The sequence below is a fragment of the Pongo pygmaeus genome, chromosome 3, assembly GCF_028885625.2.
Source record: "Pongo pygmaeus isolate AG05252 chromosome 3, NHGRI_mPonPyg2-v2.0_pri, whole genome shotgun sequence".
In the NCBI taxonomy this organism is placed as follows: domain Eukaryota; kingdom Metazoa; phylum Chordata; class Mammalia; order Primates; family Hominidae; genus Pongo; species Pongo pygmaeus.
The window spans coordinates 199,420,366-199,979,841 of NC_072376.2; the positions used below are offsets into that span (position 1 = coordinate 199,420,366).

General features: G+C 42.6%; 6 protein-coding genes, 1 long non-coding RNA gene, 1 other non-coding gene and 2 pseudogenes across 24 annotated transcripts; 6 read left to right on the top strand and 4 right to left on the bottom strand.

Moving 5' to 3' along the window:
- The first annotated feature begins 28,764 nt into the window (after positions 1–28,764).
- Positions 28,765–46,841, top strand: TLR3 (toll like receptor 3). 2 transcript variants are annotated; one of them, XM_054486236.2, is made up of 6 exons: positions 28,969–29,071; positions 36,038–36,154; positions 36,389–36,836; positions 38,598–38,789; positions 42,390–44,242; positions 44,767–46,841. In XM_054486236.2, the coding sequence occupies exons 3-6, from the start codon at positions 36,396–36,398 to the stop codon at positions 44,993–44,995; spliced, it is 2,715 nt and encodes a 904-aa protein (XP_054342211.1). In that variant the 5' UTR covers positions 28,969–29,071; positions 36,038–36,154; positions 36,389–36,395; the 3' UTR covers positions 44,996–46,841. The 2 variants fall into 2 exon arrangements, with proteins under 2 accessions (XP_054342212.1, XP_054342211.1); XM_054486237.2 differs by lacking the exon at positions 36,038–36,154 and having other exon boundaries at positions 28,765–29,071.
- A 17,936-nt stretch (positions 46,842–64,777) lies between these two features.
- FAM149A (family with sequence similarity 149 member A) lies at positions 64,778–134,140 on the top strand. Of its 11 annotated transcripts, XR_008501973.2 has the most exons (15): positions 64,865–65,695; positions 108,223–108,333; positions 108,624–108,762; positions 111,477–111,619; positions 113,214–113,339; positions 114,015–114,185; positions 115,572–115,762; positions 117,140–117,294; positions 123,203–123,306; positions 123,782–123,988; positions 125,739–125,859; positions 127,361–127,489; positions 127,574–127,655; positions 132,877–133,024; positions 133,652–134,140. XR_008501973.2 is itself a non-coding variant. In XM_054484223.1 (14 exons), the coding sequence occupies exons 1-14, from the start codon at positions 65,130–65,132 to the stop codon at positions 132,948–132,950; spliced, it is 2,316 nt and encodes a 771-aa protein (XP_054340198.1). In that variant the 5' UTR covers positions 64,778–65,129; the 3' UTR covers positions 132,951–133,620. The 11 variants fall into 11 exon arrangements, 10 of the variants coding, with proteins under 10 accessions (XP_054340198.1, XP_054340200.1, XP_054340197.1 ...); XM_054484223.1 differs by lacking the exon at positions 133,652–134,140 and having other exon boundaries at positions 64,778–65,695; positions 127,577–127,655; positions 132,877–133,620; XM_054484225.1 differs by lacking the exon at positions 133,652–134,140 and having other exon boundaries at positions 64,778–65,695; positions 108,651–108,762; positions 127,577–127,655; positions 132,877–133,620.
- Positions 131,797–132,841, bottom strand: LOC129035297 (protein LTO1 homolog; annotated as a pseudogene).
- Positions 134,141–146,546: 12,406 nt separating the features above from the next.
- LOC129034690 (cytochrome P450 4V2) lies at positions 146,547–167,984 on the top strand. The gene is made up of 11 exons (XM_054484231.2): positions 146,547–147,302; positions 149,799–149,911; positions 151,309–151,394; positions 152,244–152,434; positions 152,837–152,906; positions 154,271–154,397; positions 156,607–156,792; positions 160,550–160,652; positions 163,904–164,038; positions 164,131–164,310; positions 165,491–167,984. Exons 1-11 carry the CDS (start codon positions 146,597–146,599, stop codon positions 165,661–165,663), a joined length of 2,070 nt encoding a protein of 689 aa, XP_054340206.1. The 5' UTR covers positions 146,547–146,596; the 3' UTR covers positions 165,664–167,984.
- A 2,247-nt stretch (positions 167,985–170,231) lies between these two features.
- KLKB1 (kallikrein B1) lies at positions 170,232–212,703 on the top strand. 5 transcript variants are annotated; one of them, XM_063664386.1, is made up of 16 exons: positions 170,232–171,461; positions 182,320–182,505; positions 183,105–183,163; positions 187,004–187,166; positions 188,827–188,933; positions 191,360–191,519; positions 192,743–192,852; positions 203,216–203,375; positions 204,164–204,273; positions 204,432–204,594; positions 204,694–204,806; positions 204,962–205,130; positions 208,905–209,080; positions 210,310–210,405; positions 211,455–211,594; positions 212,246–212,703. In XM_063664386.1, exons 3-16 carry the CDS (start codon positions 183,106–183,108, stop codon positions 212,435–212,437), a joined length of 1,917 nt encoding a protein of 638 aa, XP_063520456.1. In that variant the 5' UTR covers positions 170,232–171,461; positions 182,320–182,505; position 183,105; the 3' UTR covers positions 212,438–212,703. The 5 variants fall into 5 exon arrangements, with proteins under 5 accessions (XP_063520456.1, XP_054340208.1, XP_063520455.1 ...); XM_054484233.2 differs by lacking the exon at positions 182,320–182,505 and having other exon boundaries at positions 170,232–171,032; positions 171,196–171,461; XM_063664385.1 differs by lacking the exon at positions 170,232–171,461 and adding an exon at positions 177,663–180,031.
- A 7,658-nt stretch (positions 212,704–220,361) lies between these two features.
- F11 (coagulation factor XI) lies at positions 220,362–242,641 on the top strand. Of its 2 annotated transcripts, XM_054484237.2 has the most exons (15): positions 220,362–220,468; positions 221,231–221,286; positions 225,617–225,779; positions 227,087–227,193; positions 228,145–228,304; positions 229,833–229,942; positions 230,276–230,435; positions 234,059–234,168; positions 234,268–234,430; positions 234,519–234,625; positions 238,174–238,342; positions 239,697–239,872; positions 240,474–240,569; positions 241,740–241,879; positions 242,480–242,641. In XM_054484237.2, the coding sequence occupies exons 2-15, from the start codon at positions 221,232–221,234 to the stop codon at positions 242,639–242,641; spliced, it is 1,878 nt and encodes a 625-aa protein (XP_054340212.1). In that variant the 5' UTR covers positions 220,362–220,468; position 221,231. The 2 variants fall into 2 exon arrangements, with proteins under 2 accessions (XP_054340212.1, XP_054340213.1); XM_054484238.2 differs by lacking the exons at positions 240,474–240,569; positions 241,740–241,879; positions 242,480–242,641 and adding an exon at positions 240,605–240,829 and having other exon boundaries at positions 220,396–220,468.
- On the bottom strand, positions 240,152–483,739 carry LOC134739497 (uncharacterized). The gene is made up of 4 exons (XR_010126192.1): positions 483,527–483,739; positions 244,782–245,059; positions 242,455–243,029; positions 240,152–240,325 (listed from the first exon to the last, which is right to left on the bottom strand). It is a non-coding gene; the product is annotated as an uncharacterized LOC134739497 (long non-coding RNA).
- On the bottom strand, positions 286,029–286,976 carry LOC129034640 (ADP/ATP translocase 2-like; annotated as a pseudogene).
- Positions 483,740–483,815: 76 nt separating the features above from the next.
- On the top strand, positions 483,816–483,922 carry LOC129035896 (U6 spliceosomal RNA). The gene has a single exon (XR_008502389.1). It is a non-coding gene; the product is annotated as a U6 spliceosomal RNA (small nuclear RNA).
- A 30,155-nt stretch (positions 483,923–514,077) lies between these two features.
- MTNR1A (melatonin receptor 1A) lies at positions 514,078–536,552 on the bottom strand. The gene is made up of 2 exons (XM_054484239.2): positions 536,161–536,552; positions 514,078–515,913 (listed from the first exon to the last, which is right to left on the bottom strand). The coding sequence occupies exons 1-2, from the start codon at positions 536,450–536,452 to the stop codon at positions 515,045–515,047; spliced, it is 1,161 nt and encodes a 386-aa protein (XP_054340214.1). The 5' UTR covers positions 536,453–536,552; the 3' UTR covers positions 514,078–515,044.
- Positions 536,553–559,476: the final 22,924 nt, after the last annotated feature.

Genomic DNA, 559,476 nt, shown 5'->3' on the forward strand with positions numbered 1-559,476 from the left:
GGAAGTTGGGGGATGAAGGTGGATATAATTTGCATGTCCAAAAGCTAAAAGTGCAACAGGAGAGGCAATGCAGTGGCCAGCTTCCCGGGAGCATTCTTATTGGCATACTGGTGTCTCATGCACCAGCTGAAGTCAAGAAGTTTTCGTTTTTTTTGTTTGTTTGTTTGAGACGAAGTCTTGCTCTGTCTCCAGGCTGGAGTGCAGTGGAGCAATCTCGTCTGACTGCAACCTCTGCCTCCCGGGTTCAAGCGATTTTCCTGCTTCAGCCTCCTGAGTAGCTGAGACTATAGGTGCCCACCACCACTCCTGGCTAATTTTTGTATTTTTAGTAGAGACGGGGTTTCACCATGTTGGCCAGGATGGTCTCAAACTCCTGACCTTGTGATCCACCCGCCTCTGTCTCCCAAAGTGCTGGGATTACAAGCGTGAGCCACCACACTCGGCCTAATTTTTGTATTTTTTTTAGTAGAGACGGGGTTTCATCATGTTGCCCAGGATGGTCTCAATCTCTTAACCTCATAATCTTCCTGCCTCGGCCTCCCAAAGTGCTGGGATTACAGGTGTAAGCCACCACGCCTGGCCCAAGATGGCTTCTTGAAGTGCCCCTGACAGGGTGGCTGTGCGAGAGTCCAGAGATACCAGGTTCCTCTCAGGGCAGAGCACAAGCTGCAGACACTACGTAAGCCAGCCAGAGAGAAAAAAGAGAAGTAACCCCATTTTTAAAAGGAGGAAAGTATTTGAAGATATTTCACAAAGAAAGACATACCAATGATCACATGGAAACATGCTCAATATTAGTCATCAAGGAAATGTAAATTAAATCACAATCGACCAGAATGGCTAAACTCTAAAGACCGACAATAGCAAGTACGGGCAAAGATGTAGAGCGATTGGAAGGCACCTACATTTTTGATGGGATTAAGAAAGGGCATGATTACTTAGCAAAAGGCCTGGCATTCTCTTATAAAACTAAAGACGTTCCTACCAGCAATTCCAATCCTAGGTGTTTACCTAAGAAAATGAAAACCTCTGTTACAAAAAGACTTTTCCAGGAATGTTCACAACAACTTTCCTTATAATACACAAAACCTAGAAATAAGACAGGTGATCACTGACAGGGGAGTGGATAACTATAGAATTATACAGGTGAATACTACACAGCAATAGAAAGAAATAAACTGCTGATACAAACGGTAGCATGAACGACTCTCAAAAACATCATGCTGAGTGGAGCCGGTCATGGTGGCTCACACCTGTAATCCCAGCACTTTGGGAGGCCGAGGCAGGCGGATCACCAGAGATCAGGAGTTTGAGACCAGCTTGGCCAGCATGGTGAAACCCCATCTCTACTAAAAATACAAAAATTAGCTGGGCGTGGTGGCAGATGCCTGTAATCCCAGCTACTTGAGAGGCTGAGACAGGAGAATCGCTTGAACCCAGGAGGCAGAGGTTGCAGTGAGCTGAGATCGCACCACTGCACTCCAGCCTGGGCGACAGGGGGAGACTCTGTCTAAAAAAAAAAAAAAAAACAAACAAAACAAAACACCATTATACTGAGTGAAAGAAGCCACGTAATATATTATTCTATCTATTGGAAATTCTAGAAATAAGCAAAAGCTTACCTGTGGTAAAAGAGATATCAAAAGAGCAGATGCTTCTGGGAGAAGGTGTCCGCGGAATACTGGCAAGGAATGAGCTAGAGAACTTCCTGGACCAAAGCAATAACGTTTCTGTATCTTTTTTTTTTTTTTTTTTTTTTTTTTTTTTTTTGAGACAGGGTCTCACTCTGTTGTCCATGCTGGAATGCAGTGGTGTGGTCACAGTTCACTGCAGCCTCAACCTCCGGGGCTCAAATGATCCTCCTGCCTCAGTCTCCCAAGTAGCTAGGACCACAAGCATGCACAACCACACCCAGCTAAATTTTGCATTTTTTTGTAGAGACAGGGTTTTGCCATGTTGCCCAGGCTGCGTTCTATATTTTAGTGATGTGTTCATTAAAGTTTCATTGAAGTGAAAACTTAAGATTTATGCATTTTCATTGCATGTAAATATTATCTAAAAAACACTTTAAACAAATATCAAACTCTAGTTAACGATGTGCCTTGTGAAGACTAGGAGTGAAGTATATTGATGTCTGAAATTTACTTTCAAATGCATCAAACAACAAGACGGATTAAGAGAAGGATGGATAGATGGATGATTATGTGGTAAAGCAAATACAGTAAAACGATAATTGTACACTTAATCTTAGCCAAACGGCCGAGAAGTGATAAACGTTAATTGTAGAAGCTAAGTAGTGGTGTATGCGTGTTCCCTGTACAATTTTTTCCGCCCTTCTATATGGTTGAACTGTTGGAAAATGGTGAATATAAAGAACTCAGTGAATGTTCTGAAAGAAAGTCAATTTGTTTGTAACTGGATATGTAACTTAGAATGTCATTTGAAGGACCAAACATTAAAATAGAGGTGAGATTTTTAAAAAGGAATCATAAAGTCGATCACTTCATTTATTCTGAGAAGCAGTTTATTATTTCAAGGTTTCACTGACAACCATAAATACTTGCGCAGATCCATGATGCTACCTCCTAGCTGTGAAATACACATATATGAACATACACATGCACACGGAATTCATACTATGATGGTACTCGCCACCTGTGAAATACACGTATATGAACATACACAAGCACACGGAATTCATACTATGATGGTACCTCCCACCTGTGAAATATACACATGTGAACATACACATGCACACGGAATTCATACTGTGATGGTACCTCCCACCTGTGAAATATACATATATGAACATACACATGCACACGGAATTCATACCATGATGGTACATGCCAGCTGTGAAATATACATATATGAACATACACATGCACACAGAATTCTTACTATGATGGTACCTCTCACATGTGAAATATACATATATGAACATACACATGCACACAGAATTCTTACCATGATGGTACTCGCCACCTGCGAAATATACATATATGAACATACACATGCACACAGAATTCATACTCTGACGGTAGCTCCCACCTGTGAAATATACATATATGAACACACACATGCACACAGAATTCATACCATGATGGTACCTCCCACCTGTGAAATATACATATATGAACATACACATGCACACAGAATTCATACCATGATGCTACCTCCCACCTGTGAAATATACATATATGAACACACACATGCACACAGAATTCATACCATGATGGTACCTCCCACCTGTGAAATATACATATATGAACATACACATGCACACAGAATTCATACTATGACGGTAGCTCCCACCTGTGAAATACACATATATGAACATACACATGCACACAGAATTCATACCATGATGGTACCTCCCACCTGTGAAATACACATATATGAACATACACATGCACACAGAATTCTTACTATGATGGTACCTCCCACCTGTGAAATACACATATATGAACATACACATGCACACAGAATTCATACCATGATGGTACCTCCCACCTGTGAAATATACATATATGAACATACACATGCACACAGAATTCATACTATGACGGTAGCTCCCACCTGTGAAATACACATATATGAACATACACATGCACACAGAATTCTTACTATGATATTACCTCCCACCTGTGAAATACACATATATGAACATACACATGCACACAGAATTCATACTATGATATTACCTCCCACCTGTGAAATACACATATATGAACATACACATGCACACAGAATTCATACTATGATATTACCTCCCACCTGTGAAATACACATATATGAACATACACATGCACACAGAATTCATACTATGATATTACCTCCCACCTGTGAAATATGCATATATGAACATACACATGCACACAGAATTCATACCATGATGCTACCTCCCACCTGTGAAATACACATATATGAACATACACATGCACACAGAATTCATACTATGATAGTACCTCCCAGCTGTGAAATATGCATATATGAACATACACATGCACACGGAATTCATACTATGATGGTACCTCCCACCTGTGAAATATACATATATGAACATACACATGCACACAGAATTCATACCCTGATGGTAGCTCCCACCTGTGAAATACACATATATGAACATACACATGCACACAGAATTCATACTATGATAGTACCTCCCACCTGTGAAATACACATATATGAACATACACATGCACACGGAATTCATACTATGATGGTACCTCCCACCTGTGAAATATACATATATGAACATACACATGCACACAGAATTCATACCCTGATGGTAGCTCCCACCTGTGAAATACACATATATGAACATACACATGCACACAGAATTCATACTATGATAGTACCTCCCACCTGTGAAATACACATATATGAACATACACATGCACACGGAATTCATACTATGATGGTACCTCCCACCTGTGAAATACACATATATGAACATACACATGCACACAGAATTCTTACTATGATGGTACCTCCCACCTGTGAAATACACATATATGAACACACACATGCACACAGAATTCATACTATGATAGTACCTCCCACCTGTGAAATATGCATATATGTAAATACACATGCACACAGAATTCATACTAACATTCCCAAAGTCCAGAGCAAGATATTTTAATAACGCTTTCATGTACACCTGTATCTTGTTTCTTCCAAAAGATGCTAATTTTCAAGGATGGAGATGATAGAATTAGAATATTCAATAATTATTTATTTTCTTTATCCCGCATCATGTACAGTATGCTGAATGTGAATATTTGGGTGTGTATGCATATGAGTGTCTACCACATGCAATGTCAGAAGTAGAGACTACTTTACCACTTTCACATTTGGTAAACTCATAGGAAAGATGGCAAAAGCGTCCAGGCACAGTGGCTCATGCCTATAATCCCAGCACTTTTGGAGGCCGAAGCAGGTGGATCACTTTCATGTGAGTCCATGTGAAGAGACCACCAAACAGGCTTTGTGTGAGCAATAAAGCTGTTTATTTCACCTGGGTGCAGGCGGGCTGAGTCCAAAAAGAGAGTAAGTGAAGGGAGATAGGGGTGGGGCCATTTTATAGGATTTGGGCAGGTAAAGGAAAAAGGGGGGTTGTTCTCTGGCGGGCAGAGTGGGGGTCACAAGGTGCTCAGTAGGGGAGCTTTTGAGCCAGAATGAGCCAGGAGAAGGAATTTCACAAGATAATGTCATCAGTTAAGGCAGGAACAGGCCATTTTCATTTCTTTTGTGGTGGCATGTCATCAGTTAAGGCAGGAACCGGCCATCTGGATGTGTATGTGCAGGTCACAGGGCATATGATGGCTTAGCTTGGGCTCAGAGGTCTGACATTCCTGTCTTATATTAATAAGAAAAATAAAATGAAATAGTGGTAAAGTGTTTGGGTGGTGAAAATTTTTGGGGGTGGTATGGAGAGATAATGGGCGATGTTTCTCAGGGCCGCTTCCAGCGGGATTAGCGGCAGCGTGGGAACTTAGAATGGGAGAGATTAAGCTGAAGGAAGATTTTGTGGTAAGGGGTGATATTGTGGGGTTGTTTGAAGAAACATTTGTCATTTAGAATTATTGGTGATGGCCTGGATACGGTTTTGTATGAATTGAAAAACTAAATGGAATAAGAGAAGGAGAAAAACAGGTATTAAAGGTCTAAGAATTGGGAGGACCTAGGACATCTAATTAGAGAGTGCCTAAGGAGGTTCAGTATAGCCTTGCCAGCAAGGATTATTTATTTACTTTAAGAGTTAAGAGTGGTGGTTTGGGGATAGCACCAGGAGATATCAGCTGTGATGGCTTGGAAAAACAGTGTAAACAAGAGCAGGGCATGTATGAGTAATTGAGAACGGTGAATAGCAGTATGACTAGAGAGAAGATAGCAAGGATGACAAGTTTTTTGGGGCACAGTCTAAGTTGATCTGGTGTCTGGAATGAGACTGGGGCCTAATAAAAAGGAGCGTCCACACAGGAGCTTAAATGGGCTGTACCCTGTAGCATTCCCAGGACAGGCCTGATATCTGAGAAGGGATAGTGGTAAAAGTATTGTCCAGTCCTTTTTAAGTTGGTGGCTGAGCTTGGTGAGGTGTGTTTTTTAAAAGACCTTTAGTCTGTTCTACTTTTCTTGAATACTGAGGACCATAAGGGCTATAAAGATTTCACTGGATACTAAGAGCCTGAAAAAATGCTTGGCTGATTTGACTAATAAAGGCCAGTCTGCTATCGGACTGTATAGAGGTGGGAAGGCCCAACCCAGGAATTATGTCTGATGGAAGGGAAGAAATGACCACGGTGACCTTCTCAGACCCTGTGGGAAAGGCCTCTACCCATCCAGTGAAAGTGTCTACCCAGACCAAGAGGTATTTTAGTTTCCTGACTCGGGGCATGCTGAGTACAGGCAATTTGCCAGTCCTGGGTGGGGCAAATCCTTGAGCTTGATGTGTAGGGAAGGGAGGGGGCCTGAATAATCCCTGAGAAATAGTAGAATAGCAGATGGAACACTGAGAAGTTATTTGAAGATAGATTTCCACGATGGAAAGGAAATGAGAGGTTCTAAGAGGAGGGCTGGTGGCTTGTACTATAGCATAGCCTGCCTTTGCTGGTGTTTGGCAATGAGGCCTGGTGGAACTGCCATCAATAAACTAAGTGTGATCAGGGTGAGGAACAGGAAAGAAGGAAATACGGGGAAATAGGGTGAATGTCAGGTGGATCAGAGAGATACAGTCATGGGGGTCAGGTGTGGCATCAGGAATAATGTAGGAGTCCGGATTGAAGTCCGGGCCAGGAACAATGGTAATTGAGGGAGACTCAACAAAGAGTGAAGGAGCTGGGGAGCAGAGAGTATATGCGTCAGGTGTGAGGAAGAAAACAGATTTTGGAAGTTATGAGAACTGTAGACAGTAAGTTGAGCATAGTTTGTGATTTTTAGGGCCTCTGAAAGTATTAGGGTGGCAGCGGCTGCCACACGCAGACTTGAGGGCTAGGCAAAATAGTAAGGTCAAGTTGTTTGGATAAAAAGGCTACAGGGCGCGGTCCCAATTCTTGTGTAAGAATTCTGACTGCACAGCCCTGCACTTCGGCTGTGGGTAATGAAAAGGGTTAGGATCAGTCAGGGAGAGCTAGGGTGGGGGCAGTCTCTAAAGCTGTCTTCAAGGAATGGAAAGAGGAGTGGCGAAAGGATTTAGGATCTACGGGGTCAGCTAGGTTTCCTTTAGTGAGTTTATATAATGGTTTTGTTAGGATGGCAAAACCAGGTATCTAAAGTCGAAAGTATCTAACCATGCCCAGGAAGGAAAGGAGTTGTTGTTTTGTAGAAGGTGCTGGGGTTTGAGAGATCAGTCAAACACGATCAGCAGGGAGAGCACGTGTGTTTTTATGATAATTATGCTGAGATAGGTAACAGATGAGGAAGAAATTTGGGCTTGACTGAAGTAATGGGGTCTGTCTGTGAAGCTTTGTGGCAGTACAACCCAGGTAATTTGCTGAGCCTGATGGGTGTCAGGGTCAGTCCAAGTGAAAGCGAAGAGAGGCTGGGATGAAGGGTGCAACGGAGTAGTAAAGAAAGCATGTTTGAGATCCAGAACAGAATAATGGGTTGTGGAGGGAGGTATGGAGGATAGGAGAATATATGGCTTTGGTTCCATGGGGTGGATAGGCAAGACAATTTGGTTAATAAGGTGCAGATCCTGAACTAACCTGTAAGCCTTGTCTAGTTTTAGGACAGGTAAAATGGGGGAATTGTAAGGGGAGTTTATAGGCTTTAAAAGGCCATGATGTAGCAGGCGAGTGATAACAGACTTTAATCCTTTTAAAGCATGCTGTGGGATGGGATGTTGGCATTGAGTGGGGTAAGGGTGGTTAGGTTTTAATGAGATGGTAAGGGGTGCATGATCGGTCGCCAAGGAGAGGGTAGAGGTGTCCTATACTTGTGGGCTAAGGTGGGGAGATACAAGGGGAGGATGTGAAGGAGGCTTTGAACTGGGGGAAAAGGCAGCAATGAGGTGTGGCTGCAGCCCAGGAAGAGTCAGGGAAGCAGATAATTTAGTTAAAGTGTCTCGGCCTAATAAGGGAACTGGGCAGGTGGGGATAACTAAAAAGGAGTGCGTAAAAGAGTACTGTCTAAGTTGGCACCAGAGTTGGGGAGTTTTAAGAGGTTTAGAAGCCTGGCCGTCAATACACACAACAGTTATGGAGGCAAGGGAAACAGGCCTTTGAAAAGAAGGTAATGTGGAGTGGGTAGTCTCCGTATTGATTAAGAAGGGGACAGACTTACCTTCCACTGCGAGAGTTACCCAAAGCTCGGTGTCCGTGTTGGTTTAGGGGTCTTCCGAGGCAATCAGGCAGTGTCAGCCTTCAGCTGCTAAGCCGAGAGGATCTGGAAAGGAGTCAGAGAGCCTTGGGCCAGAGTTCCAGGGGCTCTGGGAGTGGCTGCCAGGTGAGTTGAACAGTCCGATTTTCAGTAGGGTCCTGCACAGATGGGATGGGGCTTAGGAGGAATCCTGCGCTGCAGGCATTCCTTGGCCTGGTGGCCAGATTGTCGGCACTTGTAGCAAGCTCCTTGGGGAGGAGGTTCTGGAGGAATGCCTGGCCACTGCGGTTCAGGCGTTTGGAAGTTCTTGTGTGCTGGAAATGTGGCTGGGGTTTGTCTCACAGTGGAGGCAAGGAATTGCAACTCAGAAATACATTGTTACTTGGCTGCCTGTACTCTACTATTGTACACCTTGAAGGCGAGGTTAATTAAGTCCTGTTGTGGGGTTTGAGGGCCGGAATTTAATTTTTCGAGTTTTATTTAATGTCAGGAGCAGATTGGGTAATAAAATGTATATTGAGAATAATACGGCCTTTTGACTTTTTAGGGTCTAGGGCTGTAAAGCGTCTCAGGGTTGCTGCCAAACGAGCCATGAAGTGGGCTGGGTTTTTCACATTTGATGAAAGAGCCTAAATGCTCACTGATTTGGGAGAGGTCAGATAAAGAAAAAGGAGCATTAACCTTGACTATGCCTTTAGCTCCAGCCACTTTTTTAAGAGGAAATTGCTGGGCAGGTGGGGGAGGGCTAGTGAGGGAACGAAACTGTAAGCCGGACCAGGTGTGAGGAAGGGAGGTGATAAAAGGATTATAGGGTGGAGGAGCGGAGGCTGAGGAAGAATTGGGACCTAGCTCGGCCTGGCGAGGAGGGGACAGGTCAGATGGGTCTGTAGAGAAGGAAGGTTAGAAAGACAGCGATGCTTGGGGTTGGGACTGAGGGGACAGGCGGGAGGGAAGGAAGATTTGGGATGAGTTGCATAGGGAACAGAGACTGGGGAGGGACCAATGTGTAAAAGAATGCCTGGACGTCAGACACCCCAGACCGTTTGCCCATTTTACGACAAGAATTATCTAGATATTATAGGATAGAAATATCGAAAGTGCCGTTTTCCAGCTATTTGGAACTATTGTCGAGTTTGTATTGGAGCCAAGCGGCATTGTAGGAGAAAATAAGGCATTTAGGTTTTAGGTCAGGTGTGAGTTGAAGAGGTTTTAAGTTCTTGAGAACACAGGCTAACGGAGAAGGAGGAATGGAGGGTGGAAGGTGGCCTATAGTGAAGGAAGCAAGTTTAAAGAGAAGGGTAGAGACACGGAGAAGGGGGTGGGGAGCAGCCCTGGGCTGCAATGTGGGTGAGCAGCCAAAGCAGGTGTCCCCGCAATTGACACACACCCAAAGGAATGTGGTGAATGAGCAAGGCAGGCGTCCCCACGGAAATCAGACACAAATGGAACGTGGCTGAATAATCAGAGAGGCATCCCCGCAATGATTAAACACCAAGGGAAGGCTGCCTTCCTGAGTCTGTGACCGGTGCCGGAGTTTTGGGTCCATGGATAAAATGTGTCTCCTTTGTCTCTACCAGAAAGTGAAAGGAATTGAAATTAAGAGAAGAGAGAGATTGAAGTGTGGCGCCAAGATTGAAAGGAGAAAGAGGTTGAGGGATAGTGAGGAAGGTTGGAGAAGAGAGTAAAAAGAGGCCGCTTACCGGATTTAAAATTGGTGAGATGTTCCTCGGGCTGGTTGGTCTGAGGACCAGAGGTCATAGGTGGACCTTTCTCACAGAACAAAGAGCAGGGGACAGGGGATTGATCTTCCAAGGGAGGTCCCCTAATCTGAGTCACAGCACCAAATTTCATGTGTGTCCATGTGAAGAGACCACCAAACAGGCTTTGTGTGAGCAACAAGGCTGTTTATTTCACCTGGGTGCAGGTGGGCTGAGTCCGAAAGGAGAGTCAGCAAAGGGAGATAGGGGTGGGGCCATTTTATAGGATTTGGGTAGGTAAAGGAAAAAGGGGGGTTGTTCTCTGGCAGGCAGGAGTGGGGGTCACAAGGTGCTCAGTGGGGGAGCTTTTGAGCCAGGATGAGCCAGGAGAAGGAATTTCACAAGATAATGTCATCAGTTAAGGCAGGAACAGGCCATTTTCACTTCTTTTGTGGTGAAATGTCATCAGTTAAGGCAGGAACTGGCCATCTGGATGTGTATGTGCAGGTCACAGAGGATATGATGGCTTAGCTTGGGCTCAGAGGCTTGACAATCACGATGTCAGGAGTTCAAGACCAGCCTGGCCAACATGGTGAAACCCCGTCTCTACTAAAAATACAAAAATTAGCCAGGTGGACCTGTAGTCCCAGCTACTGGAGAGGCTGAGGCAGGAGAATCGCTTGAACCTGGGAGGCAGAGGTTATAGTGAGTCTTGATCGCACCACTGCACTCTAGCCTAGGTGACAGAGCGAGACTCCAGCTCAAAAAAAAAAAGATGTCAAAAGCATTGAAAAATCCACTCTTCCTTTAGGAGACAGAGGCTAAAAACAGCTCCTTCCCTACCACTCTTAGACCCTACTACGTGGAAATAAGCGACAATATGCCATCTGTCTTCTGGACTGCTCCCATCATCCTGTGTGGGGAAAAGAAAGAGAGATCAGACTGTTACTGTGTCTATGTAGAAAGAAGTACACATAAGAGACTCCATTTTCTTCTGTACTAAGAAAAATTCTTTTGCCTTGAGGTGCTGTTAATCTGTAACCCTACCCCCAACCCTGTGCTCACAGAAACATGTGCTGTGTCTACTCAAGGTTTAATGGATTAAGGGCTGTGCAGGATGTGCTTTGTTGAACAAATGTTTGAAGGCAGCGTGCTTGTTAAAAGTCATCACCACTCCCTAACCTCAAGTACCCAGGGACACAAAACACTGCGGAAGGCTGCAGGGACCTCTGCCCAGGAAAGCCAGGTGTTGTCCAAGGTTTCTCCCCTTGTGATAGTCTGAAATATGGCCTCATGGGAAGGGAAAGACCTGACTGTCCCCCAGCCCAACACCCGTAAAGGGTCTGCGCTGAGGAGGATTAGTAAAAGAGGAAGACCTCTTTGCAGTTGAGATAAGAGGAAGGCATCTGTCTCCCACCTGTCCCTGGGCAATGGAATGTCTTGGTGTAAAACCCGATTGTATATTCTATCTACTGAGATAGAAGAAAACTGCCTTAAGGCTGGAGGTGAGACATGCTGGTGGCAATACTGCTCTTTAATGCACCGAGATGTTTATGTACATGCACATCAAAGCACAGCACCTTTTTCTTAGCCTTGTTTATGACACAGAGACATTTGTTCACATGTTTTCCTGCTGACCCTCTCCCCATTATTACCCTATTGTCCTGCCACATCCTCCTCTCCGAGATGGTAGAGATAATGATCAATAAATACTGAGGGAACTCAGAGACTGGTGCCAGAGGGCGTCCTCCATATGCTGAGCGCCGGTCCCCTGGGCCCACTTTTCTTTCTCTATACTTTGTCTCTGTGTCTGTTTCTTTTCTCAGTCTCTGGTCCCACCTGACGAGAAATGCCCACAGGTGTGGAGGGGCAGGCCACCCCTTCAATCCTGTCTCGACCTCATTGGTCTGAGGCTTTCCATACAAACAGAGACAACAGCATCGTCACCACCGGCTTAAAGACCTAGGTTTGTATATGATCACAATAATAATCTATTATCAATGCAAACGTATTCCTCAATTTCTGCAACCAAAACACAGTGTGGCCCGGGAGGAGTGCGCTCTATTACGCGCTGGTGTCTTGGGAGTTATCAGTCCATTAGCCAACAGATTCTAGAGAAACCAGACCCCGGGGGTGGTGTAGGAGGTGGGAATGCAATATCAGGAAAGTCCCACCCACTGGGTGTCCTCTCCTCCTCTTCCTGTCCTCCCTGCAGCCTGCTTCCCAGAGTGGCAGAAGACTACGAGGTGTGACTGCAAATTGCTGTCCACAGTGCCTGAGGAATATTCCAGCAGTCTATCCAAATACATTTGCATGCAATGATTACACTTATTTTCGCTTTCAATCCATAACTTTTATTTTGAAAATATTAACAGATCATAATTATCAGAGCTTACTTGTCAGTTGTAAATGATCCCAGGTGTATGTCTTGTGGTAGAATTTGAAACAACTGGTGTCCCCAAATATGGGCAAATGAATTGTATGACCAAAGTTAAGTTATACATTAGTTTTTTAAGGCTCACAATATATATTTCCAATGAAACTATGCCAAAACAGTAGTCACATTAAAAATGTGCATGGAGGCCAGGCGCGGTGGCTCATGCCTGTAATCCCAGCACTTTGGGAGGCCAAGGCAGGTGGATCACCTGAGGTCGGGAGCTGGTGGATCACCTGAGGTCGGGAGCTCAAGACCAGCCTGACCAACATGGAGAAACCCCGTCTCTACAAAAATACAAAATTAGCTGGGCGTGGTGGCGCATGCCTCTTATCCCAGCTACTCGGGAGGCTGAGGCAGGAGAATCCCTTGGACCCGGGAGGTGGAGGTTGCAGTGAGCCAAGATCACACCACTGCCCTCCAGCCTGGGCAACAGAAGTAAAACTCCATCTCAAAAAAAAAAAAAAAAACACACGTGTGGAATGAACAATTTTAGCTTATGACCAGTAATACAAATATACAACTTTCTAATGCACTGTTGGGAATCATTCTGAAACCACAAATCTCACTTTAGACTATTGTTTTCCAGTACTGTATAAGGTGTGAAGAAAACCTGTCATCTGTATCTTTAAAGAGAATAAGGATTGGGGAAAAGAGGCCATTTCAACTTGGTAGCTGCTAATTGGTCTGAACTAGTTGACGGAGTGTCAGGAGAGCTGAGATGCTGGAAGCATGGACGAGCACACGCATATCCACCAGGGGCTTTTTTATACCTGTTGGAAATGGATGCACTTCCCAGAATTCATTCATTTAGCTACATTTCACTACAAATAAAGCAGTTCTTTAAAACAAAAACTAGTGGCTAAAATATTGCAAGGAAAAAAGAGTTTTTATATACATTTCACTATCCTAGTAATCTTTGATATCTTCCTTGATATAAGAATGATAAGAATAAGATGTCTCAGGCTCATTTTGTACATTTCCTGCGCCAGACCTGAAATTATCCATTTCTCTTAGAAGCCCGGTTTCTTTTGCTGGGAAATAGTGTATAAAAATCACAATCTGGGACTAAGAATACTCACTCTTTTTGTCTCTAGACAGAGTTTATACTAGGATTTTTTTTTTTCCAGACAGAGTCTCGCTCTCTAGTCACCCAGGCTGGAGTACAGTGGTGGGATGTTGGCTCATTGCAACCTCCACCTCCCAGGTTCAAGCGATTCTCCTGCCTTAGCTTCCCAGAGTAGCTGGGATTACAGGCGCCTGCCAGGACCGGCTAATTTTTGTCTTTTAGTAGAGACAGGGTTTCACCATGTTGGCCAGGCTGGTCTCGAACTCCTGATTTCAGGTGATCCACTCTCCTTGGCCTCCCAAAGTCCTGGGATTACAGGTGTGAGCCACCGCACCCAGCCTATACTAGTATTTCTTTTTCTTTCTTTCTTTCTTTTTTTTGAGACAGAGTCTTGCTCTGTCACCAGGCTGGAGTGCAGTGGCGTGATCTGGGCTCACTGCAACCTCCGCTTCCCAGGTTCAAGTGATTCTCCTACCTCAGCCTCCTGAGTAGCTGGGATTACAGGCATCTGCCACCACGCCCGGCTAATTTTTGTATTTTTAGTAGAGACGGGATTTCACCATGTTGGCCAGGATAGTCTCAATCTCTTGACCTTGTGATCTGCCTGCCTTGGCCTCCCAATGTGCTGGGATTACAGGCTTGAGCCACCGCACCCAGCCTACACTAGTACTTCTGATCCAAATTCAGAAGTACATAGTTTTACTTAATGCTTTCATATTAAATGTATATTTTCTTTCTTCCACAGGAAGATGCTGGTTTACAAGGATACAAGGGATGATAGAATTGGAATATCCACTAATTACTTATTTGCTTTACCCCACATTCTTTGCAGTAGACACAGTCTTAAAATAACAATACTAATGCAGGCACACTTTGTTTTATTGTGCTTCATTTTATTGTGCTTCGCAGATATTGCACATTTTACAGATTGAAGGTTTGTGGCAACTCTGTGTCAAGCAAATCTGTCGGCATCATTTTTTTTTAACAGCACATGCTCACTTCATATCTCTGTATCACATTTTGGTAATTCTCATTATATTTCAAACTTTTTATTATTTCATTATTATATATTATTGTTTATTAAATCTGTTATATGTCACAGTATTTACTATATATTATTTTATGTTGTATTATTATTACATCTGTTATGGTGATCTATGATTAGTGATCTTTGATGTTACTATTGAAATTGTTTTGGGGTGCCACAAACCACACTCAAATAAGGTGGAAAACTTAATTGATAAATGTGTGTTTTCTGATACAAAACACAACAAACCTGGCCAGGCACAGTGGTTCATGCCTGTTATCCCAGCACTTTCGGAGTCTGAGGCAGGTGGATCACTTGAGCCCAGGAGTTTGAGACCAGCCGGGAAACATTGTGAAATCTACAAAAAAGCAAAACAAAACAAAAACAAGAACAAAAATGAACAAAAACAAAAATTAGGCCAGTGGCATGTGCTTGTAGTCCCGGCTCCTCAGGAGGCTGAGGTGGGAGAATCTCTTCAGCCTGAGAGGTCAAGGCTGCAGTCAGACGAGGTCACACAATTGCACTCCAGAGTCTGGGTGCTAGAACACGAGCGTATCTCAAAAAAAAAAAAAAAAAAAAAAGAAAGACTGGGTGACAAAGTGACATTCTGTCTCAAAAGAAAAAAAAAAAAACCAACAACAAACCAGACAAAAACAGTAGCCTGTATGACAAAAGACTAATTTTTTTAATATTCAAAAACTTCTTATGAATAAAAAATATATACATAAAAATAGTAGAAAAACAAGACAAAAGACAAAAAGACAGAAGCAGGCACTTTGGTGAAAAGAAAATACAAATGAACAAAAATAACATTAAAAATTAAAGTTGTATAATAAAAATTAAAAATATAAAAATGTTCAGCTGCAATGATTTAAAATCAACAAACAGTAAGATATTCTTTTCCATTTATCAGACTGTCAAAGTTTAACTCTCCTTGAGAATATATGAAAGCAGCTATTCTCAAGAACTATTCGGTGGAGTAACATACATTAGGAATGAAATTTGGTAATCTGTGTAACATTTTCTATGAAAATCCAACAATAAGTATCATAACATTAAAAGCATATGCTTATTTTTAAAAACAAACATTTTTTAAGTCTCTTTAAACCTTGATACGAAGTCCATGTCAATGGTATCTCTTGGGCCAATCTCCCTTTTGAATGTGTTGGTGGTATGTCCTGGGACGTGCAGCCACCTGGCTGTCACGGTGTCTGAGTGTCACCAGATGGGGATTTTACAGACAAAGTTAGGTGCTGTTTCCCAGCTTGTGCCTATGGATACTCCTTGGGAAACACTACGTTGCTCATGGAATGCAGCTCTGCTGACAGCTATTGTACATTTGTTTGTACTCAGAGGTACTGCCTGTCTGGTTTTCTTTTTCTTTTTCTTTTTCTTTTTTTTTTTTGAGACTGAGTCTCGCTCTGCAGCCCAGGCTGTACTGCAGTGATGCAAACTGGGCTCACTGCAAGCTCTGCCTCCCGGGTTCACGCCATTCTCCTGCCTCAACCTCCCGAGTAGCTGGGGCTACAGGCGCCAGCCACCACGCCCGGCTAATTTTTTGTATTTTTAGTAGAGACGGGGTTTCACGGTGTTAGCCAGGATGGTCTCGATCTCCTGACCTCGTGATCCGCCCGCCTCGGCTTCCCAAAGTGCTGGGATTACAGGCGTGAGCCACCGTGCCCGGCCCCTTTTAACCATTTTTCAGTGCCCAATTCAGTGGTATTAGTCGCATTCGTATTGTGGCACCATCAGTCTCCAGATGGTGCAGCGCTCCGTATCTTCAGAACTATTTTCTTACCCTGAACTGAACTCTGTGCCCAATAAACAGTAACTCCCGGCTACCCTCTGCTTCCTGGCCCCTAGTAACCATTATTCTACTTTTTGTCTCTATAAATTTGACTATTCTAATCAAATGGAATCATACAATATCTATCCTTTTGAGTGTGGCTTATTGCATTCAGCATAATGTTTTCAAGTTTCATCCGTGTTATAGTGAAGGAAATAGCAGAATTGTATTCCTTTTTAAGGCTGAATAGTATGCCATCACAGGTATATACCACATTCTGCTTATGCATCTACCCATCCATGGCCATGTTTCCCCCTTTCTGTATTGGCAGTAACGCTGCTATGAACATTGGTGTGCACGTACCTGTTCAAGTCTCTGCTTTTGATTTTCATCGGTATACTCCTAGAAGTGGAATTGTAGGATTATACACTAATTCTATCTTTAATTTTTTTGAGGACCCAACATAATGTTTTTCACAGTGCCTTCTCCATTGTACATTCCTATCAGCAACGCAGGGTTCCAGTAGATCCACATCCTTATCAACACTTATTTTGTTTTATTATTGTTATTATTGTTGCTTTGGGATTTTTTTTTTTTTTACAAGTCAAGCTCCCAGGCCCAACAATGCCCTCAAATTCTACAAGCAGCTCAGCCTTGTTACAATACCACAGGGTCACAAAAACATGACTCACATTAACCCAAATGGATATCCACTTGGGAAGGACAGCCTAGTTCCACAAATGGGACACCATCCTAGCTTGCCCCTAAGGAGGATACTGCTCCCTACGTCCAAGACAAGTGCAACTCAATACTGAAACTACCACCCCAGTAATGCCCTCAGGCTGCCTTTCTTAAGGCACTGACAAATTGGACACAGGCTATTTATCACTTTTCTTCCTTTGATATTAGAGAATCTATTACACTTCCTGAGCTTGCCACTTGCCTAGTCCTTGATCCTGATATGCACCTTGCTCTCTGCCAAAACACACCTGTACACTCCCATGTCTAAAGGCAAATCATATCATAGTCACCACTATTTGTGCTATTCTAAATATTAATGAAAATGTTTGCTTCCCCCAGGAGGCACCTTCCCCATATCAGTTCACTCTCTGACCCACAGAGGAGAGAACCTCCCCCGTCCATCTCCTTCTGCCATCCACCCCGAGCTATCCACCTCCTGCCATCCACCTCCAGCCATCCACCTCCAGATATCCACCTCCAGCCATCCACCTCCAGCCATCCACCTCCTGCCATCCACCTCCAGTCATCCACCTCCAGCCATCCACCTCCAGATATCCACCTCCCGCCATCCACCTCCAGCTATCCACCTCCAGCCATCCACCTCTAGCCATCCACCTCCAGCCATCCACCTCCAGATATCCACCTCCAGCCATCCACCTCCAGCCATCCACCTCCAGCCATCCACCTCCTGCCACCCACCTCCAGTCATCCACCTCCAGCCATCCATACCCAGCTATCCACCTCCCGCCATCCACCTCCAGCTATCCAACTCCCGCCATCCACCTCCAGCCATCCACCTCCAGTCATCCACCTCCAGCCACCCACCTCCCACCATCCACACCCAGATATCCACATCCAGCCATCCACCTTCCGCCATCCACCTCCAGCTATCCACCTCCCACCATCCACCACAACCTCCTGCCCTGCGTGTTTGCCTGTGACCACCGCAGCTACTCCTTTCCTTTGGTTACAAATGCCATTAGTCTTTATATGTCTCTTACTAAGTGATTAATTCATATTCTCCCCCAACATAACTGCTAGACCTGCCATCTTGACCCAAGAAATACGCCAAGGTATTACAGTCATAAAAATATAACTCATACTTTGAACATATGTTACAACTCCACCAAGATATTGTTAGAGACCCTGGGGATTTCAGGTCTGCGTTCTTGACGATGAATAGGGAACTTGGTTATGAGCCAGCCTTCAGGGACTCTTTATACTTTTCCTTGTTTTTCTCTTTTTGACTCTCATAATAAACTGTTTTCTATGCTGTTTAAGACAACTTATGCCCTACTCTCTGGAAATCTCTATTATTTGGGCTACTCAAGCACCTCCCCCAACACACCCACCAAAAAAAAAAAAAAAAAAAAAAAAAAAAAAAAAAACTAGGCTTAAAACTGAGATCAAGGCATCAAGGAGTCAACTGTAATATAGCTTTTTAAAAATCTGTCCTGACCCAGTTGTGAGAAGCTGGTCAGAGGCTGGTCAGCTCCCCTCGTCAAGGAGGTGATTAAGTCCACAACTGAACCACTTCCCTTACAGGGCTCTCACTCATGCTGCAGGCCACTACACAGCCACCCGAATCACTAGGGCCAGTTACCATAGCACAAGGGACAGCCCCTATCCCCCAGAGCCCTCTGAAAGTATTCAAATAGCCAACCCACAGGAAACCCACAGAATCTAGCCAGCTCCACCCAGCTTGCCGTACGCACACTGCTTCCCACATCTCCAGGTTGCTGTTAGCCCGGCCTTGGCTCAATCCCCTTCGTGGCCCTGCCTGGCAGCCTTCTCTATTTGGAACTGTAAGTAACAAATAATTCTGCTTTTCACCTATCTGGGAGTCATTGTATTTTGCCCTGTCATCAAAACAATCTTTAAATCACATAAAAGAGTTGAGTATTTGTATCATTAAAGGGTTTTAAACAGGAGCAAATGTTTTTTCTGCATCAAATGAGATGATCATATGTTTTTGTTTTTATTTATTATTAGTAGTAGTAGTATTTTTTTGAGGCAGAGTCTTGCTCTGTTGCCCAGGCTGGAGTGCAGTGGCACGATCTCAGCTCACTGCAACCTCCACCTCCTGGGTTCAAGCGATTCTCTTGCCTCGGCCTCCCAAGTAGCTGGGACTACAGGCACCCACCACCACACCAGGCTAATTTTTGTATTTTTAGTAGAAACAGGGTTTCACCATGTTGGCCAGGCTGGTCTCAAACACCTGACCTCAGGTGATCCACCCGAGTCGGCCTCTCAAAGTGCTGGGATTACAGGTGTGAGCCACCATGCTGGGCCGATCATGTGGTTTTCTTTCTCATTCTGTTAATGTGGAATATTAGCTTGATTAACCTTTGTATGTTGAACCATCAAGGCATTCCAGGAATAAACCCCACTTGGTCATGATGTGTAAGCTGTTAAATATGCTGCCAGCATTTTGTTAAAGATATTTATATCAGTATTTATAAGGGATACTGGCCTATAATTTTCTTTTCTTGTAGTGACTTTGGCTTTGGTAGTAGAGTGATGCTGGCCTCATCAAATAAGTTAGAAGTGTTCCTTTGTCTGCCATTTTTTGGAAAAGTTTGAGAAAGGTTGGTGCGAATTTTTTAAACGTGTGGTGGAATTCATCAGTAAGCCATCTAGTTCAGAGATCTTGTTGTTGTTGGAATGTTTTGGTTACTGATTCAAACTCCTTACTAGTTATAGGTCTATTCAGATTTTCTATGACTTCATGTTTCAGTCTTGGTAGGTTGTGTGTTTCTGAGGATTTGGCCATTTCACCTATATTATCCAATTTGTTGGCATATAGTTTTTCACAGTACTCTTATAATACCTTTTAAAAAAATAAAATCAGTTTTAATGCCTCTTTTTCATTTCTGGTTAGAATTATCTGGTTAGATATATTATCAGCAATTTCTTTGTGGTTATCATGGGAATTGCATGCAACATTTTAAAGTTATACCAATTTAATTTGAATTGATACCAATTTAACTTTAATTGCACACAAGTGTACTTTTAAATATCTCCACCTCCTGTGACTTTATGCTATTTATGTCCAGATTACATCTTTATACATCATGTACTCAATTAACATAGATTTATAATTATTTTTATGCATTTATCTTTTAAATTCTCCAGAAAAGAAAAAAGTGAAGTTACAAACCAAAATTATAATAAAACTTTTTTTTTTTTACCATGTGCCTAAGCTTACTGAAGATCTTTATGCCTTTATATGGCTTTGAATTACTGTCTAGAATCATTTTATTTTAATCTAAAGGATTCCTAGTCTTTAGCATGTCTTGTAGGGCAGATCTAGTGACAATGAACTCTCTCCACTTTTCTTTATCTGGGAATGTCTTAATTTCTCCTTCATTTTTGAAAGACAGTTTTGCCAGATATAGAATTCTTGATTGACAGATTTTTTTTTTCTTTCAGCACTTTAAATATATCGCCTCACTGCATTCTGGCCTCAAAGGTTTTTACTAACAAATCCACCAATAATTTTACTGAGGATCTTTTGTATATCATAAGTAACTTCTCTCTTGCTGCTTTCAAGATTATGTGTGTCTTAGACTTTTATTTTGATTACAATGTGTCTCAGTGTGAGTCTCTTTAGGTTCATCTTACCTAAAGTTCATTGAGCTTCTTGGATTTTTAGACTCATGTATTTCATCACATTTGTGAAATTTGGGACCATATGTCTTCACATAACCTCCTTGTCCCCTTCTGTGTCTCTTCTTTTTCTGAAACTCCCATTATGCATATAGTGGCCTGCTTGCCAGTGTTTCATAAGGCCATGAGGCTCTCTTCCCTTTTGTTTATTCTTTTTTTTTCTTTCCTGTTTTGCTCCTCAGACTCAATAATTTTAATTGTCTTGCCTTTAAATTTACTGATTCTTTCTTCTGCTTTCTGAAATCTGCAGTTGAAATTGCTCTAGTAAATTTTTCAATTCAGTTGTATTTTTCAGCTTCATAATTTTTATATATATATATAATTTCAACTTCTCTGCTGACTTTTTTTTTTTTTTTTTTTCCGAGACAGAGTTTTGCTCTGTCACCCAGGCTGGAGTGCAGTGGCATGATTTCGGCTCGCTGCAACCTCTGCCTCCCGGGTTCAAGTGATTCTCCTGCCTCAGCCTCCCAAGTAGCTGGAATTACAGGTGCATGCCACCACGCCCAGCTAATTTTTGTATTTTAAGTAGAGACAGGGTTTCACCATTTTGGCCAGGCTGGTATCAAAGTGCTGACCTCAAGTGATCAGCCTGCCTTGGTCTCCCAAAGTGCTGGGATTATAGACGTGGGCCACTGCCCTGGTCTCTGCTGACATTCTTATTTTGTCCATTCATTGTTGTCCTCATTTTCTTTGGTTCTTTGTGTTTTTCTTTAGGTCTTTAAGCATATTCAAGACAGCTATTTTAAAGTCTTTGTCTAGTAGGTCCAATGTACATGCTTTCTAGGGATATTATCTGGAGATTTACATTTTCCTTTGATTGGAGAGTGTTTTACTGCTTCTTTGTGTACCCTATGATTTTTTGTTGGCACTTGAATACTTGAATAAACAGCCACCTCTCTCAGCCTTTGCAGAGAGGCAAAAAGAGATAACCAGAAGCCAGGCTGCTGCCTCCTCTAGAACATGACCACGCTGAGCCAAGGATGGAGTGAGGCAGGGGTAACGAAAAATGCCATACAATTTCCTACATTTTTAAGGTGAATTTTTTATTAGGTATTCACATGGTGGTTGTAGACCTTTGTTTTCCAGAGCTACTCTAAGATTTGTTCAGCAACTTTCTGGTCATCTTATGATGGTTCCATGGGGAAACGAGGAATTGAAGCTTCCTAGTCTGCCATTTTGCTGATGTCAATCCTTTGAGGAAGTTTTGACTAGTTAAGACTGTCACTTTGAAAACCCAAAAGCAAACAATATATCAAGCAAAATTAGCAACACACTTAGACTAAGGCTAATTTTGGTAACGTCCACAAAACCTCTTACAAATCCATAATAAAAATATAAAAATCAAGTAAATGACATAAACAGGTAACTTAAAGAAAAAGAAATGCTACTTTTTTTTTGATGACTTTGAAGTGTACACTCACCTCTTAAACAGTCCTATTTCTAGATAAAGAATAAGACTAGGCATTCTATACATGCTGTAAAGCCTATATTAGAGGATTTTTAAAATTTTATTAGATTTACCTGTTTTATCAACAAATATTTATGATAGTAAGGCTTCCCTCTCCCCACTTCTTTCCACTTTTACTTCCTACTTTTTAGGGACCAGCTCTGATATTATTATAAGATCATCCCATGATACAGATAAAGGTTACTCTTAGGTGAAAAGCAGGAGGCATGTTCAAAAGCAACAGCATCCCTTCCAACTCTGGGCTTTCTTTTAATTTCTCCTGTTGATTTAAAATTTGCATTATAAAATGGAGATCAATTTGCATGATCATAAACTGTCACCAATAACCAATTCAATTATGGCAAGTTATGGCTCGCTTTTGATACTTCAGACTTCCTTCTGTGATGACTTAGAAGTTTTGTCAGACATTTGTGTTTCCATTTATTAGATGCCTAATGGATTTAATTAGGATATTTTAAACAGAGGATGATAGTGAAGTTGTGTCTAAAATTTTACTTTTGATTTTAATAAATAAATATCAAATTCAGGGCCTAGGGATTGAACAGCCATGTCATAACACTGTTGATAAAGGAGAGACCCCATTCACCCAAATCCATTTCATAGATTTATAAGAGACAACAAGACATTACCAATTTTCTATTTTTGCTTGTGTTGCCTGGGTTTTTGGTGTCATATCCAAAAAAATCACTGGCCAAGGCCAGTGTCAAGAAGCTTTTTCCTCTGTGTTTCTTCTAAGAGTTTTACAGTTTCAGGTCTTATGTTTAGGTATTTAAACTAATTTGACTGGATTTTTTGTGTATGGTGTAAGACAGGGTTCAATTTTATTCTTTTGTGTATGGATACTGAGCTTTCCAAACACCATTTACTGGAGAGACTATCCTGTCCTCTGTTGTGTGTTCTTGGCAGCCCTGTCAAAGAACACTTGACCATCTATGCATGGGTTTATTTATGGGCTCTCTAGGCTGTTCCATTAGTTTGTTTTTAAGCCAGTACCATACTATCTTGATTACTGTAGCTTTGTCATATGCTTTGAAATCAGGACATTTTATGCCCTCAGTTTTGTTCTTGCTCAAGATTGCTTTGGCTATTTAGGGTCTTTTGTGGTTTCATATACATTTTAGGAAATTTTTATATTTCTATAAAAATGCCATTGAGATTTTGATAGGGATTATGTTTGAATGTGTAGGACACTTTGAGTAGTATGGACATTTTAATAATATTAATTCTTCTAATCCATGAACACAGGATGTCTTTACATTTACTTGTGTCTGTTTTAATGTCTTCCATCAATGTTTTATAGTTTTCAGTGTTCAAGTCTTTCACTTCTTTAAGTTTTTTCTTAAGTGTTTTATTTTTTTCAATGCTATTGCCTTCACAATAGCTAAAACATGGAAGCAACCTATATGCCCGTTGATGGATGAATGGATAAAGAAAATATGACATATGTATCTGATGGAATACTATTCTACCTTACAAAAGGAAGTTCTTCCATTTGTGACAACATGGATGAACTCGGAGAATGTTACGCTGAGTGAAATAAGCCAGATGCAGAAGGACAGAAGGATGCTACATTATATCATTTATATGATGAATCTGGAATAGTCAAACTCATAGAAGGAGGGAGTGACATGGTGGCTGCCAGGGGCTAGGAGGAGGTGTAAACAGGGAGGTATTTGTCAAAGGGTGCAAAGTCTAAGTTATACAATATGAGTAAGCCCTAGAGATCTATTGTACAGTTTAGTGCCTATAGTTAACAGTGATGTATCATATATTTAAAAATTTGCTAAAAGGGTCATTTCATGTTGTGCTATTATCACAAAAATAATAATAAATAAAGAGAATAAAGGGAAACTTTTGGAGGTGATGGATAGGTTTATGGTATGGATTGTGGTGATGGTTTCACAGAAGTATACTTGTCTCCAAGCTCATCAAGTTGTATATATTAAATATGTACAGCTTTTTATATATCGATCATACCTCAATAGAGTGGTTTAAAATGAAGGAATAAAACAGTGCATAGCTCATGAAATTAAAAAAAAAAGGTATAACTTTTCAACTACCTTGTAAAATTACAAAAAATACAATAAAATAAATAAATAAAAGTTTAGGTTAGGCTGGGTGCAGTGGCTCACGCCTGTAATTCCAGCACTTTGGGAGGCCAAGGTGAGCGGATCACGAGGTCAGGAGATCGAGACCACCTTGGCTAACATGGTGAAACCCCGTTTCTACTAAAAATACAAAAATTAGCCAGATGTGGTGGCAGGCGCCTGTAGTCCCAGCTACTTAGGAGGCTGAGGCAGGAGAATTGCTTGAACCAGGGAGGCAGAGGTTGTGGTGAGCCGAGATCGCGCCAGTGCACTCCAGCCTGAGTGACAACACAGTGAGACTCCATTAAAAAAAAAAAAAAAAAAAAAAGTTTAGGTTAAACCAGAAGCTCTGTGTGGCAAACATTGGTTTCTTTTTCAGAAGGGAAGTTCAAGTTCAATACCGCTCAGCAGACGTGAGTGAGAGTAGGGAGAGGGACATTTGTTATTTTCTCTCTTGTTAAAGTTGTTGCTGGGGTCTTTGGTTGAGCCTAGTTCAAACTAGCGAAAGCTCAGTGAGCAGAAATAGAAGTGACACTGGTAAGAGGAGCTGTATCTTCACTTTAGAGAAAGGATTCAAAAAGAAAAGAAATGCTTCCTAGAATTTCAGCCAATACAGATCAGAACCGTGTCCTTTCCAAATGGTGACTGTGAAGGGACCAGTTGAACGCAGTTCACAATGACTATCTGGTGCTCTCAGGGAATTTAACCATTTGTTTAGGTTCATAATATATTCATCACATTACATACCCATGAGAAGTTTGAATGATGAAAAGGTCTAGTCTCACTTTGGTTTCCTGCCAACCCAGAGAACATTGGTTGGTCCAATCTCCTTGTTCCTATTGTTAAAAAGTAAACTGATACTAATGGCACAATGTATGTTATTTGGGTGATGAATACCCTAAAGACTCTGACTCTATCACTATGCAATCTACGCATAGCAAAATGGCACTTGTACTCCCATAAATCTATACAAATAAAAAAGTAAACTGAGGCGCAACACAATTTTACAGTGCTTCTGAACCAGCAATGATTCATGAACCAGAAGTGGTTGAGGAGCTCTACCAAGGGAACACAAGAGAAGGCTCTTTCAGGACAGATACAGAAGTAGAGCAAAGACAGCACTTGACTGTTTACAGTTGTACAGTTTACAGTTATACAGCTACCTTATTTGGTCTATCTCATTGGAAAGTCTTTAGTTATATAATTATAAGTTTGTTGGCTGCTTCTGATTGGTTGCACTTATGTTTTCTTTAATATAGGCATTTACAAGTTATAGTGTTCAAGTTATTATGTTTGCATATGTCGCTTATGTTTGCAGATCAAGCAAGGTGGAGGTCGCTTATGAGTCCTTGCTGGTTTGGTATGTTCATGGATTCTTCTGGCCTGGTCTCCATTTTAATGTACTTTAACACCATGAATAAAGGTTTACTTCTGAGACTCTAAGAGCTCGTTTAAATTAAACCTATGCATGATATTGCCTCAAATACCCAACAGCACACTGACAATTAGATATTCATTGCTGGCACAAATGTTAATTATTACTGAGCAATTAGTTCTTTCTATATTTGGCCCTCACAGAGCCTGGCAAAGTGTAATTATTGTATTGTTCAGTATTAATCTGCTTTTCCATATAGATGCATTGAGAAGAGAGTCTTCTGTTTGCCCCACAATTTCAATTCTCTATATATGTGGTTAGAAGCTGTGGTGACGCAATCCTCATGTCTAAATTCATCCATTCCAGAGATTGTAAAGATGGTCCCGTAAAGCCTCAGTATTGTAGGTGCTGACAATGATGATAATGAAAATGATTAACCTTCCCTTATAAATCTTATAATGAATTGACTAGACTGCCTACAGACTATACACTATCTTTGTCTATAGTTAAAATGGTTGTAATTGGCCGGGCACAGTGGCTCACGCCTGTAATCGCAGCACTTTGGGAGGCCGAGGTGGGTGGATCACGAGGTCAGGAGATCGAGACCATCCTGGCTAACATGGTGAAACCCTGTCTCTACTAAAAATACAAAAAATTAGCCGGGTGTCTTGGCATGTGCCTGTAATCCTAGCTACTCAGGAGGCTGAGGCAGGAGAATTACTTGAACCTGGGAGGCGGAGGTTGCAGTGAGCCGAGATCGCGCCACTGCACTCCAGCCTGGGTGACAGAGCAAGACTCTGTCTCAGGAAAAAAAAAAATTAAAAAAAATAAAAACGGTTGTTTTATTAAGAATTGTTATTAGGAGTGGGCAGAGAAGAACAGTGTGTGTGTAGTTCAGTGTGTGAGTGGAAAGTTGCTAATTATATCTGGCTTGTCATTCCAGTCTCTGTAACTTGCTGTGTTTTGTCAAGTCATTCTTCCAGAAATTTTGTGTATATTATCTTACTAAGTTCTCATTAAAATGGCCCCTCAAATGGAAGGAGGGAACTTAGAGTTTTTGAGTGTGAAAAAATTTAAGGGACTTTGGCTTCTAGAATTCTGTAGATCTCCGTTTTGCTGGGAATATACAGCTCCCCCTTATTCTGAGATTGGCTGATCTGTAATGCTGTGAAATATCAGTGTTTACTAAATTTGTTATTTTACATTTATGGGCATACTTTTTTTTTTAAATACTCTCTCTCTCTTTTTTTTGAGACAGGGTCTCACTGTTACCCAGGCTGGAGTGCAGTGGCACACTCACGACTCAATGCAAACTTGAATTTACCTGGACTCAATTGATCCTCCCACCTCAGCCTCCCAAGTAGCTGAGACTATAGGCATGCACCAATATGCCCAGCTAATTTTTGTAATTTTTGTAGAGATGGAGTTTTACCATGTTGCCCAGGCTGGTCTTGAACTCCTAGGCTCAAGCAATCTCCCAAAGTGTTGGGATTACAGGCATGGTCCACTGCCCCCAGCCTTAATTCTTTTAAAAAGGGGAAAATGAGGTTTTTCACTATGGCTCCAACCACCATCATAGCTAAATAAGTTAATGCACATAGTTAAGAAATGTACAGTATAGAGAAAACAATCTGTGTTGTATTTAGAAACTAGGAAGAATTAAGGACTAATAATATCTGAATATGAACTGTATTAAGCCCAAACTACTGCATTAGGAGACCATCAATAAAATTTATTTATTGAAAGCCATTCATTAGTCAACAAATGTCGTGGGAAATTTAATCTGTATAAGGAGTCATAAGGCATAAGGGATAGGTATGAAGGATTGTTGAGCTGATGTGTTTTATTTCACTAATAATGCATATGACACCATTCCAATTTTTTTTTAATTTAAAACAACAGTCATTTATTTGCTTGCTTCTCAAGCTTTAGTAATCATGTTTGGCAATGAGACCTTGTTGCACGCTTGCTAATATCCCACTGGCCAAAGCTAGTCAAATGGCCAAGCCCAGAGTCAGCGTGGGAGAAGACCACACAAGGGTTTGAATTCTGAGGAGGAGTCTCTTTCACTGAAGGCCAAAGGAACAGTCTACCTCAGAGGGTAGCTGGGGAGTTATAATTCGAAGAATAAACCTCACCCTGCCTTCAAGGCGCTCACAGAGAAGAAATCTTTTGAGTATTAGTGAAGTTTTCCTGGACATCCCAATGGATAGATGTGACGGACAGTCACGTACTCAGGACAACTGTTTGCTTATGGTGTTATGTTACAGATGTCACAAATGAAAATCAGAGACATGTAGCCATGAGCCCAGTAACTATAAAGCGGTCTAGCTGAAGCTGGAGCCCACGAGAGGGCACTTTGCACCATGATGCACACTTATTTCTTGCCATCAGTTCTGCAATGAGTTCAAGCTAATGCCATGTCCCAACTGTCCAGTTTTATGACTTGTGTGATCGAAGTATGTGGTGGCTTGTGGCATGTCCTTAGGCAAATCACTCACCTCCCTAGGTTTCATTTTCCTAATTTCTCAAACAAGGGAGTTAGATTAGGTGGTCTATAGTTCCTTCCAGTTGTGATATTTTACTATATAACAATATAGTTATAATAGATCATAGTACATCTGTAATGAAAAAAGTGAGTTCATTTCTTAACAAGCACATTTACTTAACTAGTTGGAGTCATTAAAGCGAATTACGAACGAAATGCTTAGTTAATCTGAACTTTTCCGGGCATGCCGATTTGTTCCCTAACGCGTCTGACTGTGGCAAAGTGGATCAGCAGGAGTGGGACTGGCTCTCGGCTGTGCGGTGATCGGCTCTTTCTCTGCTGTGAAACTCAGTTTCTTCCTGGATCAAGAGGTTAATTTCTGCCGGTGTTATTTTACAGTGTTGCAAAGAGATAAAAGCCAGACAAAAGAAGTGAAAGTACTTCAGCTTTGATTAGGGATTTTTTTTCTGTCCCTGTGACCATACACTACTCAATTCTGACAGCTTTGCACGAGTCTAGCAGAAAATTGAGGGTTCACTGTTATTCATTAACTTGCAGAGGTCCAGACCCACCCACATCAAATGGTGAGGTCCCCACTTTCAACTTTAGCTGTTGCTAAATCTGTGACCCTTTCAATGAAATCCAAGGATCTCAGCTTAAAAAAAAGTTAAAATAAAATAAAAACAAGATGTTTTTCAGAGGCGGTTTGAAATGCCTCTCTGAGGTTATCGGAGATTGTTTTTGTTTTCTCCCTTTGCCCTTCTTGGAATGCACCAAACATAAAAGCATTTTTTTCAAGCTTTACTTTCACTTTCGAGAGTGCCGTCTATTTGCCACACACTTCCCTGATGAAATGTCTGGATTTGGACTAAAGAAAAAAGGAAAGGCCAGCAGTCATCCAAGTAAGTGAAGGTGTTCATTTCACGTTCTTACTGGGCAGGGTCTTTCTTGCTGAGTAGAGTTTGCTAGTAGAATGCATGTGGTTTTAGCCTTCTTTGGTCGTTCTTTGATCTGGTGCTTGAAATCTAGTCAGAATCATTCAGGAAGGAAAGTAAAAGAAAAGGGATATGATATGGCATGGGAGAAGGGTATAACTCAGAACACAAGTAATAGCACCAATATCTAGTTAATGTGATAATATGTTTATGCAGTATTTAATTTTTTTCTCTGTAGCATTCTGTACCTGGAAAAAACACATTAGGGAAGCTATGGAAATCATTTTGCAACAGCCTTTTTAACAAATCACATCTTTACCCTAAAGAAACAAAACTCCAAGAGGTTAAAAGAGCGTATCCCCTTCTGTTAGTTTTATTGGCTGGAGGGGAGACAGGAGCTGGCATTGTATGACAATGTCTTGGATAGGAGAGAACATTCAGGTGTGCCTAGGAGTAAGTAAATGGCTTTCTTTTACCTAATGAAGGATAATGGAAGAAGGGGAGAAGTGGAAAGATGTTCACGTGGATGGGAAGATCAGAAACTGGTATCGGCAATTGTGGGGTACTTGGGTAAAAATGGAGTTGGCTTCAGCAAGTTGATTCCCAGGTTTACAGATGATTACGTGCTGGTACGTGTCTGCATATGGGCGTGCCTGTGTATGAACCTACTACAAAGATTGCAAAGTTTACAAATCAAACTATGAATAGTGGTTAACTCCAGGTAGTCTGGCTCCAGACCCCGTGTCCTAACCATCAGGCAATATTCTCTCTCACTTGGCCAGAGAATGGGAATTCCATGTGCCCTCACAAAATATTTCCAAAATTCTAAGGCCGAGTGAGTCTCTTTTCAATTTTTTTCATTTTCTTTATTTCTGCTAGATCTCATTCAACAGCAACTTTTTCTTCACTCTCATTTCATCCTTTAACTGCATTTTTGCTTGTTTTACTGAAGCATGTCCTAGAATAACCTTTTCATACAGATCGTATGGCTATAAACTTGCTGAATTTTTGCATATCGCAAAATACTTGAACCTTTTTATTTAGTTATTCAAGTGGATGTGAAATTTTATCTTATTTCATTTTATTTTATTTTATTTCATTTATTGATTTAGAGACAAGGTCTCGCTGTGTTGCCCAGGCTGAAGTATAGTGGCATGATCGTGGGTCACTGCAGCCTTGACCTCCCTGGCTCAAGCAATTCTCACACCTCAGTGTCACGGGTAGCTGGGACCACAGGTGCGAACCATTATGCCCAGCTAATTTTTAAAAAATTTTTGGTAGAGATGAGGTTTCCCTGTGTTGCCCAGGCTGGTCCCAAACTCCTGGGCTCAAGGGATCCTCCAGCCTCAGCTTCCTAAAGTGATGGGATTACAGGCATGAGCCACAGGTAATTTTCTTGTTTTTTAGAGGTAAGGTCTTGCTCTGTTGCCCAGGCTGGAGTGCAGTGGTGAGATCATAATTCATTGCAGCCTTAACCTCCCGGGCTCAAGCGATCCTCCTGCCTCAGCCTCCCAAGTAGCTGGAACTACAGGCTTGTGCCACCACACTTGGCTACTTTCTAAAATTTTTTTTGTAGATATGGGGTCTCACTATGTTGCCCAGGCTGGTGTTGAACTCCTGGTCTCCTTCCGCCTACACCTTCTAAAGTGCTGGGATTATGGGGATGAGCCACTATGCTTTGCCTGGATACGAAATTTTAAATTCAAAATAATTTTCTCTAAATGTTTGGAAAGCTTATCTCTATTGTTTTCCAGTGGTTCATATTACTGATGAAAAGTTTTTTATTAATCAAGATCTCTTTTCTTTGGAAATGAAGGTTTTAGGAGTTTTGTGTGCGTGGTTGCAATTCTGAAATTTCATAAGAGTCTCTCCACGTTTGTTCTTCTTTCACTCCTCCTGCCTAGCATTTGGTGAATTTTGCCCACTGATGAAATGTCTTCAGATGGGGAAAGTCCTTCAGTCATTCAGGGATATGCTTGGTAATGGATTAGTCCTTCTCAGCAATTCTGACCTATAGCAGGAGCCCTACCAGAGGGGTACATCTCACTTAAGCAAGGAGAATGTATCGTAGGGACCTTACCTATGAGTTGGTAAGTAGAGTAGGAAGTTCTGAAGGAACTGGAAGAGAGGTTTGGGAGACTCTCAGAGAAGGGGCAGGTGGGGAGCTGGTCCCTGGCATTTGAGAGGTCTCATTGCCAGCCCTGCATTCTTCATGTGCCTGGGCAAGTCAGCAAATGCATCCTTGTTGGCCTGGCTGTGGCATTCCTCATGGCCTATGGATATAAAGAACGTGCACAGCTTTACAATGATTAGTGCCAGTGTTGTAAAGACCATGAGATGGAAATATTAGTTTATGGAAGCCAGTTTTTTTTTTTTCTGTTTGTGAGAACTAAATTAGAATATTAGGAAAATCACTATTTTTAAGTATGTTAGAACAATTCTAAATACTCACATTAGTTCTGTTTTCCTAGGATTAGTCACCTAGGGTGATTTTATTACCTGAAACTTATCTGGAATAATTTTCATGTCATGACTTTTAGATCTTGTGGAATATCTATTTAGATATCATTACCATTGCTTCATCTCCATACTTTGTGGGTGTATTTGATTTTTTGAAACATATGAAATTTGGTTGTTGATCACACCACAGAGTATCACATTGGGTACACATCCCACCAAAATAAAGTGTGACAATATTTGGAGTTAAGAGTGGCTTTCCTGAGCTGATTAAATGCCCATGGAAAACTATTGTATGAGTGCATTCTCACATTGCTCTACAGAAATACCTGAGACTGGTCATTTATAAAGAAAGAGGTTTAATTGGCTGATGGTTCTGCAAGCTGTACAGGCAGCATAGCAGCCTCTGCTTCTGGAGAAGCCTCAGGGAGCTTTCACCCACCACAGAAGGCAAAGCTGGAGCTGGCACCTTCACGTGGCCAGAGCAGAAAGAAGAGAGAAGGGGAAGATGCCACACACTTTTATTTATTTATTATTTATTTTGGGGGGAGCGGGGGCAGAGTCTCACTCTGTCACCCAGGCTGGAGTGCATGCGGTGGGATCTCAGCTCACTGTAAACTCTGCCTCCCTAGTTCAAGCAATTCTCCTGCCTCAGCCTTCCCGGTAGCTGGGATTACAGGCACCCACCACCACACCCAGCTAATTTTTGTATTTCGTAGAGATAGGGTTACACCATGTTGGCCAGGCTGGTTTCAAACTCCTGATCTCAGGTGATCTGCCCACCTTGGCCTCCGAAAGTGTTGGGGTTACAGGCGTGAGCCACTGCGCCCAGCCACCCCACACTTTTAAACGACCGAATCTCATAAGAATTCACTCACTCAGTATCAGGAGAACAGCACCGACGGAGTAGTGCTAAACCATCTGTGAGAACTCCGCCCCATGAGCCAGTCACCTCCCACCAGCCCCCACCTCCAACACTGGGAATTACAATTCAACATGCGATATGGGTGGAGATGCAGAGGCAAACCATATCAGCTATGTATTCAACATATATTTATTTCTTCAGAGCCAACAAAGTGCCAGGCCTTGTTCTAGGCACAGATAACACCGTATGGAATAAGAACTATGTCCTCTACTATTATAGCTTCACATTCTAGTGAGAAGCAATAATGAATAATAAATAATTCACAATATTGGATAATTTCCATCAACCATAGCACGGAAAAGGCAATCTAGAAGAAGAGCAAGGTGGGAGGTTTCGCTCGTTGAACTTCAAGACTTGTTATAAAGCTAAAGTAATCCGAACAATGTGGTATTGGCCTAAGAACTAACAAATATTTCAGTGGAAGAGAGTAGACAGCCCAGAATTAGACCATCACTTAAAACATTTACTCGGTTTCTAAGGAAAGCACAGAACAATCCAGTGGGGGAAAGAAGTCTCTTTAAAAAATGATCTGACTGGGCCAGGCACGGTGGCTCACCCCTATAATCCCAGCACGTTGGGAGGCTGAGGTGGATGGATTACCTGAGGTCAGGAGTTCAAGACCAGCCTGGCCAACATGGTGAAACCCTGTCTCTACTAAAAATACAAAAATTAGCCGGGCATGGTGGCACGTGCCTGTAGTCCCAGCTACTCGGGAGCCTGAGTCAGGAGAATCACTTGAACCTAGAAGGTGGAGACTGCAGTGAGCCAAGATGGCACCACTGCACTCCAGCCCGGGTGACAGAGTGAGACTCCATCTCAAAAAAAAAAAAAAAGTCTGACTGACTGGATATACACACAAAAAACCGTGACTCCTACTTCATGCATACACAACAATTAATTTGAGATCACACACCTTCACATAGAAGCTAACACCATAAAGCTTTTTAGAGGAGAGTATCTAAGTAATGGGAGTAGGAAAAGTTTCTTAGAGAAGACACAGAAACAATAAAAATGAAAGAGAAGATGATAAACTAGACTTCATCATAATTAAGAAGACATCAGTAAGAAAATAAATAGGCAACTCACACACTGGGAATAAATATTTACAAAATAGGAATCTGATGAAGAACTGATACTCAGATACGTAAAAAATTCCTGCAACATAATAATAAAAAGGAAACAATCTAATAGATGAGCAAAATATTTGAACATATAAGGGAAGATAAATGAACAATAAGCACATGAAAATTGTTAAATATCGTTAGTCGGCAGGGAAATGCAAATTAAAACCATAATTAGCTATCACTACACATTCACCAGAATGATTAAAAATAATAAATAAAAATAGGTACCAAATGTTGTCAGGAAAGTTGGTGGTGCAATGCTTTCCCAAAAGATCTGGCAGTTTCTTGTAAAACCAAATGGCCTCACCAAATGGCCCAGGCATTCCAATCCTAGTTATTTACCCCAAAGAAATAGAACACAGTCACGTGGCGCTTAATCATGGGGATATGTTCTTAGAAATGCATTGTTAGGGGACTTCATCCTTGTGGGAACATCACAGGGAGTGCTTACACAGAACTAGGTAGAACAGCCTGTGGCGCCCAGCCTACAAAACCAGACAGCTGGTGTGTGACTGCACTGAATACTAGAGGCAATTGTAACACAATGGGAAGTACTTGTGTATCTAAACATAGAAAAGGTAAGTGAAAATGTGGTACAAAAGGTTACAAATTGCACTTCCGTAGGGCACTTAACATGAATGGAGCTTGCAGGACTGGAAGCGGCTCTGGGTGAATCTGTGAGTGAGAAGGGAAGTGGATGTGAAGGCCTCGGACATGACTGTGCACCACTGCAGACTTTATGAACACTGCACACTTAGGTTATCTAAACCTATTTAAAAATTTTACTTTCTTCAATAATAATTAACTTACTATAACTGTTTTACTTTATAAATGTTTTAATTTTTCAAAACTTTTTGACTCGTGTAGTAATGCTTGGTTTAAAACAAACACATCGTACACCTATACAAAAATATTTTCTTTCTTTGTATTCTTATTTTATAAGCTTTTTTCTATTTTTAATTTTCTTCTTTTTTTTTTTTAACTTTTTAAACGTTTTTGTTAAAAACAAAGACACAAACACACACATTAGCCTAGGCCTGTTCAGAGTCAGGATCATTAATATCACTGCCTTCCACCACGTCGTGTCCCACTGAAAGGTCTTTAGGGGCCACACATTCAGGGACCTGTCATCTCCTATGACAACAGTGCCTTCTTCTGGAATCCCTCTTGAAGGACCTGCCTGAGGCTGTTTTACAGTTAACTTAAAAAAAATAACTAGAAGGAGTACACTCTAAAATTATGATAAAAAGTATAGTATAGTAAATACATAAATCAGTAACATATTCATTTATTATCATTATCAACTATTATGTACTGTAAATAATTGTGTGTGCTATATTTTATTTAACTAGTAGTGCAGTAGGTTTGTTTACACCAGCATCACTATAAACATGTGAGGAATGCATTGCACTATGATATTATGACAGCTACATTAGTAGGTGATAAACATTTTTCAGTTCCATTTTGATCTGCAGTGAATATTTATTTATGTGATCATAAAATTGTGATTGAGGCTGGGCACATGCCTGTAATCCCAGCATTTTAGGAGGCCAAGGCTGGAGGATCACCTGATGTCAAAAGTTTGAGACCAGCCCAGGCAACATAGCGAGACCCTATCTCTCTATAAAATTTAAAAAATAATAATAAATTAGCCGGGTGTGGTACATGCCTGTAGTCCCAGCTACTTGGGAGGCTGAGGTGGAAGCAGCCCTTGAGCCCAGGAGTTGGAAGCTGCAGTGAGCCATGATAGTGCCACTGTACTCCAGCCTGGGCGACAGAGTGAGACCCTGTCTCTAAAAATAAATAAATAAATACAAATAATTTTTAAAATTGTAAATAATATTTACTGACTTTAGATTTTCTGAATTAATGTAGGCCAAGGACCTCATATGTAATCATAGTTTCAGAATAAAATGCTAACATTTCACATCTTGACAATGTCAAGCAATGCTATAGCTGACAGTTTTAGGAAATGTAAGAATGGAAGAAATGTGGAGAAAAACTTATTTATTTATTTAAAAAAAAAATTAACTGGCTGGGCACGGTGGCTCACGCCTGTAATCCCAGCACTTTGGGAGGCTGAAGTGGGCAGATCACGAAGTCAAGAGATCGAGACCATCCTGGCCAACATGGTGAAACCTTGTCCCTACTAAAAATACAAAAATTAGCCAGGTGTGGTGGCGGGTGCCTGTAATCCCAGCTGCTCTGGAGGCTGAGGCAGAAGAATCGCTTGAACCCAGGAGGTGGAGGTTGCAGTGAGCCAAGATCACACCATTGCACTCCAGCCTGGTGACAGAGACAGACTCCGTCTCAAAAACAGAACAAAACAAAATAAAACGAAACAAAAACAAAAACAAACAAACAAAATTAAAGAAAAGTTGTGAATAGAATGAGAGAAAAATATAATTAAATTCCTTATCTTTATAGTGAAATGAGTAAATGAAGAAATCGAAGATCAAGAATATTAAGTTTATGGAGGTAATCATGAGAATTACAGATAGAACCTATCAAAAGAGAGACATTGCAGCTGCAACTGGCATTAAGGTGAAGGATGGGAAGGAAGTTTGGGTGTTTTATTTTTTACCTTTCTGTACTGTTTGAAATTTTTCCATTTGACATATTACTTGTATAATATGTACTCGTATGGCATAAAAGTATGAGTAATAATATCATACATAGTCATATTTTGGTGATATATTTTACAAGGAATATACCAATGCATTTGAAAGCCATCTGCTATTAATGTTGCTCATACTTTTTAATGTTTCTTTTCTACAGCAGAATCATGAGACAGACTTTGCCTTGTATCTACTTTTGGGGGGGCCTTTTGCCCTTTGGGATGCTGTGTGCATCCTCCACCACCAAGTGCATTGTTAGCCATGAAGCTGCTGACTGCAGCCACCTGAAGTTGACTCAGGTACCCGATGATCTGCCCACAAACATAACAGTGTTGAACCTTACCCATAATCAACTCAGAAGATTACCAGCTGCCAACTTCACAAGGTATAGCCACCTAACTACCTTGGATGTAGGATTTAACACCATCTCAAAACTGGAGCCAGAATTGTGCCAGAAACTTCCCATGTTAAAAGTTTTGAACCTCCAGCACAATGAGCTATCTCAACTTTCTGATAAAACCTTTGCCTTCTGCACAAATTTGACTGAACTCCATCTCATGTCCAACTCAATCCAGAAAATTAAAAATAATCCTTTTGTCAAGCAGAAGGTAAGATGAAAACGTCTATTGTTACTAATGTTTTTAAGTCACTTACCCATCCTTAGACTTACTATCTAAATATCAGGGTAAAAAGAGGAAGAAATTTGATCTAATCCAGTTTGCCACAAATATTGCCATTACAATAGAAAATGCTTCCAAAAGAGAAAATATACTCTTAAGTTTCATCCTTAATTTTCAGTGTTTGCCTCTCTCGCTTTCTCCCATTAGAAATAGAACTTAGATGCAAGAGATAGAAGTAATGAACAGAGAAGAATCAGAATATCCCATAAGAACATGGAAACTAAACTTTCAATGCTGCTGATTTAGCATGTGAAGTCATGACAAAAGTCTTGAGTCCAAATTCTGACAAATAAAATTAACAAATTGATACAATGATCAAGTGAATTGTTCAACTAAAAATTACCTGCTCCTGGTTTAAGAAATCTCCTCAGTGGCTATTTCAATGACTTTTTCAATAGTGGTGTCACTTTTTCAATGATTCCTTTTTCTTTTCAACACTTTGCTTGAATTTTAGTTTTTTTTCTTTTCTTTTTAGTTGATGTTTAATAATTGCACATATTTATGAGATACAGAATGATTTTTCAGTATGTGTATACAATGTGTAATGATTAAATCAGGGTAATGATCATATCCATCATCCCAAATGTTTCTCATTTGTGTTGTGAACATTCAAAATACACTCTTCTAGCTTTTAAAAAATATACAATAAATCATAGTTAACCATATTCACCCTACAATGCTTTAGAGCACCAGAAAAAAAAAACGCATGTTTTTGTTTCTAAATCTGAGGCAATTATTAAGTGCTTTTCTTTAACCAAAGCGATTTTCAAGTTATTTCATTTTATGGCCTTATAAAAAATTGAGCATTGCTCTTCCTCAGATGCCAAGAATAATGTACAAATGTAAATATGCTGTGAAACATAAAGTGATTTGCTCCCTAGCTATTTTAAATCTTTTCTTGGGTCTTCTGAGAGTCTAATGTGGATGAAATATCGTCGAATACAAAGGCCTCAAAATCTGGCTAGAGAAATCATTGCAAAATATTATTTTTGTAAAGACTTAAATTTAAAAACCTGCTTCTCGTTAATAGAGATTACATTAGATTTTGCCTTAACTGGTATCGCTTTCCCTTACCTTTTGCCTGAATTTGAAGCGTACATATTCAAAAGTAGCAAGGGGTGATAAAACATCCCACAGTACTGATAAAGCAAACAAAAGTTAATATTCTGTACTAGTCATGATTCAAAATTTATATAATATGACTCTTTCTCAGTATAAAAATCTATTTAAAATTTCATAGATGGCAAAATTCTCATGCTTTTTAAGAAAACATTCTGTTCTTTTTTCTGATACTTATTTTCAAGGTTAAAGCATGACACTGTGTGTTTGATAAGCCATGTGAAAATTTCTTGCATCATAAGTAAAAGGTTATGATAAATAAGTTCATAAATTAGCAATGTTCCTTATATCATAAATAAGCTTAAATCTTTTTTATTTTGGTAAGAGAAATAAAATGATTCTTGAAGTAAGAAATAAAATCCTTCCTACAATGGTATACATCACAAAGATTATAACATAACAAAGATTAATCAGAACAAAGATTTTTTATTATGCTTACTGTTAGTATTCTACAGAATAATAGAAAGGTGTTGATTTTGCTGTTGAAATATTTTTCAGATGTACTTACATTTAAAAGAACTGTTTTTGACAGCAAGACTCTAACATATGCATATTATTTTTTCCCTTCAGAATTTAATCACATTAGATCTGTCTCATAATGGCTTGTCATCTACAAAATTAGGAACTCAGGTTCAGCTGGAAAATCTCCAAGAGCTTCTATTATCAAACAATAAAATTCAAGCGCTAAAAAGTGAAGAACTGGATATCTTTGCCAATTCATCTTTAAAAAAATTAGAGTTGTCATCGAATCAAATTAAAGAGGTAAGAAGTAAGGTAAAATTATTTTGCATTCTGCCTTTGAGGTGGATAGTCCCTATCTGTGTGACATACACAGGAATGTAACGCTCCCTAGCCTTTGCCTGTCTTCCAGCAATCCTTCCCACCCGCTGCTTGGGGACGTTGGTGTCATCCTCCTGAGAGCTCAGGCAGCCCCAGGAGAGGTCGGGAGAGGGGACTCTGAAGTCCTGCAGCACTGGGTGGGACCCCTTAACATCCTTAACATCTCTGAGTCTGCGTCCTCACTTGTAAAGTGGAAATAGTGCTCTCACACAAACTCTCTGACAGAGTTATTAATTAAAGAGTACGATGGTCAAGAGCCCCAGGTTCACAGCTGGGTTAGCTGGCTTGGTCTCAGGGCTTTGTCTTTTAACAATCATGGTATCAGGCAAGTTATTCAAGTTCTCCCTCTCCAGCCTCCCAGCTTTCACATGGGTGTGATAATGACTGCTTCATAGGACTGTGTGGTAAAGAATTTAGGACCGTGTCTGGCACAGGCAGTGCTCAGGAAATGATCAGCAGCAGTATGTTGTTATAAAAACCTTCCTATAATAAAGTCAGCTTAAATAACTGACAGGACTGTCTCTTTTTGGAATAATGATCTTCAAGCTAATCATTTTCTGTCACAGGAGAGCAACAACTATCTGGACCGGTGGCACAGGGGTAAAATAATTTACCAAGACAGTTGCAGGTGGAGAAAGGCACATTTATTAGCGAAAGTAGGAAACTACATTGTGAGAAGGCAACGGGCATATCAGCAAGAGAAGCTGACTGCAAAGAAACAAAGGCTTGTTGGGGATTTTACAGGATCATGTTTATGCTGTGTGCTGAAGAGGGCTTTGTGCTGTGCTGACAGCCGGGTTGCAGTGGCCTAACTCGCAGGGGCTTGGTGATAGCCGGGCGCAGGAAGATTGTCAGTTATTTGCACAGGAGGGCTGCATGTCCCGGATCATGAAGAAAGACAGACTAATAACTTACCTGCTCTTTTGCTTTCAGTAGTCCCACCAACTGACTACTTTTCCCTAAATAGGACTCCACATTTTCATACACAGGTTTGTCTGTATTTTACATTCATTTTGTTCCAGGCTATAAGACTACTGGAAATCCTTAATTACAACTCTATTTTTTTTCAGACATAAAAATAAATGGCGTACAAATTTATCCTAAGATATTAAGATGTTTTGTGCAAGCTCTTCATTTTATTTTTTAAACAGCATTTTTCTATGATTAAGACATTTATTGTAGTAATCTTATTAAATATATGAATAAATGAGAAAATAATAATAAGGGGTGATTTTTAAAAATCACTCAAATGTCCATAGTCAGAAACAACCACTGTTAGCATCTGGGTATATTTATCCCTGGCTTTTCTCCAAATAATTATAAGGAAAAACAATAGCTTAAATTCTTACTGTACTGAAATTCACACAGTTTTTCTAAATCCTTAAGGCACTTAACTGTGTGTCAAGTGCTGTGATAAATTTTTAAAAATATTTTATGTATATAGTATTTTTAATCAATATTTTATTTTATTTTATTTTTTGAGACTGAGTTTCGCTCTTTGTTGCCCAGGCTGGAGTGCAGTGGCACAATCTGGACTCACTGCAACCTCCGACTCCCGGGTTCAAGCGATTCTCCTGTCTCAGCCTCCCGAGTAGCTGGGATTACAAGTGCCCGCCACCATGCCTGGCTAATTTTTGTATTTTTAGTAGAGACAGGATTTCACCATGTTGGCCAGGCTGTCTGAAACTCCTGACCTCAGGCAATCTGCCTGCCTTGGCCTCCCAAAGTACTGGGATTACAGGCATGAGCCACCCTGTCCAGCGTAATCAACTTATTCTTAATTGTCATTTTCACAAAAGAAAACTGAGATGAAGAAAGTTTACGTGACATATCTCAGGCCCCACAGGATCTACCTGGGACAGAGCTGGGTTTCTGGCTCACTTGGACGGGAGGCCCTGCTCCTAACAGCTATGCTTTATCACCCTCCAAAGATCATGATGTCTCCTGCTCTTTAGATTTAATATTATATCATGAACATCTCCCATACAATTAAGAAGGATTCCAAAGCTTAATTTTAATGCCTGTAAAATAGTGCTATCATGTAGATTTATCATACTTAATTTCATAGTTTTATGCTTTGCATTTTAACTCATTTGTTTATGATAAAGCACCCTTTCTTCTACACTTCTCTCTTTTTTTGCATTAGCCCTACTGTCCCCCAAGTGACACATTACAAATCAGAGCCCCCTCCAGGCTGGGTGCGGTGGCTCACGCCTGTAATCCCAGCACTTTGGGAGGCCGAGGTCGGGGGGGGGGGGGTGGATCATGAAGTCAGGAGTTCGCGACCAGCCTGGCCAACATGGTGAAATCCCGTCTTACTAAGAATACAAAAAAATTAGCCAGGTGTGGTGGCGGGCACCTCTAATCTTAGCTACTCAGGAGGCTGAGGCAAGAGAATCGCTTGAACCCAGTTGGCGAGGGTTGCAGGGAGCTGAGATCGCACCACTGCACTCCACCCTGGGGGACAGAGCAAAACTCTGTCTCAAAAAAAAAAAAAGAAAAAGAAACAGAAACCAGAGCCCTTTACTCCCCTGGCGGTTTTGACTGCCGGAACTGGCCTCCATCCTCTCTGGATTCCTCCTCTCCCACCTGCTGTTCTCTTGTCCCCAAAGTGAGTCCCAGAACAGCCAAGGCTCTGGTAAGGGTGTGGGATGGAGCAGAAGGGAGCTGGAAAAACACGATAGTAAAATAAAGTCGGGAGAAAATCTGGGTGGAAAGACGAGAGGGAGAGCTGGAGCTCAGAGTTCCAGAAAGGAAAGTGTGCCGTCACCGCCTCATCATAAAAGCCATCCACTCCTTCCTTCCATGAGGCTCACTGAGGACAGCGGCACCAAGACAGAACCAGGAACTGCCCCAGGAGTGACTTCACGAGCAGTTTATTCATTGCAATTGTTCTCATGGTGATAAAGAAAAAGTACCAGGAGATTGATCCTGGACTGGAAGGTCAGAGAAGGCTCCCTGAAAAGGTGGCACCTAAGCTGAGGCTGTGAATGCTGAGCAGAAGTTAGCCAGTGGCCAGGGGAGGTCAGAGGCTGGAGTAAGAGGTGGGTGCTACAGGAACCGAGTAAGGAAGGACTCGTGCATTAGAGGAAGGCAGAGAAATGCTCTGCCCACAGGATGTGGTGAAGGGTGAGCGGAGATGGAATAAAGAACTGCATCCGGCCGGGCGCAGTGTCTCATGCCTATAATCCCAGCACTTTGGGAGGCTGAGGTGGGCGGATCATGAGGTCAGGGGTTCAAGACCAGCTTGGCCTACATGGTGAAACCCCGACTCTACTAAAAATACAAAACTTAGCAGGATGTGGTGGCGCATGCCTGTAATCCCAGCTACTTGGGAGGCTGAGGCAGGAGAATTGCTTGAACTCGGGAGGTGGAGTTTGCAGTGAGCCAAGACTGCACCACTGCACTCCAGCCTGGGCAACAGAGTGAGACTCCATCTCAGAAAAAAAAAAAAAGCCTTTCAACAGCCTTACAAAGTCTGTGCTCTTTTGATTGTTAACCTCTTTTTTTTCCTACTTTTAGTTTTCTCCAGGGTGTTTTCACGCAATTAGAAGATTATTTGGCCTCTTTCTGAACAATGTCCAGCTGGGTCCCAGCCTTACAGAGAAGCTATGTTTGGAATTAGCAAACACAAGCATTCGGAATCTGTCTCTGAGTAACAGCCAGCTGTCCACCACCAGCAATACAACTTTCTTGGGACTAAAGTGGACAAATCTCACTATGCTCGATCTTTCCTACAACAACTTAAATGTGGTTGGTAACGATTCCTTTGCTTGGCTTCCACATCTAGAATATTTCTTCCTGGAGTATAATAACATACAGCGTTTGTTCTCTCACTCTTTGCACGGGCTTTTCAATGTGCGGTACCTGAATTTGAAACGGTCTTTTACTAAACAAAGTATTTCCCTTGCTTCGCTCCCCAAGATTGATGATTTTTCTTTTCAGTGGCTAAAAAGTTTGGAGCACCTTAACATGGAAGATAATGATATTCCAGGCATAAAAAGCAATATGTTCACAGGATTGATAAACCTGAGATACTTAAGTCTATCCAACTCCTTTACAAGTCTGCGAACTTTGACAAATGAAACATTTGTATCACTTGCTCGTTCTCCTTTACACACACTCAACCTAACCAAGAATAAAATCTCAAAAATAGAGAGTGATGCTTTCTCTTGGTTGGGCCACCTAGAAGTACTTGATCTGGGCCTTAATGAAATTGGGCAAGAGCTCACAGGCCAGGAATGGAGAGGTCTAGAAAAGATTTTCGAAATCTATCTTTCCTACAACAAGTACCTGCAGTTGACTAGGAACTCCTTTGCCTTGGTCCCAAGCCTTCAACGACTGATGCTCCGAAGGGTGGCCCTTAAAAATGTGGATAGCTCTCCTTCACCATTCCAGCCTCTTCGTAACTTGACCATTCTGGATCTAAGCAACAACAACATAGCCAACATAAATGATGACATGTTGGAGGGTCTTGAGAAACTAGAAATTCTGGATTTGCAGCATAACAACTTAGCACGGCTCTGGAAACATGCAAACCCTGGTGGTCCTGTTTATTTCTTAAAGGGTCTGTCTCACCTCCACATCCTCAACTTGGAGTCCAATGGCTTTGATGAGATCCCAGTTGAGGTCTTCAAGGATTTATTTGAACTAAAGATCATCGATTTAGGATTGAATAATTTAAACACACTTCCAGCATCTGTCTTTAATAATCAGGTGTCTCTAAAGTCATTGAACCTTCAGAAGAATCTCATAACATCAGTTGAGAAGAAGGTTTTCGGGCCAGCTTTTAGGAACCTGACTGACTTAGATATGCGCTTTAATCCCTTTGATTGCACGTGCGAAAGTATTGCCTGGTTTGTTAATTGGATTAACGAGACCCATACCAACATCCCTGAGCTGTCAAGCCACTACCTTTGCAACACTCCACCTCACTATCATGGGTTCCCAGTGAGACTTTTTGATACATCATCTTGCAAAGACAGTGCCCCCTTTGAACTCTTTTTCATGATCAATACCAGTATCCTGTTGATTTTTATCTTTATTGTACTTCTCATCCACTTTGAGGGCTGGAGGATATCTTTTTATTGGAATGTTTCAGTACATCGGGTTCTTGGTTTCAAAGAAATAGACAGACAGACAGAACAGTTTGAATATGCAGCATATATAATTCATGCCTATAAAGATAAGGATTGGGTCTGGGAACATTTCTCTTCAATGGAAAAGGAAGACCAATCTCTCAAATTTTGTCTGGAAGAAAGGGACTTTGAGGCAGGTGTTTTTGAACTGGAAGCAATTGTTAACAGCATCAAAAGAAGCAGAAAAATTATTTTTGTTATAACACACCATCTATTAAAAGACCCATTATGCAAAAGGTAGGTAAACATTGTGAAATTTTAAGTGTGTACTTGCTTTTCTATTAAACTTTTTTTTTTTTTTTTTTTTTTGAGATGGAGTCCTGCTCTGTTGCCCAGGCTGGAGTGCAGTGGTGTGATCTCAGCTCACTGCAGACTCCACCTCCCAGGTTCAAGTAATTCTCCTGCCTCAGCCTCTTGAGTAGCTGGGATTACAGGCACGCGCCACCAAGCCTGGCTAATTTTTGTATTTTTATTAGAGATGGGGTTTCCCCATGTTGGCCAGGCTGATCTTGAACTCCTGGCCTCAGGTGAGCTTCAATTAAACTTTTAAATATTACCAATATTACTCACAACTCAAAGAATTTTTAAAATAAAATTAATAAAAAAAAACCCTGAGTTTCAGTAACAGTTTAAACTCTACAGAGTATTTTTAAATATTTAAAACTCTACAGAGTAAATTTTAAATTTAAAAAACTCTACAGAGTAGTGCTTCTGGCTGTTAAAAACTGTATATTAATTCTTCAATACATTTCTTTACTTAGATTCAAGGTACATCATGCAGTTCAACAAGCTATTGAACAAAATCTGGATTCCATTATATTGGTTTTCCTTGAGGAGATTCCAGATTATAAACTGAACCATGCACTGTGTTTGCGAAGAGGAATGTTTAAATCTCGCTGCATCTTGAACTGGCCAGTTCAGAAAGAACGGATAGGTGCCTTTCGTCATAAATTGCAAGTAGCACTTGGATCCAAAAACTCAGTACATTAAATTTATTTAAATATTCAATTAGCAAGGGAGAAACTTTCTCAATTTAAAAAGTTCTATGGCAAATTTAAGTTTTCTATAAAGGTGTTATAATTTGTTTATTCATATTTGTAAATGATTATATTCTATCACAATTATATCCCTTCTAGGAAAATGTATCTTCTTATTTCAGGCCTATTTTTGACAATTGACTTAATTTTACCCAAAATAAACATATAAGCACATAAGAACATTGTCTACTGATAAATATACAATCAGCCACTGAGCCTATGACAACTTAAGGAGTCTTAAAACATTCCTCATTTTAAGAAAAGTTAGAGTTCTATGAGGGTTTGTGATGATCTTTTTGTATTTTGGATGCACGTAGAATGAAAGATAATTGTTTCAGTGGGTATAATGCTATTTCCTTTGTAAAAGAGTAGAATATATACCCATATTTTTAACAAGTTTAATTACAGTATTTTTTCAATGGAAAAACTTTGTATTTTAGTAAGTACTTGTCTCAGTGTTGATTTTGTTAAATGTTAAATATTTTTTAATATGCATACCCAAGGGCAGAAAACATTTGCAATTCATTTTTATTAGTTAGTGAGATGATTATTTGAATGAATATTGACTTGTATTTTCCTGAGATATGAGTTTCTGCTGTGGGAGGGTAGAAACAATTCTCTTACTAAAAGTATTATAGGCAGGCTTGCTTTCTGAAGGCTAATCAGTAACTGGCTTTGTGGAAACAGAACTTTCCTCCCACGGTCACAGACTCAGGAGACGGCATTGGCGAAATCACTTGGTCCCACTGGGATTCTTTGACTCCTGATCTTGAAAATTATGGTAATAAATGCATCTTAGATATTCCTATATAATTAGTGATGATGATCGCTGTATAATATATTCAAAGGAATGTATTATTTTACCAGAAAATAATATGCTACGTATAAGGTAGTCCTTATCTAGAAAGACTATTTTTATTTTTGTTTTTTTGTTTGTTTGTTTTTTATTTGTTTGTTTGTTTTTGAGACAGAGTCTGGCTTTGTCACCCGGGCTGGAGTGCAGTGGTCCAATCTCGGCCCACCGCAACCTCCACCTCTGAGTTCAAGCTATTATCCTGCCTCAGCCATCCAAGTAGCTGGGATTACAGGCATGTGCCACCATGCCTGGCTAATTTTTGTATTTTTAGTAGAGATGGGGTTTCACCATGTTGGCCAGGCTGGTCTCGAACTCCTGACCTCAAGTGATCCTCCCGCCTTGGCCTCCCAAAGTGCTAGGATTACAGGCGTGAGCCACCGCACCCCGCCTTTTTATTTTGTTTTACAATACAACAAAAAATTTTTAGTTTTACAATAAAAGAGAATCTGATTATTGGAAATAGACCTGAATAGCTTTTTGAAATATTTATAGTTCTAGTATTTAAAGAGAAACCTGAAATTATAAGGCTGAGTTAATTTCTATACCTGAAGTGTTCATTTGTCTGCTGAATTCAGGGAGCATTTGAGATGTCATATTTTGGAACTTTGATTTAAATAGTTCAGTATTCCCAAGGCTGAGTTCCATGACTCTGGAATGAGAAATATCCACTGTACCTCTGGTTCTGAAGAGTCTATAGTCAGCCAACACTGTGAATGTGTGGAGGACTAATTGTCACTTTCATGTTATTTGCCACCCTGACAGCTGAGACACTGCTTTTCAGCATTTTAGTTAAGATTTGCTTTTTAACTGTGAAATAATTGTTTTATTTTGGCATTATAAAATAAAAATCACAACTTCTGCTTTTCTTATATGCTTTGTGTGTTATCAATATTCTCAAATATTCATAAGATATTTTAAATAAATCATTGTGAATTAGTAAATATATCATTGCTTAATATGTCATATATCAATGCTATTTAATATATAATATCTATATTTAATATATTGATATGTTACTGGTGGAGAGTGTCCAGGTTCTTGGTGCTTTGAACAAAGAATTGGACAAAATGCACAAAGAATGAGGCAACAAAAGCAGAGATTTATTGAAAGCGAAAGCACACCCCGCAGGGTGGGGGCAACCCAAGCAAGCAGCTCAAAAGCCGGGTTACAGAATTTTCTGGGGTTTAAATACTCTCTAGAGGTTTCCATTGGTTAGTTGGTGTATGCCCTATGTAAATGAAGAGGCTAAAGTGAAGTTACAAAGTTATTTACTTGTGCACCCTATGCAAATGAATAGCTGTCATAGCTGAGGTAGAGTTACAAAGTTATTTACCTGGTGGTAGAACGTTGGGGTTTTTCCATTTGATTTAGTTCTAGGAAGCCTTTAGGTTCCCTGCCTCCAGACCCTATTCTCCTGCCTCAGATATATCAATGACATATTCCATACATCATTAAGTTGCTTAATATTTAAGAGGTTAAGATGCACAGGTAATGACCTCTAAATAAACGCCAATAAAACTAGTAAAAGGTGTAAACTCTTGACTCCTATCTGACCTTGGTAGGAAGTAACATCCAGAACTTCTGCAGGCTGTCCTGTGTAATTGTTCTCAGGAGGAACCCTTGTCCCTGGGGTTTGAGAGAAGGGGATTGAGGAAAAGGATGTTTGTCTGACCTCCTGTTTGATTTGCCCAAGTGACTTGACTTGTTTGAATCCTCTCAGGGTGCCATCATGTTACCTGTTCACTCCAACTTCTTCCTGTTTCTCACATTGCAAAACAAAACCAAACTGAATCAACACTGAGTTTAAAATAAATCTTGGTATTTAGGTTGTACCTAAAAATGATAACTTTTAGATTGTAATCAGAGGTAGATGCTATCAATTTATTAGTGAGGAGGGGAGGAGTTTTCAATGCCACTTAGTTAACAATGTCCATTGTTCAAATATACATCTTAGGTTGTAAAGGAGACTCAATGGTAAGTTATGGTGACCATTGAAAAATGTAAAGGGGCTTCAAATCAAGAACTTAGAAGGAATTTCTTGCAATCCATTGAGACACAAAGCAGATTAGTGGTTGTCTGGACCTAGGAACAGCAATGGGGAGTGGCTCAAATAGGTGGAAGAGACCTTTTTTGGGTGATGAAAATGCTCTAAAATTGGGTTATGGTAATAATTGTACAACTATGTAAATTTACTGAAAGTCATTGAGTTGGATACTTAAAACAGGTGAATTTTATGATATGTAAATTATGTATTCACAAAGCCATTAAAAATAGTATTTTTTTGAGCAGCTACATGTGCCTAGCCCTGTGTTAACTACTGTGGTGAACAGTAGGATGGGATTTAGAGGTGTGGGCAATAGAAGCTGGGTAGAATGGGATTTCCAAAGATGGCCCTGGGCAGGGAGGACTCCACAGAGGAGACACAGCCCTTCCAAGGTGGGTGAGATTTAAGTGAGTGGAGAAGAAGACGGCAGAATGAACAGCAAGAGGGAAGTTCATGAGGGAGACGTGAACTTGGTGTTGGGAGATAGTGGGGTGCCGAAGAGGATGGAACCAGGCTGCAGAGAGCATGGCAGAGGTGTTTAGATGCAATGTTTTGAAATTGTGACTTTATGGGTTTCAACTGGCAAACCCAGACATCATGATGAAATTCCCTCCTGGGATCTATGCCTTAGATTTAGGTGTCAGCCAGTTAAACAGAGGAACATAAACTATAACTTCACAGTCCAAAGCCAGGCTGACTCTCACATAACAAAAGGGGCTTTAAGCACTTTTTTTCCCTATGAACATATACATCTTCGTTAAAATAACAAAGGACAATCACTCATTAGTTACTAATTACACTAGGTGACATATTAGCCACTCTTGGCTCTCACAACTCTCTAGCCTTGCTCCATTGTCCTGTTTATGGGAGAAAACTGTTGTGCCATGTGGCTATTTTCACAAACCATTCTTTATTCTTTGTGTGCATTAGGCAAGAGTCATCAGACTTTCCAATGGTGTAACTCTTCCAGTTTTGTTTGAGGGCTTCTGGGCAGACAGGGTTGGCTTATTTAGCTTCCTTTTCTCTTAGGTCAGTTCTCCAGGAAACAGGTTTTGGGATGGAGATTTGCATGAAGGAAGTTTCAGGGGTGCTCTGATTTATAAGTGAGTGAAATAAGCTGGATTGGGAAGAGAGAGAATGATTAACTCTGATGCAATTCACAATTGCAACTGAGTTCTTAGCCAACCCAATGGGGAGCTCTGGAGCTGGAATGACCCTAGAGAACTGGCAGAAATCTAGGCAAAGGGGCTGGATCCCTCTCCATGCCCTCACATCAACCAGTCACAGACACAGGCAGCCCCAGGGAGGAAGTGTGACCTTAAGTAAAATGTTTTGCCAAAAGAAATTCAAGGGAGGGGGGGCGGGTGCAGTGGCTCACGCCTGTAATCCCAGCACTTTGGGAGGTGGAGGCAGGTGGATCACCTGAGGTCGGGAGTTAGAGACCAGCCTCACCAACATAGAGAAACCCCATTCTACTAAAAATACAAAATTAGCCGGGTGTGGTGGCGTCTGCCTGTAATCCCAGCTACTAGGGAGGCTGAGGCAGGAGAATTGGTTGAACTTGGGAGGTGGAGGATGCAGTGAGCTGAGATTGCGCCACTGCACTCCAGCCTGGGCAACAAGAGCAAAACTCTGTCAAAAAAAAAAAAAAGAAAGAAAGAAAGCGAGAAAGAGAGAAAGGAAGAAAGGAAGGAAGAAAGGAAGTAAAGAAGGAAGGAAGGAAGGAAGAAAGAAAGAGAAAGAAAAGAAAGAAAGGAAAGAAAAGAAAGAAAGAAAGAAAGAAAGAAAGAAAGAGAAAGAAAGAAAGGAAAGAAAGAAAAGAAAGAAAGAAAGAAAGAAAAGAAAGAAAGAGAAAGAAAAAGAATTTCAAGGGGAAGGTCTCAGTTGTGAACCGTCAGAAGCGAACTCACTGTGCAGCCGGAGGAACAAGTGCCTGGATCCCGAGAGCAGAGCTCCCTGTAAAATGGACTTTGCAAAAATTGTAACAGTGAGAAAGTTATGATATTGAAGGGATCTGACCTAATCAACTCCATCTTGCTTCTAGTCTTGTTTATTTCTGGGTGCAGGCAAACTAACTTTGGGAGGAACTTAGTTTATAGTCTAACTTCGAAACAAAGATGGTAACTTCCCTGTCCCAAAACAAATCTCCTTCTTGCCAGGGAACCAGAGTGCCTTTGTAGGACCAACAAATTAGCCACTAGGTTTGTAACTTCCTCAATTACTCCTGCAGACAACATCACTATTTTAGAATGTAAGATTGGCCTTTTGAGATGTCTTTTCAAGTTTTTTGCATTTCTGACAAATAACGGCTCGAACCAGACCTGCCAACAAGTCCTGTAGCTCCACCTAGGAACCAACTCAGTGTAAGAGGACAGCTTTGGCTCCCTGTGATTTCATCTCCCACCCAACCAATCAGCACTTCCCATTCCCCAGCCCCTACCCACCAAACTATCCTTAAAAAACCCTAGTCTCAAGGCCAGGTGCCGTGGCTCATGCCTACAATCCCAGCACTTTGGGAGGCTGAGGTGGGTGAATCACTTTAGGTCAGGAGTTCGAGACCAGCCTGGCCAACGTGGTGAAACCCCTATCTCTACTAAAAATACAAAAAAAATTAGCTTGGCATGGTGGTGGGCTCCTGTAATCCCACCTACTCAGGAGGCTGAGGCAGGAGAATCACTTGAACCCGGGAGGTGGAGGTTGTAGTGAGCCGAGATTGTGCCACTGCACTCCAGCCTGGGCAACACAGCAAGACTCCATCTCAGAAAACAAAAACAAAAAAACCCTGGTCTACCAATTTTCGGGGAGACTGATTTGAGTAATAAAACGCCAGTCTTCTGTTCAGCTGGGTCTGTATGAATTAAACTTTTCTCTATTGCAAATCCTCCGTCTTGATAAATTAGCTCTGTCTGGGCAGATACTTGGTGGTTACACCTGTTTCACTACAACTTCCACCACGCCTTTTAAGATACTTAAGAATTAAAAGGGCAGGTGCAATGGCTCATTGTAATTCCAGCATTTTGGGAGGCCAAGGTGGAGAGGATTGCTTGAGGCCAGAGGTTTGAGACCAGCCTGGGCAACACAGCAAGACTCTGTCTCTACAAAAAATTTAAAAATTAGTTTGACGAGGTAGTGTGAGCCTGTAGTTGCAGCAACTTGGGAAGCTAAGCTGGGAGAATTGCCCACGGCCAGGAGTTTGAGGCTACAGTGAGCTATGATCATGCCACTGCACTCCAGCCTGGGTAACAGAATGAGACCCTATAACCACCCAATGGGTGTATCTTGCCTGCTGCCCAGATAGAGCTGACTGGAAAATTTAAAGGACAATTTGATGGGGGGAGGGGAGGCAGGGAATGGGGAATGCTGATTGGTTGGATGAGAGAGAAAATCATGCGGAGTTGAAGCTTGAAGCTGTCCTTTTGGACTGAGTAGGCTCTTGGATGGGAGTCACAAGACCAGGTGAGCCCGTTTATGGATCTGAGTGGTGCCAGCTGATCCATCAACTGCAGGGTCTGAAAAATACCCCAAACATCAATCTTAGGTTGTATAATGCTATGTTATTCACAGGAGCAATTGAGGAGGCTAGCGATCTTGTGGCTTCTGGCTGCATGATTCCAGAGCCATAACTTCTAATCTTGTGGCTAACTTGTTAGTTTTACAAAGGCAGTCTGGTCCCCAGGCAAGAAGGGGGTTTATTTTAGGAAAGGGCTACCCTCCTTGTTTAAAGGCAGTTCGGCCCATGCCCAGGAATGAACAAGGGCAGCCTGGAGGTCAGAAGCAAGATGGAGTTGGTTAGGTCAGATCTCTTTCACTGTCATAGCTTTCTCTCTGCTATAATTTCTGCAACGGTGGTTTCAAGGCCCTGCTCTAAAATTAAAACAAGAATTAAAATATACAGAGCTCAGTTGGTTTGGGCACTAATACAAGCTTCCAAACTTTTCTTTTTTTAAAACATAAGGTCTCTTTCAAAAATTCTGAGAAACAAATGACTTCATAAAAAGCCAATGATTTTTTTTTTAAACAAACAAGGATGTTTTCACAGTGTTAATGTCCTCCAGTCAAAGACAACGAACACACCTGCAGTTAAAGAAGTTGGGGTTGGCTTCGTTGCAGTGAGGAATGAAACACACCATGGGGTATCTGAATAAGAAGGGAGTTGAAAAATCCTATTATATAGGATTTGGGCTTAGGATGGGTAAATTCAGGAAGAGGAGACTAGAACAGGGATAAAGTTGTAAAAGAAATAGCAATCAATGGCCGGACACGGTGGTTCACGCCTGTAATCCCAGCACTTTGGGAGGCCGAGGTGGGCAGATCACCTGAGATCAGGGGTTGGAGACCAGCCTGGCCAGCATAGTGAAACTCCATCTCTACTAAAAATAAAAAATGAGCCAGGTGTGGTGGTGGGCGCCTGTAGTCCCAGCTACTTGGGAGGCTGAGGCAGGAGAATCGCTTGAACCTGGGAGGCGGAGGTTGCACTGAGCTGAGATCACGCCATTACACTCCAGCTTGGGCAACAAAAGCAAAAATCCGTCTCAAAAAAAAAAAAAAAAAAAAGGAAAAGAAAAGAAAGAAAGAAATAGCAATAACTGAGCTGAGAGAGGAGTGTTTACGGTATTTTGAGGGTGGCACAGTGACCTTATTTTTGTCTGGACTCAGACAAAATTATGACGTGGTGGTGCTTCATGTCGCTTTCTAGTACAAAGCAGTCTTGCAGAGGCTGGTGGTATGCAGTGAGTGTGTCTGTGTCCCACGGGAGAGGAGCGCACCCGCTCTGTGGGTGCCCAGCTGCTTCTGCACCTGCCTCGTGAATGCCAGGCTGCTCCCGCACCCGCCCCGTGAGTGCCCAGCTGCTCCTGCGCATCAAGACTCGCTCGCTTGTTTTCCTTTCTAGCTCCCTTCACATGGAGATCTTCTTGGTTCCTTGCAGAGATCTCTTCTTTTATCTGAGTGAATACTTGGTCGAAAGGGGCAGAAGCTCAAAGTTGTTTAGGCAAAAAGGAGGCACGTTTGTGGAACAACCCAACTCGGAAGGGGAGCTGGAACGGGGCTCTGACATCACCACGCGGTGTGTGCTTCTCTCTGCGTGATGGCGGCATCGGTTTGCACGGCTGGAAATGTGGGTGCCCAGGATCTCCGAGGCTGCCATTTCCCATCAACAAGGCACTAGCCCTCTTTCCTAGTGTGGTTTCCGAAACCTCAGGACAGGCCTCTGCGTGGTCTAGCTGGGGATAGATGTCCACGTCTGTGGCCATGGGAGTACGGTGCCGGGGTTGGCAGCACCCACTAGAACCACATGGAGAGAACGGCAGGAGGAATGGCCCCCACAAAACAAGTCAATGCTATTTCCCAAAGAGGGGAGCCAGGCAGCAAAGCAGGGTGTGTCCACCCTATGAGCCTTGCGGAGCTGGTCTGCTGGACAAGCTGGACTCGTAGAGTCCAATCAGAAACCTCCGTTGTTCTTTCTTCCTCCCTCAAAGCTCTCTTTTTTTTTCATCCTGCCATTTGGATGAAACCTCTGGCTTATTAGAGGGCTTATCAGACACACTTAGATAGCACAAAGCATGGCCCAGCATCCTGGTGCAAAACTCCAGTCCTGTAGTAATAACGAAAACACAAACCCTTTCCCAGTTGGACTTCTCCTCTTCTCTGTCCAAGGCCTGCTGCAGCCTGCTGGACGCCCGCATCGGGGAGCAGGGTAGTGTTGACTTCCTTTGGCTCCACACTCCCCCTGCTCTCTCACCTGCTACCTGGGGCTCTGAGCACCTCCAGGATCTGAGGGGTTCAGCACGCAGAAGGAGAGAGATAAAAGACAGAAGCCTTTACTTGGTGGGCACAGGTACCATCTGGCCCGGGGCCTTTGGCAGCATAATGCTGAGGTGCTGCCTCTTTCTTTCCTGAATGCTTCTGTCATTTCTTCAGAAATCCAGCTTCTTCGCTTGCGGCCAAACTCACAGGCTCTGGTTAGCCACTCCCAGCACAGGTTCATCCATGCTGCTAGGATGGAATAAAATGAATCCAAAGCTTTCCATTGGCCTGTCCCAATCCAGGTTCCAAATTCTCTCCTGCAATGGCGTCATACATCTAAGGCACTGACTGGTGTTCCTCACTAGTGTTGTAAGATAACATCTCATGAAAGGGGTCCCTGCCAAAGAGATGTGGGAAAGATGGTATACTACCTTCTCCTTTCAGAAATACTCAATGCATACCAGCATATTGAAAAACTAAGATGCCTGCTATAAAGAAAGCCGTTTAACCTTCATGATTGAGGCATTGCCAAGCCAATTTGATTATAGAACCCTTCCAGTGGTAACTGTTATCAGCATCCTGACAAAGGCATGTTCTGCATAGCACAATTTTGGGAACACTCTAGGTAAACTTAATTATTCTAGTTCTAGCACCTCCTAAGAAACTCTCCTTTTCGAACCTTGCCCACATTACATGTCACAGTTTGTTTTTTGTTGCCTTCTCCTCCACTTTTGCACCCTTTTTTTTTTTTTTTGAGATAGCGTCTTGCTCTGTTGCTCAGGCTGGAGTGCAATGGCATGATCTCAGCTCACTGCAACCTTGACCTCCTGGACTCAAGTGATCCTCCCACCTCAGCCTCCCCAGTAGCCAGGACTACAGGTGTGCACCACCACACCCGGCTAATTTTTTTGATTTTTAGTAGAGATGAGTTCTCACTATATTGCCCAGGCTGGTCTTGAACTCCTGGCCTCAAGCGATCTTCCCACCTCAGCCTCCCAAAGTGCTGGGATTACAGGTGTGAGCCACTAAACCCACCCTGCACTCATTTTTTTTTTAAAGCTTCAGTTAAATGCCATTCCTGCTCGTCAATGGCTTTAGCCAGAATTTCAGCAGCACTTTCTTCCCCTCCTTTTCAGGCCCTAGATGTAGATGCCCCAGATTTTGGATGGGCCAGCGCGTGAGGTAGGGAAGCTCAAATACCAGACCAAGGAAGTGAGTTAGTGGAAATGAGGAGCCATAAAGGTGCTTTTATAGTAGAAGGAGTATGGGTTGAAGAGCTGGGTTTTAGGAAGAGTGAGATAGTGGGACCGATTGGGAACAGACTGAGGTTCTTGAGATGCCCCTATTTACATAGGACAAGTTCAGATCGAGGCAGGAAAATAGGGTCTGGAGGCAGGGAATATAAGCCCAATTCAGACTTCAACTGTGACAGGAAATATCCTCTCCACAGAGCCTGTGCTGTAAATGACTTTGTACCTTTACTTCAAACTCTCCACTTACATAGGGCATACCCCAAGTAACCAATGGAATCCTCTAGGGGGTATTTAAACTCCCAAAAATTATGTAACAGGGCCTTTGAGCCCCTATGCTCAGGCCGCTCCCACACTGTGGCGTGTACTTTTTCTTTCTTTCTTTCTTTCTTTCTTTTTTTTTTTTTTGAGACGGAACTTCACTCTTGTTGCCCAGGCTAGAGTGCAGTGGTGCGACCTCGGCTGACTGCAGCCTCCGCCTCCCGGGTTCAAGTGATTCTCCTGTCTCAGCCTCCTTAGTAGCTGGGATTACAGGCGCCCACCACCATTCCCAGCTAATTTTTTGTATTTTTAGTAGAGACGGGGTTTCACTATGTTGGCCAGGCTGGTCTCGAACTCCTGATCTCAGGCGATCCACCCACCTCAGCCTCCCAAAGTGCTGGGATTACAGGCATAAGGCACTGCGCCCGGCTCTGTACTTTCATTTTCAATAAAACCCTTCATTCCTTCCTTGCTTTGTTTGTGTGTTTTGTCCAACTCTTTGTTCAAGACACCAAGAACCTGGACACCCTCCACCATTAACATATTGACCTAGTGTGAGCTTCAAGACCCTTTGCACCTGGGTCGACTATCTCCCTGCTTGATTTTGTTTGGTTTTGTTTTACCACCTCTCCTATGCTTGGTGCCATCACCCCTGACTGCTCTGTGCCCTCGCCCGTCACAGTTGTAGCTCTGTGCTCCTCCCTCTGCAAGCAGCGGCCCCTCCTCTCCTCTCCAGCTGGAAAGAGCCAACTCTGTGAGAATCCATCCTTCATAGCGCTGCCCTTTCCGTCTTGCAGGATGAATCCCTTCATTACTTAGGTGTTCATCATACTTTATCCATGCCCTTAGTCTAACAGCATACTGTGTTGCAGACACTGTTATAGTATCTGACTCTGTCCTGAGCCCTTGGAATAGGATAAAACTTTGAACACAGAGAGCCCCATCATACTCATCTTGGTATCCCCACTATCTAGAAGGGTGACTGGAACATCGTAATTTGTCAGAGAAGAAGCTGTTGGAAAAGTAAATGTTAGATTGAAGTTGTGGCAGGAGGTATAGAAAGGGAATAGGCACATGAGATTGTGTGGAAATACACTTTTACCACCAGCAAATTTCATCTCCAGTAGCTCTGTTTCTGAGAATGAAAACAAACAAGAGAACCAGGATGCTTTGGCATTCCCTCCAGCCTCCTCCAGCTCTGCAAACCCTACTCCAAGAACATGCCAGCACTCCAGGAAGAACGGTGTGGTGTTCTGGGCCCCCACTTAAAACCTTAGTTTATATTCTAAGAACTTTTTGTGATCTTGTTCTCTTTTTTTTCTTGCTTCATGTGTGACCATTCCCTCATACTTACATAGTGCCTGACACAGAGTAGGAATTCACAAAACGTTTGCTGATGGAATAATTAAAGGATTATTGAATGAATACACTCTGAACAACATTGTAGCTCTCTATGACAGCAGGGAGAAATCCTCTCAGTTCTCCCAGTGTGCCTCACCCTTTCAAATTTCTATCCATTTGTGGGGTTCTGTTTTCACTGCTCTGTTCTCTCGTTTCCTTGGCTACATCTTGCAGTTTCAGGGTTAGATTCAGTGTCCACTTCTCCTAGAAGCCTTCCTAAACACGCCTTGGGATGACTGTTAGCGAGGCCTTTACCCTGTGCGAAGGGCCTTGGATAGGAAGGATGTAATCTTGTGAACAGAGTGAGTGCCTGTAAGTGTGCAACCTGGAGATCCACTGTGCCAGTGCAAGGATCTGCACACATCCTAGGGGGGAGGCGGGGCTTTGCTTTGGCTGCCATGTGACTTTGAAGGGAGTTCTCAGTTGGGGCCTCTTTTCCAGTCTACTAATTTGCTGAAAATCGCCCTTCTTCAGAGCAAGGGAGTTTAAAGAGCTGTTCTTCTTCAGGTTGTTTTGGTATCAAGCAATTTCCACTGGGATGAGCACTGGGTCCAGTGAGCTTGTCCATCCTCAGAGAAACCCTATTACGTACCCAGTGGTGAGAAACAGAAGGCCCCTGCAGACTGCCCTGATCACAGTTCAACCCCACTCCTGGCAGCTTAGTGATTCTGCAGCTTCCTCCCATGTCATCCATCTCTGTTGGCTCATGTGTCATGGTCTGGCCTTAAAGTATGTGGCCCTAATATCAGATCCCAGCTTAGAAGAGAGGGGAGGAAACGGCACTGCCCCTCGCCTTGTCCTCCCTCCTTAGGGAGCCCCTGGTGATTTCTGAGCATAATTGTAGAGTGTATAAAGCAGGAGAGTGTATTTAAGGGATGGCTCAGGACTGTGGTTAGAAAATTGACCTTCTTGTTAATGTTGGCACAGTGGATTTTGAGTATTGTACTTTCAAATAACTTCCAGGAGGTGTCATAAGGCGTGCTCCAAACTTTAAGGAGAGTCTCCCCAGTTCCATGCTCTGTTCTTCATCTTCCTCCTCTCCCTCTTCTCTCTCTTTTTATCTACCTTCAATCTCCTTTCCCTCCTCTTCTGCTCTCCCTGAATTGTGCCCCAGTCTAGAGGCATGCTTAGCAGGAAAACACAAACTCTGGGGGAATGGAGATGTCTAAAGTCTGTGTGCATCACTGTTATTCTTGTGTTTTATGAGCCTCTTACCAAAGCACTCTATGATATAACATTGACATGTCATCCAGAAATACAAAGGCTGGCTTTGAGAAGGTCTCTCGCCGTCTCTTGAATGATAGCATTTGAAATGGTGAAGTGCTCCTTGCATGCATTACAATAACAGAACATAGGGGTGCTGTAAATCAGTAGCTGCCCTTTTAGTCTAATAACAATGGACAGTCAGACTCTTCACTGGAGCTCCCAACTACAGCAGACACTGCCAGTTACCTGCCTGACAGACACCCACACCTCACACTCTTTCTTGGTTTAGGGATGCTAATTTTGTTCAGGGGCAACATATTCAGGGAAAGGGATCCCTTCTAGCCCTAGAAAAATAGCATTATTTCTCTTTCTCTTCCTCTTTCTTTTCTTTTCTTTCCTTTATTATTATTATTATTATTTTTAGACAGAGTGTCACTCTGTTACCCAGGCTGGAAGAGTGCAGTGACATGATCTTAGATCACTGTAGCCTCCAGCTCTTGGGCTCAAGTGATCCTCCCACCTCAGCCTCTGGAAGAGCTGGGAAGACAGGCGTAAGCCACCATGCCCAGCTAATTTTTTTTATATTTGGGCTGGTCTTGAACTCCTGGGCTCAACCCATCTGTCAGCCTCGGCCTCCCAAAGTGCTGGGATTAAGTCGTGAGTCACCCTGCTCCGTCTATTTCTCTTTCTGATTATTAGTTTAGCTGTGGACTTTTGACCTGGTTATAGCCAATGGGGCTCAATTGGAGGGGCTTCTGGAAAGTAGTTCGTTCTTTAATGAGAGAGGGTGACCTGAGCCGCCTTCTTACCTTGGATGTAGCTATTTATTTATTTATTTATTTTTGAGACAGTCTCCCTCTGTCACCCAGGCGTGCAATGGTGAGATCTCAGCTCACTGCAACCTCCGCTTCCCGAGTTCAAGCGATTCTCTTGCCTCAGCCTCCCGAGTAGCTGGGATTACAGGCATGTGCCACCAACCCCAGCTAATTTTTGTATTTTTAGTAGAGATGGAGTTTCACCATGTTGTCTAGGCTGGTCTCGAACTCCTGACCTTGTAATCTGCCCACCTTGGCCTCCCAAAGTGCTGGGATTACAGGTGTGAGCCACTGTGCCCGGCCAGATGTAGCTATTTAAAGAAAGATGGCTGGTGCTGAGGGTGACACCTTGGAAGCACCAGGAAACAAGCCATACACCCTGACAATGTGTGACTGAAAGAGAATGAGCTTGAGTGTCTGTGACTTTGGTAATTCACCGCAGCAATCCCAGAAGCAGTGAATTGTGGGCTTCCTACCCTGTGAGCTACTTAAGCATCTTGAATGCTCCAGCTAAGGCCAGCGAGGGATTTCCCTGTTCCCTGCAGCTGAATGCACCTCACCTGCCTCTGTGGTCTGGTCCTCTGCCTGTATCTGCTATAGTACTTGGGGAATGGGGTCATGGTCTATCAAGAACTGCTGTGATGTAACATTGCCTTTTGATCAGTTTAAAATTGTTCTTATTGTTATTTTATTTTATTTTTTGAGACGGTTTCCCTCCTGTCCCCCAGGCTGGAGTGCAATGGCTTGATCCCAGCTCACTGCAACCTCCGCCTTCCAGGTTCAAGTTTCTCCTGCCTCAGCCTCCCAAGTAGCTGGGATTACAGGTGTCTGCCACCACATCCGGCCTAAAATTGTTCTTATTGTTATTTTAATAGTTTTCCCTCAGTAGAATCCCAAGACCTCAATCAAATAGCAAGAAAATTTGCCCAAGGCTTTACAGAGGTTTTCATTGATTGTATTTATCACTGAAAACAAATAATACATATTTGTTGCAAACAAATTTTGTTCACATAATACAAAAAGGAATAAACTTGGAAGCAAATGTAGCTATAATTTCCTTCTAGATCTTTTTCTCTAGTTATTCAATGTAACCTGGGGTCATATATAATAAAAACTAACATCTACTGAGAATTTGCCAAGTGCTATGCTCTGTTCCAGTGACCTCAAATGTATGTTAATGTAAGTCTTACAAGGCGCCATTCAGATAATTACAGCTGAGGAAACTAAAGAACAGAGAGAAGTCTTGGTGTTGTTTAGTGGCAAAGACAGACCATGAGCCTACACAGTTCAGACCCACAGGCCACCAGTCTACAACACCTCCCTCTAGTGCTTAGTAAATGTTTGTTGAATAAACAAATGTTTCTCATTGTTCAGAAGTTTGACATTTTTATAATGAAAATTGACAGTATTTTCTTTGTAAAATACTAATGTCATGCTAATTGAGGTGATTTAACTTCTTAAACAGATTAATTTAACTTCTTAAACAGTAGTTTTAAATTTCAGGTTTCCAAAACACATTTTTTCATAGCAACATGTTCATAATTTCCTAATACTTTCTCCATGATGTAGCCAAGTGTTATTATACACATCAGAAAGACAATTAATGAAATTGTTAATCAATATAAGCAGAATAATTTTATCACATAAAGCACTACTCTGACATTTCTTTTTTTTTTTTTTTTTTTTTTTGAGATGGAGTTTCACTCTTGTTGCCTAGGTTGGAGTGCAATGGCGTGATCTCGGCTCACTGCAACCTCCGCCTCCCAGGTTCAAGCAATTCTCCGGCCTCAGCCTCCCGAGTAGCTGGGATTACTGGCATGTGCCACCACGCCCTGCTAATTTTGTATTTTTAGTAGAGATAGGGTTTCTACATGTTGGTCAGGCTGGTCTTCAACTCCCAACCTCAGGCAATCCGCCCGCCTCGGCCTCCCAAAGTGCTGGGATTACAGGCATAAGCCACCACGCCTGGCCTTACCCTGACATTTTTAATTGTCTATATAAAATCATTAGAAAGAAAGATTAACTATTTACTGTATTTACTTTCATTGCCTGATCCTGTTTGAGCTAGACCACATCACCTGAGGCTCATGTTCTGAGAATGACATGCTGCTGGTAATTAACAGAGAAGCCTGGCCGCATCTATGAAAGGCTGTTGATGGATGAACAATGGGTACAAAGGACTGAACAACTTGCTAAGAATGGCTTATCATGTTTGCAATTATAGGTCATTTTCAAAGGAAGGCCCTCCAAAGAAAAGGACCCACTATTCTTTCAGTGTGCCTTCTTCATGGGGCTGGCTGGTCAGAATGCTACATCTACTGCCGTAACCAAGGATGATGCTTCTTCCCCACCACCACCATCTCCTTTTTATGATTCTTACATTCTCCCTATAGATTTAAAACAATTACGATGACCATTTCAATTTGTAGCCAGCTTTTTAGAGTGAATTTACCCACTAAAGACTTTCATAGAGGTACAAGCAAGATACTACGATCTTGAAGTACCCCAAAATTAATTAATACCCCAATCATGGATCTTTCCTAGGATGGCCATAACAAAGTGCTGGGTGGCTTAAAACAACAGAATTTTTTTTCTCACAGTTCTGGAAATGGGAAGTCCTAACTGAGGTGTTTGTGGGGCCCTGTAGGGGAGGGGTCATCCCTGCCTCTTCTTAGCGTCTGGTAGTGGCCGTCAGCCTGGAGTGCCCTTTGGCTTGCAGCTGCTTCACTCCAGCCTGTGCCTCTGTCATCCTGTGGTGCTCCCCCTGTGTGTCTGTGCCCACATCTCCCTCTTCTTAAGAGTATACTCATCGTACTGGACAAGGACCCATCCTACTGACCTCAGCTTAACTTGATTACATCTGTAAAGATCCTATTTCCAAATAAGATCACATTCACATGAACTGGGGGTGGGACTGCAACACATCTTCTGGGAGCACACAACTCACATGTGACCACAGCTGGGACACATGCAAACACACCTTAGAGACAGAATGCTTTCAAGGCCGGGATCTGGAAGGGTATGTAGCTGTTCTCTAGCTTTATTTTTTATTTTATTATTATTATTATTTGAGATGGAGTTTCACTCTTGTTGCCCAGGCTGGAGTGCAATGGTGCGATCTCGGCTCTCCGCAACGTCTGCTTCCTGGGTTCAAGCAATTCCCCTGCCTCAGCCTCCCAAGTAGCTGGGATTACCGGGACCTGGCACCACACCCAGCTAATTTTTGTATTTTTAGTAGAGACGGGGTTTCTCCATATTGGTCGGACTGGTCTTGACCTCCCGACTTCATGTGATCCGCCCACCTCAGCCTCCCAAAGTGCAGGGATTACAGGCGTAAGCCACCGCACCTGGCCTCTCTAGCTTTATTAATAGCATCTATCTGTATACTTAAAAAAAAAGTATGTCCATAGAAGAGAAGTGGTTATTAAGGGAAACATGGAAAGATGTAGAATCAGAGAGCCCAAGACAGCGGCATGAATGCACCACTGTTCAGGAACAGTTGCTCTTGAAGGAGAAGGGTGCTTGGCTCTAAGGGTTAACGCCCCCTGTATGTGAACCATATGATTCCTCCCTTTGCTTCGATTCCACACTCACCTAACAACCATTGGAATTAATTTGGTCCTAAAGGGAGTCCTTTTGTGGTGAAAGAGCAGAGGATGCAACACTGCATCAGTGCTGTTTTGTTTTGTTTTGTTTTGTGAGATGGAGTCTCGCTCTGTCGCCCAGCCTGGAGTGCAGTGGCGCGATCTCGGCTCATTGCAAGCTCCGCCTCCCGGGTTCAAGCGATTCTCCTGCCTCAGCCTCCCGAGTAGCTGGGATTACAGGCACCCGCCACCACGCCCGGCTAATTTTTTGTATTGTTAGTAGAGATGGGTTTTCACCGTGTTAGCCAGGATGGTCTCGATCTCCTGACCTCGTGATCTGCCCACCTCGGCCTCTCAAAGTGCTGGGATTACAGGCGTGAGCCACCGTGCCTGGCCACATCAGTGCTTTATGAGTCAGGTTAGTGGGGCTCCACACAGAGACGCTGGTTGGCTGTGAAGGTGCTGGGCCAATCAGATTTCTGAGTCTGAAATATCAGGAATCCTGAGTTCTGGCAGCAAACAAGTGCTATCCCCAAGGATCTAGGTGAGCTGACTCGAACTTTGCTTCACGATGGCCCTCCCTTGCTGTTATTTCAAGTTACATACACTCAGATTCAATGGAGCGACTAGCAGCTTACTCACTGAAAGCACATACTCTAGAAATAACTTCTATTTGCATTGAAAGTGACCTGATATATTAAGGATTTAATTACTCCATGAATCAGAGTAAGATCCTTGTAAGATAAGCAAAATCTGTGGGAAACTGCTTTGCAGTCCTGAATGAGTGCTATATGAAAACAGTCCAGTGTTCGGATGGAATGTCCAGACTTCTGAGGCTACCTGGTGAGTTGCTGCAGAAGAGGAACAAGGGAGCACGAGAAAAGTTCATGGTTCAACACCAGCCTGTTCCTGGTGTCTCTGCGTTGTGACGGAGTTGGCACTGCTTCTCTGGTTTGCCCCCAGCCCTCTCCCTCTTGTTACCATTGCTGCTCTCAGAGGTGTCTGTTCTTAATTCCCTCTTTCTCTCATTTTGATTCTTCACTGTGTGCTGGTGCTTCACACGCTGACGACTGCGTGCTCTCGCCTCTCCGAACATCCAAGGGCCTTTAAAATCTGACCCTAGTCACCCATGTCTCTTACTTCCCTTAGGCATACAAATGCTCTGCTGTCCCCAAGCGAATGTTGACCACGATGGCTGCCATCACCTGTGCTTTTCTTCTAGGGCACTCACAGGACACTCAGCATATGACGTGAAGCGGATTATTCCATGCTCTGGGAAGAGAACCGCTCTTTTTTTGCATGTCTGTGCTTAATGCAATCTTGAAGCAGACAAGTGCCCAGTACATGTTGGTGGCAGTTAGATGTAGAAAAGGGATCATGACAGGACATCATGAGCAGAAGACTTGTTAACTGCCTCCAAATAACGCAAAACTTAGCATTATCCGGAAGTGTACCGTGGCTCAGACTCCAGTTTGATAACTTACAAAAGATTCAAGTATATAAGCATGAATGTCAGTTTATTCACTGCCAGACTTAATTCATCTCTTTTCCCTACCCCAAATCAGGAAATGTATCTCCTGAGATCCTCTCCTGAATATTAATGGACAAACTCTGTCAATATCTCGTTATTATTTTTTTGACACAGGGTCTCACTCTACTGCCCAGGCTGGAATGCAGTGGTGCGATCACGGCTCACTCCAGGCCCAAGCGATCACTTCAGCCTCCCGAGTACCTGGGACTACAGGCACGCGCCACCACGCCCGGCATTTTTTTTTTTTTTTTTTAATATTTCTAGAGATGGGGTCTCCCTATGTTGTTGCCCAGGCTGGCCTGGAACTCCTGGGCTCAAGCCATCCTCCCACCTCCCAATCCCCCTGCTGGGATTACAGGTATGAGCCACCGCGCCTGGCTGCAGTATCTTATTTTTTAACTCTGTTCAACACTGACCCCACACCCCTTTAGATGCTCGCATCTATACGCTCTACCTTTCACACATATTTTTCAGATTAAGCAAAGTACAATTTATTCCACTTAATAGAAAACTTTGCCTTCCATATCTGTCTTTGAATTTGTAGTCGTTCCGATTATAATTTGAGTTCTCAAACATTTGAATTACACAGTCTCTTGGTTCACTCCGACAGGTGTTTAAACAGGTGTGTGTGGGTCTTTCTACTTCAGCTCTCAGAGCCGGTCTTGTTTGCAGGCTAGTGGGTGGCGCACCTCGCGGTCGCTCCCACCCCAACCTTAGTAACAGGGTTTGAGGAGGACCCTGGGGTCGGGGGGTGGATGCTGCTGTTTCAAGCTCGTTCGCCCAAATACATCTTTCCACCTACCTTCCCTATCATCAGAGAGGTGGCCTGACCCCAGCACGTGCAAGCTTGTCAGGCTGGGTAAGTTCCAGAACCTTTTGGAGCCAGGATTCTCTTTCCCAGCCCTGGGCCCTGAGCTCGGCGGATGCGGTCTGCGAAGCTCCGAGCGCAGGGGAAATGGGGGCGTGTTCCTTTAAGGCGGAACCAGGCGGGGAGTGGGGCGTCCCCCGCGTGCACAGCCCGAGCCGCACCTGGGGCCCAATTAGCCTGGAGCGCGGCTGGGTGTGTTGAACGTAGCAACCGCGGGCGTCTGGGGCGGGCGTCGGCCGCGCCTCCCGGGGCTCCCGGCCCTTCGACCCTCGGGGGTCCCGCGGCGCTGGGACCAGGCGAGGCTGCTCCCCGCAGCCGGGACGCTCGGCGGGCGGACCCGGGCCGGGGAAGGGCGACCCCAGCGGCGCGGAGCTGAGCGTCCTCGGGGAGGAGAGGGAGCCAGGGGCCTCCGGGGCTCTGGGTGTGGGGACCCCAGGCTCCTCGCCCCGGCCCGGGACGCCTCGGCCGGATCCCCGCGGTCTGAGCTCTCGGGCGGCGGCGAGGACGGCGTGTCCACTGTCGAGGCATGAAGGCTGCTGTGCTGGACCTCGGGTCTCTCTTGGCCAAACTCTTTGAGACCTCGACGGCGCCCCCCGCAGGCCCCTCCTCCAGACCCTCGGGAGGTGCTGCCGCTGCAGGGTCGGGGGGCTCCAGGGCGGGTACCCCGTTGGGCACCGCCCCGACCCTCCTCCGCGCCCTGGCTCCGGACTCCCCCTCCGCCTCGCGGCGGTCGCCCGCCCCGCTGCTCCCCGTCCCCTCCTCCCGGGGCTCCGCCGCCAGCCGCGCCTCGGCAGCAGTGGGGACCCTGCTCTCTTGGCCCAGTAGCCCGAGAGCGGGTAAAGCCCCGCCCCAGCCCCCCACTCCCTCCGGCGGGGGCTGCTCCCCTGCCCGCCTGGCGGTCCCAGCGCGGCCGCCCCCGGGCCCCGGCGGGGTCTGGGCCGCGCTCCCTCGGAACCCGCTCCAGCCTGGCCCCGGAGAGCGAGAGCCCGGCGCCTGCGAGGCCCCCGGGGCTGGCCCCAGAACCCTGTTCCTTACCCTGCCTGACATCGGCGAGGAGGGGGCCTCGGACGGCGACTCCGGGGATGGCGAAGCGTGAGTAGCAGCGTGGTGCGGGCGCGTGTACCTTTTGCTGGGACCCCCGACCCCTCCGCCTGCCGCACTCACCTTCGCAGGTGCACTTCAGGAAATGAAATATTTGTAGTAACTTCCATTACCCCCTGGGCACCCTCCTTGCACGTTTCCTGGGTCTTTACTCCTTGGCTTTGTGGGCTTTCAGACATAAGCTGTGACATGCTTTGTCCAGCTTTCGCAGAGTGAATCCTAAGGGGGCTTGAAGGAAGGGACAGAATTTTGTTTCTCTTCTACCAGAAGCATTGCTACTTAGAGCGTTTGTTTGCTTGGTTTTCTTAAGGACTTTTTGAAGTCCCTTTCTTTGTCTCAGAATATAGTAGGTGTGCAGGGAAACCGAATACACACGTCTGCAGCAAGTATTTTAAGAAATGGTGAGACCTTGTGCTTTCCTGATTTCTAAGGTCCAGTCCCTAGTCTTATCCCAAGTGGGATAGGTCTCCTTTGTGTGACATCTAGTTAATTTACATATGCATGACATCAACTGACACAAATGGAATTGTAATGGCCAGGACACGTCTGATTATTACCCTAGAGCTCCTGAGAGCTTTCCACAGTGCCCTGAGTCACTGCAGAAACGTTGACTTCATGGGAACATTTTCACTGGGAATCCCAGGCCGCTTTCCTCAATACACACACACCCACACAACACCCCTTTCACTTCCAAGAGTCGTGATAAAAACATTGCTCTTTTAAAATGTGTTTTAGAACTAGAATGAATTTTAATTTTTAGAGTGGAGCATATTGTTAGCTATTCTTGAATGGGTAAATTTTCATCCTGAATGCTGCAAAGAAATAGTGAAATGGTCAAAGACAGATGAGTCAATTCACAGACTGAGGTTTCTGCATTGTAATCTAGTGAGGCCATTCCCTACTCCCTCCAAAAAATCCCGAGTAATTTTTGCATTCATATTGATCCTGACTCACTAACAATTTAAATAATTACAGTTTCACAAAATTGCATGATATTCATGTCAATATGAAAATAAGCGGCCGGGCACGGTGGCTCACGCCTGTAATCCCAGCACTTTGGGAGGCCGAGGCGGGCGGATCATGAGGTCAGGAGATCGAGACCATCCTGGCTAAGACGGTGAAACCCCGTCTCTACTAAAAATACAAAAAATTAGCCGGGCGTGGTGGTACGTGCCTGTAGTCCCAGCTACTCGGGAGGCTGAGGCAAGAGGATGATGGCGTGAACCCGGGAGGCGGAGCTTGCAGTGAGCCAAGATCGCACCATTGCGCTCCAGCCTGGGCGACAGAGACTCCGTCTCAAAGAAACAACAACAGAAAACAGAATAAGCAGTTAAGCAAAAAGTTGTTCCCACTCATTAAAAAATACTGTATTATGACATATGTTTAAATAGTTTAAGTTTCCTTAAAACTATCAGTTAATTGCTTTTGGAAAACTCACTGGAATACATATGCCTGAGGAATTAGACCTTTGTTATTGGCAACTGGTCCTTAACATTTATGCAATTAATGTTTTATGAGCAAACAGATCTACACACTGACCTTAAACTCCAGTCTTAGTGCTTTTAACAAAGAGGCACTGAAATATGCAGCATGGCCAGTGAAACTGGTGTTAGTTTCAATTCTTGAACGTATTAGCTCATGTTTATATTGTGCAAATATTTGCAATAGCCACTTTTTGAATAACACTGCATTTGGCATTATTTACATAAGAGATTATTCTGAATTAACAAATGCATTCAATTTTATGGACAGTGAAGAAATTGAATTTTTAAATTATTATTATTTTTTGAGATGAGGTCTCCCTCTGTCACCCAGGTTGGAGTGCAGTGGTATGATCACTGTTCATTGCAGCCTCAACCTCCCAGGCTCAAGCGATCTGATTTTCTCGTCTCAGACTCTCGAGTAGCTGGGACTACAGGTGTGAGCTACTATGCCTGGCCAATTTTAAAAATGTTTCTGTGGAGACGGGGTCTCCCTATGTTGCCCAGGCTGCTCTTGAACTCCTGGCCTCAAGCAATCTTCCCACCTGGGCATTGCTGGAATTACAGGCATGAGCCACTGCGTCTGGCCATGAAATTGGATTTTAGGTAAGTGCCATGAGAAGTAATATACACAGCTAGGTGCTTTGCAGAATCCTCCTGAGCTTGTGTGCTCCTACTGTCTGCAGCAGCAGGTAAAGGCACACACAGGCAGGAAGCAGACTGGCCCTCTGAGCATACCATTTTTCCTTTCAGATCCTTGGCCATAATATGATTTATCTCAACACTAGCTCTAACAACCCTACACCTCCTATTTCTACACGAAACAGGATCAAATAACCCCCTAGGAATCTCCTCCCACTCCGACAAAATCACTTTCCACCCCTATTACACAACCAAAGACATCCTAGGCCTACTCCTCTTCCTTCTCACCCTAATGACACTAGTATTATTCTCACCAGACCTCCTAAGCGACCCAGACAACTACATCTTAGCCAACCCCCTAAGCACCCCACCCCACATTAAACCCGAGTGATATTTCCTGTTTGCCTACGCAATCCTACGATCCGTCCCCAACAAACTAGGAGGTGTACTAGCCCTTCTACTATCTATCCTAATCCTGGCAACAATCCCTGCCCTCCATGTGTCCAAACGACAAAGCATAACATTCCACCCACTGAGCCAATCCCTATAGTGACTCCTAATTGCTGACCTTCTTACCCTCACCTGAATTGGAGGGCAGCCAATAAGCTACCCCTTCATCACCATTGGCCAAGTAGCATCCATATTATACTTCACTACAATCCTACTCCTCATACCAATTACCTCCCTAATCGAAAACAACATACTTAAATGAACCTGCCCCTGTAGTACAAATCAATACACCGGCCTTGTAAGCTGAAAATGAAGATCTCCTTCCACGGGCAAGAAATCAGAGAAAAAGCACTTAACTTCACCATCAGCTCCCAAAGCTAACATTCTAATTTAAACTACTCTCTGTTCTTTCATGGGGGACCAGATTTGGGTGCCACCCAAGTATTGACTCACTCACAACGGCCTATGTATTTCGTACATTACTGCTAGCCAACATGAATATTATCTAGCACTACAATCACTTGAACGTCCATAGTACATACCAAGTCAAATCCACATCCATCCCTCACCCACACGCTTACAAGCAAGCACCTCTCCCCCCTTACCCCCCAAGCACATACACCACCTTACCCCACATTACCTGCACCCCCCACCGCATATCAACAAACCTAATAGACCTCAAAGTACATAGTACATACCACCGTCCACCGTACATAGCACATCCCTATTAAACCCTCTCTTGTCCCCACGGATGCCCCCCTTCAGTTAGTGGTCCCTTGTTCACCATCCTCCATGAAATCAGTATCCCGCACAAGAGTGCTACTCTCCTCGCTCCAGGCCCATAACACCTGGGGGTAGCTAAAATGAACTGTATCCGGCATCTGGTTCTTACCTCACGGCCATAACACCTAAAACCACCCACACATTCCCCTTAAATAAGACATCATGATGGATCACAGGTCTATCACCCTATTAACCAGTCACGGGAGCTCTCCATGCATTTGGTATTTTTATCTGGGGGGTATGCACGCAATAGCATCGCAGGCCGCTGGAGCCGGAGCACCCTATGTCGCAGGATCTGTCTTTGATTCCTACCCCATGGGGTTATTAATCGCACCTACGTTCAATATTCTAGGCCCACCCCAACTACTAAAAGGTGTTATTTAATTCATGCTTGTTGGACATAAAATAACCAAAACAAACAAGCCTACAACGGCTTCTTCACATCAGCCCCACTATCAGAACTTCACAAACCCCCTCCCCTTATTCTGCCAGTGCCACCCAAAAACATCTCTGCCAAACCCCAAAAACAACACCAACCCAGCCAGAATCTAATTTTTATCTTTAGGCTACATGTACTTTTAACAGCCACCCCTCAACTAACGCAACCCTTTTCTTACCTCACCAGCCCTACCAACTCATCCTTCCCACAGTCACTTTATTCAACGTATATACCGCTGCTATTCCTACACCTCAGATTGACCTAACCCGAAAGACACTCCTGCACAGTTTATGTAGCTTATTTTGTTCAAAGCAATACACTGAAAATGTCTCGATGGGCCCACACCGCCCCATAAACAAACAGGTTTGGTCTTAGCCTTTCTATTAGCTCTTAGTAAGATTACACATGCAAGCATCCCCGCCCCGGTGAGTTGCCCTCCAGGTCATTCTGATTGAGAGGAGCAAATATCAAGCACGCAGTAATGCAGCTCAAAACGCTCAGCCTAGCCACACCCCCACGGGAGACAGCAGTGATAAACCTTTAGCAATATACGAAAGTTCAGCTAAGCTATACTAACCTTAGGGTTGGTCAATTTCGTGCCAGCCACCGCGGTTACGCGATTAGCCCAAGTTAATAAAAGCCGGCGTAAAGAGTGTTTTAGATTATCTTCCCCCCCTCCCCCAATAATGCTAAAATTTACCTGAGTTGTAGAAAACTTCAGTTAATATAAAATAAACTACGAAAGTGGCTTTAATATATCTGAACACACAATAGCTAAGACCCACACTGGGATTAGATACCCCACTATGCTTAGCCGTAAACTTTAACAGTTAAATTAACAAAACTGCTCGCCAGAACACTACGAGCCACAGCTTAAAACTCAAAGGACCTGGCGGTGCTTCATATCCCTCTAGAGGAGCCTGTTCTGTAATCGATAAGCCCCGATCAACCTCACCACCTCTTGCCCAGCTTATATACCACCATCTTCAGCAAACCCTGGTGAAGGCTACAAAGTAAGCGCAAACATCCACGTAAAGACGTTAGGTCAAGGTGTAGCCCATGAGGTGGCAAGAAATGGTCTACATTTTCTACTTCAGAAAATTACGATAACCCTTATGAAACCTAAGGGTCGAAGGTGGATTTAGCAGTAAACTAAGAGTAGAGTGCTTAGTTGAACAGGGCCCTGAAGCACGTACACACCGCCTGTCACCCTCTTCAAGTATATTTCAAGGACTATTTAACTAAAGCCCCTATGCATCTATATAGAGGAGGCAAGTCGTAACATGGTAAGTGTACTGGAAAGTGCACTTGGACAAACCAGAGAGTAGCTTAACATAAAGCACCTGGCTTACACTTGGGAGATTTCAATTCAACTTGACCCCTCTGAGCTAACTCTAGCCCTAAATCCAACTCACCCTACTACCAAACAACTTTAACCAAACCATTTATTCAAATAAAGTATAGGTGATAGAAATTATAACTCGGCGCAATAGACATAGTACCGCAAGGGAAAGATGAAAAAAATGTAACCAAGCACAACATAGCAAGGATTAACCCCTGTACCTTTTGCATAATGAATTAACTAGAAATAACTTTGCAAGGAGAACCAAAGCTAAGGCCCCCGAAACCAGACGAGCTACCCATAAACAGCTAAAAGAGCACACCCGTCTATGTGGCAAAATAGTGGGAAGATTTACAGGTAGAGGCGACAAACCTATTGAGCCTGGTGATAGCTGGTTGTCCAAGACAGAATCTTAGTTCAACTTTAAATTTACTTACAGAACCCCCAATCCCCTTGTAAATTTAACTGTTAGTCTAAAGAGGTACAGCTCTTTAGACACTAGGAAAAAACTACTCACATTCCCTTCCTCTCATACCCCACTCCTTTTTCAATCACTAAAACATAAGAGACAAAGGGGAAGGAAGAAAGTATTAAGATGACTTTTCTTTCAATACTACAGACTTTGCACCCTGAAGGATTTTTTTTTCCCTCCTGGATTTCTGCGGTAGTGATTTATAACACTGAATAAACAAACATAAGACAATGAATTTAAATTTGCTCTTACCATCTCATCTGTCACTTGGCAGATAGCTGCTGTTGTTAGCCTGTGTGGTTAATATTAAAATCAGGAATTTAAATTTCAAAAGCCTGGGAACTTGGAAAGGGAGAAATGGGTAATGTCAGAGAAAAAGTTTAAAAAGAGTGATGAGAATGTGAATACATATAAAGGAAACCGTAAACCTGTCTGCAAGAAATGCGGATCTAATTTTAAGGCCGTGGCACTGAGTTCTAAAGGAAAACCCTGCTAGCAGTTTATACTTTTTTGACAATAACACATACATTTTACATTTGCCTGATTCTGTACTTGGCTTTAAAAAAAAAAAAAACCAAAAAACTAAAAGTAGTGAAATTAACTTGAGTAGGAAAATATGCAAAGTCTCCTGCAATTTAGAGGCTTTTTTCCAAACAAAGATGCTGAATAGCAGCAGGGGTTTTTAATCTCTGAACTAAGAATTCCGTAAGTGGAATTCTTACGGAAAGGGGCAGCCCATGGAACGGAGGCTGCCCCTTTTGCTCCACAGGACGTACTGGCTGCACATCTGAGCCAGAGGCAGAGGATACTGAGCTCTCTTTCTTCACCTCACTGTCCTGCATCCCTAGATATGTGATCCGACACCTTTGATCTTCACCTTGGCTTCCCTGTCCATTTCATGTATATATCGTGCCTCAGTGTTTTTCAGTCTCTCATCCCTCTTCACTACCTCTTTTTATACTTCCGGTTTGAACCACACAATACACCTTGTAAAGGTCTTATTCTCTCTCTCTTTTTTTTTTTTTTTTTTTGAGATAGAGTCTTGTTTTGTCACCCAGGCTGGAGTGCAGTGGCGCGACCTCGGCTCACTGCAAGCTCCGCCTCCTGGGTTCACGCCATTCTCCTGCCTCAGCCTCCTGAGTAGCTGGGACTACAGGTGCCCGCCACCATGCCCGGCTAATTTTTTGTATTTTTAGTAGAGAAAGGGTTTCACCATGTTAGCCAGGATGGTCTCGATCTCCTGACCTTGTGATTTGCCTGCCTCGGCCTCCCAAAGTGCTGGGATTACAGGCTTGAGCCACCGCGCCCGGCCGGTCTTATTCTCTTATTTGTTCTGCAAATGTAAGAATTCCTAGCAATATGTAAGGTGGATAGATAGATAATTGCAGTGTATGAATGTTGATAGAGTGTAAACTTCTAGTCAGGAAGTATTTATAGCTTGTATAAGTCATAGTTATTAGCAAGCATATACTCACTCTTTTTTTTTTTGAGTGATTGAGTCCATTGTTAAAATCACATTACTGTGGAAACATTGCAGTGGCTGCTTGAAGGGCCTGTCAGCATGGCTGGCAGTAAAGTGACTGGAGGGACTTATCTCGATTCCTCTGACACTGAGGCAGCCTCCAGTGTGATGAAGCCTGTAGACCCGGAAACCAGATGAGGTGGATTCCACCTCAAACCGATTGCTAGCTGAGTAATTCTGGGCAGGTTATTCATTTCTTCCCTAGCTTTAGTTTTTCTTTCTTGATAGTATGGAGGTGATAATACTTTCTGCATAGAAGTGCTCCAGAAATTAATTGAAATAATAAGTAATATATGGAGAAATGCTGAAAAAGTGTTATCTATGATTACTACCTGCTTCTTGGCACAGAAATGAAAATTGAGAGCCATGTTTTATTGAAAGAAACATTCTAGGTGAAGAAAAGACTGAGAGAGAAAAATGATTCATTATATTTACCATGTGGCTGTAATAAATGGTGTCTTTTAGTTCAGTTATTTGGGAGAACAAATTATAGTACATGTCAATCTTTCATCATTACCTTCCCTGCATGACTTACAGAAGATAAGGGTTAGTTTAATTAACATTACCACTGAGTGCTGTGTAACACCCAGAAGGAAATGCATTTACCACTCTGAGATCAAACTTTTAATCTGCAGAATAATCAGTAGCATCACAAATCCTACATTTGTGTAGCCCTTGTCTTTTCCTCCACTGAAACCCTGTGATTTATATTCACATCTTATGTCCATTATCAGACTATAAACTCTTTGTCCTGTGACACTTAAGGGAACACATGCCCATAAAAGACATTAGCAAATATTTATTGAATGGATGAAGAAAATATTTTCTTCCTCATATAATCCACTGTCATGGGTTTCTAATCTTACAACAACCCAGGGGCAGTTTAAATGTCTTTCTTGAAGAATAATTATTGTCTTGGGTCTTTTTGTTTCATTGTCTTGAGTTTTTCCAAAGTTAGTAATGCTTTCTGCTGGGACTTAGCATTTCCTCAGGGATGAACGGTGGCTCAGTGTACAATTGTCATATGACCATTACTTTCTGTTACAGTCATACGACCGTTACTTTCATTAAAGATAATAATGAATTCAACTTGGTTTTCCATATCGAGTTGCTTAAACCCGAGAAAACAATTTTGTTCTGTCTTATGCATAGACTTTTGCTTTAAATTATCCTCCTTCTTTGTTGTTATATTTAAATCTTTTTTTTTTTTTTTTTTTTTTTTTTTTGAGACAGAGTCTCGCTCAGTCACCAGGCTGGCTGGAGTGCAGCGGCACGATCTCGGCTCACTGCAACCTCTGTCCCCTGGGTTAAAGTGATTCTCCTGCCTCAGATTCTTGAGTAGCTGGGATATATTTAAATCTTGAAAACTGTATTTGAGTTAGCAGTTATATGTTTTTTTGCTGTGTGTTTAAAGAACACATTTTGAGTGTTTTCTAATTTCTTATCCAACAAGCATGGCCCTTGACTTGCGCCAAGCTCATAATGACAGTCCTATGGGATTTGAACCCTTCAGCATTGCATAATCATAACAGCTCATGTAAATTAGTATAGTTTTTAGAGCACAGATTGAAGTCAGATTGAATTTGATTCAAATCTCATTTCGTAACTTTTCTTATAATGCTAATTAAGCATTCACTTTGGCTACTTATCCTCTTTAAGCTTCACCTTCTCATTCATAAAATGGGAATTAATAATAATGCCTATTCAAAGAGACATTGTAAGGATTAAAAGAGATCATATATACAAACTTGTGTCTGTGGTGGCTGGTACATAAGCACTTAATAAATATCTGTTACTATTACATGATATTCATTATTCTAAATATGTTCTTATTACCCACAGCATCTTTTGTACAAAATACAGTTTGTTGCTATGATCTGCAGTGTAGGCTAATGTATTCTTTAATTAATTGTCAACCTGTATTTAATGAATATCTATTCCATCTAAGATCCACATGGAGCTAGATTTTTGAGTAATTAGGGAAAGAACTGGAAATGGATCTTATCAAAAAGCAGGAAAAATAAGATAAATGATCCAAGAGTGGTTTCAGACACACTGCTGTGAGCACACAGCTAAGAGAGAAGACGAGGTGCGGAGATGATGCTGAACAAGGGGAGATGTCAGGGGTCTGAGTTCTAAAGAATGTGCAAAAGTGGGGCACATGGACACCTGGGGCTTGGAAGGGCACTGTAGGAGACCAAAGCAGTGTGAGCAAACGCGTGGAGGCCCAGAGCCACATGGCATGAGGCTTTCCCTTTGTTAGGAGCACAGCTTTTGTGAAAAGCGTTAAAACTAGGGAGAGCCTTGAATACTGGGCTCTGTTTGGTAAACACTGGAAAAGCCAGGATTTAGGTAGAGAAGTGGCAGGAGCAGGCTGCACTTTAGAAGGGTTGAGCTAATGCACAGGGAGCTAGTAGGAGGCTCTAGGAATAAACACCTGAGAGGTATGGAGCCTAGGAATGAACACAGTGAAAAGAAAGATATTGAACTGACAAATCTCCCAAGACCAGCAACACACAGGTAAGGCTGAGGAAGCAAGAGGAAGAGCTGAAGATGATGTCATATGGCTGGGAGGAGAGTGCCACTCATAAAGGGGGACCACAGAAGATGCGGGTTTGTCACGCAGATGAGGAGTTCACTCTGGGATACACACCTTGAGTTGAGGTCTAGGAAAACATCTAGAGAAGGGCCAGGCATGGGGCTGGACATTCACGGTGGAACATGGCAGGAAGTTAAAGACTGGGAGTATAAACAGGCAGCTTTGGACGTACAGGAGATGGTGAACACACACAGTGGTCACAAACTGTACAAGATGACATCACACACCACGCAAGATGGGAGTGCCCTTTACTGTTGCTGTGGGGGTTTCAAGACCCTCTAAAATGAGGGGCGTCTCCTTTCTCTGCTGGAACAGTGCTTCTCAATGTGTGTGCCATTAGCTGCCTGCCTGCAGTTACCAGGTAGCTACTTGTTCCCTGTCCATGAAGAGATAAGTACAGAAAGGGAGAATAAGCATTTAGAAATTTTATAGCAGTTGGCAGAGGAGCTTTATGTCTGTTGACTCTAATAATTAAACATTTGGATTCACATTTTGTGTATTGTTTTTACCATTTTATTTTTCTATTTATATTTTAAAAGTATTTACATACAATAAATTGCAAAAATGATTTGACACTGCAGATAGTTTGAAGAACACTGAGGTAGACTTTATTAAGATACCTTTAGACTACACTGAGCAAAACATTTCAGGACACCAAGAAAAAATGAAACAGCCAAATGATGACATTATCTTTTACTGTCCTTAAAATACCGGGCTAAGCAATATTCAAATAGTATCCTCTGATTGAAGATGAGATTCTTTAAATTGTTCAGACAATCTGGAGTTGAGGATGTGCCCGATTCACGGTGTCTTTGAGCGCTGCGGTCGGTCATCGGATGCAGCCTCCAGCCAAGCACCCACTGCCTGGGAGGAGGGAGTTTCCCATTCTTATTCCTGCTTTAATCCAAGCTTGTAAGTTTTGGTTTTGTTTGGTTTTGTTTTGACATAAAAACCATGGGGAGTAGAGTCTATTGCTTTCTCTCAAATAAACCTTTGGATCATTCAGTGTGAGGAGGGACAAAGGAAAGTGAAAATGCTAGGGAAAAAAATATCAGTTAACATTTACAAATACCATTCCACATATCCTTCACATACAGAGGACACTCTTCCCTCATGGGTGCAGTCTGGATATTTGTTTCATTTTACACAGTCAAACCACGTACCTTTTCGGATATGCAGAATTTTACAATTCATAGGCAAAAATTTCAAAAATTACCTTCACATTTAATGGTCTCACAAGTAGTGTTACACAGACACATATTTAACAGGACATGATTTTCTAGACACCATGTACTACGCAGTACTCATCAAGCAAATGGATAAATACTATTCATTATGTATTGAAAAAAAGTTTCCCCTTTTTGAGAGGTAGAAATAATGAAGATGCCATCTTTTGAAAAGCACAGAAACGAAATAAAGGCTTTGTCATGATTAACGATTATGGAACTTTGCAATGATTAAATATCATTTAGAAGCTGATGGTCTTTGGCAGTGACTAGAAAAACAGCTAAGCTAAGACTTTCCCTTCTGTTGTTTAATAAAGAGATTATTAAGGCAAAGTTGAACTAAATAAAATGTTCTTCTCAAATGCATGTATACCTATATAATCTTAGAATCATTGCCTTCTTTATAACCATAACTTGAAATTATTTTTAAATATTGTGGAAATTCTGTATAATGTCAGTCATGAGGATGAGGACACAACTCACCTTGGAAGCTCCTCTTCATATCAGGCTTTTAATGTTAATTCGATTTCAGAGAATGTCGCTAGTTGTATGGAAAGGTAAAGTGGGGATGTATGTAAAATGCAACATTTAATTCAATTCCCTAGTATCAAACAGTGTGAAGACTTGGAAACCATCCCTGTAGATGCAGGACTCTTCATAATCCAGTTGAACTAAGAGTCAGCATCAAATAAAAGGAACCCCTCCCGTCAAATAGAAGTTTTGTTGCTAAATTAATGCAAAAAAATTGAATCCTAAGGAACTACTGTTTGAATATATGAAGTGCAGTTTAAAGAAGTAGGTAATATATTCCCAAGGAAAGGTCTACTTCAGACCTCTGTTTTACTTGTTTTAACACTTTTATAAGCATGTTTCACAGATTGATGTGATCATTGATCAACTACTTACTATTCCATAAAGCCAGGGTTCTTAGCATTTGAAGTAACGGCTGGTATTTCAGGGTCTACTAGGCACCAAATACACCATGCATGTTTTATGGACATTATCACAAACCCCCAAAACATACATACAAGGCAGGAATTTTATTTTCATTTTACACATGAAGAAATTGAGGCTCAGAATAAGAAATTGTCTAATTCCATCTAGCTGCTATGTGAAAAATGTAAGATTGAATTCCTGGAAATCAATCTGTATCTTCCACACATAGGTATAACCAGGTATTTTTAATGAATTAAGATAGTAATGAGGATTAAAAGCTGCTTCCAAAGTAATTCGTGGTATTTCCACCGGAACAAAATAACTCCAAAGAATAATACTCTTTCCAATAAAAATTCGAAAATCATGTTAGTAAGGCCTGGCGCGGTGGCTCATGCCTGTAATCCCAGCACTTTGGGAGGCCGAGGCGGGTGGATCACCAGGTTAGGAGTTCGAGACCAGCCTGGCCAATATGGTGAAACCCTGTCTCTACTTAAAAAAACACAAAAATTAGCTGGGCATGGTAGTGCGTGCCTGTAGTCCTGGCTACTCAGGAGGCTGAGGCAGGAGACTCACTGGAACCTGGGAGGCGGAGGTTGCAGTGAGCCGAGATTGCGCCACTGCACTCCAGCCTGGGTGACAGCAAGACTCCATCTCAAAAAAAAAAAAAAAAATCATGTTAGTAATCTAAAAGTATCTTGCTCAAAATAATATTCCTTTTTTTTTTTTTTTCTTTTGAGACAGAGTCTCCTTCTATTGTCCAGGCTGGAGTGCAGTGGCATGATCTCGGCTCACTGTAAGCTCCACCTCCCGGGTTCACGCCATTCTCCTGCCTCAGCCTTGCTAATATTCCTATTAGTACTGATAAAGAGACCATAATAGTCCATTTCAAAGTACAGATAAATGCCTTTTGTAATAAAGGCATGACTTCTTAAAGCATTCATTTTCTCAACTCTCTTCCAGTTTATTTTTATAATTATGTTTCTTGTAAATTATGTATGGTGATACCAAATATATTTATTCATACTAGAAAGGCAGTAATAAGCAAGCATTGTCTTACTAGAAAAAATGGAGAAGCAATTAGAGATGGCATTGCCAGAGAAAGACTGTTCCTGCACGTCAGCATTTTCTTAATTAGATGTTTCACGTAAGGGTTTGGAAGAAGCCTTATAATTAAATATTGACAACTGTAATCCTTGCCAGGCACTAATGTTCATGTTTATCTAGTGAGTATATTTGTTTCATTTAACATTTAACATTTTGGGTCTTTTTTGACTGATTTCTAACATAAATGATAAAATCTTGAGGATCTATAAAATATAGTTAAAATATATTTTTAAAATGTATTTTTAAAGATTTATTAAAGTGACAATTTAAAACTTAGTCATTAACTTCAATTCTTTACAGTGAAATTTCTTTAGTAGAGCATGTCAGAATTACATTGAGAAAATCATGGGATCCTATGGAAGATGTAAGGAGACATCGATAGCAATTGATATTCTGACGCACACAAACGCATTATGACTGCCCCGACAGCCACTGCATACGTTGACCCCACCTAGCGTGGGACTGAAAACAATGAGCATGGTGCTGCCATCCTACACCCAGCAGTTGTCTGTCTTCGTTCTCTCTTCTGACCCTGTTGAAGTTCTGCTTCTGGTTCTCTTGTCTCTGTCTTGCTTTTGTGGTGGAGTTTAACCTCGGACTTGATGAATACATTTGGCTCTTGGTATAATCCTCCTAGCTCCTGAGAATCTGACTCAAGCGCCCCTGTGATTTATCTTCCTGAATCCTCTGTTAACTGTGCCCACCAACCCAGATCCAGCCCCATGAACTTACCAAGACAGTGACTTCCTGGCTGGCACCAGGCTAGGCCTGCCAGGGAGATCAGAATAGCCAACACCTGTCTTCCTTTCACTAGTTTCTCACTCGTCTCAATTACGTCTTTGTATTAAGTGAGAAAATTGCTGACAACATATAAAGATGTTATGAAGAAGTCTGAAAGAAGCTATTCGTAAAGAAACCGTAAGATGAGTGTAGACAGTAGGCTGTTCTAAAAGATAACTGGCCTGCTGTCTTTAAAACTGTCAGTGTCAGTGAGGTCTGGGGAAAGGCGGAAGAACCATTTTCTTTCTATATGAAAATAGACTAAAGACATGTAAGAACAATTTAAAATATGGAATTTGATTGGATGCTACTTTAAAAATACAGCTATAGAAGACACTTGGGAAAATTAGATTTAAATATTAAAGAGAATATTGGAGTGAGTACTAGTTTTAGGAAACTGTCATTGATTTCCTTAGATATGATAACAGTATGAGGATTATGTAGGAGAACATCCTTTTAGGAAATGTATGGTAAGATAGGGATCAGTTTGAGGATTATGTAGGAGAACATCCTTTTAGAGAATGTATGGTAAGGTAGGGATCAGTAGAGTGTCATGATATTTGCAACTTCCTTTCAAATGGTCTGGAATAAAATATGTTTCTGGATTTAAAACAATATGGTAAAATATTAACCATGGTTGAATCCAGGTGATAGGTATTTTATTTTTTGGTATAAATCTTTCAACTCCTCCGTATTTTTAAAAAAATGTTATAGTAAGAAGTTGGAAAAACTATTGTATATAAGAATCATTATTATTCTGACCTCAACAGAAATGTTAAATATTTATAATGTAAATATTTAGAGGATGAATATCTAAATGATGAAACAAAAGATTATTGCCTCTTTTTTTGGAGACTAGGTGGTTTGTTAACATTTGTGAACCCTAATGTTCCAAATTTCATATTTCCACCTTTCTTGAAAGCATCTGGTAATGGTGACTTTCTTTTATAGAATTTCAAGCCTTCAGAGAAGAATCTAAAGTTCTGAAGAAGGAAAAATGGAAATATGATAGAGCCTAGAAAGAAAGAAATGAATATGTTTAATTTTATTACAAAGGAATAAGAAATGGTGGGGAAGAGAAGACAGAGGAGATACTTTTATTCATAGGCCATGCCTCTGCGTTCAAACACTGGTCATTCTGATATAGAGTCCAGTGTTAATACAAGGAACCAGGACAGTTTGAAAAGGAAATGTCACATTACTGAGTTTTCAAAGCATGTCCAAATCTTATTTTTGCAAAATATGGCTGTTTGTATAGTTTATTTTTGGCAAAGTATGGTTGTTAGTTTATGTAGTTTATACAGTTAAAAGATTTCTCTAGTCATTGCAAGTTTTCTTGTCTGTAGCTTTATGAGATGGGGGAATTTTCGTCTCACGGACATGTGCTGATGTTGGGAGACAGTTCTCCCTGGGCCTTTTGTTCCTGTATGTTCTTGCTGAATATGCAGAAATGCAAGGTCCTTCATGGCTCTTTATTAATAAGGGCCATTTTCCAGGGTTGCATTTGCAATGACCAGCCTAAAGAGATGAGGGAGAAAGAGCACGTGAGCCACCGGCTGCTATGGAGCAGCTGGTTTGCAAGCTCGGTGTTTCTTGTGATGCGACCCACTGCAGGATCAAGGACCAAACACTTGCCCTGTGGGAAGTGGGGTCCAGGGAACAGACATGAGTTCTGATACTGTGGCTGCTGCTTTTCAGCAAGTAAGAAAGTCTTTCATCTCTGATCTAGGATTCTCATGTTTCCTCTAAGCATCCACAAAATTGTGACAAACTAATGTGCTAGCTTCTCAGCAGAGTAAAATGAAATCCCAGACCCTTCACAGTCCTTGACAGCCAGCATAGAATAGTTAAGCAGCAAAGATTTACGTGACAATCACTTTCTTAAGAAAAACCAAAAAAAAACACTTTTTGTGCAAAGCAGTGACAGTAGCTGAAATTGCTAAACAAAATTCTATTCTAAAAATTTGCCATCTTAACTAGATAGCTAAAATTTTCTAATGTGTAAAAGAAGGGACTACACACTCACACAGACAATGAGAAACTTGGTAGTGGGTGGCCACTTTGTTTCTAGGTCATCCACTCCCCAAAGAGGTGTATCCTTGGTCAGAAAAGAGTGGACTTATGATAAGATCCTAAGATACACCTACAGAATAATCCTGTGAGTAGGAAATGCAAAGTCACTATATTCCTCCAGAGTGGAGGTAGAGGGTGGGTTGGCTTTCGGTTTCTTACCATTTTTTTGAGGGAGGGGTAATTTTTCTTTCTTTTTTTATTATACTTTAAGTTTTAGGGTACATGTGCACAATGTGCAGGTTTGTTACATATGTATACATGTGCCATGTTGGTGTGCTGCACCCATTAACTCGTCATTTACATTAGGTATATCTCCTAATGCTATCCCTTCCCCCTCCCCCTACCCCACAACAGGCCCCAGTGTGTGATGTTCCCCTTCCTGTGTCCATGTATTCTCATTGTTCAATTCCCACCTATGAGTGAGAACATGCAGTGTTTGGTTTTTTGTCCTTGGTGATAGTTTGCTGAGAATGATGGTTACCAGCTTCATCCATGCATGAGCTGATCATTTTTTATGGCTGCATAGTATTCCATGGTGTATATATGCCACATTTTCTTAATCCAGTCTATCATTGATGGACATTTGGGTTGGTTCCAAGTCTTTGCTATTGTGAATAGTGCCACAATAAACATACGTGTGCATCTGTCTTTATAGCAGCATGATTTATAATCCTTTGGGTATATACTCAGTAATGGGATGGCTGAGTCAAATGGTATTTCTAGTTCTAGATCCCTGAGGAATTGCCACATGACTTCCACAATGGTTGAACTAGTTTACAGTCCCACCAAGAGTGTAAAAGTGTTCCTATTTCTCCACATCCTCTCCAGCACCTGTTGTTTCCTGACTTTTTAATGATCACCATTCTAACTGGTGTGAGACGGTATCTCATTGTGGTTTTGATTTGCATTTTTCTGATGGCCAGTGATGATGAGCATTTTTTCATGTGTCTTTTGGCCGCATAAATGTCTTCTTTTGAGAAGTGTCTGTTCATATCCTTCACCCACTTGTTGATGGGGTTGTCATTTTTCTAGAACACAGTGTGGTGATGTGTCCACAGACATACAAGTCAATGACTGCATTATTGGAAATCCTTGCTGGTGGCATCTCACAAACCTTTTCCTTTCTCTCAGTACTTTTTCTCTAAGTAAAGATGCAGTTCAGGCCCACAGCTTGTTGTTTTGTGATATGTGCCAGCCACCTGCTTCTCGAACCATATCTGTCTCATTGGATGAACACAGAGCCAGGATGCCTACTACACCCACATCCCCTGCGGAGGTCTCTTGACCGTAGCCACTGCTGAGGGAAGCAGCCCTAGGCAGCTCCACAAACATAGTAATGACGCTGCCTCTCTGGAGCTGATCAGAGCATGCTGGGAAGCCTAAGGAAGACAGTCCATCCGTCAGCCAGTCAGCAATCAGTGACATGGTCCAGGGGTAGCTCTATCCAAGCAGGGATGTCAATGCAGTGAAATAGGTTTCTCACGAGAATTTGCACACGAGGTAAAGGGAGAGTCAACAACACAGGCTTGTTGTCGGTTTAAGTGAGATCATTCCCATAAGGCACTTAGCAGAGCGCTTGGCTGAAATATGGGGCTTAATAAATGTTGGGGAATTAACACTACTATTATTGTGAATAGTTGAAGCTGAAGGATACCCTGAGAGAAGGCAAAGAACAGAGAGGCCATGGGCAAGCTGGGGCCATGAATACCCAACCGTTCGAAAGGGAGGCCAAAAGGAAATATGAGGCAGAGGTGAGATGTTGAAGAAGCAATGTAGAGGAGTGGAATCACATGAACAAGTGTGGCACCCTCTCTGTGTCCTGCAAACTCACACTGGCAAGAGCGTGAGGTAACAGCCTGTTCTCCAGTTGCCCGGAGGCTGGATGACCTTCACAGGCCCCAAATTCTAACCCCTAGAGCCTGCCATCTCCTTCCTCCCTTATATTCCTGTTTGGGTGGCATTTCCGGGACTCCTGTGGGATCTGGACGCTTGTTTCCAAATGAAATCCTTTCATTCGTATCACATCACTTGCCCTGTCCATACTACTCATTACTAGGAGTATCTCGAGTAAGCCTCGCGCCTTGTTACCAAAAAGGATACATTGATTTGTACTTGCCCTTCCCAACTCACATCTTCCTGAGGTCCCCCTTTCTTGCTGGCTGGATAGAATTTATTCACTCAGCTTCTCTACCATATGGCGGTGTGATGGTCAATTTTATGTGTCAACTTGACTGAGCTAAGGGACACCCAGATAGCTGATAAAACGTTATTTTTGGATGTGTCTGTGAGGGTATTTCCAGAAGAGATTAGCATTTTCATCAGTAGACCCAGTGGAATCTACTCTCACCAATGAGAGTGGGCATCATCTAATCCCTTAGGGGGTCAAATAGAACAAAAAGGCAGAGGAAGGGGGAATTCTCTTCTTCTTGATCTCGGACATCTAACTCTCCTTTCCTCAGACATTGAAGGACCTGGTGTTTGGGTCTTTAGACTCTAGGACTCCACCCTTGAATACTCAGGTCTTTGACTTTGGACTTGGGGGAGTCACACCATCGTCACCCCATTGACTCCTCTGGTTCTCAGGCCTTCACACGTGGGTTGGATCACACCACTGGCTTTCCTGGTTCTTCGGTTCACAGATGGCAGATGATGTGACTTCTCAGCCTCTGTGATTGCGTGAGCCTGTTCCCCTAATGTATCTCCTGGTATATATCTGTGTATCTTATTGATTCTGTTTCTCTGGAGAACCCCAATACAGGGGGAGGAAGAGACACTTGCTCTTTATAAATGGGCAGTGTGTCACAATTGTGTGGTGATTTTGAGCTAATTTTCTGCTTTGGAACCACTGAAGAGGCTTATTGAAGACTGGAATGGCATGGAATTTTGTAATGGTAGAGCTGTCGCGTATGCCAATTACAAGTGTTGCGGGCAGGACAGTTACTTCACAGGTAGAAGTAGTGTCTGTGTGATTCTCTGAGAAGCCCTGCCTTCCTGCCAGGCAGAAGGTGCTGGAGCTGACTGCACGGGCCAACAGGAGCAACTGTACACCTCTCGCCAACTCCACCCGGGGTGACATCACATTGGGAGTTTGAAATCCGCCAAGGAGGAACTATTTTCACCCTGTGTGCCCACAAATCTCAACTCAGAGCTTCGGTTTCTTCCGGAGAGTTAGTCTACCAGCACATTGCTGCTAGGAAGTATAAGAAGTATGTTTACTTCACAGTAAACATCCTTTCAATCTACCTGGATTCCACAGGTAGATTGAAACAAGGGGATGCTTTTGACAAAAGGCTTTGTGATTCCTGCTTCTGTCACAGGAACACTCAGAAGAGATGTCAAGAGGCTGGCCTCTCCAAAGTCACACAGCTGGAGTGTGGGTACCAGGTTCTGTCTGGTGGCTTTCAACATTTGTTTTCTGTCTTACAACATCCATCAGAGGATGACATGTACGTGCAAGAAACAGTTTCATGAGCATTTGTTAATGTAATCACTGCAGTTATATCCCTTACTCTTCAGACAAGCAAGAATAAGGGAATGTATGTGAAAGAGGTAGTCTGAAATATTCTGGTGGGTTTTTTTTGTTTTTGTTTTTGAGATAGAGTTATGTTCTTGTCGCCCAGGCTGGAGTGCAATGGCATGATCTCTGCTCCCTGAAACCTCTGCCTCCCAAGTTCAAGCAATTCTCCTGCCTCAGCCTCTCGAGTAGCTGGAACTACAGGCATGAGCCACCATGCCCAGCTAATTTTTTTGTATTTTTAGTAGAGACAGGGTTTCACCATGTTGGCCAGGCTGGTCTCAAACTCCTGACTTCAGTTGATCCTCCCCCCTCACCTTCCCAAAGTGTTGGAATTACAGGCATGAGCCACCATGCCCAGCCTTTTTTTTTTTTTTTTTTTTGATATGGAGTTTCACTTTTGCTGCCCAGGCTGGAGTGCAATGGCACAATCTCAGCTCACTGCAACCTCCGCCTCCTGAGTTCAAGCAATTCTCCTGCCTCAGCCTCCCAAGTAGTTGTGATGACAGGTGCATGCCACCATGCCCCACTGATTTTTGTATTTTTAGTAGAGACGGCTTTACCATGTTGGCCAGGCTGGTCTCGAAATCCCGGCCTCAGGTGATCCACCCACCTCTGCCTCCCAAAATTCTGAGATTACAGGCATGAATCACTGCGCCTGGCCAATATTCTGTTTTTTAAAGCAAATCATTGATAAAATTAGTCCTACATTTTTGTGGACACAGCTTACGACTGATATTGAGGTTAAGGACCATGAGTTTAGGTGATACAAGGGTGAAGGGAAATTGTGCTCTGCAGGGACTCATGTTGCAATTTTCTGTCTTCGGGAGCCACTCAGCTAAATATCATTAAAAAAACAAAAAGAACAACGAAACCTTCCCTGGAACACCTTAGCTCACGATGCTTTCTTTCCTCCTTATAAGGACATGTATTATATGTATTTTTGTTTATTATGGGGAAGGGCTGAGCTCTGCTTAATGGAAATATGTCTAGTATATTCCAGAGCTCATGGTTTTTTGAAATTCAAGGTCCATATTAAATTCAGTTTATTTAGAATTAGAATGTTCACCTTTATTATTTAATGTACTTCAGTTGTTGGTTTGGTTAATTTTCACACTTTTTAATATTCACACTTTGAGCTTAGCATTGTATGTCTGTGTGTGTACATATATGAATGTGTGTATGGATGGATGTATGTCTCTGTCTGCATATGTGCATGTGTGTATGGTGTATGCATCTGTTTAGGGGTGTGTGTGTATGGATGTTTTTGTGTGTGTGTGTGTCTGGGTATGTGTCTGTGTTTGTGTGTGTGTGTGTGTGCGCATCTCTGTCTATATGAATGTCTGTGTATGTGTGTCTTTTTTGGTGTGTGTGTGTCCATGTATGAGCCTGTATCTGTGTGTGTGCCTGCATCTCTGTGTGTGTATGAATGTGTGTCTGTGTGTGTATCTGTCACTTTGTGTCCATGTATGTGTATGGGTGTGTGTCTCTCTGTGTCTGTGTATGAGTGTGTGTCTGTGTGTGTGCATCTCTGTGTGTATGTATGTGTGAGTGTGTGTGTGTCTGTGTATGAGTGTGTGTGTATGTGCCTCTGTGTGTCTGTGTATGTATGTCTGTGTGTGAATGTGTCTATGTGTGTATGTGTCTCTGTGTCTGTGTATGAGAGTGTGTGTGTGTGTGTGTGTCTGTGTATGTGTGCTCCGAATACACTTCTAATCTGTACCTTCCTGTCCCTGTTGGGAAGCGTCTGTTTTTGTTCCACACTGACCCTGAAGCAAGGATGCAGCTCTCCTTTCCCCATAAGGAATTCATGAATTGTAATTGCATTAAATCATGAGGAAAAACTGTGTATTTCACTAAAGATCCCCTTGAAAGATGAATGTGATTCATATCACACACCGTACAATATCTCACTTCAAAAGTTCTCTTAATTCCGTTTCCAGCAAGGGTGGACTGGATTGTTTCAGACCAGCCACCAGTTGAGAGCAACTAGAGAAGCTGAACACTAAGTTAAAGACCATGCAGGAGTTAGGGTGACCTGCAAATAGAGCAGCGCTAGGGACTGAAACCCAGTTTTAGATCTTCTCAATTCCTGATTGGATTAAGGTGACCTGGGACTGAGAGAGCCCCCGGTACAGTCTGCTATACGCAGCAAATACAATCCTCTTTGAACTTAAGCTGCAAGCAACAACTCTATATTGTTTACCAGACACCAGTTAAATAGAAGAAGAAAGAAATGTTAAAAATAAATGTACACATCAAGTGTTTGCATGTGCAAATATTCCAAATAAAAGGAAGCTGGTGTATCTTGTATAAGATCAAGTAGACTTCCAAGTAAATAGGAAGCATTGGTAGAAGTAACAAGGGTCATTCATAAAGATTAAAGGCCACTCTATGAGAAAATATAAGAATTCTTAATTTATAGGCACCAATAACCATTCAAAAAATATATAAAGATGCACCCATTTGACTAACTTGCAGCAGCTAATGTCTGCTGCCAAGGTTTCCTCTCCAGATGCAAGAAAAAAGGTTTTTTTTTTTGCCATTCCTGTTCATCAGCCTGTGGCAGCCAAGATTGAGTGGAAGAGTATAGGAAATACAGAATACAGATAGGAGGTAACTGTTACAACCCAGACATAAACTTGTAAACAGTGCAAAACCTGTTTTACTCCAAAAAAGGAATCTAAAATTTGTCTTTATAAAATCTCTCTCTCTTTCTCTCTCTCTCTGTCTCTCTCTCTCTCTATATATATAATCAACAGAACTAAAAGGAGAAATAATTCCAAAATTGTAGTGGAAGATTATAACAGTAATTGTGTATAATTGTTTGTTTGTTTGAGACAGGGTCTCACTCTGTCATCCAGACTGGAGTGCAGGGGCATTATCTCAGCTCACTGCAGCCTCTACCTGCTCGGGGTCAGGTGATCCTCCCACCTTAGCCTCCCCAGTAGCCACCATGCCTGGCAATTTTTTTGTATTTCTGTAGATATGGGGTTTTGCCATGTTGCCCAGGCTGGTCTCAAACTCCTGGACCCAAGCGATCCATCCACCTCAAGTTCCCAAAGTGCTGGGACTACAGGCATGGCCACCGTGCCTGGCCAATTATGTATAATTTTTTAGAGTCAATTTGTTTCAGAAAAAATACCACCAATTTACCTTAGAAAGATTCAAACAATACAGTAATTCCTCTCATAGATACAAGATGGATTGAAAAGCTACAGTAAATAACACAGTATGTTACTGATGCAAAGGTAGACAAATAGGCCAGGAGAGTACAGTAGACAAGCCAGAAGCACCTATTTGTACATGGATGTTTGGTTGCTGCAAAGTTGGTGTTGCAGATATTGGTGAAAAGATGGTTGCTATGAACTGAATGTCTGTGCCTTTCCCCAAGTTCGTATGTTAAGCCCCTAACTCCTAGTGTGTTGGTATTTGGGGAGTAACTAGGTTTAGATTAGGTCTTGAGGAAAGGCCCCTTGTGACAGGGTTGGCGCCCTCAGAAGAAGAGGAAGGGCCGGCGCAGTGGCTCACGCCTGTAATCCCAGCACTTTGGGAGGCTGAGGTGGGTGGATCACTTGAGGTCAAGAGTTCGAGACCAGACTGGCTGACATGGTGAAACCCCATCTCTACTAAAAATACAAAAATTAGCCAGGTGTGGTGGCACATGCCTGTAATCCCATTTACTCGGGAGGCTGAGGCAGGAGAATTGCTTGAATCCATGAGGCGTAGGTTGCAGTGAGCTGAGATCACGCCACTGCACTCCAGCCTGAGTTACAGCAAGACTCCAACTCAAAAAAAAAGGAGGAAGACAGAGAGTTTCTCACTCTCCCACTCTCCATGTGCACACAAAGAAGAGGGCATTTGAGCACACAGGGAGTTGGCAAGCCAGGACAACACCCTCACAAGAACCAAACCAGCCAGCATCTTGATCTTGGACTTCCAGGCTCCATAACTGTGAGAAATAAATGTCTGTTGATTAAGCTGCCCCGTCTGTGGTGTCTTGCCGTAGCAGCCTGAGCTGACTGAGGCAATGGTCTTTTCAATAAATAGTGCAGAACCAACTGTATATCCTTACAGAAGTGAAAGACACCTGATACCGCAAGTCACACTACACATACAAAACAATTTCATGTGGACTGTAGATATGAATGTGAAAGGTAAAACAATGAAACTTCTAGGAGAGGACATAGATGCCGATTTTCATGCATCTCATCCTTGAGGATAGGTAAGGACCTCTGCTAACAGACAAAATAATTGCTAACCAAAAAGTAAAAGTTACACTGTATTAAAATTAAGACCTTCTGTTAATCAAAACAGACCATTTACTGGAAGGTTTTAAATGACCCCAAACAAGCTTTGTAAGGCCAGCTAGCCCTTTAACTGTAGTTCATTGTTGGGAAAAAATTCTTTTGAATTTGTTTTTGAATGGGTTTAGCTTCTGTTCTAGCTTTCTTTATTATCTCCATAAAAGATTGGAACACAAAACACAAAATAGCTCCACATTAAAGCTTAGCAACACAGATAACACGTCATTTCCACAGCAGAGACTTGGTGATGCTAATCATTTGACAAATTACCTTGGTACAAGATTTTCCAGTTTATGTCACTTTTAATGAAGGGCAAATTTTTAAAGACCTGTTATCTATTTCTGAAAAGTAAGCCATCAGTATTGTCATGAGACAAAATTACAACAAATTTAGTTCAAAAATATCGATGAAATCAATGAAATTGATTTAAAAGCTACAGTAAATAAGACTGTTATTGATGCAAAGATAAACAGATGGGCCATGGGAGCCCAGTAGAAAAGCCAGAAACAGACCTATTTGTCTATGGGATTGTTGCAAAGTTGGTGTTGCAGACATTGGTGAAAAGATGATTGTTATGGGCTGAATGTCTGTGTCTTCTAAACCGAAAAGTATCTAAGACAGGTCTCAACCAATTTAGAAATTTTGCCAAGGTTAAGAACATGCCAGGGAGACAGATCTGTCCCTTTTTCCAAAGATGGTTTTATTTGCCATTCTGGAATTGGGCAACACTCCTATGAATAAAATCAGTGTGCCGAGGGACCAAACAGAGGAGGTGAGCTTTATAGACAGGAAACGGGTGAAGAAAGCAGAAACAACAAAGAGTGAGTGAGTTGGTCATTTCAAGGTATTTTTTTTTTTTCCCCCTTGTAAGGCAGGGATCGGGAGACAAAACAACAGAAAACTAACTGATGGGCTAACATTGGGTTACTCCAGGTTAAAGATGGAAACAGAGGGACTTCAGTATCATGCTGATTGAAACTGGTCTGTTTTGGAAATCAAGATGTTTTTCCCTCCTGATTTCTGTAAAGGCTGGATAATCGCTCAGTCTGGGGCCAGACTTGGTGGCTCACGCCTGTAATCCCAGCACTTTGGGAGGCCGAGGCAGGCAGATCACCTGAGGTCAGGAGTTCAAAACCAGCCCAACCAACATAGTGAAACCCCATCTCTACTAAAAATACAAAAATTAGCCGGGCATGGTGGTGCACGCCTTAGTCCCAGCTACTCAGGAGGCTGAGGCAGGAGAATCACTTGAACCCAGGAGGTGGAGGTTGCAGTGAGCAGAGATCTTGCCACTGCACTCCAGCCTGGGTGACAGAGCAAGACTCTGTCTCAAAAAAAACACCAAAAAAACAAAAAAACTCAGTTTGGGTTTGGTGATGTGGAACTTTAGCATGTAACTACATTTTGATTTTTAGTCTGGTCCTTTGGGACCTAGTGCCGGAGCTTAAACCAAAACAATGGCCTCCTATAATGTTTGTCTAACAGTATTGAAAAAACCTTTTCCCAAGTTGGGAATTACTGAATTTAAACTGCAATTGACTATAAGACACACTGTCATTTTACATTCCACTGCAATTAAAAATGTTACAATACTTTCTCATTGAGAATTTTAATTCTTATTGTAATAGATTGTTTAATCAGAGTTTTAAAAATCATAAGTCACTCTTGTGCTGATATAAAAAGGAAAATATAGGCTCAAAAAATTCCTAAAAGTTGTTAACAGAGGCCAACTATTGAGAATTCCTTTTCTGCTCAGCATTTGTGAGGTCTTTGTTTTTCCACTGGTATTTTTTATGCCCTTAAAGCACTGGTGAGGCACAGAACGCAATGATCACTCTCATAGATATGAAATTGTTTTAAAAGCTACAGTAAATAAGACTGTGTGTTATTGATGCAAAGATGAACAGATGGGCCATGGGAGCCCAGTAGAAAAGCCAGAAACAGACCTATTTGTCTATAGGATTGTTGCAAAGTTGGTGTTGCAGACATTGGTGAAAAGATGATTGTTATGGGCTGGATGTCTGTGTCTTCTAAACCGAAAAGTGTCTAAGACAGGTCTCAACCAATTTAGAAATTTTGCCAAGGTTAAGAACATGCCAGGGAGACAGGGCTGTGCCTTTTTCCAAAGATGATTTCGAGGGCTTCAGTATTTAAAGGGGAAAAGCAGGCTGGAGGGGATAGAAGGAGGGTATGGCCTCACTACTGAATCCACTTGTTCCAAGACAAAAGGAGCAGGGAGGGGAATGGCCAGTTAGGTACTCTTCCAGGCTTAGTAGATCTGCTCTTTACGCAAGATAAGGTGAACATAAGAGTAGCTACCTGTGAAGATATTTAACCTTTTATCTATAGCTCTCTGCCTGTCAACAAAAGGAAAGAGTTTCTTGCATGACTCAACTTTCAGCTTAAGTTTTTCCTTTTGGCATCATGAACTGGGGTCCCAAGTTTCTGTTTTGCTTTCACAGTCTTTCCCTAAATTCATGTTCACGTTAAGCCCTGAACCCCCCAGTGTGATGGTATTTGGAGATGGATTTTTTAAGAGAGACATTGATGCTGTGCTCTTAGACGAGCTCTGCCTGTAGAGCTAGCCTGCACTCAGCACTGCTTAGGGAACGTGAGTAAAGGCGTCTGACTCAACACTGCCCCCTCCTCCCTAGGCATTCACTGGTGGGTAAAGGTTAGACAGGAGTCATGTATTGTCTCGACTTCTTTCCAGCCTACACACTACATTCTGCAAGCTGGGAGGTGATTTTTTAAAAAATTGTGATAAATATGCATGATACAGAATTTATTTTAACAATTTTAAGTGTGCCATTTAGTGGCATTAAGTACCACATTCATAGTATCCATCTCCAGAAGTTTTTCATCATCTCAAACAAACTCACTACCCGTTACCAGTAACTCCCCGTTCCTTCCTCTCCTCAGCACCTGGCAACCACCATTCTGCTTTCTATCTGTATGAATTTGATTACTTTAGGGACCTTATATAAGTGGACTCATACAATATTTGGGCTTTTGTGTCTGGCTTATTTCACTTAGCATAAGGATTTTAAGGTTCATCCATATTATAGCATGAATCAGATTTTCACTCCCTTTTAAGACAATATTTAATTGTATGTATTAATATATACTACCTTTTGTTTATCCATTCTTCTGTTGATGGACATTTGGGTTGTTTCCCTCTTCAGCTGTGTGAACAATGCTGCTATGAGCACTTTTTAAAGAGATGGGGTCCTGCTCTGTCACTCAGGCTGGAGTACAGTGGCGTGATCATAGCTCACTGCACCCTGACCTCCTGGGCTCAGGTGATCCTCCTGCCTCAGCCTCCCAGAGTACCAGGGAGTACAGGCATGTGCCACCACACCTACCTACTTTTTAAATTTTTTGTAGAGACAGGATCTCCCTGTATTGCCCAAGGTGGTCTCGAACTCCTGGCTCAAGTGATCCGCCCGCCTCAGCCTCCCAAAGTGTTGGGATTACAGGCATGAGCCACTGCACCTGCCTGGCCTGTGTCCCTGCTTTTAATTCTTTCAGTGTATACCAAGAAGTGGGATTGCTGGATCCTATGGTAATTTTGTGTTTCACTTTTGAGGAATCACAAACGATTTTTTCAGAGTAGCTGTACCGTTTTACGTTTCCACCAGTGACGCACGAGGATTCCCATTTCTCTACATCTTCACCAGAACTTACCTTCTTTATCTCTTTTTAAACAGCCACTCTAATGAGTTTGAAATGGAGGACTGATCTTTTTTACATTTTTTTTGGCAAGGGCTTCCAGACAGCATTGTGCGATGCTGTTGAAGATAGACACATCCCAGCCTCAGAGATTAAACCTGAGCAATTATGATCTTTATTTTCTTCTTTTGCAACATTTTAAACTGGTATTTTCCTGGGTCTAAAATAGGAAGAAAGCTGCATGTGGAGCATGTTCATGGCTGACTCTGTACTAGGTGCCGCAGCAGGGACAGGAAGAGCCTCTTGCTTTTTTAGGTGCATGAGAAGGACAGCGAGAACAGTCATCCTGAGAGCGTCTGGCAGCCTGAGTTCTCCTTTCAGCTTTGGTCAGCTGAGAGCCCTGGAGTACCAAGTAAAGAGGAACCTCTGTGCTCTCCCAAGTGTCTTCTTTAGTCAGACCTAGGTTTTCCCTGGGTATCTTGTATTGCCCTAGAATCTGACAGTTTTGTTGTTTTACATTTAGAAAGGGTGTTCTGCTGGTGTTCCCACCCAAAGATGGAATAGGATTTACTTACAATTAAAGCTGTTGAGGGAAAGCCTAGCAGCCTCGTGTGCTGCAGGTTTGCAGGAATCTGGGTTCTGGTTCCTGGCCTTCACCAAGCAGCAGCAGGCCTGTCCTTCTGAGACCTCGCTTTTTCTTCTCTGGAATACGAAGGCTTTCATTAGTTCCTCTACTCCTTCAAACATTGATTAAAGGTGTGCTGAGGCTGGGGTGACACAATTCAATATGACACAGTCCCTGGGCTCAAGCAGTTTTTTAGGTGGGAATGGATTGAGAGGATAGAATGTATAACAGATGAATCAGGGCAGTGGCTCTAGAAGTGCCTTCCTGGGCCAGCAGTACCAGCAGCACGTGGGATCCTGAGAAATCCACATTCTCACTGCAGACCTGCTGCACCAGAGACTGGGGTGGGGCCCAGCAACTTGGGTTTTTACGAGCTCTTTGGTGATTCTGCTGCATGTTACAATTTGAGAACCACTGAATTCGATTCTGATCTGACAAACTGTAGTGCAAACATAAGACAGCGGGCACCGCCCCTTTGCCTCTACACTCACATTTTTTACTTTAGATTGTGTATTAAACATAAAATGCATGCAGTCTCCCAATTCTGGTGTTCTGAAATTCCGTCTGTATGTCTTGAAATTTAGTAATAGATTTCTGAAGACATTGTGTCGTAATGTCGTATAAATATGAGTGGTGGTAGAGGTAATAATCAATTCTCATTATCCCTGGTGGTCGTGGTCTGTGAAGTCACCGGAAACCATGATGTAGTGAATACTGAACCATAGCTGTAGGGGAAATACAGGGTTCACTTCCTGGAGTCTCCAGTCTCAGCATTTTTGTCAACTGATCAATACCTGATCTTGTCTAATGTGTGTTTGTGTTTAAAGATACCTCATTTAATATATACTGGTGACTTGTTAACATTGAACTCACCGACAGCACTGTCTATACCTTGTGCCTGAAAGCTGATCAACATACATATTTCCTTCCTAAGGCACACCACAGCCTTCTGGCACTTAGGAACACTCGACAGCTTTACATAACACTCCAAGACCATTTTACACAGCCAGATCACCCACAAAAAGCACAACAATTTGGAAAACCTGTGACAGCACTGAATAGACCCACAAAAGTGCACACGTGTTTACAGTGTGAGAGCTGAAACAAGGCAGGGTCACCTTGTGTGACCGCAGCGGGGAGCACGCAGTTGAAGGGACTCAGATATGTCATTGTTCTGCACATGTGTGGAGGGGCACGGGGGCACCACGCGTGTGGAGTTGGGGCTTACAGATATATTTTAGCAAGTAGGTGAATTTGCAGAAAGTGAACCGGAGAATAATAAGGATCAATTGCATCTTAATATTTCAGTTACATAAAATCTAATGTACAACAGTGGTCTAGCAATTACTATGAAGTCTTTGTTTTCTGCTGTGCTGTTTAAAAGAATAAATCAAACATTGAAAAACACATTTTAGGAAAATCTGGCCTTATTGATGTTGCAGTTTGCCCAATCGAACTCTTCATAGAATATATTTGGATAGTTATTTTTATTTTGAAAGACTGTTTAATTACCAGAATTTTTGTAAAACAGTTTTTAGATTATTCTTTTTTCACTTTATACTAAGTATAGTAAACAAATGTGTAAAAGTAAGAAAAAAATTGGATATTAAAGAATGTCATTGAACCCATTTGTTCAATATATTAGTTTGAAACAATGAAATTTGTTTCTCTGGTTCAAAATAGTATAATATGGACAATTTCATATCATTCTGCCTAATAATTACTCTCCGTGATAAATTTTAGCACTTATTTTAAAAAGTTGGGTTTCAGAACTTAGGTATTTCATTTTGAATAATATACTAATTCTCTATTTTTCTATAATTTTCTATAAGCTTGTGGACCTCATTGATTACCGAGGACTTTCTATGCTTTTTATACTCTTCATATCAAAAGTCTAAGTATTTTTCATCTCTTTTTGGATACAATTATAGCAATTTTAAAATGTCCTGATAATCTTTGCCATGTATAGGAGCTTTAGTGTCTCTGTATGATTTGTAGAGAGCTGTGGAGGTGTGCCCTGCAGGGCTGGAGGTGGGGTGCTCGACAAGCCAGGCTGCCCACAGCCTAAGAAGGTGGCTCTGCCTTTCCGTCCACCTCTCTGTGCCCGAGTTTTCTCACTGGCAGAATGGCACTAACAACAGTGCCCCCTTCGAAGAATGATTGTGAAGCTCAAGTACACTGATGGATCGATCGATCTCATTCTCTCTCTCTCAAGTGCTTAAAACAGGGCCTGGCGTGTGGTACATATTCAAGAAATGTTAGTGGATACTATGGTAGAACATATTTGTTGTGTTTAAAATAGACCAATAATGAAAGGAACTTTAACAGAAATCAGCAAATTGGATTTGCGATGAATCTTTGAAAGCTAAACTTTTAAAGCTAGACTGGACTGATCTGGGTAAAGCTGTTTACCCTTGGAAATTTACTGGATGTTGCTGACCCTCTTTTTTTTTTTTTTTCTGTATAAAAGAGGAGCCACCTTTCAGGTGGCCGAAGGTTTTGTTCATGTGGTGGTGTGAGGTTGAGTAAGGTACATTGGTCTTTGGCCCTAAGTGCTTGTCAGAGCAAAAGCATACCCTATCCCTCCTGCACATTCATATCATGACACTTTCTGTTTGCTGTGCGAACCAGCTACTGTTCACTGAAATGCTGACTTCTGATTGAAACAGGATTCCCCATCTGTTCTGGAATGAAAATTCAGCAAATCCTAAATCTTGCAAAAAAGACATAAAGTATTAAAATCTGGGCAAGGATTTTTTTTATAGTGATGAAAGAGAGGAAATGTTGACATCTGGTGGCTTTCTGGCAGTATTGCATGCCAACATTTCAATATCACATGCAGCCTTTCAATCCCAATCTAGAGCTGTATCTTGGTTTACACAGACTATTCCTAGAACATTCTCATAAAAGAAAAATTCTGTTATTGTTCAATATCATATTATTGCAATTTCCTGGACTCTTTAAAACAATGTACTTATAAATTTCACCACTTAGGTAATTTTTAAATATTAAATATATTCTGTGTTTTTCTATAATTTTATATAAGCTGTGGACTTCATAGTTTACCTAGCACTTTCTAAGATTTTTATATTCTTCCCATTAAAATAATAAAACGATATTGTTTTATTAGTCTTCTCTGAAGGAAGTTACTAACTTGTAAAATATATTTAAATTTATAGAGGAGGTTAATGCAAGCATTTTTAAAACAGACTTTTTATTTTAGAGCAATTTTAGATTTACAGAAAAGCAGCTCCCTATTATTCTGGTACACATGTCACAACTAACGAACCAGTATCAATCCGTTACCATTAACTAAACTCCACATTTATTCTGATTTCACCAGGGTACTGTTCAGGGTTTTTCAGAGAAGCACATCAGACAGGATGAGTTAGTGAGTGTGAGTGTGTGTGTGAGTGAGTGTGTGTGTGTGACTGTGTGTGTGTGAGTGTGTGTGAGTGAGTGTGTGTGTGTGAGTGTGTGAGTGTGTGTGTGAGTGAGTGAGTGTGTGTGAGTGAGTGTGTGTGTGTGTGTGTGAGTGTGTGTGTGAGTGAGTGTGTGTGTGTGTGTATGTGTTTGCATGTGTGAAGGGGGAGAGAGATTTTTTAAAAATTGGCTCACGTGATTGTGGAGGCTTGGTAAGTCCAAAATCTGCAGAGGTGACAGATTATTTGGGGGTTACAATTATATTTTAGCAAATAGGTGAATTTGCACATAGTGAGCCAGAGAATTGCAGCAAGTGGATGATGGAGGGTCATCTGCTTCACGCACAGTCCACTAAACGAGTATGAACTGTCACCACCAGTTTTCCCCAGTGCCCTTCCTCTCCTCCAGGGTCCACTTGACATTACATGGAGTTGTCATGTCTCCTCAGTGTCCCCTGGTCTGAGACAGTTTCTCAGACTTTCTTGTTTTGATGATCACGACAGTTTAGGGGAGTACTGGTCATATGTTTTGTAGACGGCCGCTCCGCTGGGGTTCGCCTTGTGTTTTTATCACAGTGAGACTGGGGTTATGGGTTTAGCGAGGAAGGCCACAGAAGGGAAGTGCCTTTCTCATTGCCTCATCGCAAGGGCGCGTGTCAACATGACGCATCACAGATGGTGCCAGCCTTGACCACCTGGCTCCAGGAGTGCTTGTCAGGTTGCTCCCCTGTAAAGTCACCCCCCGCTTCCATACTGCACTCTTGGAGTCAAGCCCCACTCCATTTCCATACTGCACTCTTGGAGTCAAGCCCCACTCCATTTCCATACTGCACTCTTGGAGTCAGGATTCCATACTGCACTCTTGGAGAAGAAGGTATGATGCCCGCCTCCTGGAAGGGGAGACACACACCACTGGGGTAGAGTTCTTCTGCGGGAAATGCGCCTCTTCTCCCCATTTATTTATTTATTTATTTATTTATTTATTTGTTTCTATCAATATGGGCTCATAGAAATGTATTTTGTACTTTAGTTATAATCCGATAGCACATGATGTATTTTGTTACTCAGGTTGTCCCAGCTTTAGCCATTTGGGGCTATTTCAGGTTGGCTCCTGTGACATGCTCTCATTCTTTTGCTGTTTTGGTTTTTGTTTTTTTGAGCACTTTCCTACAGTCTGGCAGTACAGGATGCTCCAGATACATTTTATATTTCTCTTCCTCAGCCCCCAAATCAGCCACTTCTCCATGGAGCCCTCGTCCCTCTATTGGAGAATGGTATTTGGTGTGGTCTGAATGTTTGTATCCCCCAAAATTCATAGGTTGAAGTCTCTCTCCAATGCAATGGTACTAAAGGTGGGGCCTTTAGGAGGCGATTAGGTCATGATTGCAGAGCCCTCGTGAATGGGATTCGTGCCCTTATGAAGGAGGCCCTGGGGGCTTCTTCACCCTTTCGGCCATGTGAAGACACAGCTGGAAGGCACCATCTAGGAAGCATGGAGCCGGCACCAGACACTGAATCTGCTGCCACTTTGATCTTGGACTTCCCAGCCCTCAGATCTGTGGGAAATAGGTAATGGCAAAAACCGCAGTTGCTTTTGCATCCACCTAATATTTCTATTATAAGTCACCCAGTCTATGGTATTTTGTCATAGCAGCCCAAATGGACTAGGACAGTGTTAGGAACTAAGATCTAGGCACTGGAGGTGCTCATTGCTATGGGAGACAGCTCTATGGTGTAGAGAGATGACATAGTTGTATGTATATGTTTGTATTTGCAAAGCAAGGACACAGTTCTGATATGCACAAGTTTCAGTTTACATGATACCCATGTAAAGCCAGGACTGTTCATACTGGATAAATGTAAAAAATTATATGTAACTTTTGTATATTATAGTGCATAATATTAAAATGAACTGGTTAATACTCCACCTAACTTAAGGAAAACCACTCTCAATGCTTTAAATGCTGAAAAAAGGAATGGTTTACAATTTATTATGTATCTATATGCACTTTCCAAAATTTGTCTCTAATTCACACAACTCTACAAGGAAGACAGTAATATTAGCCTTGTTTTAGCTAATTTCTGCTCACAGTGTTATCAGCTCAGGATTGCATGGCTAGGGCAAGACAGTGCCAGCATGTGAAATCAGCTCAATTTTTAGAGGAGTTAAATGTTGCTTATAATTTTTGGAATAATTTTATATCTTATATTACAAATTAATTTTCAGAGGGTGATCACATAATCACATATACCACTTTTTATTTTTATTTTTTGAGACAGTGTCTTGCTTTGTCACCCAGGCTGGAGTACAGTAGTGTAATCACAGCTTATTGCAGCCTCCATCTCCTGAGCTCTAAGCGATCCTCCCACTTCAGCCTCCCAATTAGCTGTGACTACAGATCCATGTGAACACACCCAGCTTTTTTTATTTTTATTTATTTTTATTTTTTATTTTGTTGTAGAGACAAGGTCTCATTATGTTGCCCAGGCTTGTCTTGAGCTCCTGAGCTCAAGAAATCCTTCCGCCTTGGTGTCCCAAGGTGCTGAGCCACTGTGCCCGGCCTATACCATTTTATTTTATCCTGATGAATTCGCCAAAGTAGGCTAAGGCAGATCCTATTATTTCAGGAATTGAGGTCTCCCATTTTAATGACTATAATTACTGATCCCAGGGCCCCGCCATTAAAATGTGAAACACTTAAACAATAAGATAGAAATAGTTATGTACTTTTCAATTCTCAATTAGGGTTTAAATAATCAATAAAAGATGGAAAATCATATGGACTAAGTACAGGTAACATTGTATTAGGTTCTCCAGAGAAACAGAAGCAATAGGAGATACATGTCTGCATCTATATTTATATATATCTGTATGAAGAGATTTATTACAAGGACTTAGCTCATTGATTATGGAGGCTGACAAGTCACAAGGCCTTCAAGGTGAATGGCCAAGTTGGAGATCCAGGAGAGTCAGTGAAGTAGTTCTGATCCAACTTGCCAACATCTGTTATTTTTAAGAAGAGCCATTCTGACTGATGTGAGATGGTATCTCATTGTGGCTTTGATTTGCATTTCTCTAATGATAAGTGATGTTGAACTTTGTTTTATATGATTGTTGGCCACATGTATGTCTTTTGAAAAGTGTCTGTTCATGTCTTTTGCCCACTTGTTTATGGGTTGTTTTTTTCTTGCAAATGTGTTTTTAAGTTCTTTATAGATACTGGATATTAGACCTTTGTTGGATGCATGAAATATGTGATCGGTGTAAAATACACACTGGATTTCAAAACTTAGTACAAAAAAATTAAAAATATCTAATTACTAATTTTTATACTGATTACATGTTAAAGTGATAATATTTTATATTAGATTAAAGTATATCATTAAAATTAATTGTACCTGTTTCTTTCACTTTATAAATGTGGATACTAGAAAATTTAAAATTGTATGTATTCACATTATATTTCTACTGGGCAGTGGTGGTCTAAACCAATCCAACATGAAGATTTTATCACTTTAATCTTTAAGCAAGCAACATGGCTTTAGGTTTGGAAATTTGAGAGAAGAGACAAATGAATTAAGGAACTGTTCAGGTTTTGAACAGAAGTCATAAGAAATATAAAAGTCAAGACTTGCTGGGTTTGTGAAACTTTGACCATCACAATCTCCCTGGGCAAAACTGAAAAATGGCCTCTGTGCAAAGATCAAATCCTAGGCAGGGGTAAAGGTGAAATCAAAGGTTTGGCTTAATAAGACATCAGATTTAGGGGTGTCTCATAGATCACCAAGATAGCAGGGCTTTAAAAAATCATAAGAGAATTGTCCCCCGGCAGTCTCAAAGGTAGACCAAGGGCCCATCTCAGGTCAGTGTGGTTTGTGACTAATGGATGGGTGAACTCTGATAAAATTCAAAGAAACCCACGAGGTTCATAAGAGAACTGTATTGGCAGAGTGATGGAAGCACCATTGACTTGAACTAAAAGAGGCACAGACTTTTGGACCCCCTTCCCCAGCCTTCCTTGAAGGAAAGCAGGCTGAGAGGCTACTCAGTTGCAAACCTAGGCCATTTCTTTTCCCTGAGGAAGTCTCGGTAGAAGCAAGAGCCCAGAGGACAGAGCTAAGGACTGGGGAGAACACAGGGAGCAGAAGCGAGTCCTCCTCAAGGCAAGGCAGCAGGAGCCTGCTGGAACCCGCAGTGGCTGCTCCCAGCTCCGCCGCCTCTCCTGTTGGACAGGTGCCCATTGGGGCTGTCCTGGTTGTGTCTAACCATTGTCGGTTGGGTGTGGAGAAGGCTGCTGCCTTGTCTCTTTAGTTCTTCAGATGTAAAGGAAATACCCCAAGCAGAAGCCTCATCTGCACGCGGACATGCTTTAGATGATGAAACTTCTGAGAATCTTGAAAGAGCTGAGTGTATCATGTATGTGTAATGACCTGTGGCCAGAGCTGAGTGTATTGTGCATGTGTAAATGACCTGTGGCCAGAGGAGGGTTATGGCAGATTCAAGAGGGCTGTAGGTCCTTCCCATTGAGAGCTGGGGTCTATTTTCCATCTCTTTCATTCTGGTACTGCTTTGATTATGGAGTACAGTGGAGGTGACACTGCCAGTTGCAGCCTTGAATAGAGCTGACAGCTTCTGCCTTGCTTTCTTGGAGCCCTAAGCTGCCATGTAGAAATTCTGACGACTTCACTGGAGGGACCACTCGGAGAAGTGTTGAGGCTGCATGAGAGAGGGCTCAACTGAGCCCAGGCTTCCAGCCACCCCCCACTGCATGGTGTAGACACATGAGTGAAGCCTTCTTAGAGCCTCCAGACCAGACCACCCTCCACTTGTATGCCACTGAGCAACCCACAGGGAGCAGAAGAAACACTCAACCTGCTGGAATTCCTGAATTCTGTGGATTATGAGCATAACAACATGACTTGATTTAATCTACATTTGGGGCGGTTTGTTATGGGGTAATAGATATCTGGGACACATTCACACGTATACATCCTAGCTGTGTGACCTCGAACATGTTACTTAAGGTCTCTGACATCAGTATTTTTATCAACAAAATTGTAATAATAGTGTCTACCTACTATGGGTGTAAAATATATGTAAGAATATATGTAAAATATACAAAAGTAAAAGCAGCTAGCATGTGTTTGGATCTTAAATGACTTTGTGTTCGATTTTTACTTTTTTTTTTTTTTTTTTTTTTTTTTTGAGACAGGAGTCTTGCTCTCTTGCCCAGGCTGGTCTTGAACTCCTGGGCTCTAGTGATCCTCCCATCTTGGCCTCTCAAAACGCTGCAGTTACAGGTGGGAGCCATCACACCAGGCTCCTTTCTTTTGTTTGCCTGGCGTGTCAATCCTGCCGCCCCTGGCAATATAAATAAATAACATCAGCAAGGCTGTGTGGGCTTAAGATACCACAGTTTTCCTGACAGATATGGATACACATACACATACATCACATATATACACATATACATGTATCAGCATTTAAAATCTCATTAATTTTATAATTTATAACCACTTACCACTTTTATAAAAGTGGGGAGGATCCCAGTGTTCTTAGTTCAACAATGGATTACTCTTTTGTTTCTGTTTGTTTTTTTTTGAGACAGAGTCTCCCTCTGTTGCCCAGCCTGGAGTGGGTGGGGCGATCTCCACCTCCCAGGTTGAAGTGATTCTCGTGCCTCAGCCTCCTGAGTAGCTGGGACTACAGGCACGCGCCACCACACCCAGCTAATTTTTGTATTTTTAGTAGAGACTGGAGTTTCTCCATGTTGGTCAGGCTGGTCTTGAACTCCTGATCTCAAGTGATCCGCCCACCTCAGCCTTCCAAAGTGCTGGGATTACAGGCCGGAGCCACCCTGGCCGGACTACTGTTTTTGTTATTGGTAGTGATTTCCTGTCACCGTGCTAGGGTGGTGCATCAGAAATAAACTGGGCTTTTTAGTAAAAACTCGGAAAGACATGGTTTACCTCTGTAAATGCAGGATACTTGGCAGGAGAAATTGTTTGTACCTGTTGAAACTTAGATGGCCTCAGCTCTCAAAAGAGACTGGCTATGGCAGGACGGGGATGAGTGTTGTACCGGCACCCAGTGCACTAACTGCCATTACTAAAATCCCTGTCGTGGGAAAGGCATGCCTCGTGCAGTGCCCACCCTCTGAGACTCAGCTTGGAAAATGTAATTCACCTCCGCGACCTCACCCCTTCTTCCCTTAGCATGTGAAAATGACAGCTTGGCAGTTTCACCAGCTCACAGGAGAGCGTCCAGCTGCTCTGCTCCTGGTATAAACCTGGGCCTCCAAAACTGAAACGAGCACATGTTAACGCAAGCGGCAGGCATGCTCTGGGTGTGCAGGAGATGCACCGGCTTGTGTGAGCCGGCAGGGCAGGACAGGCGTGGAAGGGTCCACGTCTTTAGTGTGCATGCTTAGATCTAGCGTTCCTGTTGATGGAGTAATGGTTTTCGCATTGACCAGATCCAGGGCTTCATTTTTTAAACCTCATTCGTCCACTCCCCACCCCAGCCTGGTGTCCGCACCCTTTGATGGGGCGGGGATAGGCGAGATGGTCCTGTGGTTCTCTGCCTTCTTCTGGTGAATTAAAACCCGATTTGGAAGAGGGAAGGGCAGCCAGCACCAGTATGCACAGCCCCCGGCCCCAGAGACCCGGGAAGGAGTAGGGAGGCCGGGCAGGGAGCGGGGAAGGCGCGCTTTCCCGGAGGTCGGCGCGGGGCCGGGGCCGGGAGCCGGGATGGGCGGGCGCGGCCGGGATTAGCTGGCGGGCGAGGGCGCAGCGCAGGGAGGAGGAGGGGAGGCGGCGCCGGCGCGGGCGGGGAGGAGGATCTGGAGAGGGAAGGGGCGCGCGAGCCTCGCGGACCCCGGGCGCGCCCCGGCCGCCTGAGCTGTGCCAGCCGCGCGGCGGGCGCGGGCGCGGGCGGGCGGGGAGCCCCAGCCCCGGGGTTGCGGGGGCCGCAGGGGCGCGTGACCGGCTGTCTGCGTGGGGCCCGCGCGCGGTGCCTCTGCCTGACCGTGCCCGAGCCTAGCGCGGAGCCTGGCGCCGGGGCCGCGAGCACAGGCCCGGGGCTGATCGTGATCGGGTGAGTCTCATCTGGCAGCGGGGCTCGCCCTCGGGCCGCTCTGCGGGCGATGTGCGCGGTGTTCTCCGCCCGCGGGCCGGCTGCGTCTGGCCCGGGCTTCCCTGCAGGCGCTTGGGAAGCGTCAGGCCTGCCCCGGGCATGGCTCACGCGGAGAAGCCTTCGCCGCCAAAGGGACTCCTCTGTCACCGCGGTCGCTCCTGGGACTTGCTGGTCTTGGGTCAGGGCGGTGTGAGTGTTCTGTGTTGGGGAGTGGCTTCCCATGGCCACCCTGGAGTGCCCCTGTGTGCCACCCCGTCCAGAAAACCAGCCTGCATTTTAACCCGTTCAGAGTACAGTGCTTATGTCAGACAGTCCTGTCAACTAGGAATAGAAAATTTTGAAAGCTGCTGTCACTGACATTAGAATTTCTACAAAGCAGTGTGGCAGAGGTTTGTGGGCTGTCAAGAAGCAACCTAAAAAAGTAACTCTGGATGATTATTTCCCTGACAGCTGGAATGTAGTCATGGAGATTGGAACTCACCCTTAACCTCCATGCGCCAACAAATGAGTGCAGTCTAGTTTAGTGACTGCACTTCAGTCCACCCTAGGAAGACCTGTCCCCAAATCAACAGCCTTGCTCTATTTAAACAGTATGGACAGGAACTAGTGTAGAACTTGCGTGTCTATGTATAGAAGCTTCATAGACATGCCACCACATTCAAGTTTTAAAATACCTGTAGGATGCATCCTTTAAGTCGTGTACACTTTCTTAGACTGTGTTGGATATAGAACTAGTCCATAGTTTATAGGGGATTAAAGAGGTTCAACATTATGCATGAAGGACCAGTACAGTCCTTGGTTAGAGAATCGAGAAACAAAAGAACCAAAAGAAGATGTGAAAGAAAAAAAGAAAAAGACAAGAAAGGGGTTTTGTAGGTTCTGCTGTTAATTCGTGATGTTAGTAACTTGTGGTGTTGGAGAGACACGCAGGTCAGTGGCCTGGGTCCTCGAAGAAACTCCGGCCCTATCTTCTTTGTGCTCTTGGGCAATCATTGAGTTATGGACTTAAATTCCTGTTCATCTAGTTTTTTTGTGAATTGTGTGGTCAAGTTTGTATGTTACTACACTGAACTCTGAAGCTCAAGAAATTGCTCAAAAGGAGATACGGAGGGGAAGGGCAGAGAAGAAAAAAAAGAGAAATGGCGTGGAGTAGGGGAGTTTTAAGGCACCTAATTCGTAATAATTGGTGTGACTGTTACCCAGCTTCCCATTTCCCCCCACCCTGCATCCCAGGACCTCCTGGGCTCAGCTCTGCGTCCAAGACAGTGGGAAGCCTGGTCCTGGGAAGGATGTGGTGTGATATGAAGAGACATGAGTTCCTCCGTTTTGTAAATAATTTTCTCCTTAATTTGAAAAGACTTTCCACCCTTTCCCCTGAAAAAGAGTGAATTTCCTAGAGGAAGAAATTATTCATTGAAACAAACTCGCATGCGTCCCATTCTGAATTTGGCTTCGAAGTTGCACAAAAGCCGGAGGAGGAGCTAGAAGCAGGATAGGTGGTCTTGAGCAGAGCAGACGCTCCATTTGGAGGTGAAAACTGTTTAGGGGAATATCAGCTGCCCAAAGAAGAGCTGTGACTGTTTAACGAGTAAAACGTTATCCAATAATGTCTTGAATCTGGGGAATATTTTGATGTCAGGTCACGATGTAATCCTACGTTTCAGGCATAAACATTCAGAGTAATTCTGTAGTGAAAATGAGTTCCACATTTGAGTTGCTAATTTCATCTTTGCCGTTTGAGTCTTTCAACAGAGGGCATCTTTTGTGTGACGAGTGTTATTTCAGGTGCTTAGATTAAAAGATGAATAAGGTGGCAAGGTCACAACAAAAAGTTAAAATGTGAAAAGATCTGTATAATACAAAATGCTATGGGAGGTCCAAAGAAACAAGAACACAGCATCTTCATAGAGTAGCAGGTGATGATGATAATAGCAGTGAGAGGACAGATGCGGTGGCTCATGCCTATAGTCCCAGCAGTTTTGGAGGCCAAGGCATGAGGATCACTTGAGCCCAAGAGTTCAAGACCAGCTTGGGCAATATAGCGAGACCCCATCTCTACAAAACATTAAAAAGTTAGCCAAGCATGGTGGTAGACACCTGTAGTCCCAGCTACTATGGAGGCTGAAGGTGGGAGGATAACTTGAGGCCTGGAGGTCGAGATTACAGTGAGTTGTGATCCTTCCACTGCACTGTAGCCTGTGGAGCAGAGCAAGACCCTGTGTCAAATAATAATAATAACATAACAATAATAATAGCAGTGAGCAGGTAAACCTGATTTATCTAGCACTGATTGACACTTCATATACTTTATCTACAGATGTGGACACTGAATTCAGGAGAGGAAAAGTAACTCGCTTTACAGCCTCAGTGGCAGAGCAAATTTGAACCTCCATTATTATTCTGTAGATACGTATCATAAAAGAACAATGTTTTAGCTAATTCATCATGCTGAGTTTTAAAATTATTTCTCAATCATATATTAACTCATATACCAGTCTGTTTTTCTTAGTGTTCAAAACAAATCTATTTGATGTAATTTTTAGTTGTTACTTTATGTCATTAGTATTTGTATGTTTACCTAAAAAGTTATTGAGTCACATGTAAACAAGAAATAATTAATGGCTTGAAAGCAACTGAAGAGGGCTAAAGGTAAAGCAGTTTGTCAGCATAAAGCGTGTCCTTTATTCTTTTCTCTGGGGCCCTTTCTTCAACACCTTTATCCTCAGAGTTACCTGGTTGTCCGTAAGATATATAAGCAACAAAGAGAAGAAAAAAATCATGTAATTCTATTATTCTTTCTTGCACGAGACATATCTATGGAAGGTAGATGTTCTTGCCAATTTGTACATGGTAATTACTTTGTTTTAAAAATTCCCTTTGTTGGCTGGGTGCGGTGGCTCACGCCTGTAATCCCAGCACTGTGGGAGGCCGAAGCAGCTAGATCACTTGAGGTTAGGAGTTCGAGACCAGCCTAGCTAACACGGTGAAACCCTGTCTCTACTAAAAATACAAAAATTAGCTGGGTATGGTGGCAGGCGCCTGTAATCCCAGCTACTCAGGAAACTGAGGCAGGAGAATTGCTTGAACCTAGGAGGCGGAGGTTGCAGTGAGCTGAGATCAATTAGGTAGCCTTATAATTGAAAGCAAAAGCAAACTTTTTAAAAATGCATTTTAGAGTGGTGTTCTTACTAGAAATATTGAAAGTTGAAGTTTTTCCTAATTCATGACCATTTCTTATGTTAATATATGTTTTATTTGTAAGGGAAAATAAGATTTCTATTGAAGAACAGAAGTTGTTGATTATTAAACATCAGGAAGATATTTTGATTAGAGGAAGTAAATGTTTTAAGCGGTTCATTGAAAGGACATTTCAATGATTAACAGGAACTGTGCTACACCAGTTAGGCTTAACAGTTTATTTAACATCTAGATATTTCTTCTGTTTTAGTTCTTCATTAAATTTTAATATCTTCTAACTCTTGAAAACTCAGTATACCCACAAACCACAATGCTAAATTAAAGCGAGTTAGATGTCTGTGTGGCTTCTGAGTCTAAAGAATTTGATGCTTCTTGATTAATATGGGATTAATGATTTTTTTACTGGAGGGATGGTTGGGTTTTCTAAGTAAGTCCCTTGTCCCTGGTCAAGGGACAACTGGGACCTGAAATCCCTGAAATACTGTGAACTGTTTGGGGCAACTTTTCCTTCTCTGGCTGAGTCACAAAAAGTTGATGTTGTCTTCAGTTCACATAAAGGTGCATGTAGGTTAATGGCAACCTTGATTTTAAGAAAAATAAAAATGATAAGGTCCTAAGTCTCAGTTTCATGAGGATGGGGGGTGTGTGTGTGTGTGTGTGTGTGCTCATGCACAGGTGGGTTTGGAGAGATGTGGCAGAACAAGAGGGGCAACTTTATACAAAAGGGAAAATTTAAGTCTTAATGAATAAAACTATATTACTACATTAGGGAGACTTTTCATGTTTTTATTTCCAGAAGAGGACTGTCAGAAGGACGTAGAAGGCACACTTTTACTGTGAGAAGCAAAGATCCTTTACCTACGCATTTTACAAGAAATGTGCAGAAAGCCATTGATAAATATACCTGGTAAGAATTCACCTTGTTCATTGCTTCAGATTACAAAATCACAAAATGCCCGTAACAAATGTGGGAAAGGAAGTTAGTGACTGGCCATGAATTTCTAAAAGTAAGATGCAGTTTTATTTTTAACCTAGTGTAAACATCACACTGTAAAAATATTTCAAAATTAGTATACTGTGAAATTAATAAATATATTTAATGAAAGAAAGAGGAAGCAGGCTCAGAAAAGTGAAGCCACTTAGCCATCCAAGCCCTTCCAGCAAATGTGATTTCTTTGCCCATGTTCATTCCTGCAGTGAATCCTTGTCATCCTTTTCCTCCAGCGGAAGCCACACACCCACGGGAGCCCACACCTCTTGGTCTGGGTCGGCCACACAGAGCTCTACCACCGGCTCGTCCACGGAGAGGGGCTCCATTTATTCCTGGAGAGATGACGTATGTCTCGGAATATTTTGGATAATCTTGTAATTACAGTTTATAGTGAAGAATTGTTTCCTTATATTCAAAATTATTTTTACCAATTATAAAAGCGTGACCTATTTCATACATACATGTAAAAGCATGTACATGTTACATGTGAAAATAATAGATCACGAACTGTGGAGAAAAATAGAACTCCCTCATGACCTCCTGGCCCTGTCTTAGCTGCCCGCAGTTTTCCTGTTTCCATCCTGCAGCCGGCTCTCCGGCTCCCTGTGACTTCTTGGATGGTATCCACGGCCGGAAATTCAGGACTTGAATAAGAAAAAAATGCTGGAAAAGTAAAAGCTGTGACAGCCACTGTGATTAGAGAACTCCCCGCCAGTATTCCCAGTCGGATATTTCACCTTCACCTCCTACCCCTGGGGGAGCTGTTGCCTCTGAACTGCTTTTGTCTGTGTGAGCCTGGGATTCTGGCTGGGCGAGCTCTGCCTCCGCTGCTCCAGCTTGCTCAGGAGCTGGCTGGCTCCACAGTCTCCTCCCTCCTCCTCCCTCCAAGGGTCTCCGAGGATCCCAGGACACAGTCCTCCTTTTGTAAGGCCCACCTGTCTACAGCACCTTGGGTGTTCTGTTTTACCTCCTTTATGCTGTGGTTTTTGTTTTTGTTTTTTTTTGGCTTGCTTGCTCCCTCTTTCTCTGTCTCTCTTTCTCTCTTTTTTTTTTTGAGATGGAGTCTCGCTGTCGCCCAGGCTGGAGTGCAGTGGCGCAATCTCGGCTCCCTGCAAGCTCCGCCTCCCGGGTTCACGCCATTCTCCTGCCTCAGCCTCCCGAGTAGCTGGGACTACAGGCGCCCGCCACCGCGTCCGGCTAATTTTTTTGTATTTTTTAGTAGAGACGGGGTTTCACCGTGGTCTCGGTCTCCTGACCTCGTGATCCACCTGCCTCAGCCTCCCAAAGTGCTGGGATTACAGGCGTGAGCCACCGCGCCCGGCCTTTTCTCTCTTTTTTTTTAAGACAGATTCTTGCTCTGTCACTCAAGCTGAAGTGCAGTGGTGCAATCTCGGCTCACTGCAACCTTCGCCTACCAGGTTCAAGCAGTACTCCTGTCTCAGCCTCCCGAGTAGCTGGGATTACAGGTGTACGCCACCATGCCCAGCTAATTTTTGTATTTTTAGTAGGGACGGGGTTTCACCATGTTGGCCAGGCTGGTTTTGAACTCCTGACCTCGTAATCCACCCGCCTCGGCCTCCCAAGGTTTTGGGATTATAGGCATGAGCCACTGCGCCCGGCTTCTTTGCTTTCTTTAAAAGCGGTTCCTCACTCCCACTGCACATGGGAATCCGCTTCTGTCTGCAGCTGCACAGCTGTGATTCTCAGGGGAGCGGGCAGCGGAGGGGCACCGAGGGGGTCTGGAAGGGACTCAGCTCAGCACTGCTAGGAAGACCTTTCACGCACGCAGCTCCCTTACTTAGGGGCAGCTGCCTCCTTCCTCTCCCTTACGCCCACTCACCGCCACCCCTCAAGCCTGCCTTCCTTGGTAGAAGGCTGAGCACCACTGCTTTACTCTGTCCAAGTTCTAGGATTCTTTTAGTACAACGTTTAATGGAATTACCAGGGAATAACTTCCATTAATAGAATTAAAAATACTCCAGACCCTATAATTGCTTTTCATTTTAATTTTTAAAAATGTATTCACTTTTCGATGGGAAATATTTGCAAAAGCAACGGAATGCAAAAGATAAGAGAAATGAAAGTGAGCCCTCTCCCATGCCCCAGCCACCCAGTCTCCTCCTGGGAGATAAATATTATTATTAGTTTTCCTTTTATTTGTATTTTAAAAGAAATAATTCAACTCCCCTGTAATCTGGGAATCTGTTTTATTATCAATTTGAGAGAGGAGCTAACGCAGAAAATGACAAATAGCATTCTATGAAAATCAACCTGGACTGACCATCTGGGGACAGGTATGTCTGACTGAATACACACTTTGCCCTGTGAACTGTGGAAATTCTGGTGCTTCTAGAAAACCATGTGGCGGGGATCTTGCCTGGACTCCGACAGTTCTAGGAGAGTTGCCTCCCAAATGAGACCCTCTAGGAAGGCTGAGAGGTTTTCTCATCTCCAATTCACTGCAGCCAGGTGCAAGAATCTCCTAAGGCCAGAGGAAAAATTAATACTCAGGCCTCACCCTAATAACCACACTTCTTAGGATAACTAAGGATTTTTTTTTTTCCAGTTCATTGATTTAAGGAGATTAATGGCCTTTTCTACAAAAGTAATTTTCTTTTCTGTGGTATCACCAGAAGAAAAAAAAATCTTGTATTTTGCAGGTGTGCTTAGGTGTGTCAGGCACAGCTCTGTGAGGGACACGTGGCTGCCTGTGTGTGCAGACATACAGATGTGGACGTGTCTGTGTGTCTACGCTGATGTCTGTGGCAGTATGAACACCTCCACCTATACCTCTATCTGTGCAAATTCTCGAGTCTCGTAACTTCCATAGTAGAAGTTTTCTCTAACAGTAAAAGAATCTGAGGCTCAGAATGAGATGGCATTTCTCAGAATGGTAACAGCTGGAGCACAGGTGTGTCTGACTGCAAAGCCACCGTCTTTTTACCAAGTGATGCACCCTCCTACATAGTGAGTTACAGTAAATGTATAAGTAGCATTGATCCAGAAGCCCGCATTTCTATAACTTGCAGTGTCGTAACTAAGTGTGCATTTCTGTTTAGGAATTTGACGAAGCCAGTTCACAGTCAGTGCAGCGGTTACTCTGGGAGGTGGAGGAAATGTTATTTGAAGGGAAAGTGAACCCTCAGACCCAGAGTCTGCTGGCCGAATGCGGAGAGTGGACAAGAAGATCCCTCCATTTGAGGTGGGACCTTGGTGGTGGAAGTTCTCTGGGGTGGGTTTTCGAAGCACTCACCCCTGACCTGCCTCGATACAATCAGTACATTTGGTCTGAAAGCGCCTGCCCAGTCAGAATATGGACGCAGAGTACAGTCCTTCACTTGAGAGATCACTTTCCCCTTATGGTGTCTGAGGAAATACTGAGACATTCCAGTACTCAAGCGCCTTTTAATTTGTGAGAAGTAAATTCAGCTCATCCTGAGAAGGGCATTACACATACATGAATGCAAGAACGGTAGAGGCTACCTCTTGCCTTCACATTCACCATGTGTGAGCGGCACATGTCCGTCTTCATCACAGAACACAGCAAGGGTGAGCAGAGATGATTTGCTGAACAGCTGGATAGATGGGTCTTCCCGTCTCACCCGTTCCTTATGTATGGAGGAGCGTGTGTTACTTTTCATATCAAAGATGGAGAATATGGATTGGGTATGAAGACAAGCTTTTCTTTTTTCTTTTTTTTTTTTTTTTTTTTTTTGAGACGGAGTCTTGCTCTGTCTCCCAGGCTGGAGTGCAGTGGCGCGATCTCAGCTCACTGCAACCTCCGCCTCCTGGGTTCACACCATCCTCCTGCCTCAGCCTCCCGAGTATCTGGGACTACAGGCGCCCGCCAACATGCTCGGCTAATTTTTTGTATTTTTAGTAGAGATGGAGTTTCACCGTGTTAGCCAGGATGGTCTTGATCTCCTTACCTCGTGATCCGCCTGCCTCAGCCTCCCAAAGTGTTGGGATTACAGGCATGAGCCACTGCGCCCAGCCGAAGGCAAGCTTTTCTTTCAGTCACTTAGCCAACATACTGGGGGACAGTTTATCAAAGTTACCTGAGTTCCTCTGGATTCTATCTGGGGAGAATCAATCAGAACACTCATGTAAATGTGGCTGGATTTCCTGGTTACATTCACTAGGTAACTTTTACAGAAATCTTGACCAACTAGGGTTTTTTTTTTTCTTTTCAATCCTTAATAAGCCACATGCCCTGAAGAGTATGATATGTCCACTAGATACTAGTTGTGGATACTCACTTTTCTGGGGATGATCACTCACCAAAAATTCGGGAACTCAGACTTATTCTTGTCGCTGCTATCTTACATCATTGATAGAAATGGAGGGAAGATGGGAAAAGAAAAGATTGCCAGGTGCATAAGCCAAGTGTGCATATTTATATATTTGTATACTTGTTATGTTTGTGTTTAACTGTGTATTAGTTAATATGTATGGAGAGCTATGTGCTCAGTGTTGGCTTAGACACCTGAGTCTGTCATATATGATCTCTAAGCCATTCATCAGCCCTGCAAGGTAACCATTATTATCCTGTTTTGCAAATGAAAGGCAAACAAATGAAATTAGCGTGAGACCCTTGCCTGAGACTGAGTCAGTGGAAGAACAGTCTGGCCTAAACTCTCAAAGTCACACTTCTGTGATGCGTGATGCTTCCCACGTACCCATACACATCTTATCATACACATGCCTTCAAAATCATTGTCTCCTACTTTTAAAATCTCCAAACATTTTCCCTTTGTCTGATCAAAAATGTCAGTAGCTTCTCTTTGGCCTTGCAGAGTATTAGGAAGACAGCTGATCTTGCCCACTGACGAAGGCGTCCAGCATTTCCAGGGCAGCACTCCTGCCTCCGCAGTCCACAGACCCCCGCTCAGTGCCTGCCGACACAGCAGCAACATCAGAGAGTATGTTCAGATAAGTGACTCTCAAAAAGTATTGTTAGCTGTATTTTAATTATACTTTTTCATGTTTATCTCATCTATAAGCCTTGGCTCCACCCAGTTTGGAAATTTAGATTCCGATAAAGGGCAGATACAGAGAACAGTTTTTATAAGAAGCTTTTGATTCTGAATTGATGATGTGTGTATAGAGAGAGATGTGTAATATATATATGGAACACACATGCACACACATGGTAGTTACCTTCCACGTTTGTTCCAAAGGCGCTGTGAAAGGTGGACTGGGTGCAGGATGGAAACTGCCTCACTGTGATGGATTATAAGCCTCCAGGCAGTGGCAGCAGGAGAAATGAAGCTCTGTCCTGTCATTTCTGTTCACTAGCAGATTTTGATGACTCTATGCCATTCACACATATTTGGTGTGCAGTCCTTTCACTGCAACCAAAGAGGGTACAAACTTATAGAATAATTTAGGCTTTTAAGAAGCCTTTAAAATTTTTAGTGATGCCTGTATTAAAGTGTTTCTAAGGACATGAGTTTTGTCCAATATAATATTCAACCGTTTTGGCGGGGGAGCGGATTCTGTACTTTACAGGTAATTGAAAGATCCACCATAATGGTTTAAGCATGCGTTCTTGGTGTTCCATAAACTCCCATGTATAATCTGTTTTTTTCCTATAGGTTGTGCATTTCTGGCTCTCAAATAGTCCCAGCAGCACTCTCAGCTTCTGCCCTGCCAGGCCCTGATGACACAGGGGTTGCTGACCTAACGGCCCGTTCATCCCTGGAAGAAGAGGTTTATCATGTGGATGGAAAGATGGAGGAGTATTTCGCTTTTGACAGAAAAGAGGAGTAAATAGAATCTTATTTGACATTGACCTCATAAAATAATATTAATTTATTTGACATTTATTGTTATCGTATGCTCATTAAGTGTTTTGTGTATTTTTTACTCACCCAAAAGATTTCTGTTCTTTTGAGAGTAATGTACTCCCCAGAGCTTTTGGATTCCTAGCAGGCGGTGCATGTGCGGGAGCAGCGAGGAGGGTGTTCAGCGCCCTTGTAAAGGCAGACAAGGCTCCTCACAGCCCTGGTCCTGGGGGCTCCAGGTTCCCCAGCCCTGTCTGCCCAAAAGGGCCTGAGGGGAGTTCCCGCCTCTGTGCTAAATTCGTATTTTGTTCCTTTTTTTTTTTTTTTTTTGAGACGGAGTCTTGCTCTGTCGCTTAGGCTGGAGTGCAGTGGCGCGATCTCGGCTCACTGCAAGCTCCGCCTCCCGGGTTCACGCCATTCTCCTGCCTCAGCCTCCCGAGTAGCTGGGACCACAGGCGCCGCCACCACGCCCGGCTAATGTTTTGTATTTTTTTTTTAGTAGAGACGGGGTTTCACCATGTTAGCCAGGATGGTCTCGATCTCCTAACCTCGTGATCCTTCTGCCTCGGCCTCCCAAAGTGCTGGGATTACAGGCGTGAGCCACCGTGCCCGGCCTCGTATTTTGTTCTTAATCAAAAACTACAACTATTACATGATAAAAATTTGCCCCATGATTGAAAATTGGCACATTAAAAAGTAACACTGATAAAACAAGTCTTAACACATTTAAGAAGACTGAAATCAAAGCATCTTTTCTGATCTCAGTGGTACAAAACTGAAAGTCAGTAACAGGAAGAAAACTAGAAAACTCACAAATACGTGTAAACTAAATAACCCGCTCCTCAGCAACCAGGCAGCAGGTCAAAGAAGACATCAAAAGCGAAATCAAAAAACATAATGAGACAAATTAAAATGGAAACACAACATATTAAAACCAAACTTATGGGGTACAGTAGAAGCAGCTCTAAGAGGGAAGCCTATGGCAATACATGCCTACATTGAGAAAAAAGAAATATCTGAAATAAACAACCTTACTTTATACTTGAAGGAATGAGAAAAAGAACAAACTAAGCCCAGACTTAGTAGAAGGAAGGAAATAACAAAGCTCGGAGCCGAAATAAATGAAGAGACTAGAAAAAAAAGGAAGATCAATGAAACCAAGAGTTGGTTTCTTGTTTTTGTCCCCTCCCCACAGTTTCATTCATGTGTAATTGACAAAAATTATATATGTTAAAAAAGAACGATGCTGTTTAACAAAGAATGCTTATTAATATATGTATACATGTACATACATGAATGTGTGTAGACAGAATTATTTTAACTCTAAGCATTGATCTTTTAGTAATTGGAGTGGGTTTTTATTCTTAGTGATGACGAATGTCTTGAACAAAAACCAGCTCAGCCTGGTAGGAAATGGTGCAAACTCGGACTTCCTCCTGTTTCCCCACATGACTGTGTCAAAGATGCCGTGACAGCAGAAGTGTTTGATCACGTCTGGACAAATTTGGTAGAACTTTTGGAAGAGCTGATTAGAAAACACTGGGAAACTACACTCACAGGTACTTACGTGCAGAATTTGGCTTAATGAAAAGAAAAAGTCCCTGTTCCTCAGCCCTGGGCTCCTGCTCCCCAGCTTGGCCAGACCTAGAACATGACCAGTGAGGAGACAAGTGGGTGTTCTGACTTTACTCACGAGTGCTCTTTAGTCCCTTCAAAAAGGACGCTATTGTTTTTTGCATTATAAAAAATAATGCAGGGCTGGCTAGGTGCAGTGGCTCACACCTGTAATCCCAGCACTTTGGGAGGCCGAGGCAGGAGATCATCTGAGGTCAGGAGTTCAAGACCAGCCTGGCCAACATGATGAAAGCCTGTCTCTACTGAAAATACAAAAATTAGCCGGGCGTGGTGGCATGTGCCTGTAATCCCAGCTACTCGGGAGGCTGAGGCAGAATTGCTTGAACCCAGGAAGTGGAGATTGCGCCATTGCACTCCAGCCTAGGCAACAGGAATAAAACTCCACCTCAAAAAAAAAAAAAAAAAAAAAAACGCAGGGCAGGCATGGTGACTCAGAACTTTGGGAGACCAAGGCAGGAGATTTAACTTGAACCCAGAGGTTCAAGGCCAGCTCAGCTTGGGCAACATAGTAAGACCCTGTCTCTTCAAAGAATACAAATAAAAAGTTAGCCAGGCATGGTGGCACGTGCCTGTAGGCCCAGCTACTCAGGAGGCTGAGATGGGAGGACCCCTTGAGCTCAGGAATTCAATATTAAAAGTGATCTATGATCGCGCCACTGCACTCCATCCTGGGCAACAAAGCGAGACCATCTCCCCCCGAAAAATAACAATGCATATGCAGTCTGGAAAACACACAAATAACACAAGAACAAGGCTAGAAGTCACGTTTTTTGTTATAGTAAAAATAATTTACCTGACTAATCTCTAATAATGAGATATTTGTTTTTAATTGTTCATGACATCTGTAATGTAAAATGTAAACATAGCTAATTGAATAATCCTTTAATCATCTTACTTCAACATACAAAATATTCTCTAAACTTAACATTGAACAAAAATCATAAAAATGTCAGTGATGGACATTAATGACCAGTTTTATTAATCAATTTGTAAAATAAGGCAATAATCATGTTAACCTAAATCCTGTTCTTTTTCCAGTATTTAAGGAATTAGTTGGGCTTTATCATGTGCTGAGAATCTGCATTGCCCACTGTATAATCTGCTTCTCCAAGCACTGCAGCCACAGTTACAGCAGCCAGTTGCTCCACAGGGGTCTCTGCCCTCTGTAGTAACGTGCATAGTGGCCATAGCATGGATTCGTGGTAGCTCAAGCACAAATATTCTCTTTCAAGAGTGAATTTTAAGTATTTGTATTAGATAATCTGATGTTTCTTGTAATATCGATTCTTCTGTTCACACAGAAGGGAAAAAACAGAGAGAAACATTGAAAGTAGCTGGAAACAGATTTCCACACGTCCTCATTCCACACGCTCATGCTGATGGAGCCAGTGGCCCCCCGTCTGGAAGCTCCGAGGCTCACAGCATCTCCCTGACTTCTCATCTGAAGCCACCCCAGGTCGGTGCTTTCACACCCTTCTCCCTCTTGCCTTCATTCTGTGTGTCTCTCACCTCGGTTTGTCGGGAGTGCCGTTCTATTAAACTGTAGTATTGAGATATTTGGGGCTGCTTTCCACGCTGCCTGCAGAGGGGTCCATGCAGGCTTTCCATGGTAAATTAAAGGGAAACCTTCACAGTGTCACAATGCCTGGAGCCCTTGACGTCCTGCCTATGAAGGACGAGGATGCGCTCAAGTTCCTTGTGGTAGGAGCCCGCGCAGGCGGCACCACCCTTGGCTTCCAGATGGAGCAGTATATCCACAAAAGAACCAGCATCTCTGTCATAAATCCGAAGGGACCTGGGAAAAGCTGCTGCTGGCAGCTCGTGCGATTGTTGCTGTGGAACCCTGCTGAGGTCCCTGTGGTGCTCCAGGAACACTGGCCGGTGGGCTGTGCTAAAGTTCACTGCTGCCATTGGAGCCACTCCAGCTCCTGGCCGCTTCTCTCCTGGAACCTTCACTCGCCAGATCCAGGCAGCCGTCCGGGAGCCATGTCTGCTTGTGGTTACTGATCCCAGGCGACCACCAGCCTCTCAGAGAGGCATCTTGGCTAACCCACCTCCCATTGCTCTGTGGAACACAGATTCTCCTCTGTGCTGTGTGGAAGTCGCCATCCCGTGCAACAAGGGAGCTCGCTCAGTGGGCCTAAAGGGGTGGCTGCTGGCTCAGGGAGTTCTGGGCATGCGTGGCACCATCCCCCAGGAACACCCATGGGAGTCCACGCCTGACCTCTGCTTCTGCAGAGACCCTGAAGAGATTGAGGGGGAAGAGCAGCTGCTGCTGATGCAGCTGTGGCCAACGGGGAGTTTCAGGGGAAGGGCTGTGCCAGTGCCTGCTTGCTTTGCCGCCCAGCCTGAGGCTGCAGACCCAGCCCAAGTACACTGCTGCCCAGCCTGAGGCTGCAGACCCAGCCCCTGCACACACTGCCGCCCAGGCTGAGGTGCAGACCCAGCCCCTGCACACACTGCCGCCCAGGCTGAGGTGCAGACCCAGCCCCTGCACACACTGCCGCCCAGCCTGAGGCTGCAGACTGCTGTGAAGGTGCAAGCACCCCCTGTGCCTATTCAGCAAGTTCCTGCTTCAGACTGGAGCACTCAGCCTGCCAGGCAGGCCAGTTCTGCAGCTCCCAGTGCTCAGGCCCCTGAATGAGGAGGATCAACCACTGAGCGGTCTCAAGCTGTTCTTCCATAGGCCACCAGCAAGATGGAAATAAGGCTGATGGAAAATAAACATCAGTTTCTATTTAAAACAATGATATTCGGGTCTGTTTGCAACATGATTATTTCATGAAGTTTAACAGAATTACCACATGGCACTGCTTTGAGATGTGAAGCTGTTTTCTACATTTTGGGAGATAAAAAAATGCTTTGCCCTAATATTTCTAGCTAGTTTGAAAATTATAAATGTTCTCCTTTCTTTCCACCAAAGTGATAAAAGAACCAATGAGTATACATTGGGCTTACTCAGCATTTATTGGTTGTAGTTGAGGCGTTTTGAGGAGATACAGAGGTGAATCCTAGTGATCCAAAAGCCGTGACAGAGGGTCAGGTGCAATACATTCTATGAGGGTCGTGCAAAAAACAAAAACAAAAAAAAACCTTGTAGAATAATCAAAGAGAGAGTGATTTGTTCTGATTACAGGAGGAGGATTGGTCTTTTACATTGGAGGTAAAATTTGAGCAGAAACATGAAGGAATGAGCAAGGCTCTTGTGGGAGAGAACTCTGGGTGGGCCATTTCAGGCCAACCAAAGGCGTGGATGCGTAAAACATGGAGCCTGTTTGGGCCCCGTGACTGGGCTGAGCTTGGGGGATAAGAAACTGGGGACCACAGCATAGTGGCAAGAACAGGGGATTAGGAATCGAGAGGCCTGAGAGGAGTATTCTTCTGGATATGTTGTCTAACTTTTCTGAACTTTAGTGTCCCTAGCTTATAATGAGATTATTATCTTGTCCAAGGGATTATTGTGAGGATAAAATCATAGAAATACCTAAGAGCTCCTACCGCAGGGTCTAGCACATACTGAGCGCTTAATAAATTTTTCTTGAATTGCATTTTTATTGAAAGATCTAGCAGCAGGTGAGGCTGGAAAGGACACACTTGTTCACACGAGGCCTGTAGTGGTGCCAAGGAGGTTGTTTCCACTGCCCACCTTGTGCGGGGGAACAGAGAACACGGACAAGGCAGGATTCCTAGTCCTGAGCTACACAGAATTTACAGTATAGCTGGAGGGAGTCCAGCCATGCTAAACAACACACACACACACACCACACACACACCACACCACTCACACACACACTAGACACACCACTCACACCTCACACACACACACTAGACACACCACTCACACCACACACACACACACACTAGACACACCACACCACTCACACCACACACACCACTCACACACACACACTAGACACACCACTTACACCACTCACACCACACCACACCGCTCACACACACACTAGACACACCACACCACTCACACCACGCACACACACACTAGACACACCACTCACACCACACACACACACACTAGACACACCACACCACTCACACCACACACACACACACTAGACACACCACACCACTCACACCACACACACACACTAGACACACCACACCACTCACACCACACACACACACACCACTCACACACACACTAGACACACCACTTACACCACTCACACCACACCACACCACTCACACACACACTAGACACACCACATCACTCACACCACACACACACACCACTCACACACACACTAGACACACCACTCACACCACACCACTCACACACACACTAGACACACCACTCACACCACTCACACCACACCACTCACACACACACTAGACACACCACACCACTCACACCACACACACACACTAGAACACACCACACCACTCACACCACACACACACACTAGACACACCACTCACACCACACACACACCACACCACTCACACACACACTAGACACACCACACCACTCACACCACACACACACACCATTCACACACACACACTAGACACACCACACACACCACTCACACACACGCTAGACACACCACACACACCACTCATACTGTACACATCCCCCCACACACACCCCACACAAACACACCACACACCATACACCACACACCAAACATACCACATACATCCTACACACACCAGACACACACCACGCACACACACCACACACACCACTCACACACACTAGACACACCACACACACCACTCATACACACTGCACACATTCCCCCACACACACCCCACACACCACACACCCCACACAAACACACCAGACATCATACACCACACACACAGCACATACCAAACACATACCACACACACACACCCCATGCACACACACCACAGACACCACTCACACACACACTGCACACCCCCCCACACAAACACACCACACACCAAACACACACCCCACATAAAACACACCACACACCAAACACATACCACATACACACACACCACACACACCCCCACACACAAACACACCACACACCATACACCACACACACACCACACACTATACAAACACATACCAAATACACACATACACACACACTACACAGACACCACATGCACACACATCACACAGACCATGCACACCCTACACGTGCACACATACCACATACCACACACACCACATACACACCATATGCACACCACACACACACCACACACATACACCACATGCATACACAACCCACAACACACCACACATACACACACCTTCACACACATCACACACACTCCCACACACCACACCACACACATGCACACCTCCCCACACGGGAGGCAGTCTAGCTGATAGCAGAGTGAAGCTTGCATATATAGACTACTAGTTCTGAGCTTGACGTCTTCATTTAATACTCCATGATTTTAAATCAGTCCCTGTTTCTCAAAACCTCAATTTTCTGATTTATGAGGTAGGAAGCTGTGAGAATTAAAGGAGATAAAACATTTTGTATAGTGTCTGGTGTAGAGTGGACATTCAATAAGTGTTACCTTCTGTTATAATCAGATGCTAATTATATATTAATAGTCTATATAATCCTTTGTAATTAGATTTTTGTGTAATTTTTTAATTAGATGTAATAGTTTGTAATTATATATATTTTATAATTGGATGTGTTTTGGATCATAAGTGCTCTGGGGGTCAGAGGAAGAATATACTTTTCACAGAGTAGGGTAAGATATGAACCAAGCCCTAAATGATAGGTGTGATTCGTTAAGATGAGAAAGGAAGGGAGGCTCTTCAAAGCAAAAGCAAAACTGTGCACCTGGCACGGGAGCATCTAAACCAATGATCTTTGTGAGACTGAAGGGACACAGGCCTGAGCAGAATCTGTGCTTCAGGGAGCAGTGGGGAGAACAGAGCATCTCAGAGGCTTGTTTCACTCTCTAGTGTAACAGCTTTACAAGAAGTCTTCTGTGCCTTTTCTGTTTTAAAGACACTTTTGGAATTGCTACCTGCTTATTGTATTTTTTTGGTCTCTTTAAACTGCTCTGACAAGTTCAATACAACATTTCCCACTTTAAAAAAGTAGGCAGTATGAATATTACAAAAAGAGCAGTGGATGAGCCTTTAAATATCAGGCAAAATAAACAGACCAGAAAAATATGGAAATTCTAGAAGCTGAGGCATTTTTTAAATAGCTGTTTTGTTTTTATAATTACTTTGTTTGGATAAATGTTAAAAAAATAAGTGGACAGCAAATTAACAGAATAAAAATAGAGCCTGCTTTGAAATACTCAAGGTGTTCTAGTGGTAATTATGAAAGCTCTTAAGTTATTCCTCTACATATGATTGTGATTGCCACATCTGTTCATGAACTAGAACAGAATTCCAGTCCCAGAAATCCTATTCTCCTGAATCTAAATATTGTTATTTAAAAAAATTTTTAATTTTAAGTTCTGGGATACATGTGCAGAATGTGCAGGTTTGTTACACAGGTATACATGTGCCATGGTGGTTTGCTGCACCTGTCGACCTGTCATCTAGGTAAATATTATTTTAAATCCTAGTTGGTTATATTGTGAGACTGAAGAGGGAGTTAAGAATTACTTAGCCCTTAGCTCACGCTTTCTGTCATCTCATTTAATTCTCACAATAGCTCTGTGAAGTAGGTATGATTTTTGCCCAATGTAAAGATGAGACCAATAAAGGTCCAAGAACAAAGTAAGCTTTCCAGAATTACAAATCAGGAAGCAGTTAGAGCTGGGATTCAGACTGAAGCTTTCGAGGGCCCAGGCCATCTCACTGCTTCTGGGAAGAGAACCCAGGCAAGTGTGGAGAGGAGGAGAGGAGAGGAGAAGTCCCAGGCAAGCAGGACAATGGGGAGCCGTGATGCCCGGCCTGTGCTTCTCCCGGTTCTCTCTCTGCCTTCCTCACTCTGGAGTTACCAGAGGCTGATACACGTTGACCACACCAGGGCTCCCTTGCCCTCCAGCCTCTGGGATCTCAGAGCATGGGGGGAGACTGAAGCACGGCTCTGCTTCCCTGCAGCCTCCCTGCCAGGTCACCCTGGGCTGGTGGCGTTCCTACCCCGTGCAGCTACCCTCTCCGGGTGCAGGAACCTCTTCCTCACTTCTGGCCACTTTGGGCCAGGTGTGCTGAATGTCCCCACTGTTAGGAGCTTTGGGGAATTAACCAATTCGTTGTTAATGTCTCAGCCCACATCTTTATAAAATATCTCTCCTTTATTAGTTTTTCCTCCAGTTAGCTGGTGGGTGTGCTGGGTGTTTCCTGCTGATTTCGCACGAGCATCAGTCATTGGAACGGCACTGGACATTTGTAATTCTTTTTATTTATTTATTTATTTATTTTTTACTGTTCTCAGATTCATCGCTTCTCCAGCAGTTTTTATAGTGACATGAATGGTGTCATGACAATTCAAGCAAAACCGCTTCAGCAGAGACCTACCTATTTTGCTGACAGAACACAGTATGTATCAGAATCAGTAGTAGTTCCCCAGCCTCTTCCCTGTGCTGCAAACACTAGAGCACTGAAGATTGCAGGGGGCATGAGATCACGAAGGTCCCATTTAATCCCATGCTTCAGATGTGCCTGAGCACGTCTGGAAGAGCAGAAACAGACCCTTCAGTACCAACCACAAAACAGTTACTATCGTGTATTTGGTTGGGAGAGATGGGAAAAGGGGAATGTAGTCCTGAAATTCTTAATCTTGTGGGCTTGACTGTTTGATTACTAACAGTGAAAACCTTAGCTCTCTTCCTGTGCATGATTCTTCATTGAAACAGAAACGGAAATGATGGGTCTTTTCATTCATTCAACCAGTACTTAGGAGTATGTTCTAGGTGCCAGACTGTTCTAGACAGTGCTCAGCTAAGCACAGACAGGTGCGTTCCCTGTTATCACAGCACTTGCAGCTGAGTAGCTCACAGGATTTCCTTCCCAGGAATGAGAAGGAGGACAAAGCATCGGGTGCAGGGGCAGGTGCTCTGTCCGCACGGCACAGACTGGGACGGGCCTCAGACACTCATGGATTACCACCTTCTGCAAAGAAAACACCAGTGCCCTGGAGGCTGCCTTCTTTTGCTTCAGATTCACAGAGACTAAAAACCCCCAACATCTATAGTGACGAAGTTCTTCGGGGAACAAAACTGTGAGTCTCGTTTCTTTCGTAGTAAACTAAAGGTCACGGAGGACCTAGATGCTTCTCGGTTAGGGTTTATGGATCATCCTGGACATTCTGCTTGCTGCAGTGGGTCTACTTAGCTGTATACTAGGACACAAGGTCAGGCAATGTCCCTGTCACACAGGCGGAATGAGCCTGTGATGGTGGGTGACCTTGGGTGGATTTCAGTGGCCTCATCTGTGAAACGAATAATTAGCTAATGCCTTTCAATTACATAATTAATACTTTTCAAGGGGAGGTTTAAATAAAATAATGTATATAAAATGCTATAAAAATAAAAGGACTATATCCCTATTGGATTATCTTTAAGGATGCATTTTTCTCTATGTGGGAGTTTCAGCAAAGCTGTTGATCTCAGGGATTCACATCCCGTCATGGCCTCGTTAGAAAGGTGCCTGTCTCTTGCCCTCCAGCTAACTTACCAGTATCGGCCAGTACTTACATTGATAATAACAGCTAATGTTTATTGATCACTTTCTTTGTTATCAGCACCAGGTAAATGAATTACATTTATGATCTTATTTATTCCCCACCACAAAACTTTATATGGTTGGGACTCATACTATCCCAAATCTGAGATGAGGAAACAGGCTAAGCCTGCCAGAGATCATCCCCGCCAGGAAGAGGCCCAGCCGGACACACGCACAAGTGCTCTCAGGCTTTAGAGACCACCCACTGGACCCCCGGCGTGCAGGGGAGCGGTTATCAGGAGCTGAGCTCAGGAGTGGGCAGCTGCCAACACTTACCGGGCACCCAGACTTTTTCCAGATGCAGTCATAACCCCCCTTTCAGCTTTTTAATTGGTGACTGTTTCTTTCACAGTTTGGGACTGATGTTTCCAGCTGTGTTGGGTCTGCTGTGCTGATTCCTTCGAGATCCCTCTCCCTCCTCCGCCTCACTTCCCCCCATGCCAGTCAGCAACACACAGTGCCAGTCAGCAGCACACGGTGCCAGTCAGCAGCACATGGTACCAGTCAGCAGCACATGGTACCAGTCAGCAGCACATGGTGCCAGTCAGCAGCACACAGTGCCAGTCAGCAGCACATGGCAGGCTTTCTCCTGCCCCAGCCTACCTGGGCCACCTGTCACACCTTCATCAAACAGAAACCCATTTATGTTTCCTACTGAGATACATTCAGATGCCACTAACTGTACAAATCCCTCTGTGTTCTGACCCCTCCCTCCCTGTGGGCTGGTGATTTTTCAGCTTTCTTTTTATTATTGCCACCCTGAGGAGCCCTTTTAGACCAGTCTTCCCAATTGCTCTCCCTACACATGGAATTGTAGTCCCACAGACAGCCTGTTTGTCTGTGTGCATAGCTGTGCTCTACACATATGAGGGAAGCTGTAGCTTCAGAGGGGCCAGTGCCCCACCCCCTTTGGTGATGCTACCTCACCTGTGTCCCCCGGCTTCTCACCCGCCTGGATTCTCACCTGCCAGCCTCACTTTCCCTCTGATCCCCCCACACACCAGCTCTGCGTCTTCTCACCTCCATCCTCTGTCTTTCACTTGTATTGAGATAATATTTTCCCCTAGTTACCAGAGTGCTATAAGTTCCCTGGGGAGCATCAGGATAATACCACACATAGCAGAAATCAAAGACCTCCTGTGTGCCTCTCACACAGAAACATCGAAATCACAGCTCTTGGCAGATTTCCTGTCGCTTGCCAGTTATCCATGTACCTGGGTGCTCAGGGACACGATGTTGTGTTGCAGGCCGACTGGCGTGGACCACATGGCTTCACCACTGGTTCAAACGTCACGGAGCAGGTTCCCCCCGATAGGCACCGAGACCAGGGAGCAGAATACGGCAGTTCCTGGATGCCACCTTGTTTCTGTAAGACAGATTTCATTCTATTTCAGTGGACCATTTAGGTTCTATGTTGGAAAACAAACAAAAACAACCTTGGCACTTCCAAGTGAAATTAGTAACATGAGATCTGAGTAGCTGTATTCAAATGGCTTCGTAATCTGTTTCCAGAAAGGAAATGAATGGCTTGTGAGAATTTACAGGGAGTGACAGGCTTACTTCATCGTTTTGTGAAATAAAAGCATGTCTTGAACTAAATCAGAAATTCCAGGTGTCAAGGAAATCTCTGATAGGATAGTGGAGCAAAGAAGAGAGCATGAGATTTGGTCAGGAGACAGGCAGGTCCGCGTGGATCCTGCCACAGAAACTCTCTTCTGTGACTTGGTACAAGTCACTTTAATCTCCCTGAGCCTTAGTGTTCTCTATAAAAGGGGATTCATGATTCTTACCTCTAAAGAATTGTTAGAAGGACAAAATGAACTCATAGGTGTTAAATGATTCCTGACGTGAAATTATGAGCTCAGTAAAAATTATGACCCTGGTCATTTTGATCAGGTCTCATTTTTACAGCTAACCTTTGCCATGTCTATTGCAGTGGAGGGCGAGACCTTCTGCAGTCAGACTCCCCTCAGCCAGGCAGTCACACAGGTCTGGGGTAGTGTACCGCTGCCAGCATGCATATCTAGGCAGCCCCTGGGTTTACAGCCACCCCTCACTCCACTCTCACACAGGTAACTTGTCTCTATTCATTTTATACAACACAGAAGGACCCCCGTTGTAGGAACATAAAGACATAGGGAGAGAAAAACCCTACCTGGGGCCAGGTTTCCTCCTGCATGCCCTGTGCCACCTTGAGCCCAGCACTGGAACCCATTCCCAGAAGGCAAGAGTTGCAAAGTATTGGTGTTTAATCTTAGAATAACATCATTTTACAAAAGGTGGCCGGGCGCAGTGGCTCACGCCTGTAATCCCAGCACTTTGGGAGGCCAAGGTGGGTGGATCACAAGGGCAAGAGTTCGAGACCAGCCTGGCCAACATAGTGAAACCTCGTCTCTACTAAAAATACAAAAAAAAATTACCTGGATGTGGTGGCACATGCCTGTAATCCCAGCTACTCAGGAGGCTGAGGCAGGAGGATCGCTTGAACCCGAGAAGCGGAGGTTGCAGTGAGCTGCGATCACGCCATTGCACTCCAGCCTGGGTGACAGAGTGAGACTCTGTCTCAAAAAAAAAAAGGCAAACATCACATTAAAAAGCCTGCTACTTCACAAATGCAGAATTACATTCTCTTAAGGTTTTTTATCTCTCTTTCCCTATTATGACACTATCATTTTATCAGGTTTAATAGTGCAGTTACATAATCAAAATATATTTCATCAGGTATTTATCCTTAGGAGACCTGATCCTTAGTAATGTCTAACTAAAAGTTTCCAAATAGATGAGTGAATGATTGAGCATGTTGAGATTTTCTTTTGTGTTTTTAAGGATTGCATTTATTTTAAACAAGAACATACTATCCTTCATTTAGTACAGAGGAAGGCATCTACAAAACCGTGTGTCGAGTGCCATGCCTGACGGTATAGAACGATCACGTCTTCGAGAAAGAACCGCTACCCTGGAACAGTTGTCAAGGCCCAGCACAACCCACACATTCCGGGTGGGTTCTCTGTTTCCTGTAACTTTAATTTTGAAAAACATTTGAAAAAAATGAAACTTGTCCCTGATTTTATTTTTCTTCCAGCAGTCAGATACGCCTCGAAAAAGTTCATTGACACAAATGGAATTTGCTGCTCACACATGGACAGGTCAAAGTATTTTGACAGGTCAGCTTTTCTCCATATATAAATAAAGTGATGTAGTAAGTGAGATTTCAAGTTTCAGGCAGTGAAATGGAAGATGATCTACGTTGATAAGCCTATTTTGCTCATGTAGGAGGGAATAGCAAATGTTTGGGGCCTGTGGCCTGACCTCAGAAACCTCGATCACAGAGCACACCTGCAGAGACTTACCTGCTGTGAGGTCACTTAGCTGCACTCACTTATCTGCTGTGAGGTCAAGAAGAGGGGAATGTCCAAAAGCTCTCAATGAACTGGGGGCCTCACTCTAAAAAAAAAAAAAAATGCTGTCTTAGGAGAAGTCAGTACCTCTGTTTGCTATAGAGTTTTCATGCCCTATTTCTTTTTTTTCTTTTTATTTATTTATTTATTTATTTATTTATTATTATTATACTTTAGGTATATCTCCCAATGCTATCCCTCCCCCCTCCCCCCACCCCACAACAGTCCCCAGAGTGTGATGTTCCCCCTCCTGTGTCCATGTGTTCTCATTGTTCAATTCCCACCTATGAGTGAGAATATGTGGTGTTTGGTTTTTTGTTCTTGTGATAGTTTACTGAGAATGATGATTTCCAATTTCATCCATGTCCCTACAAAGGACATGAACTCGTCATTTTTTATGGCTGCATAGTATTCCATGGTGTATATGTGCCACATTTTCTTAATCCAGTCTATCATTGTTGGTGAAACTCTACTCTTAGATTCTCTTTGAAAATCTAATGATAAAAATGCTTGAGAAAATTAACACAGATTTGCTAATTACTTTATAACACAAGGTTTTACAGATAAATAGGTATTCTCAGCCTGGTATGTTGTTCACAGGATATTCTAGTTTGAATATGGGCCAGTGATGTTTCCAGTTCCAGAACAGTCACCAACACTGTTTTCAAGGCGGTAGTGTGGCCTCATCATGAGGTGTGCTGCTCTGGAGTCTGACGTTGGATTTCCACCCTCGCTGTGCCACCGGCTGTGCAACCCTAGGAATGTCCCAACCTCTCTGGCCCTCAGCTTCCTCTTTTATAACAAGCGGGGTAGATAAAATAATTATTGGAAATCTGTGAAAAGGATCTATCTAGATACCAGGCATATATTGCTCAAAAATTATGAATTATGAACCATTTGTATTATAAATAACCTGAAATTTCTGGGATAATTTATTGTTTTACAGGGAATTTTAAACGTATAATTCTAAAACATATAAACATATAATTCTAATAAATTTCGTAAAATGTAAGCATTGTGTAACACAGATCTATCGCTGTTCACATCAACCCTTTTGTCGTCCTGTAGCACAGTGATGTCAGAGATTCTTCAGCTCTTTAAAATTTTGCTCCTGTGCTAATAGCTCTGGGCTGCTGTGCCTTTTCGTTGCTTTTCTTGTTGTATGTTCCTTAGCAGCATTAGCGGTCATTCTCATGGCAATAGCTCGTTCTCTAAAAAGCAGTCATGCTACATGGTTAGGTGTTGCTTTTTTTTTTTTTTTTTTTTTTTGAGACGAAGTCTTGCTGCGATGCCTAGGCTGGAGTGCAGAGGTGCAATCTCAGCTCACCGCAACCTCCACCTCCCAGGTTCAAGCGATTCTGCTGCCACAGCCCTCCGAGTAGCTGGGATTACAGGCACATGCCACCATGCCTGGCTAATTTTTGTATTTTTAGTAGAGATGAGGTTTCACCATATTGGCCAGGCTGGTCTCAAGCTCCTGATCTCAGGTAATCCACTCATCTTGGCCTCCCAAAGTGCTGGGATTACAGGCATGAGCCACTGCGCCCGGCCCAGGTGTTGCTTTTAACACAATTGTAGGTGCTTGGGGGGAAGTAGGCACCCAAGTTAGCTTATCAATCATGGATGGGTGTATCAAGCGCTCACTCTGTGCCAAGGTCTGTGCCAAAGGCTGGGATTCAAACAGCAGGGGTGTTTCCGTCTGTGCCTCAAGGAGCATTGAGCCTGGCAGGCAAGCTGGAAAAGGCTGTGAGAGGGGTGAGCAGGACCACCTGGCTCCCCTGTCAGGTGGCTGGAGGGTGCCGAGGCTTCCTAGAGGAGATGACCATCACAAGGGATGTGAGAGAGAGGGAGTGAGGGCTGACAGATGACTCTGTGGATGGCCAGTGGTGGGTGGTGCTGAGAGAGGGAACTGGGGAAATTCTGACGAGTTCACTTTTGGGGATGCTGACTGCAGCACGCCGAGTGGAGGCGTCCGGGAGGTAGTTGGGGCACACACAAGTAGAGGTTTGCAGTGGGAATTGGGTTCTGAATTTGTTTTAAATCTCGCTGTTAATCATTGACCAAATGCCAAGTCAGTGTATTCTCTTATCAGTAACTTTTTTTCCTTTAAAATATGCTAGTCATTGTTTCTACAATTATAAAAGTAATACATTATCAAAATAGACAACTTACAAAACACAAAAATCCACCAAGGAAAACACAGCCAAGGCCCCTGATCTCACCACGTAGAGAGAACGTGGCTCAAAGGCGCGAGCTGTGATGTCGGTGTGATGAGGCGCGTGCCCCATGCAGACATCCCCGGGCCCCAGGTGAGGCTGCAGGTGAGGCGCGTGTGGCCTCACACACAGAGTAGAGCTTGGGAGCGGGAGGCCTAAGTCTCGTCCCTCAAACACGAAAAGCTGTTTCTGTCCTCCTGAGCCCTCTGTCAACGTCAGCCCACCACGCTGCTCACACAGGGAGTCTTCTCTCTGGCCACCAGCTCAGGCAGCACACCACGATCTAACAGCTCAGGCGGCACACCACCGTCTAACAACAGCTCAGGCGGCACACCACCGTCTAACAAACAACAGCTCAGGCGGCACACCACCGTCTAACAAACAACAGCTCAGGCGGCACACCACCGTCTAACAACAGCTCAGGCGGCACACCACCGTCTAACAGGACATTCAGGAATGAATTAAAAACCAGAGCGGATTCATGGTGACACCTTCGGCATATCACTCACTGCTTTCTGGAAGAGGAGGTGGGGGTAGAGCCGGTATCGGGGGACTGCAGTGACCCCCACTGGGGGCGTCCACAGAAGTTACATTAACACATGCAATCACATATGGCCACTTAACTCATGTAGGACCCAGCGAACGGTCCATGCCAGTCATCTGCGCCTCACTGCCTCTTAACTACCGACCCAACACAAAAGAGCTATTAGAAGGGAGAATGCAGCCAACCAAACGCACGGCTCCAAGAGGTTTTGCATCTATAACGACAAGCTAACATTTAGTTCTTTGGTTCAAAATATTTCCCCTCCTTAACCATTTTTTAATGCTTCAAAGCTCATCCCCATCTGGGGAGTGGGAAGGGTATGTCCAGGCCCCTCAGGATCAGGCTGTGGCCTTCCTTTCCACCAGATGCACAGGAAAACTGGCCACAGGGCACTCCCTGGAGCTCCATGCGGCTCCGCACGGCCTGTGCAGTCCGGAAGGGAGGGCAGAGATGCCCAGGGCTGTAGGTGCCAGCCTGTGCAATCCGGAGGAGGCCAAGCCTGGTGGTCGTGAGAGACACGGGCCTTGGCACGGAAGTCCTAGCTCTGCTGCTGGGTGCTGTGACACCAGGCATTCCCTGTGGGTCTCAGCTTCCGTATCTGTAAAATGGGAATAACACCTCATTCAAGGACTCCTGAAGGGATTAAATAAAACACGGAGCAGATAATGCAGTGCCTGGTGCATAACAAGCCTCAACATATGCAAGGACTCATCCTGATCGCCCATGAGCCTATTTAAGGTCAACCCTGTCTAATTTAAAAAACAAGACTGCATTCAAGTTCAGGTAGGGGTGGCCTTGTCCAGGGCCAACCCCTGCCTAGAACCAGCCAGGCTTGTGCTGCTGGAGAGGACTGGCCAAGCCAATGCACTCGGGACCAGCACTGAGCAGCCTGGTGAGCTCTGAGCCCGCAGAGCAGGCAGGGCCCCCGACAGGCAGGCTGTGTGCAGGGGTCCCTGGGGCACCGAGAGACAGAAAACCTCAGGGGAAGGAGGCCCTTTCACCCGCCAAAGTGGAACCTTCCCCACTGAACACCGGATCTCCCAGCACTGTCTGACCTTCAGTCACATTTTAAACACTGAACAGAGGGACAGAGGGACCTGTGTTCCTTGATGTTTCATCTTTGTTCATCCATCAGTCGTCCTCCAAATCAAAGTCCAGAAGCTTCTGCACTAATTTTGAAGTCAGGCTGAACCTTGAGTCATGAACAAAAGTCTTTCAATTTTCCTCTAAGTCTTCATGGAGCTTATCATAAGCAGGATCCTCATAAAGGTATTTCTGAATCATTCCTATCACTGATTCTAAGAACCACATCTTTCCATGGTCCTTCTCAGTGGCACAGCTGTGCAGGAGACATTCCCATGCAAAAGCAAAGCCTTGATAGCACCTGATCTCAGGCCGGATGTTGGCTCCGTGCACCCTGCGGTGCTGCCTTCCTTCAGTGACACCCATGCTCCTGCCTTCCTCCTCCTTCAGTTACACCCACACTCTGCCTTCCTCCCAACCTTCCTGACAGCCTTCCCCATGTAACCCCCCACCGGCCTTCATGATGGCATCCAACACAGCCTGGCTCCCAGGGTCAGGCCCAGACGCACCGCTTCAGAGGATGAGCTCTTATCAGGAGCTCTGAGATAGCTATTATTGATGGTCAGAGGTCTTTTCTATATCTGCAGAAGTGATCGAGGGTCCATAAGAGGGATCTTCCTGTCTTTCTGAGGGTTTGTTTTCTTTTTCTCTGACAAGCAGGCACATGACCTCCTTGCTACCTTTGCGTCCAGGTCAAAAAGCACTGGGAACTACTAACTTATCAACTTTTATTATTTCTGTGATAGAAAAAAAAAGGAGCCAAAGGGGTATTCCAGGTAGTGGGAAGGATCCCTTAAAGTACCTGGCGTTGCACCTGCCCCTGGGAAGCAGGAGAGCTGCCAGGAAGTAGTGTTCCCTCAGCCTCCTGGGCCAGGACCCGCCTCTGCGTGGAAGCTTCTCGCAAATCCACCACTCGGGAGGACGCGTGGCCTGCAGCTCAGCTTGGTTTTGGGGGAGCACCCTTCCTTTTCCTTAGGACCCTAATAGGCAGTTTTTGCATATGACTATTTCCTAATTTATACAAAAGTGTATTAAAATAAAATATATATTTTAAAGTATTTGCATGGAACGTACAAAACAATCGTTCTGAGTGGTTGCCTTTGTAACATTTTAATGAGAATTACCTTTTGCTTGGTGTTTCCAGGTTCACAATATGTGCCTAAATCTTTTCAGAGGACAACTTTGACTTTAAAGAAGAGATTCCAAGTGACATCTTGAAACCACCTCACCAGAGGCATTGGAGCACTCGTGGCCTCAGCACACTCCTTATCACTTGAAAAATGGAGGAACAAGTATTATATTTATCTGTGTGTCTGACAGTGTGAGATGTTAGACTGAGAGAAAAGCAAACAAATAAATCACTTAATCTTGAACACTTTGCCCTGTAAAGAGAGTGAAAGTCAAACCCACTAAGCTGCCTTGCTGAAAGCATCTCCAAGGTTCTGTAGGCTTTGCTCAGAAGACCCTGATGTGTGTTTGCAATCCGTCATTTTATCAATGATACACAAACATAATTAGCATGTGTATGTACTCACACACTAATTACATGTAAGAATATATTATCTAGGAATATGCCATTTGTAACTTTGTACTCTGATGTATTTTCTAGTCTCATCCTATTAGTAATTCCGTCAAAATCCTAGACACTAGTAGATATTAGTATTTGAGACAATATGTCAGAGTCTGAATAAGACTCAGATTGTTCTAGTCATGCTGAGTTTCTCATACATTTTTTAAAAGTGCTTCTGCCATGAACTTCTTTGAGAAATGTCAGTGGCGAAATCTCCCAAGCTAATTTTCTATGTCCCATCTTCAAATTCAGACAGTTCACATGAAGTACCCCACATTTATTGATTTTAGGGTTGAATATAAACGTAATTAAAAGCTATGGCAAGTGATGTCATCTTTATTGTTTACAGTTGAAGCTCCTCCATGGGAGGGGAGCCTCGCACCCTCCACGTGCCATCAGGAGCTGGCCTTTGCTCAGACGCCACCTCTGCAGTGACACCTTCCCAGAGCCCTCGTCTCCTCGCGCTGTGTCCTGCTCTGCCTGGCTTTTCTTCAGAGTGTGTTTCCCCATCTGACATTACTGTAGAAAATGGAGCAGAGAACGGGAAGGGGAATTAGCAGGATGAGGCTCCAGGCATGACTTTCTCTTTTCCCTCTCCCCACTGTTTCTCTTGATTGTGATTCAAGTCCTTACACTCATTTTTATATTCTCAGATCTCAAATCAGCTAATTTCTTCTTTTCCATCAGATAATTACATTTTATCAGTCTAATTATTACTAATCCAAACTGTAACTTTATAAGGCTATATATATGAGCATATTTATAAACTTAGATTTATAAACTATATACACACATACATATATGTATCATATAAATGCATAATAAATTATTTTCAGACTATTTCTGGCTGTAAGGAGAAAGGATCATTGCCTACTTGTAGATGTCTGAAATTTTAAAAGATGTGTTGAGACTAACATTAATGTTGTCCTTTATCACAGAGTGACAAAACAAAAATGACCCTAGAGCCTTGCCTCTGTTTGAAAATTTCTCCTTGACTTTGCTGACTCCATTTCTTTTTTCTTTTCTTTTTTTTTGAAACGGAGTCTGGCTCTGTCGCCCAGGCTGGAGTGCAGTGGCACGATCTCGGCTCACTACAACCTCCGCCTCCTGGGCTCAAGCGATTCTCCTGCCTCAGCCTCCTGGGTAGCTAGGATTACAGGTGCATGCCACCACACCTAGCTAAATTTTTTTGTATTTTTAGTAGAGACGGGGTTTCACCATGTTAGCCAGGCCGGTGTTGAACTCCTGACCTCAGGTGATCCGCCCACCTTGGCCTCCCAAAGTGCTGGGATTACAGGCATGAGCCACCGGCGCCTGGCCAGCTGACTCCATTTCTATAGCAATGAGACACATTCGGCAGCAGCAGCAGCAGTGACCACCAGGTCCATGCCTCTCTTCCATGGTCACAGCTTCATGTGTCCGGGGAAGATTGCTAATGCTTAGTTTCCTGCACAAAGCAAACCAAAGCATTTTGGAGAATTTTCTACATTATTCCTAAACATTAGCAATAGAAACTTGGAAGAGCAAGTGCCAGTCTTAATTCAGCAGCTCTCCACTTGAGGAATAGTTAGATATGTGAGTAGCCTGGAGCCCATGTTATAGGACTGCTGGTTGGGTGCTCTCTGGTGCATCATTACTGCTCAAAGCATGACCCACTTGCTCTTTCAGATCCACTCAGGGTATTTTATGTCCATTTCCAGGAACCATCCAACTCCTTCCCTATTCAGTCCAAACTTCCTTTTTTTTTTTTTTTTTTAAACTTTAAGTTCAGGGGTACATGTGCAGGTTGTTACACAGGTAGACTTGTGTCGTGGGAGTTTGTTGTACAGATTACTTTATCACCCAGGTATTAAGCCTAGTATCCATTAGTTATTTTTCCTGATCCTCTCCTTTCTTCCACCCTCCACCCCTTTGAAAGGCCCCAGCGTGTGCTGTTCCCCTCTTTGTCCATGTGTTCTCATCATTTAGTCCCACTTAGAAGTGAGAACGGATGGCATTTGTTTTTCTGTTTCTGCATTAGTTTGCTAAGGATAATGACTTCCAGCTCCAGCCATGCCTCTGCAAAGGACATAAGCTCATTCTTTTTTATGAGCTCAAGCTTCGTAGTAGGGAAAACACCGGATATTCAGTCTAAACTAACATTAAGGTAGGGTATCCAAGATAAAATGTTTTTTTCTTTGAAAACCACTGAATATACTTTATGGTAGCTTTACCTTGTTTGGCTCCAGAGGTTTGCAAATAAGAATCTATTATTTTTATATATATTGGTAAAAAAAGACAAAATATTTTTAAAAAAGTGATCTTGAGTCTACTAAACATTAAATTGGAAGATAAAGTGCCGTTTTAGAGATTACATAGAGACTTGACCCTGTCATTGATTTTAAAAATGACCTTCTCATTGTACTGATTTTTACCCCATGTTAAAGTTAGTATTTTATTTATACATTAAATTAGATTTAGAGATTAGTAAATAATGCTTATATCAAGGATGGTGCTTTTTAAGCTAATTAGGTAAAAATTAGGGCAGTGTTTTTATAATCTACTTTAATAAATGAGTCTTACCTTAGAATTAATCTGTTAAAAATTAAAAAAGAAAAATTGAACTACTTCTGAGATAGATTTTTAAATTCAGATTAGTGAATTTTACACTAATTGAATTACATTAATTAAAATGCCTGTTAGTTTATCCACCAAAGAAAGAATAAAGAAATTTTAAAACAATCTAAGAAAATATAAAATACCATAGAAAACTGCTAGATTTTGTGAATTTAATATAAAAGGAAGTATCCATATTGATATTATTCTGAACTAGATGGAATTTCTACACCAATTCAGAAGTACATTTTTATATATCATTTGGGTATTATATTTTTTATTGTTTTCTTATAACTACAGATCATTGTGTAGGATTTTTGATTCCTTAATTTCTAATAAAATATAAAAGTGTTAAAAGAGTTTTCAAAAATGTGTTACATTTATAAAAGTATTTTTAGATTCCCAATGTTTGTATCATTTGTACAAATATCTCTCTATTCTGCAGTTTCTAATACATAGGTATTTATTATTTCTAACTACATAGCAAACTTTCCCCAGTAAATTCTAAGTATATGTCCATATATATTTGCAAAGGCTTTACATAATTTATGAATACTCCGTTGTAATGTTTGTTTCAGAAGATTATGTTCCTGTGTGGTAATCATCATGGATTTGATTTCATCAAACATTTATTAAGCACTTTCTTGGTGTAAGATTTTGTTCTAAACATTATAGTGAACAAGACAGTCTTTGGCCTAAAAGAACTTAAATTCTAGTGGAGGCAACAGACTATAAACAATTAAATAAAAACATAATACAGGTCAGTTAGCAATAAGTGCTATGAAGAAACAAAGCGCGGCAAGGTGACGGGGTGGAAGGAGCTGCAACTTTCCATCGAGCGGTTGGGGAGGGCTGTGTTGCAGAGGTGGTATTTGAACAAACCCCAAAGAAGATGAGAAAAGAAGCCTGGGAGATATCTGGGGAGAAAGAATTGTAGACAGAGCAAAAAACATGTGCCTAAACAAGAGTCCACCTGGAATGTCTGAAGAACAGCAGAGAGGCCAGTTCATGGGATGCGCTTGGCAAAGGAGTGAATAATAGGAGCTCAGTGAGGTAACAGGAGCTGAGGGACTGAGGTCCCTTTTGGACTATGGGAAATCTGAAATAAGAAGCCACTGAAGCAGTTGAGTTTTGGGGATAGAATGATATAATCGACAAGAGATGATCATGATTCAGTCAGATGATAGTGGCTGATGAGAATCCCAGGACTTTGCATGTGTTTTGAAATTTGAGCCAAAAGATTTGCTGTTGGATGAGAGGTGGAGTGTGTCTACAAAAAGAATCGAGAATGCCTCCAAGGCTTTTGGCTTCACACTTGGAAGGATGGTGTTGACATTCACTGAAATTGGAAGACTGCAAGGGGATCACGTTTGGCAGCATGAGGAGCATGTTATGTGTGAGATGCCAATTAGATGCCTAAGTGGAGATATTGAGATATTTGGATATCCACACTTGGGTGTGGAGGTGAGGTATAGACTGGACATATAAATTTGGGGATTGTCAACACGTAGATAGTATTTAAGAACTGAAATGGATGAGGTAACCAAGAAAATGAGTGTAGAGAAATGGAGGAAAAAGAAGAACTGAGCCTGGTGCCTTTTAACATCTAAAGGCCTGGGATGTGAAGGAAAACCAGCAAAGCTGGTGAGGGGAAATGAGAATGTGGCATCCTCAAAGTGTGTGTGTGTTTGTGCGGGGGAAGTGTTTCGAGGAAGCGATAGGGACTCAAGTATGTTGAATGCTGTTGATGAGTCAATTATGATAAGGTCTGAGAATCGGACTAAAGGTTTAGCCACATGGAAGTGACTGGTGGCCTTGACAAGATCTGCTAGGTGAATGCACAGGCGAAAGTCTGCTTGCTGTGAGTTCAGGAGAAAAGAAGACAGGAATCGAAGACAGTAGTCATGGACAAGTCTTCTAAGGAATTTTTCTGCACAGGGGAGTAGAGTAATGGGTGTGTGTGTGTGTGTGTGTGTGTGTGCATGCTTGTGCGTGTGTTTCCTAGTAGGGTTCATCTTGATGAATGTCTTCATTAGTCAGTATAAAAATGTTGATCCAAAAAGAAAGATAGCTGTAGTGTTCTCTGGAGGACATGCGGAGTGTATTCCCACTGGAAAATTAAAGAAAAAGCTGACAGAGCTGAGTGAATAGTAAGTTGTAATTCAGAAGCAACATTCAGAGAAGGCTACACCTTGTGAAGGATGTCTTCAGAGTTCACAAAAAGAACATTGTGGGGGTGAAAGTTTTAGCTTAGAAGGCAAAAGATTTCAAAAATATACAGAATCAAAATGATGTTAAAAATAAACGTGGAGGCATTCCACTACTGTTTATGAAAGAATAGTTCATGTCAAACTGACCTACTGAGAACAACTATAAAAGCTATAAATGGACAAGAAACAGCTCCTTGGAGGCACGCGTGGACACCCACATCCACACCCACCCAACCGCCCAACACAAAGCAGCATAACTTCAGGAAACAAATTGGGAGACAACAGGAATAATACATTGAGGTGAACCCCATATTTGCTGTTTTCTTTCCCTGTATCAATATATTTTAGACTAATAATGGGGCATAGAGGTCAAGAAAAAGGGATACCCTCAAAATTTGTGACAAGCTCACTAGGCTGCCAAAAGGAATGATGTTGTGAAATGTCTCAGACTTTGAATTGACAATCTTGAAGGACTAGACTCTAGGAGCAAGGGCAAGTTCAATACAGACAAGTCCTCAAAACACTAGAAGCAGAATCTAGAATCAATGAAACCTCTGTTTAGATCCAGGTTATATGCCTGTACTTTATATGACCACCAGAAAAAGTATCCTCTTTAAAGAAATATAGCATCACCTAGAATTTCTATAATTTTTATATACAATGTACAGCATTCAATCTAAAATTAAAAGACAGCCCAGGATATAGGGCCAAGTGACTGAAAGCCAAGAGAGAAAACAAACAAAATTATAACGGACCCACAGGTGATTAAAATAGTAGCACTATCGGGTACAAGCTAAGAAACAATTTGATTTGCACATTCAAAAATATATTGAAAAACATAATTTCAAGAGAGAACTGTAATCTGAAAAATAAACATATCCTAGAAATGAATAATACAGTGACTCAAGAATTCACTAGCTGTGTTGAACTGCAGATTACACATAGCAGACAAGAGGCTTAGTAAACTGGAAGGCAGGTCAATACATAGTATTCATTTTGAACAAGCACAAAAAATAGGTATTCCTTAAAAATTGTGAGGCCATGTGAAAAAATCTAATATCCGTGTAATGATAGTCATAGAGGAGAGAGAGAATGGAACAATGCAGTATTGAACAGATACCATGAAGGAATCTTCCAAAAATAGATAAAGACATCAATGCACTAATTTAAGAAGCTATAAGAAACACAAGATAGAAAGCAAAACATACTCAGGTCCATCACAAACTGCTGGAAACTCCAAATCAAAAAGAACGAAACAGCAGTCAGAGGGAGGGGGGAAAGACTCATTATCTTCAAAGAAGCAACAATAAGACTAATATTTGACTTTTCAACACAAGTGATGGAAGCTGAAAGACAATAGTGCTGAAAAAAATAATTGCCAACCCAGAATTTCATACATAGTGAACATATCCCTCAAAAATAAGAGCAAAAGAGCAGTATTTTCAGATAAACCAAAATTGGGAATTAATCACCAGCAAATCTGTACTAAAGGAAATACTAATGAGAGCTCTTCACAGAGTAGGAAAATTGTCCCAGAAGGAAGCACAATGATAAAGGAAGAAATAATAAACATCAGAATGGATAAATACGTGGGAAAATAGAAAAGAATACTTATTGTATAAAATAATGAGTAATATAGAGTTCAGTATATATTTGGGATTAAAATATTATAGAAATAGCTTAAAGTTGGGAAGGGTTTATTTGCTGTTAAAGTGTTATAGATTCATTACATTGTCCAGGAGTACTAAGGTAGAGTTTTATAAAGCAGTGCGTGTGATATAGCGAGATGAAAGCACAAAATACTATCAGGAATGAAAATAGGCATACCACTGCTGATTCTATAGATGTGAAAAAAGATTAGCATTATACTATGAATAACTTGATTTGGTAATTTAGATGAAAATTAAAACTTTGAAAAACATCACATCATTCAAGAAGAAATAGAAAATTTGAAAAGGGTTATGTCTATTATAAGACTTAAATGTATTATTAAAAGCCTTCTCACAAAGACAACTCCGAGTCCTGCTGACTTCATTGGTTAATCCTTCCAAATATTGAAGGAAAAATTAATACCACTAGTAGCAATATCAAAAAGTTCTTCAGGGCTGAGCATGGTGGCTCATGCCTATAATCCCAGCACTTTGGGAGGCTGAAGCAGGAGGACTGCTTGAGCCCAGAGGTTCGAGGTTACAGTGAGTTATGATCACGCCACTGCACTCCAGCCTGGGTAACAGACTGAGACCATGTCTCTCCAAAAAACTAACAAAAAAGTTATTCAAGATGATTGTCATTTTGTAAGGCTACCAGAACCCTGATACAAAACCTAACAAGGACATTACCAAAAAAAAAAAAAAAAAAACTAAATTACAATAAAGTAACTGAGAGTTGTAAAAAAAAAAAGCGAATTATAGGCCAATATCATCCCTGAACTCCCAAGCAAAATAAAATCAGTAATATATGAAATAGATAATACGTACCATCCAAATTGAATTTATTTCAGAAATGCAAGTTTGATGTACCATTTGAAAATCATTCAGTGCAACAAATGATGTAAGGAAACAAGCATGGGATCTTCTCGACAGACGAAGAAAATGTCTTTGTAAAAAATCCATCATAAAAATTCTTAGTCAACCAGGAAGATGAGAATATCACTGTTATCTCTTCATGGGTATCTAGGGGAAAAAAAACAACCACAAACTGCATACTTAGTGGTAATTTTATTCTGATTTTACTTACTGAAGAAGCTATACTTCCTGAGATAATACGAAGTGTCAGCTACCGCCACTGTTATTCATGATACAGAATATATTTTCCACCCCAGCAGGGCAAGATTAAATTATTAAAGGGTCTTAAGATTTAAGAAGAAAGAAACAATTTGGTTTTTCACAGAAAACATGATTGTGTACATAGAAAATCCAAAATAATTATAAATACACTTAAAAATTAATACGATTTTAGCAACATCATTGAAAACAGACAATATAAAAATTATGTGCATTTCTATATACTAACAGCAATTAGATAATACAATTTATAAAAATACAATATAATAGCCTCAAAAATCAAATACCTAGGAATAAATTTAATAAAAATGAGTATATTAGAGTTCTTCAGAGTAACAGAATTATTAGGAGATTGTTAGATTATATATTATAATCTAATGTATATATGGACGGAGAGAGTTATTTTAAAGGAAAAGGGAGCTGGCAAGCCTGAAATTGGTAAGGCAAGCTGGAAGGCTGGAAATTCAGGTAAGAGTTCAGTATTGAGTCTGAAATCTACAGGACAAGGCCAGTAGGCTGGAAATTGTGGTAGGGTCTCTGTGTTGCCATCTTGAGGCCAGATTCTTCTTCAAAAAATCTCAGTCTTTTTTCTTCTTTTTTGAGACGGAGTTTTGCTCTTGTCGCCCAGATTGGAGTGCAATGGCACAATCTCGGCTCACTGCAACCTCCGCCTCCTGGGTTCAAACGATTCTCCTGCTTCAGCCTGTAGCTGGGATTACAGGCATGTGCCACCACACTCAGCTAATTTTGTATTTTAGTAGAGACGGAGTTTCACCATGTTGGCCAGGCTAGTCTCGAACTCCTGACCTCAGCTGATCCACCCACTTCGGCCTCCCAAAATGCTGGGATTACAGGCGTGAGCCACTGAGCCTGGCCAAAACCTCAGTCTTTATTCTTGAGGTCTTCGCTAGTTGGACGAGGCCCACTCACATTCTGGAGGTCAATCTGCTTTACTCTAAGTCTACTGATTTAAATGTTAACCACTTCTTAAAAATACCTCGACAGCAATATAAAGATTGGTGTTTGACCACATAACCTGGCCCCATAACCAAATCGGCACATAAAATTATCCATTATAGTAGGTAAGACTTCATCAAAGAGATCTAGAAAACATTTCTGGGAGAAATTAACAAAGACCCAAATAAATGAAGCGATATATCATGTTCATGGATTGGAAGACCCAGTGCAGGTATTATAAAGATGTCAGTTCTCTTCAAATTGATTTTTATATTTAATTCAATCACAATTAAAATACCATCAGGGAGTGTGTCTGTGTGTGTTTGTGTGTGTGTGTGTGTGTGTGATATTATTCTAAAATTTATACGGAAATACAAAGCACCCAAAATAGCAAGATAGTCTTGATGAGTTTGAAAAACAAGTTAAATAACTTATACCAAGAAATATCAAGACTTATAAAATTATTAATTAAAATTATCTGTTATTGGCACACAAATGGACAAATAGCAATAGAACAGATCATATGCATGTGTACAATCCCCTGATTTATGACAAGGTGACATTCCATGCATTGATTAAAAGACAGTCTTTTCATTAAATTGCACTGAATCCATTGAATATTCATATTTTTATTTAGAAGGGTGTTGAACTCTACTTCACTACCACATACATACACAAATAACATTACAGATGCAAGTTCTTGGATCTAAATTAGAAAGGGAAGATAATGAAGCTTTTAGAAGGTTAATATAAGCGAGAATATCTGTTTTAGCTTGTGGTAGGCAAAGATTTTCTAAACAAGATGCATACAACATTAACCGTAATGAAAAAGATAAATAAACTGGACTTCATTAAACTTTAGAACATTCTTATTCATTCAAATACATCAGCGATGGTTTGACTGTGTCCCCCAAAGTTCATGTGTTGGAAACTAATCCCCAGTGCAACAGTGGTGAGAGGTGGGACCATTAAGAGGTGATTAGGCCATGAGGGCTCTGCCCTCACAAATGGATTAATGCTACTATCGGGGGAGTGGGTTCCTAATTAAAGGATGAATTCGGCCCCCTTCTTCTTGCTCTCTCTCGTTTACTCTTGTGCCTTTCACCTTCTGCCATGGGATGATGCAGCAGAATGCCCTCATCAAATGTGGCTCCTCTGTCTTGGACTTTCCAGCCTCCAGAACCGTACCGGTCTGTGATATTTGGTTATAGGAGCACAAAATGAACAATGACAACATCATTAAGAGGGTGATAAGGCAAACTACAGAGAGGAAGAAACTTGCAATACATAGCTGGCAAAGGATTTGTATTCATATATAATATATAAGAATTGCTCATTAATTATTTATAATTCCTACAAATCACTAAAAATCCAGACAATTACAATGTTAAACAGGGAAAATGATTTAATAGGCACTCTCTGAAATGGCCAATAATCTTTTGAAATTATGCTCACTGTCCTAGGTCACTAGGAAAATTCATACTAAAATTTCAATGCTCAGCCTAGGCAACATGGCGAAACTCTGTCTCTAATAAAAATAAAAAAATTAGCCTGGTGTGGTGGCATGCACCTGTAGTCCCAGCTACTCAGAGGGCTGAAGCGGGAGGACTGCTTGAGCCCAGGAAGCTGAGGCTGCAGTGAGCTGAGATCATGCCACTGCACTACAGTCTGGGTGAGAGAGTGAGATCCTGTCTCACATAAATAAATAAATGAATGAATGAATGAATAAATAAATAAATAATACAGTTTTACTACAAGACCCAACTGAATGGCTTTGCGAAAAAAAAAAAAAAAAAAAGACAATACCAAACATTGGCAAGTATATGGAGCCACTGGAACTATCAGAGATTGCTCATGAGTAAGTAAATTGGTACAAATTTGGAAAACTGGCAAGAAGTACTAAGCCTAAATGTATGCATGCCTTATGACCTAGCAATTCCATTCCTGGGCATATTTACAGGAAGGAGAAATATGTACATACGTGTATCAAAAGACATCTACAACAATGATCATACAAAATTCTTCACAACATAGGAAAACTGGAAACAACTGAAACATCCATTGGCAGTAAAATGAATGATAAATTATATTCCAACAATGGAATAATATACAGCTGTGAAAAATAAGGGAAAATATTACACATGGCAATATAGTCAATAGATTGTCATAAATCAGGTGATTGTACACATACATATGATCTGTTCTATTGCTGTTTTCCCTTTGTGTGCCAATTACATGATTTTAATTAATAATATTGTAAGTCTTGATATTTCTTGGTATAAGTTATCTAACTTGTTTTTCAAATTCATCTAAACTCAGTGTTGAGTTTAAGAAGCCAGATACAAGAGTGCATGCTGTATGGTTTCATGTTGTATGGCATGATCTGGGTTGTTGCTACATGGAAGTGATGGTTGGTCCATGAAACTGGACGTTTGAGTGTTGTATACTTTATTTGATCCTGGTACTTGTGATTCAAAATTTCATAACAATTTCCTGCTACCCTTCATGATTTGATGTGTGTAAGTAGAGTTTGCAGATAATGTAGTTCTATACTGAGCTATGAATTTATTTTTATAATGTAAATTTTTTTGTATTAAGAATCATTCCAAGTGACAGAAAATTTGGGAAATCAAAGTATTAACATTTATAAAACCATTCTGTTGTTTATAACATATTCCGGCCATGACTTTCAAAAGCACTGATTTCTAGGGGGAGAGAGTATTAAAGAAAGACCTTGACTAAAGAAAGCTCTTTCAAGTGGGAAGGGCATCATAGAGAATGGATCTTGAGGAGGGAAAGTCAGGAGATGCCTTCCGACTCAGCTGCATAGCTCATGAAGCTGACAACCCGCAGAGTTATAAATGTTGTGGGTAGGTTGCCTTCACACTGGCCTTGCAATCATCTGCTACACTGAGCACCATTACATTTCATGGTGGACATTCTAAGGTGTGACACTCTGTACTCTGCTGTCAGGAGGCTTTCCGGGGAGGAGCGTCTTGCCAAGGATTTCTTGCACTTCCAGCCACCTGACTGGTTTAGTCTGAAATTTCAGTATTCCAGGGCAGTATGAGAAACGCCCTATCTGATAACAAAGAAAGCATAAGAAAGATGGCTAAGGGAACAAAGGGACAAGGCTTTTATTTTGTTCATTACCCACAGATTGCCTTCAAAATAAAGATAAAGCGTCTAAGCCTGGCAGTCCAGGTCTCTTTAAGCTGGCTCCACCCTACCCACCCACCTCATCCTGCACCTGTCACTGCATGGGACCCTGTGCTCCAGGCACGGGCACCTCACTGCCCCTTGAGCTCATTTTACCCCTCCTGGCTCTGCAGCATTTCTGACCATTTCTGCCCAAGCCGAGACTCACTGCTGCCCAAAGCAATCTCCCTTCTCTGCTTCTGGAGGGGAGGGGTTGTATGTTACCCGCCTTGTTTTGTCCACAGAGGTTAGCAGAGACTGATACAGACAAACCCTTTTTCTTTCTAATTTTAGATTCAGGAGCACATGTGCAGGTTTGTTAAATTTGCCTGACGCTGAGGTTTGAGTTTCTATTGATCCCCTCATCTGAATAGGGAACACAGTACCCAATACACAGTTTTTCAACCATTACTCCCCTTCCTTCCTCCCCCTATTTTGGAATCCCCAGTGTGATGTAGACAAACTGTTTACATTTATAGCTGTAATTAACCTTATTATAGTTCAGCCTCAACCCTTTAGAGAGGAGGAAACTAAAGCCCATGAGACTTGCTTAAAGATACTAAGTGAACATATTTATTTTTTAAAGTGTTAAAGTGATTAAACAATGTTGACCTGAATGAAATAAAAAGCGTTAAGTTCCCCATCTTCATTCCCACTCCATAGAGCTGATCAGTATTTTTACTTGCAGACATGAGTGGAGCCGGAGAGAAAGAAACCTTTTCTCCCAAAGAAGGCATTACTTTACACACTCCGTTCTGCAACTTGATTTGTTCACTTACTATTTCACCTCAGCACATGCAGCTGACTTAAAACAAATTCAAATGGAGAAAAGCTAAGCTTAGGCATGTTTTTCTCTGCACTAAAGAGGCCCTGCAGGTGGCTGTGGGCAACCTATGCAGTGGCTTCCAGTAAACGAACGTAATTAGTAATGAAGCAAAGCGGGCATCCAGGACATCAATTTCATCTTCCTGGCACTTTAGTCTTTAGGAAGGGCCTGGCCTCTCGGGGAGCGACACTCCTCGCCCGGCCACTTTGTAAGAAGCATCGAGCGTGGAAAAGGAGCGGGGGTCAGCACTGGGGCCCTCTGCCGGGAGCAGAGACTGGCGGCCAGGACACGCGTCTCCCCAGGCTGAAATGGTGCACCCTCTCGCGGTCCTTCCCTCCCTTCCCGGGCTGGGTGGCCGGTCTTGGCTCTTCTGCGAGTCCCCCGCGGCTTCGGTCTCCCGGCACCCGCTGAGCAGCCTCGCCCGCCTTCCTCTCCCACCCGCCCCTGCGTGCTCTCCGGGGCTCCGGCTTCCTGGGTCTGGTGCCTGGTGCATATTTCGGAAAACACCTGACTCACAACCACCTCATTTCGCTCCCAGTGTCCCAGTGGGCCAGCGGACACACACCGGTAGGTGACTTCCCTAAGGTTGTGTCCCCAAGGCCACCCTGGATTACAGCGCCCGCCGCTCCGTGTGACCCCGCGGGAGCCAGGACGCGCCCCGCCTCCCGGGGCTGCAGGTCGCGCAGGGAGCGAGCGCCGCGCGGCAGAGCCGGGCTCCGAACCGGATGCGCCTTCCTTTCCCCTTCAGAGCAGGCTGCCCGCCCGCGGAATCCCGCAGGTCAGAGCGGCCTCGGAGGACCCGCAGACCAGCCCCGCCGGGCGCGCTGGGCTGCCGCGGTGACCGTTCCGACGCCCCCGATCCCCCATCCCGAGGCGGCCGGAAGTGTCGCCGGCCTCCTCCCGGCCCAGCCTCCGGGCCTCCCGTGCAATCACTACGGCCTGGGGCCCGGAAACCGTTTTCCGGGCTTTCGCTTTCGGCTGGCGCGTGGAGGCCGCGGTGCTGCGTAGGCGGGGCCGGGCGCAGGAACAGCCCCGTGGCGCCCTCCCTGGCCGCCGCCCAGGCGGGAAACGTGGTTCCGGAGACCGGGCGACCCGGCAGCGGGGAGCGCGCCAGGTCCGCGCGGGGAAGTGGGCGGTGTGCGGCCGGCACCGCCTCGCACCACGCCCCCGCGGGCCGCACTTGCCCGGAGTGGACCTCGCGGCCGCCAGCCAGGGCGATGGCGGGGCTCTGGCTGGGGCTCGTGTGGCAGAAGCTGCTGCTGTGGGGCGCGGCGAGTGCCGTGTCCCTGGCCGGCGCCAGTCTGGTCCTGAGCCTGCTGCAGAGGGTGGCGAGCTACGCGCGGAAATGGCAGCAGATGCGGCCCATCCCCACGGTGGCCCGCGCCTACCCACTGGTGGGCCACGCGCTGCTGATGAAGCGGGACGGGCGAGGTAAGGGCCGGCGCCCCTCCTGGAGCGCAGCGGGGTCCGTAGCCCCGTCCCCACCCTCGGATCGGCCAGGAACCCGCTGCTTGTGGCGCTGGCCGCAGGAGGGCGGAGCCTGTCACCCTGTGGAGAATGCACTCCCAGTTCTATTCGTTGCCCCTTGGCACCCGCCAGCACTGCTAGTGCCCATCCCAAAGTGAGCATTTTCTTTGTGTGTAGCACAGGATGCGGTATTTCCAAACCCCCGCCCTCGGTCTTTTCCCACCTCACCGCTGCTCAGCTCTCAAAGCCCTGCCTTTTCCTGCTGCCGTGGCTTGGGAAGCCTTAGGAACAGAAGCTCCCTGGGAGCACAAAGCGGTTTTAAACTGGCCAACACCTTAACGCTTAGAGCCGCCCTCCTCTCGCTGCCACTTTGGAAAATAAGAGACTAGAGATTGATTCATTGGACGCTTCCTCCCGGCATCACAAGACTTGACTGCTACTGCAGTTCCCGCTTGACCTTCACACTTTAGCCCTTTAAAGGATATTACATAATAACAATTAAGAGACGGCAGGGCCTTCAGGCAGACTTCTTTGGAGGGTTTCAAACGCCTTGTTTATTAAAGAGTGAATTTTAAAATTAAAATCATGTTTTAAAACAGAGATGGACATTTTATTGATGGAAAAAAAATCACATTAAGTTAGAAAGCTCTCAAAAGTACCTGGTATTTACAACCCCCCGTCAGGGAGGGCGAACTCGATCTCAGCGTTTTATTTTCATCAGGGATTAAGCTGAGGTACCCAGAACTGAAAAGATTTGCCCAAAATGGCATATTTTAAAATTGGCCCAGACCAGAACCCAGTTTCCTCTGGGATTATTTGTTAGTAATCGTTTTACAGGCTGAAGCATTAACTAACTCCAAAGCTTGAAGGACTTTTTCTCATTTTCACTTGTTTTCTCTAATAAAAATAATGCTGTCATTTCAACTTCACAAGATGAGGCCTCATGGAAGAGTGTTTACCAAAATATTAAAATACTTTGACAGAAAAATATCAAGCGAACTGTTTGCCAACCAAATATCATCATGACTGATGTAACAAGTAATCCAACACAGATATGAAAATCACACGGTAAAAATCATCTCAGTTAATTTAATTCTAAAAGCAGAGCTAACCACCCCTTTTGTCCTAAGGCTTTATGGTATTAAAAAATAATTGTACAAAAATACAGATTTTCCCCTATCCCTTACCCCTGGAAAGTAATATACTGAAGTCTCATCATATTCTTTTGGAGATTCCAGTAATTAAAATCTCTAGTGAATAAGACCTGTTTCAAAACAACCTGAGAGCTGATTGGAGTATTTAAAGTAATTCTCCTTGCAGTCACTTTCAGAGTGAAAACAACGATGAATACTGTCTTTTACGGGACTTTTTATTCCACCAACGAATCCTGGATTTTGGCATCAGGAAAACCACTGTTCAATTTCCAACACTATATCCAAGTTGTTTGAGAAATTATTTAAAACTCTTTAACTTAGAGAGTTTTTCTTTTTTCTCCTTTTCTTGTTAAAGAAACTTGTTTAACAGTCACTTGTTAAAATGACTGTATTACAGAGTTACTTTAAGGATTAAATTTATTGCATGCAAAGTTTCTAGATCACTGTCTAGAAGTTGGTTAGAATAAGTTCTTTAGTTGTCAATGAAGCATTTATTAAGGCCCTGCTTTGTGCCCAGTGTTGACCTCAACAAAGTTGGGGATATCAGAATATTCTAAGATACAGTTGTTTTCCTCAAGAATCTTGTCTTTCGCATGCAAGAGGTGTTGCCTTTCATTTTGCGGCTAATGTCCAAACGCTGGCCTCAGCCATTTCACCTGGAAGATTGCAGTTGGCTTCCAACTGGCCTCTAAACTCTAATCTGGCATTTTCTAGTCCACTGTGACAATGTCTGCCTTCCCCAGCTACTCCCAGCTGTTGGCCCTGGTGCCTTAGAACCACAGATTGGGACCTCCCTGTCCCCTCTGTCAGACCAGACCAGACCAGGGCAGACAGTATATTTGCATGACGCAGGATGACTGACACTGGTGATTTCACCCAGCTCCTTTCATAGCAATATTGACAACTGCTTCATCTGAGAGATATTTGGAAGCAGCGTAGTGTGTGGTGAAGTTCTGGAGTCTCGGTACAAGCCAGGTCCACCGTTTACTAGCTCTGTGATACTGGGCAGTCGTTAGAAAGAATGCCCATTCTGGGACATCAAAACCTAATAATTATTATTCTCTAATAGCTAACATGCATTATGTGTGTTTATTTGCTGTGGCAAATACTATTTTGAAAAAAACTAGACTTACAGAAAAGTTGCAATATTTCAGGCAGTTCACACATGCTCTCTAACCTGGCTTCCTCTAACAGTAACACATTACAGAATTAGTATATTTATCAAAATGAGAAAACAAACATTTGTCCAATACTGGTCACAACTTTCTCATTTTGATTGAATTTAAAATTTGATGTTCTTCCCCAGAATTTTTTCAGCAGATCATTGAGTACACAGAGGAATACCGCCACATGCCGCTGCTGAAGCTCTGGGTTGGGCCGGTACCCATGGTGGCCCTTTATAATGCAGAAAATGTGGAGGTGGGTACGTGTGAATATGATCAGTATTGTACTGTGTATCTGACAGTGTGAGAATTTCATCAGAATCAATATAATGTGTCCTTATATCTCAACCATTTCAGTGCGAAAAACATTCCATTAAGTATTTTAGACTATATAAGTGCAATTTAATGCTTTCCAGGTGTAGCCTGAATCCTGGGAGATTAGCATTCTCCAGATATAAGTGCACAACTGCTATCAGGTCCCATTATATTTATTCTTTTTTTGAAAGGATATCGTTTTTTAGAAACATAAATAAATTATTCTGCAAGGCGAGCACTTGTTATCCACCAGACACTATTTTAAGACTTCAAAAATACATGACTAATAAAATATGTTTCCCTCAAGTTGCTCAGGGTCTCATATCAATGATAAACTTAGTCCAAATTTAAAAGACAATGCAAATTTGATATTTATGGGATAAATATTACAAACCCATGCTATTGAAATTAGTCCTCCAAAAAGCTGTAGTCTTTTTACTTGTTGAAAGGTCTGGGGAAATCATCTTGTAGTATGGTGAGAAAAGGATTTGGGTCAGGAAACAAAGATGGGGTAAACAGAGCTTCTCTTCGTTGACCAAAATTAAAGACTGAATTTCCTAGGAAGTAGTGCCAGGACGTGTCTTTCTAATTATGGTGAAAATGCTGGAGTTTCTCATGCTTCTCCAGAATCCTGGCTCAGAGAAGACAGCGAGAAGGGCAGACAGGATTTCTGCCACTGCTGGCCTAGTGTTAATAGAAGTTGGTGTGGTGGATGCAGATGGAGATCTGTCCAGAGTAGGGGACTTGAGCAAGAAGCCTGGTGAGCACCCTGTGCTCAGCCCTAGACCCCATCCCTCCTCCCACTTCACGTGGACTCTGGGTGATCCGATCATACTCACGGCTTCCATTGCTGCCTCTATGCTGGGGACACTCAAAACAGGCATCTCCAGCTCAGGCCTTATCTTGGCTGTCTCATTTGCTTTCAGACCACAGCAACCTGAATGCCTCAAAGTTAACAACACCTGAAAATACACCCATGATTTCCATCTCCCCAGATGTGCTCACCCTCCAGATTCACCTCCTCCAGATTCGGACCTCACTGTCCCCCTCCCCACTTTAAATAACTCCACTTGGTTCCTGGTTTATGGCAGGAACCAGAGAATCATCTGGGACATCTTTCTTTCTCCCAACTCCATTGAGTCTCCAAGACTGAATGCCAGTTTTGTGTTCAAAACTCTAATTGAATGTCTTTGAGGCACAGGACTGAAAATGAACCACGGAGAAAATAAATGTTATGAATGTCCGAAAAACTAGCTGTATTCTAGCCAGTATTCCTATAATTACAGGAAGGTTGTTTGATGTCTGTATGTCTCTAAAGTATGTTTTTCTCTTCCTAAGGTAATTTTAACTAGTTCAAAGCAAATTGACAAATCCTCTATGTACAAGTTTTTAGAACCATGGCTTGGCCTAGGACTTCTTACAAGGTATGCCAGTGTACCTTTGTAAAGCTGTCTATAGAAATGGTTACTTCTACATGCAACTTGTTATTTCAAGAATTAACACAGGGTAGCTTTTTCTGTAGCAGGACTCTGCTCTCAGAAAGGAGGAGAAAGGCTGGAAAGGAAGGTCCAGCTGGCAGCTGGCCTTTGCCTGCCGAGAGGCCAAGAGTCCAGGTGAACAGTTGTCTTCAGCTGTGGTATTCAACAGCAACTGTCGCCAGTGTTCAGGAAGACTCAGGAGGTCCTGATGGACGAGAGTGGATGGGATGGAGGACACAGGAAAGCAAAGGAGTGTCTGGAGCAGGGAAATCTTGAAAATCCAATCAAAAAGATGGTCAGCCCGAGAGAAGTACAGTGAGCTGGTATCTAGAAACAGGGCTCCATCCTCTGAGAGAGGGCCCCACAAGAGCAAGGCAGGAGCCCAGTAGGGACTGTGGAGAACTGGAGAGGGGAGAGATGAAGGTAGAACCTTGGAGCGCGAGGATCATCTGAGGACTGAGGTATTGATGGAAGGGGAAACAAATTTATTATTAGAAACTCGGAACTTAGAAATTGAGAAAAATTCTTAAATTTTTCAATTTTATGAATGCTATTTTAAACATTTATAGAAGAATGTCCAAAATACTCATATTTTGTAACTATAGATGAATATTTTATAGTTATGTGTATATCTTTGTCATTCTGCCAAAAGCATTTGAGAACCTGTAGATGAAGCTGTTTCAGGAGAATTTTGTTGACTTGCTATATTTATGCTTTAATCGTTTTGGATGTTACTTTTCTCTTTCTCTCTCTCTCTGTATATATATTTTTTGTAACCACATATTTTATTTCTAGTACTGGAAACAAATGGCGCTCCAGGAGAAAGATGTTAACACCCACTTTCCATTTTACCATTCTGGAAGATTTCTTAGATATCATGAATGAACAAGCAAATATATTGGTTAAGAAACTGGAAAAACACGTTAACCAAGAAGCTTTTAACTGCTTTTTTTACATCACTCTTTGTGCCTTAGATATCATCTGTGGTGAGTCTCATCGCTCTGTTTCTAAATTTATGGCATAAAGAGAAAATGGCCTAAATAGGAAATCACACTCCACCGGGAAGGCAAATGGGGGGACGGGAAAGGGTGATGGGCTCTTCAGCGCAGTTCTATGGCTGCGTTGGCCTTCTGAGGAGCAGCAGCCACGCCCAGGGCTGTGAGTGGGGCAGGCACGGAGCAACTGCCCAGGGAAGCGAAGGAAAGGAAGAACAGGAACAGGGAGTAGAAGTGGACCGTACAAGAGAAGAGGGTAAAGGGAGGAAGAAGAATTCTGAAATATACAAGGACAAAGCAGGATGTACGTCTTTAGTGTCTGCCACTGCAAAATAAACACGAGATAACTAACGTGCATGAATTGAATGGTTGCTTCTCACCCATATTTTATAGAAACAGCTATGGGGAAGAATATCGGTGCTCAAAGTAATGATGATTCCGAGTATGTCCGTGCAGTTTATAGGTAAATGGAGTCCTTTCAGTTATTTTAAAAATTATTATTGATTTGGGCTTTAAAAATTATTGCTGACAATTTCTGTGGTGTATCTTTTTATGGTTTCAAAATTAAACATTAAACTAGAAGTTAACCTCATCATGTAAGCATGTGGGTAAGCAGTAGAGTAAAGGTTATATAAATTATGGCACATCTAGATTATGCAGTAATTTAAAATGATTATTCTCTAACATTGAGATTACATTATATTGTACATAATGATGCTTACATTATGATGCTGAGAAGAGAAAGATATAAACAGTTTTCTGTACTATGATAATTGTTATATTTAAAAGTTATTCATAGAAAAAGACTAGCAGATACTATAACAAAATGTTAGCAGTGGTTCTCATTGTCTCGTGTATGTGTTTCTCATTCTTGTGCTTTCCTTTTGTTGTTATTCTTCTTCCCTTATTTTCTGCACCAAGTAGGTATTGTTTTAGTCATCGAAACAGTCAATTTTACCCTAAAACTGCTTGCAGTTATTCATCTGTTAAGAGGCAGGGCAAGGACTTGATTTGATGAAGTACAGAGAAGGGCACTGAGCTGAGTACATTTAAGTCTCCTGCTCATTTCACTTCATTTTAACCAATATTTATTAAGCATCTGTGATCTTCCAATCACTGCACAGGGTACTGACTGGTTTTGTAGTAGTACAGAAAACAGAATAACACAGGAGACAGGCATCGGACAAAGAAATTCATGAATTGTAATAATTGATTAGGAAGAAAAGATCAAATTGATATCAGAGAGCAAAACAAGAAAGTGTCCTGCAGACTGAGAGGCCAGGAAAGGTCTTTCTGAAGAACCGGCACCCAAGCTGGTCCTGCAGGAGATCACATAGGGGTCTTTCTGCTCTATGGCTGGACATGAAAGGGAGGTGCTGGGACAGCCAAGTGACAGATGGGTACTTAGAGAGCCCTTGATTGTAGAAGAGGGCAGCCAGTTGTCTTCTGTCACACCAGAGGAGTGGTCAAACCAATGATGGACCTTAAAAAGAGGCTGACTTCATCTCACCCTCTAGTACAGAGGCTCTAGGCAGAGTGGGAAACTCGCCCTGGAGAAACAGAAGCAGAGACCAAATGGCTATCTAGTAAGGATGTTTTATAATGAATTCTTCATTCCTTTAAAGAACCCATCATTTTCTGAGGCTTCATGGGATGCGTAATAGCCCATGCCTTCACTGTTGAGCATAAAACATGGAGCTCTTAGTAGCCTCTAAGACAATCATCGTCATTCCCACGATGGCCTTCATCAAGGCCAGGTGCTAAAGAAGTGCTCAAGAAATACACATTTCTGATACAACAGCTGATGTATTTTTCTCCCATTTATAGAATGAGTGAGATGATATTTCAAAGAATAAAGATGCCCTGGCTTTGGCTTGATCTCTGGTACCTTATGTTTAAAGAAGGATGGGAACACAAAAAGAGCCTTAAGATCCTACATACTTTTACCAACAATGTAAGTCCCTGACTTTTAAAATTGTGGTAAAATAGACGTAACATAAAATTTCCCTTATAACCATTTTAACTGTACAGTTTGGTGGTATTAAGTGCATTCACGATATTGTGCAACCATCCCCACCGTTCCTTTCCAGAACTTTTGGTAAGTCCATGATGTTGATGTTTTGTTAACATACCCGGTGTAGGACTACGGAGCCTATGTCTCAGAAAATAAAAGTTGAATAATAATAGAAAAAAAATTTTAGTATAAAAAATTATACTTAAATTATGTATTATACTTAAATTAAGTATAAAAATGTATACTTAAATTATGTAGTCAACAAATATTAATTAAGTACTCGCTAAGTGCTAACCACCATACCAAATGTTGGAAATGTAGTAATGAGTAGGACGTGTATATGGTCCGTACCTGAAAGGAAGTTATTCTAGTAGGAGAGGTGATCTATCAACACATAATTACAACATGTGATATGAGCTATGAACACTTATTAACAAACAGGGTGCTGTGTAAAAGAATAAAGGAACAAAAATCTGTGTATAGGAGTTTTCTGGAAAATGTTTGGATTCGGCAGTCATTTTCAAAGGCAGAGGACATTGATAGCAGTATCTTAACATGGAAAACATTAAAATTAACTAGATATTAGTATTCTATTTCCAATTCAAAAATAGCCAGAAGATAGTGATGCTGTTTTGAATATAGGATGTCAATCTTTGTCTTAATAATGTGTTTTGAAAAAGCAAGATTTAATTGAAAATATACATCAAATTATAATTTCAGTGTATTGAAAAAACTGCCTGTTTAAATATGTCCTTTCTTTGCTGTAAATTTTGGTTAAAATCTATTGGAATTATGTCCTTGTGGTGAAGTACACCCTACCCCCAAGAGAGCAAATGATGAATAAATCAGTAGATGTTCCATGAATGCGATGTTGGCTGAGCTGGCCACAGTGGAGTGTGATCACCTGGTTACAGGAGAATAGCCAGCAGGTTATATTTCATAATTATATTTTTCCTTACATTTTGTGCATTAATATTTAATAGAAATAATTAAATGAATTCCAGACTGAATGGACAATTTTATTCATTGAATAAACATTGAGAATTGCCTACTGAGGCCTGGGCTCTAGGAATTCCACCAAGAATAAAAAAAGACATGGTGTTTTGCCCTCAAATTGCTTAGAATCTATTCAGGCCACTTAGTAGCAGGTTTGGTCAATTACCTGGTAGGAAAAGAAGGTTGAAATGTACAACCAAATTAAGTGTATTGGCCTTCATTCTTTTATCCATCCAAGAAATATCTAGTATTTGTTAAATGTCAAGCAGTGCTCTAGAGGTTGGAAATGTATCAATGAACAAAGACATGCACAAGCATGGCAGTGTTTGAGTTGGAAGAGAAAGATGCTAAATAAGAAGTATAACGTAAGTATAATATCACATATAATAATAAGTATGACAGAAGTATCACATAGTGTCAGGTGGCAAGGGAAATGGAGAAAAAGCATTGTTAGGAAGCGTCACAGTGCTAGGGACGGGGGTGGCAGGGATGAGGGAGGTCTCTCTGATCATGTGACAATGATGAGGGATGAGGGAGGTCTCTCTGATCATGTGACAATGATGAGGGATGAGGGAGGTCTCTCTGATCATGTGACAATGATGAGGGATGAGGGAGGTCTCTCTGATCATGTGACAATGAGCAGAGATCTGCAAGAAGGCAGGGGGCAGCCATGCAGGCCTCTGAGGAAAGCATTTCAGGCAGCAGAAATCGAAAGCATAGAGGGTGAATTCACTAATCTGCTTGCTGTTTCTTTTCTCCTCTACAACATGTAATTAAGTCTATAATTAGACTATTGTATAATGATTGCATTCACTCTACCACTTAAACTTTTTCTCATTAGCACAATCAAATCTCTAGGGTACTATCTAGTAGACTATGATTCTATTCTTGTGTTGGAAAGACTGCAAAAATAGCACTTGAAAATTAGGAATTTGCGTGACATTAAATTTGTTTTTAAAAGTTTCACCAGATAATCCCTGAAATATTAATGAGGCTTACTGTATTTTCACAAGAGCCTATGTTGTCGAAATGTCGAAATAGAAAGATTTAATAAAAATAAATGAAAGAAACTAGCATATTTTATAAGAAAATGTGTTACTAGGGTGCATCCAAGTCCAAACAGAAGCATGTGATTATCATTCAAATCATACAGGTCATCGCTGAACGGGCCAATGAAATGAATGCTGATGAAGACTGTAGAGGTGTTGGCAGGGGCTCTGCCCCCTCCAAAAATAAACGCAGGGCCTTTCTTGACTTGCTTTTAAGTGTGACTGATGATGAAGGGAACAGGCTAAGCCATGAAGATATTCGAGAAGAAGTTGACACCTTCATGTTTGAGGTATTGTATATTGTTATGTTCAGATATCATTAAACGAATTTCAGTTATTGTTAGAATCTTTAGCATTATTTTTTAAAACTTAAATTTTAAAGTAGTTTACTATAACTAAAGAAGATTCATTATATTTTAATTAGAAATCACAAAATTTAAGAAACTGATTAAGTACCAGCTCAACTTCCTTCTTCAGAAAACGATTTTGACTAGTGCTGGGCACAGCAGTAGACACATTTGTTTTTCCTCAAGAAAACCTAAGATTTGTCAGAGTGTTCCCAAGCAGAAGAGCTGCTCTACCTAAAGAGGACAGTAAGAGCCCTCCAACAGAGAATCAGCCAGTTCATGATTCTAAAGAGATCTCTGATCTCAAATTTATACATATATATGTGAAGTACGTTTTACCAAGATAGCCTAAATATTAAATACTACAAAGAGGGACTTTCTCTATATGTGGATTGCAAAATAAATAAAACATGGTTTTTAGAAGCCATGTAGTAATATCATCCACATGGAGCAGAGTGAAAGGCACCTGAGTTTTTAATGGCTTTGCCTGCCACCAACGTGTGAGCTGCTCTGCGGCAGCCTCTGGCAGCAGTGCCAGTGCTCCTGCACTCTGGTGTGAGGCTCCACGACACGGCAGGAGAAAGCTGTGGGAAGGGTCTTTAGATCCGAGTTCCAGTTCAGGCTCTGTGCTGATTAGCCAAATAAGATAGTTCTGATCATTTCAGAGTTCTGTCACAATTTTCCTATGTGTAAAGCGAGAGATGGACTACATTGGTGGTTTTAAATTTTTTTAAACAGAAAACTTGACTGAAAATAAATCTTAAGCAGAAAATGGACATCTAAATTAGCTGAAAAGTAGAGAGGTGTTAAGTGTGTGGGCTCTAAGACCAAATCCCAGCTAACATGCTGGAACCATGACCTCAAGCACCTCACCTAGCCATTCTAGGCCTGAATAGTCTTATTTTAATAGCACAAGCCTCATGGAATAGTTATGATGATTAGATTTGTAAAGGTGCTCAGAGAATCGTGATTGGCCCATAAGTATGCAGCACATACTGGGTGTTACTATTTGATGTCGGAGTAGAGAGACCTCACATCTTCACTTTGCCCATGTACACACACACACACACATGCACTCATGTAAACCATGCACAAACACACACACATGCACACACCTACACACACACATGCTCATGCACATACACATGCACAGACACATGTATATACCCACATACATTCACATATACACACATACACAAACACATGCACACACCTACATACACTCATGCACATACGCACATACATGTACACATACACAAACGTGTATATCCACATGCACACACACGTGCATACATACACTCACACACAAATATACACACACACCCAGATACTCATGCACATACACACGCATGCACATATATACCCACATGCACACATGCATGCATACACATACATGCACACACCACCCCCCACAGAGGCACACATTCATGTACATTTATGCAAATAATCACACATACAAAAACACATGTACACACCTACATACACACATGCGTATATACACATACACATAGATGCATATTTATATATACATGCACACACAATCAAATGCACACAGCTATATACACTCGTGTACATAAGCACAAATGCACACACAAACACATGTACATATCCACGTACACACATGCCTATGTGCACACACCCCCATGCACACAGGTACACACATGTGCACATCCATCTCCTACCAGGAACCTCTCAATCTCACGAAAACAACCAGAACCAGACTAATGATTTTTCTTCCAACTCTAACATTCCTTGACATTCTAATTCTTTTCTTCTTTGCATTGAGAGGGAGGCATAGCAGGTGTGAGTGTGATACTGTGGCCTCCTCCACAGGCCGGTGCAGGCTGCAACTGCCCAGGTTCCAGCTGTGAGCTAAAAGTAGGCGTCCTCCCCTGCTCCACCAGTGTGCCTGGGTGCTTTACGTTTGCCTTATCTTGCTTTCTGAGGTTGGCAGATGAAATGAAATCGGAAGTTCAGCAGACTCCTCATGCATTTGGATCAGGCTTCCGCTCATAAATTCAAGGAAAGCTATTAAAATTGTTTAGCCAGAATACTTCCTTCCGTACTTAGTAGACAACTGAGCACAACGGACCAGAGCTCATCTGGAGTTCCGAGTAGGTTTTGTAACTGCAAGTGCTAGGAAAATGCAGAGGCGCCGACCTCAGGACCTGTAGGCTGTGTCTTTTAAGAATTGCAGAATAAGCCCCAAGCAATTCATTTTAGCAGCTGTTTTATAAAACAAGTACTTTGAAGATTTCTGCACAGAGAATGAAATATTACAAAGATCACTTGTGCCACATAGGAAAAATGGAAAAGTGAGATCTTTTATAGAGGAAATAATTTGTTTTTTCTTTTTGTCCTCAAAGTTTCACTCAGAGAGGTAGATTACTGTTATTGATTTTCCAGATACATTTTTTTTTCTGAAGAAATCACCACTTTTGCATATGGAAATGTGCTAGGGAGATGGAGGTAGATAAGAGGCCAGGGCCTGAAATATCAAATGGGTGGGGAAGACGGTTGCCCAAGACGTTACACTAGTGTAAGAGGTGGAGGTGGAGACGTCGCGCAGGCGTAAGAGGCGGAGGTGGAGACGTCGCGCAGGCGTAAGAGGCGGAGGTGGAGGCGTCGCGCAGGCGTAAGAGGCGGCGGTGGAGACGTCGCGCAGGCGTAAGAGGCGGAGGTGGAGGCGTCGCGCTGGCGTAAGAGGCGGAGGTGGAGGCGTCGCGCTGGCGTAAGAGGCGGAGGTGGAGGCGTCGCGCTGGCGTAAGAGGCGGAGGTGGAGCCGTCGCGCGGGCGTAAGAGGCGGAGGTGGAGCCGTCGCGCGGGCGTAAGAGGCGGAGGTGGAGGCGTCGCGCGGGCGTAAGAGGCGGAGGTGGAGGCGTCGCGCGGGCGTAAGAGGCGGAGGTGGAGGCGTCGCGCGGGCGTAAGAGGCGGAGGTGGAGGCGTCGCGCGGGCGTAAGAGGCGGAGGTGGAGCGTCTTTACTGCGCAGGGTGTGGAGGGAATGGCGTGGGCTTGGCTGGCTTTGTCGTCAGACGCGCAGCAGGCCCAGTTTCTGCCTCTGCTTCCCACTAAGCTGTTCAGCACAGGAGAAGTTATTTAACCACATCTTTGGCCTCAGTTTTTAATCTCTGAATTGTAAATAACAGTAATGAGTCTTTCATGGAGTTTTTGTGCAGATTAATTCAGTTTCTGCAGAGTGCTTAGTATTTTGCCTAAAACTCAGCAAGTATGAAATGAGGTTGTTGTCAATTTTTAATGCAGAGGATGTGACTTAGAACCACACTTCTACCCCCTGGTGCCCGTCATCAACAGGTGAGGCCCACCTGACAGATGGGGGAAGGCAGAGAAGTACAGCCCTGACAAGCAGGCTCGTGAAAATCAGACTTCGTTCTATTCACAAAGGCCCAGCTCACCTCGTGCCCATGGAACGCCGCCTTTATTAACACAGCACAGGCACATCCCACCAGCGTGCAACACCACGCGGCGTGGAACTGCCATCTCTAGGCACGAACCTCCGCTTTTCAGGGTTTATTTCCCTGTTTATCACCGAGGCAAGGTGCTGCACAGAATTCATTTCTTATGTCCTGCAGTCACAGTGCAGTCATCAGATCCAGAGACAATTCAAAAGAGGTTTCTGGTCACTCCTAATCATCGCAGCATTAACTCTGCTTTTTAAGCTATTGTTTTCTCCATTTGTAGGGGCACGACACAACTGCAGCTGCCATAAACTGGTCCTTATACTTGTTGGGTTGTAACCCAGAAGTCCAGAAAAAAGTGGATCATGAATTGGATGACGTGTTAGGTATGTTTGGCCCCTTCACTGGTTATATTGTGGTACTAAGTCCCCTGCAGAGATGTCACTGTGTTTCCACACAGTGTAGTGAGCAGGAAGGCTCCCGCATGGGATCATTTCCAGTACCATCCCCTTTGCAAGGCCTCGTCCATTCACTCACAGGCCTCTGCCAGTCGCCTGGCAAGTGGCTATACCGGGCCGGATGCTGGGGTGCACTGATGTGTGCTGCTGTGCTCAAGGTTAGATGCTGGGGTGCACTGATGCGTGCTGCTGCCATCAGGGGTCTCACTGCTTCCCAGGTGAAACAGAAGCTTTGAGTCATGGGTGTGCATTTGAGTGAAGAAGGTGCTATTTGGGAGAAAGGAGGAGCTGGTGAAACTATTCAGAAAGGTACAGGAAAGCTGTTTCGCAGATTGCATCTCACCACAAAGGAGAGAAAAGGTGGATTAAGCTACCAGGAGATACATTTCTATTACACAGCAAGCAACCTGGAGGAAAGGTCCTGCCAGTAGGATGTCCAGGATCCCAGACTTGCCCTTTTGCTGCCTGCCATCTCTACCGTCTTGGCTTTTGTCCTCATGATTGGCATTCCAAGCATCACGTTCATCTTCAAGGCAGGAAGACAGGGGAGGTTGGGGTGCCAGGTGTGTTGGTGTCCTGTGGCTGCTGCTGTGACAAATCCACAGACGGGGAGGTTCACAGCAGCGACGTCTGTTCCTTCACGGTTCTGGACACCCGAGTCAAAGATCAGTGTCATTGAGCCCACGTCACCATGTAGGCAGGGCTGTGCCCCACTGGGAAAAAATCCACTCCTCGCCTCTTCAGCTTCCGGTGGCTGCCAGCGTTTCTTGGCTGACAGCCACATCGCTGCCATCTCTGGCAGTCTCTGCATCGCCTTCTCTTTTCTCTGGGTGTGTGTGTGTGCACGCACGTGCATGCATGTGTGGTGTGTGTGTGTGCATGTGTGTCTCTCTCGCAAGCATACTTGTGACGTACTTGTGAGGGCGTTCAGGGCCCACCTGGATAGTCTACCCACTGTAAGATCTTTAATTTAATCAAATCTACCAAGAGTTCTCTTCTTCCAAATAGGGTAACATTTACAGATTGCAGGGATTAAGACCTGATATTTTGGGGCCCATTATCAGTCTGCCACAAAGGGGCTTCCATCAATTTTATCCTTTTTAAAAATCACGTGTCACATGGCTCCCAATAGCTGCAAGGTGAAAAGGAATAAAGTTGAGTTAACCAAGCAACAAGTGGTATCTGATGCAGTTTTATAGCGAGAAGCAGGGAAGGAAAACTAAAGGAATAAAGCAGGAGAGAGAAGGCATTCTAGAAAGAGGAAGCAGATGAGCAACGGCACAGAAGTAGAAAGGTTTCTGATCTGGAGGGCAATAGTGGAGAGTGAGAGACTGCGAGAACTCATCTCTCATTCACTGGGAGATGAGGATGGAAAAGCAGTTTTGTGTGCAGATTGTGCCAGGACTGGAATTTCATATTAAGAGTCAAGCTTTTATTTTGCAGAATGGACACCATCTAACACTTTTGGCAACATTTTTGTCATCATTTTATTTTCTTTACACTGATTTTAGTTTTACATATATTGCCTTGAGTGGGTAAATTTGGTCTTCCAAAAGCTCACAAGTTCTTTTGGAATAGGCTCCAATCTTTTGTATCCCCTACAATATTTAGCTCATTGCCAGTTTCACAAAGCTTTTTGGTCTTGCAGAATGAGTGACACAGTCACCATTACTAGAATCTTTGCTCTGTGCTTCTCGTGTTTTCTGCTTATTGTGCTTCACTTTTTCTTCTACCCCCAATCCTAGTTCTAAAATTTTTGAGCAACTAGGCCGGGTTCGGTGGCTCACGCCTGTAATCCCAGCACTTTGGGAGGCCAAGGTGGGTGGATCACGAGGTCAGGACATAGAGACCATCCTGGCTAACATGGTGAAATCCCGTCTCTACTAAAAATAGAAAAAAATTAGCCGGGCATGGTGGCGGGCGCCTTTAGTCCCAGCTACTCGGGAGGCTGAGGCAGGAGAATGGCGTGAACCCGGGGGGTGGAGCTTGCAGTGAGCAGAGATCACGCCAATGCACTCCAGCCTGGGCGACAGAGCAAGACTCCGTCTCCAAAAAAAGAAAAAAAATTTGAGCAACTAATCTTTGTGTAGTGAGTTGCGAGTATTAATTCCTTATGTTATTATTTTTTTTTTTTACTGAGGTAAATGTCACATAACGTAAAATCTACCATTTTAAAATGTACATTTCAGCAGCATTTAGTACCTTCACTATGTTGTACGATAGTTACGTCTACCTAATTCCAGAACATTTTCAGCACCTCGAAAGGAAACCTGGTACGATTAAGCAGTCCCAGTGATTCTTCCTTCCCCCCGGCCCTGGCAGCCTCTGATTTACTTTCTGTCTCTATGGATTTACCCATTCCGAGTACTTCCTATACATGGATTCGTACAATATGTGACCCTTAGTGTCTGTTTATTTTACTTGGCGTATTGTCCTTTTTATTTTGATTATGCATAATGTTACAAATTCTACTTTAGCTGTGGGTATTTAGCATCCCCTGCCTTAATCCACATGTTCTTCTTTGATGGGTGTTTAGCATCCCCTGCCTTGATCCACGTGTTCTCCTTTGATGGGTATTTGATGGGTATTTAGCATCCCCTGCCTTGATCCACATGTTCTTCTTTGATGGGTATTTAGCATCCAGTACCTTGATCCACATGTTCTTCTTTGATGGGTATTTGATGAGTATTTAGTATCCAGTACCTTGATCCACGTGTTCTTCTTCGATGGGTATTTGATGGGTATTTAGCATTCAGTACCTTGATCCACGTGTTCTTCTTTGATGGGTATTTGATGGGTATTTAGCATTCAGTACCTTGATCCACGTGTTCTTCTTTGAAGAGTATTTGATGGGTATTTAGCATCCCCTGCCTTGATCCACATGTTCTTCTTTGATGGGCATTTGATGGGTATTTAGCATGCCCTGCCTTGATCCACGTGTTCTTCTTTGATGGGTATTTGATGGGTATTTAGCATCCAGTACCTTGATCCATATGTTCTTCTTTGAAGGGTATTTGATGGGTATTTAGCATCCAGTGCCTTGATCCACTTGTTCTTCTTTGGTGGGTATTTGACGGGTATTTAGCATCCCATGCCTTGATCCACCTGTTCTTTTTTGATATCTGCACCCCCGGCCCCTACCGTTCTTTCAGGTCATCTTATCTGCTTGCTTTCATCAGGGAAGTCTGACCGTCCCGCTACCGTAGAAGACCTGAAGAAACTTCGGTATCTGGAATGTGTTATTAAGGAGACCCTTCGCCTTTTTCCTTCTGTTCCTTTATTTGCCCGTAGTGTTAGTGAAGATTGTGAAGTGGGTAAGTATGCTATACCTAAAGTAGAAGGGAGGGGGAAACTTCAAATGTCTGTCTTGCTCCGGTCTCATAACGTATTGACTACTTCTTGACAGCGGGTTACAGAGTTCTGAAAGGCACTGAAGCCGTCATCATTCCCTATGCATTGCACAGAGATCCGAGATACTTCCCCAACCCCGAGGAGTTCCAGCCTGAGCGGTTCTTCCCCGAGAATGCACAAGGGCGCCATCCATATGCCTACGTGCCCTTCTCTGCTGGCCCCAGGAACTGTATAGGTTTGTATCCATCTGAATTGGTTTGACCTTTCAGGCCCACTTGATAATGGGTTTCTCACAGTGATTTCTTTGAGATGTGATGTGACATTGCCCGTATGCAACAGCCTTAAAAAAATAGCTGGTTTCTTTTTTCCCTCACTTACTGTGCTTTGTAGTTTTAAAATATTACGGTCAAAAGGTATATTAGTATATTAGCCTACATGGGCTTCCGTAGCAAAATACCACAAACTGGGTGCCTTAAACAGCAGAAATTTATCTTCTCACAGTTCTGGAGGCTGGAAGTTCAAGATCAAGGTGTTGGCAGGGCTGGTTTCTCCTGAGGCCTCTCTGTGGCTTCTAGATGCCATTTTCTCCTCATGTCTTCACTTGGTCTTTCCTCTCTGTGGGTCTGTGTCCTGATCTTCTCTCCCCTCAGACTCCACTGACCTCACTTATACTTACTGACCTCTTTCGATTACCTGTCTCCAAATACAGTCGTAGTCTAAGGTGCGGGGGGGCTTAGAATTTGGAGAGAGGCACAATTACCCATAACATAAAACATAATTAGTTTCATGGTAGAGTTTCAAAATGTTGTAGAGTTTTAATTACAGTACAATATAACTTACTGTGGTAAAAACTTTATTTATGATTACTATGGTTAACCTAATTTTTGTGTTTATTGCTTTTAAGAATTTCATTTTGCAAATCAAAACAGAAAATGCTTGCCATATGGCCAGCTAAAGTACTTAAGCAAAATGAATGCACATCACCGCCCTGCATTATAAACCCTTTTGGTTTTAGTATCCCTAGCATTTTGTCATTTATGTAAATGCAGACATTGGTAAAATGAGGCCAGAATGAAACGGGTGAATCTGAAGCTTTTGTGGTGAATCCATAGTAAATTAAAGACCCACTAAGACATAATCTAGAGTAGTGAGTCTCAAGCTTGAATGAGCTCAGGATTTATCTGGATCAGCTGGAGTACAAATTCCCTGGTCCTCCCCAGCTATAGATATGCAAGGTGGGATCAGGGAGGGAAACTCAAGACTCTTCATTTTTAACAAGTGTCCCAAACCATTCTGATTCTCCTTCCGCCTACTGTGAAAATGTAAAATGGCTTGCTTCCTATGATAGGACCTCTTGTTTCTCACATTTGGGGTAAATCTATAACTAAAGCAATGGTATCTACATTAATTTGAAGGTCAAAAGTTTGCTGTGATGGAAGAAAAGACCATTCTTTCATGCATCCTGAGGCACTTTTGGATAGAATCCAACCAGAAAAGAGAAGAACTTGGTCTAGAAGGACAGTTGATTCTTCGTCCAAGTAATGGCATCTGGATCAAGTTGAAGAGGAGAGATGCAGATGAACCCTAACTATATTATTGGGTTGTGCCTTTATCATGAGAAAGGTCTTTATTTTAAGAGATCCTTGGCATTTACAATTTATAGATCATGGGTTCAAGATGCTTGAATCCCCTAGACTTAATTTTTCCTTGATCCCACTGATCTTGACATCAAGTCTAACAAAGTTTTGTCTTTTCTTTTCTTTTCTTTTTTTTTTTTTTTGAAACCGTGTCTCACTCTGTCGCCCAGGCTGGAGGAGTGCAGTGGCGCGATCTCAGCTCACTGCAACCTCCACCTCCCAGGTTCAAGCAATTCTTCTGCCTCCCAAGTAGCTGGGATTACAGGCGCCTGCCACCATGCCTGGCTAATTTTTTTATGTTTTTAGTAGAAACAGGGTTTCACCATGTTGGCCAGACTGGTCTTGAACTCCTGACCTCAAGTGATCCACCTGTCTCAGCCTCCCAAAGTGCTGGGATTACAGTCGTGAGCCACCACGCCTGGCCAGAGTTTTTTATTTTCATCACCACCATAGATGTTACAGTTGGCTGTGGTCCCAAAAGTAGAGTTAATTGTGTCAGTACCCAAGTAAACATCTAACAGGTTTCTCAACAGATAAATCCACAGTCCAATTCCACTTCAACTGATAGACCCGAAAAATATAATTTAATCAAAGTTCTAGAATTTTTGTTTGTTTGAGACGGAGTCTTGCTGTGTTGCCCAGGCTGGAATGCAGTGGTGACATCTTGGCTCACTGCAACCTCTGCCTCCCAGGTTAAAGCGATTCTTCTGCCTCAGCCTCCAGAGTAGCTGGGGCTACAGGCACGTGCCACCACACTCAGCTAATTTTTGTATTTTTGGTAGAGATGGGGTTTCACCATGTTGGCCAGGATGGTCTTGATCTCTTGACCTCATGATCCGCCCGCCTTGGCCTCCCAAAGTGCTGGCATTATAGGCATGAGCCACCACGCCTGGCCCAAAGTTCTAGAATTTTTTAAAGGTATTCGTGTTGACTCAGGAATACACACACACACACACACACACATAACATAATTTGAAAGAGGTAAGTACTCTGACTTAGGCTCTCAGGTTTTAAAAATTATATTAGTGGCATCAGTTATGACAAGAATAATCATTCTAGTATTTTTCAGATTTTATAACCTAGAGCGAATTATTTATAAGTTGATTTGTAGGTTCTGTTACAGTTTTTCTTTTGATCGTGCACTTATAGTCTTCATTTAATTCCTCATAGAATCCCAATCACCTTTATATATCATATTATTGGAAGAGATTCATCTTCATAATCTCCAGTTTTTCACAGTGCCTCACAGGGGTAATCATGCCTTTTGGAGCTAGAAGGACTTTAGAACTTACCTAGTTATGCTCCTTTATATTATAAGTAAGGGAATAGAATCAGTAAGACAGTTTCTGCCCAAAGTCGTGTTACCAGTTGGTGACAGAGCTGGAAATACATAGAGATCTGTACTCCTAAATCTCTCCACTCACATGCTGATATACTTTCTACTACAATATGCTATAGCTTTGTGGAACTCAGGGTGATGATCAGATTTGTCATTAGAACATGAGTCTTCTGCTTCTGATTTAGGCATACTTCTGGGATTCTTCCATCTTTAAAGGAAAAAGGAAGCCATTCATCTACATTTAGTAACTCAGTAATATCTCACTTAGTTTAGCGTTAGACCTTTAGTTAATTCAACCTTATAGATCATACTTATGAAGCTGATAACTGACACATGTTCCCTGAATTTTAATTTGATAGGCAATACATCTGCCCACTCCATTATTTTTTAAAATTTCATTTAATAGTTTAAACAAGATTGGTTTTGTTTTCAATTTTTATTCATTCTTCATAGAATCACAATTACCTTTATATATCATATGTTATTGGAAGAGATTCCTCAGTAATCTCCAATCTCTCATAGTGCCTCACAGGGTTGATCAATGGCTTTTGCAACTGGAAGGACCTTAGAACTTAATCTGTTATGCTCCCAATAAGCAATAGCAGATAGAAGCGTGCATTCAAGAGGGTAGGATGTGTATTCTTCAGTGGATATCAAAGGAAGAGGTTGCAAACCAAAGCCATTTGGCAAGCCCTATAGCCTGGGCCATTTAAGGCAGGGGCAGTCTCAGCCAAATTGCAACCATTTAACTATCCCAAAGAGCCACAGTGCCTACAACCCAGGCCCTAAATTGATGAGGAAAAAGTCAAGGAAGGAGGTGATACAATTGGAAATATTTCCATCAAATGGTTAATCTTATTATCTAGAAAATGGGTATATTAGAAAATGTCCTTCTAAGATGATTTTGGATAATAAAAGTTGTATTCATGGAAATTGGTATTATCTCTGTTTTATGCACTTACATTTATCCCTTACATTTTGTTTTTAGTGACCCTACATGACATTAAATTTAAAGTAAGACATTGCTTAATGTTACCTTTTGGCTTGAGAACTTCATTCAGCTCCAGAATTATTGTTACTCATATTTTAATCAGTAAGTCATTTAAGCTATGACACAGTGGGAATTGAGAAATTATTTCATGTGCTGCAGTATTGAAATGTGGATGCTGTCTTGTTTTGTAAGAAGACAATCAAGGTCTGTGTGCCCATTACCTTTCTTCTGCTTGAAAGACATGTCTCAAGAAAAATAAATTATATTTTAGATGCAGGTGCTGCATTTTATTCTAAGAATTGATATCAATTCAAAACGTAGAAAACCGCAAAAGATAAATCAGGAGATGGCTGATTCGTAATGGGTAATAAAATAAATAGCACTTTCGAGTTGATGTCATCAGTGACTCTTGGATTTTCTAACGAAAGGTTCCTGTACTGTTGTCATAGACTGATTGTGAATTTCTCTGACTCTGAAGAATCAACTAGAAGAAGTAGAATCACCAGAACATTTTGCTCAGCTGAAAGCACAAAGTAAACTCAGCTACTGGGAATCAGCAAAAACCACAGGCATCACTGGTCCCAGGGATTTAGAGTCCAGAAACCTCTCCAGGTGATGGACTGTTGATTTGGGGCTCTATGCATTGTCACAGACAGCTAGGGATGTCAGTTTCTGGACCAAATGACCCAATAAGAGATGCTAGTCATAAAAATCCATTTTTGTCTGGAATGTTTCTAGAAGATCAAAACGTTTTTCCTTCCAGCATCTAATGCCTGAGTGATACATTTAAAAATTTTTAGTCTGCCTAGGCACCCTCTTTTTCTAGGAGCAGCACTCTTTATTTTTGAAATTATCCTACAATGAATTACCGGCTTTTCTTCTGTTCTCATCTTTTTCCTTCCTCAACATACACACACTGTAAATATGTGGTTTCAATTGGAGCTGCCATGTTCTTAGGCAGTCCCACTTACTCAACCTTTGTTGAGTGACGCAAGCAAGGTTAAATTCGAGTTCTCCCCAGTGAGTTTTCCCAGCTGCAATTGAAGAAGAGATACAGTCAATCTCTGTGGTGGAAACTCCAGGTTGTGAAACTCAAGATCAATCAGCAATAGAACCTCTGGAGCAGCTGCTGGGTGATGAGTAGAGAAGAAGCAGGCAGAAGAAATGGACAGAATCTTGGAGGAGCTTGAGTCCCACATGGCAGATGATGCTGAGGCTCACTGCATGTCTGCCCTGCCCACTGTTCAGTGGGTCCACCCTACTTGGGAACCCAAGAGCCAGTATATTGCCATTTGCTTACAAGGACTGTCTTTCATTTATGACCAAAAGCAAGTTAGTACGTGTCAAGTCAGCCGCAGGATGAAGGAAGGGCCCCCATTCTGGATATGATCTTAGGTCTTCACCCTATTTTCTTTGTGCTGTTCAATAATTCTGTAGATTGGATTATCAGCATATATGCCCACCAGTCATTTAAATGCAATACCATTCAAGAAAATGCAGAGTTTTCTCTTTTCTAGATAGTAGGAAAATTAAAGTTACACTGCATTGTTTTAGAAGACAGCTAGGCTTAACACATCAGTCTAGTGTTTTTGGTTCTGCCTTGATGACTTTCTGGACTAATTAGTCATTTTTCTCCATCTCTAATTAAACCAGGTTCATTTTCCTGCTGGCTAGCTGTATGCCACATTTCAGGGATAAATCTCTCATCTCTAATTACCAAAATGGACTGGTTGCATCCTTGCCTCAGTTTCTTGTCCAGAAGTTCACCAAATGGTTATTTCCTTGGGCTGAATTCAGTTTTGGAATTAACTCCGGCATTTAGCTGTTGATCTTGTTCTCTTTATCCTAGTAGATAAGTTTTTGGCACGTTCTTTCTCCTTCCCATCATTCTCCTCTTTACCCATCGCTTTCTTTCTGTTGGGGTTTGCATTTATTGATCTCTGCCTTTCCTGATACTACTCAATTTATGTTTCACAGAAATAACGGCTATACTTAAACTCAGGTTCCTATATAAAAATGTTGGGATAACTTTGTTCCTTCAATAAGGGTCATACGGACAGTATAGATCTTATCAGGAAGAAAAATTATCACAATATTTAGACATGACTGTCTTACTTTAAAAATGGTTTCAGTTTACTTTCAGATTCCATATATAGTTTTAAAATACATGTTTTAGCTGAATAGTAAAAAAAAAAAGTGTAGGCACAGGAGTGTAGAGTAGCTTTTTCTTTCTCTTTCTCTTTCTTTCTTTCCCTTTCTTTCTTTTTCTTTCTTTCCTTCTTTCTTTCCTTGCTTTCTCTCTTGCTTTCTCTCTCTCTCTCTCTCTCCTTTCTTTCTTTCCTTTTTTTTTCCCTATATTCTACCTCTAGGCTTTGCCTCATTGCTTGTTCCAGTCAAGCCCAAGTTTTAAGTTTTATGCTTATGGAAATACAATAAATTGAGACATTTATTTATTTATTTATTTATCTATTTTTCGAGACAGGGTCACCTAGGCTGGAGTGCAGTGGTGCAATCGTGGCTCACTGCAACCTTCACCTACTGGGCTCAAGGGGATCCTCCCACCTCAGTCTGCTGAGTAGCTAGGACTACAGGTGCATTCCACCATGCCTGGCTAATTTTTGTGATCTTTCTTGTACAATTTGGGTTTGGCCATGTTTCCCAGGCTAAATTAAGACATTTAAATCACTCAGTCACAACTAATTTTTTCATATTGCCACATCTTCCTAGGAGTGGGATTGTGCTTCCGTCTTTTCAGCTGTCTATGCCTTAATTTTGACTCCCATCAAATAATGCTTGAAGTTGTAGCCGGTGTTGGTTTATTATTACCAAAAACAATGCTGTTCTGGAAAGGCAAGGACTGCAGTGTCTCATATGATGCAATTGGACGGCACCTCAAGATGACATTTGCTCCCACCAAAGGGTATTCAGCAGAACAAGGACCAATCAGAATTCATCCAGCAATCATTTTCAGTGTCATCTAAGACCGGCAGGTAATAGCTTACATGTGTGATTGTGACTCTCATGTGAGCATGAGATGGTTCACAACTGTGGGTAAAGGAACCTTCCTGTTCTCAATCTCTTGTTTTTAAAAAATATTTCATTCCTTATTCATGTGCTTATTTATTTATCATTTTATTCTTTCATTCATAAAAGTCTGCCAAGTGCTATTCAGGTAACTGGGGAAAGACAGCAAGCAAGCCCCAATCCTACCAGCAAGGTGTTACAGACAGTGGGCATCTGAAAAACAACAGAGAAATGGACAAGGAGGTAACAGAACGGCAGGGAGTAAGAAGCGTTACGCAGAAAGGCAAAGAATGGTAAAGAGACAGGAGGTGGAAGAGATGGAAGGTGCCTTTTCAGATGAGATGCTTGCTGGAGGATGGCATCCTGAGGAGATGATGTTTGAGCAGTGGTCTGAAGTGAGTCCCGTGGGGATCTGGGACAAGGGGAGGTGGAGAGGGCTGTATCCTGGAACGTGTCTAAGGGGAGGTTCTAGAGAAAAATCCTCTTTCAGGCTCGTGCAGTTTGTTGGAATATTCAATGCTTTGGGATGGTAGGGGTGAAATCCCCATGTTCTTTTTGGCTGTTGTCCAGAGATGACTCTCAGGTCCTGCCCCGTGACCCATCTCAAAGCCAGCACTGGAGCAGTTCCCTGCTGTCAATCGCTCTTAGCGCTGGAATCTCTCTGACATCTCCTTATGCTGACCGCAGAGGAAAACTCTGCTTTTAACGGGCTTCTGTGATAAGATTCGGCCCACTCTGATTGACTCCATTTTGATTAGCACAAAGCCGAGTGTTTAGTAATCTTAACCCCATCTGCAGAATTGCTTTTCTCATGTAGCATAATCATGGGCAGATGTGATATCTCGTTTCATTCACTGTCCCCAGGATTTGAGTGGGAGATTTGGGAGAAAGTTTTAGAATTCTGCTTACCACGCCTCTTTTCAATTTAGTTCTGATTTGGTTCACCTGAATCTACAGAGGTTTTTTTAGTTTTATTGTGTTACTAGAATGTAACATGTTTCACTGTAAGAAAACTCCAAACTAAACACAGACGCATATTTAAATAGGTTAAAAGTCTGTAATCTCATCTTTTAGAAAAACAAACCCTGAGGGTTTCTGCTGTGATTTGAAGGCAGGGCACTTTTGTCCCAGGTTTTTTGTTTTTTGTTTTTTGTTTTTGTTTTTGTTGTTGTTGTTGTTTTCTGCTGAGCCTGGTAGCAGATAAAATCTAAAATGTAAACTCTTTTCTACTGCACAAAGTAGAGAGATTTGTTGACTACTGCTGCACCACTTGATATCCTAAAAGACAGCACAACATGCATATTTAAAATATGCTACTTCATTCTCGCCAGAAAATATTTTATTGGCAACATTATCCTACATTTCTAATAAATATAGTTCTGCATTCCAGTAATATACATAAAATATTTATTTAGGAATCGACTCCAAAAACTCTAATTTACTAATCAAGATGATGTACTGTAATTTCAAAGAATAGAAAACAAAGGAGATTTAGTGGGCAAGTCATTGTGGTCTTTAAATATTTTAAAAGCAGAAAAGGAGAATCAATTGTTTTGTGTGGGTCTAGTACGTAAATCTAGGACTGAAGGATAGAAGTTGCAAGGAGGTGTATTTCGGTATACAGGAAGATTTTTTCTTTTCTTAAAAATAAAATTAAAATAGAGCTCCCTGAGCTCTGAAATAAAATAAAATTAAAATAGAGCTCCCTGAGTTGGAGCAGGCTTCTTAGGAAACCAGTTTCTCCTCAGTTGAAGTATTTTGACAGGAAAGTCTAAAGTCTATGTCAGAAGTGTTATCCAGCAGGTTTCAGCCAACCTTATCTGCAGAGTCAGATAATAAATCTTCTTGGCTTTTGAGGCCATGCTGCCTCTGTAGCAACTTCTTAACTCTGCCATTGTAAGGTGAAAGCAGGCATAGACAGCAACTGAATGAATGGCCATGGCTGTATTTCAATAAAACTTTATTTACAAAAACAGGTGCAAAGCCAAATGTGGTCTGTGAACTGTGGTTTGTCAAGCCTGATATATTGCATTTCCTGAATTGGGTGGGAATAGGACCTAAACATCAAGCCAGTCCCTTCCAAATCTAAGATTTCAGTGTTATATGATTCTTTGGTAGGGTGTAGGAAGGCATAGGTATCATTTGCTAAAATATCCCTCTAGGAGGAGCTATCCATATCCATCCATTATTCACTGTGCCTGCAAGCAACTCTAATAAAAAAAAAGTTCAGTTAGATGAGGTTTCAGCTACATGCCACCAAATAAGTGGGAATGTTATAAGCATTTTTTAAAATGGAAACCTGTGCATAAACTATGTGACCCTAAAATAAAATTAGGGTCCTTTTGAGTGCAGCATTTTTCTACCTTTTTTGATGTATCATTTACAAATAAAAATTATATATATCTACTGTGTACAACATAGTGTTTTGATATACATGTACATTGTGAAATGATTACCATAGTCAAGCTAATTAACATGTCCATTATTTTACATAGTTATCGTTTGTGTGTGTATGTGTGTGTGCTGAGAACCCATCAGATCTATTCTCTAGCGAAGTTCATTGTATATGATACAGTATTATGAACTATAGTCACATGTTTGCATTAGTCAGCATTCTCTAGAAGGACAGAACTAATAGGATAGATGTACATATAAAGGAGAGTTTATTAAAGAGTATTGACTCACACAATCACAAGGTGAAGTCCCACAATAGTCCGCCTGCAGGCTGAGGAGCAAGGAAGCCAGTCCTAGTCCCAAAACCTCAAAAGCAAGAAAGTCGACAGTGCAGCCTTCAGTCTGTGGTCGAAGGTCCAAGAGCCCCTGGCAAACCACTGGTGTAACTCCAAGAGTCCAAAAGCTGAAGAACTTGGAGTACAATGTTCAAAGGCAGGAAACATCCAGCACAGGAGAAAGATGAGGGCCAGAAGACTTAGCCAGTCTAGTCCTTCCATGTTCCTCTGCCTGCTTTTATCCTAGCCCTGCTGGCAGCTGATTAGATGTTGCCCACCCAGATTGAGGGTGGGTCTGCCTCTCCCAGTCAACTGACTCAAATGTTAATCTCCTTTGGCAACACCCTCACAGACACATCCAGGAACAATAGTTTGCATCCTTCAATCCAGTCAAGCCGACACTCAATATTAACCATCACAAGTCCACGCCTTGTCTACTTGAACCCATACACATCTCCTGAAATCATATATAATCTTCAAATAAAGACAATAATAAGGTCATAATTATGTTAGGTAATACATAATACAGCTGTCCTTTGTACAACCAGAAATATACCAATCCCCAACCCAAATGCTATTACATGAAGTTAACAACATCTAAATGCTGATTTGAAGTAAATAAATCTTATGTCACATGATAAAGGAAAAAAGAAAGGAAATAAAATGAAGATATTTTCTTAGTACAAGTGCATGCATACACAAACATGTTCCTAACAAAATAAGGAGGAAATATGACAATTACAGTCCTCATTTCTGCAGCTGGTCACGTGGGCATAGCTGATATTGATGACTACCTTCTTCTACTACCCATTCGGTATTCCTTTTGCCTTCAGCAAGCATCTCAGCAGGTTGTGGTTTTTTACCTGGTGGAATGACCCAAACATTCATTCCTAAGGGGTCGGGGCCATATGTAGCACTGCCTGGATTGCGCTGTTGTAGTTTCCCATTGACCTTAATCACAGGTCATACTAAGAGTTGTAATACTAAGAGTTGTCTGAAGGGATCTCCTGTATTCCTCGCATACTCTTCCTTACCTTCATTGTGGACTAATAGACTAACTTCATCCTGATAGTCCAGGTCAATCACCACAGCCAACACTGCAACTCCCTTCTTAGCCTGTTGACTTAGAGGTAAAAGGAGCTCAAAGTGTCCAGGTGGCAATCTTAACTTCCAGTTTAGTGGAATCCTTGTTGTGTCTTCTGGTGGCAGCATTTTTCTCTCTGAAACTAACACAACTAAGCAAGCAGAAAGTAATGTCTTGGGAACAGGAAGCAAAAATTTTGCTAGTGGATAGCTAGGGGTGATGGTGAGTGGTGCCACTTCCACTTCTGCCCCTTGATTCCTAGACCTGTGAATCATGGCTATGGGAGAAACAGTGCCATATATTGGACGTTGATTCAGAGCATACATAGCCTTCTGGAGAATTTTTGCCCCAGCCCTGCAAAGTATTGTCCCCTAGTTGGCATTGTAATTGTGACTTCAAATGGCCAATTCCACCGTTCTATCAATACAGCTGCTTCAGGATGATGGGAAACAATGTTGTACATTAGATCCTCCAACGTATTCACACTGCATAATTGAGACTTTGGTCCCTTTGACCAAAACCACCCCATAGCCGGCACTCCCCATACTCTGGCTACCACCATTCTACTCTCTGTTACCATGACTTTGACTTTTCTAGATTCTGCATGTAGTTGTAAGTGCCTCTCTTCAGATGATCATATGATTTTTGTCCTTCATTTTGTGAATGTGGTATATAGCATTTATTGAGTTGCATATGTTGAACCATCCTTGCATCCCAGGCTCAGTTGATCATGATCCGTTTAATGTGTTGTTGAATTTAGTCTGGCTAACATTTTCTTCAGGATTTTTGGATCTATGTTCATCAGGAATATTGATCTATAATTTTAATTTCATTTTCTTGTGATGTCCTTGTTTGGCTCTGCTATCAAAGTAATGCTGGCCTCATTAAATGAGATTGGAAGTGTTTCCTCCTTTTCAGTTATTTGAAAGAGTTTGAGAAGGATTGATGTTAATTCTTCTTTAAATGTTTATAGACTTCACCAGTGAAGACATCAGGTCTTGAGCTTTTCTTAGTTGAGAGTTTTTATTTCTGATTCAATCTCCTTACTCATTATTGGCCTGTTCAGATTTTCTGTTTCTTCTTGGTAGGTTGTATGTTGCTAGGAATTTATCTATTTCTTCTATGTTATTTAATTTGTTGATGTACTGTTTTTCATAGTAGTCTCATGATTTTCTGTATTTCTGTGGTATCCATTGTATAATTCATTTATAATTTTATTTGGGTTTTTTTCTTTTTCTCCTAATTAGGCTAAAGATTTCTTGATTTATCTTTTTAAAAACAACAACAGTGTCATTGACCTTTTCTGTTGTTTTTCTAGTCTCTATTTCATTTATCTCTGCTCTGATCTTTATTATTTTCTTTCTTCCTCTGTCTTTGGGCTTAGTTTTTTTTTTACTTTTTTATTGCTTCAGGTGTAAAGTTAGGATATTTCAGATCTTTCTGTTTTCTTAAGGTAGGCGTTTATCACTATAAAATTCCTTCTTAGAACTGCTTTTGCTGCATCCCATGAGTTTTCAATGCCACAGATGTTTCTCTTTTCGTTTTTCTCAAGATATTTTTTGATTTTCCTTTTGATTTCTTCTTTGACTCATTGGTTGTTCAGGAGCATGTTAATTTTCACGTATTTGTGAATTTTCCATTTTGCCTTTTATTATTGAATTCTACTTTTGTGCCATTATGGTTGGAAAAGATACTTGATATGATTTCAATCTTCTTAAATTTGTTAAGATGTTTTTCATGGCCTAACATGTGACCTATCCTGGAGAATGTTCTGTGTGCACTTAAAAAGAATGTGCATTCTTTGGAATGCTGCTTTTGGAAGGAATGTTCTGCACATGTCTGTTAGGTCTATTGGTTTATAGTGTTTTGAAATCCACAGTTTCCTTGTTGATTTTCTGTCTAGGTGATCTATTCATTGTTGAAAGCATGTTGCTATTTATTTCTTTTTTAATTATGTTAACATTTGTTTTATAGCTTTAGATGCACTGATGTTGGGTACATTATGTATTTACAATTGTTATATTCTCTTAATGAATTGATGCTTTTACCGTTATATAATGATCTTCTCTGTCAGTTGTGACAGTATTTGACTTAAACTCTATCTCATCTGTTATAAAGATAGCCACCTCTGCTTTCTTTTGGTTACCATTTGAATGCAATCTCTTTTTGCATCCCTTCACTTCCAGCTTATGTCTGTACTTAAAGCTAAAGTTAGTCTTTACAGGCAGCATATAGTTAGATCTTGTTTTATATTCTCTCATCCACTCTGTCTTTTGATTGGATAATTTAATACATCTACATCTAAAGTAATCGTTGGTAGGTAAAGACTTACTACTATCATGTTGTTAATTGTTTTCTGGTTGTTTTGTAGCTCCTTTGTTGCTTCTTTTTGTCTCACTGTCTTCCTTTGTGACTTAATGACTTTTTTGGAGCAATTTGCTTGATTCCTTTCTCTTTATGTTTTGTGTATCTACTACAAACTTTTTCTTTGTGGTTATCGTGAGGTTTACATAAAATATTTCATAGTTATAACCATCTATTTTAATCTGGTAACAACTTCGACTGCATTTAAAAATACTGTATTTTAACTTCTCCTCCTCCCACATTTTATTATTCGTGCCATAGTTTATATCTTTTGCAAGTTGTGTATTCATTAGCAAATTGTTGTATAGTTATTTTTTAATACTTTTGTTTTTTAACTTTTATACTAGAGTTAAAAGTGACTGTTGCACAATAACAGTATTGGAGTATTCTGTATTTGACTGTATAAGAATACCTTTAATGGAGTTTTATTTTTTCATATGTTTTCATGTTACTTAGTGTCCTTTTGTTTAAACTTGAGAATTCCCTTTAGCATTTTTTGTAAGGCAGGTTTAATGGTGTTGAAATCTCACAGCTCTTATTTGTCTGGTGATATGATTTGGCTCTGAGCTCCCACCCAAATCTCATCTCTAATTGCAATCCCCAGGTGTCAAAAGAGGGACCTGTTGGGAGATGATTGGATCATGAGGTGTGTTCCCCCCATTATGTTCTCATGATAGTGAGGGTATTCTCATGAGATCTGATGGTTTAAAAGTGGCAGTTACCCCTGTGCACATGCTCTCTGTCTCTCCTGCTGCCTTGTGAAGAAGGTACCTGCTTCCCCTTCACCTTCCACCATAATTGTAAGTTTCCTGAGGCCTCCCCAGCCACAAGGAACTGTGAGTCATTTAGACCTCTTTTGTTTATAAATTACCCAGTCTCAGGTGATATCTTTTAGCAGTGTGAAAATAAACAATACAGAGAATTGGTACTGGCAGAGTGAGGTACTGCTATAAAGATAATCTGAAAATGTGAAGGCAACTTTGAAACTGGGTAACAGGCAGAGGTTGGAACAGTTTGGAGGGCTCAGAAGAAGATAGGAAGATGTGGGAGTTTGAAACTTCCTAGATACTTGTTGAATGGTTTTGACCAAAATGCTGATAGTCGTATTGACAATGAAGTCCAGGCTGAGGTGGTCTCAGATGGAGACGAGGAACTATTGGGAGCTGGAACAAAGGTCATTCTTGCTATGCTTTAGCGGAGGCTGGCAGCATTTTGCCCCTGCCCTAGAGATCTGTGGAACTTTGAACTTGAGAGAGATGATTTAGGGTATCTGTCAGAATAAATTTCTAAGCAGAAAAGCATTCAAGATATAACCCGGCTTTTTCTGAAAGCGTACAGTCAAGTCGTATGCCTTCACAAAGAGATGGTATGAAATTGGAACTTACGTTTAAAAGGGAAGCAAAGCATAAAAGTTTGGAAATTTTGCAGCCTGACCATGTGGTAGAAAAGAAAAACCAATTTTCTGAGGAGAAATTCAAGCCGGCTGCAGAAATTTACATAAGTAACAAGGAGCTGAATGTTAATTGCCAAACAATGGGGAAAATGTCTCCAGGGCATTTCAGAGGTCTTCAAGACAGAGGTCTTCAAGGCAGCCCCTCCCATTACAAGCCCAGAGGCCTAGGAGGGAAAAATGGTTTCATGGGCCCCGCTGCTCTGTGCAGCCTTGGGACTTGGTGCCCTGTGCCACTCCAGCTCCAGCTGTGACTAAAAGGGTCCATAGCTCAGGCTGTTGCTTCAAGGGTGCAAGCCCCAAGCCTTGGTGGCTTCCATGTGCTCTTGGGCCTGCAAGTGCACAGAAAACAAGAGTTGAGCTTTGGGAGCCTCTGCCTAGATTTCACAGGATGTGTGGAAACACCTGGCTGTCCAGGCAGAGGCCTGCTACAGGGACACAGTCATCATGGAAAACCTCTATTAGGGCAATGCAGAGGTGAAATTTGGGGTTGGAGCCCACACACAGAATCCCCACTGGAGCACTGCCCAGTGGAGCTGTGAAAAGAGTTCCCCCATCTTCCAGACCCCAGAATGGTAGATCCACTGACTGGAAAGTTGCAGGCACTCAGTGCCAACCCATAAAGGTAGCCATAGGGGCTGTACCCTGCAAAGCCACAGGGACAGAGCTGCCCAAGGCCTTTACAGCCCACCCGTTGCATCAGCATGCCCTGGATGTGAGACAGGGGCTCAAAGGAGATTATTTTGGAGCTTTAAAATTTAATGACTTCCCTGCTAGGTTTTGCACATGCTTGGGACCTGTGGCCCCTTTATTTTGGCCAATTTCTCCCATTTGGAATGGGAACATTTACCCAATTCTGTACCCCCATTGTATTTTGGAAGTAACTAACTTGTTTTTTATTTTAAAGGCTCATTGAGGGAAGGGACTTGCCTTGTCTCAGATGAGACTTTGGACTTGGACTTTTGGGTTACTGTGGAATGAGTTAAGACTTTGAGGGACTGTTGGAAAGACATCATTGGTTTTGAAATCTGAAAAGGACATGAGATTTGGGAAAGGCCAGGGGAAGAATGATATGGTTTGGCTCTGTGTCCCCACCCAAATCTCATCTTGAATTGTAATCCCCACATGGGATTACATGGGAGGGGCCTGGTGAGAGTTGATTGGATCATGGGGGTGGTTTCCCCTGTGCTGTGATCTCATGATAGTGAGGGATTTAAAAGTGGCAGTTTCCCCCACACATACACACACTCTCTCTCCTATCACCTTGTGAAGAAGGTGTCTGCTTCCCCTCTGCCTTCCATCATGATTATAAGTTTCCTGAGGCCTCCCCAGTCATGGGTAACCGTGAGTCAGTTAAACCTCTTTTGTTTATAAATTACCCAGTCTCAGGTAGTGTCTTTACAGCAGTGTGAAACTAGACTAATACATCTGGGAAATTCTTTTTGTCTCCTTCCTTTCTGAAGGACAGCTTTGCCTGATATTATATTCTTGGTTGCCAGGTTTTGTACTTTCAATACTTTGAATATATCATCCCACTCTCTCTTGGCCTACATGATTTCTGCTGAGAAATCCACCAGTAATCTTATGAAGCTTCCCTTGTATGTGAAGAATTGCTTTTCTCTTGCTTCTTTGAAAATTCTCTCTTGTCATGGTGAGGATCTCTCTTTTTTTTTTTTTTTTAGATGGAGTCTCACTCTGTCATCCAGGCTGGAGTGCAGTGGCGCGATCTCAGCTCACTGCAAGCTCCGCCTCCTGGGTTCATGCCATTCTCCTGTCTCAGCCTCTGGAGTAGCTGAGACTACAGGTGCCCGCCACTACGCCTGACTATTTTTTTTTTGTATTTTTAGTAGATACGGGGTTTCACTGTGTTAACCAGGATGGTCTCAATCTCCTGACCTCATGATCCACCCATCTCGGCCTCCCAAAGTGCTGGGATTACAGGCATGAGCCACCGCGCCCGGCCGAGGATCTCTTTATATTTAATCTATTTGGAGTTCTTTTGGGCTTCATAAATCTGGATGTTTATTTCATTTATGTCTCCAAATTTTGAGAGTTTTCTATTCTTATTTTTTAAAATAAGTTTCTGCAACTTTCTCTACTTCTTCTGGAACTCTTATAATGCGTATTAGTTTTCTTAACAGTGTCCTCTAAGTCTTGTCAGCTTTCTGCAATTTTTATCATTCCTTTTATTACTCTGACTGGGTAATTTCAAATGACCTGTATCTGAGCATGCTGATTCTTTCTCCTGCTTGATCTAGTCTGCTGCTGAAGCTGTTTGTGAATTTTTTCAATTCAGTCATTTTGTTCTTCAGCTCCAGAATTTCTGTTTGGTTCTTTTTTATGGTTCCTATCTATCTTTTTGTTGAACTTCTAATTTTGCTCATGTATTGTTTTCCTGATTTTGTTTACTGTCTATCTATATTGTTTTGTAGCTCATTGAGCTTTCTTAAGGCAATTATTTTTAACTCTTTGTCATGCAGTATAGATCTCCATTTCTTTAGGGTCACCTCCTGCTGCTTTATTTCCTTCCTTTGGTGGTTTCTTGTTTCCCTAATTATTTGTGATCAGTGTGGCCTTGCATTGAAGTAGGCACCTATTTCAGTTTTTACATACTAGCTTCAGCAGAGAAAGCCATTCACTAGTCAGATTGACCAGAGATTGTGGGTGGGCTGTCTATTGGGGTCTATGCACAGGATTTCTGCTGGAGTTCTAAGGTGGGCAGGGCTGGATTCTGGGTTCATTCACTGCGGTTGTCTGTATTCTCTGCACAAGGACTGGCTTGAAGCATGGATCCTTGGAAGCTGACTTGGCATTGAAATGAGCCTTAAGCCTGAGTCTGCAGGGGCCAGCCTAACATGGGGATCACCTGGCACCTGAGTTCATGGTGATAGGCCTATTCCTGAGTTTATTCAGGCTGTCCTGGGAACAAGGTCCACTGGGGTGAGCCCAGCATCTGGGTCCACATGGCCCAGTGTGGATCGAGATCTCTGGAGGCTGACCTGGTGCCGGATCTGCAGGGGATGGCCTGGATTCTAGGCCCATGGGTACCAACTGGGAGCCTTGGGTTGCTGGGGCTAATGTGGAGGCTAGAGTTTTGGGGGCCAGGCTAGAGCTGGAGCAGGCCTGAAGTCTAGGTCTTCTGTGGCCATCTTGAAGCCTGGAGCCCCAGGAGCTGACCTGGTCTGGGGTGAGCATGGGGCTGAGGCCACAGAGGCCGGTCTGGCCTGTGGCAGGCCTGAATCTTGGTGCTGGGCTTTACTGGAGTGGGCTTGGTGCTTGGGATCTGTGGTGAAGTTGGGTGCTATCTTAACTGTCCCTCTTCCATGCAAGAGGGTGTCTCTCTCCATACTGTGCTGCCCAGGCTTGAAGGTGGGGTGACACTGACAATGTGAAATTGTCCTTCCTATACACTCCATTGTGTCTTTTCTTATTGCTGTGCTGCAATGCAGCCAGGTGGTATAACCTCTCACCTGATTCCTTAGCTCTAGTGAAGTTATTTTTGTGTGTGGATACTTGTTCAAATTGATGTTTCTGCAAGGGATGAGCGCTAGAAACTCCTGTTCTGACAAACTCCTATTCCTATTCTTGCTGACATCATTCCCTGAAATAGTTAATATACTTAACAGCTGAACACGGATAGGATGTTCATGGAATATGTTGACAGGACAAAAAGTTGAAACTGTTGGCAGAAACCCAAAGTCAATATTGAAGCCAAGCAAAATATTGCCTGCAGTGCCACATTAAAACAGCTTGAAGACCGTTCATTTTTAAGTGACAAGAGACTCACCTCCAAGAAGCAGTTGTGTTTTCAGGTAGCAAATTTCTATTATTCTGATTGTTTCCAAATAAACTATAATTTTTAAAGTATAATTTTTTACTTTATGAGAAAATTAGTCATTTGTATTCTAATTTCCTGAGTATGTAGAGAGTATAGATAATGTCCCTTTATGTAGAAATATTTAAATGTAAGATGATTTTAAATCAGAAAGAATATTTGATTGATTTAAAATTTTTAAATGGGCTTTAATATTTTCAGAGGTTTTCATAGGGATTTTTGGACTGACATTATTGCCATTATTTATTAATTTTGTTTTTGCCCAAATCAAGAGGTTTCATAATTGTTTACTCTCTCTCTACCAATTCCCTTTCCAACATTGGCCACAGAGTTGGCCAATCAACAATAAACACAACAGTAGTCTGGAGGTCTCAATTTGTGTCTTGGGAAGCATTATAAATTTTCCAACTCCCTAGACACAAATGTACAAAAAAAATCCCCTGTTTTCTATACCAGTAATTGTGTGCTTTGTCTTGCAATTCAGACATTTACAAGAAAATCTAAATCACCTTAAATTAAGATTTATGTTAAATGTGGTCTAAAACCAGCAGAGTTATGTATTATTTTCTTTTTTAGAATGATTTTATTCAAGCAAGCAACTTATTTCATTTCCTTGTTTGCTACAGTTTCCTGTGGTAAGTGAATTATCTATAAAACATGAAATTCAGGCTAAGACAGGAGTAGCCAAGCAAGTGGCACCACCCCTGGAGAAAGCTATTGAACATACAACTTCGGGGATGGAGATTGTCCCTGGTGATTCAGGACATATGTCTATTTAGTGTTCCAGAACAAGGACCACTTGTCAGATATATTGCTCTAGACATACATTACAGACTAGAGGAAGGAGCTCAGAAGTAGGAATGTCTTGGGACTTGTGTTAACAAAAACTTCTGTTCGCAGATGACACTCTGCAAAGCAAAACTCAAAACGAAAAAAATTAGTCCTCTATTTTTATTATCAACATTGAAAAATTAAACTTTATCTGAAAATTCAAAAGAGTGCTAGGCATTTTATAGTGTCTGGGTCCAATCCAAGTATCTGTTAGGTACACGATACATAGTTTTACTCTGGACCGCTAGGGAACTATTTCAAAAATGAAAGTAACTGGTTTAAATTTAACTTAGCAAACCATGCATTTGGATAGTTCTAGGTGAATAGCTTTCAACACCATATTTAGATCTTATTTCTCTATTAATTTCATTAATTTTTGGAGAATAAAAATGATTCTGGACATTTCATTAATCATTGTAGAGGGAGTTTTCTCTGTGTCCCCACAAGGCATGATTCTGGTCTACAGTGACTTAAGAGGGCCACACCACAATGAGTATTTAACTTTCCTCTCAGATGTATGGCTACAATAAACATCTATAGGTAAGGTTTACATTCATAAAGAGACTTTTTTTTCCAGGAAAAAAGGCTTTTATTCCCCCTAAATCACAACTCCCCTGTGTCTGTCCCTCAACCGTGATTGCTTTTCTAAACCGTAATATACAAACCCATGTGCAAATCCACTGAAAGGTGAGAAGGAGCATAAGCCAGAGACACTGGGAACCACGGCCAGCTCCAGGGGGTTTTTCTTTTTTTTGTTTTGTTTTGTTTTTTGGCAAAATAAATCATGATTATGGCTAGGAAAATTAGGGATGTAAACAAGCAAAAATTTAGAAACTGCATATTGCATGTAGTCCCCAAATTCAGAAACATTCATCATTAAACATCTTTTGTTTAGTCTTTCAGATATTTTTCTACATATGCCTATTTGCACATTTCACAAAAAAGTTATTAACTATGGACACTCTTTGACTTGCATTTTCCACTTATAGCTATCTTTTGGTGCAAATAAGTAATATATTTTGGAGCTTGCTATTCTTCTCTTTTTATGGTATTTTTGTGTACACATTCTTATGCACTTGTTCAGTTATTTCTGTAGAATACATTTTTTGAAATAAAAATACTGGATTCAAAGGTATGAATATTTTTGAAGGTTTTATGGTGTCCCATCATGAAATTATCTTTCAGAAAGGTTACTCCCTAGTTGACTTTTTCTACCAGCTAGTAAGAGTGCTCGTTTACCCCACTTAGGCCAACTCTGACAGGCTTCTGTTGCTTTGCATCGTGACATATTTATCTTTCTGGAAACAGTGTCCTAATTTATCTCTGCAGAGCTACTGCCTCTCAGTTTTGGTCCATGTGGTTCTGGTGACCCTGATTCTTCTGCTGAACCAGAAAGTGCACACATCTTCCTGGCTGTAGTGACCCAATCAGAGCCAACATCTTGCAACGAAGCTTTTGTTTAGACATCTAGAAATAAGACTTTTATGTTTTTTTTTCCAATTTGACTTGAAACATAAGAGAATACAGAGGCCTGAGTTGTCGGTACTATTTTGCTACTACGTGGAGCTTGAGAGTAATGGTAACACCAAGACTGGAGCAAGTGGAAGGAGACACATTGTCCACTGATGCTATCAGTTGAGCACAATGTCCACTTACTTTTTAAGCCAGATTCACCGTGGGCTTTTTGGCTCCTGAACCAATAGATTTCATTTGTTTTCAAGCCACTTTGTACTAGGTTTTCCGTCATTTGCAGTCAAAACCAGTATACAAACACTGGTTATTTAATTTTTCATTTTTGCTAATCTCATGGATAAAATGGCTTCTAGTTGTTTTAACTTGCCTATATTTGTGATTCTTCCCATTTTCATATACTTACTAATCACTTCTATTTCTTTTGTAAATTATCTGTTCATGTTTGTCATCTAATTCTTTAAAATTAGAGTACTTTTCTTCTCATTATTGTTTATGGAATTGTTAAACAAGACTGAAGAACCTGCCCAAAGTCCATGGACAATGGGGGCCCATGTAAAAGCTCTGAAAGCCACCATCATTATGAGATAAATTCTATAATAGTGCTTTACATATGCTCCCAAATACAGCACAGACACAGCTATCATTGTCGTGGTCATCATTATCATCATGATCACCCACTTATGAGGATAAGCAAGAACACCTACTAGAAGTTACTTTCCACTCAGCAACAAAGTCGGTGTCTTTCTAGTCACTCCCTTCCCTGACTGTCACATGGCAGTTCACAGAGGCTCAGTTGCAGAATGAGAAGCTCTGGGCCAGGACCTGCCATTGTGTGCATCCTTGCATGCGAACTGGGGGCTGGAAGAGGAGTGACTGCTTGATAATTATGAGTCAGTCAAAACCACCAACTGTCTGAAAAAAATAGGCCTTTTGTAACTAGTATTGTCACTAAACCAACTCCTCCATGTTTTGTGCATACATGAAATCTAGGCAATACACTTGTATTCCCAAAACCTTCCACTTGAAGAGATCTGTGCTCTTTCCAAATATAAACCTTACCCAAGAGGTGGTCATCTTGGTCACACCACTGAGAGGGAGAGAAGCAGTCTTGCTGGGTTGGGTGGTCATAATGGGGCTCAGGGCCAGAATCCCAAGGAGGTAGGATAGCGCAGAGAAGATGGCACTCTCCAGTGCTTAATAAAATGCACGTGGTCTAAGCTGCCCATTCCCTCAAAGGCAATACAAAATAGGTACTATTTAAATTGAAGAGTAACTACTGCCCCAGGGAATGGACAGGTTGTCATTGGAATAGCCATGGTTAATGGTCAGTTGACAACTGAAATGAATGTGCTACCTGAACAGGAAAGCTTATTAACCAGATTTCAAAGACAGTCTTTCCGGGTAAATCCAAATTTACAAATTAAAGCCAGTAAAGACACCTAATTCTCTAATAATATGTGGGGTGCAGTGTATTTTAGAGCTGGGAATAATTCCAAACAACAAATAGTTTTTTCAGTTTAGCATACGCATGCATTTGCTTAAACTGTCTTAAAAATGAATAAAAAATATTGTCAGTTTGTTTGAATCATACTGAGATGAGGAACAATATTTAGCATTGCATGCTAGAAAAGAACACAGGATTGGGAGTCAGGGCTGGGTGACTGTCACAGGACTTTCACTAACTGTGTGGATCTTGGGCAAGTCTGTGTGCCCTGAGACTCCGTTATTTAACTTTCTTTTAAAAAACATAATCAAGATGCAGATAACAAAGCCTGCCTCTAACTTCCCTTACAGAATTGTGAGAAGCTGGTGGAGATATTTGTTACAAAAGTGTTTTGAAAATAGAGGAAATATTATTCTTCTTAAGGCATGATATTTTCATAGCAACAGGGAAAAACTAAGTTAGGATTTTATTTTATTGTGGAGAATTTATGTGCAAATTATTGTGCAATTTAATGGAAATAAGCCAATTTTTTATACAGAAGTACCCAGAAAATTAAATAACACTATACATTGTTCAAATAGTTGCCTTAATATATTTTATTTTCTCAGCATAATTAGAGTTATACAGGTCTTTGAGTAGTTAGTGGGAGAAGTTAAGAAAGCAGATATCTTTTTATTAAAAGTATTATTTGAATTATCCCAAATTAATTTTTATGGTTCTATCCCAGGATGTCTGACTCAACTCTATGAAAATACCTTCTTCAGAGGTGGGGATGTAGCTTCCATGTACACCCCAAATGCCCAATATTGCCAAATGATGTGCACATTCCACCCAAGGTGTTTGCTATTCAGTTTTCTTCCAGCAAGTTCAATCAATGACATGGAGAAAAGGTAAAAGTTGATATTTCATTATTGGAGAAGGCATTTTTCAAAACTGAATCAGTTTTGTGCAAAAAGGTGTAGTATAAGTGAGAGTTCTTTCTCAAACAGGATTCAAAGACCAGCTTCAGCAAAATCCCTTCAAGTGGTCCTTACAAATGCAGATTCCTAGGCCACAACCCAGATTTGCTGAACCAAAGTTTCTTGTGACCAGAAATCTGCATTTTAAACAATCACTGTGTTTATTTAAAGTAGTAGAAGCTAGTCATTTTCAAGCCTCAAAATGCTTGAACATTGTTGGGCTAAGAGATTGTCTCAAGAAAGAGTCTAACAGGTGAACATTTCATCTGAATAAAGAAACAGATTTAACTGCGTGACCCATGATCACATTAGTGGATAGCTCAGTCCGAAGAAAATAACATAAGACAAGCATTTTGCTGAGAATATAATTGAGAAAGATCTAGAACTTGTGATTTTGGGACAGGACAGATCTAAATGGTGCCTATAGTGAGCCAGTTTGGGCACCTATGGCATGATGCTGTGTATGCTGTGTGTGTGTTTGTGTGCTTGTGCTTGTGTGAATTTGTATTATTAACTGGAAATTTGTAAAAGTATTGGAAAAATAGTACTAACGATTTTTTTTTTTTTTTTTTTGTGATGGAGTCTCACTTTGTAGCCCAGGCTGGAGTGCAGTGGCACGATCTCGGCCCACTGCAACTTCCACCTCCCAGGTTCAAGCGATTCTCCTGCCTCAGCCTCCCAAGTAGCTGGGACTACAGGCACGCACCACCATGTCTGGCTAATTTTTGTAGTTTTAGTAGAGACAGGGTTTCACCATATTGGCCAGGCTGGCCTTGAACTCCTGACCTTGTGATCCTCCTGCCTCCACCTCCTAAAGTGTTGGGACTATAGGCGTGAGCCACTGCACTCGGCCGTAATTACAATTTTTATTAGGTCAGAGAGATGCTTATTAATCACGAGCCACAGTTTCATCCTAATGATTTTTCCTTTTGATTAATATCCACAGTAAGCTTTTATTTGTTGTTCCCATTTCCATATTCATAACTCTTTTCTCATCTTCACTCTATGTGAGTTTACCAACTAGAAATTGGACAGTCATTCTCTGATTCTACATGTTAAACTTGTAGAGAAAACTCAGATTGTATGTGAGGATCATCATATTAAAGGTGGAGGTAGGTTCTAGAATTCTTATAAATAATGAAATTAACATGAAGGTGGACATTTAAGACAGAGGGAAGTCTTCCATTAAGTGCAGACTACAAGGAGTTAAGAAAGATGAACACGATATACAAATCCAGCTCTTATCACTAAGTTAACTTTTTAAGTAAATGAAAGTATTTGCAAAAATAATTACCAATTGAGGACATAGTTGCCTGAAAGTTTAAGAACACAGGAAAAATCATTAACTCTTTAATATGGTTTACTTCCTGTACTTAAAAAATGTGAGTATAAAGAAAATGCAATGCTGCAGTTAGATATTATGGGGATGTTATAAAATTACCTCTAAGAGTGTCCTTTCCAGCAAGTATTGGGGAAGCTATATTATTTTCCTTATTCCTGGTTTTATTTGTTAGTGTATAGAAAATGCTAGACATTTCCTCAATGCATGTTTATTTATTCTACTTCCTAAGTAAAGGTACTTTTAAAACAGGTTTGGTTGCTTCTTGAAAGATAGTGTTACAGGAACCCTGCCAAAAGTACATCGAACAGGTGCAATTTCTGGACATTCCTTGAAGCAATGTGGTCATCAAATAAGTGGTAAGTTGCGAATTTCTTAGCTACATTTGAGTTAATATTGGATCTCCCTTAGAGCAGCTTTTGCTCAAAGTTTGTACTGCTACAGCCTTTTGGAAGGCATCACTCATAAAGACAGGAGATGCGGCAGTATTCTGGACACAAAAGGGGGACCTATATTCATCTGGACACTTCTGTTGTCTTTATCAATCAACACAACACATGCTTAATGAGCCTTTATTATTTATGAGGCTAGCACTCAAGTGTAAGATTTGCAGAAAATGAATCCAAATAATCGTATCTCCTTGTTTCCAGATAAGAATTGTTAAGAAAACACAAGGGAACATCTCTCTCAGGTTCACTTGAGGGTAATTTTTATATCAGTGATTCTCAACCAGCAGTGATTTTGTCTCTTCCATTAGGGGACATTTGACAATGTCTGGGGACATTTTTGGTGGCTACAACTAGGGAGTACGCTATTAGCATTTACTAAGTAGAGGCCAGAATGTTTGAATGCTGCCCAACGTTCTACAAGGCACAGGGCAGTCCTCCACAGCAAATAATTTTCTGGCCCAAAATGTCAACAGTGCTGACATCAAGAAACTCTGTGATATACCATTAGGCCCAAATTGAAGAACTGAATTCTGCAAATCTTGTTAAGAATAATACTTCTTAAAGGAAACTTGAGGACTAGGATGCTAGAGAACTTTGATTCTAACATCTGAAGCTACTGATGTCTTGGGAAACAGTTTCCAACGCTATCCTAATAAATTGAAGACAAATGAACTATTTCTCAAACATGACTGGGACTGATCAGAAAGTGAAAAGTGCTGAAAAGATTCAACTGATGGGTTGTCAGAATCTTAAAATAACTGTGCTGTTATTCTATGTATGACTATATATCATTACTATTTTATTTTCATTATGCACAATTAATTTTGTAGGTTCAAATTTCAGATGTTTTTAAATTTGTCATCCTTTCCTCCCTCATTGATATCACCCCTTCGCTACATACACACTTTGAGCCTGCTGTTTGCATTCTAACCAGTTATCAAAGGATGGCAATGCCTTCATTATAAATATGGGCCTGACTTAGCCAGTATAATAGGTGTAGTCTACCTGAGGTGGAGTACATTTCTTATTTTAAAAGATCAATTTGTATGTTAATCTAATTTGGTATAAATTATTCGAGTAAGTGCTATTTCTGATTGTTGTATCTTGTAGCTAAATTTAAAGAAAAAGTAATGTTGTGCCTTTCTCAATATTCCTGTTATTGTTAATGTATTCTAAAACTCCATGTTACTCACTTAGCTTGCTTTTAATGTTTTTTTCCCTAACTTCATCATCTTAAAGTGAAAAATTGTTCCCAAGTACATAAAATCTCTACACTCAAGAACAATTCTAGTCAAAAGCATTTAGAGCTTTCATATGAACACTTAAAAACTTTTTATTTGTAAGAGTCCTATCCCAACTCTTAGCCTATTCTTTTCTCACATGCAGAAAAATTGGAAAGAGATTTCATTTCTACAATCTGCAAATTCCTGTGTTTAAGAACCACAGTAAATAATCCACCTCCGTACCACCTCCCTACCCAGCTCAACATATTGTCATATTGTTTTCCTGACAGTTTGTATATTTTCTGTCTTTCCCACCCTTAAATTTAGTTTTATGATTTCAACCATACTTCTTAGATTATGGTTTATTCCACTTTAAAATAAAACTTTAAAAAAGTATATGGTTTATACTTCTGGTTACATTACTTCCTCAACCAAAAGTCTAACTAGGAAATTTGTATCTTTAAAAAAAAGAGCCTAATTTTGCTTCACTGTCTGTGAAAAGAATTATCTATATCTTTTGCAAGTAAGACAAATCTCAATGAAAAAGTTGCTTAAATAGAAGTTAACACTATTTTAAAGCAAGAATGAAAGTGGTTTCATCATGGGTAAACAACAACTCTCCACATCTTGTAATGATTGATCCAGATGCAATTTGTAATCAGACAGGAGAAGTCGAAAGCAGAGAAATAACACTGGGAGAAAGAGAAGCTCCTTCATTCAATGCAAAAGGTCAAAGGCACATCAGTTTCTTTAATAATGCAAACCTCAGCACACATTATCAGTGTCCTCATTATTATTGCCTTATTTCCTACTACTGACTGATAACTTCAACGTGAAATTTACCTGTATTGCTGCATGCATCTTGCAGTTTAAGAAGCAAAGTAACCCAATTTCAAAGCTAGTGCTTTAGGGAAAATATTGGATTGTATTTATTTCAAGCATAGTTTGATAACTTATGGACATAATAAAAATTTTAAATCCCTTAATTAATATAGCAGTTACCAAAACTGGGCTATTATCCTTCTAAACTACCAGCCCAAATGGTAGTGGGTATCTAATCTACCATTAGAAAGAAAATGGACTGTATTTGCTCTATGTATTTTTCTTGTACAGCTTGCCACCGAGACATTTATAAAGGAATTGATATGAGAGGAGTCAATTTTAATGTATCTAAGGTTAGCAGTGTTGAAGAATGCCAGAAAAGGTGCACCAATAACATTCGCTGCCAGTTTTTTTCATATGCCACCCAAACATTTCACAATGCGGAGTACCGGTGAGTACAATTCATGGTGTTTGTTCTTTATATTGGTGCCTCCAGGATTTCACTGTATTCTTCATAACCTCTTTTGTTCTCTAATTAAAAACCAAACAGGGCTTTTGCTCCTAGCCACTTTCCTTATTTACTTATTCTATTTTATTTTTTTATCTTCATTTTTTTTTTTTTTTTTGAAACAGAGTCTCGCTCTGTTGCCCAGGCTGGAGTGCAGTGGCGCAATCTTGGCTCACTGCAACCTCCGCTTCCCGGTTTCAAGCAATTCTCCTTCCTCAGCCTCCCGAGTAGCTGGGACTACAGGTGCCCGCCACCACGCCCGGCTAATTTTTGTATTTTTTGTAGAGACGGGGTTTTATCATGTTGCTCAGGCTGGTCTCGAACTCATGATCTGGTGATCCTCCCACCTCGGCCTCCCAAAGCGCTGGGATTACAGGCATGAGCCATTGCACCTGGCCCTTCATTTTTTAATTAAATAATTCACTTAATTTCGTTTGTTTCTGTACTCTTTTCCCCTGGCATGTAGTTGTACCCCATCTTCAAAGCCTGGCATCCTCGTTTCCTACTTCTCCAAGGCTGATTCTTTCAGGTCTTTCCTGAAATACCATCCCCTCCAAAAGGCCATTTCTGAGCATTCTGTTAAGTCACACTCAGCTCTGTTTATTTCATTCATAGAGCTAATCACAATTTGATATTAACTTGTGAATTTTTCCTTATTTTTAAATCTTATTTTTATTTGCATAGATGTATGGGGTGCAAGTGTAATTTTGTTACCTTGATGTATTGTACAGTGGTAAAGTCTGGGCTTTTGGTATATCCATCACTGGAGTCATGTACATTGTACCCACTAAGCAATTTTTCAACACCCGCCGCCTTCCCACCTCTCTATCACCTTCCCAGTCTCTACTGTCTATCACTCCACTCTCTACTCAATTTTGGTGTCATTTTTCCTGAAGCGAGTAAGTTCCATTTGCCCCACACATAGGCCTTGCTTATAGAATGAGGGTTTAGTGTCACGGTGTCTCCCGCCTCATTCTCACCCTAACTTTCCCTTTACCCCTTTGCGAGGGGAAGGATGTCCATTTGATTAATAATGCACACCCCTAACCCACTCATTATCAGGGTCATTGTTTTTCCACTGTGCATTTGAATACTAACTGTTACCTGCACTGCTTCCTGCCCCTCAAAGTGCAGGAAGCAAAGTAACCTGTTTTCTTCCCATTCAGGAACAATTGCCTGTTAAAGTACAGTCCCGGAGGAACACCTACCGCTATAAAGGTGCTGAGTAACGTGGAATCTGGATTCTCACTGAAGCCCTGTGCCCTTTCAGAAATTGGTAATTGTAGGACTACTTCACTTTGTGATTGTAGTAGGTGGAATAGGAGCCCCCAGAGACGTCCCTGTGCTGAGCCCTGGGACCTGTGCGTGTGTTCCCATAGCTGGCAATGGCGTTTCTGTCAATGGGATTCAGTTAAGGGCTTTGAGATGGGGCGTTTACTCTGGATTTTCTGGACGGGCCCAATGTACTCACAGGGCTGAGTGCTCACAAGGCTAATAAGAAAAAGAGAGAGGCGGAAGGGTCAGAGCCAGGGAGAGAGGTTTGAAGGTCTACACTGCAGAAGGGTCAGAGCCAGGCAGAGAGGTTTGAAGGTCTACACTGCTGGCTTTGAAGGTGGAGGCCCATGAGCCAAGGATTGCAGGTGGCCTCTAGAAGATGAAAAGGGCAAGGAAACAGGTTCCCTGTGGAGCGTCCTGGAGGAACAAGCCCTGCTGATGTCTTCATTTTAGCCCAGTAAGACCCAGTCTCTGGAACAGTAAGATAATAAATTTGTGTTGTTTTTAACCACTAAGTTTGTAGTTATGCCCCTAGAGCAGCAGTTATAGGAAACTAGTACAGTGATATTGTTATAGTTATAGGTACAGTGATATAGGACAGTGATATTGTTATAGTTACACTGGTATAGTTAAAGGTACAGTGATATTGTTATAGGTACAGTGATATAGTCATAGTTACAGGTATAGTGATATCATTATAGTTACAGTGGTATAGTTATAGGTACAGTAATATAGTTATAGGACAGTGATATTGTTATAGTTATAGGACAGTGATATTGTTATAGGTACAGTGATATAGTTATAGGACAGTGATATTGTTATAGGACAGTGATATTGTTATAGTTACACTGGTATAGTTATAGTTAAAGGTACAGTGATATTGTTATAGGTACAGTGATATAGTCATAGTTACAGGTATAGTGATATCGTTATAGTTACAGTGGTATAGTTATAGGTACAGTAATATAGTTATAGGACAGTGATATTGTTATAGTTATAGGTACAGTGGTATTGTTATAGTTATAGGTACAGTGATATTGTAGCAAAACTGTAAGGTCATTTCTTGGTTGTGTCCGTGTGTAGTGAAATGACTCTACCAGAGGTAGGGAAATAAAACTCTGTCATTTCACACATAAAGGTAATTTCAATGGAATTATCCAGAAAATTGCCATGACATTCCACCTCATTTAGCATATCAGGATGTTAATGACAAGATGTTACTAAAAGCAAATCCCTTACGGCCAGTTCTCCGCAGTACTGGCTGCTGGCTCTGTGCCTGGCCCTGTATTGGGTGCTGGGCTAGGATTTCCCTGTGGAAGATTGGGAAGGTTGGTTACAAGGTGTCTATTTTCCTGTCTCCTCTTTGTGACAGCACACCTTCTCCATGGTGTGTGCCAGGTTCACGTGTAATGGTGATTTAATTTTAACGTTCATATTATTTTTTTCCGGGAGAGTTTTTGAAGGCTGCCAGGAGGCAGGACTCGATGCAAACATGCTCTATTCTGTACCCAGCCCTGTTGCTAGAAGGATTTGCTGCACTTACCCAGGGAACAGGCAAGCTCATGCTGTGGCTCTGGGCTGTCACAGCTGCTGTCCACACCTGGGAGAGCACCCTGGATGGCTCATCTGTGTACTTGCTTTCTTGTGAAATTGCATTGAGTTCACATGTGATTTAATCTGATCAAATGGCCTTTACAGACTGATAAAAATCTGGCTGTTTCAGGCAGTGTTTTGAGCTGCTAAGGGCATGGCTTTTCACGGAGTACGTGGTCCCCGTTCCTCAGGGAACACCCAGTAGCCACATGCCTCCTAAACCTAGAGTAGGGCTGTCTCTTGGCCTAACTGCCCAAATGAGATTCCTAAGTTAGGGATGGTCTGTAGTCATCACTACAGATTTGTCCTTAGTTTCACCAAGGATTTTCCTAATTTTACAAACAAAACCCCGAAGGCTCCCAGAAGGAGGGTAGAAGCGAAGGTGCTCGGGGTCACATAGCTGATGAGCTGAACCAGAACTTGACCCTTGGGTCACACAAATTTCACAGTGCTCACTCCCCCTTTTGTTTTTTTAATGGATTTAATGGTGTTTTAAAGGCTCCTGCGTCTCCACACATATGAATGCATTATATTTACAGATTTCCTTCTCTTGCGGTCCATCTTCCTGCATAGATCTTGAGAGATGTCAGGGTAACCACGTTTCTTCAGTTAATTTAACAAAACCATTTGCAACTCTGACATGGAAAATTCCTACCATGTGACTTATTAATTTATCAGTTGAGATGGTAAACATATTTTCAAGCCAAAAGGAGGAGAACTTAAATTGGAAAAAAAAGGTTTTTTTATTTTTATCACCTCTGGGGAAGAAAGTCTGATAAATGAACCTGGTTGATAAAATTGCAATTAGGGGAAGCAACATCATGGTTTCTGTTTGGAGGCTAACCAGATGGCGTACTTGAAATAGAGAATGTCCTAGAAATCAACTGGTTGCTTGGCCAAAATATCTATAAATAGTGCCCAACATATTAGATAGGAAAAGCAAAGTAAAAACAATTTTAACAGGTTAGGACATTGGGCTGAAGTATTGCATATATTTAGTGTCATGTGTGTCCGTGTGAAGAGACCACTAAACAGGCTTTGTGTGAGCAATAAAGCTTTTTAATCACCTGGGTGCAGGCAGGCTGAGTCCAAAAAGAGAGTCAGTGAAGGGAGATAGGGGTGGGAACGTTTTATAGGATTTGGGTAGGTAGTAGAAAATTACATTCAAAGGGGGTTGTTCTCTGGCGGGCAGGGGTGGGGGTCACAAGGTGCTCAGTGGGGGAGCTTCTGAGCCAGGAGAAGGAATTTCACAAGGTAATGTCATCAGTTAAGGCAGGAACCAGCCATTTTCACTTCTTTTGTCATTCTTCAGTTACTTCAGGCCATCTGGATGTATACATGCAGGCTTGGGCCCAGAGGCCTGACATTCCTGTCTTCTTATATTAATAAGAAAAAGAAAACGAAATAGTGGTAAAGTATTGGGGTGGCGAAAGTTTTGGGGGGTGGTATGGAGAGATAATGGGCGATGTTTCTCAGGACTGCTTCTAGCAGGATTAGGGGCTGCATGGGAACCTACAGTGGGAGAGATTGAGCTGAAGGAAGATTTTGTGGTAAGGGGTGATATTGTGGGGTTGTTAGAAGCAGCATTTGTCATATAGAATGATTGGTGATGGCCTGGATACGGTTTTGTATGAATTGAGAAACTAAATGGAAGACACAAGGTCTGAATAAGAGAAGGAGAAAAACAGGTATTAAAGGACTAAGAATTCAGAGGACCCAGGACATCTAATTAGAGAGTGCCTAAGGGGGTTCAGTGTAATTACTTGCTTGGTTGGTGAGTTTTTGGGCTCTATCCTTCAGAGAGTCCTCCTTTTTAAGTTGGAGGCTGAGCTTGGTGAGGTGTGTTTTTAAAAGACCATTAGTCTGTTCTACCTTTCCTGAAGATTGAGGATGGTAAGGGGTATGAAGGTTTTACTGAATACCAAGAGCCTGAGAAACTGCTTGGGTGATTTGACTAATAAAGGCCGGTCCATTATCGGATTGTATAGAGGTGGGAAGGCCAAACCGAGGAATTATGTCTTACAGAAGGGAAGAAATGACCACAGTGGCCTTCTCAGACCCTGAGGGAAAGGCCTCTACCCATCCAGTGAAAGTGTCTACCCAGACCAAGAGGTATTTTAGTTTCCTGCCTCGGGGCATGTGAGTAAAGTCAATTTTCCATTCCTGGGCGGGGGCAAATCCCCAAGCTTGATGTGTAGGGAAGGGAGGGGGCCTGAATAATCCGTGAGAAGTAGTAGAATAGCAGATGGAACACTGAGCAGTTATTTTTTGAGGATAGATTTTTATGATGGAAGGGAAAAGAGAGGTTTTAAGAGGCGGGCTAGCGGCTTGTAACTTACATGGAAGAGTTTCTGAAATGATGACAGAATAGAATGGGCCTCTGAGGCTGGAAGGAGATATTTTCCTTGGTCCAAGAACTATTTGCCTTGTGTGGGAAGAGACTGATAGGTGGAAGTTTCAATGGGGGTGTAGATGGGAGTGACCAATGAGGAGGTAAAACTGGCCGTGAGGGATAGAGGTTGGAATGCTGTCTGCTTTTTTAGCTACCTTATCAGCATAGGCATTGCCCTGAGCAATGGGTCTGATGCCTTTTGATGGCCCTTGCAGTGAATGACTTCAGCTTCCTTTGGAAATAAAAGAAGAGTTTTATTAAACTCTTGAGAAGAGTTTTTATTAAAGAGGCATTGATGATGGAGGACCCTTGCATAGTGAGGAAACCTCTTTCTGCCCATATAAGAGCATGGTGGTGCAGGATATGGAAGGCATATTTAGAGTCAGTATAAATATTGACGCATAGTTCCTTTGCAAGAGTGAGGGTCTGAGTTAAGGCAATAAGTTCAGCTTGCTGAGAGGTAGTGGAGCGGGGCAGAGCAGTAGCCTCAATGATAGATGTGGAAGATACTATAGCATAGCCTGCCTTTACTGGTGTGTGGCAGTTAGGCCTGGTGGAACTGCCATCAATAAACCAAGTGTGATCAGGGTAAGGAACAGGAAAGAAGGAAATATGGGGAAATGGAGTGGATGTCAGGTGGATCAGAGAGATACAGTCATGGGGGTAGGGGCCAGCCTAAAACAGTAAGGTCAAGTTGTTTGGACAGAAAGGCTACAGGGTGCAGTCCTGGCTCTTGTGTAAGAATTTTGACTGCACGGCCCTGTACTTTGGCTGTGTGTAATGAAAAGGGTTGGGATGAGTAGGGAGAGCTAGTGTGGGAGCAGCTTCTAGGGCTGTTTTTAAGGAATGGCCAGAGGAGTGGCTAAAGGATTTAGGATATATGGGGTCAGCTAGCTTTGCTTTTGTGAGTTTATATAATGGTTTAGTCAGGATGGTAAAACTAGGTATCCAAAGGCGGAAGTGCCTAATCATGCCTAGGAAGAAAAGGAGTTGTTTTGTAGAAGGGGTTGGGGTTTGGGAGATTAGCCAGACACTATCAGCAGGGAGAGCACGTGTGTTTTCATGAAGAATTATGCCGAGATAGGTAATGGATGAGGAAGAAATTTGGGCTTGACTGAAGTAATGGGGGCTGTCCGCGAAGCCTTGCAGCAGTACAGCCCAGTTAAGTTGCTGAGGCTGATGGGTCAGTCCAAGTGAAAGCGAAGAGAGGCTAGGATGAAGGGTTCAACGGAATAGTAAAGAAAGCATGTTTGAGATCCAGAACAGAATAATGGGTTGTGGGGGGAGGTATCGAGGATAGGAGAATATATGGCTTTGGTTCCATGGGGTGGGTAGGCAAGACAATTTGGTTAATAAGGCGCAGATCCTGAACTAACCTGTAAGGCTTGTCTGGTTTTTGGACAGGTAAAATGGGGGAATTGTAAGGAGAGTTTATAGGCTTCAAAAGGCCACACTGTAACAGGTGAGTGATAACAGGCTTTAATCCTTTTAAAGCATGCTGTGGGATGGGATATTGACATTGAGTGGGGTAAGGGTGATGAGGTTTTAATGGGATGGTAAGGGGTGCATGATCAGTTGCCAAGGAGGGAGCAGAGGTGTCCTATACTTGTGGATTAAGGTAGGGACACACAAGGGGAGGATGTGAAGGAGGCTTTGAACTGGGGAAAAGGGTGGCAATGAGGTGTGGCTGTGGCCTAAGAACAGTCAGGGAAGCAGATAATTGAGTTAAAATGCCTCGACCTAGTAAGGGAGCTGGGCAGGTGGGGATAACTAAAAAGGAGTGCATAAAAGAATATTGTCCAAGTTGGCACCAGAGTTGGGGAGTTTTAAGAGGTTTAGAAGCCTGGCTGTCAATACCTACAACAGTTATGGAGGCAAGGGAAACAGGCCCTTGAAAAGAACATAATGTGGAGTGGGTAGCCTCTGTATTAATTAAGAGGGGGACGGATTTACCCTCCACTGGGGTTTGAGGGCTGGAATCTAATTTTTGGAGTTTTTTTTTTTTTTAAATGTCAGGAGCTGAGTGGGTGATAAAATGCATATTGAGAATAAGACGGCCTTCTGGCCCTTCTGGGTCTAGGGCTGTAAAGCGTCTCAGGGTTGCTGCCAAATGGGCCATGAACTGGGCTGGGTTTTTCATATTTGATGAAAAAGAGCCTAAACACTAACTGATTTGGGAGAGGTCGGATAAAGAAAAAGGAGCATTAATCTTGACTATGCCTTTAGCTCCAGCCACCTCTTTAAGAGGAAATTGTTGGGCAGGTGGGGGAGGGCGAGTCACGGAATGAAACTGTAAGCTGGACTGGGTGTGAGAAGGGGAGGTGATAGAAGGATTATAGGGTGGAGGAGCAGAGGCTGAGGAAGAATTAGGACCTGGCTTGGCCTGGCAAGGAGTGGCCTGGGGAGGAGGGGAGAGGTCAGATGGGTCCATAGAAAAGGAAGATTGGAAAGACTCAGCAATGCTTGGGGTTGGGATTGAGGGGACAGACGGGAGGGAAAGAAGGAAGATTTGGGATGAGTTGCATTGGGAATAGAGACTAGGGAGGGACCGATGTGTAAAAGAATGCCTGGACGTCAGGCACCTCAGACTGTTTGCCCATTTTACGACAAGAATTATCTAGATCTTGTAGGATGGAAAAATTGAAAGTGCCGTTTTCTGGCTATTTGGAACCATTGTCGAGTTTGTATTGGGGTTAAGCAACATTGCAGAAGAAAATAAGGTATTTAGGTTTTACGTCAGGTGTGAGTTGAAGAGGTTTTAAGATCTTGAGAACATAAGCTAAGGGAGAAGAAGGAGGAATGGAGGGTGGAAAGTTGCCTATAGTGAAGGAGGCAAGCCCAGAGAAAAGAGAGGGTAGAGACATGGAGAGAAGGGGTGGCGGTGCTTGCTCCCCAGGAAAGTGGTGCTTGCCACTAAGGGTGAAGGATCAAGGCAGGCATTTGCGCGGTGATCAGATACTTCTGAAACGTGGATGAATAATCAAGCAGGTGTCCCTGCAGTGATTAAACACCAAGGGAAGACTATCTTCCCGAGTCCATGACTGGCACCAGAGTTTTGGGTTCACGGAGAAAACGCGTCTCCTCTGTCTCTACCAGAAAATGAAAGGAATTGAAATTAAGAGAAGAGAGAGATTGAAGGATGGCACCAAGATTGAAAGGAGAAAGAGGTTGAGGAATAGGGAGAGAGGTTGGATAAGAGAGTAAAAAGAGGCCGCTTACCCAATTTAAAATCGGTGAGTTGTTCCTTGGGCTTGTTGGTCTGAGGACCAGAGGTCATAGGTGGATCTTTCTCACGGAGCAAAGAGCAGGAGGACAGGGGATTGATTTCCCAAGGGAGATCCCCTGATCTGAGTCACAGCACCAAATGTCACGTGCGTCCATGTGAAGAGACCACTAAACAGGCTTTGTGTGAGCAATAAAGCTTTTTAATCACCTGGGTGCAGGTAGGCTGAGTCTGAAAAGAGAGTCAGTGAAGGGAGATGGGGTGGGGCCGTTTTATAGGATTTGGGTAGGTAGTAGAAAATTACAGTCAAAGGGGGTTGTTCTCTGGCGGGCAGGGGTGGGGGTCACAAGGTGCTCAGTGGGGGAACTTCTGAGCCAGGAGAAGGAATTTCACAACGTAATGTCATCAGTTAAGGCAGGAACCAGCCATTTTCACTTATTTTGTGATTCTTCAATTACTTCAGGCCATCTGGATGTATACATGCAGGCTTGGGCCCAGAGGTCTGACATTTAACATGGATAAATGTAAAGTTCTTAGAATCATACATACACATTGGAAAAGATGGGGCTTAGTAGCACTTTATAAGAAGACTTGAAGGATGTTTGAGAATCCACTATGAAACTGCTGAAAATACTAAGAAAATTTAATTCTTATGTATATAAATAATGTGTCTGTTTTACATGAATCCCTTCTATCGAGTTTGGTATTTTAATACGGCATATATTGTTTTTTCATAGTAGATTTAACATTTTTGATATCTAATTTAGATAACATAAAATTAATCCTTTGAAAGTGTACAACTCAGTGGTTTTTAGTATATCCACCTGATTGCACAACAATCACCACTATCTAGTTCCAGAACATTTTTATTACCACGAAAGAAAGGCTGTATCCAGGCCAGGCATGGTGGCTCACGCCTGTAATCCTAGCACTTTGGGAGGCTGAGGCGGGTGGATCACGAGGTCAGGAGATTGAGACCATCCTGGCTAACACGGTGAAACCCTGTCTCTACTAAAGATACAAAAAAATTAGCCAGGCGTGGTGGCAGACGCCTGTAGTCCCAGCTACTTGGGAGGCTGAGGCAGGAGAATGGCGTGAACCCGGGAGGCGGAGCTTGCAGTGAGCCAAGATTGCGCCACTGCACTCCAGCCTGGGTGACAGAGCGAGACTCCGTCTCACAAAAAAAAAAAAAATTAAAAAAAATTAAAAAAAAAGAAAGGCTGTATCCATTGGCCGTCTTTCTCCATTCCCTACGCCTCCAATCCCCTGGTAACCACTCATCTACTTTCCATGTCGGTGGACTTGACTCTTCAGGACATTTTACATAAATGGAATCATGCAGTGCAGCACATTTTGCATCTGGCTTTTTTCACTTGGTGTGTTTTCAAGGCTCATTCGTACTCTAGCATATATCAGTACTTTGTTCCTATTTAGGACTAAATAATATTCTATTGTATGAATAAAACATATTTTGTTTATATACTTAGTTTGATGAACACTTGAGTTGTTTCTGGATTTTTTTTTTTTTTTTGCCTCTTATGAATCATGCTGCTATGGACAACAGTTTTTGTGTAGGCATGCATTTTAAATTCTCTTATGTATGTACTTAGGATTAAAATTGCTGGATCATAGGGTAACTCCATGTTTAACTTTTTGATGAATTGCCAAACTGTTTTTGAGAGCAACTACACAATTTTACATTCTTACCAGCAACAATTGAGGGCTTCAATCTCTCTACAACCTTAACAACGCTTGTTATTATCTTTTTTATTATTGCCTTTCTAGGCAGTGTGAAGTGGTGTCTCACTGTGGTTTTGATATGCATTTCCCTAATGACTAATAATGTTGTGTATCTTTTCATGTGCTTATTTTCAATTTGAATAAATTCTTTGGGAAAATCTCTGTTTAAATCCTTTAGGCATTAAAAATAATTGGGTTATTTTGTTTTCATTGTTGAGTTGTATGAGCTCTTTATATACTCTGGATACTACACTCTTATAACATATATTATTTTCAAAAATTTTCTGTGCATCTGCAGGTCATCTTTTCACTTTACTGATAGTGTTCTTTGAAGCACAAGAGTTTTTAAACTTGATGAAATCCAGTTTGGCTTTATTCTTGCATGTGCTTTACCTAAAACGCCAAAACCTAATTCGTGGTTATGAAGATTTTTGTTTATGATTTGTTCTTAGAGGTTTATAGTTTTAGCTCTTACATTTAGGCATTTGATGCATTTTGAATTAAATTTTGTATATGGTGTAAAGTAGGAATCCAACTTAATTCTTGCATGTGGATATTCAGTTATTCCATTGTCTTGAAACCCTTTTCAAAATCAATTGTCTATAAATGTAAGAGTTTATTTTTGGACCATCAGTTCTATCCCAATGACCTATATGTCTATCCTAATGCCAGTTACACACAGTCTTGATTACCATAACTTTGTAGTAAGTTTTGAACTCAGACAGTCTGAGTGCTTTTATTTTGTTCTTTTTCAAGATTAATTTGGTTATTCTGGATCTTTTGCATTTCCATATGAATTTTAGGATGGTTGTCAATTTCTGCAACAAAAAGGCAGCAGGATTTTGATAAGAGAGTGCATTGAATCTGTAGACCAATGAGTATCAATAGAATTATGTGTTATCAAATTTAGTAAACTACATAAATGATATGAACACGACTAAAATAAAACTAAGATATAAGATCATATTAATGTAATGATAATAAAAGTGGATTGTCTCCTGTTCTAATTTTAATGGGCACAAGGCATTTTTGTTAACCACTTCTTATTAAAGAATTTTTTTATAATATTCAGGAAAATACAACAAAAAACCCTTACATTCCTAAGGCCTCAGAGTCAGAGTAATATAAAGGAAATGTAAACACATGCTGAGTAATGCAAACATTTGGCAATGGTGGTGACTGGAGCTGGGAGCACAGCTTTTATTTCTCTGAAATAGGAATTTGCCCCTTAGACCAATTTTGCCTTCCTCTAAATGGCAAACAGTTTGGAGATATTTTACAGGACATTTTTTCACTTGAGATGTTTAGTACTATGAATAATAAAGTCACAATTTTTGTTAACTATGGTGACAAAATACAAGCAAATTTAGCCTCGTGTCATTTCCTAAGGAACATCTTCTCTTTGTGAGTTCACAGGTTGCCACATGAACATCTTTCAGCATCTTGCGTTCTCAGATGTGGATGTTGCCAGGGTTCTCACTCCAGATGCTTTTGTGTGTCGAACCATCTGCACCTATCACCCCAACTGCCTCTTCTTTACATTCTATACAAATGCGTGGAAAATCGAGTCACAAAGGCGAGTATGCATGGGGAGCACTTGCTGCTGTACTTTCATCACTTTTATACTCTGAGTTCTTCAAAGTTTCGTTCATTTTCCTCAAAACACTTGAACCTGCAGTTTAAGTAGGTACTGTTCTGCCAGGTGCAGATTAGTTAAGAGATTAGCGGACTTCTCTGCCTGTCTTCTCTTACTTTAAAACAAATGTTACCATTGAATCAAGGAAGCAATAGCCATGAGAAGAAAAGGATCTGACGCCTTTGAATGAAGATTGAAAACATGATCTTCATATTTTGTATTAGCTTGGAGTAAAATCCACTCGCTGGCAGTATATCCCTTAAGCTTGTTGCCTCTTCTCTTTGTTTCAGAAACTAGAGCCCTGTTTATTCTGATCAAGGCTGTGGCCCACTGTCTTTATCTCAGATAACCCACCCTCTTCTACACACATCATGGAGCTAAGAGAAGGGTGTCTAGTTATGTAATATCATCGGCAGCATAAATTCCCAGAATTTGTTCTTTGATTTTTTTGTTTGTTTGTTTTTCCAGTTAGAAGGTGGAACTTCATCATTGTCCTCTTTTCAGGTTGTCTGTGCCTATTAGTTTTCTCCAGAGGGAGTCGTGGCTTGATTTACATTTAATCTCTGCAATTTATTAGAGTCCTGTAGTCGGATTTACTTTGAAGAGAGTTTCCCAGAAGAATAAAATTTGCCGAGTTGCTTTCTGGGTGTGAGCTACTTTTGTATTTGCCTAATGCCTTTAACGCAAATTCATTTCTTTCTCTCTTGCTTTTTTTAAAAAAAAAATAGAAATGTTTGTCTTCTTAAAACATCTGAAAGTGGCACACCAAGTTCCTCTGCTCCTCAAGAAAACACCATATCTGGATATAGCCTTTTAACCTGCAAAAGAACTTTACCTGGTAATGTGACTTGATAATAATATTACATAAAATGTAACCTATTTCATGACTTTTAATAGCAACAGTGATAAAACAATCCTCAAGGTAACAGAAACTTGTGTAAATGTCGTTCATTGCTTTTCTCATTTGATATCTTTTTGTGTTTATAATTGACACAGAACCCTGCCATTCTAAAATTTACCCAGGAGTTGACTTTGGAGGAGAAGAATTGAATGTGACTTTCGTTAAAGGAGTGAATGTTTGCCAAGAGACTTGCACAAAGATGATTCGCTGTCAGTTTTTCACTTATTCTTTACTCCCAGAAGACTGTAAGGAAGAGAAGTAAAGGAAATTTTATTTTTCAAAGACAGTCGACATGACCATTTCATATTCTCTTTCCTCCTGTGAAAGCTTACTCTTTCTACTGTTCATTTCATCTAGGTGTAAGTGTTTCTTAAGATTATCTATGGATGGTTCTCCAACTAGGATTGCGTATGGGACACAAGGGAGCTCTGGTTACTCTTTGAGATTGTGTAACACTGGGGACAGCTCTGGTGAGTAACCTCACTTTTTCGTGGAATTATAAGGAATGTCTGTCATGTTGATAGTTTGCTTAGTCTTAAGGAATTATGTGTCTTGTTCTCCTTGGATAGAAGGGACTTTGATTCACTTTTAATTCCAACCATTAGTGTCAACACTCTCTTTTCAGTCTGCACAACAAAAACAAGTGCACGCATAGTTGGAGGAACAAACTCTTCTTGGGGAGAGTGGCCCTGGCAGGTAAGCCTGCAGGTGAAGCTGACGGCTCAGAGGCACCTGTGTGGAGGGTCACTCATAGGACACCAGTGGGTCCTCACTGCTGCCCACTGCTTTGATGGGTAAGTGTTGGATGCATCTCATCCAGAGTCTTATCTTGGCTTTTCATTTTGAAGGATCTGTGATCAGCTGCTTCACCGCCATGTGACTTTATGAATAGAGACGTGTTAAAGCGGGGATGGTATTCACAACATTTAACTAGTAGGATCCAAGCACTGACCAATCTGACCATTAGAACAGAGTGTGGTCTCTGCACAGGACTAATGGCCCTGGGTGGGTCTTCCCCCACAGAAAGAGAAACGAAGACAATACCCCACTCCTCCAACCCACCACCCACCACCAATCCCACCACCAATTGCAACACCAATCCCACCACCAATCCCGCCACCCACCACCAATCCCACCACCAATCCTGCCACCCACCACCAATCCCGCCACCCACCACCAATCCCACCACCAATCCTGCCACCCACCACCAATCTCACCACCAATCCCACCACCCACCACCAATCCAACCACCAATCCTGCCACCCACCACCAATCCCACCAATCCCACCACCCACTACCAATCCCACCACCAATCCCGCCACCAATCCTGCCACCAATCTGCCACCCACGACCAATCCCACCACCAATCCTACCACCCACCACTAATCCCACCACCAATCCCATCACCCACCACCAATCCCACCACCCATCCCACCCCACCACCCGCCACCCATCCCACCACCCATCCCACCACCCACCACCAATCCCACCACCCACCACCAATCCCACCACCCATCCCACCACCAATCCCACCACCCACCACCAATCCCACCACACATCCCACCAACCGCCACCAATCCCACCACCAATACCACCACCCATCCCACCAACCACCACCAATCCCACCACCCATCCCACCACCCATCCCACCACTCATCCCACCACCAATCCCACCACCCACCACCCACCCCACCACCCATCCCACCACCCACCACCCACCCCACCACCCATCCCACCACCCACCACCCACCCCACCACCCATCCCACCACCCACCACCAATCCCACCACCAATCCCACCACCCATCCCACCACCCATCCCACCACCCACCACCAATCCCACCACCCATCCCACCACCAATCCCACCACCCATCCCACCACCCACCACCAATCCCACCACCCGCCACCCATCCCACCACCCATCCCACCACTCATCCCACCACCAATCCCACCACCCACCACCCACCCCACCACCCATCCCACCACCCACCACCCATCCCACCACCCATCCCACCACCCATCCCACCACCCATCACCCATCCCACCACCCATCCCACCACCAATCCCACCACCCACCATCAATCCCACCACCCATCCCACCCCCAATCCCACCACGCATCCCACCACCCCCCACCAGTCCCACCACCAATCCCACCACTTGCCACCCATCCCACCACTCATCCCACCACCAATCCCACCACCCACCACCCACCCCGCCACCCATCCCACCACCCACCACCCATCCCGCCACCCATCCCGCCACCAATCCTGCCACCCATCCCGTCACCCATCCCACCACGAATCACACCACCCACGACCAATCCCACCACCAATCCCACCACCCATCCCACCACCAATCCCACCACTAATTCCACCACCCATCCCACCACCCACCACCCATCCCACCACCCATCCTGCCACCCATCCCGCCACCCATCCCGCCACCCATCCCACCACCCACCACCCATCCCATCACCCATCCCACCACCCATCCCACCACCAATCTCACCACCAATCCCACCACCAATCCCACTACCCATCCCACCACCCATCCCTCCACCAATCCTGCCACCCATCCCTCCACCAATCCTGCCACCCATCCCTCCACCAATCCTGCCACCAATCCCGCCATCCACCACCCATCCCACCATTAATCCCACCACTCACCCCCAATCCCACCACCACCCAATCCCACCACCACCAACCACCAATCCCACCACCACCCACCACCAATCCTGCCACCAATCCCTGAGGTGTTCTTCAAAGACTTATTTGTCAGGCCCATAGAAATGTTACTTCTTGCTCTTTGATTCATAAATATACTAAGTAATAATAATTTTTAAAAGTGAGAGTTTCGTACTCTGTATATTTCAATGTATATAATTTGATCTATTTCAATTTTATTGGTCAAATAGTAGACATGTTAGGTAAATCTTAAAACACTGAGGCTTTGGAGTTAGACAGAACATGGCTTGAGTGACAGCTTTGCTGCTTATTAGAGGTGTGGCCCTAGAAGATTTGTAAATCTCTCTGAGCTTTATTTTATCTAAAATATGAATAATAAAAGTACCGAATTTGTAACGTTATTGGGAGGATTAAGTGACACATTTAAAATGCTTAGTACTGTGTGTAGAACATGAACACTATTCAAAAAATGTAAACTACGATTTCTATATTCAATAAGAAATGTAGAAATGGACAAAGCATATAAAAAGCAAAAGAAATACTAGAAGACACTTGATTTTTCTCAAAAATAAACACAAAGTATTTTTGTTTTAGTGAAATTCATGCTTAGGTGCTGTATACTAGGATTTAACATACTGCCGCCAAAATATAGCAGTCGGTGGTACACGTGGGTGGAGCAAGACCCCTCCACCTTGTCACCATGTGAAGGGGCTCTGCCATACATGACCTTGCATGTGGTTTTAAGGTGGTTGGCCTGGAAGAAAAGGCCCAAGATGGGAAATAGTAGGTGCCTTTTTTACTAAGTGCACTCCAATTTGGGACCAAGAATTTTCATGCTTGAAGGCTCAGTATTGTGAGTTTATAAGAGATAATGGACATAAAAGTGTAATGATTTCATTGAAAAAAAAAAGGCCACTTTGCACCTGAGATCTCCATCATTTTTTCTAGAATTTTGGGCACACATGCCTTGCACTGCTTGGTGATGATAAAGATTTCCAGATCTTTGCACAGAATAAGGCTTTGCTTTAGATCGTAAATTTGGATGTGCTTAGTATACATTCATCTTTTAAAGAATCTATTTAAATTTTCACACTTTCCAAAATACATTTTATTTATATATTTATTTAATTTATTTATTTTTTGAGATAGAGTCTCTCTCTGCCGCCCAGGCTGGAGTGCAGTGGCACAATCTCGGTTCACTGCAGCCTCCGCCTCCCAGGTTCAAGTGATTTCTCCTGCCTCAGCCTCCTGAGTAGCTGGGATTACAGGCGCCCGCCACCACACCTGGCTAATTTTTGTATTTTTAGTAGAGACGGGATTTCACCATGTTGGTCAGGCTGGTCTCAAACTCCTGGCCTCAAGTGATCCACCCACCTCGGCCTCCCAAAGTGCTGGGATGACAGGTGTGAGCCACTGTGCCCAGCTGTATAGACATATTTTAAACAACACTAAAGTCCTCCTACTCTGCCTAATTAGAAGAGCATTAGAAGATCAGCCTGACTTCTTGATAGTTCTGAATTTAGTGGAGCAATGAGGTTCAGCTTTGGTGAATGAGCTTAATTTTCCATGATAAATTGCTAGTCTCTTCCCACTACAGTGTCTCTCAAAAATGGGACAGCAACATTCTTTTTGTTTTCACTTGCAGTGAGCATGATGCAATTACATAAATGTACATTTTTCAATTTGTTAAATAGAATCTTCAGAGATTCACTACTGCCACTGTTGGTGATGAAAAATTACCAGAAGGAGGAATTAGGTGGGAGAAAATACGTCCTATGTAGTATTTCCTTCCTAGTTCTCTTTGAAAGAGAGTGATAGGAAAAAGGAACAATGTTGAAGGAAGGCCTTCCCAGTTTCAAACAGGTATTTATTTTTCTCTCCTAGGCTTCCCTTACTGGATGTTTGGCGCATTTATAGTGGCATTTTAAATCTGTCAGACATTACAAAAGAAACACCTTTCTCACAAATAAAAGAGATTATTATTCACCAAAACTATAAAGTCTCAGAAGGGAATCATGATATCGCCTTGATAAAACTCCAGGCTCCTTTGAATTACACTGGTATGTAGCGTATGTAAGAAGGTGGATAGCAGAATTGTACTGGTTGATATTTTCATATCAATTGGAACAAGAGGGCAGATCTAGAGAGACTGTCGTTTTCTGACTGGTGGACTTGAGGGAAAGGTGAGGGTTGCATGGGAAGTGAAGACCCCACAACATGCCATGAAATCTCTTCTACTTAAAGAGCAAGAAATGTGAATTAGTTCTTTCAGGGAAGAATATAACTGCGTGCAGGTGATGGAAATAGTGGGCATAGGAAATGTCTGTGCCGTCTGAGAGGCACTGGGCTTGCTTTGACAAGAGTAGCAGAACTGTCATTGCTTTGGGCTTAGGGATATTAGAATATGTGAGGGCAAGTGGGATCAGATATCTACTTCCAGGTATAATTTGGGTAGGAAAGAGACTGATGCAGAAAGAAGCCCTGGAAAGGCCAGAGCATCGTGATCAGAGGTGTTGCCTTTGGAGGTTCATTGCTGCCAGGAGCTGAATACCCACTGTATCCGATAACATTAATGGTCAGGCATGGTGGCTCACACCTGTAATCCCAACACCTTGGGATGCCCAGGTGGGAGGATTGCTTGAGGCCAGGAGTTTGAGACCAGCTTGGGCAACACAGTGAGACCCTGTCTCTACATAAAATTAGAAAAGAAAAACAATTAACTGGATGTGGTGGTGTGCACCTGTAGTCCCAGCTAGTCAGGAGGCTGAGACAAGAGGATCACTTGAGCCCAGGAGGTCAAGGCTGTAGTGAGCCAAGATCGTGCCACTGCACACAAACAATTATGTGACCTCAGGCAAATTGCTTTACGTCTTTACACGTCTAATCTCCTCATCTGTAAAGTGAGGATGATAATTTCTTCCTGGGTTTTTTGTAATAATGAATACATTAAAGCACTTCATATCTGGAGCAGTGAAGACACCCTGCTATGACTATTAAGGACAGTATACATGGAATAAGACGCAGGAACTTCTAAATGCTTTTGACCGTAGATTTAGGTTCTGAGTGTTAAGAATTTAACTCAGGAAATTGTAACACCAAAAATGTCATGTGAAAAATGGTGGTGGCAAATTTTCTTGAATCATTAGCCTTAGAAGTTGGGCAGAAAGCAAAAAAGTTATTCTTGGTGCTACTCTATAGAAAGAGAAGACAGATAAAGAAAAAGATGTATTTTAAAGTCTATATCCATAACTTTATTTGACCAAACTCTAATTTAAAAATTATGTTTCAGAATTCCAAAAACCAATATGCCTACCTTCCAAAGGTGACACAAACGCAATTTATACCAACTGTTGGGTAACCGGATGGGGCTTCTCGAAGGAAAAAGGTAAGCATGACTCTTTAAATATTGCTTCTAGAGCAAGTCTCACATGTTGAAATACATGGAGTGGGTTGTTTTAATTGGCTTCTGTCTGAAATTATATCTAAACTCTTTATCTTTCCTATTTATTCCCAAATATTTATTCAGTTATTCTTAAAAAATGTATTTTTGCTTTGGCTTGAAAAAAAAATTTAGGGAGACTTTTAAGCATCTTACTTCATTATAAAGATCATTTGCTTGACTTTGCATGAAGCAGATTGGGCCCATCTAGAGCTGACAAACCTGTGCAAGACCATCCGGTCCTCAGTGTTAGTAGCGTTCCCGTCTCCCAAAACCATGTTCTCCCTTGACGCTAATGGCCGGGAGCACAGGCAGGTGTGTCGTCTCACTGTGGAGAATAATATTTGTGTCATTCTTTACAGAAGAAGGTAGCTTGCCAAACTCTCTCCATCTTTCCCGATTCAGTCCTTTGTTCAAGTAATTCACATTTTTAGATTTTTTACTGGTAATCTGAGACAAGAAATTTAAAGTAATCTTCACTAAGCCATGAAAGCTCCCAACACTTTTCTCCATGAGAGACGCTCACCTGCATTTATTCAAAAACAAAAGACCCCTCTGTTGCCAAAGCTTGGAGGGCTTTTCAGAAACAATATAGTTTTAAATTATAATTTTGAATATATAAAACAAAAAAATGAAAAGTGAGAGCTTCCAGGCTTTGGATTGTTGTAGGTGATAAATATAAAATGGGATTTCTGGGGGACTGCTGCTGAGATGAGGGGATGGCAGAAAACATGGAAGCAAGGTCTCTGGTCAGCCCAGGGTGCTGGGCTTGTCCCAACACCACTTAGGCAGTAAGAGGACAGTATAGGGCGCCGTCTCTCTCCCTCTTCCTCTGTGTGTGTGTGTGTAACACTATCTTCCCAATTTTTACTATTTGTATTCAAAGATAAGGTCCTTATGAAAAATACACTGCTCTGATTCACTTTAAAACTTGTGTCCATATTTATTATTTATTGTGTTTCTTCTCTCTGAAGTTATATATTGGTTACTCACAGGTGAAATCCAAAATATTCTACAAAAGGTAAATATTCCTTTGGTAACAAATGAAGAATGCCAGAAAAGATATGAAGATTATAAAATAACCCAACGGATGGTCTGTGCTGGCTATAAAGAAGGGGGAAAAGATGCTTGTAAGGTAATGCATGAGATTGTGAAGACACAATAGGCTGCTTGAGAAAATTCATTTCAAAATATATTTTCCAGTAGCATAATTTCTCATAGTTTTTAAAAAATTCAGAGACAAATGATCTGATAAATTGATAAGAACTTCTAACAAATTGAATATATATAATACATATTTATATTATTTATGATATATGTCACAATCTGTGCATGTGCTAATCTAAGAGGGGCAAATATACATACAAAAATTGTGCTAAAATATAAAAACATTAGACTTCTTTGTCATTGGGATGATGATATCGAGATTTCTTTGTTAGATTTATTTCAGATAGAAGAGGGGATACAAAAAATGCAGGCACATGAGATACTTGGAGAACTTTAAAGAGTGTGTTTGTGTTTGTGTATGTGTGTGTGTGTGTGTCTGGCAAGCAAGATCTTGCACACACACACAGCACTTTGGGAGGCTAATGCAGGTGGATCACTTGAGCCTAGGAATTTGAGACCAGTCTGGGCAATCTGATGAAACCCATCTCTACAAAAAAAATACAAAAGTATCTGTGTGTGTGTGTGTCGCTGTGTAGTGGACTAGAGAATTTTAGAGGCAGTCACTTATTTGAATCTCATTGTCGTAACTCTACCATTTTATTTTTCCACTGTGACTCAGGGAGATTCAGGTGGTCCCTTAGTTTGCAAACACAACGGAATGTGGCGTTTGGTGGGCATCACCAGCTGGGGTGAAGGCTGTGCCCGCAGGGAGCAACCTGGTGTCTACACCAGAGTCGCTGAGTACGTGGACTGGATTTTAGAGAAAACGCAGAGCAGTGATGGAAAAGCTTGGATGCAGTCACCAGCATGAGAAGCAGTCCAGAGTGTAGGCGATTTTTACAACCTGAATTCAAGTCAAATTCTGAGCCTGGGGGTCCTCATCTGCAAAGCATGGAGAGTGGCATCTTCTTTGCATCCTGTCATAGGGACAAAAGACACAGTGCACTCAGAGCTGCTGAGGATAATGTCTGGCTGAAGCCCGCTTTCAGCACGCCATAACCGGGAGCTGACAATGCAAGGTCGCAACTGAGAGCTCCATGATTGTGTGTTGTGAAATAAAATGGTAAAAGATCACAATTAGCAAGTGTTTTCTTCTGGTTGTGAAACAGAACTGAAAGTAAGTGGTCGAGGTTCCAGCACAGTTCCTGGGATCCCTCTAATTGGACTGCTTCCTCTGGAACTCAGTATATCTCAAAGATGTAATTTCCTCTCCATGCTGCACCTGGTTGGCCACTGAAACCCACTATTGTCTGCTTCACTTGTGGCAAACAGCTAGCGGGCTTGGGTTTTGTTCTGCTGAGTGGAAGGGAGAACACCCACTTTTATAAGAAAGATGGGTTACCTGAACCCATCAGGCACCTTTGCCTCTTGGCCTCCTAACTTTGCTACCAGAGCATGGCTAGGAGGGTCCAGGCTGCATGTGCTGAGGAGCTCGAGGGGCTGCAGCATTGCACAGCCTTCATGGCAGGCAAGGAATCTGCTTTGCAAGGGGCATAAGCCCTGGAGGCTCAGTGGATATGGGCTATTGCAATAGTAATTCAAGGAGCATTTTTAGGCCTGGCGTGGTGGCTCACACCCGTAATTCCAACAGTTTAGGAGATCAAGGCAGGTGGATCATTTGAGCCTAGGAGTTCGAGACCAGCCTGGCCAGTGTGACAAAACCCCATCTCTACAAAAATTAGCTGGGCGTGGTGGTGCGCACCTGTAATCCCAGATCCCCCAGAAGCTGAGGCAGGAGGACCACTTGAGCCCAGGGATGTCGTGGCTGCAGTGAGCCAAGATGGCACCGCTGCATTCCAGCCTGGGCGACAGAGTGAGACTGTCTCAAAAAAAAGAAAGCATTGTTAGGTATAAATTATTATTATTATTATTATTATTATTATTGAGATGGAGTCTTGCTCTGTTGCCCAGGCTGGAGTGCAGTGGTGCAATCTCGGCTCACTGCAACCTCTGCCTCCTGGGTTTACGCCATTCTCCTGCCTCAGCCTCCAGAGTAGCTGGGACTACAGGCACCCGCCACCGTGCTCAGCTAATTTTTTGTATTTTTAGTAGAGACGGGGGTTTCACCATGTTAGCCAGGATGGTCTCGATCTCCTGACCTCATGATCCACCTGTCTAGGTCTCCCAAAGTGCTGGGATTACAGGCTTGAGCCACCACACCCGGCCCTGTTAGGTATAAATTATTTCATAAAATTCAGACTTGTAAATTTATGGTAGCCTTTGGAATGGATGATAGAAGTCCTATGCCACGCAAATTCCTCATATGCCGAGGCTCACCATAACTGATACCAGCTCGCTTGATTCAGTTCAGTTAAACTGAACAACATTTACACAGAATTGGCGATTTACAAAATCTTACGTTAGTTAAGTAGAAAAATAGAGAAAAGAGGTTTTCTGAAAGAGTTTGGGTTTTTCCTTCAATGCTCAAGAACAGAGGTCCCCAACCTTTTTGGCACCAGGGACCAGTTTTGTGGAAGACAGTTTTTCCACGGACCAGCGTGGCGGTTGGGGATGATTCTGGAATGATTCAAGTGTATGACATTTATTGTGCACTTTATTTCTATTATTACTACATTGTAATATATAATGAAATAATTATGCAACTCACCATAATGTAGAATCAGTGGGAGCTCTGAGCTTGTTTTCCTGCAACTAGACAGTCCCATCTGAGGGTGATAGGAGACAGTGACAGATCATCAGGCATTAGATTCTCATAAGGAAACTAGATCCCTCACGTGCAGTTCACAATAGGGTTTGAGTTCCTATGAGAATCTCATGCTGCTGTGGATCTGGCAGGAGGCGGAGCTCAGGTGGTTATGCTTGCTGGCCTGCCACTCACCTCCTGCTGTGTGGCTGGTTGCTAACAGGCCATGGACCGGGTACTGTTCTGTGCCCCGGGGGTTGGGAACCCCTGCTCAAAGACACACTGGGTGGTAGGAGGGGCTAAAGGTGGAGAGGCTGAAGGAAAACATGAGGTCTGGGCTATCCGCAAACCAGACAGTAGGAAACTAAAGAGTTAAAAATTTACTTCAGAGTTGAACGGCTTTTGTAAAATCTGGCTAGATTTTAAAATGCACTATTTTAAAAACGCACTATTTAAACTTTTGCCTTTGCATGCGATGAAGACATTAGTCTTTGTTCATGTGGATGTTTTTTATGTTTAAAAGGGAAAAAATGGTTTGCAGTGAAACTCTTTTATCTCAGTCTTTGAGTATTGATCATAGGGTGTTGAAACAGGACTTTGGAATGCTTGCAGGGTAAACCTTTGGCCTCCGGGGAATGACCTAGTTTGGCAAAACAGAGGAGAGTTTTGAAATATGGAACTTTCCCGAGGCATAAATTGTCATTTTAAAGTTGTCAATCAAAGCCCAGTAGGACTGGGATGGTGTCTTGGTGACTCGCTCTATGCTCGTACACAGGGGTAACTGAGGGGCCCTTCACACAGTTATAGCCTCTTGGGACTAAAAAGTGTGACATGGGCTAAGAAAATGAGAGGCTGGGATGACTTCACTCCCATGAGGAAGAGTGAAGGGAGGAGGCATGGGTCACTGGCAGTTCTACTTTACAAAGGCTGGTGGCAGTGCCACTCCTGCAAGCTGGCCTTGCCCTCCTGCAGCGGCAGTGTACACGTGGCATGCAAGCACATGTACAAGCCATCCGGCTCCAAGGTCAGCCAAGGGCTCCAACATCTGTCTCAGTTCCTGCCAAGGCATGGGAACCCCCTCACGTAAACTTGGAACTTTTCCTTTCAATTATTGCTTATGTCTGTCACTTTACTTGACTGTGAGCAGCTTCTAGGGAGGCTCTATCATTCATAGTGCATATAATGGGCATTCAGTAAATGGCTAATGATGATACACCTTTATTACAAAAATAAAGCGATGGAGACTGAAGAGGTAAAATGATTAGCTCAAGGTCACTGGCAAGACAGACCTGGAACAAAGCTCAGCATTCCTATCCCAGGCAATGTCCTCTCACCGATATCCCGTTGCCTCTCACTAGGAGAAGGATGAAAGATGACAGAGCATCTATAACCGCCATTTGTTATTTTCATTATCATCTGACACTGGTGTTTCTCCACCGGGAGTGATTTTGCCCTCCCTTCACCTCAGGAAACATTCGGCAATGTCTAGAGACATTTTTGGTTGTCCTGATGGGAGAGGGTGTACAACTGGCTGTAGTGGCTAGAGGCCAGGGATGCTGCTAAACATCCTGCAATGTGTGGGACGGCCCCTCGCAAGAGAGAGTTATCCTGCCCCAATATCAATAATGCCAGGGTTGAGAAAGCCTGATCTCATGTCAGCATTAAAACCTTGTAATGAAAAGAGGACATTTCGGCCAGGTGCGGTGGCTCACGCCTGTAATCCCTGCACTTTGGGAGGCCGAGGTGGGCGGATCGCGAGGTCAGGAGATTGAGACCATCCTGGCTAACACGGCGAAACCCCGTCTCTACTTAAAATACAAAAAAAAAAATTAGCTGGGCATGGTGGTGGGCGCCTGTGGTCCCAGCTACTTGGGAGGCTGAGGCAGGAGAATGGCCTGAACCCGGGGGCGGAGCTTGCAGTGAGCAGAGATCGTGCCACTGCACTCCAGCCTGGGTGACAGAGCGAGACTCCGTCTCAAAAAAAAAAAAAAAAAAAAGAAAAGAGGACATTTCAGGAACAGCAAGAAAGAGGTTGTAGGACATGGCAGGCTTTGCCCTTTCTCTTCCTTTATTTTTTACTTTTTGATACATTCTATTTGTACATATTTATGGGGTGCATGTGAAATTGTGTTATGCGCATAGAATGTGTGATGATGAAGTCAGGGTGTTGGGATACCCATCACCCGACCATTTCTATGTGTTGAGTACATTTCAAGTCCTTTTCTAGCTGTTTAGAAAACTATAATACCTTGTTGTTCACTATAGTCACCCTACTCTTCTATCAAACATTAGAATGTACTCCTTCTATCTAACTGTATGGTTGTGCCCATTCAGCAACCTCTCTTCGTCCCCACCCCCACCCAGACACCCTTCCCAGCCTCTGGTAACCTCCATATACTCTCTACCGCCATGAAATCGTCTTCCATGGGATCATGCAATGTTTGTCTTTCTGTGCTTGGCTCATTTTACTTAACATAATGACCTCCAGTTCCATCCACGTTGCTGCAAATGGAATGATTTCCTTCTTTTTTATTGTGTCCATTTTCAAAGCAAGTTTTGATAGACGAGAGAAGGAGCTCTGAGAGTTGACGATGGTCATGCCTGAGAAGGGGTATCAGTCAACTAACGTTGTGGTCATTCCTGTCCCAAGCAGAAGGCTTTAGGTCACAATATGTCCAAATGTCCAATACATCTCCCACCTATGATCCATTGACAAGAAAATAAACCTCGGGACCCCCAAAATCACTAAGCCACATGGAAGAGTCAAGCTGGGAACTGCATTGGGCAAACCTTCCTCCCATTCTATTCCTAAATAAGATAGCTTTCTTAAGCTATAAAAAACTTTTTTAAGCTTTAAAAAGGCTTTAAAAAGCTACATTCCTCACAGTTTGCCCATGAGGAAATTCCTTGTGGAAAAAGGACAGGCAGAAGTCAGAGTCACCCCTCTGCCGACATGAGACAAGTGCGTATCTGATTGCCTCATTTGCCATGTTGTTTCACTGGGCTACACTAAGGCATGAGTGACTATTCTTGTAAATTGCGTATTTGGTGAAAGGCTAATCGGAAACTCAAAAAATTGCACTTGTTTGTCTTTTATCTACCTATGACCTGGAAGCCCCCTTCCCTTCTTCGAGTTGTCCCACCTTTTAGGACCAAACCAATGTACATCTTGCATAGATTGATTGATGTCTCATATCTCCCTAAAACGTACAAAATCAGTCTGGGCCCTGACCACCTTAGACACATGTCATCAGGACCTCATGAGGCTGTGTCATAGGCACATCCTTATCCTTGGCAAAATAAACTTTCTAAATTGATTGGGACCTGTCTCAGATACTTTTTGATTTATAATCCTAACTTCTGACTTGTACTTGGGTCTCTGCAGACTAACTTCTAGATTTTTCCTAAGACTTTGTCTAGTTATTCCTGATTTTCATCAGTCTTCAAATATTCAAAAACATTTCATTTCACTGAAAAAAAATTAAAAGCAGTTGATATCAGAATTTTAAACTGCAATGCATTAGTTGAAAATAATTTTTTAAGAATATCTATGGTTTAAAAGAAAGGTCTATTTAATCTCAAAGAGTTTCTATGTAGTCAAGACTTTTATTCTAGGCTGGGCACGGTGGCTCATGCCTGTAATTCCAGCACTTGGGAGGCCAAGGCAGGTGGATCGCTTGTGCCCAGGCATTCCAGACCAGCTTGGGCAACACAGCAAAACCCTGTCTCTATAAAAAATACAAAAATTAGCCATGCAGGGTGACGTGCAGCTGTATTCCTAGCTACTCAGGAGGCTGAGGTGGGAGGATCACTTGGTGGCTGCGTTGAGTCGAGATCACACCACCGTACTCCCGTCTGGGTGACAGGAGTGAGACCTTTTCTAAAACAAAATTACTCTACTTTTATTTGAATAGACAACATTTTTTTGAATCCTGATACTATTTCAAAGACCTTAAAGATTTCACTAACCAGCTACATCAAACTTAGGAAAATATTATTTGGTTTTCCAGTGAAGCATTTCTCTTATTTAGAGCCTTTCTGTTTCTCTCAATAGGGTTGAAGAGTTATCCTTATCTTCTTTTTATCGGGGCTTAAGAAGAGAGATGAGGTTCCATGGAGTAAACAATACAAGGATACAAGGACCTCATATAATCTCACATATCCATTTTCCATGAAAGCCATCCTTGGCACGAATTTGCCATTCTATGTTTGCGCCTCATAAAAGGCAATGCATCATAAATACGCACTTTTTGGGTAGCTGGAATGTACTTAACTTTAAACGGGAAACTCAGGAAAACAGCTGGGAACTCTTTATGCCAGGATAGGTCAAATGCACTGGCAATAGATCAAATAAAAATATCTGAGTAAATGCCTTCCAGATAGAACATCACCCTAGTTCTTCAGCACTTTACAAAAAGACCTGTCCTCAGTTCACATTCCCTTAATTCCCTGTCATTTCTCCCCTGGTCTTCCAAGTATGTTTTTTAAATTATGATTCCATGTATAAACACAAGATCATATTTTGCTTTTCTATGAAAAATTGACAGCCTTCTCTGAACCATAAAACTATCTTTCTCCAAAATGTATTCAAACCAGGCGTATTGCAAACTGCTTTGTGTTCGTGTTGTGAGGTTTTTCAGGGGACCACACAGAAACCCTCAGCACTAGTTAGTGCCTTATGTCCTAAATGAGGAAACGGAATCCAAGGACCTGCGGGTGGCTGGTGACAGTGCACAGGCTGGTTCCGCTCAAGTCACGTGACTCGTCAGTCAGTGAGTAGGTCTGGGTAGCAGTAGGCATGGATGAACATGCCCTCCACGGGCTTTCAGACCTTCTTCAAGGCCAAAGGGAAGGCCTTCATAGAAATATAATTATGTGAAACACCCCAGAATTTTTTCACAAACTTTCCTGCCTATAAACGACAGGTCCTACCACTGGAAGACTCCCTCCAGGACAAAACCACCCTTTCCTTCAGGGATGTGACCTGCTGTGCTTTCGTTGACTGTCATGCAGCCGCTAGACATGTCACTTTCTAGCTCTCCATTCGGGTCTGTGTCCCAGGATCTAAAGAAAGCTAAAAGAATCCAGGCGTGGTAGCTCATGCCTGTAATCCCAGCATTTTGGGAGGCTGAGGCTGGCGGATCATTGGAGGTCAGGAGTTTGAGACCAGTCTGACCAACATGGTGAAACCCTGTCTCTACTAAAAATACACACACACAAAAAAAAAAGAAAAAAGAAAAAAAAAATAACCTGGGCGTGGTGGCGGGCGCTTGTAGTCCACTCGGGAGGCGGAGGCAGGAGAATCACTTGAACCGAGGAGGCGGAGGTTGCAGTGAGCTGAGATCGCGTCATTGCACTCCATCCTGTGCGACAAGAGACTCCATCTCAAAAGAAAGAAAGAGAGAAAGAGAGAGAGAAAGAGAAAGAAAGAAAGAGGAAAGAAGAAGAAAGAAAGAGAAAGAAAGGAAAGAGAAAGAAAGAAAGAAGCAAGCTGAAATAGCTTCTTTTTCTGTTTTAAAAAATAGACTTTTAGTGTTCACAAGTAAGAATAAAAAAAAAAAAGCTTGGCCTTAGGAGGAATCCTGTCTGCATAGGCCTCCGAGAGGCAGCCACCTGAAGGGAAACTGACTGCACAAGAGCCAGGCACTTAGGAGCAGTCTGTACTTTGCTTCCCAGCTGTCTGCTCTCCCCCAGCAGCCAAAGTCTCCTCCCTCCATTATATTGCAAACCAATGAACCATTAGACTTTCCATGTTTTCTTTTTAGACTTTGAGATTCAAGGTAAGCTAGAATTAATGGTTAACAGCTGACAGGTGAAAGTGTGGTTAAATGCAGCTTTGGCTGGCAGGCACGTTGCGTGACTGCTAAGGCACACAGGCAAAATCAAGTTCTACAGCTGTCTCTGTGTATGTCACTTGTTTGAATACAAAATAAAATTAAAAAAATAAATTCAATGTATTGAGAAAGCAAGCAATTCTCTCAAGGTATATTTCTGACATACAAAGATTTGAACGACTTTCGCAAATATGCTGTACTGAGAGACAATGTTACATAACATTGAGAACTAGTACAAGTAAATATTAAAGTTAAGTGACCATTTCCTACACAAGCTCATTCAGAGGAGGATGAAGACCATTTTGGAAGAAGAAAAACACCCTTATTAAGAATTGCAGCAAATAAGCAAACAAGGTCTTTTCAGGTACAGTTTCAGAACTTATTATTTAACATTTTTAAAAATGTGTCTGATTTAGCTTTGTAGAGATGTTCCACTAATATCCATAACTAGTTTGAGAGGAAATGTGGAACAACAGAAGAGTAAGTGTCCACTCAGTAACAAGTGTTTCACAAGTTAAAAAGACATCCAAATGCAGTACTGAAAAATCAGAAGTCTTGATTTGCCTCACTGATGACTCCGTTTTTCCTAGAGCAGTCTATTTAATGCTTAGTGGGGATAAATAGATTTATAGGTGACCAAGACAATCGATTAATGTATTAGCCACAGATTTTTTTAAATAGAACATTTTCTAAGTAGGAAATCATTCATAGCTCTTTGAAAGATACAGGGAGAGGACTCAAGGAAAGAAAGGAAGGAAAAAAATTGGGAAAGGAAACAAAGATGAAAAATTGGGGTGGGGAGAGCTGTCAGATTGTGGCCTTGAGAAGGATCTGATCATAGGGAGCAGCAGGGCTGGCGGGGAAGGAGGGAGGAGGGGAGAGGGCTGCTTCCCTGTGGGTTCTGGCTTCTGCAGAGCTGTAAGAGTTGAACGCTACACACACAGCCACACTAAGGAATGCTCCAGGATTGGGAAAGATAAAATTCAACATTATAATGAGAACCCTGTGAACGCTATTGAATTAACTACTCCCCTCTCTCCCTATTTCTTGTAAATCTTAGTGTCAGTAAACTAATTATAAATTTACATTTTATGTTCTAAAAACATGCACCTTTTTCTCATTGTAGGATGATTTTCTTATATGAAATGGTACATTTCATTTTATTTACTTCAGTTTCTGGCGGTAAGTAGAGTGTTATCTTAACTACGGGCGGGGAGAGGGAAATCACACTGCAATCTCCACACATGTGGGAGAATCTCACACGATTTATGTCCGGGAAGGAAATAAAATGGTTTTGTTAACTTCCTCCTTGAGGCTCCAGAGGTTTTCAAAGCAGGGTAGGAGTTGAGATGAAAAAATTGTTTGTACTGGTAGGAATCTGTGTCTATATGTATACCATATCTACATCCATGCCTACATACATCATTCATTTAAATGATATTTAAAAGCAATATTAAAAAGAAGAAATCTTGATTTGCCTCACTAATTAGTCGGTTTTTCATAAAGTCAGTTCAATGGAACATACACACACACATAAAATAGGAATTTTGTACTGAAAAATGTTATGTAAATACTCATCCATAGTTCATGCATTTCAATAATTTAACTACCCTGTTAATTCTCCACCCTATGTCACATCTGCTAAATTTGTTTATAAATTACTTAGCCAATATTAAGTAGGAGATATCAGTACAAGTATTGTTTAGTTCCATGACCATTCTTTATTTAAGATGAAAGCTGAAGCATTCCTTTAGAAAAATAGCTTATGTATACATGTTATATTTAATTTCTGATACTATTGCTAGTATTTTAAGCATAGTAAATTCTTTTTTCTGGCATATGTGAAAAAAGGCAAATCTAGGTGAAGATATTAAAAATAAATTCTACTTAATATATTAAATTACACAGCTCATAATTTCAATTTTCTCTGTGACAAAACTACTGCTCAGGTTGTAATATTCCTTTGTTATAATTATCTGGAAATTGTATTGTTATGTCATTGATAAATACGTCAGCGCTAAATAATTTGATATATTTTGAACACTGGACCCAATAACTACATAAACAATTGACCCTGAATCACGGGTTCCACATCCATGGATTCAAACAACCTTGGAGTGAGATATTTTTTAAAAAATTGTATCTGTACTCAACATGTGCAGAGTTTTTTCTTGTCATTGTTCCCTAAACAACACAGTACAACAACAATTTGCATAGTATTTACATTGTACTAGGTATTATAAGTAATCTCGAGATGATTTAAAGTACACAGGAGGCTGTGAGTAGGTTATATGTAAATACTATGCCATTTTCTATCAGGGACTTGAGCGTTCATGGATTTTGGTGTCTGCAGGAGGTCTTGCAGCCAATCCCCCACAGATATCAAGGAATGATAGTGTACATATATAGGTCCTTTATACATGAATATGGAACATTTACAAATATTGACCACACACAAGCCTCTGAAACAAGTCTCAACAAATTTTAAGGGGTTAAAATTATACTGATCATGTTATTCAACCACCGTGAATGGGATCTAAAATAATAATAAAAAAGGAATTGAAAATCCCCAAATGTTTGAAAATTGAGTATTTATACCTTTTTAGATTCATATGAGTCAGAGATGAAATCACAACGGTAATTAGAAAAGGAATTGTAGAATAATGAAAATCCAGTATATCAAAACTTTGAGATGTAACTGAATTAGTGTTGAAATCAAATATATAGATTTACATGTATACATTAGAGTACAGAAAAGGTAAAAATTAATGATATAAGATGACAAGAAGATAGAGAATAGCAACTTAAGTGCTAAGAAACTAGAAGGCAGAAAGAATTGCAGAAATTAATTAAATGGAAGGCACACATATTTGAGAGGTCAACATAATCCCTTTCCAACCCATTTTATAAGGTCAGGGTAATCTTGACACCAAAATCTGATAGGAAAATTCTGAGGAAAAAAAATTTCACAGGTCTTTTATCTTATGAACATATGTACAAATCCCTAAACAAAATATTATCCAACTTAAACCCAGTAGAATGTTAAAAAAAATTAAAGGATGATTACATTGTGATATTGTGACAAAGTTGGGTTTATTCCAGGAATGGAAAGTTGATTTAACATTCAAAAATCAATAGATGTGTGACTTTGGGCTACATACCAAAAAAAAAAAAAAAAAGAAGGGAAAGCAGGAACTCACACAGATACACTTGTACACCCATCTTCATAGCAGCATTATTCACACTAACCCAAAGGTGGAAGCAGCCCATGTGTTTATCGACAGGTGACTGGATAAACAAAGTGTGGTACATACATACAATGGAATATTACTCAGCCCTAAAAAGAAAGGAAATTCTGACACATGCTACAACATGGATGAACCTTGAAGACATTACACTAAGTGAAATAAGCCAGTCACGAAAGAACAAATACTGTGGGGTCCCACTGATATGAGGTACTTAGGGTAGTCAATTTCATCAAGATGGAAATTAGAACAGAGGTTGCCAGGGGCCAAGGGGTCAGGGGAAGGGGTGAGAGTTGGTGTTTAATGGGCACAGAGCATCAGCTGGGGAAGTTGAAAAGTTCTGGAGGCGGATGGTGCTGTCGGTTGCACAGCAGTGTAAATGCACTTAGTGCCACAGAACTGTACACTCAAAATGGCTACATGGCACGTGGTATGTTATCTGTCATAATAAAAAATAAAAATAATTTTAAATATTAATATGTGCCAAAAAATGCTTGCTAAAATTCTGTTAATGATCACAACTCTAAGTAAACTGGAAATGGAAGAGAACTTTCATCAGCTATTAAATGGTATTTTAAACAAAAGCAAATAAAAATCCAAACCAAAAATCTTCAAGAAACATAATACATAATAGCGGAATATTGAAAGCTTTCCCAAGGGATTGAGAATAAGACAAGAATACTTCCCATTATTTCCATTTACTCTTATATGGAGGTACTCGTTAATGCAGTAAGGAAGGGAAATAAAGGGAAAACAATTAGGAGGAACATAACCTCTCGTTTTTCACAGATGATATGATTGTGTACCTAGAAAAATCCTAAATTAACCATCACATAAATTATTTGAGGCAATTAATTAAATTAGTAAGAAGTCTGGATACAACGTCAATATACAACAGCAAGCACTTGCTCGTTCGCAAAAACATATTAACTAGTTTTTACTGACACTAGAAGCAGCATGTGTTCCACATCCATGGATTCAAACAACCTTGACGTGAAATATTTTTTTAAAAATTGTATCTGTACTCAACATGTGCAGAGTTTTTTTCCAAAAATTTTTTCCAAAAATTTTAAAACGTTTATATGTTTAGGGGGTGTAAGTGCAGATTTCTTACATACATATATTATGCAGTGGTGAAGTGCTGACTTTTGGTGTACCCATCACCCAAGTAGTGAACACAGCCTCCAACAGGTAATTTTTCAATGCTCACCCCACTCCCATCCTCGCACTTAGTGGCATATTGAAAATCAACTTGTCTTGTAAAATTAAATAATCCAGTTAGGAGGGGGATATAGTCTAAGAAAATTAGTGCATGATGCACACACACATACACAGAACACGTGTGTGCGCATGTGCACACGAGAGAGAGGAGAGAGAGAGAAACCGGGTCTTGCTCTGTTGCCCAGGCTGGATTGCAGTGGTACAATCACAGCTCACTGCAGCCTCAAACTCCCAGGCTCAGGAGATCCTCCTACCTCAGCCTCCCGAGTAGTTGGGATTACAGGTGGAAACCACCATGCCCAGCTAGTATTTTTTTTGTATTTTTTATAGAGACAGGGTCTTGCCATGTTGCCCAGGCTGGTCTTGAACTTCTCAGCTCAAGCAATCTGCCTACCTTAGCCTCCCAAACTGCTGGGATTACAAGCATGAGCCACTGTGCCCACTCCGCATTATTAAATATAGAACATTTATTTGATTCATCAGTTAATATTCTTGTTAAAAGTAGTATTTTAATGTAGCAAGATTGCTTTCCACCAAAAGGTGGGGCTTCCATGGTGGGGTTTCCAAATTATTCTCAATGGGGTGAGGATGTGTGTTATCACACCCCCGAGCCAGCAGATGCTGTCAGAAACTGATCACTCTGGAGTGTTTATTTCACATAAGTACGGGGTTTGGACAAAGACGCAATTAGGAAAGGAAAAAGCAGAAGGTTCATTCCAGACCTGGATGAGATCCTGAAAAGCAGCAGCTTTTGCCAGTAAAGATCCTTGAAATGATTCAATTACCCTCAAAGCACTCCTTGTCTCCAAGACAATCACTCATAAGCACAATTCCGTTGAAGCCAACGTAGCATTTTGTGATTTTCGTTTCCACCTGAGGCTGTTCATTCAATAAACTCACATAAAAGTGTTCATTGCCTTGATTTCCAAATTCAGATGTATTTCCTGGTAAGTAGAGCTACTAGCCTTGCCTTTATGAGATTACTACCTAATTAGATGTATACCCAGTAAAATCCAAAATAACGCATGCCATGTATTACATCACAGAATGTGTGACTCAGTTGTTCAAGGACACCTGCTTTGAAGGAGGGGACATTACTACAGTTTTCACACCAAGCGCCAAGTACTGCCAGGTAGTCTGCACTTACCACCCAAGATGTTTACTCTTCACTTTCACGGCGGAATCACCATCTGAGGATCCTACCCAATGGTAAATGCTATGTTTCCACATCGAGGAGACAGATTTTTAAAGGGAGATTGCTATTCTTAACACATTTCCATCTACCATTTTATAAAATTTAACATTAACAACTGGAAGATAAATTGTCTTTCAGTTGAAATATTGTTACAGAAAGAAGTGATGGTGTTTAGGCAATTTAGAAAAGAATAAATATGCCTCCAAGTGTAGACTTTCCAGCCTCTCTGATAGTCTCATATTAATGGTATGTTTCTTCTGTTTGTCTCAATTTTTATGCTTCTTAAACATTTCACACTTTGCTTTTCTATCGATTATTAATTTTTGTTGTGCTTTAAACTGGAACTTCTCCCAACTATTTTATTAGAAAAAATTAAATATTTAAAAAGATAATTTGAAAAAATAGTACAGTACAATGATCCCCTGCCACCACCAAAACTGCAATGTTTGCTATATTTGTATAGCAATATACAATATATAATACAATATATAATACCTATATTTGTATACATGCTTAACCGTTTGAAATAATTTTAAAACATGACACTTTACCCCTAAATACTTCAACATGCACTATCCTACACAAAAGACATATGAAATTTAACAAGAATTCCTTTATATTATTTCAGTTTTCCCTCAAATGTAATTTATAGTAATTAACCAGAATCTTACCAAGAGTCACTCACTGCATTGGGTGGTTTGTCAGGTTTAAAACATTTTAAACAGTCCACCAACCATTTGTGTTCCCATCCTGAGCCTGAAAATTTAATAATAAGCCTTTCTGTAGAATTAAATTTTCAACATCTTTGTGTATTATTGCTACATTCACAGGCATTTATATAGCACCTGGAACTTATAAAATTTACTATTCCAGAACCTAGAACAGGGATTGGCAAATGTCTTCTTAATAATGCAGAGTAAATATGTTAGGCTTTGTGGGCAAAACCCACAGTAAAGCCAAGGATGTTATATAAGTATTTATGTCACCACTTAAAATGTAACCATTTGAAAATATAAAAATCATTTTGTATAGCTAATGGGCTAAACAGAAACACACAGATTTTTGGTTGCATTTTACCAATAGGCCGTAGTTCACCTATTCCTGTTTGTTCCTATTAGAAAGGAGTATTACATGTAGTCTCTTAAGTGTAGGGATGTTGAAGTAAAAAACAAACTCAGAATCTTGCTAAGAAAATATTTGTTTTGGCATGAGATAAAGTAGTTTGTTTCCTTCTCTTTGGCTTTCTGTGTGCTGACTTTTAAGATCCATTATTTTAAAAACATAAATTCCTATTCATTAATATGTATTTTTAAAAAAACAGGTTTACTTGTGTCCTGAAAGACAGTGTTACAGAAACACTGCCGAGAGTGAATAGGACAGCAGCGATTTCTGGGTATTCTTTCAAGCAATGCTCACACCAAATAAGTGGTAAGATATGTTCTCAGAATCAACAAATACTAGCTGTGATGTACACATATCGTCACATCGGATGTGGTTTTAAGGCTATGAAATAAAACACTGCTATGTGGAAATAAACCCCCTTAATGAAGTTCTTTCAATGTAGAGTATAACCTAGCATACATGCATGCCTGCCCCTCCAGCACACTGTAAAAACTTCTTTACCTCATAGAAATACATATCTTACTACCTCACTTCTCATCATGTATTTATATTCTTTCTACTTCCCAGCCTAAAATCTTAAATGAAAGTCTTTTTTTTTTTTTTTTTTTTTTTGAGACAGGGTCTCACTCTGTTGTCCAGGCTGGAGTGCAGTGGTGCAATCACAGCTCACTGCAGCATCAACCTCCTGGGTTCAAGTGGTCCTCCTGCCTTAACCTCTGGAGTAGCTGGGACCAGAGGCATGCACCACCATTCCCAGCTAATTTGTTCATTTTTCCTAGAGACAGGGTCTCACTGTATTGCCCAGGCTGGTCTCAAACTCCTGGCCTCAAGTGATCTGCCCGCCTTGGCCTTCCAGAGTGCCGGGATTCCATGGTGCCCAGTCGAAATTCTTTATTAAACGTATTATTCCGAATCGAAAGGAGCAAATATAGATGTTGAAGTGACAATTGTCTTAATAGTGAATAGGTACTTGAATCAGTTAATTAGTGAAATAATCAGTGCAGTTAGGGAGAAGAGAGGCTAGGTCGGAAAATCAAAATGTGAATTTACAAGTCTAAAATTGTTACAATGTAAGAAGGACATTGGCATTCTTTTACTGCTTCCATTCAAGAATAAGAATTTTCCAGATTAATATAACAAAAGACTTCTGAGGAAAGGTGGGTGAAAAAGTTGAAAGGGTGAGTCAGGAGGGACAGTTGCTTAGGTCATTGCCTCTGGAATCTGGAAGGGACTCACATCTTCTGCTTTTATTTCCAGCTTGCAACAAAGACACTTATGTGGACCTAGACATGAAGGGCATAAACTATAACAGCTCAGTTGCCAAGAGTGCTCAAGAATGCCAAGAAAGATGCACGGATGACGTCCACTGCCACTTTTTCACGTACGCCACAGGGCAGTTTCCCAGCCTGGAGCATCGGTGAGTAAGCCACAGGACATTCGAGTGGCCGACGAAAAACAGAGTCGTGATTTACTAAAAAGCTTTTGCCATCAACGTTATGCCAGAATTTATTTTGAACCCCTAAAAGTCTTTTCTATAAAAGTACTCCTAGTTTTCTTCATGAAAAATACACTTAAAGCCTAATTTGGATGCATTTCATTTATGGTAAGGAGTCTATCTTTTAATAACACTGTCAGAAAAATATATACACTTAGCTAATTTCAAAAGCGCTACACTTTTAAATTGGCACTTTTGAAACAGCTGCAATTGGTATGATTGTCAGTGCCCTTCCCAGTCTAAAAAATGTTACAGTCTAACAGAATAAAAATAAAAACCTACTCCTCTCTCTCTCTCTCTCACTCTAAATAACAGTTCCTTACCTAAGACAAAATACTCATGTAAAAAGTTTTATCCTGCTCCATACTGGATTTTGAAATATTTCAAGGATAAATCTATCGCATAAGGATTTAAAAACTATCTGATCTCTAATAACCAAATCTGTGTTCTCGTCTTTAAAAATTTACTAGGGAAATAGATTATTAATTTGTATATTCAGAAATATTTGAGATTATTTAGATTTTCATAGTAAACTGCATTTATCTGGAATCAACAGAAAAGTGAAAAACATTCAGATTACTAATACTTGTGTTTTAACATTGGATTTTAACATTCTGCTCTCCACATTCACAAAGAGGAGTGAACAGAAAGCAAACAAAGCATCAATGAGTTATTTCAAAAACAACAGTGGTTAAAAACACACACACACCAAACCCCTAAATTAGTCATTTGACTTGTAAGGCTTGTCTTTAGCTCAGCTCAGCGACAGCCTTTTATGTCTGACTTAACAGAATGTGAACTGCCAGACAAGAGAGTGGAGGTTTCTAAGCAAGATAATGTTAAGTCATTAAAAGTAAGACGGACTTATCCGGGTGCGGTGGCTCACACCTGTAATCCCAGCACTTTGGTAGGCCTAGGTGGGCAGATCACCTGAGGTCAGGAGTTCCACACCAGCCTGACCAATATGGTGAAACCCCATCTGTACTAAAAAAGAATACAAAAATTAGCCAGGCGTGGTGGTGGGCACCTGTAATCCCAGCTACTTGGGAGGCTGAGACAGGAGAAGTGCTTGAACCCGGGAGGCGGAGGTTGCAATGAGCCAAGATCATGCCATTGCACTCCAGCCTGGGTGACACAGCGAGACTCCGTCTCAAAAAAAAAAAAAAAAAAAAAAAAAGGAGAAGGGCTTAAGAAGTCATTGTTTTGTGCACTCTCCTTCTTCATGGGGTCACTCTCTCAAGCTGTCATTGTACTGAAGAAGAAATAAAGTTACACAATTCACAGGTGCTTAACAACACTGCTGGGACCATGCCCAGCCATTCAGCCTCCCAGATGGATGCTTCAGGGTCTCACAGGTCCTCTCTCTAAAGGGGACTTTCTTATCATCTCATGTTTTTTTCCTTTTTGCAGTTGGCGGAATAAGACACTTTTCCTTTTTCTTTTTATTCAGTAACATTTGTCTACTGAAGCATACCCAAACAGGGACACCAACCAGAATAATGAAGCTCGATAAAGTGGTGTCTGGATTTTCATTGAAATCCTGTGCACTTTCTAATCTGGGTAACTATTGACTTCTTGATGATGTAATTCAACCATTAAATATGCTGATGATTACAATAGATCTCACTCAGGATACTAGCTTATGCTCATGATGAAACGGACCCAAAGATCTTTACCTTCTTCATGTGATAGATTTCATCATGTCCTATACAGTTAGATCCTCTATTTAAATTTCAAGTTTAAAATAATCATGTCATTTTCTTCTAAATGAAAAAAATTAAAAGATCTTGGGATACACTTAAATTTTTTAATACGGAATTTACACATACTGTGACTGGAATTTTCCTGATAGCTGGTGAATTGAGTTCCTAACATAGTTCCTCTGTTGCGCAGCTTGTATTAGGGACATTTTCCCTAATACAGTGTTTGCAGACAGCAACATCGATAGTGTCATGGCTCCCGATGCCTTTGTCTGTCGCCGAATCTGCACTCATCATCCCGGTTGCTTGTTTTTTACCTTCTTTTCCGAGGAATGGCCCAAAGAATCTCAAAGGTAAGGAGTTAACAAGTAAGGATAATTTGTTATCTTTTAAAAATAGCTGATCAAAATCCATCATTAAAAATTCCAAATAACTAAAAATTTACTCTAAATGTCAGTATAGGATAAAAGTTGCAAAGAATTTCTAGCCCCTCTCCCTTTCTATTCCCCACCTACTTATCACAAACACAACAACATTACCAAGGACTCTTTTTTTTTTTTTTTGAGATGGAGTCTCGCTCTGCTGCCCAGGCTGGAGTGCAGTGGCATGATTTCAGCTCACTGCAACCTTCGCCTCCTGGGTTCAAGCGATTCTCCTGCCTCAGCCTCCTGAGTAGCTGAGATTACAGGCATGGGCCACCACACCTGGCTAATTTTTTTTGTATTTTTAGTAGAGACGGAGTTTCACTATGTTGGCCAGGCTGGTCTCGAACTCCTGACTTCAGGCGATCCACCTGCCTTGGCCTCCCAAAATGCTGAGATTACAGGGTTGAGCCACCGCACCTGGCCAATAACTTTTAAAATAAATATTATTTTACCTAAATAAATTTTAGGTACAGGTACAGTTGTGTTACATGGGTATACTGTGTAGTGGTGAAGTCTGGGCTTTTAGTGTAGCCAAATAGTATACATTGTTCCCATTAGATAATTTCTCCTGCTTCACCCTCCTCTATCCTCTCAACTCTCTGAGTCTCCAATAGCTTCCATTCCATTCTCTGCGCCTGTGTACACTTTATTTAGCTCCCACTTATAAGTGAGAATATGCAATATTTGACTTTCTGTTTCTGAGTTGTTTCACTTGAGATAATAGCTTCCAGTTCTATCCATGTTGCTGCAAAAGACATGATTTTATGATTTTTTTGTGGCTAAGTAACATTCTATAGTATATTCTATACACCACATTTTCCTTATCCATTCATTTGCTGATAGACTCTTAGGTTGATGTATACCTTTGTTGTTGTGAATAGTGCTGCAGTAAACATGTGAGTGTAGGTATCTTTGTGATATAATGATTTTTTCTTTCTTTCTTTTCCTTTGGCTATGTACCCAGTAGTGGGATTGCTGGAGGTCTCCACCTTGGCAAAGGGGGGAGTTGTCTAGTTCTAAATGCAATGAAGAGACTCCATTTCCATTTCTTGACCACTAAAAGACAATTCAGTCCAATGCTTTGTTTAAAATAACTGAACCGGGAACAGGAAGAGCTGAAAATGTCAGTGAAATGTCAAACCCAAAGTGGAGAGAGAGAGGTGGAAATGAATGTCTCCATCAAGTGGGTTAGGGTGGTGGTGGAGGGAGGTTTAAGAATTGAGTTCCTGTTTCCTTACTGATGGAAATTAACATAGGACATCAGACACAGCATGGAAAATTTCTTTGATTATCAAAAGGACACTAGCTAAGGTTGCTGTCCCTCTTTTATTTATTTATTTATTTGAGATAGGGTCTTGCTTTGTCACTCAGATTTGGGTACACTGGGTGTGATCTCAGCCCACTGCAGCCTCCACTTTCTAGGCTCAAGCAATCCACCCGTCTAATCCTCCCAAGTTGCTGGGACCACAGCTGTGCACCACCACCCCCAGCTAATGTTTGTTTTTTTGTAGAGACAGGGTTTCCCCATGTTGGCCAGGCTGGTCTAGAACTCCTGGCCTCAAGCAATCCACCTGCCTTGGTTTCCCACAGTGCAGGGATTACAAGCCTGAGCCACCATGCCCAGCTTGCTATTCCTCATTGACAACGTTCACTTAAACAAGCAAACAAATATCCATAAAATTAAGTCAGCTTTAAAACCTGGCTTGTATATATCTCTGAATTGGAACTCTCAGAGCCCTCAGCACTTGCTTGATTGGCCTCCTGTTGATGAAAAGGTGTCCTCCAGACAATTCAGCCAAGGAGAGCCCTGTGTGCCTTGCCTATCACATGAGTCTCACTTTCCACTGAGTGAGGCTCTAATCTCAGAAGCGCCAGGTCTGTCACATGAAAATATTATCTGCTACTATCACTTACTAAACAAATTTAGTAGAATTTGTTTGGTGCCTATTATATATCACGCATTGTTCTGAAGACTGGGGATACCATTTAGTGAACAAAATAGATAAAAACCTTGCCTATTGGACCAGAGTGGAGATGAGAGAGAAGTGACCAGATCGATATGTGTTATCAGCAGAGAGCCAATAAGATTTGCTGATGGATTGGACCGTGGATTGTGAAGGAGTCAGTGATAGCACCACGACTTTTGGCCCAAGGAACTGGAAAGATGGAAATGCCGATGACAGAGATGTGGAAGATTCCGCAAGCAGCAGAGTGTAGGAGAAGCAATGCCCATGGTACATCTAGGGAAAAGGGTTGAATTGGCAACTGGAAATAGAAGTCAAACTCAGGAGAGAGGTTTATGTGTAGATCTGTGTTTAGGTGTCACCAATATACGGCTGATACTTTAAAAAAATCTAGTGAAATTATCAAAGGGTTAAATGCAGAGAGGGAAGAAAGTAGGTCCAAAGATTGAGCCTTGGGACATTGGAAGTTCAGAAATAAGAAAGATGCCATTGTCACTTGTAATTTTGTGTTAGTCACTGCTCTTTTTCTTTGTCTTATTCCATTACTGACCAATTCCTAGAATAGGAATAACACATTTGATCTTTAATACAGAATGTGATAGGAACTTGGCTTCTATAAGCCCAAACTTGGGAATTTAAATTTAAATTTATTAAAATTAAATAAAACTGGCTGGGCGCGGTAGCTCACACCTGTAATCCCAGCACTTTGGGATGCCGAGGCGGTGAATCACGAGGTCAGGAGTTCGAGACCAGCCTGGCCAACATGGCGAAACCCCGTCTCTACTAAAAATACAAAAATTAGCCAGGTGTGGTGGCATATGCCTGTAATCCCAGCTACTCAGGAGGCTGAGGCAGGAGAATCACTTGAACCCGGGAGGCAGAGGTTGCAGTGAGCCGAGATCGCAACACTGCACTCCAGCCTGGGTGACAAGAGAAAGACTCTGTCTCAAAAAAAAAAAAAAAAAAAAAAAAATTTAAATGAAACTAAAAATTCACCTCCCTGCTGTATTAGCCACATTTCAAGTGTGCAATAGCCACGTGGTTGGTGGTTACTGTATTGGATGGCACAGACATAGAACATTTCCATCACTGCAGAAAGATCTATGGACTGTGATTTTGTCTACTTAGGAAAAGTCACTCTTTCCCAGGAAGATGCTTCCAGGGTGTGGAGTCAATGATGGACTTCACCCATCTCCTTATAAACCTGTGGCAACCCTGGATAGGAGGTTTCTAGGTAGCGCGAAGACTCTTGAACCTTTAAGATAGGCTGGGAGTGTTGAAAGGAGGGAAATGAAAAGGGAAGATACTAGGAAGACTGACACTAGAGCAAGCTCAGAAAATTTTTACGGAGCCAGGTGATTTACTTAGAAAATTTGTCTGCAACCTAAGTGTCATGGAGTGTGACTCCGTGGTTTATGAGTGTGACTCCGTGGTTTATGAGTGTGACTCCGTGGCTTATACTTTCAAAATAGGAAAATCTTCACAATTAAGTGCCAGCATGAGCTGACTTTACTTTCTCTAGGTGCTGTAAAAATGTTTTTATGTGTTTGATATGATATATTACTACTTCCCTTTTGTTTCTGTTAGAAATCTTTGTCTCCTTAAAACATCTGAGAGTGGATTGCCCAGCACACGCATTAAAAAGAGCAAAGCTCTTTCTGGTTTCAGTCTACAAAGCTGCAGGCACAGCATCCCAGGTAAACTGAGAGTTCTGCATTCTGGCTGCGTGACCAGCCCCGAGGAGGCTGATGCATGCTGAGGGAGGGTCTCGCTCTGACATGTGGTCTGCTGTCTAGTGTTCTGCCATTCTTCATTTTACCATGACACTGATTTCTTGGGAGAAGAACTGGATATTGTTGCTGTGAAAGGTCACGAGGCCTGCCAGAAACTGTGCACCAATACCGTCCGCTGCCAGTTTTTTACCTATACCCCAGCTCAAGCATCTTGCAACGAAGGGAAGTAAGCCATACGAAGGGTTATGCAGACACCCTTGTCCTGTCTGCCTGTGAGGTGCATTATGTTTATACCATTTTGTTTTCAACTCCAGGGGCAAATGTTACTTAAAGCTTTCTTCAAATGGATCTCCAACTAAAATACTTCACGGGAGAGGAGGCATCTCTGGATACACATTAAGGTTGTGTAAAATGGATAATGGTGAGTATAATGTCACTTGAAAAAATGCAGCTGAAGGAATTAGTCCATGCTGCATACATCACAACCAAGACTGTCCGTTATAGCCACAGAAGGGAGAACATTCATGAAATAACAAATTTTGCAGTTTTCTATTATTTTCACTCCTATCACTCAACTGACCGTGTTTTAAAGGTAAATATTGGGGCTTGACTAAACTGTACATTGCCTAGTATTAACTAAATATATGTTTAAATTTGACACGTTTATACACCTGGCATTTCTGTTTTCTTTGTTTTTTTTTTTTTTTGAGACAGAGTCTCACTCTGTTGCCCAGGCTGGAGTGCAGTGATGTGGTCAGTGTTCACTGCAGCCTCTGGCTTGAACTCCTGGACTCCAACAATCCTCCCACCTTAGCTCTCTGAGTAGCTGGGGCTACAGGCGTGCACCACAACACCCAGCTAATTTTTTGTAGAGGTGGGGTCTTGCCATGTTGCCCAGGCTGGTCTTGAACTCCTGGGCTCAAGCAGTCCTCCTTCTTTGGCCTCCCAAAGTTCTGGGATTACAGGCTTGAGCCACTGCACCCAGCCACAACTGACATTTCCTAATGAGACCCAGACTCCGCCAACACTCCTGTTATCAAGGCCAGTAATCTTTCCTATTATCCTTTGTAAGGGAAATATCGATCAGCACTTTGGTTAGTCAAATTACTAATTTTCTTCCAAAAATTGTGTATCTATTCAAGAAATACTGGAGCACCTCCTTTTTAGGGGTCTTTATTCAGATTCCATGCAGGGTTCTGGAGACTTAGGGATTGGCAAAGGTTAAGGTAAAACTTTACTAATAACAATGAATGTGGTAGGGTGGAAATAAGTGTTTAGATTACACAAGACCTGTAATAACATAAAAGTTACAATAAAAATCCGACCAGCAGTATTTCCATCCCAGTGCCCAATTTCTGAGCATAGTCGCAAGACATGGTTTGTAGGCAAACAGAATTGTTCTAAGGGACAAAATCCCCAACAGGAAAGAGCACACCACAAACGCTCCTGCCCAAATTACCATAGGAACTTAGGATGGCTTTACTATATATTGATTTACATAAAGCTGCATGTTCTTAGACTGTTTATTGCTAAATGTCCAATATTACAATCACTATAAGATGCAACTGAGATTTAATGAATAAAATGAAAGTAATAATCCTGCTTTGTAATAGTTTTAGAAGCACGAAAACATTTTGTGTCAGATTATCTGCTGTACTGAGAAGGCAAATCAATCCTTAATTTCTGAGAATGTTTTGTAGAACATAAAGACTAACTTATATTGCCTCCAACACTGATATCCTAACTAGCAGACTATGCCTTCCTAGAGCTTAGAGGCGCTCCGATGAAAATCTTTGGATGGCTCAAGACTTCTTAAAAAGCAAGTCGATTAAGTCGTATCTCATACATTCTGTTTTCCTCACAATAAATTTCCCTAAGACAAGAAGGAGCATTCAGCACCATTCTGTTGTCTTTCTTCTACTTCTAAGCATTAGAAGGGACATTTGGCAAATGTTGCTGTTAAGTAATGTTGACATGGTTTAAAAAATGGGAACGAGCACGTATACCTCAATACATTGCAGGTTGCATTTTCCCCCTTCCTTCTTCATTATGGTTTTCTCTGTTGGATTTATAGACTCTGGCCTGTAGAGTTACAGAATATACCAGGTATAGATTGATAGCTACAGGAGAAAATGTAAGATAAAGGAAAATAAAGTCATATCTTTTCAGTGCACCTTTGGAGGGAGTGAATTAGATAACTAGGTTTTTACTGCACTGTATTTGATGAAATAACCCCCGCCCCCCTCAATGTGAAAGGGAATAGCTACATGAGATATTTATGGTGCCTTGTCTGTCACTGGTCTACAATGTAACTTAACTTTCTGAAGATAGATAGCAGCACCATTAAAGTAAACATTTCTTAACACAAAATATGATTCTAAACACATATTTTCAGCATTTCGTTTAAACTGAGAAACAACATAGGATGAACCTCAAGGCCTCTCACCTGTACCTTGAGTTATTTCTAACATACCTTAGTTACTATTTACCTATTAATTTTCCTAAAATTTACCTTTATGACACTTCCTATCTTGCAGAAATTCCAGAATAGAGGGCCCTCCAAAATGAACGTTCACCCTTCCGGCTCTAAAATGAGATCCTCTGTTCAGGCTTCTGAAGTCACATCGTGCTCGTTCTCACCTCAGTTGCTGTTAGCTGCTGTTTCCTTCCGAACTCCTTCTCTCATCCTCTCCTCCTATTTGAAATCCGCCCCAGAATTATACACTCATTTTCCTACCAAGGAAAAAAAAAAGCCTAGAAAGGTTGTTTTACAACCACAAAACTAGTGAATAGACTTTCTAGGATCCGGCTTCTCATCAGTGATTCTTCCGTTAACTTAGACTCCTCCCTTAGCTCGGGACACGGAGCCTTCTGAGCACCTGAGCCTGGTTATTCTAAATGTGATCTGGGCACAGCATATTGACATCACCTGGGAGTTTGTTAGAAAGAATTTCAGGATCCACACAGATGTTACTGGCTCAGAATCTGCATTTTAAAAGCTGCGCAGGCAACTCACAGGCACATAAAAGTTTGAGTCGCATAGGTGTGTGCGCGCGCGTGTGCGTGTGTGTGCACGTGTGTGTGCATGTATGTGCACATGTGTGCACGTGTGTGTGCGCAGGTGTGTGTGCACGTGTGTGTGTCTAGAATACTGCTGTCTACGAACACCCCACTCCCATCCATCTGTGTTCCGTGGCTCCAACCGGGAGAGTGGGTTCTTGTGTCAGGCATCCAGTAAGTAGAAATAGAGGGCACTGTCCTGTCTAGGCAGCCCGAAGAGAAAAGAAACACAGGGATGAGCCTGAGTCAAAGTCCCTGAAAAGTACCAAGGACCCCAGAGAATCCCAAACTGTCAACAAGGCCAAAGGTCAGAGGAAGTTCGCAGCAGATCAGTCTTACTTTGGACATGGATGGAGCAGGAGTGACTGGGATCATGGTCAGCAGAGTCACGGGGACAGGGCAGGAACTGAACAATGGCTGCAGCCTGTGGGCAAGGTGCTCGCCTCTTCTTTCTAAGAGTAGTTCTCAAACGCCAGCAGGGCTGGTTCAAACACAGATGGCTGAGCTTCCAGGCTGGAATTTCTCATTCGCTGGATCTGAGGTGGGGCTGAAGAATGTGCATTTCTAACACGTTCCCAGGTGACGCTGTTGGTCTGGGGACTGTACTTGACAACCACTGGTTTAAAAAAACCATTCGCGTTATCATTTGAAGGAGGGTAAGACAGCCTTGTAGTACCACACAAGGAGGGCTACATTCTTAGGGGTATGTAATTACAAGATGACTTAGTCAATTCCATTTTTCATGTGCATGTTTTGCTTTGGCAACTTGATTATAAAGTCTGTGTAACTCAGGGTCATGCTAAACTATTGACTTGAGGGAAGGTTTTCTTCTTCTTGTTCCTGAAGGAGCATAATTACTGATGGAAAGGAAGATGTAGGAAGCTGCTCATCACAATGCTTCTGTTGCAGAGTGTACCACCAAAATCAAGCCCAGGATCGTTGGAGGAACTGCGTCTGTTCGTGGTGAGTGGCCGTGGCAGGTGACCCTGCACACCACCTCACCCACTCAGAGACACCTGTGTGGAGGCTCCATCATTGGAAACCAGTGGATATTAACAGCCGCTCACTGTTTCTATGGGTCAGTACCACGGCTGTTTTTATTAGTTCATCATCTTCACACATTTATAAAAAATGTTACTAGCATGTTAGGAAATAAATACTTTAACCAATTAAATTGTCTTATTTGCAAAATTAATTAATTCCCTCAATGGTAAAAAAGGCAAAAAGGAAGAGCTCCTCATGGTCTCCCAACATCAGAACAGGTGCAGGTACATGGCTACTTGACTGCCTACTATTCCGTTTCCCATTTAACCGCATCCACATCCCCAAGGGCCTTCATGTTACTCCCTGCAAGAGCATACCTCCCTCTGTGCCTCGCTCTGTGCACTGTGCCCGGAACTAAACTCACAGAGGATTTACCATTGTCTGAATCAAATTTCTAATACGTGTGTGTGTGTGTGCGTGTGTGTTTAAATACAGAAAGTGGCCAGGTGTGGTGGTTCACGCCTGTAATCTCAGCACTTTGGGTGGCTGAGGTGGGAGGATTGCTCAATGCCAGGAGTCTGAGGTCAGCCTGGGCAACATAATGAGACCCTGTCTCTAAAAAATATTTAAAAACTAGCCTGGTATGATGTTTTGTGCGCCTGTAGCACCAGCTGCTCAGAAGGCTGAGGTAGGAGGATCGCTTGAGCCCAAGAGTTCAAGAATGCAGTGAGTTACTACAGTGCCACTGTGCTCCAGCCTGAGCAACAGAGCGAGACCCTATCTCTAAGTAAATAAATAAAATACAGAACGAGTTCAGTATGCATCCTCAAACTGGATTCCTTACTTAGGCCACTTTCAGCATTGGCCAAACATAAAGGCTCCAGCTGGGGGTATATATATTCCAGGGAAGTTGCATTGGCCAAACTTTCTGTTTGCTACTTCAGTATCCTCTGAGTTGTTTCCAGACACAGTTTCGTGTGCTTTTTAGTTTTGGTTTTCTTTTTTAATCAATCTGCAGCACACTCACGTTAAACTCAAGAACACATGTGAGGCCAAGAGTTCCCGCTACCTGTCACATATGGGAATGGAGTAGCAGAAAGGCTGCCTGAGTTTCTCAGTGTCACAGCTAGTTACTGGCGAGGTTGAGACTAAGTCCAGCGGTCTTCGTGTATGTGTGTGTGTGCATGTGTGTGCACGTGTGTGTGCATGTGTGTGTGTGTTGGAGCATGGAGGGAGTGCTCATTCATTTTTTGTGTATAATGGATTTTCTTTATAGGGTGAATATGTTTTTTATCCTGAAAAATCTTAGGATAAAATCACTTTTTTCCACCTAAATGTCCATCATTGGCAGAAAATATTAGTAATAGTTAGACAGTCACACAATTCACAATGTCTGGGAATTATTTTTAGTAAAGGAAATTTCTTTCCCTCTGTTGTTTGCTCCTTAGGGTAGAGTCACCTAAGATTTTGCGTGTCTACAGTGGCATTTTAAATCAATCTGAAATAAAAGAGGACACATCTTTCTTTGGGGTTCAAGAAATAATTATCCATGATCAGTATAAAATGGCAGAAAGTGGGTATGATATTGCCTTGTTGAAACTGGAAACCACAGTGAATTACACAGGTATGGAGAATTTTATCCGGAAAGTTATCTCCAATGGTGAACTGGATAAAATGTTTAACACTACTAGACTTACGGCCTGACCCTGCCAATCTCTCCACGTGTTATCATCATGAAAGGGAGAAGGCCTGGAACGCTAGTTATTTATTCTGTTAAGGCTGATACGCTTTCCTGGCTATTGAAACTTATTTTGGGAATGTGGGTGAAGAGATCGTTTTCCTGAGGCTTCTTCAGGTGCATAGAATGACATAATTTCATAATACTTTGGAATAGTAAAGATAATTTAGTCTAAAGATAATTTAGTAAAGATAATTTAGGGATGAAGGATTGAAGGTTAGAACAATTAAGCAACTTGTGCAGGATCAAAACTGAGTTGGATGAGGAGTTAGCAGCGAGGGTGAGGCTTGTCTCTCTGTCGCCCCCTCATCCTGGCATGTGTGCGATATCGTGCTGAACCTGAGGGAGGAAAATACACGACAACAAGGCAAAAAATGAATATAGTAAACAAAGAAAACACAGATAATGTACAGTGGAAGAAGAGTCTCTTCTGGAAAAGAGGATATATTTTGCGTCTCATATTTAAATCATGATTTTTTAAATTTAGATTCTCAACGACCCATATGCCTGCCTTCAAAAGGAGATAGAAATGTAATATACACTGATTGCTGGGTGACTGGATGGGGGTACAGAAAATTAAGAGGTAAAAATGATGTTGTTATATGTGCTCCATCCTAGAAATGAAGAACGGAAACTTTTCTGCCCTGTCAAGTCATGTAGCTGAAGCACAACTCGAGTCACACCAATCAGTTGCAGGAAGCGGATTAATAAAGATGGAGAGGCAAAAATCACCCAAGTGAGGCTGGTGCCTCATCTTTTTGATTGGAAATTTTAAATGTGACTAAATCTCTTTAAAGATTAATTATATTTAATGAAGTTTAATGTGAAGCCTAGCACTTTTCAGTAAATGTTCTAGCCTGCTATCCAATTACTTTCTCTAGGAAGTCATTCCAGTTAGAGTCATAAGTAATTTTTGAACTTAATTAACATTAACAAAATGGTACAAGCAATAGTGGGAATAATGTCTTCTTCATACTTGTAATTATAAAAGGTCTGTGAAGTAAATCTAACATTTTTTCCTTCTGGATTTTTGTATAGGCATGAGTTTTGTTGTTGTTGTTGTTCTGAGATGGAGTCTCGCTCTATCGCCCAGGCTGGAGTGCAGTGGCGCGATCTCGGCTCGCTATTACCTCCACCTCCTGGGTTCAAGTGATTCTCCTGCCTCAGCCTCCTGAGTAGCTGGGACTACAGGCGCCCACCACCACCCCAAGCTAATTTTTTGTATTTTTAGTAGAGATGGGGTTTAACCGTGTTAGCCAGGATGATTTCAACCTCCTGACCTCATGATCCGCCTGCCTCCACCTTCCAAAGTGCTGGAATTACAGGTGTGAGCCACCACACCCAGCCGTGATTTTTATTTTAAATATACGCAGCTGGGCACCACCCGTGGCTCACGCCTGTAATCCCAGTGCTTTGGGAGGCCGAGATGGGTGGATCACTTGAGGTCAGGAGTTCAAGACCGGCCTGGTCAACATGGTGAAACCCTGTCTCTACTAAAAATACAAAAATTAGCTGGACATGGTGGTGCATGCCTGTAATTCCAGCTACTCGGGAGGCTGAGGCAGGATAATCACTTGAACTTGGGAGGTGGAGGTAGCAGTGAGCCGAGATTGCACTATTGCACTCCAGCCTGGGCGACAGAAAGAGACTCCGTCTGAATTAAAAAAAAAAAAATATATATATATATATGCATATATGTTTATGTGTATTGTATATGGTTATTCTACAAACAAACCAAAAACATTTTTTTCAGACAAAATACAAAATACTCTCCAGAAAGCCAAGATACCCTTAGTGACCAATGAGGAGTGCCAGAAGAGATACAGAGGACATAAAATAACCCATAGGATGATCTGCGCCGGCTACAGGGAAGGAGGGAAGGATGCTTGCAAGGTAACGGAGTGTTCTTAGCCCATGGAACATATGCAAATTTGAATGCTTAATGCATTGCTTTTTTTTCTGAGACAGAGTCTCACTCTGTCACTCAGGCTGGAGTGCAGTGGCGCGATCTCGGCTCACTGCAAGCTCTGCCTCCCGGGTTCACGCCATTGTCCTGCCTCAGCCTCCTGAGTAGCTGGGACTACAGGCTCCAGCTACCAAACCCAGCTAATGTCTTTTTTATTTTCCAGTTTTAGTAGAGACAGGGTTTCACTGTGTTGGCCAGGATGGTCTTGATGTCCTGACCTCATGATCCGCCCCGCCTTGGCCTCCCAAAGTGCTGGGATTACAGGCGTGAGCCACCGCGACCGGCCGCTTAATGCATTTTAAAAAGCAGTCTTCTGCCAATGAGCAGGGAACACAGTGTATTTGTTTGACTTAGACTGAAATCAAAAGCGAGGAGACTGACTGGATGAATGCAAGCACCCAGGTTCTCTGCAGTATATTAAGGGGCCAAGACAACATTTTAGGCAAAATCAGCCTGAGCAAGATGTGCTGAAGATCGGAAGCGTCTGAGTTGATCTGTGCACCTTTTCTTGTCTCCCCTCGTTCTAGGGAGATTCGGGAGGCCCTCTGTCCTGCAAACACAATGAGGTCTGGCATCTGGTAGGCATCACGAGCTGGGGCGAAGGCTGTGCTCAAAGGGAGCGGCCAGGCGTTTACACCAACGTGGTTGAGTACGTGGACTGGATTCTGGAGAAAACTCAAGCAGTGTGAATGGGTTCCCAGGGGCCATTGGAGTCCCTGAAGGACCCAGGATTTGCTGGGAGAGGGTGTGGAGTTCACTGTGCCAGCGTGCTTCCTCCACAGTAACACGCTGAAGGGGCTTGGTGTTTGTAGGAAAATGGTAGAAGAAAACAAACTGTCACAAGTTGTTATGTCCAAAACTCCTGTTCTATGATCACTGTAGTTCGTTTCGGCATCCAGTCTCTTTGTTTTTCATCACGCTTCTATGGGGTCCAAGAATTACCACAAGGCAATATTTCTGAAGATTACTCTATAGGCAGATATACCAGAAAATAACCAAGCAGTGGCAGCAGGGATCAGGTAGAAGAACTGCTAAAAGAAGCCACCATAAACAGATTTGTTTGATGAAAGATGAAAACTGGAAGGAAGGAGAACAAAGACAGTCTTCACCATTTTGCAGGAATCTACACTCTGCCTATGTGAACACATTTCTTTTGTAAAGAAAGAATTTGATTGCATTTAATGGCAGATTTTCAGAATAGTCAGGAATTCTTGGCATTTCCATTTTAAAATATATATTTTAAAAAACCAGTTTGAGTAGACACAAGCTAAGAGTGAATGTGAAGATACCAGAATTTCTGTGTGGAAGAGGATTACAAGCAGCAATTTACCTGGAAGTGGTACCTTAGGAGCAATCTTGAAGATACACTTTCCTGAAAAATGATTTGTGATGGATTGTATATTTATTTAAAATATCTTGGGAAGGGAGGCTGATGGAGATAGGGAGGCATGCTCAAACCTCTCTAAGACAAGCTGCTGCTGTGACTATGGGCTCCCAAAGAACTAGACCGTATATTTATTTGACAAAAATCACCATAGACTGCATCCATACTACAGAGAAAAAACAATTAGGGCACAAATGGATAGTTACAGTAAAGTCTTCAGCAAGCAGCTGCCTGTATTCTAAGAACTGGGATTTTCTGTTTAGTGCAAATATTTATCTCATTATTGTTGTGATCTAGTCCAATAACCTAGAATTTGAATTGTCACCACATAGCTTTCAATCTGTGCCAACAACTATACAATTCATCAAGTGTGAAATTTTCTTTTTTTTTGAGACAAAGTCTCACTCTGTTGCCCAAGCTGGAGTGCAGTGGCGTGATCTCAGCTCACTGTAACCTCCATTCCTGGGTTCAAGCGATTGTCCTGCCTCAGTCTCCCAAGTAGCTGAGATTACAGGCACATGCCACCATGCCCGGCTAATTTTTGTATTTTTAGTAGAGACGGGGTTTCACTATGTTGGCCAGGCTGGTCTTGAACTCCTGACCTAGTGATCTGCCCACCTAGGCCTCTCAAAGCGCTGGGATTACAGGTGTGAGTCACTGCGCCTGGCCATGGAAAATATTTATTGAGCACAATTATGTGAGAGCATCATGCTGAGCTTTGAGGATACAGTGGTGAGCAAACAGATACGTCCTGGCTTCATGAAGCTTATACTCTAGTTAACATGAGCAACAAAATAAAATAATCAGACAAAATATATAGGTTCAAGCTGAAATGAGTGGCTGCACCAGAGTCTATGAGATGAGAAAGGAAGAAGGACATTTTTCACCAAGTGCAAAGACTGGAATACAAAGGAATTTGTCCTGACAAAGACAAAACAAAAACAATAACAAACAAAAAGCCCAAAAGAGCAAAATGATGGTAGACTATAACAGGGCCAGATCCAAAATGCTGACAGGTTCCCAAAAGAGCAAAATGATGGTAGGACATGATGGGGCCAGATCCAAAATGCTGACAGGTTCAAACAAAATTGGAATTGAAAATCAGAGTGCCTTCAAGAGTATCAAACAATATTATCTTGTTACTTGCTTATTTCCTTAGTAGACTGGAAGCAACACTTCACACAAAAAAGGGTTTGGATGTAATTTCGGATAAGAAGAGATGTTGCTGTAAAGTCTTTCCTGAGAAGCATATTATTTGAGAAAAACACATATTTCTGTTTTTAGTATTTCACTTTGTATAATGTCTTAATTTTTGAAGAGCTGGTATATTCCTATGATTCGTTAATGAAAGTTCTATAAGATATAAAATATACAATGAGAAGATCTCCTCTTCTGTACCAGAAGAGTGCACATTCTACACACTGCATAGCACCTTTCTCACTGACGTTCTGTCTGGACACACTTCTGATTGACACGCAGAGGGCTCCCTCTGTCTGGGGATATTTCTGATGGGTACCAAGAGAGCTTCCTCTATCTTGGGTTATTTCTGATGCGTAGAGAAGGGCTGCCTCTGTCCATTATGGAAGGCTGGTGTTCACAGCAGGGATGCCGCACTTCATTTAACCAGAGTCCCCTGTGGAAGGACACTTGAGTTGTTTCCAATCTTTCCCTTTTTCATACACACGCAGGAAAATTTGTAGGATAAAGTCCAGATGTAGAATTGCTGAAGACAAAACAAAACGAAAACAGCAGATGCAATTGTAATTTTGAATATTGCCAAGCTTCTCTTCAAAATACTGTAGACATTTTCTCTCCCACCAGCAATGTAAGAGAGGGCCACGTTCCAGCTACCATAACACCACAATTAGGAATTTTTGACAATCTGATAGGTGGAAAAAGGTAGCTCACTGTAGTTTATTTTGCAGTTTCTTACTATGACAAATTAATATAAATGACGTTATGTTAATGTGGTGTATAAGATCACCAAATTGTTCACCGCTTCATTTTTTACTTAAATACTAATTTGGTAGTTATCACGTAGACAAAAATAGAGTATGCTCCTTGCAGTCATGTAAACATGGTGAGAGTTCTTGCCAAAGAACAAAGCAAACGCTCCAGAGCTTATGTTGTTCAACCTTGGTAGTGGTTCAGTGTGGCAGACATACTGGCTGTCCAGCCTTCTCCCTGTGTGTTACGGACATAAATTTGGGGTGCAGGTGGCCTCATCTCCAGTTCTAGGGGTGGATCCTGATTCCCTGGGAATCGGTTCCTGGCGGTGCAGGCCAAGGCAGTGGGCACACGCCTTCACCCCACCAGAGTGACAGGCACACGCCTTCACCCCACCAGAGTGACAGGCACACGCCTTCACCCCACTGGCTCAGAGTCAGCAACCTGGGCAAAGGTTGAGAATTTGGATGTCCTGTCAGAATAAATGCTTTCTCTTTCCCTTCCATGTGAATGAGGAAGCGTTGGCCCTGGAAGTGGTGGCACTGATCGTGAGAAGCTGCCCGAGGTCACTGATGCCCAGATAGAGGGGCCAAGGTCTGCACCAGCTCTGGGCTTCCCTCTTCCACAGCAATGGCCCCTATCATTTTAAGCTGTGCATTTCCTACGACCTGCAGTGGAACATCCTGTGTGCCAGGACTCGGGTTATTGATCACAGCCCTGAGTCAATGAAATGTAATTGACTTTTATTAGGCATGCATTTTACCATAGTGTTCTATGGGACACAGTTTTGTTTTTTCCAATTTTAAAAGTTGGAAATGTTCTTGAATAGTTTTGATCCTAAAGCCTCAGAGAAAGTCTGTCTGTGACCCGCTCCAGAGCTGCCTCACTTTCTGACATGAGTGGTGCTCTTGGACAGCCGGCAATGAGGCCACGCTTGTGATGGACGCTGCAGTTCTCACCTGCGGCACCCTGGGCACCAGTGGCTGGCCACTGCCCTACACTCTAAAGAGGGAAACTAAACTTTGGACTGAGAATCTTATATTTAAGAAAGCCTTCAGAAATAATACATTTACATTATGCATGACCCACTTATGGCCTTACCTGTTGTCCTGCCTCATGAAAGCATCAGAGGAAACGTTCCCCATTTGCTAAGGGGCATGTCTCCATCTCGCCTGTTCAGGTCCACTTCTCCCTTCATCCTCGCTCTGTTCTGTGATTTTCCGCTCCCTTCACCGGTCTCACTTAGAATGGGTCTTTCCCAGGCCAGGCGTGGTGGCTCACACCTGTAATCCCAGCACTCTGGGAGGCCGAGGCGGGCGGATCACGAGGTCAGGAGATGGAGACCATCCCGGCCAACATAGTGAAACGCCGTCTCTACTAAAACACACAAAATTAACCAGGCGTGGTGGTGGCACCTGTAGTCCCAGCTACTCAAGAGGCTGAGCAGGGGAATCGCTTGAACCCAGGAGACGGAGGTTGCAGCGAGCCGAGATCGTGCCGCTGCACTCCAGCCTGGGCAACAGAGCGAGACTCCGTCTCAAAAAAAAAGGAAAAAATAGAATGAGTCTTTCCCTTTGCTCGTGTGAGAGGATTTTCAACATTCTGGCCGGCAGCATCCCAGAGCTCAGGTGTAGGGAATTTCCCGACTGCACGGAGGCTCCGCCGGCCCCATGTGGTCAGGGCAATCCTCTCTTTGAATGTCCTTTCCACAAGATGTCTGTGAGGCCACCTGTCACCTGGGAGGACTTCCCTTTGTCCAGGCAGAGGTGGTGGCCACACCATCACGGCTTCCCAGTGCGCCGTGAGCCCCACCCCAACTCTCCCACCTGCTTCCCACCCGTTGTATGCACGCGTGTTCATTAATCACAGCAGGCCAAGTTTCTTTCAGGAGAACATTTCTTCCTTTTCCAAGGCAATCCCACAAACTAACAATAACTGTTGAGAGCAATTCTTCAATGAGGAATGTCTGTGTGTGTGTGTGTGTGTGTCTGTGTGTGTGTGTGTGTGTGTGTTTGAGAGAAAGAGAGAGAATGAAAATGAAAACAGGCCGGGTGCGGTGGCTCACTCCTGTAATCCCAGCACTTTGGGAGGCCGAGGCGGGTGGATCACAAGGTCAGGAGGTCGAGACCATCCTGGCTAATACAGTGAAACCTCGTCTCTACTAAAAATACAAAAAATTAGCCGGGCGTGGTGGCGGTGCCTGTAGTCCCAGCTACTCGGGAGGCTGAGGCAGGAGAATGGCATGAACCCGGGAGGTGGAGCTTGCAGTGAGCCGAGATCGCGCCACTGCACTCCAGCCTGGGCGACAGAGTGAGACTCCTTCTCAAAAAAAAAAAAAAAAAAAAAAAAAAGAAAATGAAAACGACCATTTCTGATACCTGTAACGCTTATGCACTCCAGCTTCACTGCCTCTCTGGTCCCTGGGTTTCCTCATCTTTAGATGCTGTGTTACTTTCCTCTGGATTCTGTAACAAATTACCACAACCCACCAGGGTGGCTGAATAGCCCAGATTTCTCCCCGTGGCTCTGGAGGCTGTAACGCTGGAACCACGGTGTTGGCAGAACTCGGCTCCCGTCGAGGCCTTAGGGAGGACCCTGCCTTGCCTCTTCCTCGTTCCTTGGCTGCCTCCTTCTCCACATGGGCCTCTCCCATGTTTCTTCTCCCTTTCTTTTAAGGAAACTAGTAATATTGGTTAAGGACCCAAACTGCTGTATATGGTATGTACTATACGTGGCACACAGTACATAGCTTACTGTCATTTTCCATTTAATTCTAACTTTCAGAGAAGAGACTATATTCAAAATGCCTCCTATAGTAATGGGTACAAATAGTATTTAACAAACTAGTTCCCTCTGTTTTGCCTTTGGGTATCAGGCAATTGTCTTACAAATGTAACAGTGTATGGTGGACTCACTGATGGAGAGACTTGTTCGTGTATGTGTTTGTCTTACCTCATCTACGCAGAGAGGTGTCAACATGTATCTTATATGTACGGATGCAGCCTTTCTGCTGCACCCAGCACTCCCCAGGAAATATGAGCACGCTTTGTAACCACCGGTAACTTTCAAAGGACAATGCTGTGCACAGGGGGAGATTTTCACATGGTGTGATGACTGTGTGGGTCCCTTCAATGCTCAGACACTGTCAAAACGGCAGTCAGAATGGCTCCCGTGAGCTTGGTCGGGAAGGCACCTTTACAAACAATACAGACTAGAAAACCTTTGTCATCCCACGGAAAACACTATCAAACACAACACAGAAGTGTGGGTTTTGGGGCTTGGAGGGTTTTTCTACAAGTTTCTGCTGCCACCAACTGAAATAATTATCTTCACTATTAGAACGAGAAAGCAGTAAAGAAAGAATCAAGACAAAAAGTGACTTCCTCAGAAATATTTATATACTTGAGCAAATTAATATTTGATTTGGGTGAATCTGAATGTATTTCTCAGGTAATTGCTTCATTAAAAATAAAACTGTGGGCTGGGCGTGGTGGCTCATGCCTGTAATCCCAGCACTTTGTGAGGCCGAGGCAGGTGGATCATGAGGTCAGGAGATCCAGACCATCCTGGCCAATATGGTGAAACCCCGTCTCTACTAAAATACAAAAAATTAGCCAGGCGTGGTGGTGTGTGCCTGTAATCCCAGCTACTTGGGAGACAGGAGAATCGCTTGAACCCAGGAGGCAGAGGTAGCAGCGAACCGAGATCGCACCACTGCACTCCAGCCTGGCGACAGAGTGAGATTCTATCTCAAAAATAAATAAATAAATAAATAAATAAATAAATAAGCTGTTTCGCAAAAACAGAAAACCAAATGCCGCATGTTCTCACTTCTAAGTGGGAGCTGAACGTTGGGTACTCAAGGACATCAAGACGGGAACGTCCTCTCACCTCCAGCAGCTTCCAGCCCAGCACTAGGGATTCTAAAAGAGGAGAGAAAGGGAGGGGCCGAAGGCTGAAAAGCTACCTATTGCGTGTTATGTTCTCTGCCTGGGCAATGGGATCAGTAGAAGGTCAAACCTCAGTGTTACACAATGCAATGAACCTGCACGTGCACACCTAGAATCTAAAATAAAAATTAAATAAATAAATAGAAAAAATAAAGGCATTACAAATAATTTTTCAGCAATATATATATATTTCATCGTGTTTGTTATTTGGCAAGAAAAATCAAGATAGGTCTATTTTTCAGATTTGAAAGTTAGTTTTTCTTTATTCAGATTCCATTTTATAAATGAGTAGTTTGTGATGTGATGGGCAGCCTTTAATATTTTAACTGACAATCAGTAGATGGATTTATCAGCATGTTTATGGCTGTGCTGGTGTCTGTAAAAATAGTATACAGCTAATTTTTTTTTTTTTTTTTGAGACAGAGTCTCACTCTGTCACCCAGGCTGGAGTGCAGTGGCACAATCTAGGCTCACTGCAACCTTCACCTCCCGGGTTCAAGTGATTCTCCTGCCTCAGCTTCTCGAGTAGCTGGGATTACAGGTGCGTGCCACCAGGCCCAGCTAATTATTTTTTTGTATTTTTAGTAGAGACGGGGTTTCACCGTGTTAGCCAGGATGGTCGGCTGCTGGTGTTGCTTCAGTATACAGCTAAATTAAAGGCTTAGATTCTCAGTTTGCTCATTCTAATTTAGCTGAATTCTGAGTATTATGCATTTGTATCTGAGGTTCCAGGCTTCTCCCTCCTCCTTCTCGGGGTATTAAAACTCATGTTGCCAGGTGCAGTGGTGCATGACTGTAGTCCCAGCTACTCAAGAGGCTGAAGTAGGAGGATGGCTAGGGCCAGGAGTTTGAGACCAGCCTAGGCAACATCGTGAGACCCCATCTCAAAACAACAACCAAAAAAAAAAAAAATTAAAAAACACCTCATGTGAAGAGAGTTCTCTCTGCTACCGTTGAAGATCAGAATAATGTAAGTTTAAAGTTGCTCTGGTATCCAGTGAAATCTACTCCTTCGATTTTTTTGCATTGACCAAAGTGCTAATGGTAAGGAAGTAACGAGACCAATGGAAGATGCTATTTGGCACATTAATTACTGGGGACTCATAGGCTGTTAGAGGTGAAAGAGACTTTAGCAATCATGCTATAGAAATGAAGCTCCGGGTGGGGATGTGACCTCTCCCAGCTCACACGGCCTGTTAGGGCGGACGCTGAGCCCAGGAAATGCAGGTCTTCTGTGCCTCAGTTCTTCAGGGGCCAATTTAAATGAGAAGGGAAGTTGGGTAGCAGAGTTCATGGAATAGCAGTTCCTCTGTCAGGCCTGTGTTTCTCTTTGCTGCTACTAACATATGAGAAAGAAACATGTTTCTGAGATGCCACAGTTATCACTTAAAGGCACTTTTCATTGTATTGCTGTCAGTCTGTGCTCACTGCTGACAGCAATGGCAGGCTGCCATCCTTGGAGTAAGGACCTGTGGTTCTACTTCCTGCTTCCTCTGAACCCCAGCAGCTGCCAGCACAACATCTAGGAATAGTGGATGTGGACATAATTAGGAGTTTCTTGAGCAGCCTTGTTAACAGCCCCACAGAGGGCATGATCAGAAGAACGTCACTCATATCATTATCATTTAATTCTATCTGAAAAGAGTTAAAATGAACATTCTGGAGTTAAGTGAACAGCTTGTTAAATGAATAACATAGACATAAAATCCAGTGGGTCCAACGAGCAGTGATTAGTTAATAATAATAATATCATCTTGATGAACAAGAATAGGAAATAGAATACAGATAAGACTATCGCCATATTCACGTCTTTTGGGATCCTGCTATGTGCTGTGCAGCATGCAGTGGGCTTTCCTTCTCACCAGCACTGTGCAAATAGGATATTATTATTATTCCCTTTATAACATAATCCATGTGTTTTACAGGTGGAAAAGAAAGACAAGACAAACCTGCTGGTAAATATTTTCAACCCAATTCTCCATTTCGCCACTAGATGGCACTTTTATACCGCTCTTTGTTCCATTTTAAAATCACAGCAGATGGGCAGAGTGCACTTAATTTATGGTAAGTTTAAACAAATCCTATGTATATATAATATCTGGGAACATTAAATCAAATAAACGGCTTCCATTCAAATATGCTTTCCTTTTCAAATATAACACTTGTAAATATCTGGTCCCCGGACAGCAGGTTCGCCTTTCCACCAGATGCTCCAGGACGGCTCTGGGCCCTTGCTCCTGCAGTGACCGCCCAGCCTGAGCCCCGGGGCCAGGTCCACGGTGCCCGCGCTACCTGTGTTCTGCTGGGGCCCGGCTCAGGGCTGCTTCGGCCCTCGGCGGCTTCCTCTGCGCTGCTGCTGCCCTCCCCACACCCCTACCCCAGCTCCCTCAGCTCCTTCACCTCTTCCCTGATGAACTGGGGAACAGTATCCCCAACCTTGATCCCGCAATGTATTGTTAAGGCTGTGTTGTATTTTTAAAACAAACAAATATAAACATTTGAATGCTGAAGGCTTAGTGATAACAAAAATAAATAAATAAATCTACCCATCCCCCCACATCACATCACAACACACGCACATATAAAACATACATTCACACACGAAACACACACATAAAACACATTCACACACATGAAACACAAAACACACAAAACATGCACACAACACACAAGATACACACAAAGCACACATGAAACATACACACGAAATGTACACAACACACGAAATACACACAAAACACACATGAACACACACATGAAACACGCACACAACACAAAATACACACATGAACACACATACATATGAAACGCAAACACACATGAACTGCACACATAAAGCACACATGAAAGATACATGAAACACGCACACAACACACAAAATACATACATAAAACACATGAAACACATACACATGAAACACGCACACAAAACACACACATGAAATACACACATAGAACACACGTGAAAGACACAGGAAACACACACACACATACACATATGGAACGCACACACACATCGGGAAGCGGCGATGGACACGCTCACTCCAAGACCCCAGCTCCCCGCGGAGGCCTCCCGGGCCGGTGTTCGCTGCCAGCCAAACCTAAGCCCGCTCCCCGCGGGGCCCGCGGGGCACCCCCAGGTTCTGTGCAGCTGAAGCTTGTACCATTTTGTGACTGAGACACAGGAAGCCTCCCAGGGACAAACTTCGGTCAGCATTTGGCCGTCCCCTTCCTGTGCACAGAGAGCAAGCCTGAGGCACGAATCAGCCCTGCCTCGGGGACAGTGTCTCATCAACGGGTCAGCTGGTTAGGGACTCGGAAAGAGACCGGGACACGGGTGAGCACAAAGCGTGGGCAACGGAGCCGAGCGGCGCCAAGTCGCCCCGGCGTCCACCTGCGTCCACCAGAGGGCGCCGGGCCCCCGCGAGCGGAACCTCGGGCCGCAGCCTCCGGAGGGCTGGGCGGTGCTTGAAGCTTAAACGCACTCCCTTCTCAGTCCCACTTTTGCCCTCTCTTCACCTTGGAGCCCCCAAGTTTCCAAACGATACTGGAATCCAGTCTCAGCCTGAGCACCCTACAGCAAAGTTAGGATTCAGCCCCACTAACTGGAGGTAACTGGATCATGTGGGAGGCCCAGGTGTGCAGAGCCCCTACAAAGTTACAGCGTCTCCATCCGGGCGTGGAGATCTGGGCCACCCCAGCCCTGCTGGGCATCGCAGGAATGGGCTTCCAGTGGCTCCCCGGTGTGGCCATTACACCATCAAACGAAAACCACCTCCCATGGAATAAATATATATATATAGAACAGAACAAAACAGACCCCTTCTGAAAGTGAGCTCAGATGACTCCCTTCTGCTAAGAGGTGCCTGCTGGGCAGGTATTTCTGTGGGTGCCACATACTTTTGGGGAAAATAAGCCCTTAGCAATTCATGTTTTTATTCACAAATAAGCCATTAAACTGTTTATTGAAGGAAGAGGGTATGGTCTCTATTAGAAAATACAGAACAAACATTTACACAAAAGTATTATTTTGGAATGAATTTCAGTTCAAGAGCTCCCTTTTAAAGTCACCCTAAGCATACCAGTTGCTACACAGGGCAAGATTCAAAAATGCAAATATCAAAAATACTCAAAACTCTCCGAAACAAACCAGTGAAATTCATTGTCCTACTCATTATCCAATTTATCCAACAGTAATCATTACTGTTGATTTCCAGGCCTGTAACTGCCTATTTTCATGGCCTGTAGAGAAGGGAGTATAGGGTGCAGGCCGGAGTGTCTGAAGGCACAGAAGTCTCTGCCTGGGCATTAACAAAATGAGTGGAAAAAGCAGACAATTGCATATGCGGGCATTGGTATCTTTTATCTGCACATTAGACTTAGTTTTACGAGTAACAAAATTGAGTTGAGATTCTTAACTGATGTTCAGATTCACTGCCAGCACTCCCCACGCGTACCAGGAAACACCCTGTGTTCCAGTGGGCAGACCCATGCAAGCCCACCCCCAAAGCCTGGGCATGCAGAGAGGCCGAGGAAAGAGGCTGACAAATCCAGACTCTCAGAAAGGAGCATTGAATAGGGACTTATCCCACAGCTGCCCTCCAGAAAGCTAGTTTTCTTTCTTTTCTTTTCCTTCCTTCCTTGCTTCCTTGCTTCCTTCCTTCCTTTCTTTCTTTCTTTCTTTCTTTTTTGATATGGAGTCTTGCTCTGTCGCCAGGCTGGAGTGCAGTGACTCGATCTCAGCTCACTGCAACCTCCACCTCCCGGGTTCAAGTGATTTGCACCAGCCTCCCAAGTAGCTGGGACTATAGGCGCCCGCCACCATGCCCAGGTAATTTTTGTATTTTTAGTAGAGACGGGGTTTCGCCATGTTGACCAGGATGGTCTCAATCTCTTGACCTCGTGATCCACCTACCTCAGCCTCCCAAAGTGCTAGGACTACAGGCATGAGTCACCGCACCCGGCCCAGAAAGCATTCTTTCTATAGCAAGCCTTTATAAGACTGGTGCACCAGACCCTCTCACAAAACTGCTGACCAGTGAGGAGGTTGAATAAGCATCTTTTTAGGGGTCATCTATGCCCCAGGCATTGTCTGTTTGTAGGGGTTGTCTATGCCACAGGCATTGTTTCTGAGGAACTAATTGGTGTGCTGGGGTCCGACAGTCACTTCAAGATGGCCTTGCTCTTGCCGTGCACTGATCTCGCCACTCAGAAAATGCTCAAAGGCCACTTTCTGGTGCACACAGGAAAGGTCTCTTCTCTTCAGCTGAATCGAAACATTTGAAATTGGCTGTGTTTGTTTTCAAATCTGTTCAGATCAATTTAACAATTATTATAAAGAAGTAATTTACTTATAATTACATAAGCCCCAACCTGAAAGAATTCCCAATAACCAAAGCTGGAATAACTTGAGTGACAGAATGAATAATCTAGCATTGGATTACATCTTAAAGTAAAAAATATCCATGAGTTCACACTGATACAAAATGATTGAATGAATAAAATAATGAGAGAGAAGAGAGAAATCTCCCATATAGGATTCCAAATAAGTTGCACAATTACTCCTCTCTTAAGGGTGTGGAGCTTAACCCTCTATCCCTTGCTTAGGGAATTGCTTCCAAAGAGTAGAGCATGGGTACAGAGGAGAAACAGGCTAGTTGATGAGTTAACGTCGTCAGCGATAAGTCATCTTGATAGCGTGCACTGTTTAACAAACAGATTTATTGATATATAATTCACATATACCCAAACTTCCATTTAAAATGATGATTCGGTGATTTTCAGTATATTCTCAGAGTAGTGTGATCATTAATCTAATTTTCTATCATCTTCATCACTCCCCCAAAGAAACCTCATACCTATGAACAGTCATTTACCCATCCATCCCAGCCCCACTACTCTACTTTTGGTCTCTGTAGATTTGCCTCTTCTGAACATTTTATGTAAATGCAATCATACAACATGGGGTTTTTTGTGACCTGTTTCTTTCACTTTCACCTTGTTTTCAAGGAGGAACCATGTTCTAAAGCCTGTACTTCATTCCTTTTTATTGCCATATAATAAAAAGGAATTGCCGTTGTATAATTATACACATTTTATTTATCCATTCATTGCTGGAAATGTGGGTTTTCTCACTTTTTGGCCATCATGAGTGATGCTGCTATAAATATTCATGTGTGAGTTTTTGTGTGGACACATGTTTATCTTTCTGTTGAGCGTGTACCCAGGAGCAGAATTTCTGGGTCATATGGGAACACTATGTTTCATATTTTGAAGAATGATGTTTTTGAAAGCAGCTACACCATTTTACATTCCCACCAGCAATGTATGAAGCCTCCAATGTCACCGCATCCTGGCTAACATTGATTAGTCTGTCTTTTTGATTCTAAGGCCGCCTTAGTGGGTGTGAAGTGGTATCCTATTGTAGTTTTGATTTGCATTTCCCCAATGATGAATGATGTTGAGAACATCTTTATGTGTTTATCAGCCATTAGTATATCTTCTTTGGAGAAATATTTATTTACTTATTTTCTCCATTTTTAATTGGGGTATTTGCTTTTTATTACAAAGTTGTGAGTTCTTTACATATTCTGGATACTAGTCCTTGTCAGATACATGATTTGCAAATATTTTGTGCCATGCTATGGGTTATCTTTTCACTTTCTTGATGGTATTTTGTGAAATACAGAAGTGTTTATTTTTGATGATGTCCAGTATATCTTTTTTTTTCTTTTATTGATTATAATCTTGAAGTTGTGTCTAAGGAACCATTGCCTAATCCAAGGGCACAAAGATTTATTCCTGTGATTTCATCTAGGAGTTTTATAGATTTAGCAGTTACATTTAGGTGCATGACCCACTTTGAGTTAATTTTTGTGTGTGATGTGATACATTGGAGTCCAAATCCAACTTTTCCATGTGAATTCCAGTTGTCCCAGCACTGCGACCCTTGTCAAAACTCAATTGACCATAAATGTGAGGGTTTGTATCTGGACTCTCAATGTTATTTCATTGATCTATATGTCTGTCACTGTGCCAGCTCCACACAATGTTGACTGCTGGAGCTTTGCACTAAATTTTGAAATTGGGCAACATGAGCCTCCAAATTAATTCTTCTTTTTTAAAATATTATTTTGGCTATTTTGAGTCCCTTGCATTTCTACAAGAATTTTTGGATCAGCTAGTCTACTTTTGCAATAAAAGACAGCTGAGATTTTGATAAAGATCCATTTGTGGAGTGTAGGCATCTTAACAATATTGAGTCTCCTGATCCATGAATGTAGAATATCTTTCTATTTATTTAGATTTTTAATTTGTTTCACATCTTTAGCATATAAATTTTGTACTTCTTTTGTTAAATGCATGCCTAGACATTTTATTTTTATGCTATTAAAATGCATTTTTCCCTTAATTTTCATTTTTGTATTATTGATTGCTAGTGTATATAAACAAAATTATTTTTGTATATTGACCTTGTATGCTGCCTCATGCTGAAGTGGTTTGTTAGCTGTAGTGGTTTTTCTTTGGATTCCTTAGGATTTGTTTATATATATGATCATGTCATCTGAAAATGGAGATCATTTTAACTGTTCCCTTTTTTTCTTTTATAATTGCCCTGGCTATAACATCTAGCACGATGTTGAATAGAAGTGGCTAGAGTAGGCATTATTGTTTCGTTCTTGATATTAGGGAGAAAGCATTAGTCTTGCTCCAGTAAGTATGATGTTAGTTGTGGATTTTTCATAGATGCTTCTAACCAAGCTGTGAAAGTTTCCTCCTATGTCCGGTTTGCTAAAATTTTAATCAAGTTGAGGAAGTTTCCTCTTATGTATAGTTTGTTAAGCATTTTTATCATGAAAAGGTTTTAGATTTTGTAAATTCCTTTCTTCCATCTATTGAGATGACGGCCATGATTTGTGCTGTGTTCTGTGAATATGATGCATTACACTGATAGGTTCTTGGATGTTAAACTGACTTTACATCACTGTAATACATTCCACTTGGTCATAGTGTCTGATCTTTTAATATGTGATGGAATTAAGGTTGCTAATAATTTGTCGAGGATTTTTTTAGGCTATAAGGATTATCACTGTGTGTTTTTTTTCTTGCGACGTCTTTGGTTTTAGTGTTAGGGTGACACTAGCTTTACAGCATGAGTGGGGAAGTGTGCTCTTCTGTTGTATGCTTTGGAAGAGTTTCTGAAGAATCAGTATTCATTCTTTCAATGTTTTGTAGAATTCACAGTGAACCCCTCTGGGCCTGGGATTTTCTCTGTTAAAGTCTTAAAATTCACAATTCAAGCATATCCATTTCTTCTTGAGTCAGTGTCAGTAGTTTGGGTTTTTCTGGGAATTTGTCCATTTCATCTGAGTAATTTGTGGCATGCACAGTTGTTCATAGTATTCAACTATAATCTTTTATAATTGTTCATAGTATTCCATTATAATATTTTTTATTTCCATAAGGTCAATGCTGATGTCCTCTCTTCCATTCTGGATTTTATTAATTTGATTGTTCTCTCCCTCTTTCTCCTGGTGAGTGTCACTAAAGGTTTGTCGATTTTATTAATCTTTTCAAATAATTCACATATGTTTTTACTGATTTTCTATTTACTCTTTCCTTTATGTCTACTGTAATCTCGTTTCCCTTTTAATGAACTTTTTTGACTATGCAACGACCAGTTCCAGTGGGTATAACAGACAGGGGAGCCCTGCCACAGTGTTGCCCAGGACCCAGTTCCGGTGGGTATGACAGACAGGGGAGCCCTGCCACGGTGTTGCCCAGGGCCCAGTTCTGGTGGGTATATGACAGGGGAGCCCTGCCACAGTGTTGCCCAGGACCCAGTTCCGGTGGGTATGACAGACAGGGGAGCCCTGCCACGGTGTTGCCCAGGACCCAGTTCCGGTGGGTATATGACAGACAGGGGAGCCCTGCCACGGTGTTGCCCAGGGCCCAGTTCTGGTGGGTATATGACAGACAGCGGAGCCCTGCCACAGTGTTGCCCAGGACCCAGTTCCGGTGGGTATGACAGACAGGGGAGCCCTGCCACGGTGTTGCCCAGGGCCCAGTTCTGGTGGGTATATGACAGACAGGGGAGCCCTGCCACGGTGTTGCCCAGGACCCAGTTCTGGTGGGTGTATGACAGACAGCGGAGCCCTGCCACAGTGATGCCCAGGACCCAGTTCTGGTGGGTATATGACAGACAGGGGAGCCCTGCCACGGTGTTGCCCAGGGCCCAGTTCTGGTGGGTATGACAGACAGGGGAGCCCTGCCACAGTGATGCCCAGGACCCAGTTCTGGTGGGTATATGACAGACAGGGGAGCCCTGCCACAGTGATGCCCAGGACCCAGTTCCGGTGGGTATATGACAGACAGCGGAGCCCTGCCACGGTGTTGCCCAGGGCCCAGTTCTGGTGGGTATATGACAGACAGGGGAGCCCTGCCACAGTGTTGCCCAGGACCCAGTTCCGGTGGGTATATGACAGACAGGGGAGCCCTGCCACGGTGTTGCCCAGGGCCCAGTTCTGGTGGGTATGACAGACAGGGGAGCCCTGCCACGGTGTTGCCCAGGACCCAGTTCTGGTGGGTATATGACAGACAGCGGAGCCCTGCCACAGTGTTGCCCAGGACCCAGTTCCGGTGGGTATGACAGACAGGGGAGCCCTGCCACGGTGTTGCCCAGGACCCAGTTCCGGTGGGTATATGACAGACAGGGGAGCCCTGCCACGGTGTTGCCCAGGTCCCAGTTCTGGTGGGTATGACAGACAGGGGAGCCCTGCCACAGTGATGCCCAGGACCCAGTTCCGGTGGGTATATGACAGACAGGGGAGCCCTGCCACGGTGTTGCCCAGGGCCCAGTTCTGGTGGGTATATGACAGGGGAGCCCTGCCACGGTGTTGCCCAGGGCCCAGTTCTGGTGGGTATATGACAGGGGAGCCCTGCCACGGTGTTGCCCAGGGCCCAGTTCTGGTGGGTATATGACAGGGGAGCCCTGCCACGGTGTTGCCCAGGGCCCAGTTCTGGTGGGTATATGACAGACAGGGGAGCCCTGCCACGGTGTTGCCCAGGACCCAGTTCCGGTGGGTATATGACAGACAGCGGAGCCCTGCCACGGTGTTGCCCAGGGCCCAGTTCTGGTGGGTATATGACAGACAGCGGAGCCCTGCCACGGTGTTGCCCAGGGCCCAGTTCTGGTGGGTATATGACAGACAGGGGAGCCCTGCCACGGTGTTGCCCAGGACCCAGTTCCGGTGGGTATATGACAGACAGCGGAGCCCTGCCACGGTGTTGCCCAGGGCCCAGTTCTGGTGGGTATATGACAGACAGGGGAGCCCTGCCACGGTGTTGCCCAGGACCCAGTTCCGGTGGGTATATGACAGACAGGGGAGCCCTGCCACGGTGTTGCCCAGGGCCCAGTTCTGGTGGGTATATGACAGGGGAGCCCTGCCACGGTGTTGCCCAGGGCCCAGTTCTGGTGGGTATATGACAGGGGAGCCCTGCCACGGTGTTGCCCAGGGCCCAGTTCTGGTGGGTATATGACAGGGGAGCCCTGCCACGGTGTTGCCCAGGGCCCAGTTCTGGTGGGTATATGACAGACAGGGGAGCCCTGCCACGGTGTTGCCCAGGACCCAGTTCCGGTGGGTATATGACAGACAGCGGAGCCCTGCCACGGTGTTGCCCAGGGCCCAGTTCTGGTGGGTATATGACAGACAGGGGAGCCCTGCCACGGTGTTGCCCAGGACCCAGTTCCGGTGGGTATATGACAGACAGCGGAGCCCTTCCACGGTGTTGCCCAGGGCCCAGTTCTGGTGGGTATATGACAGACAGGGGAGCCCTGCCACGATGTTGCCCAGGACCCAGTTCCGGTGGGTATATGACAGACAGGGGAGCCCTGCCACGGTGTTGCCCAGGGCCCAGTTCTGGTGGGTATATGACAGGGGAGCCCTGCCACAGTGTTGCCCAGGACCCAGTTCCGGTGGGTATGACAGACAGGGGAGCCCTGCCACGGTGTTGCCCAGGGCTTTGCAGATGGTTTGGAATTTCCCTCTCAGCGCACTTGAACACCTTTATGGAGGTCTGTTCTGTGGCATAATTCAGATTCTGGAGCCACGGTGGAAGAGATTTCCCCAGATTTGTATTCACATTGCTGAATCTCAGTCCCCCCATCTCTCGCTGGAAATAGAATACGAAGTCCCTTTGTGATACTAACAGTATATGGGCACTTACACTTTTGAAATTAGGCAACGTGAGTTCTCCAACTTAATTCTTTTTTTCCATATAATTTTGGCTATTCTTATTCTTATTTTACAGATGGGAAGACTGAGGCACATAGAGGTTAAGAATTAGAGGAGAAGCGAGTAAAAGGTAGGCTAGAAAATCAAATCCATAGCATCTGCTCCTGAATCTACACTTTTCCCCACCACCTGAGTAATCAGCTAATAATGGCTTCTGAACAAAATCTGGCCTGCTGTCTGTCTTCGCAAATAAAGTTTTATTGGAACACAGCCGTAACCATTCATTGACACATCATGTATGGTTGCTTTTGCTCTATAACAACAGAGTTGAGTAATTGAAGGGGAGATCCTGTGGCTCACAAAGCCTAAAATATTTACTACCTGGTGCTTTCCCAGAAAAGTGTGCTGATCCCAGCACTGCGCTATACTGACTGTCATTATAATCATACATGCCTCAAGGCCATTTTGAAAACAAATAATGCAACTGATTATGCCTAGAAGAGTGTCTAGCACACACCTAGACATGTGAGTGTATGTGTATATATTTTTATATATATATGTAGATATAGATATAGATATAGATATAGATATAGATATAGATATAGATATAGATGTGTGTGTGTTGGTGTGTGGGTGTGTGTGTGTATCAACGTCCTTTTTTCTGACAGTCTGCTTATCAGTAATTAATTGTGTCCTAAATTATTTCTCTATTTTGGTTTTAGAGATTAGGTCACACCCGCTAGTCCTCTTTCCTTTCTCATTTTGGGTCTCATTTGAGCCCCATTCAGCTCTTTTCCATCACTAACATACAAGAAACGTCTGCCGAGGTTGTGAAGGATGAGGTCCTGATTCACACTTGAAGGAGAAGAAAGGAAAGGCTGATTTCCAGAGTGAGACTCTGGTTTTTGGCAGAGCCAGTGACCTGACCAGAATGAAATGACAATGTGAATTTTCATTCCAACAAAGAAGAAAGAAATCCAATTTAAAACTAGCTTTGACTAGATTTTGCTGCAAAATAGAAGATGATATTGAGCTAAATAATTCAAATTCTTATTCAGAACATAGAGAATGTGGGGGCATTCACTCTCTACTGTCAAGAGCCTGGTAATGCGATTTCAGCTGCTCCATGCTCCCCTTGCTTCCAGCCTCCCATGTGGCCAGCCTGGAAAACTGCCACCACCTCCACATCCTACCAGATCTCATCTGCTAGAGCACCGGCGGCAGGGATCTGCTCCCCAGCACATCAGTTTCGGTCCATCAGAAACAGAACACTAGAGAAGACTCTCAATATTGCTCATGTTAGAATAAAGCCAGCTTCTTTTCTATTAAAAAAAAATGGTTGTCCAACTTGCGTGAGGTTTGTCAGCGATGCAGAGGAGGAGCTTCTGTTGTTGGAGGGGTAATACCTTTCTGTTTGTTTTTCCTCATGGAATTTTCTCCAGCTCTCCCATTTAACACTGCGTGTCCCGCCCCAGCCTGGCCATATGCAATGCTTTGGTGCTCCAGGGTTGCCGGTGGTCCTGCAGGGTCTGCAGTCACACAGGTCTCGCTCCCGGAGGCAGAGTCCTTGTGGGTCTCAGCCATGTTCTTGGTCAAATGCAGAAGTGAAAACAGAGCATTTCAATATTTATTGAATTACCCTATTTGCTAGCCTGCCCTTTCATTTTCAATTTGTTTTTACACATATTTGATACCTATTATGGGTAGGGTACACAGCTAGGTTCCAAGAGGAAAACAATACGGAAAAAGCATTCTGGTTCCTGATAAGTAGTATTCTCTATTGAGAAAGTGGAATGAGGACAGAAAGAAATTCACAAATAATTGTAGTGCAAGCAGAATCACGTTGTTCCCAACTCTGTCCACAGAAGGGTTGCTGGGCTTCTCAAGGGCCTCTAGCTGGGGTGTCGGATGTTACTAGAATAGACATGCACCATTCTTTGATTCATTCATTCACTCACTCCCCACCTCACCTGCTTCTTATGCTCCACCCAGCCAAGTCAAATCTCCTTCTGTCTCTCAAAAGTGTCACACTGCTTCAGTCTCTGGGGCACAGCGTTTGTCATTGCTTCTGCCTGCCCCTTAACAACCATATCCACCTGCTTGTATTTTTTAACTGAGTCATCAGTCACCTCCTCCATGAAGCCATTGCAAGCTTTCTCAGGATGACGCCCCTCTTCCGTGCCGCATTGTTGCCTGGTCCGTGCCTCTGTGTAGAACTTGCCACATTGCATTATGGCCAGAGGCTTGTGTGTGTCCCCACTAACCCTAAGCTCATTGCTCTACCTACTCCCTGCACTTAACACAGTGTTTGGCTCCCTATAAATGCTGAATAAAGGTTTGCTGATTATTGCATACAAGAATGTATTCAAAAATCTGCAGCATCAGATATTAATGCAACCAAAACAATAAGATCTTGGCTATTTTGCAGAGTCCATAGCTCTGAGAGCCAAGGGGAAAGCAACATACATTGAATTCCTGTGTATTCTATTTGCTTAATGTATTGAGGCAGGTGGGTACATGTTCCAGAGAATAATGGGTGTATAAAATTGGACATACCCTCAGCCAGCCCGTAGGAAGCTATCAGCCAGGCAGTTCCGTAAGATGAAACCACCTCTTGGACAAATGTATATGGCCTTTGATTTAGAGGCTTCTAGAAATTCATTTGGCACTCCATAGACTAGACATTAGCACCAACTCCCAACACTTTATCTTATCTCAGACAATATTGCTTTAATTACTTCTAGAGTGGCGTTTTCCAGTAGAAGTTTCTGCAGTTATGGAAATATTATTTAATTGTGCTGTCCAGTGTCACTAGCCTCATGTGGCAGTTGAATACTTGTAAAGCGACTACTGCAACCAAGGAACTGAATTTGCTTTAATGAAATTTAAATTTAAATGGCCTCCCGTGTCTAGTGGCTATCGTGTGAATGGTCTCCCGTATCTAGCAGCTATCGTATGAATGGCCTCCCGTGTCTAGCGGCTATCATGTTGTGCAGCACAGCTCTAGAGGCTTGGGCATATTATACCATCCTATCTATGTACACTAAACTTCGTGACTGTGGATGCTTGTGATGTAATAAGCTGGGCCCTGCAAGTTAAAATGATCTTTGACATGGAGGTAGCGTGTGATTAAGTGCACTGATGGTAGCTAGGGCTGCATTCAAACTTTTAGAGGCACTGAAACCCTCATGGTGCCAGTCCTTTGACCACTCCGTGCCCCTATGCTGTATGGAATTAAATAGATTTTTTAAATTTTATACACACACACACACACACACACACACACGTTTAACAACAGCCTATAAAGTATAACAAAATCCAATAAAGTTTTAGTTTTTCCTGTGTTTTAGCTTTTTCCTCTTCAATGCATTTTTAAATTATCAAATATAAAATTCTTTAAGAGGCGAAGTGTTCCGGCTTTGCTAGTGCTCAAATCACCTGTGCCTGCCAGGCTAGACTGGCACTCTGGCACTGATACTGCTCAAGGCAGAGCAGAGAGCTGTGGAGTGAGGTTCACCAGACCGGGAAAGACTTCATCTCAAAATGCCTCCGGGGCCAGGGGTGGGGCGAGGAAAGAAGTTATAGAAAGCTAAGGTTCTGATTAAAATGAAAGTGGTTTCTAGAGAGGCTAATACAAACATCCATTTATCATCTCTCAAACCCACAAAACTCCAAGGAACCATAGCTGTTCTCTCAAGTGGATTTCTTGTCTGCCAAAACTGCTTTTGGACAAACTTTACATGGAAGCCTGTCATAGAAATGAGAGGAAGGCAGGCTGCTGGGGAGGGCTGGAAGGAAGATTCAGCTTCATGCATTTACCTGGAAACAGAGGCCCTCTGAGGAGCCCCTGGGCACTTAGGAAATAAATTTCAAACCAGTGAAGTTCACTACTTGTAGGAAAACAAATTCAGAAAGTACCCTGAGTCAGCTATGGCAGGGCTTGGCTAAAAATGAGGTACTTTTGGCTTCAGTGCTAAGTGGACCTCCTGCTGCACCCAAGCCTTTAGCACTGCAGTGTTCCAGCCCTGAGACTGGCCTGGACAGTGTCTAGCCGGGGCCTGAGGAGCCCACCCCAATAGGTCAGTGTGCAATGCTGGGGGCAAAGAAAAAAGAGCTCAGTGGCAGTCACAGCCCAACATAAAGCACAGCTTCAATTCTTCGTGAAATGTGACAGGGATGAGGGCACCTTGCTCCAGCAAGATCAGCCTATTGAGGGTAGGGAAGATAGGGAGGGTTCAGAGAAAGAGGGGAGACGAGAGGAGAAAGAAACACTTCATTACGTAATTTAACTATGTTCTGTGCAAATATCCGAAACAGAAGTTAAAATATTTAAATCTGTTTTAGCCAAATCTGAGTTGTTGGTCATTGCTATAGAAGATCATTTGGACAAAGCTTATGTTTCATGGATTCCAGTTTAAGGTTAGTCCAATCCTGTCCCCGACCTCATCCCAGCCCACTGTGTCAGTTATACTAAAAATCATTTCAAACTTATCCCCAGGTCAGGTTCCCCAGACACACTGTAAGATGGAGACTTGCATGCAGGAGATTTGGGGACATGCAGTGGGGACCAACGCCTGCAAAGACATTGTGCTGCAAGAGCGGGACTTGGGGACAGAGCCCCAGCCAACCCCAAAGGGTGCTCTGGAACTGGAGGGATCCAACCGAGTTGTCCCAAACTACAACAGGAGGTCTACGCTATTGCCCACTCCTGGCAAGGGAAGGAGGCATGACCTTGGCTTGATCCTATCTGCTGAGGACCATTCCTGAAGAGAAACCCAGCTAGAAGCCATTGTCAGTCACCACTGCAGGAGAGATTCTGGTCTCAGTTCTGAGGGGGATCTGGGAAGTGCAACACAGTATCCACCATTTTTGGCTTCACATGCCCCTGTGGGTATCAGACTCTGGCCACAGAACCAGCTGCTCACAATGGAAGAAATATTGAGATACCTGGTTCCACATGCTCACCTAACAGAAACTGGAGCTCAGAACGATGAAGCAAGTTGTCCTTGGGTGTGCCCATGGTTGTCAGATGTTCTTTTCCATTGGAATCACCTGGAGGGTTTGTTATTACTGGGCTCCATCCCTGGAGTTTCTGACTGGGTAGATTTGGGATGGAGAGTTGGCATCTCTAACAACTTCCCAGGCACTTCTGCTGCTGCTGGTTCAGGAGCCACACTCTGAGAAGCACGGGGAAGCAGGTGAATGTTGGGAAGACATTCTGCAAGACAGGAGTGGCAGAGGCGACATTCTCATGGTGAAGAAAAGGAACAAAGCACATGGGACAGTCCTGGAACTGCTTCCTGCCCGTCCACTCGCTGTAGCATCAGCTGGTGTGGGAGGAGTGAAGGCGTCGGGCCAGGAGCTTGCCGTTCTGAATTGAAATCTTCTGTCTACCATTTATTGATTGGGTCATCTTGGGCAACTTACTGAACCATTCCATGATGCAATTCCCATAAAGCGGAGATGGTGATGACAATAGTTACCTAAGTCACTGTGAGGCTTAAATGAGCCATAGAAAGTACATTTTGAGGAGTGCTTGGCATATTTTACATGTACAAAGTATCCTATTAGAGATAAATCAGCTGCTCTTTTTGTTCTTCTGACGGATTGCTAATGAACAAATATCCATGAAAGAAGAAAACCAGTTGTAGCTTTTTGTGGTTCAGGAGAAGGGCTGCCATGTCTCTTTGGACAAAATTTGTACTTACTCTAAGGCATACAAAACAATGCCAAGAGAATACATTTTTAAATGAGCTTTAAGAAAAAAAAAACTTTTAGGCCAAGCGCGGTGGCTCATGCTTGTAATCCCAGCACTTTGAGAGGCTGTGGTGGGCGGATCGCCTGAGGTCAGGAGTTCGAGACCAGCCTGGCCAACATGGTGAAACCCTGTCTCTACTAAAAATACAAAAATTAGCTGGGCATGGTGGCGTGCACCTGTAATCCCAGCTACTCTGGAGCCTGAGGCAGGAGAATCACTTGAACCTGGGAGGCAGAGGTTGCAGTGAGCTGAGATTGCGCCATTGCACTCCAGCCTGGGTGACAAGAGCAAGACTTCATCTCAAAAAACAAAAAAAAACCAACCAAACAGAAAAACTTTAGATTTACAGATAAATTACAAAGGTAGTGCAAGAGTTCCCATGTATCTCCAAGTCAATTTCCCTTATGAGTAACATTTCACATTATGGTACATTTGTCACAATAAATGAACCAATATTGATACATTATTATTAACTAAGGCCCATACTTTATTCACATTTCCTTATTTTTTTCCTAATGTCCTTTTACTGTCCCAGGATCTCATCCGGAATACAACATTGTAAGTAGTCATTGAGCCTCCTTAGGGTCCTCTTGCCTGTGACAGTTTCTCCGACTTGCCTTGTTTTTGATGACCTTGACAGTTTTGAGAAGGGCTGGTCAGATATTTTGTAGAATATCTCTCAGCTTAGGTCTGTCTGATGTTTTTCTTATGACTGGGTTGGACAATGGGTTTTTGAGAGGAATACGGAATGCCATTCCCACCTCATTAGATCAAGGGTACATGCTCTCAATGTGACTTATATCTATTGATGGAGACCAGCTGGCTGAGACAGAGCGCGCCAAGCCTTTCCACTATAAAGTTATCCTTTTCCCCCATTTGCATACTGTGCACTTTGGAAGGAAGTAACTATGCCAAGCCCAGCCCGAATGTAAGGAGTTGGGAGTTATGCTCAACTTCTTTAAGGGTGGGATATTTACATAAATTAATTGGAGTTCTTTTGCATAGAGATTTACCTACTGTTTGCCACTCATTTATTTACTCAATTATTCATTTATATCAAAATGGATTTATAGATACTTTGGATTATGTTTTGGGTTATAATCCAATACTACCTTATTATTTTTTAGCATATTCTTATTTTCTGGCACTACAAAATGCTCCAGACTCATTTATACATTTCGTATCCCAGTCCTAGAATCAGTCTTTTCTCTTAGGAGCCCTGGTTCCCTTTTTTTGGACAATAGTATTCAAAATCAAGATCTGGACACTAGATGTGCTCATTGATGCTGGGCAATTGTTGCTTCTAGGCCCTCTCAGCTGACAGAGAAAGGAAATTCAAAACGAAAAGGAAATGTATATACATATGTGTTGTACACGTGTCAGCACCTACATATGTATGTGTGTGATGCTAATATATATACTATATATATAAATATTTCTAACATATGTGTCTATATTAAGGTAAATGTGAGTTCATGGTGATATCTCAGTTGTATTCTATTAGCACAGGATGGTTTTAGCCTCCTCCATTGGTTTACCTGTACCCTCAACTCCAATAACGAGAAAAGTGGCTCTCAGCATCCGCTGTTTGTTTATTTGTTTGATACTAGTATGCATGTATAATGTTTCAGAATTGTTAACCTGCACCCGATGGGAAACATTTTACCAAACTAGAGACCAGAGCTCACACACATCTGGATGCTTTCAGTCTTTACACACCCCACTGGTTTCCAGAGTTATTTCTCCCTTTTCAGGGAGGTTGTTTTGGACATTCATAATGCAGAAAGATTCTTTTGTAATATTCTTTATTTCATCCTGGTGTTTCCTGACCTCCTAAATCTTGTTTTAAATGTGTACACACAGTAAGTCTCACTCGTTGTGGTGTCAATTTCTATGGGGTTTAACAAATGCAGTTTCATGCGTTCACCATTGTGGCATCATATAGAATAGTTTCACCACCAAAATATCCCCTGTGCTTCTCTTGCTTAATATCACACACATTCCAAGCGCCTGGCAACCATGGATCTCTCTATAGTTTTACCTTTTCCAGAATGTCATACAGTAAGTAGGAACCAGATAGATATAGCCTTTACAGACAGACTGCTTTCACTTAGCAATATTTGTTTAAGATTCATCTGTATCTTTTGTGTGGCTTAATAGCTCATCCTTTTTATCACTGAATAATATTCCATCATATGATGTATCACAGTTTTTTGTATCCACTCATCTACTGAATGAAATCTTGGTTGCTTCCAGTTATTTGATGATTTTGAGTAAAGCCGCTATAAACTTTTGCATGCACATTTTTGTGTAGACCCAAGTTTTCAAAACAGTTGGGAAAATATCTAGGAGCACAGTTGCTGGATTGTGTGGTAAGACTATGTTCAGCTTTGTGAAAAAAACTGCCAAATTGTCTTCCAAAGTGGCCATATCATTTTGCATTTTTACCAGTAATGAAAGGGAGTTCCTGTTGCTCCACATCCTCACCAGCAATTGGTATTGTCATTTTAAGCCATTTTAGGCTGGGCGCAGTGGCCCATGACTGTCATCCCAGCACTTTGGGAGCCTGAGGCAGGCAGATCACCTGAGGTCAGGAGTTCGAGACCAGCCTGCCCAACATGGCAAAACCACCTCTCTACTAAAAATACAAAAAATTAGCCAGGTGTGGTGGCAGGCGCCTGTAACCCCAGCTACTCAGGAGACTGAGGAAGGAGAATCCCTTGAACCCAGGGGCCAGAGATTGCAGTGAGCCAAGATCGCACCTCTGCACTCCAGCCTGGGCAACAAGAGTGAAACTCCATCTCAAAAAAAATAAATACATAAATAAATAGAAATTTAGCCATTTTTAGTAGGTATATAGTGGTATCTCATTCTTTTTAAATGTGTATTTCCATAAGAACATATGATGTTGAGCATCTTTTCTTATGCTCATTTTCTGGTGAAGTGTCTGTTCAGATCTTTGCCCATTTTTTTATGGGGTTGTTTGTCCTCTTATTGTTTAGTTTTATACATTCTTTGTATATTTTGGATTCAAGCCCTTTATCAGATATGTGTTCTGCAAAATTTTCTTCCAGTCTTTGGCTTGTCTTTTCATCCCCCAACAGTGTCTTTTTGTTTCCAATTCTAATTTGATTTAATTTTTTAACTTCTATTTTAGTTTCAGGGATACAGGTCCAGGTTTGCTAGACAGGCAAATTGCGTGTTGCAGGGCTTGGGTGTACAGATTATTTCATCACCCAGGTAATAAGCATGGTGTGCCGTAGGTAGATTTTTGATCCTCCCCCTCCTCCCACCCCCCACTCTCAAGTAGACCCTGGTGTCTAATGTTCCCTTCTTTGTGTTCCTATGTGCTCAATGTTTAGCTCCCACTTATAAGAAAGAAAATGCGGTATTTGGTTTTCTGTTCCTGCGTTAGTTTGCTTAGGATAACTGCCTCCAGCTTTATCCATGTTGCTGCAAAGGACACGATTTTATTCTTTTTATAGGTGAATACTATCCCATGGTGTATATGTGCCATATTTTCTTTTCCAGTCTACCACTGATGGGCATCTGTGTTGATGCCATGTCTTTGCTATTGAGAATAGTGCTGCAATGGACATATGCGTGCATGTGTCTTTATGGTAGAACGATGTATATTCCTTTGGGTATATACTCAGGAATGGGATCGCTGAGTCGAATGGTAGTTCTGTTTTAAGTTTTTTGAGAAATTGCTAAACTTCTTTCCACGGTGGCTGAACTAATTTACATTCCCACCAGCTGTATATAAGCGTTCCATTTTCTCTGCAACCTCGCCAGCATCTCTTAACAGTGTCTTGTGCAAAGTAGGAGTTGTTAATTTTAATGCAGTCTAACTTACTGTTTTTTTTTTGTTTCTTGAATTGTATTTTTGGTGTTGTATTCAAAAACTCATCACCAAAATCAAGGTCATATAAATTATTTTATGTTTTCTTCTGGAAGTTTTACAGGTTTGCATTTTAAAATTAGGCCTATGATTCACTTTGAGTTAATCTTTGTGAAAGACATAAATTCTATGTCTAGGTTCAAAGCCATGCCCCAGTTATTACCCTGTGGGGACAGGTTTGGCTGGCATGGCTCTGAGGAGCCAGAGGACAGCATGAGGACCTGTGGCAAGAAGAAAAGAAGAAGGAAAGGACACTGGAAAATGTAGTTGGAAAGGAGACAGGGCAAACATTGTAACTGGTCTCAGGCTAGTTCTGTAAGAGTGGAAATACATTCACTCATTTTTAATCATGTAAAATTTGGACCATTGAAAGATTCAAATAATGGCTGTAGGTGGTCAAAAAGGAGGATTCTGACACCTTTGTTAGTGAAACATTATCCATACCTTAGTTGTTGCATCAAAGGACACATTGAACTGGGCTGTGACAACTGCAGCCTCCCCGTGTGCCCAACCCCCACTCCGCATGCGTGATCTGCTCCAGAGGTGGGATTGTTCCACCGCGGAAGGTGCTCACATGTGGGGAGCCCAGCACCTCTCTTGGCCTGCCTTTGTGTTCTCCTAACTCTATCAGTAATAAAATAAATAAAGTAGAACTTTAACCTACAGACTGCTAAAACAAATGTCTTCTGTGTTACCGTTTCTTTAAATGTGAATAGAATAAAAGCCTCCTTCCTTCCTTCCTTCCTTCCCTCCCTTCCTTCCCTCCCTTCCTTCCCCTCCTCCTCCTCCTCCTCTTTCTCCTCTGCCTCCTCCTCCGTCTTCTTCTCTTTCTTCCTCTTCTTCTTCTTCCTCTTCCTCTTCTTCTTCTTCTTTCTTCTTCTTTTCAATTTTTTATGGCGCTAAGACAATATCCCAGGACCACCCTATTTGTAAACTGCCATCACCCAAACTTGTTAGGATTGATTTAGAACTGGATTGTGATGATATAATAGCAATGTTTATCATGCCTTTATTGTGAGCCTGGTGCTGTACTAATTTGTATAAAGATGATCTCATTTAATATTCCCAATAACCTGCAAGAGCTGATGGTATTTTCCTGTTTTATGAATGAAGAAGCCGAGACTCTGACAGGTTAGGTGGCTTGCCTGTGGACACTGCCTCAATAAGGAGCAGGGCTGGCTGGCAGGCTTGTTCTGACTCCATCAGCAATACTCTCCACTCCCCTGCCACGGTGCCTGCTGCCGGAGGGATCGCCAATCACTCAGCTGAATTTTAATTTTATCTTACGGATGAAGAGTCAAGTTTGAGAGTATACTGAATAGAATTTTTTCACATACAGTTGGTACTATGAATTGTAACTATGTAAGATTGAATTGAGAGCTGGCAGGGGAGCTTTGCTTGGCAAAAATCAGAAGTGGAGAAATTAAGACTGGGCTGGAGCTAATGTACAGTGGCGGAGACTTCTAAGGCTCATCCATATTTCAGCCTCCTCTCCATCTGGGCTTCTCCTGCCCCCCGATTCTGTTGCAGTTAGGCAGAGCCATGCTACTATTTCTGACGAATAAATTGTGGTGAAAAATAATGTAGCTTAAATATAGCTTAATAGGCAGGAACATGTATTTACTTGTTGGTATAAAATGTGTAGAAATAGGCCAGGCACGGTAGCTTATGCCTGTAATCCCAGCACTTTGGGAGGCCGACACGGGTGGATCAACAGAAGGCGGGAGTTCAAGACCATCCTGACCAACATGGAGAAACACCGTCTCTACTAAAAATGCATAATTAGCTGGGCTTGGTGGCACATGCCTGTAATGCCAGTACTCGGGAGGCTGAGGCAGGAGAATCACTTGGACCCGGGAGGCGGAGGTTGCGGTGACCTGAGATCACACCATTGCACTCCAGCCTGGGCAACAAGAGTGAAACTCCATCTAAAAAAAAAAAAAAAACGTCAAGAAATGTTGCCTCCTGTTGTGATGATCACTTGGATTCATCTGGAGAAATCTCACTCGGGATTACCCGGGGGTCAGTCAACTACAAAGTTGCCCAGACACACAGAGGACTTTGCACAAGTGAGAAGTCAGCTCGTTGGGTTTTAACCACAGAGACTTGAGCGTTGGTGGTTCATGTGGCATCGCCTGGGCTTCCCGGCAAATGGGCTCTCTGTTAGCCTGTTACCTCCAGTTTAGGTGATAGGCACACTGAGACATGCTCCCTCCCTGCCATGCCCACAGTATATCTTCTATAATTTTCAACTAATTCAGACTTCTTTGGAAAAGCTTCTGTCATTTACTTCAGTCTGGAGGTTGAAGATGCTCCGTAGAGTAGGCACCAGCCACAGTTTTAAAAGGTGTTCCTATGACCTCTTATTTCCTACAGAGGGAAGGAGTCGGGTTTTTGTGCTGTGCCTACTGCAGGGAAGGAGTTGGAAATGGATTATCTCATCGGAGTTATTGAGGACCTGGACCGAGGCTCAGGTGTTTCTGGGCACTTCAGAAATGATTCTTACTTTTCTTCAGTATGAAAATAAAAAAAGGAAGATGTTATTTCAGCTCATACACTGTAATAAAATTAGTAATATTTAGCTTTCCTATTTACCCCATTTTTTGAGGCAGCAGAAATTCAAGCTATAACAGCATCAACGTCTGTGAAAGGATTTATTGGTAGGGATGGAGTTTGTTATCCACTGAATCCTTGTGTTGAGTGGAGCGGACTCACATTCAACAGCTACTGTAACAGTCATAGAGGTCACATCTCACTAAATCATAAGTATTCTAGTAAAACAAATGCAAGGCTGGGTGTGGTGGCTCACACCTGTAATCCCAGCACTTCAGGAGGCTGAAGCAGGAGCATCACTGGAGCCCAGTTAAAGACCAGCCTGAGCAACATAGTGAGACCCTGTCTCTACAAAAAGTAAAAAATTAGCTGGGTGTGGTGGCGCTCACCTGTAGTCTCAGATACTCAGGAAGCTGAGGCAAGAGAGCTGCTTGAGCTGCTTGAGCCTTGGAGGTCAAGGCAACAGCGAGTATCATCGCACCACTGCACTCCAGCTTGGGCAACAGAGCGAGATGCTGTTTCAAAAATAAATAGAGGCATATATTTGCATATGTACATGAATCTAAGTTATTCATGCATCTATTTTATATATATGACTCTATTAATATGGATGCATCTATTATATATAAAAAATATTTTTATATATAATAGATGCATCTATTATACATATATAATATATATGCATCTATTTTATATGTAATATATTATATATTATATATAAATTATAAAAAATATATTAAAATATATAGTATATTATAAATTATATAAATATACATTATTATATATAATAGATGCATATATATTTTCCATATATATGCAAACATATATTTCAGGGCTATTTGGGTAAAAGTAAAATTATAGAATTGATTCTCAATGAAATTAGCATTCTTAAATAAAATGGTAGAATTAGTCACTTTTCTGAATTACATCATTATTTTTACATTTTGAAGCGTTTTACTTTTCAGCAATTATGTGCACAGTTGGAAGCTTTAGAGGAAATGCAGAGAATTTGGGATGCCATCCTGGCCTGAAATTTCAATCCCAAGAGCACTGACTGCCAGATAATCAGTGTGAATGAGAAGGAAGACTTCAACTCAAATCTAGGACTAGATTAAAATTATAGATCAATCGATAAATAGATAGAATTAGATTAGTTTATATGCATTAATATGTATATATAATTATACATTAAATGTGGTTATTACATATTAGAATAAAGTTAAATTGTACACTTGTGTGTATACACACGTACACATATATATATACACAAATGTGCCATAACAAGCATTTTGAATATATAGGTAGGTGAAAAGAAAGAAATGAGTAAGAGAAGGAGGGAGAGAGGGAAGGAAGGAAAATTAGATTATACTAGAATGAAATACATGAAAATATTAACAGTGGTTATTGATGAATGGTGAAATTATATGGACTATTTTTTAAAAAATACTACATGATATTTTATTTAATAGCAATACATTGTTCTAATAATCACTAAAGTAAAACAACAATGAATGCAAATTAAAAGAAGCAATATGAACGGTACTAAGTTCATACCTAAGCATACTTTAAATAAAAAGTTATTTTATTTTTTAAATAAGTTTTATTATTTCATTGAGAAATGCCTCTCATTTGCAAAAGTGTACTCTGAACTTCTGATTTCCAGTCCAGCACATAAAGAGCTTGACATCATCCCTCACATCCTAACAACAGGAACAAAGCTGAATGAACTGGACACCAGCAACTTTTCTTGGATCCATCAGAGAATTGAGGTCACTGGACATGCCACAGCCTTAAAATTGGAGAGGCAGATAGACAAACACAGAGAATTATAGCTTAATTCAAACACAGCCCAGGAGCAGCAACCACCACCGGAGCCAGTACTGGGGTAGGAAAACGTAGACTGCAATTGACAAATTTCTGAAGGCTCTTGTAGATAAGGTTGAGCATTAAAAATGTCAGAAGGGGGCCCGGTCTGGGGTGGGGGCACACTTTTGTGAGTTTTACCTCCAGAAGCCCTATGGTTCTCATGGTGAGAAAAGAAAAAAATCCCTTCTTGCTTCCCAAAGGGAGCCGTTTTGAGATATGCCCAGAGCATTCTGTGCTCCTTAACAAGACCCATCTTCTAAATTTACAGGGAAAAGCAAAAGATCCAGATGACTAGACACAATATTAAAGGAAAAGAACCAAGTTGAAGAGTTGACATTACCTAACTTCAAGACTTATCGTAAAGCTATAGTAATCAAGACAATGTGGTACTGGTGAAAGAATAGACAAATCGACCAGCAGAACAGAGTAGACAGCTCACACCTTCACAGATCCAATCAAGCAATCTTTGAAAAGGGCACAAAGACATTTCAGTGGAGAATGGATAGTCTTTTCAGGAAATGCTCTGGAACAACTGGATATCTGCATGCATAAGAAGTGAATTAGACAGAGTTTACATATTTCACAAATAATTAACTGAAGATGAATCAAAAGTCTAAATGTAAAATGTAAAACTATGAAACTCCTAGAAGATAATAGGAGAAAATCTAGGTGGTCTTGGGTATGACGATGACTTTTCAGATACAACACCAAAAGTATGGTCCATGAAAGAAAAAAAATTGTGTTAGATTTCATAAAATTAAAAACTTCTGCTCTGCAAAAAACTCTGTTAAGAGAATGAACAGACATGCCACAGACTAATAGAAATCATTGCAAAAACATACACTTGATAAAGGATTTGAATCCAAAATACACAAATAACTCTTTTTTTTTTTCTTTTTGAGACAGAGTCTCGCTCTGTCACCCAGGCTGGAGTGCAGTGGTGCAATCTCGGCTCACTACAACCTCCACCTCCCCAGTTCAAGCGATTCTCCTGCCTCAGCCTCCCGAGTAGCTGGGACTACAGGAATGTGCCACCATGCCGGGCTAATTTTTTGTAGTTTTAGTAGAGATGGGATTTCACTGTGTTAGCCAGGATGGTCTCGATCCCCTGACCTCGTGATCCTCCTGCCTTGGCCTCCCAAAGTGCTGGGATTACAAACAAAGAACTTTTAAAACTCAACAATAAGAAAACAAACAACCCAATTACAAAACGAGCCAAAGATCTGAATAGATAGCTCATCAAAGATATACAGGTAGCAAATAAGCATATGAAAAGATGCTCAACATCATATGTTATTAGAGAAATGCAAACTAAAGCAACAACAAGACACCACTACATACCTATTAGAATGGCTAAAATCCAAAACACTGACACCACCAAATGCTAGAGAGGACGTGAAGCAACAGGAGCTCTCATTCATTGTTTAGTCCTTACGAAACTAAATAAACTCTTACCATATAACATGGAAAATGAGAGGATGTGAAACAACAGGAGCTCCATTCACTATTTAGTCCTTACAAAACTAAATAAACTCTTACTATATAACATGGAAAATGCATGTCTTGGTATTTATCCAGATGGGCTGAAAACCTATCCACACATAAAAGCCTGAATGTAGATTCTATATGCTTTATTCATAATTGCCAAAACTAGAAAGCACCTAAGATGTTATACAATAGGAGAATAAATAAACTGCAGGACAAGGTTGTAATGTAATATTATTTAGCAATAAAAAGAAACAAGCTATCAAGCCATTAAAAGACATGGGGGAATATTAAAGGCATATTGCTAAGAGAAAGAAGCCAATCTAAGCTCAGCACGGTGGCTCATGCCTGTAATCCCAGCACTTTGGGAGGCAGAGGTGGGCGGATCACAAGGTCAGGAGATAGAGACCATCTTGGCTAATATGGTGAAACCCTGTCTCTACTAAAAATACAAAAATTAGCTAGGCATGGTGGCATGCACCTGTAATCCCAGCTATCCAGGAGGCTGAGGCAGGAGAATCACTTGAACCCGGGAGGCAGGGGTTGCAGTGAGCCGAGATCGCGCCATTGCACTCTAGCCTGGGCGACAGAGCGAGACTCTGTCTCAAAAAAAAAAAAGAAAAGAAAAAGAAAAAAGAAAAAAGAGAAAGAAGCCGATCTGAAAAGGCTGCATGCTGTATAAATCCAACTATGACATTCTGGAAAAACCAAAAGTATGGAAATAGTAAAAAAAAAATCAGTGATTGTCTAGGATTTGTGACGTGGAAGGAAAGGATGGATGGGTGGAACACGGGATTTTTAGGGCTATGAAATTATTCGGCATGATGCTATAATGACGGTTGTATGTCATTATACATTTGTCAAAACCCATAACATCTACATATAACCAAGAGTTAGCCCTAATGTAAATTATAGATTTTAGCTAAGAATCATGTAATAATATGTTCATCAGTTTTAACAAATGTCCTCCACTAATGCAAGATGTTAGGAGAACCTGGAAGGGGAGGAGAAGAATACATAAGAACCCTCTGTATTTTCTGCTTAATTTTTCTGCAAATCTAAAACTGCTCTCTAAAATAAAGTCTACTAATTTTTAAAAGTGTACACCGATTTGGAAATAAGTCCTACTATATAGAGCGTGATGGGTGAGCCTGAACTCCGGATCCAGACTGCCTGAGTGAGCTGGGACAAATGAGGTGTGGAAAACAGGAGGAAGAGTGCCTGGCCATAGGGCTGGTTTGAAAGGGCAGATGAAAATCTATGGGGAGCAGATGGCCAAGTGCCTCCAGATGGTTATAACGTTAGACAGAGTTCTTGCAAGATAATTTCTACTAATAAGAACTACTCACAATGGGACTGGGCTCTCTTCTGAAATAGTTTCATGTCGCTCAAGTATTCAAGCATAGACTGGTTGATTAATTCAGTATTCAGTATTGGTTTTGCAAACAAACACGGCACTATAAGGATGATCAAATAGTATGTTTTCTAATGTGCTGGCATTTTGGGATCATCTGAAAGAAGGTGACATGTAAAACCACTAAGGAGATTGTAAAAGCCAAACATTCAAGACATTGTTTGTGAAGATCATCTTTTTTTCACTGCACATTTCAGCTCAGTGTCAAACAAATTTCTACAGAGGCTTGGAATTGTATAGTATCAGCATTGGAGAAAACGTCAGTGCTCATAAAATCAGCCGCACTTTACAGATGCGGATTAAGACGTGCTAAAAGATTGAGTTTCCATGGTCACAAAGCTAATCAGCGATAAAGCTGAGTTCAAGCTGTGGCTGTAAACCTCACTTCAGGACTCATTTTATTATATATGCTGCCACTGTTATTATTAGTCACAGCAACAGTGTCAAAATCCTAAAGACCCCACATTTGCATTGAAACCAAGATAATTTGGTTTTTCTTTCCGGAGTGTCTCCTCAAAGCTCCACGGTCATCGGTCAGCGCCTTTTTCGGAGAAAATGTTTCCAGCTGCCACTCTTTGTAGAAGTTGCTTCCCATTTGCTGTTCTATGTCTACAACGCTGCAAATCAAAATTTTACAACAAGTGCGTGATGACATTTACTTACTAACATCATAATAGCACCTTCACGCTAAACAATTTTCAAATCACTATTATATTACCTCTTTATAATAGGCTTATAAAGTTGACAGGACAGAATTTTATTTTACTCTTCATTTTAGAGATGGCAAACTGGGATTCAGAGAAGTTTCATGACTCACCTACATTCACAGAGCCAATCAGTGTGTGAAGTGGGTTTTGACACAAGTCTCCTGGCTTCTTAATCTGGTGCCGCCTCACTTGCTGTTGCTATTTGGAAATAAGGTGTTACAGAAACTACTTAATATGCTTGATTCAAAGTCATTTGTTTGGCTAAAGAAATAATGTCTTAGTAATAATTCTTTAAAAATATTTTGTAATATTTGATATAGGCAAAAGAACACAAGAAAGCTATATGTTACCTATTATGAAGCATAACAATAAAATAAACACCTGTGAACTCATCCTCTCAAAATACCTTGAAGCTACCTGTGTGTCTTCTTCATATTACTACTTTGTCTTTCCCCCAAAGGTAATGCTTATCATTACCTCTTTTAAAAACGGTTTTTTTTTTAAAAAAAAAAGCACAATATTATCTTTATCTCTAACATTATATTGTTTAGCTTTGTTTGTTTTTAAGTTACATTAAATATTTTTCCAGGCTGTATGCTGTCTTCAGCAAATTGCTCTTTTCAGTCAGTATTTGATTTTTAAGATATTTTATTTTATGTAACAGTTTATCCATGTTCTGCTAAATCATATTCCATCATGTGAAATGGCACAAAATATTTAGGCATTTTTTTTGCATCAGTGGACATTTGGGTTGTTGACAACTTTTTTCGGTTGTGAACAATGATAAATGGAATTTTCATGTTTGTCTCCTGTGTACGCATGTAAGTATTTACAACTGGGTATGAAATTGGTGGGTTAAGGACGAGACAAGTATTCAAACTCATGAAATGCTGCTATACTGGTTTCCAAAGCTGTTGTGACAATTTGAGTTATCAGATCTTAATTTTTTCCAGTCTACTGTTGATAAAATAATGCGTCATTGAGATCTCAGGATGTATTTCCTGAGAAGCTAATAAGGGTAAATTACTTTTTGTGGTTATTTGTAATTTGGGCTTTCTTCTCTGAAATAATTCTTCACGTCTTTTGCCCGCTGTTTTTTGTTTTCTTTGCTAGGCAGGGATTTTTCTGTCAAATGTAGTGTATGTATGTATCCTCTCCCAGTTTATGGCTTTCCTTTTCATCTTCTTTCTGAAGTATTTTCTTTTTCTTTCTTTCTTTCTTTTTTTTTTTTTTTTTTGAGACAGAGTCTCGCTCTTGTCGCCCAGGCTGGAGTGCAGTGGCGCGATCTCGGCTCACTGCAACCTCTGCCTCCCTGGTTCAAGTGATTCTCCTGCCTCAGCCTCCCGAGTGGCTGGGATTACAGGCACCCATCACCACGCCCGGCTAATTTTTGTATCTTTAGTAGAGACACAGTTTTGCCATGTTGCCCAGGCTGGTCTTGAACTCCTGACCTCAGGTGATCCACTAATCTCGGCCTCCCAAAGTGCTGGGATTACAGGCATGAGCCACTGCACCCGGCCTAAAGCATTTTCATGTACTCAAATATTTCATATAGTGAATAGTCTTTTATGGTTAATACTTTTAGGTCATATTAAAAATCCTTCTTCACTGTTAAGTTTATAAAATTGTTTTTCTAAAACATGTACAGAGGGTTTTGTTTCCCATTTAAGTCTTTAACCCATCAGGAATTTACTTTAGTATATGGTAATAGTAGGGATCCAGCTTTTCCTCACATGGATAACCAACTGTCCCTACCTGATCTTTTGAAAACCTGATCTTTTCCTCAGTTACAGGCAATGTCACCACTGCTTTCTTATTTCAGTTTTCTCTATCTGTGAGGCTCTGTTTCTCGGCTTGTGATTTCTTTCCTCTGTTCAGTTCGTGGATTCTACTGCCCGTGCCTTAACTAACATTGCTTTACAGCCTGTGTTGATATCCACTAAGAACTGCTCTCACAGAGTCTCAACAGAGTCCTGTCTGTTACATGTTGGTTATTCCATGTTAACTTTAGAATCTTATTTTTGTCAGGTTTGTCAAAAGCAGCAGAAGAAAAAAAAGAATCTATGGGGGTTTGACTGGAATCGGATTGAGTCTAGCTTATACTATCGATTGTACTGTCACAAACTTGGTAATATTGATTCTTTCTATCTATGAACATATTATAGAATCTCTTCATTTCTTTTGTCTTTATCATTATCTTTCAGTATAGTTTTTTTGTGTGTTCTCCATAGTGGTTTCAAACATCTCTCACTAATTGTATTTCTGGGTGTCTTGCTTTTTTAATACGTTTTACTTGTAAAGCCACCTGGGCCTGCTGATTTCTCTGTACGAACAATTTTGACTATAGATTCAATCATTTTAATGGCAAAAATACTTGTCTTAATAGAATATCTAAAGACACTAAGAGGTTAAAAATATTTTTCTGCAGAGAGGAATTAAATTTTCTTCTGCTGGGAGCCAGGGAGCACGTCTGACCTAGAGCCACTTCAGCGCCTTTGTGGGGTCCCACTCCCCTGCCCACAGCCCTGCTGCCTCTGGATTGCTGCTGGCATCTGGCCCTCAGGGAAACCAAGCTTTTCTGTGAATAATACCTAGTGAATGATATCTTATGTGAATAATACCTAGTGAATGATACTTTTCTGTGAATAATACCTAGTGATTGATAGATACTTTTATGTGAATAATACCTACTGAATAATAGTTTATGTGACTAATACTTGGTACTTAGGGCCCTGATTTTAATTCAAGTTATTACAATAAAAATATATTTTCTTTATTTTGTAATTGCCCCGTTTGATATTTCTCTGATTTCCGGTGAGCTCAGAAATGCACAAAAGAAAAATACACATGTTGTATGGAGGACGTAGACGTTTTTCAGTGAAAGGACTCCTTAGAATATCCAGCCTGACCTTCTGCCAAAAATAAACATCTCCAGACTGGCTCTTAGGTAGGCACTTGGCATTATTCACAGCTCCCAATTCTTAACAACAACAACAACAACAAATTTTGCAACGCTGAGCATGATGAAGGGTAGCTGAGAAGCATTCCCTTTCATTTAGGGATAATCACAGTCTTAAATAAAGAAAGATCTTTATTTAAGACAGGCAGTGATTAAGCCACCCCTTGCAGTGCCACTGCCCCCCAAGTTTTCTACACATCTACCATTCAGAATGGCACAATGGAAATATCTCAATGCAACAGCAATACTATGGAATGCTTACCACATGTAGGCACCATATACAGTCACACGATTCCTATTTATGTATATGCTTACTTGCATTCACTGGAAGGACTGCCTTGCTTATCATTATTGAATTCCAGTGAGGCCTGCGTGCGGCAAGTGTGCCCAGCTTGGACTGGCCAAGCTGCGGTTTGTGATTGTGCTCCCACCTTTCCAAGCCATCTGCTCACCCTTATTTAAGAATATCTGGGCATGACTCTCAAGCATGTTTCCAAGGGCTCCTGTCACTCACCACTCTTGAACGTGAGAACTGTGCCTTGTACATCACTACGTCAACCAGCTAGCCTGGTACGTTTGCTGTACCGAACTCTTCAGATGGGGCTGGGAGTAAAGGATACAACTTATCCCCTTTCTGCGTAAGCTTGGCTATTTATGATGTTTCAAATAAAAAATAACATGGTTCTATCTACTAATTTGTAGCTTGGTTTACATTAATACACACGTACATTCACACACACACACTCAGAGTCCATCAAATAAGTGGAAATATCCAAAGTTTATTTAGGGGAGTATCACTCATAGGAAATACATAGACGCAGTCTAATTAACACGCAGGCTTGTGTTTGCCCTAATTTTATATTTCATGCACGTAGAGTCTGGATTCCATTCTATCTAGTTTGTGAAAAAGTTTTCACCATTTACTCTTTTTCAAATAACAAACATTTCTTGTGAGCTTACAAAATGTATACTATGCTGTTATGTTTAGTAATACAACAAAAAGAAAGGGACTAGGTACCAGCCCTACAGGAACTCTGATTCTCCTATACGAATTAAATAAACAGGCTAGGTACAGTGGCTCTTGCCTGTAATCCCAACACTTTGGGAGGCCGAGGTGGGTGGATCACAAGGTCAGGAGTTCGAGACCAGCCTGACCAACATAGTGAAACCCCGTCTCTACTAAAATACAAAAATTAGCCAGGTGTGGTGGTGGGCACCTATAATCCGAGATACTTGGGAGGCTGAGGCAGGACAATTGCTTGAACCTGGCGGGTGGAGGTTTCAGTGAGCCGAGATTACACCACTGCACTCCAGCCTGAGCAACAGGGCAAGACTCTGTCTCCAAAAACAAAAACAAAACAAAACAAAGAATTAGATAAACAGTTGCAGGAGGGTAAAAAGTGCTTTGAAATATGTACATACAAAGAATCAGGACAGTAACCAAGAATGATTACTTCTGCCTCAGGAAAGAATTAACAGGAGTAATTATAGTTGAGCCAGATAGGAGTTTTCCAGGAGGAGCACAACATGAACATGTCATACAGAGGGAACAGCATGATGTAGTGGAATTGCAATGAGAAAAGCATGAGTTTACATTCTGGACTCATCACGCTCCAATTTTTGGTTAACAATCACTTTCCTTTGAGAGAATCATTTCTTCTTTGCAAATTAGGCACAATTACTTAACTCAGACATAGCATAGGATTGACTGAGATAAATTATGAAGTGCTTAGCACAGCACATCACTCCTAAAAGTCAGTCAAGTGGTGGTAGTTATAATTTGCAAAGACAAATAAGTCATATGCAGGAGGCTGAGGCAGGAGGATCACTTGGGCCAGGAGTTAAAGACCAGCCTGGGCAACATAGCGAGACCCTGTCTCTACAAAAAATAAAAAAAGTAGCCTGGCATGGTGGCTCACGCCTGTAATCTCAGCACTTCAGGAGGCTGAGGAAAGACTGCTTGAGCCCAGGAGATCGAGGCTGCCGTAAGCTGCGATCACATCACTGCGCTCTAGCCTGGGTGACAGAACAAGAACCTGTCTCTTAAAAAATAAAACATAAATTAGTCATGGGCAAGAAATAAAATGTTGGTCAATAATTTTAAAAATATTTTCCAAAGTGTCCAGAGTCTCATTCCTCCTTGTCTATTTACCATCTGTATTTGATCTGACTTTGAAAAGGTCTTTGAATAAATTGAAGAGTTTGAAGATGGTGAAGAGAAAAATGTTTTGCCCAACTTTACTGTTTTTTAATTAAACTTTTTGTTTTGAGATAATGGTAAGTTCACATGTAGTTTTCAGAAAAAATACAGGGAGATCCCAGGTACTCCAGTAAGTTGTCCCCAGTGGTAACACTGTGCAAAACTACAGTAGAATAGCACAACCGGGATATTAACATGGATGCAGTGGAGACACAGAACATTCCCAAGACCACAAGCATCTCTCCTGTGGCCCGGTTATAGCCTACCCCACTGTCCACCTGCCCCCACCCCTCCAGAACCCTGACAACCACTAATCTAGCCTCCATTTCTATCATTTTGTCATTTCAAGAATGTTATGTAAATGGAATCATCTAGCACGGGAAACTTTTGGGATTGGCTTCCCCCTCCCTCACTCATGGTTCCCTGAAGATTCAGCCAGATTCTTTAATGTATTGGTGGTTCATTCCTTTTGATTGCTAGGTAGTGCTCTATGATATGGATGTACCACAGTTTAACCATTCACTTGCTGAAGGACAACTGGGTTATTTCCAGTTTTTGTCTCTTATGAATCAAGTTGCTATAAACATCCATGTATAGGTTGTTGTGTAAACAACAGTCTTCATCTCTCTGGGATCAGTGTCCAAAAGTGTAATTGCTAGGTCATATGATAGTGCGTGTGTGTGTGTGTGTGTGTGTGTCTGTGTCTGTGTTTAAGAAACTGCCAAACTGTTTCAAACTGTTTTCCGAGTGGCTGTAGCAGCTTATGTTCCCACCAGCTCTGCGTGAGTGGTCAACTGTCTCTGCATCCTTGCCAGCTTTTGGTGTCCTTTTTTTTTTTTGTAGCCATTTTAACAGGTATACAGTGATGCCAAGTGATTTTACTTTACACTTCTCTAATGACTAACTTATTGAAGATCTTTTCATACGTTTATTTGCCATCAGTAAAATGTCTGTTTATGTCTCTTGCCAGTTTTCTAATTGGATTTTTGGTTTTTACTGTGGGGTTTTCAGTTCCTTTTATGTTCTAGATATTATTTCTTTGCTGTATATGTGTTTTGCAAATATTTTCTCCCACCCTCTGATTTGCTTTTTCCCAATCTTTTCAGGATCACTGGCAAAGCAAGCAAAAGTTTTGGTTTTGATGAAGTTCAATTTTCAATTTTTCCTTTCATGTCCTGTGCTTTTGGTATTGTCTATTTGCTTAGTCCTAGATCTTGAAGATTTCCTTAAGTTTTTTTTCTAAAAATTTGCACATCTACATTTTACATTCAAGTCTATGATTCATTTATTTTGTATAAGATATGAGAATAGATCAAGGTACATTGTTTTTGCCTACCAACATCCAATTGCTCCAAAAATCAGTTGGGCATATTTATGGGGGTCTTAATTTTTAGTTCACTATTCTGTTCTGTTTATTTACACATCTATCCCTTTGCCAATACCACAGCCTTGATTACTGTAGCTATATAAAGTCTTGAAACTGGGTAGACTGATTCTTCTCACTTTAATCTTCATTTTAAAAACTGTTATTATTATTTCTGTTTTTTGCTTTTTCATAGAAATTTTACAGTGATCTTACCTGTATGAATAAATATTGTTCTGGGCTTTTGATAGGAATCTTAACAGATCTGCACATCAATTTCGGGAGAATAAATATCTTTACTCTGTTGAGTCTTTCAATCTATGAACATAGAATGTCTTTCCATTTATCTAGATCTTGATTTCTTCATCAGCATTCTGTAGTTGTCAGCACATATAAATGTTTTCTAGATTTACACTAAGTATTTCATTTTTTGAGTGGTTGTAAATGGTGCTTTCTATCTTAATTTTTGGTGTCCATGTATTCATTACCAGTGTATGGAAATACAATTTATTCTTTATCTTGTTGAATTCACTTATTCACCCAAATATCACATCTTATAGAAAATTAGCTCAAAATGAGTCACGAACTTACATGTAAAAGGTAGATGTGTAAATTTTTAGAAAAAGAAAATTACAGAAATCTTCAGAATTTAGGGCTAAGCCTAAAGAGTTCTTTGACTTGATACCAAAAGCACAGCATATACAAGGAAAATGGAAAAATCGGAATTCATCAAAACTAAAACTTTTGCTTTGCAAAAGATCCTGAAAAGAGAAAAAAAAATTATGGCATGGAAGAAAATATTTGCAAACACATATACAAAAAACTATGAAGGTTTTTTGGTTATGTTTTTTGTTTTTGCTTTTAAATTACTTGAAATTTTCTTTGCAGAAAGTCACGTCAGCTGTAAATAAGAGCAGGTTTATTGCTTCCTTTTCAATCTGTATGTCTTCTTTTCTACTTTATGTCTTATTCTGGGGACTAGAACTTCTTGTACTGTGTTGAATAAGAGTGATGAGAGTAGGTGTGCTTGATTTGTTTCTTGTCTTGGGGGAAAATTCAGCCTTTCAACGTTGACTACTATATTTACTGTAGGTGTTTTGTAGATGTCCTTTAATCAAGTTGAAGAAGTTCTGTATATGTTCTGAAAATTTTCTTTTTTATTTTAGATATTTTTATTTCTCCTAATTTGTTATTTATCAGGAGTGACTGAAATAAAAAATATAATTGAGTCCTATCATCATTATCATGGAAATGGCTTTAAGAGAAAACTGATCAGATGAATACTATTGCCTCCCATTTTCAACCAGGAAACAGTTGCCACTGATAAATTGACAGTCAGGAGTCTGTCAAGAATGCTCAAGATATATTATACAATACAACATGCCTGTTCACAGGGGGAAGCATTCTAGGAAATAACTTATGTGTACTTCTGATTTCATTATACAAGTCAAGCACAAACGTACCACCCATGCCTCTGAGAACATTGGACCATGCACCCTTGAAAAAAGCTCTGCCTCCTTCATCACGAGCAATCTTCCTCCAGCAGTGAAGCGTGCCTGTGTACATGATGTCAGTTGCACCCTGACTGCATCATCATTCCATGGTGAACAGTGTCAAATGGATAGAAAGTCAACCCAGCAATGGCAGTGATGGACTGTGCGATTATCCAGCTGATGACATGTGAGTGTTCCTGGAATCTGGAAGCATTCTCCTTGCAGTGTCATAGACACCAAAGTAGGCAGCTCGGTAGATGATAATACCCTGCACAGACACGTTAGAGCCTTGGTACAGGCCTTTAATCCCATCAGATTCGTAGATCTTAACCAGGCAGTCACCAAGGCCTCAGAATTCCCTTTCAGCTCTAGCTTTACCCACATCAGCTGCTAGACGGGTATGGGCAAAATCAGGAGGGTACACAAAACATAAAGATATGGCCCCAGGGTCACCGCCTGATGCCAGACTCCCTGCAAAATTGTGCCAAAACTGGATCCTCTTGTCCACACCCCCCAGGAAGATCTGCTTGTATTTATCTTTGAAGGCAAAGACGAGAGCGTGGGTAGGGAAGTATCTGATGACATCGGCCAGGTTACCATGCCAGAAGGACAGGACTCCTCCTCCTTGGGAATATCGACCATGCAGTCTACAATGCCCTTGTATTGCTTATCTGCGGTGATCTGCCTGCTGGCACTCTGCACCTGCAGCAGCAGCTTGACCCCTCCGTGGGCGCTACCGCCGTCTTGGAGATGGCTGCGGTCACTCCACCTGCCAGGAAGTCCTTGGCAAGGACACAGCGGCATCTGTCATGTTGAAAGGAAGAGGAGGCAGGCGGCTGCGGGACGGGACTGGGCGGGAACCGGCTTTGACTCTGGGGCTGGAGGGCAGAAATTTTCATTATGAATGAATACAAAAATGCTATAAACTGTTTATTCTGCCTTGATTTGATATAATGTTATTTTTCTTTTTTAGTCTATATTAATATGGTGGATAATTACTGATTGACTTTTGAATATTGAACCAGCCTTGCGTCCCTGGAATAAACCCTCTTTGATCATAGTCTATAATTTGTTTCGTATGTATTTTTTTCTTTTTCTTTTATTTTCGAGACAGAGTCTTGCTCTGTTGCCCAGGCTGGAGTGTAGTGGTGCGATCTCAGCTCAGTGCAACCTCCACCTCCTGGGTTCAAGCAATTCTCCTGCCTCAGCCTCCAAAGTAGCTGGGATTACAGGCCCGCACCAGCACACCCCACTAATTTTTTTTTTTTTTTTTTGTATTTTTAATAGAGACAGAGTTTCACCATGTTGGCTGGGCTGGTCTCGAATACCTGACCTCAAGTGATCCGCTTGCCTCCACCTCCCAAAGTGTTGGGATTACAGACGTGAGCCACTGCACCCGGACTGTTTCCTATATTGTTGAATTCTAATTGCTATTATTTTGTTAAGGATTTTTGCTTGTATACTTATGAGGAATATTCATGTGTAGTTTTCTTTTTTCTCTGCCTTCATCTGGTTTTGGTATCACAGTAATACTCGTTTCATAAAATAAATGGAAAAGTATTCCTTCTTGTCTTATTTGCTGAAAGAGATTGTGTAGAATTTTTGGTAATTCTCTTTTAATGTTTGATAGAATTTTCCAGTGCAACCATCTGTGCCTGGGAATTTCTTTTTTGTAATTTTTTAAAAGTATGAATTCAATTTTCTTAATAGTTGCATTTTGTTTTATATTGGGTGTTGGGGTCGTGTGGGGTTTTTTGTGTGGAATTAGTCCATTTTTGTCTACGTTGTCAAATTTATGTAAATAGGGCTATTTGTAATGGCCTTTTATTATCTTTTTGATGTCTCAAGAGTCTGTAGTGGTAGTCCATGTTTCCTTCTTAATAGTAATATTTTGCTTCCCCTTTCTTTTTGTCTTTGTCTATTTTGCTAGAGGTTTATCGCTTGTGTTGGTCTTTTCAAATAACCAGTTCTTTGATTAGTTTCTCTGTTCTTTTATGTTTTCAATTTTACTGATTTTTCTTTATACTATTTGATTCCTTCAGCTTGCTTTACTAATTTGAGACTTTTTCTCTTTACTAATATATTAATATTATTAGGTTGGTGCAAAAATATTTGTGGTTTTTGCCATTGAAAGTAATGTTAAAATTTTTTTTTTTCTCAGCGTTCCTTTAGCAATGTCCCACAAATTTTGGTCTGTTGTGTTTTCATTTAGTTCTATCTATTTTTAAATTTTGCTTTAAGACTTTCTCTTCAACCCATAAATTATTTAGAAGTGTATTGTTTAGTTTCCAAGTGTTTGGAGAGCTTCCTTTATCTCTCTGTTTTTTATTTCTAGTGATTGCATTGTGGTCAGAGAACATCCTCTGCATAATCCAAATTATTTAAAATTTGTTGAGTTTTTTCTTATGGCCAAAGATATGGTCTATCCTTGTGTATGCTCCAAACAAACCTTGTGTAGGGTTTGTTCTCTTGGGAAGAATGTATACTGCTGTCATTGGGTGCAGTGTTCTGTACATGTAAATTAGACCCTGTTGGTTGGTGATATTGTTAAATTCTTCTATATTCCCACTGATTTTCTGTCTAGTTGTTCTCCCAACTGTTGAGAGAAGGGAATTGAAGTCTCCAACTATAATTGTGGATACTTCTATTTCTCCTTTCAGTTCTGTCAGTTTTTGAATCACACATTTTGCAGCTTTATTGTTTGGTGCATTCAAAATTAGTATTGCTGAGCGTGAGCGACGCAGAAGACGGGTGATTTCTGCATTTCCATCTGAGGTACGGGGTTCATCTCACTAGGGAGTGCCAGACAGTGGGCGCAGGTCAGTGGGTGCGCGCACCGTGCGCGAGCCGAAGAAGGGCGAGGCATTGCCTCACTCGGGAAGCGCAAGGGGTCAGGGAGTTCTCTTTCCTAGTCAAAGAAAGGGGTGACAGACGGCACCTGGAAAATCAGGTCACTCCCACCCGAATACTGTGCTTTTCCGAGGGGCTTAGGAAACGGTGCCCCAGCAGAGTATAGCCCGCACCTGGCTCAGAGGGTCCTACGCCCACGGAGTCTCGCTGATTGCTAGCACAGCAGTCTGAGATCAAACAGCAAGGTGGCAGTGAGGCTGGGGGAGGGGCGCCCGCCATTGCCCAGGCTCGCTTAGGTAAACAAAGCAGCCTGGAAGCTTGAACAGGGTGGAGCCCACCACAGCTCAAGGAGGCCTGCCTGCCTCTGTAGGCTCCACCTCTGGGGGCAGGGCACAGACAAACAAAAAGACAGCAGTAACCTCTGCAGACTTAAATGTCCCTGTCTGACAGCTTTGAAGAGAGCAGTGGTTCTCCTAGCACTCAGCTGGAGATCTGAGAACAGGCAGACTGCCTCCTCAAGTGGGTCCCTGACCCCTGACCCCTGAGCAGCCTAACTGGGAGGCACCCCCCAGCAGGGGCAGACTGACACCTCACACTGCCGGCCGGGTACTCCAACAGACCTGCAGCTGAGGGTCCTGTCTGTTAGAAGGAAAACTAACAAACAGAAAGGACATCCACACCAAAAACCCATCTGTACATCACCATCATCAAAGACCAAAAGTAGATAAAACCACAAAGATGGGGAAAAAACAGAGCAGAAAAACTGGAAACTCTAAAAAGCAGAGCGCCTCTCCTCCTCCAAAGGAACGCAGTTCCTCATCAGCAACGGATCACAGCTGGATGGAGAATGACTTTGACAAGCTGAGAGAAGAAGGCTTCAGACGATCAAATTACTCCGACCTACGGGAGGATATTCAAACCAAAGGCAAAGAAGTTGAAAACTTTGAAAAAAATTTGGAAGAATGTATAACTAGAATAACCAATACAGAGAAGTGCTTAAAGGAGCTGATGGAGCTGAAAACCAAGGCTCGAGAACTACGTGAAGAATGCAGAAGCCTCAGGAGCTGATGCGATCAAATGGAAGAAAGGGTATCAGCCATGGAAGATGAAATGAATGAAATGAAGTGAGAAGGGAAGTTTAGAGAAAAAAGAATAAAAAGAAACGAGCAAAGCCTCCAAGAAATATGGGACTATGTGAAAAGACCAAATCTACGTCTGATTTGGTGTACCTGAAAGTGACGGGGAGAATGGAACCAAGTTGGAAAACACTCTGCAGGATATTATCCAGGAGAACTTCCCCAATCTAGTAAGGTGGGCCAACATTCAGATTCAGGAAATACAGAGAACACCACAAAGATACTCCTCGAGAATAGCAACTCCAAGACACATAATTGTGAGATTCACCAAAGTTGAAATGAAGGAAAAAATGTTAAGGGCATCCAGAGAGAAAGGTCGGGTTACCCTCAAAGGGAAGCCCATCAGACTAACAACAGATCTCTCAGCAGAAACTCTACAAGCCAGAAGAGAGTGGGGGCCAATATTCAGCATTCTTAAAGAAAAGAATTTTCAACCCAGAATTTCATATCCAGCCAAACTAAGCTTCATAAGTGAAGGAGAAATAAAATACTTTACAGACAAGCAAATGCTGAGAGATTTTGTCACCACCAGGCCTGCCCTAAAAGAGCTCCTGAAGGAAGCGCTAAACATGGAAAGGCACAACCGGTACCAGCCGCTGCAAAATCATGCCAAAATGTAAAGACCATCGAGACTAGGAAGAGACTGCATCAACTAACGAGCAAAATAACCAGCTAACATCATAATGACAGGATCAAATTCACACATAACAATATTAACGTTAAGTGTAAATGGACTAAATGCTCCAATTAAAAGACACAGACTGGCAAATTGGATAGAGTCAAGACCCATCAGTGTGCTGTATTCAGGAAACCTATCTCACGTGCAGAGACACACACAGGCTCAAAATAAAAGGATGGAGGAAGATCTACCAAGCAAATGGAAAGCAAAAAAAGGCAGGGGTTGCAATCCTAGTCTCTGATAAAACAGACTTTAAATCAACAAAGATCAAAAGAGACAAAGAAGGCCATTACATAATGGTAAAGGGATCAATTCAAATATATATGCACCCAATACAGGAGCACCCAGATTCATAAAGCAAGTCCTGAGTGACCTACAAAGAGACTTAGACTCCCACACATTAATAATGGGAGACTTTAACACCACACTGTCAACATTAGACAGATCAATGAGACAGAAAGTCAACAAGGATACCCAGGAATTGAACTCAGCTCTGCACCAAGCGGACCTAATAGACATCTACAGAACTCTCCACCCCAAATCAACAGAATATACATTTTTTTCAGCACCACACCACACCTATTCCAAAATTGACCACATACTTGGAAGTAAAGCTCTCCTCAGTAAATGTAAAAGAACAGAAATTATAACAAACTATCTCTCAGATCACAGTGCAATCAAGCTAGAACACAGGATTAAGAATCTCACTCAAAACCACTCAACTACATGGAAACTGAACAACCTGCTCCTGAATGACTACTGGGTACATAACAAAATGAAGGCAGAAATAAAGATGTTCTTTGAAAGCAACGAGAACCAAGACACAACATACCAGAATCTCTGGGATGCATTCAAAGCAGTGTGTAGAGGGAAATTTATAGCACTAAATGCCCACAAAAGAAAGCAGGAAAGATCCAAAACTGACACCCTAACATCACAATTAAAAGAACTAGAAAAGCAAGAGCAAACACATTCAAAAGTTAGCAGAAGGCAAGAAATAACTAAAATTGGAGCAGAACTGAAGGAAATAGAGACACAAAAAACCCTTCAAAAAATTAATGAATCCAGGAGCTGGTTTTTTGAAAGGATCAACAAAATTGATAGACTGCTAGCAAGATTAATAAAGAAAAAAAGAGAGAAGAATGAAATAGATGCAATAAAGAATGATAAAGGGGATATCACCACCGATCCCACAGAAATACAAACTACCATCAGAGAATACTACAAACACCTCTACACAAATAAACTAGAAAATCTAGAAGAAATGGATAAATTCCTTGACACATACACTCTGCCAAGACTAAACCAAGAAGAAGTTGAATCTCTGAATAGACCAATAACAGGAGCTGAAATTGTGGCAATAATCAATAGCTTACCAACCAAAGAAAGTCCAGGACCAGATGGATTCACAGCCGAATTCTACCAGAGGTACAAGGAGGAACTGGTACCATTCCTTCTGAAATTATTCCAATCAGTAGAAAAAGAGGGAATCCTCCCTAACTCATTTTATGAGGCCAGCATCATCCTGATACCAAAGCTGGTCAGAGACACAACAAAAAAAGAGAATTTTAGACCAATATCCTTGATGAACATTGATGCAAAAATCCTCAATAAAATACTGGCAAACCAAATCCAGCAGCACATCAAAAAGCTTATCCACCATGATCAAGTGGGCTTCATCCCTGGGATGCAAGGCTGGTTCAATATACGCAAATCAATAAATGTAATCCAGCATATAAACAGAACCAAAGACAAAAACCACATGATTATCTCAATAGATGCAGAAAAGGCCTTTGACAAAATTCAACAGCCCTTCAGGCTAAAAACTCTCAATAAATTAGGTATTGATGGGACGTATCTCAAAATAATAAGAGCTATCTACGACAAACCCACAGCCAATATCATACTGAATGGGTAAAAACTGGAAGCATTCCCTTTGAAAACTGGCACAAGACAGGGATGCCCTCTCTCACCACTCCTATTCAACATAGTGTTGGAAGTTCTGGCCAGGGCAATTAGGCAGGAGAAGGAAATCAAGGGTATTCAATTAGGAAAAGAGGAAGTCAAATTGTCCCTGTTTGCAGACGACATAATTGTATATCTAGAAAACCCCATCGTCTCAGCCCAAAATCTCCTTAAGCTGATAAGCAACTTCGGCAAAGTCTCAGGATACAAAATCAATGTACAAAAATCACAAGCATTCTTATACACCAAAAACAGACAAACAGAGAGCCAAATCATGAATGAACTCCCATTCACAATTGCTTCAAAGAGAATCAAATACCTAGGAATCCAACTTACAAGGGATGTGAAGGACCTCTTCAAAGAGAACTACAAACCACTGCTCAAGGAAATAAAAGAGGATACAAACAAATGGAAGAACATTCCATGCTCATGGGTAGGAAGAATCAATATCATGAAAATGGCCATACTGCCCAAGGTAATTTACAGATTCAATGCCATCCCCATCAAGCTACCAATGACTTTCTTCGCAGAATTGGAAAAAACTACTTCAAAGTTCATATGGAACCAAAAAAGAGCCCTCATCGCCAAGTCAATCCTAAGCCAAAAGAACAAAGCTGGAGGCATCACACTACCTGACTTCAAACTATACTACAAGGCTACAGTAACCAAAACAGCATGGTACTGGTACCAAAACAGAGATATAGATCAATGGAACAGAACAGAGCCCTCAGAAATAACGCCACATATCTACAACTATCTGATCTTTGACAAACCTGAGAAAAATAAGCAATGGGGAAAGGATTCCCTATTTCATAAATGGTGCTGGGAAAACTGGCTAGCCATATGGAGAAAGCTGAAACTGGATCCCTTCCTTACACCTTATACAAAAATCAATTCAAGATGGATTAAAGACTTAAACGTTAGACCTAAAACCATAAAAACCCTAGAAGAAAACCTAGGCATTACCATTCAGGACATAGGCATGGGCAAGGACTTCATGTCTAAAACACCAAAAGCAATGGCAACAAAAGCCAAAATTGACAAATGGGATCTAATTAAACTCAAGAGCTTCTGCACGGCAAAAGAAACTACCATCAGAGTGAACAGGCAACCTACAGAATGGGAGAAAATTTTTGCAACCTACTCATCTGACAAAGGGCTGATATCCAGAATCTACAATGAACTCAAACAAATTTACAAGAAAAAAACAAACAACCCCATCAAAAAGTGGGCAAAGAACATGAACAGACACTTCTCAAAAGAAGATATTCATGCAGCCAAAAAACACATGAAAAAATGCTCACCATCACTGGCCATCAGAGGAATGCAAATCAAAACCACAATGAGATACCGTCTCACAACAGTTAGAATGGCAATCATTAAAAAGTCAGGAAACAACAGGTGCTGGAGAGGATGTGGAGAAATAGGAACACTTTTATACTGTTGGTGGGACTGTAAACTAGTTCAACCCTTGTGGAAGTCAGTGTGGCGATTCCTCAGGGATCTAGAACTAGAAATTCCATTTGACCCAGCCATCCCATTACTGGGTATATACCCAAAGGACTATAAATCGTGCTGCTATAAAGACACATGCACATGTATGTTTATTGCGGCGTTATTCACAATAGCAAAGACTTGGAACCAACCCAAATGTCCAACAATGATAGACTGGATTAAGAAAATGTGGCACATATACACCATGGAATACTATGCAGCCATAAAAAATGATGAGTTCATGTCCTTTGTAGGGACATGGATGAAATTGGAAATCATCATTCTCAGTAAACTATCGCAAGAACAAAAAACCAAACACCACATATTCTCACTCATAGGCGGGAATTGAACAATGAGAACACATGGACACAGGAAGGGGATCATCACACTCTGGGGACTGTTGTGGGGTGGGGGGAGGTGGGAGGGTTGGCATTGGGAGATATACCTAATGCTAGATGACGAGTTAGTGGGTGCAGTGCACCAGCATGGCACATGTATACATATGTAACTAACCTGCACATTGCACACATGTACCCTAAAACCTAAAGTATAATAATAATAAATGTTAAAAAAAGAAATAATAAATAAGATTCATATAATAAAAAAATTAAAAAAATAATTCAGCTCTGTAGGAAAAAAAAACAAAATTAGTATTGCTATATCTTCTTGCTGAAAGACATTTATAATTTATCATTATAAAATGTCCTTCTTTGTCTCTGGTAATTTTCTTTGCTCTGAGGTTTGTTTCATCTAATATTTGTATAGCCAATCCTTTTTTCCCTTTGATTAATGTTTGTTTGATATATCTTTCTTCATTCTTTTACTTTCAACCTGCTTGTGCCATATTTGAAATGAGTTTCTTAAAGAACACATGTATTTGGGCCATGTTTCTTAATATACTCTACCAATCTCTATATTTTAATTGTTGTATTTAGATCATTTGTATTCAATGTGATGATTGATATGTTAAGGTTTAGAACTACCAGTTTATATTTCGTTTTCCCCTTGTTCTGTTTTTTTGTTTTGTTTTGTTTTGCACTCTGTTTGCTTTTTCATGATTTTTTATGAGTTTTTGAACATTTTTTAGAATTCCATTTTGATTTGTCTATGATGTTTTTTAGTGTTTCTCTTTGTATAGCCTATTTAGTGGTTGTTTTAGGTATTATAATATACACATAACATTAGAATCTACTGATGCGATTATTTCATCAGTTTGAGTGAAGTATAAAAACCTTATCTTCCTTTATGTCCCTGTATTCCCTTAATTTTTTAGTTTTGTTTGTTATTTATACTTATTTTTTGAGATAGAGTCTCACTCTGTCACCCAGGCTAGTCTAGTGTGCAGTGGTGCAATCTCAGCTCTCTGCAACCTCCACCTCCTGGGTTTAAGTGATTCTCCTGCCTCAGCCTCCTGAGTAGCTGGGACTACAGGCACACACCACTACGCCTGGCTAATTTTTGTATTTTTAGTAGTGATGGGGTTTTACCATATTGGTTAGGCTGGTCTTAAACTCTTGACCTCATGATCCACCCGCCTTGGACTCCCAAAGTGCTGGGATTACAGGTGTGAGCCACTGTCCCCAGTCTCCCCCAGTTTTTTAATATAGTTTTAAACATTTTCTCTATGTATATTTACAGCCATATCAAAGTAGTTCTATATTTTTTGTTGTTATTGAGATGGAGTCTCACTCTGTCTCCCAGGCTGGAGTGCAGTGGCACAATCTCAGCTCACTGCAACCTCCCCCTACTGTGTTCAAGTGATTGTCCTACTTCAGCCTCCTGAGTAGCTAGGGTTACAGGCTTGTGCCACCATACCAAGCTAATTTTTGTATTTTTTGTAGAGACAGTGTTATGCCATGTTGGCCAGGCTGGTCATCTCAAACTCCTGACCTCAGGTGACCTGCCCACCTTGGCCTCCCAAAGTGCTGGGATTACAGGCATGAGTCACCATGCCCAGCCAGTTCTATAATTTTTGTTTCAGCTGTCAAACATAATTTAGACAACTCAAGAGTAGAAGGAAAGCCTATTGTATTTCCCCATATATTCACTTCCAGTGTCCTTTTTTCCTTTTGGATGTTCCGTGGTCTTTTTGTGTTGCTGTTTTGTTTTGGGGTTTTTTTTGGCTTTTCCTTTTGTCTAAGAGAAGCTCCTTTAGCTATCCTTTAAAAGTTGATCTACTAGCAACAAATTCTCTTTATTTTCATTAACCTGAGATTGTCTTGATTTCAGTTTATTGCTGAAGGATATTTTGATTGGGTATAAGATTCTGGGTTGACAATTCTCTTCTTCCAGCAGTTGAAAAATATGCCACTTCCTTCTGCCTTCTATGGTTTCTGATAAGAAACCTTTTTAATGTGATAATTTCCCTAAAAGTAAAGTGTTGTTTTTCTCTGACTGCTTTTTAGATGTCTCCTTTTCTTCATATTTTTACATTTTAATTACAATTTGACTTGGTGTGGATTTGTTTAGGGTTTGTTCATCTTCTTGAACTGATAGATTTATGTCTTTTGCAAAATTTAGAAAGTTTTTAGCCACTATTTCTTCAAATATTTTTCAGCTCTTCTATGTTTCTCCTCTCTTCCATGACTCAAATAACAATTATGTTAGTTCTTTTGTTATAGGGCTCTCTTGGAGACTGTTTGCATTTTCTTTTCAGTCACTTTCTCTCTGTTGTTCAGATTGAGTAATTTCTATCATCTTATTTACCAGTTTACTGATGTATTTTCTCTGTTCCCTCCATTCTGCTACTGGGCTCATCCACTGAGCTTCATATTCTGGTTATTTTATTTTTCAGTTCTAATATTTTCATTTGATGCTTCTTTATATCTTCAACTTATTTGCTAAGATTTTATAATTTTGCTAACTACCTCTATTTTAATTTATTTCAAGTGTGTTTGCAATTGCTTGTTGAAGCATTTTTATCATGCTGCATTAAAATTTTTGTCAGATAATTTTAATATCTCTGTCATCTTGGTGTTGGCATCTATAGGGTCTCTTTTTTCATTTAGTTTGCGATCCCCCTAGTCTTTCATATGACAAATTACTTTCAATTAAAACATGGACGTTTTTGTATTATGCTATGAGCTTGTGGATTTTGTTTAAGCCTTCTGTCTTAACTGGCTTTTCCTGACACTATTCTGGCAGAAAAAATGTGGAGTGTGCTGTCTAGTTACTGCCAAGTGAAGGTAGAAGTCCCAGGTTCCTCACTTGGTCTTCATTGGCATCTGAGAGGGGGTTTCTTGTAATTCTGAGTGGGGCTAGAAGTTCTAGCTCTATGACTGATCTCCGCTGACATCACAGTGATCTCATTACACCTGGATGATGGGTAAAGTCCTGACTTTCCACTAGGCTTCCTCTGATGCCACCCAAATGTGGGGGTTCTTAGAGGAGTGAGAAATCTCATGATTGCTGAGTATGGGTGGAAGTCAGTTTGCTTGCATGGTCTCCATTGACAATGGGAGGAAGGGTGGAATGAGGTAACACTCCTGTTACTGACTAGTTATTATGAAAGTCTCAGCTCCCTACTTGGCCTTCTGCGATACCACCCTGGCATTGTGTTGAACTTTGGTGAAGTTTCACAGAGGTGGAAGTCTAGGTGCCCCTATGCAGCCTTTGCTGGCCTAGGTGGGGATAAGGCCAATTTTTTTCTGTGATGTCTGCTTTGAGTTGAGGCTTTAGAGGCTCACCTGATTTTATCACAGTGCTTTGTCTTATTGCACTTTGCAGATTTTTTTTTTTTTTTTTTTTTTTTTTACAAATTGAAGGTTTGTGGCAGTCCTAGGTCGAACAACTCCATCAGCACTGTTTTCCAATAGCATGTGCTCATTTTGTGTTTTTGTTACATTTGGGTAATTCTTGCAGTATTTTGAACTCTTTGATTAATATTATAACTGTTATGTTGATCTATTGTCAGTGATTTTTGATGATACTATTGTAATTGTTTTGGAGCAACATGAACCATGCCCATATAAGACAGCAAAATTAATAGATAAATGTTGTGCATCTTCTGACATCTCCACTGACCAGCACTTCTCCCAGCTCTCCCTTTTCCCAGGCCTTCCTATTTCCTACTAATAATCTTACAGTGACCTCTAAATGTTCAAGTGAAAGAAAGAGTCACACATCTCTCACTTTAAATCAAAAGCAAGACATAATTAAGCTTACTGAGGACAGCATGTCAAAAGCTGACATTGGCTTAAAGCTAGGTCACTTGCACCAAACAGTCAGCCAAGTTGTGAATGCAAAGGAAAAGTTCTTGACAGAAATGAAAGTGCTATTCCAGTGAACGTATGAATGATAAAACAGTCTGGATAAAAGATCAAACCAGCCACAACATTCCCTTAAGCCAAAGCCTAATCCAGAGAAAGGCTGTAACTCTCTTTGATTCTATGAAGGCTGAGAGAGCTGAGGAAGCTGCAGAAGAAAAATATGAAGTTAGCAGAGGTTGGATCATGAGGTTTAAGGAAAGAAGTGATCTCCATAACATAAAAGTGCAAGGTAAAGCTGCAAGTGCTGATGGTGAAGCTGCAGCAAGTTATCCAGAAGATCTAGTTAAGATACTTGATTAAGGTGGCTACACTAAACAACATATATTTAGGGTCAACAAAACAGACTTCTACTGGAAGAAGATGCCATCAGGACTTTCATATCTGGAGAGGAGAAGTCAATGCCTGACTTCAAAGATATGAACTTCAAAGGACCTGCAACTCTGGTTACGGGCTAATGTAGCTGGTGACTTTAAGTTGAAGCCAATGCTCATTTAACCATTCTAAAAATCCTTAAGAATTATGCTGACTCTAATCTGCTTGCACTCTAGCTATGGATTACAGCCTGCACGAGAGCACATCTTTTTACAGCCTGGTTTACTGAATATTTTAAGCCCCCTATTGAGAACTATTGCTCAGAAAAAAACCAAGATTATTTTCGTAATATTTGCACTGTATGACAATGCAATGGTCACTCAAAAGCTCTGGTGGAGACATACAAAAAGATTAATGTTGTTTTACTGCTAACACAACATCCATTATGCACCCTGATGAAGGAGTAATTTCAACTTTCAAGTCTTATTATTTAAGAAATCTATCTTGTTAGGCTGTAGCTACCATAGACAGTGATTCTTCTGATAGATTAGGGAAAATTAAATTTAACAATTTCTGGGAAGGATTCACCATTCCTTTTAATGCCATTAAAAGCACTTATGATTCTTGGAAGGAGGTCGTAATATACACACTAATGAAAATTTGAAAGAAGTTGATTCCAGTCTTCATGAATGACTTTGAGGGGTTTAAGACTTCAGTGCAGGAAGTCGCTGCAGATGTGGTATAAATAGCAAGAGAACTAAAATTAGAAGTGGAGCCTGAAGTTCTGACTGAATTGCTGCAATCTCATGATAAATCTTGAACAAATGAGAAGTTGCTTCTTACGCACGAACAAAGAAAGTGGTTTCTTGAGATGGAAGTTACTCCTGGTGAAGATGCTGTGAACATTGTTGAAATGACAACAAAGAATTTAGAATACTGCACAAGTTTAGTTGATAAAGCAGGAGCGGAGTTTGAGAGGATTGACTCAGTTTTGAGAGACTCTTTACTCTGGGTAAAAAGCTATAAATAGCAACTCATGCTACAGAGAAATCTTTCATGAAAAGAAGAGCTAATCAGTGTGGCAAACTTCATCGTTGTTTTATTTTTGAAAATCGCCACAGCCACCCCAATCTTTAGCAACCACAACACTGATCAGCCAGCAGCCATCAACATGGAGGCAAGACCCCTCCACCAGCAAAAAGATTATGACTCACTGAAGACTCAGATGATCATTGGCATTTTTCAGCAATAAAATGTTTTTAAAATTATGGCCTGTACATAGTTTTTTTAGACGTAATGCTATTGCACACTTAATAGACTATTTTTCAGCAATAAAATGTTTTTAAAATTATGGCCTGTACATAGTTTTTTTAGACATAATGCTATTGCACACTTAATAGACTATTTTTCAGCAATAAAATGTTTTTAAAATTATGGCCTGTACATAGTTTGTTTAGACATAATCCTATTGCACACTTAATAGACTATGGTATTGTGTAAACATAACTTAAATACACTAGAAACAAAGAAATGTATGTGACTGTCTTGCTTTCATGTGGTTGTCTAGAACTGAACCCACAACATCTCCAAGGTACACATGTATCATTTCAAAATATTGTCTTGTTGGTTTGTTCGTTTTTCTTTAGCTAGAAGAGCATTTTTGTCTGAGTTTTTCCCCCCTACGGATGTCCAGTTTGCCAGCTTCTTCAATACCACAGCTGCAATACCTGAGGCAAAAGGAAACACCAGCTCACCACCATGTCAGTTCTGTTTTTGTCTGGCTTTATTTTTATTTAGCAGTTGAAAAATGTAATCAATGTCTATTCCTAGAAATTCTCTCTTCACTTGGCTTCTTAAAACACATATGCCCCTGGTTTCCCCTACCTCACTGGCAGATTCTCATCTTCATTTCGTTTCTTTCTTTTCTTCCAGACTCGTAAGTACTGACATGTTCCTGTATTCAGAGTTTGATCCTCTTTTCTTCATATTTTTCTCCATTTTAAAGCTGGCTGCATATTAAAATCACGGGAAAGTGGCCGGGCGCGGTGGCTCACGCCTGTAATCCCAGCACTTTGGGAGGCCGAGGTGGGTGGATCACAAGGTCAGGAGATCGAGACCATCCTGGCTAACATGGTGAAACCCTGTCTCTACTAGAAATACAAAAAATTAGCCAGGCGTGGTGGCGGGCGCCTGTAGTCCCAGCTACTCGGGAGGCTGAGGCAGGAGAATGGCTTGAACCTGGGAGGCAGAGCTTGCAGTGAGCTGAGATTGCGCCACTGCACTCCAGCCTGGGAGACAGAGCAAGACTCCGTCTCAAACAAAAAAAAAAAAAAAAAAAAAATCACGGGAACGTAAGATGCAAACATGTATGTCTCTAATTTTAGGCAGTCCTAGTTAATTCTCATGTTCCCAAGGCTAAAAACAACTATTAGCAACAGGTTTTTCTAATTTTTAAAGAAACTATTTATTTCTTTTTCTGTTTTTTAAAAAGCTTTTATGTTTATCAAGATTATATACAAACCCACTTTAAAGAATGAGATGGTTCTTTAAGTTTTGTTAATCAAAGAAAAATATATATTCTGGATAGTAACTGCTCTTTATGTACATAGTTTCCAAGTATTTCCTCCCATTCTGTAGGTTCTCTTTAGTCTGTTGTTTATTTTCTTTGCTGGACAGAAGCATTTTAATTTCATATAACCCTGTTTGTCTATTTTTGCATTGGTTTTGGTTGCTTGTGCTTTTGAGGTCTTCTCCAGAATAATACATGCCCAGACCCACATTATGAAGCATTTCCCCTATTTTTTTTCCTGAGTAGTTTTATAGCTTCTAATCTTACATTTAAGTCTTTAATCCATTTTGAGTTGATTTTTGTAAATTGTGAGAGATAAGGGGTCTGTTTCATTCTTCTTCTTGTGGATATCTAGTGTTCCCAGCACCTTTTATTAAAGATACTGTTCTTTCCTCAGTGTGTGTTCTTGGCACCTTTGTCAAAAATCAGTTGGCTGTAAATGTGTGGGTTCAAGTCTAGGTTCTCTATTCTGTTCCATTGGCCTATGTGTCTGTTTTTATGTTAATACCATGTTGTTTTGGTTATGAATGCTTTGTAGTATATTTTGAAATCAGGTCGTGTGAAGCCTCCAGCCTTCTTCTTTTCACTCAGGATTGCCTTGGCTATTCTGGGTCTTTTGTAGCTCCATATGAATTTTAGGATTTTTTTTTTATTTCTGTGAAGAATGTCATGGGCATTTTGATAGGGATTGCATTAAATCTGTTGACTGCTTTGGGTAATATGGTCATTTTAACAATATGAATTCTTCCCATTCATGAACATGGATGTCTTTCCATTATACCTCTTCAATTTTTTTTAATCAGTGTTTTATAGTTTTCCTTGTAAAGCTCTTTCACCACCTTGGTTAAATTTATTTCTAAGTATTTTATTTTATGTTTTGTAGTTATTGTAAATGGAACTACCTTTAACTTTTCTGTCATCTTTTGGAATTCCTCTTATTCAGATGATATATCTTCTGCTCTGACCCTTTAATTTTTATATCACTTCTGTTTCTTATTATTCTTTCTACTCTATTTTACGAGACTTTTTATAATCAATTTTACTTTTCAAGCCTATTGCACTTTTATTTATGCCATAATCTTAAGTTCTAAGAGATCTTTTTAATTTCCACATTTCCTCCTTTTCATCTCATTCTGCTCTTGATTCATGAATGCAACATCTTATCACTACAAATATATAAATAACAACATATTTTTATAATAGTTTATTATTTAGATTTACTTTTTTCTGCATAATTTCTGTTACCTTTTATCCCAGGTTGCTTTTTAGCTGTTAATTTGCTTTGTTTGGTGTTTATCTTTGCTGTTAAAGGCCTTCTTCAGATGTCAGTAATCTTGGGTTATCTGATCATGTATGAGTGAGAAATGAACAATGTGACTGGAAGTTCTTGTCAGTGTGACTGTACGGTGTTGAAAACATGTTTTGGGGATATCCTGGTGTGGGAAATAATCAGTTGGGATTTTTCCCCTTTTGTGCTAGTCATGTTCCCTGGAGAAGATTACCTGCATATTCTACTGGAGGTGAAACGTGGAAGCTGAGTGGCGAGAGGGGCTGGAGGGAGTGCTGGTATTCAGGGCGCATGTGTGTCCTCACTTCGCCCTTTAGTTTTTGACTCAGTCCTTAGGCCTCCACTGTGCCTTTTGAACGTTAAGGAGAAACCTTTAAGGAGAGACCTCCCCCACTCTTGTTTTATGCTCCCATAGAGTATAAAGCTTCCTCTTTTATAGCCACGGAGTGGGGAAGTTCCTAAGTGATGTTAAATGGGGAATATGAACTACATTTCTAGCTAAAGAGCCTTACAAATCCATCTCCTCTCTGTCTCGACTAAAATACAAAAAATTGGCCGGCGGTGCTGGCACACACCTGTAATCACAGCTACTTCAGGAGGCTGAGGCAGGAGAATCACTTGAACCCGGGAGGTGGAGTTTGCAGTGAGTCGAGATCGTGCCACTGCACTCCAGCCTGGGTTACAGCGAGACTCCGTCAAAAAAAAAAAAAAAAACCCCATCTCCTGTATGTTAGCTTGCTTCCTTGCTTCCTTTTTACTTCTACTTCAGAGATACTTGGTGCCACCCATTTCTGAGTCTCTTGGAAATTCTGGGGTTTAAATGAGACTAGTTTTTAGCTTTCTCCTGATGGTTTAGAATTTGGATTCTGGAGTTTCCTAAGTAGGATTGTCTCAGGCCTACTTGTCACCTACATAAATGTGCTGTTTTTCTCTTTTCTTACTCTCTCCATCCTCCTGGCTTCATTTTTAAAAATTACTTCTACTGACATTTGATAGAGTTTCAGTGTTGCAAGGGAGCGAAGTTAGTTGCTTGAATTCAATCTGCCGTAGCTGTGGAATTCTACTTTCTAAATCTTTTCTTTGGTGGGGCATGGGCTCAGGGATGAAGAGTAGAAAAGAGAGAGAACAGGCGATGCTGACTGAGTTTTGAGTTTGGGTGAATGTGAGAGAGTGAGACTGGAGAGGAAGAGGAGATGCTGAAAGTCACATGGAGAAAGATGGGTGGATGTTTCCATGACCTCCAGTTAGGAGTCTGCTCTTCCTTCTTAGTCTCTGAGATTTCAGTCCTGCTTAGTGACCTTTAGGATTGCCCTATTTTTTCACTGGAAGTTGAGTGAGGACAGAGGTAGCTGCTGGCAGTATTCACTGTGGCCCCACTTAAGCCTACCGCCTGGGTCACTCTCCCCACCTCCATTTCATCACTAGAAGAGTTCTGAGAACAAGACATGAAGACAGCCTTCCAGGTCAGAAACAGGCTGACCAGGTTTCATCCTCACGCCCAAGTGTGCCAAGGACTTTGATTCCTGCTTGTTCATCTCTTTGGAAAAATATTGCCCAAGCCTCCTGATAACCGCCTACGCTCCTGAATAGGTATTTTTTTGGAGAAGGGTAGGACTTCAGCTAAAGCCTTTGAAATGTGCTATTTGCTTGACTTAAAATAATCAATAGACACTATCTATTGCTAACTTCATATTCTTATGATGTGAGTGTTTTTTTTCCTTTGTAAGTCACCTCAAATCCTAATGGAACAGGAGGTATATTAAATACTGAAATGAATTAAACATAACCGATTTCCTCAGTTTAGATTATTGGCTATTTTTGGTTTATTGATTTTCTTGGGACTGGAATTTAAATGACTGCTAGGTAAACCACCTTTCACCTTATATTATCTATCGATAAGTAACGATTAGGTTGGCATGATATGTCACTACACCAAGATACATACTGGAAGTAATCTATTACTTGCAAAATGTGAAAGCAAGCTAATTTCAGGTCATTCGTTGTATTGAAAGCCCTGCTTGTGTCCACATTTGGTGAGTTAAATACAAATTAATTAGAAACATATGGACAAAAATTCCTCTTGGAACAGGGACAGACTTAAAAATGAGAATATATGTGCTTGATAAGAGATTGAGTTTAGGCAATACATAATTTGATAGTTAAAATTATTTAATAAAAGCCACACTATCACTGAATGCACCCACATGAATTCCTATAATTTAATATTGAGAATAGGGGTCATATATTTTACCAAATATATGTTAGTAAACCATGCACTGAACATCAAAACTTCCATAAGAGTAGAAGAAGAGGGCAGCATCAAGTTTAACATAAACAGAATACTTGGGTAAGGTGCCATCCTCCAAGACAACATCAATAGCACTCAGAGCACAAGACGCAGAAAGGTGGGAGATGAGAGAGAGAAGAGGCTGTGCAAACTGAGTTTTGAGATTCTGGAATTTCCAAAAGAGGGAGCCTAGAGATAGAAGGAAAAGGCTAAAGTTTGTTAGCACTGTGGAGAAAGCTAGAGTGCAAAGTTCTGTACCCATTGCCTAGGAGTTTGCATTTTCTTAATAGAATCCAAATTTGGGGTCTTTGATACCTCTATCAACAAGGATGTGATGTCCTGGGAAGGTACAGAGACCTGCCAGAGGTGATTTACATTGGGCCAGATCTGTTGCTGGCCCTTTAAATGAGGACACCCATCTTAGTCATCTCTGGCTGCTATAACGAAAATAACACTGACTGGGTGGCTTAAACAACAGACACTTATTTCTCACAATTCTGGAGTCTGGAAGTCTGAGATCAGGATGCCAGCATGGTCAAGTTCTATGAGGGCCCACTTCTGGGTTGCAGACTGCTGACTTCCTGTGGTATTGTCACATGGCAGAAAGAGAGCCAGCTAGCTTGTAAGGGCACTAATCCCATTCATGAGGTCCCCACCCTCATGGCCTCATCACTTCCCAAAGACCCCACCTCCAAGTACCATCATATTGGAGATTAAATTTCCACATATGAATTTGGGGGAAACACATTCAGTCCTAACAGCCACCTTCCTGGGAGGGCAAGTGCTAAGGCCGGGTGACAGCCCAGCATGTGAGGCCGGGTGAGAGCCCAGCATGGGCCCAACTATGCACCCAGGACTGTCTTCTCATGGGTCTCTCACCCGCTTGTGCCTGCTTTGTGTCTCTGGCATTTGATTCCTGGGCTCTCAATACCCATCCATTCTGCAGAGCCATTTCATCCTGTGAATTCACCAACTTCAGCTTCTGTGTAAGCTCTTCACCCCGTACTGGATCAGTTTGGTGGATTCAAACCCAATGAGGTCACAAAACTTGCCAAAAGTTCACTTTTATTGCAGCAAAATATGTAGATATTACTTATGGCATGCAGATCAGCTACACTGGGTATGCAGAGGAATTCCCAGGGTTCTAAACCCTATTCAGGAACACTTCTGGGCACTCAGCAGTAACACACATGACCCCCCGAAACGGATGGGTCATCTTGCCTAGGGAGCTGCCCACGTTCAGTCCTCTAGAGCTACTACTCTGATATTACTCTCATAAGGTAAAAAGAAACAGCTAAAACCATACACACACACAAACACAATCATGATTATATGACTCATATACACAGGTATGTAGCCATTTGAATTGGTTCCTCTTTAAATACTCATCTTTAGGCTGGGCACGGTGGCTCATGCCTGTAATCCCAGCACTTTTGGGAGGCTGCAGTGGTAGGATCACTTGAGGCCAGGAGCTCAAGACCAGCCTGGGCAACATGGTGAGACCCTATCTCTGTAAAAAAATAGAAAAATTAGCCGCGTGTGATGGCATGTGCCTATATCCGAGCTACTTAGGGGGCTGAGGTGGGAGGGTCGCTTGAGCCTGGGAGATCAAGGCTGCGGTGAAGTACGATTGAACCACTGTTCTCTAGCCTGGGCAACAGAGCAAGATCCTATCTCCAAAAAAAAAAAAATCTTTAGTTATTCCCTAATTTATATCTCATTATACCCCCTTGATTTTAACATCACTAAACTATGAGAAAGAGACACTTTCTCTGCCAATCCATTGTCTGATGAATATTTCATTGCCTCCCCATGATACCCTCCTGATTGGTGAGAAAAATTTAAACAAGCAGGCTTGCAAGCCACCAGGATGGGCAACTCCCAAAATCCTTCCCAGACAAGATCCAGGGGAGAGAGGCTGCCTGGCACTTCAGACATTTGTGTCATTGCATTGCTCTTTTAAAATAACTTCCTTTGAGCTGGAGCTCCAAGAAAAAGATACTAATAACAAAGTAACTAATCTTTTGACTGACAAAAATTGTATGTATTTATGGTTTCTCTTCTACATATAATACTATTCCCTACCCTTCTGTGTGTGTGCTTTTTTTTTTTTTTTTTGAGATGGAGTCTCGCTCTGTCGCCCAGGCTGGATTGCAGTGGCGCAATCTTGGCTCACTGCAACTTCCGCCTCCCCGGTTCACGTCATTCTCCTGCCTCAGCCTCCTGAGTAGCTGGGACTACAGGTACCTGCCACCACGCCCAGATAATTTTTCGTATTTTTAGTAGAGACAGGGTTTCACCGTGTTAGCCAGGATGGTCTCGATCTTCTGACCTCCTGATCCGCCCGCCTCGGCCTCCCAAAGTGCTGGGATTACAGGCGTGAGCCACCACACTCGGCCCCTTCTGTTTATGTTTGGGAAACTCCTAAGCACCGTTCTAAACTCAGCACAAATCTTATCACTTCGGTTATAAGTTCCTCTGGGCACAATTATGCACTCACTTCTCTGTCTTCCTGTAGAATTTCTTCATTCTATAGTGCAGGATTTACTGGCTTATCCTTACCTTTTTAGATATTTAACTTCCCTTCCCGATGATGGGATCTCATAGGGAAGGGACTTTGGTCCTCCCTTTACACTCAGCAGCAAACACATAAAAGGCCCTTTAAAATGTTGAATGAATAAACGTGAGACACATTGTTGATCCTTTATGTTTCCCCAGCATCCCACCCAAAAACAGATTCAAAGTACAAAGAAGGTAACAGATTCCTCAAATTCACCAAAAGAAAGTATGTATCTAGAACAGTCAACTTAGGAAGGTGTCTGCCTGAGGGTTTGGTTGCGTGTTTGCAGCACATCACATATCTCCAGCCCTGGCTTGGTAGTCAGTTTGGCTTTTTGTTTTTGTTTTTTGAGACCGAGTTTCGCTCTGTCGCCCGGGCTGGCGTGCAATGGCGCAATCTCGGCTCACTGCAACCTCCACCTTGAGGGTTCAAGTGATTCTCCTGCTTTAGCCTCCTGAGTAGCTGGGATGACAGGCACCCACCACCACATCCAGCTAATTTTTGTATTTTTAGTAGAGATGGGGCTTCACCAGGTTGGCCAGGCTGGTCTGGAACTCTTGACCTCAGGTGATCCACCTGCCTCAGCCTCCCAAAGTGCTGGGATTACAGGCATGAGCCACCTCACCTGGCCACCAGTTTGTTTTTTTGTTTTCTGTTTTATTCCTGGAAACTGGAGAAAGAAAACTGGAGAAGTCGAATGATCTAATGTGAATCCTGTGTCCCTAACACTTAAGACACCTTGGGCCTAAGCACACAACAAAGAATAAGAAAAATAATGAAAATGAAAAGTCATATTCATTTCTTCTTACCCCCAATATTTAATTTTTTATTACTATAAAATGGAATATTGTTCTGGTTAGATGAGATTTTCATGCATTGTAACCAAATTTCTTACAAGTATATGTCATTTTTAAGATTACAGTAGTATTTAATAATATTGCATTTTACTCAATGAACAGGTAAAATAAAGGAACTTTATTATAGACTGATTACCTCATATAAGAACTATGACTAACCACACTGTCCTTTCGGATATTTACATCTGAAGTATACTCTTTGAGGGGATTCAAATATTACAAAACCCTTTGTAATGGGTTGTATTTTATACAAAATGCTTGTTTTTTTCTGACAGCAGTCAGGTTGAATTTAAAAAGGATTACAGTACAAGAAAATGTAACTTTTTTTTTCTTACAGAACTATCATGAAGATTTACTTAAATTGACCTTATTTGTAGTTTATCCTGATCTCGAGCAATGGTGGTTTTAATACTTTGCCGCATTCAGGTCAAAACAGGTGGACCTTAAACAGTTGACTCATGATGGCATTTGTGCTCTGATAGTAACAGCTGGTTGCTTTGTATTTCAAATGAATTTTACATCCCAGCTAATGGCTCTTTGTTCTCAGACAGGAAAAGGTCTGTAACCCTTTTCTCCCTCCTTGGGAACACCTGAAGCAAGCTTGACCCTAAGCAGACCTCCTTGCAAACATCCGCTGTTAAACTGGGGTCTTTGAGGGGTTTCCATGTACCAATTACTCATCGAGAAATGCTTTTAGCAAAGCAAGATATTCGTGGTCTGTCTGGCACAGATTGTTTATTGTCAACAAACCTGTGATTTGTTGCAGCTGCGTTGAAGGATGAATGTTGGAAATCTCACCAGATAGAGCTTTGTGACATGGAAGATGAACCAGCTGAGAGACCCCCAAGCTCAGTGGCAGCTTTGTACTATCCTATCCGCAACACCACACTCTCCCTCGGAAGCCAAAACTCCTCCTGGCAGAGAAGGGCACTCAGGAAGCCACGTCGGATGGGCTGGGGAACCCCTAGATATGGATGCTGCACATGCTATTACTTTATCATATATAATCCACTAACTATCAATAACAGTCCGTATCATATACAATCCACTAGTTATCAATAACAGTCTGTAGTCTGTTAAAATAATAATAACTTCATCATTGTCATCATGACTGTGACAATGGAGCAGTCTGCCGTCTCCCTCTCCACCTCCACGATCATCTATATTTACGGAACACACATCTAAATGCATTATTATTTTCATTCTGAACATCAGTATGAGGGGTATGTATTCCATTGCCGCCCTATCTATGTACCAGGTGCTGGGCATTGAGAGGTATATAGACCTTGGTTCTACCCTTTATGATCTAAAACAGCTGAAAGTGTTGACATAAGGATACTAAAAACTAAATAGAAGCTGGGTGTGGTGGCTCACGCCTGTAATCCCAGCACTTTGGGAGGCCAAGGCAGACGGATCACCTGAGGTCAGGAGTTCAAGACCAGCCCGGCCAACATGGCAAAACTGTGTCTCTACTGAAAATACAAATATTAGCCAGGCGTGGTGGCAGGCGCCTATAGTCCCAGCTACTCTGGAGGCTGAGGCATGAGAATTGCTTGAACCCGGGAGTCGGAGGCTGCAGTGACCCAAGATTGTGCCACTGCACTCCAGCCTGGGTGACAGAGTGAGATTCCATCTCAAAAACAAAAAAAAAAAAAAAAAAAGAAAGAAAAGAAAAAAACTAAATATAATTTATTGACATTACAGATATAATTTAATTTTAACTATTAAGAGCACAATCAGGACAATTCTATGTTTTCCATATCCATTTCATGTCCCTCCTGACACCCTGAAAGATTGCATTTTCCAGTTATGTGGGGCCATGCACCCAGTTTGTAGTCAGTGGAATGAGGACAGAAATACCACTACACTGTAGAGAAGGTAAGCCTCGCCTCTGTTGAGGCTATTCTGAGATCTCAGGGTGCCCAGCTCTTAAGTGGAGCAGGGATAAATCCATGGTGCTGGACATGACATGTATTTCACGTAAGTCTGATTGACAATTAAGGATTTTGTGTTCATTTGATTTAAAAGTCACAGAAAAATCCAACCTTCAATCATCTTCACACAAAGGAATGACTCTAATTGCACATCTGACTGGAAAATTGTAAAGCTGGGATATGGCATTCTTACCGCCGTGTGGACGTGGGCACCCTGGAGCTGGTTCTCTGCTCTGCGATTACCTGACTCTCTTCGGATTCTACTAAGCATGGAAGAAGTTACTTAGAGCGAATACTTTACATTTACTAGTAAGATAGCTGCACAGGCTGGGACTTTTCTGACAACAGTAATGATCTCATTAGTTATTTTAATAGTTTAAAGAGTGCCTTGGAGAGTAAGAAGATCTACTGCTAAGGGAAGAAAAAACACAGCTGAGTTGTCTTATTAATGAATTGAGCCGCTCATTATCTAATCTTTTCCAAAGTCTTTAACGATCTCCTGGTTAATGGCTGCTAGAAATACAGAAGTACTTTAATAGAGGGCTCTCAATCTAAAACATTTGCAGCTGTAACATTGATTACTCTGTACGTAATAATAATAACAACTCAGCCAATTTTCCTGTGTGCTTACTCTGTGTCAGGCACATTGGGAACAGAGAATACCTTTACCTGAAAAGACAAACAGCCTTAATTCATTTGGCTAGCTAATGGGTTTCTAACTCAAGTTACACATAAATGTATTAAATCGGGTCGATTGATGTAATTAGCCAACTGTTAAGAATTGTACAGATGGAGAGAGCCGGTGGATCCCGATGGTAATGATTTATGAGAAGGCATATATCACACCTTGCCTCTATGGGGAAGAAAATTCATTTTTCACAGACAGTGTAAGTCTCCATCCTGAGGTAATAGACAAGACAGTCTGTAGTTGTTTTGTTGTTATTGTTGTTTCTCTCCTTAATCTTCCCACCTTGCTTTAAAAACTCAATAAAAAAAAAAACGAACAAAAAAAAAACAGTGACTATAAGTCACCATGTTCTTTGTTATGGAAGAAAGAGACAATGTTTCACAAGCTCTTAAAGTTGAAGTCTCTGATGCCCTCCAGCAGTTGACTGGGGATACCTGGTTACTTGTCAACTCCTAACCAGGACACAGAGTAGGTCTGAGAAGTCGCCCCGGGAGTGTTGGGTAGCAGCCAAGGGTACAGACGAGGGAAGTCAGCCAGCCTGCACTGAAATGCTGTCTTTCCTTGTGAGAAACTGCGACTTTGCTCAAGTTAATACGTTTTCAACATTTCACTTTCCTCATCTCTGAAAATGGAGCCCTAGTAACCTCCTCACTGGACTGCTGTAAGGACTCAATTCCAACGCGATGATACATATGATGTACTGGTATGCAACAGGTATCCAGTGGATGGCAGCTATGATTTTTGTGTTTATTATTAATAATGGGAGTATAACTTGGGCAAGTTCATCTCGGTGATATGATGCTTCAGTTTCCTCTGCCTAAGATTTGCTGACCCTCCTGCCAACCAGGACTTGAACCCTGCCCAAATTTCTGTGTATCTTTTTTAAGCTTTGCCAAACTCCCCCCACACCTCCTACACCCATCCAGAGGCTGGACCTGCCTTTTACCCCTGTCAACAATACCGTTGCCCACTCCCCTCTTCCCATCCGCCTCCCCGCCCCAGCCACTGGTTGTATTTCTGTCATGGATGAAATCATCAAAATGATGCTGATGCCACTTGCTTTTTAGAATCAGTGGACACAATGACTTCCTTCTGTATCCCTGCCCCACTTATCAGCTGAGCACCTCGGATCTCAGAAATGGCCTCAGCGGGGACTAGGCTTGACTGTTGTACAATGAATCACTGAGCTGCCACAGCTGGGGGCACCATTGTACTACGGTGTATTTCCCAGGCTCCCTCCCCAGCTTCTGTCTCCTTTCTATTGGCTTCGGTCCTGGCGTGCCTCACATATGAGCATTTTATGTTAGGCTACACAAAGGAATAAAAACAGCAACTGCATCAAAGGAGGTTACAATTTACTTTTCAACACAATCTTATCATCTACTCCTAATTTCCCCACTTGGGCAATTAACATAAAACTTATTATTTTACTATTTTTTATGTATCAGTAGAATTCTATTAATAAATGCCACTAAAGCATACAATTCAGTAATCCAAACCTTGTTTTATCCTATCATATATTGGCTGGCTGGTGTAGATCACACCACTGAACTCCAGCCTGGGCTCACTGCAACCTCTGCCTTCTGATTCAAGAGATTCTCATGCCTCAGCCTCACAAGCAGCTGGGACTACAGGCAGGCACCACTGTACCTGGTTATTTTTTCTGCATTTTCTGTAGAGATGGGGTCTTGCTATGTTGCCCAGGCTGGTCTCAAACTCCTGGGCTCAAGCAATCCTCCCACCTCAGCCTCCCAAATTGTTGGGATTGCAGGTGTGAGCCATCGCACCAAGTCTCACAGCGATTGTTAATCATAATTTGTAATTATTAATTAGAGAACTCCAGAAATATACATGAACTTGGTGATAATTTACTCTGATAATATATCATACAAAGATAATATAAATTCTGCCAGAATACTCTGTGGCTTCTTCTGCTTCCCAAATGTCCTACATAGAACTATTAATACGTGTAAAAGACTTCAATGAAGAATGAATTTCCCCCAGCTGAGCAAGCGTAATTTGGCTACGGCCAGATGAAGGAGCGTCTGAAGCAATTCTTGGCAAGGAAGCAAAAGGAAAGGCCTTACGCATAGGCAACCAAGAAAAAAAAATCTAAACCATTTAAGATGGGGTGACTTCCCAGGTGCAGGTGCATCAGTCACATACTCCATCTACCATCGGCATGTCTTGCTTTTGTAACAAGAGCCTCTTTCTAGAATACGGGCAGTTGGTCTTGTACTCAGCTGGGCATTCAGCACGGCTCCTGTCTCAGCAAACAGAGTTGGAGGGGTTAGCTCTGGTGTAGGATGCCTGCCTGGGTGGCAATCCCTATTGGACAGGTGAAAATAGATCATTATTTTAAAGTCTTGATCCGGCCTTAGAGGTTCCCCTGTGTTTCCTGTTCTGCTAGAGCTGACAGCTGGAACTCCTCAAGCTGTGCACGATTGCTTTCTGCACTGTGTGTGTGTGGCTGGAGCCTCTAGGTTAGCAAATGTATCTACTCACTCCAGAATGGTCTTTTCAGAAAGAAAACCTGGGCTGGGCATGGTGGCTCACGCCTGTAATCCCAGCACCTTGGGAGGCCAAGGCGGGTGGATCATGAGGTCAGGAGATCGAGACCATCCTGGCCAACATGGTGAAACCCCGTCTTTACTAAAAATACAAAAATTATCCAGGCTTGGTGACATGCGCCTGTAGTCCCAGCTACTCGGGAGGCTGAGGCAGGAGAATCACTTGAACCCAGGAAGTGGAGGCTGCAGTAAGCTGAGATTGCACCACTGCACTCCAGCCTGGGCGACAGAGCGAGACGCCATCACAAAACAAAAACAAAAACAAAACAAAACCAAACCTGATATGTTAAATCACTTTAAATCAAGTTTGTCCAACTGCGGCCCACGGGCTGCACCTGGCCCAGGACGGCTTTGAATGTGGCCCAACACAAATTTGGAAACTTTCTTAAAAGATTATAAGATTATTTTTGGCAGGTTTTCTTTTTAGCTCATCAGCTATCGTTAGTGTTCGTGTATTTTATGTGTGGCCCAAGACAATCCTTCTTCCAATGTGGCCCAGGGAAGCCAAAAGACTGGACACCCCTGCTTTCAAAGCTTCTCGGTGCTGTTAGGATAAAGACCCCGGTTCTTCCCATGGACTCTGCACCTGATACAGCCCGGCCCGCACTCCCTCTCCAGCCCCTCTCCTATCGCACACTGCTGCCCCCGGCCTTGTGCTCTCCAGCATGGTCACCTCCTCGCAGTGCCCAGTGCCCAGGGTTCCCTACCCCCACAAGGCCTTTACCATGTCTTCCAGAACTGCTCTTCCTTCCAGCTGTGCCTCCACTGTCATTTCATCTGGAAGCTGTTTCTGCCCTTTCAGACCAACTAGGTGAAATCGCTATGTGTGCTTTCTTCTTCCATGTGTCACTCCTCTGTGCCACTGGCCACGTTTTTTTTTTTTTTTTTTGAAGCAAGATCTCACTCTGTCAAGCCATCCTCCAGCCTCAGTCTCCCAAGTAGCTGGAACTATAGGCACACACCACAATGCCAGGCTAATTTTTGTATTTTTAATAGAGACGGGGTTTCGCCATGTTGGCCAGGCTGGTCTTGAGCTCCTGGGCTCAAGCGATCTACCCACCTTGGCCTCCCAAAGTTTTGGGATTGCAGGTGTGAGCCACTGTGCCTGGCCCACTCAGCACGTTTCAATATGGCACGTATCTGTGCAATGATGCAGTTCACATTTGCTTCCTCTTACAAACTCTAAGCATCATCAAGCCAGAGACAATGTTGACTTTGTTCTTCATAGCATTTCCAGGGCAAGCATGGCTCCTAGGATAAAGCAAGTCCCCAGTGACACATTTCATTAGAAGCAGACAAGGATTAGAAGTTCATCAGGCTTGGCTGGTGCAGTGGCTCACATCTGGATTCCCAGCACTTTGGGAGGCTGAGGCGGGTGGATTACCTGAGGTCAGGAGTTTGCGACCAGCCTAGCCAACATGTCCAAACGCTGTCTCTACTAAAAATACAAAACTTAGCCTGGCATGGTGGCGCATGCCTGTAATCCCAGCTACTTGGGAGGCTGAGGCAGGAGAATCGCTTAAACCCAGGAGGCGGAGCTTGCAGTGAGCCAAGATGGCACCACTGTACTCCAGCCTGGGCGACAGAGTGAGACTGTCTCAAAAAAAACAAACAAACAAAAAAAGTTCGTCAGGCTTGATTTTCCACAGGAGCCAGGTCATCCCACTCAGCACCTCCCTGGTCAGGTCCTATTCCCCGAATGGCTCAGCTTTCTACAGCTGCGCCTGCCACGGGCCACTCACCCTCAGAGCCCTCATGTCTGCAGCTGATTTTTGCTTGCAGTTGGTCCACTTCTGTTCCTTATTCTGCCTGGAGCCCTGCAAGTCATTGATCCCTCATTCAACCTGCTCCTGGGTGTTCATCACAGGCTCAGTGGGGGGCCTGGCTCCAGTCCGGGTCACCCTCTGTAAGCACCAACCTTGACACTTCATAATTAATGTTGTTGCCAGGAAGCTCTGATGAAGCCATTCACAAGCCCAGGTGATGGTGGAGAAAACGTCATTCTTCCTATAAATGCTTCCCACATCTCACTTATTTTCACGACAGGGAGCTTTTTGCTGTCAGGTTTTTGCCTCAGACAGAAATCCATCACTTTCAGTGCATTATCCCTATATCAACTCTTCTGTCACTGCTGCTTTGCATTGCTGCATTAATAATAATGAAAAAGAACTCATGTTTATCAAGAAAAAACTTCAGAGGGATACATTGAAAAAAACATAAAAATGCTCAGAGATTGAGATTGCTTCTTCAAAGCTCTGGACAAACGAAAAGCACGTTGGTTATTTACATATAGACAGGTTCTTTGGTAAGGTCAAGAGTACATCATTTCCAACTAAATGTTCTAAGATATTAACTGTCTTTTTTACCCATGTGAATATCAAAGGACCTCCAAGTGAGGCCCAAAGCTATCCGTTTTTAGAAATGTATTTATAGTGATAGTCCTGGCACAGCTCAAATATATCCTGAACTTGACCTGAATTATAAATTAATTCTTAAAGCTTTTTGCAAAACAATCCCCTGCCTTTGGGAGGTGGGAGAATGGGTGCTCCTAAATCATTCGATCATCACGAGATTTGCTGTTTGCAAACCGGGGCAGATTGCCATCTTTACAGACTACCGAGGAAGAAACCCAGAAAAGGGCTTATTGTTTTTGAGATTTATTTCAATCAAGATCTGAACCCCTGAGGCCTTTCTTTGTTAATTTTCCTCTGACTCTCCACATATTTCACCCTTGCCTTGTTTTTGATTTCCCATCTGTCTTGCTCTTTTTAGTTTCCTATCAAATTTTGTTTGTTTTATACACTAATTCTTTCTTCTATATATGCCTTTGATTTGTCCCCTAAGTCCTGACCTGTTTCAGGCTGTATTCTCTGTTACTTTCATCCTGGGACACTTTCCTTTGAGTTGCCCTGATGGGTGAACTCAGACCACAGAGGGTCAAGCTCAGACACATCTTGTGGTGGATAATCTACTGGTTACAATTTTTTTTTTAATTATTCCTACTTAGAAACTCAGTCCTCCAGCACTCATACACATAAACTCTCAGTTACTTTTTCAACAAAATTTTTCTTAGTGGTGAATTCATTTTACCAAGAAGTATTCAATATGTCACATAAATTTGCAGATGTAATATTATATATATATATATCCAATAGTACAGCATAAATTCAATAGTACTATAAATCACATTTCAACTTAATACTATGCTGATGGGTATAGATCACCATTATTGATGAGAAGATTATCTAACTCAACACTTCTCATAGGTGTTGTCATGAAATGCTGGTGAGTGAGTCATAGTACAAAAATATAATTTTAATACAAACAGATACTTTTGAGGATAAAAGAGACTCTATTAACAATTACACTGGGACAAGCAGCATAAAACATGAACTGCTGTGGACCAACTGGCATGTGTGGTCACCTTAGCGATAACCGTCCTGAAGTGCGCTGCAGATCACTTGAAAAATAACCACAATACTGACATGCAAATGAGGCGGCTTCAACGAGATTGCTCATTTACAACCCAGCATGCTTTCCTGAGTGAAGGAAAATTATTACAAATATTTTTGGGTTTTTTTGTTTGTTTGTTTGTTTGTTTTGAGACTGAGTCTTGCTCTGTTGCTCAGGCTGGAGTTCAGTGGCACAATCTTGGCTCACTGCAAGCTCCGCCTCCCGGGTTCATGCCATTCTCCTGCCTCAGCCTCCCAAGTAGCTGGGATTACAGGCGCCCTCCACCACACCCGGCTAATTTTTTTGTATTTTTAGTAGAGACGGGTTTTCACTGTGTTAGCCAGGATGGCCTCGATCTCCTGACCTCGTGATCCACCCGCCTCAGCCTCCCAAAGTGCTGGGATTACAGGCTTGAGCCACCATGCCCGGCCAATTTGTTTGGTTTTTTAAGTTATAAATATTCCTAGGTAGCTTTATATGAACCTTCTTACAAAGTGCCAGCATTATAGGGGCCAATACCTTAAAGTTAAGAGCAGATGAGCTAGACAAAGTTAACTGGAATTTAATTTTTAGGAAATTCAAAGAGAATGTCTGTGAAAACTAGGGTTTATAATTTGTACTAGTTCACAAATTCCCTTTCCTGAATTCCCAGGGAAGCCAGACTCCCACTTACCACCTTTTGAATCTTGAAACACCCTCTTCCTCCTCATCCAGGACCAAGGTTTCCTAGAAAGCTTTATCATTTTTCCAGATTAACTTGAAATAGACAATGTCCATCTGAGATCATTTCAATCTTAAAACCTTGGCATCAAACTAAGGTTCATGTAATAGTCTTGCACCTGAGTCACTTCTAATTCATTTGGTCCCCAGTTTTGATAGGTAAGAACTGGATGGAAGGTGCCCTCTGTTGGGCCAGCAGTATGCGATCTTCCTCTCCCTGAAACTCCCTTCACGGGGTCTCAACTGCCCAGTTCCATGAGCAGAACCCAGGAGCAGAGCGTGGAGTTCTTTAGATATGTCACCAAGGGATGTGCCACTTGGGGTTAGGAAGTGACAAATCTGTAAGCAGCAGGAATTTCTTTTTCCTCCAATTTTTCACGCAGTATCTGGGGAAGCAAAGATCTAGATCTGGGCCCATGGCAAAATAATATGTCTAGTTTTGGGAGTTGTGTCTTACCTTTCTCAAAAAAGAAGTGCAAGGATTTCACTGGTCCTAGGCTTCCAGAGGGAATTTACAACAAACCCAGAGAGAAGCAGGGCCATGGGGCCTGAAGAATTATCGGCAGCATGCAATCTATAGGAGTAAAGAAAGTGCGACACACCCATCTAGGTATAATCTTCTGGCAAATGATTTCTTTCTGGTATGAAATTGTTGTAAATTATGAATATTGTTAAAAAGGGGAAGCATAATGCACTTATGCTGGCTCTATTCCCAGAAATAGTATAATACATAATATATGTTGTGGAAGGGTTCACAAACACCAGTGTTATATTTCTAGTATATACTTCCATGTATTATTCTAGTAGTTTCATGCATTTTGATTTTTTTAATCTACAAGTGGATCAGAGCCCCTAGGAGAAGGAACCACATTTCATTCAACACTGGGCAACAAAGAAAAGCCAGATTGAGACTCTGCACATGCACACGGTCACTGCCCTTCCACAGCTTTCAGTCTGGTCATTTCATAGAGTTGTCTACTGTGCAAATAATCATCTACTATAAGACTATACATTGAGGATTTGCTAAAGAATATCAGATAACTGTCTAAAAAGATATATATGCAATTTTTTAGTGCAATGAGTATTCTAAGATTTAGCTGTTTATGCTGTTCACAACGTTCATGGCAAAAGTTATAGAGTGTGATAATTCCCTACAGCAGTCATACCAAAGCGCCAGGCATCAAAATAAAAAGGTAAAGGAAATGTATTATCCCATAGTTCTAGAAATCCAAAATCAAGGTGGCAGCTGGGTCACTCTACCTCTGAAACTTGTAGGAGAAAGGCCATTCCTTACTCTTCCAGCTTCTAGTTGTTTGCCAGAAATCTCTGGTGTTCCTTAGCTTGTGGCAGCACAATTTCTATTTTCGCCTCCTTCCTCACGTGATGTTTTCCTTCTGTATCTTTGCAGCGTCTTCCCTCTGTGCTTGCTTGTGTCCTAATCTCCTCTTCTTATAAAGACACCAGTTATTTTGGATTAGGGCCCACCCTAATGATCTCATATTCATTTGCTTGTATCTGCAAAGACCCTGTTTCTAAGTAAGGTCACATTCTGAGGCAGCAGGAACTAGGACCTCAACATATCTCTTTGGGGGAGGACACAATTCAACCTGTGACAGATGGTGTCGCTCTTCCGTTAGGTGACATCCCAGGAACCATCACCTTTTCCCATTTATCTTAATATTCCGGTCCAAGATCAAGAAATGGCTGAACAACAGGAAAATATGAAAAAATGGTAGCTGAATTAGGAAAAGAAATTTTAGTAAATAATAATCATCCTGGAAATGAAGGTAAACTGTAAGTTGCTCAAAAGAGAATTAGATATTGCTCAAATTCACCATGGGACCAAGAAAATTAAATCAAAATAAAGAAGTTAAAAAGTATAATAGAAAAAATAATAGGTATAGAAGATAGGCAAAGAAGACTAAACATATATATAACTGGAATCTGCAAAGAAAAAACCAATAGAATGTAACTAATATTTAAATTATAATTCAAAACAAACATTCCTGAAGGAAAAATAAGACCTAACTCTATGAAGCTGAGCCACAGGAAGTTGCTGGCATTCATTTTCTCACCTGTGCCAAGGGCAGCTTCATTTGACTAAATCCAATATACATTTAAAGGGCCCACTTGCTATCTGGGTAAAAAATTACCAATAGTGCTCAACTCTGGAAACTATGCCAATAAAATGATTAACGTTTAGAGATTAAAAAAAATACTTCTGTGGCTTTAAAAAAAACAAAAACCATTTACAAAGGAAAGAAATATTTTTTGGTTTACAGCAGACTTCTCAAAAACATATACAAAGCAAAACAACGATGGGGCGATATTTTCAAGAAACTCAAGGAAAAAAAGTACGAGTCAATGATTTTATATCCAGCCAAGTTTCACTTCAAATACGAAGGCTTTAGAAAAACAATTTTAAACATACAGAAACACTTTGAATATTGTAACCACAATCTTTCCTGAGAAATCAACTACAAAACAAACTCCTCCACAGATGTGACGATGGGAGAAACTTTGAACATAGTACTGGTAATGATTATTAATTATATTTACATGTAAACCTAAGATTTAAACAAAGATTAGGATAAGGATGGAAGAATAGTGTGTAGATGTTAAAAACCCTGAGAAAGTAAAAATAATTTCACTTTAAAAATGAGAGAAGGAGAGAGAAGGCAGACTAAGCTCATTGTATGCTGCATGGATAATAGATGTGAGTGAAAAATATCGTCATACTCGGGAGACTGAGGCAGGAGAATTGAGTGAACCCGAGAGGCGGAGGTTGCAGTGAGCCAAGATTGCACTGTTTCACTCCAGACCAGGTGACAGTGCAAGACTCCGTCTCAAAAAAAAAAGAAAAAAAAAAATATATGTGTAATCAAAGCCAATAAACCAAGTAGTGGGAACCTAAGTAGGGAAAAAGAAATTAAGAATTTTATTCAAGGTATTAACAGGAAGGTTACCATCAAAAAGTGAATACAAAACACACCTACTATAATTTTATTTTGAACAGAAAGAGCAATAGGTGGTTGCCAGAGGTTATGAGTGAGATGAGAGCTTCAATATAAAGCCTCATTCCTTAGCACAAAGGAATGTTCTGGGATGATGGAGCAGTGGTGCATGCCGATTGTGGCAACCTATGCATGTGTTAGAATTTATAGAACTGTACACCAAACACAAAGTCAATGTTACTGCTGTATTGGTCTATTATAAATATTATTTGAAAACACAACAAAAGCATACTTGTCAAGCAACTGAATAAATAAATGAATAGACAACCCTCCTCCAACCTCTACCAGAAAGAGCAAAGGCAATAAATGACAAGGTGAAAACACAGTATAAATATAATGTAATACATACAGTAAATATAACATAAAATAATGACAGAACAAACACATCAGTCATATGAATATATGTAAACTGGCTTAACTCACATGTGGTAGGCCAAAAAATTAGCCCCTCAAAGTTGTCTATCTACCTCACAATCCCCAAAACCTGGGAATACGTCACATTACAAGGCAAAAGGGACTTTGCAGATGAGTAAGGTAAGGGCTTTGAGATGGGGAGAGGCTCCTGGTCCAGGCGGGCCCAATGCAATCTCAAGAGTGCTTAGAAGAGAGCAGGTGTGCCAGGGAGAGAGACAAACAGAGATCCAAGCGATGTGGGACCCTGAGTCAAGGAATGCCGGCAGCCTCTAGAAGCTAGAAAAGCTGAGGGAACAGATTGTTCCCGGGAGCCTCCAGAAGGAACAAGGCCTGCTGACCCATTGTGTACTTCTGACCTCCAGGACTGTGTTGTTCTAAGCCACAAAGTCTTTGGTAATTTGTTATAGAAGCAATAGGAAATTAGTGCGTCATCATTTTAAGTTAAAATTATAGATTGGGTCACAAAATAAAATCCAATGATCTGCTATATAGAACAAGCACACCTAAACAAGCTTTAGAAAGGCTGAAAAATAAAGGTATAGGGACAGGTACACAGGCAAATGTGCACACACAGCACAGCGCTGTGATTTTGATATCAGCAAAGGTAGAACCCAGCCCTAAAACATTAAGTGATGCAAAGCAAAGGGCAGAAAGCAAGGAGTTCCAAAAACTAATGGGGTGGGTCAAAAGGTCAACGTAAAGGAGTTCTCATTGGCCAAATTTGGGGGAATTCGAGCTTTGAGAAGGAATGATTGATAGCAGTATATTAAATAAGTAACATTCCACCAGCGTATAAATGACATCAGAAAAGAGAAACCCGAGAAATTTAACTCATTTGCCACTATTAGAGGCAACTGTAATATCAACTCTTAGCTCTAAAGTTGGTAATTTAAAAGAAAGAATCAAGCATTTTACTGTAACTTTTTAGAGAAAATTATAGTTCCTTTCCAGCTAATAGGTAAAAGGCCTTCTTCACAGAATAATGCCAGCTAATCAATGTAGAAAGAATGATAGGATGAAAAAACAACCATGCTACAACCCCCAGTGAGATAATCCATTCAGGCCAAGATCATGACGGACGCTAAAGCCTTTAGGTGAAAGCTTTTTGGGACATAATGTTCAGAAGATGTCAAAGCATCAGTCCTCTGGAAGGGAAAAAACAGCCTTTGTAATGGAAGTATCTGAAAGTCACCCCCTTATCCAAAGGATCCAACTTAATACCACTGATAGTGAAACACCCTCTCATTATGTGATCAAGAAGTAATGCACTACGAGGCTGAGCGCAGTAGCTCACACCTGTAATCCCAGCACTTTCTGAGGCCAAGGCAGGCAGATCACTTGAGGCCAGGAGTTCAAGACCAGCCTGGCCAACATGGTGAAACCCTGCCTCTACCAAAAATACAAAAATTAGCCTGGCAGGTGTTCTGTGTGGGAAACGCATGAGGGGAGAAGAAAAGACACACACACGATACCTTTAAGGGTAAACAACCTTTATCCCATGTAAATGACAATGCAGATATAATAAGAAAATTATATAATAAGCAAATTGATATAATAAGCAAACTGATGGATATAATAAGCAAATTGTAATAAGAAGGGCAGAAGGGAATATATATATATATACACACACACACACACACACACAGACACACACACACACACTCACCAGGCTATGAAGGATTCACCACCAGACCGGGAAGCAACAGTCTGGGCTCCAGAGTTGGACACTCGTCCGTGCACAGACAAGGAGAGGTCTTGTGAAGCTTTGGCACGGTCTGGGACCGTAGCTCTTTTTGTAATGAGTTGTTTGGCATGAGGCCCAGTCACGAGGGCCCTTTGAGACTGGGCTCAAGGAACACAAAAAGGTGGACTTGTTTTTGCGATTGTCTATTATTTTTCAATAAGTAACGTATAGGAATAGATTGAAATAGAGATTTCTCTGAAACAGCATTGGATGAACGCCTGAAGGGGCTCACACGACCTATTCCAGGACTTGGTGACCATTGTTTGTGTCCACGTTCAATTGAGTTCAAATTTAATATTTAACTTTTCCTCCACTTTCGGCCTCAATTTGATACTCAATTGTAGGAAATTGCCCTTTCAGAGATACATGGGGAAGGCATAGTTGATATAGATTACAGATACAGGGTTAGCACAGGAGAATTAAAAGCACAGTTAATCAAACAACACCCATGGCTCTGCAAGGGGAGTCATATTGTGAGAATTGCCAGGGATAAACACACAACATTCAGTATGCAGTAAGGTGCAGACCCCTCCTTAGACTGCGGTAAGCATATCTAATGCCATTCGATTTTACAACACAACAGTACGAAGCTGAGCAAATACATCTGATAACAACACAAGCCCAGTGCTACTATCATTAAGAGCTTTTTCTCCATGTAAGCTTAACATTTTAATTTGTTGCCGAAGCAGGACTGTACTGGTGGCAGCAGAGAATACCGATAGGGTACCACCACCAGGAGTCTGGCGCATTCGCAACCAGCGATGTTTGTAAGCATCTGGATTACTGGGGAGGTGAATATTATCCCGGATGGTGAATGCAATTAATGGCCACCCCCAGGTGCATCTCCCCGTCCAATGTGGGGGCGGGTATCCCCACCATAGGATCCACATAGCCAGAGGGCCCCCTAAGGGAAAGAGATAGTGTTTCATTGGGGGCAATGTTGTCAATTTGGAGTATGTGTTGACAATTTTCTGGAGGGAGAAACCCCAGAGTAACATTAGAGGAGCCACTTAAGGCCTCCAGACAAAGCGGGGGGCTATATGGAATCCAACCACCAGCACCGCAGGTCCCCAATATAAACTGTTCCAGTCATACAGGGCAGAATACCAAGGCTTTTACCACAAGGCGAGGGTTGAGTTCACCTTTCGTCTGACTTGGGCAAAGATAGATTGCTTGGTTTGGTCAAAGGAAGTCCAGGCTGGATCGCAAGTGCTGTTGTTGTGGCCCCACTGGTAGCGACATAGCCATTTAGAAATGATGGCAGGGACGATTCTCCAAGGTAGTCCATTCCCGGCGGCCTCCGGCAACTTGATGCGTAGCCAACATTGACTGCAGTTGGCTGCTTCTGCAGCGGTGGCTACTCAGTTGATGAATTTATTCTTGGCCCCAGACACAAAGACACAGGCGCTGACCATTAGTGGATAGGTTATTCCCTGTAACAACAAAAATGGAGGGGAACATGATATTGTTTTTCATCTTTAGGAAATTGTACTATGCCTTCATTTTCTGCTGCCATAGCTACAAGGTCACCAGCCTTAGGGGTAGGAGCTAATGGACGCTGTACCCATACTTTGGCTCCAGGATTTAAGCTACCTGTACCAGTGGATCTGAATCCCTCAGTTCTGTATGTAGCCTCTGTTGGGGCAGAGTTCCTCTGGGGTTAATTGTTGACAAGGTACCATCAACAATTGAGCAACCTGCATCTGTGGTTTTATAGCAAAAGGATCTGGAGTGGTTTCGTCTAAAATGACCTTTAACCCTCCCCGGTAACCACTATCAATTATACCACCATACATTACAATATCTCTCATTGCCAGGCTGGAACGTGTTGTAATCCATTCATCCACATTCAAGTTTGCAGTTATGGTGGACATTTTGGCCTGTTGATCTGCCTGCTGATTAAATAGTCTGTCAAGAGAAAGCAGAGACACATGGGCATCAACATGGAAAACAGTGTTCACGGTAATGTGCACCAGAATTCAGACACTTTCCCAGTATTGTTTTCCCCAAACCTCTTTATTCCCAATTAACCATTTGTTTAGCTGCCACTGGGGCATCCGGGTAGTAAGGCCATATGCTACTGACATACGGTATACCAGTGACAAATCCCTCTGGCCTCTTCCTGAGTAGCTCGGAGGATGGATACTAGTTCAGCCAGCTGGGTGCTCCCACCCTTTCCTTCATCAGAAATGCTTATGTTTTTAACAGGATCACAAGCTACGGCCTTCCAGCATTGGGTCCCACTAATATATCTGGCGGATCCATCAGTAGACCATACGTGTTTCTGATCCTCTGGGCCTAGTTCTTTAAAGGATTTGCCCCATTGGGCAGGGGAGGTTTCCTTCCCTATCTGCAGGACTTGCTTGGTGGTTTCCTGAGCTGGCAAGTTTTGTACATCCTCACGTAAAAGTGATACCCCCTTTGGTTTTGGCTTAGCCTGGCCTTGAATGTACCATTTCCATTTTATGATGCTACTTTCTGGGGTGTGCCCTATCTGGTGAGTTTTGGGGGAACCCATGGCCCAAGTCATAATAGGAATTTCAGGCCTCGTAAAGACATCATGGTTGAAGCACAGGCCCTCCATTTCCAGGAAAGCCCAATAGCAAGCTAACAATTGCTTCTCGATACGTGTATGAGCTTTGCCAGCCTCTGACAGTTTCTGGGTCCAAAACCCCAAAAGTACCCTCTCTTGTTTCTGCCTAAGGCTCCAATTAGCATGTTGATCTAGGACGGTTACTTGCAGTTCTACTGGCCCATCCCATAAGGGCCAAGGATCCAGGGCCAATTGCACCGCTAGTTTGGCTTGTTCAAAAGCCATACTCTTTCTCTCTCCAGTGAAAGTCATAGCATTTTCTTTTCTTTTTTTTTTTTTTTTTTACAGGTTCTGCACTCTGGCCTCTGACTCCCAGAGTCTGATTCTCTGAGTCTGGAGTATATGTATATCTGTTAAAACTTTTCAGAGATTATATATATACATATATATATATATATATATATATATACATATGTATATATATTATACTTTAAGTTTTAGGGTACACATGCACAATGTGCAGGTTTGTTACATATGTATACATGTGCCATGTTGTGTGTTGCACCCATTAACTCATCATTTACATTAGGTATATCTCCTAATGCTATCCCTCCCCACTCCCCCCACCCCACAACAGGCCCTGGTGTGTGGTGTTCCCCTTCCTGTGTCCCAGTGTTCTCATTGTTCAATTCCCACCTATGAGTGAGAACAAGCGGTGTTTGGTGTTTTGTCCTTGTGATAGTTTGCTGAGAATGACGGTTTCCAGCTTCATCCATGTCCCTACAAAGGACATGAACTCATCATTTTTTATGGCTGCATAGTATTCCATGGGGTATATGTGCCACATTTTCTTAATCCAGTCTATCATTGTTGGACATTTTGGTTGGTTCCAAGTCTTTGCTATTGTGAGTAGTGCCGCAATAAACATACGTGTGCATGTGTCTTTATAGCAGCATGATTTATATTCCTTTGGATATATACCCAGTAATGGGATGGCTGGGTCAAATGGTATTTCCAGTTCTAGATCCCTGAGGAATCACCACACTGACTTCCACAATGGTTGAACTAGTTTACGGTCCCACCAACAGTGTAAAAGTGTTCCTATTTCTCCACATCCTCTCCAGCACCTGTTGTTTCCTGACTTTTTAATGATTGCCATTCTAACTGGTGCGAGACGGTATCTCATTGTGGTTTTGATTTGCATTTCTCTGATGGCCAGTGATGATGAGCATTTTTTCATGTGTCTGTTGGCTGCATAAATGTCTTCTTTTGAGAAGTGTCTGTTCATATCCGTTGCCCACTTTTTGATGGGGTTGTTTTTTTCTTGTAAATTTGTTTGAGTTCTTTGTAGCATTTTTTAATGACTGCATGCAGAGGTTGTAAAATGTTACCGAAGTGGGGGATATGATGTCTCCAGAATCCAAACAAGCCAATACATTTTTGGGCCTCCTTTTTAGTGGTAGGGGTTGCAGATTCTAGTTATTTTAGCCTTAGCCTTCAGAAAAATGGACTATTGCCCTGCATTCCACAGGATGCCAAGGAATTTTACAGTTTGTACAGGTCCTTCAATTTTACTAGGGTTAATTTCCCATCCTTGAGATAGGGAGCTGGGTTTTTACCTGCTCCAAGCCCCGGCTGACTAGTTCTTCAGTTTTACCCCAACCAGGCCACTTGGACAACTGCTTTTTCAGCATGCGCCTATAGTCCCAGCTACTTGGGTGGCTGAGGCACCAGAATCACTTGAACACGGGAGGAGGAGATTGCAGTGAGCCGAGATCATGCCACTGCACTCCAGCCTGGGTGACAGAGTAAGACTCTGTCTCAAAAAAAAAAAAAAAAAGGAATGCACTACATACACAGCATCACCTATGAAGTGTTCTGCCTAATAGTCATCTGAGTTTAATGAAATATTTATATCTAAATTCCAGGTGACAAGAAATAAAGGGGATAATTGAAAAAGTTAAATAATATCATGATGAAAAAATTTAAAAATCAGAATATAAGACATTCCCCAAGCCAACAAGCCTTTTCTTTTCCCAAACTTAATGTCATGAAAGATAAATTTAAGAAGTGGCTGGGGATGGGGTGTTGCTCTTGATTAAAAGAGATTAAAGTGGCATAAAAGCTCAGTAGTATGTCAATGTGTTTGGATTCAGAGTTTACAAAAGCACAACTGTGTAAAAGCTTTTTGGAGGGTCATTAGAGAAATTTTGAACAATGATTAGTATTAAATGATATAGAATTATGTTTCTTGAACATGAATGACATTGAGGTCATGTAGAAAATGTCCTATTTTATATATGCCTGCTACATTATTAGGGTGAAGTGTCATGATGTCTGCAACTTACCTGCAGGTAGTATTTATGAAAAAAGTATACATGCAGTGTGCTTCTCTCTCTCTCTATATATATATATATACACACATACTGTGCTTCTCTATATATATACGCACATACATATGTACACATCTACACACACAGTGCATATGTATGTATATAGAGAGATGGTGGAAGGAAGGGGAAATGAGGAGGAGATGGAACAAAAGAGGTACTTTGATAAAAATCATTGTTGGTAAAAAATATAAACAGAGCTCAGCCTCTCTCTCTTATGGTTCCCTGTGCACACATACTGTGGGTCAGCGTCTGGGAATGAATCTCCGGTTTGCATCTCGTTGGCTTGTGCTGCCCCAGGTCTGAAAGGACGGTCTTCCGCTTTCTAGGTGGGGCTCTGCATTCCCCTCTTGTCCCAGGTGTTTCTGTACCTCTGCTCTGCAACTGCCCCGGGGCTTTGAGAATTGGCTGTCATCTCTGGATCCTTCATGAGAAAGGACATTTCTTTCCTAGAATGCCCAAATTTGATCTTTCAGATGTCTTCTTCATTTCTTCTACAAGTCTCTCTAATGCCAGCTCCTAAAACTCCTGCTTTTGCTCCTGATTCATGAATATCCAGCCTTAAACGTTGCTAGAAACATATTCATTGTCCAGTGTTCATCACTGAATCTACCCATGGATGAGGTTTCACTTTCTTCTGTTTGAATCCTGAAACTGTCAAATTGCAGAACAAATAATGAAGAGCGACTTTCACTGAGGCGGGAAGGGTGGGGCTTTAAACCCTACCCTGCGTGGCCTCCCTGGAGTGGCCTGTGGTGTATGTGAGGCATCTTCAGGGACCACAGGCGCTATGAAAACACAATTTTCAAAACACTGGTCTCCAGCATAATCTGAATGAGGCCTCTATCATTCCTGGCTGCTGTGTTCTTGCATTATGCTAATGTTTCTAACAGTCCGCAGCAACCCACTCATGCCCTTCACTGCAAAGCTACACCTCACGTGGCTAATCCCATTAAGTCCCTATTTCTGGTCTGAGGAACATACCTGATTATCAGTTCATTCAGTCATTTTGTTTAGTTCTTTCTTTTGCATTAAAAAAAAATGCCTAGTGGAAAACAGCGGTTTTATTAGTTGGCAAGCTTCATTTTTACTAACTTTTCCAATTGCTTCATAATGACTACATTTGTCTTTTAGGGCTGCTATGACAGAGTACCTCAGACAGGGTAACTAACCAACAGAAACACATTTTCTCACAATTCTGAAGTTTGTCAGTCTGAGATGAAGGTGCCGTCAGGGTTGGTTTCCAGTGAGGCCTCTCTGCCTGGCTTGCAGACGGCTGCCTTCTCACGGTGTCCTCATATGGCTTTTCCTCACACAGCTTTTCCCAGTGGAGACAGAGCAAGATCTCAGGTGTCTCTTCCTCTTTTTATGGGGACACCCACCAATCCTATCAGATTAGGACCCCACCCTATGACCTAATTTAACCTTAATTACTTCCCTAAAAACCCAGTCTCCAAACACAGTCACACTGGGGGTTAGTTAGGGCTTCACCATAAGAATTTTGGGATGACACAGTTCAGTCTACAACAAAGACCTTTATTAAAAACAAGATCTTGGATCTTTCTTCCCAAGTAGACAATGAAATATGTTAACACACTTAAGCCTAGAGCCTGGAGTTCTGGAAGTGACTGAGGTTCTATCCAGTAGATGACCAAAGGGAGTTAGATTTGGAATTGAGTCAAGTGGGAAAAAAACATAACTCCGTTTTGCTAACATGGATCCTGGTAGAGGGGGCATGATGCCGGAGCTAGTAGCAGCCAAATCAGGATTTGGCAGGCGGCTTCCCAACTCTGCAGCTTCCTGCAGCACTTGTGGTAGCTTTCCTGGTCCTGGTCAAGGTGACATGGTTCTCAAACCAATGACACTTGGTGGAAGCATTTATTCTTACGCATTCATTTGTTTATTCACTCGGTGTTACTTATTTGTTGAAAGAATGAACAGATGAATGAATGAGTGGCCTGTATCAGAACCTAGAAATCTCCCAAAGCAGGAGCTTCCTGATTTCTCAGTTTCCTGCGCCGGTAGTAAAAGCTATTCTCCCAATCAGGACAGAGGCAGAGTGACTTTGGGAGCTGGGAGTTGTTTCAAGAGCCAAGTCTGGATCTTGCATCTTCAGTCCTTCCACACTGTTGCAAGCACTGAGGACCAGCACTAGCTGAGGTGTCTCTAGCTGCCTGTCACTGAACACAGTTAGCTTCTTGCAGAGGGAGGGAAGAAAGAGGTTTTTGGCTAGAGCCCCACTAGGAAGACTGTTCCCTAGAAATCATGTGTTCTATATTACAATTTAATAATTATTCATATTCAAAAGTTAGTAGCAATCTGAATTTGATCACTTACAACCAGACAACATCCTCGCTGATCCTTCTTTTCAGATGTAAGAGTCCCCAGGATAGGGACTGAATGCATGTCTCACCTTCTCCAAAATTCATACGTTGAATCACTAATCCTCAGTGTGGCTACATTTGGAGGTGGGACATTGAGGGGGTAATTAAGGTTAAATGATGTAAGCAGGGTGGGGCTCTAATCCAATAGGATTAGTGTCCTTACAAGAAGGAACACCAGCCCTCCCTGGCATCCCCCGTCCCATGCATGCACTGACGATGTGAGCACACAGGAGGACAGCAGCCATCTGCAACCCAACAGGAGAGCCAGACACCAAGCCTGCCGGCACTTGATCTAGGATTTCCAGTCTCCAGAACTAAATTTCTGTCATTTAAGCCACCTAGTCTATGACGTTTTGTATGGCAGCCTGAGCAGACTGATGTACCCCACCACTGTTTGACCCCCAGAGCTGATGGAATCATCTTCTTAAGCATCTCATTCCCATTTTTGGGGCTTCCTTGCTTTCCTTGAGATGCAGCAGCTAGAATGGCATATCCTGCCTCTAGTGTGGCCTCACCAAACAGGAGCAGCTGGATCAGTTTTTAGCAAGATTGTTAAGCAGAAGGCAGCTTTCCGGAGAAGCTTGTTGTCTATATACTTCGTTATTTAATGTTGCTTAATCAGTAATGATACCCAGCACTGCCTCTCAATTTTCCTGTGGGCGGCAAGCCACCCAGGTGCCGAGGCAAGAGACCGAGGACACGAGCTGTTCCAGTATAATAAAATATAAAATAAGAACAGTTATACCAGATATAGATCATAGGCATGATTATATATGAATATCATTAATCATTAGTTTGTAGCAATTACTCTTTATTCCAATGTCATAATAATCCTCGCTCTATAATCATAACCTAGGAAAAACCAGGCCATACAGAGATAGGAGCTGAGGGGACATAGTGAGAAGTGACCAGAAGACGAGAGTGCGAGCCTTCTGTTATGCCTGGACAGGGCCACCAGAGGGCTCCTTGGTCTAGCAGTAATGCCAGCGTCTGGGAAGACGCCCGTTGCCAAGCAGACCGTGGTCTAGTGGTAGCGTTGGTGTCAATGGAAAACACCCGCTACTTAGCAGACCAGGAAAGGGAGTCTCCCTTTCCCCGGGGGAGTTTAGAGAAGACTCTACTCCTCCACCTCTTGTGGAAGGCCTGATATTAGTCAGGCTCACCCGCAGTTATCTGGAGGCCTAACCGTCTCCCTGTGATGCTGTGCTTCAGTGGTCACGCTCCTAGTCTGCCTTCATGTTCCATCTTGTACACCTGGCTCTGCCGTTTAGTTAGCAGTAGCAAATCAGTGAAAGTACTAAAAGTCTCCGATAAGCAGAAATAATAATGTAAGCTGTTTCTCTCTGTCTCCTCTCTCTCTCTGCCTCGGCTGCCAGGAAGGGCCCCCTGTCCAGTGGACACGTGGACACGTGACCCAGGTGACCTTACCTATCATTGGAGATGGCTCACACTCCTTATCCTGCCCCTTTGCCTTGTATCCAATAAATATCAGCACAGCCTGGCATTCGGGGCCACTACCGGTCTCTGCGTCTTGGTCATAGTGGTCCCCCAGGCCCAGCTGTCTTTTCTTTTATCTCTTTGTCTTGTGTCTTTATTTCTATACTCTCTCATCTCCGCACATGAGGAGAAAACCCACCGACCCTGTGGGGCTGGACCCTACATTTTCCATTCGTTTCTGAGTTACTAGAGCCCTTGGCCAAAGGCTGAGACTGCAGTGCTCTAAAGAAGAAAGAGCAAACCAGCCTTACCTGCTATCTGCTTTGTTCTGGGCTTTGTGCTGTGTGCTCTACTTGTATGCATTGCCCATTTAACTGTCCCAACGGCTCAATGAGGTGCGATATGTATGGATGGTGTTGGGAGAAAAGCTGAGTGTTGGGAGAGAAGCTAAGGCAGGGCTTGGAGGTCTGCTAGACTTGCTGGCTCCTTGCTTCTAGCACTCCCATTATCTCAAGCAGCCATATGTTTCTCATTCACTTGATACACTGTTTCCTTTCAACACCCATCTCCCCCATCCTCACCACCTGTTTGTTTGAGCACCAATAAATAGCGTGGGCTCCCAGAGCTCCAGGCCTTTGCAGCTTCCACACTCACAATGGCCCCCTGGTCCCACTTTCTCTCTCAAACTGTCTTTTTCTCATTCCTTTGACTCCGCCAGACTTCGTCACCCCAACAACCTGGTGTTGGGTCTGATCACTCCAACAGATGGGAAAATGAGGAATTTCAATATCAAGCTTTCTGTGCTCTGCCTAGCACTTCCGCTCCCCAGCTTGCTATCTCTAACACCCTGCTCAGATATTTCCTCTGTGATGATGACTGTGTGTCCTGTGACCACAGCATTTCCTGTTCCCCTTGCCATCAGGAATGCACTGCTCTCCACCTCCGAATTTGATGCTATGGCTCTCATAATAATCATCTCTTGTGTAGGCCTCAACACCATTGCTTTTTCTTCCGATCACTTTAATATGCCCACTGAGGGGTAGATCCAGTTCCCTGCCTGCTCCATCCCAGTACCCAGACAGCTGACTATCTATCATGATGGCCACGCAGTAAATTCAGGACCGTGTACCTCAAGGGAACCATGTGTACTACCAGGAGGCATTTCTGCACTTCCTTAGTCCTCTCACTCTCCCAACTGCCCGCCTTCATCCTCCTCAAATCCCCAGAATGCCTCCACAATTCTCACAGTTGCTTTTTACTTCAATGAGAAAACAAAAGTTATCCTCAGAAGATGGTGTCCTCACTCTCTCACCATCACAGTTCTAACCTGGCTACCCAGATACCCAAATAGTCTGCCTTAAGTCACAGTCACGAATCATGTCGACTTCCCTACTTGTTCATTACCTCAATCTCTCTCCCCTACTGAAGGACAACCTGCCAGCATTTGTCCCCTCTCTCCTCCATCACCATGGCTTCAGTATCCACTGAGTCATCCCATTAGCCCACAAATATGTTGTTATTTCTTCTGTTTAAAACACCTTCCCTTGCACTCAATTCCATCTCATTTAATACTCCATTTCTTTGTCATCCTTTGCAGCAAAGCTTCTCAAAGTTATTTCCAATTTTCTCATTCCACTCTCCCTCAAGTCCACTTCAATCTGTCTTTCACTTCCTCTACTCCTCCAAAACTGCACTTGTCAAGGTCACCAACAACCTTACATGGACAACAAATATTTGGTGCATAAATTAATAAAATAAATACAAATAAAATTACAAAGTGGTAAATGGATCTAAACAATCTTTGCCTAAGTCATGATTTTTCTGGAGGCCAGGCATGATTAAATATTAATGATTACTATCATTAGCACAATAAAAATTACCAAATAAACTACTATTTTGCTTGGCAGGAAGGAATTATACTAAAAATAAAATCAAATTTCTAGGAAGTTAATCACTCCAATGATTTTTGCCAATCACCTTAATGAGTCTATTGATGTGCTAACGAACTCATTCTTAATTTCCGACAGCTTCCAAAACATTTTTAATCACCGCAAAAGTGATTCATAGATTAGTTTGCAAAGAGATGCATCAATATCAATCACCACAATACAGGATTTTTAAACAAATTACTGCTGAGGCAGCTGGCAGACAGAGAGCCCATGGGAGAAATGTTTGCACTAGCCAGGTATATGATAACTTACGTTCTTCACAGCCCAAGTCTGTTGCCTCTATTGTCTTTCTTCTGGGATCTCAGTAGGACTGGTGGTGATATCAAAACAGGAAGAAATTGTAAACTTTCACACATCTAACTTTTAAAAGTTGGAGATTACTCTGAAATAATGACCTCTTACACTAAGGTCAGGATCAATACATGTTTTTAAAGTATGTTAAGATGGCTACTTGTCTTATTTTTTGTTGCTGTTACTTTATCCTTATTGACATAACAACCAGAACTGAAGTGATGTTTGTGAGCAAATGATATCGATTTTAGCATTTAAATTCCATTGAGTTGGAGACAGCAGTCCCTCCTTCCTCCCGCAGGCCTGCAGGGAGTACAGGATGATGTTGCGAGGTCACTTAGGTCGATTCAGACAGTCAGCATCGATAAACCCTGCCTGCTTCAGACATGCTCCCACTGAGTGAAGGGCTCGGCCCAGGGTCATTGCACAGGGTCAGCAAACCACAAGTCCTGTTGGTTCATCCTTGAACGGCTTTGTAAGATGAGAAGATTCTATATTCACAAAATTCTGAATCCCCATAAGTATGTCAAAGACAAAGTTACTCTCACTCTAAATTTAGTTATAGATCAAATTAGCTTTCATTCATGATTAATGAATCTGGGCTGCCTCCATTCTACAAATTAGAATGAGCGCCCCCACTGGGCCATGCCGGAAAAGTAGGTTTTGCAAGATAGGGACAAGGAAACAGAACAGCAGAGAAAAACTGACTGGTTAACTTCAGTTTACTTTCATTGTAAGAGTTAAAGCAGAAGGGGTTTCCTTATTAGTGGACTCAGGTAGACTGGACTCCTGATTTCAGGGGAAACTGGTTTGTTCGGGGACCCATTTGCTTCCTTAAAGTTTCCATTTTATTATGTGTGTTTAGCATGAGTGCCTCTATTTTGGCTTGGTCTGGTTTCTTGGGCCTAGCGCATAGGCCCAACATAGGCATTTCTTCACCAGGGGTTCTCAAACTTGGAATTGTACCAGTGAACCGTGGGCCCTAGTCTCTTTAAAGATTAAATAATAAAAAAGGGAGCATCTTTCATGTCTCAGCTGTCTGTATTGAGATAATTAAGATAAAAGAAAAATAATTAAGGATAAAAGAAAATGCATAGTATGTCCCACAGGCCGGTGAATCCACACCTGTTCATTTGAATACTTTATTCAAACCCCCCGAAGTGAAAATGTCTCCCATCTATTTAGCATTCTTTAGCTTCAGAATTCTCCCAAATTATTTCATTTTTTGTGAGGCTGAAGTTTCGCCTGTTGACTGTCTGGTGCGAATTACATCCCAATAAATGGCAGGAAGAAGAAACAGAAGATGCTTCCATTTGCTAGTAAACATCTGTGCTGAAAAATAGCACATTTATTTCTTCCAGGTGAAGCGAATAATCTATTTTGTGGTTGAAATGTTTTATTATTTTCATACACTTCCTACATTGCCTTGTTTTCTCATTAGGGTTGGATGCTCAAAAGATTTTTGTAATATTCAAATTTTACATGGACCTTGAGTGATAAGCAATATTAGACATGGCAAATAAATAATTTCATTTCTAGTTTTTTGACTTCTTATCCAATTTTATTAAGTACCTATTTTGAACAGAGACACAATTTTTTTTTAAATCGAAAGAGGATTTTAAAAATGAAGTAGATGATATAACCCCTGCGTTTAAGGAGTTACGATCTATTTACATTCACTAAAGAAGAAAATCATAATGCTCAGTGGGTATGCCAACAAGATAAATAATGTTCTATAATGTTCTATTGTCTTTTAAATAAAGAAAATTATTGGTTCAGTTGACTTTAAGGTCTACACAGCAATCAACTGAGATTTCTTGGAGCTGAGTCCACACTCAGTGTGGAAATTTCCTACAAGTAAGATGAGCACTTCTCCAAGTCCTGGCTGGATTATAAGTTACAAAGCTAAGTGTAGCAACTGATAAAACCTAAGAGAAAATAATATTATTTGAGGACTTACTATGGGCCAAATGCTATGCTGAAGAACTTCACGTGTATCCATATATTTAATCATCACACCCTCCCTATGAGGTAAGTACTCTTATTCTGCCCATTTTGCAGATGAGAAGACTGATTCATAGAATAATTAGGTAACTTGCTCAAGAACATTCAGCTACTAAGTGGCAGAACAAGGATTTAAACTGTCTGACTCCAAGCCTGACATGATTACTGTATTCATTGACAGATGGAGGAGTAATGGTGTCCAGTCCACGTTAAAATGTTCACTTTGCTTTCTTTTGGAACACAGGGCAATACTGGTTAAGTGGGGCTACTGTTCCTGTATGGGCTGAACAGAAAAAAAGGCCTCCAAGTTATTCCATTCTATCCTCTATACACTACGTGAAAAGAAAAATCCATTTTAATTGCATCTGCAGCTGCTACCAGCAAACCTGTGCCTGATGGTGGGTCTGCACCTTACACTCTATACATGCATATAAAAGCATGTTGTTTCTTTGGTCAATTAAGCCAAAATACCAGTCCCCTCAGAAAATAACATTCAGTCTGGCTTCTTGGCGTTACGTAGACACAATGTCTCAAGCAGTTCGTGTTAACATGATGTGACTTGCCAGCTGCCTTGAGTAGCATTGTATAATTGCTCCTCTTCACCTGCCAATACATGCAGGAACATGACAACAGCCTAGCCCAGATTCCAGTGGGTGAACAAAGATCAAACAAGATCAAACAAGATTGGACATAAATTGATCATTGTTGAAGCTGCATGATGCATGCATGTAGGTTAATTATACCATTCTCCACTTTGCATTGACTATAATAAAATATTTTTAAAGTTTTCAAATTTAAAACTTTAAATCTAGAGAGTTTCGGGATATTTAACAAATGTCCCTGATTCTGTAATGCAATTGTTTCTATCATTATAACTCTTTACATTTCCATAGGAAAAGTGTTATATTAATGCTATGGTTAGCAGTTTGTATTAGTAACTATAATATTATAGGTAAGTTAAATATTAAATTAACTATGCAAGCGCTTTAAGATTTCAACAAAACTAGCGATGACCTGTAAAATTGTTTCCTCACCCATTCACCTTTCTACTTTCTTGGCCTCTTTTCTTTGGTTTAAATGTCTTGCTCATGTCTGCCACATAAACTTTGAAGGTTAAGAGAAAATTGGTCAAAGTGGAAATTTAAAAACAAGCAAAACCTACTATTGTTCAATGATCCTCAAAAAAAACCTCAATTGAATATTTCATATTTTTCGGATGAGCTTGGCTCACAAAACACTAATTTATTTTAAAAACTCTCAGTCATCATATTCTCTGATGGAGGTGATGATGGTGGGGGAGATGGCAGAACTATAGATTGTTTTATTGCTACATTTACTCAGTATCTCCTTAAAAAATAAAACAAGACAAAAACATGTAAATGTCAATTAACTTAAAGGAGAAGTTTACTAGAAATAACTTTAGAAAGGATAACTCAGTGAACTGTGGCTAATGGTTTGAACAGCATTTTGTAGTTTTAGTTTGAGAGAGCCACTAAAATAGAGCATCTTCTATTGAAATAGTAATTCAGTTAGATCTGGATGAGATGATTAAAATGACATTTAAAAAATAATGTATTCAGCCGGGCACGGTGGCTTATGCCTGTAATCCCAGCACTTTGGGAGGCCGAAGCAGGCAGATCACAAGGTCAGGAGTTTGAGACCAGCCTGGCCAACATGGTGAAACCCCGTCTCTACTAAAAATACAAAAATTAGCCAGGCGTGGTACCGGGCGCCTGTAGTCCCAGCTACTCGGGAGGCTGAGGCAGGAGAATCGCTTGAACCCAGGAGGCGGAGGTTGCCATGAGCCGAGATCATGCCACTGCACTCAGCCTGGGCAACAGAGCAAGATTCCATTTCAAAATGATGATGATAATAATAATAATAATGTATTTGTTGGAGTAAAACTCACAATTCCATTGCTTTTGCAAGATAGTTCTGTCAGAGTCACAATTTTATTATAGTCAGGCCAGAAGGGAGAAGACCTTCTCATCACTGATCTGTAGTTATTTAATTAATCATTTTTAAAAATGAAATGAAAAACCACAATGAGATACCATCTCACACCAGTTAGAATGGCGATCATTAAAAAGTCAGGAAACAGATGCTGGAGAGGATGTGGAGAAATAGGAATGCTTTTACACTGTTGGTGAGAGTGTAAATTAGTTCAACCATTGTGGAAGACAGTGTGGCAATTCCTCAAGGATCTAGAACCAGAAATACCACTTGACCCAGCAATCCTATTACTGGGTATATACCCAAAGGATTATAAATCATTCTACTGTAAAGACACATGCACACGTATGTTTATTGCAGCACTTTTCACAATAGCAAAGACTTGGAACCAACCCAAATGCCTATCAACGATAGACTGGATAAAGAAAATGTGGCACATATACACCATGGAATACTATGCAGCCATAAAAAAGGATGAATTCATGTCCTTTACAGGGACATGGATGAAGCTGGAAACCACCATTCTCAGCAAACTAACACAGGAACAGAAAACCAAACACTGCATGTTCTCATTCATAAGTGGGAGTTGAACAATGAGAACACATGGAGACAGGGAGGGGAACATCACACACCAGGGCCTGTTGAGGGGTGGGGGACTAAGGGAGGGAGAGCATTAGGAGAAATACCTAATGTAGATGATGGGTTGATGGGTGCAGCAAACCACCATTGCACAGGTATACCTATGTAACAAACCTGCACATTCTGCACATGTATCCCAGAACTTAAAGTATAATATAAATAAATAAATAAAATGAGTATTAAGGAACCCACGGCTCAAAACAAAATGTAGGTCCTTTACAACGACTTATGTCTGAATGTATGACACCCCTATCAACCCACTCAACATAACCAACATCTTAATCCTAGAGTTATAATTCCCTGGCTTTTCTTTCAACAGAGTTTTGTCTATGCATGTGCATAAGTAAATTCTTTTGAAATCTTGATTGTAAGTTTTATTACAGTGCCATATGCAATTTTTTGGAACTTCACTTTTTTCTCTAAATATAGTATTGTTAAAATTCATCCTATTGTTTTTTCTGTGGTTCATTTGTTTTTATAGTAATATGACATTCATCATGTGAACAGACCATGAATTATTCACCCACACTTCTTTAATGGGCAATGAGTTGTTTACAAGAATTTGCTTATTGTGAATGGAGCTGCTTTAAACACTCTTGGCCAGCTCTCCTGTTGTATGTATGAAACAGTTTCTCACCTGGAAGTAGAGTTACTGAGTCATTAGGTATATAACCAATCAGTGGTAGTTAGCGTGAAAACCTACTCAGGAATTGGGCATCTCCCAGAACTAGAATAGGTTCAGATCTACTCCAGAGCTGCTACATGGTTGGAATGGATAATATTTATGGACAAAACAGGGAAAGTAGTGAACAGCAAACAGAAGTGAAGTACAACAGCAAGATTACCTACAGCTCTGTGGTTGCCTTATTTGAACACATCTGAACAATTGGCCACCTGTGACTGGCTGAAACTCAGCTGCTGTGATTGGCTGAGACTCACCTACTTGTTTCCACATCCAATTAGGTTACAGTTCGCTACATATAGAGAGAAAAACCTTAAATCCAAACTAAAATATGTAAGAAGGCAGCTTTAAGCTAAACTTAATCTAACACCGATGATTTTCCCCATTTTTTATGTTTTATTGTATACATTTATTTTGTTTATTTGTCCCTTTGTGAGTTGCATGTGTCTTGCTATTTGGCTCTTCTGACTGGTTTCAGGAATTCTTCATATGAACTTAGTTCTATATACAAACTTTATATGAACTTAGGAGTTCTGTATATAAAGTCTATTTTTTGCATCTTTTGGTATGTTAGTATAAAAAATTACATATGTGGATTTTCTAAGCAAACATCACAATTCTTGAAACTCAGATGTCTGTCTGAAACACAGATTTTAAAGACAGTCACCCCTGGTTTAAATCCATCCCTCTTATGAACTGTGTTATCTGGGAAAGCATATGAATCTGCTTGAGTTTGAGTTTTTCCATCTACAAAATTAAATACTAAAGTTAATAAACACTATACTTAAGTTTCCTAAGTCCTCAGTAAAAAGTACCTATTATTAATTTTGTTTTTGGATATGGACTAATTTTTTTTTCGAACTATTATTCTTTCAAGTGTAGCATCATTGAAAACAAGGCCAGATTTAAGTTTAAAGGCCCGCCCAAAAATGTGCCAATTCATTCATTCATTCTTCAATATCCACATAAATCAGGATAGGATAGTTTGTATTTCATCAACAAACAACTCTCAAAACTCCATCCTCAGCCAACTGAAAATGCTGCTCCATGTCATTTTCAATCAGCTGGAAAGAGCAGTCTGTACCTGGAATGTTGCTGTTCACCATGTCAGAAGGAAAGAGAGCATGGTGAATAACACACTGGCCAGTACACAGCATCCACTCAGAAGTGACGCAAGTCACTTTTGCTTATAGAGCAAGTCACAGGCTAGACCTCAATTCAAGGAGAGTGTGTGTGGAAGTGTAGTCTTTTCATGAGCTTAATGGTAAAAATGGAAATAGTTGGTGGCCAACAGTAATACCGCCACAGTATCTATTAAGCTCCAGCCTCTGTGCCAGACTCTGTTATAGGTGCTGAGAATACAGGGTGAATACAATAGACAAAGTATTTATCTTCATGAAGATGATATTCTCACTGGGGAGAGACAGCAAATAAGCATTGCAGAAGGGCCTGAAGTTTCAGAATGGGTTGTAACCTTAGAACATTGCCTGCTATCAAAAATCTCCTTGGACCAAATCCACCTAGCATCAGGAATCAACTTAATCGTGGCTCTAGAATTCACAACAAAATCGAATAATACAGTTAAAGTGACTTTGTGTGGATTTTATAGACCAACTTCATGGCAGAGTTGACTGAAATAAATGTCCAGAACATTTTTAATTGGACTTCGAGTCCATATACATGATGCATACAGGGGCAACATATTCTCCCTTTGTTTAGAGCACAAAGTTTCCTGCATGAACCAGCATGCAGGAAACCACCACTTGTGAATCTATCACTCTACATGAGTTCCTCATCTGAGTTCTTCGGGAAAGCAATGGCTGTCACTTCTTGTAAAGTGCTGCCGACACAGGTGGGAATTGTATTTCACTGCATCTCATTTGAATCAGAAGTACAAGGGCAAAAATCACGGGATCTTTATTCATTGACAATACCGTCAATCCCAATTAATCAACACCTGGAGGATTCTCCAGTGATACAACCGTGCTAAATTCAGTTCCTATGTATTCTAATAATAGTCTCATTTATATTCTGAGTGCATGATTAGTGATTCTGCATTGCTAGATTTCATTAAGAGATACATGGGAGGGAGTTTTTGAAAAAAGGTCATGTGTTTCTTGCAAAATAAAAAAAAAAACTTGAATTGAGTCTATTCTCATTAATCATTAGCAATCAAATGACCTGAGCTTTCCCCTAAACTACACAAGCTAATAACTGACATTACCATGAACATAAGCAGAAACATAACAGCATGGTGCCAGCCACGACTGTTTCTGTTAAAGTATAAATACCAAAATAACAGAAAGTTTCTGTAACCTAATAACTAAACATGGTATCCTTAGAACTCTCATCAATAATATATAAAAGTCTAGTGATTCATGAATTTGGAAAACAAAGCTCTATGGGGGCCAGCTTCCCATCTACCCGGAGAGCACTGCCTCATGAGGGTTAGGATGGAATACCGCCTAGCTTGGCAGCTGGCTCTAAATGACTGTGCGATGTGCTAGACTCCTTACATAATTAAAAATTATGTAGGAGTATAAATTCTGCTTAGTTGTTACATAAGCAGAATCTGTACAGCAAAAGAGAAGAACAAATTTTTTTTTTTGAGACGAACAAATTTTTTTTTCCTACATAATTAAAAACTATGTAGGAGTCTAAATTCTGCTTAGCTCTTACATAAGCAGAAGCTATATGGCAAAAGAGAAGAACAATTTTTTTTTTTTTTTTTTTTTGAGACGGAGTTTCGCTCTTGTTGCCCAGGCTGGAGTGCAATGGCATGATCTTGGCTCACTGCAACCTCTACCTCCTGTGCTCAAGCGATTCTCCTGCCTCAACCTCCTGAGTAGCTGGGATTACAGGTATGACCACCATGCCTGGCTAATTTTGTATTTTTAGTAGAGACGGGGTTTCTCCGTGTTAGTCAGGCTGGTCTCGAACTCCCGACTTCAGGTGATCCACCTGCCTCGGCCTCCCAAAGTGCTGGGATTACAGGCATAAGCCACTGTGTCTGGCCAAAACTTTAAAAAAATAATTAGTCTGAATTAAATATACCAAGAAGCAAATGCTGGCAAGTTTTTTGGCTTTCGGGGATAGTTTATTTCTATTCGTTTTCAACAATCTTTAACAGGCTTCACTACCTTCTAGCTCCAGGCACTTATTCTTTGACCTCTTCAGCAACATCCTAATGAGTCTCCTGGCTTCCTCACTTAACTCACAACCCAACCCATTCTCCACAGAGCAGCCACAGTAAACTCTTTAAACATACGTAAATCATATTAAATCAATCTCTCCCTAAAATCCTTCATGCCCTTGTCATGAGAGAGATCAAAAACCTCCATCTCCTTTCCATAACTGACAAGTTCCTGCAAACAGTGGACTGCATTTCCCATCTCATCTCTATGCTTTTCCTCTCACTCGTCTGTCTGCTTTTCCTTTCACTCTTCTTTATTCTTTTCCTCTCACTGCATACTGTTGTGGGTAGCAGTGGTTCATTCCTTTTCAAGCTGTAAGTTGGTTCATTTTATAAACACACAAAACATGAATGAGCTATTCAACTGTTGATGGACATTTCAGTTGTTTCCAATGTTGGCAACCATGAATAATGCTGTGCACACATTCTCATATGTAGGTACACATATTTGTGCATTTCTGTTGGGTATATAGCAAGGAGTGAAATTGCTAGCTTAAAGGGAAAGTTTTTATTCAGCTTTATTAGACAGTATCGAATAGTTTTGCAAAATGGTTGTACCAGTTGACACCCAAACAAGAGAGAATGAGAGTTAACTGTACATTCTCTCCAGCATTAACTGTTGTTAGTCTTGGGGTTTTAACCAGGCTGTTGTTGTAGCTCATTGCCGCTCTCTCCCTACGGGCATTTGTTGTTATTGTTGTTGTTGATGTATAATTATATTCAGTTTGTGGCTTGCTTTTTTATTGTGTGTTCCTTGAAAGAAGTTTTAATTTTGATTAAATGTAGTTTTTTTTTTCTTTCATGATTTGTTCTGAGTTCTGTCTAGGAAAACTTTGCATAACCACAGGTTGCAAAGATATTCTATATTTTTCCAGGAGCTCTATAGTTTCAGCTTTTCAACTTAAAAATGTAACATGTTTCAATTAAATTTTTATATATGGCATAATATATGGACCAATTTTCAATCATTTTAATATAGATATTTAATTGATTATGTGTTTTTGGCTGAAAGTTTTCCTTACCTTATTGAATCATTTTGTCGCAGCTGAGCACAGTGGCTCACACATATAACTGCAGCACTTTGGGAGGCAGAGGCAAGAGCATCACTTTAGCTCGGAAGTTCAAAACCAGTTCTGACAACTTGGCAAAACCTTGTCTCTACAAAAAATACCAAAATTAACTGGGTGTGATGGCATGCACCTGTAGTCCCAGCTACTCAGGAGGCTGAGGTGGGAGGATCACCTGAGCCAGGGAGGTTGAGGCTGCAGTGAGCCACGATCACGCCACCACACTCCAGCCTGGGTAATAGAGTGAGACTCTGTCTCAAAAAATAAAAATTAAAAAATAAATTATTTTGTTGCATTTTTCTGAAAATTGATTGACCATGTATTGTGGAGCTATATCTGAAATCTCCTTTCTGCTCTGTTGATCAGTCTGTCTATCCACATGTTGATTTCACATCTCATGATAGCTCTATGATGTGCTTTAAAATCAGGTGGAGTACGCTATCCAATTTTGTTATTCTTTTTGCAATTGTTTTGCCTATTCTGAGTCCTTTACATTCCATATATATGTCGGAATCAATTATCAATATATACTCCCTCAAAAGATTCTAACTCTGTTGCAACTTTGAAATTCAATTGCATTTACGGACAAATTGGGAAAAATTAATGACTTTACAATTACGAGGATTATATATCTCTCCACGTACTTAGGTCTTTCTTGTTTTCTATTTTTTGATATTTATTTTATTGGAATTGATCTCTATAAATTTGTCTGTATATAGAAACACAGAAAATTTATATATATATATATACCTCATATCCTGAAGTCATGTTGATTTCAACTTATCCAATTTAGTATAAATGCAGATTTTTTTCTTAGATTTCTGTGAGTTTTCTATACAAAATCATGTTATTTGCAAATATAGTTTTACTTCTTCATTTCCAATATTTCTTCTCTTTTATTTTTGTCTTTTTTTTCCTTATTGCATTGGATTAGATATTTAGTAGAATGATTAATGCAAGTGGTGAGAGGGGACATATTCGCTTTGATTCTCATGTCGGGGGAAATGAGTTCAGTATTTTACCATTAAGTGTAATGTTAGTTGTAAGATTTGCACAGATGCCCTTTTTTTTTGTCATCATGAATGAATGTTGGATTTTGTTAAATGTTTTTTCTGAATCTTGACCTGATCATCTGAGTTTTCTTCTTTAAATTATATTGATTTTTTTTCAAACTTTAACATAATAGTTTCAGGATAAACCTCACTTTGTGATGATACATTATTTTTCTATAACATTAGATTTAATTTACCAAAATTTTGTTCTAGATTTTTGCATTCATGTTAACGAGGGATGCTGGTGCATGTGTCCTTGTCAGAAGCTCTTGTCAGAGGTTTGTATTAGGATTTTCTAAAAGCTTTTTTATGACTTGAATTATTTCTTCCTTAAATGTTTCATAAGAATTCATCCATGAAGCACTCTGGGATGATGTCGACCAGGGATAGAAAGGAAAACTGTGCCCGTTTTTAAACGAGCCTCCTTATTGCCAAACAGCCGGCTCCTGTGCTTTCTCCACTGCCTGGCTCAGTTCCACAGAACATCCTGGGCCACCTCCGCCTTCAGGGCCTCTTTGACGTCCTCCAGTCCTCATGTGAAATATGTATTTGTTGCCATTGTTCCTCCTTTTGTTTGCCATATTCCTCATAATTTATTGTGTGGTTTCTTATGTTTTATTAGTATTCTCCCCCTTCCCATGTACATCAGTATGACCTAGAACAGGTCCTAACCTGTAAGATTCCATGTTTCTAACTCTCAGTGAGGTAACATACACACAAGGAGTCTCAGAAAATGACTTTGGAAGAGGTTAAGAGTGACGGACATTATAACCAGTAATATGAGTTCGTATTACCAGTTTACAGCACAAACGCAGAGAAACTTATTTTTTCTTGTTTCTGATTTCAGCTCCCAAATACTACATATATACACACACACACACACACATACGCTCTTCCTCTCCGAAGCCTTACTCTTAACCACACAAATTGTTCAATAGCCCCTAAGGGTTATTTAGGCCTAAAATATCAATGCTGAGTTTCAATGCTAGACAGAGAGAAAAACAGATAAATCTGATTTGTCTAATTGTATAGTTACTTTTTTTAACTTTTATTTCCAGTTCAGGGATACACGTGCAGGTTTGTTACACAGGTAAACTTGTGTCATGGGGGTTTGTTGTACAGATTATTTCATCACCCAGGTATTAAGCCTAGTACCCATTAGTTATTTTCATGATCCTCTCCCTCCTCCCTCCCTCCACCCTCCAAAAGGCCCCAGTGTGTGTTGTTTCCCTCTGTGTCCATGTGTTCTCATCATTTAGTTCCCACTTATAAGTGAGAATATGCAGCATTTGGTTTTCTATTCCTGTAATTGCACAGTTACTCGGTTGCTTTAATCGTTAAGAGAACTGCCTTAGGGACAGATGGACACATCTTCATTTCCCTGGTCCTTGCTGGCCTGGCTCCCCCCAGCATTGCAGTCATGCCCCATGGTTGGCTTCAAAGTCAGGGCTCATGTGCTCACATGACCAGCATTTGTTCCTCATACATAGTGTTATGGCAGCATCTGAGAGAGCTTCCTGTCTCAGCACAGGCTGTGCCAGAACTAGACCTCCCACAGAACTCTCGACCTTATGCTAAGGCCAACAAACTCTTCCCTCCTCGTATGTTCCCTTTAGGCTTTGCTGAACCTGATGCCCTTTTTTTTATTTTTATTTATTTTTTGAGACAGAGTCTCACTCTGCTGCTCAGGCTGGAGTGCGGTGGTACAGTTATGGCTCACTGCAACCTCAACTTCCTGGGCTCAAGCGATTCTCCCACCTCGGCCTTCCAAGTAGCTGGGACTATAGCCATTTGTGTAGAGACGGAGTCTTGCTATGTTGTCCAAGCTGGTCTTGAACTCCTGGCCTCAAGCAATCCTCCAGCCTCAGCCTCCCAAAGCACTGGGATTACAGGAGTGAACCACCATGATGTTCTTTTCTCTGAGCCGATCTTGGCAAATGCCTCTGTGATTCACGTAGACTTTTCTAACTTTCACTCTCAGGGTTACATATTTCACTCTCCCTCCAGCTCCCAGTAAAGATATACAAAATCACTGTTGAAAAGAAATAAAATGAATCTGTAAAGCCAAGACTTCAGCGTAAGTTGAAAGAAAAAAATGTGTCAATCAAGGGAGCGCATGTATAAATAACAGCCAGAACATCTGCCCTGCTCCAATAAAACAAGGCCATTTGCAGGTTTATTTCTAGACTGGCGACAGATGTAGAAAACTGTTGCGGTGCAGTGGTGCCAGCCGAAGACCTGCCTAACAAGCCAGCTCCTGTGCTCCACTGAGCAAATTCATATAATAACTAAGATCTCCACTGTATCTTTTTCTCCAGGGAAAGAAAACATAGATCAGTGATCACAAGTCCCCTGTTGGCCTGGGGGTTGTACTTCTCACTGGAGTGGAAGGAACCACCTTTCTGATTTTCATATCTCAATTCTATGAGGTGATTATATCCACTGAGTACAGCTCTGATCTCTGGCTGTCAGATCAGGTTCTCGATCCTGCATTCTGGAAAACCCAAACCTGGTCTGTGTTGAATTTGCCAAGGTAAAGCCAATCAGCTTTTTCCAAGTGATATTTAGCTTTCTTACAAGCACCCTTTCTTCAGACTGCAACACACACACACACACACCCCACACACACACACCAGACATTGGTCACAATTGGAGAATGCAAAACTCAATATTTTGAAAACTTATAAATAAAAGAAAACATTCAAGCATTTATTATGTCATTTTTTACCAACAATTTTAGGGAGTAACTAAATACTAGATGAGGAAAAGAGTATATGAAAAGAAACAATAAAATTGAATGTAGTACTTTAGCAACTTCTCATGAATTAATGAATGCCACTGATATTTAAATGGCTACTGAGACAATTTAAAAAAAGATAACCAGAAATACATGATTCCTGATAAGAAATACATAATTTCAGAAATAGTCTTGTCCTCCCAAAATTAAATAAACCAATCAAGCAAAATCATATCAAGCCTTTATATTCAACAACCAATTTATTTAAAAAATACTGAAGATGGAGGAAGACATTGTAAAGCAGACCAGGATGTAATCTGGAAAATCCACACTGTGATTGTCAAAAGTTCTATAGAAAAGATAATCTATTTTCTTCAATAAATAAATTGTAAGAAAAAAAGAAGATGGATGAGAATCTAGAGAGCAAAATAAATGTAAACCAAGTCTTTTTTTTTTTTTTTTTTAGATGGAGTCTCACTCTGTCACCAGACTGGAGTGCAGTGGCAAGCTCTTGGCTCACTGCAGCCTCCACCTCCCAGGTTCAAGCGATTCCCCTGCCTCAGCCTCCCAAGCAGCTACGACTACAGGTGCGTGCCACCACGCCTGGCTAATTTTTTGTATTTTAGTAGAGACGGGGTTTCACCATGTCGGCCAGGATGGTCTCAATCTCCTGACCTCACGATCTGCCAGCCTCAGCCCCCCAAAATTCTGGGTTACAGGCATGAACCACCATGCCAACTCCAATGTTAGCCGTGTCTTAACCAATCATACCAGGAGACACATTTGGATCCTGATTTGAACAAATTATTTTTTAAACGACATTTATAAGATGACAGAAAATTTTAGTATGAACATGATATTTTATAAGTTAAGAAACTGCTAAATTTTTATATGAGATAGTCATTTGGTGGTTGTTTTATTTAGAGTTCTTATCTTCTCGAGATATCCTAAAAATTTTCAGGATAAAACTACATAATGTCCACGGCTTGCTTACTATGGGGGCCGGGAACTGGCGGGGTGTGGATGAAGCAGGATCATCTTCAACTGATGATTTTGGAACCTGGGTGATGGAAACACAGGTATTGGTACACTATGAAGTCAAATTTACACATATTTGAAATGATTATTCAATATGAAAATTGAAAATACTATTTTTCATGATAAAACTTATAAGTTCACAATTATAGCAGCAATCTGGAAATTCTCAGGTGATATTCGTCACAGAATAATTGATTCAAGGTAGAACTTGTCGGACCCCGTGCTGTGCTGTGTATGAACAAAAGCAGAGTTCATTTTGTAGTCGTCAGATTCTTTTTACAACCTCAGGAAAAAAAAGTGGATAACAGGACTGAAATATAGTGGTGTTACACTGAGAACCATTGAATTTTAAAGGTAGTAAAGAAAATATTAATGACAGTTTTAAGAAATTCTATATACCATATGCTAATAAGTTGTTTTTATGCGTTTTCTAGGGTGGTAATTCAAGCAAAATTTGTTAACATGAATGAAGACTATAATTTTTGCCATGTACGCACAAACATCTTACATATCAAGGAGAAATATAGCAATAAGACATTAAAACAGCACAGAAAAGCTTTCAAATTTATTGTTTATTGGGTACAAAGAGGTATAATTTAAGATATATTTCCAGATTTCCGAAATGCATCACCATAACTGAGTTAACTAATACACTCTACTTTGGCCAATGATATGTATTACCCGAAAAGATCATAGAAAGGAGACTTTTAAGAGACAGATCATCATGGCGGATGGGAGGCGGGACTAGATTGCGGCTCAGGACAGAGCAGCGTTCGGAGCTCGCATTGTGAATTTCAGCTCCAGATCGAGGGCAGGAAGGAACCAGCAGTCTTGAGAGGAGCCACAGACCCTCTGAAGGAAGTGGACTGCTCCTGCAGGACCCGGGAGACCCCCGCAAAGGTGTGAGTGCCCCAACTGCAGAAGTGGGAAAGGGAGACCCTCCTCTCCCAAACACACACCCCCACTGGGGAAGCTGAAGGTCTGTTTGCGGGAGAATTTCCAACTTTACCTGGAGCTGAGTCCGTCTGGAGAGCCCAGTGGAGTACAGGGGTAGAGGAAGCAGCAGAAACGCCCCGGGAGCTCGCTGGGTCCCCGAGCAGCCCATTCCTGCCTGGCACCACAGGCATCCATCGGGAGAGGAGGGGGGTAAAACTCCACAGGAAGAAGGAAATCTCTAGCTGAGCTTTGTAACAATTTGAACTGGGTGAGAATCCTCCTGGCCAGAACTAGGGGAGGGCACGAATCCGGGGTGCAGACTCCACAGGCGGGGGAAGAACCAAGCCTTTTTCTCTCGCAGCTGGGGGGCGGGTTGCCTGGGGCAGGTTTTCAAGCCTGTATCCCTCTCCACCTGGAAATGGACTGGGGGCTGTTGGGGGGTGCACAGTGGGAGTGAGACCGGCCCTTAGATTTGGGTGGGAGCTGGGTGAGCCCTGTGACTGCCAGCTTTCCCCCACTTCCCTGACAGCCTGCATGACTCAGCAGAGGCAGACATAATCCTCCTGGGTACATAACTCCAGGGACCTGGGAATCTCACCCCCAGCCCCCACAGCAGCCACAGCAAGGCCCACCCAAGGAGAGCCTGAGCTCAGACATGCCTACCCCACCCTCACCTGAGGCTCCTTTCCTACCCACCCTGGTAGCAGAAGACAAAGGGCATATAATCTTTGTCTTCTGGGCTCCGCCCACCGCCGGTTCCTCTCCATGCTACCACAGCTGATGCTCTCTGGAAAGCGCCACCTCCCTGCAGGAGGCCAAACAGCAATAGATCCAAAGATAGAGCGCTAAACCCTCACAGAGTGCATTGCACTCTCCCTGCCTCCCATCGCCACCTCCACCAGAACAGGTGCTGGCATCCATGGCTGAGAGACCCATAGACGGTTCACATCACAGGACTCTGTGCAGACAACCCCCAGTACCAGCCTAGAGCTGGGTAGACTCGCTGGGCGGCTAGACCCAGAAGACAGACAACAATCACTGCAGTTTGGCTCACAGGAAGCCACATCCATAGAAAAAGGGAGAGAGTATTACATCAAAGGAAAACCTCGTGGGACAAAAGAATCTGAACAACAGCCAAATGAGAAGGAACCAGAAAACCAATCCTGGTAATATGACAAAACAAGGCTCTTCAACACTCCCAAAATCACACCAGTTCACCAGCAATAGATCCAAACCAAGAAGAAATCCCTGATTTACCTGAAAAAGCATTCAAAAGGTTAGTTATTAACCAAATCAGGGAGGGACCAGAGACAGGCAAAGCCCAACGCAAGGAAATCTAAAATATGACACAAGAAGTGAAGGGAGAAATATTCAAGGAAATAGATGGCTTAAAGAAAAAACTAAATCAAAAATTCAGGAAACTTTGGACACACTTTTAGAAATGTGAAATGTTCTGGAAAGTCTCAGCAACAGAATTGAACAAGTAGAAGAAAGAAATTCAGAGTTCAAAGACAAGGTCTTTGAATTAATCCAATCCAACAAAGACAAAGAAAAAAAGAATAAGAAAATATGAACAAAGCCTCCAAGAAGTCTGGGATTATGTTAAACGACCAAACCTAAGAATAATCTGTGTTCCTGAGGAAGAAAATTCTAAAAACTTGCAAAACATATTTGGAGGAACAGTCTAGGAAAACTTCCCCAGCCTTGCTATACACCTAGACATCCAAATCCAAGAAGCACAAAGAACACCTGGGTAATTCATTGCAAAAAGATCTTTGCCTAGGCGCATCATCATCAGGTTATCCAAAGTTAAGATGAAGGAAAGATTCTTAGGAGTTGTGAGACAGAAGCACCAGGTAACCTATAAAGGAAAACCTATCAGATTTCTCAGCAGAAACCCTACAAGTTAGAAGGGTCTGGGGCCCTATCTTCGGCCTCCTCAAACAAAGCAATTAATAGCCAAGAATTTTGTATCCAGTGACACTAAGCATCATATATGAAGGAAAAAAACAGTCTTTTTCAGACAAACAAATGCTGAGAGAATTCACCATTACCAAGCCACCACTATAAGAACTGCTAAAAGGAGCTCTAAATCTTGAAACAAATCCTGGAAACACATCAAAATAGAACCTCTTTAAAGCATACATCACATAGGACCTATAAAACAAAAATAAAAGTTAAAAAACAGAAACAAAAAAACCCTACGTACACAAGCGACAAAGAGCATGATGAATGCAATGGTACTTCACATTTCAATACTAACATTGCATGTAAATGGCCTAAATGCTCCACTTAAAACATACAGAACTGCAGAATGGATAAGAACTCACCAACCAACTAGCTGCTGCCTTCAGGAGACTCACCTAACACATAAGGACTCACATAAACTTGAAGTAAAGGGGTGGGAAAAGGCATTTTATGCAAATGGACACCAAAGATGAGCAGGGGTGGCTGTTCTTATATCAGACAAAACAAACATTAAAGCAACAGCCGTTAAAAGAGACAAAGAGGGACATTATATAATGATAAAAGGTCTTGTCCAACAGAAAAAGATCACAATCCTAAACATATATGCACCTAATGCTGGAGCTCCCAAATTTATAAAATAATTACTACTAGATCTAAAAATGAGATAGACAGTAACACAATAGCAGTGGGGAACTTCAATACTCCACTGATAGCACTAGACAGGTCAAGACAGAAAGTCAAGAAAGAAACAAGGGATTTAAACTATACCTTGGAACAAATGGACTTAACAGATCTATACAGAACATTTCATCCAACAACCACAGAATACACTTTCTATTTAACAGCACATGGAACTTTCTCCAAGATAGACCATATGATAGGCCACAAAACAAGCCTAAATAAATTTAAGAAAATTGAAATTATATCAAACACTCTCTCAGACCACAGTGGAATAAAACTGGAAATCAACTCTAATAGGAACCTTCAAAACCAGGCAAATACATGAAAATTAAATAACCTGCTCCTGAATGAGCATTGGATCAAAAACGAAATTGACATGGAAATTAAAAATCATTTGAACCAAACAACAATAATGACACAACTTGTCAAAACCTTTGGGATACAGCAAAGGTGGTGCTAAGAGGAAAGTTCATAGCCCTAAACACCTACATCAAAAAGACTGAAAGAGCACAAACTGACACTCTAAGGTCACACCTCAAGAAACTAGAGAAACAAGAGCAAGCCAAACCCAAACCCAGCAGAAGAAAGGAAGTAACCAAGATCAGAGCAGAACTAAATGAAATTGAAACAAACAACAAACAATACAAAAGATAAATGAAACAAGAAGCTGGTTCTTTGAAAAGATAAATAAAATTGATAGACCTTTAGAAAGATTAACCAATAAAAGAAGAGAGAAAATCCAAATAACCTCACTAAGAAACGAAACAGGAGATATTACAACTGACACCACTGAAATACAAAAGATCATTCAAGGCTACTATGAACACCTTTACATACATAAACTGGAAGACCTAGAAGAGATGGATAAATTCCTGGAAAAGAATACAACCCTCCTAGCTTAAAATCAGGAATATTATATACCTAAACAGATCAACAACAAACAGTGAGATTGGTAATTTACAAATTACCAATAAAGAAAGTCCAGGACCAGACAGAGTCACAGCAGAATTCTACCAGACATTCAAAGAAGAATTGGTACCAATCCTTTTGACACTATTCCACAAGATAGAGAAAGAAGGAACCCTCCCTAATTCGTTCTATGAAGCCAGCATCACCCCAATAGCAAAACCAGGAAAGGACATAACCAAAAACAAAAACTACAGACCAACATCTTTGATGAACATAGATGCTAAAATCCTTAACAAAACACTAGCTAACCAAATCCAACAACATATCAAAAAAAAAATCCACCATGGTCAAATGGGTTTCATATCAGGGATGCAGGGACGGTTTAACATATACAAGACAATAAATGTGATACCACATAAACAGAATTAAAAACAAAAATCACATAATCATCTCAACAGAGGCAGAAAAAAGCATTTGACAAAATCCAACATACGTTTATGATAAAAACTCTCAGCAAAATCAGCATACAAGGAACATATCTTAATGTAATAAAAGCCATCTATGACAAACCCACAGCCAACATAATACTGAATGGGGAAAAGTTGAAAGCATTCCCTCTGAGAACTGGAACAAGACAAGGATGCCCACCTCACCACTCCTCTTCGTCATAGTACTGGAAGTCCTATCCAGAGCAATCAGACAAGAGAAAGAAATAGAACGCATCTAAATCAGTAAAGAGGAAGTCAAACTGTCACTGTTTGCTGACGACTTTATCATTTACCTCAAAAACCCTAAAGACTTCTCCAGAAAGCTCCTAGAACTGATAAAAGAATTCAGCAAAGTTTCCAGATAGGAGATTAATGTACACAAATCAATAGCTCTTCTATATACCAACAGTGACCAAGTGGAGAATCAAATCAAGAACCCAACCCCTTTTACAATAGCTGCAAAAAAGTTAAAATACTTAGGAAGATACCTAACCAAGGAGTTGAAAGACATCTACAAGGAAAACTACAAAACACTGCTGAAAGAAATCATAGATGACACAAACAAATGGAAACACATCCCATGTTCATGGATGGGTAGAATCAATATTGTGAAAATGACCATACCGCCAAAAGCAATAAACAAATTCAATGCAACCCCCATCAAATACCATCATCATTCTTCACAGAATTAGAAAAATCAATTCCAAAATTCATATGGAACCATAAAAGAGACCACATAGCCAAAGTATAGTTTGAAACCTGATTTCAAACTATACTATAAGGCCATAGTCACCAAAACAGCATGGTAGTGGTATAAAAATAGGCACATACACTAATGGAACAGAATAGAGAACCCAGAAATAAACCCAAATACTTACAGCCTACTGATCTTTGACAAAGCAAACAAAAACGTAAAGTGGGGAAAGGACACCCTTTTCAAAAAATGGTGCTGGGATAATTGGCTAGCCACATGTAGGAGAAAGAAACTGGATCCTCATCTCTCACCTTATGCTAAAATCAACTCAAGATGGATTATGGATTAAGGACTTAAACCTAAGGCCTGAAACTGTAAAAATTCTAGAAGATAACATTGGAAAAACCCTTCTAGATATTGACTTAGGCAAGGATTTCATGACCAAGAACCCAAAAGCAAATGCAGTAAAAACAAAGATAAATAGCTGGAACCTAATTAAACTACAGTGCTTTTGTATGGCAAAAGGAACAGTCAGCAGAGTAAACAGACAACCCACAGAGTGGGAGAAAATCTTCACAGTCTATATATCTGACAAAGGACTAATATCCAGAATCTACAATGAACTCAAACAAATCGGTAAGAAACAAACAAACAATCTCATCAAAAAGTGGGCTAAGGACAGGAATAGACAATTCTCAAAAGAAGATATATGAATGGCCAACAAACATAGGAAAAAATGCTCAACAACTAATGATCAGGGAAATGCAAATCAAAACCACAATGTGATACCACCTTACTCCTGCAAGAATGGCCATAATCAAAAAATCAAAAAGCAGTAGATGTTGATGTGGATGCAGTTAACAGGGAACACTTCTACACTGCTGGTAGGAATGTAAACAGCCACTATGGAAAACAGTGTGGAGATTCCTTAAAGAACTAAAAGTAGAACTACCATTGGATCCAGCAATTCCACTACTGGGTATCTACCCAAAGGAAAAGAAGTCATTATACAAAAAAGATACTTGCACATGCATGTTTATAGTGGCACAATTCACATTTGCAAAATCGTGAAACCAACCCAAATGCCCATTGATCAATGAATGGATAAAGAAACTGTTATATATATATATATATATATATATATATGTGATGGAATACTATGCAGCCATAAAAAGGAGTGAATTAACAGCATTTGCAGTGACCTGGATGAGATTGGAGACTATTATTCTAAGTGATGTAACTCAGGAATGGAAAACCAAACATCGTGTGTTCTTACTGATATGTGGGAGCTAAGCTATGAGGACGCAAAGGCATAAAAATGATACAATGGACTTTGGGGACTTGGGGGGAAGAGAGGGAGGGGGGTGAGGGATAAAAGCCTACAAATACGGTGCAGTGTATACTGGTCAGGTGATGGGTGCACCAGGATCTCACAAATCATCACTAAAGAACTTACCCATGTAACCAAATACCACCTGTACCCCAATAACTTATGGAAAAATATAAAAAAAGAAAGGAGACCTTTATATTTAAGTATGTGTAGTGTATATATCTATATCTGCATATATATATATATATATCTGCCTTTATCCATATAGATATATTTAGCCATATATATATAGATCATAAAAGTAAAGGGTATATATTTACTTGTACTTTCTATGATTTTAGCAAAATATATAACATTGATATATGATTAGGCTGATGTTATTATTTTAAAAGAATCATGGAGGAGTAAAAGTAAAACCAAAAACTATATAATCATCTCAATAGATGCAGAAAAAGCTTTTGATAAAATCCAACATCCCTTCATGATAAAAACCCTTAACAGACTAGGCATTGAAGGAATGTACCTCAAAATAATAAGCACCATCTGTGACAAAACCACAGCCAACATCATACTGAGTGGGCAAAAGCTGGAAGCATTTCCCTTGAGAACCAGAACAAGACAAGGATGCCTGCTTTCACCAGTCCTATTCAACATAGTACTGGAAGTCCTAGCAAGAGCAATCAGGCAAGAGAAAGAAATGAACGGCATAGGGAAGAAATCAAACTATCTCTCTTTGCTGATGATATGATTCTATACCTGGAAAATCCTAGATACTCTTCCAAAAGGCCCCTGGAACTAATGAACAACTTCAGTAAAGTTTCAGGATACAAAATCAGTGTACAAAAATCAGTAGTATTTCTATTCACCAATAACATGCAAGCTGGGAGCCAAATGAAAAACACAATCCAATTTACAATAGTCACATAAAAAATCAAATACCTAGGGATACAGCTAACCAAGGAGGTGAAAGAGCTGTACAGGGAGAACTACAAAACACGGCTGAAAAATATCAGAGATGACACAAATAAACAAAAAAAATTCCATGCTCATGGATTGGAATAATTAATATCATTAAGATGGCCATCCTGCGCAAAGCAATGCACAGATTTAGCACTATTCCTAACAAACTACCAACATCATTTTTTCACAGAATTAGAAAAAACTATTCTAAAATTCATATGGAATCAAAAAGAGCCCAAATAACCAAGCAACCTTAAGCAAAAAGAACAAAGCCAGAAACATCTTATTATCTGGCTTCAAAATAGACCACAAGCCCACAGCAACCAGAAAAGCGTGATACTAGTACAAAAAAGACATGTAGATCATTGTAACAGAGCAGAGAATCCAGAAATAAAGCCACACACCTACAACCATCTGATCTTTGACAAACTCGACAAAAATAAGCAATGTGGAAAAGACTCTCTATTCAATAAATAGTGTTGGGGTAGCTGGCTAGCCATAGGCGAAAGATTGAAACTGGAGCCCTACCTATCAACACATAGAAACATTAACTCAAGATGGAATAGAGACTTAAATGTTAGACCTCAAGCTATAAAAGTCCTAGAAAAAAAATCTAGGAAAAACCCTTCTTGAAATCGGCCTTGGCAAATAATTTATGGTTAAGCCTTGAAAACCTATCGCAACAAAAACAAAAATTGATAATCAGGACCTAATTACACTAAAGAGCTTCTGCATAGCAAGAGAAACTATCAAGTGATTAAACAAACAACCTGTGGGAGAAAATATCTGCAAACTATGCATCTGACAAAGGTCAAATATCCCAAATCTATAAAGAACGTAAATCAATAACCAAAAAAACAAATAACCCCATTAAAAAGTGGGCAAAGGACATGAACACTTCTCAAAAGCATACATACAAGCAGCCAACAAACATGAAAAAAATGCTCAACATCACTGATCATCAGAGACATGCAAATCAAAACCACAGTAAGACACCATCTTACACCAGTCAGAATGGCTTTTGTTAAAAAGTCAAAAAATAACAGACGTTGGCAAGGCTGCAGAAAAAAGGAGACATTTATACACTGTTGGCGGGAGTGTAAATTAGTCCAGCCACTGGTGGAGAGCAGTTTGGAGATTTCTCAAAGAACTAACAGTTGAACTACCATTTGACCCGGCCATCTCATTACTGGGTATATGCAAAGAAAAATCAATCATCCTACCATAAGGACACATGTGTGTTCATCACAGTACGATTCACAATGGCAAAAACATGAACTCGACCTGTGTGCCTATCAACAGTGGACTGGATAAGGAAAATGTGGAGCATATCCATCACAGAACACTGTGCAGCCATAACAATGAGGGAATCATGTCCTCTGCAGCATCATGGATGCAGCTGGAGGCCATTATCCTAAGCAAACTAACTCAGGAACAGAAAGCAAATACCGCATGTTCGCACTTATAGGAGGGAGCTAAACACTGAATCCACATGGACACAAGGATGGCAACAATTGACACTGGAGCCTACTGGGGCTGGAGGCGAGTAAGGGCTAAACTACCTATTGGGGACGATGACAGGGTGATGGATTCAGTCATACCCCCAACCTCAGCATCATGCAAGATACCTTTGTAACAAACCTGCCCATGTGCCTCCTTTTTCTAAAATAAAAGTTTTCAAAAAATAAAATTATGAGGCCAGGCATGGTGGCACATGCCTGTAGTCCCAGCTACTCCAGAGGCTGAAGCAGGATTTGGAGTCCAGCCTGGGCAACATAGCAAAATCCTGTGTCTAAAAACATAATAACAATACTATAAAATAAATAATAAAAATAAAAATAACTTTGGGTAAATCTTCACTTAGAGTTAACCCTTGTTGTTTATGTGGCTAGGCGTCTGGAAAGCGGGAAACACAGGTAAGTGTTGATGCTGCAGTCTCGCGTCTGAGATCTGCAGGGTAGGCCAGACTGGCTGCAAACTCAGGCAGGATTTCTATGTTACTATCTGGAGGTAGAATTCCTTCTACTCCCAGAAATTTCAGTTTTTGCTCTTAGGGTCTTCAGCTTATTAGAGTAGGCCCACCCACATTATTGAGGGCAACCTGTTTCACTTTTTACCAAGTCAACTTATTGTAAATGTTAATCCCATTCACAAAATACGTTCACAGCAACATCTACAATGATGTTTGACCAAAGTGGGCACTTGAGCCTTGCCAAGTTATACATAAAATTAAACATCACAGGCATATTTTTTCAACCATAAGATTTTTGATTGATGGAGACATTTGGGATCAAAGATTATTTGTGCTATATAATTGAAATAGGTTAATAAACATGTTTTTCATTTTTTAGCAATAAGGAACCATATTTCTACTATGCTACAGAAACTTCGATTACATTAAATGGTTACTTACTGAGCACCTACCACATGCCAGAGACTATGGTAAGTGCTGGGCACATGGCAGTGATCAAGTTCGATGCTGCTCTGAGAAGCCTGTGAGGGGGGAATTTAACCTGGCTGCAGCTGCTGGCTTGCAGGTGGATGGGTGGCCTTTTGATGAGGTGACATTTCAGCTAAGACTAGAATAAGTAAGACTTTGTCAGGTGAAGATGGAGATGGATAAGAACATTCCAGGCAAAGGAAAGAGCATAAACCAAAAGCTAGGAGTTAAGGAAATCGTGGAGTGTTTAGAGAGCTGAATGGAGTCCCGTTTAGTACATACAGCAAAGAGAAAGAGGTAGAAAATCAAGCTGGAAAGATGAGCTGAGGCCAGACCCTTACAAGCTACACTAAGGACTTTTCAATTTTATCTTAAGGGCAGTAACAAATACATGCACTAATCTATCCTGTTATTTTCTATTATGTCAAAGAATGAAAAGAGTGTAACTTATTAGAGAGGGAATGAATGCAGTGTAGAACATTACTTGCTGTCATCCTCATTGTTTCAAAACAGAGCATGTGATTAAACAAATCAATGAAGTATCACTTTATCTTTAAAAGATGATTCCATTAAAATACAACTTCAGTCTGAAGAAACAGATCCATGTCTAATGTGGTCCTGGTTATGACATTTTTGTTTGTGATTCTGATCACTTCAAGAACCCCGCAGTACGTGCACTTTGTTTTGTGAATCAAAATTATGTGGTTGGCTATTCTAATCTAAAAAACAAAAACTCCTGGAGCACCATGAGCACCATGGGTGGGAGCTGGGGTTCAGCTATGTCTTCCTGCTAAAATGACCTGATCACTCCCATCCTGGTGCTTAAATCCATTTATTTTTATAAGGGTTCAGAAGCCTTCTGAGAAAAGAATTCGTGGTAGGTACAAGATTGGGGTTCAGATATACAAGCAAGTCTTATAAAGAAGGGTTGGGAGTGGAGAAACAAAAGGCCAATTATAAGGAAGTCCTGTGTGGCCCAGGAGTGTCTTCAACCCAATGGAAAAACAAGTGTGACAGTGACTCTGCGGGAGTTGCCAGACCAGACAGCAGCAGTCGTGGCTGTTGAGGAACTGGACTCAACCCTGCCATGCTGGCAGCATGCAAGCCTGGAAATGAGCCTAGCAGAAGTGTGGCGTTTGTGGGGGGATCAAAGCAATGGGCTCAGGGCCCGAACTCGGAAGAGGCTGCAGAAGAAAGGGGAGCCCCTGCAGCTCTGTCCCGCAGCAGCAGCAGCAGCAGCAGCATCTTAGAAGTGACCTGGACAACACAGCTGCAGCTGTGGCATGAAGAGCAGGTCAGCCAGAGCAGGTACTGGCCTCCAAGGGCAATAGGAGGATCGTCCGGAATGTGCAGCGATGCTGTGATTTGCTCGAGAAGGGCCTGTGTGCTTAAAGCAGGCTAGTGGTGTGGGTTATTTGTCTAAGCCTGGCTTGCCCTAAGGCTATTTATCAGAGTGCGGAAAACATAACAGCGAAACTGTTCTGGGAGAAACGTCATGACTGGCAGTTTGAAACATCTCCTGGGGTGTCACTGTCCCAAGCACAAATCTCAAGCGTTTGTGGCAAGGCCCTATACTTTATGAGAGCTGGAGCAAATGATAGCAACCCAAACCTTAAAGGAGGCTTCACTCCCCAATATTTTACTCACCTTGGATGCTCCACATCAAAGCAGGCCTGTGCTATCGCTGTGAAGACCTGCCTGCGGAGCCAGGATGCTGAGGTGAGGAGGGATCCAGCCTCGGCCGGCCTCTGTGCCAGAAACAGCCTCTCCCCATAACCATCAGCCATGATCTAATCATTGGAATCCCAAAGGAAAACTGGAAGAGAAATCCCAGCAGGTTCCTGGGAGCTCCCCCTTCTCAGCAACTTCTAAACTCCATTTTGCTTATAATCCAGAAACCCAGAGGCTTACCAAGGCAAAATATATATATATATATATATATATATATATATATATATATAGTGTATCTATGCCATTGCCTAAAAGAGTGGATGGAACCTTCCTTATATTCACATCACTGCAGTGCCATTCTAGTAATTTGCCGAGGGAACTGGACTTCTATAAAGAATGGCTAAGCTACTAATCTAAGAGAGAAACTCTCAGTAGCCCCCAGTGGTTGCATTGTTATTTAGCTGATAATTGGAATATATGTCCCTTTTCACCAGGCCCCCATGATAGACTATGTGAAGATCTGAATGTTATACACAATTTCTTACTGTGAGTTTATCATTATGCTCAGCAGGAAAAGAAGAACCCCCCTAAGGGTTGAGCTGTGGGCACATGACGTATTCACAATTGTGGGGAATAAAAAAATCAGTGGATTGAAAACATTAAAATACAGTGGTCAAGAAATTTAACACATTAAAAGAATCAGGAAGAAACTTCAGAAACTTCCCTCATTACAACTGTCATATTTAATTGTAAAATAAAAACTTCAAATTGACTGCTACTAATTCATCTTTTAGGATAAATTGTGAGGAATTTTTTGGTGGAAAAATTACTTAAACCTGGCCTGATAATTATGGAAAAAAAATTAATGGAGAAATTTTCTCTCTTTTTTATGTTACCCTATTGTAATCATGTTAATTTCAATTGTACTTATTTCTGCTTAACATCATATTTCATTTGCGTAAATGAAAAACAAAATCCAATAACTGTAAATGAATTTGCTAATCTTAAGGAAATAACCAGTTCCTTTAAACATGAATTAGACAATGGTTTCACACTATCATATTGCTAGACAGATAAGACTCAGAAAAAGAAAGAAAGCCAGTTGCAAAAGACTGTATTTTCTAAATATCTAATTCCTCATGGCATAGTGTGCTTCTGAAAGCAAGTTTTTAATTATTAAAAAAACAAACAATATCAGACCTTGACTTTATAAATTAGACTATTGATGAAGTGCCTTTTCCGCTTCATTACTGTGAAGAGAATGAGTGTGGTAAGGCCCCAGAAGTGTTGCTTCTCTTTTGTTAGATTACTTCTAAATCAATTCCCTTGCCTTCTCATGTGTGTTTTCACCTCCCTGAGTGGCCAAAACAAACTTCTTTAAAGTTCTGTTCAGAAAAGCAATTATGAGTAATAAGTTACAATTATAAATAGCAAGGTACAGATGGTTTAAATCTAGAGAGTATTACTAACAGGGCTAAGAAAAGAAAATGTTGGGATGATTTTAAAAATTGAAGATCACAACCTGCTATGAATTTGTATAAATGATTTCAGTGCCATCCATTATATCCTATAGGGAAGAAAATAAGAGCACACACATGAAGCTTAATATTTAAAATGATATTATAGCATGCATGTAGAGAAGTACACGTATCTTAATTGAATGGGTCAATAAATTTTTACATATGCACTATACATATATACACTTCCATATTGCTAGCACCCAGGTCAAAATATTGAACACTGTGCACTATACATATATACACTTCCATATTGCTAGCACCCAGGTCAAAATATTGAACACTGTATTAGATCCTAGAGCTGACATAAAGCACCACACGCTAGGGGTGTCAGCAACAGAAACTTATGCCTCACAGTTCTGGAGGCTGGAAGTCCAGTATCAAGATGTTGGCAGGGTTGGTTCCTTCTGAGGCTCAGAGGGAGAATCTGTTCCATGCCTCTCCCAGCTTCCGGTGGTTGTTGAGAGTCTTTGGCTTTCCACAGCTCAGAGATTCGTCACCCCAATCTCACCCTTCATCATCACGTGGACTTCTCCTGTCTCTCTTCACACAGTCTTCTCTCTTTGCATGTCTGTCTGTGTCCAGCTTTCTCATTTTTATCAAAACAGCAGTCATACTGGATCAGGGCCCACCCTAGTGATAACATTTTAACTTGATTAGTTCTGTAAATATAAGGTCCCATTTTGAGGCACTGGGGGTTAGGAATTGACCTTTCTTTTTAGCGGGACACAATTCAACCCATGACAAATGCCTACAACACCTCATATGGATCCTTCCTACTTCTCAGCATAGACCAAACCCTCCCCCCAGAGAAGACCAGTGTTCTGACTTGTATCACATAAATTAATTTTGCCTGTTCTTTAACTTCGTGGAATCATACACCGTGTACTTTTTTGGGGGCTTCTTTTGCTCAACTTATCTATGACATTCATCCATGTTTCTGTAACAGCGATCACTTGTTATTTTACAGCTGTGTAGTATTTATTCTCTTGAACATTTTGGTCGTTTCCAGTTCTTGGCTATTACAGATGATGCTGCCACTGGCTGTGGCACACATTGCCATTTCTCTTCAGCATATAACTGCAGAATAGACGTGCTTTAGTAGATACTGCCATACATTTTTAAAGGATATTGTACCAAACTATGCTCCTATCGACATTTAAAGCTATAGCTAACATTACACTTGTTTTTCTTTTATGGTTGATGTATTTCTTGGTCCTATTTTAAGAAATTTCTGCCTACACTATATCATGAAAAAATTTTATGTATTTTTCCTAGAAGTGTTATCATTCTTCTCATATCATTCTTCTTTTCATGTCATTCTTCTTTTCATATCTTAAATTGTTTTTGTGAATGGCAAGAGGTAGGCGATTAAAGATAAAGGTTCATTTTTTGCTTTACAAATATTCAATTGCTCCTGCCCTATTTAGTGAAAATACCATTTTCCCTTATTAAATCGCATTGGTAACTTTGTTGTAAACTAAATGACTTTACTTATGGAGGGGTGTATTTCTAGACCCCCTGTTCTGTTTCAATTGTTTCTTTATTTTTGCACCAATACCATATTGTTTTAATTACTGAAACTTTAAAATAAATCTTGAAATATAGTAATGTAATTCCATCAACTTTGATCTTATTTTTCAAGATTATCATGCCTATTCTAGGTCTTTTATATTTCCATGCAAATTTTAGAATCAGTACTCAATTTACACAAGAATTAGTACTCAATTTACACATTTTAGACAAAACCTTAATGGGATTTTTCTTTGTATTTCATGTAATGCATAGATTGACTTAGAAATAGTTGACCTGTTAAAAATATTGAGTCTTCCTATCCATGAACATGGAATTTCTCTGTTTGTTTAGGTTTCTGTAACTACTGTTAAAATATAAACCATTAATGCTGTAGCTGCTTTGGCTGAAATAAAACGAGGATTCTTTGTAATGAGGTAGAGAGGGTAAAACATGTGAAATCCATTGATTGCTTCATTCAAAGGCCAATGAATGCATTAAATAGGTTGAAACCAGAAGATATTAAATTGTTATACTCTATATATCATTAACGTGGTTAGCTTTATTAAACATGAATGTATTCAAAATACATGAGAATTATTATATGGAACCATAAAATACTTTAATACAAAAGGCTCCCTATTTATCTTGAGGCAAGTATATTTAAAAGAGAATTTTTCTTGTATAAAAAGACAAGTTTCCAAATTTGCTGTCTTCTTCTATGAGGACAAGTAGCCAGTAGCATGCTGCCTAGCGTAACGTTCTCAAACTCAAAGTGTGCATCAGAATCACCTGGACAGCTTGCAAGATACAGATTGCTGGGCCCCACCCCTGCAGTTTCTGATTGAGCAGGTCTGGAGTGTGGCCAAGGGTTTGCATTTATTAGTTTCCCATGTGAGGTCTAGGCTGCTGATCCACGTAGGGTACTTTGAGAGCCATTAACTTAGAACTTAGGGATATTTACATACACACACACTTAATCTGTACCTTTTTAGACAAGTGTAACCCCTTAAGAATAAATGAAAATGTAACTGTTTTTTTTTATTGTGGCGAAATATATGCAAAATTTACAATTGCTAAGCCTACAGTTCAGTGGCACTGAGTGCATTCACACTGTTGTTGGACCATCACTACCATCCACTGAACACTTTGTATCATCCCACACTAAATTTCTACCCACTAAATAATAAGTGTCCACTCCCGTTTCCTGCCTCCCCTGGTAATCACCATTCTACTTTCTGTCTCTATGTATTTGACTACTCTAGGGACTCCATATGAGCAGAATGATTCAACGTTTGTCATTCTGCGTGACTTATTTCACTTAGTGTAATGTTTTGAAGATTCTTCCATGTTGTAGCATGTATCAGAATTTCACTCCACTTTATGGCTGAATAACATAGAAGTCTTTTTTAAAGCATGTGTTACATAGAGGATATTTTGAATGAATGTGTTTTTATAATGTAATTTGAGTGCGTTGGAAACAATGTGAGTCACCTATAGATACTCTTTTATCTTCTCCTTAAAAGTTGAAAACATAATTTAGAAACTTATTTTAAAATCTGTCAAATGAAAGTCTTAAGTAGATTTTAAAATCATTTGTCAAAAATACCTCAGCTGCCTTATAGCCTGCAAGGACAATTGACTAACATCAGGCAAAATTGAAAATTTCTAAAATCCTCTCCCAATTATTGAATGGAATGGCAAAATGAATGTCAGGATTTTAAAAAGGAACCAGTTTTTTTTTTGTTTTGTTTTTAATTTTTTTTTATTATACTTTAAGTTTTAGGGTACATGTGCACAACATGCAGGTTTGTTACATATATATACATGTGCCATGTTGGTGTGCTGCACCCATTAACTCGTCATTTAACATTAGGTATATCTCCTAATGCTATCCCTCCCCCTTCCCCCCACCCCACAACAGGCCCCGGTGTGTGATGTTCCCCTTCCTGTGTCCATGTGTTCTCATTGTTCAATTCCCACCTATGAGTGAGAATATGCGGTGTTTGGTTTTTTGTCCTTGTGATAGTTTACTGAGAATGATGGTTTCCAGCTTCATCCATGTCCCTACAAAGGACATGAACTCATCATTTTTTATGGCTGCATGGTATTCCATGGGTTATATGTGCCACATTTTCTTAATCCAGTCTATCATTGTTGGACATTTGGCTTGGTTCCAAGTCTTTGCTATTGTGAATAGTGCCACAATAAACATACATGTGCATGTGTCTTTATAGCAGCATGATTTATAATCCTTTGGGTATATAACCAGTAATGGGATGGCTGGGTCAAATGGTATTTCTAGTTCTAGATCTCTGAGGAATCGCCACACTGACTTCCACAATGGTTGAACTAGTTTACAGTCCCACCAACAGTGTAAAAGTATTCCTATTTCTCCACATCCTCTCCAGCACCTGTTGTTTCCTGACTTTTTAATGAATGCCATTCTAACTGGTGTGAGATGGTATCTCATTGTGGTTTTGATTTGCATTTCTCTGATGGCCAGTGATGGTGAGCATTTTTTCTTGTGTCTTTTGGCTGCATAAATGTCTTCTTTTGAGAAGTGTCTGTTCATATCCTTCGCCCACTTGTTGATGGGGTTGTTTTTTTCTTGTAAATTTGTTTGAGTTCATTGTAGATTCTGGATATTAGCCCTTTGTCAGATGAGTAGGTTGCAAAAATTTTCTCCCATTGTGTAGGTTGCCTGTTCACTCTGATGGTAGTTTCTTTTGCTGCGCAGAAGCTCTTCAGTTTCATTAGATCCCATTTGTCAATTTTGGCTTTTGTTGCCATTGCTTTTGGTGTTTCAGACATGAAGTCTTTGTCCATGCCTATGTCCTGAATGGTATTGCCTAGGTTTTCTTCTAGGGTTTTTATGGTTTTTAGGTCTAACATTTAAGTCTTTAATCCATCTTGAATTAATTTTAGTATAAGGTGTAAGGAAGGGATCCAGTTTCAGCTTTCTCCATATGGCTAGCCAGTTTTCCCAGCACCATTTATTAAATAGGGAACCCTTTCCCCATTGCTTGTTTTTGTTAGGTGTGTCAAAGATCAGATAGTTGTAGATATGTGGCATTATTTCTGAGGGCTCTGTTCTGTTCCATTGGTGTATATCTCTGTTTTGGTACCAGTACCATGCTGTTTTGGTTACTGTAGCCTTGTAGTATAGTTTGAAGTCAGGTAGCATGATGCCTCCAGCTTTGTTCTTTTGGCTTAGGATTGACTTGGCAATGCGGGCTCTTTTTTGGTTCCATATGAACTTTAAAGTAGCTTTTTCCAGTTCTGTGAAGAAAGTCATTGGTAGCTTGATGGGGATGGCATTGAATCTATAAATTACCTTGGGCAGTGTGGCCATTTTCACGATATTGATTCTTCCTACCCATGAGCATGGAATGGTCTTCCATTTGTTTGTATCCTCTTATTTCATTGAGCAGTGGTTTGTAGTTCTCCTTGAAGAGGTCCTTCACATCCCTTGTAAGTTGGATTCCTAGGTATTTTATTCTCTTTGAAGCAATTGTGAATGGGAGTTAACTCATGATTTGGCTCTCTGTTTGTCTGTTATTGGTGTATAAGAATGCTTGTGATTTTTGCAGGTTGATTTTGTATCCTGAGACTTTGCTGAAGTTGCTTATCAGCTTAAGGAGATTTGGGGCTGAGACAATAGGGTTTTCTAGATATACAATTATGTCATCTGCAAACAGGGACAATTTGACTTCCTCTTTTCCTAATTTAATACCCTTTATTTCTTTCTCCTGCCTGATTGCCCTGGCCAGAACTTCCAACACTATGTTGAATAGGAGTGGTGAGAGAGGGCATCCCTGTCTTGCGCCAGTTTTCAAAGGGAATGCTTCCAGTTTTTGCCCATTCAGTATGATATTGGCTGTGGGTTTATCATAGATAGCTCTTATTATTTTGAGATATATCCCATCAATACCTAATTTGTTGAGAGTTTTTAGCATGAAGGGCTGTTGAATTTTGTCAAAGGCCTTTTCTGCATCTATTGAGATAATCATGTGGTTTTTGTCGTTAAGGAACCAGTTTTGATTTCTTTTTGTTAAAGCTCTTCATAAATGATCTTTCTCAGGTACAAAAACTATGAAAATTGAGTAATGATTTGATCAAATAAAGTGAACGTAGGTCTAATTCTTTACATTGCTGTGTACAGAATATTAAGCCAAGATTTTTTTAAATAAGGTATTTTCTAACATACTGTTCTTTCTAAATTATTGATCTATTTTTGTGAAAGCAAAAAGTATTTGCTATTATTTGATAACAAATATTTTTAAAAATATAATTTCACCTTCATTTCACACTTTGCAAATTTTTATTTTTGCATGTTTTAGATAATAAATAATACATTAATAGAATAATATTGTAAAATCCCCACAAATAAATAAATATGTATATATCAAAGATACAGACTCAAACATTCTTATTAATAAATGTGTACAGTCAAAAATATATGGACAGAGGTGTGTGTGTGTCCCTGCGTATTTCCCTGCTCTAGTATTTCAGGTGTCAAAAGTTGTCTTGGTTTCACTTAAGATGATAACTTTGAGGCACAGAAAATACTTTTCTCCTGAAGGTTAAGGGTAGAGTCTTGAGGCTGTGCGGTCACCTACCCTGAGAGTAGCTTTTATCTTTTGTTCTCTAAAGTATTCAGAATTCAGATACCACCTCCCTCTCCCAGGACGCAAGTCAAGAAGAACTGTCAGACTGGGTGTGTGAAGTGCTGGAGACAGGAGCCATTTCTGCACCAATATTTGAGGTCACATTCTCAATGGGAACAATTGTCTAGTGACTCGAAAGTTTTCAAGTAACTACTTGAACATGTGAAGAGCTAGCTAACAGCATTTCAGCATGCTGATGCTTCCAGTAAACCCATAAAAATGAGTATACGTATTTATACTCATTCTGACCTTATGCAGAGACATTTTCACTAGCTACAATAGTTATAGTGGGACTGGAAATATGAGAACAGGTAATGTCTATATGCTACCCAGAGAGGCCTGGCCTCCAGCCTCCTTTTAACGTGAAACTAGTGAGGGGAAATGTCAGTGAGGAAGCTGGGCTCTGGGACCTGGGCCTGGGGTAAATGAGGAGCACACACAATGGGAGAAGGCCTAAGAGTAGCTTCACAGACTTTGGAAACAGAAGTTATGTGCATTTTCACACAGGCTTCCCGAGAGTAGCCAGCTGAGATAACGACATTCAGAAATCCGGTGGCAGAGGTGAGGCTCTGTGTGAACCAATTCTATGTTGTTCTGTCACAGGGCTGGGACTTAGACTATTCTGTCCCCACCCTCTGGATGTGACTGAATTCTGGCCAAGAAGACAGTGGCAGGAGTGATGGCCATGACTTAATAGCCTGCCACAAAACTTCTGCATCGCTGCCCACAATTTTTCTTCCCTGTCTGCGTGGGAGCCCACGGGATTAGAACAGCAGCTCCGGGAAATGGAAGCAGCCTGGAGTCATCGCTTTCTGGAAAGTTGCCAGGGAAAAACCTAAGGAGGACCTAAATGAGACCATCTTATGCGTTTATTTTGTTAAACTGTTGAGATTTGGAGGATTTTTGAAAATTATTATTACTGAAGCACAGCTTAGTTGTTCTGATTCAAACAACAGTCCCCTTAATAAGTGATCAGTGTGGCAGCTCCACAGCACACAAAAGGGAGTGTGAGCAAAAAAAAAAAAAAAAAAAAGTTTGCCTTTCCTGTCTCAGAATTCAAAGTGCAGGTGAGAAACTTCAAAGGGACCCTGGACATGAGACATTTCCGGGACTTGCCAGAATAGACTCGACTCAAGCTACCCCACTACTTATCACATGCCAGGACTAATGTCACCCTAGGTGCTGACAATAAGGACACAAGAGGTTTGGAAATGGACAAGTAAAAAGAGTGGGTGGGAAGTTGCCCGAGTTTTGGCATCCTTCTGTGACACATCTTAGCCATCGACCATTATGAGAATTGAATGAATAAGGTCTGTGGGATTCAAATATCGGCATCCACCCCTACTTCTGTTATGTGATTACTGAACTTGAGGAGTAAAGGGAGGAGAGGGCCAGTGGTTAATGCCTCCGTATGTAACCCGGTATTGCGTGCCCCCTATGCATACAAAGTATCCATGTTCTGCCTGCAGAACATCCTGTAAGATAGCAGCAACATGGGGACAAATGGCATTATTCTATTGTTCTTTGTCAGGGGTGGTTTTATATGGAGATCCTTACCCAACTCCACCCTCATATAAATCCTTAGAGCTTTATTTTTTCTCATGCAAATTTGTAGTATATATGAGAAAACTTGTGACATGTATATAATGCATAGTGATCAATTCAGGGCATTCAGCGTGTCCATCACCCAAGGACAATACATCTTTGTTAACCTATAGTCACCCTACTCTGCTATCAAACATGGAATTTATTTTCTTCTATCTAATTATATGTTTGTACCTCTAACCACTTCTCTTTATCCTCCCCCTTCCGCCTGCCCTACTTTCCCAGTCTGTTACCTATTTTTCCACTCTCCACCTTCATGTGTTCCAATTTTTTAGCTCCCACATGTAAGTGAGAACACATGATATTTGTCTTTCTATGCCTGACTTATTTCACTTAATGACCTTAGGTTTCATGCATGTTGCTGCAAAACACATGATTTCATTCTTTTTCTATGGCCAAATAGTATTTCATTGTGTGTATGTACCACATCTTCCTCCCTTCCTTCCTTCCTCCCTCCCTCCCTCCTTTCTCTTTCTTTTCCTTCCTTCCTTCCTTCCTTTCTTTCTTCCTTCCTTCCTTTCTTCTTTCTTTCTTTTCTTGAGATGGAGTCTCGCTGTGTCACCCAGGCTGGAGTGCAGTGGTGCAATCTCGGCTCACTGCAACCTCCACCTCCTGGGTTCAAGCAATTCTCCTGCCCCAGCTTCCCAAGTAGCTGGGATTACAGGCCCATGCCGCCACACCCAGCTAATTTTGTGTTTTTAGGAGAGACGGGGTTTCTCCATGTTGGTCAGGCTGGTCTTGAACTCCCAACCTCAGGTGATCCACCTGCCTTGGCCTCCCAAAGTGCTGGGATTGAGGCGTGAGCCACTGTGCCTGGCCATACCACATTTTCTTAATCCAATCATCCACTGACGGCTACTTAGGTTGATTCCATATCTTTGCTATTGTGAATAGAGTTGCAATAAGTATGCAGTGCTGGTATCCCTTTGAAATACTGATTTCTTCTTATTTTTATTTTTATTTTTTTTTTTTTTGAGATGGAATCTCACTCTGTTGCCCAGGCTGGAGTGCAGTGGCGTGATCTCGGCTCACTGCAAGCTCCGCCTCCTGGGTTCACGCCATTCTCCTGCCTCAGCCTCCCGAGTAGCTGGGACTACAGGCACCCGCCATCATGCCCAGCTAATTTTTTGTATTTTTAGTAGAGATGGGGTTTCACTGTGTTAGCCAGGATGGTTTCGATCTCCTGACCTCATGATCTGCCCACCTCGGCCTCCCAAAGTGCTGGGATTACAGGCGTGAGCCACCGGGCCCGACCTGAAATACTGATTTCTTTTCCTTTGGGTGGATACCCAGTAGTGGAATTGCTTAATCAAATGGTAGTTCTGTTTTTAGTTTTTTGGGGAAATCTCCATACTGTTTTCCATAGCAGCTGTACTAGTTTACATTCCCACCAACAGTGTGTAAGAATTTCCTTTTCTCCACATCCTTGCCAGCATCTGTTATTTTTGTCTTTTTTATCATAGCCGTTCGGACTGAAGGAAGATGATATCTCACTGTAGTTTTGATTTGCATTTTTCTGATGATTAGTGTATTAGTCTGTTTTCATGCTGCTAATAAAGACATACCTGAGACTGGGCAATTTACAAAAGAAAGAAATTTATTGGACTTACAGTTCCATGTAGCTGGGGAGGCCTCACAATCATGGCAGAAGGCAAGGAGGAACAAGTCACATCTTACATGATTGGCAGCAGGCAAAGAAAGAGCTTGTGCAGGAAAATTCCCATTTTTTAAAACTGTTGGATCTTGCAAGACTTATTCACTATCATGAGAACAGCACAGGAAAGACCCACCCCCATGATTCAATTACCTCCCACCAGGTTCCTCCCACGACACATGGGAATTGTGGGAGTTACAATTCAAGATGAGATTTGGGTGAGGACACAGACAAACCATATCATTCCGCCCTGGCCCCTCCCAAAACTCATGTCCTCACATTTCAAAACCAATCATGCCTTCCCAATAGTCCCTCAAAGTCTTAACTGATTTCAGCAGTAACTCAATAGTCCACAATCCAAGATCTCATCTGATTCAAGGCAAGCCACTTCCACTTATGAGTCTGTAAAATCAAAAGCAAGTTAGTTACTTCCTAGATACAATGGGGGTACATACATTGGATAAATACAGCCATTCCAAATGGGAGAAATTGGCCAAAACAAAGAGGCTACAGGCCTCATGCAAGTCAGAAATCCAGTGGGGCAGTCAGATCTTAAAGCTCCAAAATGATCTCCTTTGACTCCATGTCTCACATCCAGGTCACACTGATGCAAGAGGTGGGTTCCCGTGGTGTTGGGCAGCTCCGCCCCTGTGGCTCTGCAGGGTACAGCCTTTCCCGTGGCTGCCTTCATGGGCTGGCGTTGAGCGTCTGCGGCTTTTCCAGGCCCACAGTACAAGTTGTCGGTGGATCTACCATTCTGGGGTCTGGAGGACGGTGGCCCTCTTTTCACAGCTCCACTAGGCAGTGACCCAGTAGGGACTCTCTGTGTCAGCTCCGACCCCACATTTCCTCTCTGCACTGCCCTAGCAGAGGTTCTCCATGAGACATGCTAGCCCAGCCCCTGCAACCAACTTCTGCCTGGATATCCAGGCATTTCCATACATCTCATGACATAATATTGCTTCCCAATATTTTTGAAAGTTCTTCCAGTAGTAGAAGAGATGAAGCATGTAGTTCTGACAGGGTTAGGGTTAGAGCCAAAGGCAGCCCAATACTTCAAAGATAAAATGTCTAACTTAAGTAACATGATTAACTTTAAAGATTAATGTGAATTTTTCAATCTATTCCATCTCTTTTTCCTAATCTCAATTTCCCAAACCTCAATTATTAACTTCTGTGCACCCGCAGACTCAATACCACAAGGAAGCTGCCAAGGCTTGCAGCTTCCACCCTCTGAAGCAACAGGCCGAACTGTACCTTGGCTCCTTTTAGCCATGGCTGGAGCGGCTGGCATGTAGGGCACCAAGTCCATATGAGAACACACTTGAGTGCCTGTGCTTTAAGACTCTAAAGGACGCCAGGTGCGGTGGCTCATGCCTGTAATCCCAGTACTTTGGGAGGCCGAGGTGGGCGTATCACCTCAGGTCAGGAGTTCAAGACCAGCCTGGCCAACATGGTGAAACCCCGTCTCTACTAAAAATAAAAAAATTAGGTGTAGTGGCACGTGCCTGTAGTTCCAGCTACTCAGGAGGCTGAGGCAGGAGAATCACTTGAACCCAAGAGGCAGAGGTTGCAGTGAGCCAAGTTTGCACCACTGCATTCCAGCCTGGGCGACAGAACAAGACTCTGTCTCAAAAAAAAAAAAAAAAAAGACTCTAAAGAATACGCTGTTGAAGACTGAAGACTTTGGATTTTGGGGTGGGAGCAACAATGGTCAGGGGTCTAGGTCGGTGAGGTCACAGCTGCCCAAGGCAGTCCTGACATGGGTGGCTGCCAAGCTTGTGACCACAGAAGAAATTGCTGCAAACATGCATCCTGCCAGTGCTCACACGGCGGCCTGACCATCTGAGTCTGGACACCCGCTGCGCCCTTTGCTTATCTTTACCCATGTTAACATTTGCCACCAAACTGATCATAAGAGCTCTCTGTGTGAAAACTCTTCAACTCCATCTCATGATGTAGCATTGTTTCCCAATATTTTTGAAAGTTCTTCCAGTAGTAGAGGAGATGAAGCATGTAGTTCTGACAGGGTTAGGGCAGCCCAACACTTCAAATATAAAATGTCTAACTTAAGAAACATGATTTACTTTAAAGATTAATGTGAATTTTTCAATCTATTCCATCTCTTTTTCCTAAGAAAAAAAAATCGCTGTTTTAAGTAATGCTTTAGCCATAAGTAAAATCATGCTCCAGGAGGATGTGTTGCACGTATATGTGGTTTCTTGTACCATTCTAAGTATGAGGAAAGACATGGTCTGGTTAGAGAGGCATGGGCCTAAATGACAAAGCCCAAATGTCTTTGTGTGACGTGAGTGATTTTGTGACTCTGCGACTCTGCAGTATGTCTCCAATCTCTCTGACCAGTCCTGACTTGTGCTGTGCCCTGTGATCCAGCCTTTGACACTTTGACCATGTTCTGAATGCCAAGTTGTTTCATTCCTCCATACCTCTGTACACATTGCTTCCTCGGCCTGGGTTGCCTTTTCTTTGCTTATCCAATTATTAACTTAGTATTTGGTCTTCAAGATTCATTCACATTTCACCTCAACAAAGCCCTTTCCCACCCTAGACACTCCCGCCGTTTCGCATTCTCTCCATTCCTCTCTGCTGTCATGTTACACATCGTATTTCTTTCTATTTCCCCTCATCATACTGGACTTCTTGAGAACAGGGCAGTATCTCATTCATCTTTGTACCCTCAGTGCAAAGGAAGATGCCTGGCGTATATTGCCTGATCAATAACCAGCTGAATGAGTGACATTTGTTTCTTTTATGCATATATTCCCCCATGCAGGTGTTTTTATCTTTCACTTTATTCTAGTATTATTTTTCCAATTTTTTTTACATCATAGTTCTCACAAGCCTACTAAGATACTCATTAACTATATGAAAAGTTTGTTCTTGTGGCAGTTATGTAATGATTCAATGCTGCACACGTATAAACAGCCCACACTCAGAAATACGATCTCCCTAAGAATTGTTTTCTGCTGCTGATTTGATCTGTATCTCTCAAGACTGTGTTTTCACTTACTTAAATTAAGTGGTTATCCCAGACAGATGGCCCTTACCAATCACAGAAACCAAGTTATTATAAACAAAATCTAATTGCAAAGACAATTTTTGCTCTTTTATTGCATTTTTTAATATCTTTGTGTTATCCATCTTTCAAAACGCTGGTGGAAAATCATATGGTTCAACTATTTCAACTATCTCATTTTCTGTGCCCAAGAGATTTAAGGTAGGAAAGAAAACATTTTGTGATTTCCATTTGGAGAAAACTTCTGTTTTCATTATGTACTAGTATTGAAAACACAGCTTCAGAATATTTAGTTATAAATTTCCTATTTAATAAGCTCATTTTGCTATCAATTTTTTTTCTAGTTACATAGCATAATATTTCTCAAATTTAGATCTAACTGTGTTATTCCCCTGCTGAAATCCTTCCTTGGATGGCCTTGAGAATGACAAACTCCTGAGCATGGCCTCAAGGTCTTTCCAGCCAGGCCTCATGTGTCCCCCAGCTCTGGGTGCACACATGCCACTACCACCACTCAGACCAGACCACTTATGCGTCCCCACATATTCTCATGTCTCTCTACCTTTACACGTGTCGCTTCCTGCACCTGTTACACACACACACACGTGTGCACAGTCTCTCTACCTTTACACGTGTCGCTTCCTGCACCTATGTTACACACACACACGTGTGCAGTCTCACACACCCATGCTCACTCACACCCACACACTCATGCCCACACGCACACTCACACCCACACACCCACATGCACACACACTCACACTCACACCCACTCACACCCACATGCGCACACACAGCCATACTCATACCCACTTACACACACGCAGTCATGCCCACATGGACACTCACACCCACATGCACACTCACACCCACATGCACACACGCCCACATGCACACACCTACACGCACACACTCATGCCCACACACTCACACCCACACGCGCGCACACACACACACACGCCCACACACCCTCACACCCAAACTCATGCACACACGTGCGCACACCCCCCCCCCATGGTCGCACACACACGCCCACACTCACACACATTCATGCCCACAGTCACACACTCACACCCACACTCTCACACACACACACACTGTTACCCTTGCCTCGTTTATGGCCTATTCCTTCTCAGCTCACCCTCAGGGTGGCCTCTTTCTGGAAGCCTTGTCTTTTTTTGGATTGTCAGTGTAACATACAGAGAAATAGATGTATATGGTCAATCCTGAAATTGGTTATTACTGTCTGTTAGTTAAGTCAGCAAACGAAAATACACATTTAGAAATATGCTTATTTGGCCGGGCACGGTGGCTCATGGCTGTAATCCCAGCACTTTGGGAGGCCAAGGTGGGCAGATCACCTGAGGTCAGGAGTTCAAGACCAGACTGGCCAACATGGTGAAACCCCGTTTCTACTAAAAATACAGAAATTAGCTGGGCGTGGTGGCAGACGCCTGTAGTCCCAGGTACTCTGAAGTCTGAGGCAGGAGAATTGTTTGAACCCAGGAGGCCGAGGTTGCAGTGAGCCGAGATCGTGCCACTGCACTCCAGCCTGGGCAACAGAGTGAGATTTTGTCTCTGCAAAAAAAAAAAAAAGAAAGAAATATGCTTATTTGAATGATTTCCCTTGGCTACACACAAAGCCTAAAGTCATCAGAATCCCATGTGCTCCATTCCTCTTGTTATTCTGTTAGCTAGGGCCTTACATTCACCATCTGTCAGACACCACGTAAAACTAACCCTGGATCATTTTTTCAATATGAAAGAATTAAAAATAGTGTCATTTTCACCCGCAGCTTAGTTGTTACCATTCCTTCGTGAATAAGGCCATTTGCAGACAGGACTGCTCTCCTGAAGACACTTACGACTTGGTGAGAAAGTAAGTCTTAAACACGTGTAAGGAAAGGCGAGCTATGCACACGTGTGTGCACGCGTGTAATCGCGGCATCAGTGAAGGTGCACCCGCAGCGGGGCTGAGGGATCGTCTGTGCAGCTGTGAGTAGCCATCAGTACTAGTGTGAAGGAAGGAACGAGGTGGAGTGGATGGGGCAGTTAGAAACTTTTCAGTGGCATGTCTTGAAAGCCGAGTTAAAGAAGAAAAATACCCAAAGAGATGGGACATCTGTGAAAAGCTTGTTAGTTTTCCGGATAATAAATCTGCTGTAGTAGATGAAATATGCTGCATAAGGGGAAGGTGGAAAGGGGAATATAAGGTTGGGCCCAGGTGGTCTGTGTGTGGGGGAAAGGGGAAGGACACAGGGCTGTGCCCCACAGAGGAAGTGGTGTCAGGCTCTGCACATTCTTTGACCAGCCTCATAAATATGGCAGGGAGAGCAGGCCACGCTTGTGCTCAAAGCCAGCCATTCAATGACATCCCTTCAAGCACAGAATGAGATCAAAATCCATGGTGTGGCATGTAAGGCCCTACAGGCTCTGGCCTTTACCTACCGTGTAGCCTACTGCTAAGTCTGCTTCAGCTACAGGGACCTCTGGTGTTTCCTGGATCATGTTGAGCTCTGTCCTGCCACAGGGATTTCGCACTTGCTTTTACCTCCGCCTGGCACTCTTTCTCAGCTACTCATGGCTGGCCCTCTCAACCCTTCATGTGGCCACCCAGTATCACCTTGGCAGCAAGCCCTTCTCGACCATTTTAATTCATCCAGCACTTGCCCATCTCCATCCATTTCTAGCCACGGAGATAGATTTATCTTCCTATACAACACTTGCTCCTACCTGACATTATAACAAACGTGTTTTGGCTTACTTGTTTACTGTCTTTCTCTCTAACTATGATGCAAGCTTTCTGAGGGCAAAGACTCCCTTCTGTTTACTGATGTATGACCAGAACCTAGACAAATGCCAGCCTCTGAGTGGGTGCTCAGCAGATCCATTCTGGAAAATGGCCAAGGCAGCAAATGAGCAGAATGAGCATGGGAGGGGAAGTTGTAAGAATTATGAAAAGTTACACCCAGAGGACTGTAAACAAGGCATAGAAATAAGCTTTGGGGGACAGAGGCATCTGGTCTAAGATTAAGATTGGAGAAGTCACCTCTGTAAGTCAAGATGAGACTGAAATCTGTCTGCTTTTATTCTCAGCTTCTAGCTTCTTCACTCAACAGCAATTTATTCATTTTTTTTCAACACTGTGTGAAGACAGGACTGTCTCAGCCTTATTTCCATTGAATTGTCCATGTGATAGATATCAGATACCAAAGTGGGTTTGAGGCAGACCTCCATGTGCCAATTCCAAAAGGAAATTGTGAAAAACAGGGACCTCTCAGCCAGATTCAAGATATAAAAATGACCAGGATACAGGAGTTCGATACCAGCCTGGCCAACATGGTGAAACCCCATCTCTACTAAAAATACAAAAATTAGCCAGGCTTGGTGGCAGGTGCCTATAATCTCAGCTACTTGGGAGGCTGAGGCAGGAGAATCACTTAAACCAGGGAGGCAGAGGTTGCAGTGAGCCGAGATCACACCATTGCACTCCAGCCTGGGCAACAAGAGTGAAATTTCATCTCAAAAAAACACAAAAACAAACAAACAAACAAAAAACCCAGGATATGGAGAGAACAGCAATGTTTGGAAATATATTTCTTTGCCAAGAGTCGCCTTCTTCATCTCAAGGCTAGTGAAGAGAATCTTCCATGGGAACACCAGAGAGCTCTGAAATGTGTTCTCCACAGTTGGGAGGTGCAAAAGATTAGTGTCTGACTCCCATACTGGGTACACAGATGGTGAAATATGTGCCCACTCCACACAGCTCCGTGGACATTTTCCTCTCCCAGGACTTACTGATCCAAGACATACATCTGGGGACCAAATATGAACGACAGCAAAACTAGAGAGATGGAGCATTCTGGGTTTTCCCAAGGGAATTTCTGCAAAAGAGCGAGAAGACCCCAACACTGAGATTCTGTTAAGGGTAGGATGCTGCAGGAGTTGAACTGAGGGTGCTGGAGGTAATGAAAAGAAAGGACTGTCGCCAGTGTCATAGGAATTGCCATTGGAGGGAACATGTGAGGAATCTTCTAAACATCCCCCAACACATCCATGGGAGAGAAGATTTAACCATCTACCAGCTGCAGGGATGATGAAGCCATAGACAGATAAAGAAATGTCTTATCATCTTATCTCTGCCCCACTACCTTGTCTTCCTCACTTCGATGTAGGCAGCCATAAAACCACTAGATAGTGATAGGGGAGGAAATGAGGGAGGAGGGATGGTGTAAGCCAACAAGCTTCATTTTCTTCCCTCTTTCTCTTAACCAGAGGCCGGTGACCACCCATTTCTAGACTGAGCATAGACGAAAGGGAAGTTCTACTTTAAATGGAGATGCAAGGATGTAAATCCTCTTTCTCTTCTCATCACTTTCCTTCCTGAACAATTCAGTGCAGGAGGTGAGAGATTGATTATATACAGGAGAATTGATCAAATAAGCAAACATATTTTTAATGATTCTTTGTATTACAATGGAGGGAGTTACAAATATGGAAAAGAAGATGACTCGAATAACCTGATGATGTTGGATTGGAACTGGAGATATTTGTGTGAACTGAAGCCTCAGATGGACAGATACACATAGATGTAAATGTCTGTATACTTATAGATATTTTCTAGATCCCTGCATTGAGAGCGTCTGGGAGCAGTGTCACCCCAACATCAGTGAGCACGCCTAACACCCAGGTCTTGCTTCTAAGTAATATTCTCAACTAACAGAAACCAGCCCTTCTTGGAGAAATGACTGATTCCAAGAATGGAGCAAGGAAGTCCAAGATGAGGCTGGAATTCTTTGTGTCAGAAGATAAAGAAGTGCTCAAAAAATGTTGGAGACATGTTAAAAAAAAAAAAAAAAGACAGAGAAGCCAGTTTTAATGCACTCCTACCTGGCAAATTGGAGATAATTTGATCATTAAAATAAATAATAGTAGTAATAAACTATAATCCATTGAATAAAACAGGAAATAAGAGTTATTTAAATAAAAAATTTATTTTAAATAAAAATAAATTAATATATTGAAAATTTAGTGAGGAATGGGGTATTTATACAATCTTGATGTACTGTACTGCAGAATATATATTAATTACAAAGGGCAGTTAATCAAGTGATGAAATGACTCTCGTTATTTCTGTGCCAACCGACAGGATGCACACGTGAGAACACAGCATCCAGGCAGAGACCAGAACCAGAACCTAATCATGCAGAAACATCAGAGAAGACAAACAGAGGTATACAGTGAAATAACTATAACCTTCAAATATGAAAGTCAAGAAAGAAGACTGGGGAATTACTCCAAACTTAAAGGCTAAAGAGACATGAAGCATGCTTCTGATCTGGATTACTTTGCTAAAGCAGAAACTAAAAGTTTCAGTGTTAATTTCCTGATTTTGATGGTTGTACTGGCATTTTTAGGTACAGAGGAGAATATGCTTGTTTTTAGGAAATACAGACTGAAGTGTTGAGCGCTGATGGGTCATGAGGTCAGCAATTTGCTCCCAAATGGTTCAGGAAAAATTTTCTCTGTGCTGTATTTGCAATAATTCTGTAAATTTGTTATTGTTCTTTAAGAATGAGGACATCATACAACTTTCCTCAAGTATCAAAGTTTTCTTTTACCCATCCTAACCCCAAATAAAAGATCTAGAACCTCTGGACAGCCAAGTTACTAAACCGAGCCAGTCTATTACATTAAAATAGAGATGGGGCCTGCCACGAGATTTCATCCAGCAGCAAAGGAGTTGTGTCTCTTTTTAGATAAAGCTTATCAAAGTAAAAGAACAAATGTATAATAAAGCTAAAATTTGATTACAATTCATGCATTTTCTGCATACCAGTTGCAAAACCATTTATCCCTTCATTTAATATAAATTCTGGTGGAAGTTCCATGCCCCAAGTTTGCTAGTTACTGAAGTTAAATAAGCAAATAATAACCTTTGAGTTGATCATAGCATGGTGGAGAAGACTCATATGAAAAAAAAGAAACATGGCATATGTGTTGTTATAGAAATATAAAAATATATGCATTATATATGGCAGTTGAAAGCCAAGGGAAGGAATAATGAACTCTAAATGGGTAATCAGGAAAGGTTTCACCAAAGAGATGAGATTTTGATCTGGGTCTCCTAATTTGAAAACAAGTCTGCCAGCAAGGCAAGACAACGGCAGAGGGACGTTGGCGGAGGGAGGGATTCTCAGCAACTTGTGGCCTCTTGAAAGGGCTTTGGATGTCTGGGAAACAGAGAAGAGTTCAGCATGAGCGGAAGGTAGTTTACAACAAATGGAATACGGTCAGAAAGAGATTAGGGTGGGGAGGTTTGATTTGTAAGGATACCCCATCCCTGATTCCACTTCTTTCCAAGATATGTATTTTCATGTCAGAAAAACACACCAGTGAAGAATCCGTCTCACAGCTGTGTTTTCTCTAAGGGTTTGGTGGGCTGATAAAGGAAGGTGGTGAGTTGGGGGTGGAGCTTGTCCTCCCTTACTTCAAATGGGACTTCTGGGACTGCGGTTGGAGGTCTTGATGAATTGCCATTTACTCTGCCAAATCACCGCTTGGGTAAAAATTCAGATTGTTTTCCGGAAATTATTAAATGCTGTCTTAAACTCGTATTGCAAATTGTCATAGAGAAAAAAAGAATTATATTCTCCAAACTGGGAATTTATTCAAAAAATTCCATTTTCTCATGTTGTTTGGTTACATATCTCTGAAAGCAGATTTAGCTTTCTCTTTGCTTTTCCTGAACTGTAGCTAAGATTATATTTTATGTTGAAATTTAAAATTTCGATATGATCTGAACCAAACAACTTCCAGCTTTGGGGGTTATGGGTTTTGTTTTTGTTTTGGTCTGAGAGGGTTGAATCATCTAAGTGTTTCCTTTGTCAAACACGCACATGTAGACAAAGAAAAAGAAAAAATTAAAAGTAGAAAGATTTATTACAACCTAGATTTCTTCCATTCTACTTCCTCTAGTTAGCATCACCCACATAGTAACTTAGTTATCTAAGAGTCCTGAAGATAAGCTGAACATTATAAGCATTATTTAAAATATTAAACATTGTGAAAACACAGATATAGAAGTTTATTGAAGATAATGTTTTCAAACAGTTACATAATCATTTTAATATAGGAATTCTAGGAATTTAATTTTTCCTGCCATCAAATACTTTAACAACACCAGGGTATTTGGGTAATCATAGTCCCTCAGGGCTTTCAAATATGCACATTTAGGGAAGTATAGATTGGAAAAACCACAGTGAACACATTGACATTAATCAGTGTATTTAAATATGTTTCCTATTATTGCTGTAATTTGTGGTGCTTTGCTTTTGAGGTGACATGCTGCCCTTAGATTGGAGCACCTTTAAGTTCTAGACATAGATCTAATGATTGATACATCCAACCAAACTGAAATACGATGTCCGTGCTTGCCGGAGCCTCATAAAAGGTGGTTGAGGATTTCTGGAGTGGTTACCCTTTCAGCTTGTGAAGCACCTGCCACGTGACTCTCTAAGATGCTTCTTTATCTGACACAACTGAATGTCAGGCTAAAGTGCTAAAACAAGCTACTCATTTCCCCTTCTTTTCTCCTGTGCATTTCATTCTCCCTTTGAAGGCGACTGTGCACTCACAAATTCTTTTTTTTTTTGAGATGGAGTCTCGCTCTGTCGCCCAGGCTGGAGTGCACTGGCTTGATCTCTGCTCACTGCAACCTCCACCTCCTGGGTTCATGCCATTCTCCTGCCTCAGCCTCCCCAGTAGCTGGGAATACAGGTGCCCGCCACCACGCCCTGCTAATTTTTTTGGTATTTTTTAGTAGAGACGGGGTTTCACCTTTTTAGCCACACAAATTCTTAAACAGTAGAGGCACTACTTGAATAGGCATAAGAGTGTCCTAAAAGTGTTTCTCTCCCTGGGCAACTGGTGTGATTGAGGGAAGAAGTCCAGCATCTGACTAGCTTCGCAGGGAGGTTCGCTCAGCACAGAAACTCTAAAAGAAACTGGGGAAGAGACAGCAAATGGCTTCATTATTTCCCACATACAACATCTTGTTATAGTCATAGTGTAACAATGGGGGATTTGTGAAAGAATATTGTCATGATTTTCTTCTTTTGGGATCAAAAGGAAAGAAAAAAAATTGTGTTATACAACATCTTTCTCAGGAGATGTGAATTGGTTTTTAAATGTTTCAGATTTAGTGCTTTCTTGAGCGCTAAATCAGGATCAACCAGATCTCCAATGGTAAAGCTATGGAGCGAAGAAATCCACTGGGAATGATCACACTTTGTACAGAGGAGCTCTGGGCTCTATGAAGCCATCTGAAGAGAAACATGGGAGGATGGGACTGTGAAAACAGGAACCCCTGCGGCACTTGGGAGCCATGGGCATTTGCAGTCTGCATATTTCTGTCTGGGCACTCAGCTCCATCTCTCCCAACCTACCTGTCTCCCTACTCAGAATATGATGATTAACCCAGGGCCCTAACCAGGAAAGCTGTATTCAAGGAGAAGCCAGTGCCTCTGCATCCATCCTGGAAGACACACCAGTGGGTAAAGGCAGGGACATGGCTTCCTTCCATTCCGGGACCTTCAGAGCCGGGATGTTGTGTGTGTTCAGCTGGTTTGTCCCCCGAGGGGAGAGGGAGAAGGGAGAACAAATGAGCGGCTGTAAACACACATACAGTGTGGTCTTTCTGTGGACCTGATAAGTAACATCTAACTTCGTGCATAGGACGTGTTAGGATGGACAAGGCCACAGTCCTTGAGCCTGACCTGTAGAAAGTAACCATGGAAGGGCATGGTTGACCAGTGCTGATGAGTATGGCTTGTGGGGGAGGGCAGTGGTATAGATCTTGGTGAGACAAGCACGGAGAGACTCAAAGGTGAGTAAAATTACATCTTCGAAAGAAGGATCGCTTTCTCTCATCTCAAGTTAGGAAATTAAAGTTATTGCATCTGCACCCAGCGTTAAGCCTAAATTCACAAGAAGTGACTTTAAATATACCATTTTACAGCAGGCATATATAGAATGGGTCTCGATGGTCATTAATGAACCAAAATAAAAGCAACTTAATTTAAATGCTTGAAAAGTGACCTGGAGGAAATCTGCTGCCTGCTACAGCTCAGAGCAAGTGTTAATCATCTGAGATACTATGGTACATACCTTTGTAAAAGGAAGCAGGTGCAATCTGGTGTGCGCTTAACTTAAAATTCCCACTTTGAAGAGGGCAGGGTACAGATCATTCTGGATTTATATAAAGTAGTAAGAGTTTGGTTGGGATGGGGGGGCAATGAATGAGAAATAAAGTTAGAAAGAGTCCTTGTATAATCTGCTGCTGCTGATGTGCCTTAGACCTAGTGCTGTGATTGATTAACTGAGCCCTTTGACCCTAAGGAAAGGAAGGGAGGGAGGTGGGAGGCAGGGAAGGGAGAAGACATGCTTCACCCAATACTAAATTCTGAACCAGCTGACGGATTCACAAAAGATTCCAGCCAGTGGAGATAAAGTCAGCTTTTATCACTGACAGGGCTGTTGAGACTATGGCTTGATTCTAGGGCACAGTAACTCCCTATCCCTGAATTCTGGGGTAAGACAGGCTTGCCCACCATTCAGAGGCAATGCTGACCAACCGTAGGTCTGAGACCCTAAGTTAGAGAGGTGGGAGAGCAAAGCAGAAAACCAGGGTGCTCTCAGCAGGAAAGAAGGGGCTTTCTCCCCGATAGCATTTAGGTTTGTGTCCCTGCCCAAGTCTCGTCTCTGTAAAATACAAACCTCTTATGTCTCAGTGTTGGAGGAGGGGCCTGGTGGGGGACGATTGGATCATGGGGGTGGATTTTCCCCTCACTGTTCTTGTGATAGTGAGTGAGTTCTCACAAGATCTGGTTGTTTAAAAGTGTAGCACTTCCTCCGTCTCTCTTCCCCCTCCTCTCTTCCAGCCATGTGAAGATGTGCTTGCTTCCCCTTCATCTTCCACCATGATCATAAGTTTCCTGAGGCCTCCCCAGCCATGCTTCCTGTACAGCCTGCAGAGCTGTAATCCAGTTAAACCTCCTTTCTTTAAACATTACTCAGTCTCAGGCATTTCTTTATAGCAGTGTGAGAACAGACTAATACATTCTCCAAATCACATATCAAATAAGTTACTTCCCTAACCTGGGCAAAATAAACAGGATGCTTTAGGGGAAAACCCTCCTCCTATAAACTAAAAGATCAGGGAATAAAGGCACTTCTCCCTTTCCCCAGTAGTTCTGTTGGGTTCCTTCAATTAATATTTCTTGATTTAGGCTGGGTGCGGTGGCTCACACCTATAATCCCAGCATTTTGGGAGGCCAAGGCTGGCCAATCTCTTGAGGCCAGGAGTTGGAGACCAGCCTGGCCAACATAGTGAAATCCCCTCTACTAAAAATACAAAAATTAGCTGGTCCTCATGGCATGCCTGTAATCCCATCTACTTGGGAGTCTGAGGCAGGAGAATCACTTGAAACTGGGAGGCAGAGGTTGCAGTGAGCTGCGATTGCACCACTGCACTCCAGCCTGGGCAATGGAGTGAGAATCTGTCTAAAAAATAACAATACTTCGGTGAAGCCAAGATGGCCAAATGGGAACATCTCCAGTCTACAGCTCCCAGCGTGAGTGACGCAGAAGACGGGTGATTTCTGCATTTCCAACTGAGGTACTGGGTTCATCTCACTGGGGAGCATCAGACAGTGGGTGCAGGACAGTGGGTGCAGTGCACTGAGCATGAGACAAAGCAGGGCGAGGCATCCCTCACCCGGGAAGCACAAGGGGTCAGGGAATTCCCTTTCCTAGTCAAAGAAAGGGGCGACAGACGGCACCTGGAAAATCGGGTCACTCCCACCTTAATACTGCGCTTTTCCAATGGTCTTAGCAAACGGCACACCAGGAGATTATATCCCGCACCTGGCTCGGAGGGTCCTATGCCCATGGAGCCTTGCTCATTGCTAGCACAGCAGTCTGAGATCAAACTGCAAGGCAGCAGCGAGGCTGGGGGAGGGGCGCCCACCATTGCCGAGGCTTGAGTAGGTAAACAAAGCTGCTGGGAAGCTCGAACTTGGTGGAGCCCACCGCAGCTCAAGGAGGCCTGCCTGCCTCTGTAGACTACACCTCTGGGGGCAGGGCATAGCCAAACAAAAGGCAGCAGAAACCTCTGCAGACTTAAATGTCCCTGTCTGACAGCTTTGAAGAGAGTAGTGATTCTCCCAGCACGCAGCTTGAGATCTGACAACGGACAGACTGCCTCCTCAAGTGGGTCCCTGATCCCCAAGTAGCCTAACTGGGAGGCACCCCCAAGTAGGGGCAGACTGACACCTCACACGGTCAGGTACTCCTCTGAGACAAAACTTCCAGAGGAACAATCAGGCAGCAACATTTGCTGTTCACCAATATCCGCTGTTTTGCAGCCTCTGCTGTTGATACCCAGGAAAATGGGGTCTGGAGTGGACCTCCAGCAAACTCCAACAGACCTGCAGCTGAGGATCCTGACTGTTAGAAGGAAAACTAACAAACAGAAAGGACATCCACACCAAAACCCCATCTGTATGTACATCACCATCATCAAAGACCAAAGGTAGATAAAACCACAAAGATGGGGAAAAAACAGAATAGAAAAAACGGAAACTCTAAAAATCAGAGCGCCTCTCCTCCTCCAAAGGAACGCAGCTCCTCACCAACAACGGAACAAAGCTGGACGGAGAATGACTTTGACGAGCTGAGAGAAGAAGGCTTCAGACCATCAAACTACTCCGAGCTAAAGGAGGAAGTTCGAACCCATGGCGAAGAAGTTAAAAACCTTGAAAAAAATTAGATGAATGGCTAACTAGAATAACCAATGCAGAGAAGGCCTTAAAGGACCTGATGGAGCTGAAAACCATGGCACGAGAACTACGTGACGAATGCACAAGCCTCAGTAGCCGATTCGATCAACTGAAGAAAGGGTATCAGTGATGGAAGATGAAATGAATGAAATGAAGTGAGAAGAGAAGTTTAGAGAAAAAAGAATAAAAAGAAATGAACAAAGCCTCCAAGAAATATGGGACTATGTGAAAAGACCAAATCTACGTCTGATTTGGTGTACCTGAAAGTGACGGGGAGAATGGAACCAAGTTGGAAAACACTCTGCAGGATATTATCCAGGAGAACTTCCCCAATCTAGCAAGGCAGGCCAACATTCAAATTCAGGAAATACAGAGAACACCACAAAGATACTCCTCGAGAAGAGCAACTCCAAGAGACATAATTGTCAGATTCACCAAAGGTGAAATGAAGGAAAAAATGTTAAGGGCAGCCAGAGAGAAAAGTCGGGTTACCCACAAAGGGAAGCCCATCAGACTAACAGCTGATCTCTCGGCAGAAACTCTGCAAGCCAGAAGAGAGTGGGGGCCAATATTCAACATCCTTAAAGAAAAGAATTTTCAACCCAAAATTTCATATCCAGCCAAACAAAGCTACGTAAGTGAAGGAGAAATAAAATCCTTTACAGACAAGGAAATGCTGAGAGATGTTGTCACCACCAGGCCTGCCCTAAAAGAGCTCCTGAAGGAAGCACTAAACATGGAAAGGAACAACCAGTACCAGCCACCGCAAAAACATGCCAAATTGTAAAGACCATCGAGGCTAGAAAGAAACTGCATCAACTAACGAGCAAAATAACCAGCTAACATCATAATAACAGGATCAAATTCACACATAACAATATTAACCTTAAATGTAAATAGGCTAAATGCTCCAATTAAAATACACAGACTGGCAAATTGGATAAAGAGTCAAGACCAATCAGTGTGTTGTATTCAGGAAAACCATCTAATGTGCAGAGACACACATAGGCTCAAAATAAAGGGTTGGAGGAAGATCTGCCAAGCAAATGGAAAACAGAAAAAGGCAGGGGTTGCAATCCTAGTCTCTGATGAAACAGACTTTAAACCAACAAAGATCAAAAGAGATAAAGAAGGCCATTACATAATGGTAAAGGGATCAATTCAACAAGAAGAGCTAACTATCCTAAATATATATGCACCCAATACAGGAGCACCCAGATTCATAAAGCAAGTCCTTAGAGACCTATAAAGAGACTTAGACTCCCACACAATAATAATGGAAGACTTTAACACCCCACTGTCAACATTAGACAGATCAACAAGACATAAAATTAACAAGGATATCCAGGAATTGAACTTAGCTCTGCACCAAGCGGACCTAATAGACATCTACAGAACTCTCCACCCCAAATCAACAGAATATACATTCTTTTCAGCACCACAGCACACCTATTCCAAAATTGACCACATAGATGGAAGTAAAGCACTCCTCAGCAAATGGAAAAGAACAGAAATTATAACAAACTGTCTCTCAGACCACAGTGCAATCAAACTAGAACTCAGGATTAAGAAAACTCACTCAAAACCGCTCAACTACATGGAAACTGAACAACCTGCTCCTGAATGACTACTGGGTACATAACAAAATGAAGGCAGAAATAAAGATGTTCTTTGAAACCAACGAGAACAAAGACACAACATAACAGAATCTCTGGGACACATTCAAAGCAGTGTGTAGAGGGAAATTTATAGCACTAAATGCCCACAAGAGAAAGCAGGAAAGATCCAAAACTGACACCCTAACATCACAATTAAAAGAACTAGAGAAGCAAGAGCAAACACATTTAAAAGCTAGCAGAAGGCAAGAAATAACTAAGATCAGAGCAGAACTGAAGGAAATAGAGACACAAAAAACCCTTCAAAAAATCAATGAATCCAGGAGCTGGTTTTTTTAAAAGATCAACAAAATTGATAGACCGCTAAAAAGACTAATAAAGAAGTAAAGAGAGAAGAATCAAATAGACAAAATAAAAAATGACAAAGGGGATATCATCACCAATCCCACAGAAATACAAACTACTATCAGAGAATACTATAAATGCCTCTATGCAAATAGACTAGAACATCTAGAAGAAATGAATAAATTCCTCGACACATACACCCTCCCAAGACTAAACCAGGAAGAAGTTGAATCTCTGAATAGACCAATATCAGGCTCTGAAATTGAGGCAATAATTAATAGCTTACCAACCAAAAAAAGCGCAGGACCAGATGGATTCACAGCCGAATTCTACCAGAGGTACAAGGAGGAGCTGGTACCATTCCTTCTGAAACTATTCCAATCAAAAGAAAAAGAGGGAATCCTCCCTAACTGATTTTATGATGTCAGCATCATCCTGACACCAAAGCCTGGCAGAGACACAACAAAAAAAGAGAATTTTGGACCAATATCCCTGATGAACATCGATACAAAAATCCTCAATAAAATACTGGCAAACCGAATCCAGCAGCACATCAAAAAGCTTATCCACCATGATCAAGTGGGCTTCATCGCTGGGATGCAAGGCTGTTTCAACATATGCAAATCAATAAATGTAATCCAGCATATAAACAGAACCAATGACAAAAACCACATGATTATCTCAATAGATACAGAAAAGGCCTTTGACAAAATTCAACAGCCCTTCATGCTAAAAACTCTCAATAAATTAGGTATTGATGGGACGTATCTCAAAATAATAAGAGCTATCTATGACAAACCCACAGCCAATATCATACTGAATGGGCAAAAACTGGAAGCATTCCCTTTGAAAACTGGCACAAGACATGGATGCCCTCTCTCACCATTCCTATTCAACATAGTGTTGGAAGTTCTGGCCAGGGCAATCAGGCAGGAGAAGGAAATAAAGGGTATTAAATTAGGAAAAGAGGAAGTCAAATTGTCCCTGTTTGCAGATGACATAATTGTATATCTAGAAAATCCCATCGTCTCAGCCCAAAATCTCCTTAAGCTGATAAGCAACTTCAGCAAAGTCTCAGGATACAAAATCAACGTACAAAAATCACAAGCATTCTTATACACCAATAACAGACAAACAGAAAGCCAAATCATGAGTGAATTCCCATTCACAATTGCTTCAAAGAGAATAAAATACCTAGGAATCCAACTTACAAGGGATGTGAAGGACCTCTTCAAGGAGAACTACAAACCACTGCTCAGTGAAATAAAAGAGGATACAAACAAATGGAAGAACATTCCATCCTCATGGGTAGGAAGAATCAATATCGTGAAAATGGCCATATTGTCCAAGGTAATTTATAGATTCAATGCCATCCCCATCAAGCTACCAATGACTTTCTTCACAGAACTGGAAAAAGCTACTTTAAAGTTCATATGGAATCAAAAAAGAGCCCACATTGCCAAGTCAATCCTAAGCCAAAAGAACAAAGCTGGAGGCATCACGCTACCTGACTTCAAACTATACTACAAGGCTACAGTAACCAAAACAGCATGGTACTGGTACCAAAACAGAGATATAGATCAATGGAACAGAACAGAGCCCTCAGAAATAATGCTACATATCTACAACTATCTGATCTTTGACAGACCTGACAAAAACAAGCAATGGGGAAAGGATTCCCTATTTAATAAATGGTGCTGGGAAAACTGGCTAGCCATATGTAGAAAGCTGAAACTGGATCCCTTCCTTACACCTTACACTAAAATTAATTCAAGATGGATTAAAGACTTAAATGTTAGACCTAAAACCATAAAAACCCTAGAAGAAAACCTAGATAATACCATTCAGGACATAGGCATGGGCGAGGACTTCATGTCTAAAACACCAAAAGCAATGGCAACAAAAGCCAAAATTGACAAATGGGATCTAATTAAACTCAAGAGCTTCTGCACAGCAAAAGAAACTACCATCAGAGTGAATAGGCAACCTACAGAATGGGAGAAAATTTTTGCAATCTCCTCATCTGACAAAGGGCTAATATCCAGAATCTACAATGAACTCAAACAAATTTACAAGAAAAAAACAAACAACCCCATCAACAAGTGGGCGAAGGATATGAACAGACACTTCTCAAAAGAAGACATTTATGCAGCCAAAAGACACAAGAAAAAATGCTCATCATCACTGGCCATCAGAGAAATGCAAATCAAAACCACAATGAGATACCATCTCACACCAGTTAGAATGGTGATCATTAAAAAGTCAGGAATCAACAGGTGATGGAGAGGATGTGGAGAAATAGGAACACTTTTACACTGTTGGTGGGACTGTAAACTAGTTCAACCCTTGTGGAAGTCAGTGTGGCAATTCCTCAGGGATCTAGAACTAGAAATACCATTTGACCCAGCCATCCCATTACTGGTTATATACCCAAAGGATTATAAATCATACTGCTATAAAGACACATGCACACGTATGTTTATTGTGGCAGTATTCACAATAGCAAAGACTTGGAACCAAGCCAAATGTCCAACAATGATAGACTGGATTAAGAAAATGTGGCACATATAACCCATGGAATACCATGCAGCCATAAAAAATGATGAGTTCATGTCCTTTGTAGGGACATGGATGAAGCTGGAAACCATCATTCTCAGCAAACTATTGCAAGGACAAAAAACCAAACAGCGCATGTTCTCACTCCTAGGTGGGAATTGAACAATAAGAACACATGGACACAGGAAGGGGAACATCACACACCAGGGCCTGTTGTGGGATGGGGGGAGGGGGGAGGGATAGCATTAGGAGACATACCTGAGTTAATGGGTGCAGCACACCAACATGGCACACGTATACATATGTAACAAACCTGCACATTGTGCACGTGTACCCTAAAATTTAAAGTATAATTTAAAAAAAATTAAAAAATAATAATAATAACAATACTTCTAGATTTAGTTTTTAGCAGTTTGAGAGCCCAAGCAGCCTATAATAATAATATTACAATCACCTGTAGAGGAGAAGTGACACTTTACCTCTGCCTTCTTAGGTTCTGGCTGGATCTGAGTGAAGTTGACATGGGTAGATTATCAGGAGAAAATCATACAAATTTAATAGAGGTTTTACATGACACAGGAGCCTGAATAAGAAAATGAAGACCCAAAGAAATGGCAATACCTAAATGCTTTTATATTAGGTTGAGCCAAAAGCAGCAGCTGTGGAAAAGTAACTAAATTATGTGGGGAGGCTGCAGGAAGATAAGCATTATTTTACCATGGTCCGTTTCTATAGAATTCTCTTGGCTATGTGGCTCCTGGTCGCAGAAGGCTTCTTTCCTCCCGGTGCAGGGAAGGGCATCTTTCACAGGAATGCTTTTATCTCCTGTTTTTGAGGAGAAAAGGGGAGAATGACATGCACTTCTTGTATCTGCTGTTTTTCAAGTGTTTCTAACTCAAAATAATCCTTATGCCAAAGTGACATATTTTGGGGTGCACATTCTGGCACCCTTTACCTGTAAATGGATTATTTATTCCAGTGGTTCTCAAATTTTTACAGAACCTTGGCATCATTGTGAAGTGACTGTAATAGCACTCAGGTGTTTGAGTTTCACCCAGTATTACTAAATCAAAATCTACCAGCAGGAAACCCAGGCACTGAGAGCCAGCCCATAATACCAAAGGCTTTGTGGAGCCCTTGCTGTGCCCTCGGGATGCAGAATTAAGCTGGAAACAGGCCCTGTCCACAGTCTTGAAGAGGAAACACACAAGTAGGCAAATAAATTCTAGCACAGTGGGAGGCTGTGACAGCAGGAGGATGGGAAACGGGCAGAAGAAGCCAATCGCCACAGTTTCACAGGGGCTGGTTCTGACAGTCACGTCTCAGACCCGGAGGATCCTGGAAGGACTGCATTGATTAATGGGCTCCTTCACTTTCTGGCTTCGAGTTCTGTTCAGCCAGCAGGGCACCCCCGCAGGAGACAGAGAAGGAGCCTAGGTGTTCTCCCCCTGGCTCCTGCCACAGGGTGGCGTGTATCAAGGGGGGCTGGGTAGGGAAGCTCCTGACAATGGGACTCTTTCCTGGTGGCGGCACCACCAGGACAGAAGAATGGGGGGAGGCCCCAGCTTCCCTGTGGACCCTTCAGGCTAGGAGTGGTCGGGGCTCCCCACCACCTGAGCTAGTGAACTCTATACCCTGTCCATACCTATGCAAATAGTTCCCTTATGAAACTCCCCTAACATTACCCCATCCACATGTGCCAACGATTCGCTGATTTGTACAGGAATCAATGGCTTGGAAGAAATTCTGAAATCAATCACGGAGGGCTTAGGAAATGCTGCCCTGCCCGTACTCCTGATGGCACAGAGGCTGACATCATGCTGCCCGTGCTCTCGGTGGCACAGAGGCTGACATCATGCAGAAAATTATGGACATTAATGAATTTGAGTTAACAATAGATTCAAATGAATTGTCACTGGAGAATTTCTGGAAGCCATAAACCAATGTGTTTTACTGATATATTCCTCTTCATGAATGTACAATAGTGATACATCATTTTTAAAAATCTTTGTCTTAATAAGTCTACCTATCTCAGTAAGTATAAAGTAAAAATCTTGGGTGATAAGAAAGCACTTTATCACAATTTAGTTGACCACCTACATTGTTTTAATGAAACAAAGTAATGATAAATCATACAATCAATGGCATTTTAGATTCAATAAAAAATGACAACGGCTTTTGGCATGAGTTCTGCCTAGCCTGGTGTTAATACTGTGTTCCCTGCTTTCCTTCTGCAGAGCCTTGCAGAGCCTTGCATAGCCTTAGCTATCCTTTCATTTTCAACATTTCTGAATTACTTTACTTTAGATGTCTCTCTTTTACATAGCTCAGGGTTTTGCTTTATGAGTGACATTTGTTTGTCTTATTTCTACCAGAATATATTTAATGATTTTCACAAATCCTTTTGTCATAGTTCCCTTTGTCATCTCTTGGTTGGCTGAAATGTATTCTCCAATGGTTTCCTAAAGGAAGAGCCCATGAGAACAGTATTTTCTATCTTAATGCATGTTTAATGGTGTTTTACTGACTTTTTTTTTTCTTTTTTTTTTTTTTGAGACGGAGTTTCACTCTTATTGCCCAGGCTGGAATGCAATGGCGTGATCTCAGCTCACTGCAACCTCCGTCTCCCAGGTTCAAGCGATTCTCCTGCCTCAGCCTTCCTAGTAGCTGGGATTACAGGCGCCTGCCACCACGCCCGACTCATTTTTTTTTGTATTTTTAGTAGAGATGGGGTTTCACCATGTTGGTCAGGCTAGTCTCAAACTCCTGACCTCAGGTGATCTAACTGCCTCAACCTTCCAAAGTGCTGGGATTACAGGTGTGAGCCACCACGCCCAGTGTTTTACTGACATTTTTACACAAAAGGACAGTTTGCCTTCAACTTTCCTCTTTTCAGTATTTTGCTGGTGTTGCTTTGCTACCTTTTAGTTAAATTTTGCCAGGAGGAAACTAGAGGCTGATCTTTTACCTGCCTTGCAAGTAATTTTCTTTTCTTTTTTTCATTTTTTTTATGTTGTTGTTGTTTTGGCCTTGCTGACTTCAAAATTCTTTATCTTCAAAGCACAATGATTTTACTAGAATCCATTTCAATGTTTATGATTCTAGTTCTATTTTCCTAGGGCATAGTATGCCTTTCAGTATGTTGCTTGTTTTTAATTTCAGGAACATTTTTTGAATTAACATGTAAATAATCATTGTTATTTTTTCTGTAGGATTTTAATGTTTTGTGTATCACAACTCTCATCTGATTTCTAATCTATCTTTTCTCCCTAGTCCTTTTAATTTTTCCTTTGTTCTCATTTCATTGAATTCACTTTTCTCATCTGGCGTCTCTATCCATTTGTGCGTCTTCAATTTCTATTCTTCCTAGTGCTCCTTTCGATTTCATTTTCTTTTCCTTTTTCTTAAATAATAATTCTGAGTTCTCTAAGCTCATGTTTTCTCTACTGTTATTTAGTCATCATTTCCTTAAGTTCTCAAATATCTGACTTGTGATTCTCCTGCATAGAGGTTATTTATTAAGATTTTTTTTAATCATAGAAAAACAGTCACTTTAAAAATCTGTGCTGTGGCAACGTGTTTCTGGTGAGTGTTATTCCTCTATTGAAATTTTGTTGCTTTTCTTCAAAATTTTTCATGTAGTATCTTATATCAGTGATGCCTCAGCTCCTTCCTACCTGCTATTGTTTTTTTCTCCATCATCGAATGACTTAGAATTTGTGGAAATTTTGTATATAAAGGAGGGGTCAGGGGAACCCTCAGATTTTTACTGTAAAAGATTCTGCCCTCTGCTGCCATAGAAACAGTTAGATTCCTGCAAGTGTGGCCAGTTATTGTATTTCCCTCTCTCTCCTTCTTTTTTGATATCTCATTTCCTCTAACTCTTTGAGCTAAGCCAAGTTCAAGAAGGCTTCTCCCTTATACTCTGTTTCTCCATCCATTGTTACTAACAAGGAATTTAGCTGTATGTTTCAGTTCAGCTGTATGTTTCCATCATTTTCGGGAAATGTGTTTTTCCGAAATTTTCCAAAGATCTGCTACAATTTAGCTCACCTTCAGCTCTTCATTATTTTACTCTTCAATCTTGCTTGCATGCTTCTGCAAGATCTTAGCTGTTTCTAGTATCCTGTGCATGCATTTTGTACTAGAGGGAATACATCTATCTCCTAGTTTTGCTCAAAATGGAGGTTTTCCTTTTACGATTTCCAAGAGGAGAAAGGGAGAGATGATGATTTATGCAGCAATGCTCATAGTGTAAATCCACTTCGAAATGTTTTAATTTGATTTATTGGAAATATTTTCTGTGGGAATCAGCTTTTGGTTAATATACTGTACAGAGATGCTCCTCAACTTACAATGGGGTTACATCCCAATAAATCCATTGTAGGTTGAAAATATGATAAGTTGAAAATGCCTTTAAAGGATAAGATGGTCAAGATGGTGAAATGCAGAAGTACTGACTCATGTGCAATGGCCATTACTGGTTTGCAGCTTCATGCTGGGAAGTTATCTTGAGTTTCATCTCAAGAATAACTGCCTTCTTCTCTTCAGAAGCAGGAAACACAGAGGAGTGTCTGTAGAAATGAAGAGATGGGAAAACACGATATCCAAAAAACTGCAGGCAACACAGTCCACTGTGCAGTATTGGCTGTTACCCCGATGGTCATGGGGCTGCCTGGAAGCTGCGGCTCGCTGCCCCTGCCCAGCAGCAGGAGGGAGTATTGGACAGCATGTCCCCAGCCCTGGAAAAGATCAAAAGTCAAAAGTGGAAGTATGGTTTCTACTGAATGTGTATCACTTTGGCAGCACCCTAAAGTCAAAAAATTAAGTCAAACCACTGTAAGTCAGGGAACATCTGTTTAGCTGTAGGACAATTCTTGAAGAACTAATTGCAGTGCTCCCAGCATGGTGCAAATATTAGGGTAACATTCAGTTTAATTAAATGTCAAATCATAGGATGGAAAATGACAGTATCTTTGTCCAAAAAGCAGATGCAGAAGCAGCATAATCCACAGAAATTTTCCATTTCATTTGCTACCCAGCGGCTCGAATCCATTATCTGTTAAGTATTGTTCCAGGGCTTCAGCCTCCCCCACAGATTTCTCCTGTTTTTGCTGTTGCTGCAGGGACTGGCCCCATCTTCTGAGGGCCAGGCCTCCACGGTGGCTGCACACCTCTGCTTTAAATACTTTTACACTTGCAGAAAAGGACCTTCTTGAAGCAAAAAAGACACCATCCTCTTCTGCATGGGCCACTGCTCAACATACACATGCATGGAAAAAAATTTCCAGGAAATGATAAACTAAGCATGGGGCAAATAAAACAACACATGACCCAATTTCACCTCTAAGTTTGCTCTTGTGTAGGAAAAGATGAGCATTTCTTTCAATGTTAAGTTGGGGTGGTGTCTAATAAATCAGAATGAAAACTCAGGTTTCATAAAAGCAGTGATTTCTCTTCCAGAAAGGGGTCTGAATACATTCTTACTTACTTGAACACGCTGTCCTTCACGGTAGGAGCTGAGGCAGGGCTCACACCCGTAATCCCAGCACTTTGGGAGGCCAGGGTGGGAGGACTGCTTGAGCCCAGGAGTTTGAGGGCAACATAGTGAGACCCAGCATCTACCAAAAAAAAAAAAAAAAAATTAGCCAGACATGGTGATGCTTGCCTGTAGTCCCAGCTACCCGAGAAGCTGAGGTGGGAGGATCACTGGAGTCCAGGAGGCAGAGGTTGCAGTGAGCTGGGATCACGCCACTGCACTCTAGCCTGGGGAACAGAGCGAGACCCTGTCTCAAACAAACAAACAAAACAAAGTAGGAGATGATATCCAAGTCATCTGTGATTTGTTCTGACCTTCCAATCTATGATTTAGGTATTGATTTAGAATGCATTTTATTCATCCCATAAAAATCTCTGCTAATTATTCTTTTTTTTTTTTTTTTGAGATGGAGTCTGGCTTTGTCGCCCAGGCTGGAGTGCAGTGATGTGATCTTGGCTCACTGCAACCTCCACCTCCTGGGTTCAAGTGATTATTCTGCCTCAGCCTCCCGAGTAGCTAGCTGGGATTATAGGTGCCCACCACTACACCTGGCTATTTTTTGTATTTTAGTAGAGACACAGTTTCGCCATGTTGGCTAGGCTGGTCTTGAACTTCTGACCTCAAGTGATCCTCCTGCCTCGGCCTCCCAAAGTGCTGGGATTACAGGTGTGAGCCACCATGCCCTCACAGAACAATGTACTCCTTAACTTTTTGTATGCTTTTTTTAGATTGAAAAATTTCAAAATTATAAGCACATTAAATGGTTGAAATTGGACATCAGCGTTGAGCTGGAGAAAAATCAATGGTTCCTTCTGATGTGAAAGGAAGCAACAATATATAAATACAGGTCTATGTCTTCATTTCACCTTGTAACAAAAATGGGGTATTCAGTGTTGAAAATTTGCTTAGGCAATTCCCCAAACAACTACTTAAAAATACCCAGAGGTGGCCACTTGTTCTGTGCCTACATCAGACTCCAAAAAAAGAATAAACACTTTCAGCAATGGTGATTGACCCTCCTGTAAGTTTCTCTCATTTTAAAACACGGGAAAATCATCAATTCTCACTCAATAGAAGAGGTTAGGTTTAGGGCCGTGCTATGTTTATTTCATCGCTACTACGTAAGCCAACTTTGATTCTAGCCAGAACGATCAGCTTATGTTTATATCAGCTTTAACAAGATCCATAACTGTTTTCCCTCTTCACTAGCCTGGCTATATGTGGGATACAAACTTCTGTGCTTCTCACAAGGAAAAAAAAATCCAATTTCAAAGACTCAGGTCTAACCGCTCAGGTGACTTTAAAACCAAATTATTCTATAGAATTGTACAGGGTGACAGCAAATTTGTGGAATGATATGATATTGATGTGTATATGAATTTTTAGTTGGAGACTAAAATCTGTTTTAGAAATAGATCCAGTGTTTTTTAGAAAATACTTAAATTTTTCCCATTGATCATATAGTTCCCTAAAGTTTTAGCTTCTTAAAAAATCTAAATGGCATTATGCTTTTAAAGAAAGCAAAGTGGAACGTTTGATTATGAAATGTAGGGAATGCTAATGTTTTACAGTTTATGTCTTCAAGAATCAGTTTCTAAGTTTTTTTTTTTTTTTTTTTTTGACGGAGTCTCATTCTGTCGCCCAGGCTGGAGTGCAGCAATTTCAGCTCACTGCAAGCTCCACCTCCCGGGTTCAAGCGATTCTCCTGCCTCAGCCTCCTGAGTAGTTGGGAGTACAGGTGTCCGCGACCACGTCCAGCTAATTTTTGTATTTTTAGTAGAGACGGGGTTTCATCATGTTGGCCAAGATGGTCTCGAACTCCTGACCTCGTGATCTGCCCACCTCGGCCTCCCAAAGTGTTGAGATTACAGGCGTGAGCCACCGTGCCCGCCCAGTTTCTAACATTTTTTATAACCATCATACAATTGAAACAAGGTGCAACTGGACTCATGAGGTCATGGGTCAATTTCCTGTGAGTGTGGGCTTAGACCGTCCAGCTTGTTCTCCTGCCACCCACTCTTAGCATGGAAGGATGAAGCGGGTGACAATCAGCCAACATGTGCTCAAATAGCTACAGGTTCGATACTGAGAAAAAAATCCTTACACATCAGCTGAGTTTTTCAATGTTTACCCATGTATTTTGGCACAGAATAAACTAAATCTGTGATTTTTCAGCATGTTATGGTTGTAGAGTTTATGAACTATTATTCCATCTCGGGAATACTTTGAGAAGTAAAAGTAAACTTTATTATTGCAGAAGATGCAGTAATATGTAGTATTTTGTTTTAAAAGTCAAAACTTACTCAGCAAATGCATGGCATACAGATGGTGAAGGGGTGATTCAGTAAAGTTTTGGTTTCAAGAAATCCTGGCCCACCTAAGTAACCTCCAGGATAGCAAGGTTTATCTTAAAGATAAAAAAGGATCAAAAGGCCCTCGAGAATTAGGCAGCCACCCACTCTGTCTCCCTCTCCCTCGGGAGGCATGCAATTCCTTGCAAGATTATCTGCTCCCCACCTATGACTGCTTTCTCCCTTCCCTCAGAGTGGATTCTTCCCCACAGCCACTTGTTCTGGCCTCACAAGGTCACTTGTGCCCCACTGTATCATAGCTCACTGGCCCCTCTTATCATTTTCTCAGTTCCAGATTATTGACAGATGAATGGGATTTTCACAGTTTCCCTTTTCAATGTGGGTCTGTATCCTTAGCAAACCTATAGATTCGCTGCCTGTGGCAGAATACAGACGGTTGCAAACTCTTTTCTTCTCCCATCGAAAGATGAAGTCTGATTTCCCTCTCCTTAACACTGGCTTTGCTTTTGAGATTTGCCTGATGCGTAGAATACAACAGAAGTAACTCAGAAGAAGAACTTCCAAGGTTAGGTCAGAAGGAGCCTCGCAACTTCTATCTGGGTCTCTGGTAGAACCACACTCTTGCCCTTGGTACCATGAGCTGCCACTTTGCTAGAAAGACCCTGTGAAAAGGCTCTTGGACAACACAGATAGGAGAGGAGTCCAGCTGAGTCTTGCCTTCCGATGTCCCCGTCAAGGTGCCAGCTACAGGAGTGAAGCTATCTTGGACCCTTCAGACCAGATCAGCTATCTGCTGAATACCATCCACCGCCCCGAGTCAATGCCACGTGCAACAGCATCACCCACAGGAGCACTACCCAAATCTCTGACCCACAGAATGACGAAATTTAATACAATAGTTGTTTTAAGCCACTGAGTTTTAGGGTAGTTTGTGATGCAGCAGCAGATGCAACGCCTCTGTTCACAGCGGCTGAGACTCAAAGGGACTCAAACCAAGCAACCTACGTCTATCCCAGCAAGGACAGTGGGTGGAAATTTCCTTACAGAAAAGACTGCATGTCATCAGGAATCATAATTGAAATCTCTCAGTTAATTCCTATCCTAAATTTCCCTTGAGGATATAACAAGGAGAAACAGTATTAAGTTACAGCTAGACTCTGGTGGGATTTAGATTAAAAATATAAAAGTACATCTAGATGCTGGATGAGACTAGTGACGTCATGAGCCAGACTGAAACTTAATCACATTAAGAAGTAGGTAATCATATTCAAACGAGATTTGTACTTGGTAACTTAAGGATAATTACATCTCAAAGCCAAGGACTATCTTTGTCAATCTCATGTTTTCATGATCAGCTGAAGCAGAGAAATTAATACATTTTAATGGTGAAACTTAGCCTACATGTATTTTGTAGATATTCACTTAGAAGTGAAAAATATGCAAAATCAGTTATGTGTAGATATTTTTGGAGAAAAAACCTTAAAACTTAGAAACCAGTTACACAGTCATTATTAACTTCAAACAGATCATACTGATATATTTCTCACATTTCATGCTCTTCCTTAAAGACACTGATTTTTTCTCAAACATGAAACATTTCAGCCTTTACATATTTCTCCAGAAACCACCACAAGCGTCCATAGTGTGTTCACTCTCAGGTTTATTCTCACTCACCTTCACAACAGTTGACTCTCAGTTTAGCTTGTTGATTCACAGAAAAAAAAACCTGAATGCCACCAAGAAATTTCCATGAATTGTTAAAAAAATTAAATGTGAAAAGAAGAACCTCTGATCCTTACTCAATGTGTTCTCTATTTTTCCCTCGGACTAATTAAGAAAAGCATGTTAATTATAATGGATTCCAAATGTGCTAACCTCCAGTTAGTATTTTTTAAAGTTAATTATAATGGATTCCAAATGTGCTAACCTCCAGTTAGTATTTTTTAAAGTATTGACTATTTTGGCCAGTCCAAGATTGCCTATTAGATTATAAGCTCCTCTGAGACCCAGAGGCCACGCCTTTCTCGTCATTGACCAGAAAGGGAGAAACAGTAAATCTCTGTTCATTTTGGGGGGGTGTGATAACTCACATTTCAGGTGTGCTGAAGGTGCCAGTGATTGACATTTGCTATTTTTATCATCTAGCATCTGTTTATTGCTTTTTTCTTTCTTTTTTTTTTTTTTTTTTTTTGAGACAGAGTCTCACTCTGTCGCTCAGGCTGGAGTGCAGTGGCGTGATCTCGGCTCACTGCAAGCTCTGCTTCCTAGGTTCACGCCATTCTCCTGCCTCAGCCTCCTGGGAAGCTGGGATTATAGGCGCCTGCCACCAAGCCTGACTAATTTTTTTGTATTTTTTTAGTAGAGACGGGGTTTCACCGTGTTAGCCAGGATGGTCTCGATCTCCTGACCTCGTGATCCGCCTGCCTCGGCCCCCCAAAGTGCTGGGATTACAGGCGTGAGCCACCGCGCCCAGCCTGTTTATTGCTTTTTTCAAACTAGCTTCTCCTTGAGGAGAACAGCCTCCCCTATTTCATCCATCTGATTTGGGTGGACAGAAGACCCACCTCCAACTGCAAGGATGAGACGTCACGGGCTTCAGTTGATCAACACATCTCAACACCTTTGCAGACAGATTTGCTTAGAAATGTCCAAATAGTCTACAGCCAAGGTGGTATGTTTTAGGGCTTCTGAATAAATAAGATCTTTTATTCTCTGGCTTGCAGGAGCTCCTGAAAAGCAATCTCTTTCTTCTCCTGAGTGTGATGTTGAAGATCTGTAACTACAGTCACCAGTTTGCTGCCAGGTGGGAACATCACGGGCCTGCAAGGGATGCAGCTGAAAGCAGGAAAGATTAGTGACACAGACACAAGCTGGACGAAGCCTCACCTCAGGTGTACATCTGGACTTTGCAATTTTATGAACCTATAAGTTTTCTTATTCCAAAGGTGAGTTTTATTTTGGTTTATGTTTTGCAGCTAAAAGATTTCTAACTTCTTTTTCACCACAGAATCTTTGATTTAGATATAAACTTCAAGCTCCATTTAGGTCAGTGATTTTTGTCTGTATTGTTCACTGATGAATCCCACTGCCTTGGACACTGCCTGGCAATAGTAGGTGCTCAGTAAATATCTGTTGATAAAATGTGCAAACTCAGTTCAGCCTTTAAGAAGATGAATATTGTTAATAACACATGCCTAATGAAAGAATCTGAGTACATATTCCTAGAATACACACATAAAATTTAAAACACCTAAAAATGCTTAAATACGTTTAAAAAAACAAAAAACAAAACTGTAACAATTGGTGAGATTCAGCCAGTAGTGTGTTGGGACTGGCTTGTCCTGGCTTTGGAGACTGAGCTGTACACATCTCGTCCTGATTCTGCGTCGTGTCTTCATGTTGGCAGCCTGAAATTGACCACAGGGGCATTTACACCATGGTAATCGGCAAACACTGCAAATGAGGGGCTTATTTCCTCTCCTCTGCCCCACCCTCCCAGAGAGCCAGTTCAGCATTATTTTTCCTAGAAAACCTTTTAGTGTAGTGAACACTTTCTTTTAAAAAATAAAATCTTCCAATTTCAGAGCTGGAAGGAAACTTTGAAGTTTTCGACTTCAGTATCCTAAGTTGACAGGCGAGGAATCTCTCCATGAGCTCAGTTACAGAGGTGATAGCACACCCCGGACCCCCAATTTGCAAGATCCAAATCACACAGCCACTCCGCAAGAAAAAGCATGGGAAATAATCCAAACACATGTGTCTCTAGCGAGATGCCAGGCATTTGTTGGGGAAAATATGTCCCTCCAATTATGCGATGTCAGGGATCACTCTAGATGGGGTTTGTGTGGGTCAAATGTGGTACCAGGACCCCTAGATCTGGCCAGGCCTATCCCAGGCTCACTGTCCTGCAGGGACTGAATACCCAGCCGCAGGCTAGTGTGCTCTCTCCGTAGTTTGTGTGAAATGACTCAACATTTCCTCCTCTTTCTCAAAGGTAAACTCACACCAGCCCTTGTGTGGCAGGCCAATTCTCCCTGACAGTCACACAGACAGGCCTCCTGACAGTTGCACAGACAGGCTTCCTGACGGTCACACAGACAGGCCTGCATGACGGTCACACAGACAGGCCTCCTGACAGTCACACAGACAGGCCTCCTGACGGTCACACAGACAGGCCTGCATGACGGTCACACAGACAGGCCTCCTGACGGTTGCACAGACAGGCCTGCATGACAGTCACACAGACAGCCCTGCATGACGGTCACACAGACAGCCCTGCATGACGGTCACACAGACAGGCCTCCTGACGGTCGCACAGACAGGCCTGCATGACGGTCACACAGACAGGCCTCCTGACGGTCACACAGACAGGCCTCCTGACGGTCGCACAGACAGGCCTCCTGACGGTCGCACAGACAGGCCTGCATGACGGTCACACAGACAGGCCTCCTGACGGTCACACAGACAGGCCTGCATGACGGTCACACAGACAGGCCTCCTGACGGTCACACAGACAGGCCTGCATGACGGTCGCACAGACAGGCCTCCTGACGGTCGCACAGACAGGCCTCCTGACGGTCGCACAGACAGGCCTGCGGAGCACTGCGGTTACACAGACAGATTTCCACAGCATGGCCGTCACAGGGAGCGAATAGTTAAACCTAGGGAAAGCGGTGCCCAGACATCAAAGCTAGAAAGGAAACATACGGTCAGTAAGAGCCTTACGTGGGCTTCTCCCTAACCTGGAGCAAGCTGAAATAATAGACAGTTTTACATTCCTAGTGCCGGGACCCATCTTGGGTCAACAAAATCTGAGACAAGTCAAGGTAACAGAGGCAGCTGTTTGAATAGATTCATTGGAGAGCCTAAGGCAGCTCTCTGGGCCAAGCTGTAAAGGAGATGAAGTAGAAATGATCACTCCTGTGCCACAGTAGACGGGCCTTGAAGGTACTGGGGCCTCACAGCTCAATCAGACTTAGGAAGCATTTCTTTGCCTCTGACCTTCTAGTTGAAACAAAATTCGTTACCGATAGGCTTAGGGAATGCTATACTGCACGCAGGCACATAACCCCAACCTATATCAGCACTAAGAAAATTATAACACTTTGAGTTGGTCTGGTGGAATAATCTCTGGCCTTCTCCCTGTATCCGGTTACAGCAATAAATTCCCTTCTTTCCTAGTTTGTCTGCTTCTTATTACTGGGCCCCGAGAAAACGCAGCGAGACCCGGCTTGGTTCTGCGAACACTTGTGCACCAGAATCGAAGGTAAGGCAATAAAAAACCTTGATCTTTATTATATCCTGTGAGCCAAGAATAATGACTGTTTGTTCTTTTTCTGGGAAATAAAATCAATAAATAAACACACATAGGAAGAGATGGAGAAAATGATCTCAAATTTACAAAAAAAAAAAAAAAATCTCGTTTTCCCATACCTGAAGATGATAAAACAAGGCATTAAAGTAAGCACAGACTGATGATTCTGGTGTAATGCAGGCTGTGTCTCTTGGTTTTCCCTGTAAGGTGCCCTGCCAGCTCCCAGCGAGGACTCCAGGCATCCTCCACACCCGTCCCTGCCCCAGGCACGGTTTCCTTGATGCTGCGAGGAGCACGTGGAAGGAATAAGGGCACTGCGGTTCACTGCCGTCCCAGAAAAGCTGCTGTCCCTGTCGCTGACGTCTAAGAGTAGTCTGGCACTGGCTGGGAGTGGTGGCTCACTCCTGTAATCCTAGCACTTTGGGAGGCCGAGGCGGGTGGATTGCCTGAGCTCAGGAGTTCAATACCAGCCTAGGCAAAATGGTTAAACCGTGTCTCTATTAAAATACAAAAAAAAAAAATTACCCAGGTGTGGCAGCGTGTGCCTGTAATCCCAGTTACTTGGGAGGCTGAGGCAGGAGAATTGCTTGAGCCTGGGAGGCAAAGGTTGCAGTGAGCCAAGGTCGAGCCATTGCGCATTGCACTCCAGCAGCCTGGGCGACGGAGTGAGACTCTGTCTCAAAAACAAACAAACAAAAAAGAGTAGTCTGGTACAATTGAAAAAGCAGTGTAACCCTGATTATGTCAACTTTGTGTGGATAAATCAGGTGTTATTTTCTTTATAGGATTTTTTTTTTTTGAGTTGGAGTCTCGCTCTGTCGCCCAGGCTGGAGTGCAGTGGTGCGATCTCGGCTCACTGCAAGCTCCGCCTTCTGGGTTCACGCCATTCTCCTGCCTCAGCCTCCCGAGTAGCTGGGACTACGGGCGCCCGCCACCACGCCCGGCTAATTTTTTTGTATTTTAGTAGAGATGGGGTTTCACCGTGTTAGCCAGGATGGTCTTGATCTCCTGACCTCGTGATCCGCCCTTTTACCCATACTTAGTTTTTGTGTTTTCCTTCCAGAGGAAAGAAGAAACAAATGCCAATCTAAAAACATACGGAGTTTCTATAGTCAGTCTATTTTTTCTTGGCTGATCGATTGATCAGTAATAACTTTGCACTTAGCATGACCTAGGTAATGACATTATTTCTATCATTACTGCATTTTCCCTATTGGGATAATCAATTAAGTCAACAGTATTTAGAAGTCTGCTGCTCAGACTGAGTCACTGGAAAAAATAAATAAGCCAGTGAAAACACAGACCCCTGATTAGAGGCCCAGTCGGGATCAGGCCGTGGCTGGCGGAGTGGAGTGCAAGCCACAAGAACAGGGAGAGGCTCCTGTGCTGGCCCAGGGAAGTGTGCTCCAGCAGGTGCTGCATCTCTCCTTTGCTCAGACACCCAATGCTTGAATGCTTGGAACAACTGTCTTCTTCTTTTTCTTTTCTTTTTTTTTTTTTAGAAGGAGTTTCACTCTTGTTACCCAGGCTGGAGTGCAATGGCGCGATCTTAGTTCACTGCAACCTCCACCTCCTGGGTTCAAGTGATTCTCTAGCCTCACTCTCCCGAGTAGCTGGGATTACAGGCATGCGCCACCATGCCCGGCTAATTTTGTATCTTTTTTTTTTTCAGTACAGATGCAGTTTCTCCATGTTGGTCAGGCTGGTCTCGAACACCCGACCTCAGGTGATCCACCTGTCTCGGCCTCCCAAAGTGCTGGGATTACAGGTGTGAGCCACCATGCGCGGCCTTTTTTTTTTTTTTTTAGATGGAGTTTTGCTCTTGTCACCCAGGATGGAGTGCAGTGACACAATCTCTCCTCACCACAACCTCCACCTCCCAGGTTCAAGTGATTCTCCTGCCTCAGCCTCCTGAGTAGCTGGGATTACAGGCGCCACCATGCCCAGCTAATTTATTTACTTATTTATTGTATTTTAGTAGAGATGGGGTTTCACCATGTTGGCCAGGCTCGAACTCCTGTCCACAGGTTATCCACCTGCCTTGATATTTAAAAAATATCTACTGTAAAAATGTGCTTAGTGAGGAACACATATGCATGCTGGCTAGAGAGAATTGAAATAGGCTCTGCATCAATTACTCAAGTAAGTCCAGAAACTGTTCTACAAATAAGCACTGGACTTGGAGAAACCCATGCCAGCCCTTGACATCTGGGTTACTATAGGAAAACTGCCTGCCTCCCAGGGCTCTTGTTTTCTAATCTTGAAATGAGGAATTGGAATAAGAAACTCTAATACCCATTCGTATTTTAACATTTATTGGTTCTGAATGTTCTTACCTCCCTGTAGTGCTGAGCCAGTTTCCGCAGATAATCTAATATGCATATTTCCAGCAGCCACAAAAGGCAGGTCTGCTGGAAGAGTGGAGGAAGGACAGGCGCTCATCGAGTAATCTCCAAGGAGAGGCCTTTAGATATTCTGGCTACTTAACTTAGAAAATTAATATTAAGTATCATTAGCACTGGCATGATTGTTCAAATGACATTATCAATTTCTAATACATAGATCAACAACTCGTGCATGAATTCAGCAGTTATTCAGTAGGTGTCAAATGGTCTCTCTGTGTTCAAACATTTGAAGTCTAGTGGTGGGGGTACTATTTAAGACATCATAAGACAGTCCTGCATTAATAGCAAATAAGCTGGTTAGTTCAGGGAAGAGGAGAGTTCATCTGGACGTGAGTATTTCATAAGGTCCCGATGGGGACAGCGGCACGGATACTTGGTCTTAGAGAATGTATGTGGCTTGAACAAGTGGGAGAGCGTTCAAAGGACATTCTCTGGGGGCTGAGATAGCAAAGGGGGACAAACCTTCTCGAGGAAGAGTGTGCCTGCCAATCTGAACACAATAGAAGCTTCCTCTGGGCCAGTGGAATGGCAGTGTGGGAAGGGAGGCTCGGCACCCACTTCTGGAGACAGGACATGTCAAGCTAAACTGTCAGTGATGACCCACACATAACTATCATACTTCCCAACGCTGTGCACACACAGCATTACCCACCCAGAACCATCATACTTCCTAACGATGTGCACACACGGCATTACCCACCCAGAACCATCGTACTTCCTAACACCGCACACACGGCATTACCCACCCAGAACCATCATACTTCCTAACACCGCACACACGGCATTACCCACCCGTAACCATCATACTTCCTAACGATGTGCACACACGGCATTACCCACCCAGAACCATCATACTTCCTAACACCGCACACACGGCATTACCCACCCGTAACCATCATACTTCCTAACGATGTGCACACACGGCATTACCCACCCAGAACCATCATACTTCCTAACACCGCACACACGGCATTACCCACCCAGAACCATCATACTTCCTAACGATGTGCACACACGGCATTACCCACCCAGAACCATCATACTTCCTAACACCGCACACACGGCATTACCCACCCAGAACCATCATACTTCCTAACACCGCACACACGGCATTACCCACCCGTAACCATCATACTTCCTAACGCTGCACACATGGCATTACTCACCCAGAACCATCATACTTCCTAACACCGCACACACGGCATTACCCACCCAGAACCATCATACTTCCTAACACCGCACACACGGCATTACCCACCCAGAACCATCATACTTCCTAACACCGCACACACGGCATTACCCACCCGTAACCATCATACTTCCTAACGCTGCACACATGGCATTACTCACCCAGAACCATCATACTTCCTAACACCGCACACACGGCATTACTCACCCAGAACCATCATACTTCCTAACGCTGCACACATGGCATTACTCACCCAGAACCATCGTACTTCCTAACACCGCACACACGGCATTACCCACCCAGAACCATCATACTTCCTAACACCGCACACACGGCATTACTCACCCAGAACCATCATACTTCCTAACACCGCACACACGGCATTACCCACCCAGAACCATCATACTTCCTAACACCGCACACACGGCATTACCCACCCAGAACCATCATACTTCCTAACGATGTGCACACACGGCATTACCCACCCATAACCATCATACTTCCTAACACCGCACACACGGCATTACTCACCCAGAACCATCATACTTCCTAACACCGCACACACGGCATTACCCACCCAGAACCATCATACTTCCTAACGATGTGCACACACGGCATTACCCACCCAGAACCATCATACTTCCTAACACCGCACACACGGCATTACCCACCCAGAACCATCATACTTCCTAACGATGTGCACACACGGCATTACCCACCCATAACCATCATACTTCCTAACACCGCACACACGGCATTACCCACCCAGAACCATCATACTTCCTAACGATGTGCACACACGGCATTACCCACCCATAACCATCATACTTCCTAACACCGCACACACGGCATTACCCACCCAGAACCATCATACTTCCTAACGATGTGCACACACGGCATTACCCACCCAGAACCATCATACTTCCTAACACCACACACACGGCATTACCCACCCAGAACCATCATACTTCCTAACACCGCACACACGGCATTACCCACCCAGAACCATCATACTTCCTAACACCGCACACACGGCATTACTCACCCAGAACCATCATACTTCCTAACACCGCACACACGGCATTACCCACCCAGAACCATCATACTTCCTAACACCGCACACACGGCATTACCCACCCAGAACCATCATACTTCCTAACGATGTGCACACACGGCATTACCCACCCAGAACCATCATACTTCCTAACACCGCACACACGGCATTACCCACCCAGAACCATCATACTTCCTAACGCTGCACACATGGCATTACTCACCCAGAACCATCATACTTCCTAACGCTGCACACATGGCATTACTCACCCAGAACCATCGTACTTCCTAACACCGCACACACGGCATTACCCACCCAGAACCATCGTACTTCCTAACACCGCACACACGGCATTACTCACCCAGAACCATCATACTTCCTAACGCTGCACACATGGCATTACTCACCCAGAACCATCGTACTTCCTAACACCGCACACACGGCATTACCCACCCAGAACCATCGTACTTCCCAACGCTGTGCACACACAGCATTACCCACCCAGAACCATCATACTTCCTAACCATGTGCACACACGGCATTACCCACCCAGAACCATCATACTTCCTAACGATGTGCACACACGGCATTACCCACCCAGAACCATCATACTTCCTAACACCGCACACACGGCATTACCCACCCAGAACCATCATACTTCCTAACACCGCACACACGGCATTACCCACCCAGAACCATCATACTTCCTAACACCGCACACACGGCATTACCCACCCAGAACCATCATACTTCCTAACACCGCACACACGGCATTACCCACCCAGAACCATCATACTTCCTAACGATGTGCACACACGGCATTACCCACCCATAACCATCATACTTCCTAACACCGCACACACGGCATTACCCACCCAGAACCATCGTACTTCCTAACAATGTGCACACACGGCATTACCCACCCAGAACCATCATACTTCCTAACACCATGCACACACGGCATTACTCACCCAGAACCATCATACTTCCTAACACCGCACACACGGCATTACCCACCCAGAACCATCATACTTCCTAACACCGCACACACGGCATTACCCACCCAGAACCATCATACTTCCTAACGATGTGCACACACGGCATTACCCACCCATAACCATCATACTTCCTAACACCGCACACACGGCATTACTCACCCAGAACCATCATACTTCCTAACACCGCACACACGGCATTACTCACCCAGAACCATCATACTTCCTAACACCGCACACACGGCATTACTCACCCAGAACCATCATACTTCCTAACACCACACACACGGCATTACTCACCCAGAACCATCATACTTCCTAACACCGCACACACGGCATTACCCACCCAGAACCATCATACTTCCTAACACCGCACACACGGCATTACCCACCCAGAACCATCATACTTCCTAACGCTGCACACACGGCATTACCCACCCGTAACCATCATACTTCCTAACCATGTGCACACACGGCATTACCCACCCAGAACCATCATACTTCCTAACACCACACACACGGCATTACCCACCCAGAACCATCATACTTCCTAACACCGCACACACGGCATTACCCACCCAGAACCATCATACTTCCTAACACCACACACACGGCATTACCCACCCAGAACCATCATACTTCCCAATGCACTGCACACACGGCACAACTGCAAGTGTTCCTACCTAGTTTCAGTATCATTTTAAACGTTTTCTAGTTTGACTTCATCATAAAAATAAAGTTTAGAAATCTCTACTTTGTGCCCTTTCTGTAGAAAAGAAATAAAGCATTTTGAAATGTTAACACAGTGGGCTGGGTCCAATATATTAAACACGGAAACCTTAATGAATAGTAGATACACAGCAATCTTCCCAGCTATGATTCCTGGAGATTTTTTGGACTGAATTCAGATCCGGCATTCTAGACAAAGGAGGGGAAAGAAAGTATGAATGGACAAAAGGCCAAGCTAAGAAGGCAACAAAGCTTTTTTAATTCAAATTGTAAGAAATAGTTTGTTTCAACAGAATGAAGGATAAAAACCATATGATCATTTCAATTGATGCTGAAAAAACGTTTGATAAAATTCAACATCACAAGAAGATAAAAACCCTCAAAGAACTGGGTATAGAAGGAACATAACTCAACATAATAAAAGCCATATACAACAGACCCACATTAGTATCATACTGAATGGGGAAAAACTGAAAGCCTTTCCTCTAAGATCTGGAACATGACAAGGATGACCACTTTCACCACTGTTATTCAACATAGTACTAGAAGTCCTAGCTAGCGCAATCAGAGTAGAGGAAGATGTAAAGGATATCCAAGTTGGAAAGGAAGAAGTCAAATTATCCTTGTTTGCTGATGATGTAATTTTACATTTAGAAAAACCTAAAGACCCACAGGAAGACTATTAGAACTGATAAATTCAGTAAAGTTGCAGGATACAAAATCAACATATAAAAATCAGTAGCATTTCTATATGCCAACAGTGAATAATGTGAAAAAGAAATGTAGAAAGTGATCCCATTTACAATAGCCACACATAAAAATTAAATACTTAGGAATTAACCAAAGAAGCAAAAGATCTCTGTAATGAAAACAGTAAAACATTGATGAAGGAAATTGAAGAGGACACCAAAAAACAGAAAAATATTCCATGTACATGGATTGGAAGAATTAAAATTGTGAAAAATGTTCATACTATCCAAAGCAATCTACAGATTCAATGCAATCCCTATCAAAATACCAATGATGTTCTTCACAGAAATAGAAAAAGCAATCCTAAAATTTATATGGAACCACAAAAGGTCTAGAATAGCCAAAGCTATCCTAAGCAAAAAGAACAAAACTAAAGAAATCACATTACCTCACTTCAAATTATACTACAGAACTATAGTAACCAAAACAGCATGGTACTGGCATAAAAATGGACACATAGACCAATGGAACAGAGGAGAGAACCAGAAACAAATCCACACACCCACAGTGAACTCATTTTTTACAAAGGTGCCAAGAACATACACTGGGGAAAAGACAGTCTCTTCAATAAATGGTGCCAGGAAAACTGGATGTCAATATGCAAAAGAATGAAACTAGACCCCTATCTCTCACCATACACAAAAATCAAATAAGAAGAAATTAAATAATTAAATCTAAGACCCCAAACTATGAAACTATTACAAGAAAACACTGGGGGAAAATCTCCAGGACATTGAATCTCCAGGTCTGAGCAAAGACTTCTTGAGTAATACCCCACAAGCACAGTCAACCAAAGCAAAAATGGACAAATGGAATCACATTAAGTTAAAAGGCTTCTGCACAGCAAAGGATATAATCAACAAAGTAAAGAGATGATCCACAGAATGGGAGAAAATATTAGCAAACTACCCCTCTGACAAGGGATTAATGACCAGAATGTATAAAGAGCTCAAACAACTCTACAGGAAAAAAATCTAATAATCCAATCAAAAAATGGGCAAAAGATTTGAATAGACATTTCTCAAAAGAAGACATACAAATGGCAAACAGGCATATGAAAAGGTGCTCAACATCATTGATCATTAGAGAAGAGCAAATCAAAACTACAATGAGATGTCATCGAATCCCAGTTAAAATGGCTTACATCCAAAAGACAGGTAATAATAAATGATAAGGTTGTGGAGAAAAGGGAACCCTTGTACACTGTTGGTGGGAGTGTAAATTAATACAACCAATATGCAGAACAGTTTGGAGGTTCCTCAAAAAACTAAAAGTTGAGCTATCATATGAGCCTGCAATCCCACTGCTGGGAATGTGCCCAAAACAAAGGAAATCAGTATTGTAGAGATATCTGTACTCCTATGTTCGTTGCAGCGCAGTTTGCAATAGCTAAGATTTGGAAGCAACCTAAGTGTCCATCAACAGACGAATGGATAAAGAAAATGTGGTACGTATACACAATGGAGTACTATTCAGCCATAAAAAAGGAATGAGATCCAGTCATTTGCAACCACATAGATGTAACTGGAGATCATTGTGTTAAGTGAAATAAGCCACGAATAGAAAGACAGACATCACATGTTCTCACTTATTTGTGGGATCTAAAAATCAAATCAATTGAACTTATGGACTTAGAGAATAGAAGGATGGTTACCAGACGCTGGGAAAGGTAATGGGGGATTGAGCAGACACAGGGATGGTTAATGGGTACAAAAAAATAGAAAGAATGAATAAGACCTACTATTTGATAGCATAATAGGGTGACTATAGTTAATAATAATTATATATTTTAAAATAACTTTAAGAATGTAATTAGATTGCTTGTAAATCAAAGGATAAATGCTTAAGAAGATAAATACCCCTTTCCCATGATATGCTGATTTCACATTGCATGCCTGTATCACAAGATCTCATGCACCCCATAAATATATAAACCTACTATGTATCCACAAATTAAAAAAAAATAGTTTATGGATTAAAAACAAAATGGAACCCTAGAAATGTGTAACAGTAGTTGTTTTACAGACAGAAATACTAAAGCAGAATACCTCTGCAGTAGGTAGAATACCCAAAAACGTTGAAGTTAATGAGAAAAGCAATGGGGAAACAGCAGACACTGTCTCTTCCCCAGCTCCTGGGCTAGAAGTAGAATTCTCCATTGCTTTTATGATCATTAACTACGTTTGTAGAGTGCTTTGTAGTCTAAAACTTACCTATAATGTGAATTAATTCTTGCAACAAGAATATGTGGTCTGATTCTCACTTTATAAGTGAAAAAACTTAATCTGGTCAGAAAGTGGTAGTCAAGGCAAGACTTGAACCAAGCTTTCCGGAAGGGATGGAACATGCAGCACAGAGCATTGCTGTTTCCCTCTAATTTCGCAAGCTCTTGTGGGCTATTCTTTTCTGTGGAATTCCTCTGTGGGACACAGGGAGGGTGAATTTGACGTTCTGGAGTAGTGTGGCTCTCAACTGGTTTGGTGTAAGGACACCTAAAACCAAACGATTTCAAAGACCTTCTAGTTAAAGATAGTGCAGAAAGAGGTTGTTTCCTTTTTAAAAATCTTCATATCCCCAACCATTAAAGAAAGAATGGATGAAAGGCAAACTCATCAATGAAAACGGACCAATGCAATCCTGAACCCACCTTTTGAAGGATACCCTTCACAGGCTCAGAAATCTGAATGCAGGGGGATGCTGAGAGTCAGCATAATTTCTTCAGAGCTCAGTAAACAGATTTTCCCAAAGCCCATTGCTGAAAGTGATCTCTCTAAGGGGGAAGCAGGGTGAAATAATGAGGGAATCAGTGATCTCCAGACCTCAGCATTAAGGAGGTGTGGCTAAGAGCTATTACAGCAAAGCACATACACCTCCTGAGTGTTGAAAGGGAGGGGAAGGCTGGACACAGTGGCTCATGACAGTAATCTCAGCACTTTGGGAGGCTGAGGCAGGGGGATCACTTGAGCCCAGGAAGTTGAGGCTGCAGTGAGCTGAGATTACACCACTGTACTCCAGCCTGGGCAACAAAGTAAGACCCTGTCTCTAAAAACAAAAACATAAACAAAAAGAAACCACAACCAGAAAAAAAGAAAGAAAGAAAAGGAGAAATAAGTTACCAATAAAAAAAAAATGACAGATTTACTAAAAGTATTTTGGAGATGGCAAATCCAAACAGAACTGCTTCACATCGCTTCCTCTCCCTAACTCCCCTCCCCTCTGTCCCTGCCTTTGTTATTCCCATTTTTGTTTAGTTAATAATTTATCCAATACCTGCATGATAAATAATTAAAATGAATAATGAAAATGAACCAACATGGAATCTACTGCAGAGGTTTTAATTGGAAAAAGAATAAAAGCAAAAGGCAGATGGAAAAAAAATACCATGCAAGATAAATTAATCAAGGAAACAGAAGAATTCTAACAGCCCTTTCCTTTCAGAGACAACTCTTCCCCTCCAACCCTATGAATTCACAAAGCCAAGAGCTTAAATATATATTAAAATATAGTAGAAGATTATCTAGCAGGCCCTTTGGAAACAAAGAAAATAGAAGATTTTAAAAAATAATAGAAGATTAAATGAACTGACAGAACTCCAATAATAAAGGAAAGCAAAATATAAAAACTTTATAAAGATAAAAAGCAACATAAAAAAATAGAATTTAAAAACTAAAATATGAGGAAACAGTTAACAGCTGTAATGAAGTCATATAGAATAAAATGTAAAAGAAAAACTACAAAAATAATTAGTAATAAATGTGAAACAAAGAGTTCAAATATATTTTAAGTGATGTTCCTGAAAAATAAAGCATTTTTTTTTTCAAAAACGGAATTTAAAAAAAGGATTACATAAGCATCCAGATACAGAAAACAAGTCAGGTTCTTGAGGGAAAAGATCTGGGTAGCCTCAAAAATGTGCACAGTAAGACTAAGTGCCAGAAGGCAGGTCAGCAATGTCTAGAGTTTATAACCATGAATTTTATAGTCAGTTTAGCTTCCTTACAGTTACAAAGAGATCAGATATTTTTAAACATTAAAAGCTGAAGGAAGATAATGATAGTTATTGCTGTATAACTAAACATCCTAAATGTAGTGTCCTTAGAAACCCCAACTTTTATTTTGCTCATGAATCAGACCTGGCTGGCTGGGATAACTCACTTCTGCTTTACTCAGCATCAGCTGAAGAAGCCTGGAGCTAGGGGCTGGGTCATGGGGGGCTCCCTTACTCATGTGTCCGATGTCTGGGCGGGAAAGTTTCAAGCATCTGTGAGCTGGAACTGCTGGGGCTCGTCTGTTCTGTCTCCATGGTTGCTCCAATATGATGGTTTCAGAATAGCCTGACTTCCTACATGTCAACCCAGGGCTTCAAGTCGCAGGCCACGAAGGAGAGCATCGGGAGGAAGCTGCGTCAGCCCTTGTTGTCTACCACGCCATCTTTCCATTCAGTCACAGAAGACCACCCTGACTCACGGGAATAGGAGATAGATTCTGCTGGATAGGGTATGCCAAGGTTCTGAAAGAACATGTAGGGCTTCAAATATGGATGCAACCTACCAGAATAATACTGAAAATTCTCAACTGTACAGTGAAATTCAACCAAGAATCAAACGGAGTAGAAAATCCATGGTATAAAAAATGCTAATGTGAATTTTTAATGCATTAGATATTGGATCGATGGTCCAACATCTGGCTCTTCTACCATCCTGCTTCGTCTGCGTCTTCTGTCCTTGATTCATCTTTCATCCAGTTGAGACTCCAGGGTCAATCACTCCATGAATCTCTTAAAATGTCCTCAATTCCTTTTTTCCCTTCTTTTCCAATGTCACACAAAATCTCGACCCTGGGTCAATTTAACTTTCCCCTTCTCCACTCCTACCCCCAGAATATTAAGAACTGTTGGTAAAAATCATGTATTTTGGGCCAGGCATGGTGGCTCACGCCTGTAATCCCAGAACTTTGGGAGGCTGAGGCGGGCAGATCACTTGAGGCCAGGAGTTCGAGATCAGCCTGGCCAACATGGCGAAACCCCGTCTCTACTAAAAACACAAAAATTAGCTGGGCATGGTGGCATGTGCCTGTAATGCCAGGTGCTTGGGAAGCTGAGGTGGAAGAATTGCTTAAATCTGGGAGGCAGAGGTTGCGGTGAGCTGAGATCGCACCACTGCACTCCAGCCTGGGCAACAGAGCGACACTCCGTCTCAAAAAAATAATAATAATAATGAATTTTATAGCCAGTTTAGTTTCCTTACATTGTTTTATGTTTACCATAAAACAATGCAGATTATAGTCACTATAAATTCATAGTCTTTGACCTTGAATAAGACTTCAAAGCTGCCTACAATTCCTATTTATGTCTCTTTCTCCATGACAATTATATCAATGCTTTTTTTTTTTTTTTTTTTGAGACGGAGTTTCACTCTTGTTGCCCAGGCTGGAGTGCAATGGTGCAATCTCAGCTCACTGCAATCTATGCTTCCTGGGTTCAAATGATTCTCTCGCCTCAGCCTCCCGAGTAGCTGGGATTACAGGTGCACACCACCACGCCCAGCTAATTTTGTATTTTTAGTAGAGATGGGGTTTCTCCATGTTGGTCGGGCTGGTCTTGAACTCCTGACCTCAGGCGATCCGCCCACCTCGGCCTCCCAAAGTGCTGGGATTACAGGCATGAGCCACCGCACCTGGCCTATCAAGACTTTTATACTATACTTACACCTTCTAGCCCACACCCACTCTCAGTGGACATCACACTCAAATGCACAGAGAAAACAGAGACCCTCAAATACATGCACCCTCAACTCTCCTCCATTATATTTAGAATCTTGGCTGAAAGTGGCAATGATGAGGGTGAGGAACAAAGGTCCATGCCCCTTCCAGACCGTGCTGTAAACCACCTCTGCTGCTTCTCAGAGTGGGTGCTATTGGCATTTTGGATAGGGCGATTTTCTTGTTAGATTTTCCCACACATTGTAATACTTTTAGCATCTCTATCCCTAGACCAACATAAACCATTAGCAAGTCAAGTCATTGAAATATGCAATACATATCCTGAGATATTCATAAAAGCCCCTCAAGGATTGGGACTTGGTTGAGATTTTCAGACCGGTAAACCCTTCGTGTTACAGATGAAGAAACCGAGGTCCAGAGCACCCAAATCAGTTTCCCAAGAACATGGTTTAATAGCACTGGGAACAGCAGCCAGGTGTACTGGCGTTATGCCCCAGGCTCCTTCCAGTAGGCGACAGGTTCTGCTCAACTCCACAGCTGAAACTGTTTATGTTAAAAATTACATTTAAGCTGTAATGGATGTCAAAATAATACCTGATCCAATGAAAATGAGCAAACCTTTATAATAATAAGCAAATAAATAAATATGTCTGCAAGGAGAGGTGTGCATGAATTAAATATTAATTTCAAACAAATATTAATTCTAAAAATGTCTATATTAATGTTTTCTCCTCAAATAGAAAAACTTATACCGGTTAATAAGCACACTATATCCACTCTGATGCTTTTAAATGTTAAAAAATATCATATTCAGTAAAAAATGTTTTATTTAAAGAATTCCTTATTGCTCTTTCTGCACCACTTATCAAATATCTTATTTTTTTGCATTTTATTTTAAGATATAGTCGAGTTATTTATCTGAACAGATAAATATTGAATCTTCTACTCTCATTAGTAACCTAATTCTTCAATTTCTCTGATTTTTCTTGAATGGTATGTCATCAAAGTGACTATCATTTTAGCTAAATACATCGTCATATATGAGCAAAATTGCATATTGATAGAATTTCTGAAATTTCTTTTACTTTATTTGACATATTTTACACTAAAAAAAATCAATGTAACGGATAGGACTTCTTCTTAAATTGCCTATTTTAGAAAATGTATTACCCCTACAACTGTAAGTAATTTGGAAGCCCTGGTACAACCTATACAGTGTTTTTGAATTTGATTGTGAGTGGACAGTTGTAGGAGGGAGAATTACTGAGTCACAAAATGAAACAGGTCACAGCACTGACTGGGCCCTACTTCTTATCTAAAGAGGCTCTTCATACACTTAACTCAGCAAGTCACTGTTGAGCACTGGAAATCGTGGAGCTAGGTCCATCCTCACTCCCCTCCCTGTCCCAAATGAGAGGAGGAAATGCCCAAACTATTGTCTTTCCAAACCTGAGCCGTCTTTTTGTCGCCTCCATCACATGATCAGATTTTTTGTGTGCTCACTGTACTCATTCTTCCCCCTTTTTCTATCATGGATACATCCCAGCGTTTTACATCAGAAATGTGCTCAGTTTTTTTCCCTCTCCAATCTTCTGCTACCCTTTGCTTTCATTTATTCCTTAAACGACTATGCCTTTTCTTTTCCCTCGTTCATCAACAACGTTTTGAGAAAGTCCAACATTAACTTCAAAGCCCAACTGATTATAAATGCTTCCCTCTCTCAATGCTTCTCTGGTCACCATTCAGAATCGGTGCGCCACCTAGAAAACTATCTTCTAGACAGTCGTTACTGAGGGATTGTTTTTGAAGTTAGTAAAATGAAATACACTCCCTGGTTCTCCTGATAATCATGGAAATCATTTGCTATAAAGCTATTTCAATAGAGCAATAATAGAAAAACAAACATCAGGAAGGAACAATGAGCTCTGAGAGGACCTAGGAACATTAGGGGTAGGAAGATGAATTTTAACTATGCCTTGAGGACAAATAAGGATGTTGCTGATGGTACCAAAGGTGGGGAGAAAAGGACAATAAGACAAACAGCATGAGCAAAGGCATTAAAATACAACATCCATGACTCACTCAGTGTATTTAAAGATAAAATATTTAAATGTATTTTCCAGGTGTTACATGGTCCTTAATGATTTTTAAAATCCTTCAGTATATAATATGTAGGCTCATTTGATTTTCATTTACACGCTGTCTCTGTAATTCTGTCATATTTGCCTCAAGTGACTTTACCATGGAAGAGGGCCTGCAGGGAAGCACATAGCACAGGTTGCAGGACAGCTTCGTGGCTCTTGGCTAATTCAAGAATGTATGAGTGGCAGAGAATTCCATATATTTATTCTTTATTCTCATCCTAACATACTACATGGAAGCAAGATTGTAAAGAAGGAACACTTGCCTACCTTTAAATACAAAAGGTGATCAATATTTACCAGAAAGAATCTTGCAGTTGTTGTGAACAACCAAATTCATGTAGAACAGTTTGCAATAACAGCTATTAAGAAAACAAATGGTCTGTTATTCAGACCAGAACTCCTGTTGCTCTTTAGATGATAAATGCATGACCCTTTAAATGTATGTATGAAAAATAAATCTTTTAGAAGACTTTCAAAAATACTTCTAATTTAGAGTTTCTGACTCAGCCTCTCAACTTTCATTCCTTCATAATTCACTTATCCATAATAATATTTATTAGAATCTACTTCTGTATAAGGCCCTTTCTAGGAGTCAGGGATGAAGTGGGGAATAAGGTAGATCAGGTCCGTGCCCTCATAGCAACCATATTCTAGGGAAGCAAAAAAGATTTGCTTTTCAAGCACTCCAAGATTGCTAATTATTTTCCTTGCTTCCCACATAGTTGTTGAGAAACCAAACAAAACTTGGTTTTGGTGTACATTATTTCTATTCTTTAAAGATTTCGTACATTAGCAAAACACATTCACTAAAGCAAATAATTTTTCTTGGTTAAGTAATTTGGCTATTCTTATCAAAGATATAGACACCTTCCTTCAATAAACTATAAACATTTTCAGCAAATAACTAATCAGAGTTTATGTGAGTTTTTTCCAAATATGCACAACTTATAGTAGCAAAATATTTGCAAACTCAGTAATTATAAGTTAAACCATAAGGATGATGACATATTTTGAAACATTTCTTTGTTTAGTACCTTGAATATGCCACACACTATCCTAAAAGAAAAAAAGTGAAGATTCACAAGCAGTGAGAGAAAATTTCCCTGTACAGTACACAAAGTTGTACTTCAGTGGGGTTGGTGTTTTTCTCCAGGAGCGTCTACCAGCACAGCTTTGATCCCTTCATCAACAATATCCTAAAATTCAACCCTTTTATGGTTACAATACTGCTTTTCCAAAGTCATGTCAGCTGGATCTAGCATACAGTTTTTGGCACAATTTATTTCCTTCCTTTCTTCCTTCCTTCCTTCCTTCCGCCCGCCCTCCCTCCCTCTCTCTTTCTCTTTCTCTTTCTCTTTCTCTCTCTCTCTTTCTTTCTCTTTCTTTTTTTTCCCTCTCTCTCTTTCTTTCTTTCTTTTCTGAGATGGAGTTTTGCTCTTGTTGCACAGGCTGGAGTGCAATAGTGTGATCTTGGCTCACTGAAACCTCCGCCTCCCGGGTTCAAGCAATTCTCCTGCCTCAGCCTCCCGAGTAGCTAGGATTACAGGCATGCATCACCACGCCCAGCTAATTTTGTATTTTTAGTAAAGACGGGGTTTCTCCACGTTAGCCAGGCTGGTCTCGAACTCCTGACCTTGGGTGATCTGCCCGCCTCGGCCTCCCAAAGTGCGGGGATTACAGGCGTGAGCTACCGCACCTGGCCTCTCTATTTGTAACTGTGCAACAAAAGATATTCCACAAGAAGGTAACTTCAGTTCCAGTTGTTTGTTCTGTGAGAATTTGGTTTAGAGATAGGGTTGGTAAATTGTTAAAAGTGTGTCGTATTTTTAGTCATTTCCCAATTTGCTGAATTACAAAGGATGAGCTTTTTGATAGATTACTGGGTGGCCAATCTGATTGATAAGAAGCTCAAAGACAAGGCTGATCCTCAATTACACATTTTTAATCCTGGAGGCCAGAGGGTTAGTCTTTTCTTTAACTTCCTTTTTAATTAATTTTATTAATCTGTTGCAGATGTTCTTCTGATATATCCATGTTGGTCAAGGAAGACGGACATGAAAGCTAATGTCTTGGCACAAGATTATGTCTAAAGCCTACAAGTTAAAATCAGATGGGCTATAAACTTCACATAAACTGCATACACCTTGGTATCACTCCTCCTCAAAACTCCTACCATCTCACTACTTACAGACGTTCCAACTTCAGAATCCACGCCTTATATAAGGTGACTGCCACCTCCTGCTCTCTCAAAACACTTCCCTACTTTTAGGTGTCAAAGGAGCAGTAAAGGGTTTAATCCTATAAAAATTCATTTCTGCAAATATGCTAGCCTGTCAGGAAGCAGTCTTAAATCATTATACAATTTGCATGTCTTAACATTTTAGGTGCCATCTAGGTCAGTGGGGGGAAATGTCTTCGGGCCAGCCTTTCGATTTTGGTGTCATAGATTGTTTCACAAAGATGATAGCAGTTTCAACCAAGAGCGCCAAGGGGCTACTTCCCTCAACACTTCAGAATGCACGGGATTAAAAGAAGAGTTTCCCAAAAACATTGTATCTGGTAAACTTAGATTAGGTCGAATCTTCTAGCCCAAGCAAAAAGGCATTATCTTGCTTCCATCCTTATTAAAATCTTGATGTTTGTTTTATAGTTTTAGTCTTTAAGCTCACAAAACCCAAAGGATTTCTGAATAATTCCCAGTAGTTTTACATGTATAAAAACTGCCTTCAATTTTATAAGCTTCTTTGACCTCTGCTAGGCCAACATGCTGGGGGATAAATATCAAAATATAAACAGAAATTCTCAGTCAGTAAGAAAAGATACAGATTAATTCACTATGTTATTGTACATTCAAGAATTCACACAGCTCTACTATCACTTTAAGGTACCATCCGCTGACCATCATTCTTCCTTCTAGAAAGGCTTTAGTGGTAACAAATTAACTAAAAGAGAAAAGGAACTTTTAACTTGTCTTCACAGAGATGATGGGTGGGAAAGAAGACAAATTTATTACTGAAAAATATAAACTGGATCAACATTAGTCACACTGAACAGATTAATGCTTGTTTTCCCAAAGTATTTCTTGGTATTTAGAGTTGCATCCCTGTTCTCTGCTCACCCTGAGGTAGGCCCAGCCTCTGGGGTTGTGGTTTGAGCAGGATCAGCGCTCCACTAGCCACCTACTTTCTTTGAGTCTTGAGCATCCTGTTTTTCCCAGGCAGCCAGAGTCCCCTGATTTCTTTTCTGCTTTTCGTTTTGTTTTGTTTTCTAATTTAGAAACAGGGTTGCACTCTGTCACCCAGGCTGGAGCACAGTGGCACAATCATGGCTCACTGCAGCCTGGACTTCCTGTGCTCAAACAGTCCTCCTGCCTCAGCCTTCTGAGGAGCTAGGACTACAGGTGCACACCAGCATGCCTGGCTAATTTACTAATTTTTTGTAGAGATGGGATCTTGCTTTGTTGCCCAGGCTGGTCTCAAGCTCCTGGCACAAGTGATCCACCTGCCTCAGCCTCCCAAAGCTTTAGGATTACAGGTGTGAGCCACCACACCAGGCCCAGAGTCCCTGATTTCTGGGGCTTCTTTTCGAGTCGCAATAACAGATGACTGTGACAAGACGGATATGGAATCACCTGATTTATCCCTTAACCCTGCTCCCCACTGGAGCAGAGTCAGCTGGAGAATTGAGAGCCGCAGCGCCCAGGTTTCTCAGGTAGGCAGCCTCAGTTTCCCCCTTTGTATGTGGTTGTTCTTCCCCTTCATGTCATGATTCCTTGTTTGTGGTAAAAGCTCCTAAACTCATATAAGGTTTTAGAAATCATGTCACCAAAGTGGTTGCTTTGGTAAAGGAGAGAGAGGGATATATTTGGAAGAGACACGAGGGTGCTGAAAATGTGCTATTTCTTAGCCTTCTTAGGCCAAGAGTTACACTGTAACATTGTAGTTATAATGATGTGCCTACTTTGTGACAACTTCATAGAAATGTGCAGTTATGATTTGTAGGCTTCTGTGTTTTATTTCCATTTTAAAAGCTTAACAGTAAAAGAGTGGCATGCCCCTATAATCCCAGCTACCAGGGAGGCTGAGGCAGGAGAATTGCTTGAACCTGGGAGGTGGAGGTTGCAATGAGCCGAGATCATGCCACTACACTCCAGCCTGGACAACAGAGCAAGACTTCACCTCAAAAATAAATAAATAAATAAAAATAAATAAAAGAAAGCTACAGAATGGTATCTGTGTGTTATCCTCTGTGATTTGCAAAAACTTTTCTCCGTACACTTTTAAACACACAGAATATTTCTGGAAAAACATACAAGAACTTAGTATTAATGATTATCAATAGTGGGAGGTCAGGGAACAATTATGGGATCTTAGTAGAAACCTAACATTTTTTGTGTAAACCTTTATGTACTCTTTAAATTTCTCAACATTTGTATGCATATATTTTCTAATAAAGAAATCAACATTTACAAAATAAATAAACTAGAACCGAACTGAACTGAAAAATGCGGACACTGTATTGAGGGACAATTTGTTTGGTGTGGACGAAATATTCAGATATGTAGTGCTGGACGTATGTAGCAAAGCAAGGAGCAGATTGCAGGAGGTCCAGAACGCCCAACAAAGGACCTAGACTGTGTATTTCCCAAACCGACACTGAGCCTGTCTTTCCCAGCCTGACGCCTTCTCCAGTCTTCCCCTTCTCAGTATTTTTCATCACAAACCACCCAGCTGTATAGACTGCACATGGATTACGCAACCACAACTTCTCCTTCTTCCCCACCATCATAATCGTCACTAACTCCTTTACAGTCTAACTCGAATGTCTATTTTTAATACTAATTTTTCTATTTTTTTACTAATTGACTACCTTCCTTGATGTCCACAGGTCCTACCCTCGGCCAAATCACCACCGCCTCTCTGCAACATATTACAGTATTCTTCTGACTTGCTTTCTACTTGCCCCGTTCTGTGCCTAAAGAAAGCACTTCAGTGGGTTTACACTGCGCGTTGATACCTCCCGAACCTAAAATAAAAGTTGAAGAAAAATGAAGCCGTGCTGGTCGTGGTCAACAACACCCTAGGGGATGTGGTCCTGCCTCCCTCTCGGCCTCACTTGGAAGCAGTCCTTCGCTCTTCCGTGTTCCAGCCGCTCTGCTCTTCTCAGTACCTTGAACTTAACTCACTCTTTCCTGACTTGGAACCTTTGGGATGTTCCCTCTGCCTGGAACCCAATTCCAAACCATCCTTGTGTGGTTGGCTCTTTCTGTTTCTTTAAGTCTTGATTTAAAAGTTACTTCCAAAAAAGAGACTTGCTCGGATTACATTCAGTGTTCCTGCCTCCCAATCGTCTGTACCAGGGCCCCCTGGTCACTGCATTCCTCTTCCTGCTGCCTCACATATTACAGGCCACTGCGGGGGTGCGGCGGGGAAGCTACTGCAAAATCCATGGGATCGGCTGGGCACGGTGGCGGCGGCTCACGCCTGTAATCCCAGCACTTTGGGAGGCTGAGGAGGATGGATCACGAGGTCAGGAGATCGAGACCATCCTGGCCAACACGGTGAAACCCCGTCTCTATTAAAAATACAAAAAATTAGCCGGGCGTGGTGGCGGGCGCCTGTAGTCCCAGCTACTTGGGAGGCTGGGGCAGGAGAATGGCGTGAACCCGGGAGGCAGTACTTCTAGTTAAATCTGGTAAATTTAACACACATCTTCCTCCGTATTCTCTGCTCACTAAAATAATGAAAAAACAATTTGTAAAGGCATAGTGAAAGACATCAACAACATTTTTGAAGTTGGAAAGTGGATGGACTTATTAAGGCAGAGACATAACTCTGCAAGAAGGAAAGTAACAAGAAGTAAGCCAACATGTGACAGAACCCTAAAAAGTTAAAACATTTGGGGCACAATGAATTTCTGGAGGATGGTGTGTGGAGTGGGGCTGGGACAAAGTTTATAAAGTAAGTGCAGGCACCTTATATCCCAAACGTAAGCCAAAAAAGAGTGGTTTAATTTCTGAAGAGGCTCAACCGTAGAAGGTCTGGCCTTGGAGGGATACCAATCTCCGCTGAGGGTCTGTTAAAATGATGTACTGAAAACAGGGATGTTAGGTAGACATTTGCATACCAAATGGAGAGGTCTTCCATCCCCAGCTCACTTCTCCTACTTGGCTTTTAGAATACTCGTCTTAGGCTTCTAACATACCTCCACTCACCCCACCTCCACAACAGCAACAGAAAACTGGGAGACTCCTCTTGAGAAAACTGAGGAGCTCAAGAAAAAAAGACATTTAGATGCTCCCAATGGAAAAGTCAGCATGCCAGATTTCCAATGTTCCCCTAAATTCATTCTCTCTTCTGCACCCTCTTCTCTGCCCTAGGAATCTGAGCTGTAAAGGCTACATAAGTGATCCTCATTGCCCTCTGGCTTTTTACTGGGTTCAACTACTAGGGAGCCCAGCAATAGATGTAAGGGTAGAAGGAGAATATGTCATGAGCACTTATGCACTGGCTCCCCTACATACAGGATTGCTTTCTGCTGACTGAGCTGTTGATCAGGCGTCTTGGTTTCTCTTCCAAGACTCTCATTTTCTAAGCTCTGGTAATCACTTCTTCCTTCCATCCCTTTGAGCCCAGGAGTGGCAATAAACTCAGAGTATTTCCCAATTCCTTGCGTGTTTTCAACACTCTCTAAATACCCAACAGGTTCTTTTTGCCTGCTGCACAGATAAAGCCAATTCACTGAGACAACAGTATTGCAGTAGAGAAAGAGCTTAATGCTCACAGGGCTAGATAAGTGGTATGATGGGAGTTAACTACCCAAGTCAACCTCCCTGAGAGCTCAGAGGCTAGGATTTTTATGGATACTTTGGCAGGCAGGGGGCTAGGGAACGGGTGCTGCTGATTGGTTGGGGAGGAAACCATAGGGGTATAGAAAATGCTCCTCATGGGCAGAGTCAGCCTTCAGGTGGGGGTCATAGGGCCAGCTGAGTCATGTGTCATGGGTCTAGTTGGGGTCAGTCTGTTACCAGAATGCAAAAGTCTAAAAAACATCTCAAAACACCAATTGTAGGTTCTACAATAGTGATGTTATTTACAGGAGTAATTGGAGAAGTCACAAATCTTGTGACCTCTGGCCACATGACTAATGAGCAGCAAGATATCATAGGAAAGAAATCTAGGGGACAATGGCTGGATATCATTTAACTACACCTACATCTTAGCAGAGTTCAGGCCCTTCCCATCATCCTAATCTTGTGGCCATTCCTTTATCTTACAGTGGTGGCTTCAGTTCTCAGACAGTGGCTTTTCGTTAGTCTTACAAAGGCAGTTTCAGTCCCCAAATAAGGAGGGAGTCAGTTTTAGTGGGGAACTGTTATCATCCTTGCTTCAAAGTTAAACCAGAAACTAAATTCCTCCCATGGTTATTGTATTAGTCCGTTTTCACACTGCTGATAAAGACATACCCGAGACTGGGCAATTTACAAAAGAAAGAGGTTTAATTGGACTCAGAGTTCCACAGGGCTGGGGAGGCCTCACAATCATGGCAGAAGGCAAGGAGGGGCAAGTCACATCTTATGTGGATGGCAGCAGGCAAAGAGAGCTTGTGCAGGGAAACTCCCCCTTAAAATACTGTCAGATCTCATGCGACTTTTTTTGCTATCACGAGAACAGCAGGGGAAAGATCTGCCCCCATGATTCAATCATCTAACATCAGGCCCCTCCCACAACACGTGGGAATTATGGGAGCTACAAGATGAGATTTGAGTAGGGACACAGAGCTAAACCGTATCAGTTATCTTGGCCCATGCCTAGGAATGAGTGAGGACAGCCAGCCTGTGAGGCTAGAAGCAAGATGGAATCAGCCATGCTAGACTTACCTTGCTGTCATAATCCTTGCAAAGGTAGTTTGAATTCTGTCTACAACATTGTAAGTTGTCATTTCACTTAATTTTCCTAAAAATTGTCCTAATTTAAACACCACCTTTTTTTCCCCAGGACTCTGATACTACCAGTTCACTACATTGTGGCCTTCTCAATGAAATCCTCAAGCCCTCAAATTCAGCTCTCACCTACAGAGCATCCAATCAGCTTTTTAGTGGTTCATTTTCGACCATGAATGGACAGCCAAGGATCAATCACCAGACACTTGAAAAATCTTCCAGCATGAAAGACCAAAACGAAGAGGAAAAGGATACAATGAGATGACATGAGAAGAAAGGAAGAAGAGAGCCAACATCTCTCCAATAGGAAATTTAAAAATAAGAAAGTGGAAGTAAAGATAATCAAACAAAAAGTTCCCAAACTGAAGGACCTCATTGTAAAAACAGCAAAAATAGAGAGATGCTGCTAAAAACTTCCATAAAGAAAAACAAGTCACATCACAAATCAGGAACATTGCCACCTTCTCAACAACTTTGGAGAAATTCCTTACATTTATGAAGAAAAATGACTTGCAACCTAGAATTTTATAATTAACCCAACTATTAATCCAATGTGAGAATGGGATTATAACATTCATAGATAGGTAAATACTCAAAAATCTGCTGCAGTAACTAAGATGACCCCAAAGGTCCCGACCTCCTAGCATCGATGCCCTTGTAGGATGTCCTCCCATTGAGTATGAGTTGGACTTAGTGACTTACTTCTAATGAATGGAGTATTGGAGGAGTCATGGGACACTGCTCTAATGTTAGGCTATAAGAAGACTGTGGCCTCCATCGCGAGCACTCTCTGATGTTCTCTTTTGGTTTCCTTCCTATGGGGGAGGTCGGCAGCCAGGCCATGAGGCAGTTTCTCTGAAGAGACCCACACAGAAAGGGCTCAATGCTTGCCAACAACCGTGTGAGTATGCTTGGAGGAGTCCTAGTATATATTTTTAATATGACATAGTTTCTCAGTTTATTGTAACACTTGTAACCATAATAGGTCTGTTGCCCAATTCACACAGCAAGTCAACATACTGAGATATGGGGCTGCAGCAGAGAAAGGGGTTTCATCATAGGGCTGCTGAATGAGATGAGAGGAAACCCCAAATTCATCTCCCTGGGGAGCATGAGGGTGGGGTTTTTGAATAATTTTGGAGTAGGCTGAAGTGTGAAGATCATGGATTGGTCAAAGAGTGCAGGGTGAAATACTGGGACAAGAAGATGAAGAAACAGTAGTCCCATGTTGGTTTGGTTCCTCTGTGGGGTCTTCAAACTGGTGGCATCAACTATTCCCCTGGAATTCAGAATCTGCTGAAGCACTTCTTAAACACAAGCCTTATGATTCTAAGGTCAGAAATCCTCCCTATAGGAACAGTGGGGATGTGAGTGCTCAATGCTGGGTGCAACAGCCCTTTCAGTTACAAGGAAGTGAGTCAAAGCACAGCCTGATTAATGCTTAATTACAACAACATTTCTGTCCAGAATTCTTGTTAACACTGTCAAGACAGCCTTATTGTATTAACTATTATAATCACATTGAAAATTATTTAAGCTTTCCTCAAAAAGACAAACCACAGATCAGCAGACCATTTGCAAAGCATATAATTAATAGAGGGATAATGTTCAGGATTTGTCAGAGTTTGAAAAATATATTAAAAAGATAACTGAACAGAAAAATTCTCAAAGAAAACAAATAGGCAAATCACAGAAAAAGAAACACAAGTGGCCAGTGAAGAGATACCCAAATTCACTAATAACCCGGGAAATAAAAATTTAAACTAAAGCTGACACCATTTTTACCCATCCATTTTGTACACATTATGAAATCTTTTTTCACCAACCTGATGCTAAAAAGGAAAAAAATTATAAAGTCTAACATTATCAAGTATTGTGAAAATTTTGAAAAATGGAAATACTCATCCATCATTAGTGTGGGTATAAACTGGAAAAAACATCCTGAAAGTATTTTTATTATGTCTATGAAAGTTATCCCCAAAAAGTACAAGTTCTACAAAAGAACAATTTTACTTTTTACGTACGTTATATTAATACCTTACACATCTGCACAGTGAGACATGTAAAATAATACTGTAAGGACAAATAAAGATTAAAAATGGGCCTGACGCAGTGGTTCATGCCTGTAATCCCAGCACTTTGGGAGGCCAAGGCGGGCAGATCACGAGGTCAGCAGTTTGAGACCATCCTGGCCAACATGGTGAAACTCTGTCTCTACTAAAAATACAAAAATTAGCTGGGCATGGTGGCGGGTGCCTGTAATCCCAGCTACTTGGGAGGCTGAGGCAGGAGAATTGCTTGAACCTGGGAGGCGGAGGTTGCAGTGAGCCAAGACCATGCCATTGCACTCCAGCCTGGGTGACAGAGCAAGACACCGTCTCAAAAAAAAAAAAAAAAAAAAAAGATTAAAAATGATAGCCTAATTCTTCCTGTTGAAAATAAGGTAAGAAACTTCTCCCTCTCCCTTTTCTTAGAACATTTACTTTAGAAAACTTGTAATTGTAAGTTCCTTTTCTGTCTCTTTGAAAGGTACCTCAGTCTTTTTCCAAGCCCAATAAGCCTCTTGCCAGCTTTACGACCTGGGAATGGCTTTCTCAAGCACCTGGAAATCACCTCTTTGTAAACATCGAGTGAGACAGTGCCTCTGTGGCCCAGTTTCAGGGAGAGGGTAAGAGCCTATCTTTGGGGGATGCCTGGCTCCTAGTTGCAAAACTACCTCTTGTCATAAAAATAAATGTTTATTTTTCCTTCATTTAAAAATGATTACCAGGTGAATTTAGGATGAACTGTGTGTAATAAATGGTGCTATCACTTTCTCTCACTTGAGGGCTAATTATTATATACCTTGAGAGCATGTATGTAATGAATTGTATCTGCTTGGTTATACGAAGGGGTGAGATTTCTTTCTGTCTTTCCAATCTCTTTGTGGGTTGTCTGTGATATATATAGCACATTCTGATTTAATGCCTATTCAATTTTTAAAAACTGTTTTCTTTCTCTACTACCTTTGTGAAGAGGTTTTCTAAGTTGGGAGAAGATTTTGGTTTAAATTAAATTTCCCCAGCAATGTTCATTATAGCATTCTTTGTAATAGTGAAAAATATAAGTACTTTAAATATCCACTTGTAGAAGAATGATCATAAAACAATACAATGCACTAATATACAGCAGTTAAATAAATAAATTAGCACACTATGTGTCAAAATGAGTAATCTCAAAAACATAATATTCAATGAAAACATAGTTGCAGATAATAGAAGTATGATTTTGTTTCCATAAAATTGAAGATACTAAATATATTATGTATGGTTATATGTAAAAATAGTAAAGATATAAAAATAACAATAGGGCCAGCATGATGGCTCATGTCTGTAATCCCAGTGCTTTAGGACATTAAGGTGGGAGGATCACTTGAGACCAGCCTGAGCAACACAGGGAGACCCTGTCCCTTAAAAAAAAAAAAGAAGAAAAAAAAATTAGCTGATTGTGATTGTGTGTGCCTGATGTCTCAGCTACTCAGAAAGCTGAGGTGGGAAGATCCCAGGAGTTCAAGACTGCAGTGAGCTGTGATCGCCCCATTGCACTCCAGCTGGAGCAACAGAGTGACACGCCATCTTTAAAAAAAAAAAAAAACAAATAACAATAGGAAGCATATCCACCAGTCTGCAATTACCATTACCTGTGGCGCAGAAGGGAGGGTAATCATTTTGGGAACAAGAACAAAGAGTTTGACTGTATCTGTAGTATTTTATTTATATGAAGCAACATATAACTAGATTGCAACATATAGGTAGTAATCTGGCTTTTAGATACAGAAAATAATATGACTTGGATTGGTGGGTGTTCATCATATTATTCTCTATGATTTAAAATTTTCATGACAATAATATTTTCATAAACAAAAACAGAGTTCCTGGATCAAAGAAAAACCATTTTAGAAGACGTTTTCTTCCAAAAGTTCTACCAGTGAGTGGAAAGTATTTCAAACACATTCTCTACACACAAAATCTGGAGACCTAACTCTCTTTACCAAGGAGGAAAGCTATCTCTCATTCTCAATTTGGCAGGGCAATCTTGTGATGGGAAACATTTCCTGTGGGTTTTCAGGGGCCAATGAAGAAGTAGGACAAAGTACTTGCTACCTGGGTTACCTGTTAAGACCACAGACCCTGCCAGAGCATATCCTGGTCCCTGTGACGCCATGGAACCCAGTAGTCAGCCTGGGGCACCATTCCTGTTACCAGAAAGGGGTCCCGATCCAGACTCCAAGAGGGGGTTCTTAGACCTTGCCCAGGAAAGAATTAGGAGTGAGTCCATAGAGGAAAGTGAACGCAAGTTTATTAGGAAAGTAAAGGAATAAAAAGACCAAAGTGGACAGATCATGAGGTCAGGAGTTCGAGACCAGCCTGACCAACATAGTGAAACCCCGTCTCTACTAAAACTACAAAAATTAGCCAGGCATGGCAGCACGTGCCTCTAATCCCAGCTACTCGAGAGGCTGAGGCACGAGAATCGTTTGAACCTGGGAGGCGGAAGTTGCAGTGAGCCGAGATCGTACCACTGCACTCCAGCCTGGGCAACAGAGCAAGACTCCATCTTAAAAAAAAAAAAAAAAGAATGAAGAATTTCTCCTCCATAGGCAGAGTGGCAGCATGGGCAGATCCACTGGGTATACTTACAGTTATTTCTTTATCATATGCTAAGCAAGGGGTGGATTATTCATGAGTTTTCCTGGAAATAGGTGGGGATTTACCCCAGAACTGAAGGTCCCTCCCCTCTATGACCATATAAGGTAACTTTCAGACATTGCTGTGGCATTTAAACAGTCTGGCACTGGTGGCAATGTCTTTTAGCATGATAATTCATTACAATTAGCATATACTGAGGATGACTGAGATTACCTTCTTGGTTTTTAGTTTTCATTTTAGGTTTGGGGGTACATGTGAAGGTTTGTTACATAGATAAACATGTGACATGGGGGTTTGTTGTACATAACATTACATCACTCAGGTATTAAGCCGAGTACCCAGTAGTTACCTTTTCTGCTCCTCTCCCTCATCCCTCCCTCCACCCTCAAGTAGACCCTGGTGTCTGTTGTTTCCTTCTGTGTGTTCATAAGTTCTTATCACTTAGCTCCATTTACAAGTGGGAACATGCAGTGTTTGGTTTCTGTTCCTGTGTTAGTTTGCTAAGAATGATAGCCTCCAGTTCCAAAGACATCATCTCAATCTGGAGGTCACTTTCATTGCCATCTTGGTTTTGATGGGTTTTGGCTGGCTTCTTTACTGTGTCCTGTTTAATCAGGTGGATCTTTGTAACCTGTATCTTGTGTCAACCTCCCCTCTCATCCTGTGACCATTCCTCCTGGGAATGCAGCCCAGCAAATCTCAGCCTTATTTTACCCAGCTCCTGTTCAAGATGGAGTCGCTCTGGTTCCAATGCCTCTGACATTCCTATCTTTAAAAAAAAATTCACAATAATAACAAAGTGTAATATATTTATGATATCAGTTATTAAGTAGCCCTGATATTTATGGTATCAGTTATTAAGTAGCCCTGACACTGAGATACACCTTGTTAGCATCTGCTGCTCACTCTGGATGCCTGCCCTAGTGGGACAGCCCTTATGACTCCCAACCTGCTCTACTTTTCTATTGTCCTGCAACACATCGAGGAGTCCAAAGAGATCCTAGAGATAACCCATCCTCAGTCAACACATTTTCTTCTCCCCTTTTCTTTCTTTCTCTCTCTCTTTCTTTCTTTCTCTCTCTCTCTCTCTCCTCTCTCTTTCTCTTTCTCTCTTTCTTTCTTTCTTTCCAGGGTCTCACTCTGTCACCCTGGCTAAAGTGCAATGGTACAATCTCAGCTCACTGTGGCCTCAACCTCTTGGGCTCAAGTGATTCTCCCACCTCTGCCTCACAAGTAGCTGGGACTACAGGTGTGCACCACCATGTCTGGCTAATTTTTTTGAATTTGCAGAGACAAGGTTTTGCCATGTTACCCAGGCTGGTCTTGAATTTCTGGGCTCAAGTGATCCACACACCTCAGATTCCCAAAGTGCTGGGACTACAGGCATGAGCCACCACACCCAGACTCCTCTTTTCAAAGGTTGTCCTAAAATGTTCTCAAAAATAAAATAGCTATCAATAGCTGCAGTCTTAACCCCCATTTCTTGCAGCTGGAAAGTACCAGAATATGCCATCCCAAAATATGCCTCATGGGCATGTGGATTATATTGAGCCAAAGGCAACTGAGAACCAACAGAGGAAGGAAAGGCCCTTTACCTTCTCCCAACTGCCTGAAAACAGAGTATACGTTTCCCCCTTTTGTAACAGAAATTTCCATTTATAAAGGACATTTTTGTCTCTAAAGGTGTCTCTGTATCAGGAAGAGAGTTTCTTCCTATTACCTGGAAACAATACTTATCTGCACAGCAAGACTGCACTAATTTACCATGAATTTCCTCTCCTTACCTTCCAGAATTCCTCCTCCCAACCCTCCAAAGCCTCATATTCTTTTTTTAAGCCTAAAATGGTATAGAAACCTCAGTCATCTGACCACTTCCTTAAGTGTCAATTTTTTGTGAAACTCCCAGGCACACACATACAATTAAACCTTTTTTATCTTGTTGACATGTTGTTTGTCAGTTTAATTTCCTGGGCCCCAGCCAGAGAACCTAGGAGAGCAGAGGGAGATGGTTTGCTCCTCCCCTATACTGCCTCAAGATATTAACAGGATGTAAAAGCATATTCTCAAGCCCTCATGATACAGGATTTTTCTTCTCGGTCACTTTGCAAGCCAGGGATCCCCAGCAGGCAACGCTCCAGTTCACCTGTGTCATAGCTTGTACCTGCATTTGGCAGTTCCCGAGCTCTTGTATTGCGCTCAAGAAAAATGAGGATTTGCTGGACATTGAAGTGTAAGGAGGACGGAGAAGAATTTTATTGAGTGATGGAGCAGCTCTCAGCAGAGAGGGGATGCGGGAGTCGTCCCCAACCCCCACAGTCAGGTAGTTCTTGTGTGGCTGGGTCCAGAGCTTTGTATGGACTCAGAATAGGGGAGTGCATGCTGATTGGTTTGTGAGTATGTAAAAAAGGTTAAAGCAAAGACATCACTCAAAGGTGGGTGTGACAGTGCAGAAAATCAGTTAGGAAAGAGTAGGTATATGTAAAATAGGTAAAGGGTGGGGATTAATCAGAGGAAAGTGTGCCAAGTGGGAAGACAAGTTCTCCGTCCGGTTTGAGGATTGAACTTGTGCTTGGCTTTTAGGCTTTAAACTGTCTTCAGCTTGGAGGTGAGGTTTCACCAGGACCTGCCCCTATTGGCTAGGCATGTGACTGCCTCCTGCCGCTATCACTCATATGGAATTATTTTCTTCAATGTTTAAATGTTTTTCATTTCTACTTGGCAGCTTTTCCTTTATCTGGTGTTTATTGTTTTAGTAGTTCTTTCAAAACAAATTGGTTGTGACCAACTTTTAGAAACATTAAGGGAAGCGTGGGGCACATCTTTGTCTATGGTCCTTAATATAATACTGTTTGTGTAAGGGCTTCATGGAAACTGAAAAACAAAGATATTTATCATGAATTTAGATATAAAAGTTCATCAAAACTTTGTCCTAATGAGTACAGTACTTCTGAAAAACATCCTCCATTCTTCGAGCAAGCTTGTACTGGATATGCAGTGTTCCCAGGGCTGCTAGTATAAAGTGTAGGGGAGAAAAACATTCTCTGACTTTCTACCCATCTTAGTTTCATGGGCTAGGGACTGCCAATTAGACAGACAAAAGATAGATTAGCAAGAGAAAAACAAACAGAAATTCATTAATGAGTGCATTGCCCATACACACAGGAGCACTCAGTAATGAACAGGTCAAACGGGTGGCTAGAACCTGGGTTTATATTTTACCATCTTAACAAAAGAACAAGAATTTCGTAGAGAAGTAACAACACAAGGGAAAGGGGCCTTCAGTTCTAGGGCCAGCAAATTGTGGAAAGGTAAATCGATGAAGGAAAATAAGGGAAGACAAGGGCTATTAGTACGGTTCATTCTGTAGATTCCTCTCTTACGCAGATTCTCTGGGCTGGAAAGGGTCTCTAGAGAATTACCTCTGGCCATTAAGAGTTATCCTGCCCTTCCTGGTAGAGAGGGGGAGGTCAGAGAGTTTTTCTTGCATCGGTTCTTTTTAATTGCTTTCAGCTCAAAATAATCCTACTTCAAAGTGGCATATTTTGGGGTGGCGCATTCTGAACTCCTTCAAAGCAAGGGAGAAAAACAATCCCTGACTCAGAGTGTAAAGTACAATGAAATAATTCATATTCAAAAGGAATTCGATCCCTTTAATAATCAGACTTGGGTTTCCACCAGAAACTGATACAGCTATTAGTCAAAAACTGGTTGCCTGGACTTATAGGAAATGACTCTGTGAACACTCAGACAAGACATTTCAGATTCTCTGAAAAGGTGACTACCACAATGTTCCATTGAGAGTTCAACCATTTGGAGATGTACATGACTGACTTCTGTGCATTCTCAATTTTTGCGAATATATGAACAACCACCCCCCACTGAGTTTTTCCTCTGTAGAGTGTGAAGGTAAACCCTCACCCCAAAATATGGCTCCCTAATATCACAAGTATTTTGAATTAAAGGCCCTTAGAGATCAACAGACACTGGAAGAGGCTTTTCTCCCATCTATATAAAGACCAGATGAACCTACCAAGAAGAGCATTTTTTTTAACTTCTCCTCCTGTTATCTCATTATTTATTGCAGAAAAGATTAAGAATGAAACCACACCTGAACTGACTCCATAAGCTATTATCTGTCTCTTGGGTTTATTCAGCTTCCAAAGGGAACCATTTACAGGTTAATCTCCATTGTCCAATCCATTCATTCTTCCTGGTAATCATTTATTGCCCCTCAACAGTTATGTATATTCCCCATCCGCCCGTCTCCTGAAATGAGGCCATACAGGTATCTGGACTCCAGTGGGATATTGGGCAGTCATCCTCTGAATCTCTCCTGTGCACATGTTAATAAACTGGTATGCCATTTTTCCAATTAATCTTTCCTTTGTCAATTGATTTTTCAGAGAACCTTAAGAGGACAAACGGGAAATTTTCTCTTATCCCCTGCAAGTGGGAAGGGTGAATATTCACAGCCAGCTAACTTAATGAAAAATCTCACAGAAAACATGACTGGCTGAAGCCTAAAGCAAAATAAAATCTTCAAGGGGTCTCAGAGCTACAGAAAGTAGTAGGAACGTGGTGATATCTCTCTCCTGACAAGCATACGGCCTCATCATTTTTCTATGAGGATGTCAGAAGAGGCTCCCTGATGATTTGATCAGCACTGTTGTCAGGCACCATGTTCAACTGAGTGTTCCTGATGAATTAATATTTTAATAAAGTTAATATAAGGGTGGCATTAATAAAAGGGTGCTCTTGCCGGGCGCGGTGGCTCACGCCCATAATCCCAGGCAGGTGGATCATCTGAGGTCAGAAGATCATCTGAGGTCAGGCCAGACCAGCCTGGCCAACGTGGTGAAACCCTGTCTCTACTAAAAATACAAAAATTAGCCAAGCATGGTGGCGGGCACCTGTAATCCCAGCTCGGGAGGCTGAGGTAGGAGAATTGCTTGAACCCGGGAGGCGGAGGTTGCAGTGAGTTGAGATTGCGCCATTGCACTCCAGCCTGGGCGACAAGAGTGAAACGCTGTCTCAAAAAATAAATAAATAAAAATTAAAAACAATTAAAAGGGTGCTGTTACCTAAAGGCAAATCTCATTAGCATAGACAGACATCAAAAATAGTTCTATATGGTCAAGAGATGTTTATATTTCCTGTTATCTATATAATTGTTGGCCTGCTTAGACATAAATTTCCCCTTCACTTAGGTGCATTAAAATTATAAAGAAAAATTTATCTTGGAGATTTCCATTGAAAGGGAGAAAAAACATTTATTCCTCTACTCTACTAAATTCTCTGGCTGGACCTGCAAATCAAACTGACAGATTAACAAAAGAAAAACAAAGTTTTAGTTACACACATATGTATGGATGTTTCACAAAGAAATGAACTCAAGGAGGTGGTCAGATAATTGAAGCTTATGTACACTTTAGGCCAAACAAAGGAAAAGAGGTTTGGGGCTTCTGAGTGAGGGAAGGCAAGTTATGGAAAGGAGAATGAGGAAATGCAGGTAAATGCGGCCTGTCTTGCTATGCAGGTGAGAGTCTGGGGTGGAAAGAGTTGCCTCTGTGGCCAGGTGCAGTGGCTATGCCAGTAATCCAGCCTCTGGGAGGCCAAGGTGGGAGGACTGCTTGAGCCTAGGAGTACAAGACCAGCCTGGATAACATAGTGAGAAACTGTCGCTACAAGAAAGAAAAAAATTAGCCAGATGTGGTGGTGTATGTCTGTAGTCCCAGCTACTCAGAAGGCTAAGGCAGGAAGACCACCAGAGACCAGGAATTGGAGGTTACAGTGAGCTAGGAGGGTGGCACTCCTCTCCACTCTTTAGTAACAGAGGAAGATCTTCTCACTAAAAATAAAAATATAAATAATAAAAATTATTTGTAATTCCAGCACTTTAGGAGGCTGAAGCAGGAGGATTACTTGAGCCTAGGAATTTGAGACCAGCCTGGGCAACATAAGCAGATTCTGTCTCTACAAAAATTAAAATAAAAAAATTAGCCAGGTGCAGTGAGGTGCTCCTCTAGTCTCAGCTACTCCAGAGGCTGAGGTGGGAGGATCACTTGATCCCAGGAGGCCAAACCTGCAGTGAGCTGAGATTGCACCACTACACTCTAGACTGGGCAACAGAGGAAGACCCTGTCTTTAAGAAAAAGGAGGGGCATTTTCTCCTGGAGTAGCTGTCTTCCAGGTACAGAGGCCCCTTTCCCAGTGGAAATTACCTTCGTAAGTGTAAATTTCCTTTATAAAAGGGGAGGTTGAATTTTCACGCAGACAGGGAAGGTAAAGAGCTTTTCCTTCATCTGCTGGCTCTCAATTACTTAGTCAAAAGAATCCCTATGCCTAAGAAGCGTATTTTGGGGTAGCATATTCTGGTAGCTTTCTCCATCCTCCCTTTCAGAGCCCCATATACCTTTGGGTAACAGCTCTTGACCATTAGGATCTGCTCTTGGTTCCTTATTTGAGACCAATCAATCATTCGCTATTATGAATGTTTCATGGTGAACCTCTTCTCTAATGATGGAATGAAAGACAAGTTATAGAATTCTAAATGTTAACAGGCAGCTTTGTCTGGGTACCACCGAGATTCCACACAACCCAGTGTGTGGCTTACTGATATCCAATTCATTCATTTGGTAAAAATCAATTATCTTAATTAACACTCCATAAGTATTGCCAGTATCTACTAAATCTAACTTAGGTTTTATTTATGAGTTTGAATGGAGGTAATTCACCTCAACATGTCCTAGAATTTCAATTTTTCTGCATGACATCAGAGAGAGTATGATGGAATTTATTCTTTATTGCATTAAGTCTGGCAGAATATCATTGGAAAGTCATTCCTCCAGAAATATTTATTGAAGATTCTCGATACACCAAAATTTTTATGCATGGAAGATAGGAGAAAGGCTGCATGAGGGTCTATAAAATCTTTTGAAAGTTAGTTATTTCACTGGGAAATGAACCATGGGACCATGTTAATTAGCTCAGATGACATTCTTTAATGGTAGAGTCAGTGCTGATAAAAAGCAAAAGACTGGAAAATGTAAATACAGCATTTAAAATCTAATTCCATGTCAGTGCTTTGGAACTCCTTTTCGTTAGGCTGTCTCTCCAGGGGAAGTCTTTAATAAGTCTTTATCAAGTACATTCTGAGGGGCCACATTTTCTACATTTGCATTAGGAGATTGAAAGTAGGTTTATAACTTTTAAAGATCAAATTACTTCTATGCATTTTATGTGTCCCAATTTCAAGTGTAAAGGGCACATACAAAACTATGAAGAGGGACAGATGGCAACTGGACTTTACATAATGCTTGAAATAGACACACTGATGATTCTAAACACATTTTTAGATATCTAAAGACAAAAATCATCATTGAAATAGAATTTAAGTGAAACAAGAAAATTTTAAATTAAATATATATTATATTTAGTACACATATATTTAAAATCATCTTGTTTCACTTAAATTCTATTTCTCATATGTGTATATATATACATATACATATACATATACATATACATATACATATACATATATATATGTAGGTTTTTTGGTAGAGACAGGGCCTTGTTTTGTTGCCCAGGCTGGTCTTGAACTCCTGGGCTCAGGCGATCCTCTTGCCTCAGCCTCCGAAAGTGCTGGGATTATAGGTATGAGCCACTGTGCCTGGCCAGACAGTTTTTTAAAAGAAATTCATCTTCACATTGTGACTATCAATGTATCATACTAATATCTGAAAAGCTCATACAGATTCAGAGTTCAACCACCTCACTCCCCTAACCGCACCCCCACCCCTCCGCCAAAAAAAAGAATAAAAAAAGAACAGTGGTCTCTTCTGTTAAAGAAAAGAAAAACAAACCTAGGAGAAACCAAGTTTGGAGACAACAGATGATCTCTTCATAAGGAAAGAGAGCATCGCCACTGCCTCAGGCTCCAGTCACGCAGGTGGCCCTATCTGTAAGTCACTCAGTCTACCTGAAGCAAACTGCTTCTCCCAAGACAGTGAGAAGAGTGCCTGGCAACCAAATTACACCTTGCTGCTTTTTCTGCTCTCGCTCTTTTCTTCTGGTTCACATGAGAAGAGGGGATTCTGAATCATAAATTAGATCTAGAAGACATGTACTGGCTATAGTTTTTAGTTAGTGAAACATAAACAGAAATCTATTTTGATTTGTATTCTCATTCTTAAATTAACTTTCTGAGACGTATCAACAATTTTTTTTTTTTTTGGCCAAAGTACAATACGGTAAATATAATTTACTATTTCTTATCAAATTAAGATTGGATCTATCTCAAGGTCACAATTAAACATGACATGTGCTTTTTAAAGGATAATTTTAGTTACAAATATATAAATAAGGCCACCTGTAATCCCAGAACTTTGGGAGGCCAAGGCTGGCAGATCACTTGAGGTCAGGAGTTCGAGACCAGCCTGGGCAACATGGCGAAACCCCATCTCTACTAAAAATACAAAAATTAGCCAGGCACGGTGGCATGTGCCTGTAATTCCAGCTACTCAGGAGGCTGAGGCAGGAGGATCACTTGAACCTGGGAGGCAGAGGTTGCAGTGAACCAAGATGGTGCCACTGCACTCCAGCCTGAGTGACAGAGTAAGCCTCCATCTCTAAAACAAACAAACAAAAAAAGAAATCACAAATATATAAATAAAAGAAACAGAACTAGTGAAGCTCAGCTCGTTTCCTAAAAAGTAACAGTGAAACTGGAAAAGGGAATCCCAGATTCACCCCAAGCACTCATTCCCACAGCTGCTGGGAGGGTCAACGGGTTCAATTCTGCTTCCTCCAGCCTCTCTCAGGTGCAAGAGAGGAAAAATGTCTTCCATCTACCATTCTAAGTTCTCAGCTGGGAACCTCTTCACAAAAGACAGATTAATAAGAGAAAAAGCATAGAAATTTAATTAATATGTTTTACATGACATGGAGATGTCCATGAGAAAATGAAGACACAAAGAAAGGGTTAAACTGGGGTATGTTTCTGCTGTTTCATGAAGAGTGGAAAGTCCTGGGGAAATGTGACAGGACAGAGTATGGCCTAAGAGCACGGGCTAAGAGTACGGGCTAAGAGTACGGGCTCAGAGCACGGGCTAAGAGCACGGGCTAAGAGCATGGGCTAAGAGCATGGGCTAAGAGCACGGGCTAAGAGTATGGGCTAAGAGCACGGGCTTAAAGCACGGGCTAAGAGTATGGGCTAAGAACACGGGCTAAGAGCATGGGCTAAGAGCACGGGCTAAGAGTATGGGCTAAGAGCACGGGCTAAGAGCATGGGGTAAGAGTATGGGCTAAGAGTACGGGCTAAGAGTGGTAAACTGGGGGACACTTGGCAGGGCTCATTTGTTCTCAATACCCCTCTGTCTTTGGAGATAAGAATGTTGTCCTCCAGGTCTAGGAAGGCACCTCTCACATGAGGGTCTTATCACCTGCTTCAGGAAAGAAGCACAGAGACAGGTCAGAAAGACCTTCTTGCCATTTCTTGAATTCCTTCAGCTTAACATATTCACTATGCCAAGGTGCCATATTTTGGGGTTGTCCTGAACCCCATCAAAGGCATTGATTTCTAGGGCACTCTCCCATAAACTTTCTGCACCCAAATCTCAGTCTCCAAGACTGCTTTCTAAGAAAACTGTTTTGTGTCTGTGTACATGTCAGTCAGTAAGTATAAAAATCAGTGAAGAGCAATGCATCACAATGCTGAAACATCTTTCAAAGAAGTAAGATTAAGGCGATGAACTTGAAAGTGATTTTGTAATTGTCTTACAAAATACACATCCATGTTATCCTTGCAATTTTGTTTTCCATGTAAAACATGTCACATGACTGAAAACGTTCTCATTAACCTATTAAGAACTAAAAACCACCATTGAGCTCAACCAGGTGTTCTTATTCTCATGGTCTGACATATCTTCCTCTCCTTCACCACTCTCCTTCTTCCCCAATAGTCTCCAGACGTTCAGTTAACTATGGTATGTGCTCTTTTTTTCCAGGCCAAGTATTTCCAAGTCTCCTCTTATATGATGTCTTATATAAATAAATGTTTAAAGTGTATCAATATAAAATTGAGATAATGGAAATATTTACTGTTCCTATCACTTCATCTTTTCAAAGCCAACTTTAACAGCAAACACTATTGGCCTCGCAAGGCAGGAGATCTGAAGACGGATAGACGGATATATTAAATAAATAATTTTGATATGTACCATGAGCCAAGATAATAATATAAGATTGTGAACACTCGCTGGGAAAAATAACGATCTAATGTAGAAAATGACAGCATATTTGAGAAAATATAGGTATTTTTCTGGACAAAAGTAAACATTAATGTATTTATGAGATGTTTCTCACTGAGAAGTAAACTCTGAACTTTTTTCTCTCTTGCCCAAATTCCTATCTAAGGGGCCTGGGGAGTCACGGCTACAAACCAAAACATCTCATCAGGTGGGCTTTATTTCACCCTATATAATGTGGCTCACTTCCCAACCCAACACTGGCATAACATCACATGAAAGATAAAGAAATAAAAATATTTTACCACAAAAAATTTGTAGGGTTTTTTTGCCATATTTTAAAATGGCCTTGCAAAGTCTTTTGTGGGGGAAATTTTGCATCTGTGAAGAATCTCTGTTAACATAACTAAATCTTCCCCTTCCAGGCCCTCCCAATCCTGAAGAGATTAATTGAGAATCTATTTCTATTTTTTATTTTTATTTTTATGTTTGTGTTTTTTGATATAGGATCTCACTCTGTCACTCCACAAGCTGGAGTCCAGTGGAGGGATCTCAGCTCACTGCAACCTGTGCATCCTGGGCTCAAGCAATCAAGAGTCCAGCACCTTTTAAAGGTTTGAATAGGAGACATTCACCATCTATTGTATCTAAGGGCAGCCACCTATAAGATTTCATAAGAACCTCAGTGTCCACAGCCCCTTATCTTAACCCAGACACTCCTTTCTATTGCTTCTATTATTCTATTTAGATAATAACTCTTTTAACCAATTGCCAATCAGAAAAATCTTTGACTCCATCTACGACCTGGAAGCTCCCTCTTAAGAGTTGTTCTGCCTTTTCAGACTAAACCTCATGTGTATTGTATATGTCTCCCCAAAACATATAAGACCAAGCTGCAACCCAACCACCTTGGACACACATTCTCAGGATCTCTTGAGGCCATGCCTCGGGCCATGGTCACTCATATTTGGCTCAAAATAAACCTCTTCAAATACAGAGTTTGGCTGTTTTTGTTGACACTGTAGGGATAAAAAAAAAAACTATTACATAATATTTGGCTGTACTGACTGAGTTATAATTTGCAAAGGACAGAATTCAGATAAATAAGAAGGAAATTCTAGAGAGGCAGCCTTGTTGACTGACCATCTTGCTATCTGAAATGTTCGATTGTGGGAAGTGGAAATGAACTCTTTTCCTACACACCTTAGATGAGGCTAAGAGTGGGCAACAACCGGCCCTGTACTACACGCAGATGGACGGCAGAGACAGCCAGGACCTGGACAACCTTGGTACCCTAGAAAGAGACACACTACCTATGAAGTATATGTACCCAAAAGACAAAAATTATCTGAATCTAATCAAGGACTTAGATCTAATAACTGGTTTCAAAAAATACCAATGAGAGCTGGGTGCAGTAGCCCATGTCTGTAGTCTCAGCTACTCAGGAAGCTCAGGTGGGAAGGTGGCTACAATCACGCCTGTGTACAGTCACTGCACTCCAGCCTGGGCAACATAGTGAGAGCTCGTCTGGGAAAAAATACACATGTAGGTGATAAAGGAAAATGATGCCATGGGGACATAATCAACAAAATCTAGAACTGGAAATTTCTAGATGTAAATTATTAGGTTTCTTCAACAAATAGCAAGGAAAAAAGAAGACAGAGGGAAATCACAGATTAAAGCAAAGTGATACATATGAAGCAAATGTGATATGTGGTCCTTGTTTAGATCCCAATGCAAACAAACCAAATATAAAACAAACATTTCTGAGAATTGAGAAAATTTGCACACTTACCAGATATTGGATATTAACATTATATTGATTTTAGGGATATTAATAATATTGTGTTTACTTTAAAGAAAGAATCCTTATGTTTTAGAAATATATGTTGGAGTGTTTCTGGATGAAATGATATGATGTCTGGAATTTCCTTTAAATAATTTGGGAGGTGGGAGGATGGGTGGAAAAGAAACAGATGAAATAAGAGTAGACAAATGGCAGTGATTGTTGAAGGTGGGTGATGGCTGTGCAGGGTGGGTGAACTGAAGAAAATGACGGAGGTGATTTTTTTTTCTTTTTTTTTTTGAGACGGAGTCTCTCTCTGTCACCCAGGCTGGAGTATAGTGGCGTGATCTCGGCTCACTGCAACCTCTGCCTCTGGGTTCAAGTGATTCTCCTGCCTTGGCCTCCTGAGTAGTTGGGACTACAGGTGTGTGCCACCACGCCCAGCTAATTTTTGTATTTTTAGTAGAGACAGGGTTTCACCATGTTGGCCAGGATGAATCTCTTGACCTCATGATCTGCCCACCTCAGCCTCCCAAAGTGCTGGGATTACAGGCGTGAGCCACCGCGCCTGGCTTAATGGAGGTGATTTTAATCCATTTAGAGGTTTATTTTGCCAAGGTTGAGGAAGCACCTGGCAAACAGAGACACAAGCCACTGTAGGATCTGTGGCCCCCCCTTTTTCTGAAGAGGATTTTGAGGGCTTCAATATGAAAAGGGGAAAAAGAGGCAGGAGAGGAAAAGAGGGAAAAGGAGAGGGAGGGCTGGTCACATTCTTTAGAATCCACATGAAAAGAAGGGGGTAGATGAACTGTCCATTATGTATTCATCTCCTGCTCAGCACATCTGTACTTTACATAAGATAAGGTAAACTTCAGTAGAGGAAGCAACTGAATATGCATTCATCTCAGGGTGGGCGGGGGGACAATTTCTAGGCTCCTCTTGTCCCGTACTCTTGAAGATAAACTGTTAATTTACATGGTCAGAGTGAGGGAGGCCCCTGTGGAAACATGTGGCCTTCTACCTGTAGCTATTAGTTTAGGAGCAAAAGGAAAGGCAGGGTTTTTTGGTTTTTTCATGACTCAGTTTTCAAGCTTAACTTTTCCATTTTGGCGTAGCAAATTTGGGCTCCCAAGATTTTGTCTTCCTTTCATAGGAGAAAAAATAATTTCTTTTCTCAATCCTTGTAAGTTCATAAGTGGGACAGATTCCTGTTAACAGAAGACAGATTAACAAGAAAGAAAAAAAAAAAGCATTTTTATTTACGTGTGTGCCTATCCCATGGGGAGAAAGCTGAGTTCAAAAGTAAGGTGGCTTAGGGTCCTGGCTTACACAGAAAGGTGGCTTAGGGTCCTGGCTGACATAGCACATCTAGCAAAGAACAATATATTCAGAAGTGACAGGACAAAGGACCAAGCAGCTCCAGGCTCACAAAAGTGGGACAACTATGGAAAGGTAATAAAGCCTGCTCCCAGATTCCTCTGGCCCTGCTGGCGCCAGCCCCTGCCCTGATAAATGAACCACTATTTACATCTCTGTCTTCAGGCAGATAGGGTAGGCAGAAGCTTCTCTGCATCTTTTCACAGCAATTTTTATGGCCTGCCTTAGGTAAGAAAGGGCAGCTCAGACAGCCCTTTCCTGTAACTATACTTTCCACTTGCCAAAGAAGCATATCTCGGGGTGAAATATTCTGCTGTTCTTCAGATGTATGGGGGTTCATAAGATTATTTTCTCTCCTGCTGTGTCTAAAATTCCACAATGAAGAAGTTAAAAAATCTCTACTGTAATTAAAAGTAAACTGAAAAATATTACAGTTATAGTGAATTAAATAATTGAAGTTTTCATATAAAAATGCAAGTTTTTAGAATCTATGCATCTGAAGGATATTTTTTAAAATCTAAAAATCAAATACAATTAATATGTAAATTATGTTCTTTTCTAACCTAGGATGCTACTTATTAAAAACCTAAATCATTGCTATAAAGAAAATACTGGAGATTTTTTAGTTCACCTTAATTATATATTTTATAGTTTGGTTTTTTGTTTTGGGGTGTTTTGGTTTTTATTTCTTTTATTTATTTATTTATTTTTTTGAGACAGGGTCTTGCTTTGTCTAGAGTGCAGTGGTGCAATCATGGCTCTCTGCAGCCTCAACCTCCTGGGCTCAAGTGATCCTCCCACCTCGGCCCTCAAGTAGCTAGAACTACAGGTACTTGCCACCACACCTGGCTAGTTTTTGTGTGTTTGTTTTTTTTAGTTTTTTTTTGGTAGAGATGTGGTTTTGCCATGTTGCCCAGGCTTTAATTATTTATTATACAGGGACTATCAAAGACGCTATCAGTGTAAACATGCTAGAAGCCAATATAAGCCACTTCAAACAAGCAATGTACCTACATGAGAGCATTTCAATCTAAGTTGTGAGGCTTGGTCAGAGTTGTGCTTGAAATTATTGAATTTTATTTCATTTCTTATGCACTGTTATAGCATTGGTAAATGTATTATGCACTATTATAGCATTATAATTCTTAAGAAATAAAATATACTCTGTATGATAAAACAGATGCTGAGTTCTACAGAAACTCTTCAATTTATATATTACCCCAGCAAAATATCAGCAATAATGGCTAACAAGTATGGAGTACTTTCCATAGTGTCTAATATATTACTGCATTACATTAGTGGAGTGGTATTATTAGTGCTTCTCTTTCTTCTCAGGCTGAGGAACCAGCAGATGAGAGGGTTCATGACACTAGGTTCCAGAAGTGCTGGGGTGGGATTTGAGCTCTAAACCTCTCACTCAAGATCCTGCCTTAATCATCATTCCAAAGACTCTCCTTATGACGATAACAATTAGTTGAACTCACTTTCTAGAATCCAAAATTGCAATGGCTCTCCAAATTAATACATTGTATCATGAAGTAAATTCACCTTATTTATTACTGTTTTGCTTTCACCCACCAGTAGAGGGAGTACAAATTCACCTATAACTGAGTCCAAATCCAAAAAACAGATTCAGGGAATGATAGGATCAGGCAGGAGTTTAAATCTCGTATTTTTACACGTTAAGGAATCCGAGGTGGCAGAGGTTGGGTGCGTTAATGCAGCTACCTGGTTGGCCAATGGTGGGGCCAGATGAACAATTTGCAGCCCCTGGCTTCCAGAACAGGCTGGTTTTACCACCGGGCGGCTGGTCCTTTCAGTGGATATCAGGTTTCCTTCCTAGCCCACTGGGTGGTCACGTGGAATATTTCAGAAAGCCAAGCTCAGTTTCCTGCAAGAAAAGTTAGTGACCACTAGTTTAAGATAAATTTTTATTTGGCTATGGTGAAACAGCTGATGATATAATTCCCTAAAATGAACATTAATTTAGCAAATTAGCATACTGCACAAATAAGTATACAAAAGCAAAATTGAGAGCTAAATGAAGACAAAATTCCTCTCTGGGTCTTTCAAAAACACAATTTATCAGTTGAGAACTAATTGACTGTTTACAACTGGAGGTGAGAAGGGTGTATTCACAGATGTCTGCCTGAGACCACTGGATAAAGGGACGAGTTCCAGTTTTGAAAAACAAAAGGGGAAATAGCAGGGCACAGTGGCTCACACCTGTAATCCCAGCCCTTTGGGAGGCCGGGATGGGCAGGTCGCTTGAGGTCAGGAGTTTGAGACCAGCCTGGCCAACATGAAAACCTCTTCTCTACTAAAAATACAAAAATTAGCCAGGCATGGGCGGCTGTAGCCACAGCTACTCGGGAGGCTGAGAAAGGAGAATTGCTTGAACCTGGGAGTCAGAGTTTGCAGTGAGCCGAGATTTTGCCACTGCACTCCAGCCTGGGTGACAGAGCGAGACCCCGTCTCAAAAAAAAAAAAAAGGTGTGTGTGGGGGAGGTGGGGAGCAAAACAAAAAGCTGACCCTGAAAGTCTCCTTACTACTCAGTTTGAGAGACAAAAACTCCAGCTCGCCTGTTGTTTATGCTCATGCCTGGCTCTCCTTCCACTGCCTGCCATACACTTTGCTGGGGCGGGGCTGACTCTGGCTCATTAGGGGCAGGACTGTCTATAACACTGTCTTAAGTTCCATCTCTTCCATGCCTGGGAGGACACAGCTGTTTCATGTTCATTTGCATTCCCAACTTATCCCTCTTCTTTTCCGGTGGCCACAGGAGGTGCTTTGTCGGCGGGCAGGCCCATTTTGGGTATTCTAATCCAGGCTTCTGACTAGGTTTGGTAGCTATTCTCATTCTCATTTTACTTCTTATTCATTCTAACTCTCATTCTACTGTTTTTTACTTAGACGTAGTTTTCTTGGTAAGAAAGGCCATGGTAAGCAGACAGTGTGCACAGGAAATATGCAGCCCTTCTGAGTCCCTGGACCCCAGTAGCACCATAGTCACCCATTATAGCCACATAACAGCCACGCCTAGTTCTAAGACTGAGTAGAGTTGGACCAAGTTGTGAAACTTCGAGTTTGCTTTTGTTTTTAGTTGAGGCCTAACCTAGGCTTGGCTGGGCACTTTTTTCAGGGTGCTAGTGTTGTAGAACCTCTGAGAGCAGCGAAAGGTTTATAAGATTTGGCCAAGGCCAGAGGGCGGGAGAGAAAATCTCGCAATTCTGACCTGCCTTTGGACATAATTGAGGCTTTATGAGGAAGGTGGGGATGCAGGAGTGGTGATTCCATGACCAAAGTTGCTTGCCTCCCTGGGTCCCTTGGCTAGATGAAACTTCTGGATGCCTTTAAGGACGTCTACCTGACCAAAGGATCTTGTTCTTTAAAGATAAACAAAGCCGGGCATGGTGGCTTACGTCTGTAATCCCAACATTTTGGGAGGCCGAGGCAGGCAGATCACTTGAAGTCAGGAGATTGAGACCAGCCTGGCTAACATAGAGAAACCCCATCTCTACTAAAAATACAAAAATTAGCCAGGTGCAGTGGCACGCGCCTGTAATCTCAGCTACTTGGGAGGCTGCAGCAGGAGAATCGCCTGAACCCGGGAGGCAGAGGTTGCAGTGAGCTGGGATTGCGCCACTGCACTCCAGCCTGGGCAACAGAGTGAGACCCCAAAAAAAAGAAAGAAAGGAAGAAAGAAAGAAGGAAGGAAGGAAGGAAAGAAAAGAAAAGAAAAGAAAAGAAAGAAAGAAAAACAAGTTCATCAATCTCTCAGGCAGACGCTGGAGGGTTAGGATATGAAGGTAATCAATTATTAGCAACTCCCCTCCACCAAAATGACTTCATGCCACCAAGTGTGTATGGGGAAAGGAGAGGACAAAGAGAGAGGAAAATAAGCAAAACAGAGAGAGGAAAATAAGCAAAGCAAACACCTTAGGGTTTTTGTTTGTTTGTTTTTGTTTTTTTGAGACGGAGCTTCACTCTTGTTGCCCAGGCTAGAGTGCAATGGTGCGATCTCGGCTCACTGCAACCTCCCCCCTCGCCCTCCCCACCCCGCTCCCAGGTTCAAGTGATTCTCCTGCCTCAGCCTCCTGCGTAGCTGGGATTATAGGCGTGCACCACCATGCCCAGCTAATTTTGTATTTTTGGTAAAGACAGGGTTTCTCCATGTTGGTCAGGCTGGTCTTGAACTCCCAACCTCAGGTGATGCATCTGCCTTCGCCTCCCAAAGTGCTGGGATTACAGGCTTGAGCCACCGTGCCCGGCCTAGGGTTTTCATACTATAGGCTCAGTCACACTAGCCTGGTCTCCTTTTGCCTTTCAAGGCCAAAGACATGTGCCTCCAGGAAGCCATGTTGCACCACCTACATGCTGTAAAGACAAGAGAATGCACTTATCTAGGCCACTGCTGTCATGCCTTCATTTCTTTTTTTTTGAGACAGAGTCTCGCTGGAGTGCAGTGGTGCAATCTCAGCTCACTGCAACCTCTGCCTCCTGGGTTCAAGCAATTCTCTTGTCTCAGCCTCCCGAGTAGCTGGGACTACAGGCACGTGCCATCACACCCAGCTAACTTTTTGTATTTTTAGTAGAGACGGGGTTTTACCTCATTAGCCAGGAAGATCTCAATCTCCTGACCTCGTGATCTGCCTGCCTCGGCCTCCCAAAGTGCTGGGATTACAGGCATGAGCCACAGCACCCTGTCCCATATCTTCATTTCTGCAACCAACACCTCTATGCTCAGGTCTTCCAGTCTTCCAGCTGTGACCTTTCTCAAGACTGACACTGGGAGTGAAGCAAGCCCCAAACTCGTCCCAGGGAAGGAGTGACAAATACACCCACCCCCTGCAGCCTCCGCAGCCCCCATTCACCCATCACCGCTCCCCTTCCCCCAGTCCCCCATGGCCGGCCTCCTTCCCCCAGTCCCCCATGGCCGGCCTCCTTCCCCCAGTCCCCCATGGCCGGCCTCCTTCGGCCAGTCCCCCATGGCCGGCCTCCTTCGGCCAGTCCCCCATGGCCGGCCTCCTTCCGCCAGTCCCCCATGGCCGGCCTCCTTCCCCCAGTCCCCCATGGCCGGCCTCCTTCCCCCAGTCCCCCATGGCCGGCCTCCTTCCCCCAGTCCCCCATGGCCGGCCTCCTTCCCCCAGTCCCCCATGGCCGGCCTCCTTCCCCCAGTCCCCCATGGCCGGCCTCCTTCCCCCATTCCCCCATGGCCGGCCTCCTTCCCCCATTCCCCCATGGCCGGCCTCCTTCCCCCATTCCCCCATGGCCGGCCTCCTTCCCCCATTCCCCCATGGCCGGCCTCCTTCCCCCATTCCCCCATGGCCGGCCTCCTTCGGCCATTCCCCCATGGCCGGCCTCCTTCGGCCATTCCCCCATGGCCGGCCTCCTTCGGCCATTCCCCCATGGCCGGCCTCCTTCGGCCATTCCCCCATGGCCGGCCTCCTTCCGCCATTCCCCCATGGCCGGCCTCCTTCCGCCATTCCCCCATGGCCGGCCTCCTTCCGCCATTCCCCCATGGCCGGCCTCCTTCCCCCATTCCCCCATGGCCGGCCTCCTTCCCCCATTCCCCCATGGCCGGCCTCCTTCCCCCATTCCCCCATGGCCGGCCTCCTTCCCCCATTCCCCCATGGCCGGCCTCCTTCCCCCATTCCCCCATGGCCGGCCTCCTTCCCCCATTCCCCCATGGCCGGCCTCCTTCCCCCATTCCCCCATGGCCGGCCTCCTTCGGCCAGTCCCCCATGGCCGGCCTCCTTCGGCCAGTCCCCCATGGCCGGCCTCCTTCGGCCAGTCCCCCATGGCCGGCCTCCTTCGGCCAGTCCCCCATGGCCGGCCTCCTTCGGCCAGTCCCCCATGGCCGGCCTCCTTCGGCCAGTCCCCCATGGCCGGCCTCCTTCGGCCAGTCCCCCATGGCCGGCCTCCTTCGGCCAGTCCCCCATGGCCGGCCTCCTTCGGCCAGTCCCCCATGGCCGGCCTCCTTCGGCCAGTCCCCCATGGCCGGCCTCCTTCGGCCAGTCCCCCATGGCCGGCCTCCTTCGGCCAGTCCCCCATGGCCGGCCTCCTTCGGCCAGTCCCCCATGGCCGGCCTCCTTCCGCCAGTCCCCCATGGCCGGCCTCCTTCCGCCAGTCCCCCATGGCCGGCCTCCTTCCGCCAGTCCCCCATGGCCGGCCTCCTTCCGCCAGTCCCCCATGGCCGGCCTCCTTCCGCCAGTCCCCCATGGCCGGCCTCCTTCGGCCAGTCCCCCATGGCCGGCCTCCTTCGGCCAGTCCCCCATGGCCGGCCTCCTTCGGCCAGTCCCCCATGGCCGGCCTCCTTCGGCCAGTCCCCCATGGCCGGCCTCCTTCGGCCAGTCCCCCATGGCCGGCCTCCTTCGGCCAGTCCCCCATGGCCGGCCTCCTTCGGCCAGTCCCCCATGGCCGGCCTCCTTCGGCCAGTCCCCCATGGCCGGCCTCCTTCGGCCAGTCCCCCATGGCCGGCCTCCTTCCGCCAGTCCCCCATGGCCGGCCTCCTTCCGCCAGTCCCCCATGGCCGGCCTCCTTCCGCCAGTCCCCCATGGCCGGCCTCCTTCCGCCAGTCCCCCATGGCCGGCCTCCTTCCGCCAGTCCCCCATGGCCGGCCTCCTTCCGCCAGTCCCCCATGGCCGGCCTCCTTCCGCCAGTCCCCCATGGCCGGCCTCCTTCCGCCAGTCCCCCATGGCCGGCCTCCTTCCGCCAGTCCCCCATGGCCGGCCTCCTTCCGCCAGTCCCCCATGGCCGGCCTCCTTCCGCCAGTCCCCCATGGCCGGCCTCCTTCCGCCAGTCCCCCATGGCCGGCCTCCTTCCGCCAGTCCCCCATGGCCGGCCTCCTTCCGCCAGTCCCCCATGGCCGGCCTCCTTCCGCCAGTCCCCCATGGCCGGCCTCCTTCCGCCAGTCCCCCATGGCCGGCCTCCTTCCGCCAGTCCCCCATGGCCGGCCTCCTTCCGCCAGTCCCCCATGGCCGGCCTCCTTCCGCCAGTCCCCCATGGCCGGCCTCCTTCCGCCAGTCCCCCATGGCCGGCCTCCTTCCGCCAGTCCCCCATGGCCGGCCTCCTTCCGCCAGTCCCCCATGGCCGGCCTCCTTCCGCCAGTCCCCCATGGCCGGCCTCCTTCCGCCAGTCCCCCATGGCCGGCCTCCTTCCGCCAGTCCCCCATGGCCGGCCTCCTTCCGCCAGTCCCCCATGGCCGGCCTCCTTCCGCCAGTCCCCCATGGCCGGCCTCCTTCCGCCAGTCCCCCATGGCCGGCCTCCTTCCGCCAGTCCCCCATGGCCGGCCTCCTTCCCCCAGTCCCCCATGGCCGGCCTCCTTCCCCCAGTCCCCCATGGCCGGCCTCCTTCCCCCAGTCCCCCATGGCCGGCCTCCTTCCCCCAGTCCCCCATGGCCGGCCTCCTTCCCCCAGTCCCCCATGGCCGGCCTCCTTCCCCCAGTCCCCCATGGCCGGCCTCCTTCCCCCAGTCCCCCATGGCCGGCCTCCTTCCCCCATTCCCCCATGGCCGGCCTCCTTCCCCCATTCCCCCATGGCCGGCCTCCTTCCCCCATTCCCCCATGGCCGGCCTCCTTCCCCCATTCCCCCATGGCCGGCCTCCTTCCCCCAGTCCCCCATGGCCGGCCTCCTTCCCCCAGTCCCCCATGGCCGGCCTCCTTCCCCCAGTCCCCCATGGCCGGCCTCCTTCCCCCAGTCCCCCATGGCCGGCCTCCTTCCCCCAGTCCCCCATGGCCGGCCTCCTTCCCCCAGTCCCCCATGGCCGGCCTCCTTCCCCCAGTCCCCCATGGCCGGCCTCCTTCCCCCAGTCCCCCATGGCCGGCCTCCTTCCCCCAGTCCCCCATGGCCGGCCTCCTTCCCCCAGTCCCCCATGGCCGGCCTCCTTCCCCCAGTCCCCCATGGCCGGCCTCCTTCGGCCAGTCCCCCATGGCCGGCCTCCTTCGGCCAGTCCCCCATGGCCGGCCTCCTTCGGCCAGTCCCCCATGGCCGGCCTCCTTCGGCCAGTCCCCCATGGCCGGCCTCCTTCGGCCAGTCCCCCATGGCCGGCCTCCTTCGGCCAGTCCCCCATGGCCGGCCTCCTTCGGCCAGTCCCCCATGGCCGGCCTCCTTCGGCCAGTCCCCCATGGCCGGCCTCCTTCGGCCAGTCCCCCATGGCCGGCCTCCTTCGGCCAGTCCCCCATGGCCGGCCTCCTTCGGCCAGTCCCCCATGGCCGGCCTCCTTCGGCCAGTCCCCCATGGCCGGCCTCCTTCGGCCAGTCCCCCATGGCCGGCCTCCTTCCGCCAGTCCCCCATGGCCGGCCTCCTTCCGCCAGTCCCCCATGGCCGGCCTCCTTCCGCCAGTCCCCCATGGCCGGCCTCCTTCCGCCAGTCCCCCATGGCCGGCCTCCTTCCGCCAGTCCCCCATGGCCGGCCTCCTTCCGCCAGTCCCCCATGGCCGGCCTCCTTCCGCCAGTCCCCCATGGCCGGCCTCCTTCCGCCAGTCCCCCATGGCCGGCCTCCTTCCGCCAGTCCCCCATGGCCGGCCTCCTTCGGCCAGTCCCCCATGGCCGGCCTCCTTCGGCCAGTCCCCCATGGCCGGCCTCCTTCGGCCAGTCCCCCATGGCCGGCCTCCTTCGGCCAGTCCCCCATGGCCGGCCTCCTTCGGCCAGTCCCCCATGGCCGGCCTCCTTCGGCCAGTCCCCCATGGCCGGCCTCCTTCCGCCAGTCCCCCATGGCCGGCCTCCTTCCGCCAGTCCCCCATGGCCGGCCTCCTTCCGCCAGTCCCCCATGGCCGGCCTCCTTCCGCCAGTCCCCCATGGCCGGCCTCCTTCCGCCAGTCCCCCATGGCCGGCCTCCTTCCGCCAGTCCCCCATGGCCGGCCTCCTTCCGCCAGTCCCCCATGGCCGGCCTCCTTCCGCCAGTCCCCCATGGCCGGCCTCCTTCCGCCAGTCCCCCATGGCCGGCCTCCTTCCGCCAGTCCCCCATGGCCGGCCTCCTTCCGCCAGTCCCCCATGGCCGGCCTCCTTCCGCCAGTCCCCCATGGCCGGCCTCCTTCCGCCAGTCCCCCATGGCCGGCCTCCTTCGGCCAGTCCCCCATGGCCGGCCTCCTTCGGCCAGTCCCCCATGGCCGGCCTCCTTCCGCCAGTCCCCCATGGCCGGCCTCCTTCCGCCAGTCCCCCATGGCCGGCCTCCTTCCGCCAGTCCCCCATGGCCGGCCTCCTTCCGCCAGTCCCCCATGGCCGGCCTCCTTCCGCCAGTCCCCCATGGCCGGCCTCCTTCCGCCAGTCCCCCATGGCCGGCCTCCTTCCGCCAGTCCCCCATGGCCGGCCTCCTTCCGCCAGTCCCCCATGGCCGGCCTCCTTCCGCCAGTCCCCCATGGCCGGCCTCCTTCCGCCAGTCCCCCATGGCCGGCCTCCTTCCGCCAGTCCCCCATGGCCGGCCTCCTTCCGCCAGTCCCCCATGGCCGGCCTCCTTCCCCCAGTCCCCCATGGCCGGCCTCCTTCCCCCAGTCCCCCATGGCCGGCCTCCTTCCCCCAGTCCCCCATGGCCGGCCTCCTTCCCCCAGTCCCCCATGGCCGGCCTCCTTCCCCCAGTCCCCCATGGCCGGCCTCCTTCCCCCAGTCCCCCATGGCCGGCCTCCTTCCCCCATTCCCCCATGGCCGGCCTCCTTCCCCCATTCCCCCATGGCCGGCCTCCTTCCCCCAGTCCCCCATGGCCGGCCTCCTTCCCCCATTCCCCCATGGCCGGCCTCCTTCCCCCAGTCCCCCATGGCCGGCCTCCTTCCCCCAGTCCCCCATGGCCGGCCTCCTTCCCCCAGTCCCCCATGGCCGGCCTCCTTCCCCCAGTCCCCCATGGCCGGCCTCCTTCCCCCAGTCCCCCATGGCCGGCCTCCTTCCCCCAGTCCCCCATGGCCGGCCTCCTTCCCCCAGTCCCCCATGGCCGGCCTCCTTCCCCCAGTCCCCCATGGCCGGCCTCCTTCCCCCAGTCCCCCATGGCCGGCCTCCTTCCCCCAGTCCCCCATGGCCGGCCTCCTTCGGCCAGTCCCCCATGGCCGGCCTCCTTCGGCCAGTCCCCCATGGCCGGCCTCCTTCGGCCAGTCCCCCATGGCCGGCCTCCTTCGGCCAGTCCCCCATGGCCGGCCTCCTTCGGCCAGTCCCCCATGGCCGGCCTCCTTCCGCCAGTCCCCCATGGCCGGCCTCCTTCGGCCAGTCCCCCATGGCCGGCCTCCTTCCGCCAGTCCCCCATGGCCGGCCTCCTTCCGCCAGTCCCCCATGGCCGGCCTCCTTCCGCCAGTCCCCCATGGCCGGCCTCCTTCCGCCAGTCCCCCATGGCCGGCCTCCTTCCGCCAGTCCCCCATGGCCGGCCTCCTTCCGCCAGTCCCCCATGGCCGGCCTCCTTCCGCCAGTCCCCCATGGCCGGCCTCCTTCCGCCAGTCCCCCATGGCCGGCCTCCTTCCGCCAGTCCCCCATGGCCGGCCTCCTTCCGCCAGTCCCCCATGGCCGGCCTCCTTCCGCCAGTCCCCCATGGCCGGCCTCCTTCCGCCAGTCCCCCATGGCCGGCCTCCTTCCGCCAGTCCCCCATGGCCGGCCTCCTTCCGCCAGTCCCCCATGGCCGGCCTCCTTCGGCCAGTCCCCCATGGCCGGCCTCCTTCGGCCAGTCCCCCATGGCCGGCCTCCTTCGGCCAGTCCCCCATGGCCGGCCTCCTTCGGCCAGTCCCCCATGGCCGGCCTCCTTCGGCCAGTCCCCCATGGCCGGCCTCCTTCGGCCAGTCCCCCATGGCCGGCCTCCTTCGGCCAGTCCCCCATGGCCGGCCTCCTTCGGCCAGTCCCCCATGGCCGGCCTCCTTCGGCCAGTCCCCCATGGCCGGCCTCCTTCGGCCAGTCCCCCATGGCCGGCCTCCTTCGGCCAGTCCCCCATGGCCGGCCTCCTTCGGCCAGTCCCCCATGGCCGGCCTCCTTCGGCCAGTCCCCCATGGCCGGCCTCCTTCGGCCAGTCCCCCATGGCCGGCCTCCTTCGGCCAGTCCCCCATGGCCGGCCTCCTTCGGCCAGTCCCCCATGGCCGGCCTCCTTCGGCCAGTCCCCCATGGCCGGCCTCCTTCGGCCAGTCCCCCATGGCCGGCCTCCTTCGGCCAGTCCCCCATGGCCGGCCTCCTTCGGCCAGTCCCCCATGGCCGGCCTCCTTCGGCCAGTCCCCCATGGCCGGCCTCCTTCGGCCAGTCCCCCATGGCCGGCCTCCTTCGGCCAGTCCCCCATGGCCGGCCTCCTTCGGCCAGTCCCCCATGGCCGGCCTCCTTCGGCCAGTCCCCCATGGCCGGCCTCCTTCGGCCAGTCCCCCATGGCCGGCCTCCTTCGGCCAGTCCCCCATGGCCGGCCTCCTTCGGCCAGTCCCCCATGGCCGGCCTCCTTCGGCCAGTCCCCCATGGCCGGCCTCCTTCCGCCAGTCCCCCATGGCCGGCCTCCTTCCCCCAGTCCCCCATGGCCGGCCTCCTTCCCCCAGTCCCCCATGGCCGGCCTCCTTCGGCCAGTCCCCCATGGCCGGCCTCCTTCGGCCAGTCCCCCATGGCCGGCCTCCTTCGGCCAGTCCCCCATGGCCGGCCTCCTTCGGCCAGTCCCCCATGGCCGGCCTCCTTCGGCCAGTCCCCCATGGCCGGCCTCCTTCGGCCAGTCCCCCATGGCCGGCCTCCTTCGGCCAGTCCCCCATGGCCGGCCTCCTTCGGCCAGTCCCCCATGGCCGGCCTCCTTCGGCCAGTCCCCCATGGCCGGCCTCCTTCGGCCAGTCCCCCATGGCCGGCCTCCTTCGGCCAGTCCCCCATGGCCGGCCTCCTTCGGCCAGTCCCCCATGGCCGGCCTCCTTCGGCCAGTCCCCCATGGCCGGCCTCCTTCGGCCAGTCCCCCATGGCCGGCCTCCTTCGGCCCGTCCCCCATGGCCGGCCTCCTTCGGCCCGTCCCCCATGGCCGGCCTCCTTCGGCCCGTCCCCCATGGCCGGCCTCCTTCGGCCCGTCCCCCATGGCCGGCCTCCTTCGGCCCGTCCCCCATGGCCGGCCTCCTTCGGCCCGTCCCCCATGGCCGGCCTCCTTCGGCCCGTCCCCCATGGCCGGCCTCCTTCGGCCCTTCCCCCATGGCCGGCCTCCTTCGGCCCTTCCCCCATGGCCGGCCTCCTTCGGCCCTTCCCCCATGGCCGGCCTCCTTCGGCCCTTCCCCCATGGCCGGCCTCCTTCGGCCCTTCCCCCATGGCCGGCCTCCTTCGGCCCTTCCCCCATGGCCGGCCTCCTTCGGCCCTTCCCCCATGGCCGGCCTCCTTCGGCCCTTCCCCCATGGCCGGCCTCCTTCGGCCCTTCCCCCATGGCCGGCCTCCTTCGGCCCTTCCCCCATGGCCGGCCTCCTTCGGCCCTTCCCCCATGGCCGGCCTCCTTCGGCCCTTCCCCCATGGCCGGCCTCCTTCGGCCCTTCCCCCATGGCCGGCCTCCTTCGGCCCTTCCCCCATGGCCGGCCTCCTTCGGCCCTTCCCCCATGGCCGGCCTCCTTCCGCCCTTCCCCCATGGCCGGCCTCCTTCCGCCCTTCCCCCATGGCCGGCCTCCTTCCCCCCTTCCCCCATGGCCGGCCTCCTTCCCCCTTCCCCCATGGCCGGCCTCCTTCGGCCATTCCCCCATGGCCGGCCTCCTTCGGCCATTCCCCCATGGCCGGCCTCCTTCGGCCATTCCCCCATGGCCGGCCTCCTTCGGCCATTCCCCCATGGCCGGCCTCCTTCGGCCATTCCCCCATGGCCGGCCTCCTTCCCCCATTCCCCCATGGCCGGCCTCCTTCGGCCATTCCCCCATGGCCGGCCTCCTTCGGCCATTCCCCCATGGCCGGCCTCCTTCGGCCATTCCCCCATGGCCGGCCTCCTTCGGCCATTCCCCCATGGCCGGCCTCCTTCGGCCATTCCCCCATGGCCGGCCTCCTTCGGCCATTCCCCCATGGCCGGCCTCCTTCGGCCATTCCCCCATGGCCGGCCTCCTTCGGCCATTCCCCCATGGCCGGCCTCCTTCGGCCATTCCCCCATGGCCGGCCTCCTTCGGCCATTCCCCCATGGCCGGCCTCCTTCGGCCATTCCCCCATGGCCGGCCTCCTTCGGCCATTCCCCCATGGCCGGCCTCCTTCGGCCATTCCCCCATGGCCGGCCTCCTTCGGCCATTCCCCCATGGCCGGCCTCCTTCGGCCATTCCCCCATGGCCGGCCTCCTTCGGCCATTCCCCCATGGCCGGCCTCCTTCGGCCATTCCCCCATGGCCGGCCTCCTTCGGCCATTCCCCCATGGCCGGCCTCCTTCGGCCATTCCCCCATGGCCGGCCTCCTTCCGCCATTCCCCCATGGCCGGCCTCCTTCCGCCATTCCCCCATGGCCGGCCTCCTTCCGCCATTCCCCCATGGCCGGCCTCCTTCCGCCATTCCCCCATGGCCGGCCTCCTTCCGCCATTCCCCCATGGCCGGCCTCCTTCCGCCATTCCCCCATGGCCGGCCTCCTTCCGCCATTCCCCCATGGCCGGCCTCCTTCCGCCATTCCCCCATGGCCGGCCTCCTTCCGCCATTCCCCCATGGCCGGCCTCCTTCCGCCATTCCCCCATGGCCGGCCTCCTTCCGCCATTCCCCCATGGCCGGCCTCCTTCCGCCATTCCCCCATGGCCGGCCTCCTTCCGCCATTCCCCCATGGCCGGCCTCCTTCCGCCATTCCCCCATGGCCGGCCTCCTTCCGCCATTCCCCCATGGCCGGCCTCCTTCCGCCATTCCCCCATGGCCGGCCTCCTTCCGCCATTCCCCCATGGCCGGCCTCCTTCCGCCATTCCCCCATGGCCGGCCTCCTTCCGCCATTCCCCCATGGCCGGCCTCCTTCCGCCATTCCCCCATGGCCGGCCTCCTTCCGCCATTCCCCCATGGCCGGCCTCCTTCCGCCATTCCCCCATGGCCGGCCTCCTTCCGCCATTCCCCCATGGCCGGCCTCCTTCCGCCATTCCCCCATGGCCGGCCTCCTTCCGCCATTCCCCCATGGCCGGCCTCCTTCGGCCATTCCCCCATGGCCGGCCTCCTTCGGCCATTCCCCCATGGCCGGCCTCCTTCGGCCATTCCCCCATGGCCGGCCTCCTTCGGCCATTCCCCCATGGCCGGCCTCCTTCGGCCATTCCCCCATGGCCGGCCTCCTTCGGCCATTCCCCCATGGCCGGCCTCCTTCGGCCATTCCCCCATGGCCGGCCTCCTTCGGCCATTCCCCCATGGCCGGCCTCCTTCGGCCATTCCCCCATGGCCGGCCTCCTTCCGCCATTCCCCCATGGCCGGCCTCCTTCCGCCATTCCCCCATGGCCGGCCTCCTTCCGCCATTCCCCCATGGCCGGCCTCCTTCCGCCATTCCCCCATGGCCGGCCTCCTTCCGCCATTCCCCCATGGCCGGCCTCCTTCCGCCATTCCCCCATGGCCGGCCTCCTTCCGCCATTCCCCCATGGCCGGCCTCCTTCCGCCATTCCCCCATGGCCGGCCTCCTTCCGCCATTCCCCCATGGCCGGCCTCCTTCGGCCATTCCCCCATGGCCGGCCTCCTTCGGCCATTCCCCCATGGCCGGCCTCCTTCGGCCATTCCCCCATGGCCGGCCTCCTTCGGCCATTCCCCCATGGCCGGCCTCCTTCGGCCATTCCCCCATGGCCGGCCTCCTTCGGCCATTCCCCCATGGCCGGCCTCCTTCGGCCATTCCCCCATGGCCGGCCTCCTTCGGCCATTCCCCCATGGCCGGCCTCCTTCGGCCATTCCCCCATGGCCGGCCTCCTTCCGCCATTCCCCCATGGCCGGCCTCCTTCCGCCATTCCCCCATGGCCGGCCTCCTTCCGCCATTCCCCCATGGCCGGCCTCCTTCCGCCATTCCCCCATGGCCGGCCTCCTTCCCCCATTCCCCCATGGCCGGCCTCCTTCCCCCATTCCCCCATGGCCGGCCTCCTTCCCCCATTCCCCCATGGCCGGCCTCCTTCCCCCATTCCCCCATGGCCGGCCTCCTTCCCCCATTCCCCCATGGCCGGCCTCCTTCCCCCATTCCCCCATGGCCGGCCTCCTTCCCCCATTCCCCCATGGCCGGCCTCCTTCCCCCATTCCCCCATGGCCGGCCTCCTTCCCCCATTCCCCCATGGCCGGCCTCCTTCCCCCATTCCCCCATGGCCGGCCTCCTTCCCCCATTCCCCCATGGCCGGCCTCCTTCCCCCATTCCCCCATGGCCGGCCTCCTTCCCCCATTCCCCCATGGCCGGCCTCCTTCCCCCATTCCCCCATGGCCGGCCTCCTTCCCCCATTCCCCCATGGCCGGCCTCCTTCCCCCATTCCCCCATGGCCGGCCTCCTTCCCCCATTCCCCCATGGCCGGCCTCCTTCCCCCATTCCCCCATGGCCGGCCTCCTTCCCCCATTCCCCCATGGCCGCCCTCCTTCCCCCATTCCCCCATCGCCGCCCTCCTTCCCCCATTCACCCATCGCAGCTCTCCTTCCGCCATTCTTCCATCGCAGCTGTCCTTCCGCCATTCATCCATCACAGCTCTCCTTCTTGCTGAGCTTGGGTGTAGTCTCAGAGTCCTTCTCAATGTAGCATCCCAGACAACCACCACCAAATGAGGCTTGACACTCATTTACCATTCCTGCCTGTCAATGAGAACCAGAACTGGACACCAGTTAAAGTGGCGGAGATGGATTTTAGAGAGAAACTAAACTTCTGTAATAGGGGAAAAGAGACTTCAGCACAGAACTGAGCTCAATTTGAATACCAGGATAAGTGGGAATTTATCACTGAACAGCAGGATGGGGGCGTCAGTGGATGGAAAGTCACTAAGAGGAAACATCAAGGATAGTAGGTTCTTGAGAAACTGACTTAACAGGGTCCTTGCTAAGAGCAGGCCGGCAGGATGGGATATCAAGAGTTGGGAATTCTTTTGTAGGAGAGGAAAAATATCTTTTCTCCTACCCTTCAGAGTTTGTGGCTGGGGACCCCATAATAAAAGACAGATTAACAAGAGAAAAGCATAGAAATGTATTTAATATAAGTTTCACAAGACATAGGAGGCTTCATAAGAAAACAAAGATCCAAAGAAATGGTTAAACCTTAGTGTTTTTATGCTAGATTGGATGAAGAGTGGAGAGTTCTGAAAAAATGTTTGAGGACAGAGCAGGAGCTCCATATAGTCATCTGGGGAAAATTTAGCAAGTCTCATTCACTCAGATTCCTCTCAGCATCCCTCCATCTTTTTTTTTGAGACGGAGTTTCACTCATGTTGCCCAGGCTGGAGTGCAATGGCACGATCTCGGCTCACTGCAACCTCCGCCTACTGGGTTCAAGCGATTCTCCTACCTCAGCCTCCCAAGTAGCTGGGATTACAGGCATGTGACACCACGCCCGGCTAATTTTGTATTTTTAGTAGAGACGGGGTTTTTCCATGTTGGTCAGGCTGGTCTTGAACTCCTGACCTCAGGTGATCTGCCCACCTCAGCCTCCCAAAGTGTTGAGATTGCAGGCTTGAGCCACCGCACCTGGCCCCCTCCATCTTTAAAGTCAAGGATGCTCCTTCTCTCTTGGTATAAAGAGACCACCCCTTACATAAGGGTTGGATAATCCGCTTCAAGGGAAGGTCAGAAAATCGTTTCACCAATTCCTTCAGCTAAAATATTAAATATACCAAGGCAGTGCGTCCTGAACTCCGCCACTCTCTAAACTGACATAGCAGGATTTGTGATAAAACTGAATTCAGCAAAGATGAACACGGAAGCCCACGGAGGACACCTGATGGAGAAGAGGGCTCGGAGGAGCGTGGCCACAGTCCACTTAAGGAGAAAGTCTTTGTCACACCCCAGAGTTAGAGTACACAGCCCCCTCTAGCTAAGAAACTGTAAATAACTCTAAAGCAACCCATCTGCAGCTCCAGGTAGACAACGTCACCTGCACCATCAGCTGCTTTTGACACCAGGCAATTCTAGGCACCTCGGCATGCTGAGTGTTCTGAGCAGAAGGAGGTTGAGAGTGTCACAGAAGCCAGAAGGTCTCTCCAATCTTCTCCTGCCTTCCTTTCTCCTAACCCCCTTTCCCCTCTAAAGCAGGTCGTAGAATCTAGAATTCTCCTCCCCTGAAGCAAGCCATCAAACTCAGGAACATCATTCTCTGAGCTCCTCGCTACTCCAGTGAAGACCCTCATGTGACAGGTATTGTGTCCTATACCTGGGGCGGGGGAAGGAATTCACAGACACAAAAAGAATCGGAACAAATAGGCCTAAAGGAGTTCCCCCAAGTTTATTATCATTAGATCACATTCCCTTTTATCCAGTCATGCTTCTCTACAACTATCTACTTTTCTTCATCAGACTTAGCATAAAAATACACAGTTTTCCCTGGTTCTTTGGGCCTTCATTCCTGAAGGCTCCTGTGACATGTGAAGCTTTCACTAAATATATTTGTTCAGGTTTTCTCCTGTTAATCTGTCCTATGTTATGGAGGTGTCAGCCACGAACTGAATGGGTGAGAAAAAGAGATTACTTTTTCTCCTCTACAGGGCTCATGGCTCAGAACGGTATTTTTCAAAAAAGAACCTGAGTCGTATAGCTGTATTTCATTTTTTCTCAGAGACTATATACACAAAATTGAACAAGCATTTTATCACTTGTTCAAGAAGGCAAAAATATAGGTCACTGAAAACATAGTCTTCTTGAATTACTTTTTTTCCCCCAAACTTTAATTTAATCCTTGTAATAGTCACATCAAGAAAAGCTTTTTCTATCAATTTTCTTACCAGTTGAATACTCTTTTGAAAGTGGACTGTCAGTTACACAGCTCTGTGTTTCAACTAATAACCTATTTTGCAGCTGACATGCAGGAATACGACTGCTATACAAGAAAGAAATGTTATTTTTCTTTTCTATGGAATTGGGTCCAGAAAAATGCCTGTGAGAAAGGCTTTTTGCATGTACATTTGTCCTGGCACTTTTTCCTTATTAAAAATTTAATGGCATGGGCCACATATTCATATTCAGATCAACTCTGGGTACTTATCCCATAGCTATGATAATTAAGATTTTACTTTTATGACAGTCTAGCAGAGCACAGGTTTTATATTCAATATTCTGCCACTTGACAATTCTTTAGCCAGATTTTCCCAGCTTCCCTTCTCATAAGACTCCACTCGAGATTCTGATTCAGCACGGCTGAGATGCAGGCTGGAGTCCTGGTGTTTACAAAGAACTGCAAGTGATGTTTATAACCAGAAAGGTTTGGAAAGCACCACTCAAGGCAAATATTCGGTTTTAGGGGTTTTAAAATATTTTCAAAACAAAGCTAAAGATTTTAGTTCATTTTTATTTTTTCGAGACAGGGTCTGGCTCTGTCACCCAGGCTGGAGTGCGGTGGCATGATCATAGCTCACTACAACCTCAAACTCCTGGGCTCAAGCCATCCTCTCTCCTCAGCCTCCCAAGTAGATGGGACTATAGGTGCATACCACTACGACCAGCTAGTTTTGTTTTCAAATTTTTTGTAGAGATGGGGTCTTGCTGTGTTGCCCAGCCTGGTCTTGAACTCCTGCTCTCAAAGGATCTTCCCGCCTCAGCCTCCCAAAGTACTGGGATTGCAGGCGTGGGCCTCTGTGCCTCACCAAAACTCAAGATTTTTCAATACAGCACACACACCACAAAGTACAGCCATGATGGTCGCCCTGGTGAAGAGGTGAAAGCACCTGCCAGCTGCCGCTGCCTCAGCCTGCCCCAACCCCATGCAGCCCTGCTCCTTCTCTCATTAGAAGCAGCAGGGGAAGGCACGGCGGGGAGAGGGGTAGGGACGCTGCGAGCATCCCCAGAAACCATCGCAGCGCCTCCTGCCCAGCTGCAGTGGAGCCGCTGCACTCCACCAAGTCAGCCGAGGGCTCTGAGGACCAGAACAGAAAACACTTCCATATGTATTTCTTCCACAATTCTTTGAGTGAAGCACCACCCTCTGTACAGAATCATCATAATTATTCTTGGATCACTCTTTTTTCTCTCTACAGTGGCTTTGGTAACAGCAGGGATTCCAGAAACAAGGACAAAAGCATCTGGCTTGAGCAAGGAGGCTGCTGGCAAGACTGAGGGTGGCAGAGCTAGGAGGATGAATGTGTGAGGAGTGGACAGGCGACAGGAAGAGAAGCAAAGAGAGAATGGGAGACCGGGGAGAGCCCCTCAGTGGCCAGTCGTGAACTTTCCCCAGACCTGTCCTCCTGGCAGAACCGTCTCTCCCAGCTCCTGGAGGTGGACCCAACCCCAGGCCAGAGGCTACAGCAAGCAGACGTCATGGTCGCTGCCTGCACCACCCATGGTGGCTTTCACAGCTTCCCTGCCAGCTCCAAGCCTACCCCAAACCTCCGAAAAGCATCTGAGGAGGCAGCTTACATTTGGGATTAAAACACCAGTGTTACCCCTGTCAGAAAAATTTGCATTATTCGTGTGGTGAACTAAAAATAAAATCTTAAGCCCCACACTGATCAGACCCCCTCTTGGCCAAGGGAACTCCAGAGAAAGCCTAAAACTGAGTTCCAGGCCATCACCGGAAGGGAGGTCAGGCATGTCTCCTCATACCCGCTTTCTTTTGGAGCTTAGACATAACAACTGACCAGCAGTCCTGTAAAAACAGAGATCAGGAGGCTGACAAAACAGACTCTCTGTTGTACTAAGAAGCCAAATTCTAGGCCAGGAGCAGTGGCTCAAGCCTGTAATCCTAGCACTTTGGGAGGCCGAGTTGGGAGGATCACGAGGTCAGGAGACTGAGACCATCCTGGCCAACATGGTGAAACCCCGTCTCTACTAAAAATATAAAAAATTAGCCGGGCGTGGTGGTGGGTGCTTGTAGTCCCAGCTACTTGGGAGGCTGAGGCAGGAGAATTGCTTGAACCCAGAAGGCGGAGGTTGCAGTGAGCCGAGATCACACCACTGCACTCCAGCCCGGGCGACAGAGTCAGACTCCATCTCAAAAAAAAAAAAAAAAAAAAAGTCAGATTCTAAACAGGATGTAAAGCTGGCAGTTTTGCTGAACAGGTCATATTGTGGCTGACTCTGACACAGCATCCTTATCTTTTTTTCCTTTTTTTATCCTCCACAGGGCAAGTCCTAAGCATCCTTATCTTAACTTCAACAGTCCATTCTGCTAACTCCAAATTTTTAGACAAAGTTTTGTTCCTTTCACCAACTGCACATTAAAGAATCTCGGAATCCGCCTGTGACCTGTAAGCCCCCACTTCAAGATGTCCTGCGTTTCCTGGCCGGGCCAATGCACACCTTCCATGTATGGATTTGTGTTTTGCCTCCTCGAAATGTGTAAGACCACACTGTAACCTGGCCACCTCAGCAGCACTAAGAGCACACCGTAACCCGGCCACCTCAGGAGCACTTGCTCAGGACCCCTTGAGACTGTTTCCCTGGGCTGTGGTCACTCATATTGGCTCAGAATAAACTCTTTAAAATATTTTACAGAGTTTGGTTTTTCCCACTAGCAATGTCAACCTAAATGGAAGAAGCTGAAACAAAATTAATGTAGTAGAGAGTTTACTTGGGCTAAGCTTGACGATTGAAATCTGGGAGCATAGATTCAAGTTGCCCTGAATATACATCCCAATTAGCAGAAGTTGTAAGTGGATTTTTTTTTTTTTTTTTTGACAGAATCTCGCTCTGTTGCCAGGGTGGAGTGCAATGGCACAATCTCAGCTCACTGCAACCTCCGCCTCCCAGGTTCAAGCGATTCTCCTGCCTCAGCCTCCCGAGTAGCTGGGATTACAGGCACGTGCCACCACACTTGGCTAATTTTTGTAATTTTAGTAGAAACAGGGTTTCACCATGTTGGCCAGGATGGTCTAGATCTCCTGACCTCATGATCCACCTGCCTTGGCCTCCTAAAGTGCAAGATTACAGATGTGAGCCACTGCACCCGGCTGATTTTTTTTTTTTTTTTTTTTTACAGGGTCTGGCTCTGTCCCCCAGGCTGGAGTGCAGCCTCAAACTCCTAAGCTTAAGTGATCCTCCTGCCTCAGCCTCACGGGTAGCTAGGACCACAGACACATGCCACCGTGCCTGGCTAATTTTTTATATTTTTTAATGTTTTTGTAGAGACAGGGTATCACTATTTTGCCCAGGGTGATCTCAAATGCCTGGCCTTAAGTGATCCTCCTCAGCCTCCCAAAGTGTCGGGATTATAAGCACGAGCCACTGTGCCCTGCATAGGTGGATTATTTTTTTTCGAAGTCTCATTCTCCTGCCGGCCTGGAGTGTAGTGGTGCCATCTTGGCTCACTGCAACCTCCGACTTCTTGGTTCAAGTGATTCTCCTGCCTCAGCCTCCCAAGTAGCTGGGATTATAGGCATGCACCACCATGCCCAGCTAATTTTTGTATTTTTAGTAGAGACGGGGTTTCACCATGTTGGCCAGGATGGTCTTGATCTCCTGACTTTGTGATCCACCCACCTCAGCTTCCCAAAGTGCTGGGATTACAGGCGTGAGCCACCGCACCCGGCCAGGTGGATTTTTAAAGGCGATAAAGGAGGATGGAGAGTGGGCTGACACAAAGTGGCTCCTCAGGAATTCTCACTGGTCTACAGAAATAACATTGATTATGGTGGGGCATAGTGTCCGGGCATGGCATCCTTAGGTACATGTATAGCTTCTGTGGCAACAGCAAGCAGTTTCCAGAGATGAATTGCGAGATCAAAAGGGGCAGCAGGCTGCGGTTGCCATCTCATTTTAACATCTCTCTGAGTCTGACAATTCAAAGGACTTGCATTCCTCAGACAAAAGTTCCCCTCCCCTCCCCTCCCTTCCCCCGTTCCCTCCCTCCCCCTCCCTTCTTTTATTTTCTTTTCTCCCTTCCCCTCCATTCCCCTCCCCTCCTGTCTGTCTTCTCCCCTCCCCTCCCCTCCCTTCCCCTTCCCTTCCCCTTCCCTTCCCCTTCCCTTCCCCTTCCCTTCCCCCTTCCTTCCCTTCCCCTTCCCTTCCGCTTCCTTTCCTTTCCCTTCCTTTTCTTTTCTTTTCTTGAGGAGACTCCGGGAAAGCGAAAGACAGAATTGTGGCAACTTTCTTGAGCAGGAAGTTCTGAGGCAAGGAAAAGCCCTTATGTGCGATGCGAGGGAGGCTGCACAGACCTGGGTGGCTGCCCACAGTTTCTGGAGCCTGGCCACAGCGCCTCTGAAGGCAATGTCACATAGGGAACGAGTCACCCGGAAGCCAGACAGGCACAAGCACGTGGACGCTTTCCACCTTGAAGATCCAGGGCCACCTTCCTGCCCCTGCGGGCGCAGCGGTCTCCAGCCCCTAGAGAAGCTCCAGCTGGGGATACTGTCAACCAGGTAACCAGCACGGCCCTCCTGTGCAGCCCGGGACCAGCTGTAAAGTGGTGATGGCAGGGGAAACCCTACAGGGACTTCCTCACACACACAAAGGGGCTGCCTCACACACACATACACACACACACACACACACAGGGACTGCCTCTCTCTCACACACACTCACACACACACACACACACACACAGGAACTGGCTCACACACACACACAGGGACTGCCTCACACACAGAGACTGCCTCACACACACACACAGGGACTGCCTCACACACACACACAGGGACTGCCTCACACACACACAGGGACTACCTCACACACACACAGGGACTGGCTCACACACACAGGGACTGCCTCACACACACACACAGGGACTACCTCACACACACACAGGGACTACCTCACACACACACGGGGACTGGCTCACACACACAGGGACTGCCTCACACACACACGGGGACTGCCTCACACACACGGGGACTGCCTCACACACACACGGGGACTGGCTCACACACACAGGGACTGCCTCACACACACACAGGGACTGCCTCACACACACACAGGGACTGGCTCACACACACAGGGACTGCTTCACACACAGGGACTGGCTCACACACACAGGGGCTGCCTCACACACACACAGGGACTGGCTCACACACACACAGGGACTGGCTCACACACACACAGGGACTACCTCACACACACACACAGGGACTGCCTCACACACACACAGGGACTACCTCACACACACACACAGGGACTGGCTCACACACACACAGGGACTGGCTCACACACACACACAGGGACTGGCTCACACACACACACAGGGACTGGCTCACACACACACAGGGACTGCCTCACACACACACACAGGGACTGGCTCACACACACACAGGGACTGCCTCACAGGTTTTAAGTGAAAGGAAGAAATCAGGAGTTCTTTCCTTTTTTAGCAATTTGAAACTCTAAGAAACAGGCTACAGTGTTATATTAATGTCTCACCACTCCCACCCCCTTTTCAAGTGAAATAAAGAATACAAGGAAAGCCAGAAGAATGCTGAAGATTTTGGCAATGAAGGGTCTGACCACAAAGAAAGCCAATGTGCCACTTGTGTGGTTTTTTGCAGAAAGAGTCAACAGCCTTCCTGCGAGACACAGGCTGGAGAGGGTTCCGTTTTCACGGCTGGCTGCCACAGAACTGGCTTAGGCTGGATGGACTGAGCAGAGCATGGGGGCTGAGCCGAGTGGCGTGAGCCAGGGGTCCAGAGCAGACACGGGGGGCGTGCACGCCATCTCCAGAGTCACACAGGGCTGTGTGTAGGTGGCCACTAGGTTAGGTCACGCATAAAAGTTGCTTTGTATCTGCAGCATGAACAAGACTTAAAGAAAGCTCTGTTTTATAAAGATGAAGCAGTGCTAAGCATGTCATTTAGGATGAAGAAGAAGGCAGGGAAAGCGTTCATTTTAGAAGTGCTGTGAGGACGGTGCTGGACGCAGTGGGGTGGGGGGAGGGTGCCTTCCGCCCAGATCTTCCCTCCCCTCACCACTGTGCTGCCCTGCCTGCATGCCCTCACGCCCAGGCTAGTTTCCACTCTGCCAGAGGCAGTGAAGATTGGATCCGCTGATGGCAGCATCTTGGAAACAGGAAACTGACAGGCCTCTGAATATGCCATCCTAAAATATGACTGTCAGGGACCAGACTATAGCAACCCAAATATGACTGTCAGGCCAGATTATATGCCCCAAAATATGACTGTCAGAGACCAGATTATACCACCCCAAAATATGACTGTCGGAGACCAGACTATATCGTCCCAAAATATGACTGTTGACAACCAGACTATATCACCCCAAAATATGACTGTCAGAGACCAGACTATATCATCCCAAAATATGACTGTCAGAGACCAGATTATACACCCCAAAATATGACTGTCAGAGACCACACTATACCACCCCAAAATATGCCTGTCATAGACCAGACTATATCACTCCAAAATATGACTGTCGGAGACCAGATTATACCACCCCAAACTATGACTGTCAGAGACCAGACTATATCACCCCAAAATATGACTGTCAGGGACCAGACTATATCGTCCCAAAATATGACTGTTGGAGACCAACTATATCACCCCAAAATATGACTGTCAGAGACCAGACTATATCATCCCAAAATATGACTGTCAGAGACCAGATTATACACCCCAAAATATGACTGTCAGAGACCAGACTATACCACCCCAAAATATGACTGTCAGAGACCAGACTATAGCAACCCAAAATATGACTGTCAGAGACCAGATTATACCACTCCAAAATATGACTGTCGGAGACCAGACTATAACACCCCAAAATATGACTGTCGGAGACCAGACTACATCGCCCCAAAATATGACTGTCGGAGACCAGACTATATCAACCCAAAATATGACTGTCAGAGACCAGATTATACCACTCCAAAATATGACTGTCGGAGACCAGACTATAACACCCCAAAATATGACTGTCGGAGACCAGACTACATCGCCCCAAAATATGACTGTCGGAGACCAGACTATATCACCCCAAAATATGACTGTCGGAGACCAGACTATAATCACCCCAAAATATGACTGTCGGAGACCAGACTATATCGTCCCAAAATATGACTGTCGGAGACCAGACTATATCGTCCCAAAATATGACTGTCAGAGACCAGATTATACACCCCAAAATATGACTGTCGGAGACCAGACTATACCACCCCAAAATATGACTGTCAGAGACCAGACTATACCACCCCAAAATATGACTGTCAGAGACTAACCAGACCATGCCTCCCACACTGACCGTCACAGACTAACCAGACCATGCTTCCCACACATGCCTCTTTGTCTTAAGGATCATTTGGAGCTGGTTATTTTGAGAAATTGCAGACGCAGGAGAACCTTTAAAAACAGAGACTTACCATTTTGTAAAGGAAATGTACGTCCATAAAGGAGCTGTCCATTTGTAAGGGTGCCTTCCTCTCTGCACCAGAGAGAGAACAACAACTAGATCTCCAGACTCCTGAACCATGGAGAAGGTTTTTAAGCCTGAAGTTTAAACTACCTGTTTGAGATCAACTCCAGAGACATACTCAGTTCTCTGGGTGCCTCCCAAGTAGACATGAGCTACACATACTAATAAACTTCTGTTTGTTTTTCTCTTCTTACTCGGTCTTTGTTACAGGGAGTCTCAGCTAAGGTTGGAGGGCAGAGAGAAAACTCGTGTTCTGCCCCTACCAGAGCAGGTGTGTGTTCCTCTGCACTGATGAATGTGCCTGTCTTCAGAAAGGGCAGCCCGTAGGTACTGAGAGCAGAGGCGGAGCTTCTAAGAGAGCAGTGACAGCCTCACTCCGCCTCCCTGGCCCTCACCCGGTCCCCTGCACCTGGAGCTACTGGAAGACGGAGGAACCATCCTTTCAGAATCTCCTGGAGGACTCATCGACCCCATGGGAACATGGTACAAGGCTGGAGAGCCGCTCTGTGTTGAAGGGGAGGAGAGAAGATAATCCCATTTCCTCCCAGTCTAAAGAATGAGCATTCCCAGTGGAAGGAGAAAGCAGATCCTTGGCCACACACAATCCTCTGAGAAGAGTCAACAGGATTGTGACTAGAAGTGGCTTCTACATCAGCCCAAAGTTGACTTTCAGCAAACGGTAGGTTTTTGCAATTTAAAGCAGTGACAATTGATTGAGACAAGGTTAGCCTTAAGTGATTTAGAAAATGCTTTTATATAAGATCTCATTTAATCTTCATTGTGGTTCTTGTAGAAAGGAATCAGAATTTAAGGCAACAGCGTGAGGTTGCAGAGCTATTATATTATGGAGCTAGGATTCTGACCTAGTTGGCTTAACAAGGAGGGGCTTAATAAAGACAAGTGATCTCCAAGCCCAAATACAAGCAAAGCCAGCTCATAAAAGATCTGCTTTCAGATTTTAATCCTTGATGAAGGGAAATGTTTAAAAATTTCCTAAAAGCAAAATTGACAAGACAAATCCAAAGAAAACCCTGTCTTATCCAGTGTGGCCTCAAGGTCCACCCGCATCCCCTGAACAGAAAACCCTGTCTTATCCAGTGTGGCCTCGAGGTCCACCCGCATCCCCTGAACCTGGTGCATTCGCCTTTGGGTACATTCAGTAAAGGAGCCACAGTCTCAGAATATATGAGGTGGTATTTTTGTTGGGAGCAGGGGTGGAGAAGTTGCCTCGAAATATATACAGATTAAAAGTGTATATATTTCAAATGTATTTAACAAAACTTATAGCTAAGCAAATATTCCCTACAATCTACCAAAAAAAACGTAGAAATTATCCACAAAGAATTTAGGGCTTCATCTATTTTTAGAGGAAGAAGCTGTTAGCATGCTGTGTTCAGAAAAAATATATTCAATTAAGTTAATAAATTAATCATGTAGTCTTTGATTAAGATTATCATCAATGAAATATAACTACACAAATAGTAATGATTCAACTATAGCTTTGCTTATTGCAATGAAAAGGATGATCTGGACATCTAGATACCCTCCTGAAAACCTTGTGAAACCTGTGACTACCTCTTCATGTAAGTCCCTCTCTCCACCCCCGACTGGGGAAGTCAATGATTTACCAAACATAGCACACAGCTGGTCCATGGCAGAGGCAGCAGGAACCCAGCACTATCTGCCTAAAGATGGTGTGACCTGCTGACGGGTGGCCGTGGTCCACAAGTCACCAGTAGCTTCAGCACACAGGTCTATCTTCTGGAATGACCAGGCCTCCCTACATAGGCCAGAGTCTTCCTGCACAGGCCCAGGGCCCTAAGGCTGCACAGATGCCCGAGGTCCAGTCTGCAGATATGCTGGGATCAAGGCATCGCGTGTGCTTCTGCTAAGGCAGTGCTTCCCATACCGCTGGCAGGCATCAAGATCACTTAGAGAGCTTGTAATTCCTCAGGAAATGACCTTCAGGCCTCTCACAAAAAGTATCAAAGAACTGAAACTAGATCACCACACCAGATGCCCGACCCCTCATTCACCATGATCACTTCCTTGCCCCTCCCAAGTTCCTGTGTTCTTTTTTTTTTTTTTTTTTTTGAGAGTCTCGCTGTCGCCAGGCTGAAGTGCAGTGGCGCGATCTCAGCTCACTGCAACCTCCGCCTCCTGAGTTCAAGCGATTCTTCTGTCTCAGCCTCGTGAGTAGCTGGGACTACAGGTGCATGCCACCATGCCCAGCCAATTTTTGTATTTTTAGTAGAGACAGGATTTCTTAGCCAGACTGGTCTCAAACTCCTGACCTCGTGATCCACCCACCTCTGCCTCCCAAAATGCTGAGATTACAGGTGTAAGCCACCACCACCAGCCTGAGCCACCACGCCTGGCCCTGTTTTCTTATACATTGTTATATTTCTTGCCTGCTATATAAACTCCTGGTTTTGATCAGTCAGGGAGATGGATGTGAGACTCAGCTGGCATCTCCTCAGCTGCAGCACCCTATTAAAGCCTTCTTCCTTGGCAATACTCATCATCTCAGTGATTGGCTTTCCGTGCAGTGAGCAGCAGGACTGAGATCAAACCACTGGTGTTTCAGTAACAATTTTCCTACTGTTTTTCTTTTCTTTCTTTCTTTTTTTTTTTTTTGTTTTGTTTTGTTTTGTAGAGACAACGTCTTGCCATGTTGCCCAGGCTGGTTTCAAATTCCTGGGATCAGGTGATCCTCCCACCACAGCCTCCCAAAGTGCTGGGATTACAGGTATGAACCACCACGCCTGGCCCCCTAGTGAAATCTAAAATTGCAACACTCTTTTTTCTCACAGTTTTCTCATGCCATTAATTCTCTCTTCTACTTCTCTAAAAACTTTAATCTACTCCACCGTTCCTAACATTTTAGTTTTTGTCTGACTACACTGTCTTGCCTACCCCATATCTGAACCACTTTTTCGCTACTGCCCCCAGCCCCTATTGCGCTAACAGACCTCACAGGCTTCTCAGACCCACGCAGTGGAGATGAAGCCTGGAGTTACTGCCTGTGCTGCCCAAAGCAGGCCAGGAGCCCACAGTTGTCCTTAAAGCCCTTGTGTTTGTGGTGTTCACCTTGGACAGGCCTTCGCCCCGACTTCATTTATCTGTTCTTGCTCAGCTTATATCTTCTCTTAACCCACCACAACATTCATGGCTGAGACCCCATAACAAAAAACTGATTAGCAAAAGAAAATCATGCAAATTTATCTAACCAAAGTTTTACATGACCCAGGAGCCTTCAGAAATGAAGGCCCAAAGAAACAGGGAACACTGTATTTTTATGCTTAGGATGGATAGAGAGTGGACAGTCCTGTAGGATGGTTGGACAAAGGGAAGATGAGCTAATGAGAATAACCTGGGGAGAACTTAGCAAGGCCAATTTGTTCAGATTCTGCTTGGCATCGCTGGGTCTTCATTCCTTTTCTCTAGGTATAGGGAGAAGGAACCTCTGGAATGAGGGTCTAATGACCTATTTTAGAGGGAGGCCAAATAATTATTTTAGGACCTGCTTTGGAGGAGAACAGTGGGAGAAGGTCAGAGAGATCTTCCTGCTTCTGCCCCGCGCTCTCCTTCCCCTCTTTTGTCTCCATGGTCCCCGCCCTTGTTTACCCTCCCGTGCTCTTACCATCCTCCAGGATCATACTCAACCCATGAACCCTCTTCCTCCTCTCTTCTGGCTTGTTCGCCCCAGGCCTCCCCATAAACCTTTCTTAATAAATCCTTTCTCCATCCTGTGTCTACGTCTACTTCCAACCATTTTTTCTCCTTAAATATTTAATTCACCATCTTTACCTACATGCTTATTTTATGCATTAATTATTACAAAATTATATTTTCGGCCCCCATATTTTCCTGAAGTTCTTTTGCAACTGTTGTAAATAATCTTCTAGCAGCCAAACCCCTTTTTCGTTCCCTCATTATGGAGGGTTTATACTTAGGAAGCAGCCACCACTTCCACCACTGAGCTGGCACTGGTGATATGACAATGAACAAGATACACATGGCCTTTACCCTTATGGAGCACACAGTCTGTGGTAAAGAAAGCAAGAAGATAATCAATTACAGACCAACCTGGGTAACATAGGGAGATCTCATCGCTGCAAAATAAAAAAAATTAGCCAGGCATGGTGGCGCATGCCTGTGGTCCAGCTATTTGGGAGGCTTAAACAGGAGGATCATTTGAGCTGGGGAGTTTGAGGTTGCAGTGAGCCATGATCATGCTACTGCACTCCAGCCTGGGCGACAGAGTGAGACCTTGTCTATAAAATAATAATAATAACCAATTAAATTACAGCATAACAAATGCCAGGATGGAGAAACAATGGGAAACTGGGTGCAGAGGAGGGAGGTCTTTAAGGCAGATCAACTCACTTTGGCATTTAGTTCTTAATACTGTTCTCCCATGTGGCTTGTAGGACTCATACTCCCCTGAGACTTCTCCTGCCACTCCTACTTAGTTTTATTTTTTTTCACTCCTCCATTTCCCCAACTATCTTTGAAATATTTGTGTTCCACAGGACTTTGTCATTTACACACTCTTCCCTTCTCTTTCTAGAGGCTTCCTTGAGCATGTTCACTGCTTGAAAACCTGATGAAACTGACATCTGTCTCTAGCCTGGAGACGTTCTCTTGCACACTCAGCTATATGACGGGCTCCTCAAACTCAAAAGGCTCGGGAACTGAGCTCATTATGTTTCCTCCCAGTCCTTCTCCTATTATCTGTCCTACTCTAGTTAATGAAATTTTCACCTCCCTATTTGGAGCAAGTCCAAAAACTGAGAGTCAACCTATATTTCTCCATTTTACTTATTCTCTGCCTTCACTGGAGGCTGTACCACTTACAAGCACATACTCTAAAGCCACATGGTGTGGATTGAATCACAATTCTACTATTTGCTAAAAGAGTGCCTTAGGTAAATGACTGCATAGCTCTGTGACTCCATTTCCTCATCTGGGAAGTGTATTATTAAGAATTTGGCTGGCCTTTGTCCCCAGGTTTTGGGAAGTAACCTCTAAACCCCTGCCATTTCCTATGCTCTAGGAGTACCTTTGTTATTCATGGGGGGCTCCTTGGACCACACTTGACAGTTTATGTGAACATATGACTTGGAATGGAGGCTGGTTAAGACGACCAACCATGTGACTAGGGAGTCGAGGGCTTTGAACCATATTTTAGTGGCCTGACCTCTGAGGAGGAGAGGGGCCAAAGACTGAGACACATGGGCAATGAATCACGCCTATGTAATGAAACCCCAATAAAACTCACAAGAACTCAGGGGAGCTTCCTTGGTTGGCAATTTCCTCTGTGCATTGCCATACACTGAAGTGCCGGAAGGGTAGCACGTCCTGAGGACAAGAGCAGCTTCACAGCTGGAACCCTCATAGATCCCCTTTTGTGAATCTCTCCCTTTCGTTGCTTCTGAATTATTACATCCTTTTACTGCAATAAAACTGCCATCATAAGTATAGTGCCTTCCTAACCTCTGTGAGCTCTTCTAGAAAATTGTTGAACCTCAGGGAGTCTGTAGGGACCCCTGAATTGGTAGCCAGCTGGTTAGAAGTTAGGGTGGCTCCGGAGGCCTCCAAACTTGTAGCTGGTGTCTGTCGCGAAGGCAGTCTTGTAAAGAACTGTGCCCTTAACCTGAGGTTTGGCCTAACTCCAGACAGGAAATTAATGACAATAACGCCTAATCCATATGGCTACTGTGAGAATTAAATGAGCTAATACAGATAAAGCCTTTGAATAGTAACTGTCATAAGTACAAAATGAATATCACCTATTTTTATTTTTATTTATTTTTATAGACAGGGTCTTTCTCTGTTGCCCAGGCTGGAATGCAGTGGCACAATCGATCATTGCTCACTGCAGCCTCAACCTCCTGGGCTCAAGTGATCCTCCCACTTCAGCCTCCCAAGTAGCTATGACTACAGGTGCACACCATCATGCCCAACTAACCTTTTAAAATTATATTTTGTAGAGACGAGGTCTCACTCTGTTGCAGGCTGGCCTCGAGCTCCTGACCTCAAGCAATCTTCTTCAGCTTCCCAAAGTGCTGGGGTTGATGTCACCCACCTTTAGAATTGTTGCCTTGCATTAGTGTGAACAGAGCCCATCCATACACATGAGGAGTCGGCATTCCCAGGGTCTTCCCAATGGGCCTCCACTGGATGCCCATAGAGAAGAATGGTACACAGCAGAAAAGCAGAGAGAGAGCTTCATGTGGCAGCACACAGACATAGATCCCCACCTCCTTTCTGGGCCTTTCTTTCACACAGCACAAAAGCATGAGGCCACTGTGGGTGGGCAGGTAATCCTTTTGTCCCCCAAGGCTGTGAAAAGATCTTCTGTTGTTTGTTTGTTTGTTTGTTTGTGGTAGGGTGGTTAAAAGCAAAAGCCATCTGCCCCTGGATCATGCCCCATATAAAACAGAGGTCTGCTACCAGTGAGCCAGGAGCAGGAAGCTTTCTCCAAAGAACCCCCACAGATACAAGCAAAGTTTGACTATGAGACAAAGGCAGAAATACTGAGAAAACCCCATACGTGAGGTCCAGGCTAACAGGGATAGCCTAAGATTGAGGCTGGACCAGGGAAATTAAAAAATGCCTCTTCCACACCTTAAGTCTTTCATGGGAAAATAAACAACAACAGTCGTTTACTCTGGGAGGGAGGAATCAAATGAAAAGAGAGACATCTTTTGTAGTACAGGCATTCAGGGTCTGCCAAAAGATGAAGGTGAAACAGTAACATTGAGAAAAGCTCTGCAGCACACCAGGTCCTTCACTAATACAAAGTATCAGAGCCCACGACTGGAAGAACTTAAAGTTTGAACTAACTGTGATTATAGCAGCAACAAAACCCAAACCCAACTCAAACCAGACTTCCACACAAGTGGCCTGGCAGAAGAAGTATGCCTGTTTCTGGACATAAAACATTTTAAAAGTCCCTTTATTACTATTGTTCTTCTACACACAATGTCTGATGGTCAATTTAAAAAATACATATATGTATGATGTGTAAAGCAAGATAACATCCAACTTACTATCAAGGGATAAAGCAATCAACAGAATAAGGCCCAGAGATGAACAAGATGCTAAAACAATCAAACAGGAATTTTAAAATAACCATGATTAGCACAGGACAAAAAGATCAACTCTCATCACTTCTACGTAAAATGTATTTAAAATCTTAAACAGTAAAATAAGGCAAGAGACAGAAAGAAAAGGCACACAGACTTAAAAAAACAAAACTACATTCATTACCTGACTGCATAAAAATTCCAAATAATCTTCTTTAAATGCTATTGGAAGAAGTGAATCTAACAAGGTTGTAGAAGTTAAGGCCAATATATGAAAATCAAATGTCTTTTTATATACTAGCAATGAACAATTGGAAATTCAAATTTTAGGAAACATCATTTACCCTAGTATCAAAAGCATGAAATATTTGGAGATAAATCTAACAAAAATGTGTAAAAAATATTGTGAAAATTACAGAATATTGATGACGGAAATTAAAGCACACATAAAAAATAAAGCAAACTACCATGTCATGAATAGGAAGACTCAATATGGTTAAACTTTTAATTCTTCCCAAAGTGAGCTATAGGTTCAATGGAAATCCAGTGAAAATCCAAGTAAGGCTTTTTTTGGTAGAAAATAGCAAAGATGATTCCAAAATTTACACGGACTTAACCTTGCACTATATCCAAAATTTAGCTCAAAATAGACGCCAGGCATAATATCACACCTAAAATTATAAAATCTTCTAGAATGAAAAAAGAAAATTCTTTGTAAACTTGTGCTAAGCAAAATGAGGTGTAAAATGATATAATAATTTGGGGGAGCAAAATACGCAGTTTATTATTAGGTTAAAAATACTCTTCACATAAGCCAGATAGATACTCCTTTTCTAAGTACTTTCCCCCACAAAATGAAAATGTATCCATAAAACTAAACTGCAAATGAACAACACAAGATTTACCCGCACAGTGTCGTGGCAGTATGGGGCTGGCAAGGTAGGCCACGGTGCCAAGGCAAACTTCTCAAACCTCTCCGTGCTTCAGTCCCTAGAGGGAACTCAGCTACAGGCGATGCCCGATCAGGTTGCGGTTTGGAATGGGCCCTGGATACTGGCATTTTTAAAACTCTTCCCAGGTGGCCGGGCATGGTGGTTCTTGTAATCCCAGCACTTTGGGAGGCTGAAGTGGGAGGATGGCTGGAGGCCAGGAGTTTGAGACCAGCCTGAGCAACACAGCAAGATCTCATCTCAATAAATAAATAAATATTCTTCCAAGGCAATTTTGCTGTGCTGCTGGGTTTAAAGCACTAGCAGGACAAGACAGTCATTGTTTCTAGTATATATGTGAACACATTGCAGGAGGGAATATCATATACAAATTAGCGCTTAAAAACATTCAGGAAGAAACATACAAAGGAGCAAAGAATGATATATTCAACACATGTTTTGTGCTCTAGAAGAAATTAAACAGAACATGGAATCAAACAAAAATTAAAGATAAAATAGGTCAAAAGAGAAACTGGAGAGTAAAGAAAGCAAAGGAAGGACAAAACACCATTAGAAGCACCCAGGAACAGAACAATCAGCTGCCAGCAAGTCAGTGTCAGCGAGGGAAGACCTGAAATACTAGCAAAGAGGAAGAAGACAAAGATTAAAGACATTGAAAGGAAAAGATATGGAGGACAGAAAAGATACAAAATAAAGCAAAACATAACATTTCTCTCAAATTTGAAACACGTGACAGAAAAGTGTTAATTTAGAGAGGTAAAATTCAACAGAAAATTAAAAGGCATGAAAATGGCTAATTAATATGTGGAAGGATTCTGTGTAAATTTAGAAAAATGAAAACAATGTATTCAGTTGGTGCAAAAGTAATTGTGGTTTTTGCCATTAATACCTCTTTGCAGATCACATCATCAAAAATTGAAAAGATGGATGTATGGGCAAAGGTGTAAAACTAGAAACTTGAATATAATGTTGAATAAAACTATCATTTTCAATTCAAATACCACTTTACTTCAGCACATTTATCTTACATATACACTCACAACTAGGAAAGGAATATGTACAAGCAAAGTCACTGTGTCATTTTTAGTCATTGTAAAAACCAGAAAAAATCTAAATTTTTGTTTGTAGAGGATTGCTTTAAAATCATGGAATAGCCATATAATGAAAAACGTAGGTGTTCACTGGAAAATACAGTAGCTGTCTATGTTGATAGGGAAAGATCTTTAAGATTGCTCAAGTGACACAACAGATTTTTAACATTACCTATGAATGCATACCCTCCTGTTAGGGAAACAGGAGCCTGGGAGAGTCAGGGTGACACCACTTTAAAATCAACTCCATCTTAAACCTAATGAGGCACATTCCTTGCCAGTTACCACCTGTATTAGCCTCTTCTCATGCTGTTAATAAAGACATACCCTAGACTGGATAATTCATAAAAGAAAGATGTTTAATTGGCTCCCATTCCACAGGGATGGGGAGGCCTCAGAAAACGGAGAATCACGGCATGAGGGGAAGCAAACACATCCTTCCGCACATGGTGTCAGCAAGGAGAAGTACAGCAAGGAGAAGTACAGCAAGGAGAAGTGTGAAGTGGGGGAAGACCCCTTATAAAGCCATCAGATCTCGTGAGAACTCACTCATTATCACAAGAACAGCATGGAGGTTACTGCCCCCACGATTCGATTACCTCCCACTGGGTCCCTCCCATGACACGTAGTGATTATGGGAACTACAGTTCAAGATGAGATTTGGGTTGGGATACGTGGGTAGGACACAGCCAAACCATGTCAACACCCATGGTCATAGGATGTTAATAGCTGAGAACAAACGCCTAATGCCTGCAAGGACAAACTCTTATGACAGCAAAATGTCCCAATGTCCCAATATCACATAACAATATATGCTTTTAAAGATAATTATAGTCATGCTGTGGTGTGCTTGTGCACTAAAATGCCAAGGACAGCTTTCTTTAAACCAACGAGGAATAAATTTTGTCACACTGTCAGCCCGCTGGCGTGTAGACATAATGTAGCTTAGCTTTTACATAGATAAGACCCCTATATAAGAAAAACTTAAGACAAAGATGAGGGGTTCCTCCTCTTGCTTTCTGAGGATGCCCTACTTTGCATCTGGGTAGGTTTCAGTAAACTCTCTCTCCTCACTGCACTCTGAGACTCACCTTGAATTCTTTCCTGCACAAGATCCAAGAACCCTTACTCGGGGTTTGGATTGGAACCCCTTTTCCTGGCAACACTCCTATTACACTTGAAATTTCAATCGTATGCCTGTATTTCTTTTTCAAATGTTAAAAATTTATTTGTTTTCCATGAAAAAAGAGTTGGAATTTTTTTTAAGTTTTAGCTTTTCATGGAGAAAAATTATTAACTAGAAAATTAGACTATCAGAGAGACTTATTGTTTCACCTAGCTAAGACTTCATTCTCAAACATGGGCCATTACTTTTACTGGAATTAAGAAATTATATAATTATATTGGAACTAGTGTTGAATAATTTTATTTTTGTTCACATAAAGAAACATGAATAAAATACACAATAACTATAATTTAAATCTGAAACAAGCACTAAAATGATGTGCACAGCATTCATTTTGCTATTCTGCTGCAAACAGAATATTTTCTTTTCATAGCACCTGCAATGAAGGTCTCAAAGGAGTCTTGCATGAAAGGGCATTGAAGGGACATGAAATTTTAACTAATACCACCAGCTCACATGCTTCAAACCCAAACTTGCTTATAACCAACCAATGTCACTTTTTAGAGAACAATATTACAGGTTTTTAGTATTGTGCTATTGTTTTTCCTTAAATTATGTTTTGTTATCTGAAATCCCAATTAATGGTTTTAGTTTTTTTTAATTTTTGTAAGACAGGGTCTCTAACTCCTGGGCTCAAGCCATCCTCCAGCCTCAGCCTCCCAAAGTGCTGGGATTACGGGTGTGAGCCGCCGCACCTGGCTAATGTTTGCTCTGGACACCATATGACTTGTTAGCATAATCATAAGGAGACCCTAAAAATACGTATTTTAGCTGCTCCCAGAGTCTCTCTGTGTTTCTATAGGACAGTGGGAAACTGATGTAAATAATTAAGAAGCAAATTAATTATTTGTCAATTATGTACCCATCCTGTCTTCTAGCATGGAGACTTAAATGCAAAGCAGAGGCAGCCAGTTGCCAATTACTTTTACAAGCTTCATTCTTAAGTTGAATTTGGAAAGACTAAGATCTAACCAGATGTATGTATTATCAAGTGATGAAAGTTATCTACTTTGTAAAACACTTTTTGATTTAGTCCTCCTAATTTTCCTATGATTGCAACTCCCAAAAAGAATCATAACATAAAACCTATACCTAAGAAAATTCTGTTCTGATGCAGGGGAAATCCATCTACTTGCAAAAGCACACTGCAGGATTGCAATTCAGATGTCAAGTTAACCTGATGAGTGATTTGAACACACACACACACACACACACACACACACACACATTTGCTTTGTAAATTAAAAATCTGGAGCAAGCCACAGAACATGGTCCCTTTCAGAACGGAGTGTCTTTGTTCTGCATAGCTCCTGTCCTGATGGTGTGGGCACCTCTAAGTGTTCTCTCCATTGTGCTGGACCTGGTTGCTGTAACTAACAATGGGTGGCTCTCCTGGTCTGAAATCTAATGAGCATGTTAGTCACCTGCAAGCCTGCTCTTATTTAAAAGAGCTGGTTCACCTCCTTTTTTACATCGTCAAATTAGATCCCCTCAGAGAAATGCCAGAATGTTCAGCTGGCACATTAACACTGAATTAAAACTAGCTACAATTTCCAACTTGCAGATGGTAGTGAGGATCAAAGGTAATAACAATGAATTTGGCATTCAGCCACAAGGGATTGATGCAGCCAATTAAGGCTACTCTGCCCATGAGATTCTGCTCAGGTTTTCTACTCCACCACGACTAGGGGAGATCATCAGAAGGGATGATTTCTTCCACTTACATCACAGAGAACTCCTGCAAAGGGGTTTTCACACCACAAACACTTGTGATGGCTCTTATTATGTTCCAGACACAGCTTGAAGGCCTCTACAGCTATTAACTCATCTAATCCTCCCAACAACACTTAATGGTGAGTTCTATCACTCCGATCACTTAAACATGAGGAAACCTGGATGCTAAGTAACTTGTCCAAGGTCACACAGCTAGTGAATGGCACAGCTTGAATGGCACAGCTGGGAAGTGAACACAAGCGCTGTGACTTCAGAATCCAGGTTCGCCCTGACTTTGCTACACCACTCCTGTGCTCGAGATAAAGCTGGGTTTCCAATCTCCGCATTATTCACATTTAGGGCCAAGTAGTTACTTGTTGTTGGAGGCTATTCTATACATTGTAGTGTCCCTGGCCTCTACCCACTATGTCCCTGGAGCAACCCTCCCTCCCCTGAGCTGTGAAAACCAAAAATGTCTTCAGATACTGCCAAATATCTCTTTGGGGACAAAATCATCTCTTGTTGAGATATCATTCTTTATCATAGAAATAGAATGACTAAAAAGAAATAATAGAAAAATGTGGGATTACTAAAAACAATTGTACTATGTCCGTGTCTGTACATTTTGAGATAGAATTATTAGGAAATATCTCAAAACAGTCCTTTTTTTTTTGAGATGGAGTCTCTCTCTGTTGCCCAGACTGGAGTGCAATGGCACCATCTGGGCTCACTGCAACCTCCGCCTCCTGGGTTCAAGCGATTCTTGTGCCTCAGCCTCCCGAGTCGCTGGTATTACAGGCAGCCACCACCACGCCCGGCTAATTTTTTGTATTTTTTAGTAGAGATGGGGGTTTCGCCAACTTGGCCAGGCTGGTCTTGAACTCCTGACCTCAGGTGATCCAGCTGCCTTGGCCTCCCAAAGTGCTGGGATTACAGGCGTGAGCCACTGCGCCTGGGCTCAAAATAGTCCTTCTTTTGGCTTTTATGTTATCTCTCCTTCCTAGCTTTCTTCTTTTTTTTTTTTTTTTTTTTTTTTTTGGCTTAGGCAGCTAGGAAGCCCAGAGCTCTATTTTCACTTGAAGCCACAAGTATTTGAGGAATTATGTGCTCAATATTGTTAGATGCCGCATATGCACAGAAATATAGGAAGTTACACGGATTTCAGCCTAGTTGAAGAAAAGCATCGACAGGGAAATTAGAATCAGTCAAGCAGCCAGAACATATGTAAATATTACCTTATGCGGCCTGTGGGAATGAAGCACAACAGGACATGTGGGCGCGGTAGTGAGCAGGGCCGGCTCTACTGAGAAGGTCGGTGAGCAGAGTCCGGAGCGGAAAAGGCAAAGGCGAAGTGACGTCCGGCAAGCTCGCCATGTTGAGAAGGTAACACAGGGAAGCCCCGCCCAGCTGGGAGGGAAGGCGCAAATAATTGGAAGGAACGCGGCGCAAATGGGAGGGAACGTGGCGCACAATTGGAAGCAGGTAACAATGAGCGTTGAACGCTCGTGAACAAGAACAGGAAGTGTGCTCGCTTCCGCAGCGCATGTACTAAAATTGGAACGGTACAGGGAAGACTAGCAGGACCCCTGTGCAAGGATGGCATGCAAATTCCTGAAGTGTTCCAAATAAATAAATAAGAACAGCAAGTGGTGCTGTGCGTTTCAGGAATAATAACGAGCAGCGGGGAACGAGGGCTCTGCGGGGCTCATGGCGAGTTATGGAAGTTGTTACTAATCTGCCTTATGGTGAGGAAGACAGATCGAGGTGTTGGCAGTGAAATGGAAAGTAAGGGGTGATTAAGGGAAAATACTTGAAATTGAAGAATTGACGGGGATCGATGGTTTGTTAGACATTGAAAATAATAACAAATGTGGTAGGCTGCTTCTCGGTGAGCTCCCACTATCCCCTTTCTCCTGGGAGCCACACTGCTGTAGAAGCTCTTCCCCCAGTGTGGGCTAGACCTAGTGACTCATTTCTAATGAACAGAACATGGCAGAGTAAGGGGTCTCTCTTACAAAAGAATGTGGCTTCCATCTTGGGTGCGAGTGGCCTCCGGGGAGACCCGCATGACAATGAAATGATGTCCCTGGACCAGCCAGAGAGGACCAGAGAACTGTCAGCAGTCCCATGAGCAAGCCTGGACGTGAATGCGTCCCCCGATCCCCCACGTTCAGCTGTGAGATGACCGCCTAGAACCTGGGCCAGAGGATGCTGCTAAGCCACGCCCAGACTCCGGAGCCACAGGGACTGTGAATGGATCAAAGTGTGCTGTTTGAAGCCACTAAATCCAGGGGGCATTAGTTACACAGCAATGGAGAAAAAGTACAACAAGCTTACAAGACGAAAAATAACTTTCATCTCAAATATAGGACACCAGTTTATTCAGTTTACATATTTGGAGATACGGTTTTTCTGAAAATTAACCAAAGGGGGAATGAATAAAGAAAAAGAAACATCAAAGCAAGGAAAGGAAGAGAGCCCACATCTAACAGAGGAAATGTTGTTGCCCTTTGAGTACCGAAGACAGAGATCTCTCTTCCAAGGGTAATGGCTCTCCTGTGTTAGCCATCTACTTGCTGGCCCCAGCATTATGCAGCGACATGTAACTGGACTATGTTCAGAAAATTAAAATGACATATTCAAGGTAAATATCTAGGAACATTTCAGCCTTTAGGAAGTAGAAGAAATATCTCCTGTCTACAATCTCCATATTTTCTAATAGATAATGCAACTCATTCTGCTACACATCAGCTAGTTAACTAGCAACACTTTTTCCAATGCTGACCAGTGCAGGGGTTCTTTGAAAGAATTACTTGTTTCAAAGAGGTCGAAGTGCAGAGTACAATGGTGGTTGCCAGGGGTTGGAGGCATGGGACATGGAGAGAAGTTGGTCAAAGGGTGCATAGTCTCAGTCAGATAAGATGAGTGTGTTCTGAAGATCTATGTATGAGACGGTGCTGTCAATAATAACATATTATTGTATACTTGAAATTGTTAAGAGAGAAATGTTCTCACCACAAGAAAAACCAATAACTCTGTAGGTGATGGATGTTAATTACTTTGACTGTGGTAACCGTTTCACAGTGCGTGCATATATCAAAACTTCCCATTGTGCACTGTAAATATACACAATCTTTACTTATATCTCGATAAAGCTAGGATGGGAGAAGGAAACACTATTATAAATCACAGCACACTTGAAGGAAAGAGGAACAGACACCTATTTCAACATGTAAGATCACAACAGAAAGAAGAATGTGAGTTCCATGAAGGCAGGCATTTGCCTTGTTCTCGTCACAGTCCCAGGCCCTGGCTCATGTTAGATGGTCCCTAGTGATGGGGTGAGTATAATTAATAATGGAGACCAATACTCAGGGTCCTTAAACATATGCACAATGCAAACACAAAGGGAAGATCTTCAAGTCTGAAGGCCACCTGCTGACAGAATTCCCTTTTCTCAGAGGGTGGTCGATTTTCTCTTAAGCCTTTCTTCAACTGACTGGATGAAGGCTGCCCACATAATGGAGGGGAATTGACTTCCTCAAAGCCTACTGATTTAAATGTTAGTCTCATTTTAAATATATCCTCACAGAAACATCTGGAATAATGTCTGACCAAATATCTGGGGACAGTGATCCAGCCAAGTTGAGACATAAAATTAACCACCATGGCCCAATTTTTATCTTTTTGGCTGCAGTTCTGTCAAAGGCGTCTGCTCTTCATAACATCTCACTCACTAGCTCTATGAAGCCATATGATACAAACCTTGCCTGTGTAGCCTTCACTTTTTTCCAAAAGAAGTCTATTAAATGCCAATCAAGTATCTTCTCCTGCAAGCTCAGTAGCTCGGGCCTTCAATAGCTGTTCCCCATTCCTATCCATCTCCCTGAGCTACCTTGGCATTCTTATCAGGACATTGGAGGAATCGATCTATGTGCCTCTAAAGATTCAGCACCCAAACATGATAGAAATCACTGTGTTCACACTGTATCTATATATCTGCCCATCCCTTTAAATCATTCCAATAAACCAGATTAGAATCAGTAATAGGACTCAGCTGCTTTCTTTATACCATTGATGGTTCTGGTTTAAGGACCATCAATGTTATAAAGAAGGCAGCTGAGTCCTATTACTCAGCTGCTGGGTATAAAGAAGGGAAAATGGTTTGGGGATGCTAGACCTCCAGCTAACATCCTCAAACCATTTTCCTTTAACTTCTAACCAAATTGCCAAGAAAATCAGGGGGGCAAGGTTAACATTAACAATGTAAGACAGACCACCTAATGTCAGACTGTGCGTGGTGTTCGTGATAATAATAACAAAGATGAAGCTTGCCTGAGAAAAATCTTGGCCAGAATTCAGCACATCCTACCTAAGGACAGTCCATCAGAAACAGGCCACTTGGAAAAGCTGAAAGTGTTTGTTTTCTGAAACTGAAGTACCTGTAGCAACTGGTCCAAGGTTCTGGAGAATAGAATTAATAGAAGGAATCAAACTTATGCTATTTTAGAAGGTTTCTTTAAGACCCCCATAGTGTGGCTGGGTGCAGTGGCTCACGCCTGTAATCCCAGCATTTTGGGAAGCCGAGGTGAGCGGATCACAAGGTCAGGAGTTCAAGACCAGCCTGGCCAATATGGTGAAATCCCATCTCTACTAAAACTACAAAAATTAGCCGGGCATGGTGGCATGTGCCTGTAGTCCCAGTTACTTGGGAGGCTGAGGCAAGAGGGTTGCTTGAACCGGGGAGGTGGAGGTTGCAGTGAGCCGAGATTGTGCCTCTGCACTCCAGCCTGGGAGACAGAGGGAGACTCTGTCCCCACCCCCCAAAAAAAAGAACCCCGTAGTGCAATTATATGTATCCAGGACCCTACCCAGAAATCAGAGAAGGAGGTGCCTGCCCACTGGGAGTGTCAGCAGAGGGCTTTGCTTCATTCTACTCTCCAAGACCCTCACATCTAAACTGCTCCCCCTGACATCCAGGCCTCTTCATCTGAAGCCCAAGCACTATTGCCATGCAGCTTAGGCTTGCACACAATAATGACTTACTTATACATTTTTGTAAATGTGCACTTAGGTCTAATTAATGATTTTCCTGTGGACAGGTGATAGACCTATGCAGAATTTTTTTTTTTTTTTTTTTTTTTTAAGATGGAGTCTCACTCTGTCGCCCAGGCTGGAGTGCAGTGGCGCGATCTCGGCTCACTGCAAGCTCCGCCTCCCAGGTCCACGCCATTCTCCTGCCTCAGCCTCCTGAATAGCTGGGACTACAGGCACCCACCACCACGTCCAGCTAATTTTTTGTATTTTTAGTAGAGACAGGGTTTCACCATGTCAGCCAGGATGGTCTCGATCTCCTGACCTCGTGATCCACCCACCTCAGCCTCCCAAAGTGCTGGGATTACAGGCGTGAGCCACCTCGCCCGGCCCCTGTGCAGATTCTTTGGGTCATTTTTGTTTGGTCCATGGTTCATTCTGTAACATTCTAAACTCTTGTCAAGCTGCAGTGAGCAGGTTCTCTATTTTCCTTCTATCTGCTAATCATCTTTCAGTGCTGTCTATCTCTTGTAGGATGGCACAGAATAACTTCCCTCCGCCACAGTTGAAGCACCTCTACACTTACGCATAAATCAGCTATATATTAGCCAGGTGTGGTGGTGTGTACCAGTAGTCCTAGCTATTTGGAAGGCTGAGACAGGAGGATTGCTTCAGCCAAGGAGGTCAAGTCTGCAATGAGCTATGATTATGCCACTGCATTCTAGCCTGGGCAACAGAATGAGACCCCATCTCTTAAAAAAAAAAAGTCAGCTATATGTCTGTGTCCCCTTCCTCAATCCATGCCCCTATTATTGTCCTTTCCACACCAATTCTATTCCTGCCCTACCTCCATCAGCCTCAAATTTTTAGAGCTTGCACAGACCAAATAGTAGAGTTATCTCTCTCTACTGTATTGCTATGTGAAAATGACAGACGGTGGTTTCTTTCTCCCATTTCCAGTCCCATCTTTTCAACACCTAGACAGCACCTACAAATCCTAGGATAGAAAAGGTGGAGAGTAACCTACATGGAATCCATGGAAAAGCTAGTATTTCAGAAAAAAATAAATGGGGGATCATCTAGGAATCTCTAAAAAAGAACATATCTCTGAAAGTTATCTCTGTCAAGATCCAGAAGAATATATCAACAATTTCTTGGTATCCTAAAGATATTTTATCCTCTATTAATGTATTGGTTATCCATTGCTCCATAACAAATTGCTCCCAGCTTCACGGCTTAAAGCAACACCCATCTACTGCCTTGCATTTTGTAAGCATTAGGAATCAGTCCTAGCTGGGTCCTCCGCTTCAGCTCTCACAAGACAGCAATCATGATGTCAGCCGGCGGCATTCTTACTTGAGGTGCAAATGGGGTAGCATTTGCTCCCACACTCAGGTTGTTAGTGGCATTCATTTTCCTGTGGTTGCAGAATGGAGGTCCCTGCGTTCATCCAACTGTGTGCCTGAGGCCACTTTCAGCTCCTAGAGGCTGCCTGTGGTTCTTGAGGATGCCTACAGTTCCTAGATGCTGCCCACAGCTGTTCGCCACACAGGGCACCTACTTCAACAAGCCAGCAAGAAGAGTTTCTAGAGCGAGTCAGCTAGCCAGCCAGAGTCTTCTAGAACATAGCATATCATGGAGCAAAACCCCAGCCCTTTCACCATACCCTGTTGGCTATACAAAAGACATAGGTCACACCCACACTCAAGGAGAGGGAATCATACAAGAATGTGAATATCAGAGGGTGGGGATTGGGACTCCACCCTAGAGCAGGCCATTACCATTAAATAAGACAAGAAAAATCATAAGGAGAGAAGCAACTTAAATGAAAATTTGGCAATATTAGATTTAAAAAAGTAATTATGCTGCAAAAAATCAAATCAGTCATGTGAAAAATAAAGTTTCCCAAGAATGCATATGAAATGACTGAAAAGATGAAAACAAGTGAGAAAATGACAGATGATGTACAGAAAAGAGAGCCAATGTTTGGAAAAAACTGGTGTTCCTTCAGAAAGCCGAGAACAAATGCAACAGAAGCAATAAGCAAAAATGATGTATATAATGTGTATGAAATTATATATGGATGTAAATCAAGATATCTAGATATTAGAAGAACACTTTCCACATAGGAAGCTACACCTCTAAGCCTCAGTTAAAATGGTGCATCATATGCAAAGGAAAAATTGTGTAAAGATAGACATCCATCCTGGAAAAGAGTCTGAATGAGAATAAGGATTGCACCCTGAGAAAGTAAGGCAGAAAATCAAGCAGTTTCCTTTAGAGGATTAAGCTGGCCTCATATTCCTCCTCCTGTAGCAATAAATGCCAAGGCACAGAGAATATTTTCTATAGACTTTTAGAGAGGAAAAGACTGATAGGCCATGAATTTCATAACTAACTCTTCTGTGCAAATGTTGGAGACAAAGTTAAACAAGAATTATGAAACAATGCTTACGTCTCCCTTAACAACTGTCTTGAGAACCAAACTGAACAATTAGCAGCAAGAAACATATGAAAGAAGAATGGCAAGCTGTGGAATGAAAAATGTATACACTAATAAATAATTATTGTAACTAGTTCTAAAATAAAAGGTAAATATTAACTCTTTAAGGAAGGTACACAATTTTTAAAATAATTTGGACCTAAAATTACAGATTAAATTACAAAACCCAAAACATCATATTCAAGTATCGACATATTACAAACCCATAATATTAGCCAGTTTGTGGGTAGCCCAAAACACAGTGGAATGGAATAGAAAACCATCAACAGATTCGTGTTTTCCATAAGACAAAGGAACCAAGCATTTATGTGGAAAAATCTAAGTAAACAGGTTACCAAAATTGTCTCAAGTATAGAAAACTTCAGTAGATCAAAGGCCTTGAACAAATTTAAAAATAACATGTCAAAAATCTCCAGAAAGAGATGAGCAAATTCTACCAAAACCTCATGGGATAGACATTTCTGTTAAGATAAAATTCACATAACATAAAATTCACTGTCTTAACCATTTGAAAGTGTACAACTCATTGTTCTCACATATATCCACAATGTTCTACAATCATCACCATCAATTTCGGAACATTTTCATCACCCCAGAAACAAGCATTAAACAGTCACTCCCCATTCCCTGTCCCACTGATCTACTTTCCGTCTCTATGTGTTTGCCCATTCTGAACATTTCACAGAAATACAATCATATGCAGCTGACCCTTGAACAACATGGGGTTAGGGAAGCCAACCTTTCACACAGTTGAAAATCTTCATATAACTTTGGACTGTCCAAAGACTTAACTACTAATAGCCTACTGTTGACTGGAAGCCTTACAGATAACATAAACAGTTGATTAACATGTATTTGGAATGTTGTATGTATTAGATACTGTATTGTACAATAAACTAGAGAAAAGAAAATGCTATTAAGGAACTCATCAGGAAGAGAAAATACATTTACCATTCATAAGTGAAAGTGAGTAGGCTGAGGAGGAGGAGGAAGAGGAGGGGCTGGTCTTGCTGTCTCAGGGGTGGCAGAGGCGGGAGAGTGGAGGAGGGGAGACAGGAGAGGCAGCACACTCGGTGCAACTCGTATAGAAAAAAAAATCCACTTGTCAGTGGACATGCATATTTCAAACCCTTGTTTTTCAAGGCTCAGCTGTAATATGTGATCTTTTGTGTCTGGCTTCTTTCACTGATCATATTTTGTGTCCATCTGTAAATTAGCATGATAAGGCCCAAGAACTATGGGCAGGCATCGATGTCCTCTGCTACACCTCTGGCGTTACTTCAGTCCATTCACACACTCTCCAGTATGTGAACCACTCCAGTAAGTTCATTTTGCCTCATCCTTAGTTTTTCAAAGTGATTTCTTGGAAGGAAGAAGGAAGGGAGGGAGGAAGGGAGGGAGGGAGGAGGGAGGGAGAAAGGAGGAAGGAGGAGAAAGGAAGGAAGGAGGGAGGGAGGGAAGGAAGGAGGGAGGGAAGGAAGGAGAGAGGGAGGGAAGGAAGGAGAGTGGGAAGGAGAGAGGGAGGGAAGGAAGGAAAGAGGGAGGGAGAGAGGGAGGGAAGGAAGGGAAGGAAGGAAGAAGGGAAGGAAGAAGGGAAGGAAGGAGGGAGGGAAGGAGAGAAGGATGGAAAGAAGGAAGAAAGGAAGGGAGGGTGGGTGGGTGGGTTAGCGGGACTAGCTATAGTCCCTACTGTGGCGATTGGTCTTAAAGCTGGAGGTGATACTCATCATTTCCGTCCTCCACCACTCATCCTAAATCCCCTCATCTTTGGTCAGCATTGGTGCTGATTTACGTTGCTTACTTGGCAGAAAAACCCAATATTCACCCTTGATTACCAGGTCCTTGTGAGACTAAGGTTGCTCCAGTTGCACATTTATGGTTATTAATGAACATTCAGCAATAACAGGTTCCCTGGTGAATATCCTAACTTCCAGATATACTCCTTCCAGCCCAGTTTTGTACCAGTGACATTTTTTTCCATGTGATAATCAGAGTCAGTAAGACTCTACATGTATAGTAAGTCATTCTGTTGCCTAATGGTCTACTGGTATGAGGAGCTCCAAATGACCAGAGAGCAGCCATAGCTTTAAGTTTGGCAGAACCTCAGCTTCTTTCTGGGGCAAGCATCTCCCTCCTGGGCTGTAGTGCAGCTGAGCCTGAAGTTTCAGCATGGGGAGCACCAATTCCCCAAGTGGGTCTCTGGATCTAACCATGAGAAGGAACATCCCTGCTTCCACTGCTGGGTCCTGTGCTTTGCCTGCTACCTACTGAACATCCAACCCCAAATCCTGACTATTGGTTCTACATACAGTCCTCACCTCGAAGGTCAGAGTCCCAACTCCACTGGATATCATTCCAAGCTTGTGTGTCAGCAGCACTTTTAAGAGGCTGTATTAGTGTGCTAGGGCTGTCATAACAAAATACCACAGACTGGATGGCTTAAACAATAGAAGTTAATTTTCTCACAGTATGGAGGCTGGAGTCCAACCTCAGGGTGTCAGCAGGGTTAATTTCTTCTGATACCTCTTTCCTTGGCTTGCAGGTATATGGTCACCTTCCATCTATGAGTGTTGTCTGTACCCTAATTGCCTCCTTGTAAGAACACCAATCATTTGGGATTAGGGCCCACCCAAATGACCTCATTTTACCTTAATTACCTTTTTAAAGTCCCCATCTCCAAATATAGTCACACTTTGAGTTACTGGAGATTAGGACTTCAACATATTACTCTTGGGAGGACTCAATTCAGCCGTAGCAGAGGTCATTCCAACATTCTGTCTTGGCAGCAGGGTCCGGGTGATGTGACAATGTTATTCACCATGTCACACGCCCTTGGGCATAAGCAGAATTCCTCGATGCAAAGAGATCTCACTCAGTGTCCCATGATGAGAACTCTGGCACTCGATGAAAATTGGGTAGTGCTGGCAAAGGCACCACAGTAGGGAAGGTATGTCTGGAATACATGTCAATACCCCCTCTCAGTTAAAAGTGTCCAATGTAATCAGCTCGACACGGCATGGTGGTTTGGTCTCCTTGGGGGCTGGTACACAGTGAAGATTCAGTATCCATCTCTGCTGCTGACGAGGCAAGCGTTCCGCAGTGGCAGTCGCTAGATCAGCAGGGAACCCATGCTGTAAGGCCCACGCAGAGACCCTCTTCCCATGCTACAGATACTCACGCCATACGCTCCCCCACGCAGAGACCCTCCTCCCACCGCTACAGATACTCACGCCATATGATCCCCCACACAGAGACCCTCTTCCCACGCTACAGATACTCACGCCATACGCTCCCCCATGCAGAGACCCTCCTCCCACTGCTACAGATACTCACACCATATGATCCCCCACACAGAGACCCTCTTCCCACCGCTACAGATACTCACGCCATACGCTCCCTGTGCAATCACGAGGGTCGGCTGGAGGAGAAGCAGGATGCCTCCTCTGAACAAGTCATCCAATCCACCAGATGGTTTGGGGCTTTCTTGCTTTCTGTGTTCCTACTCTCATGGGTCCATCCATATGTCTCCTTCCTGGACATCCTTGCCATTTTTTCCAATTTTAATTCTTCCAGGCCCTTAACTAACCAGCTAAACTATTTGAAATTGCCAAATACCATGTTTATGCTTGTTTCAGGCCCCTTTTCCTTTCCCATGATGTTGGTGATCAGGGGCACTGTTTGAATTCTGCTTACCAGGAGCATTTCTCTTCACCGTTGCCCTTCAGTGTGCCCTGAGTGGGGCTGTGACGCAGCAGTAATCTGCTCCTGCCAGCTTTCTTCTCCCAAACATCCATGAACCATGCCCAAGTTTTCACCTCCTTGTTCACACAACATGAGTGAAAGAAACACACAAAAGGGTGTGTACTGCATGGCTCCACTTCAATCTAGCCAATAACAGGTGAAACCAATCCCTGCTGATGGAAGTAACGAGACTGATTACCTGTGTGGGAAATGGTAGGGATGACTGCAGAGACGCACGAAGGCTTCTGAGTGTTAAGGAATGTTCTGTTTCTTGATGTGCATGGCAATTACACAGGAGGGTCACTCTGGGAAAGTCACCAAACACTACACTTATGAGTGGTACATGTTCCTATATGATTGTTAAACTTCAATAAATTTTACAAAACCAAGCAAATAAAAACAACCACAGAGTTCAGTCAGCTTACTGGATGCAAAATTAACATACAGAGATCAATTTTAATTTCCTGATGAGGCCCAACAGTAAAAAAATTAAATGTTAAATAGACACACTCAAGAGCAGCAAAAACAAAAGCATGTAATTAGAAATAATCTAATAGAAGATAGGGAGGAAATTATACTTTATTGAGTGACATTAAAGAAAAGTTCATAAATCAAGAGACATGCTTCTTCATGGACTTAGAGACTCGATATTGCAAAGATGTAAATTGTGTACAGATTCAATTAAAATTTAATTAAAATTGTTACAGTTTTTTGAGGGGGGAGGGGACTTGACAAGTTTATTCTATGCAAAGAACCAAGACTTACCAAGACACTCTTGAAGGTAGAGAAATTATTTCTTGCAGCCATCAGACTTATTAACTACAATAATTAAGATAGAGTCGAATTAGCACAAGACTAAAACAGAATTGAAATCCCAGTCACAGCCTCACACTTGACATCAGAACATCTGATCTGTGATAAGGTGGTGCTGGGAAAAAGGGGGAAGGACAGTCCTGTGAATAATTGGCACTATGACGGGTAGGTATTCATGCCAAAAAAGACAGTGGGTCTTTACTTTATACAAAAAGCAACCTCGGGAGAATTACATACATAAATGCAACAGGCAAATAATAAAGCTGTTAAATGAAAATAACATAGGAAATTATAATCTCGTTGTAGGGAAATTTTTTTTCTTTAACAAGGTACCAAAGTCACTAACCATAAAGAAAAAAATTAATATGTTTGACCATATTAAATTGAGAACATCTGTTCACAGCATAAAGAGAGTACAAAGATAAGGAACAGGCCAGTCACAGTAGGTCATGTCTCTAATCCCAGCCCTTTGGGAGGCCAAGGCAGGAGGATCACTTGCACCCAAGAGTTTGAGACTGGCCTGGGCAAGACGGCAAGACCCCATCTCTTAAAAAATAAAAATAACATAAATAAAATAAAAATAAGGCACAAAATAGAGAAGCTATTTGCAACAAATACAACTGACAAATGACTCATGTAGAAACAACTCCAACAAATCAATAAGAAAAGGCAAGTGACTCATTAGAAAAATGGGACAAACCCTTGGGCAGGCATTTCACAAATGAGGAAATCCGAATTACCAGTAAATATTTGAAAACCATACTGTTAATCGGACTAGATGAGCAAGAAGTGGCAGGTACATTGGATGATTTGATCATACACATGCATGCCAGAGCACCGGTCAGTGAAGATTTCAGCGGTCCAGCGGCCTGAGACACGCTGGGCCATCTGCGTCACAGAGGACACATTTATATCTTGCAACTCTCACCTCTAGGAAGGAAACACAATTCCTGGCAGATCACTTCAGATTCTGGAGGCGGCTTACCTTATACTAATGCTACTCTAACCCATACATTAGTTGATTAAAAACCAACCAACCAACCTGCCACCTTTGTGTGGTTTCTAGAGCAGAAATGGGCTGGGTGGCAGCTGCAGACTTTAGTATAAGTGGTTCTGCTTCCAGGGCCATACAACCCTGCACACACCACTATGGCAATATCTCTGGTGTGATGGAAAGTATGCAGAGTTTATGGCAAGTCCCAGTAGGAGAATCACATATAGACCCCAAGGGTTTAGGGCACATCCATGCTGTCTGCAGTGTAGAGCTATATGCTTTTTTCAAAAGAACTCCTAACATGTTAGTGGGCCCTGATAAGTACGGAGAGCTGGCCATGAGACAATGACAGTGCTCCCAGAATTGCTCGTAGAAGCTGGCTTCTTCCAGATTCACTGAGTCATAGGTCAGGTGGGACTAGGAGCATTCCACCACGACATGGAAGTGATACCTCCAAGATCAGGCATCAACAGGTCACAAGGCACAAGGAAACTCTCAGAGCAGATAGTCCAGAGCTCTGTGTTATTTATGACTGTTGCAATCAGGGTGCCACCCTTTCAGCTCACACCTATGGCTGCTTGAGGCCGCCAGTTCATGGAGGAGAACAAAGACTGAGCTTGGTTCATACATGATTGGTTTGATATGTGGGTGCAAGCAGAAAATGGATTGCAGCTGCACTACAGCCCCCCCATCACAGGTAGTCCTGAACAGTAACTGATCCAGGTTGTCAGTATTAGGAGGTTTATTGAAGGAAATGACAGACAGAAGTGTAATCTTGGGTGGCCACAAGACAGGTACATCTTCACACCACAACCCCCCAGATCCAGGGCTTATATCTTGGGGAAAACTGTATGCACCATAGAAGGAATATGTAGGTGGCTATGGCATCATGGCACTTACAACGAAGAGGTGTTCCTACCTAAAGAGTCACACATCGACTAGACATTCTGGAGGCATTCCCAGACTCAGGGTTAGTCACGTGGATTAGCATTTAAAATAAAGTCATTCTTGTCCCCACTGTAGCAATAAAGAGAAATCTTCCCAATGTGAGTCATCCACTTTGTGTGGATAGAGAAGGGACTGGAATTTGGAATATATGTAGGCTCATGTGCTATCTGTGTGGCAAATGGTTTGGCTGGTTGATTGGGCTGGAAGAAAATAAGCAGCAGATTGAGAATAAGGAGATCTGGGAAAGAGACAAATGGATGGCCCTCAGAGTGGGCAGAAAGTGTGCAGATCTTTGCACCACATATTAATCACCACCAGAGAGCCAACCTGGGAAGAGGTTCCAAACTACCAATGAGAATCACTTGGCCGGTTGACACCAGCCAGCCTCTGCCATCTGCCATTCATGTTCAGGAGTAACAGGCACATGAATAGGCAGCCGTGGTGGCAAGGGGGGAGGCTATGCCTGGACCTGCTGGCATGAGCCCCTGTGCACCAAGGCTAATCTAGCTACTGCTGCTGCTGAACATCCAGCCTGCCTTCAAGAGAGACAGATACTGAGACCCTGATATGGTGCCATCCCTTGAGGACTCTAACCAGCCACTTGATGGTCTTTTGAGCTTGGAAGGCACAATTCATCTTGACTAAAATTGGTACATGCTCAGGATACACCCTTTCTTGCCTAAGGGCAGTTAGCTGGCACTAACATCTGAGGACTTTCTGGAATGCTTCATCCCACTGACACAGGGTCTGGAATAATATTGCCCCACTTTACAGCAAAAAACCCTACTTTACAGTAAAAAGGTGCCAGTATATGACCATGAAATCCGCTGGTCCTGTTGCATACCTGCCACCCAGAAACCCCTAGCCTGAGAGAGTAATGAAATGGCTTATTGAAGACGCCACTGATTCACCAGTGTGGAGGTGGTGACCTAAATGGATATGGTATCATTCCCTGGCACATGGTATCCTCTTAAACAATTGATTATTTATTAGATTTGGGTTAGTAAATTACATACATGGGTCCAGAAACCAAAGAGCAGAAGTAGAATGACAACACTTACCATTATGTCTGAAAACTTGAGGAATATGTAGTTTCTGTACCTGCAACTCTAGGATCTGCAGATGTACTAGTTCCCAAATGGGAAACTTCTGCCAGAGGACACAGACAGGGTTCCACCTGTGTCCCTTTAGACTCTGGGGTCAAGAGCCCACCAAGAAAATACAAATGCTGTTTGATTCCACTTATATAAAATATGTAGATTAGTCAAACTCACAGAGATGGAAAGCGGGATGGAGATTTCCAAGTGTTGTGGGGCGCTGGAAGGGGTAGTAAGTGTTTAATGGGTACAGAGTTTCAGCTGGGGAAGAAAAAAATGTTCTGGAGATGGATGGTGGTGATGGTCCCACAATACTGGAATGTTCTTAATGCTACAGAACTGTGCCTTATAAATGGTTAAAATGGTCAATCCTAGGTTGTATTTACCTTACCGCAATAATACAATTATACATACACATGCAGACATACATCTAGATGAGACGACCAGGGAAGGAGGAGGGTTTGCAGGGGCAATTGTTTCTGATCAACAGGTGGACACAGGGCCACTGTTACACTGCAGGCAGGGAAAATATAGTCGACACAGAGATGATCCGCCTGGGCATATTTTTATACATCCTCGTTCAATGTTCAATTTTTACCGTAAATGAACAAGTGCAGCAGCTATGGTTCAAGAAGGCCATGGTGACCAGAGGCTCAGAACCTTCAGGGAGGAGGCTCAGGGTCACCTTATCAAGTAATTACTGCAACAAAAAGAAGTGCCAGCTGAGGGTAAGGGGGGTCTGAAATGGCTGTTGGAAGAGGGAGTTGGTGAATTATTGCCTGAAAACCAGCTCCGGTGGTTGTCAATGCATTTCGTCCCACTATCATGGAGTTCTCCTCAGAAAGGAAGCCCAACAGAATTCTGTAGGAGCTGCTTCCAGAGCCTGTCTGTGGCAGACAGATCTGCATGGAGCAAGGGGTGGACTGCAGGGGGTATTGTTTTGCACCCTGGAGACAGGCCCTCCTCTAAGACCAAGGCACTCATCCCCTAGCTTCTGGGAGTATCCACAGCTAACAATTCCTAGCTGAGTCCTTTTCTAGGCCATGCCCTAGCTTAAGGAGAGCTGCACCGCCTGAGATCATGCCTTCTTCCCGAGAGCGCAGCCCATGTCCCATGACATGGCTGGGGTATAAAGGCCTGGACCCCTTGGCACAATTTGAGACAACTCTAAATATCTGTTTCTGCTCCAGAACTCCCTATGGGGTCAATGAAGGCCTTTGTGTGATGTCATTGCAACTGAATTCAATGCACAGTCCCCAGATGTGTTTAGCCTGAGCACACTTCTAGGAAGATTTCTTGCACACTAGACTCCCTCTCTTGGGGAACTCAATCTGCAGCATAGATCACGCTCCAGTGTAGCTCCAAGGTGCTGTTTCCTGACTCCTTCATCTGTGCGAGAATCTTTGAATTCGCATATAATTTTGGCTGTGGGTTTGTCGTAGATGGCTTTTATTACCTTAAGATATGTCCCCTCTATGTTGATTTTGCTGAAGGTTTTAATCATAAAGAGATGCTCGATTTTGTCAAATGCTTATTCTGCGTCTACTGAGATGATCATGTGATTTTTGTTCTTAATTCTGTTATGTGGTGTATCACATTTATTGACTTACGTGTGTTAAGCCATCCCTGCATCCCTGGCATGAAACCCATTTGATCATGGGGGTTATCTTTTTGATATGCCATTGGATTCGATTTACTAGTATTTTGCTGAGGATTTTTGCTTCTATGTTCATCAGCAATATTTGTCTGTAGTTTTCTTTTTTTGTCATGTCCTTCCCTGGTTTCAGTATTAGGGTGATACTGGCTTCACAGAATGATTTAGGGAGGACTCCCTCTTTCTCTATCTTTTGGAATAGTGTCAATAGGATTGGAACCAATTCTTCTTTAAATGTCTGATAGAATTCAGTTGTGAATCCATCTGGTCCTGGACTTTTTTTGTTGGTAATTTTTGTATTACCATTTCAATCTTGCTGCTTGTTATTGGTCTGTTCAGAGTTTCTATGTATTCCTGGTTTAATCTAGGAGGGTTGTATATTTCCAGGAATTTATCTATCTCTTGTAGGTTTTCTAGTTTATGTGCATAAAGGTGCTCATGGCAGCCTTGAATGATCTTTTGTATTTCTGTGGTATCGGTTGTAATATTTCCTGTTTTATTTCTAATTTAACTTAAATGGATCTTCCCTCTTCTTTTCTTAGTTAATCTCACTAATGGTCTATCAATTTTATTTATCTTTTCAAGGAACCAGCTTTTTATTTCATTTATCTTTTGTAATTTTTGTTTCAATTTTGTTTCGTTCTGCCCTGATCTTGATTATTTCTTTTCTACTGCTGGATTTTGGTTTGGATTGTTCTTGTTTCTCCAGTTCTAAGAGATGTGACCTTAAATTGTCTATGTATGCTCTTTCAGACCTTTTGATGTAGGCATTTAGTGTTATGAACTTTCCTCTTAGCACCGCTTTTGCTATATCCCAGAGGTTTTGATAGGTTGTGTCACTATTATCGTTCGGTTCAAATAATTTTTCAATTTCCATCTTGATTTCATTGTTGACCCAATGATCATTAAGGAGCAGGTCATTTAATTTCCATGTATTTGCATGCTTTTGAGCACTCTTTTTGGAGTTCATTTCCAGTTTTATTCCACTGTGGTCTGAGAGAGTACTTGACATAATTTTGATTTTCTTAAATTTACTGAGCTTTGTTTTGTGGCCTATCATATGGTCTGTCTTGGAGAATGTTCCATGTATTGATGAATAGAATGTCTATCTGTGATTGTAGGGTAGAATGTTCTGCAAATATCTGTTAAGTCCATTTTCTCTAGGGTACAGTTTAAGTCCATCGTTTCTTTGTTGACTTTCTGTCTTGATGACCTGCCTAGTGCTGTCAGTGGAGTACTGAAGTCCCCCACTATTATTGTGTTGCTGTCTATCTCATTTCTTAGGTCTGGTAGTAAATGTTTTATAAAGTTGGGAGCTCCAGTGTTAGGTAAATATATATTTGGGATGGTGATATTTTCCTGTTGGACTAATACTTTTATTATATAATGTCCCTCTTTGTCTTTTTTAACTGCTGTTGCTTTAAAGTTTGTTTTGTCTGATATAAGAATAGCTATTCCTGCTTGCTTTTGGTGTCCATTTGCGTGCAGTATCTTTTTCCACCCCATATCTTTTTCCACCTTAAGTTTATGTGAGTCCTTATGTGTTAGATGAGTCTACTGAAGGCAGCAGGAACTTGGTTGGTGAATTCTTATCCATTCTGCCATTCTGCATCTTTTAAGTGGAGCATTTAGGCCATTCACATTCAATGTTAGTATTGAGGTGTGAGGTACTATTCTATTCATTGTGCTATTTGTTGCCTAAATACCTTGGTTTTTTTTGCATTGTGTTATCTTCTGTGAGATTTATGCTTTAAGGAGGTTCTATTTTGGTTTATTTTGAGGATTTGTTTTGAGATTTAGAGCTCCTTTTAGCATTCCTGTAGTGCTGGCTTGGTAGTGGCAAATCCTCTCAGCATTTGTTTGTCTGAAAAAGGCCATTGTCTTTCCTTCATTTATGAAGCTCAGTTTCACTGGATACAAAATTCTTGGCTGATAATTGTTTTGTTTAAGGAGACTGAAAATAGGACCCTAATCCTTGCTAGCTTGTAGAGTTTCTGCTGAGAAATCTGCTGTTAATCTGATAAGATTTCCTTTATAGGTTACCTGATGCTTTTGCCTCTCAGCTCTTAAGATTCTTTCCTTTGTCTTGACTTCAGATAACCTGATGACAACGTGCCTAGGCAATGATCTTTTTCCGATGAATTTTGCCCAGGTGTTCTTTGAGCTTCTTATATTGGGATGTCTAGATTGCTAGCAAGGCCAGGGAGATTTTCCTTGATTATTCCCCAAAATATGTTTTCCAAACTTTTAGACTTCTCTTTTTCCTTGGGAACATCAATTATTCTTAGGTTTGGACATTTAATGTAGTCTTAAACTTCTTGAAGGCTTTGTTCATGTTTTATTCTTTTTCATTGTCTTTGACGAATTGGGTTAATTCGAAAGCCTTGTCTTTGAGCTCTTAAGTTCTTTCTTCTGCTTGCTTAATTCTATTACTGGGACTCTCCAGTGCGTTTTGCATTTCTCTAAGTGTGTCTTTGAATTCCAGAAGTTGTGATTTTTTTTTTTTTTTTTTGAGACAGAGTCTCACTCTGTCACCCAGGCTGGAGGGCAGTGGCATGATCTTGGCTCACTGCAACCTCTGCTTCCCAGGCTCAAGGGATTCTCCTGCCTAAGCCTCCCGAGTAGCTGGAACTACAGGTGTGTGCCACCACATCCAGCTAATTTTTGTATTTTTTGTAGAGATGGGGTTTCATCTTGTTGGTCAGGCTGGTCTCGAACTCCTGACCTCCTGATCTGCCTGCCTTGGCCTCACAAAGTGCTGAGATTACAGGTGTGAGCCACTGTGCTCAGCCGTGATTGTTTTTTATGAATGCTATCTCTCTCACTGAAGAATTGTCCTTTCATATCCTTTATAGTGTTTTTGATTTCTTTAAGTTGGACTTCACCTTTCTCTTGTGTCTCCTTGATTAGCTTAATAATCGACCTTCTGAATTATCTTTCTGGCAATTCAGAGGTTTTGCCTTGTTTCGGTCCACCGCTGGTGAGCCGATGTGATCTTTTGGGGATGTTAAAGAACCTCGTTTTGTCATATTACCAGAATTGTTTTTCTGGTTCCTTCTCATTTGGATAGACTATGTCAGAGGGAAGATCTGGGATTCAAGCGCTGCTGTTCAGATTCTTTTGTCCCATGGGGTACTCCCTTGATGTGGTGTTCTCCCCCTTCCCCTAGGAATGGGGCTTCCTGAGAGCTGAACTGTAGTGACTGTGCTTGCCCTTCTGGGTCTAGCCACGCAGCAGAGCTACCAGGTTCCAGTCTGGTACTTGGGAGTGTCTGCAAAGAGCCCTGTGACGTCATCCATCTTCAGGTCTTGCTGCCGCGGATACCAGCACCTGCTCCAGTGGAGGTAGCAAAGGAGTGAAGAGGACTCTGTGAGGCTCCTTGGTTGTGTTTCTGTTGAGAGTGCTGGTTTTGTGTTGGTTGGCCTCTAGCCAGGAGGTGGTGCTTTCAAGAGCACATCAGCTGCAGTCTTATAGGGAGGATGCAGACCTGCCTTAGGGGGACCTGGCTAAGTATTCAGGTTTCTCATGCAGTGGGCAGGCCCATAGACCTCCTAAGAGAGGATGACCTTTGTCTTAGTAACCAGGGCGGGTAGAGAATGACCACCAGGTGAAGGCAGGGATAGGCCTGTCTGAGCTCAGCCTCTCCTTGGGTGAGGCTTGCTGCCGCTACTGTGGGGGATGAGAGTGTGGTTCCCAGTCCAATGGAGTTATATTCCCAGGGGGATTATGGCTACCTTTGCTGAGTCATACAAGTCGCCAGGGAAGTTGGGGAAAGCCAGCAGTCACGGGCCTCACCCCACACCCACGCAGCCGGCAGTCCTAAAGGCTGGTCTCACTCCCACCGTGAACCCCCAACAGCACTGCATCTACTTCCAGGCAGCTGGTAGCCAGGACTGAGAACCTGCCCCAAACCACCAGCCTCCCCTCTTGGAAAGCAAGCAGATTCACAGTTTTTCAGTGTCTCAGGGAGGCTTTAGTGGTGATCCGGCTTCTTCAAATAGTCTGTGGATGATCTTGGCTTTCCTGGTATATTCCTGTGCTAGTTCTGGGTGTGGTGGCATGTGTCTGTAGTCCCAGCTACTTGGGGGTCTGAGGCAGGAGGATCACTTTAGCCCAGAAGGTTGACGCTGCAGTTAGCCGTGATCGTGCCACTGCCCTCCCCTGGGTGACCTGCTCTAGTAGGTTTGGAGAGAGCTCACCTGAGTGTTGGTTGTTAAAAAGAGTCTAGCACCTCCCCGCATATCCCACCCCGCACCCAGCTTCTCTCTCCATGTAATCTGCACACACCAGCTCCCCTTCCACCATGAACGGAGGAGGCTTGAGGCCCTCACCAGATGCACATGCTGCTTTTACAGCCTGCAGAATCACGAGCCGCCTAAGCCTCTTTTCTTTATAAATTACCCAGTCTCAGATATTTCTTCATAGTAACACAACAACAAATGAAGACAATGAATGACTCTAATTTTAAAAATGCTCTCTGAAATGGACCTATGTCAACAATTAAAAAGAACTCAGTATTTCTAAATTTAAGTTTAAACCAGGATAAGTGCATCACTTTAAGGAGGTAAAATGTATATATCCTTAATCTTAATTTTATAGGGTCCCATCGTCTCCAGGCGATCCCTAAACTAGATTTGTGTCCACAGTTCTTTTTCCAATAAACCTTGTTAAACTGAAATAAAATAAAGAGCTAACATAAAGGATAATCACAATAAAGGCATCATTCCTCAGAAGGTCACCAGATCGCTCCTGCTTGGAGTCTTGGCTTACCTGTTACCCTTTCTGAAAACTTCCATTTCATGTTAGCCTACATACTTCATACTGTGAACAAAATGCAGTTTCAGTCAAATGAATTCCTTATTCTATTTCTGTTATCTCACTAAACTATAAACCCCTGGAATGAGGAGAAAATGTCTTCTTTGCTTCTATGTCTCTACCACCTAGCTCAGCCTGGCTATAAATAGTTCATATTTCTTAAAATTTTGCTAAATGTGTAGTTTTAAACCCAATACAGTTCTTCTGTTTATTTTTTAACCTCTGATTAAAAACGTTAAATGATATCATAGATTCAAGTACACTTATCGCTGAAAAGATTCAAAACACGATGCTAAATGAGTAGCAAAAATGAAGATGTTTTCAAGGGATAAAATAATTTTTTCTAAATCAAATTATGCACTTTTTTGCATTTCTTTACTCAAAAGTGAAGATGCTTTTAAATGTTTATTATCAATAATTCTCAGAAAGAAAATTTTTTCTTGTCTTGCATTCTTGTTAGCTTATTCATCAATGTTTATTCCACCAATATGAGCACACGTGGTTTTTAAATTCCTTTATCATCAGAAAAGGTTATATTGAGATAATGAGTCTTGGTAGAAAAGAGTCCTCCTGAAATGCCAGCAGCCCATTAGGATTTCTTACTTAATAACTTTAGCAATCACTAATACTTTCAACAGTCCTTAATGACCTTTCAGTTTCTATGGACAGTTTTGGAGTAGGGCAGATGCTTATGATATGGTTATCACAGGAAAATTGGTGTATTTTTAAGATTCTGGGAGAAAATTTTCTGACAGAAGACATTTCTTTCAAGAGCTTCTGAAGAGCACCTATTCTTGTGTGCGCCATTGTGGTACTTAAATTGAGTTCTTAGATTCTCACCTTTAAAGGGAGTAATACCTTTGTTGAAATTATTATTTATTTTGCTCCACTTTTTTTCTCTCATTTGTAATCAGGAAAAATACTGGTTAGGTGGATTAAAAGTTACAGCAGTCTACACACATTTCTGAAAACTTCATCAACTCATAGCCAAATATTTTTTCCAGTTTTCAGGGATGGCATTTCTCCTTAGAATCCAAATAACAATAAACAAAACGCCGATTCTGTAGGCAACAGGCAGGCCATTTTACAGCCCAGGAACCTTCCAAACATAATTCCTGTGAATTTTGAAGGCTGCCTATGTCATGTACAAATCCATCCTCTTGACTGTCTTTCCTATGAGTACGGGTGCTTTAAAACTCAGTTCAGGAGCTTGGTCGGCCCCTTCGTGTCTGATTGGTGGGCGCCTATGGCTTGATCAAAAGTGCTCAAAGCAGAACAAGAATTTCTGTTTTCATTTCCCCCTACTTTTTTTCCTACTGATTTGGATTGAATGAATTTCCATTATTTCTTTGGCTGTTATTGCTGTTGTTTTATTACGCTTTTTTTTTTTTGTCTAGTAGTTACCGTCAAATTCTCTAATATACATTTTATATTTTCTATTGGTTTATAGAATTCAGGTCCAAAAAGTTAAGAGGAAAAGTTTAACATGTTTAAATTAAAATAATCTGAAATTTTCATTGATGATTATTAATTTTAAAAGTATGCATCAGCAATTATTTAGACATTATTATGTTTATTGGTCTTTTTCTGTTACAAAAAGTCTAGCACCTCCCTGCATCCCCCTACCCCGCACCCCCATTCTCTCCCCATGTGATCTGCCCACACTAGCTCCCCTTCCACCACGAACAGAGGAGGCTTGAGGCCCTCACCAGATGCATATGCTGGCACCATGCTGCTTTTACAGCCTGCAGAATCATAAGCCGCGTAAGCCTCTTTTCTTTAAAATTACCCAGTCTCAGATTTTTTTTTTTTTAATTATACTTTAAGTTCTAGGGTACATGTGCACAATGTGCAGGTTTGTTACATACGTATACATGTGCCATGCTGGTGTGCTGCACCCATTAACTCATCATTTACATTAGGCATTTCTCCTAATGCTATCTCTCCCCCATCCCCACACCCCACAACAGGCCCTGGTGTGTGATGTTCCCCTTCCTGTGTCCATGTGTTCTCATTGTTCAATTCCCATCTATGAGTGAGAATATGCGGTGTTTGGTTTTTTGCCCTTGCGATAGTTTGCTGAGAATGATGGTTTCCAGCTTCATCCATGTCCCTACAAAGGACATGAACTCATCATTTTTCATGGCTGCATAGTATTCCATGGTGTATATGTGCCACATTTTCTTAATCCAGTCTATCATTGTTGGACATTTGGCTTGGTTCCAAGTCTTTACTATTGTGAGTAGTGCCGCAATAAACATACGTGTGCATGTGTCTTTATAGTAGCATGATTTATAATCCTTTGGGTAAAACACCAAAAGCAATGGCAACAAAAGCCAACATTGACAAATGGGATCTAATTAAACTAAAGAGTCTCAGATATTTCTTTATAGTAACACAACAACAGACGAAGACAATGAATGACTCTAATCTGATTCAGTCTTGGTAGGTCATATGTTTCCAGAAATGTGTTCACTTCATCTAGGCCATTCAATTTGTTGATGCACAATTTTTCACATTACTCTCCTATAAGCCCTTTTAATTTTGTTAAATTGGTTATAACATCCCCTCTTTCACTTTCAATTTTAGTTACTTGAGTCTTCTCTCTTTGTATCTTAGTCATTCTAGCTAAAAGTTTCAATTTTGTTGATCTTTTTGAAAAATCAACTCAGTTTCATTGATTTTTCTCTATTGTTTTCTATTCTCTAGTTTATTTCTGACCTAATCCTTATTATTTCCCTCTTCTGCTAGCTTTGAGTTTAGTTTGTTCGTTTTCTATTCCTTCGAGGTGTGAGTTTAGGTTGTTGATTTGAGATCTTTCTTCTTTTTTACTGTGGGTATGTACAGCTACAAATTTCCTTCTCAGCACCGTTTTCACAGCATCCCAGAAGTTTTGGTATGTTGTTTTCATTTTTATTTGTCTCAAACTATTTTCTAATTTTCCTGTGATTTCTTCTTTGACCTACTGTTTAACAGTGTGCTAATTTCCACATATTTGCATATTTTCCAGTGTTCCTTTGCCACTGATTTCTAGTTTCATGCCACTGTGGTTGGAAAGGATACTTTGTATTATTATTTTAACCTTTTTAAATTTATTAAGACTTGTTTTATGGCCGAATGTGTGGTTTATCCTGAAGAATGTTCCATGTGGACCTGAGAAAACTGTGCATCTGCTGTTGCTGAGTTCCACGTGTTTCTTAAATAGAGGAGACTGTCCTATCAATGTCGTTAATATATCTTTACAGATTTATGTCTTTAATCCATCTCTATTTTGTATGTGGTCAGAAGAAGGAATCCAACTTAATTTTTTATAGAGTTAGTCAGTTTTTCCAACATTATCCAAAAAAATAAATAAATGACACTTATCTTCAATCATTAAAATGAAGTCCCACCCGTAACCTACACCGAGTTCCTTTTCATACATGTACTTGCATTTTTCCTCTGTATTATATAATTTCTAAAAGCACAGTTTGTCTTAAACAAACCCATTCATTACAAAGTAATTGACATGACTCTTAATCTTTGCTCCCCCCTCTATCTTTTTTTCTTTCAAATACGTGTTAGAGTGGTTTCTTTGTGCTAAAGATTTGGGTAAAGTTTGGATTTTGCTGATTGTCTCCTGCGATGTTGTCTAGTATGCTTTCTTGATCCCTGCATTTCCTGAAAATTTCTGGTTAAATCAGATTCAGGTTTGAGTTTTGGGAAGGGGAGACTACTTCCTAGATAGTGGTGTGTATTTGCATCTAGCTGTCTCTTTTGCTGATGTTAGCAGCTGCACTGCATTCTAATTAGGTGTGTTCTGTCCCCTTCCTGCCACATGGGAAGCACTTGGGACAATACATGCTGTGTTCATCACTTTCTCCCCACCACCAAGCGCCGTTTCTGGAAAACCAAGGGATCCAATATTATCTAAATTTTTAGTGAATACAGGAGCTCATGGTTCAGACTTATCTCTTCTACTAACTCTAACGATCATTGACAAGATGCTTAATTTTTGTGAATCTTATTTTCACAGTCTGTAAAATGAAGGGATTGGCATTAGCATGGCCCCTAATGTCCGTTGAATGATTCTACAACATGGTCATGCAAAGGTCAAGAAGAGAGGCTGGCTTTTTCCTCCAGAAGAATTCCATCCCATGCATATATACTGACCAAGAAATGTTTTCTTGGGGGACTTCTTTGTTTTTCTTTTTGCAGAAACACATTTGATTTGTGCAACAAATCTGTACTTAGAATAGAATAGCATTTGTTGGTTACATATATCAAAATAAAGCAATGGTCAATTATGTTCAGTTCCATTCCATGATGGACTAGAATATAACAATATAATATATATTATAATGTAGGTATGCACATGAATACATATGAATAACTAATTTAACTTCTGCTGAGAAAAATGCCAAAACCAAAGAGACAGGCCTATTGTCTATAAACAAATGCATATATTAAGTAATTATAAAACCACCCTCCATCTTTCTTGTTGTTGCTGTTGTTTTAGAAACACGGTTGTGCTCTCTGGCCCAGGCTGGAGTGCAGTGGTGCAATCATAGCTCACTGCAGCTCAAACTCCTGGGCTCAAGCAATCCTCCGACCTTAGCCTCCTGCGTAGCCGGGACTGTAGGTGCATCTCATCTTTACTGGCTAACTTTCTACTTTTTAAGAGACAGGGTCTTGTTGTTGTCCAGGCTGGTCTGAAATTCCTGGCCTCAAGAGATCCTTCCACCTGAGCCGCCTAAGTCATTGGGATTACAGGCATGAGCCACCACACCCAGCAACCTTCCATTCTTAACCAACTTTTGTTTAATTTCCAACAAATAACAGGAAAAACAAACTGTCCACCTTGAAAATAATGACATAAAATCATATTCATCTTTTTCCATATATACACATGTGTACACATATACACATATAACTTTTATTAAAACAAATATACACAAGCAAAGATCCCATTAAAGTTCATCCTTGGCAGTAACAAGGTACAGATATGAGTAAAAAGTAGTAAAAACATGCAAGTTTACTACATCATGGGCTATGTTTTCAAAAATACAAAATTAAATCATTTTTGGAAAAACAAGCTTCCTCAACTTTTATTAAAATTTATATCCAGACTGCAAGAAAATAGTTATCAGTATAAAACAATATCAGAACTCAAGTTAACATCTTATCTTTAACTACTTTGAGTTTTCTAAACATTGTCTAAGCAAACACTTATTCTATAGCACAATGGGCAGAGAGTTAATGAAGATACAATTTTCTAGGCAGAAATCAGTTACGTTCTACTATGCAAACCAAACAGTTGAATTGATTCTTACTCTTGTAACGTAAGCATTGAGGCTCATCCAGTATTTATTAGAATAGTGCTTGGTGGATAATCACTAGTCCCTTTGTGTACCAAAACTGAAGAGTTCTTAGACGCTTGTTGAACAACATCATAGAAAGAGAAGGTACCACTCTTTTTTTATTCTAAGCAATTTTCTCTACTTCTTAGCAAACTAGACACATCTGCTTCACACACTGAAACATAACAGTTCTATCAGAAATTAGAGCACCAGATTATCACAATAAAAGGACAAAGACAAGTGTCTCCTTTCTAAAAGCAATGGTAATCAATCGGTTTTAAAACAGCCACGTTCATCGTATTCTCCTGTAATCGGAACACAGAAATGTGTCCTCATAATCAAGGTACTCTTTTCTAGGAACATAGCATTACTTCATTATTACTAACAACACAGCACAGCACCTAAATAATCTTTTATCTCTTCAAAGCTGTAGAGGCTGTTCATATTCCCTAAGATCAATAACATTACAATTGAAAAAAAAAAAAAGCAGCTAGCTGGCTAAAACACACACTATGCACACACACGCACACAGACACACAACCATACACAAACTTGTTCTCTCATGTTAAACTCTGTAACAGTAAAAAACACTCCTAAATAGTTGTTTCTATTAAACTGTTTCTGTTCCAGAGAAGAAAAATACAATAATATATATGATTAGGGGTCATGATTCTAAAATCATTAACTTTGTATATTTTTTTATGATTTTGGTTCCATCCATTTAAATTTTCCTTTACTACTTTCAAACAAGGTGGCCGCACACTCGACTCCATTGTTCTTCTGGGGGTAGACAAGTGTGAGGTGACCCCAGTTAGGGATGCCCCAACAGGCATTAAGTTGACAGCACAAGAGCTTCAATCACAACCCTCTAAACACTGCAACCATCACAACAGTCTCTTGGTACTCATTTAGTGTATCACTAAATGTTTCACTTAGTGTATTACTAAATGTTTACCTTGTTAAGGATGATTACATTATGTGGATACTAAGACTTTGGTTAGATATCTCTACCTTTCAGCCTTTGTCTGTATTTTACAAATTTAGTTTACATTCCATCTTTGGTCTTCTAAAAGACCTTTGGTAAAATAAGTACACACTTATCAGCAACATAAGTACTGGACACAAGTAAAATCACTTTCATTTATTCCCTAAATTCTCCCCCTACAGGTTCTGGAGATTTCCAAAAACTTGTAATCAACATAGCAAAGTGGGTGCTACCATTGCAAAGATTAGAACACTTTTTGTTTGTTTGTTTGTTTTTGAGACGGAGTTTCGCTCTTGTTGCCCATGCTGGAATGTAGTGGTGCGATCTCGGCTCACTGCAACCTCTGCCTCCCGGGGTCAAGCGATTCTCCTGCCTCAGCCTCCCGAGTAGCCGGGATTACATGTGCCTGATACCACACCCAGCTAATTTTTGTATTTTTAGTAGAGATGGAGTTTCTCCATGTTGGTCAAGCTGGTCTCAAACTCCTGACCTCAGGTGATCCGCCCACCTCGGCCTCCCAAAGTTCTGGTATTACAGGTGTGAGTCACTGCACCTGGCCTAGAGCATTTTTTTACTGTACACAATAACTTTTTTTAATAGAGATGCTTTATTTTCAAGCATAAAAGTAGAAAAAAGTAAAAGGAAGAATGGAACAAGAAATTTTGAAAATTATGTTTTCAAAAGAAAAAGCTGCATATAGATTATGCTCACGTAATTCTCAAATATAATAATTCAGTCCTTTAAGATGACTTAAAAACATATTCCAAATGTGTTTGCTTATTCACAGTGAAATATTTGGTGATGAATCAGAGGTAGTCCAAAAAATGATCAAAATTCATTACCTAACATTCATGTTGAATGTGTTTAAACACTAAGCAATTATGGATTTAATATCTAAGATTGATTATCCTGTCAAATCGCCTCCCAGAATATTTAAAATCAAGTTGCTCTGCTGCTTTGTCAGAAAAATATGTGATTGCTTATGCATGTCAATGATTTACACATACACACATTTGGTAATGAGACATACAATAGAGCAAACTGAAGTTATTCCTTTCCCCAATCTAGAGTACCTATTAACTCTTTAGTTTTAAACAAAGAAAAATCATATATATATATTTTTTTATTGTACTTTAAGTTCTAGGGTACATGTGCACAATGTGCAGGTTTGTTACATATGTATACATGTGCCATGTTGGTGTGCTGCACCCATTAACTTGTCATTTGACATTAGGTATATCTCCTAACGCTATCCCTCCCCCCTCCCCCCACCCCACAACAGTCCCCGGAGTGTGATGTTCCCCTTCCTGTGTCCATGTGTTCTCATTGTTCAATTCCCGCCTATGAGTGAGAACATGCGGTGTTTGGTTTTTTGTCCCTGCAATAGTTTGCTGAGAATGATGGAAAAACCATATTTTATAAGACTATGAAGCTTACAGAATATAGTATATGGAGTATGTCCCAAACTAATCTGTTCCAACAGGTATAAGAAAAATACAACAATATACGTTTAAAAGTTACATTCACTAAAGGCAAAAAAGATAATCCTACATGGTTTAGATTTTCCATAGGAGAATACAATTGAAGCAAGCTCTCCAGTGATAATATTCAAATAATTTATGTAAATTAGAATGGTCAACTGTTTCTGTCTATGCAATCCAACTGGATGTTAGTGTAGGTACTTAAATTATGGAATGCTTATAATTGCACAGGATTCCAGTAACTGATAGAATAAAAGACTATGATAGATGCTGATCCTTATTCCACGTCAAATGGCCTTGTATAGACTTTGCCTAACCAGAGTCTCAGATCCCACTGAGTGCTTTTAAAAAGGGGCATTTTTCCCTGTTATAACATAGGTACTATTTTTGGCCTCACAAAGCCTTCAGCCTAGGCAGTGAAATCCCAGCTGTAGACATATGCAAATAATCCTAGAATTCACAAATATGCCACAGAAAATATCGTTATCTCTTTTATGTCAACCCTCACATCACCACTAGTACTCCCACAGGCCGAGGGGAGACTGGCAAAGATTCTTTACACTGGAAACAAGTGATTCTGATAGACTGCAGATACTTACCTCAATACAGGTTGATAGCTCATTAACACAGCTTAGTAGATTTCATGAAAAAGTCTGCTTCCTGGCCAGTGCGGTGGCTCATGCCTGTAATCTCAGCACTTTGGGAGGCCGAGGTGGATAGATACGAGGTCAAGAGATCGAGACCATCCTGACCAACACGGTAAAACCCCATCTCTACTAAAAATACAAAAATATTAGCTGGGCATGGTGGCACACACCTGTAGTCCCAGCTACTCGAGAGGCTGAGGCAGGAGAATTGCTTGAACCCAGAAGGCAGAGATTGCAGTGAGCCAAGATTGTGCCACTGCACTCCAGCCTGGTGACAGAGCAAGACTCTGTTTCCTGAAAAAAAAAAAAAAAAAAGAAAAAGTCTGCTTTCTTGACTAAGGAGCACATCTCCAGTGATGCTACACGATACTACCCAGGTGCCCATTAGTACTATGCAACAGTCTTTTGGTAAGTCCTAATCTAATGGTCTTGAAAGAGTTAATCTTCCAAACAGACTACAAAATAATTTCTACACTGAAAATATCAAGCACAACTGATTACATATCTGAGTTTTTCAAGAGGAAAAAAACACAGAGCTAAGGATGCTCTACTTATTGATATCTCAGTAAGGAACCGGAGAAAACACCTCGAGTGATTATGAGACTTCTACACAGGGATTCTAGTAGGGGAAACCTGGGTACTTTAATTTGATCTTTATGAGTAGCTGTTTCGTTGGCAATATTCTATCTGATGGTAGTGAAAAATCATTTCAATATTTTAAAGTTACATACTTGATTTTCAGGTGAGCTACTCTTGGCAATTTTTTAAAGGGCACAGTTTTCTATTCACTGTGTTTGCTGACATACAATTCAAATATAGTACAATACAGAAATAAAGACATAAAATTCCATAAAGAACAAAGGAATCATACTGTGTACACTTAGCAACATAGTAATTCATACCAAGCATCAAGAAAAGAGTGTAAAATAAACTGTAAAAAGCACTCAGTTGAACATGGTTGATTTTTTAACTTTCAGTTATCTGAAATTTGGAACACTGGCCTAAATATTATCTTTACTATTTAAATGTGATTTTGATAAGAACTAAGAACTTTTACACATAAATGACTTGGGCAAAGTTTTGGAGACAACTTACACACACACACACACACACACACACACCCCAACAATGACAAACATAATTTGGTGTTTTCTAAATATGCTTAATGAAAAGAATCATTAGCAAATATATGCAGATAACTTTTTGTCTCATGTATATAGTTGCAAATCAGCAATTTATTCTAGTATGTGACAGCTTTGCTACAGACTTTTAAAATACAAGAAAACATGGTTATCATCTGTAGCAAAACACTTGATACAACATACCTCACAGTAGTCTCCAATAGCCATTTGGGGTAAAATCCTGCCAAAGTTTTTGAAACCATAGTTTTGTGATGCATTTTTTCTCTCTCAGACTTTTAGTACTATTAGGGCAGTGAAATTCTAAAATGAATTATTGAAGAATATTGTTTTGCAGTATCTATAAAAGAAAAGCTATCTGGTTTCTGTTATTTACTTGCACAACTAAAGTGTCAATCTAGAACACATTCAGCACCGTATCAAAAAGTCTACAGCAACTTGATCCTTTGTCATTTTTAACTGAGCTCATTCGATAAATTAATGAATTAACAGAGATCAGTTCAAAACAGCTGCCCAGTGACACAATAATAAGCCAAATGTCTAATAAAGTTAAATAAAATTTTATATATAACTGCTGCTTTAAAGTCCCAGGGTAATTGACATCTGAATAAGAGCTCTGTAATATAATTTAGTTTTTTTTGTTTTTTTTTTTTTGAGGCAGAGTCTCCATTCTGTAGCCCAAGTTGGAGTGTACTGGCGCAATCTCGGCTCACCACAACCTCTGCCTCCGGGGCTCAAGGGATTCTCCTGCCTCAGTCTCCTGAGTAGCTGGGATTACAGGCGTGTGCCACCATGCCCAGCTAGTTTTTTGTATTTTGTTAGAGATAGGATTTCATCATGTTGCCCAGGGTGGTCTCGAACTCCTGAGCTCAGTTGATCTGCCTGCCTCAGCCTCCCAAAGTGCTGAGATTACAGGTGTGAGCCACTGTGCCCAGCCTATAATTTAGTTCTTTATCTGGTTGCATGCACAACTTGTAATATAGAGCAGCAAACATTTATGACCATGAGTATAGCTACCCAATGCTAACTCTGCCAACTGAAAGGTTTGTGGTGTTGGTTGTGGTTGTGACTGTTGATGAGCCATTAACTGATTTATGTTCAGCCTTTCCCTCTGTAATAAGAGGCACTCACCCCACTTTCATTGTTTGTTCCGTTTACAGAAAAAAAAAATTGTTCCATTTGCTCATTTATAAATAAAATTGTCTATTCACTTTTCTGCTAGAAATCTTCAAAAAGTGAAGAAGAATGCAATTGCCCCTTTTGTGGCACTCATTTACAATAAAAGTTTGCACACTCCTTCCCCCGAATGCATATTCAGGAGCTTACTCTCACCCCAGCCCTGAACCACATGCCTCAGTTAACATGTAACTCTCCATACATTCTGTACTTCTCTTGACTAGCAGAATTGGAGGTGTTTATAACGCTGACAGCACATTAGCTCAGAAACTATGGCAGCAGCCAGGTAAAAGTTGGAAGTTTCCTCCACCACTCTGCTTTTCCAGACATCTGTCAAGAGCGAGGCCTTGCTCAGCGTGTCCATCTCACCTGGAATGCGGTGCTTTTTTAAACGGAGTCCACCTTTACTACATTATTGTTGGTCATCAGTGGAGACGGTTTGCATTTAACCCTATCGGCCACGTCGTTAGAGCTGTCCACAAAGAACATCCTGGCTGTACAGAGCGAGACTATAATTCTCCTGTATTCCTTCCTGAAATTTTGGTTCAGTAGCCCGTATATAATGGCATTGAGGCAGCTGTTGAAATACGCCATGTAGTAACTCGCCACAAACAGCCACTCTGGGATCCTAGGCACCATGCTGGCGGGGTCAGAGGCCACGGCCAGGCCAATGAAGTTCAGAGGAGCCCAGCAAATGGCAAAAAGGACAAAAACCACAAACATGGTGACAAAATTCCTGAAGTCCTGTGGTTTCAGTTTGGGTTTGCGGTCAGGTTTCACCCTCTGTCTGACCTGGAGAACCAGGATCCATATTCTCAGGTAACAGAAGATGACTATGATCATGGGGACGAGGAAGTGGAAAACCACCACGGCGATGGTGTAGGCGGAGCTGACGGACTGTGCGAAGGTGCACGAGTAGATCCTCGGGTCGTACTGGAGAGTCCCTGCTCGGAGATTGGGCAGGACCGCCGCCAGCGTCAGGAGCCATATGAGGAGCACGTAGCAGAGGGAGTTCTTGCTGCTGTACAGTTTGTCGTACTTGAGACTGTGACAGATGTAGCAGTAGCGATTGATGGCAATGCCGGTGATGTTGAATATGGAGCCGATGACGCTCAGGCCCATCAGGAACCCACTGATTTGGCAGTGCAGATAGCCCAGGTTCCACCCATTGTTAAATATTGACATCAGCACCAATGGGTATGGATAAATGGCCACCACCAGGTCTGCCACCGCTAAGCTCACCACAAAGATGTTTCCTGAAAGAGAATCGTTTAGAAAATACAGTGAATACCAGTTCACAGTGGGTTTTCTGTTACAATTGTTAAAGAAGGAGCTGCTTCTGCAGCTCTGATGACCTGACGTCACAGCTGCGGCTGCACTGCAAATGAAGTGGAGGCCATTTCACAGGAAGCCAGTCCACTGCCGCTCCTGACATATCAAATCCACTGTTCACACATTCCCACCTCCCCAGAACAGGGCCTGTTCCGTGTTCAAAACTGCTGTCTTTCAAACCGTTCGGTTTCTCATCTCTTAAAAAGTCCTGAGATCAGAATACTTGCACTGCATCTGTTGTTCTGGAGCCTTCTACATCACCTGAGAAACCTCATATGATGTCAAGCCAGCCACAACTTCCTTAAGTTCAAGTCTTCATTCCCTCTGTAGTCCTTCAGCAGCTCTCAAGGGGCCTCTAGCTTCTGTTCTTGCTGATCCCATAGACAGGGAGTTAAGGGCAAGAGTGCTCTGTCGTCAGCCATCTGGATGAGAACATGGCTTCACTCCTTACTAACTGTCCAACCGGGGCAAGTTACTTGATCTCCCCAAGCATCTGCCTCCTCCCCTAGATGATGGGCTAATGAGCATCTTCCTCTTAGGGCTGTGGTGAGCATGAGATGAGACTATCTGTGGTGAGCGCCATGCACCGTGTCTTACACCATAGAAATGTTCTTATTCTACAACTCCCTCACCTTGAACCAAAGGAAAATGCAGAAATTCTCTTAGATTTTATGAAGAACTTATGTTACAAAACTTAAACCCTAAATAGTCTGTTAATTTTCTCAATTAATATAACAACACATATTTAATTACAGAAAAAAAACTCTAGTCACTTTTTAATTTTTATTTTTTTGAGACAGAGTCTTGTTCTGTCACCCAGTCTGGAGTGCAATGGTCTGATCTTGGCTCACTGCAACCTCCGCCTCCAGGGCTCAAGCAATCCTCCTACCTCAGCCTCCCAAGTAGCAGGGACCACAGGTGCACACCACCACACCCAGCTGGTTTTTGTATTTTTGTAGAGACGGGGTTTTGCCATTTTGTCCAGGCTGCTCTCGAACTCCTGGGCTCCAGCCATCCACCCACCTCAGCCTCCCAAAGTGCTGGGATGGCAGGTGTGAGCCATTGCTCCCAGCTATGTTAGTCAAATTTTATGAGATGTTCTGCAAATATAGTTTTTTTCTTTTGCAGCTCTTCTGCCTTTGTTTCTTACTATTCCTTCTGCCTCGAGTGGCTCCTCACATCAACTTTCTAAATCCTGCCCGTTCTCCCAAGTCTATGTCAAACAGAAATGCCAGAAGCCTTTGCTCATTCGCCCACCTAGAGGTAAGAGCTTCCTCCTTTGAAGGGTCTTAAACCACTTTATACTGCTTTTTACTCAGATTAAATTACGATAAATTCAATTCAGTTTACATATTAAATGCATATATTTGGTGCTGGGGAAACAGGAATTGAGAGACAGGAAAAGCCAAAAAGATTACACTAGAGTGGCTGGGCGCAGTGGCTCAGGCCTGTAATCCCAACACTTTGGGAGGCCAAGGTGGGTGGATCACCTGAAGTCAGGAGTTCAGGACCAGCCTGGCCAACATGGTGACACCCCGTCTCTATTAAAAATACAAAAATTCACCGGGCACGGTGGCGGGCGCCTGTAATCCCAGCTACTTGGGAGGCTGAGCCAGGAGAATTGCTTGAACCCAGGAAGCAGAGGTTGCAGTGAGCAGAGATCGCGCCATTGCACTCCAGCCTGGGGAACAAGAGCAAAACTCTGTCTCAAAAAAGAAAAAGAAAATTACACTAGAGTAAGCAGCAGCACCAGAGCACGCACAGAACCAGAAGCAGTGAGGAAAGGGGTGCGCTAGACAGGGATGGAGGGAGCCCCAGGTGGAGGGACAGAAGATTTCGCCTTCTATACTATTGACCTGTAGGCCAGGCTTCCCTGCGTCTCCAGACGGTGGCCCTTGTGAATACCTTTCCTCATATTTGGGTCCTAGACCACACCCAATAAATACAGTGACTTTTGCTCATACACTCAATGAGTTCATTAAACTGTCACTTCCCAATATTTGAAATGAAACAGCCCATAGCAGTCATGATGAAAGAAAGGTAAAATTTGTGCCATTTATTTAGGAATTTCAGATAAATTGTCATAAAAGCAAATTCTTTAAAAATTGGTTGTATTCGTCCAAATTAAAGTTACAAAAGCAAATTTATTTTCCCACAGATCACTTTCAATTAGTGTTGAAACATTTAAATTCCTAAGAGGCATATTTTAATAAATTATTAGCTCAAAATGTTTAATGCTTTAAAAGTATCTATAATATGTGAAATTCTGTTCCAAATTACACTGTCATTGTAACAGCACATTTGTACCCAGAGTGTCATGATGACAAACTGGCCTAATATGGATTTATTTTTAAAAGGCTCAAAAATGAAATCACAAATGATGTCATAAATGTCTTTCATGGCTCGAATACCCTGCTTCATTTATTTTATAGTGATTACGTTGCATTACAATTCAAGCAATTACATTAATTAGATCATTAGTTTAATTCTTTGAATTAATCCCATTTTACAAATGCTTGGTGAAAATTAATTAAGCCACAGACTCCACACAGGTGCGGCTGTCAGGTAGCTCACATAAAGCTTTAGCACAGGTGTTCACGTGTGCATGGGGGGTGTGTGGTGTCTGGGGGAGAAGGAAAAAGGGAATTTCCTTTTTTCTTTTATGAACTTCACCAGATAAGAGTAATTAAATCATCTAATTATAATTATACACATTATAAGTTCATCTATTCCATTCTGAAATCTATGTAACTCCAGACATATGGACAATCTACCCATTTTTACAGATATCCAGGACTGTATACAACAAGCGTAATAATGCATTCTGAAATGTAAAATAATGTCTGTTCATGGGTAAGAATTTCTTTTCTGTTGAATATAGTTCCAATCCTTACTGTGGCAGAATCATAGAATCATAGGATGTTAAAATTGAGAGATGGGTTAATGACCTCCCTGGATAATTCCTACTTTTTAAAGATGAGAAAACAAAAATATAGAGTTAAATTGGATCAAGTTGTATGACTACTTAGTGAAAGAGTCAGGATTATACCAATGCTACGAACTGGTGAGTGTTGTTCAATGTTATTTCCCTGAGAAAGCTCCTGTGCTCCTACAGATACGAGACTCAGAAACTGGGCCCTGTGGCTACATCCTGGCTTACAGCCTCTCCAGGCACAATTCTAAAGAAGTGTATTAGAACTAGAACATTCTAAAGAGAAGATGGGGGAGGAAAACACCTAAGTCAGTATGCTGGCAACAAGACGAACAGCGATCAGCCTCGCGGTGATTAAAGGCACCAACAATAAAATGCACAGTCAATATTTGTTCCCAGGAATAAAACCTTAAATTGGAAGTGAAATATGGCATAGATATGAATAAAATAAGGTAACAGACAACTAAAATGTCAGATTGCCGGGAGTGCCTTCCTCAGAACTAGGCCCGTGAGTCCGTTCTGGGAATGACACAGCAACGCGACGTTGCTTTTCTGTTTATCGTGATTATGTCTCTACTTCTCCCCATCTCCCACAGCCCCAGCTATCACCTCGGTGAGGACACTGCCTGTCTTAGACATCTTCTCCCTTCACCTTGAACAGTACCTGGCCGAGGGTTAATCGATGCACAGTGGGTTTATATTGTGTCAACTTCGCGAAGCTGAAAAGACTTTTCCTTGCACCGCTCCGGGTTAGTGTTCCCCACAAGAGGCAATTGCGTGAGATTTTGAAGGCAGAAGTGCAGCAGTAGCTTGCTCTCTGCGCTCAGAACGTCTGTGTCAAGTGCCAGACGCCACTGCAAGCTCGGCACTCCGAGTCTCATCTGCTGTCCTGCAGGGGGTGGGCAGCGGCAGTGTGCTCACAGCTTCTCCAGCTCCTGCTCACCTCCTCCTGGCTTGAGTTTCGACCATCCTCCAGAGCTCCAGTCCTTCCTCCCAGGTTCTAGCTTCCCCTGTGTCCCCTCCTAACATCCAAGGGATGTTAACTCCTTCTTAACTCTGTGGACTTTAGACAGCAGCACCAGACACAGAAGCGAAAACCTCAAATACGCTATTTAATCAGGTCACACAACTGCTCTAGCAATTTTGCTTCTTGGATTGATTGAACCCAGACTGATACAGAATTTGGTTCTGGAAGTGGACCAAGGAGAACCTTCAGGAGGGTTTCTCTGTATTGGTTTTGGGTTACCTGCAGTTGATTCTGTAATAGGACTAGATTTAAAGTATTAGAAACTCTATTTCCAGTAGTTAAGGGACACTGGTGGTCATGGCCTGCAGGGGCAAAACAATTCCTTAAAAGACCATCTGAGCCAGATGCAGTGGCTCATGCCTGTAATCCCAGCACTTTGGGAGGCCGAGGCAGGGGATCATGAGGTCACGAGATCAAGACCATCCTGGCCAACATGGTGAAACCCCATCTCTACTAAAAATACAAAAATTAGCTGGGCATGGTGGTGCGCACCTGTAGTCTCAGCTACTAGGGAGGCTGAGGCAGGAGAATCGCTTGAACCCAGGAGGCGGAGGTTGCAGTGAGCTGAGATCGTGCCACTGTACTCCAGCCTGGCAACAGAGCAAGACTCCATAAAAAAAAGAAAAAAAAAAAGACCACCTGTATTCACCTTCCAAGGTGAAAACAATGTCATTGCATCACCCTCCAACCACTAAGATGAAAAACAAAATATACCAACCATACAAAGGGTTGGACGTACTAAACCAACCCATTTCCTGAGTGACTCAGAAAGCTGTCAGTGTTGACTGGAGCCCAGAACAAGGCCCTGAAGGCTGCTCAGCCACCTGATCCATCTGATCCAATGGCTATGGTCTAAATGTGTCTCCGCCAAAATTTATGTGTTGACACTTAATCGCCAATGCGATAGTATTGAGAGGTGAGGCCTTTAGGAAGTGATTAAATCATGAGGGTGGAGCCCTTACAGATAAGATTAGTGCCTTTATAAAAGAGGTGCCAGGGAGTTGTTCATCCCTCCACCATGTGAGGACTCAGCATTCATCTGCTCCAGAAGACACAGCAAGAAGGCACCATCCTGGAAGCAGACAGCAACCCTCACCAGACTCCAAATCTGCCAGTGCCTTGATTTTGGGCTTCCCAGCCTCCAGAACTATGAGAAACACATTTCAGTTATTTGCAACTTCCCAGGCTATATTGTTATAGCAGCAGGAACAGACTAAGACACCAATGGGGCTTGAATTGTTTATAGGGTTGTCCCTTGGTACCAGCAAGGACTGACTCCAGGATCTCCATAGACACCCAAATTCATGGATGCTTGTATTAGTCCATTCTCATGCTGCTGATAAAGACATACTTGAGACTGGGCAATTAGAAAAGAAAGAGGCTTAATGGACTTACAGTTCCACGTGGCTGGGGAAGCCTCACAATCATGGTGGAAGGCAAAGAGGAGCAAGTCACATCTTACATGGATGGCAGCAGGCAAAGAGAGAGCTTGTGCAGGGAAACTCCCCCTTATAGAACCATCAGATCTTGTGAGACTTATTCACTATCTCGAGAACAGCATGGGAAAGACCTGCCCCCATGATTCAATTACCTCCCGCCAGGTCTCTGACAACACATGGTAATTCAAAATGAGATTTGGGTGGGGACACAGCCAAACCACATCAATGCTCAAGTCCCACAGTTGGCCCTGCAGAACCTGTGAATATGTGAAGTTGGCCGTCTATATCTTTGAGTTCCACATCCCTCAAATACTGTATTTTCAATCCATGATTGGTTGAATCCCCAGATGTGGAACCCATGGATATGGAGGGACCACTGCATGTTAATAGGAAGGCTGTAAGGAGGCCCTAGCAGGCACATTCAGATGACTCATAACACAGATCCTTAGTACTTTGCAGCAAATCTGTGCTCTCCTTTGCAGATACCGTTTTTTACTTCCTACTTGGCCTTAGTAGAGTCTGAATGCTTGAACATAGACTCCCAAGTGACCATGTGATCTGAAAGCTGTCTCAAGGACCAGGTGCTGCTGTCTGACCTACCAAATCATAAAGTTGCCCATCACAGCATCAAACAGAAGCCGTACATCCAAGATCTGGCTCCAGCAGCTCCTGAAGGCACAGGGAAGATGCAAGAGCAAGTGGCTCAGAGGCCACAGCCCACATTCCCACCACCCTGCCTCCATTCCCTCAGCATGCTCCTATGGCCTCATGAGGACGTGCCCCTGACCAGCTGAATAAGAAAGAAAAAAACCTTCTTGCCTGGTTTCCACATGGCTTTTCATGACCTACTGACACTACCTACCTGAAATTGGATGGTTGCAGCACTACAGACCCAATTCAGTACAGCCCTGAAAAACAAGCATAGAGGAAGACCCTCCCAGGAAACAGAACTTTGAGCAGCGCTTCTAACTGGTTGTTCATTTTTCCTGGAAGGAGAGAGGGCCACAGGTTCAGATCTGCACTGATTAATGGGCAGTGGCTAATGGTCAGCTAGATTCATGGGCAGTGGCTAATGGTCAGCTCGATCAGGTTGGAGACGCCTGATCGAGCTGACCATTAGCCACCGATCTAGCTGACCATTAGCCACAGACCGGGTCCGTGACCTGTTAGGAACCAGGCTGCACAGCAGGAAGTGAGCGGCATGTGAGCAAGCATTACCACCTAAGCTCCCCCTCCTGTTAGCTCACGGCGGTATTACATTCTCATAGGAGTGTGAACCCTATCGTGAACTCCGAGTGAGGGATCTAGGCTGCACACTCGTTATGAGAATCTAACTAATGCCTGATGGTTTGAGGTGGGACAGTTTCATCCCGAAACCATTCCCCCACCCCGTCCTGTGGAAAAATTGTCTTCCATGAAATTTGTCTTCCTCTTACCAAAAAGGTTAGGGAGCACTGAGCCAGACGGGCAAGGATTTGGAAGAAACGTAATTAGAACACCGGTTACGGGGCTCTGGAGAAGATGTAGCACACAGACCTCTCAGGATGGACACTCGGTGTGAAGGTATTTGTGTCTTGATGACGGGCAAGGATTTGGAAGAAACGTAATTAGAACACCGGTTACGGAGCTCTGGAGAAGACATAGCACACAGACCTCTCAGGATGGACACTCGGTGTGAAGGTATTTGTGTCTTGATGATGGGCAAGGATTTGGAAGAAACGTAATTAGAACACCGGTTACGGTGCTCTGGAGAAGATGTAGCACACAGACCTCTCAGGATGGACACTCGGTGTGAAAGTATTTGTGTCTTGATGACGGGCAAGGATTTGGAAGAAACGTAATTAGAACACCGGTTACGGGGCTCTGGAGAAGACGTAGCACACAGACCTCTCAGGATGGACACTCGGTGTGAAGGTATTTGTGTCTTGATGACGGGCAAGGATTTGGAAGAAACGTAATTAGAACACCGGTTACGGGGCTCTGGAGAAGACGTAGCACACAGACCTCTCAGGATGGACACTCGGTGTGAAGGTATTTGTGTCTTGATGATGCAACCTGTGTATATCAGTTAATCTGTCTTTGGCCACCAGTCCTTGACCAATGGGCTCACAAAGTTGTCATGGCAGCAAGGCTAGAAGTTATTCATGAGCTCAGCAACAGATTACTCCTCATGAAAACTGATCTGGATGCAACCACTGCTGCACTGCTGAATGTCCAGCCTGCCAAGAGTGGAGATAACACCAGCGGAGCACCGTTCCCTGGGAAAATCAGCCAAACACTGCTGGTAGGTGGATTACATACCACTTCCATCATCAAAAGGAGCAGTGGTTTGTTCTGGCTGGAACAGAGGCATACTCTGAATATGGATTTGCCTTTCCTACCTTTTCAGGCCCTTAAATCTTCCAGCAACCTAACATCCACGGACGTACAGGATGCATTCTCCACTATGATGGTATTCCTCATGGCGTTGCTTTTGACTAAGGAATTCCTCTGACAGAAAATGAAGTATAGCAATGGGGCCATGTCCTGGGAATTCACTGCCCTTACCAGGTTTCCCATCTCAAAACAGCTGACCTGACAGATTGGTGGAATGGCTTTTGAAGGTTCAGTTTCAGCACCAGGTGGGTGAGCCTAGGGTACAGATCCCTATCATGTGGCACCTGCTCGAAATCAGTGATTAACATAGAATGTTGTTCATCCCATGGCCAGGATTCATGGATCAGAAAATCAAGGGTGAAAATGGCAGCTCATCCTCTCAAATTACCCTGGTAATACCCTAGCAAAATGTTTGCTTCCTTTCTCTGAAACTTTAGGTTCTGTTGGTCTAAAGTCTTAGTTCCCAAGGGAGCAATGCTTCCACCAGGAGACACCCCATTGGTTTCATTAAACTGGAAATTGAGGCTAGGCACAGATCCTGGCACTTTGGGAGGCTGGAGTGAGTGGATCACTTGAGCCCAGGGGTTCAAGACCTGCCTGAGCAACATGGTGAAACTCCATCTCTACAAAAAATAAATTAGCCAGGCATGCAGGTGCATATCTGTATTCCCAGTTACTCGGGAGGCTAAGGTGGAAGAATCACTTGAGCCTAAGAGTTCAAGGCTGCAGGGAGCCATGATGGCACCACTGAACTCCACCTCAGGTGACAGAGCAAGATCCTGTCTCAAAAAAAAGAAAACCAAAAAACTGGAGGTTGAGAGTGCCACCTGCTATTTGGGGCGCCTCATTCTAGTGAATCAATGGACAAAGAGGGGGGTTACTGTGCTTAGCGTGTTTAGTCCTGATTATCAAGGGGAAACTGGGTTATTATTACACAATAGGAGCAAGGAAGTATAGATCTGACATGCCAGAAATCCCTAGAGTGCCTCAGTACTCCCATGCCCTAGGATTGAAGCCAATGGGAAACCAAAATAACCCAATACAGGCAGGAATGCCAGTGTCCCAGAGTGTTAGGAATGAAGGCTTCAGCCACCAGAACATGCAAAGAGCCAGAGGGCAGAGGAAGTGAGGAGGGAATGGTAGTTCCAAATACCCACTACGGCCACCTGGCCAACAGCAGAAATGAGGGCTAAAATAATTATGAGTATTTCCTGCTTGCTTTACCATGAACAATTTGTGAATATAGTAATAACTTTGTGTCTCTTTCCCTCTGCTATTCCCCTACCATCTCATATAAGATGTGTTAGTGAACCTTGTATCTCAGAATTTAAGTTATAGGATATCAAATGGGGAATGTGACTCAACTAGAACAATAAAAATCATGTAAAGTTGGATAAAGAGACTGTACTTTCTTTTACAAAGAGGGTTAATGTATTTTCAATTTTACAAGGGAAGCATAATTTTGATGTTTCCTTTATTTTGAAGTTAAATATGGTTAATAGATATAGATAGAACCCAAGTTGCCAAGGGGTGGACTGTGTTGAATTAGTATTGTGTCAACTTAGCTAAATTGGAACTATGCTCCCTAGAATTCTGTTTTCTGCATAATTATAGGATAGCCTCATCCACAAAAGAATTTTGTATAAGATTTGGAAGGTGGAAATGAAGCAGCAGCTATTTTTTTCATTTTTTCTTCTTGCGATGGAGTCTGGCTCTGTCGCCAGGCTGGAATGCAGTGGTGCGATCTTGGCTCACTGCAACCTCCACCGTCCCCCACCCCCACTGGGTTCAAGCAATTCTCCTGCCTCAGCCTCCTGAGTAGCTGGGACTACAGGTGCACGCCACCATGCCCAGCTAATTTTTGTATTTTTAGTTGAGATGGGGTTTCACCATATTGGCCAGGATAGTCTCAATCTCTTGACCTCATGATCCACCCACCTCGGCCTCCCAAAGTACTGGGATTACAGGCGTGAGCCACCATGCCCGGCCTGCAGCAGCCATTTGTGTAATGCTTTTTTATGCTAGATATGCCATTATTAACTAGTGAAAGTCTTAACTAAGTAAATCTACAGGAACTTTCTATCCTGAGCCAGACTCTTACCTTTTATCAGTCATTTCTGCTCTTTTTTAGAAATCCCACACTGCAATCCTCAGGCTGATTTGCATTTGAATGAATACTTCTGCATCACTTTGCTTTTTTGTGAATTACAGAGAAATCTATCAACCTATCTGACACTGTGCAAAGTTTGGACCCTGTGTCTGAAGTTTTCATGAACAATGAAAATGTGTATTTCTGAAAAACTTCTGTTTCTACAGCTCTAGCCATCTTTTTCCTCATTTGATAATCTCCAAATCTGTGCAATGATTAACCCTGCAGACACTATTTCCTTCTGCGTGTGGGTTAGCAGGGCCCATTACCACAGCAAGCCTGGGCTCCAGGCAGCTTCTGCTCATCCTCTGTCTTTCACAGGTGTTGTCGTAGACGCTGCTGGCGCATTTCTCCCCAAAGTGTCTGTGAGTTCTGGGCGCCTTCATTTGGCAAGGACTACATCCTTCCCTAGAGTCTACCTTCACTGATCAAAGAGCCACTGAATGGAGTACAAATGACCAGTCCCTTTGCCTCAAGTAATGGCAACTCCGCTGGATTTATGCCCAGAGGCCCCAACTTACGGATGAGGCCAAGTCTCAGCTTTCCCTGAGACCCCATCCCTCCCTGACCCTTTCCCCTGCCCTGATCTGCTCTGCTCTGTTTCTTACAAGCTCCCCCTGAGAGTGCTCCCTCAGCAAAGCATGAGTACCAAGCCTCTGTCTCAGGTTCTGTTTCTAGCAAACCTGAAATAGACTTTCAGCTCTATGATGAGGTTGGGTGGTTTCCTAAAGAGGTCACTGGCTTCTAGATAGAAAAAAGGAGCTACTTACTATGGTGTCTTACAGACACAAACCAACCATACTGGGTAGGAGTTACAGACTGTAGCTGCCTCCCAGCACTGCTCTTCCATACTTCCATCCTCACTACGTGTGCATCTGCTTCCAATATCAAGGCAACATGAAAACACACACATTCGCACAGCAGTTTGTCTCCTCTGAGACTCAGGTCCTCACTGTGGACGTGAACCTTCACATTCTCACGGTGAGCACAGAGCCTGGCACATAATAGGTGCTCAGAAATAATTTGCTGATCGAATTAACGCACCCTTTGGCCTCTGAACTACTCCCTCAGAAAAGCAGAAATTACTTGCTCTTCTGCTCGTATCCACTAAGATGCTGGTTTCCCAGCAGGTCAATATTCACTCCTTCTTTCATTTCAGCCTGGACTTTAACCAAGTGGAAAGCAAGATTAGAGGCCCCCTGAGTAGTACTCTTCATGAAGACTAAAAGAAACTGAGTGTGCCTGAGCTTAAGCATCACAAAGACCAGTAATAAAGAACTGTTTACAAACTTGGTTTGTATTTTTTAAAATTCCACATGCATACATGTTACCTGTATGACAAGGGAAACCTGAGCTACTGCAGGTGTGTAGGGAATATACTCCGGCAGTACAAAGGAAAGGGAAGGGCTTTACTTCGAGGCATCGAAGCACACAGTCAATGTTTTAGATTCTTAAATGTAAAGAGACTATACCTTAGAAATGTGTCTTTTCAGATTACTAGAGGCAGTGTGCACCATGAGTGTAAAAACAAAAGCCAGATTCAGGTCCTAGCTATGCCACTTGCTAACGTGACCTCAGGTAAGTCACAGCTTCCCACAGCCTCAGTCTCTTAATATGGAATAAATCAAGCTGCTTAGGGCCGTGGCGAGGATTTGAGGGCGTGTGGCCCATCTTCCTTTGCAGGATTATTCACTCATGTCTTATTTCTGTTCCCCTGTGATGGAAACCACACGTCTTGCTTCAGGGAAGTTTCCTCCCTGGCACACAGTCCTGGCTAGGGAGGATCCTCCCTGATCCCTGCAGTGGAACAGGGGTCTCTCCATAGCCAATAAGCCTCCTCTCACCCCCCGCCCCTCCTGCCATCAGCCTCACTGCTCCCCCCCACCTTCCACACACGGCTGTCCACAGCACACATGACAGCTCATCACCCCGCAATACCCAGGCTTAAATAGCCCCGCAGTATTCAGTGACATTCTTGGTGACTCCTTCTCCCAACCTTTAACTCCTTAAACTCTCCAAACTATAATACGCTTTCCATGTGACATGCCATCCGCATCACACCCCATTCATGGCACATGTCGTCCGCATCACACCCCATTCATGGCACATGTCGTCCGCATCACACCCCATTCATGAGACACTCTGCTCACCTTGCGCCCTGTTCATACAACACACCAGTCACCTCGCTCCCTGTTCATGTGACATGCCATCCACACCACACCCTGTTCATGGGACACATCATACACCTCACACCCTGTTCAAAGGACACACCGTCCTCCTCAAACCCCGTTCATGAGACACATCATCTGCCTCACACAGTGTTCATGGGACACACTGTCCCCCTCACAGCCTGTTCATGGGACACACTGTCCATACCACACCCTGTTCGTGGGACACCCCGTCCGCCTCACACCCTGTTCATGGGACACACTGTCCACACCACACCCTGTTCATGGGACACACTGTCCACACCACACCCTGTTCATGGGACACACTATCCACACCACACCCTGTTCATGGGACACACTGCCCTCCTCACACCCTGTTCCTGGGACATGCTGTACCCATCACACCCTGTTCCTGGGACACACCATCCTCCCACACCTGGTTCACGGTACTTGCTGTTGTTTGAACACCCTGTTCCATCTGAGCACCTCAGGGCTCCGTTGCCTCCTGGACTCCACGTGTCCTCCTGGCTCATCCCTCTCTCTCTCTATCCCACTCTGTCTCCAGTTCCCCATCTGGTCTCTAAGTTGACCATTGACTGCTTCTGTAGAGAAAATTAGTAGACCTTGGCGCTGCTTTCTATTTTACACAGTATTGTACACTGTACACTTTACATTGTACACTGTATTGCATATACACTGTATACACAATACGAGAGACCAAGGGCACCTGAGGTGTCTTTAAGAAATCATACACATTCCTGCTTGTCCCCATTTGGATTTCAGTCAGTGTTAAAGGTGTAACATCCTGCAAATAATCCTGCTCATTTTCTACGCCCAGTTACTGTCTTCTGTGAAGGGTGGTTTAGTGAGGCATTTGTAACTTGTAAAACATCCACAGTACAGCCTGACTGGTTCAGCCTTTCACGCTTAAATGGAAGACGAATTACTGATACTGTACCTTTATTCGTCTTAGAGAATTTAGGATGAAACTTTAACAAAAACAAAATCATAATCCTTCAGCGACATTAACAGGCAATCAAAAAAAAAAAAAACTGTATGAACTCTCTTTAGGGTAGGAGTCTTTTTTCCCTTAGGCACTTTTCCAAACCTTGAAGGACTCAGTGAAAACCCCATCGTAAATAAACAGATTAACTGCACTAAATAATAACTCTAAATTGCTAAATCCAAAAGAGAGTTTTATTAAAAATGGTATAATCATAATAGAACCCTATTTATATGTGAAAGTTAAATCAATGAGAGGAAAATAAGTTAACACTACAAAAGTATAAAATAATACTCTCATAAAAGTAATTTTTCAAAAGTTAAAACTTTGACTCTATTTTTATATACTTACAGAGTATTTAAAGATCTGTAAGTGTGAAATATTGCATTCTGCCTTAAAAATAAAAATATGTTTACACATCAGAACTCTACACCAAGAATACTAACAAAAGGAATTTATTCTGCTGCTGGGAATGTTATATTTAATTCATAATGCACTTTAAGTATACAGCAAGCCATTTAGTCCTTACAATATTAGTATTGTCCCAAATTAACAAGTGAGGAAACTGAACAAATTAGGTCACTTGCCCTACGTCACACGCATGGGATGGCAGAGCCCGGGTTTTACTCCAGGCATCTGGTTCCAGAGGCCATGTGCTTCAGAGGGACATATCCCAAAAAAAATGACCTATAATAGCACTAATCTTCCATAGATAAGGAATGCTTAGTCTATAAAGATATATATATATATATTATATATGTAAAACCATCTTTTAAAAAAAGTACATGGTAAAAGACTATATGACACCTACACAGACATATACACAAATAAGAACAGTTGGAAGTATTCCAAATTCAGAGGGAACAATGAAAAGAGCTAAAAAGATAAGTAAATAATAAAAGGAAAAAATGGAATGAAAACTAACTGGCAAAAAAATCTTAAAAGTAAAAATTGCAATTTAAACTGCATCTTAAAATAAAAATGAGTGAACCAGAATTTTCTCTTGAAACAAAATTGTGTCCTAAGTGCCTATAGACGGACAGAGGAGGCATCCAGCAAGTATTTAAATAAAGAAGGAGGGAATGAATGCATGAAGGATGAAAGCACATTATCCCTTCAAAGATCATAAGAGTTTTATATTCCTAAACATGTTCAGAAAATCATCAAAGAGGAAATACTAATTACTGATTACACATTTTTATAATCCACCACTTAATAACTATGTGAAGAAACAAGTATAAATGTAAGTTAGCAGGCTAGTTCTCCAGCAGGCGTTTCTTCAAAAGACCTGAAGCCAGTGTATTCTTCACTAATAGTTATGCCGTGTCTCTATCACTGATCAGTTTCTTTGAAATTCTCTCACTAATTCTGTCTCAATCTGCTGCTATTTCACATGTGAACTAGTTTTCACATCTCCCAGTTATTACGTTGTTCTCTCCTCCTAAGATAACAACTTTAAAAAATTCTCATGATTGCTTTAAGCTCCAGCTACCATCTACCAACCACTTTTGCATTTCTCTTGAAAAAGTTTTCTGCTATATAAATATGCTCCTATTTTCATACCTTTGTACTCCATGTCTTATCTTTGTTTGAAAATAAAAAGAACACACATTTCTAAAGTGCCTTGATAGAAAGTAATCTCTTTGAAAGTAGGAGACACGTTTGACCCAAGCTTAGCACAGGACCTTGAATTTTGACAAACCCTCAAAAATTTACCAACCATTTACATTCTGCCTTATACTGTAGGAATGCAGTATTTATCCAGATAAATGTTCAATTCAATAAGCACCAAAACTACTCAGTATCAAAGCAAGTGAGCACGCTTTTAAACCGTATGCTTAACAACTCAAATTCACCTCCATTAACCTGAATAATATTCAGCACCATGCAAATGCATTTTCTTTCCTGTCTCTTCTTCTGAGACTGATTCCTTCAATGGGATTGCCGAAAGTGTACAGCTCTGTAGAAAGACAAGTGTTTGAGCACTTCATCCAGAGAATCCAGCAGTTTATTTATCTGCAGCATTATTTAGTTGCACTAAAAATCACAGAGATATCACATACAGCTCTCAGGTTTCTGGTCACCTTGATTATTTGAGAGGGGCAGAAGTGAGGCTGCTGATCATCTTCATGAAGAGGCAGAGATGGCACCAATGATACTGTGCAGAGTTCTGTGCATGCATAAACGCTTCTTTAACAACAATCCACTAATTGCCTCTTTGGTACTAGAAAACTCTAAAGGAGTATGTGAGTTTCCTTTTTAAAAGAAAGGGTATTTCTGTCAGCGAGGCAACTTACAAATACTTAGAAAAAAAGGGAAAGCTCAAGCCACCTTGTAAAGATCTTACCATTCACTTCGGTTATTCTGGTGATTATTTTTAAAAGGTGCTAAGGAACAATGGGCAGAGCGAGCTCCAAAGACTCTGTGGAGATTTAAAGTGATTTCCAAGGCATGATACTTTTCAGTGTAGATATTTTTAAAACAGAACCATCAAATGGCAGTAAATGCTAATAGAAGGAGGTTTAATCTAGGACTATTTTATCCTAGGTTAACTCCTAAAATTGCCAAGAGAAAAATGATGCTGAAAGCCAGCAAAAGTAAACTCTATCTTATCTGTGATTAATTTAACACTGAAAATTCCTGCCAGAAATACATTCTTACGAAATGAATAGCTGGAGGAACCAAAGATCAGACCCAAATTCAATCATGTATTTGAGAGTCTGAAACTACTGTCATAAGATTTACAGGGGATTCTGGGAATTACTTTGACATATTTGTAAAAACTTAGGGTTCCGTAACAATGTACTATACAAACCAGGATAGAAAGTCATAGAAATCTGAACAACAGCTAAGAATACAAGGGGGAAAAATCAATAAAATGTCTCTAAAGTAAAAAATTGCCTTGAATCAGTAATTTCAAATATTGTGGAAAGCAACAGGAGGGAAACTACAGCAGCGCCAACAAGAAACCTCTCGGCTTGGAGATTGCATGAAGTGGGGTTAGCTTGAAATCATTTTCCAAGTCTGTACAGTACAAGTTACGTCGTAGGTTTTTTAATGGTAGCATGCTTGCCCAAGGAAGTTACTGTAGCTTCTAGAGTTGATTCACTTAAAATTAGAGAACAGCTGAATATCAAAATAATCAGTATTTAAATCTCAGGCCTTCTTGCTGCAGAGAGATAATGGTTGTTACAAAAGGGAAAACTCCGACAATGGAGATTTTGTGTGTTTTGCATAATGTCACAAATGGGAATTCGATTCTACACCTTCCATTTCTGGCTGACTTCACTATTTTCCAGTTCATATTGTCTACTTGTATTTTTAAAACATACACTTAAAAATAAATGAACACTTAAAAAATAAAAACAATCTAAAAAGAACTAATCACCAGATGCATACTGGTATTAACATCATAATACTATTATTTGTACCTCAAAATGATAGGTAGGTGGGTAGGTAGGTGGATGGATGGATAGATAGATGGATGGATGGACGATGGGTGGGTGGATGGATGAATGGGTGGTTGGATGTATAGGTGGGTGGATGGGTAGGTAGGTGGACTGATGGGCAGAATCTAAATTTATCCTTCTAGTATCGCTGTAAGATAAGTGGCATCTTAAAACAGCCACGGTACATCCAAGATTTGAACCAGATATCTGAGGCCCAAAGTCCACATTCGCTCCATACTCTATGCATCCTCTCTGAGTGGTAATGCAGAATAGATAAATATAACATTCTATAGAGACCTGAAAGAAACAAGTGCAAGAGCGGCTTAGCACAGTGTCAGCCATCCAGCCATAGAGCCATTCTGGGAAACGATTTTTTAAAACATATACTGACAAGTTTACCCTACTGTGCACACAGATTAAATAATAATAATAATGATAAGCTGCTTTTGACAGGTATCTTTCTAAAATGTATTATATCCCTGTCTTCTTAAGTAGAACACACCACTCATGATGACACCTCTCATTGATGAATCAGGTGATGATAATAAATATGTTACTACACTGTGCTGCTTTCAGGAGCAGTGAATGGTGAGCAGGGTTATTTACATCTTCACAATGTAAGCACAAAAGGTTGTGCTTGTTCTGTTTCTCAGATCTGCATTTAATGAGTCTATTTCAACCCATACTGCTTGCTATTATGTGCTATTTCTTTAAATGTGTCGATCTTCCCCTAATTTCCTGCTCATAGTCTACAGGGACCTAGACACCAGCATCACAGTTTCGTGGCACTCTAAGTTAGAACAAATCCGCTGTAGGTCAGAGCCTGTCATTTTTGCTAATTTCCATTTATTGGCTGTATTCTACCTCAGTTAGATTGCCAGATAATTGAATTTTGAATAGGCAAGATAGTATTGTATTCTTGCCTGATATTTTGTAAAATAAGTTTTATTTAAGTATAATGTACATATAGAAAAGTGCACGAATCATAGGTCTATAGCACAATGATTTCCAACAAACAGAGCACACCCTTGTTAGGTGTACCCAGAAAACAAACAAGCCAACACAGTATTACTCTTCAAAGTATTCTCATACGCACAATTTCACTACAGTCATTGCAACACTCTTATGAGGCTAAAAGGTTAGGTATTATCTGCAATTCGACAAATGTGGAAAATGAAGTTTGGTATTTAGCTTCACTGATTTCTGAAATCAGAAGGTGCACAGCCAGGATCTAATCCCAGCGTTCCATTGCAGGAATCGTCCATTATGCTACCAAATTTACTCAGAAGATATGACATGGTAGCATCACTTCTAGTATCAAATTGTGGACAACAGTAGAGCGAATATTCTGTTGGTACCACAGATGCCAGTGGTTGTTTGCAGCCTGCCTCGGCTGTGGCTGTCCCGTGTTCCCGCCATGCAGGTTGTTAGCCATTTTTAATTTATTCCCTGGAAAGTCAAATGTCAACACAGTCCCTTGAGGAGAGTAAGGTGGCATAAATCACCGCAATTATACAGCTTTCCAAAGGAAAGTGATGGTTCAAAGCCTAGATGCCTTCACATTCTCATTTCTTCCATTCTCTTCTTCCCAACATTTCATCCTTAAAGCCAACAAAATTAATTTAGCTGAAATGAGAGGTCTGAAAATCATCAAAACTTTTAATAAGCATACTAAAACTTATATTTGAATCAGCTATCCTTATCACTGTTTCAAATTACCATCCATTCCAGAAATCCTCAAATGGCTTGAACTGCACATATAAACAAAAAATCCCTATTATAAAAATATGAAACTTCTAAAGCTGTGCGGATTAAAGCTCACTAAGGGTCTCCCAGGCAGCTACAGGAATATCCTCTTAAGAGCATGCCTTAGCAAATAAAATACAAAGTGTGTGTAAGGAGTTCTTAAGTTCTTAAGTTCTTCTTCAGAAAACACAAGAAGTAAAATTGTTCAGGCGTGAACATTTTTTACTTTTTATTTTATTTTTTTGAGATGGAGTTTCACTCTTGTTGCCCAGGCTGGAGTGCAATGGCACGATCTCTGCTCACTGCAACTTCTGCCTCCCGGGTTCAAGCGATTCTCCTGCCTCAGGCTTCCAAGTAGTTGGGATTACAGCCGTGGGTCACCACATTCAGCTAATTTTTTGTATTTTTAGTAGAGACGGAGTTTCACCATGTTGGCCAGCTGGTCTCGAACTCCTGACCTCAGGTGATCCACCCACCTCGGCCTCCCAAAATGCTGGGATTACAGGCGTGAGCCACTGCGCCCAGCCGTGAACACTTTTTAAAGGTTCTGCAGGATTCAAACTTCCCAAATGCTGCAGGTGGTGACAGCAAGGAAGCGGGGCGAGCTCTGGAGGCCAGCTCTGCTCACACTTACAGTCCCTGTGAACAATCGGCAGCCCCAGTTTATCCTCTGTAAGGTGAGTTAACAACGGCACCACACCACAAGGCTGCACTAGGATTCAGTTAACCCAGTGCTCACAACGTGTTTGGTCCAAAGAAAGTCGTTTTTATTGCTAGGAAAGAAAGAGCCTCTTCTCGAAGGCAGAATTCCTCCAGTTTATATCAATCACCTACGAAGTGAGCTTATTCAGTTTACTGACTCAAACTCAATTCATATTACTAGGTGCTTAACTAACTAATTCTCAAACTACAAACTGTAAAAGCATTACTGGGGGTCGGGTGGGGGAGGCAGGGCAGGGGTGAGCCTCCCCAAAAGGAGCTAAGCAAAATTAGAGCTTTTCTTAACCAAGAGGTTAAAACGAAAATATTGATCTTGGCAGACATGTAAGTGCACGTTTCCTTCCCCACCCCTTCTCCCAAAAGTGCCTCCAAATAAAAAACTAGTTTCTTCAGAGAACCAAGCATCTAATCAACACTTAGAGGTCTGAACATCCAGTATCCTAAGAACAAACTGTCCACAGGTTGCCACCAGAACAAACCAGTTCAATGCATTGCTCGGAGGAAAAAGCAAGTTTAACTCAAGCACAAAATTATCAGTAGCTGCATATTATATGTAAGTGTACTCTTTCCTGCTCACACCTGGCTACCTGCCTACTCTAACACAACAACTTCCGTTTTTAAAGTGTCAACTTGTTTACTTGGAGGAGCTGCGGCCTGCCGGACACAGCATGTTTAGGAGCGTCTTTTTCCACTGTAGGCTCGTAACTACAGACTACTCCGAACAACAAAACCACGGCGGCTGCTCCATCATTTTGCCAGCGTGTATGTTTCCATATTTTAACAATGTTAGGAAAACTAAATCACATGTAAGACCAAGCAATTGATCAGTTCGTTGCAGAGGCTGCTTGAGGAACTTTCTGCAGCCTGGACCTGATGCTTCTCAATCTAATAAACCTCAGACGGGACAACCAGACTGGGGTGTCCCCATAGGAAAGAGAACCCGACTCTGGTGGAGTGTCCCACCTCTTAGGGGCTGTGACTCCGTGTCTGATGAAAAGGCACTTTCAATGGGTAGGCTGGAGAAGAGTCCTCTCTGATAATAAAAACAACTCCAAGTCCGCAGTGTTTAGGAAAAAGAACCAAGTGCTTGGGGAAGGCTGGCTGCCCGCGGAGAGGCGCTGCGTCCGGAGCGCTGGCCCAGGGGAGGCGGCGCGGGCCCTACCTGCGTTCCTGAGCTTCTTGTTCCGATACACCGACAGGATGACCAGGAGGTTGCCCAGGATGTCCACCACGATGGTGAAGATGAGGACGCAGGCCAGGGCGGACGCCAGCCACGAGGGCTGCGGCCGCGCGCCGTCCCCGCCGGGCACGGGCTGCGATGAGTTGGGCAGCGCGCTGCCGTTGCCCTGCATGGTCCTTGTGCGCGTCCCGGCCGCGGGGCCATCGCCCGCCTCGTCCGTCCGCCCGGCCACTTGTGAAGGCTCCGCCCGGCGCTCCCAGCGCCCACGCCCCATCCCGCGCGCTCCTCCACGCCGCGCCCCCGGACGCCCACGCCGCGCCGGACGCCACGGCCAGGTGACACCTGGTGTCCGCCGCGAGCCCACGTGGACTCCCCGCCCGCAGCTCGAACCCCGCACCACGGGCCGACAGCGCCCCGGTGCGGGAAGCCGGGCCCAGCCGCCGCGCCCTGCGGGCGGCGTGTCCCAGAGGCCTCTCCTCGTGGGCGCACGGCGAGGCCGTTCATTGTGTTTCTTCTCTGGGATGGGACTTTTCATCCAGCAGGGCCAGGCTGCCTGGGCTCAAATGCGAAATGGGATTGGGGCGAGTTCCCCAGCTGTGTGCCCCACCGCCCTTATCTTCCATATCTGCAAAATGGGAATAAAATGCTATCTCACCTGTTGCCTCATAATTAGTAAAATATGAAAAAACCAAGGACTGTCTTCCGTTGTGTATTGCACCGCTTAAGATGGTGCTAGATGTTTCCGATAATAAAATGACATTGTCAAAGAAAAAAGTAAAAATCAATATTTGCAGATGATAAAAATGTATGTGCTTTTGTAAGTACCAGTAAAAATGAGAAAGAAAGCACACTTAGATGGATCGGATACATGACAGCAGTGTAAAAGTGCTAGGAAATGGCCTAACCAGTTGTGTGCAGTGGGGAAAAAACTTCATGAAAACCATGAATGGAAATTTAAATAAACGGAGAGACATACAGTGTTCCTAGATTCAAAGCTTGAAATTTTCATTTTCCTCATATACTTTATGCCAGCCCAAGAAAAATATCAAATAACCTAAAGTTCCTTTCAAAGAGTAAAAAGAAAGTGTAGGAAAACGATTTAAATAAGATGAACAGGAGAGAAGTATGACCTACCAGTATCAAAATGTTCATTAAAAATTACAATAAGTGGCCGGGCGCGGTGGCTCACGCCTGTAATCCCAGCACTTTGGGAGGCCGAGGTGGGCGGATTACTTGAGGTCAGGATTTCAAGACCAGCCTGGCCAACATGGTGAAACCCCCCTCTCTACTAAAAATACAAAAATTAGCCTGGCATGGTGGCACATGCCTATAATCCCAGCTACTCGGGAGGCTGAGGCAGGAGAATTGCTTGAGCCCGGGAGGCAGAGATTGCAGTGAGCCGAGATCGTGCCACTGCACTCCAGCCTGGCCGACAGAGCAAGATTATGTCTCAAAAAAAAAAAAAAAATTACAATAAGTATGCCAGGCACGGCTGCTCACGCCTGTAATCCTAGCACTTTGGGAAGCCAAAGTGGGAGCATCTCTTTAGCTCAGAAGTTTGAGGCTCAGTGAGTTATGAGTGCACCAGTGCACTCTAGCCTGGTGACAGAGCAAAAACTTGTCAAAAAAAAAAAAAAAAAAAAAAAGTCTAGGCGCGGTGGCTCACCCCTGTAATCCTAGCACTTTGGGAGACTGAGGTGGGCAAATCACCTGAGGTCAGGAGTTTGAGGCTGGCCTGGCCAACATAGTGAAACCTCGTTTCTACTAAAAATACAAAAATTAGCCAGGTGAGGTGGGCGCCTATAGTCCCAGCTACTCGGGAGGCTGAGGCAGGAGAATCACTTGAACCCGGGAGGCAGAAGTTGCAGTGAGCCGAGATCGCGCCACTGTGCTCCAACTTGGGCAAAAAGAGTAAGCCTCCGTTTCAAAAAAATAAAAATAAAATAAAAAATAAATGAATAAATAAAACATTATTGAGTTCATAAACAATTTGAAAAAGCATATAAAATAAAGATTTTTATAAAGTTAACAGTTAAATCAGTAGGGCTGGGATAGATCACGAAAACAAAAATGCATTTAAAGAAAATGTAGGTAAATATTCATATCACTTGAGGTGGAGAAGCACTCTGTAAGCCTGGAAAAAGACAGGCAGGAAATAATCCTAACCATAGAACAGGTAGCAGCTGCCATGGACAGCGTGTGTCACTTCCCATCTCTGGCACCCGTATCTTACAACCATTGTTTGCACAATGTGTTGACAATTCCACAAGGTCTGGCACTGCTGCGACCATTTTACGGACGAGAAACCTCTGGTGCTGAGAGGTTAAGCAATGTACCAAAGTCACGCAGCTAGTAATAAGTAGAGGCAGAATTGGAACTCTGGTCTCTCTGACTGCCAAGCAAGGAGCCTCATTACTAAGTGATAGTGTTTCTCGGTCGTGATAGATTTGACTACAGAAAAGTTAAAAGTCCTATATTCAAAAAATACCACACACAAATGAAAGCTAGAGAAATTGGGGAAATGATTTGTGACATATCTAAGAGACAAAGTCTTAATGGTCTTCATTATTGTTATGGTTTCAGTATGTCCCCAGAATTTATGTGTGGAAAATTTGGTCCCCAGGGGAAGGCGGGGCCTTCAAGAGGCGATCAGGTCAAGAGGGTTATGACACTCTGTCTGACTGGGTTAATTCTGCAGGCGTGAGTCAGTTCTTGGTCTCCTGGGACTGGATTAGTTACAGTGAGAGTAGGTTGTTAAAAAATTACCACTCCAGCCTGGGCGACAGAGAGAGACTCTGCTTCAGAAAAAAAAAAAAAAAAATTATCCAGTCCCAGGTATTGCAATATTCTTTAATAGTGATGGAAAACAGACTAAGACAATTATATAAAGAGCTAAGGAAAAAAAAAAATAGAAATATATTTAAAGGTCATAATTAGACAAAAACTAAAAATGTATGTGTAACCTCTTTTAGCAAAAAAGTTAAAAAAAAAAAGCTTCCATTCCAGTGATCACTTTAGAAAACATTAAATATTGGTAGTACCAAGTGTGGTTTGAAACACATGGAGAAAAAGCATTCCTGTGCACCAGATATGAATGTCTTCAAACTGCATACATGGTGCTAGTCGTTTTACTAACAGAAAACAATTGAACAGTGTCCACATATGTCAGGACACACAGTTATTTCTCCCTGCATTGTTTGTCACAGGTAAAACTCCTATACTTGGGGTTTTGATACACAAATTTGTGAAATCAACGATGAAATACAAAGGCATGGATGGCTAACTCTCCGCCAAAAGGGGTGGCATACATAATGGTGGGGTGCACATAACAACATTCATGATCTTTCTTCCCTGGGGAATGAGAAAGGTGAAGCTGGGAAACCATGAGCACTGAAAATGATGGCGAAATCCCAGAAAACAAAGACCCAGAGAGGGAATGCCCAGATTCTGACTGCCAGCATCCCTGAACCCAGCACGTGAGGAATAGACCCAAAGGAAGCAACTGGAGCAAAAGTCCTGAACTGAGGCTGGAGCTGCCACACAAGAAAACAGTTCCAGTTGCAGCCTAGCCAAGAACACTGCCTACTGAGACAAAGAAAACTCAACAGAGAAAAATAATAGCATCTAGAATACCCACAGTGTAAGATTCATATGTCCATGGTACAATTCAAAATTATTTAACATATGAAAATATTGTCTGTCTATCTATCTATCTATCTATCTATCTATCTATCTAAACACATTCTTTAAGATACAATAAGATCAATCAAGTCCAGTCCCTAAATGAACCAAATGTTGTAACTAACAATCTCAGCAAAGAAATAGGAACTCCCACGAAAGAAATAAAAACAGTAAAAAAGAACGAAGGGGAAATTCTAGAACTGAAAAATACAATTTCTGAAATTAATTCTTTACTCAATGGACTTACTAGCCAAATGGACATGACAGAGTAAGTATACTTAAAGATAAACCAACAGAAATTGTCCAACACAGAGAAACACAAAGAAAAGATATATTTTAAAATGAACAAAGCTTACAATTCTTATAGATTATATTAATTAGAATACTAGCTGTAGAAATAAAATGGTGCAGAAAAAATATTAGAAGACATCATGATTGAAATTTTCCTGAATTTTAGGAAAGACATAAATTTGCACATGCAGAATGAACACTAAGCAGAATAAACAAAAACAAGCGTACTAAGGCACAGCATAGTCAAACTGCTAAAAGCCAAAGATAAAAAGCAATTAAAGTCAAGTTACATATTACGTACTGGTGAGCAATTAATCCAACTAACGGCTGATTTCTCATCAGAAACTGTGCTAATTTTCTATTACTGTCATAACAAATTACCTTAATTAAATTAATTTGGAGACTTAAAACAACATCCATGTATTATGTCACAGTTAAATAGACCAGAAGTCCAGGTACGAAGTGGCTCAGCTGAGCCCTGTGCTTAGGGTCTTATGAGGATAAAACCACAAAGAAGTAGAGCTGTTTCTTTCTGGAGGTTCTAAGGGTAAATCCACTTCTGAGCTCATTCAAGTTGCTGGCAGAATCCAGTTTCATATGGTTGTAAGGTTGAGGCCATTCTCAGCTTCTAGAGGTTGGCTGCATTCCTTGATTCATGGTCCCTTCTCTCATCTTCAAAGCCAACAATGGTGGGCAGAGTCCCACTCACACTTCAAATTTCTCTAACTTTATCTTCTGCTTCATCTGCCCTGGAGAAAGTTCTCTATTTTAAGGGCATGTGGATTTAGATTGGATCCAACTAGACAACCCAGGCTAATTTTTCTATCTGAAGGTCTATAGCCTTAATTATATCTGAAAGTCCCTTTTGCCATTGGTCTTACCCCTCATTGTGTTACTATAACAGAAGACCACAGACTGGGTAATTTACAAAGAAAAGGAATGTATTTCTTACGGTTCTGGAGGCTGGGCAAACCAAGGTCAAGGGGCTGCACCTTGTGAAAGCCTTCTCGTTGTGTCATCCCATGGTGATGAAATACCTGAGACTGAGTAATTTATAAGGAAAAGAGGTTGAATTGGCTCACGGTTTCACAGGCTATACGGGAGGCATGGCTGCTTCTGCTCGACTTCTAGGGAAGTCTTGGGAGACTTACAATCAGGGTGGAAAGTGAAAGGAAGCAGGAATATCTTACATGGCCAGAGCAAGAGGAAGAGAGAGAGGAGGGAGGTGCTACACACTTATAAACAACCAGATCTCGTGACAACTCTATCACAATAACAAAACCAAAGGGAGAAATCCACCTCCATGATCCAGTCACTTCCCTCCAAGACCCACCTCCAACATTGGGGGTTACAATTCGACATGAAATTTGGACAGTGACACAAATTCCAACCATATGAAAGACACATAAAGAAAACAGTAAGCACAAAAAGGCCAGAGTGGCTATATCAATATCAGATTTAAAATGGATCTTGATGTAAAATAGATTCTAAATCAAAAGATATTACCAGAGATAAAGAGAGACACATCATAATGATGAAAGGGTCAATTCAACAGGAAACAACAATAATTTTAAAAATTGTATGTACTCAATAACATAGCTTTCAAATACTTAAAGCAAAGATGGCCAGAATATAAGGTAGAAATAGACAATTTCACAATCATAAATGGAAATTATAACATCCCTGCCCTAGCAATGATAGAAAACTAGACAAAAAGTCAGTAGACATAGAAGATCTGAGCAATGCTATCAACAAGTGTGACTTTTCAATTGTACATGGAATATTTACCAGGAAGAAACATATGCTGGGCTATAAAAAAAAAAAATGCCTCAACAAAAATTTTAAAATGGGCCAGATATGTTGGTTCATGCCTGTAAGCCCAGTACTTTGGGAGGCCAATGTTAGAGGATCGCTTGAGGCTAGGAGTTTAAGAGCAGCCTGGGCAACATGATGTAGTGAGACCCTGTCTCTACAAAAAATAAAAATAAAAAATTTTTAATGGAAATCAGGCTAGGCATGGTGGATCATATCCGTAATTCCAACAGCTTGAGAGGCCAAGTTGGAGGATTACCTGAGCCCAGGGGTTCAAGATTAGCCTGGGCAACATATGGAGACCCATCCCCGTCTCTACAAAAAAATTTAAAAATTAGCCAGGCAGTGCGTTATGCACCTGTAGTCCCGGGTACTCAGGAGGCTGAGGGAGGATTGCTTGAGCCCAGGAGGTTGAGGCTGCATGAGCTAGGATTGCACCACTGCACTCCAGCCTGGGTGACAGAGCGAGACCCTGTCTGAAGAAAAAAGAAAAGAAAGAAATTATAATAGAGAATATAGTCTCTGACTACGTGGAATTAAATTAGAAATAATAAAGATGTGATAACCAGAAAAATCCAAACCATTTGGAAATTAAACAACACACTTCTAAATAATTGTTGTGTCAGAGAATAAACACAACAGAAATTAGAAAATATCTTGATAATATTTTGTTATTGAAATGATAATGATAGTAATCATGGAATAATAATGAAAATGCCACATGTTCAATTGTGCAGGATGCAATCTCTCTCTCTCTCTCTCCCTCCCTCTCCATGTTTGTGCCCACAGTGTGGCTGAGGGGCTGATGCTGGCAGAACAAGTGTTAAGATGTCATACAGAAGTGGCCTTTAAAATTTGCTTTAAGAGGTTAAAATAATGGACAGTCTGCTAGATTTTTCTTGGTTTTTAAATTTGCAGCCAAAACTGTAAGACAAGAGATCATATTTAACATCCCCGAAGAACGTGATATAGGAAGCACATTATTATCTGTAATTAATTAGAGATCATTTTATCACTGTAAGGAATCTATAAGAGCATGAGTTAATTATTTCACCAAAATTTTCTTCTTCCCAGGGAGTTGGTAATGGTTGGCTAACCTGGAACAACCCTGTTTATGCTTCAGCCCAGGTTTCCTATCCCCTTGGCCTGATGTGTAATACCTATTATCCTTGGTTCTTTGCACTTCCAAATAACTTCTTTTTAAATTCAGCCTGTCAAGTTTCATAAAACCCCATTTGGAATTTTGATTGAAATTGCATAACACATAAATTAATTTGACATGTTCAAAATAATGAGTTAAAATGTCAATTTTGAATGTAGATTCTTAATTTTCTTGTAATTCTTTTGGTGTTTGTTTTACATAAGACAATATTATGGAGTAAAAATAAATTTAGAATTATGTCTTCCAGTGATTTTAAACATATCATTTTGCAGCGTCCCTCTTTATTTGTAATAAGACTTTTTGTCTTACAGTCTATTTTGTAGAGGCATAAATGCAGCTGCATCAGTCTTCCTCTTTTTTTTTTTTTTTTTTTTTTTGAGACAGAATTTCGCTCTTGTTGCCCAAGCTGGAGTGCAGTGGCGCGATCTCGGCTCACTGCAACCTCCGCCTCCCTGGTTCAAGCGATTCTCCTGCCTCAGCCTTCTGAGTAGCTGGGAAGATTACAGGCGCCCGCCACCATGCCTGGCTAATTTTTGTATTTTTAGTAGAGAGGGGGTTTCACCATGTTAGCCAGGCTGGTTTCCAACCCCTGACCTCAGGTGATCTGCCCACCTTGGCCTCCCAAAGTGCTGGATTACAGGCATCAGTCACCACGCCCGGCCTCTTCCTTTTGCTTTATATTTGTCTGATGTATCTCTCCTTCTTACTTTTTATTCCCAAATGTTCTATCTCTGGTGTTTTGGGTGAGATCCATGTAAATAGCATACAGCTTCTTTATCTCTACTTTATCTGAATATCTTTTAACTAGAGACTTTAGCTCATTTACATTTTTTATGACTACTAAGGTACTGAAACTTATTTCTACCATTTAATTTTGGGCTTTTTATTGATCTCTTTATTGTGTTTCCCCCCTCCTCATCCTTCATGTTTTTCTTTTTAATTCAGTTTTTCTGTACATTTCACTTTTCCTTTTACCTAAAGTATCATCACAGTGCATCTATTGATAATAAACTCTTTAAAAAATTTCTGTGTGAATGAATACATATTGATTTCACCCATGTTTTTGAATGACAGCTTAGCTGAGTATAGAATTCTAAATTGCTGGGCATGGAGGCTCATGCCTGTAAAACCAGCACTTTGGGAGGCCTGAGGTGGGCAGATCACTTGAGGTCAGGAGTTCGAGACCAGCCTGTCTAACGTGGTAAAACCCTGTATCTACTAAAAATACAAAAATTAGCTGGGCGTGATGGTGGGTGCCTGTAATCCCAGGTACTGGGGAGGATGAGGCAGGAGAATTGCTTGAACCCTGGAGGCGGAGGTTGCAGTAAACCAAGACCTTGCCACTGTGCCCCAGCCTGAGCAACAGAGCGAGACTCCATCTCAAAAAAAAAAAAAAGAAAAAAGAAAAGAATTCTGAGTTGACAGTTACTATTTTCTCAGCACTTACACAATATTATTGGGTTACTCCCTCAGGGATTCTACTGCTCTGTGGAAAGTCAGCTGAAAGTCTAATTGTCATGGCTTCCAAGGTGATCCGGTTTTCCCTCGTTACTTGCAAGATTTTTTTTTCTTATTCTTTAGTGTTCTATTGTTTCACAAGCCTCTAGGTGTACATTTTGTCTTTTATTTATGTGCTGCTTCTACAAAACACTCCATACTATCACCTAACAGGGATCATTTTTATGTAAATTTCTTGAGTTGGAGTTTCCTCAGCATGCAAATAAAATAAATGTGGAACTCATACCACTCAGAGATTCAGAGAAGACATTTCTGAGTTTTTTATTTACCTCCGTTCAAAACTGAAACAAGCAAATTTCCTTGGCTAGGCAGATTTCCCCCCAACCTCGCCCCTCTCACCAAGTCCATTTTTTCACCGTGTGTGGCTATTTGAGGATCTGGCCTTGGGAACGGGCAGAGGGCGAGGACCCGGTTCCAGCTGTCTGCATCACCGTGGACTGACTCACCCCCTAGTTGCACTAAAACTCAGGTCCCTTGCTTCCTTTGAGGGACAAGCTCCTCAGGCTTATCACAGGCTCAGCTCTCGTATTTCAATTTATTCTTTGTTTTAGGCTCCTGCAAATGTTCTTTTTATTTTATTTTATTTTTTGAGGCGGAGTCTCTCTGTCGCCCAGGCTGGAGAGCAGTGGCGCGATCTCAGTTCACTGCAGGCTCCGCCTCCCGGGTTCACGCCATTCTCCTGCCTCAGCCTCCCGAGTAGCTGGGACTACAGGCGCCACCACCACGCCCGGCTAATTTTTTGTATTTTTAGTAGAGACGGCTTTTCACCGTGTTAGCCAGGATGGTCTCGATCTCCTGACCTCGTGATCTGCCTGCCTTGGCCTCCCAAAGTGTTGGGATTACAGGCGTGAGCCACTGCGCCCGGCCAAAATGTTCTTACTTTCTTGGGTGTGAGAGTGTGCATTCCTTATCCCAGTACTTCCAACAATATTATAGGAAGAGAATACACAGTCTATAAAATCCAACGTTTGCTGGAAACAGGATTAACATTTTAAAAACTTATTTTACAATTTCTTGGAAGATTGTAAAATCTAACTTTCAATTATAAAACTCTATCATCGTAAATATTTCCTAACTTACTAAAATCTTACTACCCTACTGTTTAAGTACTTTTAATTTTTTATTTTTTTAGAGACAGGGTCTCACTCTATCGCCTAGGCTGGAGTGCAGTGGTGGGATCACAGCTCACTGCAGCCTCGGACTCCCAGGCTCAAGCGATTTTCCTGCCTCAGCCTCTCAAGTAGCTGTAAGTACCTGTTTTTAATCATAAATTTTGAAGGTTTGAAGGTCATACTGTCTCTTGTTGCTATCTTTATATAGTTTCTCTATCTCTAAATATTGATAGTAAATCTATTAATTTATTTTTACTTTTCTTTTCTTTTTTATTGAGACGGAGTTTCTCATCACCCAGGCTGGAGTGCAATGGTGCCATCTCAGCTCACTGCAACCTCCGCCTCCCGGGTTCAAGCGATTCTCCTGCCTCAGCCTCCTGAGTAGCTGGGATTACAGGCACCCACCACCAAGCCTGGCTAATTTTCGTATTATTAGTAGAGATGGGGTTTCACCATATTGGCCAGGCTGGTCTTGAACTCCTGACCTCAGGCGATCCGCCCACCTCTGCCTCCTAAAGTGCTAGGATTACAGGCATACGCCACTGTGCCTGGCCTACTTTTTTCTTTTCTTTTCTTTTCTTTTCTATTTTTGAGACAGGGTCTTGCTCTGTCACTCAGGCTAAAGTGTAGTCGTGTAATCACAGCTCACTGCAGCCTGAACCTCCTGGGCTCAAGTGATCCGCTTGCCTCAGCCTCCCAAGTACCTGAGGGTACACATATGCATCACCATCCCCAGCTAATCTGTGTATTTTTTGCAGAGATAGGGCTTTGCCATCTTGCCCAGGCTAGGCTCAAACTCCTGGGCTCAAGTGATCTGCTCACCTCAGCCTCCCAAAGTGCTGGGATTACAGGTGTGAGCCACTGTGCCTGGCCATAATCTACTAATTTTATTAGTACATTCCTGATGTTCATTTAGAGAGTGTGTGTCCCAAAGTGTAAAATTAATAATATATTAAGCTATTAAGTTATCCATACCACCTCACAGCCATTAGGAAAGCTGTCATCAAAAAGGTAAGAGTTAACAAGTGTCGGTGAGAGTGTGGAGAAAAGAAAACCCTTGTACACCATTGGTGGGAATATAGACTGGTCCAGCCATTATGCAAAACAATGTGGAGGTTTCTAAAGAAATTAAACATAGAACTACTCCGTGACCCAGCAATCCCTCTTCTGGGTCTATACCCAAAGGAAATAAAATCACCAACTCCTAAAGATATCTGCACACCCATGTTTATCACTGTGTTATTCACAACAACCAAGATAGGGAAGCAAAATAAGTGTCACCAACAGACAAATGGGTGAAGAAACTGTGACGTAGATGTAGATAGAAGTATGAATGCTATTCAGCCTTAAAGAAGGAGGAGATCCTGCCATTTGCCATAATGTGGATGAACCTGAAGGATTCATCCTAAGTGAATAAGCCAAACACAGATAGAAAAATATTATATGATCTCATATATGGAATATTTTTTAAAAAGTCAAATATACAGAGATAGGGAATAAAACAGTGGTTGCCGGGGGCAGGGTTGGAGGAGGAAATGGGAGATGTAGGTCAAAGAATCAGATTTGTAGGATGAATGAAAAAGTGGCAGGTATATAGGATGAGCAAGCCTAGAGGTCTAATGTACAACAGGAGGACTACAGTTAACAATGCTGAGTCATACGCAGGATTTCTGCCGAGTGATTCTAGCTGCTCTTGCCATGCACAAAACGTGGGTACCAGCGGGAGATAATGGATCTGTTATTTTGCTTCACTATCATAACCATTTTACCGTGTATATGAATGTCATAACCTCGTGCTGTATACCTTATACACAATAACATTTATTTAAAAAATAGATGAAGAAGCTAAATTAGCCTGCTGGCATTCCTTTAGAATACTGACTTTCCTGTTTAGGATTTGGGTTGGAAATTTCACTATGCAATGACACAGCATTATTCCTCCCCTCGCTCTGCAATTAGAGCATCACACTAAGCAGCAGTTGCTAAAATTCAAACTTTATGTGATTCAGGTCTACAACCACTTTTTCTTTTTAACTCTAAGCAAGGATCTATCATTTAACCTGTAGAATGCTAATTAGTTTGTGCATTTATTTGGAAGATAAAAAATTGCCATTAGCAAATTCCCTGATATCACACCATGAATGATCACTTGGGAAGACAGGAAGGGATGTGAGTGGAGGTGTAGGCAACATTTTCTAAATTACACAAGGAGCTCCTTGGGTGGATGCATGTGTGTCTGTGTGTGTGTGTCTGTGCATGTGTGCGTTTGCATGTGTGTCTGTGCCTGTGTGTGTGTTGGCAGAGGTATGCTTAGTGTGAAAGTTAGGTCTTGCAATCTTCTCTGCCTCTTGTACCAAATAGAACAAATCTGCTTATTCTAGCTCTTAAATAGCTTCAAATCCATTGCTTCATCTCCATCCCTAGGGCTCCTAACCAAGTTGGGGCCACTATCATGTTTTGCAGAAATTACTATCACAGCCTCCTAATCAATCCCTCCGGCTCCCGTCTTTCTCCCCTTCAATATATTCAAAAGCCAAGAATCTTTTCTAAAATTATAAATCTAACTACAATATTCCCTTGTATAAAAATAAATAGATAAATGCATAGCCACATGTGTGCATAAAACCCGTCAATGCACGCCCGTCACTCCTGGGTGGGATTCTAGCCAAATTCCACAGGTTTTCCAAGGCCTTCCATAACCCAGCCTTGCCAGCCTCATCCCTCCCGCCCATCCCCTCCCTCCCCCAGGGAACCTGCTCTACCCTCCAACCCTGTGAACATTCTCCATCTCCAGTTCCCCAAACCTCATATTCCCTCCTTCCCCACAGCTTCCCCATATGTGTTCCTTCCGCCGGAAACACCCTTCCCATCCCCAGTTATCCCCCGGGATAACTGATCTGTGAGGTCATCTTCCAAGTCTTGGTTACGTTTTCCTCCTTTGTGCCCCTGCAGTTCTCTATATGTCCTTTATCCTAGCACTCACCACGTGCCATGCCATACCTCTGTTTTCTTGTTGGAATCCTGCAGCAATTAGGCAGAGGTTGGGGCTTGTAAATGGTTGCATACCCTGTACTTAACACAGTAGCTGGCATACAGCCTACACCAACAATTATTTGGTTTTGTTTTTTGTGTTTTTGAGTCAGGGTCTCTCTCTGTTGCCCAGGTTTGAGGGCAGTGGTGCAATCATGGCTCACTGCAGCTTCAACCTCTTGGGCTCAAGAGAGCCTCTCACCTCAGCCTCTCAAGTAGCTGGGACCACAGCCGAACAGCAGCATGCCTGACTAATTTTTAAATTTTATGTAGCGATGGGTCTACCTATGTTGCCCAGGCTGATTTCAAACTCCTGGGCCCTAGCAATCCTCCTGCCTTGGCCTCCCAAAATGCTGGGATTACAGGCGTGAGCCACCATGCTTGGCCAACAAGTACTTGTTGAATAAAATGAGAGAATACATGAATCCATTATTGGCTGGTGGCTATAAAATAACAAAATATTCATGAAATTATGTCTTTCATCATATTTGGAAACTTCTAATTTATCAGGAAAAGATACTATTTGACAGGTACATGGATTTTTAATGTGTTTGTCACTCCCAAGTCTGGAGACACTTTCCGCATGTTTATTTCTCCAGTCAATAGCAAGAAGGAGAACATACATTTTTCACTCAAAGAATTTTTTTGTTGTTTGTTTTTTGTATTTTTTTGAGACACAGTCTTGCTCTGTCGCCCAGGTTGAAGTGTAGTGGCGCTGTCTCAGCTCACTGCAACCTCTGCCTCCCAGGTTCAAGCCATTCTCATGCCTCAGACTCCTGAGTAGCTGGAATTACAGGCATGTGCCGCCATGCCTGACAAATTTTTGTATTTTTAGGAGAGACAGGGTTTCACCATGTTGGCCAGGCTGGTCTCGAACTCCCTGAACTCAGGTGATCCACCTGCCTTGGCCTCCTAAAGTGCTGGGATTACAGGCATGAGCCACTGCACCTAGCCCAAAGAATTTTTTTGTTCCATTATAAAGTGAGCTAATATGGATTTTATTTCCTTGCCTGCTATAAAGAGAGAACTACATTAAGTCCTCTGGAAGACATAAAACAACATGAGAATTTCAATTTTATTTAAAGTACATATATTTTCACTAAATATACATGTACCCTAATTTCAAGACCTAAATATACCATAAAACAAATAATCTTTTAATTATAGTTAATGTTATTCATAAGGTTTCATTTCATACTAACCCAAGTAAAACACTGCCTGCAGAAAAAAGTGACTTAGAAATAATTCAAGTTTTCCCGTTGACATACATAAAAATACATGCCCAAAACAGCTTGGTACCATGCCTACTATGTGCACTATGATGGTGGTTATGAAATACAGGTGCCCATAATTCTTGTGTAAAAACAGACCACCTGGAATAGGAATTGGCAAGTTAGGGCTGGTTTGGTGAGAAGGTCCTAGGACTGGACTTCTGATTCAAAGTCTCACCTACTCACCGCTCAAGAATAGTGGCAGTTGAAGGCACCGCAGGGTCTATTTATGCCTTTTGGTGATTTTGGGGAGGCAATTTGAGCACATAGAAAAGAATGCCAGTGAACTTATTATCAAGTTTCAAAGTTTGTATTATAATCATATTTCTGATAGCAAAGATGAAGTGGATAGGTACTTAAAACTGAAAAAAAATTGAGGAAAGTTTTTCCTAAATTGTAAGAATATATGAAGTTTTGGATAGGCAGAAAAAAATTGATGTGGGTGCTGTTTCAAACAGAGAAGTACGCCATCATCAAAGGTGCAGGGAGGTTGGGCTCGATGGCTCATGCTTGTAAACCCAATACTTTGGAAGGCCAAGTAGGAGGATCACTTGAGCCTAGGAGTTTGAGACCACCCTGAGCAACATCGCAAGGCCCTTGTTTCTACAAAAAATTGAAAAATTAGCTGGGTGTGGTGGTCCTCCTAGCTACTCAGGAGGCTAAGGTGGGAGGATTGCTTGAGCCTGAGTTTAAGACCACTCTGGGCAACATAGCAAGACCCCACCTTTACAAAAAAAATTTTTTTTAAGTGCAGGGAGAGGAATAAGCTGGTCCCAGCAGGAGAGGGAGCTCATCTGGCACTGTCACCAGTAGTTAGGGATCTGTTTTTCAAGTAGAGGTGGAAAATGGGCTCATTAATTTCTTTACAAATGGATTTGCTGCTCCTCAAAGACATTACTGAACACGAGTTAAATACATCAAGACACTTTTTTTTCTGTAATCTAGGTAGAAGGTGCCACAATCAAATATGAGGGTTGCTCACTGTACTCAAATGATAAAGTGCAGTGCACACAGCACACAAGCGAAAGCCCCACAGCCCAGAGCCATCAGGGATTTCCCTGCGCCAAAGCAGCAGACTTGTCAAAGGTTAGAGCAGCTGCGTCCTGCTCAGAGTAACTTTGACTGTGAGCCGCGAGTTCAGCCCCAGAGGTTCAGGCCTCATCTTCAACCCCTAGTGAGGGACGTCGGTCCACAGCTTGGACTAGGGCCCCAAGGTGCCTTCCGTGAGCGATTTCATATCAGGTATGTACTGGGCACTTCTGGGAAATTTCAGTCCATCTGAACGTTAGTGACCCAGGAAGTGCGAGTGTGTGGATTAGGGGGTTTCCCACACAGAGAAGCAACTGAATCGCGATGTGTGTGTCTGTGCTGGGGAAGGAGACTCATTATCTGGAGCTGGGCACATGCAAATTCAGCACAAGCTACAGATGCCTGCACAGCGCTACCGGCAGAGTTCCCACGGAAAATCACTTCCCTGTCCGCCTCTCCGACGACGCATTAACATTCCAAGCCCATCAACCTCGCCTCTATTATACATGTTGACTGAAGGAGGAGTGGTTTCGCTCTGTGTTCATATTTCCTTTCTGTGAAGGCATGAGAGCATCAGCAATCCATGAGAGCAGACGTTGTGTCTGTTACTCTATCTGGAACTGCAAATTACTTACAAATATTCTTGTTGCCCCCAATTACTGTCCCGCCTGAGGTTCTGCAGCAATGCAGGGCTGAATGAGCATCATGCTGCTTTCATTTCGAGTTAACATATAGGAAATTTGTAAGTGATTAGGAAAACTTTCTGGTTTTGATTTACTCTCTGCTACTCCAAACATGCAACTGTTACTTCAGCACTTACATATGTGAGGGCATTTTAGGAGTTGGGAGAAAAAAGCCATAAACACCACAGTTCAGTTTTTATTAAACCTGTTGCTTCACAGCACGTAACTCCTTGACCATAGCAAACGATTCTTTCTCAGTTAAAGGCCATGACTGCTACTAAGCAAGTTTTGTTCACTTTTATGTGCACAGGGCATAACAAAGGGTACAGACTAAACTAATACCTTATCAATGCAACCCACCCAGTAAACTGAACTGGGTGAATGAAAGAATGAATGGAATAGACAAGACGCAGAGGGAGGAAGAGTGTGTGAGCCTCAGCAGCACCAGTGCTTTGAGCCAAGATAAAGAGGAGAGTGCGATTTGTTGTTGTTGTTGTTGTTTTGTTTTGTTTTGAGATGGAGTCTTGCTTTGTCGCCCAGGCTGGAGCATAGTGGCACGATCTCGGCTCACTGCAACGTCCACCTCCTGGGTTCAAGTGATTCTCCTGCCTCAGCTTCTCAAGTAGCTGGACTACAGGCCAGTGCCACCACGCGCAGCTAATTTTTTGTATTTTTAGTAGAGACGGGGTTTCACCGTGTCAGTCAGGATGGTCTCAATCTCCTCACCTATTGATCCGCCTGCCTCGGCCTCCCAAAGTGCTGGGATTACAGGCGTGAGCCACCACGCCGGGCAGAGAGAGAGATTTTTATTTTGTGAAATGAAGCTCGTGAGAAAATGAGGGCATGGGCTAGTGGAGTCGAGTCCAGGCTGTGGCACTGCTGTCTGTATGACAGCCAGTAAGTTGGAAGGCAAGATACTGGTGCACAGAAGGCAACTTTATGTGGAAGAGCCAGCAAACTGAGAGGACGACAGATTAGTGTCCTAAAGAACCATCTGAAGGGAATGCAAATTTTCAGCCTCCTTTTATGTTAGGGCAAGGGAGAAGAGACAGGGAGTTGAGGTCAAGAGGTGACCGATGACCACAGACATCTGGGCACTAGCAAGGGTCCAAGGGGGTTGTGAAGCCTCTTTGTCCCTGGTCAGGCCACAGTGCACCTGTAAATCCTTAACATAACATTGCTACTTGTGTGGCCCTCCTTATCTCTGGGTGGATTAGTTAGGGGAAGGGACTGCTATCATCCTTGCCTTAAAGTTAAACTGTACACTCAGTTTCTCCCATAGTGAGCTTGGCCTGTGTGCAGGGATCAGCGAAAGCAGTTAGTCTAAATGGTATCACTGCGGGGCGGGGTGGAGCGGGTGAGGAGCAAAATGGAGTTGGTCATGCCCAGCCTCCTTTTCACTGTTACCCTAGGAAGTGGTGAGTTTGACCCTGTACATCTTTATCTTAGTCCTCATAAAGAGCAGGGACAGGCCGGGTGCGGTGGCTCAGGCCTGTAATCCCAGCACTTTGGGAGGCCGAGGCAGGTGGATCATGAGGTCAGGAATTCAAGACCAGCTTGGCCAAGATGGTGAAGCCCCGTCTCTACTAAAAATACAGAAAAAAAAAAAATATAGCCGGGCGTGGTGGCGGGCACCTGTAATCCCAGCTACTCAGGAGGCTGAGGCAGAGAATTGCTTGCATCCAGGAGGCAGGGGTTTGCAGTGAGCTGAGATCACGCCACTGTACTCCAGCCTGGGCAACAGAGTGAGACTCCAACTCAAAAAAAAAAAAAAAAAAAAAGGAGCAGGGATGACCTGGTTCCTCCTTCACTAATGGGAAACAGAATGCTTCACAGTACATACTCAGAAAGAATATTTGAATAAACGAACAGCAAGAGTCACTTGTGAACAGTCATTTGTGAACAGCACCCTGAGCCTTCATCGCACCCCACACCCTGTCTAGTCTCCAGTGTTGGACACACCGAATGGGTGAAAATAACAAGCATTCGATGCCGGGGCTCCTCTGGACTAGCAAATGATTCCTCAAATGACCTAAACTAGCCATTTAGAAAATGCTGACGTGCGGCGTGTTCTCAAAGGGCACTTACAAAACTAAATGTTCTTAGGATGCACTTTAATAATATTTAACTATTGAAATGCATGTTTGAAGATTGGGATGGGTTGGGGGAAAACAGTAACAAAACAATGAAACATTTATTGCACATCTACTTTGTGCCAAAAGCCCCGGTGTGAGGCGCTCTACCTTTGTGCCCTTTGGCTCACCCCACAAGGGACTGTCCAGGGAGGAGGTCTGAGGGGACAAGCTTTGAGGCCAGAGCCAGGGCTTTGAGTTTCTGTCAACACTGACCTCTGCTGTGACCTTCAGAAAAGTCTTATCCTCTCTGTGCTTTGATTTCCTGATCTGGGAAATGGGGATATTGAGGAGGGTTGCTGGATGGATGAAGTTAGTAATTGTAGAATGCTTAGTATGTAATGAGCATTCAATAAGAACACTTCTCTTATGGCCAGGCACAGTGGCTCACGTCTGTATTCCCAAAATATGCTCACTTTGGAAAGCATAGGTGGGAGGATCACTTCAGGGCAGGAGTTTGAGACCAGCCTCGGGAAGAGAGCAAGACCTCTGTCTCTACAAAAAAACTTTAAAAAATTAGCTGGGCATGGTGGTGCATGCCTGTAGTCCCAGCTACTCTTTGGAAGGCTGAGGTGAGAGGATTGCTTGAGGCCTGGAGTTGGAGGCTGCAGTGAGCCATGATCGCACCACTGTATTCCAGCCTGCTCGACAGAGTGAGACCCCGTCTCTCTTTTTAAAAAAAAAAGAAAGGAAAGAAATACAAAAAATGAGCTGGGTGTGGTAGTGGTGGTGGGTGCCTGTAATTCCAGCTACTTGGGAGGCTGAGGCAGGAGAATTGCTTGAACCTAGGAGGTGGAGGTTGCAGTGAGCCAAGATCCCACCATTGCACTTCAGCCTGGGCGACACAGAGAGACTCTGTCTCAAAAAACAAAACAAAACAAACAAACAAACAAACAAAAAACAGAGAGAGAGAGAACAGCTCTCAATGAGATTGTTAGTATTGATTGCTCACAAAACTCCTGTGAGGTATCAGTCATATTCCTCTCAGCTGCGGAAACTAAATTAAGTAGAAGGTAAGCAGTTGGTTCAACATCCTCCAGCTAAGAAATCACTGCGGGCCAGGCGCAGTGGCTCACGCCTGGAATCCCAGCACTTTGGGTGGCCAAGGCGGGTGGATCACGAGGTCGAGATGATCAAGACCATCCTGACCAACATGGTGAAACCCCGTCTCTACTGAAAAAAAAAAAAAAAATTAGCCGGGCGTGGTGGTGCACGCCTATAGTCCCAGTTACTCAGGAGGCTGAGGCAGGAGAATTGCTTGAACCCAGGAGGTGGAGGTCGCACTGAGCCGAGATCGCGCCACTGCACTCCAGCCTGAAGACAGAGCAAGACTCTGTCTCAAAAAAAAAAAAAAAAAAAAGACTGCAGAGTTCAATAATTTTGAACTTAGGTGTGTGCTCTGAAGCCGGCCGTCCCTGCCTGCCACTGGTGCCCAAAGGCCTGGGAGTTTGAAAGTGCACCCTGAGGGTACGTGGTTTTAAAATGCAGAACTCTGGCCAACAGAGAGAATGGACTGAACTTTGATCCATTAAATAAATCAAACCCAGAGACTGTGCAGCTACCCAACCATAGGTGTGGTCACAGTCACTCAATGGTGAAACTGGAACCCCACCAGGTGCAGCAGAGGGACTTGGCGGAGAGCATGGGCTCAGCCACCAGAGCCCAAGGATGAACTGCAGCTAAAGCTTACTGAACAGAGCCTGTGCACAGACTCAACAGAGTTCGCTGATATTTTGGTAAAAAGCACAGAGCTCGCCCTGCGTTCAGTGTGAGCGGTAACAGCTCCAAGCACATGGTATGTATGACCTCAGTTTTCAAGGACCTCTGTGTATTTTTAAATTTTGTGAAATTCCCCACTAGAAGTTAAAACTCAGCATTTTTAAGAAATTATTATTAAAAACTATTTCTATCCAATAAGAGCTTTTAGTTGGAGAAGTTTCTGCATCTTGATCATTGTTTATTTAATTAGAAGAATTTGTTTTTAATAAGGCTTATGAATAACATTTTCTTTTGTCCACACTAATTTAAAGTATCTATTTTAAAGTATACTTAAGCAATCAAGAAGACACAATGGAAAAAAGACAGTCTCTTCAATAAACGGTATTGGCAAAACCAGATATCCACATGCAAAAGAATGAAAACGCACCCTTATCTTACACCATATACGAAATCAACTCAAAATGGATTAAGGACCTAAAAGTAAGACCTGAAATCATAAAACTCCTGGAAGAAAACATAGCTAGAAAGCTTCTTGAGATTGAACTTGGCAAGGATTTTTTGGATATCTCACCAAAAGCACAGGCAATAAAAGAAAAAATATTTAAATAAGTAGGTCTACATCAAACTGAAAAGCTTCTGCACAGCAAAGAAAATAACCAACAAAATGAAAACCCAGCGAACAGATTGGGAGAAAATATTTGCAAACCACATATTGGATCAAAGGGGTTAATATCTGAAAAATATAAGGAACTCATACAATTCAGTAGCAAAATACCAAACAACCCAATTAAAAATGGGCAAAGGGCCGGGTGCAGTGGCTCACATGTGTAATCCCAGCACTTTGGGAGGCCAAGGGTGGGGCGGGGGGGTGGATCACCTGAGGTCAGGAGTTCGAGCCCGGTCTGGCCAAAATGGTGAAATCCTGTGTCTACTAAAAATACAAAAATTAGCCAGGTGAGGTGGTGGGTGCCTGTAATCTCAGCTACTCAGGAGGCTGAGGTTAGAGAATTGCTGGAACCCAGGAGGTGGGGGTTGCAGTGAGCCGAGATTGCACCACTGTACTCCAGCCCCTGCCGACAACAGTGAGACTCCATCTCAAAAAAAAAAAAAAAAAAAAAAGGCAAAGAACTAAATAGACATTTCTCCGAAGAAATAAAAACAGCCAACGGGTATATGATAAAGGTACTCAACACCACTAATCATCAAGGAAATGCAAATTACAACCACAAAGAGCCCTTGTTAGAATGGCTATGATAAAAAAGACAAGATAACAAATGTCGGTGAGGTGTACTACCAGGGTGTAGAAAAGGGAACCCTGGTACACTGCTGGTGAGACTGTAGATTGGTGCAGCCATTAAGGAAAACAGTATGAGGCTCCTAAAGAAATTACAATAGCACTGCCACAGGACCCAGCAACCCCTCTTTGCAAAATGACATCACCACCTCATAAAAATATCTGTACCCCTGTTTATCACAGCATGATTCGTAAGAGCCAAGATATGTAAACAACTCGTGGGGCCATTGATGGATGAATGAATAAAGAAACTGTGGTATGTGTATACACTAGAATATTTTTTTCAGCTATATAAAAGGAGATTCTGTGATTTATAATATAATTTATAATGAACCTGAGGACATTATGCAAAATAAGCCAGACACAGAAAGAAAGACACTGCATCATCCCTCTTCTATGTGAAATTTAAACAAACAACAAGTCAAACATACAGAAGCCAAGAGCAGAACCGTGGCTACCAGGGACCACTGGGTGGGGTGGTGGGGTGGTGGGGTAGTGGGGTTGGGATGGTGGCAGGAATTGAGGAGGTGGAGGTTGAAGTGTAGCAAGTGTCCACTATGTAAGATGAATAAGCCTGGAGATGTGAAGAATGAAGGCTACAGTGAATAATATTGTCATGTGTATCAGTCAGTTGTTGCATTGCTCTAAAGAAACCTCGGACTGGGTGATTGATAAAGAAAAGAGGTTTAACAGGTTTATGGTTCTGCAGGCTGTAGAGGAAGATGGCAGCTTCTGCTTCTTGGGAGGCCTCAGGAAGCTTCCAGTCATGGTGGAAGGGGAAGAGGGAGCAGGCTTCTCACACGGCTGGAGCAGGAGGAATAAAGAGACGGGGGAAGTGCTACACACATTTACACAACCACATGTTGAGAGAACTCACTCACTGTACAGTACCCGGGGGTGGGGTGTGGGGCGGATGGTGCTAAAGCAGTCACGAGAACTCCACCCCCACGGTCCAATGACCTACCAGGCCCCACCTCCAACAATGAAGTGTACAATCTAATGTGAGGTTTGGTGGGGACACACATCCAAATCATCGTGTATGCTGCAAATTTAGCAAGAGAGTAGAATTTAGGTACTTTCACTGCACACACCAAAAAGGGTAACTATGTGAAACGGTAGACATGTCATTTGCTTGACAGAAGTAAACTTCTCACTATGTGTTTGTGTGTATATGTAAATAAACATCACGTATACCTTAAATAGGTATAATTTTAAAAAGTATACTTTCTCTTCTTTCAAAAGAAGAGAAAAATACTCATTTCAAATTAAAATTTTAAGAACACCAATCACAAAACAAGAGCATCATTTAAAAATACGTTTGTAATCCTACTTGGCAGGTGGGCTAACATTTCGAACTTGACAAAGACATGGAACTGTGCCTCCAAGGCTGACAGGCAGGAAGGGCCCACACAGCCTCCGGGGCCAGCCCTTGTTCCTCTGTCCATATTCTCCCCTTATGCTGAAACTTAGGTAGAGCTCATGAATATTAAAATGAAGCAAGGTGGCCGGGCGTGGTGGCTCATGCCTGTAATCCTAGAATTTTGGGAGGCCGAGGCAGGTGGATCACAAGGTCAGGAGATCAAGACCATCCTATCCAAGATGGTGAAACCCCATCTATACTAAAAAATATACAAAAAATTAGCTGAGCATGGCGGTGCGCGCCTGTAATCCCAGCTACTAGGGAGGCTGAGGCAGGAGAATTGCTTGAACCCGGGAGGCAGAGGCTGCAGTGAGCCAAGATCACGCCACTGCACTCCAGCCTGGGCGACAGAGTGAGACTCTGTCTCAAAACAAAGAAACAAACAAACAAAAAACCGAAGCAAAGTGATAGTCATTAGACATTTTGAGAATTTTATTTTATCCCTTGAGATAATTGGATAATGCTTGGAATTTAGGAATCTGAGCTCATATTTATCTTTTTTGTTGTTGTTGTTTTGAGACAGAGTCTTACTCTGTAACCCAGGCTGGAGGGTAGAGGCACTATCTCGGCTCACTACAACCTCTGCCTCCCAGGTTCAAGTGATTCTCCTGCCTCAGCCTCCCGAGTAGTTGGGATTTCAGGCATGTGTCATCACGCCCAGCTAATTTTTGTATTTTTAGTAGACACGGGGTTTCACCATGTTGGCCAGGCTGGTCTTGAACTCCCAACCTGTAATCCACCTGCCTCGGCCTCTCAAAGTGCTGGGATTACAGGCGTGAGCCACTGAGCCAGGCCTGAGCTCATATTTATCATCTCTTCTATAGAGACCTGCACTGTTAGCTCCCTACAGGATATACTTTGTGTGATGACATTTTCATTCAAATGTGTCACACACGCTCTTTCTCCTCAAGTCTGGCATCATTGGAAAATGCAGCTCTTACACATCCACACTTTAACGGCACAGTGACAAGTGCAGTAATTGCCTAAGTGTTCACACGAGCAGAGATTTGCTTGGGGAAAAAAAATACTTGCCATCCTGTTCAAGTGGCTTGCTCTGTTTGCAGCAGAGGCAGTAAACCGCTAGTGAGGAAATTAAATTCTGACAAACAGCTCTCTCTCTCCGCCCGTGCACTAATTGAAATGG

What these genes read in the sequence shown, in the direction of transcription:
- TLR3 (XM_054486237.2), top strand. Translation starts at nt 36,396, where the DNA reads ATGAGACAGACTTTGCCTTGTATCTACTTTTGGGGGGGCCTTTTGCCC. An exon ending in ATCCTTTTGTCAAGCAGAAG is followed by an intron (nt 36,837 to 38,597) that starts GTAAGATGAAAA and finishes TTTTCCCTTCAG; the next exon opens with AATTTAATCACATTAGATCT. An exon ending in CATCGAATCAAATTAAAGAG is followed by an intron (nt 38,790 to 42,389) that starts GTAAGAAGTAAG and finishes TCCTACTTTTAG; the next exon opens with TTTTCTCCAGGGTGTTTTCA.
- FAM149A (XM_054484222.2), top strand. Translation starts at nt 65,130, where the DNA reads ATGAAGGCTGCTGTGCTGGACCTCGGGTCTCTCTTGGCCAAACTCTTT. An exon ending in GACTCCGGGGATGGCGAAGC is followed by an intron (nt 65,696 to 108,222) that starts GTGAGTAGCAGC and finishes TTTTATTTCCAG; the next exon opens with AAGAGGACTGTCAGAAGGAC. An exon ending in GCACAACCCACACATTCCGG is followed by an intron (nt 127,490 to 127,573) that starts GTGGGTTCTCTG and finishes TTTTTCTTCCAG; the next exon opens with CAGTCAGATACGCCTCGAAA.
- LOC129034690 (XM_054484231.2), top strand. Translation starts at nt 146,597, where the DNA reads ATGCGCCTTCCTTTCCCCTTCAGAGCAGGCTGCCCGCCCGCGGAATCC. An exon ending in GATGAAGCGGGACGGGCGAG is followed by an intron (nt 147,303 to 149,798) that starts GTAAGGGCCGGC and finishes GTTCTTCCCCAG; the next exon opens with AATTTTTTCAGCAGATCATT. An exon ending in TATGTCCGTGCAGTTTATAG is followed by an intron (nt 152,907 to 154,270) that starts GTAAATGGAGTC and finishes TCCCATTTATAG; the next exon opens with AATGAGTGAGATGATATTTC.
- KLKB1 (XM_063664386.1), top strand. Translation starts at nt 183,106, where the DNA reads ATGATTTTATTCAAGCAAGCAACTTATTTCATTTCCTTGTTTGCTACA. An exon ending in GAAGACTGTAAGGAAGAGAA is followed by an intron (nt 204,595 to 204,693) that starts GTAAAGGAAATT and finishes CATTTCATCTAG; the next exon opens with GTGTAAGTGTTTCTTAAGAT. An exon ending in GGGCTTCTCGAAGGAAAAAG is followed by an intron (nt 210,406 to 211,454) that starts GTAAGCATGACT and finishes GGTTACTCACAG; the next exon opens with GTGAAATCCAAAATATTCTA.
- F11 (XM_054484237.2), top strand. Translation starts at nt 221,232, where the DNA reads ATGATTTTCTTATATGAAATGGTACATTTCATTTTATTTACTTCAGTT. An exon ending in ATTTACTTCAGTTTCTGGCG is followed by an intron (nt 221,287 to 225,616) that starts GTAAGTAGAGTG and finishes ATTACATCACAG; the next exon opens with AATGTGTGACTCAGTTGTTC. An exon ending in GCATCTTGCAACGAAGGGAA is followed by an intron (nt 234,431 to 234,518) that starts GTAAGCCATACG and finishes TTTCAACTCCAG; the next exon opens with GGGCAAATGTTACTTAAAGC.
- MTNR1A (XM_054484239.2), bottom strand. Translation starts at nt 536,452, where the DNA reads ATGGGGCGTGGGCGCTGGGAGCGCCGGGCGGAGCCTTCACAAGTGGCC. An exon ending in CAAGAAGCTCAGGAACGCAG is followed by an intron (nt 515,914 to 536,160) that starts GTAGGGCCCGCG and finishes ATTCTCTTTCAG; the next exon opens with GAAACATCTTTGTGGTGAGC.